The 468,571-nt window shown below is 39.0% G+C and overlaps 2 protein-coding genes, 1 long non-coding RNA gene and 1 pseudogene across 8 annotated transcripts; 3 read left to right on the top strand and 1 right to left on the bottom strand.

The window, feature by feature from the left end:
* The first annotated feature begins 28,746 nt into the window (after window positions 1–28,746).
* LOC118909940 (small ubiquitin-related modifier 2-like) lies at window positions 28,747–29,030 on the top strand (annotated as a pseudogene).
* Window positions 29,031–207,805: 178,775 nt separating this feature from the next.
* Window positions 207,806–219,492, bottom strand: LOC130684137 (uncharacterized). Of its 2 annotated transcripts, none has more exons than XR_008998302.1 (3): window positions 219,330–219,492; window positions 212,902–213,044; window positions 207,806–208,965 (listed from the first exon to the last, which is right to left on the bottom strand). It is a non-coding gene; the product is annotated as an uncharacterized LOC130684137 (long non-coding RNA). The 2 variants fall into 2 exon arrangements; XR_008998301.1 differs by having other exon boundaries at window positions 207,806–208,950; window positions 219,330–219,491.
* A 91-nt stretch (window positions 219,493–219,583) lies between these two features.
* Window positions 219,584–260,280, top strand: NDUFV2 (NADH:ubiquinone oxidoreductase core subunit V2). 2 transcript variants are annotated; one of them, XM_036880729.2, is made up of 9 exons: window positions 219,591–219,715; window positions 241,748–241,977; window positions 245,767–245,832; window positions 247,237–247,299; window positions 247,382–247,498; window positions 250,313–250,481; window positions 251,763–251,872; window positions 254,316–254,392; window positions 260,125–260,280. In XM_036880729.2, the coding sequence occupies exons 2-9, from the start codon at window positions 241,825–241,827 to the stop codon at window positions 260,216–260,218; spliced, it is 849 nt and encodes a 282-aa protein (XP_036736624.2). In that variant the 5' UTR covers window positions 219,591–219,715; window positions 241,748–241,824; the 3' UTR covers window positions 260,219–260,280. The 2 variants fall into 2 exon arrangements, with proteins under 2 accessions (XP_036736627.2, XP_036736624.2); XM_036880732.2 differs by lacking the exon at window positions 241,748–241,977 and having other exon boundaries at window positions 219,584–219,715.
* A 4,197-nt stretch (window positions 260,281–264,477) lies between these two features.
* On the top strand, window positions 264,478–446,972 carry ANKRD12 (ankyrin repeat domain 12). Of its 4 annotated transcripts, none has more exons than XM_036880673.2 (13): window positions 264,478–264,640; window positions 318,264–318,402; window positions 328,933–329,080; window positions 336,341–336,409; window positions 340,315–340,461; window positions 361,263–361,463; window positions 395,080–395,222; window positions 406,008–406,155; window positions 429,408–434,107; window positions 437,232–437,330; window positions 440,818–440,961; window positions 443,421–443,516; window positions 444,153–446,972. In XM_036880673.2, exons 2-13 carry the CDS (start codon window positions 318,316–318,318, stop codon window positions 444,336–444,338), a joined length of 6,168 nt encoding a protein of 2,055 aa, XP_036736568.2. In that variant the 5' UTR covers window positions 264,478–264,640; window positions 318,264–318,315; the 3' UTR covers window positions 444,339–446,972. The 4 variants fall into 4 exon arrangements, with proteins under 4 accessions (XP_036736568.2, XP_036736567.2, XP_057360024.1 ...); XM_036880672.2 differs by having other exon boundaries at window positions 264,622–264,772; XM_057504041.1 differs by lacking the exon at window positions 336,341–336,409 and having other exon boundaries at window positions 264,622–264,772.
* The last annotated feature ends 21,599 nt before the right edge of the window (window positions 446,973–468,571 follow it).

Raw genomic sequence — 468,571 nt, 5'->3', positions numbered from 1 at the left:
GGGGCAAGCGTGGAAGGCTTCCCAATAAAAGCCTCGTGTGTTGACCCAAAGAAGCCTTGCTGGTGGCTTGGATGTTGTCCTGATGCTGTTATTATTAGCGTCGCCACCCCCAGGCCTGCACATGCTGCTCATCAAGAACTGAGCTTTAAATCCTGCTGCTGAGGATTCCACAGGCTCCACTACCGAACTCTAGAATCTGCCCCAGTTGTTCAGATAAAAGCGGAATGAAGCCCTTATGCAGGCTTCTGCTGCCTGTCAGGCTGGCCAGCAGCCTTGTTAATGGCTGGGGGCCAACAAGACCCCAGCTCCCCTCTGAGCTCCCTTCCCCTTCAGGGCACAGAACCACACAGCAAGTTCTCATTCCTGTTTGGTTTGTTTTTAAGGTCCAACATTCTAGAGAGGGAAGGTGGCACTTCTAAGCTATTACCAGTCATTTGTAACAGTGAAGGTGGGCTGTCTACAGAGGGGGACAACCATCTGAGGCCGTGGGCCTGGGCCTGGGCATTTGGGGGCTGCAGGCCTCACCTAGAAGTACAGGAGAGGAACACAGAGTTCCGACTTTTTTTTGCCGAGGCCAAGTTCTGTCTGTTAGATTGGAAGAACTCACTCCATTTCAAAGGCAGAAGTGAGCCAATAAAGGTCAGCAGGGCTCCAGGACTCCAAACCTCACAATCCCCTTGGTAATCCTTGAACAAACATTATATATCAACTCCAGCCCATCCTGCTCCCCTGTAAGTGTAATTTTAAAGGATTACAATAAAAACGAAGCCCTAAAGATACTATGGTGAAATAAGTGCACCTAAAAATAGCTGGTGGAATTATAAATGCTACATTCCAAATTTCTGGAGAGTCATTAAGCAATAAGCAATTATCTGTAAAACAGTTTATACTTCAGTCATTTCACTTGGGGGAATTTACCACCAAATAACCTCAATGAAATCAATGTAATTTTGTAAAGTAGATTTCACAGCAGCACAAATTTTACAGTGAAATTTGGAAACAGGCTAATACTGCTTTCTAACCGAACACCCTCAGGAAAGTTACCTATGCCCTCTGAGCCTGTTTTCTCCCATGCAAAATAAAAAGAATAATAGTAACCACCTAATAGGTAAGAGGATTAAATGAGATAATACTTATAATAGTGCCTGGCACTAAGTTTTATGTTAAGTAAAATGATCACATTATAATACAATGTGGTAAGTGTTATATTGGTGCATGTAAGTGTAGAATGAGCACATGAAAGGGATTAAGCCTGTCTCAGGGGGTGGCCAAGGGAGCCAGCATGCTGACCCGCATGGTAAAAGTCTTGAAGGATATATAAGGTTTCTCCAGGTAGAAATGGTGAGGGAAGAGAGTGAGAAAGAGAACTTCAAGAAGTACTGCCCAGGTTATGCATGTAATACTCCTTTAGCACTTTCCCAAACAGATTTAAAATAATACCCAATGACTTTTGTATATTGAACTGGTATTTTTATCAATGTGACACTATGTTAAGCTTTATTGGAAAGAAAACCAAGGGGAGAAAAGTAGGTCCCCATCCTGACCCCTGGACCCTGCATCTGTCCCAACATAGAAATCCTATATTTAATAAGGGCTTCCCCAGCAGGAATGCCACTTACTCCTTCCTGGGCACAGCAACTCCTGTGACATATTGTAGGAAGAGTCACTTCACTTTTGATCTGTTGGAAGACTTCACTGCCAGGGTGTGCCTTGTGAAACCAGCAACCTCACCTACACTGCCTTGCTGTGGGTTCATGCCTGTTCACTTGTGAGTTACTCTGGGCAGGTGCCAGCAGGCTGAAGGGAGTGATAATAAAAATGAGATGGATATGAGTTTTGTTGTCACTAGAGCTGTTCATGAAAATTCGACCTACTCCTTCTGAGCACATAGTATAATCACACTTCCCCAGCCTCTTTGAAGTTTGGTGTGGCTTTTTCCCAATAAAACGTGATCAAAAGCCACATATGTAACTTCCTACTAGAAGTTTTAAGAGCCTCTATGCCACTTGCCATGTTTCTTTTTCTGTCCTGGTAATTGTGGAAGCACACATGCACCCAGCCGGGCCCCTGAGGGACTGTCATACACAGGCCCATTCTAAATATGTGGCATGAGGGATAAATAAGTCTTTATTGTGTTAATGCAGCAAAACTTAGCCTGTCCTCACTGGAGTAACTGTCCAAAAAAAAAAATTTGTGTATTGATGATGTGAAGAAATCAAAACAGAAGATCAAGTTTTCACAGCATATGAAAGTGCTACTTCATGTTAGCAAAGGTAAGAGAATACAGAGTTATGCAAACAATTATTTTCCTTATTGAATTATTTGACTTCACCAGAAAAGAAACTTCTAGTTCCTAAGCTAAGAGAGGAGGTGAAGATAGAACTGTGCTGCTTACCGAACTAGTTGACTATGTGAAGTGGAAGCAGATGGGCTAAGTATTCCAGCAGTGCTCCTCTCTGCTCCTTTCCTTCTTCCTAGCCAGGCTTCCTGCTGGAAAAGTCAGACTGCATCCCTCCCTTGAACCAGCAAACTGGGACAGAGAAGAATTGTGATTTTTAAAGGGAATTACAAGTGCAAGTCGGAAGAGATCTTAAAAGCCCCTTTATGAAGCCTTCACTTGATACATACTTAATGACACAACCATTTTCTGAGGGTTTGTTATCTTAGCACAGTAGTCTCTACCTGGCTGCATTTCAGAATCACCCAGAGTAACTTAAGGCCCTTCCCCAGACCAAATAAATAAGATTCCTTTGGGGATGGCTGTCAGTGTATTTTAAGATGTTTCCCTGATGATTCTACTAGGCACCAGGATGGAGAACTATCTATAGAACAGAACTTCTTAACCTAGCAGGGCCCAAATGTTATGCACGCCGGAATCAGGTGGGGGCTTTAAAAATAACTATGCCTGCTCCCAGCCCCAGACTTTTTGATGTACTTGCTCTGGGGCTGGGGCTGGGCATCTGAATTTTTTAAAGAATCAATCCCCATTGAAATTAATTCCGTTTTGCAGCAGCATTTAGGAGTCACTGTCTTAACCAGATTTAAGAGTTTGCGGTCTAGTCAGGCAGACATGGGCACAAATCCTGACTTTACTGCACTGTGTGGTCACAAGTCTGGTCCTTACCCTGCTAGAGTTTGCTTTTCTCATTGTGTAAAATGGGAATAACAGCAACTGTTTCACAAGGTGGCTGTGAGGACTGAATAAGATCATGAGTTAACATGGGGCCTGTCAGACAATAATTGCTCAAGAAATGCAAGGTAGTATGTTCTCACTTAATTCCCCCAATAATCTCATAAATCAAGGTTATTGTCCTAATCTGATCACTAAAGGAAACAAGGATCAGAAAGGTTGTTGTCTGCCTCAGGATTACAGGGTACAATTGGCAAAGTGGGACTCACCCCAAGGCTTTCCTGAGCAGAAGCTTGCCGCTGCCCTGCACCCACTTGGCTCACCACCCCTCCCTGGCTGAGCAAGTGGGACTAGGCCGTGTGGTTGAATTGGCACCACTATGGGACCTATTTAGGCTGTCAGGTGGACCCAGGCCCATCTCAGCTCATCTGCTTCTGTCCTGGAGCTTAATAGACTAAATCATGTGTTGAATTCCATTGACTTCATTTCCTTTCAAAGTTGTAAGTTAGCCTGCATTGACCTGTTTGACCAGAACCCTTTTCTTGATGTGTTCACAAAAAGAATGGTTACCTACAACTGTTTCTTTTATTAACATGTACCCTTTCTAAAGGGATCATGACCTGTTAAGTCCTCACACCACTCCTGACACAGAAGTCTGAACTCAGGCACTGGTGACACATAATTTATAGTTGCTGCAGGGATTATGGAGAAAACACAGAAGTTCCTAAGGAGCTTCTGCACCTTGGGATGTAATACTTTGATCCAACACATGAATCAAAGTATAGACTTCAGGACTAGATGGGGCAACCAGCACCCCTGGGTATGAACACAGGTTTACTTGGTTTAGGTAAAATGTGTGTCCATCAGTAAGGAGGCGTGGTCAGGGCACTGCCCTTCCCACCCCGACCCCTGCAGTGCGAGCAGGAGCCCAAACCTTGACTTTGGTTGGGGGCAGCCCCAGGTTGGCTGGGATGAGCCCAGGAGTGGGAGGCAGGGTCATTTAACTCACCCCCTCTCATCTCCATTATTCCTTCACCCCTTTCCACATGAACAACTGATTTTTCACTGCTATGAAAGGCGACATGAAAACACCCTTTCAAGAACTTTCCTAGTCCCTGTTCATCTACAGTGAAGCCCCTAAGCCTCTCCTGTATAAGAATCCTGGAGCAGCCACAACTTTGCTAAAGCAAAATTTACCCACCGCACACACACACCTCACTGGGGGGTAGGGGTTGCAGGTTGTAGGACCTCCTGTGCTGACAATTTGAGCACTGCAAGAAAGCAGAAGGGTTTCTCCGTGCAAAAAGTCACCGTTCCGGGCACAGAGGGCGTCTCTCCAGGCACCGCTTGCCGCCTAGGCCCTACCTTGGTCCTGCCGTCCCAGACTGTGCTGGTTAAAGCAAAGACCCAAAATAACAAGGCAGGAAGATCTTCCCCCAGAAAACACTGCGTCCTCAAAAGTCAAGTACAAATTGAGTTGAGTTCCCAGAGCCACTAAAGATCTTGTCTAAATTTACCCTGACGCACTTAGGGGAGGAGCGAGAACCCAGTGGACCTTTTAAAAATGAAATTTGGGACACTGTACTCAATGCACAGATGCCCCATAAAGCAGCCGGCGACCGGTTTGCAGGCTTGATGCAAATTCACTCGCCGCCCGGGAGCCCAGGTGGGCAGCAAACTGCCTCGCTGGCGGCGGGGCAAGCGCTGGGCGCGGCTCCGCGGGCACGGGCGGGAGGGGACGCGGCCCAGCCGCGCTGTTGCGCCGGGCGCCGCCTGGCTGCCTCGTGACCCCGCACAGACGTCACTCAGGAGCATGAGCGGCAGCGTCTGGTGGGCACATTACTCTGGCATTTCAACAACACGTAAAATAGGATTTAAGTCATTGCCCCAGGCGGGAGATAGAGCTTATGGGGCAGGTGCGCTGGAGGCCAAACCCCCACCTTTTCCTCTGCATTTGAAATGACCTGCTGTCCGTTGCCCTGGGCGGGCGTGTGGGACAGGCTGCTGTGAGCTCACCAAGGAAGGCTCGTGTGCCTTTCCAGCTTCCTGCAACTTTATTCTGCTCTGCCACCTGCACGGAGGGGAGAGCCAAAGGGATTTCTTCCTGGCTTCCTTGGAACCCTGAAGTACGGCAGTATGGCCTGTTGGGGACTGGGTTGAGACCCCCGTGCAGGCAGCCAGTCTCTTCCTTGTAACCTCACAGTGCCCTGCAGTATTAGTAGACCCTTAAGAAATGCTTTTTGGATTTAATGCTCTCATTTCCTTTCTTTTCTGGAGGAGTGCATGAAAATGGAAGGAATATAGGCTAACCCACCCGAGAGATCCCCTGCACCCCACTCCATAGTAAGCACCTTGTAATGCCAATATCTGAGTTACATTCGAATTCATGGTTTCACAGAGTGCCTTTACACACATCCTTTCTTTCATATATTTAAGATTTGGGGGCCTGAATAGAGTGCTCGTTCCCTTTAGTCATCATTTTTCAACCGTTTTACAACTGCCCCTGGCTCAGGTCTTCTGGCCACTTGTCTGCTCCCCAAGCCATTATTTGTTCTCCCCAGAACCTCTCAGAGGCCCCTGCCCAGCCTGCAGATCCTGAGCTTCCTCAGGACAGGAAGGAGGGGGTGACAGAGGTGTCGGAAATCCCACATCTCCCCTTTGCCTCCAGTAAACTGGCTAGTTTCTGTTTCTCCCCCCCTCCCCGGGCTCCCACAATTATTGTCTGGGACTAATATGTCCAAGCATCTTAATTAATAATGAACATGACAGCAGCCATTTATTGAGATATTATCTAGAGCCACTATGTGCCAGGCATTATCTCATTTATGTAAAAATCCTAGGCACCTTCTAGATGAGGAAACCCAGACTCAAAATGGTTAGGTCATTTACAGGCAATAAAAGTTCAGATCCTGGATCACCTGACCCAGAGCCAGCAGCCAGCAGCCAGAAGCTGCCAGCCAGCACATGCTTCCAACTCACCATTTATCCTCTGCCCTGGCTCAGTGCAGAAATCCCCCAGTAACATTTCTGAGTATCTCCAGAAATATGTCATTAGTAATCTGTTTCCTACCCATGCACCATTTGAGGACCATCTGTAAAATGCAGCAGTGAGATTTTGTGTCCATTTGTCCATTCACAATGCACACACATAGTGAGTACCCAGCCCTACTGGGTAGACTGTCTGCTAGACTATGGACAAGAGTGAAATAAAACCTGGTTCTACTTTCAAGAGGAGATGCATACACAAGCAAATACATTCTGAGTAGCAGGCTAGACAGGACAAGCACAGGGAAGGTGGCTACCTGACTGGTGGTTCTGCAAAGACATCATAGAGGAGTTGAGAACTCAGGCCTCTGTGGTCACCTTGAAATAAGACTGATAAAGCCCACAGGTGGTCTATAAGGGGCTCATACCCATATACCGTATAAACAAATACCCGCCGTAGTCCTGAAAAAACCAGTCTCATCCCAGTCTCTCCACAAAGGTCCGCTTTCATTCAGCTACTCTGCAAATGTTTGGTATCTACCATGTGCTTGGAGCTCTGCTGAGTTCTGGGCACATGGCAGGAGTCAGAACAGACCAGTTTCCTGCCCTCTGGGAGCTGACAGCTTTATCACTAGACCTGTCACATGGAAACACTGCCCAGCCAGGCATTTGTTACTATAACAACACATACTGAGATATATTGTAGTGCAATTTAAAAATGCTGGCACACACACGGTTGGGAACAAAGCTGGTTTAAGCCAGAGCCCCTGCAGGAGATGCCAACAGAGATTGAGGAGAGAGGCACACCAGTGTCTGTGGTGGCCTGGGGCCAAGAGTGTTAATGTGCTGACATTTGTCAAGTAGTGTTTTCCTGTAAGACTTTTTATCAAAAATAGGTAATCCATGTGAGTAAGCCCATTTCTCAAAATCTTCCAGGAAATATAATATACACGTATTTCCTTACTGCCTTGATCTAATGTTCATTCTTGTTTTAATTGTTTAGGGTAAGCCATCATGAAGAGTTTACCATTACTGGGTGACAAATGAGCAGGGCTTGGAATAGGGTGAGCTTCAAATCCCAACTGTGTTTTAACCTACTGCTTGATTTTGATAACTCTAGGTGCTTACCCAGCCAAGCCAGATGATAAAGAGATGTTTGACGTCTCTGCCTCAATTCCTGGTTTCACTCATTATTATTATTATTATTATTAATTTGTTGCTGTTTGTCCCATCATCTCTTTGCCCCTCCACCCATTCATGCATCTATCTGTCCATCTTCCCTTCATTTCATGCTTGTTCATGCTAGGACACTGGTCATTAAGAGGTCCCCAGTGCATCCTCGCAGCTCAGAATAAGAGATGGTTTTGCAGGAAAAGGAAGAAGATTGTAGTGGGGAAGCTGGGTTGGATAATAAAAGAACTTTGATGGGGCTCATGAGGAAATGTATTCTGGAAACCCCTGTCTGATAATATAGCTCATGGCTCCCACAAGGAAGAACCACTTGGTAAGCTCCACCTGGACGTGAGCAGTCATGCCCCATCCGAGATTCCGCCTAGGGACTGTGTCACCCCAAAGCCTCCTGAGTGGGCCAGCCCATCTCTCAGGAAGCATAGCTCTGAGCTAAGAGGCTTCCCTATGCTAAGCAGCTAGGGCAAACCTTTCTCCTCCCTTCACGGTGTCTCCTGGTCATGGGCTATGCACCAGGATTTCCTGAGGCCAGGAGCCATACTGCTTTGTACCACTCGCTCATCCTCATATGCATGAAGTACAAGAGAGAGTGGAGAATACAGCTCACGCAGGCCTCTAGCGCCATTCTATGAGTCATCACACAAAGTATATGTAATATATAATACACATAAAACCAGCAATATCCAACTTTTCTTCTAACTCCTGATTGCATGCTCTTACTAAATTACCCCAGGAATTGCATTATGCATTATGCATCTGGTGCCTGTGTGGAGTCTCCCTTTTCAATATATTCAATCACCTGGATTATTATTAGGTGGTTATGTTTTCAGTGTGAAGTCTAATCACATATCCATACTGTGGTCACGGTTCTTTCATTCAGTCAGTCAACTGTCAAGTATTTATAACCAGCTATTCCACCCCAGGCTTGGTTCCAGAGATTTGGAGCTGAGTAAGTAGAGACTCCATCTCAGGAACCCCTCAGAGTCCAGGGAAAGAGAAGGGCATGAATCCAGCTCTCTACGGCATCAGGTCCGACAGAACCATGGGGAGGGGCGGGCCTAATTCAACCTTAGGCGGAGCAAAGGCAAACAAAGGTGAACCCCACGAAGACATCATTGTCCCTGTTTAGTCCACCTTAGGGATGAGACTCGTGACTCAGAGTCCTTCTAATTTATTTTTTCTACATAGAAATACCTAGCTAGTTTCTTGAATCCAGAACTCATGATGATGGCAGAAGGCTTTACTGAGACTGACTGAACACATTGCTAAATTGAGAAGCATTAACAAAAAATTAATTAAAGATGTGTTACCACAGAGCACCCACATTAGCATCAGTGAGAGAATCATAAACACTGGCTGTGGTTCCTGGCCCCTTGTCATTAAGGAGGTGGTGGTGCCTCCTAACCAAGGTGGCTGGAGGGCAGATCTAGTCCCATGTCATTCTCTGCAAAGCCTCCCTGTCTATGCCAGCTCTCCTTGCCTCAGTCTTCTGCTGATGTGATGACTATGAGAACTGTCTTTCTCCACTGGTCTCCTCAGACAGGTGTGTGTCTCTTCAGTGGGCTCCACTGGACGCTGCCTGTAAAACTGCACATGCATCTCCAACCCAAGTGTTCTGCTTGGGTCACTGCTCCCTCTGCAGGGTCAGTGGTCTTGGTAGAATTTTATCCCTTTGGGCTATCTTTGCAGCTATGAGAAAAGCAGTATTTCTCTTTGGAATCTGATCTGCAAACAGATACTCCATTGCACAGACACAAGGACAGTGGAACAATTTCTGCATACCCCAAACTATTAACAGGTCACCATATAATTCTGAGTCACTTTATGATGTACATTGCATTGGCTATAGAAGCAGGAAAGAGAGAATGTGGACAGTGAAGGAGATAATACCAAGAGAGAATCTGGAAGAACCAGGACTGAAGTCTTAAGGAGGTTGAGATGCAAACATAATAGGGAAAAGAGAGCTATAAATATTAGGATTAAGATTGGCTGTGAGGGACAGAAAACACAAAACAACAGTGCCTTAAACAAGACTGAGGCTTATTTCTCTCCCGTGGAAACATAAGTAATGCTGGTACAGATCATCACAATTACAAGAAACTCAGATTGTTTCTGTACTGCAGCTCTGACACCCTTAACATAATAGCTTCTAACTCAGGGTCCAGAATGGCTGCGCAAGCCCCAGTCATCACATCCTTATTCCACCCAGGAAGAAGGAAGAAGGAAGAAGGAGTAAAGAATGGATTGCCTATTTCCTATGAGGACAGTTCTCAGAAGTTGCATATGTCACTTCTGTTTACATTCCACTGAACTAGCACGACTACTCCTAGATGGAAGGGAAACTAGAAAATACAGGCTTTATTCTGAACAGGCTGTGCGCATAAATGGCAACTGAAGGTTTTCAGTCAGTCTCTGCAAATATCCTGAGTAAAACAATGGAGGTTAAGATGTCAGATATGTAGCATTTCTGGGTGATAACCAAATGAAGACTATGACCCCAGGAGTAGGTGGTTGAAAGGCAGACAAAACAAAGGTCATTGACATACCAAAGTAAGGGAAGGTGAGGCTTAGGAATTGGATAGATCATAAACAGTGTAGAAGAGGAAGCCGCACAGGCTGCCTGAAGGAGTTAGGGTAGAGAGGAAGATTCTGCGTCCACTGGTGAAATCTTAGCTGCAAGGTAGAACTTTGAAGCCACATGGACCATCAGCTCAAGTTCATTCTATACTTATTTCATCTAATTGTCTCACTAGATGTATATATACCTTAAAGAATCAGGAACCTTATCTGTTATCTCCCTTTTGATTTCCTGCAGTACAGGAGACACTGAACACAATAAACAGAAGTTGAGTGAACAAATCCCAAACACTCGCTGGGTCCTAGAAGATAACCAAATATGTCCTCTTCCCACAAAGCCCTCACCAACTCAGCATTAGAAAAATGACAAACAGTCTTTCTATTTTGGTGCTTCATTTTGGTGAACTGCCCAGCTTAAGAGGCAACCCATTTGATTTTTGAAGACTGAAAACAGTCTAGGGAAAAATATATATATAAAACAAAGAAAATATGATGTTTTCTCTGTGTTGTGTTGCTGCTATAATAGACTGAGAATAGCAGCAGCATCTGTTGCCAAAATAGTCAAGTGGCAGGGGATTCACTTCCTTTATTCTTTACTGAATAAAAGAACTGTTGATTTGTAAAGAGAAGGATAGAGCAACTTCTTTCTCCTTCTTATGAAGATATAAAGCAAACCTACTGGCTTCCGTATAAACCACACACTTAGAAGACACCATCAAAGCAGCTGGAGGTGCAGAGGGACTGGGTTACAGGTCTGGTTGCCCCCCTGACTCCAAAGACTGCATCTTAGACAGTGCTCCCAGCAGGGACCTCATTCTGACTGATTCTCTCCTCCTCCAGCAGGAGCCGTGGCCTCTCACTCCGGGTGGGTTTACTGGCTGGCTGTTGGGGTTAGGAAGACAAACAGGTGAAATTCCGCCAGCTGAGATGGATCAGAGCCCTGAACAGCCTCATGCAAATCTAAACACGGATTCTAAAGCAAGTGAGGTCCAGGTCTACTTTGAGACTAACACAGAGATGGAGAATGACACTTCGAATGTTTGTGTGGTGCTAAGAGTGCCTCGGCGGTCTATATCATTGAAATCCTTGATTAGGAAGCCTCCTGCTTCCTCCCTTTTTTCAAATGTGAGAATTGCAAGTGCAAATATCAAATTAGTATCAGTACCAGGAAAGAAAACATTCTCAAATTATCCTGTGTTTACATTCCAAACTGTTCCTTTTCATTTTGAATGATACAATAAACATAATAAAGAATAAATATAATAAAGAAGAATAATACAAAAAATATATAATTTATTATAATTTTATTATAATAAATAAATAATAATATGTTACAGTTGATTTTCATTATTCATGGTACTTATGCTCTCCAAAGTTGCCATGGATCCTTAATTAGCCACTACTGAATCATTGCTCATAGGAGAAATAAGGTTAGATTCCTGGAAGCCTCTGGTATGTGTATCCATAAACAGTATGGTATAGTTTTGTAGGGTTTATACATTTTTTACATAAATGATATCATACTGTTTCAATGTTCTGCAACCCACTTAATGGTGTTTGTTTTCAGAATCTATTTATATGGAAACATATATTTCTAAATCATTCATTGAAACTTCAGTAGAGTAATTGCAGACTCAGTGATTAGATGTTATCAGTCATCAAGGATTTTAGGCACTTCCAGTGAAAAGCTGTTTTTCCTCCTATGGCAGAAGAGTTATCTTAAAAAACAAACCTGGTCATGGTATTCTTGTGTGTAAACCTCTCCTGAGCACATGATATATAGAATATACTGAAAACTCCTCCACATATCAAGGTTATCTTCAGTCTGACCCCAGCTCCATTTCTCTGACATCATCCCCATCCCTCAGCTCCACCTAACTAATGCTGTGGGTGATACACATCACTTTCACATCATTGGCTTCTGAAGATACTAATAACTTTGCCAGGCGGGTTATTTCCTTCTTTCTTTGTTGGGAATACTAGACAACCTTCAAAACCCAAACCAAATGTCATCTCCAGAGGCAGATTTACTATGAAGCTGAAGAAGTTTAAGCCTCATGTCTTGCATTGGTACAGGCCTCCAAGACCACAGGGGGAATTCTAGTGTTGTGTGCACATGGACCTTTGTTGTTTTTGTAAAATTACAAGATTAAGACATTTTTTGTTAAAGGGTATCCAAATTATATGCCCTTCAGAACTTTCCAAGCTTTAGACTCCTGCCCATCTGGCCCAGATCAGCACTCCTGTGGAGCTTTCCATGACCTCCTGAAAAAGAAGCCCTCTGGGTCCAGTAGCTCTGGATTCTTACCTCTACCTTCACGCACTGTACCATGGTTTATCATCTCACCTATGATTTGACAAGATGGGCTAGTTTTCTGTTTAGACCTCTGTCTCAATAGTAGATATTCAACAAGCATTTGCTAAATGTATATTAATGATGAAAATATAAACTGAGATTTGTGCAATTATTTGCTAATTGTTTCACCAATTTCATTTTCTTTCATTCCTGCCGCTCTCATCTTTAGAAGGAGACTTCCAACTGCTGGCTCGCTGCACACCAGCAGGCAGGCGTGGACAGAGGCAGCAATGTGACAGCAGGAGGGGAAAGAGGGTTTCAGAAGCATTGTAGGAAGATGTGAAGCTGAATCACAAAGGGAACGGGAGTCAAAGAGAAATGAGCTGGAGAGTTTAAATAGGGAAGGAGACAATAATATGAGCCTATAATAGGAAAGGGTTCACGTTGAAGGTGTGGGGGTGGTTTCATTTAAAAAGCAAGGGGAAAACATAGGGTACATAAAATGGGAGATATAAGAAAAAAGGTAGGCAGTTACAATTGGGTGGATTAAATTTGAGACAACAGTGAATCTAGTACCTGGCACAGACTGTTTTCTCTGGAAGACTGTCCCCAGCCAGCTCTCCCACATCTTTTTGAGAACTAGTTTCACCACAACTTCTCTGAAGCCACTGCTAAGTTCTCCCTTCCTACTGCCCCAGATTTTGTTTCTCCCTCAGCTCTGCAACCAGAACTATGAATACAAGTACGTGTGGTTTTACTTATTTTAAACATCTGAGTCATCACTGAACTATGCCTAACAGGAACTATTCTTTACCTTTCCATCTGATAGCCTTAACTTTTCCACCATTAACTACTAGCCAGAAAATTTTAGTATTATATATTTAAGTCATCCTTTTAGCCCATGTACCCAAGATTGAACTATGTTCTGGAAAATATGGCATTGTTCTGCCGGTAAGAGGCAATGAGGCAGGAGAAGGCAAAAGGCAGAAACAGAACACATTTGAAAGCATTTCTCATGGGAAAGAATGTCACATTTGAGAACAGATGCCTCTGTCGTTTCTTCTGTTTCAGTGTAAGTTACTTGCTCGGCAACATTACAGCTGAGGCCAGTGTTGCAGAGCATGTGATTCCTCCCCGCCCGTCACAGTTATCACGGTGCTGAGACTGGCTCGGATAGAATCTGAGGTCGTTCCAAATTTAAACAGCGAATGCGGCAATCAAAATGTCACTGTGTTAGAGGAATGAATGAATAATTTAGCCCAGTAAAAGTTAACATTTAGAAAAGACTTAATGAAAATTCCAGGAGGAAGGGACTGCCTGGAATAAGATGACCCCAGCTCTTCAATTAGAAGTAACTACATCAGCTGACTCCAGAATCTGTATGTGAACCTCCCAGACACTTTTTTGGCAGGAGTGCAATTCATACCTGAGAGCCAGAGAGTGAGTGGTCCAAACCCCCTGACGAGGCGTCCCAGGAGAGTATTTGATTTTAGTTCACCCAGCACTTTCTGAGCTCTTAGTAGTCAGGCACCGACTGGGTGCTGGGAATGCAGAAATGTGAGAACTGTCACTGCTCTTGAGGGGCTCACAGTTTGGTGAATGAGGAGAAAGACACAGGGATTGTGTAAGAGGATTGTGGCAGAGCTATGACAAGGACAGTGGGGCCCTGGGGAGACCCACTTGACTAGGTGTGTGGGGGTGTTGTCTAGTAGAAAACTGAGATAACTGGATGCTATCCAAAAAAGGCCTGGGCTCTGAGGCAATGACTGTTAGCAAGCTGCAGCAGCTGACAGCAAAATCGGGGATCAGGACCAGGACCCCACAAGGAAAGCCATGTGTTTCCATCCCACTGTGACTACAGGCATGGTACTTCTCTGTCCAGGATGTCCTCAACTCCTCTGTCCACCTGAAAATTGCTGCTCTTCTGTGTGATGGAGCCTTGGCAGAAGCTTAACTTCCCAGGCCTTCCCCATCAGGCCTGGTGCTGGCGCCTGTCCTGTGTGGTGACTGTCATGCATGTCAGCAATGAACGCATCTTGCTGTGGCTGCCGCTAGCCTGATGCTCTAGGTGCTGAGCCAGCGGACAGCGGAGACTTGAGTTATCTCCTCTGCACGTGCAAAGCCTGGCAAACAAGGCCTCAGCGATTCTGTTAATATGAAGGAGGCAGAGCTCCACCACACCGAGCAGGAGAACATGGCTTCCACCCTAACAAGAAAAGATAGGGTATGCAAAAAAAAAATCATTTTTCTTAATTCTATCAGAGAGGTGAGGCCAGAAAATGATGAAGTGAACATGATTCCAAAGGGTGACCAGCCTCTCCGAGGACAGACAGGATATAGCTGATTCACCTGTGGTAGAGATGGAGGAATACATGGCTGCCCTGGAAAACAGTAGGAAGAAAATAGTTAAAATGTTAACAAATTCTTAAGTATGCCCTAAGGACAACAATGCAGAGGAAGTAAAGGCCCAGACACAAGGGGTGGTAGTTTCCACGGGCAGGCAAGCTCTTTCCACAGCCTCTGTCAGGCAGCTCAAGGAGACCCTGCCTAACAGTGAGGAAGGACCAGAAGACCAAGAACCATCTCCCCTCACAAGCCTAACACAGAGCAAGGAGCCACGGTGGTGCCTGGAGGAGGCGAGCGTAGAGAAAGGCCTGCTGGGTGACAGCCAGGAGGCGCCCTGAGGAAGCCCACTGAGCCCGCAGCCCCAGACAAGCAGCGGCCCCACACCCACTGGCTGCCACCAGCGCATCAGCAAACCCCACCCTGGCCCCTGCTGACTGCCAGACTCGACCCCCTCCCTTAGGGCCTGGTCTCTGTGGGGCGCCTCCTCTCCCATCTGTGGCATTCAGCCTGAGAAATTCCTGGGCCTCAACCTGCCTGAGTCCTCTCTTCGGACTCCTCAGCTCAGAGAGACCGCAGACACTGTTCTGGCCTCCCTCTCTGCATTGAGCTTGGAGCCTCTCCAGGCAGTGAGCCGAAGCGGAGCAGGGTTCCCCTCTCTCAGGAGAGACTTCCCTTGGCTGCCTGTTGTCCAGCGTGAAAACCATGGTTCCACAGGTTTTGTCCAGGTGTCTAGTGTGTTGTTATAGCTCAGTGGTAAATCTGGTCTGTCACACCATTTTGGCCAGACACAAAAGTTCACTTGATTTTCAACAAAGGTGCCAAAGCAATACAGTAGGAAAGGAAAGTCTTGTTAGCAAATGGTATAGAAACAAGTGGATAATCACACAGAAAAAGTAAAACCTCAGTACCTGCCTCCTATCATACAGAAAATGTTACTTAAGATGTGGCATCAACCAAAACATACATGTTAATGTAAATGTAATGAAGCTTTTAAGGGAAAATGTACATTTTTATGATTTGGGAGCAGGGAAATATTTCTTAGACAGGAAACAGAAAATGGTGACCATAAAAGAAAAATAATGGGTAAATTAGACTTCATCAAGTGACTGTTAAGAAAACAAATAGGCAAACTATAGACTTAGATAAAATAGTCAAAAAACTAAGTACTAGTATCTAGGATAACAAGAAGAACTCAACAATACAAAGACAACCCAATTTAAAAATGGTCAAAGGATATGATCAGATGCTTTACAAAGAAGGTATGGAGAAATTTTTGTTCAGTGAGTCAGGCAAGATGCAGGTCTCAGGTGGGCCAGGGTGCTAAGGCGGAGACTGAAGCACAGTGATTACAGCACAGGGCCTGTTAGATAAGCACAGGGGGCTAATAGCACCAACAGCCAGCATTTATCAGATCCTCAGTGTGCTAGGCCCTGAAGGGAGCAGTTCTCAAAAGTCAGCCCTTATAAGCCTCCAAATAAATCCATTTTACAGCCAAGACACTCAAGCTTAGAGAATTTCTGTAACTCATCCAAAGTTCCACCCCACAGCTAGTAAGGAGCTAAGCAAACGTGGGAGCCCAGACCTGTCACATCCCCAGGGCTCGTGTACCACGCTTTCCCTCCTCTGCTGCCTCCAGGTGAGGGCAAGCGCCTGCTCACTCCAGCCAGCATTCCAGCTCAGAACAGGGCTGACCGCAGAGTGACTGGTGGGTCATCAAAGTAGTAGCATGCTTGAATGTCTTCTGATGGGGCAAAGGATGGACTGCAGAGTTCAGGAAGGGCTGGAAGGGCCTGAGGTCCTGCAGGGTAAGTTCTGTGAGGGCAGAGACCAGCCCTCTCTTTTGTTTCTGCTGTCACTCTACAGGCACAGTGCCTGGCAAACACAGGCACTCCGTAAATATTTACTGAATGGACTAAAATCCATACAGAAATAGGAATCCAGGCAGGACATTATAAATTCACAAGCAGTAATGTGACACACAAATGGGAAAAATCACCTTGCTCGGTCAATCTCATTCTTCTTTAAACTCTACCTGAGATTCTCCAAAAGAATGTAACTTCTTTTGAGTGCCCTTTTTTTGGAAAGTTTTTTTGTTTTGCTTTGATATTAGAGGTCTTTGGACCTTCTAATAAGAACCAGGAAATCAGTAAGAATTCTGCAACAGTCCTGAGTCTTGACTTTGGGAAGGTCTTTAGAAGTTGTTCAGGTCAGCAACTTCCCAACTGTAGGAAGTCAAAGAGTCTTTTGATCACTTTTCTCCCTCTTCCTTGGGAAAAAACAAAGGTTCTGACCTAACAGGGTAACAGGAATGAGCAGCACACAAGCCTCTACTTGCCCTGTTCACAACCCATGGGAACGGAGCTGCTGAGGGAGCCTTCTGAGAGGCTGGGTGGCTGGAGTCCAGGTTGTGGACATTCTAGTGAAGAGTGGCCTGCCTGAGTCAATGCTAGGTTTGATTTTTTTGGTGCTCTGAAGACAGTGTTGTTTTATGGACTGAATCATGGAAAAGGATACCTCCCCTAAAGAAACACTCAAAATAAGTCCATTTCCACTTTTCTCATTCAATGCTCCCAAACCACTCTTCAAATGAGATGGGAGCCTATTTGCTTCTTGATCCAGGAATGGGGCTTCTCATGGCATTTAATTGAGAGCCTTGTGGGTTACATAGATGCTCTTAGAGGGATGGAATTTGTTAGTGCATTCTGGGGTTAATGCTGTAAAACATTATCTCTGTAGTTCTCCCAAATCCCTGTGATGAGTGTTGTTTTATCCACATTGTGAAAAAGAGGAACTAAGACTCAAATCGATGAAATAATTCATCAAAGTCATCCAGCTGTAGGAGGAGGAACAAGATGTGGGGGCTGATCCCCACGATCAGGCAAGGAGTCTTGCCTGTCAGCATTTTCTTTTCACCATAGTACTCATACCTGGGTTCCTGTTTTACCAAATCCAGTCACTCAAGCACACCTCCATAATCAAAGAACAGCCTGGGGGTCTGTATTCAGCATTTTAGATTGTTGCTATTTAGATTCATGACTTATTTTGGATTGTTAGGTATTCCCCAAGACTGGATGTCAGTCTTCAGAAGAAAAAATAAACCTCAGGAATACATGGCTGCCCTGAAAAAAAGTAGGAAGAAAATAGTTAAAATGTTAACAAATTCTTAAGTATGGCCTAAGGACAACAATGCAGAGGAAGTAAAGGCACAGACAGAAGAGGTGATAGTTTCACTGGCAGGCAAGCTCTTTCCACGGCCAAGAACCATCTCCCCTCACAAGCCTAACCCAGAGTAAGGGGCCACAGCAGCTTTTGGGTAAGGAAACAGGACCTGTCTCCTGAATATGCCCTGTGAGTCTGGTTAGGATAGAAAATGTGGATCCTTATATCTTCTTTATGTGCTTAATGTATTTGGATCGGTCCACTCTTCCGTCTTCACTGTCATTTCTCCACCATTCCCTGGGCAGTAACGAGATGACCATTGGGGTGGACCTCTGAAGGAAGGAGAAGGGAGCTGTTCTCTGAGCGGGGCCAAGCTCTTCCTTGCCTCTTGCTTCATCATCACTAACAGGCCAAGGTTGTGGTGCTGGCCAAGGGGAGACCCAAAGCAGAATAATTCACGGAAGACAAAGTAGCTTTTTTTAAACTGTAATTATCTTGACAAAGTCTGGTGAAGCATATAGAGAGCTGGCTTAAAACACCAGCCACGATAGGAAGGAGCCATAACCTTTTAAAGAACTCAATAGTTGGCAGGTCTTCAATTTCTAATGTTGGGGGATGATAAATTATTCAAATGAAATAATCCTGTCTTCCACTCACGGTAGCACAAGAGTATCGATTCCACCATTACTAACCCACAGAGATCTTCATCTACAACGCCAATGTGAAATGGAAGCATGACAGCATTTCTGCTTGTGTTCTTTTTACCTCCTCCTTCCCCTGAGTTATTGTTTGCTCTTCTGCAGTCTCCAAAAATGAACTGTCTTCCAGTCACATCAAGCAGCTTTGTAACAATCCATTATCTACATATATTTCCCTGTGGTGCCCAGGATTTCTGGTAATGAGGGATTGATTCAGAACCTCCTGTCCCTGCACAAGACCTCTGTTCCATTATCTGACCTGTAGACCAAAGCTTTTGAACCTTGCTGTGCACAAGAATTACCTGGGGATCTTGCTGAAATGTAGGTTCTGATGCTCTAGGTCTGACTGATGGGACTATCTGCCTTCCTGACAAGCCCCAGGTGACGCCAGTGCTGCTAGTCATGCATTACTCTTTGGCAGCAAGACACCAGACAGCTGTGAAAATCAGCCCCCATACCCCAAATTCCCCTCCCCGTGTCTAACCTGTAGATTACACATGTATCACATCCCTGTGCAAAAACCCTCAGTTGCCTACTAGTAAAATCCAGACCCTTTTGTTTGACATTCAAGACCCTATACAAATTTATCCTACCTGCTTTCTAGCCTTTTCTCCCCTATTCCATCTCAACCAAACGGAACTATTAGACAACCTCTCACTGCCTTTGTTCTGCCATTTCTTCCGCTAGAATGTTCTTGCCCAATTCCCTCAATGTCCATATCTAGAGCTGCCTCTTCTGTGAAGCCCAGAGCAGTTCTTCCAGCTAGAAGTCATCCTCTTCCTCGGGTCTCTGATGTCACTTTGTACCTACCTCTCTTCCAGACATTATCACTAGCTATCTTGCACTATGACTTTCGGGGCCATATCTTTTATCATCTGTGCTTCTATCTGCTCTCGGCTTCCTTAGGGCCAGTTCTTTTTGATTTATGACTGGAGCTTATAGACCCCTAGCCCAGTGCTTTGTATACTTGGACATAATTGTGTGTATGTGTGTGTATGTGTGTGTGTGTGTGTGTGTATTAGTTAATTTTATTTGAGTATAATTTAAATCCATAAAATAAATAATTTTAAGTGTATTGTTGAGTTTTGTACCCAGTAACCACCACCCAGTCAAAATGGAGAGCATTCCTATCACTCTAGAATGTTCCCTAGTTCCCTTCCCAGCCAGTCCCAGACAGTCTGTCCCTAGCCAGAATATTACCTCTCACATTTCTAGCACCCTAGATTTGTTTGTCTCTTCTTGAACTTCATATAAATGGAATCATACTACATGGACTCTTTTGCCCAGATTCTTCCATCCAATAGAATGTTTTTGGGATTTGTCCATATTGCCCCATGTTGGAAATAGCTTCTTAAAGAATTCACTGGTGCTCTACTGCAATTACACCAGCCCGGGGACTTCCCTGAATCAACTGCATTTTGGACTTTCTCTTCTTGCCTCCTGCCAGCTGTTAGGTTTTTCACAAAATCACTGAACGTCCTCGAAGCCCTGTTGCTCTTTCTTACTGGCCCTTCTGCCTTTAGACCTTCCAGCTACCTTCAACAGGGAGATAGTCTCCTGCCATCTCCCCAGAACCCTGCTGTCCAGCCCCAAGATTCTGTGTTCCCAGGGAGGGCCCCATCTACTGGGAGAAGATGTCATCTCTGTTCTTTCTTTGCAAATTTGTTTTTGTTATTAGAGGATGGGGATAAGTTACACATTGAAGTTCAGCCAGTCACCTGCCCATGGCCTCTGGGCCCCATCCTGCTACAGCTCATGTCTATTCTTTGCCAGGGGGCAAGTGTGACTGGAGAGTAGAGGCCATGGGCTCTCTGCCCACTGCATCTGGGACTCACAGGTGACCTCACCTGACGATGATGGTGCGGCCCCCACCTGCCAGTCCAGGTAGGCTGGGATGGTAGTGATGGTGGCAGCCCTTTACAGCTGATGGATTCGCTCAGTCTGTGTGTTGGTGCATTTGGGTGGATGAGCCCAGGCACTGCTGCCCCATCACAGTGCCCAGAGGGCTTTTCCTCATGTCTTGCATCCAGTCTGCTGTGGTTATGTTAGAGCTGCCACTTCTGACCTCTGTATGATGGGGTGAGAACATGGTCCATACTGGACAAGTCCTACATCACTGCTCCAGAAAAGGAGACGCAGGCGTGAACCCCGACACTGTGACATCCAGCCAACATGTAAGGCAAGGAGCTAGCTGTCACCCCAGTGAATTATCTTAATCTGGGAAGAATAAGGAAAGGAAGGTAGAGAGACAGTGTCATGTCTCTTTGCACTTTTTAAAAATTGTGGTAAAATACACTGCCCTTGTCAGCTCAGGCTGCGGCAACATAGGCCACGCACTGGGTTGCTTAAACAGCAGACGTTTATTTCTCACACTTCTGTTGGCTGAAAGTCTAAGATCAACGTCTGGGAGACCCAGAGGATAGAGTGGCTTTCTCTCTGGTTTGCAGACGGCTGTCCTCTCACTGTGTCTGCCCATAGCGAAGAGCAGAGAGAGGGGGGCAAGGGCATTTCTTCTAAGGGCACTAGTCCCAACATGAGGCTCCAACCTCATGACCTAACCACCTCCCAAAGGCTCCACCTTCAAACACCAACACAATGGAGTTTAGGGTTCAATGTATGAATCTAGAAGGACCCCAAATATTCAGCCCACAGCATATACAGAACATAAAGTCTACCTCCTTGGCCACTTTCAAGTATACAGATCAGTGGTATTTTGCACTTTTTGTGAGGACATGGGTGGAGTGCTCTTCCAGGACGTCCATGACTAGTTGTGTGGAGCTCTCCCTTAGTCCTTGCAGCCCCTGTGAAGTATTATTTTCCCCATAATGGCTCATGAAACTAAGGCGCAAAGAGGACGATGGTTACATGAGGCATATGGCAGGTCCTGGATTTAAACCCCATCTGTCTGCCCCAGGTTGGTCCCCTCCTGCTCCATCCCCCTGCCTTTCTGCCTGGCTCCCTGAAGGTGATTTCAGTGTGGCTGATCTCACACATCCCATCAAAGTGCTTAGAGTGCTGACCACAAAGTCCTTCTGTCTCGTCGCAGCACTCACGGGAAGGGAGTCAGGAAGGATGCTGCCTTTCCTCCTCCCTGCCAGGGGGCCTGTCGGTGCTGAGGCTCCCGCCCATTCCACTGGCCTCTGTTGTGTGACTTGAGATTTGCAGGACATCAACAAAACCTATTGAAAAATATTTTCCACTCAAGGATTGTTACATAACTCAAATTCCTATCAACAGCCCTCTGAGCTAGAGTTTGTAAAAGTGCAAACCTTTTAATAAAAGGGAGGACCAATGGAGCCACTATCTCCTATTAATATTGCAGCCATTTTGCATTATAAAGTACCTGGCCCAGCACCAAGCCTGCTGGGAAGGCCCATGGCCAATTATTTCAGAATGAAGAGAAAAATTAGTGAATGAACTGTAGTTTAAAATTCCACCCAAAAGCCCAGGACTAAATGATGTACTGTAGTGAATTGTGGCTTCATGGATGAAGTGTAGGGGCAGGGAAAAAGCTGAAAGCAACAAAGATGAGGTTTAGCTACTTCAGAACATTGCCGGGCATTTGCATGGTGGAGTGTTAAGAATAAGAGCTTTGGAATTAGGCAGACAGGGTTTGCCAATCACCAGCTATGGGCCCCTGGGCCAGCTGCTTGAGCTATGTGGAGCTCTGTTTCCACTGACCACTAACTGGAGATTTTAATGCCTTACCTCCAGGTCCACTGTCTATGAAGTGAGCCATTGTCTGCCCATCTTATAGGTAAAGTATCTAGCAGGAGATGGCACACAGAGATGTTCAAGAAATGGCCCTTTGTGTGCTGCTCATAAACTCTATCAGGAAGTGTGTGGACCCTGCGGATGGGCAAGGATGACAGGCTCTGCTCAGGCCGCAGTGAGTGGGAACCTCTGACTCATTCAGCTTTCTTTTTGGCTTTCCCGCCCGTTCCAGAGGTGGACAGATGTGGGGTAGAAGGTCCAGCCACTTGGCATTGGGAGAAATAGTTAAGACCTCTGAGTGTGGGACACATTGTTAGGATTTGATTGTGCAGTTTGGTTTCCTACCATAAACAGTGGAGAGAGGACCACGGAAGATCTCTCCCTCAGAGTTGGCTGAAGAGGAGCCAGTCAACCCCACTGGCTCCAAGACAGTGGTCAGCACTGGGAAAAGCTAATCACCCGCTGAGTGCAAGACGGAAGGTTTCCCTGGAGAGCCAGCTGTGACCTTTAACTAAGGAACACATTGAGGTAGGAGCAACGGGCAGTTGGACTTGAGAAGACCTTTTGCAGAGACTCAGGATGATGGAGTGTCCAGAGAAGAGTGAAAGAAGTGGCTTTGGGGTCTGTGGCGACCACCTAGACCCCTGGTGATATTTCAGAAGTGATATGGAAAACTCCTTCCTTGCTCAGGAGCACCAGGATGTCCAGAGAAAGAGCAGGCCAGCCTCAGTCCCAAGAGTCTGAGCTGCAACCAGGGCCAATGTGGGAAACAGATTCCAGGAGACTGGAAGCCCTCCAGGGTCTGACCTAGCACTCCAGCGGAGGGGGTGGGGCTGGGTGGGAAATGCTGGGCAGTGGCCTAGCACCTTCAGGAGCAGGGGGAGGGCAGGCCCTTCAGTTGTGAACCTGAGCCCCACCCGCTCACAGGCCAGGCTGAGACGCTAATCTGAAAGCAAACTAAGCCTCAACAAACAACAAAGCAAGAACCAAAGAGTTCCAGCCATCCAGAAGGAAATCCCAGGGAGTGGTTAATCCAGGGGAGGAGCTGAGACCAAATCAACACTGAAGTGAGAAGGCAGGGTACTCCCAGCCCACAAGCCCCACGGGGAGCAGGACAAGGGCAAACCTGGAGCGATTCCGGGACCCACAAGCAAGCCAGCTGTCCAGCTGCCTATGGCTCAGCGAGCCATACTACATGCCTTTTAACTTACACAAGTTAACCGTTCTGTGACCTGCAGAGAGAAAAAATACAAGATACTAGTGCCAGCAGCATGTCTTCTCACTGGGGGGCATGAGCAGGGAGGGGAGTGAGGGTTCTACTCTTCCCGTGGACAATCTCTGCATCTAGGACAGCATACTCTGGGTGAGCATCTTGCCATCTTGGAAGTGATTTTGTTGGTATAAAGAATGGTCCCTACATGTAAGCCAACTACTGCATCTGACACTTGCCTCCCAACCCCACACCCACCAAAAAGCAGTCAGTTCCAACACAGGAGGGGAAACTAGCTGCGATTTCCTTTGAGTTATTTTTTATATATCGTATAAGGTAAGGATCCAAAGACCTAAGCATAAGAGCTAAATGAATTAAAGTTGCAGGAGAAAACATGGGAGAGTTTCCTTACATTGAATTTGTCAGTGATTTCTTGGAAATGACACCAAGAGGGCAAGTAACAGAAGAAATAATAGATCTATTAGACTTACTCAAAATGTAAAACTTTGTACATCAAAGAACACTATTAACAGAGTGAAAGGCAGCTCACAGAATGGGAGAAAATATTTGGGAATTATCTGTCTATTAAAGTAGTCATATCCAGAATATATAAAGATCTTCTACAACTGAAAGACAAAAACAAAAACAAAAAATTTTTAAATGGGCAAAGGACTTGAATAGACATTTCTCCAAAAAGTGACTAGTATTCATGTGAAAAGATGTTCAACAATGATGAATCATTATGGAGATGCAAATCAAAACTAAAATGGCTAGCTATCATAAGAAAACCCCCAAAGCCAAAACCAACCCAGAAAACAACAAGTGTTGGCAAGGATGTGGGAAAATTGGAACCCTGGTACATTGCTGATGGGAATATAAAATGCAGCCACTATGAAAAATAGTATAGTACGTCCTCAAAAAATTAAACATACACTATAAACATATAATTATAAACATATAATCCAGTAATTCCATTTCTGGGTATCTACATAGACCCAAAAAGATATTTGTCACTCATAGTGACATAGTAGCATTATTCACAAGAGCCAGAAGGTGGAAGCAACCTAAATGTCCATCGACAGATGAATAGATAAACAAAATAATCACATTGGAATATCACTCAGCCTTAAAAAGGAAGGAAATTCTGATCCCTGCTACATGTAACACAAGTGAACCTTGAGGACAGTCTGCTAAGTGAAATAAGACAAATACAGAAGGACAAAGACTGTATGATTCCATTTATATGAGGTCCCTAGAGTGGTCAGGTTCATAGAGACAGAAAATAGAATGGTGGGTGCCAGGGGCTGGGAGGAGGGGGTAATGGGACATTATTGTCTAAGGGATACAAATTTGCTCTTTGGGAAGATGAAAGAGTTGTGGAGATAGGGGTGATGATTGCAAAATTAAGTGAAAGTACTTAATACCATTGAATTGTACACTTAAAAGTGGTTTAAAAAGTTAATTTTATGTTACATATATTTTATACAATAACATAGAAAGAATGGGTACTATGTAACCAATAGGCCTTGCCTCACCCTTTGTCCCCAGGAATCTCTGATCTCTCGATCCCCTTGGGGTGGGGTGGGTGGGTGGGGTGGGGGGATGAGGCCCTGCCGTGCTCCCTGCGCAGGGAGGACTGAAGCAGAAACTCCTCAGGCCGACTGCAGGCATGGCAGGCAGACCCTTCTCCAGAAGACATGGGAAGGCAGAGGCCACAGAAAGAAAATAGACTGGTGGGTTCTTTCACCAGTGTTCCTGACCCTGACTTCCCAGGGATGAACTACTCAACCCAGAATTTGCTCTTCCAACAGTTCTCCTAAACCCCTCAGCTGCTTTTCCAAGTCTGCTGCCTCAGCCTGGCACTGATGCAGATTGTCAGCCTCAAATTCTGCCTGGGTTTTTTTCTTTTTCAACTTTTGAGGTCCCTGCCACTGATTAAAGGTTCATGTTGAAAGGATTACAGCACAGCCTGGACCACGTCTTGGGCAGGCAGTCATCAGCACCCAGATCGTAAATCACCCAGGAAGAGGCTGGGCCTGCATCCTGGCCAGCAATCGGTGGCACTAATGGCTTCTGGTCCATTAGGGGCAGAAAGGCTCCAGCCTGGGCAAGGCCACAGCAAATTGCTTATCAGCCCCACCAGGCAGAGATTCTGGGATACAATTCTTGGTAATTCCCTGAGCTCTCAGGAAAGGGTTCCATGGAAAGAAAAACCTCTCTGGGCCCTCTGGCCACCCTGACCTATGCTAGATTCCTCCTTCCTAGTCCTAAGGAAACAATTCCTTGCAGAGAGTCACCACGTGAAGCAGCTTTCTTGTTCCTTTAACCTAACTGCTTAGTCATCCTGCCGGGACTGCAGGCCACTCTTGTGAATTATCTCCACAGAGCCCTTTGAGTGGACCCCTCCGAGGACCAGGGTCAGGGACAGTGGACAGTGGGCCTCTGGTGGGCTGGTGTGGTCCAGGATGGTGGCTTTGGGAATCCCAGGAAGGGCGCCTCTTATTCTGGAAAACCAGCTCCATGGTTAGCAAAAATGACTGTGTTGTCCTTGTTAATGAGTACCGCAAGAAAATGACATACTCCTGGACTATGGGTCATTTTAGTCCTGATGCTCCAACACAGTTATTCAGTCTCACTCCACAGCACTGCCTATTATTCAGGATCAAGATCCTATTTACCATGCTGTATTCACTTAAGCTCATCTTTGAGCAACTGTGAGTTATACAAATCTTCATCTCTAGTGGTGGTATCCAAATCCAAGATCCCCAGAGTGAATGTGGGCCATGACTGGCATTACTCTATCCTCTGGGAAGCAAATTTTGGGAACAAGGACAGAATAAAATGGGAAAGTGGTTGGGTTCTATTTATATTTTAAAGCCACCAGCTGAATGAAGCCCTAACTTCCCATTTTGCTGTGCTACCAGGTTTGAATCTTGTTGGCACATGCTGCATCTGTCAGGTATAATAAGGGGTTTTGAATGGCTGACTGTAGTGCTAAGATTCAATCCCAGCGGAGTCACTTGGTGTTGTGCTAAGGCATGCCCACAGGAGAGACTGCTCTTCTCCAGGGAAGCCAAAGCATAGACAGAGCTCTCCCTGCTCATGCGGTCAGAGCTGTTGCTAAAAGGGAACCAAGCCTTTCTCCTGTTTGTTCTCTTAATAATCTCATCTCTAATATAAGTGACCATCTCACCTCCAGAAACCTAATATTAAAATGACATAATTAAAATTTGCCACAAACAATGTAAGTATTTCTTTGCCTGTGAGTAGGATAATGCCTCAATAACAACAACCTCTCCCAATACCAATGAAAAGTATTTTAAACAGCTTTCCCATTATTCCATCCCCAGGTCTCTCACACTTCCTGTTTGAAATGCAAAGCACCATTGTTAAGAATTTGAATTCTATGATTCAGATATACCTAGGTTCACATCCCAGCTCAGGAAATTACTAGGGACGTTGGCAGTTATAAAACATGTCATCACCATTTTAACACTCCGCACATCCAGAGTTGAGGTATATGTCCCCTACTCTTGAACCAAGACTCAGAGGCTGGTAGGCAACAAAAAGCAACAGAAGTAATGGTACCAGTTTCTAGACCCACCCTAGGAAACCAGCAGCTTCTTCCTTCTTCCTCTAAGGATGCTCCTTCTTCTTGGAACCCCATCATTCATGCTGTGAGGAAGCTGAAAAGCCCTGAAGAGAGGACCCCAGTTCTTAGGCCCACGGACCCAGCTGAGCTCTCAGCCAATAGCTAGCCCTGTGAGTGCACTGTCTTGGAAATGGTCATCCAGCCCCCAGGCTACTGTGAATAATGCTGCTGTGAGTGTTCATACACAGGTTTTTGTGTAGACATACATTTTCATTTCTCTTGGGTAGATACCTAGGTCATCTGATGACTCCAGGTTTGGCCATTTGAGAAACTGCCCACCTGTTTTCTACAGCAGTTGTATCATTTTACATTCCCACGAGCAATGTATGAGGGTTCCAGTTCTCCGCTTCTTTGCCAACACTTTTCATTATCTGTCTTTGTGATTATAGCTATCTTAGTGTGTATGTGGTATCTCCTTGTGGTTTTGACTTGGACTTTCCTGTCATGCTAATCATGTTGAGCATCTTTCATGTGCTTATTGGCCATTTGCACATCTTCTTTGGAGAAATGTCTACTCAGATCTTTCACCCATTTTCTTAATTGGATTATATGTCTTTTTATTGTTGAGTAGTAACAGTTCTTTGTATTCTAGATATCAACCCTTTATCAGATATATAAAGAAATATTTTTTCCCATTCTGTGGGTTGTCTTCTTTTACTTTCTTAATGGTCCTTTGAACCACAAAGGTTTTTATTTTGATAAAGTCAAATTTACTAATATTTTCCTTGGCTGCTTGTGCTTGAGCTGTCATATCTAAGAAACCATTGCCTAATCCAAATCACAAGGATTTATACCCACTTTTTTTCTAAGAATATTACAGCTTAGATTAGGTCTTTGATTTATTTGGGTTTGACTTTTGTATATGGTGTAAGGTAGGGCACCTAACTTCATTCTTTATATGTAGATATTCGGTTATCCAGGAACCATTTATTGAAAAGACTATTCTTTTCCCTAAATGAATGGTCTTGGCATCCACTGAAAATCAATTAACTGCAAATATAAAGGTTTATTTCTGGACTCTCAATTCTTTTCCATTGACCTATATGTCTGCCTTTATGCCAGTAACATGCTGCCTTGATTACTGTAGCTTCATAAATAACTTTTGATTTCAGGAAGCAAGCAGTCTCTAACTTTCTTCTTTTTCAAGATTGTTTTGGATGCTCTGAGTCCCTGGCATTTCCATATAAGTTTTGGGGCTATCTTGTGGGGCTATATCTGAAAAAAACTCAGCTAGTATTTGGATGGGGAGGCACTGAGGGACTCCGTGGGTCCAGTGGGGAGTGTTGCCACCTTGACAATATTCAGTCTTCTGATCCTTAAACTGGAGGTATCTTTCTACTTATTTAGGTCTTCCTTAATTTCTTTCAACAATGTTTTATAGTTTTCAGAGTGTAGGTTTTGTACTTCTTTTGTTACAATCATTCCCAAGTATTTTATTCTTTTTGATGCTATTGTAAATGAACAGTTATTGCTCATTTGGCTGTATTGAGAAGCCCTTTTTTGCTAAGAGTTTGATCTTACACAGGCCTTTCAGTTGCCTGGGAGTTTCAGACTTCTTTTCTTAAGTCCTGGCTGTTTCACAATCAACCAATTGGAAATAAGCCCCATAATAAAGATCTTCCCCTTTCCGGTCTAATAGGGTCTAACAAATTAAATTTACACTTTCAAATGACTTATTTTTTATTTTAGAAAATGCTTTTGGCTGCTACTCCTGGCACTACTGTGTGCTTAATTGGTGCCAGCCTGGCACCTCCTTTGTAAAGCAGCAGCTGAGGAAACTCCAGGGCTGCCATGGCCGATGAAAAGCCCAAGGAAGGAGTCAAGGCTGAGAACCGCAATCATGTGAATGGGAAGGTGGCGAGGCAGGATGGGTCTGTGGTGCAGTATAAGATTAAGAGGCGTAGACCACTTCTTAAACTAATGAAAGCCTACCGTGCAGGACAGGGCTTGTCCATGAGGCAGGTCGGATTCTGACTTGATGGGAACCAATCCATGAAACAGACCCACCAGCACAGTTGGAAATGGAGGAGGAAGATCCAGTGGATGTGTTCCAGCAGCTAGGGAGTAGCCAGTAAAAGAAGGAACCTGCTACTTTACTCCAAAACCCTGTCCCTCCAGACCAAGAAGACATTCTCAGTTAGAACACTGCAATTTGGTTCCACCACATCCTGAGTACTACAGGACAGTTTTCTCTTTTCTTTCATTTTCTCCTTCTCCACTCCTTTGTTGTACATAAAGTACTTGGTGTATGTGCGCAAGAACATTGATTTTTTTTTTTTTTTTACTAAATGGTATGTTTTGATCAGTATCCAATGGAGATGTAATGGGGAAAAACATTGCTTCTGTGAAAATACCCCCCTTTTCCATTAATGGCATGTTTATTCAGGTCTTATCTTTTTATTCCAGTCAATTTTTTTGCTTTCATTATTTAACAAAAAAAAGAATGACATAAAATTCTCACATACTTGTGTGATTAGAGAATTTCAATGTTTTTCACTTGTTGTAAAACCAGGGACACTTTATTACTCTTTTGTATGTAGCTGTTACATGTAGAGCCATCTATCTTTAAGTAGGAATAAATTACTCTAAAAGAAAAGAATTCTAGATAGTTCCCCTTCAAGTCAAACATCTTGTTGTTTAAATAAACTTCTTGTTAAAAAAAAAAGAAAGAAAATGCTTTTTTTTCTGTTCTCAGCTCAAGTGCAACTAAAGGAAAATGAAACGTGGCCCACAAGGCTTTTCTCAGACCTGTATCAAATAACCATATTTTGAAAGAAAAGTAAGGCAGAGATCCTCTCCTAGATGCTTTCCTTGGGAAGAATTTTACTCCTCGGGCTATTTTCACATGCTCTTTCAGCAACAAAATTTTCAGTGCAAATGTGGATTTCAAGTTTCTTCTCTGTTGGAAATAAATACAAAAAGCATGGAGCTCAGAAATAGAAAAGATAGTTGGTATAAAAGAGCAGTAGGAATTCTGCCAAGAAGCCTTGAGAGGAATGAAGGGAGTAAGGGAATGGCCCTTGTATGTTGAGCAGCTCCTGCTCAGTGGGAGGCGGTCCTCTGAGGACCTGGGTGCCCAGCAGGGCGTGGCCTGGCTGCAGCCTCAAACATCAGAACCAGAATGGAACCAAAGAGGGCCTCTTTTCTATTTAAAGGAAAATTTCAAATACACAAAATGAAAAAGAGTAAATATGTGTCATGATGAACAAATATAATGAATGTAATGAATCACCACCCATTACTCCAGATTCAACAATCATCGACTCATGGCCAAAATTGTGTCTTCCATAAGCCAACTAACCTCACACTCCCATCCCAGATTATCTGGAAGCAAATCCCTTATTATTTCACTTATAAACCTCTCGCTTTGTATATATATATATATACATATATATATGCATGTATATATATATATTCATTGTCATACCTTTGAAAATTAACAATAATTCCTTATCATTATAAAATATTCAACCGTGGTTCAAATTTCCCCATTATGTCACAACTTTTTTCTTTAAAGTTTGTTTGAATCAGGACTTATATTAGGTCCAAATATCACAATTGGTAAATGCTTCTTCCATGTTTCAGTGAAGATCTAGGCACAGGGGGAAAGGCTTCTTAGCATGTGAGTAGTCTAAAACAAAACAAGATAAATGTATCAGTGTCCTGTGGAAACTGTAGGGTAAGGAAATTCTTCAACACTCTCAACAACCAAATGAAAATCATAGTGAGCATAAATTTCACATGTCATAGACTCATAAATTTAAAAATGTAATTTCATTTTACTGATTTTTAATTTATTTTGTTAAATTAGACTTTAGTCCTTAGTGTGTCTCTTTTTGAAAACTCAATCTAGTCTCAGATAAATGAAATCCAATCCAGTGAGTTTTTAATTGTAGTCACATTCAGGACACTGCTCCGCCCATCTTTGCTCCAGGAGCTGATGCTGTCACATGGATCCACTTAAGCAGTTTTGTGTCAGTGGGGAGGAGCTTATCCTAAGACCCTCCATTCATTTTCCTCCTCTATCAGTTTTCTATTGTTGCATGCATAAAAAGCTGCCACAAATTTAGTGGCTTAAAGCAATGCTTGCTTATTAGCTCGCAGTTCTTTATATTACAAGTCCTGCACAGCAGCACTTAGACTTCCTCGGGGTAAGGCTGAAATCAAGGTATCAGCCAGGTGAAGTTCTTGTCTGGAGGCTCTGCAGGAAATTCGCTTCCAAGTTCATTCTTGCTGTTGGCAGAATTCAGTTCTTTTCGGTTGTGGGACGGAGGTCCCGGCTTCCTTGCTGACTGTTAGCTGGGAACTGTTCTCAGCATCCACACCCTTGCCACACATACCCCTCCATCTTCAGGCCGGCAAGGGTGCATCCAGTCCTTCACATGTTCCCTGTTTCTGACTTCCTCTTCTGTAATCACATGGAGAGAACTCTCTGCTTTTGAAATGCTCATGTAATTAGATACACCCCCCCCACCTACCCCCCAAGATAATCTCCCTATCTAACAACAGCTGATATGGAAACTTAGTTACATCTGCAAAAGCCAACACAGCAATTCCGAGATAGGAGTTTGAATAACTGGAAGAACAGGCATCTGCACCAAGGGCTGGGAGGTGGGGGGAGGCATCTTAGAACTCTGCCTACCACACCCTCCACAGTAGAAGTCCATGAGCCACAGCTGCGTCACAGCTGCCCACACCACCCATATCTTGAGCCCTGGGCAGGAGCTGGGGCTAGGCTCTTTCTCCCTCTCCCAGCTGATCTCCAGGAGTGAGCAAGACAGACTGGAAAGAGAAACTGACCCCCAGCACACTGGGAACTTCAGCTCCAGCCTGTGCTAAAGGGAGTGGGGATGGCCCTTCAGAGTCAGCCCAAACTGAGACCAGGAAGCTGGACTTGTGTATTTCTACATCATCTGGTCATTGGCCACAGCCACTTCCTGGGAGGGGGTGATGCATAATCTCAGGGGAGGCAGCTCCTAGGGCCAAGGGTAATTTGCAGTGAGGGACCCAGCTGGAGGCAGCCATGGTTCCCAGCTGCTGGGAGAGGTGTTCTGGGCCCAGAAGAGGACCCGGGACCCTACAACAATATCGACTCCACCCAACTTTCCTCCTTTCCACTTTTTCTACATTAAACCTGGACGTTTCCTTTTGAATTTATACACCAAGAACTTCGGCATGTTCATTCACTAACTTTGCTGTGCCTGAGCTACCAAAAAGGCTTCATATCTTATGAATCATTCTACAACAGCAAAAGGGACATAGGTGTCCTCTTTTTGAAAGTTCACATTACACCACTTTACTTTTACAAAAGACCTATAATGGTACCTGTTTTTGCTAACGAAAAGAAATCTGAAGAGGATTTTTGCTTTTACAAAGAAAGGCGGAAAGAGGAAATAGTAGTCAGTGTTTGTCAGGCAGTGAGCCCTTATAGAAGCAGTGCCCTGCAGAGCTCCCTGCCTGGGAACCACACTCGGCATCTCAGCACCAAGCTACCAGAGCTTTGAGCTGTTGTCTGTGAGTATCTGCTTCATCTCTATTTATTTTGTGCATCCATTAGCAAGATGTGTCCTAATGTATCAGAAAAGCCTAACAGAGGTTATTTTTGGGGTCTGGGAACACTCAAAATTTTATCTATATCAAATTAATGGTTGTTGCTTTTTTACACCATTTTTGCTCACGAACGTTTTCATAGGAATGTTCTGTGGATAGTGGGGGGAAAGCCAGTGTTCAAATGTACGATAGCCATTATTACTAATTTAATGTATAATAACAATTTATTGATTTTTATTTGTGAGTATACTACTTTACCAGATTTTATTTTTATGTCAACAAAACTTTTAAGCCACCTCAAATCTTTTCTGGACACAGGGAGAAATAGAACCATCAAATGTTTATGGGTTCCCATGGGTTCACTTTATAGCCTGAGTTCTGCCAACTCAGCTTTCTGTAGGAATTGATTTCTAAATGCCTGGTCCCTATGTGTCTGCCCACAGTAGTCACAGGCTTTTTGAAGCCCAGGGTTAACTGTTATCTTTTATTCTCTCTAAACCCAGCACTGGAGCTCAGCAGGGAGTGGATATGACCTGCACCTGATATAAACAAATAATATATTTACGTAAATAAGACTACCATAGTTTTCTATTGAAGAACACATTCCATGGCCTTTAAATCTTAGTGGATTTAAAAATTAATAATATGGGAAGATAGGATTAGGCAGGCATTTTGATGAACTCTTAAAGCTCCCCTGTTAGATGGTGCTGTGGAAGCAGGTTCTGAAATTCATGCACTATTCAGAGACAAGTTCACAAAGCTACACTTTACCTATGAGAGGCACTAATTTGGAGTCTGTTCCACAAATTTTCTTTGCCCAGTCTGAAAGAAAATTCCAGTATGAAGATGCAAATACCAGGGTTTATGAGCAAAGAACTAGATTCTGCCAACTCTGGACCCAGGTTGGGCTGACTGACTTAGACCTGTTTTGGTCAGGAGCAGCAGGAAGCCCATTGATTCTGCTGGACACAAGTAAGTGACTTAGCCCTGGGTCAAGATGCACAGGAGATGGAAAGCATTGGGGAAAGCATATGCCCAACTCACTCAACAACTGTCTGTTGAGAAAGTCAAGTACCTAGAATGTTCTGGATGCACTGGAGGAGAGCAGCAGTTGTGGTTGGCTGGGCTGTTTCCAGTGCAGTGAAAACTGTCTGTGTGATTCCGAATAACTTCTTGCAAAAGACAGATGTATGGAGCACAATTTTGTGAGTAACCTTCGATTCTGGTTTATAAAGTAAGCAAACTCATCAGAAGCAATTCCTACTGTAAGTTGCTAACCCACTCACAAGCTAAATCAATAGGATACTGACAACTCATCTGATTGCTATATTGGTATCTTACTTCTAATTAGTATTTGATTTTAAATCTAGTTCCAAGGGAATGTTTTGTAGAAGTGTAAGAAATTTACTATTAATATTAATTTGAAATAATGCATTATAAAACTATAATAATTAAAACTGTGTGGTATGAACACATGGAAAACAGATCAGTGGAACACACTAAGAAGTTTAGAAATAGATCTCTATACAAACAGGAATTCAGTATATAGTAAGATTGGCATTTTGATCAGTGGAGGAAAAATAATTTATTACTAATTTTTGTGGACAACTGTCTAGGAAAAAAATTGTTTTTCCTATATACTAGAGTATCCTATATACTCCGTGTACTAGAGTAAGTCTTAGATGGATCAAAAACATATTTGGCAGGAAAATAAAATCATTCAGATACTAGAGGAAATCCTGGGGCAATTGTTTTTGTAATACTCTTAGAAAATGGAAGAACTTTCTATGTATGGTATGGAATCCCAAATCTGTATTCTATTTAAAAAAGAATTCAGCTGGCTTTTGTCTCTGGTTCCTGGGAGGTAACCTCTAGGTCTGTGCATGATAAGAATACTCTATCATTCTGAGAGTTTATACCATGGGGATAGCTCACATGAAAGCTGGCCACGATAGGAAGAGCAGCCATGTGACTAGAGGGCTGAGGCTTTGAACCCCATGATATCAGCCAAAACTTCCAGGAGGGAGAGTTGAGATGGAGATTGAGTTCAATCAAGTGGACAGTGATTCAATTAATCACACCTACATGGTGATGCTCCAATTAAAAATGCTGGACATCAACATTCAGTTGAGCATTCCTACTTGGCCAGTGCTCTGCATGTTGTCTCACAAGGATGTGCCAGAGGGTGATGCGTCCTGACCCCACAGGGAGAGGACACCAAAAGCTTCGACCAGACCTCGCTCCAGGTGTCAATTCTTTAGGCTGGCTCTGACTGGTATCCTTTTCACTATAACAAAACTGAAATTATAAAACTGGATAACACTTTCCTGAGTTCACCGAGGTGTTCTGGTGAATTATTGAACCTTCAGGGGGTAGCCCTTACAACTTGTTGGTCAGAAGGGCAGGTGGTCCTTGGTGTTTGAAGCGAGGGTGGTCTTGAGAAGAATGGTGCCCTTACCTACGAAGTCTGGCCTAACTCTGTGTAGTTGGAGTCAGAACTATTGCATCACTTAAAAAGGAAATAGAAAAGCTAAATAACATTAAACTCAAATTTTTCTACATGGCCTCCTCAGAAGTGATATAAAAAGACCAATACAAACTGAAGAAATGTTTGCCATGCATATCATCAAAAATGACTAATTTTTCTAATTAGTAGAGAAAACTTAACCAAAAAATGAAATACAAATATTTTCTAAATTTATGAAAAGAAATTCATAATGAGAGAAATGCAAAATAATACTCCTTAGGACAGTTTTTTTGCCCACCAGATTGGTAAAGATCAAAAGGTTGGATTACAAACTATGTGTGTGGGAGGAAGGGAGGGGGCTAAGTACTCTCAGTCTTTCTGGTAGAAGTATAAGTCTGTAAAGCCTCCAAGAAGGGTGTTTTCAATAACTAGAAAAATTATACTACATGTGCCTTTAGGCCTTTTCTACTTCTAGAAATTGGTTATGGATAATACTTCTCCAATAATATGGAAATACTTGTCCCTGTGTAAAATTCTTCATGTTCAAGGTTATTTATTTATTACAGTATTGTCTTTAAGAGCAAAATATTGGAAATAATCCAAATGCTCATCAATAGAAGAGTGGTCAAATAAATTATGCTGACTCCATATAGCCATACAATGAAATGAAGTACAAAGCTGTTATGGAACTTCTTTACAGTAAGTGAAGAAGAAGGCACAGTAAAGTGGGTCTTGTTTGCTAGCAGTCTGTAAAGGAGGGGATGCACTGGTCGGCTAGGTCTGCCATAACAAATACGACCACAGGGGCTAAGATGTCAGGAACTTATTTCCTCATAGTTCTGGAGGCTAGAAGTCTGAGATTAAAGTGTTGGCAGGGTAAGTTTCTTCTGAACTTCTGCCCTTGGCTTGGAGATCTAGCTGTGTCTTCACATAATTTCTGTGTGTCTGTGTCTTAATCTCCTCTTTTTATAAGGACAACAGTCATTAGGATTGGGAGTCTTCTCATATGACCTTATTTTTCCTTAATCACCTCTTTAAAGGCCTTATCTCCAAATACAGTCTTGGGGTTAGGACTTCTACATTTAAATGGTGTGGGGGGGGGCATTTCAGCCCATAATAGGGGAAAAAGAAAGATAGCTATAGATATCAATATATGTCCATATATGCATAAAATATCTTTGGCATATACAAGGAGGGGACCTGAGTGCCTGGAGAAAAGGGGAGGAAGAGCAATGTTTCATTTCATGCCTTTGAGAGCCTTCTGAATTTTGTATCACTACTTATACTATGTATCAAAAGAATATACAAACTTTTAAAAATTCAAATCAGGAAGTTGAACTGGAGTCTAGCACTTCAGACCGTATCTGGTATCTAATGGGAAATCTGTTGATGAAGTAACTAATCCTTACATTCTTTAAGGACAATAATTCCCTGCCTGGCACTTAAGTAATGGAAACAAAACTACTGGAAACCAACGTTGTCACAAGATGAATGCTTCCTTTTTTAAAAATGAGCATCTGGACATTTATCAATTTTCAGAGACAACAGTATTTTCTCATCACTAATTTTAATATACAGGATAATGTGTTTGTAGTTGACAACTGTTTTACACATAGTAAAGTATCTAGCATAATGATGTATGTTCACTTAGGCTATGATGTTAATTGAACAACATTCTTGTAAGTTAGTAATAGCTGAAATAATATGTCCTGTACTGTCATCAAATGTGCCTTAATGTATCTAAGTGTTAAGAGTAAATTTGCCAGTATCTCTTGAAACGTTGAGAAGATGTAGAGTAGAGATAATTGGATTGGTAAAAATACATTGTGGGATGTTTTGAGGGGTAATAATCGTACCTAGTAAAGCAGTGCAATTGATCAGTGCTGTGCATTTGCCAAGTGCTGTCATATATAGCTCATCTTTACCTTGTAGCTGCTCTTTGAAGCATAAATTTTCACTCATATTTTAAAGATGAGAAATGTAAGGCAGTGCATCAGGAAAATGGCCAGCATCAATTCTGAAACTTCTTGCAATTCAAAGACTGTTGGTTTGGTATTTGTATCGAGAACTATTGCTAATTTACAGAAATTGGTCCAACTTCAAATTAGCCAATGGGTCTGCCCAAGAACCAAGAAAATGTGATACAAGAACCAAAACATGGAGTTAAAGAACACATAAGAGAAAACAAAATCTCCTACTAGTGTGTGGCCACTTATTTATTGAATGATTATTGGTGATATAGTATACAAAGTATTTTTACATAGTTCACCTCATTTTATCCTTACCATGAGAAATATGTAGAGCAATTCTTATCACAAACCCTCAAAGAAGCATTATATTAATAATAAAATGTATTCCACAAGATGAAGGCTGTTCTTACTTTCTGCCTGTAGTACTGAATGCTTCAATTCTGATGACTCCAAAACCCTCCAAAGCACAAAATCTATGTGATAGAACTCCAGTGACCGAGTAACTGAGCATGAAAATGGTCCTCTTTTCCCCAAGAATTAAACATACAGCCATCAACACTACAGTGTTGCAGGACATGTGCAGCATCTCTCCAAGGTCCTAAGGACATGACAGGTTCCCAGCCCATAGTCTCAGCCTGGCATAACAGGCTGACTTCCATCTGAGAATATTTACCTCTTAGCTTTGGTTAGCAGTTTAAAGACCTCATTGTAATTGTAAGCAGGAGTTCACTTGAGTTGCCTACAGACTAGCCAGAGATGAGGAGCCTATTCAGGAAATAGTTTAAACTAGCCAAAGCAACTACTGGCCTCAGCCTTCTAGACTTAGCCTTGACACAAACTATGAAATACTTCGTGGTTTGGATCTTTTGTTCTCTAAGAAATCCCGTGTAGCTTCCAAATTTCTGAGAGCCAGCAGAAGGGACCTTAGAGCACATCTATTTGGGTTCTCTTATTTTTCATACTAGAAAGTGATGATCAATACCCAGACATCATGTCACTTTTCTGAGTACCAAGAAAATAGAATTTGTGAAATATTGTGTGTGTGCATTCACTATGCCTCATTTTGCCTGGAAAAGACAAATACAGCATTATGGAAACTTATTTTGGAAGTATCATTGATGAGCTTACTTGTTGAAAAGAATCTGAACAATCTAGTAACATTTATTCATTCAAGTATTCTATTCAACAGTCTATGAGAATCACTGCATGGTACAGCAGGAAGATCACAGAGAAAGCTCTGTCTCCAGATTCAGACAGACTTATGTATGAATCCTGACATTACCACATGCTACCCGTGTGATCTTAAGCAAATAACATCACATCCCTGTGCCTCAGTTTCCTCATCAGTAAAATGGTGATGTAATGTCAACTACTCCAGTTGGGTTGTTGTAATACTCAATATGGCTATGCATATCAAACTTTAGCCAAATAGTCCACCCACTTTCCTTAAGTGAACGTGTGTGGGTGTGTGTATGTGTATGCACATGCTGCTTGCTATGGTCAACCTCAGAGTCGATGGAATGGACCAGGAATAAGAATATTTTGACACATTTGATACTTATTTTTTTTAATTCACTTAATTTCACTGGGCCTGAGTTTCTAGATCTGTGAAAGCTTTTCTGCCTTCCTAAAAAAGTTATTGTGAGTCCAAAAGGGATAATGCACATGAGAGATCGCTGTGAACTATAATGTGCTGAATAAATGTGGAGGACTCTTAGGGTAATATTCAGAAGAGATTCAGGACCTCTTACCTAATTTCTCTTCTAAGTGTGCAGTAGTCAGGAGGATTCCTATACTGAGGCCATTAGTGAAACATACTAAAGATGCAAAATGTCTCATCTTTCTCATCCTAATACCCATTGCACCCATCCATGTTACAAAATAAACCAACTGAAGCAACATGAATAATATGAATGTCCTTCTGAAAGAGAGGCATGTCTCCTTGCCTGTGGGCCCACTGCAGCAAAGATTATTTTCTACGTAAGAGAGAGAAAGAGAAAGAGAGAACACTAATTCCACTTTCAGGTGTCCACCCTAAAGAAACTTTTTCATGTGTACACAGGGACACATACAACAATGTTCATTACAGTTTTTTTGAGATAATGAAAAGATGAAAACCTAATCCTCCCTCAGTAGGTAAACAAATCAATAAACTGGTTTATTCACACAATCTATTCAACAGTTAATATGAATGAACTGGATCAGGCACCAGGCAAACTGGCTGTGAGCCAAATCTTGGATCCCAGTCTGTTTTGTAAATAAAGTTTTATTTGAACACAGCCATATCCAATTGTTTACATATTGTCTATGGCTGCTTTCTCACTAGTAAGAGCTGAGTAGTTGTAACACACTGTATGGACAGCAAAGCTGAAGGTTTTACCATATGATTCTTCACAAGAAAAAGTTTGCCAAATCCTGAACTAGATTAATATTTATGAATATGAATAAATCCCAAAAAAATGCTAAATTAAAAAAGGTATAAGGGTATATACAGCATAATTTCATTTATATAATGTGTCTAAACACACTAAACAGTAGTGTACATTGTTCAGTGAAGTACAAAAATACAGAAATAATCAAAAGCATAATATGCCACCATTTTCAGTTATTATTTCTCTGGAGAGGATGGTAAGATAAAAAATGTTTGGAAAGAGTTTTTATCTACACCTCTACTTTTAAATTTCTTAAAAAAGTGACAGCTGAAGCAAATTTAGCAAATTTTCAGTTTAACATTAGCAGCACCTATCTAAATGTATATTTTTTTCCTGTATCTTTATGTATTTGTGATAGTTTCAAATTTTTTTAAATAACAAATAAAAAGGGGAAGTAAAGAAAAATATATAACACACATAAGGGTTTGTCTTTGAGGATATTTATATTTATAAAGGAAAAGGAAATAAACTAAATATTCAGAAAAGGGGATTGGTTAAATTAGTTATAGATCATTTATATGAATGCAATAATTAAACTGCTTCTATCAATAAGTTAAAATCCATTAAAAGTAGAACAAATAATTAAATGGTGGTTTATTCATACAGTAGAATACCATATACAAATAAAGAAAATAAACTATGTTGCAAGTGACAATATTAGTCAATCTAACAGACTTTTGATGAGCAAAAGAAGCCAGACCGCAAAGCGTACATACTATATGATCCACTACATGAAGTTCAAAAACAGGCAAAACTAATTGATAGTGTTTGAAGTCAAGATAGTGCCTAGACCAGTGAGAAGGGGGATGATGTGGATTGGGAAGTGGCATAAGCCAGCCTCTGGGGTCCTGGTAATATTCTGTGACTTGACAAAGAGGTGTGTGAACACAGGTGGACATTTAAAAATGCACTGAGCTATACAATACATTTGCAAGTGCTTTTGTAGAAGAATATTGAATTACTTTGCAAAATGTTTGTTATACATTATTGAGTGAAAGAAAAATGGTTTCAAAGCAGGAGGCACAATATGATCCAAAAACGTTTTCATTTTATGTATAAAATGTGTTAACCCTGAATATAAAATATGGTTACAGCTCATTCCATGTTTTCTGTGCATCTCCACAGTAACTGACAGAAGAGCTAGTCTCCAAGGATGATACCCATTGAACCATGCTTCGCAGTATTGCTGCCTTGCAGAGTCCCCTCCCAGGAATCTGGGCTGGCCTGTCACATGCGTCAGCCAAGAGAATGTGGTAGAAATGATGTTGTGTCCATTTCAGCACCTGGTTTCTTTTCCTGGATCACATGCCCTTAGGAACCTTGAAGCCATGAGAAGTCTGGCTATCTTGTTGGAGAGACAAGAGTCAAGGAGAGACTATATGGAGACACCATGTGTAAAGCTCCAAGACCTATGGAGAGAAAGAGAGAAGGAAGGGACCTGGCTGCCCTGGTATCCCAGCTGAGCCCAGATTCCCAGTCATTTTTTCTGAGATTTCAGGGACATGAACATCTTGGACCTCTCCAGGCCAGGCAAGACCCTGAATGACTGCAACCCCAGCTAATATATCAAGGAGAAGAAGAACCTCCAGCCAAGACAGTCAGAATCCTAAGAGATAATACAATAGTTGTTGTTTTGAACTGCTAAGTTTGGGTTATTTTGTTACCCAGCAAGAGCTAACTGAAACACTGACCCAGACCAATCCTTTTAGAAATTCACACCTTCCAATTGTCCACTCACTTGGCAGATGCAGCTTGTCTACACAGAGACCCCCTTGCCCTCTGTCTTCTGTGCTCTTCATAGTGAACACTACACTGTCACACACAGGGTGCCCAGCAGCCCCTCAGAGTGGGAGGGGAAGCTCACTAGGTTTTAAGCCGTGATGCCAGCATCACTTTATCTGTTCCCAGCCCCGGCCTGGCAATGGCACCTGCTCAACACCCACTTATCGAATGAATAAGTGAATTCTCCAGCTCCACAAACCATGCTGTGTTCTAGCATTCTTCCTCCCAGGCCTCCTCTTTTACTCCCAACACTATCCCACTCATAATTGAGTCACTTAACTCTTTAAGACTAAGCTAGAAGTCACTCCTCCCATACCCACCACACAGCCTGGTGGTCAAGGCTCCTCGTCTATGTTCCTGTAACAGTCATGGGTGCAGATTAGTGCTATAGCACAATAAACCCAGCATGGAAAGACAGGGTGTAAGTCCTGCCTCGGCTGTGTGTTGGGGGTAGTTTCTGTGCCATGCCCCCTAATGTTATACTCCCTCATCACCATGCTTGTTCATTTCCCTGAAGCCTTTCCACTCTTGAAGCTCAGCCAGGAGGATTTTCACCTACCTAAGATAAAGGAGTAGGTGCTGCCTGGAACAAAGAAGTCCTTGATCTACTTAAAGGCTGACTTTCTAGAGTCTGTAGTGAGATAATAGTCAAACAATTTAGACTTATGGAGAGAGAAAGTGCTTTCTAAATTCCAGAAACTCTGCTTACAGATCAATGCTCAGGCTTGGCTGACTTGAACGAAAGAGTTGGGGTCCCAGACTATCCTAGGGGACTTCTCAGGGACCCTTGCAGGGAGCTTCAGGTTGAGAGCTATTGGCCTGCAGCACTTCTCCCAGGGGGGTGGGCTGACCAGGGAGCAGGTGAGCAGCATGGTCACCACACCCAAGGTCAGATCAGGTCAGGGCTGATAGGAAGAGCTGAGTAGGAGAAGGTTGGCGGCGAGGAAGGGTGAGTTATACAGACCCTAGACTCTGATTATGCTGAGAACAGACCTTGAATCAGATCAGATGCAGACACTTCAGCACCAGGGCCTGCACAGCTACCAAACAATCAGGAAAGCTCATATCTGAACAGAGACCCAGGCCATTACCTATACACCAAGGTCCCATCCTTCCTCAGCCAGCAGGAAACAGCATGCCAGGGGATCCATGTGCTCTTCCTCAAACACAGATGCATCTCAGGAAAGAGGAAAAGTTTGAAGAAAAGAGCCTCTGTAGGGAGTCAACTGCAAACCTCTGTTTCAAACTGAAAAGGGCTGGAAGAAGTGGAGGTACACGTCAGGAACACATTTCAGTGTGTGCTGCAATCAGTGGGTCTCAGCAGGTACTAGGTGGCAAAGGAGCATTACTTTGACACAACCAAGTACAGCATGTAAATTTCAGCCCCGACCACACACACACAGGCTGGGAGACCTTGGTCAGGCGGCTAACCTCTCCAGACCTTAGCTTCTCCATCCGGGAAATGAAGACAGTGCACCTCTGTCACAGCCATGTGGTGAGGACTCAATGTCGTAAGACCTTCTGGAACAGTACTGGTAAAGCCTCAGCCCGAAAATGCCACTGAATTTTCATGGCTCATTGTCTTTCCCATCTTGCTGTCTAGGCATCCAGCTCACTAGACCACGGGCAGCTGAAAGACAGGGACTCTCTTTTATTTGATTTTGTGTATTCAGCACTAAGCATAGTATTTGGGACGTTTGTTGACTGGATTTATCCTGAAAGATAGAGATAAGCAGGCTTAAGGCCGGGGGACTCCAGAGGACTGGCAGGCACTTTGGAGAACCAGGCTTGAGACTCATTGGTTTCCTGCCTCCCTCCCTGGGGAGTGAGGCTGGACCTGCCCCTATGGTGCCGGGAACTGCCAACAGACACCATGGGTCTGATGCTGCCGGTCATGCTAGTCAAGACAGACCTAAGCCACTTCTGTTCACACAGCCTGTCAGATGTTAATGGCATGAGGACGCTGGCCATCTGCCATGGGAGACTGAACAGCTGCATGGCAGGGAGAGGCATATGTCTATTTACTAAGAGCCTGAAGGGAAACCAATGTCTAAAAAATGAGTGAGTAAGGAGTCAGGCAGGAAGGAGCAATGGGGATTTGGTTCCCTCATGAGAATAACTGATGATGCTGTGCATTCAGTCTGTGCTGGGGAGTGAGCCCAGACTTTCTCTGTGTTGTCTCTTCGAATCTTCACAACCCTCCAGAGAAGGTATTCTTAATCTCCATTCACAACTGAGAAAACAAAAGCCACAGTAATTTTCCCAGGAACACACAGCTAGCAAAAGGCGGGTGAAGTATGGGGCCCAGGCAGCCAGAGCCCCCATAGCCTCTGTACCCGCACACCACGGGGGGCACCATGCCGTCTCACCCATGCTCCCACAGCCCTAGAGCATCCCGCTTGGGACATGACTCTGTGTCTCAACCTTCTGGCTAGGCCAGAAATTGTCACACCTTCTCCCTCTATACCCCTCCTCCAACCATGCTCATGCAAACATCTCTGATGAAATTAGACTGCAGAGGGATGGAGCTGCTCCCACACTCCAGCCCCAGCTCTGCCTCTCAGCAGCAGCTCTCTGATCTGAGTTTGCTTTTCTGCCAAATACAACTAGTTGGCCCCTAAGAGCTCCCAGCTCCAACAGCAAATTGCTGTTAGATTCTATGATTCAATGAATTGCTACCCCCTAATGACACCCTTCCACAGCACTGTACCCAGCCTATGTGGAGATTATCAATCCCACTATAGGTCCATTAAAAGCATCACACTAGCAATGTGTCCTTGGAAATAAGCATGGGTGATGAACGGCAGAGTCTGGCTCCCACATACATAAATTGTAAGATAAACATGCACACATCTAGTGCAATGACCTCAGAGTTGGCTATGAACATCACAGAAACTCAGCAAGGAGGATACCAGCCATCTAACGGGAAGACCCTGAGGCTGAGATCATAGACGGGGACAGGTGCAGCCTGAAAGCATATGCTGTCTCTCCCTCTTACGGCTCAGCCTCCACCCAGAAATCTCAGGAAATCTCTTAACTAAGCAGCCCAGATGAATGGTATCAACTTCATCCATTACACAAACTCTCCAGTTCTCAGGGCAATACAATATAGGAAGATTTACTATGGGAATACAACATGTAAAACCTAGAGCTCTTGTGCTACAGGCAAACCATGCCCTTTCCTGAGTACAGTACACATTTCTTCTAAGCACTTCTTTCCATGCACCATCACCGCAGTTCTGAGTGCCCTGATGCGGAAGCTATAGCCTAAGCTCCTCAGTTTGCAGCCTGTGGGGCCTCTGGAGAGATGATGCTGTGGACAGCAGTACTATATGCGTACTCAAATCAATGTCCTTAACACCCAGCTCCAAAACAAATGAGATCCTAAGGAAAAAAGGCAGCCCAATTTCTACTTTGCAATCTATTGTACAATATGGAGCAAACCAGATTTTCTGGTGAAATTCTCAGGATGTTAGCAGACCAACAAGAATTTCAGATATGTCACAACTTGTAAAGAACCCATGGAAATTCCTAACATCTAGAAATAAAGGGTTGCTGTGGAGGCCGTCTCGGTACATCAACGGTCTGGGCACCTCTTTTCTTCCTGGCAGGTTAGCAACCTGCCTGTCTAAGTCCAGCTCTAATTCATCACCACCCAGGTGCTGTCAGTGAGTTTTGGGCCCCTGGAAAGCACCTGTCTGGTGATCTGGGCTGATGTGCCAGCTGCTCTCCTGCCCCTCTCACTGAGCGAGAGAACAGCCCCCCCCCAGCTCCATTCCTTACAATCCACACCCTCCTCACCCCCAAACCCAATACACACACACACTCAGGGTGACAAATGAGCAGTTAAGTTAATTTCACTGCTCACAGGAGCACACACCAGATGGAAGGCCACAGAAAGTGCTGAGCGCCTTGTGGGGTGGGGAGACTGTTTGGGGCTGTCACCATAACAGCAAGAAAACGCTGCTGAAGAGTTTCTCTTCTGGTGCCGCCACTAAGTACTAGGAGTGTTTCGTCAGGCCCTGTGATCAGCCGTCCCCAGCCTGTTGTGGGCACGTGGTTGTTTACTTCTCTCTAGAAAGTTAGCCAAAGACCATGGTTCTGTTTGCTTGTTTTATTCTTTTTGAAAACACAGACAGGCTTAAAAATACTGTGTTTACACATTGTATTGTAAGAGCTCAAAAACTTCAAGATTCTCTCCAAACAACCACCACCCTGTGGAAATGTAAGGCAGGCCGAGTAGCACTAACTGATTTAGTGTTTAAGCATGTTCATGGTGGGGTGATGAGGCCACTTATATACCTACACAATCAGAAATACTTAACACGTCTCTACTGACCCACTGACAGGTAGAGCAATATGAGATTATTTGCAGAAATTACTCTTCTTCTATTTAAATAGAAGTTATTTACTAAGAAGTTTTACTAAGATATTCATCCCTAAAAGGCTCAGAGTTGACCTGGAGCCACCCTTCAAGCCAATGCAGGATTTGGTGGGGTTATTGTGGTTCTGGGGGGCGAAAGTAAGATCAAGTGTCATTGAGGAGGACAATTCAATCTACTGTAAAAAATCTATTCATATTAACTATGTTTCATAAAGGTTTGAGGCAGCTTACAAAAGAATATACATAATATTTAAAGAAATAAATATTTGAAGGAAGTGGTGTTAGAAAAACAATGGGTATGAAAATAATACAACTAGGATGAGAATAACAGAAAAAACACATGCCGTATTTCCCACACACTTGGTAGAGGGAAAAATGCAAGATATTTATTTCTTCCAGAAGCACAAACAAATCTGATATTCACAGAAAGCACAACTCTTCATGTGCTTGGACCTGAGGGAAGTGCCTCCTTCACCTTCGTATGAAGAGTTGCTGTTAAAGAAGAAATCATTCAAGACTCTTCATGACTCAGGGTGGGCAGGCAGACTTCATTCAGGGAGCTATGGTGATGGGGGGGCCACCACAGTGGGGTTCATAAGAGGGGGAGCCCCAACCCCAGATGGGGGAATTATAGCCACAGTGGATGGAAAATCACTAACAAAATGTAAGGGATAAGGGGGAATTCTGGCTAAACCAACCTAACAGGATTTCTGCTGAAGGCAGGCCTGGGTTTTCACACTGTATTGTCCTAAGAGCTCAAAAACTTCATTCCCTGGGGGACAGTGCAAGGGAGGAAGCCCATCAGGTTATCAAGGGCATTCAGGTGTCCAGGATGAGGGATTCTGGCTAAACAGACTCAGCAGGACTCATGCTAAAATTGGATAATACAAAGAGACATTCGGAAGCCGAAGGGTCTAGCTGAAAAAGAGCTCAGAGGGACCTGATTAGAGTTTGAGCTAGGAGAGAATCTGTCAGTGCTCAAGGCAGCCTTCCCATTGGAGTGGTCTCTGGGCAGCCTGCATCTTAGAAAGTACCTTGCAGCCAGCTCTTATCTGAGGAAGTCCTGTGATTCAAATGGACAGCCCTCAGATGGTCAAGTACCAGGAAGAACCCCTCCATCTCGTCCCTATTGTCCCCAGGTCAGTAATTCTAAATGAGGGAGGAACAGGGAATCACTGTATCACTGAATCAGAACCAAGGGGGTATCATTTTTCAAAGCATATTCATAATATCATATAATTTTCTTTTTAAAATCAGAAAAAGATATTTTCAAGTTAGGAATAAAAGAAAGAAGTCAACAACTTTCTAGGCTCTAGAAATGCACGAAACACAGTTGTTCTTAATCAGGGAGGTATAATATCATTTTCAGGGTATGTGACATTTCTGTCAAACAAAAGAATGCAGAATCAAAAGGTAGACTGTTGGTCAGATTTAGTAGAGAGAATTCAAAACATCAAAAAGAAGTTACACTTTTGGATACTAGAAAGTGCTCTAGGAATTGTGCCATTAAATCCAGTAATGACACTCATTCTAAAATTCATATGGAATCTTTAAGGACCTCAGATAGCCAAAACAATCTTGAAAAAGAACAAAATTAGAGGACTTACACTTTCTGCCTGATTTCAAACTTAAAACAAAGCTACAGGAATCAAAACAGTGTAGTACTGGCATCAAGATAGACACACAGACCAATGGAACACAACAGAGGCCAGAAACAAACCCTTACATATACAGTCAAATGACTTTTGATGAGGAAGCCATAATAACTAATCCCTACCTCCTAGAGTTATTGGGACCATTATGTAAAAGGATATCTACAATGAGCACATATCCTTCAATACATAGAAGCAGCTCTCAGGGCTGGGTGGCCACATCTCCTTCCTGCTTTTGGACTGACTCCTCCCAAGGGGGGCGGATTATATCTCAGCATCTCTGCCTCAGTCCCATTCACCCAAGACACACATGTTGGATGGTCAGTGAATGAGTGAATGAGCAAGTGAGTGAATGGATGAACGTTGAATCCACCTGCTGTCCGGTGAGAGCAGCTCAGGTAAATTACACAGGGCACCAGCCTCAGGTGCTCAGTTTCTTCATCCCCATGTAAGCCCAAAACAAACACCTTCTCTTGGCAGCCCATGACCCCTCCCCTTGCTCAGACCTCAGGGCACTGACACCTCCCTCCCAAGTCACCCTGAAACCAAAAGCCTTCTGCCAAAACAAAACAAAAAAAAACTGCTTGGCTTCTGTTTTGGTTTTCAGTGATGTTTGCTTTTCCCGAAGCTCTCATGACCTTTCATCTGAAACATGATATTCCCAGATTTGCTTAGCCCTCCTACTTTTAGGAAAATATCAAGAGAGTAATGCTTTTTCTACTCAAGCTGCACTTTCTGTCAATTTTTTAATAGTAAGAAGAGCATTCTCATTTATTAACTATACAACCCCCTGTTCACAGCTGGGGTTCTGTGATTTTTGCCCTCCAGGGGCCATTTTTTCATTGTCATGATGTCATGACTCAGGGGAAGGGGAAGGCTCTGAGCCTCTAGTGGGGCGGTCAGGGATCCTTCCAAACTTCCTACAATGGACAAGGCAGCCCCCCAGGGCAGAGAAGGATCCGGCTCAAAACGTCACCAGTGTGGACACTGAAAATCCCTACCATAAACTAAAACAGCAGAAGAAAGATTTCCAAGAAAAGATAAAATCACGATCTCATACAGACAAACAAATAAATAAATAAAGCCATGATAAAGATTTTATTTAACTCAAGTGGGAAGCTACTCTTACAGCCAGTTCAAAAGAGAATCTAAAGAACAGGTTTGTAGATTAACGTGCAAATTGGGTAAAACTGGTTCCACAATGGGGGAGGGAAGTAAACTGAACCTCTACCAGACAGGGCATAATTTGCATCTCCATCAGCTACTGACACAGGGCAGATTTATAAAATAGCTCCCTCACAGAACCTGGACCCCTGGGAAGAGTGCACTACAGGCAGTGTGAGGGCCCAACACTGATGCTTGTCAGAATTAAATGTTTGCTAGGTCAAGGTCGGTTTGGGAATTACAGACTAATTCAAAGAAATGAACATGAGAGCATTGAAGCCTGCACTTGTCCCATCCAACAAATCCGCAACCCTGAAGCTGAGTGTAGATTCAGAAGACTGAAGTCCACGCTTTTACTGGATTTTCACCTCCTGAGGGGCTGGTACAGTCCAGCCACGGGTGGAATGGGCAATTGCTTTCCAGGCTTCAGGCTTAGGAATTCTGTCTTCATCTCCTTCCTGCCTCACGTCTCTGCCCTTTCCCCAGGAACATGGCCTCATGTGGTTGTTGAGAGTGGAGCTTCCAGAACGTTAATGTGCATATAGATCACCTGGGATCTTGAGAAAATGCAAATTCTGCTTAGGTAGGTCTGTGGTGGAGTTTGACACAAGGCCTTTCTAAGGAGCTCATGGTTAGACAGGCCAACACTGCTTGTTTGAGGAGCAAGGGTTAGAGGCAAGAAATTTATTTATTACCAGGAGAGAAAACCAAAAACACAGACTTCCCGAATCAGTGTGGTTAGAGATCTCATCAGTCTCCTAAGCTGATAAATAAGTCTCTGACATTCTGCACACATCTGAAGCAGCAGAATTCACTACACGTGCCACGAATACAGGGTTCTGGGATGTCCTTGTGCTGTGGGAGACTAGCACCCTTGAGAAGAGGGCTGGAGGTGTGCTGATAGAGAAAAAGGATTGAAGGGAGAGGACTTCAGAAGGTCTGATGGGCAGAGGAAGAGTCAAGCCTGGGAAGACTGGCTCCCCTGCAGATTGCAGAAATGAAGAGTCATACCAGGAGCAGGGGGCCACCTGTCCGTGTGCAGCTTCGGGCCATTATCGGATCTCCCCAAGACACAAGTGCATGGACCTTCTCTGGAGAACAGCATACATTGAAGATGAGTAAGGCAATGTCCGGACCCAGTGGCGGGCATCTCCCTCTGAGTCATTTAGAAGTATCGTCTGGGGCTTATAGGGGTCCAAGAGGTTCTACTGTAAAGTACTCAGCTGAAGGAACAAGGACGATTCTGCATCAACCTTCTCCCTGCAACTGTCCTCCACCCACCAGTTGGGGAAGCAGCAAGGAGGCTGCCTCCAACCCTGACTGCAGCTGCGGCCTCTGCTGTAAGCCTAAGGCAGGCTGAGAGCTGAGGGTGGAGGGGGATTGTATTCTCTATCAGATACACCAGAAGTCAGATCCGAAGCTGGCCTCTGGACCCAGTCAATGTTAAATTAATTAAATAAGGAGCCATGAGACTGAGGTGGCTCTCATGCTATGGTGGCCTGAGTATGCAAACCAAAATCTGAACCTGTAAATATCTCAAGGTTACAAAATCTAATGATGCTAAGGACAACCAATCACGAACAGCCAACTGGGCCTTAAGTTATAGCCAATCAATCATTTCCTCCCTTTGCCTCCTCACTTTATAAAAATCTTTCCTCTGGCTCCTGTAGCGGGAGAGCTAACCACTTATGGTTTGGCACTGCCCAATTTGCATAGATTTTTACTCAAACTCTTAAAATGTTTAGGATGCCTCAGTTTATCTTTTAAGAACACAAATGGAACCCATGCTTCTTGTGGTGTATTTTATTTCAGAGGAGCAGCATCCGGTCTTTGTATTGTTTTTCTTTTTTCTTTTTTTTTAAGGAAATGCAGCTTTTTTCCAAGTACAAACACTAACATGGGCTTGGCTAACCAAATGTTGCATCATTGAGGAACCAGTTTTAATGTATAGAGAAAATGATTTATAATTAGCACAATCACTCATGGGCAAAGCAAGGCTTCCCTGATGCATGCAAATAGCTTATCTTACAGAGACATCTTGTTCCCACAATCACTCCATTACCTAAGTAATCCCTTCTTTCACAGAGAGTTCAAATATAAACTTTACCTCATTCCCCTTAGATCACAACAGACACCGAACCAAGAAATATCAATTGAGGATTTTTACCACGTTGCTAGACATGTTGGATTGGCAATAGAGACCAATCTTTTGCAAGCTGAGCATTTTCAGCAAAGGCACTAAATTAGTGAAATATGTCTCTTCACAATGTGACTATAAGGACACCGAAAAACTGAGCTTGTATCATTTCAATTACTAACTTGTTGGATTTAAATACATAAAGCCACATTTTTATTTGAATACATTCAAGAAAGGTGGAAGTACTGGATTCTTTAAGCTGCAGTAAGTAATTGGGTTTGCACTGGGCAGGATGTAATAGTAACTTTAAGTAATTGAACTGTTCTGGGAAAGACTGGAAATGTGCTGAATTGCAACAGGAAAACATCATTTTATACTGAGCCTGTTCACTCAGCCTGATTGGGCTGATGTAAATGATGCAAGATTATCCAGTAGTTCATTTGGGTTTTTATTCAGTTTCCTAGAGCAGACAGGGAAAACTCTGATCAGAAACATTGCCAGAAGAAGGCCGGTGGGCATGTCTATGTTACTTTCCACTGCAATTAGTTGTTAGCATTTTAACTCAGGAGGTTTCCCTAAATATCTGGATTTCTAGTTCTCTGGAAGACTAAGGAGACAGGGCAAGCACAGACGTGTGATGCTGATGGCCACGGCTACAGATGTGAACACTGCTGCCCTCTTCGATGCTCTCCCCTTATCACAGATGGTCCACCACCCAATGTCTCCCCACAGCAGGCAAAGGTCAGTTACAAACTATCTTATGGCTATTGTACTTTTTAATTATTTGTAGGGCTAGCAAGAAGATGAGATAATTCTTGTACTCTTATCTCTACCAAACCAAAAATAGACCAATGTAGGGGAGGAAAAACTGCTTCTCAATCTTGTTTAAGGTCCCTGGATGAGCCTGAAAATTAAACTGAAAAGGTCAGATTAACAGGAGAAAAGCATTCAGATTTATGGAATATAAATTTGACATGACACAGGACTCTTCATAAGGAAATGAAGACCTGAAGAAACAGTTAACCCTGTGTACTTTCTGCTGGCTGCCATGAAGAGTGGGCAGTTGTGCAGAAATATATGACAATAAAAAGTATGAGGTAAAAATACAACAAAAAAATCATCCATCATGATCAAGGATTTATTCCAGTGATGCAAGGATAGTAAAATATTAGAAAATCCATCAACATCATCCACCAAACACATCAACTAAAAGAAGGACAAAAACCATATGATCATCTCTATGGATGCCGAAAAAGCATCCGACAAAATTCAACATCCATTCATGATAAAAATTCTCAACAAAATGGCTATAAAGGGCAAGTACCTCAACATAATAAAGGCCATATATGATAAATCCACAGCGAACATCATACTTAACAGCAAGTAGCTGAAAGCCTTTCCTTTAAGATCAGGAACAAGACAAGGAAGCCCACTCTCTCCACTTTTATTCAACATAGTTCTGGAGGTCCTCACCACAGCAATCAGACAACACAAAGAAATAAAAGGCATCCAGATTGGTAAAGAAGAAGTTAAATTGTCACTGTTTGCAGATGACATGACGTTGTACATAAAAAAAACCCTAAAGACTCCACTCCAAAACTACTAGATCTAATATCAGAACTCAGCAAAGTTGCAGGATACAAAATTAATACACAGAAATCTGTTGCATTCTTATACACTAATGATTAACTAGCAGAAAGAGAAATCAGGATAACAATTCCATTCACAATCACATCAGAAAGAATAAAATATCTAGGAATAAACCTAACCAAGGAAGTGAAAAACCTATACCCTGAAAACTACAAGACACTCATGAGAGAAATTAAAGAAGACACAAATAAATGGGAACACATCCCATGCTCATAGATAGGAAGAAGTAATATTGTCAAAATGTCCACCCTGTCTAAAGCAATCTACACATTCAATGCCCCTATGAAAATACCAACAGCATTCTTCAATGAACTAGAAAAAATAGTTCTAAAATTCATATGGAATCACAAAAGATCCTGAATAGCCAAAGCAATCCTGAGAAGGAAGAATAAGGCTTGGGGGGATTATGCTCCCTAACTTGAAGCTCTACTACAAAGCCACAGTAATCAAGACAATTTGGTACTGGCACAAGAACAGAACCATAGACCAAAGGAAAAGAATAGAGAGCCTAGTTATAAACCCAAGCATATATGGTCAATTAATATATGATAAAGGAGCCATGGATATACAATGGGGAAATGACAGCCTCTTCAACAGCTGGTGTTGGTAAAACTGGACAGCAACATGCAAGAGAATGAAACTGGATTATTGTCTAACTACATACACAAAAGTAAATGCAAAATGGATCCAAGACCTGAATGTAAGTCATGAAACCATAAAAGACTTAGAAGACAGCATAGGCAATAATCTTCTGAATATAAACGTGAGCAACTTTTTCCTGAACACATCTCCTTGGGCAAGGGAAACAAAAGCAAGAATGAACACATGGGACTACATCAAGCTAAAAAGCTTCTGTACAGTAAATGACACCATAAGCAGAACAGAAAAGCTTCCTACAGTATGGGAGAATATATTTGCAAATGACATATATGAAAAAGGGTTAGCATCCAAAATACATAAAGAGCTCACATGCCTCAACAACCAAAAAGCAAATAACCCAATTAAAAAATGGGCAGAGGATATAAACAAACAATTCTCCAAAGAAGAAATTCAGATGGCCAACAGGCACATGAAAAGATGCTCCACATCACTAATTATGAGGGAAATACAAATTAAAACCACAATGAGATATCACCTCACACCAGTTAGGATGGCCAACATAGAAAAGACTAGGAACAACAAATGTTGGTGAGGATGTGGAGAAAGGGGAACCCTCCTACATTGCTAGTGGGAAGTAAGCTGGTTCAACCATTGTGGAAAGCAATATGGAAGTCCTCAGAAAACTAAAAATAGAAATATCATTTAACCCAGAAATTCCACTCCTAGGAATTTACCCAAAGAGTACAACTTCTCAGATTCAAAAAGACATATGCACCCCTATGTTTATTGCAGCACTATTTACAATAGCCAAGATATGGAAGCAACCTAAGTGTTCATCAGTAGATGAATGGATAAAGAAGATGTGGTACATATACATACTGGAATACTAGTCAGCCATAAGAAAGAGACAGATTCTACCATTTGCAACAACATGAATGAAGCTAGAGGATATTATGCTTAGTGATATAAGCCAGGCAGAGAAGGACAAATGCCAGATGATTTCCCTCATTTGTGGAGTATAAAATGAAGCAAAACTGAAGGAAAAAAACAGCATCAGACTCACAGACTCCAAGAAGGGACTAGCAGTTACCAAAAGGGAGGGTTGGGGGAGGGTTGGGGGAGGGTGGGTGGTGAGGGAGGGAAAAGGGAATTGAGGGATATTATGATTGGCACACTTGCTGTGGGGGGGATCATGGGGAAGACAGTATAGCACAGAGAAAGCAAATAGTGACTCTGTGGCATGTAACTACACTGATGGGCAGTGACTGCAATGGGGTATGGGGGGACTCAATAATATGGGTGAATGTAGTAACCACATTGTTTTTCATGTGAAACCTTCATAAGAGTGTATATCAATAATACCTTAATAAAACAAAAGAAAGAGTATGAGGCAAATGTAATAAACTGGTGAAAACTTAGCAAGGCCTGTTCATTAGGATTCTTCTGGAGTCCCCTTATCTTTGGAGGTAAGATGTTCCTTTCTTCTGGATGTAGGAAAGGCACGTGAGGGGAGAAGGGTGAGGGGGTCAGAGTGGCTGCTTCTGCTGTTTTCTCAGATTCTTTTAGCTTAAAATATTCAATACATATTTTGGGGTAGCATGTCCTGAACCTCATCCCCAGGGTAAGGAGGTGGAGTAAGGAGTTAATATTTCTTTGTATGTGAAGTGTATTCCTTAACATTTAATATGCAAAATGTATCTGTTATAAAAGAATATCTTTATTTTCTAAAAGTCATTTCACTCACTTACAGTTATCCACCGGACTCTTAAGTATCTGAGTTTCCATCCCTGGTGTCAACCAGCTATAAGAAAATGTTTTCCTTAATTCAAAAGCATTTACTGACACATCATCTAAATGCAATATGTGAATCTTGTTTGGTTCATTATTTAAACAAACCAAACCCTATAAAAAAGTTCTAAGACAACCTTAAGTTTAAACAGACCAAGATTTAGACGATAGTAAGGAATTACTGGGTTTCTTTAGTGTGATGATTTTTTAATGTTTTAAATAAATAGTTACAGAGGAAAAGACATGATTCCTGGAATTTGCTCTAGAATATTCTAGACGATGTGCTCTTCTGAAAATTTGTCATAATAAATGATTTAAGAAAACAGTATTTACTCCCACCTGTGATCCCATTATCATGCAAAGTAGCATTTGGAACTTTTTACTGTTTGTTCTTTTGTTACCACCCCAAACTGCCACAGATTAACCTTTCTGCAACATTATTAATTTCTTTTCTTAAGTAGCACAATTTGCTTAAATATATTAATTGATTATCTGATAAAATTTTTATTTAAAATATTTATTTTTGGGAGATCGCTCAAGATGGCGGCATGAGTAGGGTGGCAGAAATCTCCTCCCAAAACCATACATATTTTTGAAAATACAGTAAATACAACTATTCCTAAAAGAGAGACCAGAAGATACAGTACAACAGACAGGCTACATCTACATCTGTGAGAACTCAGCATCTCATGAAAAGGGTAAGATACAAAGCCATGACCCAGCGGAACCCAAGCCCTTCCCCCACCCCAGCTCACTGGCAGGAGGAAAAGAATCAGAGTGGGGAGGGAGTGGAAGCACAGGACTGCTAAATAATCAGCCCTAGTAATCTGCACTAGGAGCACAGACATACATTGCATGGTGCTCTGGATATTAGAGGAACAGAAAAGGAAAATCCAAGATGGAGACAGTGGGTGGGTCCCCACAGCTGGCTCACCTGGGACAAAAGAAAAATGGGTACTTTAAAAGTCTTAAAGGGACAAGTGTTTAACAGGTGGACAAAAAAATCAACCTGGCACACTTAGCCTAGCAGGCTGGGAATCTAAGGAACTTCAGTACCCTAACCCCCTGGGTGGCAACGCAGCTCAGAAGCCACTCATGGTGATAAGCAGCCCACCGTTCATTTCCCCCCCGCTGGCACTGCAAGCAAACTGGCTGACCCACCACAGCTGTGGAGCAGCCGGGGAGCAGCCCCACCCACAGCAACCACACAGAGTCTCCTCCCAGAGTGCAGCTAACTGGGCAGGACCCAGAGGCTACCTCTGCATGCTGTTGACTGGCACAGGCAGAGGAAGCCATGGCAAGGTACAGAAGGCATGAAGTGGTGCTGTTCTCTCAGGAGAATATACCTGGCACATCTGTGAACCCCCACGGTGCCCTAGGCTATCCCAAGGGCCGCTCCACCCATGGCAGTTCAGGGAATTAACCCAGAAGCTGCTCCCAGTGTGCAGGTAACCAGCACAGACAGCAGAGAAGGGCAAGGTGACCAGCAGGCAGGAAGGGACTTTGTTCTCACAGCTGACACATGTGCCACCTGCCAGTGATCACTTCTATCACCATGAAAAGGCAGAAGAACTTGGTCCAGTCAAGAATAACTCAAACAGCCCCAGAGAGAGGGCCTGGCAAGATGGATATAACCAATCTTCCTGAAAAAGATTGCAAAATAGAAGTCATAACCATGATAATGGACCTGCAGAGAAATATGCAAGAGCTAAGGGATGAAGTCTGGAGGGAAATAACAGAAATGAAACAATCTCTGGAAGGGCTTAAGAGCAGACTGGATAAAGTGCAAGACACTGTTAATGGAATAGAAATCAGAGAACAGGAATACAGAGAAGCTGAGGCAGAGAGAGATAAAAGGATCTCTAGGAATAAAAGAATATTAAGAGAACTGTGTGACCAATCCAAAGGAAACAATATAGGCAGTATAAGGATACCAGAAGAAGAGAGAGAGAAAAAGGGATGGAAAGGGTCTTTGAAGAAATAATTGCTGAAAACTTCCCCAGTCTTGGGAAAGAAACAGTCTCTCAGACCATGGACGACCACAGATGTCCCAACACAAGGGACCCAAGGAGGACAACACCAAGACATATAATAATTAAAATGGCAAAGATCAAAGATAAGGACAGGGCATTAAAGGCAGCCAGAGAGAGAAAAAAGATCATCTACCAAGGAAAACCTGTCAAGCTATCACCAGACTTCTCAACAGAAACCTTATAGACCAGAAGAGAATGACATGATATATTTAATGCAATGAAACAGAAGGGCCTTGAACCAAGAATACTATATCCAGCAAGATTATCACTTAAATTTGAAGGAGGCATTAAACAATTTAAAGATAAGCAAAAGCCGAGGGAATTTACCACCCACAAACTACCTCTACAGCATATTTTAAAGGGACTGCTCTAGATGGAAGCACTCCTAAGTCTAAATAGATGTCACTAGAGAAAATAAAATCACAGCAAAGAAAGCAGACCAACCAAACACTAACTAAAAGCAAAAAATAAAATCAACTATCCACAAAAGCAGTCAAGGGAAACACAAAAGAGAGCAGAATAAAACACCTAACCTATAACGAGTGGAGGAGGAAGAATAAGAAGTGAGAGAAATAAAGAATCATCAGACTGTATTTATAATAGCTTAATAAGAGAGTTAAGTTAGATGGTTAGATAGTAAAGAAGCTACCTTGAGTCTTTGGTAACCATGAACTGAAAGCCTGCAATGGCAATAAGTACATATCTATCAATAATCATCCTAAATGTAAATGGACTGAATGCACCAATCAAAAGACACAGAGTAATAGAATGGATAAAAAAGCAAGACCCATCTATATGCTGCTTACAAGAGACTCACCTCAAACCCAAAGATATATACAGACTAAAAGTGAAGGGATGGAAAAAGATATTTCATGAAAACAATAGGGAGAAAAAAGCAGGTTGCAGTACTAGTATCAGACAAAATAGACTTCAAAACAAAGAAAGTAACAGGAGATAAAGAAGGACATTACATAAGGATAAAGGGGTCAGCCCAACAAGAGGATATAATCATAAATATCTATGCACCCAACACAGGAGCACTGACATATGTGAAACAAATACTAACAGAATTAAAGGAGGAAATAGAATGCAATGCATTCATTTTAGGAAACCAACACACCACTCACTCCAAAGGACTGATCAACCAGACAGAAAATAAGTAAGGACACAGAGGCACTGAACAACACAATAGAACAAATGGAACTAACAGACATCTACAGAACTCTACACCCAAAAGCAACAGGATACACATTTTTCTCAAGTGTACATGGAACATTTTCCAGAATAGACCACATACTAGGCCACAAAAAGAGCCTCAGTAATTCAAAAAGATTGAAATTCTACCAACCAACTTCTCAAATCACAAAGGTATAAAACTAGAAATAAATTATACAAAGAAAACAAAAAGCCTCACAAACACATGGAGGCTTAACAACATGCTCCTAAATAATCAATGAATCAATGACCAAATTAAAACAGTGATCAAGCAATATATGGAGACAAATGACACTGAAAGCATAAAGTCCCAACTTCTGTGGGATGCAGTGAAGGCACTGTTAAGAGGAAAGTATATAGCAATCCAGGACTATTTAAAGAAGGAAGAACAATCCCAAATGAATAGTCTAAAGTCACAATTACTGAAACTGGAAAAAGAAGAACAAATGAGGCCCAAAGTCAGCAGAAGGGGGGACATAATAAAGATCAGAGAAGAAATAAATAAAATTGAGAAGAATACAGCAATAGAAAAAATCAATGAAATCAAGAGCTGGATTTTTGAGAAAATAAACAAAATAGATAAGACTCAATCCAGACTTATTAAGAGAAAAAGAGAAACTACACACATAAACAGAATCAGAAATGAGAAAGGAAAAAGCATGATGGATACCACAGAAATACAAAGAATTATTAAAGAATACTATGAAAATCTATATGCTAACAAGCTGGATAACCTAGAAGAAATGGACAACTTTCTAGAAAAATACAACCTTCCAAGACTGACCACGGAAAAACAGGAAATCTAAACAGACCAATTACCAGCAAAGAAATTGAATCGGTAATCAAAAGCCTACCCAAGAACAAAACCCCTGGACCAGATGGATTCACTGCTAAATTTTATCAGTCATGTAGAGACGACATAATACTCATTTTCCTTAAAGTTTTCCAAAAAATAGAAGAGGAGGGAATACTTCCAAACTCAATCTATGAAGCCAGCATCACTCTAATACCAAAACCAGGCAAAGACACCACACACACAAAAAAGAAAATTACAGACCAATATCTCTGATGAACATAGATGCAAAAATACTCAACAAAATATTAGCAAACTGAATTCAAAAATACATCATGAGGATCATACACCATGATCATGTGGGATTCATCTCAGGGAGGCAAGGATGGTACAACATTTGAAAATCCATCAACATCATCCACCACATCAACAAAAAGAAAGACAAAAACCACATGATCATCTTCATGGATGCTGAAAAAGCATTTGACAAAATTCAACATCCATGCATGATAAAAACTCTCAACAAAATGCATATAGAGGGCAATGGGTATATGACAAACCCACAACCAACATCATACTTAACAGCAAGAAGCTGAAAGTTTTTCACCTAAGGTTGGGAACAAGACAGGGATTCCCATTCTTCCCACTTTTATTCAACATAGTACTGTAGGTCCTAGCCATGGCAATCAGACAAAACAAAGAAATAGAAGGCATCCAGATTGGTAAGGAAGAAGTCAAACTGCCACTATTTGCAGATGACATGATACTGTACATAAAAAACCCTACCAAGACTCCACTCCAAAACTACTAGAACTAATATCTGAATTCAGCAAAGTTTCAGGATACAAAATTACTACACAGAAATCTGTTGCTTTCCTATACACTAATGATGGACTAGCAGAAAGAGAAATCAGGATAATAATTCCACTCACAATTGCATCAAAAAGAATGAAATACCTAGGAATAAACCTAACCAAGGAAGTGAAACACCTAAACCCTAAAAATTACAAGACACTCTTAAGAGAAATTAAAGAGGACACTAACAAATGGAAATTCATCCCATGCTCTTGGGTAGGAAGAATTAATATTGTCAAAATGGCCATCCTGCCTAAAGCAATCTACACATTCAATGCAATTTCTATCCAAATACCAAAAGCATTCTTCAATGAACTGGAACAAATAGTTCTAAAATTCATATGGAAACACCAAAGACCCTGAATAGCCAAAGCAATCCTGAGAAGGAAGCATCAAACATGGGGATCTCGCTTCCCAACTTAAGCTCTACTACAAAGCCACAGTAATCAAGGCAATTTGGTACTGGCACAAGGCCAAACCCACAGACCAGTGGAACACAATAGAGAGTCCAAATATTAACCCAAACATATATGGTCAACTAATATTCGATAAAGGAGCCATGGACATACAATGGGGAAATGACAGTCTTTTCAACAGATGGTGCTGGCAAAACTGGACAGCTACATGTAAGAGAATGAAACTGGATCATTGTCTAACCCCATATATGAAAGTAAACTTGAAACGGATCAAAGACCTGGATGTAAGTCATGAAACTATAAAACTCTTAGAAAAAAACATAGGCAAAAATCTCTTGGACATAAACATGAGAAACTTCTTCATGAACATATCTCCCCAGGCAAGGGAAACAAAAGCAAAAATGAAAACATGGGACTATATCAAGCTGAAAAGCTTCTGTACAGCAAAGGACACCATCAATAGAACAAAAAGGCATCCTACAGTATGGGAGAATTTATTCATAAATGACATATCCAATAAAGGATTGACATCCAAAATATTTAAAGAGCTCACACACCTCAACAAACAAAAAGCAAATAATCCAATTAAAAAATGGGCAGAGGATTTGTACAGACACTTCTCCAACAAAGAAATTCAGATGGCCAATAGGCACATGAAAAGATGCTCCACATCGCTAATCATCAGAGAAATGCAAATTAAAACCACAATGAGATATCACTTCACACCAGTTAGGATGGCCACCGTCCAAAAGACAAACAACAACAAATGTTAGCATGGATGTGGAGAAAGGGGAACCCTCCTACACTGCTTGTGGTAATGTGAATTAGTTCAACCATTATGGAAAGCAGTATGGAGGTTCCTCAAAAATCTAAAAATGGAAATACCATTTGACCCAGGAATTCTACTCCTAGGAATTTATCCTAAGAATGCAGCAGCCCAGTTTCAAAAAGACATATGCACCCCTATGTTTATCACAGCACTATTTACAATAGCCCACTAATGGAAGCAACCTAAGTGTCCATCAGTAGATGAATGGATAAAGAAGATGTGGTACATATACACAATGGACTACTATTCAACCATAAGAAAGAAGCAAATCCTACCATTTGCAACAACATGGATGGAGCTGGAGGATATTATGCTCAGTGAAATAAGCCAGGCAGAAAAAAACAAGTATCAAATGATTTCACTCATCTGTGGAGTATAAGAACAAAGAAAAATCTAAAGGAATGAAACAGCAGCAGAATCACAGAACCCAAGAATGTACTAACGGTTACCAAAGTGAAAGGGACTGTGGAGAATGGGTGGATAGGGAGGGATAAGGGGGAAAAAAGGGCATTACAATTAGCCCACATAATGTTGGGGGGGGCACGGGACTGGCTGTACAATACAGAGAAGACAAGTAATGGTTCTCTAGCATCTTACTTGCTAATAGACAGTGACTGTAATGGGGTATGTGGGGGGACTTGACATTGGGGGGAGTCTAGTAACCATAATGTTACTCATGTAATTGTAGATTAATGATGCCAAAATAAAAAGTAAAAAATATTCATTTTTATTGTAATTTTATATTTATATATCTGGATAAAATGGAAATTATAGCCAGGATCCTCCCCTGGATATCACCCATTGTAGTCCTGAAAGAGCCTGGGATGTTTACCAGGGATAGAGAAGCTCCTCAGCCAAGGGAGCATTGGCCCAGGGAGGGGTGGAGAGGGAACACCTCTTCTCTCCTCTCAGTTCCTGGTACTGAGGAGGATTATCAGGTGTCTGCCAGTCACCACAGAGAACTTCCCACAGAGTTTCTCCCAGTGCCAGGGACTGGGAAGTAGAGGTCTGGGATAGCAGGGAGAGAGTGGTGCAAGCATGGGAGCAGAGAACTTGGAGAGCAGAGAAAGGAACCTCGGGGTAAAGCCAAAAGAGAATGAAGGCTGGCAGAGGGAAGCTGCGAAGCCCCAGTGCTAGGAAAGGGTTAAACCCATGCTGGGGTGCAGGAGAGGGCAAGTGCCAGACCAAGCCACTTGTACACAACTGAGTCACCACAGTGAGAATAAACATGGTATGAACTTCTTTTAACCCCCAACTTGCCCTTGTCTTTATTTGGTCTCAGAATTCATAGGGAACTTGCCCAGGTGGGGAGCTCCCTCCCCACAGAGCAGCAATATATCATTTGTTTATTTATATTATATGTTTATATAGAATAAATTATAATTTAAAATTTTAAGCTATTTATTTGAAAATGAGAATATTTATAGTTTTGGGAGAGTTTTATCTCCATTAGACCTCAGTACAAACCAGATCAGGCTGAAGTCATCAGTGGCCTGAACTGTTCCAGACACCCTCTTGAAGAGAGAGTTCCATGGATCTTTGAGGGCCTCTTCCCACCACACCCTTACTGCCCCTCAGTGAGCTCAAAAACACAGACCACAGATGCATTCAGTATGTAGCTCAGGCAGAGGACATACTTGGGGGTACTGAGAAGTAGCCTATTCTGATGATAATCACAAAGACTGAGATTTTCAATGTACTCATCTATCTGTCAGCCTAATTACAGACAAGAGACTCCTTGAGAAATTCCCTGAAGCTGAAAATGAACTTTTTCTAGGTCTACAATTTATAGCTCTCTATTTCCATGTCTGACACAATTACCTTCCTAAGAGACATATATGTCCAGCAGTGCCCTTTGCAATAGCCAGCTCAAGTCTTAAATGCTTAAGGGAAATTCTGCACTGAACTGATCTGAATTGGTCTGTACCTTCCTACCTCACCTGGGAAAAATGGAAGCTTACCCATTGGTCAAGGGAAGATGTGGGGCTTTTCATAGCAGGAGGACTAAATGCCATATTATCACCCATAACTCAAAACTTATTTTATGGTCTCTCCTCAATTTCCTTAAGAATAGTATAAACCACCCTCAGCTATTGGCTCTTACTTTACAGGACAGAAATTTGCATTTTCATCACAGGCACAGACGTGAAGTGGGAAAGGGTGGTAGAGTAAAGTGTACATCATTAGTAGAGATCTTAACAAGCTGTGTGAACTTGGGCAAGCCTCCTAACACTCCTAGATCCCCTTACTTGTATATATATGAGTGAGAGACAGAATACAGACAATGGCCAAACCGTATATAAAAACAAAGCTCTGACCCATATCTGCAGCAATTGCAGAAACAACCCGTTATCTATCATATCCAGCCTAGAAAGCCGACATACTATCTGTGAGTCAGACTTACAGGAAGTCAGACCACTATCTCCAGAACACAGTTCAGGAAGCCAAACAATAACCTCTGTAATAAGTGACCCAGAAGGGCCAGGACTTGATGAATAACTGACAGCTTCCCTGCCTGCTCCCAACTTAGGACCAACCTGACAAAGCCAAAAAGGTACCACTAACCAATCACATAGAATGCCTCACTTTCGGTTAGCCCACCTTACCGCCTCCCCACACCCACAGTCTCCAGTCAAGGCATACTTTGAAACCATTCTTTTTGTCAACTGAAAAGCTTTGCCATTCCTCTACTTTGAGTCTCTGACAAAACATGAGGAATGGGGGTTGACTCCCTTGCAAGCTCTGACTAAACAGCCAGCCTTAGGTTGTTCTCATATTAGTGGTCTTCATTTATTTCCACATGAGATAAAGGTAGATGAGATGATCAATCTATAGCCCCAATGTTTTTGGATTCTACATGAAGTTATATTTAATCAGCAAGCTCGTACAGAGAAGCTAGTTCGTGCCAAGCACTGCGCTAGACACTACAGCTATTTGGTGAACTTCCAGCCTAGGAAGGGAGAATGTCACAAATGAAATAATTACACAAACAAATGCAATATTGCATCTGTGATAAGGAGCCATGCACCATACTATGAGAGCCTAAGATAGTTGGTCTAGTCAAGGAGAAAGGGGAGGATTTCTCTGAGAAAGTGGCACGTACACTGAGATTGGAAGATGAGAGCTTACCAGATAAAGGAGAGGAAAGGAAAGTGAAGTCCAGGCCAACGTCACAGGGTAGGAGGAAGCCCAGATAGTAGGAGGGACTAGAGCAAGGTGAGCCTGGATAGAGCTCAGGCGGACAGTGTCAGATGAAGTCTGAGAGAGAGCAAGGTCCAAACCATGCGCGTTCTCACAGGCATTGTTAAGGAATGTTGTCTCTATCTGAAACTAATAATAATAGCAATATAGTACCAAATGCTGAAAGTAACACATACTAACTATGTATCAGGCACAATCAGAAGGCTTTAGAGATATGTTACACTTACAGTAATATCTGTTATTTATTGAAAGTCAAAAAGCTAGTAAAAGATGGATAAGATTAGTGGAAGTGGTGAAAGTGAACAGATATATGTGAAATTTAGGAGATAAAAATTAGAGTACTCGGCAATGAACAGGGGGTATAAAGTCATAAAGGAGGACATTTCAAGGATGACTTTGAACTCTGGCTTTTGACATGGATGGATGATATCCTCACTAGCATAAGGAACACCAGAAGAGGACATAGAGTGGATGTGTTGCCTTGGAAGGGCTTGAGACACCTGAAAGGAGAGGTCAAGGAGTTGGCTGTGGTAGGCAGAATGGTCCCCCAAAACGTCCACACCCTGATCCCTGGATCCTGTGAATATATTACCTTCCATGGCAAAAGGGACTTTGCAGATGTGATTAAAGTTAGGACCCTTAAGGAATATTCCTGGATTATCTGTGTGAGCCTAATGCATGAGCCATTAAAAGCAAAGAGGTTTTCTTAAATATGACATCAAAAGCATAAGCAACCAAAGGAAAAAAATAGATTAAATGGATTGAATCAATGTTTAAAAACCTCTGTATATCATAAAACTCTATCAAGAAAGTGAAAAAAGTTGGAGAAAACATTTGAAAATCATATATCTGACAAGGGTCTAGCATCCTGAATATATAAAGAACTCTCACAGCTCAACAATAAAAAGACAGAAACCCAATTAAAAATGGGGCAAAGGACTTAAATAGACTTTCCTCCAAAGAAAATATACAAATAGTCATAAGCACATGAAAATATGCCTAACACTATTAGTCTTTAGGGAAAGGCAAATTAAACCCACAATGAGAAACCACTAGGGTGACCATAATATGAAAAAAAAAAAAGGAAAATAATGTGTTGACAAAGATGTGGAGAAACTGGAATCCTTCTACATTGCTGGTAGGAATGTAAAATGTTATAACTACTATGGAAAACATTTTGGCAGTTCCTCAGAAAGTTAAACATGGAGTTACCATATGACTCAGCAATTTCACTTCTAGGCATATACCCGAGAGAAATGAAAACATGTCCTTATACAAAAACTCGGACATGAATGTTCATAGGGGAACTATTCCAATAGCCAAGGGTGAAAGCAACTGAAATATCATCACCTGATGAATGGATAAACAAAAGATGACACATCCATGCAATAGAATATATTTGGCCAAAAAAAGGGGTAAAGCGTTGATGTGTGGTACAACATGGGTGAATCTTGCAAACATGCTGAATGAAAGAAGCCAGGCACAAAAGATCACACATTACATGATTCCATTTATATGAAATGTCCACAATAGGCAAATCCATAGAGACAGAAAATAGAGTAGCAGATGCCAGAAAAAGGGAGAGAGAAGGATGGGGAGTTCCAGGTACCTGGTTCCCTTTTGTGGTGATGGAAATGTTCTGCAGTTAGATGGTGAGGACAGTCACACAACATTGTGAATATACCAAAAACCACTGTATTATATATGCTAAAATGATGAATTTCATGTTGTCTGAATTTTATTTCAATAAAATTACCAAAAAAAGCAAAGAACTTTCTCTGACTACAAATCAGGAAGAAAAAAAAAAATGAAGCTGAAAGAGAAGCCAGAGAGATTCAAGGCCTGAGAAGGACTCAGCACACCATTGCTGCTTTGAAGAGGGATTGGGCTGTGTGACAAGGAAGGCAGATGGCCTGAGGGGACTGACAGAGCTCCCAGGGGGCAGTTAGTGAGGAAAGAGGCATCACAGCCCTGTGCTCACAAGGAACTGAATTCAACAAACGACCTGAATAAGACTGAAAGTGAGTTTCATCCCAAGAGCCTCCAAAGAGAATGCTACCCTGCTGACACCTTGATCTCAGCCCAGTGGAACTTTAAGCAGAAGATCCCTCTGAGCCATGCTGTCTGATTCTAATTCCCAGCACTTTCAACCTACAGAATGGTGAGGTAATACAGGGTATTGTATTAAGCCACTAGATTTATGGTAATTTGTTATGTTAGCAATAAAAAAAACTAACACATTGGTTATATACAGAAAAGGGGTTTGTCTGGACATGTCACCTGCACATCGTTTCATATAGGGGCTGATGGCAGCCAAGGGAAGGGCAGAACAGGAAGAAGAAAGAGCCCAAGAGCCCAGGGCTGAGCCCTGGAGAATACTTGTTGCCTGGCCTGATGGGGAGCCAGGAGGCAGAGCCACAAGGCTCCTGGAAGTCCTCCCTGGCAGTGAAAGCCTGACCATGGAGGTGCAGGGCAGCAGCACGGAGCCAGCCTGTCACAGGCTAGACCTTCTGTTCCTAACACATTTCTGGAAAGACCCTACTCGAGCTGGTGAAATAGTTGTTTTTAAAGTTGAAGGACGAGACATTCCAATAGTTCACAGAGTAATCAAAGTGCATGGAAAAGATAAAGGACGCAATGATGCAGTTAATGACGGAAGATTGTACAAAGAAGGACAGAATGGCTCAAAAAAGAAGGACATGGTGAGAAGGGCCAGAGGGGTTTTGCCATATGTGGTATGGTCGCCGTCATAATGGATGCCTATCCAAAAATTTCAGGTATGCTCTTGTGCCTGACATGGGTGCATACATTTTCCTAAAATGTGAATCCTAAAATGAGAAGCAGTTCCTGGGACCAGATTGAAATGAATTTTGTTGAAAAATATAAGAGAGCTAAACATATTAGAAATGTTCCATATTCTGTGTAAAGGAAACAATATGGACATGTTTTAGTTTTGTCTAAATAAAGGATTCATCGGTTTAAAAAAATGTCCCATTTTGGTCAATATCCTTAGTCTCAGACAATGGAATCCATACTAGCTAATTTAAATAAAAGAGATGTATAAAAGTCATGGGCAACTTACAGAATCATTAAGAAAAGGTAAGAAAACAGACTCTAGGCTGAACTTCCCAAACCACCCTGCAGATCATCCTCCAGAGGAGCTACTGCCCACGTCTTCAGGGAGCTGCTAATCTGGACACCCCCAGCTTCTGGCCACAGAGCCTTCCTGTGCACACTGTGACACACCTGCTCAAGGGACATCTCCAGCCCTGCCTCTACACTTGTCTCAGTTTCAAATGCAGTCCTCTGAGAGGACGCCTGATTGCTGAAACCCAAATCTCATCTTGAAATGGTGACAAAGGAATATGGAACATGTTGTTAGCTCTCTGCCCCCTGCCAAGAAGGTATGCCAAGGGGGGTGGGTGAATGTTGAAGAAGCCAACCACTGAATCTTCCACTGCAGTCAAGGAAGACAGTATTTCAAGGCCAGCATGTTCAGGTTAGCAGTATCAACTGATGCAGAGAGAACAAGTACATGAACACCAAAAAACACTTCTTCAATGTCATGACCAGTGGTTACATAAACAAGAGCTGAACTAACACATTCACAGGATTGGAGTACTTGAAGAGAGAATGCGAGGGAAATGCAGCCAGCAAGTATAATCACGAATTTTGAGAAATTTGACTGCAAAGAGGTGGAAAGATATGGGCCAGCAGCAGCTTCAGGGGTGGGGAGTAAGAAGGGGTGTATGTTCTTTTCTTCTGACTTGGATTGGTTTGGTTTGCAGATATCTAAAAACTGATGATAAAGAGCCCCTTGGAATGGAGGAGGGATAATGAAAAGCAAAAAACAGAGCGATTCAGGGTGTAAGGTTTCTGAGAAGGCAGGATGGGGGACAGGTGGCATTCAGAGGACAGATGGGGACTGTGCCCCTGATATGGAGGAAGACTGGGTTCTCTCTGAAGAGAGACTAGAATGATGAGGCTAAAGGAGGGTGTGCAGATGGACACACAAAGACAAGGGCACATCCATCTGGTGGCTTCTATTTTCTCCATGAAGTGGGACACTCAGTCCCCTGTTGAAAGGGATGAGGGGGTGTGGGCATCTGAAACTCAGGAGAGGTGATGTTTGACCCAACCGTCTGGAGAACGAGCAGCCAGGGAGCTTGAAGGTCCCAGTTTGTAGTGGTGTGTTATTCTTCTGGAGCAGAGACAAAGTATATATATACATAAGATAGTTTTTATCTCATCTATGATCAGGGTTCTGCCAGGCAAGCGCAACAAAAAGACAATAGACCTGGGGCATTTGTTCTGGGAAAGCCTAGCAGGTGGGAGGGGAAGTAAAGGAAGGTGAGCCAGTGAGTGGGAGAAGCAGAGAGGCAGTGGGGGGGAGGAAGTGGTGAGCTCAGGGAGCCCTCGAGGTGGGGTGGTGAGCAATCAAGCCCCCAAGAGGAGGGTATGTGCCCAGACAGTGGTCTGCTGACTTAGTGATGCGTGCCATTTTTGAATGACTACTATTTCCCAGGCTCTGTATCAGGCTAAAAAGTGACGTCTAATGATGGAGATGTGTCAACAGGGGGCATATCGCCCAAGAAGCCATGACACTTAAGCTTCAGGACCCTTCACCCACAGGGCTCCTTCTAAGGCTCTGTGAGGGGCCCTAGCACTTCGATGCTTGTTATTTTGCATTTATGTGTATTCTTCAGGGCCCACAAAGCTCTGACCCACAGGGCCCCCTCCCAAGGCCTTGGAAGAGGCCACGCAGATGAGGAGCCTTGAGGGTGAAGTCCTTTAGCACCCCAGGTCTCCATCGCTGTGTCATCTAACTACAACAGAATACATGAACAGGGTCAAGAATGTGGCTCTTAGGCTCACTTAAACAAGGTTAGAATTCTGGCAACAGCCTCTTGCTAGCTAGAATTTGACCTGATCTGCTGAGTTTGCATTTTACCTGTGTGTGCAGGTAGACTGTAAATTGATTGCCACGACCCCTGTAACTTGCTTCTCACCCACAGAGTATAACAAAGGGGATGGATTGTGACTTCCAGGATTGTGTCGTGTTACATAAGACTCCATCTCGTTAGAACATCTGCTCTTGAGGCTTGACACTACTGTGAGGTCTCTGACCACAAGGAAATACATCCTTCCAACCCCTGAGTGAGCTTGGAAACAGATCCTTCTCCATTCTACCTTCAGATGAGAATCCAGCCCTGGTCAAGACTATTATTGCAGTCTTGCTGAGGATCCAGCTCATCTGTGCCTGGACTCCTGACCCACAGAAACTGAGATGATAAATGCATGTTGTTTTAAGCCACTAAGTCTGTGATAACTTGTTATACAGCATACAAAGTGAATACAATGTGTAAACATAAGGGTGATAGCATTTGTTTTGCTGGGTTGATATGAGGACAGCACAAGTTATGTGAGAGTGGCCGACCCAATTCCAGGCAGGAATGGACATTTCCCCTTCTGTGTCTCCAGGGAATCCTACAGCCCTAGTAAGAAGTGACTCAGGCATCAGGAAAGCAGGAGAGTAGTATTCCATTTGGATTGTGATTAATTAGTGGGATGTTGCTTTGTGGAGAATGAAAAGAGAAGAAACTCTGAACAGATGAAAAAGCAAAGCAAAGGTGAAGAGTCATAAAAGTGAATGCCATGGGCAGGACCCCCAAGTCAGTCCATGGGGACTATGTGTGGGTTTCACTGAGAACGTCCCGACGAGGAGTTTGGAATCAGGTCACGGGGACTTTTGAAGATGAAGCTAAGGGAATTTTAATATTTTAAATTAATCACATGCACATTTGTTTTTATTTTCCTTTTCAAATTGAATTTGAAACTAGATTTAGTTAGATTTAAATTCTAATTTAGCAATTGTACATTACTGTGAAAACTGAAATCTTGTACTTTTACTCAGTTAAAATTGATATTTAAGGAACGGCAAGAAATCAGGATTGTGTGTGTGGGGGGGGGGTGGCAGCTGTGGGAAGCATCTCTCACAACTGCCTGAATTTGGCTGACTGGTCCACACAGATGCCCAGTTTTGAAATTCATCACTAAATTTGTGCCAAGGCCTTAGTTTTCGAGATCTGCTGCCTGCCCATGACCGAGTGCAGCAGGATGCTGATGCAGGCCCTTCCTGGGCTCTGATGGACCACCTTGGCTTGCCAAGCCTCCCTGAGAACTTCAATTCTGTCTGGAGGCTCCCTTCTAGGCTCCCCTCCTTCACTGTGGTCAGACTTGTGCTGCGTCGGATACTTTCCCTTTCTCCCCCAGCACCTCCCCATTATCTCTCAGGGGTCTTCCCCCTACTCAGTTTCTGGCCCAGTTAATCCTGTCACAGCATCTGCTTCCCAGAGGATCCGGACAACAGAGTGGAGGTAAGAATGGTCTGAGAAAACACACAGTTAGGTGGGGATGTGGGACTGGCCCAACCACCTCCCAGCCGAGGAGGAGCTCAGGTTCCGGTCAGAGGGCGGGGCACTGAGAGCCCCTGGCTAAGGTTAGGCTCAGTTACTCGAGATTTCAGCAGTGGTGACCAGGAAATGTTCTGAGAGAGGGGAATGCCACGGCAGGTGCCTGGATATAGGGACTATTAAAACACAGGTGGAAAAATGCCTACAAAACTGGCAGTGTGGGCTGGACGCTGCTGAGTTGTTTTGAAGCCCAGCAGCGAAGTGAGTGACTGAGGCCTGGTAACACAGGGTCTCTGTGAACACTTTTTTCTCCTGCAGAGGAATGACAGACCCAGCCGACAGACAAGCTGAGACCATTGTTTGAGGCCTGGAGCTCCAGAGAGATTTCAGTGCTCAGCCAAGGCAGGTCTGTTATGCAAAGGCCAGGACCCTGGTGAGGAAAACCTGGGATCTTGAAATGTGGGACAGAGAATCTAGCTGTGTGGCCCCATTTAGCTGTTGACTGCACAGGGCCTGGTACACCTTGGGGTGCAGGAGGTGGCCCACCCGGGTGAGCTCTAGTACTTTCATTGTGCTGGCAGGTGCTGCAGAAGCCCCACCCCTATCAGACAGCAGGTTCCCCGGAGGAGCTGCCCCCTCTTCTGGCTTCAGGGACGTGTATTAATGTGTGAAAAAGAAAACGGAGAAATGGAAAATGCCCTTGCCTTAAACAATACTGGGAGCAAGCAAAAATGTCTTTGTACTCACTCGATGAAATATTTGCTCCTGGAAGATAAAGCTGTGAACCAATTAAAGTAGCTTGCTTATCAGAACTAACAACTTACTCCTCAAGATTCACTTTAAGACCCTTGCATCCTATGCTCACCAGTTCAAAGGGATGGTGTCGTAAATTTCACCCAAGCTCGTCCCATTCCTTGCCTTGGAAGACACTCAATCCGGGCCATAACACCGCCCGTGTGTCCGGTCCCAATTTCTCCACCTGGGGACTCCACTGTAATCTGCTCTACAGACTAACGATGTGGTGTTCCCCATCCTGCTGCAGGGCTTAGCTTCCTGACCCACAGTGCTTCTGGCAGGCTCTCTGGGGAGACTGCCATCAGCACAAAACAGGCACAGGTAAGAGTGATAAAGAATACATTTCACACATCAGACATTGCTCACTATAGTTTTAGGTTTTTTACTTGATTATTTTAGTTTATTTATTTATTTGTTATTTATTTAGTTTTACTGACCTGTTTTTTTACTTTATTCACCTGTGATGTATGTGACCTAAGTCCGCTCACCCCTTTCCTCAACAGAGAAAATACAGGAAACATTTAAGAAGCACATCAGGAAATACATCAGTGAATGCACTTCCCATTTGAGGTTCAAGAAAACGGTTCTTGCCTCACCTGAGAGAAAAAATAATAACTCTTAAAGATGTTCTTGCTCTTGGAGAGTTCCTTGGTGATCCTACGGTCTTTATTTTACTTAGCATGCTGTGTACTTTGTCTGCCTTTATTCAGTTGAGTGAGATTTATCTTGGTCAGTTAATGGCTAACTTTTGGCAGGCCTTTCCAGGTTCTGAAATTGTAGCCAAAGCCATAATGAGGGTACTGGAGATATAAAGAACAATATCTAGCACACTTGGGCTACTGGATTCCTTAGAGGAATTCCTTAGATTTTGATAGAAATGTCCCTTTTAATGGATGCAGGCCTCGGCCCTGTCGACAAGAGTCTCTCTTGTCCTAGTTGGTCATTTGGGAATCATTGCGATTACTTCAGAAAATAAAGGAAGTAAACCTATCAGAAGATTTATGTATTTGTTGTTCTTCATGATCAGATTTCTCAAGGGTATTTTTCATGGGTTTAAAATTATATTCATAATAGAATGGCTGTTAAACTTTTCACACATACTGCTAATGTTTCAAATACAGATTCTGTGCAAATTCTGCTCCCTGCTCAACAGATTTTCCCTTACAGTTGAACACAGATCAAGGGTTCACAAATTCAGTTCTTTTTCCATTGGTTTCCGTTATAATTTCCGTCTCCTCATTGATTCTAATAGAAATATGTCCTGAGCAGTTTCCATGCACTATTTACTGCAGGTTCTGGTGAGTTTGTGATCTAGTTATCTGGTCATTGCTCTCAGGACACACAGACGGCAATTATAGTTGGAAAGGGGTGATCAGCGCCAAATGAGCAGTCGGTTGATAAGGAGCCTGGCAGTAGTTGCTGACCCCCTAGCTTTAAATATCTGCTTCACCCCAGCTGACCCAAGATTGTCTGCCAAGTAGTTATTCTGTAAATAAACTCCTAAGTATACTCAGGGTGTTCCTATTCTTACAGCACTGTTTTGATTGTATTACTCCCATGATCGAAATTTTCCACTGCCTACTGATAAAAGTCCAAACTCATTGGCTGCAATTTCAGGCTTTCTAAAATATCAGAACCCTTTTTATTCTTCTAGGTCTATCTTCCACTATTCTGTTCTACAGTCCAGTCTCCAACCAGAAGGAGCTAGTCAGTACTCTCTGCACATGCCCGGTGTTTTTCTGCCTGGGGCCTCCGCTTATCCCTTGTCATTTCACTGCTGTCCTCCCTGCTGCAAAGGGTCTGCCTGGCGTAATGTTAGGGAGGAGGCAGCCTGCGGCGAGGCGACCCAGGGAGTGGGCTGGGAAATTAACATAAAAACCCATCACCCTGAAGACCTCTTTGCCTACTTGTCTTATCCTCCTTCCCTTCTGCAATCCCAGCTCCTCCCCTGCCCCCCCCAGATTCCCATGGAATTTCTTTGTAACTGGTAATATGGTAAGGTACAGTCCTTCACATATATAAATACTCTGAAGGTATATGGGTCCCTCTCTCACTGTTCTTTGAGGGCTGGGGACTCTGCCTCATACTCATCCCTAGCAGAGGGCTTTGTCTATAGTACATCGCATTGAATCAATTGAAGAAAAGCAACAAAAGAGCAAAATACTTTTATAATCTGAAGAATACATTTGTAATGAGACTCATCATTTGTAATTATCTGTAGTATGTGTCAAACTCTGTAGAAACAGAGCGACATGTGTGAATCATCAACTTGCTTTCCTGTGTGTGCATACCTCTCTCCGTTTTCACCTAAGGTTGGGAGAAGGCAGCCACTTGGGCCCATCTCATCTAGGAAGTGGTAGAAGCCGTCTGCACTTCATGCAGGTCGTTTTGTCTGCAGGGTGCCAAATTATGGTTTGACCTGTTTTTTTTATTTACTGAGTTGACTTGAGCAAGCAATATAGTTTGGATATTTCAAAACAGCCTAAATTGATGAAAGAGAAAGAATCATAGAAAAACAAGGGAATTTCATGTAGCACATAAGGTTTTATCTTTGATTTAAAAAAAAAAAACCTGTCAGGAAAGTTTCCAAAGTTTCAAGGCAAAAGCACTGAAGTATAGGTATAGAAAGGTCAGCAGCAATAAGTCTTACTCTTATTTTAAAGAATTTTAAAGACCTTTATGAAAAGAGCCCTTTGTTGAGTCTCTTCTTGAACAGGTAGTTGCTAGCAGGTCACCTTCTTGTGACTCCTTTGCCCTCAAAAGAATACCTTAGTAGTCCACATAATGATGATCAAATCCTCCCAGAGAACAGGCCATGACAATATTAGATGGTTTATTTGCTTCCTGCACCTGTTTTTGTTACCTTCCAAGTCCCTGAAGAACCAAGGGCAGACTCTCTGCTGCTCTAAGAAATTATTCTGTCTAGAATATTTGATCACACACCAGAACAGGTGCCAAATGGAAAATAATATGCCAGATGTATACCCAGGCAGTAGGAAGCTGGCCAGAACACTGCATCTCCTAATTTAAAAGACCCAAACCTCACACTAACCCTGAATTGGTCTTCTCAGTGATCCCGCTGCTCACAGGCCCGAGGATCCCAGAGGGCTGAGCAAACTTAGAAATGTTGCAGTTCATTGCACCCATTCGCGTGAGCTCCTGAGGGGCTGTGTGGGACAGATTATTTCTCCACACTCACTGACCTGTGTTGGATATACACCATGGACAAGAAAGACACCTTGTTGAAGGATTTTTGTTCTGCAGCATAACACATCCTGTCCTGACTAATTCAGCTAATAGCCACTTAAAGGTGAAGGCAAAGAGGCTGCATATTTCATAAAATTCATCCATGTTCCTGAGGATATTTTCTTGTCCAAACTTCAGTTGTCGTGTGGTCTTACTCTTATTTGTCAGGCAGGATCTAAAGGTTAAAAGTCACGTGAGGAAAGCTACTCAATCGGCAGAGTCTCACTTGTGTGAGAGCTAAAGGCACGTCGCCCTCCCGTTACAGCGCGCCAGGGCCACCCCCACACGGCAGGCGGAAACAAGGCGACTCAGGGGAGCATGCAAGACACACCATGAAAACAGCTTCACAACATCATACTTATAGCCTTGCAATCAGTCTTGATTGATCTGTGCATAAATGTTTAAAATGCACTTTATTTCATTTCTAGGTTTTGAAATGAGGAGTTGACATTTGCAAAAATGAGCACCATATGTGCCATGTCGAGTCTGCATCATGCTCGGCAGGGTAAACCCAGCGCCAACCCATGGTGTCATCCATTTAGCAACCTCCTGGGATCCTTTGTTTTTCATCTATGGACAGCATTTGGTCAGAGACTACAGCGGGTAGGGGCAGGGACAGGAAGAACCACCCACTTTTTGGCAGTGTCTCCAAATGTACCTCACCAAAAATTCCAATTGTTTTCCATTCCTGTGTTGGCAATGAATTTCACTAGGATGGGTACCATATGGTCTAGTGATTCTGAAACCATCCCACTTTTAATATTTCACGTGTCTCTGTGATCCATCAGAATGCCCTAGAAATCCCAATGTTTTAGGATACAAACTATATCTAGCAGCTAACTTCTTACACTAAAAACAATACAAAAATATATTTTGAAAGCCTGTGACTCAGTTTTCGGTTGAAATAAATTCACTTCACTTTTCATATACCAGCAAACTATATAATGATGAGGTTTATTTCTGCCCTGGAAATTCCAGACAAAAGGGCATCATATTGAGTCACCTTAGTCTGAAGTGTCCACTTCAGAACGTGATCTCTCTGGGTCACTTAGTGGTCTCGATCTGCTCTGCTTACCATTACTTCCCAGCATATTAGCATTAGAAAAATGGCATTCATCTTAGCTAACTAGAAAATTAGCATATTCCAGGGATTTTGTGAGATGACCATTTCAAGAATGGAAATATCACTCTGCCTCTGAGCAGTTTGGTCAGAAATGTGTGCAGCCTCTCAGACCAACCGGTCATGTTCAGTTTTTCGGGCTGATTGTTCCCTGTACACCACACTATTTTCAGCCAGGGAAGAGTGGGCAGTGGGGCCCACATCAGGGTCTAAAGTACACAGTGAGGTCACTGCTCAATTGCTATCCTCCAGGGTTCTGCCCAAGTGTGTGAAGCACCATCATAAAGGATGTATCCTGAAATTGAAAGCTGGAACCAAATGCCCCAGGGAGCTCCACACGTTAAATTACAGACTACTAACCCCTTGGCATGTGTCAGGAGCTCCTTTTCAAATGGTATCTGCAGAGAGAGCAGCCTGGAAAGAACGGATCAAGGCCAAGGAAGATGGAGGTTCTAGAGAGAAGGGTCACAGAAGCCGGGCTTGTGTGGGGTGCCGAGGGAGGAGAAGGGCGTGACCATGAATGCATGGGTGGAGACCATTTGCCTTTGCTGAGCCTTTATTCTTTGTCAGACACTACACAAAAAAATGCTTTATGTGTGTGTGTGTGTGTGTGTGTGTGTGTGTGTGTGTGTGTGAATGTACATGTGTGTATTTTCACTTGTTTTAATTCCCTCAGTGATCCTGGGAAGTAAAGCATTATGCTCATTTTACAGGCAAGGCAGTTAATGATTTTTCCCAGGGTCATACAGCTGGGATATGACACCATGGTCTGAAGTCTCCTCCTAAAGCACTTACTGTCCCACTCTCTAAACTGGCCCAGGCCTGAAAGCCAATTGTTTTTTAACAATAGAACTAATTTCTGACAACTGTGGAGGCTGAGAAGTCCAACATTTCAGTGTGGCAGACTTGGTATCTGGTGAGAGCCCTCTTCTTGCTTTGCAGACAAATTCTAACAGTAAACCTAACAAGCCCTATGACCAAATCCTGCTGGTCCAGACTCTGAGATAGTAGACTTTAAAAACTTAAGAGCTAAGAAGACAGTTTGCAGTTTCTCAGAAACTTAAACATGATATTACCACACAACCCAGCAAGCCCACTTTTAGGTATAAACCTAAAACAATTGAAAGCAGGGACTCAAACAGTATTTGAGTATACCAATGTTCATAGTAGGATTATTCACAATAACCAAAGGATAGACACAACCCAAGTGCCCATTGAAGGATGAGTGAATAAATAAATGTGGTATATCCATGCAATGGAATATTATTTAGTCTTAAAAAGGAAGTAATCCTGACACAGGTAACACATGGATGAACCTCAAGGACATGATGCTAAGTGAAGTAAGCCAGACATAAAAGGACAAATGCTGTATGATTCCACTTATATGAGACAAATACTGTATGATTCCACTTATATGAGGTAACTAGAGTGGTCAGGTTCATAGAAAAGAAAGTAGAATGATTGCTGGGCTGGAGTAGAGGAGGGAATGGGATATTGTCATTTACTGGGGACAGAGTTTCAGTTTGGGAAGATGAAAGAATTCTGGAGGCAGATGGCGGTGATGATTGCACAACAGTGTGAATGTGCTTAGTGCTACTGAACTCTACACCTAAAATGGTTATAATAGTAAATTGTATTTTATATATATATATACCACAGTTTTAAAAAGAAAACATCACAAGGACAGGAATTTTAACTTTGACCTTAAATATCCTTTTAGTCATGAGCACAAAGCATTTTCCCCACACTATGCTATTCTTCTGCTACACGGTCCTGCAATGGGCAAAGTCAGCAGGTAGAAGTCAACCTGAAGAAATAAATGCAAACTTTCTGATGACAGAACAGGCAGCTTTAGCCATCTGAGAAATTGGCTGGTCCTACCACCTCATCCTGCAGGAGGGGAAACTGAGAGCCAAAATAACCTGACCGAGGCAGCACCACAAAGGAAGTCAAGCCTTGGCTGCCCAGCCTACTTATATCCCTTATAACACACTTAAGAAATGGAGATAATGAAGTGGATGGAACGGTGTGCACATGTGCACCCTTACTTGCCCAAAGGTAAGAGCAGGCGAAATGGAGTCTAATATAATTAGATTACTTAAACCAGTTTAGTTTGCCAGAAGACTCCAGAACCAAATGCTTACTCTTCCCACAAATACTGCACATGTTGGCCTTTTACACTCCTGTGTATGCACAAGAAATGAGCCTATTTCCTAGCTCTCAACTGTCAAAACAAATTCTTATTGAATGGGAGGAAAAGATTCAATTGAAATAGAACTCATTCAATTTTTCATGCATCAATATTTCTTGAGCACTTATTATATCCAGAGACTATGTTAGGCCAGGGAATATTGCTGAGAACAAGCCACACTTATTCTCTGCCCTCATGAAGTATGGCCCTTAGATAAGCACACGAGATGTTACACCATGGGAAGCCTGCGTAGCTAGGAGAACTCGTGGGGCATGATGGAAAGTTAACAGCCTGGAGTCATACCAGCTCTGCTGCATAGCTAAGAGGGTGGTGAGGATGGTGTATGAGGGCTCAGAGAAGCAGAACCACTGAGACAAATAGAAAGGTGGTGCTACAGACTGAATGTGTCCCCCAAAACTCGTAAGTCAAAGCCTAACCCCAAGGTGAGTGTATTAAGTTGTGGAGCCTTTGGGAAGTGGCGAGGTCATGAGATGGAGCCCTCGTGGGTGGGATCAGTGCCCTCATAAAAAGGACCCCAGAGAGCCCCTCTGCAGTGTGAGGACATAGGGAGAAGGCATCAGGAAGGAAGAGGGCCCACGAGACACTGTATCTGCCAGAGCTTTGATCTTGGACTTCCCAGCCTCCACAACTGTGAGAATAAGTTTCTGTAATTATAAGCTACAGAGTCTGTGGTACTGAACCAATAGGTGGATAACAGATAACTAAGATAGGTAGGTGTAGGTAAATAGATAGATGCATAGATACATATGCAATAGATGATAGGTAGGTAGATAGATAGATGATAGATAGATGACAGATATAGACAGATTATAGATAGATAATGATAGATAGCTATATATAGATGATAGATTAGATAGATAGATGATAGATAGATAGATAGATAGATGATAGGTAGATAGGTAGATGATATATAGATAGATGATAGGTAGATAGGTAGATAGATGATAGATAGATGACAGATATAGATAGATGATAGATAGATAATGATAGACAGCTATAGATAGATGATAGATTAGATAGATAGATAGATAGATAGATAGGTAGATAGATGATAGATTTGTCAGAGGGACTGGCCCCATGAGCTTGTGGAAGCCGATGAAGGCTATTTTTTCTTCCTGCCTGAGGCTGGAGTTGAAGTGCGCAGGGCAGGCAGCTGGGGAAGGAAGGACAGATGTAAAGTGGAGGAGACGAAGCCCTCTCATTGCCTCTGTCCTTGTCTGTCAGGCACAAGCCCAGCCCTTTATCATGGGCCCAAGCCCACACCTGGCCCGGGAGTAGGAGGAGCTGAAGGAAGATCCTGGAGGGGGCTTCACAGCCCCGGCCCCTGCCCCAGGCCTGCAAGGTGAGCCGTCAGGTGACAGAGAGGCTGCTGCTCATCTCCACCCTCCTCATCTCCTACAAGAGCCTTGTCTGTGGCTTGTCATGGCTGGAAACATTCAGGGAAGGCAGTTCTGGAAGGTGTGGCTCCCCTAGTCAAGGTGACAGATTTTAAAGCCACCACAGATGGTGACCTAACCTGGACCCAGGGTTTGGGGACATTCCAGGAGGGAGTGACCTCTAAGCTGAGGCCCAAAGGACAAGCAGACATAAGCAGGTGGAGTGAAGAGAAGGTCCTCCCGTGAATGTGCCAGAATCACAAGAAACAGATGCTGCCTGGACAAAAAAAAATGTGTATTTTTAAAAGGAAATGGGATCTAAAAAGGGAAAGATATGTTCCCAAAGAAATAACTTGTTCAAAGCCAAGAACATAACCCATTTATCCACCATCTACAACAGTGAATTGGAATCAATAAACTGATGTGAAGCCCACTCCCCCACCTCCAACCCATCTTTCTTACTTCCCCTCTAACTGCGTCCCTGGCCCCGACCTGCCACCAATCCCTATTCCCCTTGTCCTTATTGCCAAGGGAATTGCAGGATAGTATCCCAATCACATGGATATCTTAGCTTGTTTTAGGCCTTATTCAGGGGTGAAAACAGTCATGGGATTAAAAATCCCACAGCTTGGAACCTAGAATTATGTATATAAATGTTCTACCACTGTGTTGTACACTTGAAACTAATGTAATGTAATACTGTGCGTCAACTACCCTTCAATAAAAAATAATTATTAAAAAAAAAAATCCCACAGCTTGAGGTCACAGGTTACTTCTCCATCATCTTGGTATGAGTTGCCAAAATGCCAGTGTTGTAAGAGGCTCTGAGTGGCCTCTATGTCTATACAGTCAGAGCCAGGTGTCCAACCCCCAGGAATCAGACAGCATGCCTGAGACCCTGCATCGGGGTTTAACTCAACAATCAAACATTATATGTCCTCTGGATTCAATTTAGTCCACTTCCTGAAGGGAAACCAAATATGATAGGAGAAAAGCAGGCTTTCTGTCTTTCCAACCCAGCACAACACCTTTTGGAAAGGTGATTATTCTTAGGGCAGCCATCCTAAAAGTGCCCCATCTCAGACTCACTGCTTCTACCTGACACTGGGACAAAAGTGGTGGCCAGTGCATGGTGGGCAGGCAGAAGATGCTGATGCTGCAGGAGGTAGGTGGTTCCAAACAGAAAGGTAGTGCCTCCTTTCCCCCATCGTGAGGTAGTAGATCCTCAGTTTCCCACTGTGTCAGAGGTCCCCAAGACCACCCTCAGATTCAGTGATTTTCTAGAAGGTCTCACAGAAATCAAAAAAGCATTTGTACTCATGGTTATGGCTTATGATGGTGAGAGGATACAGATTAAAATCATCAAAGGGAAAAGGCCCAGAAGGCAGGGTGCAGAGGGGTTCCAGGAGTGAGCTTCCTGCTGCCTGCTCCCAGCGGAGTCCTACACACAGCCCTTCATCCTCCTGGGAACAAGGGGTGATAATATGTATGAAGTATCCCAATCAGGGATGCTCACATGAGCTTGGTGTCCAGGGATTTTATTGGGGTCAGTCATGTAAGCATGGGGTATTCTCACGATTGACCTTAGCTACTCAGATTCTAGCCTCTCTAAACCAGTACAGCATGGTGAGGGCCTCACTGTAAATCACACTGTAAGGGTGGACTACCTAGCATGGCCCAGTGCCCCCAGGTAAATAAAGACACTCTGATTAGTCAGGATATTCCACAGGCTTAGAGTTATTTCCCAGGAATCAGTCGAGGGCTAAACTTTTCTTTGCCATGTGCAGGGTTTGAGCACCCCATGCCTGCTGGGCCAACCCTGTACTGCTCATCCACACATTTTTGTTCTTTGGTTTTCTAGTTCACCCTGGTTTTCCAGTGTAGAGCCTGAGAGTGAAGTCCCATGGTCTAGGGTGGGCACCACTAGTCAAGGGGCTTTCGGTCACTGACAGAAACTTACACTTAATCTCAGATTAAGACCTATTAGGTCTCATTGCATTGTTCCCTCATCTGTGAGATGAGGTGGGTATGCCCTCTCTGAATTTCCTGAACAGTGCCATGAGAATAAGGACAGAGTGGATAACCACTAAGCATCAGGCGCCTGCTAACATCAGGGCCAACAAGCGGTGGGAGTCGAACAGCACTCTAGGGATTCCTGTCTATTTGACAGCCACTTCACTCTTCCCCTAACAATTATAAAATATCTACTATGTGCCAGACATTGTGTCAAGTGCTTATGTGGATTATCTTATTTACTCCTCAAGTAATTCTCTGAGGATAGTATTATTATTTTCCTTTTTTTAAAATTTTTTATTAAGGTATGATTGATACACACTCTTATGAAGGTTTCACATGGAAAAACAACGTGGTCACTACATTCACCCACATCACCAAGTCCCCACCTATACCCCAATGCAGTTACTGTCCATCAGTGCAGCAAGATGCCACAGATCCACTATGTGCCTTCTCTGTGCTATACTGTTCTCCCCGCGATCCCCCACACTATGTGTACTAAATCCCCCTCTCCCTCCACCCTCCCATCCTCCCACACCCCTCCCCTTTGGCAACCACCAGTGCATTCTTGGAGTCTCTGAGTCTGCTTCAGCATAGTATTATTACCTTCATTTGAGAGGACTGAGGTAATGCTATCTAGGTCACATCTGTCATTTAATAGAGGAGACAGCGTTTAAACTGTAGGAAGATACCAGCTAGAACAACAAACCTACACGGATTGCTCCCCAGACAAGGGAGCCCTGACTCACTCACCCGAGGGTGTATTCAGTGAGTCTCCCTAAGTTAACGAGAAAGGCTGGATAAGGAGAAGGCTTTGCTCCAATAAGGTGGGATCTGGAAGGGTGTCATTTGATAGTTTGAGGAAAGGATAGTGAAGTCTCTTTGTGGAACTGTTCATCACTCTGTTTTCTGCCACAAAAGTGCTGTTGACAAACATGCCCAAAAGGGTTGTGCAATTAAGACTAAGCAGGCTCAGGCCACAGCCCATAAGTGTGTGTGTACCTAAGGATTGGGGACATCCTTCTCTACAGAACTGAGGCATCAGAGCTGGAGACCGGACATCCCCATATTTGACCACCTTTGCTTGGTGTCAGCTGTCTTCCCACCAGCTCCCAGCTCCTCACAGCTCAGCCCTTCAGGGAACTCAGACTTCCTTTAGAACACACATTTTGTCAGTTTTTATCATTGTCTTTAAGGAAAACCTCATTTTTTATTTGAGAACTGCAGAAGTAAATACAACCATTTGGCTGTGATTTCTTCTCCTTCTACATAGGCTCTTCTTCTGTTCCTTGTCCTCCAAAATAAATCTAGAAAAGGAAACAACTGTTCAGTTGCTACATAGGCTCATCTACTGTTCCTTGTCCTCCAAAATAAATCTAGAAAAGGAAACAACTGTTCAGTTGCTACAAATCATAGGAACAGTCTGGTGCAAAAATCTCCATAAAAGACTTCAAAGAAGATCTATGACTTCAGGCGGATTTAGAGGGAAGGCAGAAGAATTGGCAGGAAGTAGCCAAAGGCTTTCACATGGAGGCAGAGCTGAACCTCTGTCAAAAGCAGGAGTGAGGACAAAGGATGGCCACCATGGGGAGAAAGGCAGGCTCCCAGGGGCGCCTAGCGCTGGTGCTGAGTCCTGTGGGCTGGAAGGGCGTGAGCAAGGCCTCTAAAAGGAGCCTTGGCCAGAAAATATGCACTGGGTGCCTTTGGAAGGTGTCCAGGAGGTGGAGACTGCCATCAGGAAAAGAATCTGCTTTGAGATGAGAGAGCTTAGAATATCCAGGGAAAAGGATTGTCCAAAATAGAGTCAGTTTTCAGTAAGCCACTCTGGGGATTTTTATTTTATTATCACAATTATTATTATTATTATTATTATTATTATCATCATCATCATCATCATCATCCCAGAAAGAATTGATGCATCCTTGGACTATGTAAACATGACTTACAAACAAAAATGCAGAATTAAATCAGGATGTGGCTCTCAGTCTACTGCTCCTCGTCCTTCTCTGCCCCACCCCTTCACTTGCCTTCATGGAAAGCCTGATGAAGAAGACCGAGGACTAGATGCTGTGGGATTTGAGTTTCTGACTGAACATGGCCTATTTTTCCTGCCCCCATGACCTAGAAACTGCCCTCTGGAGGGCTGTTTCTTTTTCTGTGACAGTTTAACTTCTGCCAGCAGGTGATGCCTCATCCAATGACAATAAGGCGACGCTGCCTTCAGTTCTGACACTGACTATGGGGCTCAGCGCAGACTCCACAGGGATCTGCAGACCCCACAGTCCCCATCAAGGCTGCCCGTGCTTCAGAGCCAGCTGCCAGTTTGTGGGTCCCTAGGCCACTCACTCGCACTTCTGGCCAACTGGCTACAAATTTGGGGGTATTATGACACCATCAGATTCCACAATTCACTAGAATCATTCATAGAACTCAGAAAGTGCTATACTTAATGATTAGTTTTATTATAAAAGATGCACATCAGGAATGGCCCCAGGGAGAGCCCTGTCAGTGGAGGTCTGGGAGCGTCCTGAATGAGGAGCTTCCATGCCCTCTCCCTGTGGCTCAAGACACATCACCCTGCTGGCCCATCACTGTGCTCACAAACCTCAGTATCCAGTGTTTTTACTGGGGTCTCATTATGTGGAATGATTGATTGAATCATTGGCCACATAATTTGATTGAACTCAAACTCCAGCCCCTCCTTCCCAGAGGTTCAGAAGTCAGGCTGATATTATGACAAGCCCCCACCCCAAGTCGCCTCATTGGCATAAAGTCAAGTGTGGTTGGGGCTGAGGAGGGCTGAGGAATAACAAAGACACTCTTATCATCCCGGAATTCCAAGGGTTTAGAAGTTCTGTTCCAGGAACCTGGGATAATGGCAGACAAATGCTCTCTTGCACAGCATGATGACAACTAACATTTAATGCGTGTTTTCTAGTGCTAGGCTCTGCGCTGAGTATTTCACATGTATCTCCTTTGATCCTTAAAACTCTTCTACATGATAGATACATTATTATCCCCACTTAACAGATGACAAAGCTGAGGCACAGAGAGGGAAAGTAACTTGCTTATATTCACACAGCTGGTAAGTGACAGAGCAGGGGTTTGAATTCGTGTTTGTCATGTATGCTACTACATCCCTCTAGAGCTTATTATAAAAAGGGAGAAACCAAGAGGGTGGCCGTTGTTACCATAGAACCACTTAGAGATAACTCAGGGACTCCAGCTTACTTAGCATTCTTGGGGGAAAATAATCTAGGTTTTGCCCTTGGAAGAACTTGGTCTTTAGAGTCAGAAGAGCTGCTTTAAATCCCAGCTCTTCCAGCCACTGGTTGGGTGTCTTGGAGGCATAAAAGCACTAAACTCTGCAATCTTCATCACAGTATCTTCATCAATTAAATGGAGATCCTAATAACACCTCCCTCCCAAGTGTGGTCTGAGGAATAAAGGAGATCATTTATTGGAAAGTGAAAACACCACACCACTCTAAGGCCTTTTATCTTTCTCTTCCTCTCAGCCTGTCCCTTGGTTTTCACCCACAGAATTTATCTTCTCACCACCTGCTATTTACTCCTCCAGGCTCACGTGATACCCTCAAGCCTTATGGATGGCCTTGAATTGTATTTTTGTTCTTTTAGCTCAATTATTTTTCACAGTCCACATGGATCATTACTTCAGTTGCAGAGAACAGCCGGCTTAAAAAGCACTTATTAAGCACCTAATCATACATGGTACAGCACTTGAAACCCAGTCGGCAGGAGCCTGGGCCAGTCCCCCTGCAGGAAAGGCCTCTGAAGACTTGGGTCTAGATCACATCTACTGCTTACAAGCTTGTTACCTTAGAAAAGACATTTCGCCTTTTTGAGCTTCAGACTACTCATTTGTAAAATATCCCCCATATTTAGGCCTGTCTTGCTAACCTCTCAGGCAGGAGAGAAGATTGTATGAGGGAATGTACATGGAGGCTTTTGACACCAACAACCTTTAAATGAAAAGAGGGAGTAATAATGTAAGACAGCACTGAACCAGCCATAGAATCCACATCTACAAAAATCCTAGAACAATCCCATATAAGGAGCATACAGAAGAATGGCAAATGGCACAAGACAGGCAAATAAACACATGTTCACATCAAGAGTCAGGCTCATTTTTGGAAGGCAGTTGGCAGGGAGGGCTGAGGAAGAGGTGAGGATCGTGTCAGTGTTTACAAATGTGACTGTCTGGGAACAGTAACACATATGAAGCAGGTGGCCCTATGGAAAAATCCAGTGACTATAAAGAGGAATGCATGTAAGTGTGTCTTGAAGGTTAACTGATGTGATTCCCTAGGTAGCACTAGTGTGTTCCACAGTGGTATTTGAGAAGCTCAGCTCTTGTAATGAATGTGGATTTCTGCAGCTACTGGACCCTGACCACATCTTCATGTCAGGTGGGTAGAAAGAAATCCAGAGCTGCCCAGGGAGCTGGTTCAGATGAAAGCCACATGGCTTGCTTCATCTGCATAAACTCCAAGCACTGTTCCTTCACAAGACACAAAACAGATGATTTGAGTGTCTTTATTAGAAAAAAAAAAAGGCAGCTTAGGGTGATAAATTGGTGCTAAAGTTGGAGTAAAGTATCTCATTTCTCCTAATCTTGCCTTGGCTACTTTTCTTCAGTTAACAAATATTGATTCAGCTACTTCTATGCAGCAGACACTTTTCTATGCTGCTGGGATACCCCAGTGAATGCCACCTTGTAGGACAGGTGGATTCTCATTAGGGAGGAGGAAGAGACAGGGAGATAGACTATATGCAATAAACCAATAAACAAGGAAGCTACAGAAGAAATGAGAAAGTGATTTATGCTGCAGAGAAAAGAAGGGACCAACTTAAAAGGGATTAGGCGTGCTGGGTGGGGCAGCTGCCATTTCCAATGCTGGGGCCATCCTGAGCATGTTACTGAACCTCACCAGGCCTCCCTTCCTTTTCCACAAAATGCAGTACCTGCCACAGAGGGTCACAGCCAGGAAGGAACAAAAGAGGTAGTGCCGCGAGTGTGCTCAGCACAGAATAAAACCCCCCGGCACTGCCCTGGACTGCCTGTACACATAGGAAGAGAAAGCTAGTAACCGGGTGATTCATGGGCTAATGTTCCCTCTTCCTCCAGGATCACAGAGCCTAGACCTACTTTAACTAGGAGCAAAGGGTATTTTGATCTACAAAACTAGAAAAGGTTCTGAAATCAAGTACCTTTGAGATAGAAAGAAAGAGATTGAACCTCAGTTTTTTTTAACTCCTTTTAGCACTGTTTTGGGAGGACAGTGAAGCCAGGGTGGAAGAGAGAGCACAGAAGCCCAAGGGCAAGGAAAGGAGGAAGACACCACAGAGAGGAGAGCAAGGGCCCAGACAGCTGGCTTCCTGACTTTACCTCCAATTGCCCAGACCTAGAGATGCCAGTAGCAGTTTGTTTAATGAAACGCCTCATACAGGCCAAGTCTACCCAGAAAACTTGGGAACCACAGTGAACATCCATGCCCTGCTCAGTCTCATGGATTGGACGGAGGACGGGAGAAACAGCTTGCATTAGAGACAGGAGCTGAGAGCAGGAATAATTAGGAATTAGCCTTAAGTTGTCAAAAACAGAAACAACTCCTCAGCGGCCCCATCTCTCTCCAGTCCAGGCAAGTTTGCGCCTTACAGCACCTCACCTGCTGCAGGCGGGCATTGGCTTTAGTCCCAATAGCTAGTTAGGTTCAATGCTGATGCGTTTGTTGTTTTCTTACTAGCTGTTTACCTCTCCAAGTATCATAGGGAACCAATCAGTCAAACATTAGCATAGAGGTATGTTTCCATTTATTTGTATAACAAACTTTATAATCCCATTTTGATTGTGTCTTTAAAAATTGTGCTTTTTATGGCTTATCTTGCTAACTTCTAGGCCTAGAACAGGAAGTCAAATGTATCAGACGTCATGTGAGGACCCATCCTATGCCTGTGCCAGTTGCTGAGGAGAACTATTAGATGTGGATGCAAATGCAAGGGGTGGCTTAGCTTGTCTCAGCCAATGGGTTACTGGGGGTGGTGGCTGCTCAAAAGGTGATCCCCTGGTCAGGAGAGCCTCCACAACTAGACCTATTAGGCAATGGCTCCCCACTTTCAAGGTATGAAATGCCATTACATCAAAACACTTCATAGGCCCCATTAATAGTGCTTGCATCATTGTTTTAGAAATACTTATGGACAAGAAACTACAATAAATTTGGTAACATTTTTAAGATGACTTCCATGTCACAGTTGCATCCTCTGACCACTCAGTCCACAGACGGTGCTTGGTGGACACATCACTGTGATGAGCCATATAGGTTCTTTGGCAGGCTTTGTGAAGAACAACCTGTCATAGGCTTACAATGGACTTGGGGTATAATTTTAGTGTGTTTCAAGGCTGCAGATGAGCAGGCTTGATTCCAAATGTAGCACAAGTAGGCCTCAAATAAGCATCAACTCAATGAATTAAGGCCAATGATAAATTCTTCGGGAGAAATAGCTGGAAATAAATGTTCATGGCTGATAAATGATATGCAAAGTGAGTGTTTCAAGGGAATGCCTATCCTTTATGAGTTGAGATGGCACTAACTCAAACAGAAAATTTCAGAAGAAAAATAAATATATGGTGAAAGGAAATAGCCTTGGCATCAGGATACCCGAATTCTATTCCTGATTCTGCTACTGATTTGCTTTGTGGCATTAAACAAGCCTACTTCAGATTCAGTGCTGTTGTTCTCATCTGTAAACTGAAGAAGTGGGACCAGATTATATCGAAGGTTCCTATCTATTCAATGTATAATTCAATAATGGTCACTGGTATTTCTATAAGAAATCTACTCATGAAATCAAGTCAAAAGTGGTTTTAAGGGGAAAAAAATGATCTGTGTCCTATTGAGAAATATGCCTAGTTTTCACCTGGATAAAAATCATAGTCACTGTGAGTCACTATTACTGTTGCCATGGCCATTGCGACGCCCTAGAGACCCTGTGCCTGGCTCTGCACTAGAGCACAGTACACATGTCACTTCACCAATCTTTTCAAACCAGTCTGAGCATTTCACAAGGTCCATTCAAAAAAGAGAGATTTATATTCCCTTAAAAAAAAGAACAGGATAATTGTAGCTTATATGACTGATAACTACCATTTATGAATAGTCTCCCACATGACAGGTGTTTTACATATCTTTTTTTAACTTTTCAATACAACCCAAAGTATGTAACACAAGTTCTGAGTTAGTTTTGTATTGCTGGGTAACAAATGACCATGAACTTGGAAGCTTAAATCAACACATTTTGGTGGGTCAGGAGTTCAGCACAGTTTCGATGGGTCCTCTGCCCAGGGCCTCACAGGGCTGCTGTCAGGATCTTCTTCCAAGCCCACTATCTGAGGCCCCCCAAGACAGCCTGGCTGTGACACAGCAGCTTCACTCCCCTGTGGCTGTCATATGAGGACCCCACCTTCTCACTGGCTGGCAGCCAGGCTGCTCCCTGGTGTACAGTCTTCTGCACAACTTCAAGAGGCAGTTTGCCTCTTTAAGGCCCTCAGGAGTATGTTCCTAACTTCTGTCTCTGACCTCTAGACCCTCTTTTCAAGAGCATCCCTGATTAGGTTAGGCCTCACCCTGGGTAATCTCCCTTGATTAACTCAAAATCGACTGATAGGGTACCTTGACTACTTTTTTTCTTACTTGAGCATGCATTAACTTTATTTGCTTTATAAAGCAAACACATTTATTAAAGTTAAATATGTATAAAGTTAAACAGCTTATGGCATGCTAGTGAATATGTAATAATCTTTTGGCAGAACTTTCATTTTTTAATTTTAATTTTTTTATTTTGCATTCTTTTAAATTGTTTCCTGTTGAGGCGTGTACAATAAAATGCACAAATCTTAGCATACAGCTTGATGAATTTTGGCACGTGTATACACTGATGTAACCATCACCCAGATCAAGATACCAAAGATTCTCGCTAATATTTCCCCCTTCACCTTTGTCACCATGGCTGCTTCTGCAAACCGCCTCACCTTAACATTCACCACAAGACAATCAGGGGCATAATACCCACCATGCTCACAGATCTGCCCACAATCTAGGGAGGGTTGCCCAGGGGGTACATAGCAGGGCATGAGAATTATGGGGGCCATCCTAGAATCTGCCACATGTCCTGTCTTAGAAGTCATAAGGGCTTGTCTACAGTCCCAAGTAATAAGGAGCAAAACTGGATTTGCAGTCCAGCAAGAGAATCCTGAGCCAAGCCCCTTCTTACACATCCTACCCTTGTTCTAGCAGCAAACTTCACTTTCCCCAAGTAAACCTTTTACTCAAGTCACCTGTGTTACCTGCACTTCATAGAATACTATGTGTAAAATTCACTGTGATGAAATCAAGTTCAAGATTCCCCTGGGAGCCCTTTGCAGCACATATGTCGGGCTGAACCATCAAACCCAATTGCCCAAGATCCAGCTGACATAAACTATTACTGACATCACAGGAAGCAAGGGAGCAGACTCCTCACTCAATCGCCTCTCTCCTCTTCCTCCCCTCACTGTCTGTGCCCAGGTGTCATGCCATCGCTCACAGAGCTTCCATACTTGACCGCTTTCCCGCTCCGGCTTGTCATTGTTCTCTCCCTGGCCCCGTGCCCCGTACAGACTGAGCACTCAAGAAAACTGTGGACTTGAACACTTCCCCTCACCTGGTAATAAGCTTATTTCAGACTTTCTCAATTTTCTCCTCTAATATTTCAAGTGTCAGGGAGCATTGAGGTGACGGGTGGTCCCCATGTGAGGAGCTGTGTGTGTCCATATGGGCAGCACCCACTGTGCATCGGCCATCTCCCCCGCCACGCCCGTGGAGGACATGGCTGCACAGCGGCCCAGACACTTTCTCCTTTCTCTACCCAGTAGCAAAATCCCATTTTTCCCTACAGGAGAGAGCAGGAGGTAAGGAACTAACATCGTTGGGCACCTGCCAAACGCCATATGCTGCATACATAGAATTATCTATCACCCTCTGCAGCTGCAGAGCCCAAGGCACAGCGAGATTAAATGACTTGTCTGAGGCCATGCAAGTGTCTGTGTGGCAGCTAGAAGTGCAGCCCAGAACGTAGATAGAAAAGCCATTCTCTTTCCATCCTTCACTGGTGCACCGTTTCCCCTGCTACACCTCCCAAATAGACTGTAGTCCCCAAAACTTTGAACAGTGTTTAGATAGGTAAGAATTTTAAGGGACCTTCAAGGATTCAAATGGAACTCGGTCTTAACAGATCTGCATTTCTCAAATGTGACACCCTGACAAGGTAACTCTTAGAAGTCTTGGTATTTGTATAGGTTTCCATACATTTCTGCTGCTTACTGCCAGGGCAGGCCTGAGACATACTAGTTCTTCAGGAAGTATTTGAAGAGAGGAAGACAGGAAGGAGTGAGAGGATGGCCCTTTGGGGTGTTGGTCGGATGGGGAGGCTTGTTTCCGGCAAACAGCCGGCGCCGCCGACCAGCTGCCCAGACCACGCAGGGCAGAACGTTCTCACTGTTTACGCGTGCTGCTAGCGCCACCTAGCCAACGTGAGAAGAAATGTCCCTCTCTAGGCAAATCTTATTTCCCCTGAATAAGGTCGTTTGCCCACCTACAGGTGACAATCTTCCCTATTAATACACACCTGGTGCTTTGTCTTTCATTAGCAGCTTACTTTAGTAGTTATTTGCAAAGGCCAGTTGCATTTTAAAAGAAATATAAAAAATTGGTATCACCGAGGACTGGCATCACTTAAGTCTTCTCAGCCCAAAAGAAGGGACCTGTCACTTCTTTAGCAGCTCTTTGCTAGTAAGAACTGTGACTTGTCCTCTGAGCCCCGACCCCACCGGGAACACTCTACACACCCATGTCCGTGCCCCACCTTGGCTGTCGGGTCGGGTCAGTGCTGTCTCCTCCATGACATTTGTGCAGTCCCAGCCTCTGCTAACTCCACATTAACCACATGCCAGAGCCTTGAGAGCATCATCTCATGTAATTCTCATTGACATTCTCATGAAGCCACTGTGACTACTTCCATTCCACAGTCCAGGGACTTGAGGCACAGTGAGTACATGTCAAGGCCTTGGCAAAGCTGGGGTTCAAACCCAGCTGCCTCCTCCCCAGGCCTGACCCTCACGTGTCCTGTGACTTCCCCTGCAGTGACATCTCCATCCTCTGCTAGCTTTACTTTCTCTCTCCTGCATGTCATTTTTTACTCCCCCTCCCTTTAGATTCTATTTCTTCTTTCTCTAAACCAGAAACCTGAACTCCATGAAGAACATGGTCTTCTGCTATGCCATCTTTGAATGTACAGACTCTCACAGAGTGGGCACTCAGGACAGGCCTGTGCCTTCATTCACTTAACTTGAGAAACTGCAACTGCTTCCATTACTGAAAAGCTGTTAGTTCTGAGCTGCAGGTTCCCAAGCAGAGACCCCAGGATACCTGCTGGCAGGAGAGCTGGGAGACCTTTAGTTAGTTATTTGTACACAGATGTGCTCTTGTCTCAGGGAGGGCAGTGCATGAGTGAGAGAGAAGAATAAAGGCAAAGTGGGATTTATAATTGAGGGGAAGCAGGCCTGTCCGGGAACAGTGAGTCTTGGTTTATATTTTTGGTGGTGGGGGGGGAACTGATTAGCAGGGGGGAGTAAGAGTTCATTCTGGGCATTCTACCCGGAGCAGGCTGAATAGTGGCATCCAAGAAAATAATTCTCAAAACTCCTGGGGGTCTGGCCATGGTGTAAGTCTGCAAGGTCCACACTCCCTGATCAGAAATTCCTCAGCGGGAAGGTGGGTACCATCTGACCACAGACTCCTGGGTCTGAGGCAGAGGCAGGGGGCTGATCAGTGTGGGGAAGAAAAGCAAGCCCAGGACTCTGAGAAAAAGCTGTCCTGGCCCACAGGGTGTATGAGGGAGTGTGGGATAAGGGGTGACCCAAAGCAGAATTTAGGGTAATGGGTCCTTAACTAAGGGTCAGTGAGGAAAGGGAAAAGAAAGAAATAAAGCATGTGGGAAGAGGTTAAACTCACCACATTGAACCACGCAGGGCAGACACAGGCCAGTCTGAGAGGCACTGCAGTCCTGAAACCCTGCCATGTCAGAGTGGCGCCTTCATCCCTTAGACTTTGGGGAGGTCCGGGAGGTCCTGGCAGTTGACTACACAGAGAAATGTAGTATTTTGTCAACCACTAGTCTCATCAGGTGATTGCTGATTGAATATCTTCACTGAGAATAGAAGAGAAACTTGACTATTTAGAATCATACAAGGATGAGGAAGCCAACGACAAGGGGAAATTGGCAGCAGCACTGAGGAGCTGCCCTGAAGGTCAGATGAGGCTCCTCACCTCCCTGTCATGGTGGGTCTGGCAATCCCAAGGTCCCAGCTGTTGACCCTCCCTACCCTGGCAGATGCACCTGTCCAGCTGACTGAGCAGCAGCCCAAACTTCCAAGGCAGGGAAACCAGCTGGTCACGTGGAGCAAAGCCCAGAGTGATGAGACCTGCAGCCCCACCTTGGCAGGCTCCTGGGCTCTGTACTCATGACAGAGTCAAAAACAAAATCCCTGCCAGTTGGGGAGAAGCAACCCAGCCATTTGCCTCTGAGCTTCACGAAATGGACATTTCTAATCATACTCCCCACCCTAGAATTTCTATTAAGAAATCCAGAATTTCTAATTTTCCATGAAGAAACATGGCACCTATGCCTTTGTGAAAAATAACAGCAATCAATGTTTTTAGAGTCAGTTCCTCAAAGTCTACAGGTTCTGAAAGTTGTAAAACCATGATAACCCACCCCACATGTCATTAATACCACATCCAGCAGTTGTTCCCGTAGCTCCTTGAGTACATTTTTGTGGCAGTTTCTAATTACTCCCTGCACTTGGGGAGTTAATTCGCATCACAGTTTTGCTTTGGGCCACTGAAAACTATTTCCATCTTCCCATATGTATTTGGCTATCACTAATCTTTTCTTTTTTTTTAAGGAATACCAAAGATTGTTTTTAAGTTCTACAAGCAACCTTTCATGTTCAGTGTAGAAGTCTGTAAAAGGGAACAAGAATCCAAAATCCTAGATTTTATCCTCTACTGTATATGCTGTAGTAAAAGAAAACCAAGGATGCTTTTCACCTTTCAGGATGCAAGTCAGTGTCATTTCCTCCAACAGTTCTTCTGCTATATCTTCCCCCATCCCACTCCTGCTTCAGGCAGACCCATGGTCCCTAGAATTCAACAGCTACACTAAAGTATACCTTGCTATGTTTTTTTATATTTCAGATACTACCTGTAACCCCAAAGAAGTCTACCAAATTTAAAGTATCCTTCAAAAAACTAAATATGAATAATTCAAGTTAGATTAAAAACTAGTTTTGCCTAATATACCAAAAGCAACTCAAATCTGTTTGTAATTTGATAAGCAGCTTTAGAATTATTTTCATACTTGAATTTAAAATAACAATCTCAGCATACAAATATTTGCCTATTGATGTCAAATTTAAGAAATAGTATTTTCTTATTATTTGGTTGAGTATTTTGTTTCTATCGTGTTCCAAAAATAATAAAAAAGCAGTTTTTGTACTGCATAGAAACATGAACCTTTTACTGATTTTGGTCAGGGTAGACCTGGTAGTGGTACTCAGAAACCAGCTACTGTTGAAGTAATTTAATTTCTTCAGTTATTCATTATTCAAAGACTCACAATTAGGACCTCTTTCAAACGTGTGAGCAAATATTTAAAAAATTAAAAGAATTAACCTACCACATACATATTAGAATGCAAAATCCAGAACACTGACAACACCAAATGCTGGTGTGAGGATGTGGAGTAACAAGAACTCTCATTCCGTGCTGGTAGGAATGCAGAAAGCTACAGCAATGAGAGAGATCAGGATTAAAGATGGCAGAATAGGAAGGCAGGAAGGAAACCTCCTCCCAAGAACACATGAAACAGGAAAATACAGCAAATGCAACTAGACCTGAAAATTACCTGAAGACTGCAGAACCTACCCCCTACACAAGGAAGAAGAGAGGGCCACACAGAAAAGAACAGAAAGCATAGCAGAAACATCTAAAACAAAGGAAGAAACACAGAGTCCCTGACAAAATGAGCAGGCAGAAGAATTTGATCCAAACAAAACTACAAGACAGAACCCCAGATAGAGGGCTAAATGAAACAGAGATCACCAATCTTCTTGAGAAATATTTCAAACTAAATGTCATGAACATGCTTATGGGTTTACAGAAAAGTATTCAAGTTCTCAGGGAGGACTTCAACAAAGAGATAGAAAACTGAAAAAGTGCCACTCAGAGCTGCAGAATACACCATCTGAAATGAAACATACAATGGAGGGATTTTAAAATAGATTAGATCATGTAGAGGAGACTGTATAAACAGAATAGAAATTAGAGAACAGGAAAACAGAGAAGCTGAAGAACAGAGAGAGAAAAGGATCTCAGGAATGAAAGAATAAGAGAGCTGTGTGACCAATCTAAATGAAACAATATTAGGATAACAGGGTTACCAGAAGGAGAAGAGAGAGGCAAAGGGATAGGAAGTCTCTCTGAAGAAATAATTGTTGAAAACTTCCCCAATCTGGGGAAGGAAATAGATACTTAGGTAATGGAATTACAGAGAGCCCCTAACACAAGGAACTCCAGGAAGACAACACCAAGACATATAACAATTAAAATGGCAAAAATCAAGGATAAGGAGAGAATGTTGAAAGAAGCCAGAGAGAGAAAAAAGACAACTTTCAAAGGAAATCCCATCAGGCTATCAGCAGACTTCTCAACAAACTCTACAGGCCAGAGGAAGTGGCATGATATATTTAATGTATGGAAACAGAAGAACCTCCAACCAAGAATCCTCTACATGTCAAGATGATCATTTAACTTTAAAGCAGGTATCAAACAATTTCCAGATAAACAAAAAATTAAAGGAATTTGCCACCACTGAGCCAGTCTTACATAATATGTTAAAGAGATTTCTGTAGATGGAAATGACCCTAGGGCTAAAAAGTTTTCACCAGTGAAAATAAACCCACAGTAAAGGTAGTAGACCAACTAATTACCAAGCAAGTATGAAATTAAAACAAAACAAAAAACAAAATCAACTATACACAAAATTAGTCAAGGAATACACAAAAAGTGCAGACTGTAACATCAAAAACGAAAAATGTGGAGGAGGAAGAAGGAAAAAAATACCTTTAGATTATGTTTGAAATATCATCAGCAATTTAATATAGACTATTGTACAGTAAAGAAGTTATCCTTGAACCTTTGGTAACCACAAAACTAAAGCCTACAATAAATACAAACACACACACAAATTTAACAATCAGAGAAATCTAAAAACAACACTAAAGAAAACCAACAACAACAAGAGAAGAGTATAAGAGAGGAAAAAAGGAACAGAGAGGAGCTATAAAACACAGCCAGAAAACAATTAATAAAATGGCAATAAGTACATATCTATCAATAATCACCTTAAATGTAAAGGGACCAAATGCACCTATCAAAAGACATACAGTGGCAGAATGGATAAGGAAACAAGACCCATCTATATGCTACCTATAAGAGACTCATTTTAAACCCCAAAACATACACAGACTAAAAGTAAAGGTATAGAAAAAGATATTAGATGCAAATAATGGGGAGAAAAAAGCAGGAGTAGCAATACTTAGACAAAACTGATTTCAAAACAAAGAAAGTAACAAGAGACAAAGAAGGACATTACATAAGGATAAAAGGCTCAGTCCAACAAGAGGATATAACCATTATAAATATCTATGTACCCAATATAGTAGCATCTGAATATGTGAAACAAATACTCACAGAATCAAAGGGGGAAATATACCACAACACATTCATTTTAAGGTACTTTAACACACCACTCACACCAATAGACAGGTCAACCAGACAAAAACTAAGTAAGGAGACAGAGGTACTGAACAATATATTAGATTAAATGGACTTCAAAGTATCTACAGAACACTCCATCCAAAAGCATTTTTCTCAAGTGCACATGGAACATTCTCCAGAATAGATAACATAGTAGGCCACAAGAAGAGCCTCAATAAATTCAAAAGGATTGAACTTACATCAAGCAGCTTCTCAGATCACAATGGTGTGAAACAAGAAATAAATTTACATAAAAAAAACAAAAAGACTTACAAACACGTGGATGCTAAACAGCATGCGTCTAAATTATCAGTGGACCAATGTACAAATTAAAACAGAAATCAAGCAATACAATGAAAACAAAACCACAACAGCCCAAAATCGGTGGAACACAGCAAAGGCAATTATAAGAGTAAAGTACAGAGCAATACACACTCACCTCAAGAAACAAGAACAATCCAAAATAAACAGTCTAAACTCACAATTAAAGAAACTAGACAAAGAACAAATGAAACCCAAAGTCAGTAGAAGGAGGGACATAATAAAGAAGAGCAGAAATAAATAAAACAGAGAAGAATAAAACAAGAGAAAAAAATCAATGAAAACAGGAACTGGTTCTTTGAAAAAATTAACAAAGTAGATAAACCCCTAACCAGACTTATCAAGAAAAAAAGAGAGGGTACACACATAAACAGAATAAAAAAACAAAGAAGGAATAATTAAAATGGATATCACAGAAATACAAAGATTAGAGAATTCTATGAAAAATTATAAGCCAATAACTTGGACAACTTAGAAGAAATGGGCAACTTCTGAGAAAAGCACACCCTTCCAAGACTGACCCAGGAAGAAACAGAAAATCTGAACAGACCAATTACCAGCAATGAAATAAAATTGGTAAACAAAAAACTCCCCAAGATTTTTCTCAAGATAGCGGCATGAGTAGGGTGGCAGAAGTCTTCTCCCAAAACCATATATACTTTGAAAACACAGCAAATACAACTATTCCTAAAGGAGAGACCAGAAGATACAGTACACTAGCCAGGCTACATCTACATTTGTGAGAACTCAGCATCTCATGAAAAGGGTAAGATACAAAGCCATGACCTGGCAGGACCTGAGCACTTCCCAAACCCTAGCTCACCAGTGAGAGGAAAAAAATCAGAGTGGGGAGGGAGTGGAAGCACAGGACTTCTAAATAACCAGCCCTAGTAATCTGCAGCGAGAGCACAGACACACATTGCATGGTGTACTGGATATTAGAGAAATGAAAAAGTAAAATCCAAGACTGAGACTGCGAACAGGTCCCGACAGCCAGCTACCCTGGGACAAAAGAAAAGTGGGCTCTTTAAAAGTCTTAAAGGGACAAGGGTTTAACAGGTGGACAGATTGTCCTGGCACACTCAGTCCAGCAGGCTGGGAATTTTAAGGAACTTCAGGTGCCCTAACCCCCGGGTGGCAACACAGCTCCAAACTACCTCACAGTGATAAGCAGCCTGCCGTTCATAACTCTGATCAGCACTGCAAGCAAATCGGGTGACCTGCCATTGCTGCAGACCACTGAGAAGCAGCCTTGCCCACAGCAACCACACAGAGTCTTCTCCCAGCATGCAGCTAACCAAGCCAGATCCAGAGGCTGCCCCCTGTGCACAGCTGCCTGGTACAGGCAGAGGAAGCCAGTGCAAAGTCCGGAAGGGATGAGGGGACGCCATTCTCACAGGAGAACACACGCTGCTCACCTGCAACCCCTGGGAGTGCCCTAGGCTACCCTGAGGGAAGCTCTGCCCACAGCAGATCAGGGGATTAACCCAGAGACTACTGCCTGTGTGCAGTTAACCGGCACAGGCAGCGGAGAAGTACAAGGCGACCAGCAAGCAGGAAGGGACTTTGTTTTCCCAGCTGACAAATGCGCCATTTGCCGGTGATCAATTCTATTGCCATAAAAAGGCAGAAGAACCTGGTCCAGTCCAAAATCACTCAAATGCCAGAGAGAGGGCCTGGGGAGATAGATATAACCAATCTTTCTGAAAAAGAATTCAAAATAAAAGTCATAACCATGCTGATGGAGCTGAAGAGAGATATGCAAGAGCTAAGGGATGAAGTCTGGAGGGAGATAAAAGAAATGAAACAAACAAGAGAAGACTTAAGAGTAGACTGGATGAGGTGCAAGAGACTGTTAATGGAATAGAAATCAGTGAACAGGAATAGAGAGAAGCTGAGGCAGACAGAGATAAAAAGATATCTAGGAATGAAAGAATATTAAGAGAATGGTGTGACCAATCCAAATGGAACAATATTGTCATTATAGGGGTACCACAAGAAGAAGAGAGAGAAAAAGGGATGGAAGTGTCTTTTTAAGAAATAATTGCTGAAAACTTCTCCAAGCTGGGGAAGGAAATAGTCTCTTAGACCATGGAAGCCCACAGATGTCCCAACACAAGGGACACAAGGAAGACAACATCAAGACATGCAATAATTAAAATGGCAAAGATCAAAGACAAGGACAGGGTATTAAAAGCAGCCAGAGAGAGAAAAAAGATCACCTACAAAGGAAAACCCATCAGGCTATCATCAACAGAAACCTTACAGGCCAGAAGCGAATGGCATGATATATTTAATGCAATGAAACAGAAGGGCCTTGAACCAAGAATACAGTATCCAGAAAGATTATCATGTAAATTTGAAGGAGGGATTAAACAATTCCCAGGTAAGCAAAAGTTGAGGGAATTTGCCTCCCAGAAACCACCTCTACAGGATATTTTAAAGGCTCTGCTCTAGATGGAAGCACTCCTAAGTCTAAATAGATGTCACTAGAGAAAATAAAATCACAGCAAAGAAAGCAGACCAAACAAACACTAACTAAAGGTAAAAAATAAAATCACCTATCCAGAATAGCAATCAAGGGAAACACAAAAGAGTACAGAATAAAACACCTAACATATAAAGAGTGGAGGAGGAAGAATAAGAAGGGAGAGACATAAAGAATCATTGGACTGTGTTTATAATAGTGTAATAAGTGAGTTAAAGTTAGAAGATACTAAAGAACTAACCTTGAACCTTTGGTAACCACAAATCCAAAGCCTGCAATGGCAATAAGTATGTATCTATTGGTAATCATCCTAAATGTAAATGGACTGAATGCACCAATCAAAAGACACAGAGTAAAAAATAGATAAAAAAGCAAGACCCATCCATATGCTGCTATCAAGAGACTCACCTCAAATGCAAAGACGTACACAGACTAAAATTGCAGGGATGGATAAAGATATATCATGCAAACAATATGGAGAAAAGAAGTTTCTTGTATCAGAAACTTGTTGCAGTACTTGTAACAGACAAAACAGACTTCAAAACAAAGAAAGTAACAAGAGATAAAGAAGGACATTACATAATGATACAGGGGGCAGCCCAACAAGAGGATATAGCTGTTATAAATATCTATGCACCCAACATGGGAGCACCGACATATGTGAAACAAATACTAACAGAATTAAAGGAGGAAATAGAATGCAATGCATTCATTTTAGGAGATTTCAACACACCACTCACTCCAAAGGACTGATTAACCAGACAGAAAACAAGTAAGGACACAGAGGCACTGAACAACACCCTAGAACAGATGGGCCTAATATACATCTACAGAACTCTACACCCAAAAGCAGCAGGATACACATTCTTCTCAAGTGCACATGGAACATTTTCCAGAATAGACCATATACTAGGCCACAAAAAGAGCCTCAGTCAATTCAAAAAGATTGAAATTCTACCAAAAATGTCTCAGATCACAAAGTATAAAATTACAAATTAATTGTACAAAGAAAACAAAAAGGCTCACAAACACATGGAGGCTTAACAACATGCTCCTAAATAATCAATGGATCAATGACCAAATTAAAACAGAGATTAAGCAATATATGGAGACAAATGAAAACAACAGCACAATGCCCCAAATTCTGTGGGACACAGCGAAGGCAGTTCTAAGAGGAAAGTATATAGCAATCCGGGACTATTTAAAGAAGGAAGAACAATCCCAAATGAATGGTCTAAAGTCACATTTACTGAAACTGGAAAAAGAAGAACAAATGAGGCCCAAAGTCAGCAGAAGGAGGGACATAATAAAGATCAGAGAAGAAATAAATAAAATTGAGAAGAATAAAACAATAGAAAAAATCAATGAAATCAAGAGCTGATTCTTTGAGAAAATTAACAAAATAGATAAACCCCCTAGCCAGACTTCTGAGTAGAAAAAGAGAATCTACACACATAAACAGAATCAGAAATGAGAAAGGAAAAATCACTACTGACCCCACAGAAATACAAAGAATTATTAAAGAATACTATGAAAATCTATATGCTAACAAGCTGGATAACCTAGAAGAAATGGACAACTTTTGAGAAAAATACAACCTTCCAAGACTGACCAAGGAAGAAACAGAAAATCTAAACAGACCAATTACCAGCAAAGAAATTGAATCGATAATCTAAAAACTACCCAAGAACAAAACACCCATCCCAATGGATTCACTGCTGAATTTTATCAGACATTTAGAGAAGACATAATACCCATTCTCCTTAAAGTTTTCCAAAAAATAGAAGAGGAGGGAATACTTCCAAACTCATTCTATGAAGCCAGCATCACTCTAATACCAAAACCAGGCAAAGACCTGACAAAAAAATAAAATTACAGACCAATACCCCTGATAAAATAGATGCAAAAATACTCAAAACAATATTAGCAAACCAAATTGAAAAATACATCAAGAAGATCATACACCACGATCAAGTGGGATTCATCTCAGGTACAACATTTGAAAATCCATCAACATCATCCACCACATCAACAGAAAAGACAAAACCCACACGATCATCTCCACAGATGCTGAAAAAGCATTCGAGAAAAGTGAACATCGATTCGTGATAAAACTCTGAACAAAATGGGTATAGAGGGCAAGTACCTCAACATAATAAAGGTCATATATGACAATCATACAGCCTACATCATACATAACAGTGAGAAGATGAAAGTTTTTCACGTAAAATCGGGAACAAGACACGGATATCCATTCTCCCCACTTTTATTCAACATAGTCCTAGCCATGGCAATCAGACAACACAAAGAAATAAAAGGCACCCAGACTGGAAAGGAAGAAGTTAAACTGTCACTATTTGCAGATGACATGATATTGTACATAACAAACACTAAAGAATCCACTCCAAAACTACTAGAACTAATATCTGAATTCAGCCAAGTTTCAGGATACAAAATTAATACACAGAAATCTGTTGCTTTCCTATACACTAACAATGAACTAGCAGAAAGAGAAATCAGGAAGACAATTCCATTCACAATTACATCAAAAAGAATACAATACCTAGGAATAAACCTAACCAAGGAAGTGAAAGATCTATACCCTGAAAACTACAAGACACTCTTAAGAGAAATTAAAGAGGACACTAAATGGAAATTCATCCCATGCTCTTGGGTAGGAAGATTTAATATTGTCAAAATGGCCATCCTGCCTAAAGCAATCTACACATTCAATGTAATCCCTATCAAAATACCAATAGCATTCTTCAACAAACTGGGAAAAATAGTTATAAAATTCATATGAAACTACAAAGGACCCCGAATAGCCAAAGCAATCCTGAGAAGGAAGACTAAAGCAGGCGGGGGGGCCTTACTTCCCAACTTCAAGCTCTACTGCAAAGCCACAGTAATCAAGACAAATTGGGACTGGCAAAAGAACAGACCCACAGACCAGTGGAACAGGATAGAGAGTCCAGATATTAACCCAAACATATATGGTCAATTAATATACGATAAAGGAGCCATGGACACACAATGGGGAAATGACAACCTCTTCAACAGCTGGTGGTGGCAAAACTGTACAGCTGCATGTAAGAGAATGAAACTGGAACATTGTCTAACCCCATACACAAAAGTAAATTCAAATTGGGTCAAAGACCTGAATGTAAGTCATGAAACCATAAAACTCTTAGAAAAAAACATAGGCAAAAATCTCTTGGACGTAAACATGAACAAATTCTTCATGAATGTATCTCCCCAGGCAAGGAAAACAAAAGCAAAAATGAACAAGTGGGACTATATCAAGCTGAAAACTTCTGTACAGCAAAGGACACCACCAATAGAACAAAAAGGCATCCTACAGTATGGGAGAATGTATTCATAAATGACAGATCCGATAAAGGGTTGACGTCCAAAATATATAAAGAGCTCCCACACTTCAACAAACATAAAGCAAATAATCCAATTAAAAAAATGATCAGAGGAGTTGAACAGTTCTCCAAAGAAGAAATTCATATGGCCAACAGGCACATGAAAAGATGCTCCACATTGCTAATTATCAGAGAAATGCAAATTAAAACCACAATGAGATATCACCTCACAACAGTAAGGATGGCCACCATCCAAAAGACAAACAACAACAAATATTGGCGAGGATGTGGAGAAAGGGGAACCCTCCTACACTGCTGGTGGGAATGTAAATTAGTTCAACCATTGTGGAAAGCAGTATAGAGGTTTCTCAAAAAACTCAAAATAGAAATACCATTTGACCCAGGAATCCCACTTCTAGGAATTTACCCTAAGAATGCAGCAGCCCAGTTTGAAAAAGACATACACACCCCATTGTTTTTTGCAGCACTATTTACAATAGCCAAGGAATGGAAGCAACCTAAGTGTCCATCAGTAGATGAATGGATAAAGAAGAGGTGGTACATATACACAATGGAATATTATTCAGCCATAAGAAGAAAACAAATCCTACCATTTCCAACAACATGGATGGAGCTAGAGGGTACTATGCTCAGTGAAATAAGCCAGGTGGAGAAAGACGGGTATCAAATGATTTCACTCATCTGTAGAGTATAAGAACAAAGAAAAAACTGAAGGGGCAAAACAGCAGCAGAATTACAGAACCCAAGAAAGGACTAACAGTTACCAAGGGGAAAGGGACTGGGGTGGACAGGTGGAGAGGAAGGGATAAAGGGGAAAAAGAGGCATTACAATTAGCACACATAATGTGTGTGGGGGCACAGTGAAGGAAGTGCAAGACAGAGCAGACAAGTAGTGTTTCTGTAGCATCTTACTACACTGATGGACAGTGATTGTTATGGGGTATGTGGTGGGGACTTGATAATGGGGGGAGCCTAGTAACCATAATATTGCTCATGTAATTGTACATTAATGATCAAAAAAAAAACTCCCCCCAAACAAAATCCATGTCCAGATATCTTCACAGCTGAATTCTACCAAACACTTAAAGAAGAGTTAATACCATCCTTCTTAAAGTATTCCAAAAAGTAGAAGAGGGAATACTTCCAAACTCATTCTATGAGGCCAGCATCACTCTAATTGCAAAACCAGACAAAGACACCACTAAAAAAAAAGAAAATTACAGACCAATCTCCCTGATGAACACAGATGCAAAAATCCTCAACAAAATATTAGCAAACTGAATCCAAAAATTCATCCAAAAGATCATCCAACATGACCAAGTAGGATTTATTTCAGGGATGCAAGGATGCTATGATATTTGTAAATCAATCAGGATCATACACCACATCAACAAAAAGAATAATAAAAACTGCATAATCATCTCAATAGATGTTAAAAGGCTTTTAACAAAATTCATGATACAAACTCTCAACTAAATGGGTATAGAAGTTAAGTGCCTTAACATAATAAAAGTTGTATATGACAAACCCACAGCCAATATCATACTTAATAGCAAAAAGCAGAAAGCTTTTCCTCTAAGATCAGGAACAAGACGAAGATGCCCATTCTCACCACTTTTATCAACATAGTACCAGAGGTCCTAGCTTAGCAACAGCAATCAGACAACACAAAGAGATAAACGCCATCCAGATTGGTAAGGAAGAAGTTAAACTCTCACTATTTGCAGATGACATGATATTACACACAGAAAACCCTAAAGAATCCACCCCAAAACCACCAGAACTAGTAACTGAATTCAGCAAAGTTGCAGGATACAAAATTAATACACAGATATCTGTCATATTCCTGTATACTAAAAACAAACTAGCAGAAAGAGAAATCAGGAAAACAACTCAATTTACAATTGCATAAAAAGAATAAAATATCTAGGAATAAACCTAACCAAGGAGGTGAAAGACCTATACTCTGAAACTACAACACACTCATGGGAGAAATTAAAGAAGTCACCAATAAATGGAAATCTATCCCATGCTCATGGATAGAAAGAATTAATACTATTAAAATGGCCAACCTGCCCAAAGAGATTTACAGATTCAATGCAATCCCTATCAAAACACCAACAGCATTCTTCAATAACTAGAACAAATAGTTTTAAAATTCATATGGAATCATAAAAGACTCCAAATAGCCAAAGCAATCATGAGAAGGAAGAATAAAGCTGGGGGGATTAAGCTCCCTGACTTTAAGCTCTACTACAAAGCCACAGTAATTAAGACAATTTGGTACTGGCACAAGAAGAGAGCCACAGACTTGTGGAACAGAATAGAGAGTCTAGATATAAACTGAATTGACCAAGCATGTATGGTCAATTAATATACGATAAAGGAGCCATGGATATACAATGGGAAAATGACAGCCTCTTCAACAGCTGGTGTTGGCAAAACTGGACAGCTACATGTAAGAGAATGAAACTGGATTATTGTCTAACTCCATACACAAAAATAAAGTCAAAATGGATCAAAGGCCTGAATGTACATCATGAAAGCATAAAACTCATAGAAGAAAACATAGGCAAAAATCTCTTGACTGTAAACATGAGCAACTTTTTCCTGAACACATCTCCTTGGGCAAGGGAAACAAATCAAAAGTGAACAAATGGGACTACATCAAACTAAAAAGATTCTGTACAGTAAAGGACACCAGCAGCAGAACAAAGGCATCGTACAGTATGGGAGAATATATTTCTCAGCGATTTATCTGACAAGGGGTTAACACCCAAAATATATAAAGAACTCACATGCCTCACCACCAAAAAAAAAAATAACCCAATTAAAAAATGAGTGGAGGACCTGAACAGACACTTCTCCAAAGAAGAAATACAGATGGCCAACAGGCACATGTAAAGATGCTCTATATCACTAATCTGATCAAGGAAATACAAATTAAAACCACAACGAGATTATCACCTCACACAAGTTTGAATGGCCACTGTTCAAAAGACAAGAAATAACAAATGCTGGTGAGGATGCAGAGAAACAGGAACCCTCCTACACTGTTGGTGGGACTGCAAATTGGTGCAACCACCATGGAAAGCAGTATGGAGCTTCCTCAAAAAAAAAAATAGAAATACCATTTGACCCAGTAATTAAGCTCCTATGAATTTACCCAGAGAAAATAATCTCCCTGATTCGAAAAGATGTCTTTATTGCCACACTGTTTACAATAGCCAAGACATGGAAGCAACCTAAGTGTCCATCAATAGATGAATGGATAAAGAAGATGTAGTACATATACACAATGGAATATTATTCAGCTATAAAAAGAAAACAAATCCTACCATTTGCAACAACATGGATGGAGCTCAAGGGTATTATGCTCAGTGAAATAAGCTAGGTGGAGAAAGACAAATACCACATGATTTCACCTATTTGTGGAATACAAAAAGAAAGCAAAACAGAAGGAACAAAACAGCATTAGACTCATAGACACTGAGAATTGATTAGTGGTTGCCAAGGGGGAGGGGAGTGCTTGAGGGCAGGGAGGAGGGGTAGTGTTGAACCACTGTGATGTACATTTGATATATAAAAAAAAGGTACAACCACTTTGGAAGACAGTTTGGAGGTTCCTTATAAAACTAAACAGACTCTTACCGTGTAATCCAGCAACTGTGCTCCCTGGTATTTACCCAAAGAGCTGAAAACTTATGTCCACAAAAACCTGTACGTGGATGTTTATATCAACTTCATTCGTAATTACCAAAAGTTGGAAGCAGCAAAGACATCCTTCAGTAGATGAATGCATAAACAAACTGTGGTTCATCCAGTTTATCATAACAATGGAATATTATTTAACACTTAAATGAACTATCAAGCTATAAAGAGCCATGGAATAAACTTAAACACATAGTACTAAGTGAAAGAAGCCAATCTGAGAAGGCTGCATACTGCAGCCCAGCTGACATCTTGACCACAACTTCACAAGACACTCTTAAAACCCAGCTAAGCTCCTTTGGTCCCTTCCTTCTCCCAGCCTCACCCCTGTGTTGTGGGCTGCAGGACTGCATAGCTTCAGGGGAGCTCACAAGGTTGTGTTCAAGGGATCACGAATGGTAGCAGATGGCTGAATGCCTTCATTTTACAGATGCCCCTGTATCTGTGCTGCTTAAAAGCATTTTAGCTCATATAAGGTGAGAGACATGTATTATCTCTGATCACAGCCCAAGTCTCTAGAATCCCAGATTAGTGCCCAGTCCACTAAACCTTATAGTTGTTAATCCTCTGTGATGGTTCTTATGTACCTGCTGATATTGGGTACTTTCAGACTTCAGTAAATTTCTGCTTCATTGTATCTAGTTTGGGGTTTTATTTTCCCTACCACAAGCTCTTTGACTAATGTGGTTGGCTCATGTTTTTTTGTTAGACTACTTAAAGACAAGTGAATAAACTTGGAGAGGGTAAGTGAAGTTGACACAGGAAAACTGAGAGAGCTAGGATTTTCGCCATGGATCTAGTCACCAAAAGCAGCCATTCACCTTATCACTGTTGTGACAAGATGGCAGAAATGCAAGGGGTGGTGTAGAGATTCAGTACAATGGGAACAGCCACTCTCCAAACCTTTGGTGGAAAGAGCCGACCTAAAAATATACCTGAAGTGCACAGCACCTCATAAAAGCGCAGTCCGTGTTCATACTTAAGTTCACCTACAGCATTTTTGTCACTTGTAGCCGCAGTCAGAAGCCTTCTCAAGCTGCAGTTGTCCAACAGCTTTCTATCTGAAAGGAATGGATGCTTGTTATTCTGCATATTTAGGCCCTAGATTCTTTCTGAGTTTCTAAATGAACCTTTTCCAGTTTATTTAATTTGCATAGGGTTGGGGACGCGGAGGAATGGCATCTTTTCCTTTTTTCTCTCAAAAGAAATTGACTTTTTCCCTTGGGACAAACTGATAGAATAAAGGAGACCCCAAGTGCTGAAATGTTGAAATCAGCAGACCTTTAAATTGCATATAGAATCAAATTCCTTAGAGCATAATTCTACCTGGGTGGCTGAAAATATAGCTGAGAAATCCATTAGCTCTTGGCTTCTTTTCCATCTTTCTAATTATGGTTATCTCTTTCTCTGTTGTGAAGTATCTATTAGGCAAATCCCCACGGGAGTGTCTTCTCCATCATGATCAGCTCATTGCTGCTGTCAGTAACAGAGCTCCCTGGAGGCCTCACTGAGAGTCTACCCAGAGAAGAAACGAAATGAGAGGTTGAGGAGTTTTGTTAACATGTGACTGTTGCAGTCTCATTGTAGCTATGCTTTGCCAAAACATTTTGAGATGCTTTTGACCAATGAAATCATCTCTGAGAAGATATCTAGGTTTTAGTGTTTTTCTTTCATCTTTTTTTACAGAAATATGACCGGCCACATTTTAATGGCCACAGAGGGAATGAAATCCTTCCCCCTAGGAGCAATTATTTTTGTTGGGTTTGTAATTTTAAAGTAACTAATGGGAAAAAAAACTCATTTCCCCAAGGAGATCAAGTGGTGGGAAGAATCTGATAGATATCAGAGAGGAGAATAAAATTCTATAAAATGTATTAGATAAATTATCTAACTTACATTAATAATAATTAATTAATTCACATTAGATAAATGTAAAGTTATAATCATGAAGAATGTGACTGTTCATCCATCAATAAGCTCTATTATGTAAGCTAAGATTTAATGATGTCTTTCATTTAGGAAACAGGAAATAGTGTGATGTACAATAGAGAACATGAGCTTTGAAACTAAATACTGTTAATGGCCACTAGCAGGGAACTAGTGAAGACCGATAGGCTTTCCAGAATTATGATTTGGTCAGTATAGTGGACCAAGGGGACAAGGAAGAGATTCACTGCCCTCCTACCACCACCATTTTTCTCTATACATATATAACCCCCTAAAAATATATTTAAATGCATAGCCCAGCTTACAAGATTTGGGATATTGACTCCAAATTAAAAGGAAACCAAAGCCAGAGTGGTAATTAAGAGCTGAAATAATGTAGCCCAAAGAGTATCATGCCTAAATAAAGGTCTTATCAGTGGGGAGCTGAGTTCTTAACACACTTGAGTTAGTGCCAGAGCCATGGGAAAAGGAGACTCTTGCATAATGTCAGGAATCTCAAAATTCCACTCCTTCCATGAACTTAAGAATAAAAAAACTCTTCCTATTTGCCTGGGAAATAAGCAAGATTGCTGTCTATGCTGGTCCTTGGATAAAAAGCCACCCACAATACATCAAAATGGAGGAGTAAGGTCTGAATTTATAATTCAGACATGGTCAGAAAACGCTCATACTAAAAAATTAAAATAAAAATGAAATGGATGAAACCATTGGAAACACAGCATAAGTCCATACAAATCTGTTGCAAAGACATTTCTTTGCCCCTTGTTCTGAACTGAATTATGTCCACCCACAATCCATATATTGAAGCTTTAGCCCCAAGTGTGATTGTATTTGGAGAGAGGGTGTTTAGGAAGAGGTTAAATGAGGTTGTAAGATTGGGGCCATGATCCAACATGACAGGTGTCATTATGAGAAGAGGAAGAGACACCAGGATGCTCTTGCACAGAGAAGACCCTGCGAGGACAGAGGGAGAAGACGGCCATCTGCAAGCCAAGGAGAGAGGCCCCGGGAGAAACCAAACCTGCCAACACCTTGATCCTGGACTTCCAGCCTCCAGAACAGTAAGAAATAATTTCTATTGTTTAAGTCCACCAGGCTGTGGTAGGTGGTCACAGCTGCCCGAGTCAACTAAGGCACTCCTGGGTACGAAGTCACAAGGAACAACAAACCGGAGAATTTGCACCCTCCCAAAAACTAAAGGTAATGGAATAAGCTGAAAGAGATTATAAAATACATTTGTTTAAAATATTTAGAGATTTTTTTAAAAGTATATTCCATCAATAGGTGAATGGATAAAGAAGGTGTGGTACATATGCACAATGGAATATTATTCAGCCATAAAAAGAAAAGAAATCCTACCATTTGCAACAACATTGAGGGATCTGGAGTGAATACACAGTGAAATAAGCCAGGCAGAGAAAGACATACCAAATGACTTAACTTATTTGTGGAGTATAACAACAAAACAAAACTGAAGGGACAAAACAGCAGCAAACTCACAGACATTGAGAAGAGACTCGTGGTCACCAAAGGGGAGGGGTTGGGAAGGGAGAAGGTGATTAAGCAGCACTATAATTCCCAATCACAATATAGGTAGGTCACAGGGAAGGCAGTACAACATGGAGAAGTGACTCTATAACATTTTACTACACTGATAGACAGTGACTGCAATAGAGGGGGTGAGGCTTTGATTATATGGGTGAATGTTGAAACCACTGTGCTGTTTATGTGAAACCATCATAAGATTGTATATCAATGATGCTTTAATTTTTAAAAAAGTATAGAAACCATGAATCAAGTACAGGGCAATATGGGAAAAGAACACATGTTTTTGAAAGGGAACCATATATAAATTATAGAAATAAGGTAATAATTATGGAAATTAAAAGCATAATACATGGGAAAATAGCAATTAGATCCAGAAAGTTAGTGAATTGAAATGTAAATCCAAAAAAAATCAGTAGCATAGGGAAGAAGATAGCAAAGAGCTGCTAAGATACATAAAGACTAGAACGAAAAATCCCAAAGTATGTCTAGCAAGAATTCCAAAGGAAAACAGAAAAAACAGAGTGCATGCATTGGGGGAGGGGAGATGGCAGTATTCAAAAATTGAAGCCTGAAAAATTCCTGACTTAAAGAAGGAATCTGTCTTGGGATTGAAAGAACATATCAGGACCCAAGGAGGACAAATTAAAAAAAAAAAAGCCCAACTAAACATGTTGATGAAATAGCAGATCATCAAAAACAAAGAAAAAGTCTTAAAAACTATACCAGATTATTAATCAAAGAATGGCAGTTATACTGGAGAAGACTTCTTAACAATAGAAGTCAAATGACAGTAGAGTGATATTTCAAAGTTCTGATGGAAAAAAATGTCTCCCTAGAATCCTATCTCAGTGACACTATCATTCAAGACTGAGAACAAAATAAAGATGTTTTCAAATAAGCAAGTTCACTATTTACAGATTTCCCGAAACAACTGCTTTAAAATGTAGTATAGGAAGAACTATGCAAAAAGCATATGGTAAATACACTGGTAAATCTAAATCACCATTTACTGTAAATAATAATGACAGTAATAACACTAATGAGGTGGAGGTCAGGGGTAAAAATGATGTAATTAAAGTACCATAAAATGATAACATGGAAGATAGAAGGTTGGTCTTGAAGAGTTCTAAGATCTTTGTATTGTTAAAGAAAATGACAGAAATATTGACTTACCATTAAGTAAATATTTGTGTTAAAAGTTGAGAATAACAAATAGGTAATTTATTAAATTAATAATGGTAGTGGGAGGGAGGCAAAGAAAAATAAAGAAAAACACAATCCACTCAATAGAAGCCAGGAAGAGGGTGAGGAGACATTGGTAAATAGAAAACATAGAATAAGGTGATAGAAAAAAACCAGTGTATTGGTACACAACATAAATGTAAATAGATTACATTTGTCTTTTGAAATACAGAGGCTCTCAGAGTCCATTTACAAAATCCAGCTAGATGTTTTACTCTTTGTGGCTTACATTTTTCCTGAGAAATTAGTCTGCTGTCACTCTTGTCTGTGTTACTCTATATGTAATGGGTCTTTTTCCTCTAGTTGCTTATAATATTTTTTTATAAATTATTGGTTTTAAGCAATTTGATTTTGAAATTACAGTGGTATTTGTCCCAAAATTGATCTATAGATTTAACAAAATCATAAAAAGCTTTTCTAGATGATATTTTTTTATAGATTGATAAGCTTATTGTAAAATTTATATGAATATGAGGAAGACCTAGAGTAACCAAAAAAAAATTTTTTTTTTTTTAATAATTATTTTTTATTGAAGGGTAGTTGACTCACAGTATTACATTACATTAGTTTCAAGTGTACAACACAGTGGTAAAACATTTATATACATAATTCTAGGTTCCAGCTATCACCCTACCAAGCTGTTACAATATCTTGACTATATTCCTTATGCTATACATTACATCCCGGTTACTTATTTATTTTACCATTGGAAGTCTGCCCTTTTTTTTTTTTTTTTTTTTTGTGAGGGCATCTCTCATATTTATTGATCAAATGGTTGTTAACGACAATAAAATTCTGTATAGGGGAGTCAATGCTCAATGCACAATCATTAATCCACCCCAAGCCTAATTTTCGTCAGTCTCCAATCTTCTGAGGCATAACAAACAAGTTCTTACATGTAGAACAAATTCTTACATAATGAATAAGTTACATAGTGAACAGTACAAGGGCAGTCATCACAGAAACTTTCGGTTTTGCTCATGCATTATGAACTATAAACAGATCAAATATGAATACTCATTTGGTTTTTATACTTGATTTATATGTGGATACCACATTTCTCTCTTTATTATTATTATTTTTAATAAAATGCTGAAGTGGTAGGTAGATACAAGATGAAGGTAGAAAACATAGTTTAGTGTTGTAAGAGAGCAAATGTAGATGATCAGGTGTGTGCCTGTAGACTATGTGTTAATCCAAGCTAGACCAGGGCAATAAAACATCCACGTATGCAGATTTCTCTCAGAACAGGGGGGTGAGGTTCTAAGCCTCACCTCTGTTGATCCCCAATTTCTCACCTGATGGCCCCCCTGTGACTGTGCCTGTCTTAGGTTGTTCCTCCCTTGAGGAATCTTACCCGTCTCTGGCTAACCAGTCATCTTCCGGGGCCATACAGGAAAATGTGAAGTTGGTAAGTGAGAGGGAAGCCTTATTGTTTGAAAAGGTTAGCTTTTTACTTCTTTGCATATTTATGCCCTGTGGCTTCTATGCTCAGCATTTCTCTTGAGGTATCTTTACCACTTGGAAGAATTATGATACTCGGTAAATTTGATATGAGGCACGAATTCTATTTAAGGGTTGTAATTAGGAAGGAAGAAGAAAAGCTATAGAAGTAGCAGGTGGAAGAAAACATGGGAGATTGGTTATTTCTTTGACATATCTTCTTGTAGAGTAACTTCAGCATATATAGGTTTTAAGCTACTACTTAAATTGCGCACACACATTAACATAATAGGAGTATAGTTACATAAACAAAGCATATCTGTAATTACCAGCCATCTCCAGTGAAACCAAGAAAACCAGTTAGGCACCTTAGGCATTTGTGAAAACTTATCTATGATATGGTGAATATTGTCCAACTGAACTTGAACAGTCTGAGAGAAATCAGACAAATTAAAACAACCCATTCCTGGGGACTGTTCACATGCCATATGTTCTTTTAACAATAAATAGTCTGTAGTTGTAAGACTTTGGAGTGCTACAATTTGCACTTCTCCAAATTCTTGGTTGAGTTCCAACAGTATAGATCCAGTCAAATTTGTTGTTTTACTGTATGCACAGGCCAGCTTAGATATCTCCTTCCTCATTCCCATGGCAAGTCCAGGAACTGGTGGGATGAGTGCATCTACAGCTGCAGCAGTGCGTGGATCTTTGTTGGGGTTTTTTGATGATCATCTTCTGGCATGAGTCTTCCAGAGAGTACAGATGTTGGAAGTTCTTTTTCATATCCTATCTTAGTTCATTTTTGGGGTAGCCCAATTAGGCTTTGATCCTCTGTATAAACACAAACAGACCCTTTGCCTACACTTTTATATGCCCTTTATACCCTTGTGTAGAACTCGTTGGAGGTTACCACACAGGAACTGCCCTTTTTTTTTTTTTTGCTTTGTTTTTGGTATCACTAATCTACACTTACATGACGAATATTATGTTTACTAGGCTCTCCACTATACCAGGTCTCCCCTATAAACCCCTTTACAGTCACTGTCCATCAGCATAGCAAAATGTTGTAGAATCACTACTTGCCTTCTCTGTGTTGTACAGCCCTCCCTTTTCTCCTACCCCCCCATGCATGTTAATCTTAATACCCCCCTACTTCTCCCCCACTTATCCCTCCCTACCCACCCATCCTCCCCAGTCCCTTTCCCTTTGGTAACTGTTAGTCCATTCTTGAGTTCTGTGATTCTGCTGCTGTTTTGTTCCTTCAGTTTTTCCTTTGTTCTTATATTCCACAGATAAGTGAAATCATTTGGTATTTCTCTTTCTCCGCTTGGCTTGTTTCACTGAGCATAATACCCTCCAGCTCCATCCATGTTGCTGCAAATGATTGGATTTGCCCTTTTCTTATGGCTGAGTAGTATTCCATTGTGTATATGTACCACATCTTCTTCATCCATTCATCTATTGATGGACATTTAGGTTGCTTCCAATTCTTGGATATTGTAAATAGTGCTGCAATAAACATAGGGGTGCATCTGTCTCTCTCAAACTTGTTTGCTGTACTCTTAGGGTAAATTCCTAGGAGTGGAATTCCTGGGTCAAATGGTAAGTATGTTTTGAGCATTTTGATGTACCTCCATACTGCTTTCCACAATGGTTGAACTAACTTACATTCCCACCAGCAGTGTAGGAGGGTTCCCCTTTCTCCACAGCCTCGCCAACATTTGTTGTTGTTTGTCTTTTGGATGGCAGCCATCCTTACTGGTGTGAGGTGATACCTCATTGTAGTTTTAATTTGCATTTCTCTGATAATTAGCGATGTGGAGCATCTTTTCATGTGTCTGTTGGCCATCTGTATTTCTTTTTTGGAGAACTGTCTGTTCAGTTCCTCTGCCCATTTTTTAATTGGGTTATTTGTTTTTTGTTTGTTGAGGCATGTGAGCTCTTTATATATTCTGGACGTCAAGCCTTTATCGGATGTGTCATTTTCAAATATATTCTCCCATAGTGTAGGGATCCTTCTTGTTCTATTGATGGTGTCTTTTGCTGTACAGAAGCTTTTCAGCTTAATATAGTCCCACTTACTCATTTTCGCTGTTGTTTTCCTTGCCAGGGGAGATATGTTCAAGAAGTGGTCACTCATGTTTATGTCTAAGAGGTTTTCGCCTATGTTTTCTTCCAAGAGTTTAACGGTTTCATGGCTTACATTCAGGTCTTTGATCCATTTTGAGTTTACTTTTGTATATGGGGTTAGACAATGGTCCAGTTTCATTCTCCTACATGTAGCTGTCCAGTTTTGCCAGCACCACCTGTTGAAGAGACTGTCATTTTGCCATTGTATGTCCATGGCTCCTTTATCAAATATTAATTGACCATATATGTCTGGGTTAATGTCTGGATTCTCTAGTCTGTTCCATTGGTCTGTGGCTCTGCTCTTGTGTCAGTACCAAATTGTCTTGATTACTATGGCTTTATAGTAGAGCTTGAAGTTGGGGAGTGAGATCCCCCCTACTTTATTCTTCTTTCTCAGGATTGCTTTGGCTATTCGGGGTCTTTGGTGTTTCCATATGAATTTTTGAATTATTTGTTCCAGTTCATTGAAGAATGTTGCTGGTAGTTTCATAGGGATTGCATCAAATCTGTATATTGCTTTGGGCAGGATGGCCATTTTAACGATATTAATTCTTCCTAGCCATGAGCATGGGATGAGTTTCCATCTGTTAGTGTCCCCTTTAATTTCTCTTAAGAGTGACTTGTAGTTTTCAGAGTATAAGTCTTTCACTTCTTTGGTTAGGTTTATTCCTAGGTATTTTATTTTTTTTGATGCAATTGTGAATGGAGTTGTTTTCCTGATTTCTCTTTCTGTTGGTTCATTGTTAGTATATAGGAAAGCCACAGATTTCTGTGTGTTGATTTTGTATCCTGCAACTTTGCTGTATTCCGATATCAGTTCTAGTAGTTTTGGGGTGGAGTCTTTAGGGTTTTTTATGTACAGTATCATGTCATCTGCAAATAGTGACAGTTTAACTTCTTCTTTACCAATCTGGATTCCTTGTATTTCTTTATTTTGTCTGATTGCCGTGGCTAGGACCTCCAGTACTATGTTAAATAACAGTGGGGAGAGTGGGCATCCCTGTCTAGTTCCCGATCTCAGAGGAAATGCTTTCAGCTTCTCGCTGTTCAATATAATGTTGGCTGTGGGTTTATCATAGATGGCCTTTATTATGTTGAGGTACTTGCCCTCTATTCCCATTTTGCTGAGAGTTTTTAACATGAATGGATGTTGAACTTTGTCAAATGCTTTTTCAGCATCTATGGAGATGATCATGTGGTTTTTGTCTTTCTTTTTGTTGATGTGGTGGATGATGTTGATGGACTTTCGAATGTTGTACCATCCTTGCATCCCTGGGATGAATCCCACTTGGTCATGGTGTATGATCCTTTTGATGTATTTTTGAATTCGGTTTGCTAATATTTTGTTGAGTATTTTTGCATCTACGTTCATCAGGGATATTGGTCTGTAGTTTTCTTTTTTGGTGGTGTCTTTGCCTGGTTTTGGTATTAGGGTGATGTTAGCTTCATAGAATGAGTTTGGGAGTATCCCCTCCTCCTGTATTTTTTGGAAAACTTTAAGGAGAATGGGTATTATGTCTTCCCTGTATGTCTGATAAAATTCCGAGGTAAATCCATCTGGCCCGGGGGTTTTGTTCTTTGGTAGTTTTTTGATTACCGCTTCAATTTCGTTGCTGGTAATTGGTCTGTTTAGATTTTCTGTTTCTTCCTGGGTCAATCTTGGAAGGTTAAATTTTTCTAGGAAGTTGTCCATTTCTCCTAGGTTTCCCAGCTTGTTAGCATATAGGTTTTCATAGTATTCTCCAATAATTCTTTGCATTTCCGTGGGGTCCGTCGTGATTTTTCCTTTCTCGTTTCTGACACTGTTGATTTGTGTTGACTCTCTTTTCTTCTTAATAAGTCTGGCTAGAGGCTTATCTATTTTGTTTATTTTCTCGAAGAACCAGCTCTTGGTTTCATTGATTTTTGCTATTGTTTTATTCTTCTCAATTTTATTTATTTCTTCTCTGATCTTTATTATGTCCCTCCTTCTGCTGACCTTAGGCCTCATCTGTACTTCTTTTTCCAATTTCGATAATTGTGACATTAGACCATTCATTTGGGATTGCTCTTCCTTTTTTAAATATGCTTGGATTGCTATATACTTTCCTCTTAAGACTGCTTTTGCTGTGTCCCACAGAAGTTGGGGCTTAGTGTTGTTGTTGTCATTTGTTTCCATATATTGCTGGATCTCCATTTTGATTTGGTCATTGATCCATTGATTATTTAGGAGCGTGTTGTTAAGCCTCCATGTGTTTGTGAGCCTCTTTGCTTTCTTTGTACAGTTTATTTCTAGTTTTATGCCTTTGTGGTCTGAAAAGTTGGTTGGTAGGATTTCAATCTTTTGGAATTTTCTGAGGCTCTTTTTGTGGCCTAGTATGTGGTCTATTCTGGAGAATGTTCCATGTGCACTTGAGAAGAATGTATATCCCGCTGCTTTTGGATGTAGAGTTCTAGAGATGTCTATTAGGTCCATCTGCTCTACTGTGTTGTTCAGTGCTTCCGTGTCCTTACTTATTTTCTGCCCAGTGGATCTATCCTTTGGGGTGAGTGGTGTGTTGAAGTCTCCTAGAATGAATGCATTGCAGTCTATATCCCCCTTTAGTTCTGTTAGTATTTGTTTCACATATGCTGGTGCTCCTGTGTTGGGTGCATATATATTTAGAATGGTTATATCCTCTTGTTTGACTGAGCCCTTTATCATTATGTAGTGTCCTTCTTTATCTCTTGTTACTTTCTTTGTTTTGAAGTCTATTTTGTCTGATATTAGTACTGCAACCCCTGCTTTCTTCTCACTGTTGTTTGCTTGAAATAGGTTTTTCCATCCCTTGACTTTTATTCTGTGCATGTCTTTGGGTTTGAGGTGAGTTTCTTGTAAGCAGCATATAGATGGGTCTTGCTTTTTTATCCATTCTGTTACTCTGTGTCTTTTGATTGGTGCATTCAACCCATTAACATTTAGGGTGACTATTGAAAGATATGTACTTATTGCCATTGCAGGCTTTAAATTCGTGGTTACCAAAGGTTCAAGGTTAGCCTCTTTAGTATCTTACTGCCTAACTTAGCTCACTTATTGAGCTGTTATATACACTGTCTGGAGATTCTTTTCTTCTCTCCCTTCTTGTTCCTCCTCCTCGATTCTTCATATGTTCGGTGTTTTGTGCTGTGCTCTTTCTAGGAGTGCTCCCATCTAGAGCAGTCCCTGTAAGATGTTCTGTAGAGGTGGTTTGTGGAAAGCAAATTCCCTCAGCTTTTGTTTGTCTGGGAATTGTTTAATCCCACCGTCATATTTGAATGATAGTCGTGCTGGATACAGTATCCTTGGTTCAAGGCCCTTCTGTTTCATTGTATTAAATATATCATGCCATTCTCTTCTGGCCTGTAGGGTTTCTGTTGAGAAATCTGACGTTAGCCTGATGGGTTTCCCTTTATAGGTGACCTTTTTCTCTCTAGCTGCCTTTAACACTCTTTCCTTGTCCTTGATCTTTGCCATTTTAATTATTATGTGTCTTGGTGTTGTCCTTCTTGGATCCTTTCTGTTGGGGGTTCTGTGTATTTCCGTGGTCTGTTCGATTACTTCCTCCCCCAGTGTGGGGAAGTTTTCAGCAATTATTTCTTCCAAGATACTTTCCATCTCTTTTCCTCTCTCTTCTTCTTCTGGGACCCCTATAATACGGATATTGTTCCTTTTGGATTGGTCACACAGTTCTCTTAATATTGTTTCATTCCTGGAGATCCTTTTGTCTCTCTCTCTGTCAGCTTCTATGCGTTCCTGTTCTCTGATTTCAATTCCATCAATGGCCTCTTGCATTCTATCCATTCTGCTTATAAACCCTTCCAGAGTTTGTTTCATTTCTGCGATCTCCTTTCTGGCATCTGTGATCTCCCTCCGGACCTCATCCCATTTCTCTTGCATATTTCTCTGCATCTCTGTCAGCATGTTTATGATTCTTATTATGAATTCTTTTTCAGGAAGACTGGTTAGGTCTGTCTCCTTCTCTGGTGTTGTGTCTGTGATCTTTGTCTGCCTGTAGCTTTGCCTTTTCATGGTGATAGGAATAGTTTGCAGAGCTGGGACGAGTGACGGCTGGAAGGACTTCCTTTCTTGTTGGTTTGTGGCCCTCCTCTCCTGGGAGAACAGCGACCTCTAGTGGCTTGTGCTGCGCAGCTGCGTGCAGACAGGGCTTCTGCTTCCTGCCCGGCTGCTATGGAGTTAATCTCCGCTGTTGCTGTGGGCGTGGCCTGGCTCGGGCAGCTACTCCAATATGGTGGAGTCGCGTTGGAGCAGGAGCTGCCGGGAGGCTATTTATCTCCGTAAGGGGCCTCCCTGCTCCCTGCAGCCCAGGGGTTAGGGTGTCCAGAGATCCCGGATTCCCTACCTCTGGATTAAGTGACCCGCCCTGCCCCTTTAAGACTTCCAAAAAGCACCCGCCAAAACAAAACAACGCCCACCAAAAAAAAAAGAAAAAAAAATTTTTTTAATTAAAAAAAAAAAAAAGTTTTTAATTTAAAAAAAAAAAAAAAGGTGGTCATTCGTTTTTCTTTATTCTCCGATGCCAGCCTCAGGCCTCTGCTCACCAGTCTTTCTGCCCTGTTTCCCTAGTATTGGGGTCCCTATCCCTTTAAGACTTCCAAAAAGCGCTCGCCAAAACAAAACAGCAAAAAAGCAAAAAAAAATGGTCGCGCGCTTTTCTTATGTCCTCTGTCGCCCAGCCTCCAGTGCCTGCTCACTGTTCTTGCTGCCCTGTTTTCCTAGTCTCCAGGGCCCTGCACTCTGGCCTGGGTGGCTGGGGCTGGGTGTTCGGCAGTCCTGGGCTCCGTCTCCCTCCCGCTCTGCCTGCTCTTCTCCCGCCGGGGGCTGGGGGGAGGGGTGCTCGGCTCCCGCGGGGCCGGGGCTTGTATCTTACCCCCTTTGCGAGGCGCTGGGTTCGCTCAGGTGCGGATGTGGTCTGGATATTGTCCTGTGTCCTCTGGTCTTTATTCTAGGAAGGGTTGTCTTTGTTATATTTTCATAGATATATGTTGTTTTGGGAGGAGATTTCCGCTGCTCTACTCACGCCGCCATCTTCCGCCCCTCAAAAAAAAAAATTTTTTTTAATAAAAAAGTTGGAAGACATATAGTACCTGATTTATACTACCTGATAAAAAATTTATTGTAAGTCAGTAATAATTGAGACAGTGTAATCAAGACAAATAGAGCAACAGAACAAAGTTCAGAAATAGATCTATACACATATAGTAGATTGATTTTTGACAAAAGTATAGAGGCCATACAGTGGAGAGTAGAGGAAAAAAATTGTCTTTTCAACAAATGGTGGTGAAACAATTGGATACCTATATGCAATAAAAAAAAATGAACTTCAATCTATACTATACACCACAGGTATAAATTAGATGGATCAGAGACCTAAATTTAGAAACAAAAACTATAAAACTTCTAGAAGAAAACATAGTAGAAAACATTAGTGGCCTTTGGTTTGGTGAAGATTTCTTAAATTAGACACAACTGCACAAACTATAAAAGCAATCCTTCTCGCCCTCCTCCACATTCCCCTACTTGTTTCAGACGGCCAGTGATCTGTTTTTTATCTCTATATAATAGTTTGGATTTTCTACAAATGTTGTATAAATGGAAACATACAATAGATAATTTTGTATGTCTGGCTTCATTTGCTTCACAGAATGTTTTTAAGATTCATTCTTGCTGCATGTATCCGTAGTTTTGTTTTATTTTAGTAGCTAAGTGATATTGCACTGTATGGATATATTCCACATTTTGTTTATCCATTTCCCCAGCTAATGGACTTCTGGTTTGTTTCCACTTGGGAACTATTATGCATAATGCTACTATGAATAGTTACAAGTGAACGAGTATGAGTCTTTGTGTGGACATGCTTTCATTTCTCTTGGAGTTTTCATTATCTAAGAGTGGAATTGCAAGGTTGTATGTGCATCTTTAACTGTTTAATCAACTTTTGAAATTATTTATACCAGAAATAGCACAGTGTTGCAGTTTCTCCATATCCTCATTAACACTTGTGAGATATAATGAGTTATAAGAAATGTGGGGAGCAGGCTATGCCCTTTCCCCCACTTGCTGATGTGGCAGGAATGGAGAACAAAGAACATCCTGTTTAAGCATTCCATGAGCAACTGAAGGAGCCCTGCTATGCCTACCTTTGTCCGGCTGCCGCTGACGTCGATACTGTGCTTGATTATCTATTGGATAATGCTATTTCCTGGGATAGTGTACTTCTTTGCTGTATAAATACTCTGGACTCTAATAAAGCCTTGCTGGCGACGCGCAGGAGTGTCAGCCCTCCCAGTTCTTTCTTTCTTTGTTTTCTTTGCCCCCCTTCCGCACTTCAGGACCTGCTCGACTCGGCGTGGCCGGACCGCTTCAAAGAAATACATATTTGGTCATTTAGATGAAATATATATTTCCCAGATATATGTGGTCTTCATCCCCAGGTTCTGAAAAAACTTCCAGTGCCCTAAAAGTGAAATGGGTGCCTTGTCATGTTAACTTTTGGACCCCACCCAAGGCAGGGGCTGGAGGTTGAATCAGCCAATGGCTAATGATTTAGTCAATCATGACTATGCAATGAAGCCCTCACCAAAAACCCTGAAAATAGCGTATCATTCTCTTGAATCCTGCTTCTCTGTTGGAGAGAGCCTCCGTGCTCCGGGAAGCAGAAAGCATCCACATTCCACTGAGCCAGGCCCCAAGCTCCACAAGGATAGAGCTCATTTATATGGGACCTTGCCCTATGTATCTCTTCATCTGGCTGTTAACTTGTATTCTTGAGTAAACTGGTAAACCTAAGTGTTTTCCTGAGTTTTGTGAGCCACTACAGTAAATTAATCAAACCTAAGCTGGAGGTTGTTGGAACCTGCAATCTCCAGCCTGTTGGTCAGAAGCACAGGTAACTAACTGCGTGAGGCTTGCAACAGGCATCTGAAGTGGTGGGTGGAGGGCAGTCCAGTAGGATGAAGCCCTTAACCTGGGGAATCTGGTGCCATCTTTGGGCAGATAGCATCAGAATTAAGTTGAGTTCTCAGACACCCTGCTGGTGTTCAAGAATTGCTTGGTGTTGTGTGTTTGGGAAGACCCCCTCACCCACCCTCTCACACATACACACACACACACACACACACACACACACACACACACGTTGGAATTGGGTCCAGGAACCCAAAAGGAGCTTTATTACACTGTATACTACTATTGTTGTGTAAAAAAAAACAACTTATTGTCTGTTTTATTGAGTAGAGACATTCTGGGTGAGTATACACTATCTTATCTTGATTTTAATTTCATTTCTCTAATGATGTTGACTATCTCTTCATGTACTTATTAATCATTCATACATCATTTTTGATGACTATGCAAGTATTTTGTCCATTTAAAAAATTGAGTTTCTAAAAATTAATTGGGTTTCTTACATTAGTATTAAATTATGTTAATATCAATTTATAAGAGTTCTTTATACATTCTAGATACAGCTCTTTTGTCAGATATCTACTTTGCAAAGATTAACTCCCAGTCTGTGTCTTGTTTTGTTCATTTTTTATGGTGTCTTTTGAAGAACAAAAGTTTTTTACTTGGATGAATTTTTGTGTACCAATTTTTTACTTTAGAGTATCATGCTTTTAATATCATATGTAATAAATCTTTGTTTAGTCTGACTGGATATGATTCCCCCTGTATATGTTTCCAGGAGTTTTATAGCTTTAGTTCTTGTATTTAGATCTGTGATACATATTTACTTATTTTTTGTGTATTGAGTTCATTTTTTTTCTTTGAACACATGGATAGTCAATTGTTACTGCACTTTGTCTTAAGCAACAAATACAAAGAAAAAGACCAAAAAGGCTACATTTCTGAAGTGTTTTACAACATGCCGCTGTGCGCACCTCCAGGATAAGCTGTTTGCCTGTAGGAGAAAGAATTAGGAGCAGAGGAAAGGCTTAATAAAAGTTCTTTAATTCTCAATACCCTTAAAAAGAGAAATACAGAGATGGAAAGAAATCTCTAAATTTACTTACTCCTTACTAATTCCTTAGAAGGCAGCACTTCTCTTTTTTGTTTAAAAAAAAAAAGCACGTGAGATTAGAACTAAGCACAGTTAATTTCACCAGATGGATGGAGAAAAGTTCTTGTTCTCTCCAGTAAAACCAAATGTGACTACATTCCCCTTTGTTCCACCCTGGATATTGGAGCAGCCAGGGGTTCTGACTCTGCTTTCCCAGCACCTCAGGCTGAACAGTGGGCCCTGTGAACCATCTACTCCAAGCTTAATCTTAAGCTGAAGGCAGAAGTATAAGGCCAAATAACTTGCCCCAAATCATTCAATCACTTATTTTGCAGATATTTGTTGAGTATCACTCTTCTGGGTTCTGCATCATATTCATACAAAGAAGCAAATTCCAGACTGGAATCTGTAACCTTAAGACCAAACTGGGCTTTTTTCTACTGCCCCACTTTGCCCTGGCAGTCCTGACTGTGGCTATTCGAGGCACGGGAGTATTTGATTCCAGAAGACCTGGGCTCCCAGAGCTACAGGGCACATTAAAAAGCAGTGAGTCTCAGTCCCAGATGAGGGAGAGGCCCTGACATGGCTTGGACAGTAAGAGAACAGAAGTGACCAGCGCTTAAAAGGTTCTCTAGTTTTGGAAGGCAGTGAAGAGTGAGCCAAAGAGTGGAGGGACCTACTGCACAGCAGGGCCCCAAGTGGGGTAGAACCTCAAAGTCAAGGTCTGCACGACACACCTAGGGAGGTTGTGCCCTGGGTCCTAGGGTCCCAGCCCCAGCAAGCCCGCCCTGGGCTAGCTTGGCATGGAATTCATGGCCTCACCCAATGTTTAAGGACCATAAGAGCTCAGACCCAAGAACAGAAGGCCCTCCCAAAAGTTGACCCTCAAGGGTCTCCATGAACCTACCAGGCCCCCAAGAGGGTCAGAGGAAAGAACCACATCATGACCAAGATAAAGTTTTTAACAAACTGTCTGGAGGTGGAGCTTTGGAGGTAATACACTTTGATCTTAAAAACAAAATAATCTGTTGTTTCTTGGTCTCAAGGTGGTTGTAAAAGTAAATCCATATGTATAACAATATTTCTGTAACAAGGTTATTTATATTAGTGTTTTTCAAGCTGTAGGTTGAAACTTTCTAGTAGGTCATGAAATCAATTTAATGAGTCTTGACCAGCCATTTTTCATTAAATGGAATAGAAAAGAAAAAAAATACCCAAGTGCTGTTTCAGGATTTTTTCAGATACAGACCAGAATGTTTATTCAGGGTAGCAGTGTAAGTGTATTTCATATTCTGTATTATGGTCAAAAAGTTTGAGAAGCACTGAATTGGACCACATCACTGTGAGTGAATAATTCTCTCTCCACCATCTAGTGGTACATTCCTTCTTCTATTTCTATAGGAGGAAATATTTTCAACCTTGGATCCTTAAAAGTAGTATCAGGAATATTACAAGATATTTTGGTAGTAATAACCACTACCACTTATCAAGCATACCTTGGACAAGGGAATATGGAGTACATCATCTCCAGTTTCTAGTTAAGGTCAGTCACACATACCTGTTAAGTTCAAGAGCTGGCACTTAAATCCAGGTTTTCTGACTCTAAAGCAGTGCCTTTTCCAATACCCCACCCTTCTACAATTCATAAAGCTTACTGAAAGTAATATAAGAGCTTAAAATAAGGCTGCCCTGCCAAAAAGAAAATAGGTTTGAGAGTATTTTTAATGTTGTCTAAATCACATGAAAAGTCAAGTGTACATGTGAATGGTCCATAAACCATACAGCAAATGAAAACATGAGGTGGAATTAAGGTCAGACAAGACTGTTTTAGTGTCTTTTGATCAGACTTTTCAGATACAATAAGTCATCCCACTATCACAGCAGGCCAATTAGGATTGACCTAATTGAGCCTGCTGGCAGCCTCCTTCTGAAAATTTCCATGGGCTTGGGAGCCCACGTTCTGGCATCTCCTCTTCTTCCTGTCCTGCTGCTGCTTTCTCCACTGGCCTTCCTCCTCTGCCCTATTTCCTTTTCACACAGTCACAGATTAGAGCTCCTTGTGTTTTCCCCAAGTACCAGTCCCTCTTACTGTGTACATGGTCTTGTCAATTTACCAAGAAGTTTCTCTCTTCTAGCAGAAAAAGAAAAGCTAAGAGTCCAATTTATGGCCCATCAGTGTGCACTTTTCTATTAACCTCAGGCTCCATTCCATATTCTTAGCCTTGTTTTTATTTTTATGTGTTCTTCCCTATTTCAATGTTATGTCTTCCTGTTATAGTCTCTGGATCTCAATATGCCATCTTAAATCCATTTTGGAACAAGATAGGGATAGAAATTTTTTAACTCATAAAATGGATGTAGTTCCATGTGCCAGGTTTTCTAAGTCAACGTTGTCTTTGCTCTTGTGTATAATATAGGCTCAGTGGAACAGGTTTCCAGCATGGAAAATTACTGAGTCACCTTGCTATTTATAATCATGAATCCATTAGGAGCCTGCTCTACTTTGACAACTTTGCATCTTTTTTACTCTGAACCCAGAAATGACAAAGCCCAAGAATTGTCCAAGAATTGAATAGATACTCCCAGTATGAGAGCTGTCACCTGATTGATTCCAAGCAACCTTGTTCTCAGGTTTTGTTTTGTTTTTTTCTTTTTTTAATAATGTACCTTCAAAAGTACATCAGTGAGATTTCTTCACTGTAGTACTTTTGTCTTCAGCCATGAGCCAGCGGATGTTTATTAAGGAAGAAGGAAATCTACAGTTCGTTTAAAAAGGAAGACTCCCCAGGAGCAAAGTTCCTCAGTCTGCTAATTGTAGACTCAGGGGCCTCAGTGGAAAAACTGGGCCGTCCTGCTCAGCCTCCTGTAGAAGTGGCTTCCCCACAAACTACCAGAAGCTGCCCCACTGCCTTGCTGTTTTGCTCATGCAGACCTGAGCCAATCTAGTAAGCAACCAATGTTTACTGAGTTCCTGCTATGTGCTAGAAAAATGGTGTATAAATTTTCATTTCCAAGCAGGGCAATCTTTTTTAAAAAATGAAACATAACACTGAATTTCAATGTATAAAGCGGAGCTGGTTGTAGTGAAGTGAGGGAGATGGAGGTGGGATAGACAGTGGGAAAGAGCAGCTCTGTGACTGCACTATTCCATTCATTCATTCATCCACTCAGCCACTCACTCACTCATTTAGCATTTATTCCTACTTATAGATCCTCCTTCCAGAGTCCTTCAGCAAACATGTTCAGTATCAATAAGTCAGTGTTCCCATATTATGTGAAAGGACTTTTGAAGGTCTTCCTGTGCTCTTGATCTGGGCCCATGAGGTCAGTTCAAGGTCTTGGGCAGTTACACATGTTGTATACTGCACAAGGACATTACACTTAATGGGGCATCTTTCATATGTATATTTATCATGACAGTTTTCTGGCAGATGGAAGATACTGTACTAACAAAATTCAACGTATTTTGACAATTTTCTCAACAAAAAGAAATTGAGAAAAATGTACTTTATTCCACTAGAATAAAGGCAGTGCACTATACCCAGTTGGTGTGCCTCCACAGATTTGCTTGTGCTGACCCCTGGGCCCCAGCTTCTTGCTCCAGGAAGAGCCACAGTTGCCATGACATGGCCCAACACTGCCACCTGTCTCAGCCTCCCCAGCAAAGGAAGGCCGGGCTTCAGCATGGCTGCCATAACATCCACTGTGGGTGAGGGCCGCAGCCCCAGTCCCCACCCGTGAGCCAGACTCCCAGAGGCTCTCACTGCCCAAAGGGTCTGGGTGACCCACACACAAATATGGGGAGTCAGGACCCCATGGAGGGTACTTTGACAGAGTCAGCAGACAGACAGAGCTGACTCATTTCCCACCCCCATGGCTATTCCAAGAGCAATGACTCCATTCAGCCTCTCCAGAATGTCCTGTGCACAGTGGCTCTCTTCATTGGGAGGCTGGGGCTGACTTTGAATTACACCACCTTTCACTTGTTTTCCTTCCTTCCCTGCCTCCTGGTCCTTTCCCTGGATTTGCCCACCTTCCACTTATAAGGCTTGGTGGCACTGTCTTCTGGGGAACTGGGGTTGGGGTTCATTCTGGCACTCCTGGCTAATAGCCTCCCTGGGCCAGTCTGCATTTAAAAATATATCCAATGCACTGAAAAGCAGCCTGGGCCTCCGCGGAAGTGTTTGTGAGGATGCATACAGAAGGGAATTTGTACCACATACCAAAAGGAAAACGTTCCTAAAATTCCCATCTTTCTCCCCAAAGTCCCAATTCCCCTTCAGCTGCTCAGATCTCTCTCCTGGACCTCCAGTCTCTCAAAACCCTGCCGCTTGTCATCCTCCCACAAAAGGAGAAATCTTCTCTTAACTTTCTTCTCCCTTCTCAAGCTATACGTTTTTTATACAAATTTCTCGTTTAAGTTACCCCCTTCCCTGCCCACCTCCAAAAAGGGCCTGGTGTACAACCAAACAGAGAGTCCCTTCACAGGAGGGGGACAGAGGGTTATGATTTAAAATAATTACAATCTAGGCGTAAATCACTGAACACTGTTACTACTTTTGTTATCCATCCACACTTCTGATCCCATTTGACCTTGAGACCAATGGCGTGTGTTGGGAAGGCCTGACAAGGTTAAGGGGTCAGTGTGTGGCAGGGAGACGGTGCCCACCCAGCTGGTGCCTACAAGGGCTGACCCGGCGGCAGGCGCGGGCTCGGGGAGCGCCCTGCGCAGTGGTGGCCCCCTCCCAGCTGCTGTCCCTCCCAGCCGGGTCTCATCACCTGCCCGCTGCGATGTCCCCCCGGGGTCACCTAAACCTCAGAGAGACAGGCCAAGACTGAAGCATCCGTCCGACGGAAGGCAATCTTCCCGCCCAGACGGCGACGCGGCCGGGAAGCAGCTGCCCGGTCCGCTGAGCTGGTGGTGACCCGGCCAGGGACAGCGGTGGCGGGAAAGCGGTGAGGCTGGTTTGTTACTCAGCGTAGGATGGGCCCTGAGGGTTTTCTGCAGCAAACAGGGCGGTCTCCTGGGAGACTACTCCTCTCACACAATGAGCAATCGTTTTCCCCCTCCAAGTGCACTTTCCCTGGGACACGACCCGAGAGAGAAACCACACCCGGGCCGACCGCGGGGAGGAGGCGGGGCCGCCCGGGAGCGGTGGGCGGCGGGGACCCACGCAGGACAGAGCGAACCTCGGGAGGAAACCGCGGCTCTGGGCGCCCCGCCCTGAAACCCGGTCCCGCACCGGGCCAGTCCTGGGCACGCCGCCTTGGCGATGGTCCTAGTGGAGGTTTCTCTGCGGAGAGTGGTAAGTCAGGGCTGGTGGCAGTCCAAACACCCAGCTGTAGCCCAGGACTCAGGCGCTTTCAGAGACACGAGGAGCCATGGCCTCCCCCCATCCGGGTGGGGCCCACGGTCGCTGAGACCTGGGCAGTGCAGTTCACTGCGTAGTGAGCCAGAAGGCTTCCCGTGCAAATTGTCTAGCAGAGGTAAGTGTGCAAACAGAGCCCAAGGGCTAACTGTGACTTGTCATAAAATCCGGAGACAAGAAACAACCAAGTCCACGTGGGAAGGGGCGGGGGCTGGCTCACACCGAGGGCCCAGGCTGGATCAGAACTACCCCTTTAGTCACCTTGCTGCCCACCATTTCCTCAGCAGGAATGAGCTGAAGACAGGTTTCAGAGTTTGCGGTATGTAGAATGCATAGTTTGTTGCATGTAAGTAAACTCATGCCAGTTCTGATTCCAAGGACTCTACTTAGCCATTTTAGAAAAATTATGCTGTTATCTCCTAAAGTCTGGAGTTTGCAAAACTCTAGGTATCCTTAGCTTGGGATATCTGAAACTCAGCAGGTCCTTCCTTTTAAATAGTTATTAGTTTTATTTCAAATAGATAACACATTCATGTATTCAGTTATCAAATCCACACAAAATTATGTACATGAAGAATCCACATTCCCCATTGCCCCATAGCTGCTTTTAGTACTTTTCTATGTATCCATACAGTGTTTCTTTATGCAAAAATAAACAAAAGTAAACATATTCATGTGGTGGGCAGAATAATGGGCATCCCACCAAAGGTGTCCACATCCTAATCCCCAGAACATGTGACTGTGCTACTTACATGGCAAAAGGCACTTTGCAGATATGATTCAGTGAAGGATCTTGAAATGGAGACATTATCCTGGGTTATGGAGGTGCAGGGGCACAAGGGGAGGGGAGGGAGCAGGCACTGCCATCACAAAGTCCTTACGGAAGGGAGGCAGGAGGGTCCAAGGAGAGGCCAAACAGACATTGAAGATGCTGTACTGCCGGCTTGGAAGGTGGATAATGTGACGATGAGCCACAGAATGCCGGTGCCTACAGAAGCTGGAAAAGGCGAGGAAATACATTCTCCTTTAAAGCATCCAGAAGGAACCTAAAAAATCCATTTTAGACTTTGGACCTCCAAAATTAGCAGAAAATAAATGTATATCATTGTTCACCACTAAATTTGTGGCAGTTTGTTAGAGAAACAACAGGGAACTCACATGATTTATTTTCACCCTTTTCCTAAACAAAAGTTAGCACACTTCAGAAATATAAATGCTACAAACTTACAAACAACATCTCTTGAAAGTTTTATTATTTGAATCTCCTTTACACTTATTTAGTTAGTGAATTTTAAATAATACATTTTATTTTCATTTTGTTTCAGTATCTTGGACTGAAGATAAACACTGACCAAAACAAAAGTATTATGGTTAAAACTGATTATTCCAAATTCACAAGACCAAGTAAGTGAATAAGAAATGTATACAATTATGCTTTTAAGTCATGTCTTTTAAGTTTGGAGCATTTATACTCCTGACATTATTAAGGTTTAAAAATGTACTAAGACTTTTGGAATGCAGGGTATGCTCTTCAGCACTTGGATTTCTGTGAGTCAGCAGTATGTCCTAGAGATCTTCCTGTGTCAAAACAAAAGAGCTTCCTAATTCCTCTCCCTGCTGAACAGTTTCCTGTCATGATGGCATGCCTGTCTCCTATTCATGGTTCTAAGCACAGAGAGTGCTGCTGTGAATAATCTTGTACGTACATCATTTTGTATGTGTGCAGGTAGGCGGGTAGGGCACAGTATCAGAAGTGGCGATGTGGCATCAAACCCCACTTTTTAGCAACAACAGTAGGGTGTGGCAGATTGTTGGCAAAGACAGTTACACTAATTGCTCCCATCTCTGTGTACACACCCTTTTGCAATCTAACTTTGCTGCTTCTGTCAAGAGGTAGCGTTCATTTCCCCACCCCTGGAACCTGGGCTGGCTTATGACTTGCTTTGGCTAAAAGAATGTGGAGAAAGTCATGTTGCAGGACTTTCAAGCCTAAGCCTTCAAAGGCCTACAGCAGGTTTTCTTTCTCTCCAGACCTCTATGTCCTCTCTGGGAAGAAGCCTGGGTTAACCTCCATGAGCAAGAGACAATAGAGATGGAGAAAAAAATGATAGTACATTCGAGGAAGGCCCAGGGAGCTGAGAGAGGACCCAGAAGGGATGCAGGAAGGCCACGTTCAGCCTACCCAATCACCAGCCCAAAGGTCTGCTATTGTGTAAAGCCACCCAATTTTTAGGTGGTTTATTATGCAATAGACCACTGATGCCTCAGGGAAGTAGTTTCTTTTAACAAGACTTATTTTGAAAGGATTGCAATATGTTAGACACAGCAAGCCAATAACCAACTTTTAGAGCAATCTGTGGACTCTCAGTTTTCTGGGCAAGTCCAGCTTGGCTAGTCTTGTGTTTAGCAGTAGGTGTTAAATTACTCACATACACCTCAACCCTGAGCATGCCAAAACACTGGCTGGCCCACCAAACTATCTCACTTTCAGAAAGAGACAATAGAAGGTTTAATTTGTGTCAGAGTGGTGGCTAGATTAGAGGATTCCTCTCTATAAAGCATCACATTTCACTGTTGGGTAATTTCCACTGTTAAAGGAAGAAACTCCACTCCTACAGAATCTCTTTTAGCACATTCTAAGCCTCTTCTCAGTTCAAGAAAGGAAAATGAAGAGACTGAGAGTGCCCTGGTTAGCTTATTCTGGCTCAAAGGAAAGAGTACATTTGATTTCAGTTTATGAAATAGCACACTAGTGTTTTTCAAGGTCAAGAAAACAGTTTAATGCACTGCAACTAGTATTTTCTTTAAAATGATATTTGTACACCCATTTTCATAGCAGCACTATTCACAATAACCACAGGTGGAAGCAACCCAACTGTCCACTGACAGATGAATGGGTAAACAAAATGTGGTTTATATATACAATGGAATACTATTCAGCTTTAAAGGAAGGAAATTCTGACATATGCTGCAACATGGATGAAGCTTGAGGACATTCTGTTAAGTAACATAAGCCAGACACAAAAAGACAAATACTGTATGATTCCACTTATATGATGTGCCTAGAGTAGTCAAATTCATAGATATAGAAAGTAAAGTAGTAGTTATCAGGGGCTGGAGGGAGACAGAGAATGAGGTATTATTGTTTCATGGGCACAGAGTTTCAGTATGGGATGATGACAAATGTTCTAGAAATGGATGGTAGTGATGGTTATATAATAATGTGAATGTACATAATGCCACAGAACTGTATGCTCATAAATGGTTAAAGTGGTAAATTTTATATTACATACATTTTACCGCAATAAAAAATTATAATAAAATGAAATAGAATAAAATATATGTTCCTTGGATATGTTTATTATATGAAAATTCATCAAACTATACACTTATAATCATGTACCTTTCAATGTATTTGCTATGCTTAAATAAAATAATTAATTATTAATAACTAGAATAGGATAGAAAATGTCAGAGTGCACTGCTCATAATAGGGCAAGGGTTGTTTTATGAAATTTTTATTATAGTTGGGGTTGTCTGTGTGTGTGTGTACTGAATCATGTTATAAAATGTATTTCTAATTGTGATTTTTTTAAAACTGAAAATACATTATACCAGGGGCTAGTCTCCATTTCCCATTGTTGTGGCTCCTTCCTTTTCGAATTTGATATTATTTTCCCAGTGAACATGATTTAATTTTGATGTTTATTTATTCAAGCAGAAAAATCCGTTTCCTGGGGTCTTCATCATAACCATTTTTCTCCATCTGACTGCTCATGGTAAGTAGATTTCATACACTAGATTAGCCAGTAAATTCACTTACAGACATTCTATCGTCTTGCTCCATGGACTGTTCAAGGAAGCATTAACATACATTGTAATGACAGATCACTACATGGGCCTTATGCTCCATTTAGAAAAACTAGAGTTCCCTTAAGTTAGACAGTGTTTAAAAAGTCCTTGGTGGTTATGGCTTCTAAACCTCTTCTGCTCCTGAGTGCCTTCTCTAAAACATCCAAAACAGTTGGCTATTCGTCTTGTGCCTGAAAGCTTCAGATGATGGTGAGGCACCCTGACTCATGGTTGAGTGGCTTCCATTATAGAAAATGTGTAAGAGCAGTTTCCTGCCAGAATTGGGTGGTGAATCACTCCAGAGCCTGTAGAGGCATCTTCAATCACCTAAAAGATTCTTGGACATATTCATTTCCTGTATTGTAAAGTCATCCTTCATGGGGAGTGTACTGGCTTATAAGAGTGCACTTTATTTTTCTGCAAGTGGCCGTCCAGTTTTCCCAGCACCACTGATTGAAGCGAATGTGCTTTCCCCATTGTATGTTCTTGACCCCTTTGTCATAAATTAATTGACTATATATATATATATATATGGGTTTATTTCTAGGCTCTCTATTCTGTTTCATTGATCTATGTGTCTGTTTTTATGCCAGGACGATACTGCTATGATTACTATAGATTTGTAATATAGTTTGAAATCAAGGAGCATGATGCTTCCAGCTTTGTTTTTCTTTATAAAGATTTCTTTGGCTATTTAAGGTCTTTTCTGTTCCATATAAGTTTTAGGATTGGTTGTTCTATTTCTGTGAAAAAATGCTATTGGCATTTTGACAGGAATTGCACTGAACCTGTAGATTGCTTTGGGTAGTGTATAGATATTAACAATATTAATTCTTCCAATCTAGTATCAGGGGATAGCTTTCCATTTATTTATGACTTTTTCAATTTCTTTCATCAATGTCTTACAATTTTCAGTGTACAAGTGCTTCCTTGGTTAAGTTTATCATAGGCATTTTATTCTTTTTGATACAATTGTAAATGGGGTTGTTTTCTTCCTCTGATAGTTTATTATTAGTGCATAGAAATGCAACAGATTTCTGTATATTGATTTTATATCCTGAAACATTACTGAATTCACTTAAAAGTTCAAACGGTTTTTGGTTGAGTCTTTAGAGTTTCATATCATTTGTGAACAGTAAGTTTTACTTCTTCCTATCCATTTTGGAAGACCGTTATTTCTTTTTCTTGCCTAAGTGCTCTGGCTAGAACTTCAAATACTATGTTGAATAAAAGTAGTGAGAGTGGGCATCCTTATCTTGTTTCTGATCTCAGAGGAAGAATTTTCAGCTTTTCACCATTGAATATGATGTTATCTGTGAGTTCATCATATATGGCCTTTATTATGGCTTTTTTATTTGTTAGAATATTTATTAATCAGAAAAAAAACTAAAAAAACAAAAAGTTCTCCAGTCATACACAGGATAGGTATTGGGAGGGAGAAGTGTCTGTCCCTAAAGCCCTGACCACAGCCCAAATGGTTTTGGCAACAATAAGGAGTGAGTAATGGCCACCTAAATAAAAATGGTGTGTGTGTGTGTGTGTGTGTGTGTGTGTACGGGAAGGATAGTGGTGCAAAAGCAGTGGGGAGTGGAAGGTAAAAGGTATAGACAAGTTCAGTACTGGGAATGCCACTGATAAGATGCCATTTCATAAAATTTCTTGTTGCTCATACCATCATGCACCTTTGCCCATCAGCAGGACCATTGTCTTATACCACAACCAAAAATTAACTCAAAATGGATTAAAGACTGGAGTGTAAGATGTGAAACCATAAAACTCCCAGAAGAAAACACAGGTGGTAAGCTCTTTGGCTTCAGTCTTGGCAATGATTTTTTTGGATTTGACATTAAAAGCAAAGGCATCAAAGGGAAAAATTAACAAGTGGGACTACATCAAAACAAAAAGCTTCTGCACAGCAAAGGAAATAATCAACAAATGAAAAGGCAACCTACTGTACTGGAGAAAATATTTGGGAATCATATATCTGATAAGGGGTTAACATCCAAAATATATAAAGACCTCATATAACTCAATTTCAAAACACCAAAAATCCTAAAAAATGGGCTGAGAATCTGCATAGACATTTCTCCAAGGAAGACATAAAAATGACCAAAAAGTACATGAAAAGATGCTCAATATCACTATTCATCAAGGAAATTCAAATCAAAACCACAATGAGATATCCTTTCATATCTGTTAGGAGGGCTATTATGAAAAAGACAGAAATAACAAGTGTTGACGAGGATGTAGAGAAAAGGAAACCCTTGTGTACTGCTGGGGGAGTTGTAAATTGTTGCAGCCACTGGAGAAAGTAGTATGGAAGTTCCTCAAAAATTTAAAAATAAAACTACCATATGATCCAGCAATACCATATGATCCAGTAAAGAAAATGAAAACATTAACTCAAAAAGATTTATGCACCTGCACATTTACTGCAGTATTATTCACAACAGCCAAGATACGGAAACATCCTAAATATCCATCAACAGATGAATGGATAAAGAAATTGTGGTATGTATATTCAATGGAATATTTTCCAGCCATAAAAAGAAACAGCAAATATTACCATTTGCAACAAAATACGTTGACCAAGGGCATTATGCCAAATGAAATGAGTCAGAGAAAGAAAGACAAATACTACATAATCTCACTTGTATGTAGAAGGAAGGAAGGAATCAAGGAAGGGAGGGAGGTAGGGAGAGAAGAAGGGATGGAGGGAGGAAGGAAGGAAGGAAGGAAGGAAACTAAGTTCATAGAACAGATTGATGGTTGCCAGAGGTGGGGTGGGGTGGGAAAAATGGGTGATGGGAATCAAAGGGTACAAATTTCTAGTTATAAAGTAAATAAGTAAGTCCTGGGGATATAATATACAGGTGATGATAGTTAAATAATACCATATTGCATATTTGAAAGTTGCTGAGAGAATAGATCTTAAAAGTTCTTATCAAGAAATTGGGGATCAACAGAGGTGAGGCTTAGAACCTCACCCCCCTGTTCTGAGAGAAATCTTCTGCATACGTGGATGTTTTATTGCCCTGGTCTAGCTTGGATTAACACATAGTCTACAGGCACACACCTGATCATCTACATTTGCTCTCTTACAACACTAAACTATGTTTTCTACCTTTATCTTGTATCTACCTACCACTTCAGCATTTTATTAAAAATAATAATAATAAAGAGAGAAATATGGTATCCACATATAAATCAAGTATAAAAACCAAATGAGTATTCATATTTGAACTGACTGTTTATAGTTCATAATGCATGAGCAAAACCGAAAGTTTCTGTGATGACTGCCCTTGTACTGTTCACTATGTAACTTATTCATTATGTAAGAATTTGTTCTACATGTAAGAACTTGCTTGTTATGCCTCAGAAGATTGGAGACTGACGAAAATTAGGCTTGGGGTGGATTAATGATTGTGCATTGAGCATTGACTCCCCTATACAGAATTTTATTGTCGTTAACAACCATTTGATCAATAAATATGAGAGATGCCCTCACAAAAAAAAAAAAAAAAAAAAAGGACAGACTTCCAATGGTAAAATAAATAAGTAACCGGGATGTAATGTATAGCATAAGGAATATAGTCAAGATATTGTAACAGCTTGGTAGGGTGATAGCTGGAACCTAGAATTATGTATATAAATGTTCTACCACTGTGTTGTACACTTGAAACTAATGTAATGTAATACTGTGCGTCAACTACCCTTCAATAAAAAATAATTATTTAAAAAAAAAAAAAGTTCTTATCAGAAGGAAACAAAAATCCTGTAACTGTGCATGGTGACAGATGTTAAATAGACTTATTGTGGTGATCATTTTGCAATTAAAAATAAATATTGAATCATAATGTTATATACCTGAAACTAATATTTTTTGTGTCAATTATACCTCAATTTAACAACAACAAAAGGTGCATTTTAATGTTCCATGTGTTTTAACAGAACTGAGCACTAAATATCAGGCACTTCTAAAATTGGAGAGGAACTATTTTTCTGGGAATGGCGAACAGTGAACAAAGGGACTTGTCATTCCATTCTACACTTGTGGTCCTGGGGGGAGAGACTCACAAGATCTGGGGGATTTTCCTCTTGGATGGGGCTCCGCTCACCATAACCTCCTGTTATAGGGACCCACCTCCAGTGGGGAGTCGAGAGGCCTATGTGCTCCAGCAACACTTATGGCTGGTGAGTGTGTCTACTTCTGGAGATTAGTATTTGGAAGTCCACTTTTCTGATTAAATAAGCCACATTCTCCAATATCAGTTTTATTTATAATGAAAGTGGTATTTGCCACTCCTTGGTCTTACCTTTTAGGATGTTATTTATTTGGGTCCCCTTAAATGGCAACAGCATTAGAACTTCTATACCAAAGAGCTGATAAAAGTTATACAACTATCCACAAAACTACAAGTTAGACTCAGACCCTCAATGGCTATTCCTTAGTACTTTTTTCTGGGTTAAAGGCTATAAAGAGAGAAATGATAACTGCAAAACCAGCACCAGATAGATACTTTTATGAAGTTAAACTTGGGGTATCTATGAAATTTTTATTATTTTTTTCTAATTTCCAGGAATCAAGGACTGCTCCTTGAATACCTAGAACTCTGCCAAAGGATAACTGTACTAGATCATGGCTATTTACCATTCTATAAAAATTAGTACTCTGTTTCTTGGTAACATTAATTTTCAATGAAGTGATTAAAAATCTTAATGAAATTACTCATGTGGGGCATATAGTGGTGACAGCTATATTGGACATGATTAAAAATTGATTTGTCTTTCATAAATGAAAATCCCTGTAATATCATGTTACAGTTACTAGATTTTAAAACACTTGTCTATTAGTTATTCATCTGTATGAGTCCCAAGTACTCTAAGTACACTGCAATACTTTGGAAAAGTGGAGGCTCTGGAGCAATGGATTTATTATCTTTATCCCCATCTTCAGGATAGCAAAAAAGAGTTGTCAGCCTGTGAAACAGGACACAAAGCAGAGTAGGTATGTACTTCCCAAGAGGAGTGGGTAAAGAAGTAATGAAACTTACCCATTGATATTTACAAGGAATCACAGAAAACTAGAACGTAAAGAGGCATATCAGGCCAGGAGCAGAGATAGGGAGTGATGGGGACCATGGCTATTTGGCAGTCGATTCTAATGCACAGGATGAGGCTGTACCTGAGAAGGGGGTGGAAATAGAAGAAGATAAAATATCATACTTTATTCCCCATGACAGCCCATCACCAAAAGAGTCTGGGCAGAGATCAGTTTGCTTGGTGTGAGTCCACTTAAGATAAAAACACTCAACAAAATGGGTATGAAAGGCAAGTACACAGAAATCTGTTGCATTCCTATATACTAACAATGAAGTAGCAGGAAGAGAAATCAGGAAAACAATCCCATTTACAGCTGCATCAGAAAAAATAAAATACCTGGGAATAAACCTAATCAAGGAGGGGAAAAGGAGAGACCTTTACTCTCAAAACTATAAGACATTCATGAGAAATGTTAAAGAAGACACAAATACATGGAACTCCATCCTGTACTCATGGATAGGAAGAATTAATATTGTCAAATGGCCATCTTGCCCAAAGCAATTTACAGATTCAATGCAATCCCTATCAAAATAACAACAGCATTATTCAATGAACCAGAACAAATAATCCTAAAATTCATATGGAACCACAAAAGACCCCAAATAGCCAAAGCAATCCTGAGAAAGAAGAAAAAAGCTGGGGGTATTATGCCTCTTGATTCAAGCTATACTACAAAGCTACAGTAATCAAAATAGTATGGTACCAGAACAATAACAGACCCAAGATTGATGGAACAGAACAGAGAGCCTATATATACTCATGTATATATGGTCAATTAATACATGATAAAGGAGCCATGAATATACAGTGGGGAAAGACAATCTCTTCAATAACTGGTGTTGGGAAAATTGGACAGCTACATGCAAGATAATGAAGCTGGATTACTGTCTAACTCCATGCACAAAAATAAACTCAAAATGGATTAAAAACCTAAATGTAAGGCATGAAACCATAAAACTCTTAGAAGAAACCATAGGCAAAAATCTCTTGAAAATATGTATGAGTAGTTTTTTCCTGCACACATATTCTTGGGCAAGGGAAACAAAAGCAAAAACAAATAAGTAGAACTACATCAAACTAAAAAGCTTCTGTACAGAGTGGACACCAACAACAGAACAAATAGGCAACCTACAATAAGGGAGAATATATTCATAAATGATTTATCCAATAAGGGGTGAAGATCCAAAACATATGAAGAACTTATATAAGTCAACACCAAAATAAATAAATAACCTGATTAAAAAATGGGCAGAGGCCCTGCACAGACATTTTCCCAAAAAAGAAATATAGATAGACAACAGGCACATGAAAACATAGTACACATTGCTAACCATTAGGAAAATGCAAATTAAAACCACAATAAGATATCATAAGATATCATATCACACCAGTCAGAATGGCCACTATACAAAAGACAAGAAACAAAAAATGCTGGCTAGGATGAGGAGAAATAGGAACCCTCCTACACTGTTGGTGGGAATGTCAATTTTTCCAGTCACTGTGGAAAGCAGTATGGAGGTTTCTCAAAAAATTAAAAATAAAAATACCATACAACCCAGTAACTCCACTTCTAGGAATTTACCCAAAGAAAATAAAATCCCTGAATCAAAAGATATATGCCCAGCTATGTTTATTGACATATTATTTACAATAGCCAAGATATGGAAGCAACCAAAGTGTCATCAGTAGGTGTATGGATAAAGAAGATGTGGTACATATTCACAATAGAATATTATTCAGCCATAAAAAGAAAGAAATCCTGCCATTTGCAATAACATGGATGAATCTACAGAGTACTTTGCTAATGAATTGAGCCTGGTGGAGAAAGACAAATACCATATGATTTCACTTATTTGTGGTATATAAAAACAAAATGAACAAAATATCAGTAGACTCATAGACACTGAGAAGTGACTTGTGGTTACCATGGGCGAGGGGTTAGGGATGGTGGGTGGGGAGGGGGAGGAGAATAAGGATACACAAAAATTCTCAGTCATAATATAAGTTGCTCATGAGGATGGTAGTACAGCATGGAGAATGTAGACAACAATTCTATATCTTTGTTGACAGTAACTGCATTACTAGGGGTGAGAATTTTATAATATAAGTAACTTTTGAACCACTGTGTTGTATACTCAAAACCAATATAAGATTATATATCAACTATTCTTTAATAAAATAAAGAAGTGATTGATTAGACTCCCTTGAAATTAAAATTTTCTGTTCTTCTTAAACACAGATAAGAAAATGCAAAGACAAGCCACAAACTGGGAGAAAATATTTACAGCATCTGACAAAGGATTCAAATTCAGAATATATAAAGAATTCTTACAACTCAGTAATAAGACAAATAATCTGAAATCAAATGGGTAAGAGAGTCAATGAACACCTCACCAAAGAGGATACACAGATGTTAAGTGAGCACAGGAGTTGGTGCTCAATGGCATTAGTCCTCCAGGAAATCACACTGAAACCACAGGACTTACCTATGCACACCTGCTGGAATGTCTTCATTAGAAGCTTGAAAATATCAAGTGCGGGGAGAGTATGAAGCAGCTGAAACTCTTACATTGTTGGTGAACACGTAAGATAGTATAACCACAGAAAACAGCTTGGCAATTTTATAAAAGTCAAACATTCCCTTACCTTATGACCCACCTATTCCATTATCAAGTATTTTATCCAAGAGAAATGAAAACCTATGTCCAAAGACCTGTACAGTAATATTCATAGCAGCGTTAGCAGTAATAGCCCCAAACAGAAAACAACTCAAATGTTCATCAACAGATGAATAGACACTCAAAGTGTGATATCCATACAATAGAATATAAGTCAGCAGTAAAGAGGACCAAATTATTGATTTATGGATGAATCTCAAAAAGATTATGTTGAGCAAAAGAAATCACAGAAGAGTACATTCTGTATGATTCTGTTAATATGGAAGCATAGGAAAGTAAACAATCTCCCATTACAGAAAGCAGAAGGAAACATTTTAGATTGAAGGAAATGTCCTGTATCTTCATCACAACATTGCCTACAATTGTCAAGATCCATCAAACAGAACACTTATTATGGATGCGTTTTAGTGCATGTAAAAGATACTTCAATAAAGTACTGATTTTTAGAAACTCTCTTCTCTATACTTCTCTCCAAATCACCTTACTTTAGCTTTCTTCCCAATTCCTCTCTTCCCTTAAGCCCTACCCCTTTTGAGGAATATTGTCTTTATTCTTTTCAAACATAAATTGATTTTCATAGCCCTCAAAAACATTCCATTCTAAACACTCCACACTTTTGCTGATCTGCACAATACAAACCCTACCAGTTATGGAGAATAAAGGACCTTTCTCTTTGGAAGGTGGGGATTGAAAAGTGTAAGCTGGTAGTTTTTTTCTGTCATATTCAAATAAATTGCCCAAAGGCAATGACAAAATCATAACCATTACCAAATTACCCAGTACAGTGTCTTTCCACTGCACATATAAACCACTTCAGTCAGGATAAATACCATGGCCTGACAGAGAAGGAATATTGTGGAACAGAGAAATTGTAAGGGTAAAATGTAGAGGCATTTTCTGATGGAATGAACATGTTTCTTTTGCCAGCTGCAGCTTAGCATACAAAATCTTCTGTCTTCTAGGTGAATGCACAACATTTAAATAAAGTCAGATAAATACCATATTTTCTCCAGGAGTAGAAGATGGAGAGGTTAGGGGGTGTTAATTTGCATTCATGTCAGATGTCATATCACCCAGGCACATTGCATTACAGAGAAACCTAGGTAATCACCTCAAGCAAAGGGCACACACAAATCAAAGGCCAACTGAGCTGATATAATTTGTTTTAGGAATTTGGTGAAGCTCTTTGTTGTCCTGATGCTTTTTTGATTGTTTTGTTTAAAAATAGCAACCAAATGCACAAATTTAAGATTTTTGAATCACAAGTTTTCTGAAGAGCAATTGTCTTTCTGGTATTGCAAGCCACATGCATTCCTCTCCTGTATTCTGTTCCCATGGCAACAGTACTCAGGTGCCTTTTGGTGGGTTTTACTAAGTAACTTTCAATACAATTTTTGCATTGTTGCTCTTGTTATTCATACAAAATTAGAAAAGTTAACAAACAAATAACACAAAAAGCAGGTTAGGATATACTTCAAAGTACTCAGGAGCAAAATTCACCTATGTCCAACTGTTCTTGGCTTCTTTTTCCAAATAACATGGGGGAAAATAATCTCAGAACTCAATTCTGAGTAGGCAAATACTCAGAATAAAACACGTATAATTAATTGTATTCAGGAGCTCAATGTAAGACAGCTACTATTGCTAGTAATAAATTGGATAGTGTATGGTCATAAATATTTTTCTAACAGATATTTTTTCCTCTTAATCACTGATGGAGTTCAGGACACACTACCCCAAAATATGGCCCTTTGGCATATTGAGTATCTCCAGCTGAAGGGATATGAGTAACAGCAGATGCAAGGACTTCCTGACCTTTCCCTGAAGCAGGTCATAGACCCTCATGTGAGAGGTGCCTGCCCTATTCCCAGAGGAAAAGAACATCTTACTTCCAAAGAAAGAGAGATGCGAAGAGGAATCTGAACAAAGGCCCTGCTAAGTTTCTCCCAGTGACTACACTTAGCTTATACCCTTTTGTCCTGTCACATTTTCCCATGACTTTCCTCTCTACAACAAATCTAGCATAAAAACACTCAAGTTTAGCCAATTCTTTGGGGTCTTCATTTCCTTTTGAAGGCTCCCAGGTCACAGCAAATTTCTATTAAGTAATGTATATGATTTTTCTCTTGTAAATCTTTCTTTTTACCAAGACCCATCTGAGAACCTCAGATAGAGAAAAGATATTTTTCTTTCTCCTCATCACCAACTAAGTTGGGTTTTTTGACTTTCAGAGGTTGAATATTTAATAACTTTTTCACTGTCTGGATGTTCAGTTTTCAGATATTCTGTTTAACTTAAGAATTTTTCTAAACATCAGGACTAATTAATAGATTCTTATATTCTCTCCCTAGCCCTTCTCCATTCTCCCAGGGACACGATTAAGGAAGAAAACAACTCAGAACTAATTGTCTCTGAAAATAGGATAAGTTTTTGTTTTTCTTTTTCATGAGGGACTATTAATCCACAAGAAAAGAAAGATTCAGTTATAAGCCATCTGGTTGGTTTTCTTTTTTTTTTTTAGTAATTTTATATTTAAGAGTAAGATATCTACTTCTCTGCTGTGTATATTAATAACAAAAAGCTTAAATAATTATATAAGTTAAAATACTTTTTACTTGTATAACAAGACCTGTTAGAACAGAGAAATACAGCATGGAAGAAAAGCAAGACAAGTGAAGAGAAAGGTAAGGATCATACATGCCTATCAAGGAAAGGGCAGGCACCACATAGAAAGGAAATGCGGCTGTTGAAACACTGTTGTGTATACTTGAAACCAATATAATATTGTGTATCAACTGTACTTCAATAAAACATTTTTTTTTAACTTCGACTTCACTAGCAAAAAGAACAAAAAGTAACACCAGTATTCTAAAAATATTTTATATGGAAGATTTCTTACTCATATAATCAAATGCAACAGACTTAATGTAAGATTTCGAAATATTTAATTCTGGGGGAAAAAAAGGAAATGTGACCCAGAAAACAAGGGAGTTTAAACCTCCATGGAGAAACAGTCCTTCTTCCCCCCCTCTGGGAATTTCCCTACAATATCTTTTAAATCCTTGTGTCTTGCCAGTGGGTTTCAGCCAGGGCAAGTTCACTCTTGACTTGGTGAAACCAAAAAATGACAGTGAAACATTCCTGGGGTGAGTTTATACCCAACTTTATTCCCGCAGTGACAGGTCAAGCACAGAACGCTGTCCACCTCAGAGCAAGTCTGCACACAGCAACCCGGTCTCTGCCTCTGGGCCTCTCTGCCCCCGCAGCTGTCTCAGTCTCTGTCCTCAGCACTGCCACCACCCCAGCCTTTGCTCTCCTATGCCATGCAGCCCAGAGCACTGGGTGGAGCTCTTTATATAGAGACAATAGTAACGTATTGCACACATGTGTGCAGTAGGCAAACAAACCAGGGCCAGGTGAGAATCCTGGAGATAGGACCTTTCATTTTCTCTACAACTTGGTTCGCTGGTACAGCTCTCAGCATAAATATCAATATCACCAGAATTCAAAAACACTCAAGTATGAATCTGAATCTTGTCTTGCTAATGGGTTTCAGCCCCAGGCAAGCTCACTAGGAATCCGAGACCAAGGAATGACAATGGAATGTCCTTGGGGTGAAAGGGTTTATTACCCAGCTTGTCCTCCAGGCTATAGGTTGAGCACTAGAATTATGTCTGCATCCAACAGTCTGCAGGGCTGTAATCCTCCTTCATCCCTGCGTCCACCCAGAACACTGGGCAGAGCTCTTTATACAGTGACTCAGTCAATAATAGCTAATTGCCTAGGGGTGTGGAAGCAGTAGCCCAGCACAGGCCAGTTACATCATCAAGTAGTTTAGGCTCAGGTGAGGATCCTGGCCATAGGAACCTTCACTTTATCCACACTCCACCCCTCCAGAATTCTTGCCTCACAATGTACATGCTCCCAATCTTCCGCAATCGTCCCTGTGTGAGAAACCTGGAGCACTGTAACCAGATTCCACAACAGCAACAGAGGATAACAATAACAGAGATAATAACAAAAATTAAGATACAACAAAATTTTGATATAGACCCCTTTGGGGGCAAGACTTATGGGCCTGTGGTCAGACTAAAACAGTTACAGCATATCATGTGACAGGTCATTTGCCACTGGCATCCCCAGGAAATAATGAAGCAGATACATTGGCCCAGGTGCCTTGGCTAGAAGGAAAGCCTGCCTCTGTAGCCCAGTGGTTACATCAGTGTTTGTTGTACACAGGGCAAAAGACAATGCGGGCTGTAGCCCATTGGTGGGGCTTGCCTTTGACCTTTGAAGAAGTCAGCAGAGCCCAGCAGGAGTGCATTGTATGCTCTAAAAGGGACTTACACTGAGTCCTGCAGCAACATGGGACAATAGCTAAGGGGCCAATACCTCTCTTTAGGTGGCAGATAGACTATATTGGGCCTCTGCCTATGTTGGAAGGGTACCAATATGCCATGACTTGTGTAGACACAGCTACTGGACTTTTGGTTGCTTTTCCTATATGTTAAGGCCTGGAGTGTCTCTTTGCTGCCTTTTTTACTGGACATGCACTGCAAGAATGGGTGCAACAGTTGGGAATCAAATGGAAGTTTCATGTGCCATATAATCCTACTGCAACAGGCATGACAGAGAGGTACAATGGTTTGTTAAAGTCTAGACTGTAGTCAGATATCAGTAGTCTGAGGGGATGATTAGTCTGCTTATGAACAGTGCTACAGTATTTGAATGAGAAACCCTGAAAGGGAGCTCTGAGCCCTGTAGACATGCTAGCACATATTGATGCATCCCCTATACAACTGCAGGTACAAACCAGGAAAGAATTGTTGAAGCCGAGTTCAGCCACCAGAATAATATCTTGCTGCCAGTACCAACTCCACTGAATCCTGGAGACTCCATTGAGTGGACGTAGCCTTGGACCTTTTGACACATGGACCAATGATGGCTGGAGCTCCTGGCACCTTGGGGACAAGGCCTGGAAGCTGGCTTCCTGTGTATTGCTGAAGTAACAGCAGAGTGGCCCCCAAAGATCACAGTAGTCTATCCTGAATGGCCAGAAGGTAGGAGCATCTTACCGGGGAGTTTTGTTTTATCACTATGGCCAGTGCATGTACCTCCAGTAGCACTACATATTGACCCCTCAGTAACTCCCATGGGAGGGAGTAAAGGTGTGGTATACTAGACCTAGACCTGGATGGTACCCCATTTCTGCTACAGTCCTATTATAGGACCACTCTCTTGCATGCATCCTACCTGATGGACAATATTTGCCTATATTGGTGTCATTAAAACATGTGTATTATTGCCCTTAAGGTCTTTGTGGATTGGGCACACAGCCTAGCAAAAAAAACTGTTATTCATTGGGGTGCATGGAGCTCCCTATCTCTCCCACTACTAAGTATGAGTCATGAACTCATCTGAGTAGAAATGGTTTTGAATATAGCTGGAATAACCTCCTCAGGCTTGAAGATTTTGGGGCCATTTGGCATGGTATCATGTTGGTAGCCACAGAGTCAAGTCCTGATAGACAACCCATCTGTCAGTGCACACAACTTTTGGGAGGGCTCCTGGCTGATCACAAGCCACACTGCCTGCAACTCTGCCCATTGACTGCTCTTCCCCTCACCATCTTCCATCCATATTGTCTCAGTCTTAGGATAGAAAGCTATGGCCCTCCATTTTGGGGGCTGCCAATGGCTGGAGCTGTCTGTATACCATGCATCTTTGGGTACAGGGACTCTTCCCTCCTGATAAGGACTCTCTGCTACTAATGGTTCTAAAGTAAATTCTTCCTGCTTTTCACTAGTATATGTCACTGGCCCCAATAAGTGTTGGAGTTCTTCACTTAAAGGGCTAATAGAGAGGGCACTATGCTATTGTAAGTAAGCACCCCACTAGGCCAGTGTAGGCATTTGTGCCACACCACTCCTTGGCTTTTGGGTCCAGTCTCCTACCCACCTCAAGATAGGATAGGTGATTAATGCTTTTATTGGAGCCATTTCAGTGATGTAGCCATCAAGGCCTGATACATGGCAGCCAATTGTTTTTCTATCAAAGTGTATCATATCTCTGCCCCTCTCCAGAATTGTAACTCGAATCCAATAGGTTGGCAAGTTCATTCAATCCCCTGCCAGAGACCCCAGCTATAACTGTCTTTAGTCACATGAACATCCAACTCACAGGGCCTTGATGGGTCTATCACACTCAAGGCCTGCACAGCCTTGACTACCCGTTTTGCTGTAGTAAAGGCAGATGCACATGTCTTATCCCAGTCCCACCTGACACCCTTTTGTACCAACTGGTATAAGGGCTTCAGAATTTGTGCCAAGTGTGGGATAAACACTCTCCAGTAGCCTAGAAGAACCAAAAATTCCTGTAGCAATGCTACAGTTGTAGGAGTAGGAAAGTCCTGGACTTTACCTATGACTGCTTCTGGTATAACTTCAGTCTTACCTGACCAGACGACCCCCAAGAATTTGACTGACAAACCAGGTCCCCGAACCTTGGTGCTGTTCACAGCCCATCCTTTCTCCTGTAGTTGTTGTAGCAGTCTAGGTGCTGCACCTTCTAGATCTGAAAGAGAATTGGATGTGAGCATGACATCATCAATATAATGGTACAGCCACACTGTTGGTGGTTTCTCCCATGTAGCCAAGTCCTGGGCTACAAGTCCATGACAGATGGTGGGGCTGTGGAGGTATCCCTGTGGAAGGACAGTGAAAGTCCATTGCCATCCTTCCCATGTGAAGGCAAACCATTCCTGACTTTCTTGCTCAATGTCAATTGAAAAGAAGGCATTAGCAAGATCTGCTACATAATGGTACATTCCTAGTTCATGGCTGAAGGTATCCATCAAGACTGCAATAGAGGGGACAGCAGCATGCATAGGGGGTGTTACTCTATTCAATTCTCTGTAATCCACAGTTATACATCAGGAGCCATCTGACTTTTTTACTGGCCACACTGGGGAACTGAAAGGACTATGGGTGGGCATTGTAATACCCACCTTTTCCAGTTACTGGAGGGTTTCTCCAATTTCTTTATGCCCTTCAGGAAGTTTGTATTGTTTGGTATCAGTCATCCTCAGAGGCACAGGCAAAGCTATGGGTGAGTGTCTAGCATATCCCCTCAGAACTGCCTTCAACACACGTATTCGCAGTCTGAACTCACCTGCAGTAGTCTGCAACCATAGACTCTGCAGGATATAAATCCCCAAAATATACTCAGGGATAGGAGATACATAGACTCCCTAATCCCAAAGGGATTTGGGCTTGTTTCACTCTGATAGCCTTACCTCCATATCTATCTATAATAGTGGGTGTCCTGGGAAACCTCTCAGGGTTACCATAAATCAATGAACATTAACCCCTGTGTCCACCAGAGGCAGGACACATTGTATGCTCACTGGGGGCCAATGAATAGCTATTTCAACATGTGACTTCTGTTTCCCCCCTGGTCCCTCAGGGTAGGTACCTTACCTCGACCTTCCCCTCAGTCAAACCATGTTCCCCAGTCATCTTCCTGTGTGGGTTCAAGTGAGGTTGGGTCACTCTCCAGCAGGAAGTCTTGCAAACACACAGGCTGAACTTATGGTTCTGTCTCTGGCCTCTGCCTCTTTTTTCTTAATGACTGGAACTGCTGCTCTGGTTTCATTTGTTGCCATAGCTCCAGTGAGATTCTACTTGACTCCCCATTTAATTTCCTTCTGTCTGCTCCTGCCCACATTAAATCATCCCACATCTGGGTCCTCGTAGCCTTCATGGGGCCCTTTAAATGCTTCTTGTGAGAAGCAAACCTTATCTCTTTCTGTGTTCTCATTGCTTCAGCCTCTTCTAAATCTGATATGGTATTGTGTAACCTTGCTTATGGGTTGCCCTAGGTGAGGGGTAAGGATGGCCACTAGAGACCCAAAGAGGGATGCAGGAGCCATTTGAAGCACACCATTTATAATCCCTGCAGCAAAAAGCTCCTCATCTGTGCCATAATTCTCTGGACTATAGATGCTATTTTTCATGCCTAGCTCCTATAACACCTGCTGGAGCTCAGCATATATCTGCGATCTTGGGGCGGGGGGTAAATCACCCTGATTAGGCCACACAGCATGAAGTGCAGCCATAGCCAATTGAGGAGAGAGTTATTTCCTGGGGTCTGATGTACATTTTGTAATCATTGCCTCAAGGCAGGCTGAAAAGTAAGGGAAGCCAGCTTTCCCATCTCTGATCCAGACAGAACAATTCCATCCACCCCTAAATTCCACAGATGCAGGAGACAAGCTGATATCGACTCCAAGGGCTTCTGCCAAAACCAAGAGTGCAAATCCACCAGCTCAGCCTGAGTATAGGGGCAGAGCATAGAGGGCTCCATGACCTGGTGAGGGGTCTGCACCACTACCGCAGGAACCCTCAGTTGCTGTGTCTATATTTTCTTTACAACCACTGGGTGTGCTTTCTGTAGAGGAGGGGTCAGTGCCCCCAGCACCACCCTTTCATCCTTCCCCAGCTCATCCATTTCTGGAGCTGATGGCACCTTTCTCTCCATTCCTCTGAGTGCCTTCTGTGCTACATCCTATACCTTGTCTACCATGCCTCACAGCAATGCTACCTCAGGCTTTAGCAGCTCTCTTACCTTTACCTCAATGCCTCACAGCTGGTATTCTCATGCTGCCTCTTCCTGTGCTTCCCTCAGGAGTACATCCTTTCTCTCTATGGCCTTTTCCTCCTTCAGAGCACGTGGCAGCACTGTTGTCTCATTCTGTAAGGAATCTTTTACCTCCTTCACTGGACCTCGCAGCTCACATTCTTGCACTGCCTCTTCTTGTGGATTTTGCAGGGGTCTGTCCTTTTCCTTCATGGCCTTTACCTCTTCCACAATACCTCGTAGTGGTGCCATTTCAGTCATCAACAAAATTTTTACCTCCTCAACAGCACCTCACAGCTGGCATCCTTGTGCTGCCTCCTCTCATATCAATGCCATTTCATTCTTCAATGAATTCACAGCAGTTTGCAGCTCATGTTCTCATGCTGCCATTCCTTGTGTCTCTTTCAGGAGCATGTTCTTCTCATCTGTAGACTTCTTAATACTGTGAGAAGCAGCCCTCCCACAGTCCCTGATGCCTCACAGGCACTCTGTTTCTCAAATGACCTACTTACTATAAAAAGGGCCACCCCTGCTGCCTCAGGAGTCACCTCCACCTGCTTCCAGTCCTGGGGTGGGGCCCAGTCCTCCAGGAGGCAAGCCATCTCAGACCACATACCCATTGGGGGACAATCCACTGCTTCGCCATTCATAGGGGCAGCTCACTGAAGCACGCCTCCCGTAAGGGAAGCCTGTCTTTCCTTGGTCAACAATGAATTCTGCCGATATTGCCAATTGTCTTGCCAATGGGTTTCATCCCTGGGAAAGTTCACTATGGATTCAGTGAGACCGAGGAATGACAATGGAATGTTCTTGGGGAGAAAGGGTTTATTACCCAGCTTGTTCTCCAGGTGATAGGTTGAGCACTAGAAATATGTCTGCATCCAACAGTCCACAGGTCTGTAATTCTTCTTCGTCTCTGCCTCCACCCAGAGCACTGGGCAGAGCTATTTATATAGTGACTCAGTCAATAATAGCTAATTGCCTATGGGTGTGGAAGCAGTAGCCTAGGAGCAGGCCAGTTATATCATCAAGTAGTTTAGGCTCAGGTGAGGATCCTGGCCATAGGAAACTTCACTTTATCCACAGCATTGAAGAGGCACTTGTTAGATATTAGCTATTTTTCTCACTAAGCCTGCCTTCCCTTTTGTGGCACTCAGTCTTGCCCCTGAAGTAGACCTGCTCCATGTTGTCTAGACAACAGAACCAAGATTATAGGGAGATACAGTTTCAGCCCCATAAAATTCCATGGCCTCTGAAGGGGACATATGTCTTGTGAGAAGTGTCACATGGAGAGACTCTAGATGAGAGGGTCCCTAAGGTTGGCTGTAATAAAATACTGGCAAGATTCTTTGAAATTTAGTCTCTTTAGTAAGAGATCTGGAGAAGTAGCCATTCTGCTCCCTCACATAATTCTACCTACCACCCCCATGAACTCTCTAGCTCCTTCCTTCCTTGTGTGGGGAAGTTGGGGTTCCTATGGCCAGGATCCTCACTGAATTTAAACCACCTGATGATGTAACTGGCCTGTTGCTAGGCTACCACTTCCGCACCTTTAGGCAATGAGCTATTATTGTGCTATATAGATAGCTTGGCCCAGTGCTCTGGGCAGAGGCAGAGACACTAGTGTTCGACCTACCACCAGGAGAACAAGCCGGGTAATAAACCCTTTCACCCCAAAGAACTTTTTACTGTCAATTTATTTGGTCACATTGAATCCATAGAGAACTTGCCTGGGGCTGAAACTCATTGACAAGACACTTGACACACAGCTAGGATCAAAGCAGATATTTAATAAATATCACTGTCTTTTTTATAAATCAAAGATGGATGAGATCCTATTGAGGTTTCTTTTTCTTGAAAGACACGAAAGAAAAGCATGGTTTCTGCTCTGAATGAAGAGCCTGGAAGTCACCACTCCATCCTAACAGCAAGTAAGAAGCTGAGCAGACTGAAAAATGAACAACTCTTCTTGGATCCCTGAGAGAGGGGAGACCACGGGGCAAACTGCCGTTGCCAAGACCGGAAAGGTGGACAAGCAAACAGAGAATCGCAACATATTGAAACAGATACTCATGAGCAGAAACCCCCTCAGGAACCAGCACCAGCGGGGGAAACCTGAACTCTAGTTGACAAATCGCTGGAAGCTCCAAGTGAACAACTCAGAGTTAAAAACTTCAGGAGATCCAGCCATCAGAGGCCCCACATTATTGTAAGATTGGCCTCCAGGAATTCAACCAGGTTCCCTGTGGATAAAATGAGTGTTCCTGTGGCCAGGATTCTCACCTGGCCCTGGTTGACTAGCTCACTGCACACCTGTGGGCAATACATGGCTGTTGACTCTATAAAAAGAGCTCCACCCAGTGCTCTGGACACAACATGGTCACAGGGCTGCAAGGCTGCAGGAGAGCAGAGCAGAGGCTGGAGTGGTGGCAGCGCCAAGGACAGAGGCCCAGAGGATAGCTGTGTGGGCAGAGAGGCCCAGAGGCAGAGACGGGCTTGCTGCCTGAAGACTCGCTCTGAGTGAACAGGATTTTAGTGACTGACCTGCCACCTGGAAATAAAGTTGGGTATAACCCTTTCACCCCAAAGAGCATTCTGCTGTCAATTTTCTTTTGTCACACTGAATCCATAGCAAACTTGCCCAGGGCTGAAACCCATTGGCAAGACATTCCCACAGTAAATATCAGAGAAAAAATCCCCTCAGGTTCCCAGCAGGGAGGGAGAAAAGAGCCATCTTGAAATAAGCCAGAATATCTGTACTTAAAAAGGCCTGCCCTCAGGAGAAACTAGTTAGGCAGTACCTACCCAGCAGCTATCATCTAAACCTAACTGACCTGGAGAAGGGAAATGCCCAACTCCAGCCAGTTCTACCCATCCTGTCCCACCTACAAGGAAGAAAAAAAACCTAAGAAACACTTGTGAAATTCCTGGTCCAGAGATACTGGCTCACTATAAGATGGAGACCAAATCACAGGACTACAGAACACATCCTCACAACATTAGTAAAGTCCTGTTTAGAGCAGCTCTTTTTATTTGGTACATCAAGTCTGAATAACAAAAAAAGATGACAAGATATACTAACAGGCTATCAGAACAGAAATTTAAAACAACTATGATTAATATGCTAAGAGCTCTAATGGATAAAGTAGGCAGCATGCAAGAACAGATAGGCAATGTAAGCAGAGACAGGAAAATCCTAAGAACCCAAAAGAAATGGTAGAGATCAAAAACACAGTAATGGAAAGGAAGGATGCCTTTCATAGACTTGTTAGCAAATTGGACATGGCTGAGGAAAGAGTCTCTGAACTAGAGGATATAACAATAGAAACTTGGAAAACCTGAAAAGAAAAGAGAACAAACACTGAAAAAAAGAGTAGAATATCCAAGGACTGTGAAACACTACAAAAGGAATAATATATGTATAACGAGAATATGAGGAGAAGAAAGAGGAACAGAAGAAATATTTGAAACAGTAACAACTGAGAATTTCCCCCAAATTAATACCAGATGCCAAACCAAAGATCCAGGAAGATCAAAGAACACCAAGCAGGATAAACGCAAAAACAAAAAAAAAAAAAGAAAACAAAAAACCACAAGGACATCTAGCATATCATTTTCTAACTACAGAAAACCAAATAAAAAGGTATCCTGAAAGAAGCCACAGGGAAAAACATCTTACCTATGGAGAAACAAAGATAAGAACTACACCTGACTTCTGCTCAGAAACCGTGCAAGCAAGAAGAAATGGGAGGAGGGGGCGGAAGATGGCGGCGTGAGTAGAGCAGTGGAAATCTCCTCCCAAAACAACATATATCTATGAAAATATAACAAAGACAACCCTTCCTAGAATAAAGACCAGAGGACACAGGACAATATCCAGACCACATCCGCACCTGAGAGAACCCAGCGCCTTGCGAAGGGGATAAGATACAAGCCCCGGCCCCGCCGGAGCCGAGCGCCCCTCCCCCCCAGCTCCCGGTGGGAGAAGAGCAGGCAAAGCGGGAGGGAGACGGAGCCCAGGACGGCCGAACACCCAGCCCCAGCCATCCGGGCCAGAGTGCAGGGCCCTCGATACTAGGAAAACAGGGCAGCAAGAACAGTGAGCAGGCACTGGAGGCTGGGCGACAGAGGACATAAGAAAAGCGCGCAACCATTTTTTTTTGCTTTTTTGCTGTTTTGTTTTGGCGAGCGCTTTTTGGAAGTCTTAAAGGGATAGGGACCCCAATACTAGGGAAACAGGGAAGAAAGACCGGTGAGCAGAGGCCTGAGGCTGGCACCGGAGAATAAAGAAAAACGAACGACCACCTTTTTTTTTTTATTTTTTAATTAAAAACTTTTTTTTTTTTTAATTAAAAAATTTTTTTTTTCTTTTTTTTTTTTGGAGGCGTTGTTTTGTTTTGGCGGGTGATTTTTGGAAGTCTTAAAGGGGCAGGGTGGGTCACTTAATCCAAAGGTAGGGAATCCGGGATCTCTGGGCACCCTAACCACAGGGCTGCAGGGAGCAGGGAGGCCCCATACGGAGATAAATAGCCTCCCAGCAGCTCCTGCTCCAACGCGACTCCACCATTTTGGAGTAGCTGCCCGAGCCAGGCCACGCCCACAGAAACAGCGGAGATTAACTCCATAGCAGCCGGGCAGGAAGCAGAAACCCTGTCTGCGTGCAGCAGCACAGCACAAGCCACTAGAGGTCGCTGTTCTCCCAGGAGAGGAGGGCCACAAACCAACAAGAAAGGAAGTCCTTCCAGCCGTCACTCGTCCCAGTTCTGCAGACTATTCCTATCACCATGAAAAGGCAAAGCTACAGGCAGACAAAGATCACAGAGACAACACCAGAGAAGGAGACAGACCTAACCAGTCTTCCTGACAAAGAATTCAAAATAAGAATCATAAACATGCTGACAGAGATGCAGAGAAATACGCAAGAGAAATGGGATGAAGTCCGGAAGGAGATCACAGATGCCAGAAAGGAGATGGCAGAAATGAAACAAACTCTGGAAGGGTTTATAAGCAGAATGGATAGGATGCAAGAGGCCATTGATGGAATTGAAATCAGAGAACAGGAACGCATAGAAGCTGACATAGAGAGAGACAAAAGGATCTCCAGGAATGAAACAATATTAAGAGAACTGTGTGACCAATCCAAAAGGAACAATATCCGTATTATAGGGGTCCCAGAAGAGGAAGAGAGAGGAAAAGAGATGGAAAGTATCTTAGAAGAAATAATTGCTGAAAACTTCCCCACACTGGGGGAGGAAGTAATCGAACAGACCACGGAAATACACAGAACCCCCAACAAAAGGATCCAAGAAGGGCAACACCAAGACACATAATAATTAAAATGGCAAAGATCAAGGACAAGGAAAGAGTGTTAAAGGCAGCTAGAGAGAAAAAGGTCACCTATAAAGGGAAACCCATCAGGCTAACGTCAGATTTCTCAACAGAAACCATACAGGCCAGAAGAGAATGGCATGATATATTTAATACAATGAAACAGAAGGGCGTTGAACCAAGGATACTGTATCCAGCACGACTATCATTCAAATATGATGGTGGGATTAAACAATTCCCAGACAAACAAAAGCTGAGGGAATTTGCTTTCCACAAACCACCTCTACAGAACATCTTACAGGGACTGCTTTAGATGGGAGCACTCCTAGAAAGAGCACAGCACAAAACACCGAACATATGAAGAATGGAGGAGGAGGAACAAGAAGGGAGAGAAGAAAAGAATCTCCAGATAGTGTATATAACAGCTCAATAAGCGAGCTAAGTTAGGCAGTCAGATACTAAAGAGGCTAACCTTGAACCTTTGGTAACCACGAATTTAAAGCCTGCAATGGCAATAAGTACATATCTTTCAACAGTCACCCTAAATGTTAATGGGTTGAATGCACCAATCAAAAGACACAGAGTAACAGAATGGATAAAAAAGCAAGACCCATCTATATGCTGCTTACAAGAAACTCACCTCAAACCCAAATACATGCACAGAATAAAAGTCAAGGGATGGAAAAACATATTTCAAGCAAACAACAGCGAGAAGAAAGCAGGGGTTGCAGTACTAATATCAGACAAAATAGACTTCAAAACAAAGAAAGTAACAAGAGATAAAGAAGGACACTACATAATGATAAAGGGCTCAGTCAAACAAGAGGATATAACCATTCTAAATATATATGCACCCAACACAGGAGCACCAGCATATGTGAAACAAATACTAACAGAACTAAAGGGGGATATAGACTGCAATGCATTCATTCTAGGAGACTTCAACACACCACTCACCCCAAAGGATAGATCCACTGGGCAGAAAATAAGTAAGGACACGGAAGCACTGAACAACACAGTAGAGCAGATGGACCTAATAGACATCTCTAGAACTCTACATCCAAAAGCAGCGGGATATACATTCTTCTCAAGTGCACATGGAACATTCTCCAGAATAGACCACATACTAGGCCACAAAAAGAGCCTCAGAAAATTCCAAAAGATTGAAATCCTACCAACCAACTTTTCAGACCACAAAGGCATAAAACTAGAAAGAAACTGTACAAAGAAAGCAAAGAGGCTCACAAACACATGGAGGCTTAACAACACGCTCCTAAATAATCAATGGATCAATGACCAAATCAAAATGGAGATCCAGCAATATATGGAAACAAATGACAACAACAACACTAAGCCCCAACTTCTGTGGGACACAGCAAAAGCAGACTTAAGAGGAAAGTATATAGCAATCCAAGCATATTTAAAAAAGGAAGAGCAATCCCAAATGAATGGTCTAATGTCACAATTATCGAAATTGGAAAAAGAAGAACAGATGAGGCCTAAGGTCAGCAGAAGGAGGAACATAATAAAGATCAGAGAAGAAATAAATAAAATTGAGAAGAATAAAACAATAGCAAAAATCAATGAAACCAAGAGCTGGTTCTTCGAGAAAATAAACAAAATAGATAAGCCTCTAGCCAGACTTATTAAGAAGAAAAGAGAGTCAACACAAATCAACAGTATCAGAAACGAGAAAGGAAAAATCACGACGGACCCCACGGAAATGCAAAGAATTATTGGAGAATACTATGAAAACCTATATGCTAACAAGCTGGGAAACCTAGGAGAAATGGACAACTTCCTAGAAAAATATAACCTTCCAAGATTGACCCAGGAAGAAACAGAAAATCTAAACAGACCAATTACCAGCAATGAAATTGAAGCGGTAATCAAAAAACTACCAAAGAACAAAACCCCCGGGCCAGATGGATTTACCTCGGAATTTTATCAGACATACAGGGAAGACATAATACCCATTCTCCTTAAAGTTTTCCAAAAAATACAGGAGGAGGGGATACTCCCAAACTCATTCTATGAAGCTAACATCACCCTAATACCAAAACCAGGCAAAGACACCACCAAAAAAGAAAACTACAGACCAATATCCCTGATGAACGTAGATGCAAAAATACTCAACAAAATATTAGCAAACCGAATTCAAAAATACATCAAAAGGATCATACACCATGACCAAGTGGGATTCATCCCAGGGATGCAAGGATGGTACAACATTCGAAAGTCCATCAACATCATCCACCACATCAACAAAAAGAAAGACAAAAACCACATGATCATCTCCATAGATGCTGAAAAAGCATTTGACAAAGTTCAACATCCATTCATGTTAAAAACTCTCAGCAAAATGGGAATAGAGGGCAAGTACCTCAACATAATAAAGGCCATCTATGATAAACCCACAGCCAACATTATATTGAACAGCGAGAAGCTGAAAGCATTTCCTCTGAGATCGGGATCTAGACAGGGATGCCCACTCTCCCCACTGTTATTTAACATAGTACTGGAGGTCCTAGCCACGGCAATCAGACAAAATAAAGAAATGCAAGGAATCCAGATTGGTAAAGAAGAAGTTAAACTGTCACTATTTGCAGATGACATGATACTGTACATAAAAAACCCTAAAGACTCCACCCCAAAACTACTAGAACTGATATCGGAATACAGCAAAGTTGCAGGATACAAAATCAACACACAGAAATCTGTGGCTTTCCTATATACTAACAATGAACCAACAGAAAGAGAAATCAGGAAAACAACTCCATTCACAATTGCATCAAAAAAAATAAAATACCTAGGAATAAACCTAACCAAAGAAGTGAAAGACTTATACTCTGAAAACTACAAGTCACTCTTAAGAGAAATTAAAGGGGACACTAACTGATGGAAACTCATCCCATGCTCGTGGCTAGGAAGAATTAATATCGTTAAAATGGCCATCCTGCCCAAAGCAATATACAGATTTGATGCAATCCCTATGAAACTACCAGCAACATTCTTCAATGAACTGGAACAAATAATTCAAAAATTCATATGGAAACACCAAAGACCCCGAATAGCCAAAGCAATCCTGAGAAAGAAGAATAAAGTAGGGGGGATCTCACTCCCCAACTTCAAGCTCTACTATAAAGCCATAGTAATCAAGACAATTTGGTACTGGCACAAGAGCAGAGCCACAGACCAATGGAACAGACTAGAGAATCCAGACATTAACCCAGACATATATGGTCAATTAATATTTGATAAAGGAGCCATGGACATACAATGGCGAAATGACAGTCTCTTCAACAGGTGGTGCTGGCAAAACTGGACAGCTACATGTAGGAGAATGAAACTGGACCATTGTCTAACCCCATATACAAATGTAAACTCAAAATGGATCAAAGACCTGAATGTAAGCCATGAAACCATTAAACTCTTGGAAGAAAACATAGGCGAAAACCTCTTAGACATAAACATGAGTGACCTCTTCTTGAACATATCTCCCCGGGCAAGGAAAACAACAGCAAAAATGAGTAAGTGGGACTATATTAAGCTGAAAAGCTTCTGTACAGCAAAAGACACCATCAATAGAACAAGAAGGATCCCTACAGTATGGGAGAGTATATTTGAAAATGACACATCCGATAAAGGCTTGACGTCCAGAATATATAAGCTCACACGCCTCAACAAGCAAAAAACAAATAACCCAATTAAAAAATGGGCAGAGGAACTGAACAGACAGTTCTCCAAAAAAGAAATACAGATGGCCAACAGACACATGAAAAGATGCTCCACATCGCTAATTATCAGAGAGATGCAAATTAAAACTACAATGAGGTATCACCTCACACCAGTAAGGATGGCTGCCATCCAAAAGACAAACAACAACAAATGTTGGCGAGGCTGTGGAGAAAGGCGAACCCTCCTACACTGCTGGTGGGAATGTAAGTTAGTTCAACCATTGTGGAAAGCAGTATGGAGGTATATCAAAATGCTCAAAACAGACTTACCATTTGACCCAGGAATTCCACTCCTAGGAATTTACCCTAAGAACACAGCAATCAAGTTTGAGAAAGACAGATGCACCCCTATGTTTATTGCCGCACTATTTACAATAGCCAAGAATTGGAAGCAACCTAAATGTCCATCAATAGATGAATGGATAAAGAAGATGTGGTACATATACACAATGGAATACTACTCAGCCATAAGAAAAGGGCAAATCCAATCATTTGCAGCAACATGGATGGAGCTGGAGGGTATTATGCTCAGTGAAACAAGCCAAGCGGAGAAGGAGAAATACCAAATGATTTCACTTATCTGTGGAATATAAGAACAAAGGAAAAACTGAAGGAACAAAACAGCAGCAGAATCACAGAACTCAAGAATGGACTAACAGGTACCAAAGGGAAAGGGACTGGGGAGGATGGGTGGGTAGGGAGGGATAAGGGGGGGAGAAGTAGGGGGGTATTAAGATTAACATGCATAGGGGGGTAGGAGAAAAGGGAGGACTGTACAACACAGAGAAGGCAAGTAGTGATTCTTCAACATTTTGCTATGCTGATGGACAGTGACTGTAAAGGGGTTTATAGGGGAGACCTTGTATAGGGGAGAGCCTAGTTAACATAATATTCGTCATGTAAGTGTAGATTAGTGATACCAAAAACAAAGCAAAAAAAAAAAAAAAGGGCAGTTCCTGTGTGGTAACCTCCAACGAGTTCTACACAAGGGTATAAAGGGCATATAAAAGTGTAGGCAAAGGGTCTGTTTGTGTTTATACAGAGGATCAAAGCCTAATTGGGCTACCCCGAAAATGAACTAAGATACGATATGAAAAAGAACTTCCAACATCTGCACTCTCTGGAAGACTCATGCCAGAAGATGATCATCAAAAAACCCCAACAAAGATCCACGCACTGCTACAGCTGTAGATGCACTCATCCCACCAGTTCCTGGACTTGCCATGGGAATGAGGAAGGAGATATCTAAGCTGGCCTGTGCATACAGTAAAACAACAAATTTGACTGGATCTATACTGTTGGAACTCAACCAAGAATTTGGAGAAGTGCAAATTGTAGCGCTCCAAAGTCTTACAACTACAGACTATTTGCTGTTAAAAGAACATATGGCATGTGAACAGTCCCCAGGAATGGGTTGTTTTAATTTGTCTGATTTCTCTCAGACTGTTCAAGTTCAGTTGGACAATATCCACCATATCATAGATAAGTTTTCACAATGCCTAAGGTGCCTTAATGGTTTTCTTGGTTTCACTGGAGATGGCTGGTAATTACAGGTATGCTTTGGTTAGGTAACTATACTCCTATTATGTTAATGTGTGTGCGCAATTTAAGTAGTAGCTTAAAACCTATATATGCTGAAGTTACTCTACGAGAAGATATGTCAAAGAAATAATCAATCTTCCCATGTTTTCTTCCGCCTGCTACTTCTATAGCTTTTCTTCTTCCTTCCTAATTACAACCCTTAAATAGAATTCGTGCCTCATATCAAATTTACCGAGTATCATAACTCCTCCAAGTGGTAAAGATACCTCAAGACAAATGCTGGGCATAGAAGCCACAGGGCATAAATATGCAAAGAAGTAAAAAGCTAACCTTTTCAAACAATAAGGCTTCCCTCTCACTTACCAACTTCACATTTCCCTGTATGGCCCCGGAAGATGACTGGTTAGCCAGAGACGGGTAAGATTCCTCAAGGGAGGAACAACCTAAGACAGGCACAGTCGCAGGGGGGCCATCAGGTGAGAAATTGGGGATCAACAGAGGTGAGGCTAAGAACCTCACCCCCCCGTTCTGAGAGAAATCTTCTGCATACGTGGATGTTTTATTGCCCTGGTCTAGCTTGGATTAACACATAGTCTACAGGCACACACCTGATCATCTACATGTGCTCTCTTACAACACTAAACTATGTTTTCTACCTTTATCTTGTATCTACCTACCACTTCAGCATTTTATTAAAAATAATAATAATAAAGAGAGAAATGTGGTATCCACATATAAATCAAGTATAAAAACCAAATGAGTATTCATATTTGAACTGACTGTTTATAGTTCATAATGCATGAGCAAAACCGAAAGTTTCTGTGATGACTGCCCTTGTACTGTTCACTATGTAACTTATTCATTATGTAAGAATTTGTTCTACATGTAAAAACTTGTTTGTTATGCCTCAGAAGATTGGAGACTGACAAAAATTAGGCTTGGGGTGGAATAATGATTGTGCATTGAGCATTGACTCCCCTATACAGAATTTTATTGTCGTTAACAACCATTTGATCAATAAATATGAGAGATGCCCTCACAAAAAAAAAAAAAAAAAAAAAAGGACAGACTTCCAATGGTAAAAGAAATTAGTAACCGGGATGTAAGGTATAGCATAAGGAATATAGTCAAGATATTGTAACAGCCTGGTAGGGTGATAGCTGGAACCTAGAATTATGTATATAAATGTTCTACCACTGTGTTGTACACTTGAAACTCATGTAATGTAATACTGTGTGTCAACTACCCTTCAATAAAAAATAATTATTAAAAAAAAAAAAAAAAAAAAAAAAGTGTAGGCAAAGGGTCTGTTTGTGTTTATACAAAGGATCAAAGCCTAATTGGGCTACCCCGAAAATGAACTAAGATATGATATGAAAAAGAACTTCCAACATCTGCACTCTCTGGAAGACTCATGCCAGAAGATGATCATCAAAAAACACCAACAAAGATCCACGCACTGCTACAGCTGTAGATGCACCCATCCCACCAGCTCCTGGACTTGCCATGGGAATGAGGAAGGAGATATCTAAGCTGGCCTGTGCATACAGTAAAACAACAAATTTGACTGGATCTATACTGTTGGAACTCAACCAAGAATTTGGAGAAGTGCAAATTGTAGCGCTCCAAAGTCTTACAACTACAGACTATTTACTGTTAAAAGAACATATGGCATGTGAACAGTCCCCAGGAATGGTTTGTTTTAATTTGTCTGATTTCTCTCAGACTGTTCAAGTTCAGTTGGACAATATCCACCATATCATAGATAAGTTTTCACAAATGCCTAAGGTGCCTTAATGGTTTTCTTGCTTTCACTGGAGATGGCTGGTAATTACAGATATGCTTTGGTTATGTAACTATACTCCTATTATGTTAATGTGTGTGCACAATTTAAGTAGTAGCTTAAAACCTATATATGCTGAAGTTACTCTACAAGAAGATATGTCAAAGAAATAATCAATCTTCCCATGTTTTCTTCCGCCTGCTACTTCTATAGCTTTTCTTCTTCCTTCCTAACTACAACCCTTAAATAGAATTCGTGCCTCATATCAAATTTACCGAGTATCATAACTCCTCCAAGTGGTAAAGATACCTTAAGACAAATGCTGGGCATAGAAGCCACAGGGCATAAATATGCAAAGAAGTAAAAAGCTAACCTTTTCAAACAATAAGGCTTCCCTCTCACTTACCAACTTCACATTTCCCTGTATGGCCCCGGAAGATGACTGGTTAGCCAGAGACGGGTAAGATTCCTCAAGGGAGGAACAACCTAAGACAGGCACAGTCGCAGGGGGGCCATTAGGTGAGAAATTGGGGATCAACAGAGGTGAGGCTTAGAACCTCACCCCCCCTGTTCTGAGAGAAATCTTCTGCATACGTGGATGTTTTATTGCCCTGGTCTAGCTTGGATTAACACATAGTCTACAGGCACACACCTGATCATCTACATTTGCTCTCTTACAACACTAAACTATGTTTTCTACCTTTATCTTGTATCTACCTACCACTTCAGCATTTTATTAAAAATAATAATAATAAAGAGAGAAATGTGGTATCCACATATAAATCAAGTATAAAAACCAAATGAGTATTTATATTTGAACTGACTGTTTAGAGTTCATAATGCATGAGCAAAACCGAAAGTTTCTGTGATGACTGCCCTTGTACTGTTCACTATGTAACTTATTCATTATGTAAGAATTTGTTCTACATGTAAGAACTTGTTTGTTATGCCTCAGAAAATTGGAGACTGATGAAAATTAGGCTTGGGGTGGATTAATGATTGTGCATTGAGCATTGACTCCCCTATACAGAATTTTATTGTCGTTAACAACCATTTGATCAATAAATATGAGAGATGCCCTCACAAAAAAAAAAAAAAAAAAAAAAAGGACAGACTTCCAATGGTAAAATAAATAAGTAACTGGGATATGATGTATAGCATAAGGAATATAGTCAAGATATTGTAACAGCTTGGTAGGGTGATAGCTGGAACCTAGAATTATGTATATAAATGTTTTATCACTGTGTTGTACACTTGAAACTAATGTAATGTAATACTGTGCGTCAACTACCCTTCAATAAAAAATAATCATTTATAAAAAAAAAAAAAAAAAAGAAGAAATGGAGTAAAATATTTAAAGTATTAAGAGAAAAATGCCAGCAACCTAGGATTCTATACGTTGTGAAATTTTCCTTCAAAAATGAAGGGGAAATACTTTTCCAGACAAACAAAACATTGAGGGAATTTTTTTGTCACTACACCTGCCTTGCAAGAAATTTTAAAAGAAGTTGTGTATAGAGAAGAAAACTGTTATAGGGTAGAAACCCTTCTCTACATAAAGAGAGGAAAAACACTGAAGAAGTAATAAGTGAACTTACAATAAAAATTTTATTTTTCTTATTCTTAATTGTTATTCTTATTTATTTTTCTTAATAGATAAGAGTTTGTTCAAAACAATAATAGTAAAACATAAAAAGAGTCAACTGATCCTTGACAAAGGAGCAAAGGCAGTGCAATGGAGCAAAGAGAGTCTTTTCAACAAATGGTGCTGGAACAACTGGATAGCCACGGGCAAAAAAATGAACTGACACACAGACCCTATACCTTGAACAAAATAAACATAAAATATATCACAGACCTAAATGTAGAATGCAAAACTATAAAACTCTTAGGTGGTAATAAGAGAAAACTTTCATGACCTTTGGTACGGCAAAGACTTTTTAGATTCAACACCAAAGCCATGATCCATGCAAGAAATCATTGATAAGGTGGACACTGTCAAGAGAATGAAAAGATAAGCCAGAGATTGGGAGAAAATATTTGTAAAAGACACATCTGATGAAGGACTGTTAAGCAAAAATATAGAAAACTCTTAAAATGCAGCAATAAGTAAACAAACAACCTACTTTAAAACTGGGCAAAGACCTTAGAAGACCCCTCACTAAAGATGATACACAGATGGCAAATCACATAAAAAGATGCTCTATATCACATGTCATCAGGAAAATAAATTAAAACAACAGTGAGATACCACTGCACATCTATTAGAAAGGTGAAGATCCAGACCAGTGACATCAAATGTTGACAAGGATGTGGTGTGACAGGAACTCAGGAACTCTTATTCATGATTGGTGGGAATGAAAAATAGTACAGCCATTTTGGAAAACAATTCGGTAGTTTCCTACAAAACTAAATAAACTCTTGCTGTGTGATTCAGCAGTTATGCTTCTTGCTATTTACCCAAATGAGTTAAAAACTTATGTCCACAAAACAAAACTGTACATGGATGTCTAGAAAAGCTTTATTCATAATTGCTAAAACTTAGAAGCAACCAAGATCTCAGTAGGTGAATGTATTAATGAACCATGGTATATCCAGACAAGGACAATTATTCAGACTCAATAAGAAATGAGCTTTCAAGCCACAAAGAGATGTGGAAGCTAAGTGAAAGAAGTCAGTTTGAAAAGGCCACATATTGTGTCAATCCAACTAAATGACATTTGGAAAAAGGAAAAACAGTAGACAGTAAAAAGATCAGTGGGTACTAAAAGGGCTGTGGTAACAGGGGAGGGGGAGATAAATAGAAGGGTTACAGAGAATTTTTAAGGCAGTGAAAATACCCTGTATGATACCATAATGATGACAGTATAATGATACTAGAATAATATTCTGTATGTTACTATAGTGATACTATAAATATATGTCATATATTTGTTTGAACCCATAGAATGTTGAACACCAAGAGTGAACCCTAATATAGATTATAGACATTGGATGATTATTATGTGTCCATATAGGTTCATCAGTTGTAACAAATGTACCACTCTGATAGGAGATGCTGATCATGGGAGAGGCATGAGTTGGAGGTAAGGAGTATATGGGAAATCTCTGTACCTTCCTCTTAATTTTTCTGTGAACCTAAAGCTGTTCTTTAAAAAAAAGATTTTAAAAAAATTAAAAGAAAAGCTGTGCTTGCTCTGGGATGGGAGGACTCACTATTGTATAGCAAGGTGCCCAGTAAAGCAGATCTTAAGAACTACGTTGGTTACATCTACTTTGGGAAGTTATATTAGACCACCAAAGCTGCCAAAACAGAATACCACAGACTGAGTGGCTTAAACATTGGAAATTTCTTTTCCCACAGTTTGGGGGCATAAAGTCCAACATCAAGCTGCTGTCAGCACTGGTTTCTGGTGAGGCTCTCTCCTTGGCCTTTAGAAGGCGCCTTCTCTCTTTGTCCTCCTGTGGCATTTTCTCTGCACAGGCACACAGAGAAAAGGAGAGCTCCAGTGGCTCCTCCTTTCTTTATAAGGACACCCATCCTATTGGATTAGGGCCATCCATATGACCTCACTTAACCTTAAATACTTCTTTAAAAGACCCTATCTCCAAATGCAGTCACAAAGGGCTTTTTTGTGCTTCAACATATGAATTTGGGGGAACAACTCAGTCAGTCTGTAGCAGAGGTAAAGACCATAAGTCACTCTGGAGAAAATGTTCGTTATTATAGGCAAAGTCACTTTGTTGGTTCTACTGTTTATCAAAAGCTGCTTCTTATGTTAGAAAACTTGGTAAACAAGTTGATCATTGGGGACATAGTGGGTAACTTTCTGTAGAACCTGTGGAGTCTCCAAAGAGGAAAGGCTCTCACACTTTCTCTTTTGAGGTTCAATGTTAGAAAATTTCTAACAAGTTAAAGGCACTCCAAATGATGAATGCTAGCAAGAATGGACACCAAGGACCCTAATGGGAATCTCAGTCTGAGAGACGGGGCGGTCTAGACAGGTGACCCAGGCTTAGGTGAGGAGGCTGGCTCTGTCATGGTATGGTAGCAGAAGTTGGAATGCCTTGCGGACCAGCCACCCTCAGATAGCATGCCTTAATTATTAAGTGACTAGCATGTGTGAATTAAAACAGTTGTAATCCTGGAACTCTGGCAAAGAGTTCTGTTGATCAAGCTGGACCAGTAGGAATGTCACTGTGGAGAATACAAATATACCAAACCCATTTGAAAATGTAGAGGACTCAGACTAGCCAAAACAATCTTGACAAAGAAGAACAACTTTGGAGGACTCACACTTCCTGATTTTAAAATTACTACAGAGCAATGGTAACCAAGAAAGTGTGGTACTGTTGTAAAGATAGACATATAGACCAATGGAATAGAATTGAAATTCTAGAAATAAACCTATACATTTATAGCCAATTGATTTATGACAAGGATTCCATTGTATTGTCGACAAGTGATCCTGGAACAACTGGGTGGCCACATACAAATGAATGAAGCTGGACTCTTTGTCTCACACTATATATAAAACTTAAGTCAAGGTGGATAAAAGACCTAAATGTAAGGGCTAAAACTATAAAATTCTTAGAAGAAAACACAGGGGAAAAGCTTCATGACCTGGGATTTGGCAGTGATTTGTTGGGATATGATACAAAAGCACAGACAACTAAAGAAAAATAGATACATTAGATTACATCAAAATTTAATACTTTCATGCATCAAGGAACACAATCAACAGAGTGAAAGGCAACCCCCAGAGAGACAGAAGATATTTGCAAATCATATATCTTATAAGAGATTAATATCCAGAATACATAGTGAACTCCTACAACTTAACAACAAAAAACAAAAGCAAACAATTCAGTTAAAAAATTGGCAAAGGAGTTGAAAAGACATTTCTCCAAAGATGTACAAATAGCCAACAAGCTTATGAAAAGATGTTCAACATCACTAGCCATCAGAGAAGCACAAAGTAAAACCACAGTGAGATTCTACTTCACACCCACTAGGATGGTTAGAATCAAAAAAGTGGAAAATAACAAATGTTGACAAGGATGCAGAGAAATAAGAGCCCTCATACATTGCTGATGAGAATGTAAAATGGTGCAACCACTGTGGGAAACAGGCAGATTTTATAGAGTTATTATATGGTCCAGCAATCCACTGCTAGTTAAATAGCCAAGAAAAATTAACATATATCTCTACACAAATACTTGTACATGAATGTTTTTAACAGCATTATTCATTATACCCAAAAGGTAGAAACAACCCAAATATCCAACCATGGAAATGAAGATAAACAAAATGTGGCATATGCCTACTATTTGACCATAAAAAGGAATGAAATAGTGATACGAGCTATATGGACAAACCTTGACAACATCAGGCTAAGTGAAGGAAGCTCTTCATGAAAGAGCCATAGGATATGATTCCATTTATATGAAATGTCCAGATCAGGCAAACCTATGGAGACACAAAGTAGGTTTATGACTTCTGGTGGGGGATTGATGGGTTGTTAGGAGAGAGAGCTGAAAGTTATGAAATTTCTTTTTGGGGTGAAGAAAATGTCCTAAAGTTGACTGTGGTGATGGTTGCACATATCTGTGAATACACTAAAAATCATGTGACTGCACTCTTTATCTGGAGGAAGTTTTTAGTATGGGAATTAAAGCTCAATACATCTATTTTTAAACAATACATAAGCAAACAGGCTTTTGAAGTCCCAGAACAAGACACTTAAAACACTTTCTCAAGATTTCATTTTATCATTAATGCCTGGAGCATTGTGGGTGCTGAGTAAATGTCTGCTGAATTGCATTAACTTCAAGTTCTATTTTCAAAGAAACAAGCATCTGGCATATCTATGTTTAAAGAAAAAAGCATAATCTGAATCCTAATTACATTCTCTCTCTTCAAAAATCTGTTTCATAAAAATTAAACCTCTGTAGGTTCCTTTCTCACCAAAGAGGCTGAACCCTAAGGTACAGTGCTGGCAGTAAATTAGGCAGGTAATGTGTTACATGAGCATTTTCACATCACCCTAGCAAAAATCCTACATCTGCCAAATTTGCATCTGCAAAATATGGACTTAACATCTACCTTGTAAAGTTAACTAGAAAATTAAATAAAATTATGTATGAAAGTGCTTAACAAAGTACCTGGAAGTACTTTGTTACTTCCTCCTTAACTGACAATTATCACTATTATTGTACCTAACAAGAAAACTCTTAAAAACAGCTTTACTTATGAATCTGCCTATCCAAACAAGAACAGATATCAAATTGTATCGATTTATAATCATTTCCATTTCTTCCACTTTCTGATTTGAAATAATTTATTTAAGCAAAATTGTTAACTAAAAATTACTTTCTTAAAATTTACTAATGATGGAGGAAGAAATAAGACATGTAACACCTTAATAAACAAGTTAATTATTTTTATCAAAGTGCAAAAAGAAATCCAATTCTGTAATTATCTAGACAGCTAAGGAGTTGTTCAATATTTATGACACAGTCATGTTCACCTAATTGTGTGTCAGCTACATAAAATCCTCTTTTTAAAATTCTATACGAATCACAAGTACTCAAATATTGGTTTTATATATGTAAAAAGGATGTAAGAGGGAAAGAGCTTTGCTTTAGTACATACCAAAGAAAGGCTACAAGCCCTGAATATTTTACTTCAAAATAATTTCTCAAAATATTGCAAAAAAAAAGGGCATGAAAGCCAGAGAAGCATTTATTTTATTTGGAGTGTTCAGTGGAGGACTACTGTTGCTGTCATAGCAACTGATCACTAGGTGGTTTTGCAAAGGCACCATTTCTCTAGACCTGCCCGCTAGTATGCAGGATGGCAACTACATTGTTACTCCCCTTCATTTGCATGTCTTCCACTAGAGATGCTTCCAGTATGTTTCTAGAACACTGACTTCAGTTCCATGAAACCTCCCTAAGGACCTCCTTTCTGCTCCTTTCTATCCCACAACCAACTCCCTTACTCAACAAAATTCAGAACTTAGCTCAGTTCTCCCCTCTCCTCTCTGCCCTTGTAGAAGATAAAAATTTATCATGTGACGAACCAAAGACTGCCAACAGACTCAGAGTCAGCCCTTTTGAATGAGCAGAGACCCATTGAAGTTTTTAGTTTTGAGGCACTGCTTGCAATTATTGAAACTAAGGCCAGTATTTGGAGAATGTAAGTAGTAAAGAATAGTGGTTAGGGGCTTAAACGCATCAGTTTTACACACCTGCCATGCATGATCAAGTTCCCCCTGCCCACCACCCCTCAACCCTCACCCTACTATAGGGAAAAACTCTGAGGCAGAGATTCTATGCAGGAGCTTATTGGGGAGCACCACCTGCAAGAGGAAGGTAGAAGCAGGATTGGCCAGAGGGAGAAGTTCGATTTTAATTGATTTGAGATAGAGGACTTGGCTGTTCCTCCAGGGAGCACGGGAGTTGTTATGGTTCCTCGGGGTGTCCCTCTCCCTTTGCCTCTCTTTGTCAGAAATTTGAATTGATAAAATCAATTCATTACAGAGATTTGCAGGGCCAGGAGGTCATCAGGATTGTAAGACCTCAGAGGTCCCATGGTCATAGCACCTGTAAAACGAACCTCTACCTGGTGGATGCAGACAGGACTGGCTCCAATGAGCGAGCTGTGACGCTGAAAACAATCCATTTCAGAGGCGCCCGGGGATGCAGTATCGTCAGTAAGGACACTGCCCTCCTTGCCAATAGCTCCAGAAATCATTCCAGATTTTTGTTCAGCACTTCAGAGTTTGATAGCAAAGTTGTACAAATTCTCAAAGGTGTTCTTTCAGAGACTAAACCCCCGAAGCCCTGGGATCTCCCCTTCACCTAATCATGATCGGGAATTCTGGTTAGTATTTTACAAAGATACGATTTTTGTGTGCCATCCATATTGGTCTTTTTAATATTGCTTTGAGTTTACTGTGCATTTGCACTGGGGTTTTAATTTTTGCAAAAATGAGTGAAATTTCTCCTAAAGGATGTGAAATTCCCCTACAGGCATGTGAAAACAAGGGAAGTTGCTTCCTTGCTGGCTCAAATTGTTTTATTTAAAAAACTGTTAAAAGATACAGCAGAGTTATCTAGTACCTTAGTTTAGTTTTTTTTAAGGCAAAGCCCTTTATAAAGACCATAGCAGTAAAACATGGTATATTTTTTATATCACTGTCTATAAAATGTTTGAGAAATTTCATTTCATTTCACATGTGCAGACACAAAGTTTGAGGGAGCAGAACAATCAAAATTAATTTTTGTAGATACCAATTATACTTCTTTATACTGTTTCAATGCCAGTGTGTATTCTAGAAGAGAACGTCATTTCATAAATAAATCGATTTAAAAGTAGGTGTTTTACAATTTTTATTTTAAAAATTAATTTTATATAATGAAATCTTAAAAAAATAAAGTTGCTGGACAGTTTCTAATGCAGCAAGTTGTTGTGGGCCTCACTTGAAGGATACTAACCTTCAGGTTAGTTTTTCCATTACTGTGGAAAAAATTACTGTGAACTTAGTGACATTAAACCATACCTGTTTATACACTCACTATTATATAAATCAGAAGGTTGGGTGAGCTTAACTAGGTCCTCTGTTTAGGGTCTCACATGGCTCACCCTCTTATCTGGGTTTGTTCAGTAGAACTGAGGTTCCCAATTTCCTTGCTGTCTGTTGGCTAGAGGGGGCACTCTCAGTCCTAGAAATCAGTCTCCAGTCCTTGTACATTCTTCTCCATCTTCAAGGCCAACCAATGGCATCAAATCCCTGTCCTGCTTCTACTTTTTCTGATGTTGTCTTCTGCTATGAACTGATGAAAACTCAATGCTTTAAAGGGCTTATGTTAGGTTAGGTCTACCTAAATAATCTCCCTGTGTTAAGTTCAATTGATTATTAACCTTAATTAAATTTGCAAAATGTCTTTTGCCATGAAACATCATAGGAGTAAACCAGGAGGAGAAGGTCATGGGGCCATGGTAGAACTCTGCCTACCACAGCCCATGTGAAAGAACAAGTAGAATACCAAACTGATATATACTGTCACCAACATACTGGCCTTTTTTTGGTTCCTGGGGACCAGACAGCAATTTTTCCTTGATCACTGGAGGAAATGATCATCATGAATCTACCCACTTAGTCCCAAGAAACGTTCTTGGTGAGCAGAGCCCTGAATTTTTTTGGGATTTATCATACACTCCTGCAGACACAGCTTCATTAAGACTGAGATTTTCAAGCTGCCAACATGACATCATCTAATTAGTGAACCCTTTGGATGTTAGAGGGTAGAGGCACTTGTACTAAATCCCGACTCATTCATTGGTGCCAAATGGCAGGGAAATTTGACTCACCTGCACTTCTTCCCAGTGGCTCATCCAGATCAGGATTCCCTATGGCACATATGGGATGTACAAGCACACAACACATCTCATTACCTCTATACATTCAAACATAGATGCAACAATACTCATTGACTTGGCCCAAAGGTCACACCTACAAGTTCCAGTTAGCTTCCTTTTCCCACTAAGAACCATGCCCAAACATTATCAGTTGAATTCTAGTGCCTTCTCCCTAAAAGACCAGATGTGATGATCACTTGGGTGCCTTTATTCAACAGAGCTATAAAAGTTGGAAGCCTTTCTTTCTGTGTCACCAGTGTCCCCAGCTTACTTAGATGGGTGTGCATGGCCTTCAGCTCTCCTTGGGGACAGGGAGACCTTGGCCCACCTCTAATCATTTGTTTCCTTAAAGCAGCTTAAGGCTAAGGAGATGGAGATGGGTACATCAGCGGACACAAAAGGAGGGAGCTGCTTGCTCTGTGCCAGTAAGCAAGGCACATTTATCTCCTTTTTGAGTGGCTGCCCCCTCAGGCTCAACCAAGTAACTTTTAATTTTGCCCCCCCACAAAACTCTATATGCTCACTGCTGACCATCTATTGTTGGGGACCCTTTGACTCAGCAGCCAAGCCACATTGCCTTTTGACTAGGATTGCAGAGCAAGATTACACCCCTTCCTCCTTCAGCCTGGAGAGAGTAAGTGATAACCAAAGCACCATTTGGAAGTCTTGTTTCCATCCTTGCCCCTCACCTCCCAACATTCCTTAAGAGTTAAGACAGAGAGAGAACCTTACCCCCCACCCACCACCATTTGGACAAGAGCATTCACTACCAAATCTCAGGAAGTCTTCTCATGTCATTTAGCCCAGCCAATAAGACCTTTTCCCTTCCTCTTCCAGAAAGCCATGACTCCATCAGAATCCTTTCTTCACCACCATAACTGTCAAGAACTGGAAATGGTCTGAATTTCCACCCTGATCATAAGCTAACAAGTAAGCTTGTTACTGTTTCATAGATGCTGGCAGAAGACACAGGACTCCTGAGTCAGAAACAAACAACTTTATTCCTCGTGGCACAGCAGGGAGCTAGAGCTTCAGGTCTGTGTCAGTTCCCCTTGCCACCAAGTCCCACAGGGGCAACATGGAGAGGCCCAAGTGGATGTTACATTCATAGTGGATTTGCTGAGGGACCCTGAGCTACCAAGCAGACCAACCTGACCTTGCCCCAGAGGGAGACATTATCTTTATTATCCCTCTCAGCAGATAAACTTGCCCTCTGCTCTGCCTTCCAAGATCCTTGAAAAGGTATTCCAGAACAAGGGCTGTCAGTGCTTATGCCCACAAGACATTTAGAAATGTGAGAGACTCATGGAGAATAGTCTCCCTGTAGGGACATAGACTCTACCTCTTGGTGGGGAAATAGCAAGTTTCTGAAAGAGCACGTGATATGGGAAATATCGTTGCAATCATTTCTGAAGAAATACTGTTTGCTACAGAGATCTTAGACAATTAATCTTTCAGTGCCTTTATTTCCCTATCCTTTAAAATAGATATTTAATAATATGTACCATTAAGGGTTGTTGGGAAGATTCTTCAATACATGTTAAGAATTCAAATAGAATATTCCACGTAGTAAGGGTCAAACAAATACTGCTGTTCTTATAATTAATTACATATAGCTAATATAGTCATTGTATTTCTAAAGGATTGGTTCTATGAGGTGAGATTGCTGAGTTTTTTAATTAGTTGTGAGTTTGTTGAATTGTTTTACTAGATATACTAAGTAGTCCTCCTAATGTTGTTGTAGTTTACATTCCCACCAACAGCATACAACAATGCAGATCTAGCCTTCTTTTTCTTAATTTTTAAAAATCTTGGATATTTACTGTGTTAATGTCTCAACAGTAAAGGTCACCCTGGCTCTTCCTAAACATATTCTTTAAAAACAACTCTTCTTTCTCTCTCAACCTAGAGGTTTCTATGCTTTCTTCTTTTTAAGCCCAAACCCACTCCCTCATATGATCAAAAAAAAAAAAAGGAAAAAGAAAGAAAAATGATCTTTAGCAAGGGTACCAAGAATATACAATAGAGAAAGGGTAGTCTTTTAACAAATGATATTAGAAAACTGGATATCCATATGCAAATGAATGATATTGGACACCTATTTTACACCATACACAAGAGTCAATCCAAAATGGATTAAAGATTGAATGTAAGATCTGAAACTATAAAACCCCTAGGAAAAAACATAGGAGAAAAGCTTCATGACATTGGTCTTGGCAGTGATTTCATGGATATGACACAGGCAACAAAAACAAAAGTAGACAATGGAACTACCATAAACTTAAAAAGTTTCAGTACAGTGATCAACAGAGTGGAAAAGCAACCTACAGAATGGAAGAAAATATTTGCACACCACATATCTGATAGGAGGTTAATTCTCAAAATATGGAAGATATTCATGAAACTCAATAGCAAAAAAATGAATGACCCAATTAAAACATAGTTTAATGTCTAGATAGATATTTTTCCAAAGAAGACATACAAATTGCCAACAGGCATATGAACTTTTATTTCATTTATTTATCCCAAAGAATTGAAATTAGGATTTCAAAGAGAAATCAGAACTCCCATGTTTATTATTCATAATAGTCAGGATGTGGAAACAACATAAATGCCACTAAAACAGTAGGAAGGTTTCTCAAAAAAAAAAAAGAAAGAAAGAAATGCCACCTAATCCAGCAATCATAGTTGTGGGTATTTATCCAAAAGAACTGAAATCAGGATTTCAAAGAGAAATCAGCATTCCCATGTTCATTATTCACAACAGTCAGGATGTGGAAGCAACATGAATATCACTTATCAGGGAAATGCAAATTGAAGCCACAATGAGATATCACCTCACATCTTTATCATAGCTATTAGCAAAAGAAAAAAAAGACAAGTTTTGGTGAGGATGTGAAAAAATTAAAACCTTTGTATGCTGTTGGTGGCAATGCAAGCCACACTTCCAATCTTTCCAGGAGTCCCAGGTCTCCCATATTATTAGCTGTGTGACCTTGGACAGCTTATTTTGCTCTGTGATTCCATTTCCCCAGCTGTAAATAGGGATGATAGTATCTTTTCAGAGGGGTGCTATGAGGATTATAGTCAATCCATGGATAGGCCCTGGCACTTAATAAATGTTAGTTACTAATAAAGGATTTGCTGAATGAATAGTTTAAACAATAATTCATATGGAATATGTAAACAAATTAAATATTTGTTCATAAAGGAACACAATACCTTGTACAAATATAGTTATTTATACTTCTACTGGACAAACAACTGTTCTGGTAGATATACATGTATGTTTTCTTAATAGGAAGGAAGAGGGCTTCGGTTCATTGCCTGCTGTTTGCTAGACACAGTGTACATAGTTTCACATACACTGATTGCTTCACATTATTTTCACAAGCCTACAAATTGAGTACTTTATCACCATTTTTCCTTAGGGTGAAACTTGTCCAAAATTGAGTAATTTGACCCAAATCACAGTGCCTAGCAAGGTCTAGACATAAATTCAGTACCATCTGACTACAACATGCAATGTTTCAGCACAGATGTTTGCTTTGTATGTAGCCACCTGATTTCATGAATGAAGTGGTTGAATTGAAACCATTTTTAAAGGCAAGCCAGTAAGTGTCAAATTATTTGTTGGCTCTGCCAGACAGTATAGTTTTCTATTAACATGGGGCATTTGTCTAGGAGTAATATTCTGTATGACTGCATTTTGCTTTGATCATTAAATGGCCTATCTTACAAGAAAGTAAAATTATAAAAGAAAAAATTTGCTGTGCTTTGAAGGATAAATTAATATACATGCTTAAGAAAAGATGGAATGGGCTGAATGGGGAAATAGTTTCTGAAAGTATAATTAAAAAGAAATGAACTATCACTATTACTGAGTTTTACCTTATTCAATACTCTCTTGGCACATATTCTATAGACATGAACTATACCATTCAATGAAACCTACTTATTCTCTGTCATTTGGGAAGTAGCATGGAGTCACTATTTATTTTATATTTTTTATTGAAGTATAGTTGATATACAATATTATATTGGTTTCCAGTATATAACACAGTGATTTAACAGTTACACACATAATTAAATCGTCACCCCAACTAGTGCAGTTACTATCTGCCAACATAGAAAGATGTTACAGAACCATTGACTATATCTTGCATGCTGAATGCCCATCTGCATCAACAATTATTATGACTGACATTTTGTGCCTCTTTATCCCCCTCATCCTCCCCACCCACCCACCTCAGCCCCTTCCCCATGGTAGAACTACCAGTCACTTCTCAGTGTCTATGAGTCTACTGCTACTTTGTTCATTTTATTTTGTTTTGTTTTTATATTTCACAAATATGGTATATGTCTTTCTCTGCTTGGCTTATTTCACTTAGCATAATACCCTCTAGGTCCATCCATGTTGTTGCAAATGGCAGGATTTTTTTCTTTCTGTGGCTGAATAATATTCCATTGTGTGTGTGTACCACATCATCTTTATCCATTCATCTACTGATGGACACTTAGGTTGCTTCCATATCTTGGCTATTGTAAATAATGTGACAAGAAACATAGGGGTGTGTGTATCCTTTCAAATCAGAGATTTTGCTTTCTTTGGGAAAATTGTTAGAAGTGGAATTACTGGGTCATATAGTATCTCTATTTGCAGTTTTTTGAAGTACCTCCATACTGCTTTCCATAGTGGCTGGACAAATTTACATTCCCACCAGTAGTGTAGGAGGGTTTCCTTTTCTCCACATCCTCACAACATTTGTTATTTCTTGACTTTTGGACAGTGGCTATTCTGACTGATATGAGGTGATATCTCGTTGTGGTTTTTATTTGTATTTTCCTGCTGATTATCGACGTGGAGCATGTTTTCATGTTGGCCATCTGTATTTCGTCTTTGAAAAAAGTCTACTTAGGTCCTCTGCACATTTTTTAATTGGGCTACTTGTTTTTTTTGTTGTTGTTAAGTCATATGAGCTCTTTATATATTCTTTATATATAGAAATATTCTTCCATACAGTAGGTTGCCTTTATGTTTTGTTGATGTTGTCCTTTTCTGTACAGAAGCTTTTTAGTTTGATGTAGTCCCACTTATTTATTTTTGCTTCTGTTTCCCTTGCCTGGGGAGACATGTCCAGGAAAAATTTGCTCATTTTTATATTCAAGAGATTTTTGCCTATGTTTTTGTCTAAGAGTTTTATGGTTTCATGCCTTATATTTAGGTCTTTAGCCCATTTTGAGTTTACTTTTGTGTATGTAGTTAGACAGTAATCCAGCTTCATTATATTGCATGTAGCTGTCCAGTTTTTTTCAACACCATTTATTGAAGAGACTGTCTTCCCCCATTATATATTCATGGATCCTTTATTATATATTAATTGGCCATATATGTGTGGGTTTATTTCTGGTATCTCTATTCTGTTCGACTGTTCTTGTGTCAGTACCATACTGTTTTGATTACTGTATCTTTGTAGTATAGCTTGAAGTCAGGGAGAATAATAACCCTAGCTTTGTTCTTCTTTCTTAAGATTCCTTTGGCTGTTTGGGTTTTTTGTGGTTCCATATGAATTTTAGGATTATTTGCTCTAGTACACTGAAAAATGGCTGTAGTTATTTTGATAAAGATTGGATTGAATCTGTAAATTGCTTTGGGCAAGATGGCCATTTGACAATATTAATTCTTCCTATCCATGAGCATGGGATAGATTTCATTTATTTGTGTCTTCTTTAATATTTCTCATGAGTGTCTTATAGTTTTCAGAGTAAAGGTCTTTCACCTCCTTGGGTAGGTTTATTCTGAGGTATTTTATTCTTTCTTGTAATTGTAGTTGTAAGATGGAGTTGTAAATGGAATTGCTTTCCTGATTTCTCTTTCTGCTACTTCATTGTTAGTATATAGGAATGCAACAGATTTCTGTATATTGATTGATTCCTGCAACTTTGCTGAATCCAGTTATTACTTCTAATAGTTTTTTGGTGGCATCTTCAGGGTTTTCTATATATAGTATCATGTCATCTCAAATAGTGACCGTTTTACTTCCTCCTTTCCAATTTGGATGCCTTTTATCTCCTTGTGTTGTCTGGTTGCTGTGGCTAAGACCTCCACTACTGTGTTGATAAAAGTGGTGAGACTGGGCATCCTTGTCTTGTTCCTGATCTCAATGGAAAAACTTTCAACTTTTTGCCACTGAGTATAATGTTAGCTGTGGGTTTATCATATATGGCCTTTATTATGTTGAGGTACATACCCTCTATACCCATTTTGTTATGAATTTTTATCATGAATGGATGCTGAATTTTGTCAAATACTTTTTTGACATCTATTGAGATGATCATATGATTTTTATCCTCCTTCTTGTTAATGTGGTATATCACACTGACTGACTTATGAATATTGTACCATCCTTGCATTCATGGAATAAATCCCACTTGGTTATGATGGATGATCCTTTTGATGTATTTTTTAATTCAGCTTGTAATATTTTGTTGAGTAGTTTTGTATCTATGTGCATCAGGGATATTGGTCAATAATTTTCTTTTTTTGTAGTGTCTTTGCCTGGTTTTGGTATTAGAGTAATGATGGTTCATAAAATGAGTTTGGAAGTATTCCCACCTCTTCTACTTTTTGGAACACTGTAAGGATGGGTATTAGCTTTTCTTTAAATGTTTGGTAGAATTCAGCTGTGAAGCCATCTGGTTTTGGACTTTTGTTTTCTGGGAGTTTTTTGATTATCAATTCAAATTTGTTGTTGGTAATTGGTCTGTTCAGATTTTCTGTTTCTTCATGGGTCAGTCTTGGAAGGTTGTACTTTCCCAGGAATTTGCCCATTACTTCTAGGTTGTCCCATTTATTGGCATATAATTTTTCATAAAAGTTTTTGTATTTTTGTAGTGTCAGTTGTAACTTCTCCTTTTTCATTTCTGATTTTGTTTGTGTCCTTTCTCTTTTTCTTTGATAAATCTGTCTAGAGATTTGTCTATTTTGTTTATCTTCTCAAAGAACTAGCTCTTGGTTTCATTGATTTTTGTATTGTTTTCTTATTCTCTATTTTATTTATTTCTGCTTGGATCTTTATTATGTCCCTCCTGCTAACCTTGGGTTTGATTTGTTCTTCTTCTTCTAGTTTCTTTAGTTGTGAGTTTAAACTGTTTATTTGGGATTGTTCTTGTTTCTTGAGGTAGGCCTGTATTGCTCTGTGCTTCCCTCTTAGAAATGCTTTTGTGGTGTCCCACATATTTTGAACTGTTGTACTTCTATTTATATTTATTTCCATGTATTGTTTGATTTCCTCTTTTATTTGTTCATTGATCCATTGATTATTTAGAAGCATGTTTTTTAGCTTCCATGTGTTTGTGGGGTTTTTTTGTGTAATTGATTTCTAGTTTCATTTCATTGTGATCTGAAAAGATGCTTGATGCAATGTCAATCTTTGTGAATTTATTAAGGCTCTTTTTGTGTACATAGATCCTCATATGTGATCTATTCTGAAGAGTGTTGCATGTGTACTTGAGGAAAATGTGTATCCTGCTGCTTTTGAGTGGAACATTCTGTAGATATGTCTTAAGTCCATCTGATTCAGTGTGTCATTTAGTGCCTCTATTTCCTTACTTATTTTCTGTCTGGATGATCTGTCTTTTGATATAAGTGGGGTGTTAAAAATACCCTAATATGATGATATTGCTGTTTATTTTCCCCTTTAGGCCTGTCACTATTCATTTCATATATTTAGGTGCTTCTATGTTGGGTGCATAGATATTTACAATTGTTACATCTTTGTGTTGGACTGATCCCTTTATCATTGTGTGATGTCCTTCTTTGTCTCTTGTTACTTTCTTTCTTTGGATATCTATTTTGTCTGATATAAGTACTGCTACTTCTGATTTTTTCTCCCTATTATTTGCATAAAGTATCTCTTTCCATCCCTTCACTTTCAGTCTACATATGTCTCTAGGTCTGAAATGAGTCTCTTCTAGGCAGCATATAGATAGGTCTTGTTTCTTTTTCTATTCTGCCACCCTATGTCTTTTGATTGGTGCATTTGGTCCACTTACACTTAAGGTAATTATTGATAGGTATGTACTTATTGTCATTTTATTGTTTTCTGATTGTTTGGTAGTTTTTCTCTGTTCTTTTGTTCCTCTTGTATACTCTTCTCTTGTTATTTGATGGTTTTCTTTCGAGTTACACTTGGATTTCTTTTTTTTAAATATTTTGTGTATGTGTAATAGGCTTTAGGTTTGTGGTTATAGTATATACACAATATGCATAGTTTCTTAAACATGTAACAGTCTATATTAAGTTGATGGCTGCTGTATTTCAAAAACAATCTAAACGTACTTTTTTATTCTTCCTCCTCCTCCACACCTTATGTATAAGATGTCATGAGCTACATCTTTTGTTTACCCCTTGACTGATTTTGTGTATAGTTGACTTTATTACTTTGGTTTTTATTTTAACTTCATACTTGCTTAGTAAGTAGTTGGTCTAGACTTTACTGTATGCTTATTTTCACTGATGAAAAATACTTATGCTTAAAAACATTTCCATCTACAGAATTCCCTTTAACATAGCCTGTAGGGTCAGTTTAGTGGGGTGAATTCTTTTCACTTAGGTTTATCTTGGAAACTTTTAATCTCTCCTTCAATTCTAAGTGATAACTTTGCTGGGCAGAGATTCTTGGTTGTAGTTTCTTTGGCTTCAATACATTAAACATTTAATGTTGCTCCTTTCTGGCTTGTAAAGTTTCTGCTGAGAAATCTGATGATAGCCTTATGGGATTTCCCTTATCGGTAACTGTCTGCCTCTCCCTTGATGCTTTTAAGATTCTCTCTTTATGGTTAATCTTTGCCATTTTAATTACTATATGTCTTGGTGTCATCTTCCTGGGTTCCTTTTGTTAGGGGCTCTCTGACTTCCAAGACATGGGTGTCTATTTCCTTCCCCTGATTGGGGAAGTTTTCAGCAATTATTTCTTCAAAGAGACTTTCTACCCCTTTGTCTTTCTTCTCCTTCTGGTATCCCTATTATGATAATCTTGTTTTTAGAGTTGTCATACAGCTCTCTTAGAGCATCCTCTAGTTTCTAGAGATTCTTTTACTCTCTCTTCCTCAGCTTCATTGGTTTCCTATTCTCTAATTTCCATCTCATTATTGTCTCCTCTACTTGAAGCAATCTATTATTCATTCCCTCCATTGTATTTTTCATTTCAGTTACTGTATTCTTCAGCTCTGATTGGCTCTTTCTCATATTTTCTATCTCTTTGTTGGAGTTCTTGCAGAGATCATCAATACTTCTCCCTAGTTCAATGAGCATCTTTATGACTGTTACTTTGAAAGCTTTATTAAAAAGATTGGTAATCTCCATTTCATTTAGCCCTTTACCTGGTGTCTTATCTTGTTCTTCTGTTTGGAACATATTCCTCTGCCTCCTCCTTTTGTCTGGGTTTCTGTGTTTCTTCCTTTGTATTAGGTCCTCTGCACATCCTGGTCTAGAGAGTAATACCTTTATGAAGAAGGAGTTCTGTGGTACCCAGAAGCTAAAAGCTCTTTGCTCACTTGTGCTTGGTCTCCTTTGTGGTGAAGCTGCAGTTGCTGTTGGTGGGCTGTGAGCAGGGCCACCTTTCTATTTGTCTACCACGAGTCGCTAATTATCAGCAGAGCCTGACAGCTCACCTCTGTGTGCCTTTTGTGTACTGGGAGGCACTTCTGGGATCATCGTGAGTGGGGCTGCCCTGTGCCTGCCAACCTGCAATGGTGTCCACCACTGAGCCAGGAAGGCAGGTGCACAAGGAAGTGCTTCTGAGAGCTGACAGAGAGAGAGAGATGGAGCATTTGGAGCTGGCTCCTGTGAGCGCCTGAGCAGTTAGGCTGAGGGAGAGCTAGGGAAGTGTCATCCACCTGCCCTTTCTCCTCCAGAGACAGCTCCTTCCAAACCCTGCCCCTCTGGCACACATCCCACTGCTGGTAAATCTTTCAAACTGCTGTCTCTTTTTTGGGTCTCAGTGGGACCAACAGAGCATGCCTGTCTTCCAGAAGGAACAGGAATCTCAGCTTCCCAGAGTGCTCCAAGTTTCCCTGGTGTCCAGCCCTGTTAATCACCGAAGCCCAATGCAATGCGGACTCGTGTTCACAGAGTAGATCTCTAGGGTCAGGTATACAGAATTTCTGAGTGCTTATCCCCTCCCTTCTCCATTCCCTCTCTCTCCTGCTTATGGGCTGGGATGGGGGAATGGCTTAGGTCCTGATCGATTGTGCTGCGCCACTTTGTCCTTCTCAGTGTGGTCTTCTCTTCATTACCTGGTGTATTTGGTCTGTTTTGCAGTCTTCGGGTCGTTTTTCAGGGTTAGTTGTGTTTGCTGAAGTTGCTTCATTTGTGTATGTGTGGAAGGAGGTTTCCACCTAGATGGGGGCACTATTTTAAATGTTCAAAAATAGAAAAAATCATCAGTGTTACAAAATCTATCAAATAAATAAAAGAAAATATTTTGTATCCTTTTTGCCATAGAATTGTCTGTATCAAATTACTAGTGTTGAACTAAAGAGGATCAACATATATTTTACGTATTTGTTATGTAACCTTATTATTTTCATTTTGTGATGAGTAAAAGAAAAATGGAATAAGAACAAGATCACCTTTCTATTTTGTCTTAAAACAGAAAACAGGAAGAGTTAATACTGCCATCTTTTGGTTACACAATACAATGTTTTCAAATTATTACACTTACCAGCCAGAAGAATGTTGTTAGTCATCACCAAATGAACAGAAACACTTACTCACCTGGCATGAGTCCATTCTTTAGACTATTTCCTGATAATATCCTCCTTCTGGAAAGTAATCAAAAATATTCTGAAATAGAAATTTTCTTTTAGTAGTAGACACAGAATGAAAAGTGCTGATGGGTTGTTTAGATTCTCTTAAAGACTGCTGACAGTTCTATTTATGTTTAATAATTCTTACGCATTCAAAGTAGACAAAGATAGAGAAGTGGAGAACTTTCTGGCTTAATAATTAAAGTCATTTTCTTAATTGCCCCAGGAACCAAGAACTTGATGGAAAGGCTGGACTTCCTTAGAAGACAGAGGCTGCCAGACACTTACAATAGGGTTTCATCTATACCAAGCAAAAGAAAAGATATAGGAAGTTTGGACAGGGAATAGGCACATTTCAGGAAGTTCTATTTTTTAAGGAAACATTGTTCTACTAAGGAAGGAAGCTCTAAGAAGTTTAGCAGAAGATAGAGTCTAGTGCTGACCTCTCAGTTAGCTGCATTAGCTGCAAAGAAGCCATAAGACAGTGTTGCTATACGACGCATGTTTTCTTAACAGTAGTTCTGAAGAAAATCCTTGGCGTAGGTAGAGGGCATATGTTTTAAAAGGAAACTTGTGGATTTGAAGAGGAGAGGAATCTAGAAAGGAAATAGAATCCTCTTGCATCACATGCTGATCCTGAAAAGAAGATATCAGAATACATTTTTAAGCAGTTCATTCAAATGACAGAAGACAGATTATAAAACCCAAATGAGGATTTTAGGAATATTTGAGATAAAAAGTGAAATATGGAAATGGCATTGCAGTTGAGTAAAAGGAAGTGAACTGAACTTGACATCTATTTTTGTATGCTCTAGTCTTTTGCTGTAAAGGCACATACCACTTTTCCATGTATACTGACATGTTTTTGGAGATAAAGTAATCGAATTTACATCTTCTTGCTATAAAAAAAATTTCTATAAGCTACCAGAGAGTAGACTGAGTCAGAGGGATGCGGTTTCTGGTTCGATGTCTCCACTAACAGCTGGGTGCCCTGAAGACATTTAGCCTCCCTGAGCCTTGGCTTCCTAATTTACAAAATAAGTTTGTTGGATTCTATCACTGTTTCTCAAGCTGGGATCTGCAAACCCCTGTGCATCTATGGATTATTTTCAAAGATCCCTAGGTTCTCTAGCATGAAAAATATCAGATTAGATCATTTTAATGGCCTTGCTAGCTCTAAAATTCTAAGAGAAAAGATTTTCTTTTTCCTTCACCAATTCCCTCAGGACCTAGAGTAGGAACAAAGGTCACACACTCATTTTATTTCTCTGTATTCCTTCTCCCTTTCTTACACATGGTCACTCTATTGTTCTGAATTTCTAGAGCAGTGTTTTCAATAAAAATGCATCTAATTTAAAATTTTCTAGTGGCCACATTGTTAAAAGTAAAAAAAAAATGGAAAAGGTGAAGTTGATCTTAATATTATTTTATTTAGCTCAGTATATCCAAAATATTATCGCTTTGACATGTCATCATTTTAAAAATTAATGAGATGGTTTTCATACTGTCTTCAGAATCTGCTGTGTATTTTACATGTACAATACATCTCAATTCAAACTAGCCACATAGCAGTGCTCCACAGTCACATGTGGCTGGTGCTGGAACATCCCAGTCTCATGAGTAGACAGTGCATGAAAAAAGCCCTATTGATGGAGGACAGATGTCTACCATCCAGATTCTCCAAAAAATAGCCCTGTTAGATTACATCACCTTAGAACCCAGAGAAGGTCTAGAGCCTAGAGAAAAGGCTCAAAACCTAAAAGATCATCTCTCTACTCAAAACTCCCCAGCACAAATGTTTCCCTCCATAAGCCATCATCAGTCCATCCCTTCCCAAAACATTTGAAAAGTGGTTCTTATTTTCCTTATCCTAATGCCGCTTCTCTGCAACAAAACTGAAAGTGTTTTTGTCAACAGATCATTCCCTGTGGAAGAAAGTAATTATCTCTCTATCTTTGGATTCAGGCCAATAGTGATTACCCACAAAACCTCTGCTGTAGAAATAATAAGCATTTGCATTAGTGTTCTTCATTTTTTAAATGATGTGGAAACTTCCATTAATTCACCAACTCTATTCCAGGACACCTTTTTCAGAGACTGTTTGCAATTAATGTATTTTTTTGTTGTGGTATGACCTGACAGGAAAATATGATGTAAATTATTCGACTCCAGTTTGGATGTCAAAGATCTAGATTTCAGTTTGAGACATTATGCTTGTCCTCTTAGATAGACACCTGGAACTGTGAGTAAATGGAGTAAGTCAGAAATTTGGCAAATTGAGATGAAGTAGACTATTTTGTATGGGAGAAGATAAAGGTTTTTTTTCCTCATTCAACTGACACATTATGTAAAAAACCAAAAGTGCTATATGTATATATGAAGTCAGAGTCTCCTATTTCTTACCAAAGTGGCTTCTGGCATCTCCAAATTTCATCTTTCTTTTTGCTCATCTATTTGGGATGACAGCATAGTTCAGATGGGTCAAGAGAAGCCATGGATTTCAGTATTTCCTTCTTCCTTAGGGAAAAAAAATGAGAGCACAGACTATGTAAATCAACATCAGCTTATTTATGTGTCATTTGTCACAGTGTGCCACAACAATCCTCCTCTTCAGCCTTCCGATGTAGCAGTTTGGGCCAGCTAGGAGACCTGGAGAAGCTGGGTGGGGCCATTGGATAAAAAAACCACTGAGGAAATCACTGGCAGAAAATGAAATTTCAGAGGAGGGGCGGAAGATGGCGGCATGAGTAGAGCAGTGGAAATCTCCTCCCAAAACAACATATATCTATGAAAATATAACAAAGACAACCCTTCCTAGAATAAAGACCAGAGGACACAGGACAATATCCAGACCACATCCGCACCTGAGAGAACCCAGCGCCTCGCGAAGGGGGTAAGATACACCCCCGGCCCCGCGGGAGCCGAGCGCCCCTCCCCCCAGCTCCCTGCGGGAGAAGAGCAGGCAGAGCGGGAGGGAGACGGAGCCCAGGACTGCCGAACACCCAGCCCCAGCCATCCGGGCCAGAGTGCAGGGCCTGGATACTAGGAAAACAGGGCAGTAAGAACAGTGAGCGGGCACTGGAGGCTGGGCGACAGAGGACATAAGAAAAGCGCGCGACCATTTTTTTTTTTTTTGCTTTTTTGCTGTTTTGTTTTGGCGAGCGCTTTCCGAAAGTCTTAAAGGGATAGGGACCCCAATACTAGGGAAACAGGGCAGCAAGACCGGTGGGCAGAGGCCTGAGGCTGGCACCGGAGAATAAAGAAAAACGAGCGACCACCTTTTTTTTTTAATTAAAAAAAATTTTTTTTCTTTTTTTTAATTAAAAAAATTTTTTTTTTTTTCTTTTTGGTGGTCATTGTTTTGTTTTGGCGGGTGCTTTTTGGAAGTCTTAAAGGGCAGGGCGGGTCACTTAATCCAGAGGTAGGGAATCTGGGGATCTCTGGGCACCCTAACCCCTGGGATGCAGGGAGCAGGGAGGCCCCTTACGGAGATAAATAGCCTCCCAGCCACTCCTGCTCCAACGCGACTCCACCATTTTGGAGTAGCTGCCCGAGCCAGGCCACGGCCACAGCAACAGCGGAGATTAACTCCACAGCAGCCGGGCAGGAAGCAGAAACCCTGTCTGCGTGCAGCTGCGCAGCACAGCCACTAGAGGTCGCTGTTCTCCCAGGAGAGGAGGGCCACAAACCAACAAGAAAGGAAGTCCTTCCAGCCATCACTCGTCCCAGCTCTGCAAACTATTCCTATCACCATGAAAAGGCAAAGCTACAGGCAGACAAAGATCACAGACACAACACCAGAGAAGGAGACAGACCTAACCAGTCTTCCTGAAAAAGAATTCAAAATAAGAATCATAAACATGCTGACAGAGATGCAGAGAAATACGCAAGAGAAATGGGATGAAGTCCGGAGGGAGATCACAGATGCCATAAAGGAGATCGCAGAAATCAAACAGACTCTTGAAGGGTTTATAAGCAGAATGGATAGAATGCAAGAGGCCATTGATGGAATTGAAATCAGAGAACAGGAACGCATAGAAGCTGACAGAGAGAGAGACAAAAGGATCTCCAGGAATGAAACAATATTAAGAGAACTGTGTGACCAATCCAAAAGGAACAATATCCATATTATAGGGGTCCCAGAAGAAGAAGAGAGAGGAAAAGAGATGGAAAGTATCTTAGAAGAAATAATTGCTGAAAACTTCCCCACACTGGGGGAGGAAGTAATCGAACAGACCACGGAAATACACAGAACCCCCAACAGAAAGGATCCAAGAAGGATAACACCAAGACACATAATAATTAAAATGGCAAAGATCAAGGACAAGGAAAGAGTGTTAAAGGCAGCTAGAGAGAAAAAGGTCACCTATAAAGGGAAACCCATCAGGCTAACGTCAGATTTCTCAACAGAAACCCTACAGACCAGAAGAGAATGGCATGATATATTTAATACAATGAAACAGAAGGGCGTTGAACCAAGGATACTGTATCCAGCACGACTATCATTCAAATATGACGGTGGGATTAAACAATTCCCAGACAAACAAAACCTGAGGGAATTTGCTTTCCACAAACCACCTCTACAGAACATCTTACAGGGACTGCTCTAGATGGGAGCACTCCTAGAAAGAGCACAGCACAAAACACCCAACATATGAAGAATCGAGGAGGAGGAACAAGAAGGGAGAGAAGAAAAGAATCTCCAGACAGTATATATAACAGCTCAATAAGCAAGCTAAGTTAGGCAGTAAGATACTAAAGAGGCTAACCTTGAACCTTTGGTAACCACGAATTTAAAGCCTGCAATGGCAATAAGTACATATCTTTCAATAGTCACCCTAAATGTTAATGGGTTGAATGCACCAATCAAAACACACAGAGTAACAGAATGGATAAAAAAGCAAGACCCATCTATATGCTGCTTACAAGAAACTCACCTCAAACCCAAAGACATGTACAGAATAAAAGTCAAGGGATGGAAAAACATATTTCAAGCAAACAACAGTGAGAAGAAAGCAGGGGTTGCAGTACTAATATCAGACAAAATAGACTTCAAAACAAAGAAAGTAACAAGAGATAAAGAAGGACACTACATAATGATAAAGGGCTCAGTCAAACAAGAGGATATAACCATTGTAAATATATATGCACCCAACACAGGAGCACCAGCATATGTGAAACAAATACTAACAGAACTAAAGGGGGATATAGACTGCAATGCATTCATTCTAGGAGTCTTCAACACACCACTCACCCCAAAGGATAGATCCACTGGGCAGAAAATAAGTAAGGACACGGAAGCACTGAACAACACAGTAGAGCAGATGGACCTAATAGACATCTCTAGAACTCTACATTCAAAAGCAGCAGGATATACATTCTTCTCAAGTGCACATGGAACATTCTCCAGAATAGACCACATACTAGGCCACAAAAAGAGCCTCAGAAAATTCCAAAAGATTGAAATCCTACCAACCAACTTTTCAGACCACAAAGGCATAAAACTGGAAATAAACTGTACAAAGAAAGTAAAGAGGCTCACAAACACATGGAGGCTTAACAACACGCTCCTAAATAATCAATGGATCAATGACCAAATCAAAATGGAGATCCAGCAATATATGGTAACAAATGACAACAACAACACTAAGCCCCAACTTCTGTGGGACACAGCAAAAGCAGTCTTAAGAGGAAAGTATATAGCAATCCATGCATATTTAAAAAAGGAAGAGCAATCCCAAATGAATGGTCTAATGTCACAATTATCGAAATTGGAAAAAGAAGAACAGATGAGGCCTAAGGTCAGCAGAAGGAGGAACATAATAAAGATCAGAGAAGAAATAAATAAAATTGAGAAGAATAAAACAATAGCAAAAATCAATGAAACCAAGAGCTGGTTCTTCGAGAAAATAAACAAAATAGATAAGCCTCTAGCCAGACTTATTAAGAAGAAAAGAGAGTCAAAACAAATCAACAGTATCAGAAACGAGAAAGGAAAAATCACAACAGACCCCACGGAAATGCAAAGAATTATTGGAGAATACTATGAAAACCTATATGCTAACAAGCTGGGAAACCTAGGAGAAATGGACAACTTCCTAGAAAAATACAACCTTCCAAGATTGACCCAGGAAGAAACAGAAAATCTAAACAGACCAATTACCAGCAATGAAATTGAAGCGGTAATCAAAAAACTACCAAAGAACAAAACCCCCGGGCCAGATGGATTTACCTTGGAATTTTATCAGACATACAGGGAAGACATAATACCCATTCTCCTTAAAGTTTTCCAAAAAATAGATGAGGAGGGGATACTCCCAAACTCATTCTATGAAGCTAACATCACCCTAATACCAAAACCAGGCAAAGACCCCACCAAAAGAGAAAACTACAGACCAATATCCCTGATGAACGGAGATGCAAAAATACTCAACAAAATATTAGCAAACCGAATTCAAAAATACATCAGAAGGATCATACACCATGACCAAGTGGGATTCATCCCAGGGATGCAAGGATGGTACAACATTCGAAAGTCCATCAACATCATACACCACATCAACAAAAAGAAAGACAAAAACCACATGATCATCTCCATAGATGCTGAAAAAGCATTTGACAAAGTTCAACATCCATTCATGATAAAAACTCTCAGCAAAATGGGAATAGAGGGCAAGTACCTCAACATAATAAAGGCCATCTATGATAAACCCACAGCCAACATTATATTGAACAGCGAGAAGCTGAAAGCATTTCCTCTGAGATCGGAAACTAGACAGGGATGTCCACTCTCTCCACTGTTATTTAACATAGTACTGGAGGTCCTAGCCATGGCAATCAGACAAAACAAAGAAATACAAGGAATCCAGATTGGTAAAGAAGAAGTTAAACTGTCACTATTTGCAGATGACATGATACTGTACATAAAAAACTCTAAAGACTCCACCCCAAAACTACTAGAACTGATATCGGAATACAGCAAAGTTGCAGGATACAAAATCAACACACAGAAATCTGTGGCTTTCCTATATACTAACAATGAACCAACAGAAAGAGAAATCAGGAAAACAACTCCATTCACAATTGCATCAAAAAAAATAAAATACCTAGGAATAAACCTAACCAAAGAAGTGAAAGACTTATACTCTGAAAACTACAAGTCACTCTTAAGAGAAATTAAAGGGGACACTAACAGATGGAAACTCATCCCATGCTCATGGCTAGGAAGAATTAATATCGTTAAAATGGCCATCCTGCCCAAAGCAATATACAGATTTGATGCAATCCCTATGAAACTACCAGCAACATTCTTCAATGAACTGGAACAAATAATTCAAAAATTCATATGGAAACACCAAAGACCCCGAATAGCCAAAGCAATCCTGAGAAGGAAGAATAAAGTAGGGGGGATCTCACTCCCCAACTTCAAGCTCTACTATAAAGCCATAGTAATCAAGACAATTTGGTACTGGCACAAGAGCAGAGCCACAGACCAATGGAACAGACTAGAGAATCCAGACATTAACCCAGACATATATGGTCAATTAATATTTGATAAAGGAGCCATGGACATACAATGGCGAAATGACAGTCTCTTCAACAGGTGGTGCTGGCAAAACTGGACAGCTACATGTAGGAGAATGAAACTGGACCATTGTCTAACCCCATATACAAAAGTAAACTCAAAATGGATCAAAGACCTGAATGTAAGCCATGAAACCATTAAACTCTTGGGAGAAAACATAGGCACAAACCTCTTAGACATAAACATGAGTGACCTCTTCTTGAACATATCTCTCCGGGCAAGGAACACAACAGCAAAAATGAATAAGTGGGACTATATTAAGCTGAAAAGCTTCTGTACAGCAAAAGACACCATCAATAGAACAAAAAGGATCCCTACAGTATGGGAGAATATACTTGAAAATGACACATCCGATAAAGGCTTGACGTCCAGAATATATAAAGAGCTCACATGCCTCAACAAACAAAAAACAAATAACCCAATTAAAAAATGGGCAGAGGAACTGAACAGACAGTTCTCCAAAAAAGAAATACAGATGGCCAACAGACACATGAAAAGATGCTCCACATCGCTAATTATCAGAGAAATGCAAATTAAAACTACAATGAGGTATCACCTCACACCAGTAAGGATGGCTGCCATCCAAAAGACAAACAACAACAAATGTTGGCGAGGCTGTGGAGAAAGGCGAACCCTCCTACACTGCTGGTGGGAATGTAAGTTAGTTCAACCATTGTGGAAAGCAGTATGGAGGTACATCAAAATGCTCAAAACAGATATACCATTTGACCCAGGAATTGCACTCCTAGGAATTTACCCTAAGAATGCAGCAATGAAGTATGAGAAAGATCATTGCACCCCTATGTTTATCGCAGCACTATTTACAATAGCCAAGAATTGGAAGCAACCTAAATGTCCATCGATAGATGAATGGATAAAGAAGATGTGGTACATATACACAATGGAATACTACTCAGCCATAAGAAAAGGGCAAATCCAACCATTTGCAGCAACATGGATGGAGCTGGAGGGTATTATGCTCAGTGAAAAAAGCCAAGCGGAGAAAGAGAAATACCAAATGATTTCACTTATCTGTGGAATATAAGAACAAAGGAAAAACTGAAGGAACAAAACAGCAGCAGAATCACAGAACTCAAGAATGGACTAACAGTTACCAAAGGGAAAGGGACTTTGGAGGATGGGTGGGTAGGGAGGGATAAGTGGGGGAGAAGTAGGGGGGTATTAAGATTAACATGCATGGGGGGGTAGGAGAAAAGGGAGGGCTGTACAACACAGAGAAGGCAAGTAGTGATTCTACAACATTTTGCTATGCTGATGGACAGTGACTGTTAAGGGGTTTATAGGGGAGACCTGGTATAGGGGAGAGCCTAGTAAACATAATATTCATCATGTAAGTGTAGATTAGTGATACCAAAAACAAAACAAAACAAAACAAAAAAAAGGGCACTTCCTATGTGGTAACCTCCAATGAGTTCTACACAAGGGTATAAAGGGCATATAAAAGTGTAGGCAAAGTGTCTCTTTGCATTTATACAGAAGACCAAAGCCTAATTGGGCTACCCTGAGAATGAACTAAGATACGATATGAAAGAGAACTTCCAACATCAGCTCTCTCTGGAAGACTCATGCCAGAAGATGATCATCAAAAAACCCCAACAAAGATCCACGCACTGCTACAGCTGTAGATGCACTCATCCCACCAGCTCCTGGACTTGCCATGGGAATGAAGAAGGAGATATCTAAGCTGGCCTGTGGATACAGTAAAAGAACAAATTTGACTGGATCTATACTGTTGGAACTCAACCAAGAATTAGGAGAAGTGCAAATTGTAGCGCTCCAAAATCTTACAACTACAGACTATTTACTCTTAAAAGAACATAAGGGATGTGAACATTCCCCAGGAATGGGTTGTTTTAATTTGTCTGATTTCTCTCAGACTGTTCAAGCTCAGTTGGACAATGTCCACCATATCATAGATAAGTTTTCACAAATGCCTAAGGTGCCTAACTGGTTTTCTTGGTTTCACTGGAGATGGCTGGTAATTACAGATATGCTTTGGTTATGTAACTATACTCCTATTATGTTAATGTGTGTGCGCAATTTAAGTAGTAGCTTAAAACCTAAACATGCTGAAGTTACTCTCCAAGAAGATATGTCAAAGGAATAATCAATCTTCCCATGTTTTCTTCCGCCTGCTACTTCTATAGCTTTTCTTCTTCCTTCCTAATTACAACCCTTAAATAGAATTCGTGCCTCATACCAAATTTACCGAGTATCATAATTCTTCCAAGTGGTAAAGATACCTCAAGACAAATGCTGGGCATAGAAGCTACAGGGCATAAATATGCAAAGAAATAAAAAGCTAACCATTTCAAACAATAAGGCTTCTCTCTCACTTACCAACTTTACATTTCCCTGTATGGCCCCGGAAGATGACTGGTTAGCCAGAGACGGGTAAGATTCCTCAAGGGAGGAACAACCTAAGACAGGCACAGTCGCAGGGGGGTCATCAGGTGAGAAATTGGGGATCAACAGAGGTGAGGCTTAGAACCTCACCCCCCCGTTCTGAGAGAAATCTTCTGCATCCGTGGATGTTTTATTGCCCTGGTCTAGCTTGGATTAACACATAGTCTACAGGCACACACCTGATCATCTACATTTGCTCTCTTACAACACTGAACTATGTTTTCTACCTTTATCTTGTATCTACCTACCACTTCAGCATTTTATTAAAAATAATAATAATAAAGAGAGAAATGTGGTATCCACATATAAATCAAGTATAAAAACCAAATGAGTATTCATATTTGATCTGACTGTTTATAGTTCATAATGCATGAGCAAAACCGAAAGTTTCTGTGATGACTGCCCTTGTACTGTTCACTATGTAACTTATTCATTATGTAAGAATTTGTTCTCCATGTAATAACTTGTTTGTTATGCCTCAGAAGATTGGAGACTGACGAAAATTAGGCTTGGGGTGGATTAATGATTGTGCATTGAGCATTGACTCCCCTATACAGAATTTTATTGTCGTTAACAACCATTTGATCAATAAATATGAGAGATGCCCTCACAAAAAAAAAAAAAATAAAATAAAATATAAATAAATAAATAAATAAATAATGATATTTCACTATACCTCACTCAAACCTATCGCTACAATATCAATTAATGTGTCTGCTCTTTGTATTGATGGTTTCAGATAAGCACCATCATGCTTTCCTTCCCTTTTCTCATCACTGATGTCTACTCAAAAAGATGAGCTCCAATAGAAGGTAGAGAGATTACACATAGTATAAAGATTAGATTGGCAATACTTCATGAATTCAGACCTCAGTAAATTAGTAGTTTTTGAAAGGTTGACCCTTACTGAAACGGTTCCCCCTTCTGGAGTTCCCTTAGACAGTCAGTGACTCTTCTCGGCCTTTGAACTCCCCCCAGCACTATGGCTGTCTGCTGGCCTGTCCCTCTCTCAGCATCGGTTCCCCAGAGGAGGGAGGTAGGCTCCAGAGTAACGAATGTGAACAGGAAAGGCTCAGCACTCCAGGGCCTAGGCAGTCTTAAATTTCTTAAAAATAAATGCAGACTGAGGCTCTATAAAAATAAAGGTCCTGCGTTTTTGTGGCCTCGCTACCTGTGCATTCCCTAAGCCAAAGCGGACTATCATTTCCCCTGTTTTCAGCAGTCATTATCTGCTGCCCTACCCTCATCTGTCCCCATTGCACTCAATCCTAAGGGACTAGAGGAAGGACTCTCATTTACCCCTGTATAAATAAAAGTGAGTAGAGGAGTATAAATAAATTGAAAAATAGCCTGATCCTTTCAGTTCCAAGTAGTCAATTTCCTCCATTTTTCCCCATGAAGTACTTGATTCAGAGGCCAAGTCCCAGCAGGAAATAGAGCACTTCTCCACTGGGTCGGGGGCATCTGCCCTGATTCCCTTTGTGTTTTACCCCAAATTAACTCTGCCTCCCAGAACGGGGCTTTAGACAACTCCTTTGAGAGAGATTAGGCCTGTCAAGAAGTGTGATGGGTCTGAATTCTACCCAGCTTACACTCTGTGGAGTTATCCCGTTACTGTTTTGGGGATCCTGGCAGAAGACACCAGACTCCCAGGTCAGAGACAAAAGCTTTATTACTCACAGCACAGCACACTACCTCAGCACATTTGCACTAGTTCCCCTCATCTCGTGTGGCATGGGATTATGCGATGGTCTCAGGTGACAACTGCACATGCACTGGAGTTGCCATACAGGAGAGGGACCCAGGGTCAAGGTCCTAGCACTTGAGCAGGCAGCAAACAAACTATTCCCCCTCCACTGTGCCCTGTTTAATCACTCATGTAACTAGAGAAACTGCTGCGTGTCCAGAAACAGATGAGCCTAACGGTCAGCTGAACTCAGCAAGAGCGTGTAGAGAAGTACTGAGCCAATAATGGATGCCTCTCCCAGAGGCCCTTTATAATTCCAAGCTTTCCCTACACATTTTATAATTCCAAGCTTTCTATCAGAATTACCTTAAGCCAAAAGCCTGCCACACTGAGCATTACTAGTCCTGGCTGGCCGGTGGAGACTGCACCTGAGAGAAGTTGCTGAAAAGGGTAGCATTGTAGGATATACAACTGTCTCCCTATGTTAAAACAAAAACACCCCAAACCCTCCCCCATCTTCCATGGTTTCAGTTCCTGCCAGACTATTACGTAAACTCTCAGTTCCTATCAGATTGTAATACTAAAAAGAAACAGGACCTACCCTCCACTTTGGATGGGGAATTCAAGATAAAAATGAAAGATGTGTCTTACAAGCCACTCAAACTGAGTATGTCCAAAACCAAACCCTGGTCTTCTCCACTACCACACCTGCTCGTCCTGTGCTCCCCTCCGCAGAAGGCAGCTCCATCTTCTAGGCTGCTCACCTGCAGCCACGCCTCTTCCTCTCTCTTCCCTACTTCACAGCCAGTTCAGTGGACCCAGACCCTGACCTATGCAGCCCCTTCATGGAGAGGCCACCCTGGCTTTCTGCCTGGATCATTACAATCACCTGCTATTTGCCTCCGCTTTCTCATGTCGATTCCCAAACCAGCAGTCCTGATCTTTCAGCATGAGAAGCCAGACCCGATCACTTGTCCGCTCAAAACCTTCCCCTGACTCCCAGCTCGTTCAGAATGAAGGGCCGGGTTGTCGGAGCGACCTTCCCGGCCTGTACCACCCATATCCACAGCTTCCTCTCCCATGTGATCTCTGGCTACTTCCCTCTAACTGCCTCACTCACTCAGTCCAGCCGCGCACCTGCTCCCAGCACACACGGAGCCCACCCATGCTGGCGACCCCCTCTTCCTGGAGCTCCTGCCCACCCCCAGCTCTCACCCCTCACTCACCCTTCCCTACCTCATCTGTAGCTATGGCACTCAGCAACAATTCCACACACTGCAATGTCCACTGCCTTGTTCCCATCCTTCTAGAATGGAAGTCCTGGGAAGGCAGGGCTCTTTTGGAGCATTATGCTCCTTGCTGTGCTCCCCCTGCCTGCCACACGTTAGGCATCCAATTGCAGTTGCTGAACTCACTAATTCAAGAAGTGTTTATCACCTACTTTTTCAGTTTGTTATCTAAACGGGAAGGAGACAAATCAACAATGTGATTGAGTGCCACACTGAGAGAAGTGTAGGATATTATAGGACCAGAAAGGAGAACTAGATTGGGAAGAAGAGCCAGGTGGGAATTCTTTTAAAAATAAAGACCCTCAGAGAAGTTCCTGTGACATCCTGCATGTCCCAGTTTGACATGCCAGCATCTCATCCCACCCAAGGAGATCTGGTGGAATTTTTTTTTAATTGTGATCATCAGTGTGCTGGTCATTGCCTTTATAAAAGGAAGCAACATCTAATCAAAAGTGATAGCCTGGGAATCAACTAAAACAATTTTAACTCAACTAAAATAATTTTAAAGTAATGTTTAAATTACTTTGCAGTGCTTTATATACTTTTTATATTGAATTTAAATATCTTTTAAAACTACTGAATAATTATGCCAAATTCTTTTCTAATTGCTATTAATGTGGATATATGTTTCTCAAAATTGTAGTTGTATGTACCTATACCTCCTTAAATATTGGTACCTTCTCATGGAGTGTCATTTCGTCTGTGAATCCCTCACTAGAGCACAGTCTGCATGGCTTTCTCACTCTCATTCATTCACCCTGTTTTTCTGCTTTTCCAGGGGTTCACCTTTGCTCAAACACCATTGGTTTAAATAAGCCACCAAAACGGCAGCTTTCCCTGCACGCCCAGGGTTATGAAATCAGTTTTTCTCATCATTTCCCCTCAGTATCTTCCTCCTTTTATCTTCCATTAGTAGAGGTGTGTGTGTGTTTGTTGTTTTTTGTTGGTGTTCTGTTTTGGGGTCTTTCTTTGATGGGGAATAGAGGTGACATAGGTAACTTACAATTTATTTTCCCAGAGACTGAGGAGCTTTACCTGTGCCCTTCTTTGCCTGTCCCTGTCCACTCTCTGGCCTTTTTCTCCTCCAGGGCCCATGGGAAGCAGGAATTTCAAAACAAAAAACTCCCTTCAGGTTTATAATACACAGTAGCTAACAGGTAACATGAATTCAGCCCTGACAGTGTGCTGAAATTCGACATTTACTCCATCGCTTGATCTTCCTAACACCATGCGACACAGGCACAAATGCATAGACCTCAGGCTCAGGCCTTGTCTGAGGTGTTGTGAGTATTGAGAGGTGGAATAATATTCTTTCCTTTCCAGGGCAAAAATTTTTTTTTTGAAGAACATCATACTGCACATTTTCAAAGAGAGCCATATCAGAAAGCAAAATGTGTCCTCCCCTCATCCTAGAAATGAGTGAGAAGAGTGTAAAATTTTTATCACAACACTCAGAAGTTTAACACCAGCATCCAAAAATGAACATAAAAGGTGGGGAAAGAATTTACTAAATATTTCACATTTCTTTGGTTGGGGTTACTGAGGCAGCTCCATCCACCGTGCAACCCCGGTCAGGGAAGCTGGTGAGGGGAGCAGAGCTGTGAGAAAACATTGCAGCTGTCACAAGAAATAATTGGGAATTGTTGACTCGTAGAGTATTATTCGGCCCTTGTCTTTGGGGAAAGGTAATAGGGTTGCTTTTTGAACATGTCCTTTCAGAGTTCTGGTTTTGCTCTGGAGTGAGCTCCAGCCAGTTTGGTTTGTGTAGAACGCTGATAAAGCTCCTCAATTTAGGTCCCAGAGTGATTCACATTGGCATCACTGATGAGCCCGCTAGTGAGATTCTCAGCGACTTGTAAGAACTGCCTCCTTCCCACCCCATCAGCCTTCTGACTCAGGGCCAAACTTTATTTTGTCTCAGCAGCCACTCGAGGACAACAGGTCCACCAGATTCTGCCCTGGCCTCTGCGACTTCTACCTAAGGAAGGCCGTTCTCTATTCAAAGGTCCCTTTCCTCAAATTCAAGTTAACTTTGGGCTGAAATGACTGGGATGTTTCCTCCTTCCCCTACACCAACCCCACCCCAGGAGCTTCTCTGGCTCCTAGAAAACCCAAAGCCTCTCTTGCCTTTTTCCTTCTGTCCTTTGCAGTTTGTCCAAAACATTCATCAGCAAGACATTCTGGTTGGTCTGCCCTGCACTGAGCCTTGGCTCCTCCTGACTACACTGTTCAGTTGACATGTGGGGGCCACATGGGCCTGGTGACCACAATGACAGGGGCAAATATTGGGAAGCCCATCTACCTCACATAGAATCTTCCAAAAGCAGCTGCTACTTTCTGTTTGAAAGCTCAAGCTCCAAGCAGACCCTCTACTAAGTCAGAGTTTCCAGATAAGGGACCTTTTTTGCTTCTCAGCTCACTTGCAAAACAGAGATGCCCCTGGGTGCCCATGCCCCCTCCCGCCCAGGTGACCAACTCTGCCAACCCCTCTGTCTTCCCTCGGCATCTCTGGGGATTCATCTGTGGGGGGAGGACTGTCCTCCAGTGTAGGCTACACCAGCACATTCTCACAGGCTTCAACAGCATTTTTCACATCTCAGTCTTTCATATACTCTAATCACAATTTCTGTCATGGCTGAGGACCACCTATACTGTTAATTGTTTTTCTTTGAATCAACTAAGATTTTCAACTTCAAATTTACTCCTGTGTTGTCCTAAGTAATATTAGCTGTTTGAGGTGCCACTTATATTTTTCCAAATACTCATTAACTAAATACATAATTATGAGAACTGAGTACATCTGGGTCAACATAATACAACTGTTTCCCCAGGAAATTCATGCCCAGGAAGATAGACTATACACCAATAAACACCTTTACTGTTTGCTTCAGGAAATTCCTTCAGATGACTGTATTCAGATAGTTTGCTAACCTGAGAAAACTGTTATTAGATAGCAGTTTGCTCCTCCAGACACTTACCTTGGTGTGCTCTGATCCTGACACATTATGTCATAAACTGTGCCCAACCCAGTCCATTCTTGCCCTGAAAGATCCACCTTCAACCGCCTGAGCCCAGACCACAAAACCCTATTAAATAATATTCTTCCTGGGACTTTCCTTCTGAGACACAACTAAAACTGTCAAAGTGGTGGTCTCCATTTTTGCAGTAAGTCTAACAAACAGCTCTGCATGCTCAAGGGGTTTTTCTCGTGGTCTTTTGGGAGCTGACAGTTAGCAACTATGAAGTTTAAAATGTTCAGCTGTGTACCACCTAAAATCATCTCGTACAACTATGAATGGTACACATAGTGCATGTTGTCAAACATTCCCTTTAAAAACAAACGATAAGAGGAAGGTGGTTCTCCCAGACTCCATTCTCCCCTTCTCCCACCTGTCATCCTCCCTTCCCTATGTCCTTCCCTCCACATACTCACACCCAATCCCTCCCTGCCTTCTTCAGCTCTGAAAGCAGCACACAAACTCAGGGGGAGAGGCCATTGCCCACATGTGAGCAGGTATAGTGAGAGTTATAAAGTAATAAACAGCCTCTGTGGTTTGAAAAGATTGTTAACTTAGAATACTGGACAACTGATGGAGTCAGTTACATGGTGGCCACTCTGCAGCCCAATTTCAAGTAAATGTGGCAATTCACTGCTCCAGGACAGAGCAGAATCATACCCAGGGAATTGCTTGCATGGTATGACTTGAGAGTAGTATCAGAAGACTCCTCTGCTCCAAATTCCTTGCTTTTCTCCCATTTTCTGCACAACTCACAGACATTATAGGGTATGAAATTTTAACTTTAACTTAATTTTTAACTTTAACCTAAGCATCACCTCTCTGGTCCTTTGAAGACATGAACTCTGGGATGGTGTGATGACAACCATTGGTATTTATTGAGCATTGTCTTAATCAGTTCCAGCTGCTATAACTGAAGTCCCACAGTTATATATAATATATATTATATATAATATATATAATATATATTATATATATATATATATATATAACAATGGTTAAATAACAAACATTCATTCTCAGGGTTCTGGAGGCTCGAAGTCCAAAATCAGATGCAGGTGGTCTGTGTCTGGCGAGGCCCCTCTTCCTGGTTTGCAGTCAGCCACCTTCCTGCTGTGCCCTCGCCAAGCAGAGAGAGCGAGTGAAATCTCATCTCTTTGTATAAGGGACTCATCCCAGTCATCAGGGCTCCATCGCATGACCTTCTCACCTGCCAAAGCCCCACCTTAGGGACCAGGCTTCAGTATATGAATTGGAAGAGACATAAACATTCAGTCCACAGCAATCATTTACTATAGCTAGGATCATTTCAAGGTGCCCACGTGTATTACATGTTTTGATTCTTAAGGAATGCTGTGAATGGGAGGTATTATTTTCCACAAATGACTGGTGAGGAAACAGGCTTCAGAAGGTTTGATAACTTGCCCAAGGTCACAGCTGCTAAGCAGCAGACCAGGCAGCCCCAGCAGCTTACTTCTTCCCCAGCATTACCTTGAGGGGATTCATAGTATGCAAACGTCTGACTTTGGTGCGACCCCTTGTTCCTACAGTTTGCACATTCATCTTCTTATTTCCTCATCAGGACACCCCCAGGAGGAGGCAAGCTGTGTGTCGTTTTTAGCAATTTGTCAGTTCCGTTTCTCCTGAGAGAAGGCTGCTGCAGGTTGGGGAAGGAAGGAGGGGGATGTAGAAATGGACTGAGAAGAAACTGAGCTGAAGGGAAGGTCACAAAACTGAGTGGACTCAGACTCAGAGAACAGACTCGATGTACCCAGAGGCAGGGATGGTGAAGGCAAAATGGGAAAGGGGATCAAAATGTACAAATTTCCAGTTGTAAAATAAGTAAGTCTTGGGAGGTAATATACAACATGACTGTAGATAATAATTCTCTATCATATATTTGACAGTTGCTAAGAGAGTAGGTCTTAAAACTTCTTATTGCAAGACAAAAAAATTGTCACTGTGTGGTGATGGATGTTAATTAGACTCACTGTGGTGACCATCTCACAATATATACCAATATCAAATCCATGTGTTGTACACCTGAAACTAATATAATGTTATAGGTCAATTATATCTTAATTTTTTTAAGTAGAAGTGGATCCTCACTCTTGTCCCACAACCGACTCTGCCCACATGAGGCGCTGGAGTTATGTTTGGATGGTGAGTTCCCCAGGACAGCATCCCACTTTGAGGGGGAAAAAAACACGAGTGGCCCATGTTCTCTGTAAAATTAAGAAGGTACTGCAGAAGCAAGGAAAATACGTCCACTGAGATTATAACAAATTAAGCATTGTGGGAAACAGAGTAAGAGGGTGCAGGCATAAGGGTCTCACTGGACGTCCCAGAATGAGAAGAAGAAAGTCCTTTCACAGTTCAGGCTCAATCATAGGTTTCAAATTGTTTTAAGCATATTTGCAATTCTAAGATATAAGTATCAAGGGCAGTAAAGGAAGACACAATTTAAGATGGCTTCTGTGAACTGGCAACTCTTACTATTCCTGAGACTACTTAGACTGCACACCCATCATCTGACAGGCACATTGTCTATAATCACATGTCTGTTTCTCACAATAGCTCCTTTGCAGTGAGAATTATCAGCTTCATTTTCAGATTTGGATGCTGAGACTCAGAAAGGCTAACATACAGCTATAAGTTTCTACATAAGAGCTCAAAACCAGGTTTGTCCTGTCCAAAGGCTGCGCCGGATCACAAGGAGGCTTCCAGGTCAGTCCTGCCTTATTATACATCAAAGAGAAAGAAGAGGCTGGGCTGGCCAGCCTAGAGTTCCCACTTATGTGCCTTTCATGCTGTCCCATTTACTCCCTCAGGACATCTTAAAATGCCTTTTGTAGAAATAGAGAAGGCTGTTTACATACAAACTTCATTTGAAGTACTACATAGATTTAACTTCAGTTTGAATTTTTGGAGAATAAAGCAGAAGTTTTGAACTTTTTTGAACTTGACCCACAGACTGGAAGCCCTTCCCATCATGCCCTACCTAGTAACACAAACACACACATGTAGCAGAAGCTTCACAGAGTGATATCCACTTTACCTGTGAAAAGCACTCTGACATTTTAGATCCTAGTCTAGTCTTTCTTGTCTTTCTTTCCTTTTTCTTTTGTTCATAGTCTTCCTTAATGATCTTTTTCTGTGTGGGTGGTAAGAACATGAGATCTACCCTCTAAACAAATTTTTAAGTACACAATACAGTGTTGTTAACTACAGACACAACGTTGTACAGCAGATCTCTCGAATTTATTCATCTTGTATAACTGCAACTTTGTACCCTTGACCATCTTCCCGTTTCTCCCTCGCCCCAGCACTTGGCAGCCACCATGCTTACCCCTGCTTCTGAGTTTGGCTGTCTTAGATACCTCATGCAAATGGAATCCTACGGAGGAAAACACTATACAGACTCTTCAAATAAATGAAAAATAGATCTTTTCGTTTTTTTAATGCTGGTCGCTACCTGGCATATTGATGTCAGGATCCACTAAGTGTGTCGCTACTGCAGTTCACTACACTTTGCAAGGGCACTTGGCTTGTTTTTTGCCTAAGTACACAGCATTATACTTAAAGGTGACATCGAAGATTCGTGAAGTAGATAGGAAGAGACAGGGAGAGGGACAAAGAGAGATTTTAAATTTTAATTATTGATGGCAACTCGGTGGAAATATTAACACCCTCGTGCATTTTTAATTCTTGAAAAGGGAAGCGATGCCGCTTGTCACTGCTGTTTATTTTTTCCTACTGGCTGATCAGAGGTGGTGAAATACCAGGTTTGCTTGACTACCCATCAGTTTAAAGTCCAAAGGGAACTAAAACTCAAAGGTTAGTTCACCTTCTGGGTCTCAAAGAATATTCCTCAGCTTGCTTGCTAACTAGGACTAGTCTCCCCAAAGCAAACGCACCGAAGAGCGCGGAAACCATTGGCCACTAGATGGCGATATAGAACAGGACTAGACCCTTCCTTACCGGTGTTACCTGACACGCAGGTTGATCTATGCTGTGGAATTTGGAAACCCAGCGTTACCCAATAATTCATGTGAATTTCGTCTTAAAGTTTACTCAATGTCTTTGGCATATTTCTGCCTTTTCTTGAACATCCCAAGATTTCAGCTTCATTCTTGCTAACAGGCTGGCATTTGAAATTAGTAATATTGTTGGCTATTTCCTTGTGGCAATGCAGACGAACAGCTGCTTAGTAAAGTCGAAGCTATCATAATGTCTGTATTTACTAGTAATCTGAAAAGTTAGCATATGCCATTAAGCTTTTCTTTCTTGCCTCTCTCCATGTCACATTTAAGAAATACCGCAGATCCTCATGTCATTGTCCTTGTTAACAATTTCAGTATTTCTTAGTTGTTCTATTTATTGTAAAGTCACTGGAAATATTTGATGGACATTTTAGTCTTATTGCTCAACCAAAGAGAATGGTCTTCGCAAATGCACTTTGGCAAACTGTTTACCCTGAAAAAACTAACAGGTAATACGTTGGAAATGGATCATAAACACAAGTGCATGCTTTTTTGCAATGTGGAAACAGTCTTTTGAAATAATACCATGTGTGAAAGATTTTTTTAAATTCTCAAGGGATGTCTGCTCATAAGACTTACTTATATTTACTTGGAAGTTTTATTTATTTTCACAGAATTTTTTGACTTAGATAAAGAGGATATTTATGAGTGATTTTTCTCTTGCTACTGTTGTATTTATGTATCATTTGATTTTTTACAAATACATATTATTTTTATAGTTTTGTTAAAAAATATTACATAACTGTGAGGAAAAACATGGATTTTAGTATGGCATAACCTAGAAAGTTATTACTTATAGGTCAGCTGAATGCTCACATAATTGAAGTGTTGTATGTTCATCTTGACTGTGAATTGCTGATTTTGGAATTAACGTTTCTGAATTTAGGTCATTTCTACCCTGTTCCTACCTATAATTAAGTATCCTTCTTTAAGTGGAAAGCATATCAACTTTTTATATTATTTATATTTTTATATTATATTATTTATATTTTTATATTATTTATATTTTATATGATAATAGCAATATTGTTCTGATTGTAAAACAACTGGTAAGACAACTGGTGATAGCACCTTTGGTTGCTAAAACCAGCAAAATCAGTATATCTAATATTTTACTCATCTCCAAGCTGCACAGTAAAGCACAGCCATGTGGTGGTCTACAGGTTTAGACCCTAAGAAGCCCTTTCACTAACATTAGCTCATTGTATACTGATAGCTGGGTGACATGGGTGTAAGGGCATATCAAGGTTCTGAGATATCAGATTCTCCACAAAAGGTCTCACCTCTAACGAGTTACAGAGCCAGTGAAGGACCAGCCATGTGACTCTGAGTTCAGGCTATTTGCCTTTCATTTTTGTGGGCTTGAAGACTGCTCACAAGTGTTCCATGTATGTACCTGAGGAAGAAGTCTTTTTAGCAAGCATTTAAAGTACTGCTGTTTTCTCTCTTTTTCTTCACCTGCATGTGGGAAGTGAGCCGGGGAAGGGACAGGAATGATTTAGAACAGGCTGCATGTGCCTGTCAGTCTCACACCCAGTCTTGAACAGGCTCTTCGTGACATCTGTGAGTAAGCCAAATAGGTCCTATTGATGGTGAATCCTGATGCCATATTGATTTGTGACATTGTCCATCACCTTTCCAACTGCAACTCCCTGAGGCTTGGCTTTGTGTTCATTCAACTGGTGAGTATGTACTAATTGCCTCCTGAGTGCCAGGGTCTTGTGATAGGTGCTGAGTACATGGAATGAGCACAGCAGACAGGTTCTTGGCCCATGAGGAGTTTGAAATCTAGCCTGGAGACAAACATTAACAAAATTAGCGCACAAGCAAACCCCTAATCACTAACTTCTCCCGTGAGACAAAAATAAAGGTTTTATGAGAGACAACAACAGAGTGAGGCACAATTTCCAAGGGATAGAGGGGTGTGTCAGGAAGTCTCTCTCAAGAACATTATTTAAGCTGAGACCTGAACAATGAATAGGGATTTACAGGAAACATTGTAGGAACCTCTCCAAGAAGAGGGACTGCCCTATACAAAGGCCCTGAGGTAGGAAAATGAGTTGCTTGTTGGAGGAGTTGAAGCTCATATGGCTCTGAAGACTGAGCCCTGTGGAGGTGGTGGGAGATGGGACAGAGAAGCAGGCAGGGGCCCCAGACTGTGACCTTCTTGACAAAATGGAGAATTGCCTATTTTATTCTGGCAATAGTGGCAACCCCTTGATGAGTTTTAAGTAGAGAAGAGATATAATTAGATTGATGTTTTTGGAAGATGACCTCGGCAGCTTCAATTAGATAGATTGGAGTGTGGGTCTCGGGGAGACCAGCTTGGAGGATCCTGGTCTGGGAACACTGCAGTGGAACAGTGGTGGAGAGGCGAAGGGAAAGAGCAACTCCTGGGCTGGGGCTTGAATAGTGTCTGGGAGGATTCAAGAGTCTGTTGTTGAAAAGAGGATTAGGCCAGAGCTATCACTGTGGGAAATGCCATCCTAAAGGTGGTACCAAAATCCACAAAAACCAGTGAGACCATCTCAGGAGAAAGAATGCAAAAGAAAAAAAGGCAGGCCCAGAACTGAGCTCCAGGACACTTCTACATTAAGAAGTAATAAAGGAGCTTGAGAAGGGGCCACCAGAGAATAGGAGAAACACCAGAAGTGCATGGTGTCCAACAAAGCAAAGAAGAGAATGCCTTTTACCCACATAGCTATAAAACTGGCCTGGCTGGAATCTTTTATTTGAGAGCACTTAGATTTCTGGGCTTTCCGTAGCAGCCAGATTGGTGCCAGATGTCAGTACCACTTTTTTTCCTAACATTTAATTATGAAATGTTCCAACCAAAAGTTGAAAGAATTATACAATGACCACTCATGTATCTGTCACCTAGATTCCACAAGTAACGTTTTGCTATATCTGCTTTATCACATATCTATCCTTCTGACCATTCCTCTATCCACCCACCCAGCCATCTGATTTTTCAGATGCAATTTCAAAGAAGTTTTAGACAGAAGACCATTTCACAACTAAACACTCTCACAGGCAGATCATTAACTAGACTTCAATATCTGTTTATGGTTCTATTTCTTTAGAGGTAAAATTTAAAAAGAATGAAATGCCCACATCTAAGTGTACCAATTGATGCCTTTTGATAAACACATACTCTTGGCACCCATCCCATTAAGTTATAAGACATTACATCACCACAGAAACTTTGTCACTGCCATGCTATCTTTCAGAAAGTACCGATGACATCGGTAAGGAGCCCCAGTGAAGGGCTCATGGTAAGGACACAGCAGGTGTCCCTGCCCCTCTCCCTCTGCCAGGGGACTCGGCCACCACTCACACGGATTCCCCCACATTTTCATCAAGATAGAAATAGACATTGAACTCTTCCTCAAAGTGCTTTTGTAAACATTTCACAATCAACCTTTTGTAGCGAAGGACAATGGTGTCCAGTGAGCCATGTCCAACCCAGGAAATCATAATTCCTCACTCAGAATCATGCTCTGCTAGTGCTGAGCAAGCTTGAGCTGTGGTCCTCTGGTGAAACGGGAACAGTGAGCATGTATACGTACAAGTAAACATCGCCTTGTAATTTTAATGTATTAACTAAGATAGGCTTATGAAAACCAGTAGAAAGGCTTCACTCCCAGGTTGTGAGCTTTTTGACTAGTCTGCCACATGCTCTGTCTGCCCCATTGGTGCCTGGTCCTGGCCTCTCTGCTGGAGGGCTGTGAGGTGCAGGCCTGCTTCAGGGCCATCCTGTGGGAAAGGTTGCTCCTGCTCAGATTTGGCACCAGAATGAGAACTGGAGTTGCTACTAGCTCTTACCCATTCAAATACCTATTGTTAGCAACCCTGAAAGAGACTGTGGGGTTAGTTTATTTGTTTATTTTCTTGCTTTTGTTTTGTTTTATAGCCCTGGGCTTTAGGAAGACCACACATGCCACTGAGGTGTTGGAATGAAGAGATGGTTTTTAATCACTTATCCTATGCTGGTGTCAAGGAACCCAGAGACATAAGTTGAGGTAACAGCACCCTTTAAATTTTACTTAAAATATGATTGAGCCTTCTTCCCAGCTCTGTAAGAAGTCTAGTGATTCCCCCAGATTTACTTTTTAATTCTTGAGATTTTACAGACGCGCCCTCACTTCTAGTTCCAAAACCCTGCTCTTGCTGAACTCACATCTCTCTTGGGGCTTTGTCCATGGTCGTCATCTGTTTTTCTGCTCCCGGCCAACCCAGACTTGGAATTCTGCCTCTTTTCTTTGATTTTTCCCAAGACAGCTTTCCCAAGCAAAGCCTTGTGGAATCTCATCTCTCTCTCTTTGCTCTTTCCCTTCTAGTCTCTCAGTGTTCAGATTCAGATTGGTTTAACTATGACTTGGCTTCCTTGTATTCTTTCATTCATGGCCCCAGGGCCTTACTTTCCACCCACAAGTGGATAATCAAGGTATTTTTCTAAACAAAGATGGTTTTCTAAGAGGAACTCTGATGCAAATTCTTTAAGACATACATATATATACACACAGGTATATACATGATACATATATGCATGTGCATGTCACACATATATACTATACAATACATAGAAACATATAAATAATTGCATGAATGTGTATATAATTAAATACATCATACAGTTACATATAATACAAACATACATACACCCTATGACATACATCTGTTTAGATCTAAACCAGCTTCATATGGAGATGATGAACTTGTTAGCTCCTGTCATTGTGTTGGCTTCTTTTCCTCATCTTTTCGTTTTTGCATTGACACAGATCCTCCTCTATGACTGAAATGCACCGTTTAGTTTAGAACATGGGAGACTGAAAATATCTGTCCAGTCTCTCATTTATTCAATCACACATTCACTCAACCTATCCTAATTGAGCACTGACCATAAAATACTACACTGGACCCTAGAGAAGAGATGGTAACGAAGCAAGGGCCCATATCGTTTGAAACTTAAAATCCAGCTTTATGGGCAACACTACAAAATGAAATGTCCTGGAATGCACCATTCTCATCAGAAGAACAGCAAATTAGAGCCAAACGCTAAAGCCTTGCAGAGTACACTAGTGCTGCTGCTTCAGCAGTATGAGCAGGAGGCAAAAAGCCACTGTGGTCAAAACAAACTGCTGGCTTATGGATTTTTTTTTAATGACAATTTGCATGCTCTTCTAACAGCGTTAGTTCTGCTTAGATGGCAGAGTAGCTTTCATGAAAGTATGAGCTAAGCCTTGTCTTATGCCTGCTTGAAAAAAAGAGGTCAAGTAAAACGACTGTAGTAACAGCACTAAGCTAGTTGAAAACCACAGTGTCTTTCAGATGAGACAAAAAAAGCCACACACTGGAAATTTTTTGCCCGCTGAAAACCCCATGAAGTTCTTTCAGAAACACACATACAGGCAATTCCCTCTTTTCTCCTGAAGAGTGTCTGCAAGCAAGACAGTAGAATAGTTTGGCAGCCTGAGTTCATTTTGAAGTAAGCAGCAAGAACTCCCTGAGCATTAAGTTAGCACACAGTCAGCAAGCACTTGAACCTTATCTATGTTGACTAAATTGCATGTGCCTTGAAAAGAAGACGTTCCAATTCACCCAGGCCTACACACACTCACAACTCATGAGCCCTAGGAACCCAGTCTGGTAACATGCTGGCTGTACTTGGGCTGGCTGTTTTCGTTTCTGCTGATTTGGTTTTAGACTGGCAAAACGGGAAGATGCTACACTGAGACAAGGCAAAATAACAGGAGATGTGTCTTATTTTTAACCTCTCACCTTGGCTATGTTTGGGATGAGGGATGTAATCCTTATGTAGCGCTTCAGAATCTCTTCATACAGTACTGCAATTTATAACTAAACTCACACTGAATATTCTACTCATTTAAGACATTTTAAACCTCTTTGGAACAATGAATGAGCAATGAATGAATACATTTTGCACAAATCCATGCCATGTACATTGTAGGATGTCTATATAAAAGCTGAGTAACTTCATCAGAGCTCATTTGATATCAAAGTGGACCCAGAGTCAGAAAACAGGAGTGTCAGCCTACATGCTAATAAACATGGTCTATGTATGGTCTTGATAACTTTTAAAAAACTCAAATGTCAAATGTATTTTTAACATGTCCATAGAAGAATTTACTTACAAATTTTATGAAGAATAACAAGTATTAAAATACTGAAGAGTGATATTCATGTATGCAGAAGAAAAATATGATTGCTTGTTTCCCAGTGGAGTCAAATATGATAAACGACTTCTGCAGAACCTCCAAAATAGAGGGATACAGGTGTTCACATTTACTGAAGTCAGCTAGACAATGCTTTCCTAGGAATTGGCTCTGTGTTCACATTAAATTAAAGGTAAATTTAAATTAAATTTAACAAAATTAGATGTAAATTATTTGTTAGAGGAAATACTAATGGTCTTAATTTGAAAACATTTAGCAAGATGAACTTCACATGCTGGGAGTAGTACTGATAGATCTTGTGCCTCGGGTTCATAAATTTGCAGTTCTTAATTCTCAGACTTCCCCAAACCGTAGAAGAACCAGCCATTCCTGGGAAACTCTGACTTCTCATAGGATGCTCCTTTCTATTCTTTTTACTTCAGTTACACTATTTAATGAGGTCAGGCAATCACAAGATGTACTCTAACCTGAAGATCCTTTAACAGGATACTTCAAATTCTATAAATTATATCCAGATTTAGTATGAATATTCTGTTTGCCTGAATGCTAGAAAAGTCCTCTCCTTGTATGACAGAGGCTGTAAACAAATGCAGAAAGGATGGACTATTGACAAATGATGTTGAAAATATCAGTGGTGACTATCTTAGGGCAGTGGGTGTTCAGGTGATGTTTAATGTATTTCTTCATATTTTAAATGTTTGAATTTTAACAATGATCAGGAATAAAATTACTCATGTAATTAGTAAGTTATTTACATTGTAAAAATTACAGTATTGGAAAAATAGCTTCCTATATGTTAATAAATAAAACTAAATCCTTACTGAGCACCCTATTCACAGAAAAGTTACAGAAAGAATGAAGAGCAAAATACATGAAGCGAAATTTTTATACTTTTAGAAGGAAATATGCAGATTATCTTCACAACCTTGAAGTAAGCAGAATTTCTTAAAGACAGAAAGAACATGAATCATAAAGGAAAAGATTTATAAATTTGCTTCTAATTTTTAAATGATGCCAAAATTAAAGCTTAACTTTAAAGTTTGGTTAAAAAACAAGCCAAGGACTAAGAGAAGATATTTGTAACATGTATTACAAAGTACCTAATATATACCAGGATTTAAAATTAATAAACAACAAAACAAAATCCCCAATTTTAAAAAATGGGCAAAAATTATGAACAAGACACAGAAAAGAAAAACAAAATCACCAAAATTCACAAAAATATGCTCTTCCTCCCTAAATTTAGAAAAATACAAATTAAATTAGATGTCACTTTATATCCCTTGATTGTCTACAAAACGTTTAACTTGACAATATGAGATGTTGGAAAGGAGGTAGAAAATAGGAACTTGCATATTCTACTAGAGGGAGTGAAAATAAATACAATTATTTTAATATCAAGTTACCTCCAGTAAAGCTAACAATTTCCTTGTAACCTAGTAAGTCTCCCTCTAGAGAAACCTGCAAATATGTGCACAGGAGACAGCTATAAAAAGTTGGGAACAATCTAAAATCCACCAGAAGTGTAATGAACAGTAAAGTTTATTTTCCCAAGAACATTAATAGCAGCTTAAAAAATGAACTAGATCTCTATGTGTTAAGAGTATTAACATAGATAACAAAATTTATACCATTGAGAGGAAAAAAGCAGACTGTGGGAATAACTCAAACAGTATGATACAACTTATTTTAAATTTAAAAAGCACTATATACATTGATGATAGGTAATATATAGATAATAAATAGAAATCACATACTTGAGGATACTACTGGGGTTGTCTCTGGGAAGGAAGTGGGGAAGGCAATCGAAGAGGGAAGTAAAATGGACCAGACTTTTATCTAAATATTTAATTTACTTTTATTAAAAATTTTACAAAGCATATTGCAAAACATAAAAGTAGTGAACTTAGACGCATGTTCCTGCTTGTCACAGACCCTGACCAGCTGACCAGAGTCATAGAGCACCCGGGTTGCCTGAAGAGAGCCTCCAGAGCCCTTGGGTGGGACCCCGTCAGCAGTCATGGGAATGCCCCCTTCAATTTCTGTTTACAGTCACGATGTGGGTGAAACACCACTGGATCTCCAGCACGAGAATCAGTGACATCACTTGAGGAGTGCCCACGGTGACAGGCCACCTCATTCACAGTCCCACAGTGTTCCTGGAGTTTCTGGAATAGACACCCGTAGTGTGGGAGGAAGGGGGTAACAGCTCTCGGCCTGAAAGAGATTATACTGAGACAGGAAATTGAAAGTATTTGAAGAAAAACTCTGATTGGTATGGGATTGGTCAAATTGGTCTGAAAATATCCCCCTCACCTCTCAAAGACTGACTTTAAACATCCAACTCTCACAGCCTCTGCAAGAGGGACCCATGTCTTATGAAAAAAGGGGCATTTTCTCAGCAAAATTTCTAACAGTTTGTCTTCCCTCCCTGCTGCTCTCTCCTGTCTGCTGGCCACAGGTTTGGGGATTCATGCTGGAAGGTGTCTGACAAGCTCTATCAGCACCTTTTGATGAAGACTCAGAATTTGACTTGGTTCACGTAGTGGAGGTTGTCTAGGAAAGACTGTTATCTTAGCCTTGCTACTTACTGTATGTTAAGCAGGAACTTGAAAAACAAGGGACAAATACAAATTCCACAGCATAGGTTTATACAATAAAATGTGTTTCCTTTTACAGTGTAACAACTTAAAACTTCCAACTGTTAAGTACCAGTTAAGTATCAGTTTTCTGGGAAACAACAGCTCAGTCTGTTTCAGACTCTCCATCCCTTGTGGGTTGCTGTATTTAATCTTATCCTTTTGCTGAACTTTTGGGGGCCCTTAGAGTCAGTGTTAGTTTAAGCGAATCTGTGTCTGCTTTAACAAACTGGAAATAGAAAAAAGTAAATCTTTGCCAAATCCTTCAGAGATTACTATATTTGCTTATGGTTTACAAACAAACTTTATAAAAGCTTTTTGATTAAACTAGAAAAAAGTAATTTATTTAAAAATAAACGTTTGTACTTCCCCAGTGTTACTGGGGACCTTTCTGGGCTTGGTTTGGGTGATTATAGCTGCAGCCGTTTGAAGCACTAGAAGTTACCCTATTTTGGGCTTTTGTCATTCAAGAGCTGTAAGGGGTAAGGAGGTCAAAAGGCCAAAGCAGGAGCATTATCACCCCTCTGGGACCTCACTGGACCTTGCTTGGGCAGAGATGGGGTTTGGTGGGGTGACTTAAATCTTCTCCCACCTCTCCTGAAAGAAACCAAGCTTTGTGTTGATTTCTAGCTGTTAACAACGGTTTCATTTGTCAATATTCTAAAAATTACTGGGAAGATGGCATCATTAAAAAAAAAGGTCTCTCAACCCAAAGATAAGGCAAGCAGTTTTCTCTTGAGAAAAGTACAACATGATATCCTTCTCCTTTAGATTTCTAGGTCAGTTTAAGGATATTTGATACAAGCATGATAAGTATTGTGATTAGTCACATTTCTCAGAAGACTCCTCTGCTCTTTGTAACCTCCCCTCTTTTCTAATAGGCCCAATACAAATTTATCTTGATAAGTGTGTCTCAGAAATAAAACACAAGTTTTATGCATTAATTACGACCTGGCACACCCATAGATATGTACTCTGGTGCTATCTGACAGATCCCTGGAGACCAGGGTGAAACTCAGCAGGCACTGAAATCCACCCAGCATGCTGGCCACTGTCTACCTTAATGGGTTAGTACTTGAGCCTTGCCGGGAGTTCAACACTGTACCCGTCACCCTGCCCCAGGTCATCATGGCCTCACATGCGGGGCTCTTTGCAGACCCTATCCCAGCCGGTCTCAGGCCAATCAGACCAGACCCTAGTCAGGAAGCATCTGAAGTCCCTACCCATCACCCTAGATTCACTGTGAAGTCTCCGGTAGGGAACGCACGAGTGGACACCCTGCACAGCACGAGTGGACACCCTGCACACATCTCCAGCCTTATTTCTCCCTGGCCTCCCTTCCTTCTGCTGACACCCGGCTCCACTACAGGCGCATGCGCACGCACGTTGTTGTTCTCAGGATGTGCCCTTCCTGCTCAACATCCCCAGGCATGACTTAGTCGCGCTGCTTCCTCTTTCCTCTGTCTGGAATGCATCATTTTCAGCAAAAGTGTTTGCCTGGTACAGAGAAGCACCATGACCAAGAAAGGCTATGATAGGGTTCCTTGATCGTTCATGTTTCTTGAACACCATGACCTTCTGTGTTCACAGTCAGTTCTGGTTGCAGCAGCACGTGTGGCCTCGGGTCGGCCCTGCTTCCTCAGCCACAAATGAAAATCCTTCCAAAACTTTGTGAAGGAGGAGGCATTATCTTCATTCTTCTGATGAGGAAACTGAGCTCAGAAAGGCTACACAACTTGCCCAAAAAGTCAGCCTCCCAGAAAACTGGTAGGCTAGGATGTAAACAAGGAGCCTCTGATTCCAAAGTCCATGCTCTTCACTATCTCCACAGCCCTCGTCTTAGACTCTTTTCTTTTTTGTTTCTGTTTCCTGAGTCCATGTGTTGTTTTGCATCCGTGCCAAAGTCTCTCTAGGACTGGGGCCCTGCTTTGTTCCCTGAGCCTCGGAGAGTGGAAGGCTCCTTCAGACCCTGACTGAATGCCTGAGTCCGGCTCCCTGCAGACAATGTCCCCTGGCTGTCTGGATATCCATGCATGACCCAAATTCACCATCACTGAGCCCTCCCATCTGATGGAGTACTGGACTCCTGCAGTCAGATCTCTGAAGCCAACTGCTAACAGAAACTATAACCTCTTGTTGCCACCCCTTTCAGCTACTGATTTTCTCGCAGCACCAGCACCTGGAACTTCGTCCCCAGTTTTCACCCCACTCTGGGGAGCAAGTCTGCAATCAAGTCCTGCCCCTCCAAACCTTCTCCACTGCACCCCACTCTACCAAGTTAGATCCTGAGGGACTTGAGAAAGACAGCCTCAGCGGGACCAATGCAACAAGACTCGGACGTAAACCCCTATCTTCGTTTATTCGTCCACTAGGGTCTTAAGTTGGGTTTCTCCAGAAGCTCACTTTGAGACAAATATTTGAGTCCAGGTAGTCTACTTTGGTGTGACCCAAGGAAGTGTTATTGAGTGGGTCACCCCTGTGACTAGTGGGGTAGTGCCATTGGGGAGCTTTGGAGGATAGCACAGAACACACCTCAGTGTCATCCCATGGAAAGAGGGCAAGGATGCATGGGGGGTCTTCCTCCCATTCACTTGGTCCTTGGCTGAGGGCTGTACCTGCACTGCTGGCTGAATCCCTCAAGGGGAGTTGTGGGTGCTTGCAGTATGTTGCTCTAGTATACACTGTGATGGTGGGTACCTCGGGATTACAGGAAGAACATAGGCACCATCTACTGTAGTTAGTAAATAATACTCAAAACTGTTGTATTAGTGATCCTGGAAAGCCTTCAGAGGAAGTACACAGAGTCACAATGACTATTACCTATTGATGTCTTCCAGTGTTTCTTATGTTTGGCTCATGAGTTTTCACCAGAGCCCCATGTTGCCATGTTGGGCTGATTTGGCAGCTCCCCACCTCACCCTGTCTCCAGTACATGCACCAGAATTCTCAGGTCTTTCAAGAAATTCGGAGGTCTTTTGTGTGTGTTTTGCTCTTGCTCTTTTACTAACTGTGAGAATGTAGTTGATCATTCATACTTAGTGAGCCCTCCCCTTCTATGAAAGGGCATGACTAAGTGCTATGAGAGAGCACTAAATACATAATACCCTTCCTGCCCTCAAGGAACTTGGCATCCAGTAGGGCAATTACAATATTTATCATAATTCTTCTTTTCAGTTGGAATATGGGTAAGAACTAAAGGGACAGAATTGCTCAAGAGCTTCCAGCTGAAAAATCTGTAAGGACAGAAATCAAGTTAGCTTGGGACTAGAATTAAAATGCCACAGTCACGGAATCGAGTCCCTAATTTAAACCTCTGCCAGCTCACTGAAGATGGCATTACTGGTGACACTGTGTTGTAGTTATTATTGTTCTAACTCCAGCTGTACTGTCAATTCCTTAAGAACAAGGATAACTTCCATATTAGTTATCTATTGTTGCATAACAAATCACCCCAAAACTTAACAACTTAAAATGAGATACATGTATGATTCTACAGTCTCTGTGAGTCAGGAATCTGGACACAGCTTACCTGGATCCACTTTCTCAGTCCTTCACGAGGCTGAAATCAAGATGTTGGCCAAGGCTCAGGGCTTGGGGAGGCTCAACTGGGAAAGGATCTGCTTCTAAGCTCAGTGATTGTGGCAGGAGTTAAGTTATACACAGACAGGTAAACTGGCTAAGGAATTTAAAATCTAGGTTATCTAGAGAGGTTGACCAGCAAGGATCTAGACACTGCCTGTACTCTGGGGAATAGCACCTCACAGAGATTTCAAGTTGGAGTTCAGCAGAAGAGTGGATCCATGTGAAAATTAGGTCAAAACTCCTTCTTTACACAAGATCAGCTATAAGTTTCTGTAAGCCCTTAAGTCTAGGATTGCAGTGGGTTTTAAGAATGTGTCATTCTTTACATCAGGTGAAATGCTGGTTAGAAAAGGAAGTCCTTTCACTCAGAAAGATTAATTCTTGGTCTCAGAACTGATGAACACTCTCTCGTTTTTCCCTCTCTCTCTCTCATTTCTTCTATTTCAAGGAAGAGTGATTTCCTGATTCTATACACATAAGATATTTGTGGAAAGTCACAAAAGTTACTGGCCAGTTCAGCCTTCTTATTTTGTTTGGTGATTTAAACCACGCATATTAATACTAGCATTCCTTAGATGTTGATGGATGAGTAAGAATCAGACTGTGTACTTTGAAAGAATGATGGGGGATCCCAAGAGCTACAAATTCTGCAAAACAAATCCCTTGAGTAAATAACGGAAAATGATAGTTTATTTTAAGTCCTTTGAAAAGTTGAAAAAATGATGTAGAAGGAAAGGGCTCATCTGTTCTATGTCAGCTTTGACCTTTGACTATATAAACACAAGAAATGCATGAGCTGGAGCTAGGAAATAGTATTACTTCTCTACTATCCAGATGAACAAAATGGTTCTTCCCATTAAGTTTTACAGGGATGTACTATAGCACCATTACACAGAATATTGTATTTATAATTGATTATTAAAGAAGAAGGCAGCTGTTAAGATCTTGGCAACATCAGGAACTTTTTTTAAATCTGAAAAGTGAGGAGATTGGGCCAGATCTTTTCTAATCTTTCCTGTTCTAGAATGCTGATAACAGGACTCATCAAATCAGGCTGTCTCAGAATCCATACAATTCCTGTCCTTCTACTACCCTGATGCACCAAACGCGTTTTATCTTATTCTTCACATGCCATCTTGACAGTCACACACAACAGCTAACACACATCAAGTGTGCCAGTCCCAACCAAAAGCATCTCACTTGTAAAGGAGGAGGAAGGTGCCAGCCCCAGCATCAAGGGCCTCTGTTTCTATGCTCTGAAATGACCTGGTAGGAAGTGGGTCCCAGAGGAAGCAGGGGAATGTCTCCTCTAACCTTTTATTAACAGGGTGAGTTCAGAAGTTTATCTTTTTGCCACTTTGACCTTTTCACTGCTTTCCAACAACACTTATCTTTCACTTCTTCCAAGTAAAAACTTATCTCCAAGAATCTCTATTTATGGCAAGTTCTTAAACAGCCTTCAAGTGTCAGCCCGACACTAACTCCCCCAGTGAGACTTGGCACTTCTTCCTCTAGCTCCTGTTTCATCTGGCACACACACTCTTGCTACAATCATTTCCCTGCAGGGTATAAGTTCAGAGCGTAAGTCCTCAAATGGAGCAATGGTCTTTTGCCTTTCTATTTCCAGAGCTCTAGTGTTTAGCCCCTAATAGGGGCTGAAAATATATTTGTACAGCGCAGGAATGAATGAAGGTCTTTCCTGACTTATTTCCCCCTGCTCTGATCACTCCTTCATCTTAGGCTATTTATACCACACCACACAAGTAGATGAACTACTGAGATGCAATGTAATTTTTCTTAGTCAAGGAATCTATTATATGAGCAAGGTGAATTGCCTATTTAAAGAAACCTCATATGAATCTTTTTGTAACTGGTCAAGGGAGACATGAATTCAGATATGCACAAGGATTTTAAAGAGCACCTTCATGGGAGGGAGCCCAGAGATGTTTCTGCTGCCTAGAATTAAAACTGTCCAAAGAGCCTCAGAACTGGCTCACTTCCCACTTCCCAGTCCACTCTCACTGATGCCCTAAATGAAAACCTGAATGAAGATTAACAGCAGGAAAAGGAAGTACACTCTAATAGGTTTTCATCCACTGCAAAGGACAGAAGAGAATTATTAATGTTTTCCTTTTTATTTTTCCTTTGTTAATCCATTTCTCAAAATGAACAAAGCTTTATTTTTCTTGTAATAAAAATAACACATGTTCATTGAAATAAATTCAGACAATACAAAGGTATAAATAAAAAGTTGAAAATAACTCCTAATTCCATCACCCAAAGAACTTTCACTCACATTTTGATGTGTACCTTTCCCTATTTTTTTCTATGCACATACAAAAAGTGTGGTCATGTTGTACATGTTTTGTACATTTTTTAAAGTTAAACTTAACATATCATGGGCATTTTCCTTTACAATAAGTAAGAATTTTCATTGCTATTTTTAAATCTGCAGAGCAACATCCCATTGTATGGCCTCACTGTAATTTGTTTCATCAGTTCTCAATAGATGACAATCATTTACATGCTTTCTGGATTTCAGTATTATGAACGACACTGTGATGAACGTATCCGTACATACAACTTTGTAGACTTTTCCAGTTATTTCCATAGGACAAAGTCACAGAAGTAAAATTGCTGGGGTTTGCATATAAAGAACTTGAGTACATATTGCTACATTACCCTCTGGAGAGACTGATCCTACTTATGTTACTACCATCACTGGCTGAGTGATTGTTGGTCACACATTTACCAACACCAGCAGTTAGCAGTCTTAAAAATACTGCCAATCTGTTAGGCAAAATTACATTCATTGTTGTTTAATTACTTTAATTACTTGATAGAGAAACATTGATAAAATTTTGAGAGAAAATTTCACTTGAGCCATGGAGCCAAAACAAGTGACCTGTATCTATCATGGCTTAAGTGACATTCTGCTTATTTTTTTTAAATAGTCTGTTCTCCAGGTCTATATAGTTACTGGCAATTTTTGTTTTTATACCCCCTTTTGGTCCCAATTATCCAAGATTAACTTGAGAAGAATTTGAAAGGATCATGAAGAAGTTATTCACTATCCTTCCCTGCCCCCACCTCAGTGTGAAAAAGCATGAAACAGGCCTGACACTTCAGTGTACCACTGTTGACCATATCATCTTCTTGGCATCCTCAAATGTCCTGCTTGAAGTATTTTCTTTTCTGCCTCTCTTTAAAGCTCTCTTACTCATCCAGCAATAACCTTATCCTTTTTTTTCTCCTTCCTTTGAGTTTTCACTTTATAACAACTGGCTCTTAGTTCCTCTTCTTCCCTCAAAGCAGGACTGGGCCTGCATTTCATGTTATTCATTATAAAACCAGGTGAGGCAGGGCAGTCAATATTGTTAGAGGGGCCATGTCTGAGGCAGAGTACTCCATGATTCCCCTGAGGCTGTTTTCATAAGCAGGATGTCAGCTAGGATATAATTATAATTTAGAACACCTGACTGAAATGTTCCGCAGATGGAGTGGACAACCTTGGTAGATATTGGAAAGAACTGTGTGCCAGGAGCCATGTTAATTATTTTCCATAGGATGAATGATTTAATGTTCTAATTATACTTTCAGAAATTGAGGACCAAGGCTTTACAGAATCTAATAAGTGATGAGGTTAGAATTCAAATCTAAGTCCCTCTGATTACAAAGCTCATGTTTTCATTTTACCACATCCTCAATAGTGTCTATTTGTGATGGCATAAAGGAAAAAGAAATCACCGGCACGGCAGAGCCAAAGTTCCCACAAATGGTCATTCCCCTCCTAGATTCTCTAGTCCCAGACCCCCACCCCTGTCCCCCAAACATAATCTTGCATTAAAAGATTGACCACTGTGGTTAGCACAGTTCTCTGGGCTTATTGGTAGTAGCATTAACTTTGAAGAGTGGAATATACCTACTAGCCATAATGTTCATTATGTGAATGTAATCAAGCCAATTTCAATCAAGCCTATAGGGTTAGGTCACTAATATTTGAAATTACTGACATCCATGTTGGCTTTAAGAGTGGGAGGAACAGGGATTTTCAAACAGTTCCCACAATTCTATCCCAAGAACGCTGAGCAGAACAGTTGATTGTGCATTAGGTTACTTTATACATGGGGTGGATCTAGAAATGAACTCACATTACTGAGTGTAAGAGAGGTTAATTCTAACATTTCCACTTGAGAATTATTTAGATCCAGAATAAGCCAAAATCATGCTGGTATTAGCAAATCTTTTGGACTAGTGAACAGAGTGGTGTCACACTTACTGGCAGTTGGATAGCTGTTGAACATAAAAGCATTTACTTTCTGTATCATCTTTGAGAAAGTAATGGGCTAGACATGCCCTTAGTTCTGATCGTTCATATTTTAAACATTACTGTTTGCACTGTTTGGTTCTGCTCCTAGGTAACAGTAGTTAGGGACACCTGCTAAGTCCTTGCTTACTGTTAGACACCAGTGAGATTCATATACCTTCTCCATGGACTGTGAACATCAAAAGATGCTACTCTACTATAGAAAATCACAAGCTAACATTCACTGAGCACTGTCTCTATGCTAGTACTTTAAAAAGAACTTTACAGGTGTAAACTCATTGCACTGCCATAACAGCTATGAAAAGGGCACTATTATGAAGCAGAAATTTGGAGACTACCTTGCCTGAAGTCACACAGCTAAAAAGCAGTAGAGATGGGGTCTGAGCCAGCAGACTGATGCTAGAGCCTCTTAACTAACATGGCGTATATACCAATGAGATAAAGAAGTTGGGTGCAGGAATATCTGGGACCGGTGGAAGGTAGGAGTTATTTTTCTTCTCTGGAATGTTGTAGTCTGCATATGCTACTTGGATCTGCTGCAGCCATCTTGTGACCAAAAGAGTCACAGTTGACTGACAGTAGAAATATGCGAGGCACTCAAGTTTCTGCAGACATCCTTGAGTAAGTGAATTATCTAGTCTTGGAACTGCTCTAAGTCAGGAATTCTTTTCATGTGAGATCATGAACCCAATACTGTTTAATCTACCTTAGTTATGTCTATTACTTGTATCAAAAACACTCTCACTTGATGACCTTTCAGAGGCCAAATATTTGCACCACGTGCAAGATTTTCATTCAGTTATCAAATACTGAATGCCTTCCACATACCAGGTACAGTACAAGTTGTTGAACCAAACAAGTTGGAAGGCAGCAGGTTTCTTCAGCAAGGAGGTTATAATCCAGTGGTGACTGTAGTAATGAAAGTGGAGACAGGCATTTTTAGGGAAGGTATCACGAGGACTAATCTAGACCAGGAGGTCAGGGAAGGTCCTAATAGAATCCAGGAAGGGCACGCATACCAGATTCAAAGAATCCACACCACATCAGTCAGTATCATCCATTTCTAAGTTTGTATCTACTTAATTTGTGATATATTTTGGTTTTAGTTGTGTAACAACTATAAGAATAGTGTTACGTAACCCCACAATGTTGGGTATATATAAATTTAGGTAATTTTATAGTAAAATGATTTAAATCAACATTGAGGCCCAGAATTAAAGGGAATACTGAAGTCAATTGAGAAGCAGGCTAAGATAAAAGATATAAGCAAAGGAATGAGAACCAAGGCATTTGGTGTCAATTTCTAGCTCACTGGCTAACAGCCCTCTGTGACTTGAATTCTATACTTTGTAAAATATGATTCATAAGGAGTTGCAATAGAATATTTTAGAGGTTTTTAATTAATGAGAGATAAAATTTGAAAATTCCTGTACTGCCAAGAAAGCTCCAGAAATCATTCACAAGTTTAGCAAAGAAAATGGGCAAAAGGGAAGGGTGGGTACAGGACATGACACACAAGAAAAAAAGGCAGTGACAGGAAAAATCAAGAGGCAGTAAGTGTCTGGTAAGCTTTCCATAACAGGAAACATAGCTGTGCACACTATGTTTGTCACTGAATAAACACTTGTTGGAATTTCCAAAGATGACCAAACAAACATCAAGGAGGAAGTGGCTTTTTTTTTTAAGTTTTATTATGGAAATTTTCTAACATGTACCAAAGTGCAGTCAACAGTCATAAGAACTACTACACAGCTCCAACAGTCATCACTTGTGGCCAATCTTGTTTCATTTGTATTTCCCACTCTCCATTATTCTGAAGCAAATTCCAGATATCATACTACTTCACCCAAAATACGTAGACACAAATCTCTAAAGCAAAAGAATGGGAATCAAGGCATTTGGTGGCTATGCCTAGCTCACTGGGTGGCAGCCCTCTGTACCCTCAATTCTATCATTTGTAAAATAATGATTTATAGGGTGTTGCAAAGGAATATTTTTAAAAAGGAGCCACAATAAAACAAGAGGTGCTCTCCAGGAGGGTAGCTCACTCATAAATCCAGGTCGGCGTGTCATTCCCCCGAAGTCCAAAGCATCGTCCGAGGACGCTTCCTTTCAAGGATGGGACGTCAGTCGCGGCCCAGCGGACCCAACCTTTTAAATTCCTGGGAGATCGAAACCTCGTTCCTCTGCCCGGTAAGTCTCCGCCCACCGGACCCAGCAACCCTCGCGCGCCCCGCGCGTCCCCGCCGCCACGGCGCAAGGAGCGGCGTACCGCCCTGGACGCCCTAAGCCTGGGCTCGGGAGCGCGCACGCCGAGCGTCCCGACTCGCTCGGGATTCTCGGCTACGGCCGCAGGGAAAAGCCAACGGTCTGGCGCGCCATGTTGCTCTCCGCGGCGCTCCTGGCCCGGGTGGCCGGCCTCACCGCCCAGTGGGTAAGGAGGTTCGGAATGAGCCCGGGCACTGCTGTTGCCCTTCTCCCTCTCTCCGTGCCTCCTTTTGTTGTGGGCACACGAGAGCCCTAGGCTCTGGACGGGCCTGCAGGCGGCAGCAAGGACACTGCGGCCTTCGCCCTCTCCCCAGGGAGGCCACTGCGGCGCCACCGCGAGCTGGGAGCTCCGAGGGAGGGTCGGCAAATGTAATTGCCGCGGATGCGTGGCCTCCCCCACAGGACTGAGAAGTTTACGCCTAATTCAGTCAAGGGGAGAATGAAGGAGGGGCCTCTCGGTGGTCTGTTCTGTGCTGTTTCTCTATAGCGTGGAACAGGCCTGCCCTGAGTGGGCTAGATCTGTTTCCGAGAGCCTAGTCCCCGGAGGAGTCCCCTTGCGTGTGAAACCTGGGAAACGTGTTGCCCTCAGGTTGCAGCGTACTGAAGAAAACTCTGAAATTGTAGGCTCTGGCTTGTTTGTGAAAGCTTAATAAGCGTTTCCTTAAGCCAAGAGAGGGGTGACCACTATTTCATTTACTGCATTTGTGCTTTGCATATCGGAAAAGTTCGGTAAATGATCGTATCAAACTTAACTCGTGAAAGAACACCATAAATACCGCACCCAGCAGGTTTTAGAGCTGGAACGAACTTTTGAGATTCAAGTACATCTCATAGTAAAAAAATACCGAATCTCGAGAGGTTGAAACATTCGTTCAAGTTAAGAATGCATTTTCCAGAAATGACGATTGCAACAGGGCATTTACTGGAAAGAAGCCTTTTTTCCCTAGTAGTAAAATAGAAAGGGTGAGTCAATTCTCAGCAGGAGGGAGTTGGTGCATATTAGTATAGAATGAGTTCGGGACTTTCACTGCCTTTTCTAAGCTTTGTGACTTTGGGTTGTTTTTCTGTTTCCTAAGTTGTAAAATAAGAGTATTCTAGTTTGCAGAGTTTAGTCTTTTAGTGAACATTGAAGTCTTGTGGGTCATGCGCTGCTGAGCTCCAGGTAGCAATATGGATAATAAGGATAGGTAACATTTGGTGACTGCTTTTCTGTGTTCAAAGCACCGTGTTAAATATTTACATTCTAAATCTCATTTACAAGGTTGGTACTATTATTTCTCCATATTACAGATAAGAAACAGATTTAGAGAATCTCTATTCTTGTGGAGTTAATAATCTTACATAAGAGGAACTTTAAATGTCATACTGTGAAAAAGCACAGTATTAGAATTATGAATAGGTCATCGAGTTTGGTTTAAAGGTGGTACAAGATTTTTTTCTGGAGGCTGTACTAACAGTTTGGGGTAGGATCAGATGGATTGGGGAAAGGATATTCTAGGTGGAAAGGATAAGATAAAAGACTCTTTGATAGTTGGTAAGAAAAAGCTTGGTGCCTATGAGGACCCTCAAGCAGTGTTGCTGGACTCTTGTTGGAGGTAAAGTGAGTTCCAACATGAAATAAGGTGGGCAAGGCCAGTATACCTTGCATGCCATGCTAAAGAATTTGACTTGATATTAGAGGTAGTGGGGAATCAGTGAAGGATTTTTGAGGAGTAGACAGACATGGTCAGTTTTCTGCGTGGGATGGATCACTGGATGGAACTGAGGGTGGAATAGGCTTGGAGCCAGAGGCATGGAGACCAAATAGATAAGAAGCTCTTGCAGAACCTCAGGTGAGAGTTGAGGATCAGATCTTGTCTGCTAGTAGAAAGGATAGAAATGAAAGTACAGATAGATTTTAGTTTCGTCTGTTCTTGAAGCAAAGGGATTAGAGGTATAAATTGAAAAAGCAGTTTTAACAGTGAAAAAGAACAGTAACTTTCAGGTAGTGGAAGAAAATTTTTATCAAGTTGTATGTTAGTTTCTTCAACCTTTTTTTTCTTATTGCAAGTGTTACCTGGTATGTAGTGTGTGCCCAATGAATATTTGTTGAGTTGATGAATAAGTTTAATTTTTTTGTTCATTCTTCTAAACATCTCTATGTAAGTTTTAAGGTGCACAGCATGATGGTTTGATTTACAAGATTAATTTTCTATTACACAATACAATGTAGGAAAAACATAATTTTAGGAACAGCAAATAAAACAGCTTATAAAATAAAAATCACCCATAGTCTCATTAACCTGGAAATTACCAAAATGTTAACATAACAGAATATTTTGTTTGTAAAAATTGGTTGCTTTTGTTAACAGATTTGTAGCCTGTTTTTTCCCCTGATACATTTTGATCATTTTTCCTTATCAGTAAACATTTTCACACTGTCATTTTTAATGCTGCATAGCATTCCATTTTGAGGATATTCTATAACCTACATAACCAGATCTTTCTAACTTTTTACAAATTGTGGATATCAGAATGACCTAGCAAAAATCAGTAAAAATTTTAAGCAAAGAGGTCCCACTGATAAAGTTCCTTCCCTAAAAAAGAAACATTTAAAGAAACAATATACATTTTTCAAAGAAACTTACTATTTCTGCCAGTTTTTTCCAGCTCATCATTGCTTTAAAAATATCCAGAACTTGGTACTACTGTGTCTTTAAGTGCCTGGAAGACACTAGTTGTGTGACCTTAAACCATATATCTTTATCTCATTTTCTCTGTAAAGTGCAGTAATGCCTTCTTGAGTGATTATCAAGAATTGCCTAAGAAATTATGAACTATGGAGCAAGACAAACTCAGAATAGGCCTGTTTGCTTCTTTCTTTCAGTAATTGCCCATGGCACCATTTTACAACTCATCACTGCCTCACTCCAAGGCCGCTGCCTACCCACTACCATTAGTAGGGGTAAGAGGGTTGTGGTAGCACTTTCAAGGACTCTGTTTTCAGTTTTAGAATTTTCATTTGGTATTTTTTAATAGTTTCTATTTGTGTTTTTTTTTTTTTCATTCATTGAAGAAATTTTTCCATTATGTTCTTAAGTCTGAATGTAGCAGCTCTGAAGATGTTTGGTAATCTCCATGGATTGTCAAATTGTCTGTTTTCTTGAAAATGGGTGTAGTTTCCTTTTTTGTTGCTGATATGTTGAGCAATTTTGCATTGTATCCTTGACATTGTGAACAATATGTCATACAGCCTCTAGATTTTAATTCCTGAAAAGAGTGTTTTTTGTTTTTGTTGTTGGAGCCAGTTAACGTAATTGAACTCAAACTGCAATGTAACTTCCTTGTAGGCAGCAGCTCAGATACTGGCTCAGTTCTTCTGGCAGAACTGCTTGGAGTTGGCCACATGTACATGCATGGTTTGGGGTCAGCCACACATTTGAGGACTTCTCTCTGGCTATTCCTTTTCTCTGATTTCCCACTTTCCCAGCCTGTGGTTGTCCCAGACTCTTCTGTGGGTCTTCAGGGCGTTAAGGCTGCAGGTTTTCTCTTGGACTTTAACTGCCCAGCACAGGATAGATTGAAAGAATTAAAGAGAAAAACAAAAAAACCCCACCTCTTGTTGGCTTCTCCTCAGTATGGGTTCCCCCCTGTGTTCCCCAAATGCCTTCGTTTGATTGTTCTGGAATACCTTCACAAAGTTTTTTGGTTTTTTTAAAAATTTTTTTTTTATTTTGGTGTCATTATTCTACAATTACATGAGGAACATTCTGTTTACTAGACTCCCTCCATCACCAGGTCCCCCTACAAGCCCCATTACAGTCACTGTCCATCAGCATAGTAAGATGCTGTAGAATCACTACTTGTCTTCTCTGTGTTGCACAGCCCTCCCTGTGCCCCACCCCATTATACATGTTAATCATAATGCCCCCTTTTCTTCTCCACACCGCCCCCTTATCCCTCCCTTCCCATCCATTCTCCCCAGTCCTTTTCCCATTGGTAACTGTTAGTCCATTCTAGGGTTATGTGATTCTGCTGCTGTTTTGTTCCTTCAGTTTTTTCTTTGTTCTTATACTCCACAGATGAGTGAAATCATTTGGGACTTGTCTTTCTCTGCCTGGCTTATATCACTGAGCATAATACCCTCTAGCTCCATCCATGTTGTTGGAAATGGTAGGATTTGTTTTCTTCTTATGGCTGAATAATATTCCATTGTGTATATGTACCACACCTTCTTTATCCATTCATCTACTGATAGACACTTAGGTTGCTTCCATTTCTTGGCTATTGTAAATAGTGCTGCGATAAACATAGGGGTGCATCTGTCTTTTTCAAACTGGGCTGCTGCATTCTTAGGGTAAATTCCTAGGAGTGGGATTCCTGGGTCAAATGGTATTTCTATTTTGAGCATTTTGAGGAATCTCCATACTGCTTTCCACAATGGTTGAACTAATTTACATTCCCACCAGCAGTGTAGGAGGGTTCCCCTTTCTCCGCAACCTCGCCAACATTTGTTGTTGTTTGTCTTTTGGATGGTGGCAATCCTTACTTGTGTGACGTGATATCTCATTGTGGTTTTAATTTGCATTTCTCTGATGACTAGTGATGTGGAGCATCTTTTCATGTGTCTATTGGCCATCTGAATTTCTTCTTTGGAGAACTGTCTGTTCAGCTCCTCTGCCCATTTTTTAATTGGATTATTTGCTTTTTGTTTGTTGAGGTGCATGAGCTCTTTATATATTTTGGATGTCTATCCTTTATCGGATCTCTCATTTATGAATATATTCTCCCATACTGTAGGATACCTTTTTGTTCTATTGATGGTGTCCTTTGCTGTACAGAAGCTTTTCAGCTTGATATAGTCCCACTTGTTCATTTCTGCTTTTGTTTCCCTTGCCTGGGGAGGTATGTTCATGAAGAAGTTGCTCATGTTTATGTCCAAGAGATTTTTGCCTATGTTTTTTTCTAAGAGTTTTATGGTTTCATGACTTACATTCAGGTCTCTGATCCATTTTGAAGTTACTTTTGTGTATGGGGTTAGACAATGATCCAGTTTCATTCTCTTACGTGTAGCTGTCCAGTTTTGCCAACACCAGCTGTTGAAGAGGCTGTCATTTCCCCATTGTATGTCCATGGCTCCTTTATCATATATTAATTGACAATATATGTTTGGGTTAATATCTGGACTCTCTATTCTGTTCCACTGGTCTGTGACTCTGTTCTTGTGCCAGTACCAAATTGTCTTGATTACTGTGGCTTTGTAGTAGAGCTTGAAATTGGGAAGCGAGATCCCCCCCCCCCCCCACTTTATATTTCCTTCTCAGGATTGCTTTGGCTATTCAGGGTTTTTGGTGGTTCCATATGAATTTTAGAACAATTTGTTCCAGTTCATTGAAGAATGCTATTGGTATTTTGATAGGGTTTGCATTGAATCTGTAGATTGCTTTAGGTAGGATGGCCATTTTGACAAATTAATTCTTGCTAGCCAAGAGCATGGGATGAGATTCCATTTGTTAGTGTCCTCTTTAATTTCTCTTAAGAGTGGCTTGTAGTTTTCAGGGTATAGGTCTTTTACTTCCTTGGTTAGGTTTATCCCTAGGTATTTTATTCTTTTTGATGTAATTGTGAATGGAATTGTGTTCCTGATTTCTCTTTCTGCTAGTTCATTGTTAGTGTATAGGAAAGCAACAGATTTCTGTGTATTTTGTATTCTGCAACTTTCCTGTTTCTGATATTAGTTCTAGTAGTTTTGGAGTGGTGTCTTTAGGGTTTTTTATGTACAATATCATATCATCTGCAAATAGTCACAGTTTGACATCTTCTTTACCAATCTGGATTCCTTGTATTTCTTTGTTTTGTCTGATTGCCATGGCTAGGACCTCCAGTACTATGTTGAGTAATAGTGGGGAGAGTGGGCATCCCTGTCTTGTTCCTGATATCAGAGAAAAAGCTTTCAGCTTCTCGCTGTTCAGTATGATGTTGGCTGTGGGTTTATCATATATGGCCTTTATTATGTTGAGGTACTTGCCCTCTATACCCATTTTGTTGAGAGTTTTTATCATGAATGGATGTTGAATTTTGTCAGATGCTTTTTCAGCATCTATGGAGATGATCATGTGGTTTTTGTCGTCCTTTTTGTTGATGTGGTGGATGATGTTGCTGGATTTTGAATGTTGTACCTCCCTGCATCCCTGAGATGAATCTCACTTGGTCAAGGTGTATGATCATCTTGATGTATTTTTGAATTCGGTTTGCTAATATTTCGTTGAGTATTTTTGCACCAATGTTCATCAGGGATATTGGTCTGTAATTTTCTTTTTTGGTGGGGTCTTTGCCTAGTTTTGGTATTAGAGTGATGCTGGCTTCATAGAATGTTTGGAGGTATTCCCTCCTCTTCTATTTTTTTGAAAACTTCAAGGAGAATGGGTATGATGTGTTCTCTGTCTGATAAAACTCCACGGTAAATCCATATGATCTGGGGTTTTGCTCTTGGGTAGTTTTTTGATTACTGATTCAATTTCGTTGCTGGTAATTGGTCTGTTTAGATTTTCTTTTTCTTGGTCAGTCTTGGAAGGTTGTATTTTTCTAAGAAGTTGTCCATTTCTTCTAGGTTTTCCAGCTTGTTAGCATATAGATTCTCATAGTATTCTCTAATAATTCTTTGTATTTCTGTGGGGTCTGTTGTGATTTTTCCTTTCTTGTTTCTGATTCTGTTGATGTGTATAGATTCTCTTTTTCTCTTAATAAGTCTAGCAAGGGGCTTATCTATTTTGTTTATTTTCTCTAATAACCAGCTCTTGGTTTCATTGATTTTTTTCTATTCTGTTCTTCTCAATTTTATTTATTTGTCTGATCTTTATTATGTCCCTCCTTTTGCTGACTTTAGGCCTCATTTGTTGTTCTTTTTCCAATTTCAATAATTGTGACTTTAGACTATTCATTTGGGATTGTTCTTCCTTCTTTAAGTAGGCCTGTATTGCTATATACTTTCCTCTTAGAAGTGCCTTCGCTGCGTCCCACAGAAGTTGGGTCTTTGTGCTGTTGTTGTCATTTGTTTCCATATATTGCTTGATCTCTTTTAATTTTATCATTGATCCATTGATTATTTAGGAGCATGTTGTTAAGCCTCCATGTGTTTGTGAGCCTTTTTTTTTTCTTTGTACAATTTTTTCTAGTTTTATACCTTTGTGGTCGGAGAAGTTGGTTGGTAGAATTTAGTCTTTTTTAATTGACTGAGGGTCTTTTTGTGGCCTAGTATATGGTCTATTCTGGAAAATGTTCCATGTGCACTTGAGAAGAATGTGTATCCTGCTGCTTTTGGATGTAAAGTTCTGTAGATAACTGTTAGGTCCATCTGTTCTAGTGTGTTGTTCAGTGCCTCTGTGTCCTTACTTATTTTCTGTCTGGTGGATCTGTCCTTTGGAGTGAGTGGTGTGTTGAAGTCTCCTGAAATGAATGCATTGCATTCTATTTCCTCCTTTAATTCTGTTAGTATTTGTTTCACATATGCTGGTGCTCCTGTGTTGGGTGCATATATATTTATAATGGTTATATCCTCTTGTTGGACTGAGCCCTTTATCATTATGTAATGTCCTTCTTTATCTCTTGTTACTTTCTTTCTTTTGAAGTCTGTTTTGTCTGATACTAGTACTATAACACCTGCTTTTTTCTCCCTATTGTTTGCATGAAATATCTTTTTCCATCCCTTGACTTTTAGTCTGTGCATGTCTTTGGGTTTGAGGTGAGTCTCTTGTAAGCAGCATATAGATGGGTCTTGCTTTTTTATCCATTCTATTACTCTGTGTCTTTTGATTGGTCCATTCAGGAAATTTACATTTAGGGTGGTTATTGAAAGATATGTACTCATTGACATCGCAGGTTTTAGATTCATGGTGACCAAAGGTTCAAAGGTAGCTTCTTTACTATCTGTCTAACTTAACTCGCTTATTGAGCTATTGTAAACACAGTCTGATGATTCTTTATTTCTCTCCCTTCTTATTCCTCCTCCTCCATTCTTTATATATTAGGTGTTTTATTCTGTACTCTTTTGTGTTTCCTTTGACTGCTTTTGTGATTAGTTGATTTTATTTTTTGCCTTTAGTCTGTATTTGTTTGGTCTGCTTTCTTTGACGTGATTTTATTTTCTCTGGTGACATCTATTTAGCATTAGGAGTGCTTTCATCTAGAGCAGTCCCTTTAAAATATCTTGTAGAGGTGGTTTGTGGGAGGCAAATTCCCTCAACTTTTGCTTGTCTGGGAATTGTTTAATCCCTCCTTCATATTTAAATGATAATCGTGCTGGACACAGTATCCTTGGTTTGAGGCCCTTCTGTTTCATTGCATTAAATATATCATGCCATTCTCTTCTGGCCTGTAAGGTTTCTGTTGAGAAGTCCGATGGTAGCCTGATGCGTTTTCCTTTGTAGGTGACCTTTTTTCTCACTCTGGCTGCCTTTAATACTCTGTCCTTGTCCTTGATCTTTGCTATTTTAATTATTATATGTCTTGATGCTGTCCTCCTTGGGTCCCTTCTGTTGGGAGTTCTGTAGGCGTTAGTGGTCTGAGAGCCTATTTCCTCACCCTGTTTGGGGAAGTTTTCAGCAATTATTTCTTCAAAGACACTTTATTTCCCTTTTGCTCTCTCTTCTTCTTCTGGTACCCCTATAATGTGAATATTGTTCCATTTGGATTGGTCACACAGTTCTCTTAATGTTCTTTCATTCCTGGAGATCCTTTTATCTCTCTCTGCCTCAGCTTCTCTGTGTTCCTGTTCTCTGATTTCTATTCCATTAACGGCCTCCTGCACCTCATCCAGTCTACTCTTAAGTCCTTCCAGAGATAATTTTATTTCTGTATTCTCCCTCCCAACCTGATCCTTTAGCTCTTACATATTTCTGTGCAGCTCCATCAGCATGGTTATGACCTTTATTTTGAATTCTTTTTCAGGAAGATTGGTTAAATGTATCTCCCCAGGCTCCCTCTCAGGGGTTGTCTGGGTAATTCTGGACTGGATCAAATTCCTCTGCCTTTTCATGGCAATAGAGGTAATCGTAGGCAGTTGGCACATGTTCAGTTGGGAGAACAACATCCCTGTACACGAGGTGCAGCTTCCCTTTTTTTTTTTTCTGAGCCGCCGCGGGTGGGGCAGCCATCAGGGCAGCCCAGAGCCCCGTGGGAAGAGGCAGGCGCGCCGGTTGTGTTCTCCTCCGAGAACGGCGACCTTTTGCGCCCTGTCTCAGCTTCCTCTGTCTGGGCTGGGCTGCCGCGTTCCAGCAGGGCCTCTGAGTCTGGCCTGGGTGGTTGTGGAGGAGGCTCTGGGCGGTTGCTGTGGGTGCAGCCGCTCCTGCAGCTGCTTCCCTGCTATGGCAGGGTCACGTTGGAGGGGGAATGGATGGGATGCTTTTATTGCCATGAGGGGCTTCTGAGCTGCGCTGTCACCCAGGGGGTTAGGGCACCTGGAGTTCCCCGGGATTCCCAGCTACTGGGCTAAGTGTGCTGGGATGCTGCCATCCTGTTGTGAGGCCCATGTCCCTTTAAGACTTTCAAAAAGCACTCGCTTTTCTTTTGTCCAGGGGCGCCGGCTGCATGACCCGCTCGCAGATTTTACTGCTCCATTTCCCTAATATCCAGCACACCACGCAATGTGTGTCTGAGCTCCCGGTGTGGATGACTGGGGCTGGGTATTTAGCAGTCCTGGGCTCCCTCTCCCTCCCCATTCCGACTCCTCTCCTCCCGCCTGGGAGCTGGGGTAGGGATGGCCCTCGGCTTGTATCTTACCCGCTTCATGAGGTGCTGGGTTCTTGCAGATGTAGATGTAGTCTGGCTGTTGTACTGTATCTTCTGGTCTCTCTTTTAGGATTAGTTGTATTTGTTGTATTTTCAAAAATATATATGGTTTTGGGAGTAGATTTCCACTGCCCTACTCATGCCGCCATCTTGGCCCCTCCCTCTGTTTTTATTTTTTCAGAAACATTTTGTATTTTTTAGAGTTTATAGTTGTTACCAGTGGTTTGGCTCAATAATACCTACTGAGCTATACTAGCAGTAGAACCTTCTGTGGGGGCATTTTCCTTTGTAAACTTAAGTTTTATAGAATGAAATGTTCTCCTTTCCCATGAGGAATTCTTAAACATGATTTTGCAATGTGCCAGGTGTCTTCATTTTGACTTAAGGTCTCTAATGGAGTTGTTAAAAATTAAAAAGTGAGGAGGGATTTTCTATTGTGGTAAAAAATTACCACTAACTTGGTGACATAAACACAAATTTAGAATCTTGCTATTCTTGAGGTTAAAAGTTTGACATTGGTCTCACTGGGCTAAAATCAAGGTGTTGGCAGAGCTGTGTTCCTTTCTGGAGACTTTGAGAGATGATTGATTTCCTTGGCCTTTCCAGCTTCTAGGAGTTGCCCTTAATTGTTGTCTAATGGCCCCTTTCTTCCACCTTAAAAGCCAGCAAGGGCAGGTCAAGCTTTCACATCACATCACTGACACTGCTTCAGTCATTTGTCACATTTCCTTCTCTAACTGCTCCCTCTTCCACATTTTAAGGACCCCTGTGATTACCTTAGGCCCACCCTGATAATCCAGAATAATCTTCCTATATTACGGTTAGCTGAATAGCAACCTCAATGCCATATACAACCGTAGTTCTCTTCTGCTGTGTATACTAACATATGCACAGCTTCCCAAGGTTTAGAATGTGGGTATCTTTGGGGCATATTATTTTGCCTGCCATAGCCATGAGCCATTTAGGGGAAGATAAAACACAATTTTAAAAGTTCATTCATTGAGGTTAAGGCAGCCATACTGCACACTAAAAATTCAAATCTTTATATTGGAGATGTGAACTCAGTCTCCATTTCAAAGACATAAATAGCTGAACTTCCTGTCTCTTTGGGCTCTTTAATACCAAGCCAGTATATTTTGGATAATCAGTTTTAAGTTAATTGTCCATATTGGTCTGGTTTTCTATTGAGAAATGTTGACTCACCACTTTAGGAGTCAGTTCAGGAAGCATGTTATAAATCAGTTGTAGGAAATTTCTTTTATTTAACAAATATTAAAAGATTTAACCGTGTTTAAACACCTCTTGTTTTGCCTTGTTTGGGGAGAGGAAAATAAGTTTATGTGTGAGATACTTTGCAGAATGTTACCTCATTTTGGAGGTGAGACATAAGAAGATTCCCAGACAAATATGCCAAAATTACACAGTAATTTTACACTGCATTTGTTTGCAAGGCCTGTTTCATTTTGTTTTTTAACCTGCCTTAAGTTACTTCTTTACTGATGAAAATTGGTATGTATGGTGACAAACTTAACAGGCTCTGTAATAATAGAAGGGTGTGCCAATGTGGGCAGAGGCTAGGGAAGTGATTTCACTGTGCTTAGGGAAAAGAGACAGTGGTTCAGGGGCTTTAGAAGGGTAAGAGGAGGAGGTTACCTTTGTCGTGCTTTATGAGTGGGAGGTATTGTGTGACAGGGTTGTGTAGCTACATGTACAAGGATAGTGTGGCAAGGTGGACAAGGAATAACCAGTTGTGGAAGATAAGGCAGGGTAAGATCACAAAGGCTTTGGTAAGTCACTCCAAAGACTTTAGATTTTATTCTTTAGGCAGTGATTGATCTTACATAGGTGAGTAGCATAATCATATTGATTCTATTTCCCACTCCCCTCCCTCCCGATTGTAATTTTAGGACAGAATCTCTGAAAACTTGGAGAAGGGTGAGATGGGAAGGCAGGAGACCAGTAGAAGGCTATTATGATAATCTAGGAAAGAAATGAGAAGAGTTTGAACTGGGATAGTTGCAGGAAACACAGAATTTAAAAGTTGTTTAGGTAGAATGGGTAGGATTTAATTGACTAAATTGAGAAAATAAGTGAGAGAGGAAAGAGGACTTGGGATGTTTTTCATGGCATGCCTTAGGCCACTGTCTCTAAGGACTAATGTTGAATTACCAGGGGATTGAAAAAAATTTTTTTGTTACATCCTTTTTTGAGCAAGGTGAAGAATAATTTTTTTAAAAAAGTAACAGCACATTGACTTAAAGAAACAAAAATGTAAACACAAAATGACATTTCTCTGCATAAAGAACTGTTAATAGGTTCTCTTGGGGATCAGAATAGTAGGCAAATTTATTTGATAATTTCAGAGGTAAAAGGGTTCAGAGCCTGCCTATTGGTATAAGTGTATGATAAATCTATGAATTCTTTCTGTGGAGAAGCAACTATTTGGGATTAAACTGCAGTATTACATAGATAAAATGGTTAGTGGAAATAGTTTAATTTTATCAGGGTAGTAAAAGTATGCATCTTGGGAAACTTGGTAATTTTCCTTATGAGTTAAGGGTCCAAGTCATGGTCTGCAACCCAGAAGAGTGATACTGTCATTGTTAACATCTGTTTAAGGTACTGTTGTGTAAAATAAGGACATTATAATATTCAGAAATAGCCAAAAAGTTATTAGAAATATCAGAACATAATATCCTTGTCTTACCCTATTTATAATGTACAGGAAATACTGCACACAATTTTTAGTCCTTTTCACCTCAAAAATAGTATAATGTAGAAAATGTCCAGAAAATGGTAACTAAAATCCAGTGAATGTTTGAGATACTATATGAGGTTAGGTTAGACACAAAAAAACTTAGGCTGCCTGAGAAGAGCAAGGTTCACAAAGGGGAAATAAAGAGTAAGTCACAAAGAGAAGAAAATGGGTAAAAAGGCTTGTTAACTCAATTAAAAATACGAGTAGTTGATGTTTAAAAGAAATACTCTTTAATTAAAGGAAGGCAGTTTTGTACTTAAGGTGGTATTTGGTAGTACCATGAAAAACAAATCGCATAGTTTGAAAAGTACAGATGTCATGTTTGGATGGCTGCATTTCTAGTGATGTGTAGTACATGTCCTTAATATCTTGAGGTATGGAGAAGGAAGCTCCTTATTATCACTGACTATTCCTTAATATCTCTCAGTGTTTCCAAAGATGATGGGTCAGAAAAGATCACCTAGCATTTGTTACTAATATTCATTAATATTTTGAAGATCAAAAAAATCTATGAACTGTGACCTAGGATATAAATACCATATACCCTAAAACAGTAATTCCCAAACTGGATCAAAATAATCACCTAGGATGCTTTAAAAGTACAGATACTTGGGCTCCTCCTGTACATAGGTTTATTAAATTTTAGACAAATAAATTTTTATCTGAGTATTAGTTCTAAGGACTAAGAAACAAAACACTTAAAATTTTTTTTTTTTTGTAGATAATTATTTTTTTTTGAAGGGTAGTTTACACACAGTATTACATTAGTTTCAGGTGTACAACACAGTGATTCAACATTTATATACATGATGATTCTAGTACCAGCTATCACCATACAAAGTTGTTACAGTATTTTGACTATATTCCTTATGCTATACATGACATCCCGGTTACTTATTTATTTTATAATTGGAATTGTGTACTTTTTTTTTGAGAGGGCATTTCTCATATTTATTGATCAAATGGTTGTTCACAACAATAAAATTCTGTATAGGGGAGTCAATGCTCAATGCACAATCACTAATCCACCCCAAGCCTAATTTTCATCAGTCTCCAATCTTCTGAAGCATAACGAACAAGTTCTTACATGGAGAACAAATTCTTACATAGTGAATAAGTTACATGGTGAACAGTACAAGGGCAGTCATCACAGAAACTTTCGGTTTTGCTCATGCATTATGAACTATAAACAATCAGTTCAAATATGAATATTTGTTTGATTTTTATACTTGATTTATAAGTGGATACCACATTCTCTCTTTATTATTATTATTTTTAATAAAACGCTGAAGTGGTAGGTAGATGCAAGATAAAGGTAGAAAACATACTTTAGTGTTGTAAGAGAGCAACTGTAGATGATCAGGTGTGTGCCTGTAGACTATGTGTTAATCCAAGCTAGACCAGGGCAATAAAACATCCACGTATGCAGAAGATTTCTCTCAGAACAGGGGGGGTGAGGTTCTAAGCGTCACCTCTGTTGATCCCCAATTTCTCACCTGATGGCCCCCCTGCGACTGTGTCTGTCTTAGGTTGTTCCTCCCTTGAGGAATCTTACCCGTCTCTGGCTAACCAGTCATCTTCCGGAGCCATACAGGGAAATGTTAAGTTGGTAAGTGAGAGAGAAGCAATATTGTTTGAAAAAGTTAGCTTTTCACTTCTTTGCATATTTATGCCCTGTGGCGTCTATGCCCAGCATTTGTCTTGAGGTATCTTTACCGCTTGGAAGAATTATGATACTCGGTAAATTCAATATGAGGCACGAATTCTATTTCAGGGTTGTAATTAGGAAGGAAGAAGAAAAGCTATAGAAGTAGCAGGTGGAAGAAAACATGGGAAGATTGATTATTTCTTTGACATATCTTCTTGTAGAGTAACTTCAGCATGTATAGGTTTTAAACTACTAATTAAATTGAGCACACACAATAACATAATAGGAGTACAGTTACATAACCAAAGCAGACCTATAATTACCAGCCATCTCCAGTGAAACCAAGAAAACTAGTTAGGCACCTTAGGCATTTGTGAAAACTTATCTATGGTATGGTGGATATTGTCCAACTGAACTTGAACAGTCTGAGAGAAATCAGACAAATTAAAACAACCCATTCCTGGGGACTGTTCACATCCCATATGTTCTTTTAACAGTAAATAGTCTGTAGTTGTAAGATTTTGGAGCGCTACAATTTGCACTTCTCCTAATTCTTGGTTGAGTTCCAACAGTATAGATCCAGTCAAATTTGCTGTTTTACTGTATGCACAGGCCAGCTTAGATATCTCCTTCTTCATTCCCATGGCAAGTCCAGGAACTGGTGGGATGAGTGCATCTACAGCTGTAGCAGCGCGTGGATCTTTGTTGGGGTTTTTTGATGATCATCTTCTGGCATGAGTCTTCCAGAGAATGCTGATGTTGGAAGTTCTTTTTCATATCGTATCTTAGTTCATTTTCAGGGTAGCCAAATTAGGCTTTGATCCTCTGTATAAACACAAACAGACCCTTTGCCCACACTTTGATATGCCCTTTATAACATTGTGTAGTACTCATTGGAGGTCACCACACAGGAACTGCTTTTTTTTTGTTTGTTTGTTATCATTAATCTATACTTACATGACGAATATTATGTTTACTAGACTCTCCCCTATACCAGGTCCCCCCTATAAACCCCTTTACAGTCACTGTCCATCAGCATAGCAAAATGTTGTAGAATCACTACTTGTCTTCTCTGTGTTGTACAGCCCTCCCCTTTCTCCCACCCCCCCATGCATGCTCATCTTAATAACCCCTTCTTCTCCCCCACCCTTATCCCTCCCTACCCACCCATCCTCCCCAGACCCTTTCCCTTTGGTACCTGTTAGTCCATTCTTGAGTTCTGAAAACACTTAAAATTTAAACAGCATTTGTTTGTATTTAATTTTTAAGGTAAACTAAAAAATTTGTGATTAAGTTTTACCAGTTAATTCTTTAGGCTAAAAGCTCTTAAAATCATCTCAACTTTTTTTTTTTAATTAATCAATTTATTTATTTTATTTTTTATTTATTTTATTTTGGTATCATTAGTCTACAATTACATGAGGAACATTATGTTTACTAGACTCCCCCCTTCACCAAGTCCCCCCCACATACCCCATTAGTCACTGTCCATCAGCATAGTGAGATGCTGTAAAATCACTACTTGTCTTCTCTGTGTTGCACAGCCCTCCCCATGCACCCCCCACACATTATACATGCTAATCGTAAGGCCCCCCTTTCTACTTCCCCCCCTTCTCCCTCCCTTCCCACCCATCCTCCCCAGTCCTTTTCCCTTTGGTAACTGTTAGTCCTTTCTTGGGTTCTGTGATTCTGCTGCTGTTTTGTTCCTTCAGTTTTTCCTTTGTTCTTATTCTCCACAGATGAGTGAAATCATTTAGTACTTGTCTTTTTCCGCCTGGCTTATTTCACTGAGCATAATACTCTCTAGCTCCATCCATGTTGTTGCAAATGGTAGGATTTGTTTTCTTCTTACAGCTGAATAATATTCCATTGTGTATATGTACCACATCTTCTTTATCCATTCATCTACCGATGGACACTTAGGTTGCATCTCAACTTTTGAAAATGTTTTTTTACAGTAAATTCTTAATTATTTAGGGTATCTTCTGTTTTTGAGATTCTTGACGCCCATTGGCCTTTTTATTTCCTGCAGTAGCATTTTAGGGGTGCAAGAAGAAAAGATACTAAGAGACCATAAAATATTAATGTTTAATTAAAGCTCATTAATAGTTATAGTGGCTAGCACATGAGTACATTTAGCCCTTGAACACAAACAGAGGTTTGAACTGCATGGCTCCAGTTATACTTGGATTTTTCTCAATAAATGTGTTTGAAAAATATTTGGAGATTTAAGACAATTCGAAAGAACATTTTCTTTTCTCTAGCTTATTTTATTCTAGGAATACAGTATATAATACATGTAATATACAAAATATGTGTTAATCGACTGTTAACAGAAAGGCATTCAGTCAACAGTAGGCTATTAGTAGTTAAATTTTGGGAGAGTCAAAAGTTGCATGTACATTTTTTTACTGTGTTAGGGGTAGGCTACCCTGTCAGCAACACCCCCACCCACCCCTGTGTGTGCGTTGTTCAAGAGTCAACTGTACTTGTAATGATATTTAACAGTTTAAGTACTGCTGTTATTTTATAGGTGAGCAAACATAGGTGCAGAGAGGCAGAACAACTTGCCCAACGCTACAGTAATTGGTGAAGATGAGGCTGAACCTAGATCCACTGCCCAAAGTGATTGTACATTTTACTTGTAAGAAGCATTCCTGTCCTTAGGACAGTTGAGTGTTGTTTGTATCCGTACTGGACTTTAGATATCTTAAGAATGCTTTGTTTAATTTATAGTCAAATGGCTGAAAGTAATCATTAATATTATTGCCATTAAATGGCTGTCTTAATCTGTAATGCTTTTATAATATCTGTTCATGTAGCTTTTTTGTAATGTAAAATATGACTAAAATTTCTCATAATACTAGTTAATTTCTCGTAATTACTTGTTAATATTCTCATACTAGAAAAATCAGTTATATCTCTTTAAGCCAAATTAACATTTTAGTTATTGATAGAACAATTGGGAGGACATTTGTAAAAACCCTCCCATGTGTATTTGGAACTATAACAAAACTTAATTTTAGCAGTTAAGCCATGTCTTCAAGTCAGGAAAATCTGTGTTTGGCTTTTCATTTATTATCTGTGTGATCTAGGGAAAGTTTTTACCCCCCTTCTTTGAGCCTTACTTTCCACATTTGTAAAATGAAGGATTATAATACGTATATGGTAGGGTTGCTGTGAGGAGTGAGTCCCAGTATTTGTAAAGTCTATAGCACAGTGTCTGAGACAGAGTGAAAATCTCCATTCATTATCATTATTCTTAAAATAGCTTTCACAGTTATTATTAAACTGTTGTCTACTTTATTAAACTAAAATGCATAAAAGTTTTATTTTTCAAGGATTTTTTTTTAATGTAAAAACACCTACTCTTAATGTGTCATGGACAAAGACTTTTGGGGAAGTTTTACTTTTTTCTTTGCATATCTTTGCTCTAGACAGCTGAAAGAAATGGCCTCTCCTTGAGCAGGCACAGGGGGAGGCTGTAGGTAACAGTGAGTAGGTACTGGTGAACAATGGAAGGAAAATAAGAGAGGGAGTGCATCTCTTTTCCCTTACCAGGAGATGTTTCACATGTGCACTGTGGCCCTGGTGCACGTGCACTCATATATTGTGGATTAATCTGTAAATGCTCAGGATAGTTTAAAAAGTATATTCCTTGCTTGACTTGGTTGCTAATAAAGGAAGACTGTTTTTTCAATTGCCTGACCTTAGTCTTATCTGACTAATCAAGTTATTGATTCTGTCAGTTTTGTTTCATAGTTTCCTTGTCCTTTATTAAATTCTGCTGGTTTGACATGGCCTTTTATAGTACAACTGTCTGATAGGACTGAAAGGTGAGCAGAGTTAGATACTGTTAAGGTTTGAACAACAGAAGAAACAAACAAACAAAAAAAGGGTTCAGCAAATAGTTCAAAAATTCATATGGAAACACCAAAGACCCCGAATAGCCAAAGCAGTCCTGAGAAGGAAGAATAAAGTGTGCGGGGGGGGGGGGGGAATTTCGCTCTCCCAACTTCAAGCTCTACTACAAAGCTACAGTAATCAAGACAATTTGGTACTGGCACAAGAACAGAGCCACAGACCAGTGGAACAGAATAGAGACTCTAGACATTAATCCAAACATATATGGTCAATTAATATACGATAAAGGAGCCATGGACATAAAATGGGGAAATGACAGCCTCTTCAACAGCTGGTGTTGGCAAAACTGGACAGCTACACGTAAGAGAATGAAACTGGATCATTGTCTAACCCCATACACAAAAGTAACTTCAGAATGGATCAGAGACCTGAATGTAAGTCATGAAACCATAAAACTCTTAGAAAAAAACATAGGCAAAAATCTCTTGGACATAAACATGAGCAACTTCTTCATGAACATACCTCCCCAGGCAAGGGAAACAAAAGCAGAAATGAACAAGTGGGACTATATCAAGCTGAAAAGCTTCTGTACAGCAAAGGACACCATCAATAGAACAAAAAGGTATCTTACAGTATGGGGGAATATATTCATAAATGAGAGATCCGATAAAAGATTGACATCCAAAATATATAAAGAGCTCACGCACCTCAACAAAAAGCAAATAATCCAATTAAAAAATGGGCAGAGGAGCTGAACAGACAGTTCTCCAAAGAAGAAACTCAGATGGCCAACAGACACATGAAAAGATGCTCCACATCACTAGTCATCAGAGAAATGCAAATTAAAACCACAATGAGATATCACGTCACACCAGTAAGGATTGCCACCATCCAAAAGACAAACAACAACAAATGTTGGCGAGGTTGCGGAGAAAGGGGAACCCTCCTACACTGCTGGTGGGAATGTAAATTAGTTCAACCATTGTGGAAAGCAGTATGGAGGTTCTTCAAAATGCTCAAATTAGAAATACCATTTGACCCAGGAATCCCACTCCTAGGAATTTACCCTAAGAATGCAGCAGCCCAGTTTGAAAAAGGCAGATGCACCCCTGTTTATCGCAGCACTATTTACAATAGCCAAGAAATGGAAGCAACCTAAGTGTCCATCAGTAGATGAATGGATAAAGAAGGTGTGGTATATATACACAATGGAATATTATTCAGCCATAAGAAGAAAACAAATCCTACCATTTCCAACAACATGGATGGAGCTAGAGGGTATTATGCTCAGTGAAATAAGACAGGCGGAGAAAGACAAATACCAAATGATTTCACTCATCTGTGGAGTATAAGAACAAAGAAAAAACTGAAGGAACAAAACAGCAGCAGAATCACAGAACCCAAGAATGAACTAACAGTTACCAAAGGCAAAGGGTCTGGGGAAGATGGGAGGGAAAGGAGGGATAAGGGTGGGGAAAAAGAAAGGGGTATTACGATTAGTATGTATAATCTGGGGGGTGCATGGGGAGGGCTGTGCAACGCAGAGAAGACAAGTAGAGATTCTACAACATCTTAATACGCTGATGGACTATGACTGTAATGAGGTTTGTGGGGGGGACTTGGTGAAGGGGGGACCCTAGTAAACATAATGTTCTTCATGTAATTGTAGATTAATGATAACAAAAAAAAATAAGGGTTCAGGAAGGATCCAGTTCTGGGGAGTGGATGGAAGAATATAAAATTTTAATTTTTGTCATTTTAAGATATTGGCATTCTTATTACAAATGATGATAAAAAGAGAAAGGCTTGTAGAAAGAGCAGAGGACTTGGATTCAAAAGGCCTGGACTCAGGATCCATCTTTGTCACTAATTGTGTGGTGGAGGGCATGTTGCTTTTTTTTGCACTGGAGTTTCTTTAAAAGTTAAATGGAAATAACTAACCATAAATTTTTGAGGTGTCAGTAGAAGTACTTAATGCAAAGCCACTTATGGTTACTTAAATTAAAACACTGCTATCTGCCTGCTGTAAATCTCCATTTCTTCTGAAATACTCTGAAAAAATAAACTAGAATTGAAACCCACTGTTAATCTGCACTATGCACCAGATTATGTTTTTGTTTATTTTAAAAAATTACTTGAACTTTCAGTTGGAGTTCACTGAATTCAATTGGCATTAATTGAAGTACAGACATTTAAGAGTCTACTCAGAAGCTAGACTCTTGTCTAGTGAAATGACTAGTCTAAGGAAGGGAAACTCAGCTTACTTTTCAAATAGTCCATCCTATCTCAGTTGTTTTTTCCAGTTATAAGACCAACTGGTCCTGGAATGCTTTATTCCAAAGTGAAACAATTCAAATGGTCTATTAAATAGTTTAAAAGGATTAATTCCAACTTTTAATATCATATGTTCCTTTGAAAGTATCTGATGTAGATACTGTAATGAATGTAAAGTAGGAATTCAAAGATACCAAAACAACAGGACAGCTTTGAAAATGGCCACGAGTTAACTTGCTATGAGTGAGTTAAGTTTATGCCAGTTGAAAAAAATGAGAGCTAATATTTATCAGTTTACTCTATTTTGCTGGCGTCTTTTGTAAACAAATTATCTGAGCCCTTTCCTATTTTTAAGAAACTGACTTTAGACATTGCAATTAAGTTGCTTAAATGCTATTCTAATATATATATATATTTAGTTTTCTGTAGGAACAGAGGAGAAGAGTGGCATTTACTGTTTTAAAAAATGTTTAAGAAAACATTAAATAGCTTGTTTTAAATAGAGTACATGCATGTACCCTTCTCTCAAATAGGAACATCATGAGCCAAGGGAGGCAGGCCTTTTCACTTCTAATCTCTCTCCGTATATGTGCATAGCTGGCTTTCTTCATTAAACTCCTTAGTTTCTTACAACTCTTCTTCTGGAATTATCGGATAGTTCCATTTAAGTGGTCAATTAATAGAGTCATGATCTTTGTAGTCATTAGCCGTAAGAGTTAATGTGAGTTCTGCCACTAATGAGTGATGTGACCTTGAGAAGTACTTTTAACTTGTTCAAATCCATTTCCTGGAAGTACCTACTTTGCATAAGACTTGTAAAAAATTAATAATGTGTAAAAGCTTAGACAGAGTCTGACACACAGTACTTCTCATAATAATAGTCAATGACAGTTAACATTAGTAGTACTTACTACATGCCAGGCTGTGTATTAGCACCTTATGTGGATTATCTTTCTTAATCCTCACAACAGCCCTGTGAAGTATGTACTGTCATAATTCCAATTTTGCAAAGTTGCAAAGAGGAAAGTGGCTCTGGAGCTGGTCTTTTAACCACTTTGTTGTATACAAAAGGTGTGAATGGGTTATTAGAGAGATACCAGTGATACATCCCTATTTCTGAGATTTTAATGTGAAGAATATGTTTCTTAGAACTGATGAAATTGACACTTTATGTTTAGTATTAGTCCTTTTTTACATCACACCACCATCTGATGGACAGTATTTTAAAAATTAGTTTGGTGGCACTGGAGAGGAAGATTTGAATTGAAAAAAGGTCAGTTAGAAAACTTCTAAAGCAATGCACAGACCTGAAATTTGTCTGAAGTAGAGTGGTGATAGAAAAAGGACTAAAGATTTTATTTTTAGAAATTAAAATCTAATACATGTACATGGCAAAAAATTCAGACTGTGCAAGGAGATAAATATATATTATAGAAAATAAATATTTTATTAAAGAATAAGGATACAAGGATATATCTATTACGATGCACATATGAGACATATTGCCTATATTATAGGAACGAGTAAATTTCCTTCCCACTCTAGATTGTTGGTTCCCCCCTCTAGAGATAGCCACTGTTTCTGGTTTCTCTTATAATATCTCTATATTCATCTAATTTATTCATTTATTCCTTGTATATTTTCTGTATGCTAGTATTTTCTGTATTTTGAAAAATCAGTTGGACATGTAGACTGCTGTTTATAGATTTTGGCCTTCTTGGAAGAACTGTGAATGCTCTGAGATTTTACCCTACTTGCAGGTTAACAAGTTTCATGGGTGCTGTCTGAGACTCCTGGGTCAGTGACAGAGGACTTTTGTTACTCAAGGTATAGCAGGCACCATGAGCTTCATGTTCACATTGGTTTCCCTTGACTTTCAAATCCCATAGGGGTGACATGGAGCAGCCCAAGTGAATGCTGTGCATCACAGCTGAGGAACCTAACTCCAGCTTGCCCAATCTTTGCCATGGGGGGAGACATTCTCTATAAAAATCCTTGGAAAGATAGTCTAGAACAAAAGCTGTTAGGGCCTGCTGTCTTCACTCACAAGATGTGCAGAATCTCGAGACCCATGGAAAATTGTCTACCAGCACTATTTTTTCCTCCTTCCCCACTTCAGGTAAAAAAGAAATTTATATGTTGATTTGAGTGGTGAGAAAGTAGATGGTATTTTTTAGCCGACTAAAATATACTTTCACCAGAAAAATTAGTCTTATGTGAATATAAATAATAAGTAAAAAATAATTATGTGCAAATTCAAGGAACTTAGTAATGTTCTTTTGTGAAAGTGGCAGTGACTCTTTTGTTAGTCAACAGCACAGTTTAAAAATGTTTCATTCTTAAAATGCAGTTGCTTAAATCTTCCATTTTTCAGTTGCTGTTTTATCCCTGTATCAGCTGAATAGATGTGGTAATGCTTTAACAGGTTTTTACTTTTAGAGAAACTTCATTATTTGAACCTGAAAATGCCCCAATGAGCAAATATCTCTGTTTTACAGGTACAAAAATTGAGGCTTAGAGAAATTGGCTTGTGCAAGGTCATACTTTGGTAGAGTGGCAGAGTAGTATCTAAAACCAAATCTTTTTTAAAAAATTGAAACTAACTTCTTTTCCTGTAATTTAGCTGCTGTCTGTTGCCTTTTCAATCAGTAGTCTGTCTTCAGTGGTTTGGACTTTAAAACACTTTGTTTTGGGTACAAGTGCGCACACACGTGTGTGCGTTTGTGTGTGTGTGTGTGTGTGTGTGTGTGTGTGTGTGTGTGTGTGTGTGTGTGTGTGTGTGTGTGTGTGTGTGTGTGTAAACTCATGTGCATGTTTAGAATTACAGGTCAGCCAGAGAGTGCTTTTAAAATAGATTTTCCAAAATGTAGTAACCAATTTTTAAGATTATCTCTATATTTTTTAAGTAACAGTATATGCAGAGCCTGGAATAATGAGGAAGGGATCAAATATTGACCTAAAACTGAAGTTGTTTTAATTTAGAGATTGTTGGTGGTTAATTAGAATATGCAGGGAAGTTGGAAGGAGAAATAAGATTAGCAGTAGAGATGATAAGTTTCATTTTGTACTTGATGTATGTTTTGTTTTAAATAAGATGTTTTTCAGCTGTTAACCCGTTATATAGAAAAAATAGAAAATAGAGAAATATAAGAAACAGAATATAAAATGAGTCCTTTATAATCTTATTAACAGAGATATGTACTTTTAGTTATGGCCTCCCAGTCTTTTCACTGGTGTCTGTTGAACATAATTTGGATGGTAGTAAATGCCTTTTTGTTAGTTTTTGTGTAACCATGATATTATCCAGTCATGACTGGCATAGATATTTCTTTCTATGTCATTATTTTTAGGAAATACAATTTTTGTTTGCTACATAATGATTTTTATTGGAATTGTTAATATTTAAAACCTCCGTTTGTTGGGCTTCCTGGTTTCTTGTGTTTTGCTGTTATAGAAAACATTTTTATATAAATCTCTATCCCCATTTTATACTATTCTTTATGATTAATTTCTAAAAGTAGATTTACTAGGTTAAAAAATGGAAACTTACTAAATTTAGCCTCTCCATACACTATGCCAACTTGCTTTCCTAAAAGGCTGTATCAGTTTTTTGTTCTTTGGTATCATTAATCTACAATTACATGAGGAACATTATGTTTACTAGACTCCCCCCTTCACCAAGTCCCCCCCCCACATACCCCATTAGTCACTGTCCATCAGCATAGTGAGATGCTGTAAAATCACTACTTGTCTTCTCTGTGTTGCACAGCCCCTCCTCGTGCCCCCCACCACATTATACATGCTAATTGTAAGGCCCCCTTTCTACTCCCCTCCCCCCTTCTCCCTCCCTTCCCACCCATCCTCCCCAGTCCCTTTCCCTTTGGTAACTGTTAGTCCTTTCTTGGGTTCTGTGATTCTGCTGCTGTTTTATTCCTTCAGTTTTTCCTTTGTTCTTATTCCACCGATGAGTGAAATGCTGTATCAGTTTTTACCTAATGTATAAGCATGCCTACCTCTCCATACCGTCAACAGAATTGGATATTATCTTTTAAGAAAAAAGATCTTTGCTAAGTTAATAGCTGGAAATGTTATCTCATTTAAAATTGCATGTTTTTAATTACTAGTAAATTTTTTAACTTGAATTTTGTGACATTTTTGTTCATATTTATTCATTTTTGTCCTTGAGATTTATATGCATTTATGATCTCTTCAGGCTGTTAGCTTTACATTTTCAGATGTTTTGTAAGAGCCAATCAACTGCATAGAGTTAAGAGATGAGAATTTATAAGCTCTCAGAGGCAAAAGCTTTATAGAGAAAAGAACGTAGGACATACTGAGCCCTGAGGACAACTCACCCTGAGGGAGTGGGTAAAAAGCCTATAAAGTAAAAAGAAAATATTACGGATCAAAATTTAAGAAAAGAGGCTGGGATGCTTTATCTACTGGTAAATTAATCATTCCCTTATTTTATTATGAAACCCTTTGTTTTCTCTTAGAATTTCAGTTAACTCAAAATTATAGTTGCTCAGAAAAAAAATTTTTTAATTAAAAAAAATCTCTGCTAAATTGATGGCAGGAACTATCTTCTAAATTTTTAGTTTGTTAATTTTTTAAAGCCTTATTCTGATATTGTTCTTATAGTATTATTTGGAAATTATGGCCTTAGTTTTCTGTTCACTTATCTCAGTCTAGATTATATACAGGCAAATCAGAGATATAGGCATAACCTTATATTTAATTTACAGATTGACCCTGAAACAATTTGGGAGAAATTGGAGGAGTATAAGAAAAAAAAATTTAAGAACATAAACTATCTCCTTGGCATGTGTAGTATTATTTTTTAAAAATTGTTTTTCAGACAAAAAGCAAGAAATAAAATAAGCACTGTGTGTACACTTGCTGCCTAAGAACAAAACTAACACAGTTGAAGCCCCCTTGTGTACCACGTAGCTGTTTGAATTCTCTCCCACCATTATCCTGAAATACATTTATCACTCCCCTATTTTATACCTTAATGTCTCACATTGTGTTACCTGTGTCTTTTCTTAATAAAGCAAGAGTTCCATGTAAATTTATTTCTTCAACTGAGGTATTATTTGGACCTAGGGAAAAGTTAAATAAATGATCACGTTATATCTCTGCTTTTACTTCCTTCTCTGTTTGCATTTGAATTGTCGAACTTTCTGCCAGTTCCATGGTTGGTTTAATCCAGTGTTCTACCATCTGTGGTTAGTAGAACTCAGAAATTGAAGGATTTCTGAACAAAAGTTGGATGACTCTGTGGGGGCCTGGGGTAGGGAGGAGCCACAGGGCAAAGAGAAATGAAATGTAGCAGAGAGAGCAATCAGATGGATTTCTTCCAAAACAATTGTGTATCGTCAATCTGCACAGCATCATAAGCAGCTTTCTGAAACTACTTTTATGGCTGGAGTTTCTGAACTAATTTAGTAAAGAACTGAAAAGAGGATACAGTTGACTCATTTGTACAGCATATATGACTCATTTGTACAGATGAAAACATGTTTATAAAGGTCCACATTAAATGAAAGCTGGCATCCAACATGATTCAGGCAAAAGTAAAAGGCAGTAAGTTAATGAAACATTAACTCTCCAAATGCATGCTGACAGTATACTAGAAAGAATACACAACTCAGGAGATCTGGGTTTTGGTGCTGACTATTCCATTTTTATGTTTGACCTTAGGCCAGTCAGTGACCTTATCTTTGGTTCTGTTTCCTTATACCTCTCCTGAAATAAAGATGGACAGGATGGTATAGGGTAGTGTAGGCCATATCTCTTAAGATCTTTTACTCCTAAGTTGATTCTGTTGTTCTTAATTATGGATTTTGAAGTATTATGAACAACTTTGTAAGGTTTATGATTTACTAAAACTCTCTTAAAATTTTAGGGAAGACATATAAGAAATTTGCATAAGTCAGTTGTGCAAAATGGAGCTGGAGGAGCCTTATTTGTGGTAAGTACTTAGATTTCTTTGGAATGAAAAGACTTAGAAATTTGGGTAAATGTGTTGTGATGTCCAAAATATCTTAGACATCAATGTCTTTAGTATATGCTGGCCATTGTGTGAATTTAAATTGAATTCACTACATTCAAATGATGTATGATTCCAGCTGAACTTCTCAAGTCTAAATTGTTTAAATTGCATAAGGCCAACTCTGAGAATAAGAATTTAGATTACTCTTTGGTGAGATTACTATGAGCCCTAACTTGATTTCTAGTTATATTTTGGCTTCCTAAAAATCAGTCATGTTAGCTCACTGAAAATTCTGAGGCTGTAATTTGGGGAATCCCAAAATGGCACTAGTTTGAAACTTGTGGATTTTAGTATAGTGAATACTTTGGCAATTAGCCTTTCAATTTTTTGTTTCCGGAGTTTAACTACAGGTAGAGGTCAGGGAACTCCTCAGCTTAGTTGTACAATCCAGGAAGGCTAAGATGATAGTTTTCAGGGATTAATCTAGTGTTGTTTATAGGCAATTTAGTGGACTTGTATGATGACATAGACTTAGTGGTACAGTTTTGTAAACTGAGCTATTCCCAGATTGAATCTTAATGAGTTAGCCATATTTATTGATGAATAGAGTCCTGCTTTATATTTTAAAGTGTTTTTTTTAAAAACATACCAAATTTGCCACATATTTGAGATCATTGTCCAGTTTGTTTTCTTTGTTCCTTTGTCATTGAAAAAGCAGAACTCAGAGTTAACATGTTAAGAGATTCAGTTCTGTGTTCATCATACATACAAAATATTAATTGATGTAAGTGTTCATGTCAGTGTGACTCATTTGATTTCCTGTTGACATGCCATTTCTTGTCAGTTTTTGAAGAGTACTTGATCTTGTATGGAGAAGAAATAAAACTTGTTGTTGGCTAGTTTCTGATTATGTAGGAAAGAGATGGTGTATTTGTACTTCCCCTACAGTAGTGGGTCCCTTTGAAAATCTGATACTCTCTTTTGGAAAAATGCAGTTATGTTCACACTCAGAATTTTGTAAGGCTTCCAATAATTAGTAGTGTTTTCTAGTTACATTAGACAATCCCATTCTCTAATCAACTTGGATAACAGTTTTTCTTGCATTTTGGTCCTAAAACTACTTATCTTAACCTCTAAAGGATGGTTAGTAAAACTTTTCTAAAATTTTTAATTTTGGTAATGTTACTTTGATAATCATACTCATCAAATGTGTACTTAATAATCAGCTATTCTTGTTGATGTAAGCATAAACTGATAATATAGCTTGTTGGAATTAAAGTGAGAGTTCAAATGATCAATAGTAGTGTAGTAACATACAAAGTTATTCACAGTTTTATGGGGATTTTGATAATTTTGGAAAACATTTTTTTCCCCTTTGTATAGCACAGAGATACTCCTGATAATAACCCAGATACTCCATTTGATTTCACACCAGAAAACTATAAGGTATGACTAAATTAACATAATTAATTTACACATATTTAGTGTCTTCCAGATGTATAAAAACAGGTGCTTTTTTTTGATACAGAGGATAGAGGCAATTGTAAAAAACTATCCAGAAGGGCACAAAACAGCAGCTGTGCTTCCAGTCCTGGATTTAGCCCAAAGACAGAATGGATGGCTGCCCATCTCAGCTATGAACAAGGTACTGAGTTTGTTTTTGCCTTAGCCTAAAACAAGATTGTGTATGTGGTAACTTCCATTTGTAGACATTCTTTTGACAGTCATTGATGTCAGAATCTAAGAGTTTGAGGCTCTTTAATCATGGTTTCCTCAAATTACATTTGTGTTTTTGTTGGGTCCCTTAATAAATACAGAAGACTGAAACCCCTTGCAGGAAATCATAGACATTATAATGAAAGAGGTTTTCTTTTCTTTTTCCCCCTTTTTGAGAGAAATGGCCATAATATAGATGATCCACGTGTATTATTTGCTGTCAAGGTACTCTGAAAATTAATGTACTATTTAAATATTAGACACAGAAAAGGATCTTCTCATAGCTAATGTTAATCTTTTTAATATTCTGCATCTTTGGCTACAGGCTTTAACAAAAATCTATGACACATGGCATTTACAATGCTTATTATGGCACCTTGGAATCAATAACCTACAGAAATGCTATGGGTGATGCATTTAAATGAAGTTAGTGTATTCATACGTTTTAAGATTCATTTTTTTCTAATAATGTTTTCACTTGTAATTCAGATGTCAAGTTTATTCATATCCTGTTAATATAACTATATATGTGTGGTATTATGTTATAGTGTATAGTTTACAGTGCCATACAAAACTGTATTGTTAAAATCACACAACTAAGCCAATGTGATATAATGGGTATTATATTTGACTTTGAGCTAAAAGACCTGATTTTTCTGGACTTACTTCCTTATCTGCTATAAAGATTCTGAACTAGGTAGATCTCTTCCAATTATTATGATTTTTAAGTGGTAGAGCTAGGACTGAACCATTTCAAACTCAATGCATTTTCTACTTGACAGAGTGTTGCAGATTCTGTTACACTTCATTCTTATTTTCACTTTCTAAATTTTACTTGATTTAACTTTAAGCTACACCATTATCTTTTTTTGAAGAATAGGAATATCCTCAGTTTAATTGAATCCCACATGGCAAATTTTAGATTTAGTTCATTGATCTCTTACTTGCTTTGTACAGTATCCTAACACTGGTGGACATCAGTGTTTTTTTTGACTGTGAAAAATTTTATAAAACAAATTTGGCTGGTATTATATTTAATAAATATAGCTAGGTGTGGTTTTTTTCCCAATAAACCATGTATTTATTTGGGGGTTTTCTAAATTACTCATTGTTTTTTATATTATAATAGTTTTCCAAATAATGATTTAGGTGTGTTTCTATCCATTGATACCTTTTTTTTGCAAAAATTTATGTTTTTAATAATGTTAAGCTTGTTCGAAATCTTGCTGAGTGGTAAGCTTAGTAAGCTTAGCAGAGCAAAATAAATGCAAAACTAATGTGAGAACAGTTCAAAAATATTTTTCTGTTTTATTTAAAGTTAGGTGTGTATGTATGAGTGGCAGGAAATAACATTAGAGAATAGAATCAAGATTCCACTTTACATTTGAGACTGTCAATGTTACTGTTTGCCTCCACCCACCAGCCCCCAGAGAAAAGCCCAACCTTTCAACAAAAACAAAATCCAGAAGCTCATGGATTATTTACCATCAAGGTGTAGTGAGGTGCTCAGCAGCATCCTGAATGGGGGAGGGTACTTTTTCAAATTAGACATCGGCCTTACTCCAAATTTATTTGCTTACTCCAGTGGTAGGGCTCCAGTGTGTGTATTTTCAGGCTTCAACATGTGTATCCTGAGAGAGCTCCAGATGAGACGTCCATGCCTGGTTGTGTATCACTGAATTAAATTTAGCACAGCTACTTTATCTTGCACAAGTGAGACATGGTTAGATGTCTTTTGAGAATACATTTCCTTTAGAATCCCTAATGTGCAAGTTCAACGTATTTGTCATCTGAAATGCCATTTAACAAGTTCTTTCATGTTAAGACATGGATATATGCATAATTTTTAAGAATGCCAGCTGTCACATCTTAAGGCTTGATAGAATAAGGATAGTGCATTACCTAGAAAGTTGTAGCCAGGATCATAGTCCTGATAAATTGACTGTATGTGGACCAGCCCTGGCAAACAACTAAAAATCCTTGTTTTCCTTAACACAGTTGCCCTGACCAAGAAAGCTGTACTCAGATAGTGATTCCCATGATCCTGAACCCCAGTATGTCAAAGCAGATATTTTTGGTAAATACCTTGATGTGAAGGGTTGGGAAGTACCAGTCTGTAAGATCCAGCTTTCATAAAGAGTGTTGTGATAGGAAATAGAAGTAGTGTTTTGGATTGTTCTGGAGAGCTGTGTATGTGTATGTAAGTATGTAGATATGTAAACCAATATAGGCTAATAGGTAAGTTTGATTCTCAATTTATTTTCTGTCTCATGCATTATACATCACCAGTAGTAACAGCTAGGCTTTTAAAAAAAATTGGTGATAGGGTGAAAAAGTACAATTGTTTTATTTACTGAGGTTAGCCACCAAATTTTTGCCATTTATAAATTTTATATTACTGAAGATGACTCACTGTGATCAAAGTAGAAATTCTTAATAGTGAAAGACTAAAAGATTTAGAGGAAAAGAAGATTCTTTTGCCAAGACAAGGAGTAAGGTAGGGGGAGAAGGAAGTGCTCTAACCATTAGCCTTTGGGCTCTATGTGGTTTAAGTGAAGGTGTCTGCAAAAATGGAAGAGCTTAAATACCTCACAAATCTCAAGTACAAGTTTACATTCTGCTTTTGAAGAATTCTTCTATTTTTACTAAATTAAAGCAATATTGAAATGATTGATTTTTACAACATAAAGTTCAGTTATTAAACACTGTAATTGCGTTATTTAAAAATTTCCCAATATTTTAGGTTGCAGAAGTTTTACAAGTACCTCCAATGAGAGTGTATGAAGTAGCAACTTTTTATACAATGTATAATCGAAAGCCAGTTGGAAAGTACCACATTCAAGTCTGCACTACTACACCTTGCATGCTCCGAAACTCTGACAGTATCCTGGAGGCCATTCAGAAAAAGCTTGGTATGGAACACCTTATATTTATAACCTTTATGAAAAATAGAATTGTTTTTCTAGAATTGTCCTATTTCTACCTAAATTTTTAAACTTTTGCTATCTTAATTGGAGTTGTACTTCAGTAAAGTTTTGTCTGTTTGCCCACCTTTATTTCTTACTATGTATTCTTAGTTCTCAGCCTCAAAGCTGAGTTTTCACCTTTTCTTTTCAATCATTAAGTGTATTTGAAAAGCTTCTAGGGGTTTTAAAGTTTTCATTATTTAGAAAGTTAGGTTTCTCTCACTGTGTAATAGCATGTGGTATATACAAAAATGACTATAGTGTCCTTTTATTCTTCAAATGAGCCTTGGAACAAACAAGATAAAAGAATAGTAAAGAATGCTTCAAGAAGGGGGATGCTTGAAATAGGATGTTGTTATACCAGTATTTACAAAATTAAAAGGGTTTTATCCATAAAACTCCCACTGCTACATTTATTACTATATATATCAAATGAAGCAAAAGGTAGTATCTTTTAATATTGTCATGAATATAAAGTACTCACATGTAAAAATAGTTGGACAGTATTGAAGTATATGAAACAGAAAGCTCAAGTCTGCTCAAAATCCCACCCTCTACCTCCAAAGTATAAATTCTGGTAATTGGTATATTAATTGTAGATTTTATATTTTCCTAGTTATTTTCATTATTAAATACATAAATGTAATGTTTCTGCTTTTTGCATTTTATTTTGGTTATAGCATAATATGTATGTCTGCCTCATTTTTATAAGTTAATTATTCAGCAATTTGTTTCATGTATACACATCTTTGCTTACTTGCCCTGTTATATACTGAGGTGGTTTTATACTTTATTTTATACTGAGAGGTAGAATGGCTGGATGAGGTTTTTACTGTATTTTGCCAGAATGCTTTCCCTAGGATATAAGAGGACCTATTTTCCTCATTTTTTTGATGTTCTCTGATATTTGCAGTTTTCTGAGTCCACCAATCTGATAGTATGATCGATTTTATTGGGTTAATTATCACAATCAAAATGAAAATAATAGAGTCTGATTCACCTCTATTTAACAACAAACACTGGAGGATGAGTCCCCTGACATTTGTTTTCAAAGGAACTCCACTTAAGAAATCCTTGAGTGTTCTAGTATAATTATTCAGAGTTGTTTGGTTTAAGAAATTGAATGCTCTTTAACATTTTTTGTTATATGCTGTTGATTTTTTTTCCTTAAAGTATATTGCTACTGAAGTACAACCTGGTCCTTACAGCGATCATTTATATTTTTAGGAATAAAGGTCGGGGAGACTACACCTGACAAACTTTTCACTCTTATAGAGGTGGAATGTTTAGGGGCCTGTGTAAATGCACCAATGGTTCAAATAAATGACAATTACTATGTGAGTATTTTCACTTAATATAAAGTCGTATGATATCATATTTAAAATACTTTATATATTTGGTTTCCTGTCCTATAGATGTTGGTTTCTGAATTAATTCATTTAGAAGAAACTATTGGCATAAATATCCAAAAGGCTTTTCTCATTCCCAAAGTTTATTAAAAAAAATCAAAGAATAAAAACCTAACATAAAAATGTCAGTTTTAGCTTCCCAGTTGTCCACCAGAAGGTTTTTAAAAAATTGTCTTTATACAGTTTTGCATTTAATTCCAGGAGATAATGACACATTTTTAAAACTTCTAAATTGTGAAAAATGTAATTACATTTATGGAAAATAACCACCAAAACTTAACAGGTAACATCTGCCACACCTGTTTCAGGTATTATTATTGTCATCATTATTATGTGTTGAAGTAAACTACACATGCAAGTAAACCACCCCCACCGAAAATCCTATTCTTTCATTCCCAAAAGATAACCCCTATCATAAATTGTGTACTCTTCCTGTACATTTTTAATCTTTTTAATACATATATTCAGCCATTCTAACGTAATACTATATTGCTTGTTTAAAAAATTTTAGAGATGTATCATACCTCTCTCCAAATACTGCTTCAGCCAAATCTCACAGGTTTGATAATACTTTTTTAACCAATAGTTCTAAATATTTTTAAATCTGCATTTTTTCTTAATGAAGATGAAATTTGATTTCTTTGGCTTTTTAGATTTCTAGGTTGTTCTTATTCCCTATATTGATTTTCTTCATTTAAATTATCAGTGATTCAAATTACTTCCCTTCTCTATCTTCCATACTTTAAAAAGAAGTCCTTTAAAAATATGGCAACAACTTTGCCTTTTCTCACACTTTTGCAATTTATGTATAATAGTAAGAATCTTGATTTACACAGGAATTAGAGCTTTGTATGATAGTCAAATATAGTATAGCCTATGGATTTATACAATAGATAAACAGTCATCCAGTTGGTAGTGGTATTGTCCTTGGCACAGGGTAGTTTTTAATGGATCTCAGTTGACCAGTAGATAAAATGAAAGTCACATAAACTGATTGGCTCCTACTTAGGAAAAGAACAGCTATCAAATATGTTTGGAAAATGTTGGGTAGATTTGAATATGGACTTGACATTTGATTTTAGTTGAGGAATTATTGTTAATTAGGTGTGGTGGTGCATTATTAATTAAGAACATATTTTAGGAGGTTCCTGCTGAAGTACTAGGGGTGAAATGTCATGATACCTGCAACTTTCTTTAAATGGTACAGCCAAAAAATAAATAAATTATATGTGTACCTAATACCAATATGGCAAATCAAAAATTGTTGAATCTAGGTAATATGAATATATGGGTATTTATTTATAACATTCAAATTTTTCATAGTAAGTGTTGATGGGGGTATAAAATCATTAGATGGGTTTAAAGATTCCTTCTAGGTATGAGGTTGAGTATCTGTTGAACCCTAAGCAGTTTGAAAGCAGCCTTTTCTTTTTATAAATGTTTAATCATTCAACAAGTATTACAGGCCTTCCATGTTGCCAGGCACTGGAGATAAGAGTATTGAATGATAATTTCTCTAGCATAGTAGTAACTGAGGTCCTACAAACTATTTTCTTCAGTACTAAACAGCTTTAGAGGGGGAGGGGGGGAAATACAGTTCAGGCATTTTTCTGTTCATCTTGCCCATTCTGTTTTGACTGTCTTTTGACTAAATCTAGGGTGCAGCTATGCTGAAGAACACATGTCTATTTTAATTGTATTTGTTATATTAAATAACAGAACCCATTCTTGAGATAAGAATTTTACACCGGTGCTGTTTGAAAATGGGGATTATTAAAATCAAATGTGCCAAAAAATAAGCTTTTTCCTTTCCCTCTGAAAATTAAGTCAGTTTTGAAACAGGATAAATTTCACCTGGGAAAGAAAGAAAATATCACTAGGGTATTAGAGTTTTAGGTTATAGGTAAATATTAGACATCTACTTTTAAGTTGTTATGACTACTGATGCTAATTGTCATTTGTACCTCATTATTTCTTCAGGGACATAGCATTTGTTGAGCAAGAGCCACAGCACTGTTCTGTTTTATATATTTACTCAGTCCTCAAAAAATGCTCTGATATAGGTTTACAAATGAAGAAACAAACTTAGGGAGGCTTGGTAATTTGCATAAACGTATTGGAGCCAGGACTTAAATGCAGAACTGTTTCACTTCAGAGCTGTACTCCATATTGCCTCTTTAGCTGCAGCTCTTACTGCATAGCACATAACACATAGTAATAGGAGTTACTCAGTTGCTGGTACCTTGGTTACTAACTTGTAAGTTGAGAGAACACACGAACAATAAACTAACTGATGTCAGAGATTTACCCACATTTCAATAGTAGGAAGTCATTTTTAATGTGACCATTTAAAATTTTTTTTTTCTCCTAGGAGGATCTGACACCTAAGGATATTGAAGAAATTATTGATGAGCTCAAGGCTGGCAAAAATCCAAAACCTGGGCCAAGGTATGCTTTTATTTCTATATAAAAAATTTCAATGGCTTAACCTAAATTAGTCTTTCACATAAGCTGGATTTTAAAAAATTTTATACCCTAAGTTCAATGGACTTGTCAGGAGCCTTAGATAGTATCTAAATGAACTTGTCATCTAAAATAAGAATATTGTTTTTCCAAAACTCTATCAAGTAATCATCTGATATCTACTTCAGTTTATATGGAGAAGGGAAATTTACTACAAATAGAGATCTGTTCTATTTTTTTTAAAGTTCATACTGCCAGAAGATTGACCTAAAGTCTATCTCCCTCTAATTTCCACCTAAAGGTCCAATTCTGCTGTTTGAACCAAAACAAAATAACTTTTACACCTCTTCTAAATGACACCTGTTCAGTTATTTGAAATAGGTATCTTTTTCTCAGATTTATAAAACCACACTTGTTTGTTTTCCCATGTTATAGTTTTGGGCTCCCTCCTCTGGAAGCTTTCTAGTTGGCTAATTACTTTAATGTGATATTTAAACTAATCACAGTATTTGAAACATGAACTGAGCAGTTAAGCATTGTGGGACTCTCTCCTTTGTTCCAGACACTATGATTCTTATAATGCAGCCTGATTACATCAACTCTCACTTCAGATACATTATACCATTAATGGCACAGTTAGAATGCCAAATCTTTTTTAACTTAAACACTTTATCCAGGTTGCTCCCATCCTGTGGTTGTCGTGAACTAATTACTTTTCTTTCAGTTATGAACCTCAACTTTTCCTGCTAAACAAACCCTATTCCATATGTAAGTGTTCACAAAGATCAAAATTTTCTTAATGCTGCAAATGTTGCATGGTTTTATAGTTGTAAATCACTGTATTTTTTCCTGCTGATATCATAAAATTTTCCTTCTCTCAATATATTTGTAGGTTTTAATGGCCATATAGTATTCTCTTGTATTAAAAGAATTATTGTGCGCTCTTCACTCCTGTTTTAAAATATGTTTTCCTACTTTTTGTTATAAATAACAATTCCCTGAAGTCAAATTACTAGGTCAGAGAGTATGAGTGGTTCTATAGGGTGCATTCTAGAAGTACTCATTCTGGCATACTAATAACCCTACCTAATAAGAAAAAGAGGACAGTTCAGGATAACTTAAGTTTTGTAAAGGCAAGCTGGCTCCCATTGACTATTCTTTTCTTTTCTAAGAAATATATACTTACTTCAGCACTTGGATTGAATCTGCTTAAAGAGATTTGGCATTCTCTTCCTTGTTCCTCTCTTTCTTGGGCTATCTTTAACATTTTTAAGGGTAAAACATTTCCATTGTGAAGAATCATTCTCCTTTTTGGAGGTTACTGAAGTGAAACCTTTTGTCATTTAACATTACAGTATCTTTCTTGGCCATTGGTCCTGTTCCTTACTTATCTTGCTTCAAATGTAGCCTCCCTCCCCCACAAAAAGAGTCTGTAACATTTTCTATGTCTTAGAGCTTGTGTTTAAGACCCGGTATCTTTAAATAAGTTTATGCTACTCTTGTATTTGTACTTAAACTCTTAACTTCTATCAACTTTTGGGTACATCTCAAGTGTAGATTTCCTCATGAAATCTACAGAAGGAGCACTCTCATGCTCTTCTGATCATATTAACCTCCTGCCATACACACAGAGTTGCTTTGTCTACTTCATTGCGTTCCCTTGCCATTCACCTCACAAAGATTTTTGGATGCATGCTGAGTGCTAGGCACTATTTCAGGTTGTACATATAATTAACGAACAAGGTAAAGTTGTCATGTTTTATAATCTCATGATGGATATTGACAGCTAGTGTAGTATCTGAGTAATAAATGCTGAAAAGAAAAATAAAGTAGGATTAGGGGATTGAGAATGGGGATAAATTTAGTCTGAGAGGCCTCTTTGAGGTGGTGAAATCTGAGCCATAACTTGAATGATAAGCTCAAAGGAACCGTGTAAGGAACTAGAGAACAATGTTCCAGGGAAGGGCAAGATGTATTAAGGTCCTGGAGGAAACATAAGATAACAGTATGGTTGCTGTGAGGTATCAAGGAGGAAAAGTGGTAGAAGGGGTCTGAGAGGTAGATATAGGGGCCCAGATAAGTAACTTGGGTTGAATTGTAAATACAATAAAAAGCTATTGTTGGAGTGTCTCCAGTAAGGGATAATGAGTGATCTTGTTATAATTATTGTCCTAGTTGGTAGGTGGAGAATAGTTTAAAATTTAGTGCATGTTGTGGCACAGAGGAATTACAAGTGATTTCTGGTTTTTTGGTGTGAGGGCCTCAGTAGTTGCTTTACCTAAAATGGAAAAGATTTGGGTTACAGCAAGTTTGGGGAAGGAAAAGTCATGTTGTTTTGGGCATGTTAAGTTTGAGATGCCTACTAGACATCCATTGTGGAATGCTGCAAGTTAGATATGAGTCTGGAATTTAGGGATTAGATTAGGGCTGGAAATAGGAATTGGGGATTCATCCGTTATTGTTAAATCTGGGTGAGATTACCAGGGGTGAAATTAAAGTTCATTGTTATTTTTAATATAGTAGGTAATATAATATCATTGTATTTTAACATTAATAAACAGAAACTAAGTACCAGTACCACAGTTCAGCATTTCACTATCTAATAATAATAGGGATGTTGTTCATCAGTGATGGTAAAATAGTTTTTCACTGGGATTTTTTTTTTCAGTGCTATAGATTTTGAGCCAAAAACTCTTAGAATTATTGGTTTCTGAACCTATTTTTATTTCCTATTTATCCCTTCTTATTTAACAAGCAGAGATAAACCTATTTATCTTTCAGTAATTCTATAGGGTCCACCAATGGTGTATGTAAAGACTGTATTTGGACATGTTAATGTCTAGAATATGTTCCCAGCATATGAAAACAGAACCTTCCCTCTTCCCCAAGTTGATTTCTTGGATATATAGGACAATGAAAGAGATTGCAATGATAGTAATGACCAAAGTGCAGTTAGTTATTTTTAAATTAATCAAAGCTGGCTAATTATTTTTTATTAGTATTTACATAAAGCTTTCTGCTCACTTATTTCGAAGAAGTGTTCATTGAGAATCTTTGAGTAATGAGAGAAATTAAACTGGATCAATAGTAACTGATTGTTAAGTACCTCTATCAGGTCTGCCCTGGCCAAAATTAGTAAAAGGTTGATGTCTTTATGTGGTTCAGAATTGCTTTTAAATTTTTTTGGTAAATGACGGCTAGAAAGACAAATACTAAAATAATACTTTTCTTTATTTTGACACTAATAAACAGGTAATTGTGTGCTGAGATTATTTTCCATTAATTTACTGAAAAAACTTCTAAAACTGCTTTCAAATTACTGATACAAGTTTTTAAATATGCATTAGCTAAAATGAATTTTAAGTCCAATATGAATTCTTCATATTTAGTTTCATAAAGATATCTTAAATTTTGCAAAATTCTGTGGGATTTGGATAATATCTGAGATGTAAAAAATATATAGGTAGGTTACAAAGTATACTTACAAAAAATATAGGTGGTTGCTGATGGGTAACTAAATAGTAAAGTCACTTTCATTTTTTTATACTGTAAGGGGCAGTGGTGAATGTATCTCAGCAATATTAGAAAAGCGCTAAACTTTCATTAAGTAGGTTTTCTTTAAAAAGTACTTTTAAGCCATAAAATTGTACAGAAAGGCCACATTTTCTAGAATGCAAATAAGTTGAAATGATGAATATACCAATAGTATTGGATTGGCATTTTGAGCATAACATATTGGGGAAATAATTTTTTGTCTTTTATTAAATGAAATCCCTAGTATAAATTGTGGCTGGCAGGTGAATGGATAGGGCTAAGATCACTGCCTTTATAGTGTTCTGAGGCATGCTTACAGATAGAATGAGGATACAAGTTGCATGATGAGTAGATAAAACAAAGTTTGCAGGCCTTACTGGTGGATTTTATAGCCTTTATATTTTAATGGGCATTTTGTGAATGGTAGGGGAAGGGAAAAGTTTGTAGGCAGACATAATAGACCAGTGAAACCCTTTTTCTCCCCTAAAGTATGTCATGGGGCTGTAATTTCATGGAACAAACTTTAGGAAACTAGACCAGATTACTCTTCAAAGTACTTCTATTATCCTGTGAAGGGTTCAGGCAGTATACATGATTAATTCTCCAATTTATTGTTCCAGAGACTTGACGTTTTATAATCTTCCTAAATTGGTCCTTGTGTTCGGTAGCTGAGCTTAAACCGCAAGAGGGAACCTAGTAAAAGGAGCAGAAGATCCTCCAAAGTAAATTTCATTTCATTAGCAAAGAGCAGCAGGTGTACCTGTGTTACTAGTTAACGTAAAAAGTATTATAAAATGAAGTGCCTTTTTATTAAAGTTAAATATCATTTTGCCACTCACCCTACAACATTAGTTTTAAGCTCTGACTGCTTTTTGATCTGGTTTTCACAGTGAACCTATAATCGAAACATAATTTCTGGCTTTGTAGGCATTTTTTCATTACAATACACTACTTAGTTATTTGCATTATGTAATGCAGTAGCTTGAAAGATCTTATAAAGATTAAGTGGTGTCATTTTCTTGTCCCTGCAACAAAAAATGATTTCCCAGGGCTCTAAAAAGACTTAGAAGACTGATGACAGAATATGAAGGGCAAAACTAGAGGGAGTAAAAATACACAAATTTGAACAAATTCTTTAGCTAAAATCTGTAGCAGAAGCGAGGTAAATTAACAAAGCCAGGGAATAGGTGTAGTAGTAGGTGCTGAGCTGGACTCTGGTAATAGAGGTCAGACTGGGCAGAGGTTGAGCGATTACCTGGGAAAGTATGTGTGTGGGTGAAAAAAAGACAGGTTCTTCTACCTCTCTGCTGCCTCTCCTCATAGATTACTACATAAGGACTTGTTTTTGTTTTGTTTTCTTTGTGCCTGTGGTAGCCACCCTAGCCTGGAACCTGTTTTTGAAAAATTACTGCTCCTAATAAACCCTTAAAAAAATAGAAATACAAAAAGATTTTGTCTTCACTGCTTCAAAGGACATCCTCTCAAATCTTCAAATTCCCTAAGGAACTCAGTTTCTGTTTCTTTCCAAATATGGTGTATAAGTGTATAGTTCCTTCTCTTCACTGTCACAGTGGATCTCAATCTAAATAAAAATTCAATCACTGTGTTGTACACCTGAAACTAATGTAATGTAATACTGTGTGTCAACTACCCTTCAATAAAAAATAATTATCTAAAAAAAAAAAAATAAATAAATAAATAAATAAATAAAAATTCAAGTGTAAACGTAGTGCTCTAGTTTAGTAAAAACATGATTTTTTTAAATGTCCTCTAGGTTGGGTTATTTTGCTACAGTTCTTAGCTCTGATCCATGGGCAGATGCTGAATCCCCCAAGTCTTGGTTTCTCTATCTGTAAAATAAGGCCAATATCACCTGTTTCATGGCATTTTTTGTAAAGATTAAATAAGCTAATAATATATGTGTACTGCTAAATAAATGGGAATTAGTATTAGTTATTTTTATATTTTTCATATTTATGGTGAGTTTTGATAAGCCAGTTTTTGTATTATCAGGAAGAAAAAATCTTGCAGCAATTGGAAATGTTTGGATTAAATAATCCATGCTAGTTGTTGGGGTGTTGGAAATAGTTACTTAACAGGACCGTGGTAAAGTAACAATTATATGGTTTTTTAAGTAAAGATTTATAAGTGATAATCATTAATAGTCAATTTAATGTTTTCAGGAGTGGACGCTTCTCTTGTGAGCCTGCTGGGGGTCTTACGTCTTTGACTGAACCACCCAAAGGACCTGGCTTTCGTGTGCAAGTGGGTCTTTAATTTATATTCAACTGTAAAATACGTCACTGAAGAAATAAAATATGAATCTTGTGTCTACATAAGTGTTTTATATTATTCATTTCACTCTGTGTATACCTTGGTATAACCTAGCAACTTGCTGCTCTAAGTATTGTGTGAAAACTTCAGAGCACCATTTTAAAATCTTCTGCTATCTACGTCTAATTAGGAAGACATTCCATAACCTAGTTAAGCTATTTCAGTATCATCCATTTTCAACTTCTATCAATAATACGAAGTTATTGTGAAGTAAAATTTGTCAATTTCAAGTTCCTTGTGCTTTCACATCTTTTGCCATAGCCACTGATTCTTCAGCATCATTTCTGTATAAACCTTATTTATTACTATTTCCTTTAAACATTTTTGTGATTTTTAAGCTGATACTGTAGTTCCAACTGGTGATACCTCAAGCAGACTGTAGGCCTAAGGAGGATAAGGTAGTTGTTTTTAGAAGTATTGTTTTGTTATTTTTAAAGAAGGAAGGTACAAAACACCTTGACATTATCCTTGGCTATTCTGAGACTGCAAGCATTACAAAAACTAATTGGGTGAAGAAATTGGAAGTACAGTTTGAGTTGGAAAGATCAGTGGATATGCAAAAATACTCTAGAGCATACTACAACTTAGAAAAAATAAAACTTTGTATACTGTGTCCAAGAAACTAGCTACAGTATATTAGTTATATATACAGTTATATATACAGTATATTAGCAAGGTGGAAAAAAAAAAAGCCAGCTTTAATGCAAGGATAAATCTAAACTAATCCAATTTAATTGTTCTAGGATTTCTCAATCATTGTTTTGGCCTTGCTCTTGTGATAGACTTTTCTCTGAGTTATGATGGTTAAAAACATTAAGAATGTCTTTAAAAATTATTTTTATCTTTCACTTGAGAAGGTAAACAACAGTCATTTTTTCAAGTGATGCAAAAAGTTAAAACAATAAAAATGCCTGCCTTCTAGCCTACAGCACTCTTGACCTTTTCTCCCATGACAACTACTATGAGTTGTTCTTACACCTTTAAAAGTCTGTACATAGTAACCATCTTCTTTCCGTTAACTTGTTTTATTTAAAATTATGACAAAAGTATTCCTTTAAATTAATTGTACTATTGAGTTTTGTAAGACTATCATACACTTTGAGATAAAAAAATTAGAAAAGTTTTAAGTGGGGAGGTTTCAGATAGTGGGCGAAAAAGACAGTCATGCACTAAGCATATGTACTGGCTATCACATAAAATTTTTAAAGTAGAAAATTCTTTTCATCATAGGCATACAGTTATACCATTATGTAACATGTTCTGTAGTTCTTAGACCATCATTTACTTTGTACTGCATTAGTATGTATTAGAATTTTAAGTTGTGCCTTGCTTAATTTTTTTGCCCATTTCTTAAAAAATCCTATCAGTGTTAAAACAAGAACAGTGGTTTTTAATGACAGTTTCCTGGTTAGGTTTAAAAACACCTGGAAGGTAAAATTTTGTTACACTAATCCAAGATGGTTCCAAAATGTGTATGAATATACTGATTAAAATTTCCTTGCCAATATTGAGAGATGACAGCTGTATCCCAGTCTATTTCTCAAACCAGTAGGGAGAGGAAGGCATTACTTGTTTACCTCCACTGACACCCTCATTTCGTCTTCTCACTTCCTCTGTTCTTAAAAAAGGAGGGTGGTATTTGGGGAAGAAATCTACTTATAACCAACAGTTCAACCTTTCACTCTCCCTATTAGCCAAAAATCTAATACCTGTTTTTTGTTTGTTTTTGGAGCAGCTACTGAGTTGCTAGGGAAAGCTGATGACTCAGAATTACTTGCTGTAACTGTATGGGGCCACTGCTCCAGTAAATCCTGCATAGTAAGAGTCTTAATAGTAACTGCAAAGGTGTTAGATCTGTATAGACTCATATAATAAGCTGTGATGTGAGACTGTACTTTTCATTTATTACATTCCCTTTCTAAAAACAGGATTTTTTGAATGCTCTAACGGCAGTATTAGTTGGTACTAAAAGTGTGCTTGTGTGAAGAACTAAGCTGGAAAGTAAATTTTGGAGAATGTCTTCTACTTCAGATATCAATAGGTATCTGCTAGTAATAACTCTAAATAAACGTGATAATATTTAACTTTCCTGAGGAGTGCTATTTAACACTTGAGGTCCTTGTCCACCTGGTACTATTAAGAAAACATTTTACCCACCTGCTGAAGATGGATAACAGGACTTGAGCTAAGGAGAGATGGGGCTATACAATTAAAAGACTTAGGTTACCAGTCACAAAGCTACTGGATATAAACTTCAGGGTTCTTTTAAGACCTCTATCATAAGAATTATTTTCTTAATACCTACATACTTCTCTTTGACACTGTGACAGGAAATTAGCCCCTCTTGTCTGCCTTAGGGTTATTTGGAACTTTCAAATAACAAATTGTGGCTTATAATTTGTCATGTAACTTAATACGAGTGTCATTAAAACTTTTTTGCAATTTCTACAATGAACTCTTAGTGTCCTATTGTCAGTAACACTGCCCTGAATCACAGTTGTCTTAGAAACCTTTCATGTATTCAGTGACTTTTTTTTACTTAAAATGGTTGTGCATACTGTTGCTGCCATAAACCTAGTTAATTTATTTCAGCAAATTCAAGATTAGCTGCCTTTGAATTATGAAATGAGGCATTCAACTTCTGTATAGCTATTGTCATCAATACTAACTGACCTACTTTCTATGATAGTGAAAGAACTGAACGACTTGATGTCAGAGTTGGTTAATTTTTAGTGGCTTTTTTCTATTTCATGCCATAAATACCCAAATTAAATGTATTCGATCTCTAGCCACAAGGTGCTCTCTCACTATTCGCATTGAACCTAATAGGTGGAAGAAATCAGGAAACAGGAAAGGAAAAATAGTTATCTTCAATGCAAATTTATATGTAGTAACTTGGGATTTTAGCTTTCTCCCAAGTCTGAAATGTCATCTGCTGCTGTAACTGACGTGTACACGTACTTATTAAATCAAAAATGGGTGCTGTAGTTTATAGAGGACAGTAGGAACGATGGAGATGGTTTCCCTCCAGTTATGTAACCTATTTATCATGGTTAAAGGCAGGCATGCACAAATTGCTATGGATTAACTTTGATGTAAAAATAAAAAGCGCCCAGAGGAAGTCAGAATAAAATGGTTTCCCTCCGATTATGTAACGCCCTTGGTAGTTTAATAAAGGCATGTAGAAACTGTCACAGATTAATCTCAAGGTAAATAAAAAGCGTCCAGTAGTAAGTCAGTACCTGCTGCTGGTGCGCCAAGAAGGTAGATTTTTCTCCTGCACTTTTTCTTCATTACCTGGTCAGTTCCCTCCGAAATACTCTCTCAGGTGTGGAAAAATGCATTTAAATTTCTCTAAAAAGGACATGCGAGGGTGTAAGTGGAAGAGTGTACTGTGGGGGGTCTGTGCTGTCCCCGCGGCAGGTAGGTGCACGCTAAAGGTGCTTTCAGGACCGGCACTGGGGGCCCCACCTGGCGCAGAGAGCGGGCGCCCAGTGGCCGCGCAGCGCCCCCAACACGCGTTCGGGTCCCGCGGGCCCCAGCGCCAGGTGCGGCCCCGCCAGCACGCAGGCGCAGTGCGGCGCGGACTTGGGCACTCGCCTCACCCTCTACACGCTGAACAGGCCGTCGGCAGCCGCGGGGTTAGGGACACCTCGCCTCTGCGGCAAGCCCGGTCAGCAGCGTTTACCCAGATCCGAGCTTACAAACTCGTCCGCCCGCCCCTGCAAAAATAATGTGAATACCCTAAGTGGAGCCTCTTCATCATCGCCGCCGCCATTTCCAGAAGTTTCCAGTGTTATCCACAGCCATGGTCGCCACATAAACTGACTGCAGAGCCCGATGGCTCGACGGTAACAGTAGCGCCTGCGCCGCTTCCTGCTTTCCCTTTGATTACCCTCCCTTCTCGGGCCGGTGACGGCGGAGGTGTGGGCGGTGCCACCGATGGGTGGGGCGAGGGAAGAGCACGTAGGGAGGAGTTCCGGCTTGCACCCCCGCCGCCTCCCTCTTGGTACGGTCCGGTGGCCTGGGCCCTGGGCTCGGGAAGCTTCTCTGTAAAGCTGAAAAAGCAAGCTGGGCAGCGAGGAGGGGCGGGCGGAAGGGGCGGGTGCGCGCCGGGGGCGGGGAGGTTACACCGCCCGTTCCGTGCCCGCGGTGTCACGTGCCCACGCTGCAGCGAATCGCCGGGCGGCGCTGTCCTTAGAGCTAGGAGGCTGTGGTGAGAGACGGACGGAGACCGGAGATGTTTTCAAGCCCGGCCTCGGCGGCGTTCGTGGCGGGTGCAGCTGCGACGAAGACAACGACAGCGACGGCAACGCCGAGGCACTCGTTCAGGGGGTAAACCCTCCTGTGCCGACCGTGCCTCAGGTCCGTGAGTGCGAGGGGGGCGTGGCGACAGGCGAGGAGGAAGGAGGGGCGCGGTTTCGAGCCCTGTCCCCGGCGCCTGGGAGGAGACCCCCTCAGTTCTGCTGTGCTCCCATGTCCCCGTCCCAGAGCAAGGTAGGGGACGTGCCCTGCCCACCCGGTCCGCCCGGCCAAGCCCGGCCCACGACGCCGCTGGCTGACAGTGACAGGCCGTTAGTGGTTGGCGCAGGGCCGCCCCGCCCGTCACCCCTTCATGAGTCGCGAGGAGCCGCGGCGCAGTTCGGAGCTGCCAGCGGGGCGGGGGCGGGGCGGCACACCGCGGGGCGCGGCTCTCCCGCCGCCGCCCCCGGGGCTGGGTGCCGCCGTCTCCCGGAATATGGCGGGGCCGGGGGCGAGCGTGTGCGTGCGAGTGTGTGCCGCCCGAGAGGCCGCCGCAGGACTGGCGGGGCGGGGCGCGCTGAGGCGAGGGTGGGGGCTTGCCCAGCGGCGGCGCGCGCCCGTTGAGAGTCTCGGTGCGGGCGCGGCCGCGGGACACCGCTGGTCCCCTGCGGGAGGAGGGAGCCTCGGAGGTTCGGGGTCTGTAGTGCGGTAGTTGAAAGGGATTGAAAGGGAGCGGGGAAATTGAGGCATAATATTCTTGGGTGCGGAGGGAGCGCGGCCACGCTGCAGTTTTGCCTTCAGTGCCAGTGTGATCTATTCTTGTCGCAATAGGCAGTCGGTTCTCTCCATCGTTCTGCAAGTGCTCATTCGAAAAACATTCCTAGACCCTTGAAGCACATCAGGTTCTCAGATCTCATTTTAAGGGGTAATACAGTGTGACGCATCTTCGAGGATCCCAAAGCGTTCTATAAACCGTTGTACAAAGAGGTTACTGAAGCCCAGCTGACAGCTGTTTTAATAATAACAGTAAGAAACAGTTTACGATGGGAAGTTAACTATTGCACCAGCGGAAACCGTAGGAAACATTTTAAGCAGTGTAGCTGTCGAGATTGTCATTTCCACTGGACACCCGCGGCTAAACTGCGAACGCGGGTGAAATGGATTGCAGATCCCGTGATCTGTAACGCTTTGAAATTATCTGTACCCCTTAAGTTGAAATGAAGCTATGTTCTCAGTCATGTATTCCTTTTTTCATGTTTAAACGGTTTCATAAATTATAAAGAAAGGCGAATAGTAGAGTCTCTTTTTAAAAAATTGACTTTATTAAAAACATATGCTCAAGTAGGCTGTTAAAAATCTTGGGCACTGATCTGTTTCAGTTTCTTCAATCATTATACACAGGCTTTCCTGGAGATTAGCTTAGAACTGGCAGAACATACGCTCTATTGGTGCCAAGTGGCTTAAAAGCAAAATGAGGTGGTGTCGACTGTGTAAGATTAGTCGTTATATTAAACTCATCTTGTTGGATAAAGTCTTTAATTTGGGCTAAACGCAGAAACATTTAAAGATTCGAAATGTTTTCCCCGGAGATTATAGGCAAGAAAAAGATTTTACTACTTAAAGATCTTTTATAGACGCAAGCACTGAATTTCTAAAGGTCTGCAGACGCCTTGGCTGAAGTCAAGCTTAGCTATTCAGAGTATGTGTTCTATTTTAGGGACAGGCAGAGTGTTAAAAAAGAAGTAAAATATAAGTGTTAAGTGGTTTTCATGGAAGTAACAGAGTAAGATGCCTTTCATGTTCTTAGTCTCTACAGTTTCCATGGTTTGTTGGAATGGTTTTACAAACTTGCAGACTAAGAAGTGGAAATCTGAGTGTGTATTCCATGAAAACTATTTGAGGAAGAGTAGAATAAAAATACTCAGATGAAGAAAGAAGGTGGTTAAAACATGTTGTGCAGTCTCTCGTTTCAGTTCTTTGCTATCACGAAGGGGGAAAAAAAGCTTAAGTTTAGGTTAGACACTTGTGCATAACTGGTGGAAGAATTTTAAAGGAAAGTTTTTATCAATACTTGTTTTTTTCTATCGAAGTTCAGAATGTGATTTTCTTCTGAGATACACTGGAGAAAAGTTAGAAATACATTCGGAAAACACTTTGTTGGAAAAGAGGTTTTTATTCTAAAGAATAAGAAAAATAGTAAACATTCAATTTCTTGGTATGTTGACTTGGTATTATTTAAATTTAAACCATTGTGAGGTTTTAAGAGCGTTATTTCAGTCTAAAAAGAGAATGCTTAGTGAGGTTAATTTCCATCGAAGTTCGTAAGAGGTTCCAACTGCTTTCTGTATATAAACTTGATGACGCTGAAGGAGCATCTATCAGATAGGCTAGAAGAATTTGTCCAGTAATTGCAATAGGTTGCTTAAGAGCTGTTGACACTACTCTCTGACTTGGAACTTGTTGCTAAAACTAACATCGTTGTGTATTTGTAAAATGCCTATAGTCTGTGAAAGGGTATAATAGTCTTGGGGATTTATTCTTAGAACTAAAAAGGACCTCAATTTTTCTAATCTGTTTCCCTCACTTTACCAATGAGAAAATAAAAGCCTGGTAAGATGAAATGACTTACCCAAATCAGCACAGCTAGGAAAAACAGTCGGTAGTTTGGCCCAGAAATATTTTTCTTTGAAGATGCTAATTTGCCTTTTGCTTTATGGAGTACTGGAAAGAACATTGAAATGTGAGACTGCCTCAGGTTTAAATTCTTGATATGTCACTTCCTAACTGTGGTTTTTGACAAATCACATTTACTTTCAGAACCCTGCCATCTTATTCTACAAAAAATAATTTTCCTTCATAAATTTACAGGGTTGTTGGATGGAACAAATGTGATTACATATGAAGAGCACATTGTATACCCTAAACTTTTATATATATAAAGAGTGATACTATTTTTAAAATAAACACAGTTCTTACTGTGTAACAAGGTGTCTAGGTCCCTAGGTTTTTGCTTAGCTTTAGCTTTAATATTCTCAGGCCCTGCTGTTTTATAGATTATAACTGCTTGTAGATACATTTTCTGATCCCTAGATCCCTACTTGGTTCTAATCTTAGTAAAGCCTCTTATGAACATTTAAAATATTGCCTTTGTTAGAGCCTCACTTCCTCTGGAGAATATGAAGTTTCTTCATATAGCATTTGAAAACATTTTCGTTTACACTCATGCATGCATAATCATCTGTGTTTCTTTAACAGTGGCTTTTAAAAAGTAATAGTGAAAGTATCTTAGTTGCAATGTTAATTATGTTGCTAGTTTCCAGATAAGACAATAACAGTAATATATTTCCTTTATAGAATCAGCTTTGAATAGTCATGTTAAGGTTATCTTGTAGATCTAAAATAAAATACATAAAATGTTAAGATAATGCTCTTATGTTTAAAGTGGTTTCAACTGATAATGCTGGAAACCAATATATCAATATTATATACTAATAGTAGTATTACATAGATTATTTATAACCTTGCAGCTAAGGGTTATGATAAACATTTGATAAGCACTTGCAATATGTGCATGTGTCTGTGTTCAAAGTTTATAGTGCAACATTTCAGATAATTCTCACAATAAACCTGTAATACAGATACTATCATTATTCTAATGTATGGCTGAGGAAAATGAGGCTTTGACCAGTTACATGATATGTAGATATTCACAGACCTTAAGAAGTGACAGACTCTGTTGTCCCCATTCTTAGCCATTTCTCTATGCTCTGCCTATGATTGGGAGTGTTCCTCTGATTTTTGAAAAGTTTTAATGCAGTGTTTCTTAAATTTTAGACTTTGTGAAAAAATATTCGGGGCCAGTTGTTCTACCTTGTACTGTGTTGGCCAAAAAAACCCAAAAAACAGAAAAAGTAAAAACTTTGGGAGAATTGTGGAAGATAGGCTGACAAAAAACTCATACTTTTGATGAGATACTGGTACAGTTGTTGGGTTTTTTATGTTGTAGGAAGCAAATTATTCTCACCAGCCACAAAAGGACTACAATTGCTAATATTACAAATGGATGTTCTAACAAACTTCACCTTGATATTGATGTCATTGTTCCAAAGAAAATAATTAGAGTGACTGAAGAAAAAAGATGACCAAGCTCATTTAGGGCTTTAATAAAGGAATAGATCTAACAATAGTAAATTTTTGAGTTGTCTAGGTTAAAAAAATGCCATCCAAGACTAGGATTTCTGATTTGTGACAACGTCAAAAATCCTAAAAAAATCAAATTCAAGCCTAAGTTTAAACAGAAATTCTTCCAAATTGAGATAAATGGAAAAGCTAAATTATGAAGCTGCAAGTCAAAGGGTGGAATTCATTTCTTTTTCATTGGCATTTAAAAACTTTTAGCTAATCCCTTAACATTTGTTTGTTGCACTAAAATTGTTCAAAATACCTACTAGTTTACTTCTCTGGTTATCGGTTTGTATTTGGGCCATAACTGGAGGAAATATAGCTCCTCAGATTCCAGATTGTTCTTCTTCCTAATAGGAGTTTTGTTGGCACTCTGATTTTTAATAGAAAACAAAACCATTTATGTGTGCCTCTCTTCCTAGAAAGAGCTGTATTGACTCAGGATAAAAGATTATATAGTACAGTAAAAGTTATGGTGCTTTGTAGTTCATGAAGTAGTTTTTATGTCAGATATCTCTTGAATTTCACAACTATTCTGTAAGATTGGCAAAATATCCAGGTAGTCTGATGATACCGAACTATGGATAGTACCTAGGTTAAAATTCTCTGGTTAATGCTAGACTCTTTTGAAATTCAGTCATGAAAGAAGCATTAGCAAAACTCATACTTTTATTCTCTTCCACCAAAGCCGCATTGTACACAGCTGTCTTTCTATTCTACTCTGTTGCTTCAGAAACTTAAGCAGGGTAGAAATAAACATAGTGGTGATGGTTAATGATGTTAAAGACAGATGAGAAAACTTCACAGAATGTTTCCCTACCATAATTTGCACAAAAATACTATAACTAGAAATAAAGCCTTGGCGTGTATTTGGTGTTCTATACAAAAGTCTTGCAACTGCTGAATTTAAAAAGTCCTTTTTTCAACTGCTGAATTTAAAACGTCCTTTTTTCAGAGTTGAATTTTGACTGCTTGGAAGTTACTTGGTGATCAAGGAAAAGAGTGTTACTGACTTTCTATACTGTAGGGTATAGTTAATGCTTTTGTATATGTTATTTTAATATGTAAGAGTAGATATCTTAAATCTCTGCTTTAAAAATACTTCAAAAGGTTGTCACTGGAATGTCTCCAACTCCAAATACTATTACTCAATAACTAATTTAGAAATTTTAAATGCTGTATAATATGTCTGTTACTCTGAGAGAAATTTTTTCTTAAGATCAGCCCAATTCATTCATACATTTATAGTTGAGGTGATTGTCCGATAGTGGTTATTCAACCTTCAGAAATTATCTCTGTCTTCTAGGATTCATAAAAACATCCCAAGAATGAAGGTGAATGTTCTTTCAAAGCTGCAGTTGAACAGGACAAAAAAAAACCTCTTTACCAAATTTCCATTTGTCCTCCTGTTATTGAAAGTAAACAGGAGTGTTAGACAGCAGATTGGCTTATTCATTCTTCCTTTTCTTTGTCCATTTTCCCACTTCATGGTTCCTCCTTCCCTTTCAGGCGCTAGTGCTCTCTTGCATTGCAAACACCCGATGAAAATCTGTACTTACCTGCTGTTGGTTGACAATTTAAATTTGTGTTATTAAATTTAAATCATATTTCATTTTATGTTTTACAGCTTTTATCTTCATGGTGTGTATGTATTTGATTTTAGCTATGAGAATTTGGATCATTAGCTAATACATGGGGAAATAATCAATTTGTGTATTTTCTGTGAACTTTTAATATCCTTTCTGTGCCATTTTTCTCTCTGTTCCTTCTTTCCCAAAACTTCTAGGAGTGGCAATCAAGAATTTAAACAAATTTTAAAGCATCTTTATTAGGGTTTTAAAATTACAAAATTAATATATGCTTGTGGTTAAAATAAAAACGGTATAGTTAAAAGGGTTACCAATTGTCCCACTTCCCCTTACGGATATTCTTTGTATATTAGGGATCATTAGTCTATATGTTACAAATATTTTGCCTTATTTATCATTTATCCTTTGAATCTAAACTTGTATTTACAAGAACACAGCCCTTTGGCAAAACACAGAAGAAACTGGCTCTCTCGAAACTACCAACTTACTGAGGTAATAACTCTTTAAGGCTCTTTTATTATGCCTTCACACACTTAGTCCAAGAATTTCTCCTGCTTATGTCTCTTGTAAACTCAGATTTTAGGGAAGAAGTAGCAGGAAAAAATGAGAATCCTCAGAGCATAGGGGAAAACTGAAGTGTCACGTTTGGGTCATATTCATGCTAGTTGACTGGCATTGGCATACTTTTAAGTGTTCTGTGATTGGTAATAGGCTCTCCACATAACTTTGCATTCACTCCTTAGAATGACTTTGTAAAGTTTATCTTACTCTTATTTTACAGATGAGATTCCATTTAAATCAGCAGCTCTACTGCTTACTTACAAAATATACCTTCAAAGAAGTTGATGGTACTAAGAGATAAAAGAAAAAAATGATAAATTTTGAGCTTTGGGGGCTAAAAGAATGTGATATAATGAGTTATAAGAAATACATATTTGGTCATTCATATGACCAAATATATATTTCCCGGGTATATTGGTCTTCTTCCACAGTTCCTGAAAACACTGCAGTCTTAAAGGTGGAACAGGTGTTTTGTCATATTAATGAGAGACTTTTGGCCTCCCACTCAAGTGTAGGGGCTGGAGGCTGAATCAGCTAATGGCCAATAATTTAGTCAATCATGACTATGCAGTGAAGCCCTCACAAAAACCCATGAAAATAGTTTTTTGCTCTCTTCATCTGTTCTTTGCTGCTCATTTGGATCCTGTTCTTAGTCAGAGAGCTAAGCTTGGGCAACCAGAACACATCCACGTGCCACTGAGCCAGGCCCCAAGCTCCATGAGGGTAGAAGTTCCTTTATTCAGGATCTTGCCCTATGTCTCTCTCCATCTTGCTGTTGACTGCCCTTTACAGTATCATTTATTAAACTGGTAAATGTAAGTGTTTTCCTGAGTTTTGTGAACCGCTCTAGCAAATCGAACCTCCCAGGGGAGGGCGTGGGAATCTCCAGTCTGTTGCCGGTAGGTCAGAAGCACAGGTAACTGCCTGGGTCTTGCAACCTGTATCTGGAGTAGCGGGTAAACGGTAGTCTTGTAGGACAGATCCCTTAACCTGGGAATCTGGTGCTGTCTCTGGGCAGATAACATCAGAATTGAGTTGAGTTCTCCAACACCCTGCTGGTGTTCGAGAATTGCTGGTGTAAGTATGTGTGGGAAGACCCCTCCCACGTGTTTACATACATTGGAATCGGGTCCCGGTACCCGAATGAAGTTATACTACTACTGCTGTGTATATTATATTGTTGTACACATATGTAGGGAACAAATAAATACACCACTGCATTTGGTGTCAGACGCGTGCAAATCACAAAGAATTGTTTTGTATTACGGATTTTTACAAGGAGTGAAAGGTCTTCAATGGTCTGATTTGATGATGTGATGAGTTATCTCAATATTGAATTTGAAAGTAACTGAAATCTGTATCTTTCTACTTCTAAGTTTTCAAGTTTTAACACAGTGAGCAAGTAGTATGGATTAGTAATAAAGGTTTTAAACCCTGCGTGGCTAAAAAATTTTTAATAAATGTTTCTGTGAACAACACCGCATTTAACATTAATTCACACAGGTGTTTGGGAAAACATAAGTGAAGACGATAATGTAGTCTGTCTTTTTAAGGGTTTACACTCAGTGAACAAAACATAGATGTGTGAAATAAGAAAAATTATTCTTTAATCATCCAGACTGCTTTCTAGTTGGTATAGAACAGAACATGGTAAGCCCTACGAGAGGGCATGGATGGTGTCTGTCTTGTTCACTGTTATACCCTCCAAATCCATCATACTGTAAATGGATAGCATATATTTACTGAATGACTGAGAATCATCTCAATGCCAGTAATAGGAGAATGTTCCAGTTGGCATAAGATGAACTGTAGGACTCAGGGAGAAAAGATGGGTACCTGATGAGAAAGGCCAGGATTATTAGGATAAGGGGCTTAATAAAAAAGAATTTCCAAGATGGGGAATGATATAATACAGATTTAATTAGAAAACGATTCCAGAAGTTGTATGGAATTCAAATAGGCAAAGAGAGCATTGAAATGGTTCTTAGGTTTTAAGGTTTTAGGTTCCGATGTTAAGCACATATCTTGAAAAAGACATTCTCTGCTTGTATGGAGCTTAAAATCTAGCAGGAAGAGATAATTACTTAAAACAAGGAGCCATACTAGGGAGAGGTTCTATAAACATTTTGGAGTTATACTGTATACTCTTTAATGAATATGCATTCAGAGGAGAGGACCTATGGTTTTCAGGCTCTGAAATAGGTCTGTGCAAAAAAGAGATCCCTGACTTAGAAATTTAAGTTCAGTTTTTGATGTACAACTACTACGTTCTTAAATAGTCCTAAACTTGTGTTTTAGGCATTATTTTTATGGTGTATTTCCTTTAATAGATAAAGCTGTTTAATATTGCTACTATCAGTGGGACTTACTTTTTTTTTCATTTCATAACAGTGTGATTATAGATCAGGAAATGTTTTATTTTAAAAATAACAAATACACATGTATTCTTTCCCATTGGGGTTGGAGTTCTCACTGTAGCACCCTTTTCTTGTTACCTTACAACTAGAAGAATACAGGGAATTTATCTGCTCTGGTCCCTCATTACCATCTTCTTTATGCTTCTCCTTCTTATACCTTGGAAAGGAAACAGTTTACATATCTGCATTGCTCTCGCCAACTATGACCCTAAACCAGTTTAGAATGTGTTTTCTTTTAAATGCCCTGAAATAATGCAGTTACCCTAAATTCTTGTGTGTAGCTTAGTAACTAGGTATGTTGGCAAGTGAGCAGGATATAGAAGCAGTGAGGTAGCAGTTTAGGACTAAATAAAGCAATTTAACCCTGGTGTGAAGTCATGGAGACTACAGTTTTGGCTATGATTGAAACAGTGTTAATAACCCAGGCTATTGTTGGGCCACAGTGTGGATGATATGGTATGTGGATTAGAAATAAATGCTTCCATTAGCATTGCTCTCCGGTAAGGCACTGATTTCAGCTTCCTATAACTGCATAAAGAGTTTGGGCGTAAAGATGATTTTCAGGATCATGGGCTTTTATATTGCAAAAGTAATGATTATCATAAACTTGTTTTTTTTTTTTGCCATGACCTTTATCCCAATCTCTTAAATTTTTATGTGCCATAAAAATTTAGTCTGTCTTTTTAAGGGTAGAAATGGACCTTAAAGTCTAGGCAAAGGAAAGTTAGACTTCAACACTGTACTATGTGCAGAACAGAAGTAGATAAGTAGATGTGAGAGAAACCCAAAGAACTGATCATTTTAGGATGATTAGTCTGGTAGCAGCAGTGTGGGGCAGTGGGTCTGACAGGAAGTTGTAAATTGCTAACTCATTTTTGACTGACTTTTTTCCTTCCTAATTACAACTCTGTTAGATTTTAGTTGGCCCCCAAACACTAACGTTTTGCAAGAAGAAAAAGAAACTGGTGGCAGAATGCTTGATATGGTGGGTATTACTAGTTTTCATGATTTGGGGGATTACTCCTGACCCCTTTTAGAATCTGTTGACTATGAATATGTAGTGGCTGTTAGGTTTCTACTTTTACTATTGGTAATTTTTTTAGTTCCCAGTGCCAGAAATGCAACTATCTGCTTAACTGTTTTCTCTGAGCTGTTGCAGCCCTCTACTGGTCTATGGAAGCTGTACAATCTAGAACTCTGGGGGCTAGAAGGCTACTCACATGCTAACCTTAGCAACTCATTTTTAGAATCTTAGAACCTTAGAAGTCATTTATACCAACTCTCAACTGCAAATGAGTATTTTATATATCCACCTGAACAATTCTGGAAATAAATGTGTATATAGATATGCTAGATACCCAAGGCAAAAAGATAATTGTAAACACAACTGCCTGTATGACTTTCTTTAAAGACTCTAAATGTATTGTTAGTTATGTGATCCTTTATGGTCCAGTATTTGACAATGTCAAAAAATCTTTCTACCACTAATCACTTTTGTAAATCTTATCTAATGGAGTAATGACTTCAATTTTTTTTTTTAATTAGAGGTATTGTTTAGTAATTACTTAGAAAATAAATTACTATTAGAAGGTAAATGCAAGAGATAAATGCTAGTTGCTTCTTTTAAATTACATATTTTCAAGGCATTTTTATTTCTTGTTGCTGGAGTCAGAACTTGGATATCGTTGTAGCCCGCTTGCTTATTTACTATTCCTCCCTACCTCACAATCAGGCCATTATACTTGACGTGGTCTCCTTGACTCTCATCTAATCCCTTTTTAGTTTATCTTCGGAAGTTTCATCAACAACAGTTTTCTCAACACACTACTTGAATTATGTCACAACGTTTTTAAAAGCCTTAAATTGCTTTTTGTCGTTACAAAGATCAAACAACACAATCACAAGGTGCATTATGATACAATCCTTTCCTACTTTCTTTAGCCTTATTTTCTATCCCACCATAATTGAGTTTTTCCTACAGTGTGGCCTGCTTTCTTGTGTGAACAAGTATGTGTCCATGCTTAACCTTCACCCTCTGCAGCCCCATCCATATCTACCTGCTTCATAGTCATCCTTAAGCCTTTATTTTAGTGTTACCCCTTCTTGAAATTCCCCACCCACACCCTATGTGCATGAACCTGTGTTAGGTGATTCCTTTGTGCTAGTACTGTCATATTTCTGTAGCATTAATTATTCCATATGGTAATCAGCTTGTCTTTTGCTCTTTAAAAACTATAAATTTCCTTTATGCTAGTATTATGCCTTGTTCATCTTTAGTTCCGTTGCTTGTCATATAGATGTTTAGTAAATGTTAAACGATTGAATAATTGTATGAGCAAACTGGGGTATGATATAACTAAAGGAAATATCCATAAATTATTTAACATCACATATTCAGTTCATTTTTTTGAAGTTTTGTGAGGAAAATGAGTTCTTCTAGACCAGTGCTTATTGGACATGCTTTTTTTCATGATCTATCTATATTGAGGAAAGGGGCAGATAAAGAATGATAAGAATTTTAGAGATTAGAATGGACCTCATTTTAAAATGAGGAAACTGAAGCCCAAAGGATTTACTAGAAAGGTACAAAAACTTAGATCTTCAAGTAATTTTTTTTACTTTACTAAATTCCTCCTATTATGTTTTGCCTCAGACTTGGCTAGGATTAGTAGATATTGGCTGGTTATATTTCGAACAGTCGGGGCCTCTAAATATTACTCTAATTTATACCATTGCTTTTTGTCATTTTAAAGATCAAAGAACACAATGGAATTCGAAGATAGTATACTCAATATACCTAGATCAAAATGACTGTTTAGAATGTATTTACTTTGTATAGTCTTCTGAATAATCTGTGTTAAGATTCCTGAAAGAGAGAATGTTTAGCAGCACCAACCCAAGTCCAGCCTATATTTACTAGATTAAGCTTCTGTCCTGAATCTTTTACTTCCTTTCCTATTCTGGTGGCTAGGTTAGAAAACATAACACATAAAAGTACCTTTTACTTCTTTCTGCCTCTATCTGAAGCTGTCTCTCACCTGCCATCTCATTCTTTCACCTTGGGTTCTACCCAGAACACTGTGGTTCTCCAGAGCAAACCAAGTGGAAATTGACCTATTTTATCATTTTTAAAATCTTACTTGCAAATTATACATGTTCCTTATAAAAGTTGGTATAGGACTATATAAAATAAACCGTAAGCATTCCTTAAGGACTTCTAAGAACATTGTTTCTAAGGATGTTTTTGAGGCCAGTTTAAGGGATGTGAATGTTTGTGTTCATCTTCTGCATGCAATTGGTTAAATTTGTGATTTTTATGATACTAATTTCTTGGTCTGAAATACAACCATTCATATTCTTGGGCAAAAATGTTTGGAATAGCTGCCAGAAAATAGCAATGGTGAAAATCAACCATTGCTTACTTTGGAAAGGTATGATAACGAAGACATCCCTTTTCATAGACTGAATTCTCACTTGAATGGTTTAAATAGTTAAGAGGGGGAAATGTCCAGTTAGTATCCCAGAAACATGGCCACTTATTTTGACACCTTTTGCATTTTTTTTTAAACCATTGTTAAAATGTGAGGGAATTAAGCTATTTGGCCTTTTGTTCACCCAGAATTTATGTGTCTGGCATATTTTTTGCATGAGGGGAAAAGCAGTAAGAACGTCATAATTGTTTAGTAATTTAAACTCTTAATTTTTGCGTTCATAGAAGAGTAGAGTTTGGAGTGAAATTGTTCTAAAACTTTTCTGAAATCAGAATTTTGGAAGGATAGGAGGTCTTCATTGTCATCTACCCTAACTTTACTTTCGAGAAGAAACAGAAATACTGAGATGTGATGGAGGTCAACCAAAAAGTTGTTGGTAGATCTCAGAAGAGTTTTGGACTCCAGGTTCTCAGATCAGATCACAGAGAAAGTAATGGTCATTTTCCTAACCGAGTGACTCTTAAGAATTGTTGAATTCTGTTGCTGTGATTTGGTCCTTCACACGGTGCCTTTTTTCTCAACAGTTTTGAAGGAAATATTTTTACCCCCAAAGCAGCTACAACTCAGTGAAAGCTAGAACAGGAAACAAAACAAAACAAACCCATTCCATACTCATGGTTCTACCTTTACTTTCTTTAGGTAGAATGCAAAAGTGGTTGTAAATTTAGAGGGCATTATTTAAATATTTTACATGCACCAAAGACTATGCTTAAGGTACCATTTTAATTACTTCTCATAGCTTTATTAGTTGAGCTTTATCATTTCATAATGTAGATGAAGAAATTAAGTAACTTGGACTTTGTTTTCAGTTGTATTTAAAGTGCATATTCTGGGAACTTTTGGATAAGATGGCAGACTAGGGAGGCTCTCTTCTTTTTCAAATAATATGGAAATGCTAGATAAAAATAAAATACTACACAGCTGAGCTTGAAATCAGGAAAGGAATTTAAAGGCACCTGAAATGGAAAGAAATTCAAGGTCATAATAGAAAACAGAAATCGAAGCCCTGTCCTGTAGAGAAAATAGATAACTCTGTAGTTTGTGTGTTTTAACATAGTGGTAGAATGCACAGGGACCCAACTGGAAAGGGTCTGAATTATTCATGAATGGGGGCCCAAAAACAAGTCCAACTACCAGCCTGGGTTTATATTGGTATGTTCCAATCCTTTTGTTGTCTTTCACAAAATGTATTGCTAAATCTTATTTTTATCCACCCTCAGTGACTCATATTTTGATTGAGTTGATATTTGGATGTATTGTAATAACACTTATATTGGTAATTTACATTCTGTTTACTAAACTATTCATTTTCCACAGTTTTTAAAACCTTAAACATATATATATATATATATATATATATATATATATATATATTCCCTCCAAACAAGACAAGTACTTTAATCACTTTCTCACTTTCCTCCAATCTCCACCACCTCACCTCCTATCTTCCAGTTTCCCAACAGCCATATCTCTGTTTTGTAGAATTTTAGTACTGGACTGTTCGGGGTATTCTTCAACCATCCACCAATTGTCTTTCTTTTTATATGAAATATACTTTATTAGGTTATTTACTCCCTTCTGAAACACCACAGTGTCCCCATAAGTTTATTTCAATTGTTATTTGAGTACCTACTTAAAAGCAGTTTTTCAAACAGTGTTTGTATGTGTTTCAAAGCCTTTTTATGTCTGAAAATTAACTTTTATTTAAATAATAGCTTAGTATGATTAAAGATTCTTGGTTTGAAGTTCTTTTCAGAAACATTTTGAAAGTACTACATTTTTTTCTTACCTCTCTGCTGTTGCTTTTCAGAAGTTCTGGTGTCAGTTTAATTTCTTTCCCTGTGCCTGTGACCTGCAGTTCTCTAGAATACTTTGAAATTTTCATCTGTCTTTTTCAGTTTATAATGTGTCCGAGTGTAGTTCCTTTTCTGTCTTGTTTGGCACTTGGATTCACATTTATTAACTTATTCGTTCAACAAATACTTATTTATTGGGAGTTTACTCTGTGCCGGAGTGTATTCCAAACACTTTAATCCAAGATAGTCCATTTTTCCTCAGTTCTGGAAAATTGTTTATTTTCAAGTATTTTGTTTTCTCCATTTTTTTTCTTGGAATTTTGTTACATGGATTCTGTCACTTCTAACTTCTCCATATCTCTTAACTTTAATATTTTTCATTAAAAAAAATCCCTTCCTGGTGCCTTGTGCAGCAGTCCTCTGATACTGTAACTGTTCTCTGCAACTACCTGATCTGTTAATTCACCAATTCATTTTTTGGTTTATCTTTTATTAATTTGTCTAATCTGTAGAGTTCTTTGTTGCAGCTATATTGTGTACCTCCATACATACTCTTAATTGTTTTTGGTTCTGTTTAGTCCTGCTGCATATTATCAGTCTTATCTCTTTGAGGATTTTAAATGCTTTAAGAAATTCTCTAAATGATTGTTCCATTAATCTTGCTTCATAAGTAAAGAGGGTTTAGCTTGAGTTGAGATTTTATTGTTAAAGTTCAGTGGGAAACCACTTTAAAAATTAAGCAGGGCAGTGGTATTTGATTTTTTAGTTTTAAAGAATCGTTCTGCTACCTGTAGAAGGTGTCTGTGTGTGTGTGTCTGTGTTTGTGTGTGTCTGTGTGTGTGTGTGTAAGAGAGAGAGGAGGAGGAGGAGGAAGAAGAAATTCTAAGTATTGAAGCAGAAAGATGAACTGTGGAATTTTTGCAGTATCCTATTCAAGTGATGATAGGGGCCTGGATTGGTAATCAATTTAGATGGAAAGACATGGATTTAATTTGGGATATGTTTTAGAGATGGAATCAACGTTTCTGAGTTTTTCTCTTGAAATGATAGGTGGATAGTGGTGCCATTTATTGAAATGGAGAAGCGTGATGGCTGGATATTGGAGAAGAAAGTTTGGTAAGGAAAATCAAGAATTCTTTGTAGTCTTCTTTTGGCTTGATTTGCCAGTTAGATATCCATGTGAAGATGTCAAATAAACAGGTGGATAAACAAATACGGAGTTTCAGATAAGGACTTTCGTACAAATTTGGAAGTCAGTGGCTCTTAAGTGGCATTTAAAGCTGTGGGACCAGATTAGGTCAATTAAGCAGTGTGTTAGAGAAAGGAATCCAGAATCAAGTGCTGCAGCACTCCCGACATTCAGAGGTTCTGCAGAAGAAGAGAGGTAAAGAAAAAAACTACTTCTTAAAGAGTTATTCTGCCATTTGCATTATTTATGGTATAAAATGTACTATGTTTAGTTATTTTTTTAAGTGGATGTTTAGATTTTTTCTCCAGCATTTTGGTGATGCAAATAATGTTGTAGTGCATGTCTTTCTGTATTATCTTTGCAGATTTGTATAGTACACCTGTGGGATAAATTACTAAAAGCCTGATTACTAGGACAAAGGTCAGTGTATTTGTATTTTAATGACTTTGCCAATTCCTCTTCAAAGAGTTTATCCCATCAGCAATGTATGAGCATTCTGGTATCCCTGAACTCTTGCCAATGCAGCCTTATTAATCTTTGTCAGCCTTCTAAAGTGAAAAGCCATCTCTTTGGTTTATATTTTTAAAATATGACTGAGTTTGAATACTTCTGTATGTTTACTCAACATTTGTATTTCTTTGAACTGCTCCTTCATGTCATCTGATTTTTTGTGGTAAGTTGTCTTTTATCTATCTGTTATAACTGATTATTTTCCATTTGTTTTGCAAATTTTTTCATTTGTGGTCTGCTTTCTATTTATATTATTTGCATTTCTAATTTAAAATTTTTATTTAGGACTTCTAAAAAAATGATGGTTAACTCTCATACCATGTTTTAGAAAGATTTTTTTCTCTATCCTTAAGAGTTTATTTCTGGTACTTCTGTGGTTTAATTTTTATGTTTATTTCTTTGACCCAGATGCCGAAATTTTTAATTTGTCAAAAGTACTCTAAACTTTGCTGAGAATGAGCAAGATAACTTTGAAAAATAAAAATTAGGTGCCAAAATTTATCATAAAAATATATTTGAACTATAAAAAATTGAAATAAAATATTCAAATGCAAAAGTAACTGCAGGACAAAACAGTTTAGTATTGGTACAAGAATGGGAAAATAGAGTAGTAAAATACCCCAGAAAGCTCAGAAATAGATTTGGGTATATAAAAGAAAAAGATTATAATTAAAAACTGGCATTACAGATAGATGGGAAGAGTTAAATGTCAAAAGAAGTTAGAGAAGATAAGAGTGAATACATTTTCTAATCTTGTAATAGAGATGGTTTAAGCCTAAAAGAAAAGGATTCATAAAGAAAAAACAGGCATAAAATGTATTTTTGGCTGTACACTGTGCAGTCCATTGCACACCCTTGTTCACAGAGTATTCACAGTCGTCAAAAGGTGAAAACAATCAAAATGTCCATCAATGGATAGATTGATAAAATGTTGTTTATACACCCACACTGGATGGAATATTATGCAGCCTTTAAAAGGGAAGAAATTCTGATACATGCTACACATTAGTGAACTTTAAAGACATACCAAGTGAAATAAGCCAGCCATAAAAGGATAATGTTATATAATTCCAATTCTGTGAGGTACCTAGGGTAGTCAAATTCAGAGACAGAAAGTAAAGTGGTGGTTATTGGGCTGGGAGGAGTGGGAATGGGGAGTTATTGTTTAATGGGTACAGAGTTTCAGTTGGGGTAGATGAAAAAGTTCTGAAGATGGATGGTGGTGATGGTAGCACAATAATGTGAATATACTTAATGCCACAGAATTGTACATTTACAAGAAATAAATGTTCATGATATAGGGGAAAGAGAACAATGTTTACTTTTGGTGGGAACGTAAATTGGTACAGTGGAGAACAGTATGGAGGTTCCTCAAAAAATTAGTAATAGAAGTACCATATCATCCAGCATTTACACTTTTGGGTATTTGAAGAAAATGAAAACACTAACTCAAAAAAGATACATGCAGGAGGAAAAAAGATGGCAGAGTAGGAAGGCAAGGCAGAAACCTACTCCACACACATACCAAGGAAGCAACTACAGCAAATACAACTACTGTGAAAAAGATGTGAAGACTGCAGAGCAGACCATCTATATATACTTGGTGAAGAAGAGAAGACCACACAGGGAAGAGTAAAGTGGCAGAGCCACGATGAGTCGGGACCACAGCCCACAAGAGGAAAGATGGAGGAACAGAGCAGAGGAGATAAGCACTCAAACTCTGCACACCTGGCCCTGGAGATCTGCTCTGGGAACACGAGTCCACATTACATTGGGTTCTGGTGATTAGTGGGGCTGGACACTAAAGATACTTGGAGCACTCTGGGAGGCTGAGACTCCTTCCACTTGTGGAATAAAAGCATGCTCCAGTGGTCCTGGCTGAGACCCAAAACAGGTGGCAGTTTGAAAGATTTACCAATAGTGGGAATGGTGCCCGAGGGGCAAGGGTTAGATGGTGCTCTGTCTTTAGGAGGAAGGGCAGGTGGATGGCACTTCCCCAGTCCGCCCTCTACCAAACAGGTCAGGCTATCACAGGAGCCCCAAAAGTTCCACTATGAGTGGTGACTTAGCCCTGAACACTTCCCTGTGTACCTGCATGCCAACCAGGCTGCTTGGTCCAACAATGTCACACTTTCCTGGCTGGCAGGCAGAGGAAGGCTTTCCCAGCTTTTTCAGTCTTGTATCAGCCCAACTAGGGAGGTGCCTGTAGGAGCCAGCTTCAGGTGCTTCTTCGTCCTCGAGGGTGGACCAGCCCAGTGCAGCTAACCCCCACCACCATGCCTCCCAACTACCTCGGCCCTGTTAGCCAAGCAGCACCACATTGCTGCAGGCAGAGGGCTGCCCCACCCACAGCAATCCCAGCAGAAATAGCCACAAAGTCTGGCTGAGGTGAATTGCCATCTGCATTGGACTGAGATAGACCACTGCTGACAGAGGAAAAGGCAGCCCCTCCCATAGCCCACCAAGAGCAACTGGGGCTCCACCACAAAGAAGAACCAGGCACTGGAGAGTAAAGAATCTTGAGTTTCTGGATGCCCCAGGACACCTTCCTCATAAAGTCATTACTTTCTAGACCAGGAAATAAAGTGGATCTACCTAATACAAAGGAAGAAACACAGAAACCCAGACAAAAGGAGACAGAGGAGTATGTTGAAAACAAAAGAACAGGATCAGACACCAGAAAAAGGGCTAAATGAAACAGTAACAATTGTCTTGATAAAGATTTCAAAGTAACAGTCATGCTCACTGAACTGCAGAAAAGAATTGATGCTCTCAGTGAGAATGTCAACAAAGAGAAGATTTTTAAAAGAGCCACTCAAGCTGAAGAATCCAGTAACTGGAGTGAAAAATACAATGGAGGGAATGAATAATAGATTGCTGCAAGTAGAGCAGACAATGGATGAGATAGAAATTAGAGAACAGGAAAACAAGGCTGAGGAACTGAGAGAAAAAAGAATCTCTAAAAGTGACAGGATGTTAAGAGCTGTGTGACAACTCCAAAGGAAACAACATTCACATAATGGGGGTACCAGGAGGAGAAGAGAGAAGACAAAGGGGGGTGAAAGTCTTCTTTGAAGAAGTAAGTACTGAAACTTCCCCAATCTAGGGAAGGAACTAGACACCCAAGTCCTGAAAGTGCAGGGAGCCCCAAACAAAAGGAATCCCAGGAAGACAATGCAAAGATACATATAATGACAAAGATTAAGAATAAAAGAGGGTATTGAAAGCAGCCAGAGAGAAAATAAGATTACCTATAAGGGAAATGACATCAAGCTATCAGATTTCCCAGCAGAAATTTTACAGGTCAGAAGGGACTGGCATGAAATATTTAATGTATTGAAAACAGAAGGATCTTCAACCAAGAATCCTCTATCCAACAGGATTATCATTCAGATTTGAAGGAGAGATTAAAAATGTACTAGATAAATGAAGGCTGAAGGAATTCACCACCACTAAACAGGCCTTACAGGATATGTTAAGGGGACATTTGTAGATGGAAATGTTCATAAGCCTAAATCATTTTCACCAGTGAAAATAAACCTACAGTAAAGGTAGTAGACCAATTACTTACCAAAACAAGTGTGAAATTAATAAAACAAATAGAGTAAAACTAACTATATACAAAGTCAGCCCAGGGATATGCCAAATTTGCAGATTATGACATCTAATATATAAAGTGTGAAAGAGGAAGAAGAATGAAAGAATTACTTTTAGATTGTGTTCAAAATAGAGCAATCATCAACTTAATATAGACTATTACATGGTTGGGAAACCATCTATGAACCTTATGGTAACCACAAGCCTAAATCCTGTAGTAGATACACAAAATTAAAAAAAAAAAGAAATGCAATCACAACACTAAAAAATAAAATAAAATAAGTATATACCTATCAATAACTACCTTAAAAATAAATGAACTGAGTACACCAATCAAAAGACATAGGGTGGCAGAATTGATAAACAAAACCCATCTATATGCTGCCTATAAGAGACTCATTTCGGACCTAAAGACATACACAGACTGAAAGTGAAGGGAGGGAAGATATTTCATGCAAATAATAGGGAGAAAACAGCAAGAGTAGCAGTACTTATATCAAACAAAATAGATATCAAAATATAGACAGTAGCATGAGACAAGAACATTACATAATGATGAAAAGATCTGTCCAACAAGAGGATATAACCATTATAAATATCTGTGTACTTAACACAGGAGCCCCTAAATATTAAAAAAATGCAGAATTAAAGAAATACACTACGATTCAATCATATTAGAGGACTTTAACACACCACTTACATCAATGAATGTAGATCAACCAGGCTGAAAATAAGGAAACAGAAGCACTGAACAACACATTAGATAGATAGACTTAACACATATCTCACAACATTCCATCCAAAAGCAGCAAGATACACATTTTTCTCAAGTGTACATGGAACATTCTCAATAGATCACATACTAGGCCACAAAGAGTCTTCAGATACATTAAAAAAGATTGAAATTATAGCAAGCAACCTCAGATCACAGAGGTATGAAACTAGAAATCAATTACACAAAACACAAAAGGCCACAAACACATGGAAGCTAAATAACATGCTTCTGTATAATCAAAGGGTCAATGAACAAAGAAGAAATCAAGCAATACATGGAGACAAATGAAAACAAAAATACAACAGTTCAAATATGTGGGACGCTACAAAAGTGGTTCTAAGAAGGAAGTACATAGCAATGCAGGCTTACCTCAGGAAACAAGAACAATCCCTAATAGTCTAAACTCACAAAGAAACTATAAAAAGAACAAATGAAACCCCAAGTTAGTAGAAGGAGGGACATAATAAAGATCAGGGCAAAAATAAATAGAGAAGAATAAAACAATGGAAAAACTCAATGAAACCAAGAGCTTGTTCTGCGAGAAGATAAAATAGACAAACCCCTAGCCAGACTTACCAAGAAAAAAAAGGGAACACAAAGAACAAAATCAGGAAATAAATATCAGTAGTCACAATGGATACCACAGAAATACAAAGAATTATTAAGAGAATACTATGAAAATCTACATGATAACAAGCTGGATAACCTAGAAGAAATGGACAACTTCCTAGAAAAATACAACCTTCCAAGACTGACCCATGAAGAAACAGAAAATCTGAACAGACCAATTACCAGTAATGAAATTGAATTGGTAATCAAAAAAACTCACAATAAACTAAAATCCAGGACCGATTGGCTTCACAGCTGAATTCTAACAAACATTTAAAGATTTAATACCCATCCTTCTTAAAGTATTCCAAAAAGTAGAAGAGGAGGGAATACTTCCTCATTCTATGAGGCCAGCATTACTCTAATACCAAAACCAGACAATGACACTACAAAAAAAGAAAATTATAGACCAATATCCCTGATGCACATAGATGCAAAAATCCTCAAAAAAATCAAATTTAAAAAACACATCAAAAGGATCATCCATAATAACTGGATTCAGTAGAGTTGCAGGATGTAAAATCAATATGCAGAAATCTGTTGCATTCCTATATACTAATGACAAACTAGCATAAAGAGAAATCAGGAAAATAATTCCATTTACAATTGCATCAAAAAGAATATAATACCTGGAAATAAATCTAACCAAAAAGGTGAAAGACCTGTACTCGGAAGACTATAAGACACTCATGAGAGAAGTAAAAGACACAAATACATGGAAATCTATCTCATGCTCATGGATAGGAAGAACTAATATTCTCAAAATGGCTATCTGCCAAAGCAATTTATAGAGTGAATGCAATCCCTATCAAAATACCAATGACATTTTTCAATGAAGTAGAGCAAATAATCTTAAAATTCATATGGAACCACAAAAGACCCTAAAAAGCCAAAACAATCCTTTGAAAGAAGAACAAAGCTGGGGGTGTTAATGCTCCCTAACTTCAAGCTATACTACAGAGCTACATCAATTAGTACAGTATAGTACTGGCACAAGAACAGACCTGTAGACCAGTGGAACAGAATAGAGCCCAAATATGAATCCACACATATATGGCCAATTAATACATGATAAAGGAGCCATGACTATACAATGGGGAATGGGGAAAAGATTGCCTCTTCAATAACTGGTGTTGGGAAAATGAGAGCTACATGTAAAAGAATGAAACTGCCTAACTCCATACACAAAGTAAATTTGAAATGGATCAAAGACCTGAAACCATAAAACTCTAAGAAGAAAAGACAAAAATCTCTTGAACTTAAATATGAGCAATTTTTTCCTGGACACATCTTGGGCAAGGAAAAACAAAATAAAAGGAAAAAATGGGACTGCAGCAAACAAAAAAGCTTCTCTACAGCAAAGGATACCATTAGAACAAAAAGGTAACTTACAGTATGAGGGAATATATTAGTAAATGATTTATCCAATAAGAGGTTAATGTCCAAAATATATAAAGAGCTCATATGTCTCAACACCAAAAAACAAATAACCTGATTAAAAGTTGGGCAGAGTACCTGTAAAGACATTTTTCTGAACAAGAAATACAGATGGCCAACAGGCACATGAAAAGATGCTCCACATCCCTGCTCATCAGGGAAATGCAAATCAAAACCACATGAGATAATCACCTTACACCAGATAGAATGGCCACCATCCAAAAGGCAAGAAATGACAAGTGTTGGTGAGGATGTGGAGAAAAGGGAACCCTATATACTGTTGGTGGGAATGTAAATTGGTCTAGCCACTGTGGAAAAGTAGTATGGAGGTTCCTCAAAAAACTAAAAATAGAAATACTGTATGACTCAGTAATTACACTTCTAGGAATTTACTTGAAGGAAACAAAATGCTTGATTTGAAAAGATATGTGCACCCCTATGTTTATTGCTGCATTATTTACAATAGCCCAAGTTACGGAAACAACCAAAATGTCCATCAGTAAGTGAATGGATAAAAAAGAAGTGGTACATATACATATACACAATGGAATATTATTCCGCCATAAAAAAGGAAGTCCTACCATTGACAACATAGATGGACCTTGAGGTCATTATGCTAAGTGAAATAAGCCAAGTAGAGAAAGACAAATACCATATGATTTTACTTAGTTGTTGAATATAAAACAAAGTCAACAAAACAGCAGTAGACTAATAGATCATAGACACTGAGAAGTGACTGGTGATCACCATAGGGAGGAGTTGGAGTGGTGGGTGGGGAGGGTGATGGGGCATAAAGGGGCACAAAAATTCTCAGTCATATAAATTGATTACAGGGATGGTAGTACAGCTTGGAGGATATAGCCATTGATTCTGTAATATTATCCTATGTTGAGAGATAGTAACTGCACTAGTGGGGATGAGGACTTAGTAATTTGAACCACTGTTTTGTGTACCTGAAACCAATGTACGATTGTATATCAAGGGACTTTGATAAAAAATTATAATCCTAGCAAATACTGAATAAAAAGATATTTGCACCCCCATAATCATTGCAACATTTTGATCATACATAGCCCAGGTATGGAAACCAACTAAGTATCTACACACACACACATGCACGCAGTGAAATACTATGTAGCCATAAGAAAGAATGAAATCTTGCCATTTGTGACAACATGGTGGGACCTTAAGGGCACTGTGCTAAGTGAAGTAAGTCAGATCAAAAGACAAATGCAATATGATCTCACTTACATGTGAAATTTAAAACAAAACACCAAACTCACAGGTACAGAGAACAGTGTTGGTTGCCTGAAGCAGGGGTTTGGGGGTGGTTGAGATGCATGAAGGGGGTTAAATATACAAACTTACATTTATAAAATAACTAAGCCAGCTTATAAACAGATAGAAGGCTTTACTGGTTAAGTCTGCCAAACACGCACAGAACATTAATACAAACCCTTCTCAAACTCTTCCAAAAAATAGGAGTGAAATTTTCCAAACTCATTTTATGAGGCCTTCATTAACTCTGATACTAAAAACAGACAAAGACAGTACAGAAAAATTTCAGGCCAATATCTCTGATGAATATAGATGCAAAAATTCTCAACAAAATATTAGTAAACCTGGTTTAAATAATAAAAGGATTGTGTACCATGACAAGTTGAATATATCACAGGGATGCAAGGATGTTTCAACAACTTCAAATCACTGTGAGGTACCTCATTAACAGAATGAAAGCTGAAAAGCATATAATCATTTCAATAGATGTAGAAAATATTTCTCAAAATTCAACATGCATTTGTGATAAAAATTCTCAACTTCCAGGTATAGAAGTAATGTACCTTACTTAACATAATAAAGGCCATATATGACAAAGCCATAGCTAACATGATACTCTACAGTGAAAAGTTGAAAGCGTTTCCTTTAAGATCAAGGTCAGGGATGTCCACACTCACCACTTTTATTCAGCATAACATAGGTAGTCCTAGTGAGAAGAATTAGGCAAGAAAAGAAAAGATATTTTAATTGGAAATAAGGTAATAAAACTGTCACTGTTTGCAGATGACATAGAGAAAAACTTAAGGATGCCACAAAACTGTTAGAACTAGTAAACAAATTCAGTAAAGATTCAGGATACAAAATCAGTAGACATCTCTTGTATTTGTATACACTTGCATTTATATACACATGCAATAACAAACTATCAGAAAGTTAAAATCAAGAAAATAATGTCATTTACAACTGCATCAAAAAGAATAAAATAAATTTAACCTAACAAGGTGAGGTACCTGTATACTGAAAACTATGACATATCATTGAAAGCAATTGAAGAAAACACAAATAGATGGGAAGATATTCCACACTCTTGGATTGGAATACTCAGTATTATTAGAATGTCTATACTACCCAAAGTAATCTAAAGATTTAATGCAATCCCTATCAAAATTCTACTTTTTAAAAAGTGGTATTTATCTGCCTTCCCAGATACTGTGATTCATTAGCTCAAGATGAAGTCAGGAAATCTGTCTTTAAACAGTGCTCTCCTTTGCTTTCTGGTAATCAGGCAATTACCTGAATTACCATGTGGCATGAACCTAAAAAGAATAGCATATTTTGAGTAAATTGAAATGTTCTAGAAACAGTAATGTGAGCCAGGGGCACCTCATCAAAGCTAAAAACAAAGCTAACACAGTTTAATTGTTTTTAATTTCAAAGCTTAGAAAGGATTGAAGTGATGGAAAGAAACCATTTTATAAACTGTCAGGTTGTGTCTGTGTTCAGATTTCAGTCAAGTTTTAATCTGTGTAGTCTGTATTCATCCATTAATAAATTTTGCTATCAGAACTTTTTTCTGCTTGTTTTGTCTTTGTCCCTGCTCTTCCCCCATCCCCCACCCCCATTTTTTTTTTTTTTTAACTTTTGCTTATCTTAGCCCAATCAGAGGAAAACTACTCCAGTTCCTGCTTCCAATCCCTTGGTAAAAATACACTTTTAAAGGACGAGAATTATTTGCCAGATAGCTATAGAGCTGCAGTAAAGCTAAGTAAATCTTATAACTTAGTTGGGAAAGATTTGCTGACTTTGTGTTTGATCCTTTGTTGTGTAGATGGAAGCTAAAGAAAAATCCTAATTTTTTTTGGTACCCCTGTGAAGAATTTTTAAGTCAAACTCATTTGGTAGAGTGACAGAGTAAACAGAATAAAATAGTATTTAAAGCACTGATTCGGAGGGCCCAGTGCTCACTAAATGCTGAAAGACTGACTACAAAGTGATCTCAAAATACAGATTTCTCTTTAGTTCTTAGAGGAACACTTCTGTAGATTTTCACTTCTGCATGTGTTGTCTCTATGTCTATAGCATTCAACTTCACAGATTCCATTTACTATTTCTGTTCTCCAAAGTTCTCCTCTATCCATACTACCATCTGTAGGTGTTTTTTTTTCTCTGATCCCTATCTTGCATGTAGTCTGCCAGAGTCTTCTCTCTCTCCTCTTGGATTTTTTTCCTTAACCCTCCTTCCTTTTGTCATATTGAGTGGTTTTTTTTTCCCCTCAGACACGGTCCTAAGGCTTATTTCCTTCTTCAGTAGCTTTTGAAAGCATCTTTCAACAAAGTTTGCGCTCTTCCTATGAGCAATTTTGTACTCTCTGTTAAGATAAAATTTTCTCCAAAGTGTTAGCCTTGGGATGAAGGGTTGTTAGGGTTCGGGACTCCGGGGCTTCTCCAGAGAACAAGCCACGCAGGCACGGAGATGTAAATCCAAGCAAAGTCTTTATTCAGCCAGCTGGCTGGGGCCGACAGCACCTCCCCTGACACGCAGGTCGAGTCCGAGCTGTCGACCCCCAAGCAACTTTAGGTATAGATTATATAGTATTTCCACAGCCATTACACCAACGCTGCTTTAACCAATAAAGTTGAAACGGGGACCTGCCGCTTGTCTGACCTTCGCACAAGCATCCCTTAACGTCTTGTCACGAGTTTTGTCCCCACGAGTTTCATCCCCCTTAGGGTATGGAAACTGGGTGGCTCTCGCTCTAGGGTGTTTCCTGCATTCCTTTACATCCCCCCCTTTTCTTGACTAAACTGAGGAATCTTCCACAGCGGCATCTAGAGCCTGATACCTTTGACGAAGGACAAGAAGTTGGACAGTGTCAATCCTTTCCCGTACAAACCTAACAAGCCTGTTAACTATGCATGGGCCAATCGTAAGCAGCAACAGCAGGATGACCAGTGGCCCTGCAATGGCCGAGAGGAGGGTAGCGAACCAAGGTTTGTATTTGAACCAAGACTCAAACCATCCTTTGCTACTTTCATGTTCTCTACGTCTCTTCTCTAGATCTTTCTTCAGTTTAGCCAGGGAGTCTCTTACTGCACCTGTTTTGTCTACATAGAAACAACATTCTTCCTTTAAGGCTGCACACAGCCCACCTTCTCTTAAGAACAGGAGGTCCAGGCCTCTTCGGTTCTGTAGAAACACCTCCAACAAGGAAGTGAGGGATTGCTTCAGGTCTGACATTGTCTGTCGGAGTTGTTCTAGGTCCCTATCAATTGCCAGCCTCAGGGCTGTAAGCCCCTGTTCCCGAGTTACAAGGGCTGCGACCCCAGCGCCTGCCCCTGCTATCCCTAGGGAGAAGAGGGCCCCAATTGTCAGGGCAGTAACAGGCTCCCTCTTTCTCCGGTGGGGGCTCGGCACTTCTTCCCAAAAAGAAAGGAGGGATTCATGAGAACGATATATTAGGCGAGGTAGAATGGCCACGAGCACACAAAACTCACTGCTAGCATTGAACACAAGGGTGGATAGGGCCGGGGTGAGGCCTGCCTTTGAACAGAGCCACCAACCCAAGGAGGGTATAACCCACTTTCCCGGCTCCCACGTGGTGTTATTATAGGAGGAGCATAACTGACTCTGGGCCGTAGGGACTGTGCCCACACATGTACCAGCGATTGAGACCTGAGCAATCGTAAGTCCCCTCGGTCCCCTGTCCCAAGGAGTGGGATAGGAGTCGTTGATGGTGTAGGAGCCATTTATCCCGACTGCCTCATAGAAGGGGGGTGAACCTGGGTAGCATAACCAACAGGGATCAGTGAAGGAGGGAGTGGGGTGGTTTAGAGTTTCTGCTACTGCCTGCACCATCTCCCACAAGGGGTTATCTAACCCGGACGGACCCAAACCCGGTCTTCCTGCGGGTTCTGGAATCAGCTTCACAGATGTGGTTCCCTCGAAAGTCCATATTAAGGTGCTTATCAGCAGGACCCCCTTCATCTTCGGCTTAGGTGTAGTTTTAGAGTATTCGCAGGATGCTGCTGCACCTTCCACTCCTCCTTGCGGGCTCCTGGATCCTTATGAGGCAGGACCTTCCGAACGTGGGTGTGATGCACCCAGGGAGCGATACCATCTACCTTGAGGGCAGTGGGGGTGGTAAACAATACAACGTAAGGTCCCTTCCACCTGGGCTCGAGTGTCCTCACTCGGTGTCTCTTGACCCACACCATGTCCCCTGGGACTATGCCATGTTCCGGGCTCGGAATCTTCCTGCCCTTATAATATGCTCTAATCGGGCCAGATTTCCTGTTGCATTTTAGCGAGAGCTTGCAACACATTCAGGTAGTCAGGGGCCGGGTCCCCTGCCCCGGAAAGCTGTACTCGCTGAGTTATGGGTGGAGGAGCCCCATACATTATCTCAAATGGAGTTAAACCATGTACATAGGGGGAGTTTCGAGCACGGAAGATGGCTAAGGGAAGGAGGGTCACCCAGTCCCCGCCAGTCTCTAATACTAATTTAGAAAGGGTCTCCTTCAAGGTCCGATTCATTCTCTCTACCTGCCCAGAGCTTTGCGGGTTATAAGCACAATGTAACTTCCAATCTACCCCCAAAGCCTGGGCCAGTCCCTGCAGGATCTTGCTAATGAAAGCCGGGCCATTATCTGAACCTATGGCTTCAGGGACCCCATATCGGGGGATAATTTCTTCAATTAATCTTTTTGCTACTACCTGGCTTGTCTCATGCTTGGTTGGAAAAGCCTCCACCCACCCTGAGAAGGTGTCTACCATAACTAGCAAATACTTGTACCCATACTTCCCTGGTTTTACTTCGGTGAAGTCTATTTCTCAGCTCCTCCTGGGAGTCCTCCCCCTTTCCCGAGTACCTGTCGGGTGGGGCCCTCTTGGGGCTGGTTTCAGCATTGCACAGCTGCTGCATTCTCTCGTGATCTGATGAGCTGCCTCATTCTGGTGGGGAAACACCAACTGCGCAGAGTGGAAAAGGCTGAGCAGTTTTTTCCAGCCTAGATGGGTGGACTTATGCAGATTAGCAAGCATGTACTGTCCTAATGCTTCTGGCAGGATCAATCTACCTTCTTGGTCCCTACTCCAATTTCTCTCCTCCAACACTTTACCCGAGACTTGTTTCCTAATCCACTCAAGATCCTGAGGGGAATACTCAGGTTTGGGTGGCAAGGCGGGCAGTTCAGGTATGGGTACCTCGAGGGCTGCAAGTACAAGGGAGTCCGAGAGGGCCACCCTCCTAGCTTCCGCATCAGCATGTTTGTTGCCGATGGCCTCAGGCGTCTTCTTTGATTGGTGGCCCGGTACATGTATAACTGCTACTGCCTTCGGTTTTTCGATAGCAGCCAGTAATCTTTGGACTTCTTGTAGATTCCTCAGCTCCTTTCCTTCTGCGGAGCGGAACCCTCTTTCCCGGTAAATGGCACCGTGGACATGGACAGTGCCAAAGGCATATCTGCTATCTGTGTAGATGTTGGCCCGCTTGCCTTCTGCTCTCTCCAGGGCCTCAGCAAGAGCAATAAGTTCCGCCTTCTGTGCTGAGGTGCCAGGGGGCAGGGCTGCGCTCCAGACTACCTCTCCCTCGTGGGTCACCACCGCTGCCCCTGCTCTCCTGACTCCCTCCTGCACAAAGATGCTCCCATCTGTGTACCAATTTAGCTCACAGTTTGGTAATGGTGTGTCCTTCAAGTCTGCTCGCATCTGGATAATTCCGGAGAGGATGTCTCTACAGTCATGGATGGGGGTTGACAGGTCTGGGTCCGGCAGAAGGGTGGCAGGATTTAAGGTCACAGGGTCAGAGAAGGCGATTCGTGGAGAATCTAGTAGGAGCCCTTGGTAGTGGGTGAGTCTTGTATTCGTCATCCATTTTCCTGGAGGATGCCTGAGGATCCCCTCCACAGTATGTGGGGCTGTTAATCCCAAGTTCTGGCCAAAAGTGAGCTTGTCTGCCTCTTTTACCAGTAGAGCAATGGCTGCTAGGATACACAGACAAGGTGGCCATCCGGAGGCCACGGGGTCTAGTTGCTTGGACAAATAGGCCACAGGTCTTTTCCATGGGCCTAGCTGCTGAGCCAAGACTCCTTTAGCCACTCCTTTCTTTTCATCTACAAACAGGATGAAGGGTTTTTCGGGGTCTGGCAAAGAAAAGGCGGGGGCCTGGAGGAGAGCTTCTTTTAGTCTGTCAAAAGCCTCTTGTTCTTGAGTCCATCGCCAGCCCAGCCCTTCTTTGGTCGCCTCATATAGCGGTCGGGCTATTTCTGCGTACCCTGGAATCCAGAGCCTGCAGAACCCGACGGAGCTAAGAAATTCCCTCACTCCCCGGGGTGAGAAAGGGACGGGGATAGTCAGAATAGTTCATTTCATGGCCGGCGTTAGCTACCTGGCTCCGTTAGATATTTTGTACCCCAGGTAGATCACTGACCTTTGACAGATGTGGGCTTTCTTGGCACTGGCTCGATATCCCAGTTGGCCTAGTTCAGCCAACAAGTTCCCTGTGGCTTCTTCGCACTCCTCACGGGTTTCTGTGGCCAGCAACAAGTCATCCACATACTGCAGCAATGTCACGCGGGGGTGGCTCCTGCGAAAGGGCTCCAGGTCCTGGCTTAGGGCTTCATTGAATAAAGTGGGAGAGTTTTTTTATTTATTTATTTATTTATTTTTTTTTTTTTTAATTTTTTTATTCAGGTATGATTGATATACACTCTCATGAAGGTTTCACATGAAAAAACAATGTGGTTAATACATTTACCCATATTATTAAGTCTCCACCCATACCCCAAAGCAGTCACTGTCCACCAGTGCAGCAAGATGCCAGAGATCCACTATGTGCTTTTCTGTGATACACTCTTCTCCCCGTGATCCCCCACACCGTGTGTACTAAACATAATACTCCTCAGTCCCCTTCTCCCTCTCTCCCCACCCGGCCTCCCACACCCCTGCTCTTTGGTAACCACTAGTTCATTCTCGGAGTCTCTGAGTCTGCTGCCATTTTGTTCCTTCAGTTTTGCTTCATTGTAATACTCCACAAATGAGGGAAATCATTTGGCATTTGTCTTTCTCTGCCTGGCTTATTTCACTGAGTCAACTCCAGTCCTCCAACTCCATCCTTGTCGTTGCAAATGGTAGGATTTGTTTCTTTCTTAAGGCTGAATAGTATTCCACTGTATATATGTACCACGTCTTCTTTATCCATTCATCTACTGATGGACACTTAGGTTGCTTCCATATCTTGGCGATTGTGAAAAGTGCTGCGATAAACATAGGGGTGCATATGTCTTTTTGAGTCTGAGAAGTTGTATTCTTTGGGTAAATTCCAAGGAGTGGGATTCCAGGGTCAAATGGTATTTCTATTTTTAGTTTTTTTTTTTTTTTTTTAAATAATTATTTTTTATTGAAGGGTAGTTGACACACAGTATTACATTACATGAGTTTCAAGTGTACAACACAGTGGTAGAACATTTATATACATAATTCTAGGTTCCAGCTATCACCCTACCAGGCTGTTACAATATCTTGACTATATTCCTTATGCTATACATTACATCCTGGTTACTAATTTATTTCACCATTGGAAGTCTGTCCTTCTTTTTCTTTCTTTTTTTTTCTTTTTGTGAGGGCATCTCTCATATTTATTGATCAAATGGTTGTTAACGACAATAAAATTCTGTATAGGGGAGTCAATGCTCAATGCACAATCATTATTCCACCCCAAGCCTAATTTTTGTCAGTCTCCAATCTTCTGAGGCATAACAAACAAGTTTTTACATGTAGAACAAATTCTTACATAATGAATAAGTTACATAGTGAACAGTACAAGGGCAGTCATCACAGAAACTTTCGGTTTTGCTCATGCATTGTGAACTATAAACAGTCAGTTCAAATATGAATACTCATTTGGTTTTTATACTTGATTTATATGTGGATACCACATTTCTCTCTTTATTATTATTATTTTTAATAAAATGCTGAAGTGGTAGGTAGATACAAGATAAAGGTAGAAAACATAGTTTAGTGTTGTAAGAGAGCACATGTAGATGATCAGGTGTGTGCCTGTAGACTATGTGTTAATCCAAGCTAGACCAGGGCAATAAAACATCCACGTATGCAGAAGATTTCTCTCAGAACGGGGGGGTGAAGTTCTAAGCCTCACCTCTGTTGATCCCCAATTTCTCACCTGATGGCCCCCCTGCGACTGTGCCTGTCTTAGGTTGTTCCTCCCTTGAGGAATCTTACCCGTCTCTGGCTAACCAGTCATCTTCCGGGGCCATACAGGGAAATGTGAAGTTGGTAAGTGAGAGAGAAGCCTTATTGTTTGAAAAAGTTAGCTTTTTACTTCTTTGCATATTTATGCCCTGTGGCTTCTATGCCCAGCATTTGTCTTGAGGTATCTTTACCACTTGGAAGAATTATGATACTCGGTAAATTTGATATGAGGCACGAATTCTATTTAAGGGTTGTAATTAGGAAGGAAGAAGAAAAGCTATAGAAGTAGCAGGCGGAAGAAAACATGGGAAGATTGATTATTTCTTTGATATATCTTCTTGTAGAGTAACTTCAGCATGTATAGGTTTTAAGCTACTACTTAAATTGCGCACACACATTAACATAATAGGAGTATAGTTACATAACCAAAGCATATCTGTAATTACCAGCCATCTGCAGTGAAACCAAGAAAACCAGTTAGGCACCTTAGGCATTTGTGAAAACTTATCTATGATATGGTGGATATTGTCCAACTGAACTTGAACAGTCTGAGAGAAATCAGACAAATTAAAACAACCCATTCCTGGGGACTGTTCACATCCCATATGTTCTTTTAACAGTAAATAGTTTGTAGTTGTAAGACTTTGGAGCGCTACAATTTGCACTTCTCCAAATTCTTGGTTGAGTTCCAACAGTATACATCCAGTCCAATTTTGTTGTTTTACTGTATGCACAGGCCAGCTTAGATATCTCCTTCCTCATTCCCATGGTAAGTCCAGGAACTGGTGGGATGAGTGCATCTACAGCTGTAGCAGTGCGTGGATCTTTGTTGGGGTTTTTTGATGATCATCTTCTGGCATGAGTCTTCCAGAGAGTGCAGATGTTGGAAGTTCTTTTTCATATCGTATCTTAGTTCATTTTCGGGGTAGCCCAATTAGGCTTTGATCCTCTGTATAAACACAAACAGACCCTTTGCCTACACTTTTATATGCCCTTTAAACCCTTGTGTAGAACTCGTTGGAGGTTACCACACAGGAACTGCCCTTTTTTTTTTTTTTTTTTTTGCTATCACTAATCTACACTTACATGATGAATATTATGTTTACTAGGCTCTCCCCTATACCAGGTCTCCCCTATAAACCCCTTTACAGTCACTGTCCATCAGCATAGCAAAATGTTGTAGAATCACTACATGCCTTCTCTGTGTTGTACAGCCCTCCCTTTTCTCCTACCCCCCCATGCATGTTAATCTTAATACCCCCCTACTTCTCCCCCCCTTATCCCTCCCTACCCACCCATCCTCCCCAGTCCCTTTCCCTTTGGTACCTGTTAGTCCATTCTTGAGTTCTGTGATTCTGCTGCTGTTTTGTTCCTTCAGTTTTTCCTTTGTTCTTATATTCCACAGATAAGTGAAATCATTTGGTATTTCTCTTTCTCCGCTTGGCTTGTTTCACTGAGCATAATACCCTCCAGCTCCATCCATGTTGCTGCAAATGATTGGATTTGCCCTTTTCTTATGGCTGAGTAGTATTCCATTGTGTATATGTACCACATCTTCTTTATCCATTCATCTATTGATGGACATTTAGGTTGCTTCCAATTCTTGGCTATTGTAAATAGTGCTGCAATAAACATAGGGGTGCATCTGTCTTTCTCAAACTTGATTGCTGCGTTCTTAGGGTAAATTCCTAGGAGTGCAATTCCTGGGTCAAATGGTAAGTCTGTTTTGAGCATTTTGATGTACCTCCATACTGCTTTCCACAATGGTTGAACTAACTTACATTCCCACCAGCAGTGTAGGAAGGTTCCCCTTTCTCCACAGCCTCGCCAACATTTGTTGTTGTTTGTCTTTTGGATGACAGCCATCCTTACTGGTGTGAGGTGATACCTCATTGTAGTTTTAATTTGCATTTCTCTGATAATTAGCGATGTGGAGCATCTTTTCATGTGTCTGTTGGCCATCTGTATTTCTTTTTTGGAGAACTGTCTGTTCAGTTCCTCTGCCCATTTTTTAATTGGGTTATTTGTTTTTTGTTTGTTGAGGCGTGAGAGCTCCTTATATATTCTGGACGTCAAGCCTTTATCGGATGTGTCATTTTCAAATATATTCTCCCATACTGTAGGGATCCTTCTTGTTCTATTGATGGTGTCTTTTGCTGTACAGAAGCTTTTCAGCTTAATATAGTCCCACTTACTCATTTTTGCTGTTGTTTTCCTTGCCCGGGGAGATATGTTCAAGAAGAGGTCACTCATGTTTATGTCTAAGAGGTTTTTGCCTATGTTTTCTTCCAAGAGTTTAATGGTTTCATGGCTTACATTCAGGTCTTTGATCCATTTTGAGTTTACTTTTGTATATGGGGTTAGACAATGGTCCAGTTTCATTCTCCTACATGTAGCTGTCCAGTTTTGCCAGCACCACCTGTTGAAGAGACTGTCATTTCGCCATTGTATGTCCATGGCTCCTTTATCAAATATTAATTGACCATATATGTCTGGGTTAATGTCTGGATTCTCTAGTCTGTTCCATTGGTCTGTGGCTCTGCTCTTGTGCCAGTACCAAATTGTCTTGATTACTATGGCTTTATAGTAGAGCTTGAAGTTGGGGAGTGAGATCCCCCCTACTTTATTCTTCTTTCTCAGGATTGCTTTGGCTATTCGGGGTCTTTGGTGTTTCCATATGAATTTTTGAATTATTTGTTCCAGTTCATTGAAGAATGTTGCTGGTAGTTTCATAGGGATTGCATCAAATCTGTATATTGCTTTGGGCAGGATGGCCATTTTGACGATATTAATTCTTCCTAGCCACGAGCATGGGATGAGTTTCCATCTGTTAGTGTCCCCTTTAATTTCTCTTAAGAGTGACTTGTAGTTTTCAGAGTATAAGTCTTTCACTTCTTTGGTTAGGTTTATTCCTAGGTATTTTATTTTTTTTGATGCAATTGTGAATGGAGTTGTTTTCCTGATTTCTCTTTCTGTTGGTTCATTGTTAGTATATAGGAAAGCCACAGATTTCTGTGTGTTGATTTTGTATCCTGCAACTTTGCTGTATTCCGATATCAGTTCTAGTAGTTTTGGGGTGGAGTCTTTAGGGTTTTTTATGTACAGTATCATGTCATCTGCAAATAGTGACAGTTTAACTTCTTCTTTACCAATCTGGATTCCTTGTATTTCTTTATTTTGTCTGATTGCCGTGGCTAGGACCTCCAGTACTATGTTAAATAACAGTGGAGAGAGTGGGCATCCCTGTCTAGTTCCCGATCTCAGAGGAAATGCTTTCAGCTTCTCGCTGTTCAATATAATGTTGGCTGTGGGTTTATCATAGATGGCCTTTATTATGTTGAGGTACTTGCCCTCTATTCCCATTTTGCTGAGAGTTTTAAACATGAATGGATGTTGAACTTTGTCAAATGCTTTTTCAGCATCTATGGAGATGATCATGTGGTTTTTGTCTTTCTTTTTGTTGATGTGGTGGATAATGTTGATGGACTTTCGAATGTTGTACCATTCTTGCATCCCTGGGATGAATCCCACTTGGTCATGGTGTATGATCCTTTTGATGTATTTTTGAATTCGGTTTGCTAATATTTTGTTGAGTATTTTTGCATCTACGTTCATCAGGGATATTGGTCTGTAGTTTTCTTTTTTGGTGGGGTCTTTGCCTGGTTTTGGTATTAGGGTGATGTTAGCTTCATAGAATGAGTTTGGGAGTATCCCCTCCTCCTCTATTTTTTGGAAAACTTTAAAGAGAATGGGTATTATGTCTTCCCTGTATGTCTGATAAAATTCCGAGGTAAATCCATCTGGCCCGGGGGTTTTGTTCTTTGGTAGGTTTTTGATTACCTCTTCAATTTCGTTGCTGGTAATTGGTCTGTTTAGATTTTCTGTTTCTTCCTGGGTCAATCTTGGAAGGTTATATTTTTCTAGGAAGTTGTCCATTTCTCCTAGGTTTCCCAGCTTGTTAGCCTATAGGTTTTCATAGTATTCTCCAATAATTCTTTGCATTTCCGTAGGGTCCGTCGTGATTTTTCCTTTCTCGTTTCTGATACTGTTGATTTGTGTTGACTCTCTTTTCTTCTTAATAAGTCTGGCTAGAGGCTTATCTATTTTGTTTATTTTCTCGAAGAATCAGCTCTTGGTTTTATTGATTTTTGCTATTGTTTTATTCTTCTCAATTTTATTTATTTCTTCTCTGATCTTTATTATGTCCCTCCTTCTGCTGACCTTAGGCCTCATCTGTTCTTCTTTTTCCAATTTCGATAATTGTGACATTAGACCATTCATTTGGGATTGCTCTTCCTTTTTTAAATATGCTTGGATTGCTATATACTTTCCTCTTAAGACTGCTTTTGCTGTGTCCCACAGAAGTTGGGGCTTAGTGTTGTTGTTGTCATTTGTTTCCATATATTGCTGGATCTCCATTTTGATTTGGTCATTGATCCATTGATTATTTAGGAGCGTGTTGTTAAGCCTCCATGTGTTTGTGAGCCTCTTTGCTTTCTTTGTACAGTTTATTTCTAGTTTTATGCCTTTGTGGTCTGAAAAGTTGGTTGGTAGGATTTCAATCTTTTGGAATTTTCTGAGGCTCTTTTTGTGGCCTAGTATGTGGTCTATTCTGGAGAATGTTCCATGTGCACTTGAGAAGAATGTATATCCCGCTGCTTTTGGATGTAGAGTTCTATAGATGTCTATTAGGTCCATCTGCTCTACTGTGTTGTTCAGTGCTTCCGTGTCCTTACTTATTTTCTGCCCAGTGGATCTATCCTTTGGGGTAAGTGGTGTGTTGAAGTCTCCTAGAATGAATGCATTGCAGTCTATATCCCCCTTTAGTTCTGTTAGTATTTGTTTCACATATGCTAGTCCTCCTGTGTTGGGTGCATATATATTTAGAATGGTTATATCCTCTTGTTTGACTGAGCCCTTTATCATTATGTAGTGTCCTTCTTTATCTCTTGTTACTTTCTTTGTTTTGAAGTCTATTTTGTCTGATATTAGTACTGCAACCCCTGCTTTCTTCTCACTGTTGTTTGCTTGAAATATGTTTTTCCATCCCTTGACTTTTAGTCTGTACATGTCTTTGGGTTTGAGGTGAGTTTCTTGTAAGCAGCATATAGATGGGTCTTGCTTTTTTATCCATTCTGTTACTCTGTGTCTTTTGATTGGTGCATTCAACCCATTAACATTTAGGGTGACTATTGAAAGATATGTACTTATTGCCATTGCAGGCTTTAAATTCGTGGTTACCAAAGGTTCAAGGTTAGCCTCTTTAGTATCTTACTGCCTAACTTAGCTCGCTTATTGAGCTGTTATATACACTGTCTGGAGATTCTTTTCTTCTCTCCCTTCTTGTTCCTCCTCCTCGATTCTTCATATGTTGGGTGTTTTGTGCTGTGCTCCTTCTAGGAGTGCTCCCATCTAGAGCAGTCCCTGTAAGATGTTCTGTAGAGGTGGTTTGTGGAAAGCAAATTCCCTCAGCTTTTGTTTGTCTGGGAATTGTTTAATCCCACCGTCATATTTGAATGATAGTCGTGCTGGATACAGTATACTTGGTTCAAGGCCCTTCTGTTTCATTGTATTAAATATATCATGCCATTCTCTTCTGGCCTGTAGGGTTTCTGTTGAGAAATCTGACGTTAGCCTGATGGGTTTCCCTTTATAGGTGACCTTTTTCTCTCTAGCTGCCTTTAACACTCTTTCCTTGTCCTTGATCTTTGCCATTTTAATTATTATGTGTCTTGGTGTTGCCCTTCTTGGATCCTTTCTGTTGGGGGTTCTGTGTATTTCCGTGGTCTGTTTGATTACTTCCTCCCCCAGTGTGGGGAAGTTTTCAGCAATTATTTCTTCTAAGATACTTTCCATCTCTTTTCCTCTCTCTTCTTCTTCTGGGACCCCTATAATACGGATATTGTTCCTTTTGGATTGGTCACACAGTTCTCTTAATATTGTTTCATTCCTGGAGATCCTTTTGTCTCTCTCTATGTCAGCTTCTATGCGTTCCTGTTCTCTGATTTCAATTCCATCAATGGCCTCTTGCATTCTATCCATTCTGCTTATAAACCCTTCCAGAGTTTGTTTCATTTCTGCGATCTCCTTTCTGGCATCTGTGATCTCTTTCCGGACTTCATCCCATTTTTCTTGCGTATTTCTCTGCATCTCTGTCAGCATGTTTATGATTCTTATTTTGAATTCTTTGTCAGGAAGACTGGTTAGGTCTGTCTCCTTCTCTGGTGTTGTCTCTGTGATCTTTGTCTGCCTGTAGCTTTGCCTTTTCATGGTGATAGGAATAGTCTGCAGAACTGGGACGAGTGACGGCTGGAAGGACTTCCTTTCTTGTTGGTTTGTGGCCCTCCTCTCCTGGGAGAACAGCGGCCTCTAGTGGCTTGTGCTGCGCAGCTGCGCGCAGACAGGGTTTCTGCTTCCTGCCCGGCTGCTATGGAGTTAATCTCCGCTGTTGCTGTGGGCGTGGCCTGGCTCGGGCAGCTACTCCAAAATGGTGGAGTCGCGTTGGAGCAGGAGCTGCTGGGAGGCTATTTATCTCCGTAAGGGGCCTCCCTGCTCCCTGCAGCCCAGGGGTTAGGGTGCCCAGAGATCCCGGATTCCCTACCTCTGGATTAAGTGACCCACCCTGCCCCTTTAAGACTTCCAAAAAGCACCCGCCAAAACAAAACAACGACCACAAAAAAAAACAAGAAAAAAAATTTTTTTAATTAAAAAAAAAAATTTTTAATTAAAAAAAAAAGGTGGTCGTTCGTTTTTCTTTATTCTCCGGTACCAGCCTCAGGCCTCTGCTCACCGGTCTTTCTGCCCTTTTTCCCTAGTATTGGGGTCCCTGTCCCTTTAAGACTTCCAAAAAGCGCTCGCCAAAACAAAGCAGCAAAAAAGCAAAAAAAAAAAAATGGTCGCGCGCTTTTCTTATGTCCTCTGTCGCCCAGCCTCCAGTGCCTGCTCACTGTTCTTGCTGCCCTGTTTTCCCAGTATCGAGGGCCCTGCACTCTGGCCCGGATGGCTGGGGCTGGGTGTTCGGCAGCCCTGGGCTCCGTCTCCCTCCCGCTCTGCCCGCTCTTCTCCCGCCGGGAGCTGGGGGGAGGGGCGCTCGTCTCCCGCGGGGCCGGGGCTTGTATCTTACCCCCTTCGCGAGGCGCTGGGTTCTCTCAGGTGCGGATGTGGTCTGGATATTGTCCTGTGTCCTCTGGTCTTTATTCTAGGAAGGGTTGTCTTTGTTATATTTTCATAGATATATGTTGTTTTGGGAGGAGATTTCCGCTGCTCTACTCACGCCGCCATCTTCCGCCCCTATTTTCCGGAGAGTTTTTGAAACCCTGTGGCAGTCTAGTCCAGGTAAGCTGCCCGTTTTCTTCCTCCCCCTGGTTCCTGCCACTCAAAGGCAAACAAAGGCTGACTAACTTCAGAAAGGGGAATACTGAAGAAGGCATCTTTCAGGTCCAGAGTAGTATACCACACATGTGAGGGTGGCAGGTGGCTGAGCAAGGTGTAAGGGTTGGGCACTGTGGGGTGGATGTCCTCGATCCTTTCATTAACCTTTCGCAAGTCTTGCACCAGTAGGTATTCTCTGCCACCAGGCTTCCTTACTGGAAGCAGGGGCGTATTCCATGCAGATTGGCAAGATTTAAGGACTCCAGCCTCTAACAGTCTGTGAATATGGGGTGCTATCCCTCTCCTAGCCTCTTCCGGTATTGGATACTGCCGGACTCGGATGGGCAGGGCCGCAGCTTTGAGCTGAACAACAACTGGAGGCAGATGTTTGACAAGACCAATTCCTCCGGTTTCGGCCCATGCAGAAGGGAACTTCTGCAACCAAGAGTCTATTTCTCCCTGGCCCCCCTTTTCTTGATCTGCCTGAAACAGGCGATGCTCGTCGGCTGGGGATAGGGTTAGCACATGCACCGGTTGTAGGGACTGCCCTTCTCTGTCCATGATCTTTATCCCTTTGGGTTCAAAATGAACGCGCGTCCCAACCTTGGTCAATAAGTCTCTGCCCAGTAACGGTGCGGGGCTTTCGGGTACAACCAGGAATGAGTGAGAGACCTGATATCTTCCTAGGTCCACTTTTCTATTAGTAGTCCAGGCACATTTCTTGGACCCTGTTACTCCCTGAAATACACTTGTGCGTCTTGGGTTTAGGGGACCATGGGCTTGGTTGAGAACTGAATACTGTGCCCCCGTATCTACTATGAACCCAATAGGAGTCCCCTCCACACACACGGTTACCCAGGACTCGGGGAGGGGTGCCAAGTCCCGTCCCCGTCAATTCTCCTCTCCTAGGTGCAGGGTCTTAACGAGGTTCTCTCCTCCTTGTTCCTTCCTTTTGGGGCACTCTCTTTTCCAGTGCCCATGTCCCTTACACAGGGCACACTGATCTCGTCCTAGCCGGGATGGGCGGGGTCCCTTCGAGGAGATCTAGGGCTCCCCTCTACTCCAGCTAAGAATATTTTAGCCATCTCCTCTCTCTGCTTCTTGTTCTCCCTCTTCTGAAATTCTCTGTCTTCCTTCCTATTTCTCTCCTGCACTTCCCATTTCTCTTTCTTCAGCCTTTCTTCCCTATCTTCCGGAGTCTCTCTAGCATTGAAGACTTTCTCCGCTTGCTGCAGCATCTCTCTAATAGAGATCTCTCCTAAGTCATCCCGCTTGTGGAGTTTCCTCCGGATATCGGGGGCTGCCTGGTTGATGAATGAGAGGACTACAGCTGATCTGTGTTCCTCTGCCTCTGGGTTTATGGGGGTATATTGCCTGTAAGCATCAAACAGCCTCTCCAGATACGCGGCCGGGCTTTCTTTTTCTCCCTGAACAATAGTTTTTACCTTAGCTAGGTTAGTGGGCCGTCTGGCGGCCGCCTGGAGACCAATCATCAGAGTCTGGCGGTAGACCCGGAGACGCTCCCTACCTTCTGCAGTCCCGAAGTCCCAGTTTGGGCGTGTAAGTGGAAACGCCTCGTCAATGATGGGCTGGAGGGTAGTAGGTCTTCCATTTTCTCCGAGGACATTTTTCCTGGCTTCATTGAGGATGCGCTCTCGCTCTTCCGTTGTGAAGAGGGTGCAGAGCAACTGCTGGCAGTCGTCCCATGTGGGACAATGGGTGAACATAATGGACTCTACCAGACCTATAAGACACTTGGGGTCTTCCGAGAAGGGAGGGTTCTGAGTCCTCCAATTATAAAGGTCACTAGATGAAAAGGGCCAATACTGACATTGCTGAGCTCTGCCCGGACCGCCTGCACCGATGGCACGCACGGGCAGAACCGGCACTGCTTCTGAGGTGGAGGAGGGGGCCTCCCCTTCTTGCTCCCTCGCCCGTCGAGACCTCAACTGCATTCCTCCCACTCTACCTGGTGCCCAGCGTGGAGCCAGGGCGGGAGAGCGTGAGGAAGCTCTTTCCGGCCTCCTGCCTTCTCCCGCTGAAGAGTCTGGGGAAGCTGTGGCCGCCAGATCCCTGCTGAGCTCCCCAACCTCGTTCTCTACCCCTCCGGCAGCTTCACCCCCTTCTCCTGCGTACGGGGGTGGCCGCTCAATCGGCAGAGGGGGGTAGAGGGGGGAACTGTCAGGGAGAACAGGCGGCGTACTCGGGCGCACAGGGTTTCTGGCCCTATAATCAGGGGGTTTTAGATCTTCCTCTATGACAGGGGCAACTAGGACGGAGGTTTTTAGTGGGTTAGTGTGAAATTTCCCCACCAAAAAAGGCCTCAGCCAGGAAGGGGGATTCTTGGCCAAATTTTCCCAGACAAGAATATAGGGAAGCTGGTCAGGGTGGCCCTCAGGGTCTGGCCGGGAGATGACGGCTTTGACCTTGCCAATAAGGTCCAGGGAAAGAGACCCCTGGGTCGGCCAGCCTACTCCAAAGGAGGGCCACTCGGCTGAACAAAGGGTCTCAAGCTTACTTTTCTTGATACTAAGACTCATGTTTAGGGCCTGTTCCTTGACCTTCGGAAAGTGGGAAAGGATCAGACCTTTAGGAGTAGCCTGAGTCTGGCCCATGGTGAATAATGCAAGGAAGACAAAAGGCAAAAAGTAGAAGTGCCACTTTAAACAAGATGATGACTGGTGTATGTGCTTGTGGACGGGTGCCTGTCGTTGCACAGATTTTCCTTCTGCGGGGGATGCGAATTTATCTGGGATTCGCGGCTGTGACCCCCTTATCCTGTCACGGGAGTCTTCCAGCGGCGGGCGCCCTAATGGCTCTTAATTGCCTGACCCGTGCCCGCAGGGGAATGATTTAGTGGCAGAAAGGAGGAACGGAGAGAACATGAATAGGAGAGCCTCAGAGTAAGAGAAACTTAAAGGGAAAAGCGCAAAAGGAAATATAAACCAATACACAATAAAACAATCAACAATAACACCAAACACACACACCACATTTGATCACACTCATTTGGACCGGTCCTTCTCTCACTCTGGTGCGCACCACACTCACCACTTTCAGGATCCTCAAAAACTCTTGTGATTCTCCTGAAAGGCGTCCACTCGAACTGCCGCAGGGTGACGAGCTCGATCCTTTCCTCCTCGGGCGCCAGGTTCCTGCCGATCGGACTTCCCTTCCTAAGGCCGAATCACTTGGACCTTAGGGCCAGGATTGGTTACCTGGGCTTCACCCAGGGTCACTAACCTGGGGGCCGGGACTACCAACCCGGACTTCCTTACTCGGGATCACTAACCTGAGACCAGACACGGGATGGCGACTCCCGCTTTATACTGGATTTATGCAGACACGAGGGGGCGAACCTCGAATTACACTGCCCCGTCCGGACAATCAAACCTTGCCTCCAGCCGTCCCTTGTTCTCCGGCAAGTCGCTCGGATCCCGGACGAGCCCCCAAAATGTTAGGGTTCAGGACTCCGGGGCTTCTCCAGAGAACAAGCCACGCAGGCACGGAGATGTAAATCCAAGCAAAGTCTTTATTCAGCCAGCTAGCTGGGGCTGACAGCACCTCCCCTGACACGCAGGTCGAGTCCGAGCTGTCGACCCCCAAGCAACTTTAGGTATAGATTATATAGGATTTCCACAGCCATTACACCAACGCCCATACATTACCACAACCAATGAAGTTAAGACACACCCCCTGCTTTAACCAATAAAGTTGAAACGGGGACCTGCCGCTTGTCTGACCTTCGCACAAGCATTCCTTAACGTCTTGTCACGAGTTTTGTCCCCACGAGTTTCATCCCCCTTAGGGTATGGAAACTGGGTGGCTCTCGCTCTAGGGTGTTTCCTGCATTCCTTTACAGGGTAACTTATGAACAAAAAAGAACAATTTTTTTTCATGTTTACTGAAGAATAAGTTTGTTATAGTAATAACTGTGCCAATCAATACTTTGCATCATTGTAGTTGCATCATTGTAGTTTCCTTACCTTTCAAGAAGGATGCTTATCTGTGTATCACCAGTCCTGTATTGAGTTAGTTGTGTTCTTTGGTTCTGCTGTTATTATTATTATAACTTACCATTACTTCAGTGACATTTGTTAATGCTTGGTTGAACTTTACTTTGTGGGCAGTGATGTGCATTTTTAGCAACTATAGTTTTTGGCAGGTTTTGACAATGACTTTTTAGGCATGTGTGCATTGAGTCACTGTAGTTTTTGGCAGGTTTTGACAACGACTTTTTAGGCATGTGTGCATTGAGTCACCAAAAGTGAATTGTGTATTGTGTCACCAAAATGAGTTGGTCAGACTCCTTTTGCTAAAGCAAATACATATAGAATCCAAGAAATTTTTCTTGAATTATTTTTTTTCTACTGGAAACAGGTTTTTTTTTTTATTGGGTAAAGTGGATGGTGGGATCTTTTTCACCATCTTACATAGAGATGATTTGAGATACAGTAGTTTTATAAGATGAGATACATCTTACAAAGAGGTTTGAGGTACAGTAGTTTTCTTCCAGTTGTGTGATCCTTCTCTACCCCCAGCATCAGAAGCAGTTTCTAGAGATCCCAATGAAGGAAGCGTTGAAAAAAAATAGTTTGGAAAATACTGTTTAAAGTTCTATTTAAATGTAAAGAATTGTGTAAAACTTAAATCATTTTCCACCTATAATCTCCTCCAAAAAGAAATAGAAACTATGGTCTGCAAGCTTCTGTTGAAACTGTTTTAAAATTTAAAATCTACATTGGGCATTAACTTCCAGAGAAGCCAAACTTAGAAGTTATAACTAAGAGGCAGTGATAAGAAACTAATAGTTTATTCCATATACTTCACAGAAAAAATAGAAACATCAATTGAGGAGAAGAAAGCTGTGGAGCGTTTATCTCAGAGGAATAAACTATGATGTCAGTGTTCAAATGCACTTTAGGATCAAACTTCTTGTAAGTTCAAATGCTCTCTCAGAGATACTGCCCTGTTATAAAAGAAATTAAGGTGATATACCCCACACACCCACATGCGTGCAATGTGTATATGTATATATATGTGGCTTAATATTGTAGGGAAATACCTATTTTAATTAGCCTATGTGAATCCTTTTCTAATGAGATCTTTTATAATATTAAAAATACACCCTAATTTGATTTTTAAACTTACCCAATAATTACTGGAATACATATTAGAAGAACAAATTCTTGGGTCCTTTTCAGACCTAAATCTGCATTTAACAAGCACTCAAGGAAATTTTTATCACTGAGGACTTCTGGAAGTGCTCTCATTTATTTCCTTGGTAAATTTAAGTTGTTATGAATTAAATTTTCTTAACTAATAGCAAATAATGTGAATTAACTGGCATTAACTGGCATTAAGGACAGATTCTGTGACCATTCAAGAGCTGTGAAAATTCTAGTGCGTTCTTGACAGTAGTATGTATGTAGGAAGGAGGAGCAGTAGGAAATGAGACTGAATATATTGACTGGTTCAAGATAATGATGATAGCCAACCAGAACTATTCACCCATATTTCTCCCATAGTGTTTCTCCCCACTATCAAAAACATTTTTAAGTGTTTGGTGTCATTTTAATTAAGAAACACCTTTGTTCTTAACAGAGCTTATAATAAAGAAATAAATGGCATATATACCACTTATTCACCCAAACAATGTTTAGCTTACTCTAGAGTTTTTGATGTATCTGTATATGCTAACTTGGTACTTCTGAACAGCAACTAGAATGTTTTACCTTCATTATAAACAAAACTATGAAGACCTAGAAATAATATTTTATAATATAAAAATATTTGTATATTTATATACATATAAGTATTGATCACAAATAGTAATACCATTAAAAAACCCAAGAGACTACTTGGTTATTTTGTTTTAAAAGATCTATTTTACTGCTATAACTAAATAGAGTAGGAAACCTCTGGAATATAATAGCATGTGTTTATAGACTGTTAGCCCTGGGAGTTGCTATTCGATGAATACATTGGTGTACAAGGACAAGAATGTATTTATTGCAAAGGAAGAAACATCTTTGAAAAGGCAAAATCAAGGCTTTAAACCACATCTTTTAGCTGTTGGACAGCAAAGTCTATCATAGAGTTGCATATGGTTGGCCCTTAACAAGTATTGATGCTTCTCTGCAGCTTTAGGGCAAAGAGGTTGAAGAGCAAGTGGTGTGTTCACCACCAAGACTGTCATACAAAGGATGGAAGAAAAGAATAATTCCTCTTAGCCACATGAAGATACCAACTATTTTCATTTATAAAGTAGCTGAACTCCTAACCCCTGCCAACATATGAGACTTCAGTTTCTCTACATCTTCATCAGTAGTTAGTATTCCTTACTTTTAAAATTTTAGCCATTCTCATGGGTGGATAGTGGTATCATTATTAATTCCCTGATAACTAATGAGGTTGAGCATCTTTATTCTGTGTTTATTTGATATTAATTATATATTCTTCAGTGAACTGTCATAGAGCTGCAGGTTTAAAATTTTTTGTTCCTTTTAAAATTAGATGGTTTTCGTACTGATTTGTAAAAGTTATCTATATATAATGGATATAAGTCCTTTACAAAAATAGGATTTGAAGTCTTTTCTCTCAGTATGGCTTGCTTTTCATTTTATTGACAATATCATTCAAAGAGCAAGATTTTGTTTTGTGAAGTCTAACATGCATATTTTTTCTTTCACATAAAGTTTCTTTTCATAGCTTATTTAAGAAATCTTTGTCTAATCCAAGGTCACTGAAATACTGTTTTCTGCTAGAAACGTGTAACTTCAGCGTGTACATTTAAGTATATGATGTATTTTGAGATAATATTTCTTTATGGAGTGAGGTAAGATAAGAGCTTTTTGCTTTAACATATGAAAATATAATTGTTTCAACATCATTTGTTAAAAGAAATACATCCTTTCTCCAGTATTGCATTGGCAACTTTTTTTTGCAAATTAGTTGGACATATATGTAGAGGTTTATCACTGGACTTTGTATTGTTTCATTAATCTGTAAGTCAGTCTTTATGCCAGTAAACAATGTCTTGGCTACTCTGTATCTTTATAGTAAATAGTCAATCAGGTAATGTGTGTGTGTCCATGAATTTGGGCTTTTCTGGGTCCTTAGCATGTTCATTATAGATTCTAGAAACAGTTTGTCAGTTTCTATAAAAAAGCAACCTGGGATTTTGACTGGGATTGCATTGAGCTTATAGATGAATTCAGGGGAAATTGACATCATATCATTACTTAGTCTTTTAATCCATAAACATAGTATATTTCCATTTATTTAGGTCTTCATTAATTTCTTTCAGCAGTGTTTTGTATTTGTCATTACATGGTCTTACACATATTTTGTTATACCTAAGAATTTAGTATTTTTAATGCTCTTATAAGTTATATTTTAACTTCAATTTCTAATTCTTTATTGCTAGTATATATAAATAAAATTAATTTTCATATATTGACTGTGTGCCCTATTCCCATTCTGTGCTTAGAAGTTCTAGTTGCTTCTTTAGAGATACCTAACAACCATCTAGAAATAAGACCTGTTTTACTTCTTTCCTTCTTTACTTCTTTCCTTCCAAGCTGTATATCTTTTTATTTTTCCTTCCTTATTGAACAAATTAGGACCACCAGTACATACAATTTTGAATAGAGTGAGATCATCTCAGTAAATGCAGAAAAAGCATTGGACAAAATTCAACATCTTTTCATGATAAAAACTAGGCACATAAGGTATAGGAGTAAATGTGCTTTATATAATAAAGGCCTTATATAACAAGCCCATAGCTAACATCATACTCAGTGGTGAAATACTTTACCTTTTTCCTCTTAAGATCAGAAACAAGACAGAGGACATACCCATTCTTACCATTTCTGTTCAACATAGAACTGGAAGTCCTAGCTAGAGCAATTAGGCAAGAAAAAAGAAATAACACACCCAAATAAACAAAAAAGTTTTGTTGCTAGATGACATCATACATATATATATATATATATATATATCATTCAAAGAGCAAACTTCTGTTTTGTAAAGTCTAACATGCATATTTTTTCTTTTACATAAAGTTTCTGCTTTTCATAGCTTATTTAAGAAATTTTTATATATGTATTTGTGTATATATATATATATACATGTGCATGTGTATATATGTATGTATGTATGTATACCTAAAGATGCCACCAAAAAAAAAACCTGTTAAAAGTAATAAATGCACTCAGTAAAATTGCCAGATACAAAATCAACATACAAAAGCAGTTGCATTTATATACACTAACAATGAACTATCTGAAAAAGTAAGAAAAAACCCACTTACAATAGCATCAGAAAGAATAAAATACTTAGGAATGAATTTAACCAAGGAGGTAAAAGATCTATACACTGAAAATATAAGACATTGATGAAATAAGTTGAAGACAAATAAATGAAAGATAACCCTGTTTGTGGATAGGGAAGAATTAATATTAAAATGTCTACGTTACCCAAAGCAATCTACAGATTCAGTGCAATCTGTCAAAGTTCCAGTCACATTTTTCACAGAAGTGGAAAAGAACAATCCTAAAATTCATATGGAACCCCAAGAGTCCCCAGATAGCTAAAGCAATCCTGAGAGAGGATAAAGCTGGAGGCATCACACTTTGTAATTTGAAACTGTATTACAAAGCCATAGTAATCAAAACAGTTTGGTACTGGCATAAAAATAGACACATAGACCAATGAAACAACATAGAAAGCCTAGGAATAAAACCATGCATATATATATATAAATATATATATATATAGTCAACTAATCTTTGATGAGGATGCCAGGAATGGTGAAAGGATAGTCTCTTCAATAAACAGTGTTGGAAAAACTGGATATCCATGTGCAAAATAATGAAATTGGACCCTTGCACCATATACACAAAAATTAACTAGAAGTGGATTGAAGACATCAAAGTAAGATCTGAAACTGTAAAACTCCCACAAGAAGACATCAGGGAAGAGCCCCTTGACATTGGTCTTGACAGTGGTGTCATGGGTGTGACATCAAAAGCATAGGAAACAAAAGCAAAATTAAGTGGTACTACATCAAATTAAAAATCTTCTTTATAGCAAAAGAAGCAAGAATGAAAGAAAATAATTGTAATCCATATATCTGATAAGGGGTTAATATCCAGATTGTATAAGGAACTCATACAGCTCAATAGCAAAAGTACATAACCTGGTTAAAAAAAAACAAGCAAAGGACCTGAACATTTTTCCAAACAAGACATGCAAATGGTCAAGTATGAAAAGGTGCTCCACATCACTGATAATGAGGGAAAGGCAAGCCAAAACCACAATGACATATCGCCTCACAACTGTTAGGATGGCTCTTACCAAAAAAGACAAGTGATAGCAAGTGTTGGTGAGGGTGTGGTGAAAAAAATCCCTTGTACACTGTTGGTAGGAATATAAATTGGTGTGGCCACTATGGAAAACAGTATGGAGGTTTCTCAAAAAATTAAAAATAGTACTGCCATCTAATATAGCAATCCCACTTATAGAGATATATTCAGAGGAAATGAAATTAATATTTTGGAGAAATATCTGTACTCACATGTTTGTTGCAACGTTATTCCTAATAGCCAAGGTACAGACTCAACCTAAGTGTCTGTGATGGATGAATGGATAAAGAAAATATGGTATATATATATTTATGATGGAATATTATTCAATAAGAAAGAGCAAATCCTGCCATTTGCTACAACATGAATGAACTTGGAGATCATTGTGCTGAGTGAAATAAGAAAGACACAAATACTGTATAATTTCACTTATATGTGAAATATAAAAAGCATTGAACTCAAAGAAGCAGAGAATAGAACTTTCAGTTTTAAGATAAACAAGTTGGGGGATCTAATGTACAGCATAGTGACTATAGTTAATGTGATATTATATACTTGAAATTTGTTAAGAGGGTAGATCTTAAGTATTCTCACCACAGACACAGAAAATGCTAACTATGTGAAGTGATAGATGTGTTAATTAACTTGATTGTGGTAATCAAGTCACCCCATTGTATACCTTAAATATATACAATATTTGCCAATTGTACCTCAGTAAAGCTGGGCGTGGAGAAGTGATGAGAGCTGACATCTTACCTCATTGTTCATCTTAGGAGAGAAAGACAGCATTCATGTTCTCAATAGTTTGCTGAGCGTTGCCGTTAATCGATATTGAAGTTTGTCAAATGATTTTTTGGTGTCTGTTGGGATGCTCATTTTTTGCTCTTAGTCTGTTAATACAATGAACTGCATAGATTGATTTTCAGACATTAAGCTGACCTTGAATTCCTGGTATAAATCCTACTTGGTTGTGATGTATTATCCTTTTCATATATAATTGGATTTAATTTGCTAATATTCATTCTACTGAGGGGTTTTTTTAATGTGATCATGATTTATATTGAACTACAGTTTTCTTGTAAAAGGCTTATTCTGATTTGATATCAGAGTATTGATGGCCTACCTCATAAAATATGTTCCTCCCTCTTACCTTTTTCAGGAGAGTTTGTATAAAATTGTCAATATTTTTTTCTTCCATGTTTTGCAGAATTCACTGTTGAAGCCATCTGGCCCTGGAGAGTTTTTTTTTTTTGCTTCTGAATATGACATCAATATCTTTAATTATCAAGTTATTAAGATTATGTTTTCTTTAGTGAGCTTTGGTAGTGTGTGTCTTTAAAAGAATTTGTCTATTTCACTTAATTTGTAGAATTTATTTGTATAAAGTTGATAATACTCCCTTATTAACCTTTATGTGTTTATAGGATCTGTAGTGATACTCCCTCTTTCACTGTGGATTTTGGTTATGTAGGTCGTCTCTTATTTCTAATAGGTCTGGCTAAAGATTTATAAATTTTACTGATCTTTTTAAAAACCCATTTTCAGTTTCATTTCTATTTTTAAATTTGGGTATATTACCTTTCTATAAATGATTCTGGTTTAAATTATAAGAGCAAACTTTTATGATTTTAATTATTTAAAATTCATTAACATTTGTTTATGACCCATGATGTGGCCTATCTTGGTGAATATTCTGTTTGCACTTTGAAAAGAATAATTATTCAATTTTAGGGCAGATTCCTTATAAATGTCGGTTAGATCCAACAGATTCAAATAGATGACATTTTCCAGTTCTTTTATATCCTCCTTGTTTTTCTCTATTAGTGAAGAGAGAAATTGGAGCTTCCTACTGAATTATGAATTTGTCTATTTCTCCTGTCAGTTTTGTTAGTTTTTTTGTTCCTGTATTTGGAAGTTCTTTTGTGAGTTTAAATGCGCATTTAGTGAACTGACCCTTTTATCAGTATGTAATATATGTAATAATGTCCTTCTTTGCTCTGAGGACAAAATTCATCTGATAGTAATATAGTTATTCCAGCTTTCCTTTGACTAATGCTTGCATGGCATATCTTTTTCAATTCTTTTACTTTTACTCTACCTGTATCATTATCCTTGAAGTGTTTTTCTTGTTAATAGCAAAAAATTTGGTAATTTTCCCCCCTTTCTGACAATCTCTTTTAAATTGATATGTTGAAACCATTTGCATTTCACGTGAATTATTGGTGTGTTTAGATTAAGTCTGTCATTTTGCTATTGTTTTGTTTGTTCTGTTATTCCTCAGTTTTTCTTTTCCTGCTTTCTGTTGTGTTACTTGAACATTTTTAAATATTCCGCTTAGTTTACCTAATGTGATTTTGATTATCTCTTTGTATACTTTTTATAGTGGTTGCTTTAGTGATTATAATATATATCATGGATTCAGAACCTGATTATATATTAAATGCTTAGTATTTGTTGATTGAAGTGATATGTTTGGAATCTAATTGTGATTTTTATTGTAAGTCCTGAAATTGTCTAAAGTTCTGAAAAATAATAGAAGCTTTTTCTAACATGCACTCTATTAATACAGTATTTTCCATGTATAATTTTCTCAAAAAGTAATCACGACACTCCTTTGTTTACCAGTAACTTGTTTTGCTTGATTTACAAAGGAGATACTGTTTTATCTTCATAATCTCGCTTAGGCTAATGCCTACTGTATTATGCAGCTCAATTTTGCTTTTGAGGCAGAAATTTTCTGTTTATATATATGACTTGTAACTCTTTAACTCTGCAAGCTTTACACAAGGCTAGCTTTGAGGATGGTTCTATATTTCAGTGATTCTCTTTACATCATAATAGTCAAAATAGTTGAATGACAAGGTAAACTCTGCCTCTTGTGTAGGATCAAAATTTCCTTTATTTCTTTGTTTCCTCCTCTATAAAATAAAATATTTGAACTGTTTGAACTCTGGCAGTTTTTTGTGTTGGAATATACTCCAATTTGTCTATATTCAGATTAATGTACTCTACTTTTGATAATTTACAAATTAATTCAGTTCATTTAGGGATTTTTGGTTTTGTTCCTATTAAGCCAAATTCTACAGCACCTATAGAGCAAATTCAGGAACATAAATTTTACTAATTCTTTACAAGTTGTCTGAGTTTCAATAATTCACATAGGTACTAGAATGTAGCTTTCTTAGGCCTCTGATACCCATTTGTAAGAAATTTATAGCATGGAATAATTAAAATTGTCTTGTCAGTCATTCTGCTTATTGTTGTGACCCAGGTCATCTTCACATTGTTCATCAGCCTCAGTCTAGCTCAGTGCTGTGCAGTAGAGTTTTCTGTGATGTTAGAAATGTGTGTGTCTGTACTATATAATATGATAGCTATTACACTTTGAATTTAACTTTTCAGCAATCACATGTGGCCAATAGGTCATTACAGAGCAACACAGATTTAATGACTTATGGTTTCCCCTTATATTAAATTTATATTGAACTCCCCATGGAATTTTTTCTGAATCTCTCAAGCATAATCTTGTACATAAGCATAAACTTCTAAGAGGGTCCTCGACCTATTAAAGTCAGTTTTCAGAGCAGGAGACAGAAGGCTGAACAAACTGGAAAGGAAACAGTACGTGAAATGATCATTAAGTATGGTAGTGTTGCCAGACAGCCCCATCTGGGGAGGTCTCCCTGCACACTATGCAAAACCTCCACTAGGACAGGGGAGGGGAGGCTCTTGACCCTGATAGCGAAAGAATTCTCAAACAGGTCAAACAAATAGTGCAGGTAAGAAAGGGATTCACTGAAGTTTGAAGAGTAGCAAGGGTCCCCAAAAAGTGACCCTTTTAGTTGTGTAGCCATGTAAGTGGCAGAAAGCAAGGAAGCACAGAAGGAGAAAAGGCAAGTTCATTGAACTGATCAGCATAGGGCAAATCCCTTGCCAACTCTTAAAGCCAGGGTCACCCTGGCATCCAGTGTCCACTTGATCTGCATGGCATGAAAATTATATCCCTACACCCCAGAATTTGTGGGAGCCATGGTGCACTGGATAGAGTGAATTTCAACTGTTTGGAGTACTTCCCAAAACAAGGAAAGGAAACTTGGGGCAGACGGCTAAGGAACAAAATTGTACAGCCACAGTTTCACTCTGGCTGCCCTGGTGATGAGAACATGCAAGGCCCTCCCTACTCAGTGGTTCCTGCACCCACTTCCCTACTTGACTGAAATGAAATAGGGAGAGAGAAAAGGATTGTGTTTAAGACTAGAAAGCTGAATACAGTAGCAAAATGACAGAGACACAGCTGGTGGTGAATACGGGTTGACTGTTGTTTTGTCCTAAGAAAGAATTCAGAGACAAAACACAGTAGGGGTAAGCAGCAAAACGTTCATTTGAAGAAACATATACACTCAGGAGCGGGAGCATGGGCAACCTCAGGAGGTACACTTAAAAGTTTGGGGTGTTGTTAATAGGGCCTTTTGGGTTAGGTTTTATATAAGGCATGATATATACGGGTGATAATTCTTTTGAAGTTTTGTTTTAAGAATAGGATTGTGTAAGGTGACTGTTGATCAGTATTTTGATATTCTTTACTCACTGTAGCTTTATTTGTACTCTGGAGGTCTGTCTCATCCTGGTTACAATGTTACTTAATTGATTAATGGTCTGGAAGAAGAAGAAGAACATATAAATATAGATAAGTTAAAGAATAAGCTGGGCCTTTTTCACAGGCTAAGTAGATTTTAAAAATGGTATGACCCATGTACCATTTCCCTGCTCTATCTCAGTATGACAAGAATTAAATCAGTGAGTAGGTTGATGAAGTGACTAAATGCCTGGGGATGTTTGGGAGTTCAGTATAGGAAAATAAACCACTCCAGGAACTTGAAGCAGGAAGAATCTAATTAATTTAAAATGGAATTAGATGTTGTGAAATTATTGATCAAACCAATCAGATTCTTGGTTGGGTCTTTAGGAGTAACTTCCAGACTGATGCAGAACTATCAGAGAATCTATTTGAGCTCTCACTTCCTGAGCCATGCTGAAATGACAAACCTTTTGACACTGCTTCCAATCTACTGCTTCTTGTTACCCAGAAAACTGGATATTCGATACAAGTCTAGAGAAGGTGGGAAGAAATACAAAAGTAGTTTTCTTTGTTTTTCGGTGGCAAGCTGAATGGACTTGAACAAGAGAACTTTAATTAGAAGCTCAAATTATTAAATAAAAACTTCCTTTAGGCTAAGACAGCCTCTCTGAGAAAATAAACTATAGAGACTTAGTGAAAAACAAATTGCACTACTTGTGGTGCACACACTTTAAGTAGGTTTCATTGCTTACATTTGCAAATAACTCTTATATATCCATTCTTTGCAGGCTCCAGGATGAGAAGACTGATAAAAGAAGAAGCCAGCTGAACAGCTATAAGATGCCCAAATCTGGGTTCACAAAACCAGTTCAGAGTGAAAATTCTGACAGTGACAGCAATATGGTAGAAAAACCATATGGAAGAAAGGTATATGATTATCCTAAAGATTTGTTGACTCTTTTGGAACTAGGAAAAGACTCCCAATTTAGTATTTTTGGTAATTACTCATAAAATAACAATCAGTATGGATGGCAGATAAATCCAAACCATTTATCTAAACTTTTTAGAAATAAATTGGATTCCTGTGGGGTAAGATTGTTTTTCATTCCCTAAGATGACACAGTTACTAAGATCCCAGGATTACTTAAGAAATAATCATTCAGAGGCAGGAAGAAGTCCAGGACCTCACAATCATTTGAAACTTCTGCCTCCACCACTTGACCCCTCATAGCAAAGCACATATACTACAGTAGCTGTTCCATTTTCCATGTCTGTAACCTTGGATACATTTATATAACTTTTCTAAACCTCACTGTCTCTCTGTAATAAAGGACAGTAGTGATTTATAAAATTGCGGTGACAGTGAAATGGGATAAGTATTGTGCTTATTAATATAATGCTTAGTACATCGTAAGTGCTCAATAAATGTTTGTTTTTATTAGTCATTGCCAGTGACCTGTAATACTGTCTTTTTATATTTGTCCTTTTCCTTTCTGTTTAATTTAGGTCCTCAAAACCTTCATTTAGACTTAGCACTTGTCTTCTAACTGGTCTCACTATCCCTAGTCTCTCCTCTGTCTAGTTATTTTGACATACTATCTTTGAATTTTCTTTCTGTTTTCTTTTTCCTTTTAAATCAACCCCCGCCCCCAAGCCATTTTCTTGTTGAAAGACATCTGAAACATTTCCAGTTTTTGGCTAATGTGAATAAAGCTGCTATGAACATTTGTGTAGAAATCTTTTTTAGCTGCATAATGAGGTAAGATTTATATAACATAAAATTCACCCATTTAGTGGTATATTTCAGCTCTTTTTTGATAAATTTAGAGTTTTGCAACCATCATCACAATCCATTTAGACCATTTCCATTGCTAGACCTTTATGCCCAATTGCAGTCAGTCCCTGTTCCTACCCTAACCCCCAGAAAACCCCAAATCTGCTTTCAAAATCATGATGTGTAAGTTTTTAAACCTTGTCTTTTTTAAAATTGTTTTTGGCTAGTCAGGGTCCTTTGCATTTCCTTATAAATTTTAGGATTAGCTTGTCAGTTTTTGCAAAAGAAAAGCCTGCTGGGGCATTAATTGGGATTTTATTGATTCTTTATGTTGACTGTGTATCACTTTGATCATTTTGAATATTATTGCTGTCTTAACAATATCTTCCAATCCATCACCACAGAATCTGCCTCCTTTTATTTAGATTTTCAATTTCCTTTAACTACAGATTTCCTTTATAGTTTTCAGAGTACAGACCTTGCACATCTATATTATTAAATTATTTGTAGTTTATTCTTTTGGATGCTATTGTAGGTGACTTCATTTTGGGTGTTTCGTTGCTTGTATATAGAAATACAATTTATTTTTATACAATGATCTTGTATCTTATGACCTTATTTTACTCATCTGTTGGCTTTAAAAGTTTGTGGAGTCCTTAGGATTTTCTATGTAGGGATGTCATCTACATATAGAGATCATTTTATTTCTTTTACAGTACTACTATATGGATACTTTTTTTTTTCTTGCCTGATTCCACTGGCAATTTCTGCCTTTGTTTGCAGTGTTTAATCCACTTACAATTAATGTAGTCATTGATAAGTGTGTATTTATATCTGCCATTTTGCTCTTTGTTCTTACATGTTTGATGTCTGTTTCCCATCTATGCTGCCTTTTTTCTTTTAAATATTTTACAGTGTTCTACTTACATTTCTGATTTTTTATACTATGTTTCTGTGTTAAAACAAAGTTAAAACTTTAAACTGTATTGAATTGTAATCTTAAAATATTGGTCTAAGGACTATGATGTGCATCCTAATTACTACAGGTTAATGCTAACTTCAGTCCAGTAAGATACAGCAAATTTGCTCCAGTGTAGCTCTACTTCTGCCGCTTCGTTATCTATCTAATACAGATTATATCTACATTGTTACTAATCTGACAAAAGAATGTTATAATTATTCCTTTATTCAGTCTTACCTTCTAAAGAAATAAGAAGAAATATATATTCATATAGTTCTTCGTTTTTACCTACAAATTTACCAGTTTTGGCATTCTTAATTTCCTGTGGATTCAAGTTACTGTCTGGTGTCATTTCCTTAGAGTCTGTAAGAATTTTCCTTAGTATTTTCTGTAAGACACATTTTTAGTTACGATTTCCATCAGTCTTCATTGATCTAGGAATATCCTGATTTTGCCATTTTTTAAAAGCAGCTTTGGGACATAATTCACATGCCACACAATTTATTTATTTATTAAAGTGTCCAATTCAGTAATTTTTGGTATTTTTGTAGAGTTGTGTAATCATTTTACACTATTAATTTTACATTTTTACCTGAAAAAGTAACCCTATGTACTCATTATCAGTCACTCACCATTCTGTCCCCAGCCTCCACAGTCCAAGACACCCATTAATCTACTTTCTATCTGTAGATTTGTCTATATTCTGGATATAACATATAAATGGGGATTTACAGTATATGGACTTACTGTGACTGCCTATATTTTCAAAGGATAGATTTGTTGGATATAGATTTTTAGTTGATTTTTTCGTTTGGAAGATTGAATATGTCATCCAACTTCTTTCATGCTTTTACTGTTTATGATGAGAAGTCAGCTGTTAATTGTGCCCTTGTGTGAATTTTTTTTTTATTGCTGCTCTTACATCTTTAAACAATTTGACTGTAACATGTTTAGGTTCCCTTTATGTTTATCCTCTTTGGAGTTTGTTGAGCTTCATGCATCTATAGATTAATGGCATTCATGAAATTTAATATTTTAATTTACTGATTTTTCTTGTTTTACCATCCCATCATATCTGTTATTGAACATACTTAATATACTTTCAGTTACTCTACCTTTGAAATCCAGTATTCCTATTTGGCTCTTTTTGTAATTTTTCTTGATTGATGTTCTCTATTTTGATAAGCTTTATACTTTAATTCTTTAAACAGTTTCTCCTCTTTTTTCAATACCTGCTTTATAGTCTTTGTCAAATCTAGTATCTTGGACCACTTGGAGAAGTTTCATTGAATTCTTTTCTCCTTGCTTTCATATATGTCTTAATTTTTATTGAAACTGGACAATTTTGATCATGTATTATAGTGGCTATACAATTTTAGATTCTTGTTATCTCCTATCTGAAAGTTGTAATTGTTGATGGGTTTTGTTTTACTTTGAGTAAAATGTCAGGAGTTTTTCTGTGGTATTATCATAACCACTGGTGTCCATTTTTTTTCTTTTTCATTTTTAGTGTTGCTACCTAGGGGTTTGCCCCTGTATCTGCATAGATTATTCAGCAGTCATTAATTGGTCAGAGATATGTTCAAACACCATGAGCCAGTAAGACTCCCACCTACTGCTGACAGACTTGTGTGTGTGTTGGGGAGTCCGTTCAGTGTTTAGACATTTTTCAAATCTTCCCTGGCATTTACTTTCCCCTGGGCTCACCCAGGTCTTCCCTTTGCTTGTGTATAGTCAACTAAGGATGTGTGGAGACCTTGGATCCTCTCAGATCTCTACTGTATGTGCACACAATCTCCCAGTCAGTAAGAGATATATGGAGAGCTTAGCCCTTCTCAGGTCTTCCCCATACATTTACATAGCTTTCCCTGTCAACCAGGGATATGTGCAGTCTTATCTAATGCCTCCGATGTCTCTCTGATTTCTTCTCTAAATTTCTGGCTCCTCCACCAGCAGCTGCTCCCTCACAGTGGGACCACAATCTTAGGTTAATAGAACTATGTTCACCCCCTACCCCATTTGTTTCCTGCCCTGTTTGCTATTTTTATCAACAATGTGGCTGGGTGTGGGATTTTGGCCCTCTACACTAAATTAAGTCAGTGCTCTCAGGCAGCAAAGATGCTTGTTTTCATTGCCAGCCCCACCCTGGTAGCTCTTACCACAAACTAAGCATTGTCAAGGGAATAAGAGCAAACCCCAGGCAAGAATGCCAGAGACACTTACTGTTCTTATCTGTAATGCAGCAGTTTTTCTTGAGAAAAATGCTTCTCAATTTGTTGTTTGCCTTTTTTCAGTTTTTAGAGACTTGAAATGGTTGTTTTTGACAATTTTGTTCAGATTTATGGTTGTTCTTGGAAGGATACTTTAAATATCTTTACTCCACCACAGATTAAGTTTCCCAAATGTGTTTTAATGTGTTTTAAGAACATGATTTCATTAATTTGTTTATTTTATCCAACAAACCTTACATGGGATTCCTATTGTGTTATGTGTTAGGAGAATTATGACCTTTGGAATAAAACAATGAGTGGTTAAGGCATGGTCTGAATTTTTATGAAGGCTCTTAGTTACTTTACCTGTGTATCTGAAGTGTTTTGTTCTCAGAGTCCCTTGATGCCCTTCAACATAATTGAGGATCCCAAAGAGCTTTTTTATATGTGGGTATATCTGTCGATCATTTACAATACCAGGAATTAAAACTGAGACAAAATTTAAATGTTTATTAATGGATTTAAAAAAATAGTAAAAGTATTACATGTTAACTCACATATTTTTATAAAAAACAACTGTATATTTCCAGACAAAAATCATTAGTCTGACAAGTGTCATTGGTTTTACAAATATCTTTAATGTCTGGTTTAAACAAAACAGCCAAATTCTCATCAGTTTCTGCATTCAGTATATTTTTATATCCCTTACCATGTAGTCTTTAGAAAACTCTAGTAATCTACATTCTTGAGAGAATGAGAGAAATATACTATAACATCTTGGAAATATACATAATATTTGTTGTGACCATACTTCTGACCTTGCAGATCCTCTGAAATGGTCTCAGAGACCATATTTTGAAATTTTCTATACTGTTGTAAGAATCACACCGATGAAAATATTGAGTGTACAATGATGGGATAAAAAAGGATAGAAGCATCATTTCTAGGGGCTTCAGGAATGGTCTCAGTAGAATAGAAACAATTCTCAAGGATAATGAAGTATGTGACCAGCAAGCAGAAGCTATATAAAACATATGAATCTGTTGCAGTAGTGCATATGAAGTTAGAATGTAGCCTGTGAAGGATGGAGGATAGGAAATGAGCATTAGACAGAAGTCAGCCCATTATAGCTTATGTGTCTTGCTAGGATCTCATACTTTAACTTGTAGTCAGTGAGCCAAAAGGGAAGATCCATGATAAAGACCAGTTAGAGTGGTATTTTAAAATTCCAAGCAAAAGGCAGTATGGACAGTGGCTATGGGGATAGAGAGAAGTTCACATATCTAGAAGACATTGAATTAAACTTAACTATGTATGTACAAAAAGTAGTCTGGGTCTACTTTGAGGTTGATTGGGCTATTCCATGGAAGGGAATTCAGTAAAAGGAACAGGTTGATTTGAGAAGAATATTTGACTTGTACTTGATGAATTGAGTTGGACATTGAAACATCCAAGTTGAAGTATTAGGTAGGTAGATGTGAGTCTAGAGTTCAAAATAGGTAGATTGAAAATAAATATATGAGGATTTGTGGAAAAGTAGTCTACAGGTATGGCAATGCCAGAAAGAGTGTGGGACAAAAATGGAGGAGTTCAAACATTTTAGGAGAAGGTGAGAGTGAATAAGGAGAACAGAGAGAAGCAGGATACACCACAAAGGAGAGTTGTGGGGGCAGAATACAGTATTAAAGGGAGGAAAGATGAGAACTTTTATTTCTAAATGTTTAAATAGAGTGAAGGCTGCATTTGTGAAATTACATCTCGGCTTCTTGATGTCACTTTTTGGGTTTGAATTGATATAAGGCTGTATTTGAAGCATTTGTTCTTCCTATTTACTTTGTGTCTTGAAAGCTGCCACTAAATACACAGTAGTGCTTGAGTATTGCCTTCATAAAAGTGTGATTTCTTAAAAAGTGTAGAGACAAGCCAAAAAGCAAGTACTTTTCAATAACATAATTCTGTTAAAAATGTTGATTAGGTAAGTTAAGAATACTTTTTAATCATTATATTTATAAATAAATAGGAAGAATAAATACAAATTAGTAGATAACTGATTTATTAACTTTTGACTTACCTGACAGGATATATTCTCAGTTTCTGTTTAATCATTCAGTATTTTTTCAAGATCACATTTGTTTGGGTAAGGGTCAGAAGCTCTTCTGAGGCAATATGCATGGTACTTCGTGTTTTTGGGTTTCTGAGCAGCTTTACATCAAAAGCTTTGTTAGAAGTAATTTTCTTCAGTTTTAAATAGATTATTTGACTGCTGCTTTGCACCTTAAGAGAGGAAGGGCCAATTTCCATTCCAGATTTCCTGCTTGTAGATCACACTATTGCTGCTGCTTAGGACAAAATGAAGCTAGAAGAAAGGATAGGAGAGAAAAGGATACTGCATGTTATATTCATCTATATATTTGTAATTATCTTTTCCTAGTGAGTGATTGGCCTTGAAGCTATCCTCTAGCTTTTGTTGAGTTTTTTTCTTCCATGAAATTTTTAGAAATGAGTATCTAGTTGTTCTGTTATGTAAATAAAGACCCTTTTTACAGTTTTAATATGATAGTCTATTTTTTTATAAGATCCTAAATTAAGAAAGTAACCTGAACTAAAATTTAATTTCTTAAATGCATTTAAACAGAGCATAATTTTAAACAATCACATTCTACAGAAATATACTTTTTATAAAAAGTGCTTTCATTACCTTATTAAATATCACAATAATCAGGGGTTCATCAACATTTCTACTTACAAGTCTTCAAATATTTTATCCTTTTATTACTAGTCTATGGGATTTTTTTCCACTGGTTTTAGTTTAGAAATTTTTCCACTGCAGTTTTTAGCTATAAATAACTATTTATAATTTGCAAAACAAAACCTTTCTTAAAACCTCCTATGATAATCTAAAACCTGGGTTAAATTTGTAAAGTATAAGTGAGTGGATATTAATCACTTAGTCTTCTAAATAGCTCTGTCCTATCCTTTTCATCAGTATAGTTCAGACCTTCATTATCTTCTATCCAGGTGATAATCAAGAAATTATTTATTTTATTCAAGTAATATAATGCCTGTTTATTGTAGGAAGATTTGGAAAATACATGTAAGGATAATGAAAATAGAAATTGCCTTGTCAAAAATCATGAAGTATCTGAGATTTTACCGTACCCTACTTGCAAACTAATCAGTTTCAAGGATGCTGGCAGAACACATGAGACTTCTAGGTTAGATATAAAGGAAAGTTGATTTCTCATAGCAATAGCAGTAGCCATATGTTGGCATTTTGCCTGTTCCAAGAGCCCTATTTTACATAAGGGGACATGAAAGAGGGCCATGTAATGACCACATGTACAGGGAGTTGCATTACAGGATAGGAACCCGAAATCTTTCATAATAGGTGGTAAGTCTACCTGACCTTTGCCCTTTCTCCTAAAGGGAGAAATTATTTATTACACTGAACTGTAAAACAGATCTGCCCTTTTTTCCAGAGAGAGACACTGCACTATCTTCCAAGGCTTTTCTATATACAAATATCCTTGAAAAAACAGTCCAGAACCAAGGAAGTTAGCGCCTCTCCTTGTAAGATGTGTGGATATGCAAGAGATCCATGGAGAATTGTCTGCTAGCACAACTGTAATGCCATTACCCACAGATAGTCATTAACATTTTAATTTGTATCCTTTAGGAGTTTTCTATTAACATTTTTTTTTCTAGGTAAATTTAAAATTTTTACCTCTTCATTTTTCTGTCTTACTGAGTTGGTAAAGACTGCCAGTTCATTGTCTAATAGCAACAGTGATAGAAGGTCATTCTTGTCTTGCCACTGATGTTTTCATGAAAGAATAAAAAATAATTGAAATGAAAAAGACTTGAGATATTTTGAAGTAATAAGCCTAACAGAGTCATGTACTTTTTGTGTCGTGGATATGGAAGAAGAATGTGCCAATGATTAGCTCCTGAATTGACAGAGTTTACCATTCTGTATTACAGAAATTTCAAACAATCAGAAGTAACTGTTTCTTTTGGAAATTACTTAACCCAAATCTGAAAATAATTTTCCAAGTATTAAGATTCTCACAAAAACCCTTTGCTCAAATAACATTTCCAAGGACAGTTTTATTTTACAGGAAACAGAACAGGTTGGTAGCAGTTACAAATATTCACACTAATCATGATATTACATAGGAGAACATGATCAATATATTCTTGTGAACATTTTCCATTTAACATGCTATCAAATTGGTTTCTTTTACCTTGTTTTGTGGCACAAAACAGTATCTTTACTTATGCAGGTTCAAGGAAGAAGGCACATCAATTTTTTCCTTATATTTTATTAATAACAAAGATTGGTATTTCTAAGGCAAGTCTCTAGAATGTTGTTGGTTAACCTTTCTATCTAATCTTGTCTTTTTATTTCTGATGCTTTGATATCTGGGGACTTGCCAACCCTTGGGAGACTGCCACTCCTCCCACTGCTACCCAATTCCTAGAGATCATAAACAACTCATTTGTGACCCTCTCATATGCAAACCAACCAATCCAGAATTCATCCCCAGTTACTAACTATCCAGTTCTCTGTGGGCCACTATCCTGCTGCCCTAATAATCACACCAGATCCAGGTACCAGACTATAGAGAAACAGCAACTAGACCCTAGAAACTGCTGAAATTACTCAAACTATCCAGTTCTGAGTCTCTTTGCCCTGTCTTGCCTTTTCTTTCCTGTGGAACTGCAATAAAATCTTTTGCCCACATAACCTTCCTCTTTCTCTGCCTCCTGACCCAGGCTGGTGCTTCCCTGTGTTGCCCTGAGTGGTATGGCATGCCTCCTTTTCTTGGGATCTGGGAGTGACAAACCGTCTTTTCAGTGGCAATGGTCTCCTGATATGTTGGCCTCATCATACCTGAATAATAATCAAACCAACGTTTTAAAGCAAAATGCATGCCTGTGAAGCTTCATTTCATTGGCTGACATGAAAGTGAAAAATCAGCTCAAGAGGATTTTTTACATGATAACTGGGAAATGTGAGGCTTTTATTCTTCAGTAGTCATTACCAGTCAGATATAAGGAAGTCACATTCTCTTCCTAATTTGCTAATATATTTTCCAAAAATGATTGTAGAGTCTATTCATATATTATTCTTGTCACGCTTTAAGATCATCATGGGTTTTTTAAGAATCTATTTTGATACAGTGAACTGTTTTAAAATATTTTCTAAAAATGAACTGTTCTTGTATTCTTTTTATGAATGCTGCTTGATTGTTATTTATCTTTCTAAGACAGTAAGTTTATTGAGGAGAGTTTATTTTTGCATGTATCTCAAGCCCTTTAGTGCATAATTTCTATCTCATACTCTTTTGGTATCCATTTTGGTTTAGACTTAAAAAATGAACTGGGGAGTTTCTAATCTTATTTTTATGCTATAGTATTATTTATATGAAATGGGAAGTATCTTATTCCTTGGATTTTTTATTAAAAATCTCTTGTAAAATATTCTGGGCTAGATACCTCTTTTAAACATAAAATCTTTGGCTATAGATTTATTGTTTTCTATGATCATTGATCTATTCAGATTTTCTTTTTCTTTCATGAGTCAGTTTTTAGTAATACATTTTTTCCAGGCCTTAAATTTTTAGTGGTATAAAAATGAATGCAGTATTCTTGTATAGCTTTTTAATACCCCTTCTGGATTTGTATTTAGGTCACAATCCCAATCTTTGTTCTTTTTCTCTTCTTTAATCATTTCTATGGCTAGACTTGTAAAGTTTTATTCTCTTGCTATTTTAGAATCACGTTTGGTTTTATTGATAAATTCTACATTTAAAAAAAGTTCAGTATTTATTTTTTATGCCCCTTCTTCCTCTTTTTTCCTTTATTTTCATCTTGGGTTGAAAGCTAGTGTCTTCTGCAATCTTGAGCCATCTTCTAGTTTACTTCTGAGAATCTTTGTAGGTATGATATCTGTCATCTATTGTCACAGTTTAAGAACCATTATTTTAAGCTCTCCTGCTAAGGTGATATAGCTTAGCTTAGTATCTAGCATGTTTTTCACATGTTTTTCATGTAACCCAGTTTAGATGTGCTAATACCAATTCAGATGTTGGTTTATAAGTGTGAACTTGATAATAGCTATAGACATGAGGGTAGGTACTTCACCTAAATGAGGGGCACATGATATTAATAAAACATAATCTGTTTAATTCAATCCATAATTGCTTTTCAAATTTATTTATTTGCTTTATTGATGATATCTATATTAACTTGTTCTGTTATACTTAAGACATTTTGTTTTATATTTATTTTAAAATTCTGTTACTACATAAAATAGAGCAATATGAAATAAGTTAGGAAAAATGGTAAAATTGTTGAAACTGGGTCTTTTGAGTACTTGAAGATGAAGGTTTGTAATACCCTCCTTACTTCTGTGTGTGTTTGAAAATTTCCTTCATCAAGTGTCTTTTAATAACTGTATTACCTAACTAATGTTGCTATAACTTTATTCATATTTGATTTTTTAATAGAGTAAAGACAAGATTGCTTCCTATAGTAAAACTCCAAAAATTGATCGAAGTGATGTGGGCAAGGAGATGAAAGAGAAATCGTCCATGAAACGTAAACTTCCTTTTACCATTAGCCCATCAAGAAATGAAGAGCGAGATTCAGATACAGGTAGAATAATTTGTAGTTTTCTGGTAAAATCTTTATCACTCGTTTTTCTGTGATTTTCCTCGTATCTTTCCTCTTGCACCCTATTATAAAGAAATAATTGTATTTTAGTATTTCAGATTTATCCATTTTGGTGCAGAAATTCATGTATTTCTCATCCAGACATGATTTCTAATCAGAGATTAAAAACAATTTTACTTTTTTCCATATTCTTAATATTTATTACAAATCTCTTACCACTTTCAGAATTTAATTTCTTGGGAGCATTCCAGTGATGAAAATTAATTCAGTGACAGAAACATAGGATATATACGGTAGATTTAAGAAACAGTTGTTGAGTTTTCATGAACACATTATTGAGCCCACCAAAGAAAAAGTTTAGAAATTTTAGATACAGAAGTGAGTCAGAAATAAGTGTCACCCCAAAACAGAAAACAAAATGTTGAGGCTGACTGCCTAAGCCAATTTATAGTACTTTTTTCTCAATTCTTGTATGTCAGAAATGATACTTGACATTAGTCAATCCCAGTTATTCATAATAGATTAGAACCTTATTACCACTGTCTAATAAATTACTAGATTGTGCTTCAGCCCTGAATTAATAATTTCTTGAAACTGATATGAAGTTTGAATGTTTAAGTAACTATCACAATTATTTTTTCCCTTGCATTAAATGCTAGTAATGAACTTAAGAATGTTTCAGCTTCACTCATAGAAAATTAGAGTTCCATTATGAGTTTATGTACACATTTTTTCCCACTTACATCTTTCTAGCCATCTTAATCATCAGTATGGAAATGATCTTAACTGTGAAATCTGGGAAGATACCATAAAGACTTTTGAAACACGTGGTGTTAACAACATAGCTTTTAGAAAATACTTAATTTTCATATGCACTTTTAGTAGGTAGGGCTCCTTTTATGTATGTTGCTGTCTCTCTTGGCTTTAACCAGAAATTATTCTTAAACACTCAGGACATTTTTTGAACTTTGAAAATTGCTCTTTTTTTGCAGTGATTAAGAAATTAGGCGTTTTGTCCATTTTAAGTTACAATGGCTTCTTCTAGAGACTTAGCCTTTTTTTATCCTGAAGCATGACTCTACTTATCATTAAGTAGTATTCTAAAGCTATTACTAAGTCTCTTAGAGGAAAGTGATTATGCACGTTTAGATATGTGATTTAACTTTTGTCGTATTTTCTTATTTTGCTAGTCATTTTTAGAGTACTTACATTAACCAGGTTTTGTTTTCCAATATCAGTGATAGTTCTGCTAGTAATTCAAAGAAACAATTCTGAAAATTCAAAGGAAGCTAACATATTTTAGAAATAAAGAAGACTTCAAAATAGTAAATTTCCCAAGAGAACCTGTGTTATTAGACCAAGTGGATTATTTGTCTTTTACTTAGAGTAGAATAAAGAAGAAAATGTTACTTAGGAAGATGTGAACTTTAGGCACTGAGTAAACATAATATAATTCATATTTTAATAATTGGATTATATATATTTCCCCTGCTTTTAATTTTTCCACTATTTGAATTTAGTGGGATGTTGCACCTTTCTGTCTTTAAGACTGTTTTGTAACAAACTTATTTTTCTTTTGGAAAGATTACATGCTAACACTAAACAAGAGTTTGATGTATTTAAAGCATATTTTGTTCAGCTGAATTTAAAAATTTTAGTAAATAGTAGATGAAGGCTTTAGTTTTGCACATACACCCCTGCAAAGCATTAAGAATTTCCCCAAGCCGAAAGCAAAATGTCTTATTTACAATCCAGAGGTCTTATTTTCATCATCCAAAAAATTTAGATTCCAGAGTACCATTAAGTGATATTTTCCATATAAAGGGTGATTATAGCATCAAACTTTATATTTGACATTTATCACTTTTTGGCATGTACTATCTTTAAAATTACTAGCTGAAATTATATATATATATACACACACACACACACACATATATATATATATATTATAAAAATATATAGAAGGGATAAATATTGACAACACATAATAGTCCTTACTATATATAGAATTTGTATATACATAGAATGATATTTTATGTATATGTATATACATGTGAAGAAAAAACACAAAAATGGAAAAATGGACAAAAGATAAAAGCAAATAGTTCAGAACAACAAAATTACAGTTTGGAAAGGAATATATGAAAAAACAATAGTAATTAAAGAAATACAGTTTGTAACAACTGACAAAATTATTGGCCTACAACATACCAAGTCACTGGTTAGAAATAGGAACTTACTTTAGTTGGTCTAAATTAAAGAGAGGCTTTGTTGGAGGTAAATATGACAGTGTATGTCAAAAACTTACAGTTTATTAGCACTTGACTTATTCTTTCTTTGGGTATTTATTCTATGTAAATAACTACTGATGACAAAAATTTTCTTCACATGTATTTATCTCAGCTTTATTTATAACACACAAGAAAAGAAACCAGAAAATAGTGTCATGTAATAAAGGATTTGTTAAATTATGGTAAATCCAATGAAGAAATAGGATTTTTACTCTTAAAATAACATTGTAGAAGAATATGCATGATGGAAAGGTGTTCATATTATACAAAGAAAAAATAGGTTATGAAATAAGATGTATTATTTGCATTAAAGTAATCTCTATATTTCTATTTGTATCTATGTGCACATAGGGCATACATTAACACATATCGAAAAATAAGACTGTTTAAAAGTTGAAAGACTTATCATTGTAGAACTAAGCCTAAACCTAGTGGGTGTCTTATGGGTCCAGAACAAAAATGTAAACATTTTAAACCTTGACTTAGTGAAAGTTAAAGAACAGAGGATGGGGAATAAGGGGAAGACATGAATAGTTCTACTCAGCTCATCATCTCTCATAGCAGGAGATTAAATGATACTATCTAAAACTGAAATAAATTGTTTTTAAAAATAATTGCTTTATTTTTAATCTTCCCTTATTAAAATTATTTTATGTATATGTATATACATGTGTTTATATTTCAGCATATGATATCTCTTATAGAGAAGCAATTCCTTTGGTTACTTTTCTATGGTTAGATTAAAATAAAACTAATCTTACAGCTTTTTACTTGGAAAATATCACATATATGTACTATTTTTTATTCTTACATAAATATATTTCTCTCTCTACTAGTTCTTTTGCCATTATATATATTTAGAGGAATGCTTGGAATGATGCTCAACATTTTATTTCCAGGATTTGAAGTGATGTGTTACTTTATTCTTTGTTCTCTTTTATATGGCTTGAATTTTTTAAAAATAATGAATGTGTATTATTTTTATTAAACACAGCCATTACTTTTTAAAAGGTACTTATATTGTCCAAGGAAAGCTCAATGGTCCCCAAAATCAGAAATAATGCCGTCAACTGGATGAGTCATTCTTAGTCTTCATTTTGAGATACCCCAGTGTACCTTAACATTTTATTTCTCAATTATTTAATATCAACTTTTAAAAAGATAACATTTTCTAGAAAAAGAATTGCTTGACTAGATGGATAAGATTTGGGGGGAAATTATAGCATAATTTGAAGTCATGCCAGTGAGTCCTTAGGGCTATATCAAAATACTGCTCATTTCGGCAAATTGCAAATATATCTGCTCATATCATTAAGTATCTATTTCCACATATTTATCCTATCAGAGAATCCCCATACATTTTTATCCCATGAAATGTTAAGATACTAATATATACAATGACTTATTGAACCTATGGAAGCAACTACTCTTACCTAGAAGACAAATTATTTCTTAAACCTACATCAGCTTGCTTTATCACTTATTTTTAGCTTTTACTTTCAATTTCTCCTAGTCTAGAATCCTGACAGGATAAATAATTGTAGTTACGCAGAAGTAAATCACAGCATAGTCAGAGGCTTTGGATTCTGACAGACCAGTGTTGAGTCCCTGCTCGGCTCCCTACCAGCCCTTGCCAAGTAATTTAAGATCTTTATAAGCCCCAGTTTTCTCATTTGTAAAAGTGCATATAACAATACTAACTTCAGAGAATTATGACCTTTAAGTGACATAATGTGTTAGAAGTAGTTCAATAATGCCATCAAAGATGGGGCTCTTTTCATCTTGCTCCTCTGCCACCCTTAGCTTATATGTGGCTTTTATCCTTAAACATTTTATATTAATAGTTGCAAGATAACTTCTTCCTGGGCACAAAGCAGGAGAGGAAAAACCAAGGACAGAAGTATCTTTTCCCAGTGAGACTTTGCCTTTTTAATGATGAAAATACCTCCCTAGAACTTCTACCTGCATCTCATTGGTGAGGCTACCCTAGTTGCAGGGGAATCTGAAAAGTCAAATACTTTTTGTGGGGCATATAGTCATTCTAATCAAAATTTGGAGTATTCCTGGTTAAGAAGGGGAGAGTGAATATTGGGTACTCACCTTATAATACTGCCACTTTATATAAAATTTTTAGCAAAATAATTACTAACTGGTAACTGCTGTTATCGTTAATAGTTGTTAATGTTACTACCATAGTGAACTTTACTCTTGCACTATCAGTCATGAAATCATACTTACTTTTCTTAGTCTAATTACATCCAAGGGAAAGCTGCTTCCTTCACATGAAAATACTGAACAGCTGGCCTTTGAGTCTCTTCTTGGCTTTCAAACTAAATTTGCAGTTATTTTGTTATGACTAATGCCATCAAAAGCATCTTTGCAGATTATATTTTTATTATACCCTGAATTATTTCTTCCTTCTTCATTCCCAGGAGTAGGGTTAGGGGGCTAAAAAAGTTAAACATTTCTATGTTGTTTCTCCAAAATAATTTTACTTAGTTACAAAGCCTCCAGCAGTATACTAATGTTCTTTAACCTCAAATTGTACTGGGGCACTTCTTTTTTTTAAAGGTTCAACAGATCTAACGTTCCATAAAGGGAAACCAGTAGTACTTCATCATTTTAGTTTATATGTTTAAATAAATAGAAAGATGCAACACTTTTCACTTTGTAAAAGTTTACAGTTGCACAGTGCAGGGGTTAGGTGCACTGATCCCCAACACAGTCGAATTTAAAGGTAAAATTTTTTATTTCCCCAAACTTAACTACTAGTCGGAAAAAAAGGTAAAATTTTTGATTTCCCCAAAACTTAACTACTAATAGACTACTCTTGACTAGAAGCCTTACTGATAACATAAACAGTTACACATAACATTAACACATTTTTTTCTGTGTTATATGTATTATATACTATAAAGGAGAAGATGTTTTTTCAGACTGTCACAAATCAAAAAATTTCCAGTGTTTATTGAGCAAAATTCACATATAAGTGGATCTGCACAGTTCAAACTTGTATTGCTCAAGGGTCAACTGTATTTCCTCTTAACAAGCATTATTTATTTGCCTACTTATTTTTTCTTTTGTCCTATGTAGATAATGTGGTATGAAAAACTCCAGCAAGGCACGATATTACCTGTTCCCAAAGTCCATGGTGGCAGTTGTGGAGCCTGTTCAAAGGTTTTAAACTAAGTTTTCTCTGCCAGCCAGCCTTAGTTCTCTCTTACTGAGGCTTTCAGTGCCATTAGACTTCCTATATCTAATAGGACTCAAGGAAATTTGGATAGAGAAACTTGGAATATATATATATATATATATATATATATATATATATATATAATTTTGCTGGTATCTATGTTAAAATAACAGTTAAAGTCGGTGCTTTATAAAGGATATAAATCACCTTTTGGTGATTCTCATTGTCTTTTCTTGCTGCAAAGAATGTATCAGGGAGAGATAATTGACCAGTTTAATACTCAGTGTTACACAAAACCTTCATAGGTAGCAACAGTTTCATTATAGTTTAGTCTCAGTGTAGCACAGAAGGAAGAAGTTGTTGGGAGAAGGGATATGTTATGGAAACTTTAAATTTTCCAGCTCCTGAAATATATCTTTATAGAATACACATTCATATGCCCCAAATATACACAGACTTATTTGAGAGAAAACCAAAAGGTGTGGTAGAGTCAGGGTGGGTTACTTACTTCCAGAGGAAGATTTGAATAAACTTTTACTCTACTTACTTATATTAATGAATATAATTGAAAGTTCAGTTTATCCACGGTGCCTCATCTGTAACAATAATAGGGTTTGCTTTCAACAATCCACTTAATTAATTTTTTCGCACAACTTAATTGGTTGCCACTTTTTCTTTGAAATCTGTGGAAGCCATTTTTTAATTTTTGCTTCTCTTTAAATAAAATGTCAATTATTCTTAGAATTTTTCTAGTTGCTAACTTTAAGTTTTAAACTGTAAGTGCTCATTGAAAGTACTATATTAAAATGTAAGTGCTATTCAATCCATTTACCTACTTGCCTTAGAATTTTGTCAGTATTATTAATGATTCCCCTTTCAATTGAGTGAGGCTTATCACTAAACTTTAAGGCTCATCTTTAAAAATTTCAAATACTATGTTTAGGGGTTACTTGTTCTATAAATTGTTCTTTATCCCCCAACACTTTTGTTTCCTTATACTTTATTCGTGAATAATGTCTATAATAATGATCCTGGAAAGAAAAGTGGGATGTCAATAAATTGAGACTATGAAGATAAGCATAATATTATAATAGCATATTGTTAATTAGTAAAAATATCTGCTCTGGTCATATTACCAAAAGTCAGTTTCTCATATTCTTATTTGTCTGTCGTAAGTTGTTAGGCAGAATTCATATTCTTACCTTCGCTGATAACTTTGTTTTGATTTAGGCTTTCTTTCTAAGGGGTCTTTAGTACTAGTCAATGTAGTAATTCATATCATTTGAAATGTGTATAATTTATAGAAAGGTCTGTGGTCTAGATATTGCAGTCCAAAGTATTATATTGTCTTCTGAATAATTTTGGCACTTGAAGAACAAAAGGATGATTCCAGTCCATTATTTATATTTTCTTAAGACAAATTCTAAGCAGGTAACAGTGACAGGGTGCTTCCTCTTTTTATCATTATTGAGATATTGAAGAAATGTGTAGCCTCAGAGGGGATACATTTTTAATAAACAGCATCAGTAATATTAATTACTGCAAACTGTGTGATTGACTTTCTGAACTTTAATATTTAATATTCCAGTTGAAGAAACTGAAATATTAGGTATTGGCCAAACCTGTCTCTTAAGTATACTTTTGGCTTTACCTTAAAAATAAATCTTTTGGGTCTTTTGAAAAATGTTGGTTTGTTGAATTCTGCATTTCCTTTGTGTGCTTTTTTCTTTTCTCCTGTCTCTTCTCATTCTGTAGATTCAGATCCAGGACATACAAGTGAAAATTGGGGGGAGAGACTTATATCTTCTTACAGGACATACTCAGGTAATTAGATTATCAGGGGCTCCTGTTCAGCCATTGGTTTCTGTCACATTTACAATTAGTTACTGTACTATAAATAACTTCTTTTCAAACCAGTATATAAATGTATTTGGTTGAATATGTAAATTACATGTGTGACACCAAGTTTTCCCATTTTTGTACAATCCAGTGCATCATATCTAATGCATGCTATGTATGAACATAATAAGTGGGACCACTATATACCGCCACTCAGGTGTTGCACAACACAACATGGTGGCACCGTTCACATAGAAAACAATGTGAAAGTCAATCCCTTGTAGTAGTGCAGTGCAATGACCCCTATGGGAAGATACTAAGGGCCTTAAGTCTCTTGCTCTACACCCTTCACAAAGTGTACCAAATGCATTGATTTTGGCAATGTCATCTTACTCTACAGTTATGCAGTGTTTTCTTAAAAACATTTTCAGTTGAACTATCTTTACCCTTTTGACTTGGCTGCCCATGTTGAATTTAAAAATGGATTAAAACACCCTCTTTATAAGGCTGTGGCACCAGGTATAATTCATATAATTGCTCCAGATAAAAGAATACAAGGGAATATACAAATATTACAATTTTAAAATACAAAGTAAATGTGTTCTCTAGTACGCAAAAACTAATTAGTCAAGTATTTTTCATTGTCCTGTTTTAGGTAGGCTTACGTTCTTATTTCTCACCTTTTTTTAATGTGAAATATTGTTTAGTTTCAGGGTATCTAAGTGTCCAGTTTTCAGCATGTAACATTTAGCTATAAAAAATTGAAATAAACCTTCTGTTTCTGAAATATTTGCATTTATTTTATAAATTTGTGGTGTTGGGTGGGGGTGGTGTAGAACCAAATAATTACTCTTTAAATTAGCCTGCAAGCTGTTAATTGAGCTTGTTAGGTCAATAATAGTACTTGGTTATCAAAATTTGGGGTGTGGTGGCCATGTTGACAATCAGCATTTAATTTAAAAGACCACTTATTGTGAAAGGTGTACTTTTCTAAAATGAGATTGCTAAGTGTTTAGTGCACTTGAATGAGACAAAACCACCCATAATCTGAGTGTCATTTCTAGAAATCAAAGGTACAAGCACTCAGCTCTTAGAGATTTGTGTAGACATTTTAGAACCAGAGAGTGGTACAACATTTTTTTCTTAAAATCGAAGTATACACATTCCAAACATGACTGATTTAATTATGTTCATGGGTATTTGAGTTGTAGGCCCATTGTTTCATTCCTTAAACAGTGACTGCCTTGTGGGAAAATCTCGTATTTAATTTTTGAGATACACTGATAGGTTTATGAGCCAGTTCCCCAAGAAAAACAATTTTCTCTCTTCATGTACATTTACTTGGAATGTGACAATATTAAGCTTTCTGTTTATTCTAACAAGTCATGAAAAGAAAGCATGAATTTTTGAGAAAAGACTGAAACACTGTATTTCTAAAGATCCTCTAAATCTTGAAATAAAGAATATTGGATTGTTGAGAAGTCAATTACTCAGTTTTTCTTCTAGTGTTAAGTGAATAACTTGGGTTTTCCTTTAAAAACCTCTGCAGTGGTTGAGTGGAGTTTTAAAAATATAGTAGACTGTGCTTAAGGAGCACATGTGTCAGTATTGCTGTGTTTAAAGTTTAAAATTCTGATCCATTATTCAGGCAAGTAAATATTTCAGTTATTGAAACTTGAGAAGTACATGATCATTTATTACTTAATGCAGGTCAGAGGAAACAGGTTCTTCACAGGATAGCTCCCTTATAGTCAATTTTGTTGAATGCTTTAAGCTCAAAAAAGCACTCTTTGGGACATGTTAATTAAGAATTTTGAAGAATGGTATATAATTATCTTTAACCTAGCTATCTTACACCAGCTGCTGTTCACTTACCTTCTTTTTCTATCTCATATAAAGCATGAAACGCAGACAAATGACTAAGGTAACTCAAAAAATAGAGTTCAGTTTGGATGCTAATATATGATTTGAATTTTTATTTGAATATTTGCAGTACATCCAATTTGTTTATGCTTTTCCAAAATGTAATAATGATATATTTGTTTGGCAGCATGAAATTCTAATAATGAATTTATAAGTATCTAACTTTTTTCTGTAAACTGAATATTACTTTAGAACATTTGTTTTTTAAGACATTGCATTAAAAAGCAATTAAAAAGAGAAAAAATCAATTGTTTTGCATATGAGAAAATAAAAAATTTTCCCCAAAATGTAAGAAAATATTTTAAGGATAGATAGAATGTATTTTTTCTTTGTTTTGTTTTCTCAAGTTACTGCATACTAATTTTTCTTAAAACTTCTATTTTCTATAAAATTTTCACACTGTTTAATATTTTAACTTTAGGTAAGAAGTACATTATGTTTAAAGATTTGGTAATTCAGATGAAAATTGTGGCTCCTCATTAAATACAAGAACCAAAGCATATACATTTCTCTAACATAAGTTTCTCTATTTCAGGTTTCTCTAAAAGACATGTTGAGGGCTTTGTAGTAAATTTAGTAAGTTAGGTGAAACACTTAGCTGAAACTGAATTTATATTAAATTGGATCATTCATTATAATGCAGTAAATACAAAAATAATTATTAGTACTATTAATAAAGACTGACTTGAATAAATCTTGGTTTTTAAATTTTGTGTAAAATTCAGGTATCAATAAAACACAATTTAGGAGCTATTGAATTTTGAGTGATTTGTGGGCAGCAGAGTTTAGGACTTCTTAATTTTTCTAAGCCATAAAGATGCTAGCTTATCCTAATTATGCTAAGTGGTATACTGAAAGAATTATAACTTTAAGTTTGTACGCCTTCAGTAGTAATATTTAAATAATATAAAACTTTTATTTCTTAAGTTTGTTAGATTACTAAATGCTTTTCTCCTAGAGTAGTCTAGCTGCTGGCCACATCTGCCTGAAAATAAAATAATAGCTTTTTCACTAATTTTTGCTATGTTTCACATTTATTTTTAATTTATTTATATTTTAGCCCCTCTTTGCAGGGACCCTCAAACCTGGATCAGTAAATCCCAGATATCTGTATAGGTTTCTAAGAAATAGATGCCAAGACAGTTGATAGGCGGGCAGTCTGCATTAGCTTTCACAGGGCCACCTGAATTAACTCTAGAGCAATCCTAAAGAAAGAACAGACATCTGAATCTCTTTGATCTATAGAATCCATTTCCGTCTGAATTTCCTGGCACTTAATGGAAAATGCTAGCTGCATTGTCAAAAGATTCCCCAAGTAGCTAAATCTGAGAGCTGACTTTATGATGGATCAAATCTCTTTGAAAAATCCTTGGACATTTTTGGATTTGTAGGATATCTGTTAACCCCCACCTCCTTGCTATCCCCAACACACACACACACACACTTTATTTTACTCACTTTTTTGCTTTGATTAATATTCCATGTTCAACTATCCTGTGACTGAAATAAAGTGATCTGGTGCTTTTTTTCAGTAATTACTTTGTGTGATAAAACTTGTCGTAAATACTTACCTCCTTAGAAGATTATACAGATCATTAGTGGAATTAGGGAATAATTTGAAGGAACATGGCTATATAGGCTTAGCAGTAATTACAAAGAATAGAATTATAATAAATGCAAGAGAAATTTCAAAGATGCAATACTAAGGAATGTTTGGAAACAAACTTTACTAGGATTAAACTTCCAAATGTTATTTTCTGAAAATAGAATAAAGATTTATTTTTTGAAAGCATTCAGGAAGAAAGTTTTATAATATAATAAAAAACTAGTGCTTTTTTATCAGCCTATTTCTAGCTCATACACACATTTCTTATACAAATATATAGCGTCTATTTTTAAAACTCTTATGTCTTGCTATAATTACTTACATCTGTTTTATATTCTTACATATTTATTAATAATTCCAGAGAAAGAAGGTCCAGAAAAGAAAAAAACAAAAAAGGAAACTGGAAACAAGAAGTCCACACCAGTTAGCATTCTTTTTGGTTATCCACTCTCAGAGCGAAAGCAGATGGCACTTCTTATGCAGATGACAGCAAGAGACAACAGTCCAGGTGACACCATCATTGAGTTCATGTTTATTCTTAGTTTTCCTGTTTCTAGTATTGTATTAACAATTATTTTTAACTACTTAAAATTTTCATCCTTACTTGGATTTAATCAGAATTTCTTGTAACATAAATTGTAACTTTACATTTATTTGTATGACAATTGTTTATTGTCTGTATACTCCAGTAGATGAGAAGCTATAGAAGAACAGAGGTCTTTGTAGATAGTAGACTTTCAGAATATTTGCCACCTAAAATGAATAATTTAGAAATGGGTTAGTCATCTTGAGAAATCTATTGCAGAACTTTGTGCTTTGACCTTACTGAAGAATTATTTTACCCCAGTTTCTGTAAAGCAGCTTGTAGGTTTATAGTTCACCTTGTAGTTCACTAGCACCCTGCTGATGAACTGGTAATCTTATCACGTTATTACTCTTAGAAGCAAGAATGTAGTCTATGTTTTATTATTTAAGTTTTATTTAAAAGGAAAAATATATGCTGTGTACTATGTAAGTTTATTCATAATTCATTTCACACTTCCAGTTAAGGTATTATATGCTATGTCTTTTTGTGGGTTTATTCATGTACTGTGCCCTCCAGAAATAACTGAAGATGGCTTACTGGCAGGACCAAAACAAAGAGGGAACAAACAAACCAACCTGCTAATTTATTAAAATGAGCTAAGAAGGTAGATAAATTCCAGACAGCTGGGCTGAGATAGTTATCATTATTGAGCATTGAATTTAACTGTGTATTCTGGCGGCTAAAAATGCAAATGAAAAATTTTAAGTTGCATAGTGCTCACTGACTGATACAAGAAAGTAAATCACTTTTGTCAGAGGAAAAAAAACCTCACTGGATCTTATACAAGACTTAAGATGACATCACTTACCCTGTTGAAGTGCATTGACAAGGACATGGTTTTTGTAGTGAGCTTTTCTTTTATTGGCTCTTTTTTTTGTTCTTAATTGGGACACCATGGTTAAATTCTTAGTCTCTGTGTATTACAGTTTCCATCAAAGCATGAATGTATCTAATGTCTTTCACAAATAAAAACATGTTACGGCAGGGAAGGTGCTCAAGATGGCAGTGTGAGTAGGGCGGCAGAAATCTCTTCCCAAAACCATATATATTTTTGAAAAGACAACAAATACAACTACTCCTAAAAGAGAGACCAGAAGATAAAGTACAACAGCCAGGCTACATCTACATCTCCAAGAACTCAGCATCTCACGAAAAGCGTAAGATACAAAGCCATGACTCGGCAGGACCTGAGCACTCCCCCCACCCCAGCTTACCAGCAGAAGGAAAAGAATCAGAAAGGGGAGGGAGTAGAAGTACAGGACTACTAAATAACCAGCCCTAGTAATCTGTACTGGGAGCACAGACACACATTGCATGGTGTACTGGATATTAGAGAAAAGGAAAAGTAAAATCTGAGATGGAGACTGTGAGTGGGTCCCCACAGCCAGCTCCCCTGGGACAAAAGAAAATTGGGTGCTTTTTAAAAGTCTTAAAGGGACAAGGGCTTACTAGCTGGACAAAATCGTCCTGGCACACTCAGCCCAGCACGCTAGGAATCCTAAGGAACTTCAGGAGCCCCAACCCCCTAGAGGGTAACTCAGACCCGAAGCCCCTCATGGCAATAAGCAGCCTGCCATTCATTCCCACTGGCCGGTGCTACAAGCAAACCAGCTGATCCGCCACAGCTGCAGAGCAGCCAGAGAACAGACCTGCCTGCAGCAACCACCCAGAGTGTCCTCCGAGAGCACTGCTAACCGGCCTAGACCCATAGGCTGCTGCCAGCACGTAGCTGCCCAGCACAGACAGAGGTCCGGAAGGCACAAAGGGGCGCCGTTCTCACAGGAGAACACACACTATGCGTCTGCCACCCCCCGCAGGGCTCTAGGCTAGCCCGAGAGGCGCCCTGCCCACAGCAGCTCAGGAGATTATCCCAGAGACTGCTCCCTGTGTGCAGGTAACTGGCACAGGCAGTGGAAGCCGGAGAAAGGTCCAGAAGGCACAAAGGGGTGCCATTCTTGCAGGAAAACACCCTACACATCTGCCACCCCCCGCAGGGCTCTAGGCTACCCAAGGGCCACCCTGCCCATGGCAGCTCAGGAGATTATCCCAGAGACTGCTCCCGCTATGTGGGTAACCGAAACAGGCAGCAGAAGCCAGAGCAAGATCCAGAAGGCACGAAGGGGTGCCATTCTCGCAAGAGAACACACCCAACATGCCGGCGACCCTGCACAGTGCCCTAGGCTAGGCTGAAGGTGGCTCCACCCATGGCAGCTCAGGGGATTATCCCAGAGACTTCTCCCAGTATGCAGGTAACTGACACAGGCAGCAGAGAAGGGCAAGGCTACCAGCAAGCAGAAGGGGCTTTGTTCTCCCAGCTGACACACACGTCACCTGCCTGCAACCACTTCTGTCGCCATGAAAAGGCAGAAGAACCTGCTGCAGTTAAAAATCACTCAGACAACCCCAGAGAGAGGGCCTGGTGAGATAGATATAACCAATCTTCCTGAAAAAGTATTCAAAATAAAAGTCATAACCATGTTGATGGACTTGCAGAGAAATATGCAAGAGCTAAGGGATGAAGTCAGGAGGGAGATAACAGAAATGAAACAATCAATAGAAGGACTTAAGAGCAGAATGGATGAGGTGTAAGAGACAGTTAATGGAATAGAAATCAGAGAACAGGAATACAGAGAAGCTGAGTCAGAGAGAGATAAAAGGATCTCCAGGAATGAAAGAATATTAAGACAACTGTGAACAATCCAAATGGGACAATATTCGCATTATAGGAATACCAGAAGAAGAAGAGAGAGAAAAAGGGATAGAAAGTGTCTTTGAAGAAATAATTGCTGGAAACTTCCCCAAGCTGGGAAAGGAAATAAGTCTCTCAGACCATGGAAGCCCACAGATCTTCCAACACAAGGGAACCAAAGAGGACAACACCAAGACATATAATAATTAAAACAGCAAAGATCAAGGACAAGGACAGAGTATTACAAGCAGCCAGAGAGAGAGAAAAAAAATCACATACAAAGGAAAACCCATCAGACTTATCAGCAGAAACCTTACAGGCCAGAAGAAAGTGGTATGATATATTTAATGTAATAAAACAGAAGGGCCACAAACCAAGAATACTCCATCCAGTAAGATTATCACTTAAATTTGAAGCAGGGACTAAACAATTTCCATTTAAGCAGAAGTTGAGGGAATTTACCTCCAATAAACTATCTCTATCTTGTATTTTGGAGGGACTGCTATAGATAGAAGTGTTCCTAAAGGTAAATAGCCATGACCAGAGAAAATAAACCACAGTAAAGGAAGTAGACCAATTAATTACTAAGCAAATGCAAAATAAAATCAGCTACGCGCAAAGTGAGTCAAGGGATACACAAACGGTACAGAATATGACACCTAATATATAAAGAGAGAAGAAGGGAGGAAACATAAAGAACCTTTAGATTGTGTTTGAAATAGTGTACAGAGTGAGTAAGTTAGACTGTTAGATAGTAAAGAAGCTACCCTTGAACCTTTGGTAACCACAAATCTAAAAGCCTGCAATGGCAATAATTATCTGGAATTGAATGAAAACAAAAATGCAACATATCAAATTTAAGGAAAACACCAAAATCTGTGCTCAGAGGGAAACCAATGGCAAATGTTTACATTAAAGGGAAGACAATAATCTAAGCATCCACCTGAAGAAGATAGCAAAAGAGTAAATCAAACCTAAATTAAGAATTAAGGAGATAATGAAGATCAACATAGAAATCAATGGATTAAAAACAGAAGAAAACAGAGAAAAGTACCCAAAATCTTGTTCTTTGAAAAGGCCAAACTGATAAACCTTGAGCTATGCTAAGAAAAAGAAGATACCAATTACCAAAATGAAAAACAAAAGAGAGATAGCACTATAGCCCTTATGTAATTAAAGGATCATAAAGGAATATTATGGACATAATTCCAATAATTTTTTAGGAAGATTAAAATAGAAGCTTTCCTTGACAGAACAAACTACCAAAATTAACTCAAAAGAAACAGAAAATCTGAATAGATATAGGCCAGGGTAAAAACTTGAATCAGTAAATACAAATCTTCCCACAAAGAGAAGGCCAGGTCCAAATGTCTTCACCAGTGAATTCTATAAAATATTTAAGGAAGATGGCTCAAGATGGTGGTGTGGGTAGAGCGGCGGAAATCTCCCAAAACCGTACATATTTTTGAAAATACAACAAATACAACTATTCCTAAAAGAGAGACCAGAGGATACAGTTCAATAGCCAGGCTACATCTACATCTGTGAGAACTCAACATCTCATGAAATGGGTAAGATACAAAGCCGTGACCTGGCAGGATCTGAGCACTCCCCCAACCCCATCTCACCAGCAGGAGGAAAAGAATCAGATTGGCAAGAGAGTGGAAGCATAGGACTACTAAATAACCAGCCCAGTAATCTGCACCAGGAGCACAGGAACACACTGCATGGTGTACTGAATATTAGAGAAATGGAAGAGTAAAATCTGAGATGGAGACTGCAAGCAGGTCCCCACAGGCGGCTCCCCTGGGACAAAAGAAAAGCAGGAGCAGGGAGGAGCCAAGATGGCGGCGTGAGTAGGGCAGCAGAAATCTCCTCCCAAAACCATATATATTTTTGAAAATACAACAAATACAACTATTCCTAAAAGAGAGACCAGAAGATACAGTACAGCAGCCAGGCTACATCTACATATGCGAGAACTCAGCACCTCATGAGGGGGTAAGATACAAGCCCCAGCCCAGCGGGACCCGAGCGACCCTCACCCCAGCTCCCTGGCCGGAGGAAAGGAGTTGGAGCAGGGAGGGAGTGGGAGCCCAGGACTGCTAAATACCCAGCCCTAGTCATCTGCACCAGGAGCACAGACACACAGTGCATGGTGTGCTGGATATTAGGGAAACGGAACAGTAAAACCTGCAAGAGGGTCCACGCAGCCGGTGCCCAGGGACAAAAGAAAAGCGAGTGCTTTTTGAAAGTCTTATAGGGACAGGGGACTCACAGACGGAAGCGTCCCAGCACACTCAGCTCAACAGCTGGGAATTCCAGGGAACTCTGGGCGCCCTAACCCTCTGGGAGCAGGCCCCTCATGGCGATAAACAGCCTCCCTTCCATTCCCCCTCTGGTGCGGCCCCACCATAGCAGGAGAGCAGCCTGAGAGCAGCTGCACCCACAGCAACCACCCGGAGTCTCCTCCGCAGCCGCCCAGGTCAGACGCAGACGCCCCGCCGGTGCACAGCTGCCCAGCACAAGCTGCTAGTGGTCGCCATTCTCACAGGAGAGGAAGGTGGTCACCAAGCAAGAAGGGACTTTGTTCTCCCAGCTGACACATGCATCAACTGCCCATGACTACGTCTGTCGCCATGAAAAGGCAGAAGAATTTCATGCAGACCAGAATCACACAGACAACCCCCGAGAAGGAGCCTGGGGAGATAAATTTAACCAATCTTCCTGAAAAATAACTCAAAATAAAGGTCATAACCCTGCTGATGGAGCTGCAGAGAAATATGCAAGAGCTAACAGATAAAGTGGGGAGGGAGAATACAGAAATAAAACAATCTCTGGAAGGATTTAAGAGCAGACTGGATAAGGTGCAAGATGCCGTTAATGGAATAGAAATCAGAGAACAGGAACACAGAGAAGCTGAGGCAAAGAGAAAAGGATCTCCAGGAATGAAAGAATATTAAGACAACTATGTGGCCAATCGAAACAGAACAATATCCGCATTATAGGGGTACGAAAAGAAGAAAAGAGAGAAAAAGGGATAGAAAGTGTATTTGAAGAAATAATTGCTGAAAACTTCCCCAAACTGGGAGAGGAAATAGTCTCTCAGACCACGGAAGCCCACAGAACTCCCAACAGAAGGGACCCAAGGAAGACAACACCAAGACACATAATAATTAAAATGGCAAAGATCAAGGACAAGGACAGAGTATTAAAGGCAGCCAGAGAGAGAGAAAAAGGTCACCTACAAAGGAAAACCCATCCGGCTATCATCAGACTTCTCAACAGAAACCTTACAGGCCAGAAAAGAATGGCATGATATATTTAATGCAATGAAACAGAAGGGCCTCGAACCAAGGATACTGTGTCCAGCACGATTATCATTTAAATATGAAGGAGAGATTAAACAGTTCCCAGACAAGCAAAAGTTAAGGGAATTTGCCTCCCACAAACCACCTCTACAGGGCATTTCAGACGGACTGCTCTAGATGGAAACACTCCTAAGGCTAAATAGATGTCACCAGAGAAAATAAAACCACAATAAAGAAAGTAAACCAATCAAATACTAACTAAAGGCAAAAAATAAAATCAACTAATCACAAAAGCAGTCAAAGGAAACACAAAAGAGCACAGAATAAAACACCTAACATATAAACAATGGAGGAGGAATAAGAAGTGAGGGAAACAGAAAATCATCAGACTGTGTTTATAATAGCTCAATAAGCAAGTTAAGTTAGACAGTTAGATAGTAAAGAAGCTACCCTTGAACCTTTGGTAACCACAAATCTAAAGCCTGCAATGGCAATAAGTACATATCTTTCAATAATCACCCTAAATATAAATGGACTGAATGCACCAATCAAAAGACACAGAGTAATAGAATGGATGAAAAAGCAAGACCCATCTATATGTTGCTTACAAGAGACTCACCTCAAACCCAAAGACATGCACAGACTAAAAGTCAAGGGATGGAAAAAGATATTTCATGCAAACAACAGGGAGAAAAAAGCAGGTGTTGCAGTACTAGTATCAGACAAAATAGACTTCAAAACAAAGAAAATAACGAGATAAAGAAGGACACTACATAATAATAAAGGGGTCGTTCCAACAAGAGGATATAACCATTATAAATATATATGCAACGAATACAGGAGCACCAACATATGTGAAACAGATACTAACAGAATTAAAGGAGGAAATAGAACGCAATGCATTCATTTTAGGAGACTTCAACACACCACTCACTCCAAAAGGCAGATCAACCAGACAGAAAATAAGTGAGGACACAGAGGCACTGAACAACACACTAGAACAGATGGACCTAATAGACATCTACAGAACTTTACACCGAAAAGCAGCCGGATACACATTCTTCTCAAGTGCACATGGAACATTTTCCAGAATAGACCACATACTGGGCCACAAAAAGAGCCTCAGTAAATTCAAAAAGATTAAAATTCTATCAACCAACTTCTTGGACCACAAAGGTATAAAAGCAGAAATAAATTGTTCAAAGAAAGCAAAAAGGCTCACAAACACATGGAGGCTTAACAACATGCTCCTATCAGTGGAACAATGAACAAATTAAAATAGAGATCAAGTAATATATGGAAACAAATGACAACAGCAGCACCAAGCCCCAACCTCTATGGGATGCAACAAAAGCAGTTCTAAGAGGAAAGTATATAGCAATCCAGGCCTATTTAAAGAAGGAAGAACAATCCCAAATGAATAGTCTAAAATCACAATTATTGAAATTGGAAAAACAACAACAAATGAGGCCTAAAGTCAGCAGAAGGAGGGACATAATAAAGATCAGAGAATAAATAAATAAAATTGAGAAGAATAAAACACTAGAAAAAAATCAATGAAACCAAGAGCTGGTTCTTTGAGAAAATAAACAAAATAGATAAGCCCCTTGCTAGACTTACTAAGAGAAAAAGAGAATCTACACACATCAAAAGAATCACAAATGAGGAAGGAAAAATCACAATGGATCCCACAGAAATACAAAGAATTACTAGAGAATACTATGAAAACCTATATGCTAACAAGTTGGAAAACCTAGAAGAAATGGACAACTTCCTAGAAAAATACAACCTTCCAAGACTGACCAAGGAAGAAACAGAAAATCTGAACAGACCAATTACCAGCAATGAAATTGAAGCGGTAATCAAAAAACTACCCAGGAGCAAAACCTCCGGGCCAGATGGATTTACCGCAGAATTTTGTCAGTCATACAGAGAAGACATAATACCCGTTCTCCTTATAGTTTTCAAAAAAACAGAACAGGAGGGAATGCTTCCAAACTGATGCTATGAAACCAGCATCACTCTAGTACCAAAACCAGGCCCACCAAAAAAGAAAATTACAGACCAATATCCGTGATGACCATAGAAGCAAAAATACTCAACAAACTGTTAGTAAAATGAATTAAAAAATACATCAGGAGGATCATACAACATGATGAAGTGGGATTCATCCCAGGGATGCAAAGATGGTACAATATTAGAAAATCCATCAATATCACCACATCAACAAAAAGAAGGATAAATCCACATGATCATCTCCATAGATGCTGGAAAAGCATTCAACAAAATTCAACATGCTTTCATGATAAAAACTCAACAAAATGGGTATAGAGAGTAAGTACCTCAACATATGTTTTTATGTTGATAATAATAAAGGCCATATACGACAAACCCACAGCCAACATCATACTTAACAGTGAGAAGCTGAAAGCTTTTCACCAAAGATTGGGAACAAGACAGGGATGCCCACTGTCTCCACTGTTATTCAACATAGTACTGGAGGTCCTAGCAACGGCAATCAGACCAAACAAAAAAATACAAGGCATTCAGACTATTCAGACTGGTAAGGAGGAAGTTAAACTGTCCCTGCTTGCAGATGACATGATATTGTACATAAAAAACCCTAAAGACTCCACTCCAAAACTACTAGAACTAGTATTGGAATTCAGCAAAGTTGCCAGATACAAAATAAACACACAGAAATCTGTGGTTTTCCTATACACTAACAATGAGCTAGCAGAAAGAGAAATCAGGAAAACAATTCCATTCACAATTGCATCAAAAAGAGTAAAATACCTAGGAATAAACCTAACCAGGGAAGTGAAAGACCTATACCATGAAAACTACAAGACGCTCTTAAGAGAAATTAAAGAGTACACTAACAAATGGAAACTCATCCCATGCTCTTGGCTAAGAAGAATTAATATTCTCAAAATGGCCATCCTGGCTAAAGCAATCTACAGATTCAATGCAATCTCTATCAAAATACCAACAGCATTCTTCAACGAACTGGAACAAATAGTTCTAAAATTCATATGGAATGACAAAAGACCCTAAATAGCCAAAGCAATCCTGAGAAGGAAGAATAAAGCAAGGTGAATCTCACTTCCCAACTTCAAGCTCTACTACAAAGCCTCAGTAATCAAGACAATTCAGTACTGGCACAAGAACGGACCCACAGACCAGTGGAACAGAATAAAGAGTCGAGATATTAATCCAAACATATGGTCAATTAGTATATGATAATGGAACCATGGATATACAATGGGGGAAATGACAGCCTCTTCAACAGCTGGTGTTGGCAAAACTGGACAACTACATGTAAAAGAATGAAACTGGATCATTGTCTAACCCCATACACAAAAGTAAATTTGAAATGGATCAAAGACCTGAATGTAAGTCATGAAACCATAAACCTCTTAGAAAAAAACATATGCCAAAATCTCTTCGACATAAACATGAGCAACTTCTTCATGAACATATCTCCTCGGGCAAGGGAAACAAAAGAAAAAATGAACAAAGTGGGACTATATCAAGCTGAAACCTTCTGTACAGCAAAGGACACCATGAAGAGAATAAAAAGGCATCCTACAGTTTGGGAGAATATATTCATAAATGACATATCCAATAAAGGGTTGACATCCAAAATGTATGAAGAGCTCACACGCCTCAACGATCAAAAAGCAAATAATCCAATTAAAAAATGGGCAGTGTCTCTGAACAGACACTTCTACAAAGAAGGAATTCAGATAGCCAACAAGCACATGAAAAGATGTTCTATATCACTAATCATCAGGTAAATACGAATTAACACCACAATGAGATATCACCTCTCACCAGTAAGGCTCGCCACCATCAACAACAAATGCTGGTGAGGATGTGGAGAAAGCGGAACCCTCCTGCGCTGCTGGTGGGAATGTAAATTAGTTCATCCATGTGGACAGCAGTATGGAGGTTCCTCAGAAAACTAAAAATAGAAATACCATTTGGCCCAGGAACTCCACTCCTAGGAATTTACCCTAAGAATGCAGCAGTCCTGTTTTGAAAAAGACATATGCACCCCTATGTTTATCGCAGCACCATTTACAATAGCCAAGAAATGGAAGCAACCTAAGCGTCCATCAGTAGATGAATGGATAAAGAATGCATGGTACATATACACAATGGAATATTATTCAGCCATAAGAAGAAAACGGATCCTCCCATTTGTAACAACATGGATGGAGCTAGAGGGTATTATGGTTAGTGAAATAAGCCATGGTGGAAAAAGACAACTATTAAATGATTTCACTCCTCTGTGGAGTATAAGAACAAAGAAAAAAACTGAAGGAACAAAATAGCAGCAGACTCACAGAACCCAAGAATGGACTAACAGTTACCAAAGGGAAAGGGACTGGGGAGAATGGGTATGAAGGGAGATATAAGGGGGAAAAAAGGGGAATTATTACGATTAGCAGACATAATGTAGAGTAAAACTCAAAAGATGGGAATCAAAGCACATTCTCTCCTCTTTTATTGTACCACATTTTAAAGGCGTTGTACAGTGCTGTACAACACAGAGAAGACAAGTATTGATTCTATAGCATCTTACTATGCTGATGGACAGTGACTGTAATGGGGTATGTGGGGGAGACTTGATGAAGGGGGATGTCTAGTAAACATAATGTTACTCATGTAATTGTAGATTAATAATACCAAAAAAAAATGTGTTAGGGCAGCCTGCTTTTTTATGTAGAGCATATTGTTTTGGTTATTCCCCAACCTTTCCACCCCCAGCTTGGAAAGACTGTGGCTTATTTGGAGATACTTTACAGGGTTAAAATTTTAAATGTTTCTGTAAAATTTTGACATTGAGTCAGACTTTAAGAGCTACGAAAACTTAGATTTCAGAACTGATTGGTTTTACACCATGAAGCTTAGAATAACAGAGTAAATACAGTAAGGCAGAAGTCCTCCCCCATCTACAGCATCCTCCCATTTGAGAGGAAACCAGTAGTAATAGTTTCTTATATCCTAGAAATTTTCTAGGTATAAACATTCAAATACATGTCTTTTATTGTAGTTTGTTTTTAAGTTAAATAAGATTATACTATAATATTGTTCTGCAGTTGGGTGTTTTCATTTAAGGGTACTTAGTCAACTTTATTAGTATATGTAAAACTAGAATTGAAAGATTTTTAAATGTCAAGCTGTTTGCCAGCATATGTGTGTGTGTGTGTGTGTGTGTGTGTGTGTATATATATGGAGTAACAGTATATATATACACACACACACACACACACTTGGAATTTAGGATTCATTGTTTTGTCCATTACATAATTAATTTTCCATGTGTTATGTTTAACCTTGATTGATATTATGGAAAGTATTATTTTTAGTGTGTGTATGTGAATATTATTTCAGTATGATGACTAACAAAATGTTGCATGAATTAATTCCTTGCAAGTTGTATGAATTAAAAGAAAAGGTCCTTTTGTTTTTAAGAAATTCTACAGCTGATTTTCTTAGTAAATAATTTGACTGTAAAGATTATAATAAAAATTCATTTATTCTACAAGTGACTTCATGATTCCCATTAGGTTCCAAAAAGTCTTCTAAGCTGTCAAGATAGAGTGATGAAAAGATAGACAAAGGTCCTTGCTCTTGTGGTGTGTACATTACAGAAATATATAGATAGGAAACTGTTACTGACAAAGTGTACTTTAAAATCCAAAAGTAAACTTTAAACTTTATTCTTATTTGAGGAAGAGATACTGCCTTAGCACTCTCATCATGTCAATTTGTAAGAAAATTTTTATGATGCCAGGTCATTTTCCATAGACTTTATTTTTTTTTAGATAATAATTTTTTATTGAAGGGTAGTTGACGCACAGTATTACATTACATTAGTTTCAAGTGTACAACACACTGATAAAACATTTATATACATAATCCTAGGTTCCAGCTATCACCCTACCAAGCTGTTACAATATCTTGACTATATTCCTTATACTATACATTACATCCCAGTTACTTATTTATTTTACCATTGGAAGTCTGTCCTTTTTTTTTTTTTTTTTTTTTTGGGCATCTCTCATATTTATTGATCAAATGGTTGTTAACGACAATAAAATTCTGTATAGGGGAGTCAATGCTCAATGCACAATCATTAATCCACCCCAAGCCTAATTTTCGTCAGTCTCCAATCTTCTGAGGCATAACAAACAAGTTCTTACATGGAGAACAAATTCTTACATAATGAATAAGTTACATAGTGAACAGTACAAGGGCAGTCATCACAGAAACTTTCGGTTTTGCTCATGCATTACGAACTATAAACAGATCAAATATGAATACTCATTTGGTTTTTATACTTGATTTATATGTGGATACCACATTTCTCTCTTTATTATTATTATTTTTAATAAAATGCTGAAGTGGTAGGTAGATACAAGATAAAGGTAGAAAACATAGTTCAGTGTTGTAAGAGAGCAAATGTAGATGATCAGGTGTGTGCCTGTAGACTATGTGTTAATCCAAGCTAGACCAGGGCAATAAAACATCCACGGATGCAGAAGATTTCTCTCAGAACGGGGGGGTGAGGTTCTAAGCCTCACCTCTGTTGATCCCCAATTTCTCACCTGATGGTCCCCCTGCGACTGTGCCTGTCTTAGGTTGTTCCTCCCTTGAGGAATCTTACCCGTCTCTGGCTAACCAGTCATCTTCCGGGGCCATACAGGGAAATGTAAAGTTGGTAAGTGACAGAGAAGCCTTATTGTTTGAAATGGTAAGCTTTTTATTTCTTTGCATATTTATGCCCTGTAGCTTCTATGCCCAGCATTTGTCTTGAGGTATCTTTACCACTTGGAAGAATTATGATACTCGGTAAATTTGATATGAGGCACGAATTCTATTTAAGGGTTGTAATTAGGAAGGAAGAAGAAAAGCTATAGAAGTAGCAGGCGGAAGAAAACATGGGAAGATTGATTATTCCTTTGACATATCTTCTTGTAGAGTAACTTCAGCATGTTTAGGTTTTAAGCTACTACTTAAATTGCGCACACACATTAACATAATAGGAGTATAGTTACATAACCAAAGCATATCTGTAATTACCAGCCATCTCCAGTGAAACCAAGAAAACCAGTTAGGCACCTTAGGCATTTGTGAAAACTTATCTATGATATGGTGGACATTGTCCAACTGAGCTTGAAAAGTCTGAGAGAAATCAGACAAATTAAAACAACCCATTCCTGGGGAATGTTCACATCCCTTATGTTCTTTTAAGAGTAAATAGTCTGTAGTTGTAAGATTTTGGAGCGCTAAAATTTGCACTTCTCCTAATTCTTGGTTGAGTTCCAACAGTATAGATCCAGTCAAATTTGTTGTTTTACTGTATGCACAGGCCAGCTTAGATATCTCCTTCATTCCCATGGCAAGTCCAGGAGCTGGTGGGATGAGTGCATCTACAGCTGTAGCAGTGCGTGGATCTTTGTTGGGGTTTTTTGATGATCATCTTCTGGCATGAGTCTTTCAGAGAGAGCTGATGTTGGAAGTTCTCTTTCATATCATATCTTAGTTCATTCTCGGGGTAGCCCAATTAGGCTTTGGTCTTCTGTATAAATGCAAACAGACCCTTTGCCTACACTTTTATATGCCCTCTATACCCTTGTGTAGAACTCATTGGAGGTTACCACATAGAAAGTGCCCTTTTTTTTGTTTTGTTTTGTTTTGTTTTGTTTTTGGTATCACTAATCTACACTTACATGACGAATATTATGTTTACTAGGCTCTCCCCTATACCAGGTCTCCCCTATAAACCCCTTTACAGTCACTGTCCATCAGCATAGCAAAATGTTGTAGAATCACTACTTGCCTTCTCTGTGTTGTACAGCCCTCCCTTTTATCCTACCCCCCCATGCATGCTAATCTTAATACCCCTCTACTTCTCCCCCCTTATCCCTCCCTAGCCACCCGTCCTCCCCAGTCCCTTTCCCTTTGGTACCTGTTAGTCCATTCTTGAGTTCTGTGATTCTGCTGCTGTTTTGTTCCTTCAGTTTTTCCTTTGTTCTTATACTCCACAGATGAGTGAAATCATTTGGTATTTCTCTTTCTCTGCTTGGCTTGTTTCACTGAGAATAATACCCTCCAGCTCCATCCATGTTGCTGCAAATGGTAGGATTTGCCCTTTTCTTATGGCTGAGTAGTATTCCATTGTGTATATGTACCACATCTTCTTTATCCATTCATCTATCGATGGACATTTAGGTGGCTTCCAATTCTTGGCTATTGTAAATAGTGCTGCGATAAACATAGGGGTGCACTGATCTTTCTCATACTTGATTGCTGCATTCTTAGGGTAAATTCCTAGGAGTGCAATTCCTGGGTCAAATGCTAAGTCTGTTTTGAGCATTTTGATGTACCTCCATACTGCTTTCCACAATGGTTGAACTAACTTACATTCCCACCAGCAGTGTAGGAGGGTTCCCCTTTCTCCACAGCCTCGCCAACATTTGTTGTTGTTTGTCTTTTGGATGGCAGCCATCCTTACTGGTGTGAGGTGATACCTCATTGTAGTTTTAATTTGCATTTCTCTGATAATTAGCGATGTGGAGCATCTTTTCATGTGTCTGTTGGCCATCTGTATTTCTTTTTTGGAGAACTGTCTGTTCAGTTCCTCTGCCCATTTTTTAATTGGGTTTTTTGTTTTTTGTTTGTTGAGGCGTGTGAGCTCTTTATATATTCTGGACGTCAAGCCTTTATCGGATGTGTCATTTTCAAATATATTCTCCCATACTGTAGGGATCCTTTTTGTTCTATTGATGGTGTCTTTTGCTGTACAGAAGCTTTTCAGCTTAATATAGTCCCACTTACTCATTTTTGCTGTTGTTTTCCTTGCCCGGGGAGATATGTTCAAGAAGAGGTCACTCATGTTTATGTCTAAGAGGTGTTCGCCTATGTTTTCTTCCAAGAGTTTAATGGTTTCATGGCTTACATTCAGGTCTTTGATCCATTTTGAGTTTACTTTTGTATATGGGGTTAGACAATGGTCCAGTTTCATTCTCCTACATGTAGCTGTCCAGTTTTGCAAGCACCACCTGTTGAAGATACTGTCATTTCGCCATTGTATGTCCATGGCTCCTTTATCAAATATTAATTGACCATATATGTCTGGGTTAATGTCTGGATTCTCTAGTCTGTTCCATTGGTCTGTGGCTCTGCTCTTGGTGCCAGTACCAAATTGCCTTGATTACTATGGCTTTATAGTAGAGCTTGAAGTTGGGGAGTGAGATCCCCCCTACTTTATTCTTCCTTCTCAGGATTGCTTTGGCTATTCAGGGTCTTTGGTGTTTCCATATGAATTTTTGAATTATTTGTTCCAGTTCATTGAAGAATGTTGCTGGTAGTTTCATAGGGATTGCATCAAATCTGTATATTGCTTTGGGCAGGATGGCCATTTTGACGATATTAATTCTTCCTAGCCACGAGCATGGGATGAGTTTCCATCTGTTAGTGTCCCCTTTAATTTCTCTTAAGAGTGACTTGTAGTTTTCAGAGTATAAGTCTTTCACTTCTTTGGTTAGGTTTATTCCTAGGTATTTTATTTTTTTTGATGCAATTGTGAATGGAGTTGTTTTCCTTATTTCTCTTTCTGTTGGTTCATTGTTAGTATATAGGAAAGCCACAGATTTCTGTGTGTTGATTTTGTATCCTGCAACTTTGCTGTATTCCGATATCAGTTCTAGTAGTTTTGGGGTGGAGTCTTTAGGGTTTTTTATGTACAGTATCATGTCATCTGCAAATAGTGACAGTTTAACTTCTTCTTTACCAGTCTGGATTCCTTGTATTTCTTTATTTTGTCTGATTGCCATGGCTAGGACCTCCAGTACTATGTTAAATAACAGTGGAGAGAGTGGACATCCCTGTCTAGTTCCCGATCTCAGAGGAAATGCTTTCAGCTTCTCGCTATTCAATATAATGTTGGCTGTGGGTTTATCATAGATGGCCTTTATTATGTTGAGGTACTTGCCCTCTATTCCCATTTTGCTGAGAGTTTTTAACATGAATGGATGTTGAACTTTGTCAAATGCTTTTTCATCATCTATGGAGATGATCATGTGGTTTTTGTCTTTCTTTTTGTTGATGTGCTGGATAATGTTGATGGACTTTCGAATGTTGTACCATCCTTGCATCCCTGGGATGAATCCCACTTGGTCATGGTGTATGATCCTTTTGATGTATTTTTGAATTCGGTTTGCTAATATTTTGTTGAGTATTTTTGCATCTATGTTCATCAGGGATATTGGTCTGTAGTTTTCTTTTTGGTGGGGTCTTTGCCTGGTTTTGGTATTAGGGTGATGTTAGCTTCATAGAATGAGTTTGGGAGTATCTCCTCCTCCTCTATTTTTTGGAAAACTTTAAGGAGAATGGGTGTTATGTCTTCCCTGTATGTCTGATAAAATTCCGAGGTAAATTCATCTGGCCCAGGGGTTTTGTTCTTTGGTAGTTTTTTCATTACCGCTTCAATTTCGTTGCTGGTAATTGGTCTGTTTAGATTTTCTGTTTCTTCCTGGGTCAATCTTGGAAGATTATGTTTTTCTAGGAAGTTGTCCATTTCTCCTGTGTTTCCCAGCTTGTTAGCACATAGGTTTTCATAGTATTCTCTAATAATTCTTTGTATTTCTGTGGGGTCCGTCGTGATTTTTCCTTTCTCGTTTCTGATACTGTTGATTTGTGTTGACTCTCTTTTCTTCTTAATAAGTCTGTCTAGAGGCTTATCTATTTTGCTTAGTTTCTCGAAGAACCAGCTCTTGGTTTCATTGATTTTTGCTATTGTTTTATTCTTCTCAATTTTATTTTATTTCTTCTCTGATCTTTATTATGTCCATTCTTCTGCTGACCTTAGGCCTCATCTGTTCTTCTTTTCCCAATTTCGATAATTGTGACATTAGACCATTCATTTGGGATTGCTCTTCCTTTTTTAAATATGCTTGGATTGCTATATACTTTCCTCTTAAGACTGCTTTTGCTGTGTCCTACAGAAGTTGGGGCTTAGTGTTGTTGTCATTTGTTTCCATATATTGCTGGATCTCCATTTTGATTTGGTCATTGATCCATTGATTATTTAGGAGCGTGTTGTTAAGCCTCCATGTGTTTGTGAGCCTCTTTGCTTTCTTTGTACAGTTTATTTCTAGTTTTATGCCTTTGTGGTCTGAAAAGTTGGTTGGTAGGATTTCAATCTTTTGGAATTTTCTGAGGCTCTTTTTGTGGCCTAGTATGTGGTCTATTCTGGAGAATGTTCCATGTGCACTTGAGAAGAATGTATATCCCGCTGCTTTTGGATGTAGAGTTCTATAGATGTCTATTAGGTCCATCTGCTCTACTGTGTTGTTCAGTGCTTCCGTGTCCTTACTTATTTTCTGCCCAGTGGATCTATCCTTTGGGGTGAGTGGTGTGTTGAAGTCTCCTAGAATGAATGCATTGCAGTCTATATCCCCCTTTAGTTCTGTTAGTATTTGTTTCACATATGCTGGTGCTCCTGTGTTGGGTGCATATATATTTAGAATGGTTATATCCTCTTGTTGGACTGAGCCCTTTATCATTATGTAGTGTCCTTCTTTATCTCTTGTTACTTTCTTTGTTTTGAAGTCTATTTTGTCTGATATTAGTACTGCAACTCCTGCTTTCTTCTCACTGTTGTTTGCTTGAAATATGTTTTCCCATCCCTTGACTTTTAGTCTGTACATGTCTTTGGGTTTGAGGTGAGTTTCTTGTAAGCAGCATATAGATGGGTCTTGCTTTTTTATCCATTCTGTTACTCTGTGTCTTTTGATTGGTGCATTCAACCCATTAACATTTAGGGTGACTATTGAAAGATATGTACTTATTGCCATTGCAGGCTTTAAATTCGTGGTTACTAAAGGTTCAAGGTTAGCCTCTTTAGTATCTTACTGCCTAACTTAGCTCGCTTATTGAGCTGTTATATACACTGTCTGGAGATTCTTTTCTTCTCTCCCTTCTTGTTCCTCCTCCTCGATTCTTCATATGTTGGGTGTTTTGTGCTGTGCTCTTTCTAGGAGTGCTCCCATCTAGAGCAGTCCCTGTAAGATGTTCTGTAGAGGTGGTTTGTGGAAAGCAAATTCCCTCAGCTTTTGTTCGTCTGGGAATTGTTTAATCCCACCTTCATATTTGAATGATAGTCGTGCTGGATACAGTATCCTTGGTTCAAGGCTCTTCTGTTTCATTGTATTAAATATATCATGCCATTCTCTTCTGGCCTGTAGGGTGTCTGTTGAGAAATCTGATGTTAGCCTGATGGGTTTCCCTTTATAGGTGACCTTTTTCTCTCTAGCTGCCTTTAACACTCTTTCCTTGTCCTTGATCTTTGCCATTTTAATTATTATGTGTCTTGGTGTTGTCCTTCTTGGATCCTTTCTGTTGGGGGTTCTGTGTATTTCCGTGGTCTGTTCGATTATTTCCTCCCCCAGTTTGGGGAAGTTTTCAGCAATTATTTCTTCTAAGATACTTTCCATCTCTTTTCCTCTCTCTTCTTCTGGGACCCCTATAATACGGATATTGTTCCTTTTGGATTGGTCACACAGTTCTCTTAATATTGTTTCATTCCTGGAGATCCTTTTGTCTCTCTCTATGTCAGCTTCTATGCGTTCCTGTTCTCTGATTTCTATTCCATCAATGGCCTCTTGCATTCTATCCATTCTGCTTATAAACACTTCTAGAGTTTGTTTCATTTCTGCGATCTCCTTTCTGACATCTGTGATCTCCCTCCGGATTTCATCCCCTTTCTCTTGTGTATTTCTCTGCATCTCTGTCAGCATGTTTATGATTCTTATTTTGAATTCTTTTTCAGGAAGACTGGTTAGATCTGTCTCCTTCTCTGGTGTTGTCTCTGTGATCTTTGTCTGCCTGTAGCTTTGCCTTTTCATGGTGATAGGAATAGTTTGCAGAGCTGGAACGAGTGATGGCTGGAAGGACTTCCTTTCTTGTTGGTTTGTGGCCCTCCTCTCCTGGGAGAACAGCGACCTCTAGTGGCTTGTGCTGTGCATCTGTGCGCAGACAGGGTTTCTGCTTCCTGCCAGGCTGCTGTGGAGTTAATCTCGGCTGTTACGGTGGGCGTGGCCTGGCTCGGGCAGCTACTCCAAAGTGGTGGAGTGGCGTTGGAGCAGGAGCTGCTGGGAGGCTATTTATCTCCGTAAGGGGCCTCCCTGCTCCCTGCAGCCCAGGGGTTAGAGTGCCCAGAGATCCCCATATTCCCTACCTCTGGATTAAGTGACCCGCCGTGTCCATTTAAGACTTCCAAAAAGCACCCGCCAAACAAAACGACCACCAAAAAAAAAGAAAAGAAAAAAATTTTTTTTAATTAAAAAGGTGGTCGCTCGTTTTCCTTTATTCTCCGGTGCCAGCCTCGGGCCTCTCCTCACCAGTCTTGCTGCCCTGTTTCCCTATTATTGGGGTCCCTATCCCTTTAAGACTTCCAAAAAGCGCTCGCCAAAACAAAACAGCAAAAAAGCCAAAAAAAAAAAAAAAGAAAGAAAATGGTCGCGTGCTTTTCTTATGTCCTCCGACACCGGCCTCCAGTGCCCGCTCACTGTTCTTGCTGCCCTGTTTTCCTAGTATCGAGGATCCTGCACTCTGGCCCGGATGGCTGGGGCTGGGTGTTCAGTAGTCCTGTGCTCCGTCTCCCTCCCGCTCTGCCTGCTCTTCTCCCGCCGGGAGCTGGGGGGAGGGGCGCTCGGCTCCCGCGGGGCCGGGGCTTGTATCTTACCCCCTTCGCGAGGCGCTGGGTTCTCTCAGGTGCGGATGTGGTCTGGATATTGTCCTGTGTCCTCTGGTGTTTATTCTAGGAAGGGTTGTCTTTGTTATATTTTCATAGATATATGTTGTTTTGGGAGGAGATTTCCGCTGCTCTACTCACGCTGCCATCTTCCGCCCCTCCTAGACTTTTTTTCTTACAGCAGTTATTTCTTTTAAATGGTTGTAAATTTTCAGAATTAATCACTAACATTGTACATATATCATGAATCCTTAAATGATTTAGGGAACCAGTTTGGTTTGGTTTCGTTTTTCCCAATAGTTCTGGATGGAGTGGAAAGAACTTGGGCAGGAACTAGTTTAACTAAACTGAGTAAAACTCAAAAGATGGGAATCAGAGCACATTCTTTCCTCTTTTGTCATCTCACTTTTTAAAGGCCTTTTTCCAGACTGTCTTTATTTCTTGTTGTTCTCAAGCTGCATTTTCATACTGAAATCATCCATGAGCTTAATATGTACTTAAAATTAGAATGGAGTTCCAGAACTTGAGTCAAAAGTGTGAACTCTAGCCTTCAATGTTATCTCACATTGGCTTAGAATAACAGAATTACATGCCATGAAAAATACATTTTTTTGCAGTTAATCAAATTATTCTTTGAGCAAACACTTAAGGGTATATACATATTTGATAGATTATCATTTTAAGCCAATTTTATGAATTGACAGAATAAAAGTTTTTCTAAATTAACTCATGCAATAAGGAAGGTAGGAAGGAATTAACTCATGCAAAAAGGAAGATCTACTTCATATATTTGTGTTGAATTATTTATGTATCATCCAAGTCAAGGTTTGGGTTGTTAGGGTGAAAAGATATTCTCCCTGTTCAGGAAATTAGCAGTTACCTGTAGAAGCCTTTCATTGAATATACAAAATACATAGCACCAAATTTTTGTTAACTTTATTGTTTCTTTCAGATTCCACACCAAATCATCCATCACAAACAACACCGGCACAAAAGAAAAATCCCAGTTCCTCATCTCGACAAAAAGATAAAGTTAATAAAAGAAATGAACGTGGTGAAACTCCTTTACACATGGCAGCTATTCGAGGAGATGTGAAACAAGTCAAGGAATTAATCAGCTTAGGTGCAAATGTGAATGTGAAAGATTTTGCAGGTAAGATTGGTAACTAAAGATAAGTACCCAGGAACTAAAATTTATCATCTAAACAGATTCTGGATATAATTTCATCTATATTCTTCATTCCTCGTTCTGAAACAAAAGCGTTTTAAAAGTGTACTTTATTATAAAACTGTTTGGAGGGTGTTCATAAAATCCTGATCTCTGCTGCAATTCCATGTCAAAATTACTCATTTTTAAATATTAAACTTACATTTTAATGGACGTATTACTGTATAATTGTTTATCCAATCTAGCTTCTATTCTACATGAATTAGAGTTACATAATGTACTCAGAGTAGTTAGTTCATTCATAAATCTTTGAAGAACGTTTATTAACTTGAGCCTGAGTACTAGAATAGAGTGCCAGTGGTATTTCATTTTAATTATTCAAATACTGTATCAATACATTCTTACCATAAAGAATTTAAACAGTAGAACCAGACAGGGAATAATACATAAATTCCCTTTAGTTTCACATACTGCAGTACCCACCTGCACCCCACCCTGCCCCAGTTTTTTTTTTATCACTAAAGTATAGTTATACAATATTATATTGGTTTCAAGTATACAAAGCAGTGGTTCAGCAGTTACACACATTATTAAATCATCACCCCAACTAGTGAAGTTAATACATGTCAACATAGAAAGATATTACAGAACCACTGACTATATTCTCTATGCCAAGCTTTAATCCCTGTAAATAACTTATATTGTGATTGAATTTTTGTGCCCCTTTATCCCCCTCACCCTCCTCACCCACCTGCCCCACCCCTCCCTGATGACAATCACCAGTCACTTCTCAGTGACTGTTGCTCTTTGTTCATTTTCTTTTGTTTTGTTTTTATATTCCACAAGTAAGTGAAATCATATGGTATTTGTCCTTCTCCACCTGGCATATTTCACTTAGCATAATACCTCTAGGTTCATCCATGTTGTTGGAAATGTCAGGGTTTCCTTCCTTTTTATGACTGAATAATATGCTATTGTGTATATGTAGCACATCTTCTTTATGCATTCATCTGTTCATGAACATTTTGGTTGTTTTTGTGACTGTTGAAAATAAAGCAGCAGTAAACATGGGGGTACATGTATCTTTTCAAATTAGGGGTTTTTTTTTTCAACTAAATTCCTAGAAGTGGAGTTACTGGGTCATGGTATTTCTACTTGTAGTTAATTGAGGAAACTCCATAATGCTTTCCAAATTACATTCAGTGGCTGTACCAATTTACATTCCCCCTAACAGTGTAGGAGGGTTCCCTTTTCTTCATACCCTCACCAACACTGTTCCTTCTTACCTTTTGGACAGGGTCATTCTAACTGGTATGAGGTGATATCTCATTGTGGTTTTGATTTGCATTTCCCTGACTATTAGTAATGTGGACCATCTTTTCATGTGCCTGTTGGCCATCTCTATGTCTTCTTTGGAAAGATCTCCGTTTTTTTCATCGGGTTATGTTTTGGGGGGTAAAATATATGAGTTCTTTATATATTTTGGATGTTAACATGTTATTAGATAAATCGTTTATAAATATACCCTCCCATACTGTAAGTTGCTATTTTGTTCTGATGATGGTGTCCTTTGCTGTACAGAAGCATTTTTGTTTGATGTAGTCCCACTTGTTCATTTTTTATTTTGCTTTCATTGTCTGAGATGTGTCCAGGAAAAAATAGCTTATGCTTATGTTTAGGGGATTTTTGCCTAAGTTTTTTTCTCAGAGTTTTATGGTTTTATGTCTTACAGTTAGGTCTTTAAGCCATTTTGAGTTACTTTTATGTATGGAGTTAGACAGTAATCTAGTTTCATTCTCTTGATGTATCTGTCCAGTTTTGCCACCACCAGTTATCAAAGAGGCTGTCTTTTCTCAATTGTATAATCAAAGCTCCTTTATTATATATTAAATGACTATATCTGCATGGATTTATATATGGGCTCTCTATTCTGTTCCATTAATCTACAGGTCTGTTCCTCTGCCAGTACCATACTGTTTTGATTACTATAGCTCTGTAGTGTAACTTGAAGTCAGGGAGCATAATACTCCCAGCATTGTTGCTCTTCTATGAAATTGCTTTGGCTATTCAGGGTCTTTGATGGTTCCATATGAATTTTAAGATTATTTCCTCTGGTTCATTGAAAAAGGCCATTGGTATTTTGATAGGGATTGCATTGAATCTGTTAATTACTTTGACAGGATGGCCGTTTTGACAATTTTAATTCTTCCTATCCATGAGCATGGGATAAATTTCCATGTATTTGTGTCTTCTTTAATTTCTCTCATGAGTTGTCTTAATAGTTTTCAGTGTACAGGTCTTTCACCTTCTTGGTTGGGTCTGTTCCCAGGTATTATATTCTTTTTGATGCATTTGTAAATAGAATTATTTTCCTGATTTCTCTTTTTGCCACTTTGTTGTTAGTATATAGGAAAAGAACAGATTTCAGTGTATTGATTTTACATTCTGCAATTTTGCTGAATGCAGTTATTCTCATAGTTTTTTGGTGGTGTCTTTAGGATTGTGTGTGTGCATGCGTGTGTGTGTGTGTGTGTGTGTGTGTGTGTGTGTATAAATCATATCTGTGAATAGTGACAGTTTCACTTCTTCCTTACCAATGTAGATGCCTTGTATCTCTTTACCTTGCCTGGCTGCCATGGCTAGAACCTCTAGTACACATTGAATAAAAGTGGTGAGAGTGGATATCCTTGTCTTATTCCTGATCTTACAGGAAAAGCTTTCAGCTTTACTTCATGGAGTATGATGCTAGCTCTGGGTTTGTCATATGTGGCCTTATGTTGAGGTATGTACCCTCTGTACCCAGTTTGTTGAGTGTTTTATCCATGAATGGATGTTGAATTTTGTCAAATGCTTTTTCAGCACCTGTTGAGATGATCATATGGTTTTTATTCTCCTTCTTGTTAATGTGGTGTATCACTTTGATTGATTTGCAAATATTATATCATCCTTGCATTCCTGGAATAAATCCCACTTGGTCATGATGATCCTTTTGATGTTTTTTTAACTTGATTTGCTAGTATTTTGTTGAGGATTTTTGCATCTATGTGCATCAGGGATATTGATCTGTAATTTTCATTTTTTGTAGTGTCATTGTCTGGTTTTGGTATTAGACTAATGCTGGCCTCATTAAATGAGTTTGGAAGTATTCCCTCCTCTTCTACTTTTTAGGATATTTTAGGAAGGATGGGTATTAGCTCTTCTTTAAATGTTTGGTAGAATATAGCTGTGAAGCCATTGGTTCTGGACTTTCGTTTGTTGGGAGTTTTTTGAATACCAGCTCAATTTCTTTGCTGGCAATTGTACTGTTCAGATTTTCTGTTTCTTCCTGGGTCAGTCTTGGAAGGTTGAATTTTTCTAGGAATTTGTCCCTTCTACTTTGTCCTACTTATTGGCACACAATTTTTCATAGAATTCTCTGATAATTATTTGTATTTCTGTGGTGTCAGTTGTAACTGTCTCTTTTTCATTTCTGATTTTCTGTCTGCTTTCTATTTTTCATGATAAAACTGGCTAGGGGTGTGTCTGTTTTGTTTATCATATCAAAGACCCAGCTCTTGGTTTCCTTTTTTTTTTTTTTCTGGTTTATTCTCTATTTTATTTATTTCTGCTCTTAATTTTTTTCTGAAAATAAGTAAAATGCCACGGATGGCATCTTCTCTTAGTACTATAAACTACTATATATTTTTAAACTTTATTTGAAAAAAACTTCAGCCTTAGATAAAAGCTGTGTGGTTAGAGGAAAATGGTTCCCACAAATATCCATGCCATAATGTCAGAAGCCTCCAGCTGTTCTTTCAGTGCCTTCCAATCGAATTCCTACTTCCCTTCTACCTCCCTCCATTTTTTAAATGATTGTATTAAGTTCTACTTCCCTTCTACCTCCCTCCATTTTTTTAATGATTGTAATTTCTTTTGTGTAAATGTTTTATAGAGGTACATACCATAAAATGCACAAATCTGAGTGTATACAACTCAACAAATTGACATGTATATACAGTCATGTAAGCATTCAGATCAAGATATCAAGCATTCTGAATAGACTCAGACACTGAGAAGTGACTAATGGTCACCATGTAGAAGGGGTTGGGGGACAAAGGAGCACAAAAACTCTCAAATCGCAGTATAAGTTGGTCACAGGGATAGCAGCACAGCATAGAGAATATAGCCAATGACTAAAACATCCTCCCACGCCAACAGACAACATCTGCTCTTGTGAGGATGAGGATTCAACAACATAGGCAGTTGTTGAACCACTGTGCCACAGATCTGAAAACAACGGAAGACTGCACATCAGCAACACTCCAAAAAATATAAAAGATATCAAGCATTCTGTCCACTCTCACTTCACCTGTTTCACCCATCCCCCTACCTCTTCCACTCTTGTCTGCCTTTTGGTTCTTTCAGGGACTTAGATGTACAGTATCTGTGCCCTGTTTTCTAATCTTAACCCAAATGTATAGTGCCCTTCCAGTAGGACAATATTGCAAAACACTAGGATGCCAAATATTCACAACGAAGAATGTGATAAGAATTATTCATTAAATACATAGCTATCAAAATATAAAGAATAAAAAATTTTAAAAGATACTCCAATTTTAATAAGATCCTGTGTACACACATGTATTTACTACTTAAAGCAGCACTTCAAAAAATTACTATAATTCAAATTTTGAAAACCAGAAAATCTAGTTATCTTCCTGCCCTAACCATGCTCTAGCCAAACCATCCGATGTTTTCTTTATATTTCTTCTGCACAAGTTACTTTTGCTTCGAATTCTTGATGTTGGATTTCATCCTACTGGCTTCAGGCATCTCTGTTCTTTCTTAATATATTATGTCCCTCCTTTTCCTAACTTTGGGTTTCATTTGTTCTTCTTTTTCTAGTTCTTTAGTTGTGAGTTTAGACTGTTTGCAGTTGTTCTCATTTCTTGAGATAGGCCTGAATTGCTATGTACTTCCCTCTTTGAACAGCTTTTGCAACATCCCACAACTGTTGTATTTGTTTTAATTTGTCTCTATGTATTGCTTGACTTCTGTTTTGATTTCTTCATTGATCCATTGATTACTTAGAAGCATGTGGTTTAGCCTCCATGTGTTTGTGGGGTTTTTTTTGTTTTCTTTATGTAATTTATTTCTAGTTTCATAACATTGTAATCTGAAAAGATGCTTGATACAATTACAGTCTTTTTGAATTTATTGAGGCTCTTTTTGTGGGCTAGCATATGATGTTGTCTAGAGAACATTCAGTGTACACTTGAGAAAAATGTGGATGGTTCTGTAGATATCTGTTAAGTCTATGTATCTAATGTATTGTTCAGTGCCTGTTTTCTTTATTCTGTCTGGTTGATGTGTCCATTGATATAAGTGGTATATTAAAGTTGCCTAATGTGATTTGAATTGTAGTGTATTTCTCCCTTTAGTTCTGTTAGTATTTGTTTTTCATATTTGGGTGCTCCTATGTTAGGAACATAGATAATTATAATGTTATATCCTCTTGTTGGATTGACCCCTTTATCATTATGTAATGTCTTTCTTTGTCTCTTGTTACTATCTTTGTTTTTAAGTCATTTTATCTGATGTGAGTACTGGACTCTTGCTTTTTTCTCCCTATTATTTGCATTAAATATTTTTTTCCATACCTTCACTTTCAGTCTGTGTATATCTTTAGGTCTAAAATTAGTCTCTGGAAGACAGCACATACATCTTGTTTCTTTTTTTTGCCTTTGGACAAAGAAGGTTTAATTTCACATAGGTAATAGGTCAAAATGGACCAACAAGTGATACAGTGCCACACAAATACAATATTTTTAAGTCTTGGAGCTTCATTACTTTCAATCTACGTAAGGAGTGGTCTCATGATTTACTAATCTGTCCACATGTATTTGTTTTTGTTTTTGTTTTTTAATTAAGGCATTATTGATATACACTCTTATGAAGGTTTCACATGAAAAAACAATGTGGTTACTACATTTACCCATTTTATCAAGTCCCCACCCATACTCCAATGCAGTCACTGTCCATCAGTGTAGTAAGATGCCACAGATTCACACTTTGCCTTCTCTGTGCTACACTGTCTTCCCGTGACCCCCACACCATGTGTACTAAACATAATACCTGTCAATCCCCTTTTCCCTCCCTCCCAACACACCCTCCCACATGCCTCCCCTTTGGTAACCACTGGTCCCTTCTTGGAGTCTGTGAGTCTGCTGCTATTTTGTTCCTTCAGTTTTGCTTCATTGTTATACTCCACAAATGAGGGAAATCATTTTGCACTTGTCTTTCTTAGCATGGCTTATTTCACTACTCAACATAATATCCTCCAGCTCCATCCATGTTGTTGCAAATGGTAGGATTTGTTTCTTTCTTATGGTTGAATAGTATTCTATTCTGTATATGTACCACATCTTCTTTTTTTTTTTTTTTTTAAATAATTATTTTTTATTGAAGGGTAGTTGACGCACAGTATTACATTAGTTTGAAGTGTACAACACAGTGGTAGAACATTTATATACATAATTCTAGGTTCCAGCTATCACCCTACCAAGCTGTTACAATATCTTGACTATATTCCTTATGCTATACATTACATCCCGGTTACTTATTTATTTTACCATTGGAAGTCTGTCCTTTTTTTTTTTTTTTTTTTTTTTGTGAGGGCATCTCTCATATTTATTGATCAAATGGTTGTTAACGACAATAAAATTCTGTATAGGGGAGTCAATGCTCAATGCACAATCATTAATCCACCCCAAGCCTAATTTTCGTCAGTCTCCAATCTTCTGAGGCATAACAAACAAGTTCTTACATGTAGAACAAATTCTTACATAATGAATAAGTTACATAGTGAACAGTACAAGGGGAGTCATCACAGAAACTTTCGGTTTTGCTCATGCATTATGAACTCTAAACAGTCAGTTCAAATATGAATACTCATTTGGTTTTTATACTTGATTTATATGTGGATACCACATTTCTCTCTTTATTATTAATATTTTTAATGAAATGCTGAAGTGGTAGGTAGCTACAAGATAAAGGTAGAAATCATAGTTTAGTGTTGTAAGAGAGCACATGTAGATGATCAGGTGTGTGCCTGTAGACTATGTGTTAATCCAAGCTAGACCAGGGCAATAAAACATCCACGTATGCAGAAGATTTCTCTCAGAACAGGGGGGGTGAGGTTCTAAGCCTCACCTCTGTTGATCCCCAATTTCTCACCTGATGGCCCCCCCGCGACTGTGCCTGTCTTAGGTTGTTCCTCCCTTGAGGAATCTTACCCGTCTCTGGCTAACCAGTCATCTTCCGGGGCCATACAGGGAAATGTGAAGTTGGTAAGTGAGAGGGAAGCCTTATTGTTTGAAAAGGTTAGCTTTTTACTTCTTTGCATATTTATGCCCTGTGGCTTCTATGCCCAGCATTTGTCTTGAGGTATCTTTACCACTTGGAGGAGTTATGATACTCGGTAAATTTGATATGAGGCACGAATTCTATTTAAGGGTTGTAATTAGGAAGGAAGAAGAAAAGCTATAGAAGTAGCAGGCGGAAGAAAACATGGGAAGATTGATTATTTCTTTGACATATCTTCTCGTAGAGTAACTTCAGCATATATAGGTTTTAAGCTACTACTTAAATTGCGCACACACATTAACATAATAGGAGTATAGTTACCTAACCAAAGCATACCTGTAATTACCAGCCATCTCCAGTGAAACCAAGAAAACCATTAAGGCACCTTAGGCATTGTGAAAACTTATCTATGATATGGTGGATATTGTCCAACTGAACTTGAACAGTCTGAGAGAAATCAGACAAATTAAAACAGCCCATTCCTGGGGACTGTTCACATGCCATATGTTCTTTTAACAGCAAATAGTCTGTAGTTGTAAGACTTTGGAGCGCTACAATTTGCACTTCTCCAAATTCTTGGTTGAGTTCCAACAGTATAGATCCAGTCAAATTTGTTGTTTTACTGTATGCACAGGCCAGCTTAGATATCTCCTTCCTCATTCCCATGGCAAGTCCAGGAACTGGTGGGATGAGTGCATCTACAGCTGTAGCAGTGCGTGGATCTTTGTTGGGGTTTTTTGATGATCATCTTCTGGCATGAGTCTTCCAGAGAGTGCAGATGTTGGAAGTTCTTTTTCATATCGTATCTTAGTTCATTTTCGGGGTAGCCCAATTAGGCTTTGATCCTCTGTATAAACACAAACAGACCCTTTGCCTACACTTTTATATGCCCTTTATACCCTTGTGTAGAACTCGTTGGAGGTTACCACACAGGAACTGCCCTTTTTTTTTTTTTTTTTTTTGCTTTGTTTTTGGTATCACTAATCTACACTTACATGATGAATATTATGTTTACTAGGCTCTCCCCTATACCAGGTCTCCCCTATAAACCCCTTTACAGTCACCGTCCATCAGCATAGCAAAATGTTGTAGAATCACTACTTGCCTTCTCTGTGTTGTACAGCCCTCCCTTTTCTCCTACCCCCCCATGTATGTTAATCTTAATACCCCCTTACTTCTCCCCCCCTTATCCCTCCCTACCCACCCATCCTCCCCAGTCCCTTTCCCTTTGGTAACTGTTAGTCAATTCTTGAGTTCTGTGATTCTGCTGCTGTTTTGTTCCTTCAGTTTTTCCTTTGTTCTTATATTCCACAGATAAGTGAAATCATTTGGTATTTCTCTTTCTCCGCTTGGCTTGTTTCACTGAGCATAATACCCTCCAGCTCCATCCATTTGCTGCAAATGATTGGATTTGCCCTTTTCTTATGGCTGAGTAGTATTCCATTGTGTATATGTACCACATCTTCTTTATCCATTCATCTATCGATGGACATTTAGGTGGCTTCCAATTCTTGGCTATTGTAAATAGTGCTGCAATAAACATAGGGGTGCACTGATCTTTCTCATACTTGATTGCTGCATTCTTAGGGTAAATTCCTAGGAGTGCAATTCCTGGGTCAAATGGTAAGTCTGTTTTGAGCATTTTGATATACCTCCATACTGCTTTCCACAATGGTTGAACTAGTTTACATTCCCACCAGCAGTGTAGGAGGGTTCCCCTTTCTCCACAGCCTCGCCAACATTTGTTGTTGTTTGTCTTTTGGATGGCAGCCATCCTTACTGGTGTGAGGTGATACCTCATTGTAGTTTTAATTTGCATTTCTCTGATAATTAGCGATGTGGAGCATCTTTTCATGTGTCTGTTGGCCATCTGTATTTCTTTTTTGGAGAACTGTCTGTTCAGTTCCTCTGCCCATTTTTTAATTGGGTTATTTGTTTTCTCTTTGTTGAGGCGTGTGAGCTCCTTATATATTCTGGACGTCAAGCCTTTATCGGATGTGTCATTTTCAAATACATTCTCCCATACTGTAGGGATCCTTCTTGTTCTATTGATGGTGTCTTTTGCTGTACAGAAGCTTTTCAGCTTAACATAGTCCCACTTACTCATTTTTGCTGTTGTTTTCCTTGCCCGGGGAGATATGTTCAAGAAGAGGTCACTCATGTTTATGTCTAAGAGGTTTTCGCCTATGTTTTCTTCCAAGAGTTTAATGGTTTCATGGCTTACATTTAGGTCTTTGATCCATTTTGAGTTTACTTTTGTATATGGGGTTAGACAATGGTCCAGTTTCATTCTCCTACATGTAGCTGTCCAGTTTTGCCAGCACCACCTGTTGAAGAGACTGTCATTTCGCCATTGTATGTCCATGGCTCCTTTATCAAATATTAATTGACCATATATGTCTGGGTTAATGTCTGGATTCTCTAGTCTGTTCCATTGGTCTGTGGCTCTGCTCTTGGTGCCAGTACCAAATTGCCTTGATTACTATGGCTTTATAGTAGAGCTTGAAGTTGGGGAGTGAGATCCCCCCTACTTTATTCTTCTTTCTCAGGATTGCTTTGACTATTCGGGGTCTTTGGTGTTTCCATATGAATTTTTGAATTATTTGTTCCAGTTCATTGAAGAATGTTGCTGGTAGTTTCATAGGGATTGCATCAAATCTGTATATTGCTTTGGGCAGGATGGCCATTTTGACGATATTAATTCTTCCTAGCCACGAGCATGGGATGAGTTTCCATCTGTTAGTGTCCCCTTTAATTTCTCTTAAGAGTGACTTGTAGTTTTCAGAGTATAAGTCTTTCACTTCTTTGGTTAGGTTTATTCCTAGGTATTTTATATTTTTTGATGCAGTTGTGAAAGGAGTTGTTTTCCTGATTTCTCTTTCTGTTGGTTCATTGTTAGTATATAGGAAAGCCACAGATTTCTGTGTGTTGATTTTGTATCCTGCAACTTTGCTGTATTCCGATATCAGTTCTAGTAGTTTTGGGGTGGAGTCTTTAGGGTTTTTTATGTACAGTATCATGTCATCTGCAAATAGTGACAGTTTAACTTCTTCTTTACCAATCTGGATTCCTTGTATTTCTTTATTTTGTCTGATTGCCGTGGCTAGGACCTCCAGTACTATGTTAAATAACAGTGGAGAGAGTGGGCATCCCTGTCTAGTTCCCGATCTCAGAGGAAATGCTTTCAGCTTCTCGCTGTTCAATATAATGTTGGCTGTGGGTTTATCATAGATGGCCTTTATTATGTTGAGGTACTTGCCCTCTATTCCCATTTTGCTGAGAGTTTTTAACATGAATGGATGTTGAACTTTGTCAAATGCTTTTTCAGCATCTATGGAGATGATCATGTGGTTTTTGTCTTTCTTTTTGTTGATGTGGTGGATGATGTTGATGGACTTTCAAATGTTGTACCATCCTTGCATCCCTGGGATGAATCCCACTTGGTCATGGTGTATGATCCTTTTGATGTATTTTTGAATTTGGTTTGCTAATATTTTGTTGAGTATTTTTGCATCTACGTTCATCAGGGATATTGGTCTGTAGTTTTCTTTTTTGGTGGGGTCTTTGCCTGGTTTTGGTATTAGGGTGATGTTAGCTTCATAGAATGAGTTTGGGAGTATCCCCTCCTCCTCTATTTTTTGGAAAACTTTAAGGAGAATGGGTATTATGTCTTCCCTGTATGTCTGATAAAATTCCGAGGTAAATCCATCTGGCCCGGGGGTTTTGTTCTTTGGTAGTTTTTTGATTACCGCTTCAATTTCGTTGCTGGTAATTGGTCTGTTTAGATTTTCTGTTTCTTCCTGGGTCAATCTTGGAAGGTTATATTTTTCTAGGAAGTTGTCCATTTCTCCTAGGTTTCCCAGCTTGTTAGCATATAGGTTTTCATAGTATTCTCTAATAATTCTTTGCATTTCCGTGGGGTCCATCGTGATTTTTCCTTTCTCGTTTCTGATACTGTTGATTTGTGTTGACTCTCTTTTCTTCTTAATAAGTCTGGCTAGAGGCTTATCTATTTTGTTTATTTTCTCGAAGAACCAGCTCTTGGTTTCATTGATTTTTGCTATTGTTTTATTCTTCTCAATTTTATTTATTTATTCTCTGATCTTTATTATGTCCCTCCTTCTGGTGACCTTAGGCCTCATCTGTTCTTCTTTTTCCAATTTCGATAATTGTGACATTAGACCATTCATTTGGGATTGCTCTTCCTTTTTTAAATATGCTTGGATTGCTATATACTTTCCTCTTAAGACTGCTTTTGCTGTGTCCCACAGAAGTTGGGGCTTAGTGTTGTTGTTGTCATTTGTTTCCATATATTGCTGGATCTCCATTTTGATTTGGTCATTGATCCATTGATTATTTAGGAGCGTGTTGTTAAGCCTCCATGTGTTTGTGAGCCTCTTTGCTTTCTTTGTACAGTTTATTTCTAGTTTTATGCCTTTGTGGTCTGAAAAGTTGGTTGGTAGGATTTCAATCTTTTGGAATTTTCTGAGGCTCTTTTTGTGGGCTAGTATGTGGTCTATTCTGGTGAATGTTCCATGTGCACTTGAGAAGAATGTATATCCCGCTGCTTTTGGATGTAGGGTTCTATAGATGTCTATTAGGTCCATCTGCTCTACTGTGTTGTTCAGTGCTTCCGTGTCCTTACTTATTTTCTGCCCGGTGGATCTATCCTTTGGGGTGAGTGGTGTGTTGAAGTCTCCTAGAATGAATGCATTGCAGTCTATTTCCCCCTTTAGTTCTGTTAGTATTTGTTTCACATATGCTGGTGCTCCTGTGTTGGGTGCATATATATTTAGAATGGTTATATCCTCTTGTTTGACTGAGCCCTTTATCATTATGTAGTGTCCTTCTTTATCTCTTGTTACTTTCTTTGTTTTGAAGTCTATTTTGTCTGATATTAGTACTGCAACCCCTGCTTTCCTCTCACTGTTGTTTGCTTGAAATATGTTTTTCCATCCCTTGACTTTTAGTCTGTACATGTCTTTGGGTTTGAGGTGAGTTTCTTGTAAGCAGCATATAGATGGGTCTTGCTTTTTTATCCATTCTGTTACTCTGTGTCTTTTGATTGGTGCATTCAACCCATTAACATTTAGGGTGACTATTGAAAGGTATGTACTTATTGCCATTGCAGGCTTTAAATTCGTGGTTACCAAAGGTTCAAGGTTAGCCTCTTTAGTATCTTACTGCCTAACTTAGCTCGCTTATTGAGCTGTTATATACACTATCTGGAGATTCTTTTCTTCTCTCCCTTCTTGTTCCTCCTCCTCGATTCTTCATATGTTGGGTGTTTTGTGCTGTGCTCTTTCTAGGAGTGCTCCCATCTAGAGCAGTCCCTGTAAGATGTTCTATAGAGGTGGTTTGTGGAAAGCAAATTCCCTCAGCTTTTGTTTGTCTGGGAATTGTTTAATCCCACCGTCATATTTGAATGATAGTCGTGCTGGATACAGTATCCTTGGTTCAAGGCCCTTCTGTTTCATTGTATTAAATATATCATGCCATTCTCTTCTGGCCTGTAGGGTTTCTGTTGAGAAATCTGATGTTAGCCTGATCGGTTTCCCTTTATAGGTGACCTTTTTCTCTCTAGCTGCCTTTAACACTCTTTCCTTGTCCTTGATCTTTGCCATTTTAATTATTATGTGTCTTGGTGTTGCCCTTCTTGGATCCTTTCTGTTGGGGGTTCTGTGTATTTCCGTGGTCTGTTCGATTACTTCCTCCCCCAGTGTGGGGAAGTTTTCAGCAATTATTTCTTCTAAGATACTTTCCATCTCTTTTCCTCTCTCTTCTTCTTCTGGGACCCCTATAATACGGATATTGTTCCTTTTGGATTGGTCACACAGTTCTCTTAATGTTGTTTCATTCCTGGAGATCCTTTTGTCTCTCTCTATGTCAGCTTCTATGCGTTCCTGTTCTCTGATTTCAATTCCATCAATGGCCTCTTGCATTCTGTCCATTCTGCTTATAAACCCTTCCAGAGTTTGTTTCATTTCTGCGATCTCCTTTCTGGCATCTGTGATCTCCTTCCGGACTTCATCCCATTTCTCTTGCGTATTTCTCTGCATCTCTGTCAGCATGTTTATGATTCTTATTTTGAATTCTTTTTCAGGGAGACTGGTTAGGTCTGTCTCCTTCTCTGGTGTTGTCTCTGTGATCTTTGTCTGCCTGTAGCTTTGCCTTTTCATGGTGATAGGAATAGTCTGCAGAACTGGGACGAGTGACGGCTGGAAGGACTTACTTTCTTGTTGGTTTGTGGCCCTCCTCTCCTGGGAGAACAGCGGCCTCTAGTGGCTTGTGCTGCGCAGCTGCGCGCAGACAGGGTTTCTGCTTCCTGCCCGGCTGCTATGGAGTTAATCTCCGCTGTTGCTGTGGGCGTGGCCTGGCTCGGGCAGCTACTCCAAAATGGTGGAGTCGCGTTGGAGCAGGAGCTGCTGGGAGGCTATTTATCTCCGTAAGGGGCCTCCCTGCTCCCTGCAGCCCAGGGGTTAGGGTGCCCAGAGATCCTGGATTCCCTACCTCTGGATTAAGTGACCCGCCCTGCCCCTTTAAGACTTCCAAAAAGCACCCGCCAAAACAAAACAATGCCCACCAAAAAAAAAAGAAAAAAAATTTTTTTTAATTAAAAAAAAAAAAAAAGGTGGTCGTTCGTTTTTCTTTATTCTGCGGTGCCAGCCTCAGGCTTCTGCTCACAGGTCTTTCTGCCCTGTTTCCCTAGTATTGGGGTCCCTATCCCTTTAAGACTTCCAAAAAGCGCTCGCCAAAACAAAACAGCAAAAAAGCAAAAAAAAATGGTCGCGCGCTTTTCTTATGCCCTGTGTCGCCCAGCCTCCAGTGCCTGCTCACTGTTCTTGCTGCCCTGTTTTCCTAGTATCGAGCGCCCTGCACTCTGGCCCGGATGGCGGGGGCTGGGTGTTCGGCAGTCCTGGGCTCCTTCTCCCTCCCGCTCTGCCTATTCTTCTCCCGCCGGGAGCTGGGGGGAGGGGCGCTCGGCTCCCGCGGGGCCGGGGCTTGTATCTTACCCCCTTCGCGAGGCGCTGGGTTCTCTCAGGTGCGGATGTGGTCTGGATATTGTCCTGTGTCCTCTGGTCTTTATTCTAGGAAGGGTTGTCTTTGTTATATTTTCATAGATATATGTTGTTTTGGGAGGAGATTTCTGCTGCTCTACTCACGCCGCCATCTTCTGCCCCTCCCCCACATCTTCTTAATCCATTCATCTACTGATGGACACTTAGGTTACTTCCATTTCTTGGCTATTGTAAATAGTGCTGCAATTAACATAGGGGTGCATATGTCTTCTTGAATCTGCGAAGTTGTATTCTTTGGGTAAATTCCAAGAAGTGGGATTCCTGGGTCAAATGGTACTCTATTCTTAGTTTTTTGAGGAACCTCCATATTGCTTGCCACAATGGTTGAACAGGCTTAAATTCCCACCAGCAGTGTAGGAGGGTTCCCCTTTCTCCACATTCTCACCAGCATTTGTTGTTCTTAAGTCTTTTTTATGCTAGCCATCCTAGAGGGTGTGAGGTGATAACTCATTGTGGTTTTAATTTGCATTTCCCTGATGATTAGAGATGTGGAGCATCTTTTCATGTACCTGTTGGCCATCTGAATTTCTTCTTGGGACAATTGTCTCTTCATATCCTCTGCTCATTTTTTAATCGGGTTATTTGCTTTTTGTATGTTGAGGCATGTGTGTTCTTCATATATTTTGAATGTTAACCCCTTATCAGATATGTGGTTTACAAATATATTCTCCCATACTGTAGAATGCCTTTTGTTCTCTTTATGGTGTCCTTTGCCTTACAGAGAAGCCTTTTAGTTTCATGGAGACCCATGTGTTCATTTTTGCCTTTGTTTCCCTTTCTCAAGGAGATGCGTTCAGGGAGAAGTTGCACGTTTACATTCAGGAGATTTTTGCCTATATTGTTTCTAAAAGTTTTATGGTTTCATGACTTACATTCAGGTCTTTTGTCCATTTTGAGTTTACTTTGTGTATGGGTTAAACAATAATCCAGTTTCATTCTCTTGCATGTAACTGTCCTGTTTTGCCAACACCAGTTGAAGATGCTGTCATTTCCCCACTGTATGTCCATGACTCCTTTATGGTATATTAATTGACCATATATGCTTGAGTTTATATCTGGACTTTCTAGTCTATTCCATTTGTCTATTGTTCTGTTCTTGTGCCAGTACCAAATTATCTTGATTACTGTGGCTTTGTAGTAAAGCTTCAAGTAGGGAGCATAATCCCCCCAACTTTATTCTTCCTTCTCAGGATTGCTTTGGCTATTCAGGGTATTCTGTGTTTCCATATGAATTTTACAACCATACGCTCTAGTTCATTGAAGAATGCTATTGATATTTTCATAGGAATTGCATTGAATCTGTAGATTGCTTTAGGCAGGATGGCATTTTAACAATATTAGTTCTTCCTATCCATGAGCACGGGATGTGTTTCCATTTATTGGTATCTTCTTTAATTTCTCTCATGAGTGTCTTGTAGTTCTCAGGGCATAGGTGTTTCACTCCCTTGGTTAGGTTTATTCTTAGCTATTTTATTCTTTTGGATGCCGTTGTGAATGGAATTGTTTTTCTGATTTTTCTTTCTGCTAGTTCATCATTAGTGTACAGGAATGCAAGAGATTGCTCTGTATTAATTTTGTATCCTGCAACTTTGATGAATTCAGATATAGTTCTAGTAGATTTGGAGTGAATTCTTCAGGGTTTTTTATGTACAATATCATATCATCTAAAAACAGTGATAGTTTACCTTCTTCCTTATCAATCTGGATGACCTTTATTTCTTGTGTTGTCTAATTGGTGTGGCGAGGACCTCCGGAACTATGTTGAATAAAAGTGGAGGGAGTGGACATCCTTGCCTGGTTCCCAATCTTAAAGGAAAGGCTTTCAGCTTCCCACTGTTAAATATGTTGTTGGCTGTGGGTTTGTCATATATGGCCTTTATTATGTTGAGGTACTTGCCCTCTATACCAGTTTTGTTGAGTTTTATCATGAATGGATGTTGAAGTTTGTCAAATGCTTTTCTGGCATCTATGGGTTTTTGTCCTTTCTGTAGATGTGGGGGATGATGTTGATGGCTTTTCTAATATTGTAGCACCCTTGCATCCCTGGAATAAATCCTGCTTGGTCATGGTATATGATCTTTTTTATCTATTTTTGAATTTGGATTGCTAATATTTTGTTGAGTATTTCTGCATGTATGTTCATCAGGTATATTGGTCTGTAATTTTCTTTTTTGTGGTATCTTTGCCTGGTTTTGGTATTAGAGTGGTGCTGGCCTCATAGAATGAGTTTGGAAGTATTTGATCTTGTAATTTTAGGAAAACTTTAAGGAGGATGGGTTTTAGGTCTTCAGTAAATTTTTGATAAAATTCAGTGGTGAAGCAATCTTTTTCAGGAGTTTTGTTCTTAGGTAGTTTTTTTATTACCAATTCAGTTTTGTTCCTGGTAATTGGTCTGTTCAGATTTTCAGTTTCTTTCTGGGTCAGTCTTGTAAGGTTGTATTTTTCTACAAAATTGTTCATTTTTCTAGGTTATCCAGTTTGCTAGCATATAATTTTTCATAGTATTCTCTAATAATGCTTTGTATTTCTGTGGTTTCCATAGTGATTTTTCCTATCTCATTTCTGATTCTGATTATGTGTGTAGACACTCTTTTTTCCTTGATAAGTCTGCCTACAGGTTTGTCTATTTTGTTTATTGTCTTGAAGAACCAGTTCTTGCTTTCATTGATTCTATTTTTTTATTATTCTTGATTTTATTTATTTCTGCTCTAATTGTTATTATGTCCCTCCTGCTGACATTGGGCCTCATTTGTTCTTTTTCTAGTTTTGTTATTTGTGAGTTTAGACTGTTCATATGGGATTGTTCTTTCCTGAGGTAGGCCTGTATTGCAATATACTTCTCTCTTAGCACCGCCTTCACTGCATCCCACAGATTTTTGTGGTGTTGAATTATTGTTGTCATTTGTTTCCATATATTGCTTGATCTTTGTTTTAATTGGTAATTGATCCATTGATTATTTAAGAGCATGTTGTGAAACATTCATGTGTTTTTGGTATTTTTTGTTTTCTTTGTGTAATTTATTTCTACTTTCATACCTTTCTGATCTGAGAAGCTGGTTGGTACAATTTCAGTCTTTCAAATTACTGAGGCTCTTTTTGTGGCCTAGTGTATTATCTATTCTTGAAAATGTTCCATGTGCACTTGAGAAGAATGTGTATCCTGCTGCTTTTGGGTATAGAGTTTTGTATATGTCTGTTAGGTCCATCTGTTCTAATATGTTGTTCAGTGCCACTGTGTCCTTACTTATTTTCTGTCTGGCTGATCTGTCCTTTGGAGTGAGTGGAGTGTAGAAGTCTCCTAGAATGAATGCATTGCATTCTATTTGCCACTTTAATTCTGTTAGTATTTGTTTCACATATGTAGGTGCTCATGTGTTGGGGGCATAGATATTTATAATGGTTACATCCTCTTGTTGGACTGACCCCTTTATCATTATGTAATATCCTTCTTGGTCTCTTGTTATTTATTTGTTTTGAAGTCTATTTTGTCTGATCCAAGTACTGCAACTCCTGCTTTTTTCTTCCTGTTAGTTGCATGAGATATCTTTTTCCATCCCTTCACTTTTAGTCTGTATATGTCTTTGGGTTTAAAGTGGGTGTCTTATAGGCAGCATATAGATGTGTCTTGTTTTTTTATCCATTCAGTGACTCTATGTCTTTTGCTTGGTGCATTCAGACGATTTACATTTAGGATGATTATTGATAGGTGTATACTTATTGCCATTGCAGACTTTACATTCGTGGTTACCAAAGCTCAAGGTTAACTTCCTTACTGTCTAAGAGTATAACTTAACTCCCTTAGTATGCTACTACAAACACAATCAATGGGTTCTTTTTTTCTCCTCCTTTTTCATCCTGCTCCATTCCCCACACAATAGGTATCATATTCTTCACTCTCTCTCCATCCCTCAACTGACCCTGGGGGCAGTTGAACAAATTTTGCATTTTCTTAGCAATTAACCATTCTACTTTATTCACTGTGGTTTTATTAACTCTGGTGGCAGCTATTAAACCTTAGAAACACTTCCATTTGTAATAGTCCCATCAAAATACACTGTACCAATGGTTTATGGTAAATTCTCTTAGCTTTTGCTTATCTAGAAATTGTTTATTCCCTCCTTCAAATTTAAATGATAATCTTGCCAGATAAAGTATTCTTGGTTCAAGGCCCTTCTGCTTCATTGCATTAAATACATCATGCCACTCCCTTCTGGCCTGTAAGGTTTCTGCTGAGAAGTCTGACGTTAGCCTGATGGGCTTTCCTTTGTATGTGGTCTCATTTCTCTCTATGGCTGCTTGTAATATTCTGTTCTTATCCTTGATCTTTGCCATTTTAAATATGATATGTCTTGGTGTTGTCTTCTTTGGGTACCTTGTGCTGGGAGTTCTGTGTACCTCCCCTGAGAGACTACCTACTTCCCCAGACTGGGGGACTTTTCAGTAATTGCCTACTCAAATACACTTTCTATCCATTTTTCTCTGTCTTCCTCTTCTGGTACCCCTATAATATGAATGTTGTTCTGCTTCGTTTGGTCACACAGTTCTCTCAATATTCTTTCATTCTTAGAGATTGTTTTCTCTCTGTGCTTCAGCTTTTTTGTATTCCTCTTCTCTAATTTCTATTTCATTTATTGTCTCCTCCACTGTATCTAGCCTACTTTGAAAACCTTCACTGGGGCTTTTTTTTCAATATGGTGGCATGAGTAGGTTGGTGAAAATCTCATCCCAAAACCATATATATTTTGAAAATGCAGCATATACAACTATTCCTAAAAGAGTGACCAGAAGATACAGTACATAAATCAGCTACGTTTGCGAGAGCCCAACATCTCTCACAGAAAAGGGTAGGATATAAAGCCGTAACCTGGCAGGACCCGAGCACTCTACCCACCCCAGCTCACCAGTGGGAGGAGGGGGATCAGAGAGGGTAGGGAGTGGAAGCACAGGGCTGCTAAATAACCCTGGGAGCATAAACACACATTGCATGGTGCACTGGATATTGGACAAGCGTAAAAGCAAGGTCCGAGATTAAACTGCAAAGAAATTCACACAGCCGGCTGCCCTGGGAAAAAAGAAAATTAGGTGCTTTAGAAGTCTGAAAGGGACAAAGATTTAACAGGTGGACAAAACCATCCTAGCCCACTCAGCCCAGCAGGCTGGAAACTTAAAGGAACTCCAGGTGCCCTAAGCCCCTGGGTGACAACACAACTACAAGGCCCCTTGTGGCAATAAGCAGCCTGCCATTCCTTCCACCACCCCCCCCCCACTGGCACTGCTAAGCAAACTGGCTGACTCGCCATTGCTGCAGAACACCTGGGGATCAGCCCCACCTACAGCAACCACACAGCTTAGCACAAGAGGCTTCTACCTGTGTGCAGCTGACCGGCCCAGAGGCTGCTTACTGAGCGCCGTTGACCAGCACATTTAGCGGATACTGGCACAGAATCCAGGACACACAGAGGGGATTTGTTCTCACAGTAGAACATGCTCCATTCACCTGCAATTCCACCAGTGCCCTAGGCCATTCCGAGGGCCACCCCATTCACGGGAGCTTAGGGGAATAACCCAGAGGCTGTTCTCTAAGCGCAGTTGACTGGCACAGACAGCAGCGACAGGCAAGGTGACCGCCAACCAGAAAGGGACTTTGTTCTCCCAGCTGACATAGGCACCACTTGCCAGTGATCATTCCCATCACCATGAAAAGGCAGAAGAACCTTGTTCAGTCCAAAATCCCTCAAGCACCAGAGAAAGGGCTTGGTGAGACTGAAATCACCAATCTTCGTAGAAAATAATTCAAATTAAAGTCATGACCATGCTGTTGGAGCTACACAGAAATATCCAAGAATTAAGGGATGAATTCAGATGGGAGATAACAGAAATGAAACAAACAATGGAAAGATTTAAGAGTAGACTGGATGAGGTGGAAGAGACCATTAATGGAATAGAAACCAGAGAACAAGAATACAGAGAAGCTGAGGCAGAGAGATAAAAGGATCTCTAGGAATGAAAGAATATTAAGAGAACCGTGTGACCAATCCAAACAGAAAAATATTCGCATTATAGGGGTACCAGAAGAAGAAGAGAGAAAAAGGGATAGAAAGTGTCTTTGAAGAAATAATTGCTGAGAACTTCCCAAACTGGGGGAGGAAATAGCCTCTCAGACCATGGAAGCCCACAGAACTCCTAACACAAGGGACCCAAGGAGGACAACACCAAGACACATAATAATTAAAATGGTAAAGATCAAGCACAAGGACAGAGTATTAAAGGCAGCCAGAGAGAGAAAAAAGGTCATCTACAATGGAAAACCCCTCAGGCTATTATCAGACTTCTCACCAGAAACCTTCCAGGCCAGAAGAGAATGGTATGATGTATTCAATGCAATGAAACAGAAGGAAGGACCTCAAACCAAGAATACTGTATCCAGCAAGGTTAACATTTAAATTTGAAGGAGGGATTAAACGATTTCCAGATTAGCAAAAGTTGAGGGAATTTACCTCCCACAAACAATCTCTGCAATATATTTTAAAGGGACTGCTCCAGACAGGAGTATGCCTAAGGCTAAATAGCTATCAAAAGAGAAAATAAAAACACAGCAAAGAAAGTAGACCAACCAAATACTAACTAAAGGCAAAATAAAATCAACTGTCCACAAAATCACTCATGGGAAACAAGGAGTACAGAATAAAACACCTAGTATTACAAAGAGTGGAGGAGGAGGAATAAGGGAGAGAAATAGATAATTATCAGGCTGTGTTTATAACAGCATAATAAGTGAGTTAAGTTAGATGGTTAGATAGTAAAGAAGCTACCCTTGAACCTATGGTAACGAGGAATCCAAAGCCTGTAATGGCAAGAAGTAAATATCTACCAATAATCACCCTAATGTAAATGGACTGAATTAACCAATCAAAAGACAAAGAGTAATAGAATGGATAAAAAAGCAAGACCTATCTGTATGCTGGTGACAAGAGACTCACTTCAAACCCAAAGACATACACAGACTAAAAGTGAAGAGATGCAAAAAATATTTCATGCAAACAACAAGGAGAAAAAAGCAGGTGTTGTAGTACTTCTATCAGACAAAATAGACTTGAAAACCAAGAAAGTAACAAGAGACAAAGAAGGACATAACATAATAATAAAGGGGCCAATCCAACAAGTTGATATAACCATAATAAATATCTATGCACCCAACACAGGGGCACCTATATATGTGAAATAAATACTAACAGAATTAAAGCGGGAAATAAAATGCAATGCATTCATTTTAGGAGACTTCAACCACCACCCACTCCAAAGGACAGATCAACTAGACTTAAAATAAGTAAGGACACAGAGGCTCTGAACAACACCCTAGAAGAGATGGAACTAACAAACATCCACAGAATTCTACACCAATAAGCAGCAGGATATATATTCTTAAGAGCACATGGTACATTTTCCAGAACAGACCACATACTGGGCCACAAAAGAGCCTCAGAAAATTAAAAAGTGAAATTCTACCAACCAGCTTCTCAGAACACAAAGGTATAAAACTAGAAATAAATTGTACAAAGTAAACAAAAAGGCTCACGAACACATGGAGGCATAACAACATGCTCCTAAATAATCAGTGGATTAATGATCAAATTAAAACAGAGATCAAGGAATATATGCAGACAAATGAAAACAACAGCACAATGCCCAGCTTCTGTGGTACACAGCGAAGGCAGTTCTAGGAGGCAAGTATATTGCTACCCAGGCCTATTTAAAGAAGGAAGAACAACCCCAAATGAGTAGTCAAAATCACAATTATTGAAACTGGAAAAAGAAGAGCAAATGAGACCCAATGTCAGCAGAAGGGGGGACATACCAAAGATCAGAGAAGAAATAAATAATATTGAGAAGAATAAAAGAATAGAAAAAATTAAAGAAACCTAGAGCTGGTTTTTTGAGAAAATAAGCAAAATAGATAAACCCCAAGGCAGACTTATTAATAAAAAAAGAGAATCTACACACATAAACAGAATCAGAAATAAGAAAGGAAAAAATCACAATGGACACCACAGAAATACAAAGAAATATTACAGAATACTGTGAAAGTCTATGTGCTAACAAAATGGATAAACTAGAAGGAATGGACAACTTTGTTGAAAAATACAATCTTCCAAGACTGACCCAGAAAGAAACAGAAAATCTGAACAGACCAATTACCATCAGTGAAATTGAATTGGAACTCAAAAAACTACCCAAGAACAAAGCTCCCAGACCAGATGGATTCACCACTAAATTTTGTCAAACATTTAGAGAAGACATAATAACCATTCTCCTTAAAGTTTTCCAAAAAATAAAAGAGGAGGGAATACTTCCAAACTCATTGTATGAAGCCAGCATCATCCTAATACCAAAACCAGGCAAAAACACCACAAAAACAGAAAACTACAGACCAATATCCCTGATGAACATAGATGCAGAAATACTCAACAAACTATTAGCAAACCGAATTCAAAAATACAACAAGAGGATCATACACCATGATGAAGTAGGATTCATCCCAGGGATGCAAGGATGATACAACATAGAAAATCCATCAACATCATCCATCACATCAACAAAAAAGGACAAATACCACATATCATTTCCATAGATGCTCAGAAAGCATTCAACAAAATTTAACATCCATTCATGATAAAAAACTCTGAACAAAATGGGTACAGAAAGCAAGTACCTCAGCATAATAAAGTCCACATATGAGAAACTCACAGCCAATATCATACTTAACAGCAAGAAGTTTAAAGCTTTTCCTCTAAGATTGGGAACAAGACAAGGATGCCTACTTTCCCTCCTTTTATTCAGTGTAGTACTGGAGGTCCTAGCCTTGGCAATCAGACAACACAAAGGAATAAAGGGCATCCAAATTGGTAAGGAAGAAGTCAGTCTTTCACTGTTTGCAGATGAGATGATATTGTACATAAAAAAAACCTAAAGACTGCACTCCAAAACTACTAGAACTAATACCTGAATTGAGCAAAGTTGCAGGATACAAAATTAATACACAGAAATCTGTGGCATTCCTATACACTAACAATGAACTAGCAGAATGAGAAATCAGGAAAACCAGTTCTATTCATAACTGCATCAAAAAGAATAAACTACCTAGGAATAAACCTAACCAAGGAAGTGAAAAATCTATACCCTGAAAAGTACAAGACACTCTTAGGAGAAATTAAAGAGGACACTAACAAATGGAAATTCATCCCATGCTTTTGGTTAGGATGAATTAATAGTGTCAAAATGGCCATCCTGCTAAAAGTAATCCACAGATTCAGTGCAATCCCTATCAAAATACCAACAGCATTCTTCAACAAACTGGCACAAATAGTTCTAAAATTCATATGGAACCACAAAAGACCCCGAATAGCCAAAGCAGTCCTGAGAGGTAAGAAGAAAGCAGGAGGGATCTCTCTTCCCAACTTCAAGCTCTAAAACAAGACCAGAGAATCAAGACAATTTGTTAGTGGCAAAAAAACAGACCCATAGACCAGTGGAACAGAAAAGAGTCCAGATATTAACCCAAACATATATGGCTAATTAACATACAATAAAGGAGTCATGGATATACAATGGGGAAATTACAGCCTCCTGAATAACTGCTGTTGGCAAAATTGGACAGCTACATGTAAGAGAATGAAACTGGATTACTCTCTAACCCCATACACAAAAGTAAACTCGAAATGAATCAAAGACCTGAATGTAAGTCATGAAAGTATAAAACTCTTTAGAGGAAAACATAGGAAAAATCTCTTGAATATAAAGATGAACAACTTATTCATGAACATATCTCCCTGGGCAAGGTAAACAAAAGTAAAAATGAACAAGTGGGACTATATCAAGCCAAAAACTTCTGTACAGCAGAGGAGACCGTAAGTAGAACAAAAAGGTATCCTACCGAATGGGAGAATATATTCATAAATGACATACCTGATGAGGGATTGACATCCAAAATATATAAAGAGCTCACACACCTGAACAAAGAAAAAGCAAATAATCCAATTAAAAAATGGTCAGAGGATCTGAACAGACACTTCTCCAAAGAAGAAATTCACATGGCCAACAGTCACATGAATCGATGCTCTGCATTGCTAATCATCAGAGAACTGCAAATTAAAACCACAATGACATACCACCTCACACCAGTTAGGATGGCCACTATCCAAAAGACAAACAACAACAAATGGTGACAAGGATATAGAGAAAGCGGAACCATCCTAATCTGATGGTGGGAATGTAAATTAATTCAACTATTGTGGAAAGCAGTATGGAGGTTTCTCAAAAATCTCAAAGTAGAAATACCATTTGACTCAGGAATTCCACTCCTAGGAATTTACCCTAAGAATGCAGCAGGCCAGTTTAGAAAAGACAGATGCACCCCTATGTTTATGGCAGTGCTATTTACAATAGCCAAGAAATGGAAGCAACCTAAATGTCCATCAGTAGAGAATGGAGAAAGAATGTGTGGTACATATACACAATGGAATATTATTTAGTCATAAGAAAACAGGTCCTACCATTTGCAATAACATGGATCGAGCTAGAGGGTATTTTGCTCTGTGAAGTAAGCTAGGCAGAGAGAGACATGTATCAAATGATTTCACTCATCTGTAGTGTTTAAGAACAGTAACAAAAAAAACTGAAGGAACAAAAACATCGGCAGATCACAGAACCCAACAATGGACTAACAGTTACCAAAAGGAAAGGAACTGGGGAGGATGTGTGGGAAGGGAGGGATAATGGGAAAAGGGGGCATTATGATTAACACACATAGTATAGTGGGGGGGCACAGGGAAGACAGTATAGCACAGAGAAGACAGGTAGTGATTTTATAGCATCTCACTTCACTGATGGACAGTGACTGTAATGCAGCATATGTTGAGGACTTGATAATGGGGGGAATCTAGTAACCACAGTGTTGCTCATGTAATTGTATATTAATGGTGCCCAAATAAAAAATAAATAAATAAAGGTTAATAGAATAAAAACAAAAAATAAAATAAAAAAACCTTCCATTGTATGTTTCATATCTGATACTGTGTTCCATAATGATTGGATCTCCAACCAGAATTCATTCCTGAGTTGAATATTTTTCTATACCTCTATGAGCATGTTTATGATTTTTATTTTGAAATCTCTTTCAGGAAAATTTATGAAATCGGTTTCATTTGTATCTTTTTTTGGTGTATGTAGAATTTTGCTTTGAACCAGGTACCTTTGACGATTCGTATCTGTATGTGGAGCCCTCTAGTGCCCAGAAGCTCTACTCTCTGGAGCTGCTCAGCCCCTGGAGCAGTGCCAGGGGTGGCAGGGGAGTGGTGTTGGTGCCTAGGGCTTAGAAAGAACTGTTTCTTGGTTCCTGGCTGCTATGTCTGTCTTCACTTCCAAAACCAGTCAGCTGAGAACACAGGTATATAAGCCTCTATGCTTTGCATTTGTTGCTGCTGTATGCGAGGCTTCCCTCTGGCTTGCCTTCCGCCAGGGCAGGGTTTTCTGGTTTGGAAGCCAGGTGCAGGCTGGCCACGAGGAAGGCACAGCAGGTTGCGTATCACAGAAGGGGCCCTGGAACTGGTACCCAGCCAGGGGGCTGGAGCACCTGAAGATCGCAAAAGTTACCAACCTGCTGGGCAGAGTGCACCCAGACAATTTTGTCTACCTGTTCTTTCTCCTGAGCAGTAAGCTTTGTGCATTCCTTACCCCTTTAGCAGCCCTCTCACTGTTAGGAAGTCTCTCAGACTGCCTGCCTTTCTTTTGTCCCAGAGCAGCCAGATATAGATCCCTGTTTTCCACAAGCAGCTGCAATCTCAGTCTCTCCAGGTATTCTGCCTATCTTAGCTTTCCATTCCCCCTAATCACCAGCGCACCATGTAATGTAGGTTTGTTCTCCCAGAGCAGATCTTCAGAGCTAGGTGTTCAGAAGTCCCAGGATTCCACCCCCTCCCCACTCTGTTTCTCTTCCTCTACCAGTGAGCTGAGGTCGGGGAAGGGCTTGGGTCCCGCTGAGTCTTGGCTTTGATATGTTATCCTGTTCCATGAGCTCTGTTCTTCTCTCCAGGTGTATGCAGTCTGGCGCAGCCACCTTTCCTGTTGCTCTTTCAGGATTAGTTATATTAATTATATTTTCGTATTACATGCGGTTTTAGGGGGAAGCCTCTATCTTACCTCTCACACCGCCGTCTTTAATCCTAGATCTTGTTTCTTTATCCATTCTGCCGCCCTGTATCTTTTTTCTTTTTTTTGGTATCATTAATCTACAATTACGTGAGGAACATTGTTTACTAGACTCCCTCCATCACCAAGTCTCCCCCACATACCCCATTACAGTAACTGTCCATCAGCGTAGTAAGATGTTGTAAAATCACTGCTTGTCTTCTCTGTGTTGTACAGCCCTTCCTGTGGGCCCCTGCCGCATTATACATGCCAATCATAATGAACCCTTTCTTCCCCTTCCCCCCCATATCCCTCCCTTCCAACCCATCCTCCCCAGTCCCTTTCCCTTTGGTAACTGTTAGTCCATTCTTGGGTTCTGTGAGTCTGCTGCTGTGTTTTTCCTTCAGTTTTTTTCTTTGTTCTTATACTTCACGTATGAGTGAAATAATCTGGTATTTGTCTTTCTCCGCCTGGCTTATTTCACTGAGCATAATACTCTAGTTCCATCCATGTTGTTGCAAATGGTAGGATTTGTTTTCTTCTTATGGCTGAATGATATTCCATTTGTGTATATGTACCACATCTTCTTTATCCATTCATCTACTGATGGACACGTAGGTTGCTTCCATTTCTTGGCTATTATAAATAGTGCTGCGATAAACAAGGGTGCCTATGTCTTTTTCTGGGCTGCTGCATTCTTAGGGTAAATTCCTAGGAGTGGGATTCCTGGGTCAAATGGTATTTCTATTTTGAGTTTTTTGAGGAACTTCCATACTGCTTGCCATAATGGTTGAACTAATTTACATTCCCACCAGCAGTGTAGGAGGGTTCCACTTTCTCCACAACCTCACCAACATTTGTTGTTGTTTGTCTTTTGGATGGTGGCGATCCTTACTGGTGTGAGGTGATATCTCATTGTGGTTTTAATTTGCATTTCTCTGATGATTAGCGATGTGGAGCATCTTTTCATGTGTCTGTTGATCATCTGAATTTCTTCTTTGGAAAACTGTGTGTTCAGCTCCTCTGACCATTTTTTGATTGGATTATTTGCTTTCTGTTTGTTGAGGTGGATATATTTTGGATGTCAACTGTTTATCGGTTCTGTCATTTATGAATATATTCTCCCATACTGTAGGATGCCTTTTTGTTCTATTGGTGGTGTCCTTTGCTGTACAGAAGCTTTTCAGCTTGATATAGTCCCACTTGTTCATTTTTGCTTTTGTTTCCTTTGCCGGGGAGATATGTTCTTGATGAAGTCACTCACGTTTATGTCCAAGAGATTTTTGCCTATGTTTTTTTCTAGGAGTTTTATGGTTTCATGACTTACATTCAGGTCTTTGATCCATTTTGAATTTACTTTTGTGTATGGGGTTAGACAGTGATCCAGTTTCATTCTCTTACATGTAGCTGTCCAGTTTTGCCAACATCAGCTGTTGAAGAGACTGTCATTTCCCCATTGCATGTCCATGGCTCCTTTATCGTATATTAATAGACCAAGTATGTTTGGATTAAATCTGGACTCTCTGTTCTGTTCCACTGGTCTGTGGGTCTATTCTTGTGCCAGTACCAAATTTTCTTAATTACTGTGGCTTTGTAGTAGAACTTGATGTTGGGGAGCAAGATTCCCCCTGCTTTGTTCTTCCTTCTCAGGATTGCTTTGGCTATTTGGAGTATTTTGTGGTTCCATATGAATTTTAAAACTGTTTGTTCCAGTTCATTGAAGAATGCTTTTGGTATTTTGATAGGGATTGCATTGAATCTGTAGATTGCTTTAGGCAGGATGACCATTTTGACAATATTAATTTTTCCTAGCCAAGAGCATGGGATGAGTTTCCATTTGTTAGTGTCCTCTTTAATTTCTCTTAAGAGTATCATGTAGTTTTCAGGTTGCAGGTCTTTCACTTCCTTGGTTAGGTTTATTCCTAGGTATTTTATTCTTTTTGATGCAATTGTGAATGGAATTGTTTTCCTGATTTCTCTTTCTGCTAGTTCATTGTTAGTGTATAGGAAAGCAACAAATTTCTGTGTATTAATTTTGTATCCTGCAACTTTGCTGAATTCAGATATTTTTTCTAGTAGTTTTGGCATGGAGTCTTTAGGGATTTTTATGAACAATATTATGTCATCTGCAAATAGTGACAGCCCCCTATATCTTTTGATTGGTCCATTCAGTCCATTTACATTTAAGGTAGTTATTGATAAGTATGTACTTGCTGTAATTTTATTAATTGTTTTATGTTTCCTTTTATAGTTCTCTGTGTTCCTTTCTTCCTCATGCTCTTCTCATGTTACTTGATGGTTTTCCTTAATGATGTGATTATATTTCTTTTCTTAAATGTTTTGTGTATCTATTACAGTGTTTATGTTTGTGTTTACCTCAAAGTTTATAGTTTTCTAACTATGTAAGAGTCTAAAGTTGATGGTTGCTCTGTTTTGAACACAATGTAAAAGTAATTCGTTTGCATTCTTCTCCATCCTCTACACTTATTTTATTAGATGTCATAATCTGCATTTTTGTGTACTCCTTCACTGATTTTTGTGTATAGTTTATTTTATTACCTTTCGTTTTTCACTTCATACTGCTCAGTAAACAGTTGATCTCCTACCTATCCTGTGGGCTTTCTTTTTTTTTTTTAATTAAGTTATCATTGATACCCCCTCTTATGAAGGTTTCACATGATAAATATTGTGGTTACTGCATTCACCCATATTATCACATCCCCCGCATACCCCATTGAAGTCACTGTCCATCAGTATAGTAAGATGCCACAGAGTCACTGCTTGTCTTCTCTGTGCTACACTGTCTTCCCCATGACCCTCCACATACCATGTGTATTAATCATAATGCCCCTCAATCCCCTTCTCCCTCCCTCTCCTCCCACCCTCCCTGTGCTCTGCCCTTTGGTAACCACTAGTCCCTTCTTGGAGTCTGTGAGTCTGCTGCTGTTTTGTTCCTTCAGTTTTGCTTCCTTGTTACACTCAACAAATGAGCAAAATTATTTGGTAGTTGTCTTTCTCTGCCTATTTCAATCAGCATAATACCCTCTAGCTCCATCCATGTTGTTGCAAATAGTAGTATTTGTTTTCTTCTTATGGCTATATAGTATTCCATTGTGTATATGTTCCACATCTTCTTTATCTGTTCATTTACTGATTGACACTTAGGTTGCTTCCATATCTTTGCTATTGTAAATAGTGCTGCAGTAAACTTCTTGTGGGTTTATTTTCACTAATGAAAAATATTTAGGCCTGTGAAGATTTCTGTCTACAGAAGTCCCTTTGACATACCCCATAAGGCCAGTTTAGTGGTGGTGAATTCTTTTAACTTATCGGGGAAACTTTTAATCCCTCTTTCAATACTCAATGATAACCTTGCTCAGTAGAAGACTCTTGGTTGTAGGTTCTTTTTCAGTACATTAAATATTTCATGCCATTCCATTCCAACCTGTAAAGTTTTTGCTGAGAAATCTGCTGATAGCCTTATGGGATTTCCCTTATAGGTAGCTGTCAGCTCTCTCTTGCTGCTTTTAATACTCTTTCTTTATCTTTAATCTTTGCTATTTAAATTACTATATGTCTTGGTGTCATCTTCTTGGGATTTCTTTTGTTAGGGGCTCTCTTTGTTTCCAGTACCTGGGTATCTGTTTCTTTACCTAGATTGGGAAAGTTTTTAGCAATTATTTCTTCAAAAAGATTTTCTACCCCTTGTCTCTTTGTTCTTCTGGTACCCGTATTATTCAAATATTTTTTCTTTGGAGTTGTCAGATCCTCTCATGTTTACAGATTGTTTTTTGCACTGTTCCTCAGCTTCATTGTGTTCCTGTTCTCTAATTTCCATCTCATTGACTGTCTCCTTTACTTGCAGCAATCTATTATTCATTCCTTCCATTGTATTTTTCATTTCAGTTATTGTGTTCTTCAGCTATGAGTGGCTCTTTTTCGCACTTTCTTTTTGTTGAAGTTCTCTCTGAGATCATCAATATTTTTTCCCTGTTCAGTGAACATCTTTGTGACTCTTACTTTTAAATCTTTATCAAGAAGATTGGTAATCTCCATTTCATTTAGCCCTTTTTCTTGTGTCTTATCCTTTTCTTCTGTTTGGAACTTATTTCTCTGCCTTCTCCTTCTGTCTGGGTTTCTGTGTCTCTCTTCCTTTGTATTAGAGCCACTATGCCTCCTGGTCTAGAGAGTAATAGCTATATGAAGAAGGAGTCCTGAGGTACCCAAAAACTCAAGACTCTTTGCTCACTGGTGCCTGATTATCTTCTGTAGTAGAGCCTCAGTTGCTGTTGCTGAGCTATGGGCTGGGCCACCTTTTTGCCTGTCTGTAGGCAGTCGCTGATCTCTGTCAGCAGTGAATGTCAGCTCACCTCAGTGGGCTCTTTGTGAGCCTAGCAACTGCACTTCTGCTGGGATCCTTCTGGGAGGGTTGGGTGTGGAGGCTGCACAGGTGAGAGCACTGCAAGGTGAGCTGCCAGCAAGGGGAATGTTTGGGGCTGGCTCCCACTAGCACCAGTTGGCCTGAGGGAGGGCTGGGGAAGCAACTTCTACCTGTACTTTCTTCTCCAGAGAGACCTCCCTCCATCCCCGACCCTTGTGGCAAATCTTCCTGCTGCTAGTAAATCTTTAAAACTTTTGCCTTTGTCTTGGGTCTCAGTGGGACTGGCAGGGCATGCCTGTCCTCCACAAGTAAGAGGGGTCTCAGCCTCTCAGCTCCAACTCTTCCTGGTTTCTAGCCCCATTTATCACGAAAGCCCAATGCAATGTGGACTCATGGTCCCAGAGCAGATCTCCAGAGCCAAGTGTGCAGGATTCCTGGGTGCATCTCCTCCCTGCTCCTTTCCTTTTCCTCCCACTTGTGGGCTAGGATGAGGGAAGAGCTTGCACCCTGATCAGTTGTGGCTCTGCCACTTAACCCTTATCTGTGTGGCCTTTCCTTCATCATCAGTGTATATGATATGGTCTGTTCTGCAGTCTTCAAGTCATTTTCAGGGTTAGTTGTATTTGCTATAGTTGCTTCCTTGATGTGTATGTGGAAGGAAGTTTCCACCTTGCTTTCCTATTCCACTGTCTTTTTCCCAATCCCATTCCGGTTTCTTTCTTTTCCACAGAATTATTGTTAACAAGTTTGAGGTTATCCTTTCCATGCATTTTTATTACCATACATACACAATGAACATTTACTTATATATTAGCCTTTTTTTAAAAAAAATCAAATCATTCCATCTTTATCTATAGTTCTGCAACCTACCATTTTTTTAATGTCTTACAAACATTTCTATCAGTATATATATATATATATATATATATATATATATATACACTTTATTCATTTTTATAACTGCGTAATATTGTATAGATTCATGGGTAATACTTTAGTGAACACTTTTGTAGAAATATTTTTGTGTATAATTACAGAAGGATTTCAGTAGACTAGAAACTGTTAAATCAAAGGGGATGACTATTTAAAAATTTTTAATACAGGTAAATGGCCATCCAAAAAATATTTTTAATCAGTTCACACTACCATCAAGAGTGTATGATGGAGCCCTTTTCTTCACATGTTTACTAAAAGGATATTATCGGTTTGATTAATAACATTCTAACAAATGAGAGAAAGATCTGATTGTAGTTTGGATATTCTTATTCAGCATTGACAGTGAATATTTCTTCTTGTGAATGTTATAAACTTACATGTTTCTGTGAATTGCCAGATCTAGTACTTTACCTATTTTTCTTATAATTTGACAGTATAATTAATACATAAGAGCCTTTCATTTGGTGTAGATTTTAATTTTCTATGAAATACGTACAGGTTTTTACTCAGTGGCTGTATTTGAATTTTCATAAGTGTTGTTTATTGTACTGAGGTTTAAATTTTTTATTCAATCATATCAGTTTATATTTTCATTTATGGGTTCTTTGATATTTTATTTAAGAAGGTTTTCTCTCCCCCTATCATAAAACTATACCTTTCTATATTTTGCATTTTCCAAATTTTGATTTCGTTTTGCTTTTAGATGTAGCCTAGTTAGAGTACACCTGGAATTTGTTTCTCTATTTGGTTGAGTAGCAAAAAGGGTTATACACAGGATTTGCTTTAAAGAATGAGACTTAAAATGTACAGCATCCTTTCTAGATAGTATCTGATAGATACTATAAGAAATCAAAACAATGTATTTTATGTAGTAATTCTACCTCAGGAATTTTAGAAGTTATCTTAAACATTTAGTTATAGTGCATTAAGACTTAGTTTTAAGAAAATGTATTGCAACACTATTTCTCATACTTAAAAATTACAAATAATCTAAATTCCCCATTTTAGGAGCTTGTTTAAATAAATTATGGTTAATTCAGTGTAATACTATGCTGTAGAAAATATAATGTCATGGGGAATTATTTTCACTGTAGAAGAAGCAGGTTAAATAACTCCTCAGTTTTTTCTTAATTATAAATATGAGAGGGAGGGAAGTCAGTAGGATTTATGCAAGATTTTCTAAATTATTATACCTGGGTGGTAGAATTTTTCTCTCTTGAACATGTAACTTTTATTGCACAAGTGACTAAAATGATAAATTAATTTCAGTTAAAGTAAATATTAAGTCTGTAAAAGATTATATCGCCAGATGAAAGCCCTTAAAACATAGGGGTTTTGCTTACTGTAAGACCCTAATGAGCTTATTAGTATTTTCCCTTCTTTTTCCGTAATCAAATGATTATTATAAATTATAGCAAGTTTATATTTATTGGATAAGCTTAAATTGTTAGTAGTTCAGTCAAGTAATTTAGCTCCAATGGAAATAATCCTACCATGAATGAAACTTCAGTAAAATCGATGGTGTTTTTAGATACATACTTCCAGCAGCTTGTTTGTCACTCCTTTTTCCTTCTGTGCTATGTATATGTGTAATCAATATGTCACAGATAGCTGTGCATATAAAAAAACATATATTCTATTAATACAAGTTAATTATATGTTAATATTCCAACTTTAGGTTGGACACCACTGCATGAAGCTTGCAATGTTGGATATTATGATGTTGCTAAGATACTTATAGCAGCTGGAGCAGATGTTAACACACAAGGATTAGATGATGACACTCCACTCCATGATTCTGCTAGTAGTGGGCACAGAGATGTAAGTATGATAAAAAATCAATAATATACATTTTCAAAATAAACTCAACCCATTTCACTTTTTAGTCATACCATCTTATGTCGTATTTCATTCGTAGCCTGATCAGCTCATTAATATTTTATTTTCCCTTTTTTTTAACTTACTGCTAATTCCTATTATAGTCAGATTTAGCATTATCTTTACAAAAAATCTGTTTTATTTGGTAATTAAACAGGTTGGCAAACATTTAAAGGCCATTCTGTTGTCAGATAACTGGGTGTAGTGTAGAATAAAAATTTTACAGTGTCATGCTGTCTTTTTTTGTTTGACTTGTTAATATTTAATGATCATTCTATATATAACGTCTATTCCTGCATTTTAGCTGACGTTATTTAACATATTTATAATTGATTTATATATTGAATATATTTTTAATAGTATACTTAATATGTTCAGATGGCATAAGTGTATAATAATTAATAAAAATATAATCAAACATGATTATGTTTGCTTACAAATTAATGGCATCTTCATGTTTAATTTGTTTTGATGTAATACTACAAACCATGCTAGGTTTTAAATGCTATTTGCATTTTCAATGTCTGGCATTTGATATCAAAGGTAAATCAGTCTTTGTTATAATGAAGCTCATGTTCAAGTATGTTTAATGCTTAATTCCACTGTAACCTATTCACAAGCAAAAGCATATTCACAAGCAAAAGCATATCAGCACTATTAGTAGTAGTTCTGAAGTGGGATTTTGTTTTTCAAAAAAAAATTTTTTTTTTACTTATCATTTTTATCAAGGAATACTTGCACAAGGTTTAGAAAGTTGAAAAGTACTGTTCAGGTTATAAAGATAACTGCAGATTCCCTCACATCTCTGCTCACTTCCCAGTACCTTTAGCCAAAATCAACTGTTGTAGGTATTTATTCTAGTACTTACCTCTGTAACAAGATGAAAACTGTTTGTTTTGCTTTTTAATTTTTAGTCATTATTTATTGACCTCCTGCAAAGAATTTTTTTAAATGATTGCTGCTCAGAAACTCACAACATTTTGTAATTGTATTTTGGACTTTTTAAATTTTTGTTTATTACCTGGATTAATAGATTGCCTTGTTCTTTGTTATTTAGTTTTCCATACATCTGTTCTTATTCTTCCCTACTATCTCTGATATAACTCTAAAAATGCCTCTAATTAAGGCCAAACACGTTGGTCAGTTTACTATTTTTGAGAACCCCTCTGGGATTTTGCATATCCTTATATACAAGATACCTTACATCCTTCTCTAACCAGGACTCTTTAAATCTGTAGCATAGATGCTATCATGGCCTATCCCTACCATTAATTCCATGTGGAATTCTCACAGTCTTTCCATGAGATTTCCTGTTTCTGGGTGCCCATTTTAACTCTCTGAGGATATTAATTAAATGATTTGTTCTGCTTCCTGCATGGTCATAGATTTCCCCAAGATCCTTCATGTTATTGCTCTATTGGATTTATTTTTCAAGTTAGAGATCTTCTTCATATTTAAATGAAGATCTAAAAAGCCTGCTTGATAAGATGTGTGATGTATAGAGCTTGCTGACTGGTAGGCGTCTCTGGACAGTGTCTAGAGGACAAGAATGCTGTTTTGTTTGAAGTCTCCTAAATGTTAATATTTGTAGGTTCTTCCCTTGGAACAGGTAGTCTCTCCAGAAATACCCTACTGTCCTGTCTGGATGGCATAAGATTGTTTTCCAGCCTTCTAGAAGCCAAGCAGGGGAAGAGTTTTTATATGACAGTGGTGAGGGGAAACTATGAACTCATTCTGTCTGAGAAAACTTTTATTTAATCCTCCTGATTTAAGTACTTTAAAACTGTTCTCCACTGTGCTGATATGTAAACCCAGAAAGTTATTCTTATTTTGAGAATAAACTCTTTTCTCCAAAGATGGAGAAGGTGTATTCAACTGGCTGTGAGGGTTGGAGAAAGGAATTATAGTCATTTTAATTATTACTTCTCTGGTACCTCTCAAAGGCCTGCAAAGTTTGATCAGTTACATGACCACCATATGCCAGGGCAGTTAGTACTCCATCTCATGGTCAGCCAGCATGTAATACAGCCGCAAAATCCTGTTTTAGAGTTTTTAGAGTTTGCTTCTAGGACCACTCTCAATAGCATCTGCTGTAGTTGGGTACCTTAGGATTCTGAGACAGAAATTTGCAGGTGATTGCAGAGGCAAGAGGAGGAGCAACATGTTTTAGGAACAATACCTGTAATGATGTGACAGCAGCAGGATAAGACAAAGTGAGAAGCTGAACTGTGGAGCAGCTGCAACAAAGGCCTTCAGCCAAGCTCAAAGGGAGTTCTTGATACTAGGATGCCCTTCCAAGGTGTTCTAAATTGAGGTAAGAGGGCTAGGGTTTTGTGCCCCCACATGGGGCACAGTTATTAGACGCAAGCTGCTGACAGCAAGGAGGCATAACCCTTAAGTGAAGCTACTACCTTTGGCCATGGCAGGGCCTGGTGAGGAGCTCAGCTGTAAATTGTAAGCAAGCAATACTCAGAAATTGGGGAAGTGTGTATCTTGGTCCAGAAGAGGGGATCTGAGCAATGCACTACATCCACTATACACTTAAAGCTTCTGCATTATACTCTTACCTGTTCCTGTTGATCAGTTTGCAGATGCCTCTCAGCTCCAATCCACAGTGTAGGTTGGTGCATAGAAACACACAACATTTCCCTGCTTCTAGTAAACATGCAGATCTTTTTCCATGACCACTCTCCCTCCTTGCTTTGATACCAGCAGGAAATCCAATCAACCTTTCACACAAGTTTCTCCAGGAACAGTCAAACCCTGGTCTGTGTGAACCCCAAACTCTAGACACTTAGGTACAGGTTTATTTTCATGGTGACCTCAAGCTCAAGTACCCCTCTGTTGATGTAAGGTTAGGAAATTTCCTTAAAAAAATTACCTCATACGTTGTTTTTCTGTTGAATAGACTAGTGATAGTGGTAGAAGTAAAGGATCTACAAAATATTTGAATATCCTTTATCAAGTCTGGCAACATATGCAGCATTTCTCTTTAAATTGGATGAACACTCTGTCTTGACTGCCATCACATTTAATATCTTTCTATATTCTGCATTCCATGAAGCCTGTAATTTCTCTGTTTGAAGCTCTCTGCCATAAATAACATTTTCTTTGAAGAATATTTCAATAATATGCATGGAAGTGTACACAGTTCTTTTATGCCTTTATTGTAAATGAAGATAAAATTGCCCATTAATCTAAACATGTGGAATTACTGAAATTTTTCATACTTAGATTTAGTGATGTAATGTCACATAAATTATTTTTTTATCTGAGGTTCTTGTACCTTTTCATTTTCAGGTGCTTGCATTTGTCTATCTTTTTTGAGTCAATAGACTCCAGTGAATTTTTCCCAAAGTCAAATAACTTAATGTGAAGAATCAGGTGACAATAATGGATTTTAGATTCTGCAGTAAAAAATGTACTGAGCATTCCCATGACAGTATAGTGACGGGTGTGAAGCTAAATATTATGAATAACTTGTCCTTCATGATCATTTATTTTGTGTTATTTTGTGGACTACATTGTATTACCTTCTCATGGCAATATTTGTGTGTTTTCGCTATGAAATAAGATGTGTTCTAAATACTTTGTATGAATTTATTCTTTTACTCATCACAATAAGAGAAGAACCTTCCAGTGTTTCTTGTTAATGCTCTATGACCTATTACATTCTAACACCCTCAGTCTCTCCCAGAGTATGGAGAAGCAATGACACAAGAGGTCCCGCTCTTCCAAGATACTGCTGGCATATACTCTAAATTAGTATGAGTCCAAATTAAGGAGCTAACAGGGATAAAAAATGTCAGTGTCTTTATAAAATAAAAATGAGATAATTTTTCATTAATCTGAAAGAGTTGTTAATCAATACACCGTCTCTGCTCTCTAGTGAATAAGATAGAGCATGCTTTGTAATATGCTAGATTGTGCTAGATTGGATTTGATATCATCTCATACCTTTCTGCTGGAAAATCCTTTTTTTCTTTCTCTTTAACAGCAAACATTCTCTGCCCTCATTTCTTTTTGACACACAACAAAAATTTTAATGTCAAGTTGCCTGTCTTTTAAAAGACATTTTACTTTAGTTGAGGAAAAAATGGAATTTGGAGCAGAAGATATGAATTCAGTTTTGGTTACCAACTTTGTCATTGTGAACAAGTTATTTCTTTCCTTTGAACCTCCATTTCCTCATCTTTAAGTTATGTACCTTTCTAAAGTGGACATTGTGAAGAAAAAAAGAGACACTGTGCATGTAAATGCATCTTGACATCTATAATGTTATAGAAATGTTAGTTGTAAAAGATTAAAGGGCTACCTTTATAATGCTGTATTTTAAACATGCTCAAGTATTTTAGAAACCAAAAATGCTATTTTGCGTAGTTACATTTTTCTGTAAGGTATTCTTTTTGAAGAAAATTTTAGCCTATAAATGTTATTTTTCCTAACTGGTCCTTACTTACCACCAGACAAGATTGCATATACCTATACGATAGCACTTGGTACATTATTTTTTACTGACATACGTGTCTTGTCTCCTGCAGTGTACTGTGAGTACCGTATATACAGACTTTTTGTATTATTTTGTGCTAGTGACATATATTGCGCATGGATGCATGTGGAGGTACATGGATGGATGAGTGAATAAGACTGAGTATAGGCAGAATGCTAAAGACTTAATCCAGAAGGCATGAAAATATATAGGGTTCATTTCCCTTTCCACTGAATTTATCAGAAACTGATTTATTTTCTGGTGTTATATTTTAAATACTGTACTTCTTGCCCCCCCCCCTTTAAAACACTATTGACAGTTTATCAAAGGTGAATACTTTTCTTTCAAATATGATATAAAAAGATTTCCTGGTTTCTAAATGTAATATTAAAGAATTGTGCCTTGTAAGATGTGTTTCTGTGAATACAAGTCTCTAAATATGCACATAGCTGCAGAATATTTCCAGAAGCTGACCTTTGAGCTCATATACTTACAGGGACTTAAACAGTATTTCCAGTCTCTTTCCAGAGGGAGCCTGGCATGCAGTTTGCAAGAGACCTTTTCTTTTCCTCCTACCAACGTGCCTAGGATAGTAGGAGTCACAATTCAGAGCTATTGAGAGCTATTTTCTCCTTGTTCTTTTACTTGTGCCTAAGGAGGAGGAGGGAAATGAGTAACACCAAAAACTCATTTGTATATATCTGTACCTTCTATTATGAGTCTCTACCAAAGAATTGCCTTTCTTCCACTAATTTATGCTCATGAAACTTCAGCCATCCGTAAAACATTTCTAAGGTGGGAGAAGCAGAAGAATAGCTATTCCATAGCCTGTTCTAAATGATTTAGAGTAAGACAGAATTAACATATTTAACATAGTTCTTAGTAAGCTATGAACCTGATCTTTGGTCTGCCTTTTGCAAGTGTATGTGTACTTAATGGTATACATATTTTTCTTCTTCTTTTCTTTTTTAATTGATACACAGCAGTATATTAGTTTCAGTTTTACAACATAGTGGTTCAACCGTTGTCCATATTATTAAATCCTCACCCCCACTAGTACAGCTAGTATTTGTCAACACAGGAGGATGTTATAGAATCATTGGCTATATTCTCCATGCTGTACTACTATCCCCATGACCATCTTACTTTATGATTGAGAATTTCCATGCCCCTTTATCCCCGTTACCCTCCTGACCCACCCACTGCAACCTCTCCCCCATGGTGACCAGCAGTCCCTTCTTAGTGTCTGTGAGTTCATTGCTGTTTTGTTCACTCTGTTTTGCTTTGTATTTATTCCACAAATAAGTGAAATCATACTTGTCTTTCTCTGCCTGACTTATTTCACTGAGTATAATACCCTCTCAATCCATCTATGATATTGCAAATGGCAGGAATTCTTTTCTTTTTAGGGCTGAATAATATTCCATTATGTATATGTATCTGATAAACAGTTTTTATAATAGTACTACTCCTAATTCTATTTTAGATACCGATCTTTATTTTCTTGTCTCACCATTTTTACCTACTTCTGACTTCTTGCCTGATATGTTTTAAACAACTTTAAGTTACTTTAAATCATTTTTAGAATTACTTATATATGACGATGATCTATAAAGTAATTGATTATTTAGGTTAGGCTTTTCATAACATGTTTGATGTAATCAAGATCTCAGCCTCCTTTCAGCAGCCAGCCAGAATGCTGAAAGTAAGGTGTATAGTTGTCAGCATGAATTGAAAGATTTCTCCACAGGAAATTGAACTAGCCAAGAAGGGAGATCCAGTGAAATGACCCAGTCATATCACACTAGCATGCAAGTCCTATCCATACCTACAAAACCTTCAGTATTTTAGTGCCTTACTCTTAAATGTGGATAGTGATTACCTGTCATTTGAGAAAAATCTGTTTTATAGAAGGCAAAGACCAAAACAAGCTAATGGAAAAGTAGGAAGTTGGAGGTCACAATGAGTGATGCCAGATGGAACTTCCAAAAAAAACCCATTAATTTCCCCAAGGAGATAAGGTGGTAGCCATGAAAAAAGATCTGACTAAACAAGGAGTAGCCAATGGATTTTTTTTTTTAATTCTTGGAAATTAGAAGTGAGTACTGAGGGTTAAAGATAAAGTGGAAGAAATTTACCAGAAACTAGGAAACAAAGATGGAAGAAGCAAAATGAGGGGGGGGAAATGATTAATTCAGAGATCCATTATCTTAACAAGAGTTCTTAGAAGACAGAACACTGAAAACATAGAAAGGACATTATCAAAAAAGTAAAACCAGAAATTTTCCCAGAACTGAAGGAACATGGGTCTTCATATTGAAAGGGCAGTTGAATGCTCAGCACCATGGATATAAAAAGACCAAGACCAAGATACAGTATCCTGGCATTTAAGAACAGTGGATGCAAAGAATGTCCTCAAGCTTACAGAGAGAAAAAGCAAGTCATATATAAAGGTAAAAAAATCAGAATGCCATCAGACTTTTCAGTAACAACTCTAGAAGCTAGATGATAGTGGAGTAGTACCTTCAAAATTGGAATGAAAATTATTCTTTGTCAAGACTAAATATTAAATGAGGATAGGATAAAGGTATTTTCTGATGTAAAAAAATCTCAAAATGCTGAAAAGCTTCTGTACAGCAAAGGACACCATCAATAGAACAAAAAGGTATCCTACAGTATGAATATATTCATAAATGACAGAACCAATAAAGGGCTGACATCCAAAATATTTAAAGAGCTCACACACCTCAACAAACAAAAAGCAAATAATCCAATTAAAAAATGGGTAGAGGAGCTGAATAGACAGTTCTCTAAAGAAGAAATTCAGATGGCCAACAGACACATGAAAAGATGCTCCACATCGCTAATCATCAGATAAATGCAAATTAAAACCACAATGAGATATCACCTCACACCAGTAAGGATCGCCACCATCCAAAAGACAACAACAAATGTTGGCAAGATTGCGGAGAAAGGGGAACCCTCCTACACTGCTGGTGGGAATGTAAATTAGTTCAACCATTGTGGAAAGCAGTGTGGAGATTCCTCAAAATGCTCAAAATAAAAATACCATTTGACCCAGGAATTCCACTTCTAGGAATTTACCCTAAGAATGCAGCAGTCCAGTTTGAAAAAGACAGATGCATCCCTATGTTTATCACAGCACTATTTACAATAGCTAAGAAATGGAACCAACCTAAGTGTCCATCAGTAGATGAATGGATAAAGAAGATGTGGTACATATACACAATGGAATATTATTCAGCCATAAGAGGAAGACAAATCCTACCGTTTGCAACAACATTTATGGAGCTAGAGGGTATTTTGCTTAGTGAAATAAGCCAGGTGGAGAGAAACAAGTACCAAATGATTTCACTCATATGTGGAGTATAAGAACAAAGAAAAACTGAAGGAACAAAACAGCAGCACAATCACAGAACCCAAGAATGGACCAACAGTTACCAAAGGGAAACAGACTGAGGAGGATGGGTGGGAAGGGAGGGTTGGTGTGGGGGGAAGACAGGAGGCATTACAATTAGCATGTTTGGGGGGGTGCACAGGGAGGGCTGTACAACACAGAAGACGAGTAGGGATTCTGCAGCATCTTACTACGCTGATGGACAGTGACTGTAATGGGGTTTGTGGGGGGGACGTGGTGAAGGGGGGAGCCTAGTAAACATAGTGTTCTTCATGTAATTGTAGATTAATGATACCAAAAAAAAAAATCTCAAAATGCTCTTTCTCAGGAATTTCCTGGAGTTGGTGATTCAACAAAATAGGGAGTAAACCAAGAAAGAAGATAAGAGTCTAAAGAATCTAACAGAATTGAAGGAAGAGTATTTCTGGGATGATAGGATAAAGGGACATGCCAAGATGACAACTGAGAAGCAAATCTAGAGAACAGGCAGTCCATTTTAGAACAAGTTAGAAGGGCTAGAGAAAGGCATCTCTAACAAAAAAATGGTAGAGTATTGAAGATATCTTTTCTTGTAGCAGAATAGGGGATGAATTAAAGATGAGTATGTAGAAAATTGAGTAAGTTAATAATCAAGATAATTAACTCCATGGGGGGAAATGAAGTTGTTTAAGAATGGAAATTTAGTCATACTGTACATTTTGGCTCAATATTTATATTAGTCATAATGCACAAAAAAAACCCACCCACATATATATAACAATATTGGAAAGTCAGGAGGATGGGAAGTGTGTGTGTATGCGAGGAGAGGAGATGGGAGTTGGTGAAAGAGCTGTTCACATCTTCCATTGTGAAACAATAAACAAGGTCCAAAGTTGAAAAATACAGAAGCAGCAAGCTATTATGATACTTAGTATATGGAAAAAAGCATCAGGGACATTTGTTCTTCACCAACAGCCTTAAAAAGCTATTTGATCTTTAAAATTGTAAGGATGTATAATTTGATAAAAATAGTAAACAAAAGGGAATAAAAAATATTAGCAGTTGGGATCATGAATAATTTGTTTTCATTATACATTCTTACATTTCATATTCAACATTAATAGTTTATTCTTTAATAGTCTAAAAGAAATTTTCCATTATTTTATTCAGTGTGAATCTTTATTATTCTTAGGTACTTTTCATTTGTTAGAAATTCCTAATTTTAGCACCTTAACATTGTTTTTTTAAAAAGACATGATATATTTTCTAAGTACTAGAAAACACCATAATTATGTGTTGGGAATACCAAGACTTGATCCCATATGAAGTTTATGGTCCTAGAATAAGGGGAGAAATGTGCGAATAAATCATAGTATAAATTTACATATGTTAGAACACTCTGATGTCACTGGAAGTAAAGCTCGGGAACAACGTGAGATGGTAAGGAAGCAAAATTAACACTTAGCCACCTATTTGATGTAGTATATGGGTGTGAAACACCCGAGTGACTCCGAGTTTTCTGGCTTGAGTGATTGGGTATATTGTGGTATTAGTCACTGAGAATGGAAATAGATAAAAGATAAGGATGCAAGTATAATGAACTGAGTTCCTTATGATTTCAGCTATTATATTGAAATACAAATATATTCAGTTGAATATAGCCAGTATAAACATCTGGATATTTGGGTTTGGAGCTTAAGAAAGAGCTGAGAGAAAGAGAACAAGCAAGGAAATAAAAAGGAATGAATAGATTGCATGATTGTCATTATATTCTAATAGAGTGGGTGAGATCTCCAAAGAGATAATGTAGACTAGAGCATGAGACAGATAAGAACAGAGCTCTCGAGGTAGAATATTTGGCTTAGATCTTTGCAGGTCTTAGAAAACCCATTTCATAGGACTGATGGTAGCATAATTTTGGGTAGAAAGGTGAAGGGCCAAAAAAAAAATCAAAACTACAAGACTAAATATTTTCTGGAGCTTGACTATAAAGTAAAGAGGAGATTTGGCTAGTGGAGAGGAATATTGGTTTGAACAGCTTCTTGTTTTGTTTGTTTCCTTTCTTTATGGGATCTTTTTAAGGTGAAAGAGACATGAACTGGAAAGATTGGGTTCTAGAAAGGAGCCCATCAAAGAGAGTTCAAAACTATGGAAAGGAAGAGGATAAGAAACAAACTAAACGATGGCTAACCAGGCAGACCCTGGTTTTGTAGAATTGAAAGCTTATATAATTTGGTGGGGAAGAAAATGGTTTCTTTAAGAAAAATTTCAAAGTAATTAATACAAAATTAGATACAGTGCTATATATAAGGGGACCGTGAAAGTAAGGGGCCTTGAAGTTGAGGCTTCATTAGTTCAAAGTAAATCCATCAGTTGATGATGGCTTAAATTCCTGGGATGTGGGGAAAAGAAAAAGATTAAGAGCACTGGTAGTAATATTAGCCTTCAACAGAAAGGAAGCACTTCTTTTGAGTCTCTCTAGAATGTACATTCCAAGAGGTCAGGGAGCTTGTTATTCTTGTTCAATGATTTATCTGCAGAACTTGGAGCAGTGCTCAGTAAATATTTGAATATTTGATGAAACAAGAAAAATGATGAGATTTGGTGCCAAAATAGCCCTTCTTAAATTTAAGGAGAAAATTTCTTTGTATTTGATAAGGTCATCAGATGGAGAGGGGATGATAATGAAAATGAAATTCGAAGAGAGTAATCATAATTTGGAATAGACAATGAGGAATGGAGGCAGAATAGGTGAGGCAAAAGGGTATTGTGGATCTTACCAAGGTAATGGTTGAAATGATCCAACTATGAAGGGACTAAATCTTCCTCTTTAATGTTGCAGATAGTGAAACTGTTACTTCGTCATGGTGGAAATCCATTTCAAGCTAATAAACACGGAGAGCGTCCGGTGGATGTAGCAGAAACAGAGGAGTTGGAATTGCTGCTAAAAAGAGAGGTGCCTTTATCTGATGATGATGAAAGTTACACAGGTTTGTTTCAGAGAATCTGAGTTCAACAGTATGCTTGACATGATATTTAGTAGAACCACCTCCTCCTTTTCAATCCAGAAAATGTTTGAGTACCTTAGAATCATGCTAGCTAGCTAGCTAGCTATTAAGAATGGTGAATTTAGTAATCTAGGTATTTGCTACTCATCCTCTATATAAGTGGAGTCATAATGCCATTGCCCTATTTCCATGATTTTCCCCCCAAATTGCCAACATTACATTCATGCCTACTGAAGAGCCTCTCCACATTAATAGCCACCACCACTGCTACTCTGACTTTACATTCTTTTATAAATTAGAGAACTAGTAACCAAATCTTCCCTGTCTTCCTAACATTAATGAATCATCTGTGCATTTTTACTTATGTGATTTAGGTGGTTGAACTCTGGTCATTGTTGCAAGGTACATTCACAGTTTTGCAAACACCGTTTTGAAAAAGAAAGATCCAAAAGAATATTTCAGAAAACTTGGGACATACTCAGAATTTAAAAATAAACAATTAAAAATACAACAGAAAAAAACTTTCCTGTATAGAAGAAAGTCTTTTGTGTAACAGATTGGAAGAGTTCACCATGTTCCAGGCAAAAATCAGTGAAAAAAAACGTTTTCAGTCTCATAACTGGCCATATCCTCACAAAATCTTTAAAAATTCCTACAAGCAATTAGATAATGCCATGTATTTTTACATGGAATAAAAAATCAAACTATACTCATTTAATGTTAGCCATTGCCTGAAGGCAGTAAAATAACTAGTTTTGAGGCACAAAGGTCTACCCTTTACTTTTTTTTTTTTTTTGAAGTACAATTAACATATATAACATATCAGTTTCAGGTATACAGTATAAGGATTTGATGTTTGTATACATTGCAAAATGATCACATTTAGTTAGTTAACATCTTGTGATGAGGCCTTCTAAAAGAGGCAAATATCAAATAAACAATATGACATTATTAACTATAGTCACCATGCTATACATTACATTCCCAGGACTTATTTATCATAAAACTGGAAATCAGTACCTTTTGACAGCCTTTACCCATTTTGCCCACCTACACCCCCTCCTCAGGCAACCAATAATCTGTTCTCTGTTACATGAATTTGTGGTTTTATTTTTAGATTGTGCATGTAAGGGAGGTCATGCAGTATTTGTCTTTTTCTGTCTTCATTTAGCATAATGCCCTCAGGGTGCATCCATGTTGTCCCAAATGGCCAGATTTCATTCTTTATTGCTGAGTAGTAGTCCACTGTGTTTATATATTCCACATCTTCTTTATCCATTCATCTATCAATAAGACATAGATTGTTTCAGTGTGTTACTGTAAATAATGCTGCATTGAACATGGGATACATACATCTTTTCAAATTATTGTTTTCATTTTCTTAAATACTTGAAGTGGAATTGTTGGGTCATATGGTAATTCTATTTTTAATTTTTTTAACAAAAAGTGGTATATTTTCATGGCTTTTTCACATTACAAGAGAGAAGGAAAAGTAACCAGTGATTACATAGGAGAGAAATCCAGCAGCTCCTTAACTGTGTGATCAAAGTTAACATCAAAGGAGGGACAACAGATGGACAGATATAGATCTGGGAGACCTAACAAAATATGAGTAATAGTTATTTATGGGAACAGAAAGAAACAGGTAGAGAGAGGATAGTCTGTAATTATACCAATAGAAGAAAATTTTCCTGAGCTGAAGAAAGCCTGAGTCCTGAGTCTATCAGTTAGCAAGTTCAGTGAGTTCCAGATGGATTGATGAAAACACACCCAACAGCACCCCCAAGCCCCAGCATACATTTGTCAGATTCCTTGGTTCTGAGTGTAATTAATTAAGCTGCAAGTCGCATTGGCATTAGACTTCTAACCTCCAACAGTTAAAGATAGACTACTGAGAGGAAAGAACTACTGCCCAAGGTATTACGCACCTGTCAGGGCAAAAGAAAGATAATTCCAGACACTTAAGGATTTAAAAGGACCAATATGTATATTTTCTTATTTAGTTTAAAAGAAAGAATGGAAGAATAAACCAACAACTTATAAAAGTGGTTACCTAATAGGAGGAGGGATAAAAAGGGAGGTATGTGAATTATTAGTCTTTTTGAAAAAGTCTGCCAACAGCTAACAAAATCCAAGAGCTTTTATCTTTTAGAGGTACATACTAAGTATTTCTAGATAAAATGATGTGGTGAATGGGATGTACTTCAAAATGATGCAGAGATAGGATAAGTAAAGGTATAGACTGACCAGAGATTGATGGCTATTGGAACTAAATGATGGGTATACGGGGGTTCAGTATAACCTTATGTCAACTTTTGTGTAGGTTCAAAATTTACCATTCTAAAAACATTGTAAAAAATACTTAATGCTCCTTGATCTGGCAGTCACACTTCTGGGAATATCCCATGTTTATTACAGCACTGTTTTTAGTGTTAAAAGAAAAAATACATAGTCATATGGGAAATTGTTTGCAAAAATCAAGGCATATAGGCACACCATGGACTGTTGGACAACCGTGGAAAAGTATGCCTTGATGTTGTTGTACTGGTTACTTGGAGAGATCTTCATAAGATACTGAGATAGGAAAATCAAGATGAATAATCATAGCATCTCATTTTTGTAAAATGAATGTTTTAAAACCCTATATGTATGTTTGTATACATACATACATTTGTGTAAAATTTTATAAGCATGGAACAGGGTCTTAAAGAATGTATATCAGGCTGCTGATGAAACCTATGTTGGGAAGCTAGTGGCAGAAGGGGATGATTCAGGTAGAGGGGGAAGGAAGCTACCTCTGGACACAATCATATGAAAAATTTTTATACACATAAATATATATAAGACAACAAAATTTTCTCTTGCCCTGTACCCCTGATTATTTGATTCCCTATTCCCTTCCCTTCACAACTAAGCTTCTTAAATTGCATTGTAATACACTTAAAGTGCACTCCATCAAATCTGTTTATTAACATCACACATGATCTCCTAACTGCCAGATCCCTTATCAGTCACTTCCGTCTCTGTAGAATTTGACAGTGTTGTTCACGTTCTTCCTAAAATTCTCCTGCCTTAGTTTCTGGAACATATTCTTTCTTGACTTTCATCCAGCTTCCCAGACTGTTCCTTCTACGTTTCCTTCTAGAATCTCATCTTTATTTCCTCCCCATTCCCTTCCCATGATTTTTCTGAAGATTTTGCCTTCTGGACCCTATTCTCATGCCATGTATTCTCCCAGATAAACTTACACCTACAGTTTTGACTACCATCTGTATATGGTGATGCCTTCCAAATATTTCTCTATCCCATGCCTATTTTTTAAGCTTCAAACCTATATATTTAGCTGCTCTCTGGATGTCACAGTTACAATTTCCACAGAAACAGTGCAGTTGAACAGGTCTTCTTTTTTTCCCATTTACCACTTCTCTTCCTGTTTTTCCTATCTCAATTAATGTTAATGTCATCCAGCTATACATATGTCCTATATTTGGTAGTCATCCTGAACTCCTCTTCCTCATCCTTCAGCTGAACTATTCAACTATTTCTGAGCACCTATTATGTGTTAGGCATTGCATAAACACTGGGGATACAGCTGATTATGAAAATGAAAATACTAACAATCATTCACTAACCCCTGTCGGTTTCTCTCAAAATATTTATAAATCCATTTTACCAGTTAAAAGCTGAAAGTCATTTGAACATATTTGTACTGTGTGAAATCAGGATTATAATAGCTGAAATTACATTTGCTTCCATAAGAAAGAAAATACTTGAAAAATAGAAAATTCCTATGTGGTGTGTTAATTCTCTCATTTATTATGGCTGTGAACTCCTTAACTGTATTATCTTCAGAAAGCAATAACTGTGAAAAGCAGCTTTTGTTATAAAACTTTCCGTAAGAAAGAAATGCTGCAACAGATTTTTCCCATGGAAGAAGAAAGTTATCTTACTTGATTCTTAATAGCTTTTCTTGATTTTTCACTGATTTTTATTGTTTCATGTGTTCATCAGCTATGTATTGGTTTTTCAGAATATTTGTTTCCACATGGTGAATGTGCCTGAATTATTGCTTGATCAAGAAATGATGCAAAAATCATCAGTAAGTATCGTACAAAGATTTTGGAGTTGCTAAAAAAGACTGATAAAAATACCCAAATTTATTGCTTAATTTACATGAGGTCCTTGTTAGACTTAACTTTATCAAAAAACTTCATCCTATCTATACTCAGAATGTATTAATATTTAATTAATTTAACTGCCCATAGATATTTATATGTGTAAAGTCTGATGACAGATGACATTGTTACCCACCTTGGTATATCATGTCATCCATGTGACAGATACACTTAAAGTGTTGCAGAATTAAAGAATATAACCAGACTGAATTTCAGAACTTAGTAAGTTTGGAGTAAATACAGGATGTTATATATGTAACATTTTAAATAAGGTTTATTCCATTAGTCATTGTGCTTAATGACATAGATATGCAGAGTAGCTGTTCCACAAATTGTTACTGGTTCTCAAGATAAGGAACTTGTGCTAGATTGTAAATCAGTGCACTGCTTCCTTCAACAGAAAGGAGAAAATGCTATGCAAAGAATGTCAACTGAACCAAACAGTGCTGGTGACATAATTGATTTCCGTTTTTGTCACGGGCTCCTTATTTTATCACAGATTAGTAATAAATAATATGCAGACTGGCCTCAGTTCATAGTCCACACTGACTGAGTAGCAGTTTTATGTCCCTGATACCAGATATTTATGATATTGTTGTACTAAATAACCATGTCCTAGTTAGTACAGCTTATGTGTATACAAATATATAGCACTTTGATATTTGCATTATTCTTTAGTCTTTTTTTCCCTCTAACTTCTGCCCTTTTTCCATGGTCCTTTTCTGCATTACCTTCCTGTACAGAAATTCTATCTAATAATAATATTTGCTACAAATTATTGCTTCTTGCTATCTTGCTGAGAACTCAGAAATATTCAGAGCCAGATCATGCTCGTAAAACCTAATCATAGTAATGGAGATGTAGGTAACTCTGTCACATAATGCCCTCTTCATCCATACGTTCTGATACTCATTAATTGTCAGAGTAGAGACTCTATTACAAGTTTGCAGATACAGATTTTATTGAACAGAATGCCCAGTGGACAAAGTTGAAAATGCCAGTCATTGTCTAAAGAATTATTTACCTTTTCTTATTACTTTGACTGCCAATATATTGGTCTTACTAATTAAGCAGCTGCTATAAACTTTCCTCACTTGTATTCTTCAACTCAAGCAAGGAAATGCTCCATCATAATGAAAAGATGAACTACTTTTTAGAATCTACTGTAAAGCAGATTGGGAAACTTTAAAGAAGACAGTGATACAGTGTTACCTACCCACTGGTGTTTCCTGAGTACATTTTTGTGTCATAAAATACACAAAATGATCTGTATTTTGAAGCCTTATTAGATTTAAAGTAGCAAATTGTAACTATTCTAAACATATTGTCATAATTTGTGAAACTAATTTCCTCAGTTTTGTATTTTAGGAGCTATGAAAATTTAACTTAATACATACATATATACAATTATAAAAGTTAATAAAGCAAAAGATCTAGAAACAATTACTTAAATCAAAATATGCCAGAACTTTGTATTAAATGGATTATGTGATGTTAAACAGTTTAACCATACATAGGGAAAGCATCACTGTAGGAAATTTTAAGGTAAACCTTGTAACCTTAGACGTATAAAGACTACAGGAGTAAGTTACATAAGGAGTTTTCAGAGTGTCAAAATAAATATCAACATATTTGATCACTAGGAATTTAGACTTGAAAGAGCATTTTATAGGGTAAAGGTGTTGGCATGTTAGTATACCTAAAAGTAAAGATTCCTCCATTTAACATGTAAGGAATATTTTATCTTCTTGAGTTTCAAATGGCATTTTTAAATCACTTCCAGTATATGCATTAGGTGATGGTTTAGGACTCACATGAAACACTGTAATCCATTTATATAACCCAAGAATCTTATTTTATTTAACCAGTAGTTAGCAACCTCTTTGATTAAATCTGTTTCTAAAGTTGAATAGCAAGCTCCATGTTTGGTGTTCAGCATCCTTTATTTTTCACATATCTCTGTGGTATCAGTGCTCAGAAGAAATGAAAAGGCACTTAGGTGTCCATTAATGTGCAGAGGGCTGAGCATACAGCATGATAGGCAATGAGATAGGCTTTTATTTAATGACCAATTAAAAGAAATTCTGTCACAGCCTTTGGCAAATTGTGCTTTTTCTCCTCTGCTTTGTAACATAATAATGACACTTTACACACAGTTCTGAATTTTATTTTTCAAACTTCTTTCTAAACATCACCAGCTACTTCTACCTGAACCTTAAACAAAGCCTCTGCAGTTCTCTTATTTGAAGATCAATACTTCCAAATCAATACAGGTTTTATTATGTGTTTAATATGCATTAATTACATCAACCTACTTCAAAGCTTAAGAATTTTTAACTTGAGGTAGAATGTTTTTTTAAGAAAAAATAATGTCAAGTTTTGTTGAGTGGAAAAAAAGAAATTACTACTATATATTGTTAAGTAAAATACATTACCGTATATCGTAAATATTCTCTGTTTAGCAGTGTCTATAAAAATTACATAGCTCTATATTTTGACTTGCTCATATATCAGAAAAAGGAGATTTTGGTTGCAGCTGAGATGTTCTTTGGATGTCTGAAAATGAATATAAGTCTTTAAATCTTAGGTTACACATAAAATAATAGTCTGCTAAATGTCTCTCTTTGAAGGTGATGTAAAAATAGTAGTCAAGAAATAGCAAGTTTTTTTTACTAAAATATGTAAAATTGTTTATTGCAAATATCAAAACTAATAGTTCTTTGTTAAGAATATGTTGCCTTGATAGTTTTCCTTAAAAACTGAATTTCTGCCAGTGCCTAGCAACTTCAAGTGAGTCTGTCACATAATTATAGTAGTAGAGAAATTGCTGAATATTTAAAAGTAAAACTCTGTAAGGGTACATTTGGGCAGAACCCTTAAAAAAGACTTTTGACTTAAAATTAATTATGTATAAATATATTTAAATAAGTTCAGCCATAGCTATATCATCCTGTCTGCAGAAAAATAGTATGGTTAAAAGGACCTCCATGTAACACACATTCATAGTGTAATAGCTGAGACTGGGTACTTCTGTCAGTTTCCTTTAGTGACACTAAAATTTTTGTAGGGATACTAGGCATATTTTCAGAGGGGAAAAAATCTTGATTAATTTATACTCTTATAGAATCAGTTTCTGTGTTACTGGTATTTTAGAAGAAAGGCAATTGAGGGAGTATATGGAGTGCTTTATTGCTTGATTTGACTTACTAGATTTTGTTTTTAGATTTAGTGTTTTCAACTATTGATTATATTCTCTTTCTTCTCTGGCTTACCCCTAAACTCTTAAATGTAATTCTCTTACTTTATATGTATTACTGTAGAAATTCAGTGAAAATATGTTCTCCTTTGGCATACTTATTTCCAAATAGTTGTATGACTTCTTTTCTCCTATAAAGCAGTAATTTAAAAAACCTGATCTTCACTTAGGAAAATTGAGGTCTATAAATGGAGATTTAGAAGAGACTGTTATAAAATTACCTAATACTTTATTTCCCTGTCTCTAAGCTACATTTCTCAATCAATTTATTGGTATGAAAGATGTAAAGATTTGTTTCCTAAAATGCAGGTATATTTTTCAAATGTTATTTCTTTGGCTAGGTAACTTTAAATAAGTTATATTTATAGAATTAATGCTTAAACATAATAGTTGTGGTTAGTGAGCTGTTGCAGAGCAAAGGAACAACCTAAAGTAGACATAGAGTCCTTAAGAAATTGTGAAATATTCCTGCCATTCAAACCCCAAAGACTCTGAAACTCAAGGGTCAGCTCTTCAGGGAACATTCTCAGCAGAACACTGAGATTAGTGAGAACCACAGATCACTACAAGCAGGTCTCTTACTTGGGAGAGTCTCCACAAAACTGCTGAAGGAACAAGTTTTTCCCTTTATTTAATATGAAAAGAAATTCAGAGACTTGGGGAAAATCAACTGGAAGAATGACAAAAGGGGCCAAGATGAACAAACAGAAAAATTGATCCTGGAGAATGCAAATAATATAGGATTATGGAAGGGTAAGTTTGTCTCAGTATTCTTGGAGAGCAATTAATTGATCCACTTACCATAACAATAAAAGGCTACTGTGAAAAAGTACACCAAGAATGTCGTTGGAGTTCAAAATGTTTATCATTACTGAACTAAAGAATAGACTGGACACTGCTGAAGGTCTAATTTGAGAAGTAAGAGACATGTAGCATATAAAACATTTTTTTTGAAAGGACATTGGAAATATTATTTAAAAAAGGTAAAAATGAAAAACAACCATACCCAGGATATGCAGTATTTGTCTTACAAAAAAGAGCAAATTCTGGGAAGAAAAATTTTTTAATTGAAGAAAGCATCCGTTATCTGAAGAAAGACTTGTGTTTGTAGATCAAAGAGGAAAGTTTTAAGAAAAAACAAACAAACAAACATATAGATACATCACAACTTCAAGGATTTTAAAGATTTTTTTTTTTAATCCTGTAAGCTCCCAGAATCAGAGGGAAACATGTTATCTACAAAAGAAATCTGGCATCAGATTTCTCATTCTTAAGTATGCTGCTAGAAGACAGAGCTGTAGTTATAACAAGTCTATGAAAAAATTATTTTGAACCTATAACAAGTCTATGAAAAAATTATTTTGAACCTAAATTATTCCCAGCTGTAACTCAAGAGTAAGGGATAAAGAAAATCCATGGACATACTTTCTATTCTCTTTCTAAAAAATATTATTCAGATATATTACTTCTCAGTGAGACAAAATTCAGGTCTAAAAGATATGAGAACTAACTCAGGATTGTGATAAAAAATTACAGAGTGACAGCAACAAGCAATTGGCATATTTTACAACAAAATATTAGACAACTGTGAAGAATGTTAAAAGGAAAATAGTAGATAATGATACATATATTATGTGAATTAGGTTCTGAGAATTCACTATGTGATGGTATTGATGATACAAAGGCACACTATATCTATTCTGATGAGCAAGAAAAAAGGCAAAAACTCCAGGGAAAATAAACTATATGAACAAGTCATTGGCTAAATATAAAGCATGCTAAAATGTGACATGATTTTGGGCTGCTCATGAAATATAAGCATGCTTTCTGAAATGACAGTTGTAGTCTCCCATACTTAGGTGATTTAGAAGAGCCGAAAGAACAGGCTTGAGGTTCAGAAATCCTGTTTTCTGTATCATTTCTAAGTTAGTTTAGATTTGAATAAAATCAAATGATACTCTGAGTTATGAAGAATGATTCTCTTAGGTGGTAGAGAATTTTATGAGTAGCTTTTTTACTTTACTCATTTCTGTATTTTTCTGATTTTCTAATATGAACCATTTTAACTTTTATAATAAAAGTATGATGAATGCTATTTGAAAATAAATGAAAGACAGTCTTAATAAAGATCACCAAGAAAGAGTATAGCGTAGGACTGTTTTATGCATTAGTCATCTCTGAATAAAAATGACATTTAAACAAACACCATTCCAAATGTAAAGATTTTTTTTTAAATAGTACCCTTAGTGTTGAAAGAATACTTAATTCTTTGAGTTGAGTACATTATGTGTGAGAAAAAAAGGTTTTCACCACTGTAGAGTTTTGGCAGTGGAAATCACAAACCATCAATTTTTTTTCTACTCTTGGAATGGCTGTGTTAATCATAAGAGCTCAGGTTTTAGTACTCCTGTATTCTCTAGATTTGATCCCAGGATCTCTAATCATAGGCAAGTTAGTAAAATAGGGATCAGTAGTACCTTGTTGGAGATACAATAAGTAAAGGCTGAGTAACTTAACATGTGATTGCACATAGATTATCAACTGACACAGGGTAATCACTTGGTAAACACTGGCTTAAAAAGTAGGAAAAAGCTCATAATTAAAAACTTTTGACAAAATGGGTATAGAGGGTATGTACCTCAACACAGTAAAGGCCATATATGGCACACCTACAGCTAACATCATACTCAATAGCAAAAAGCTGAAAATTTTCCTCTAAGATCAGGAACAAGTCAAGGATGTACATTCTAGCCATATTCAACATAGCACTGGAGGTCCTAGCCATGACAACCAGGCAAGATAAAGAGATAAAAGGCATCCAGATTGGTAAGGAAGAAGTTGAACTGCCACTGTTTGCAGATGACATGATACTATATATAGAAAACCCTAAAGACTCCACCAAAAAACTATTGGAACTAATAATGGATTCAGCAGAATTGCAGGTTACAAAATTAATACATAGAAATCTGTTGTGTTCCTATATGCTAACAACGAACTAGGAGAAAGAAATCAGGAAAAAATTCTCTTTAAAATCACATCAAAAAGAATAAAATACCTAGGAATATACCTAACCAAGGAGATAAAAAACCTGTACTGTGAAAAGAGTCATGTGAGAAATTTAAAAAGACACAAACACATGGAAATCTATACCATGCTCATGGATAGGAAGAATTAATGTCAAAAATGGCCTTCCTACTTGAAGCAATTTACAGATTCAATGCAATCCCTTTCAAAATACCAATGGCATTTTTCAAAAAAACTAGGTTCATTTTTCAGTGAGTCCTAAGATGCAGCTGGAACCACAGAACACTCCAAATAGCCAAAGCAATCCTGAGAAAAGAAGACAAAGCTGGGGAGACTGTACTCCCTTACTTCAAGCTATACTGCAAAACTACAGTAATCAAAACAGTATATACAGGCACAAGACAGACCCATAGATCAGTGCAACAAAATAGTCCAAGTATAAATGTATGCATGTATCGTTGGTTAATATGAGATAAGGGAGCCATGAATATACTGTGGGGAAAAGACAGCCTGTTCAATAACTGGTGTTGGGAAAACTGGGCAGCTACATTGAAGAGAATGAAACTGGATTACTGTCTAACTCCATACACAAAAGTAAAAATATAGATCAAAGACATGAATGTAAGACATGAAACTCTTAGAAGAAAACATAGGCAAAAATGTCTTGAACATAGGCATGAACAATTTTTTCCTGGATACATCTCCTCAGGCAAAGGAAACAATAAAAAAGGAACAAGTTGGGACTACGTCAAAATGAAAAGCTTCTGTACAACAAAGGACACCATCAGCAAAACAAAAAGGCAACCTACAGTATGGGAGAATGTATTCATAAACAATTTATCTGATAAAGGGTTATATCCAAAATATATAAAGAACTCTTAGGCCTCAACAACAAAAAAGCAACCTGATTAAATAGGTAGAGAATCTGAACAGACATTTTTCCAAAGAAGAAATACAGATGGCCAATAGGCACATGAAAAGATGCTCCACACCACTAATCAGCAGAGAAATGTAAATCAAAACTACAAAGATATATCACCTCATACCAGTTAGAATGGCCACTATCCAAAAGACAAGAAATATCAAGTGTTGGCAAGGATGTGAAGAAAAGGTAACCCTTCTGCATTATTGGTGAGAATGTAAATTGGTGCACCCACTGTGAAAATCGGTATGGAGGTTCCTTAAAAAAATAAAAATGGAGATACCATATGATCCAGTAATTCCGCTTCTAGGAATTTACCCAAAGAAAACAAAATTCCTAATTTGAAAAAATACATTCATCCCTATGTTTATCGCTGCATTATTTACAATAGCCAAGTTATGGAAGGAAACAAAGTGTCCATATATAGATGAATGGATAAAGAAGATATGGTACCTAAACACAATAAAATATTACTCAGCCATAAAAAAATCCTGCCACTTGGAACAGCATAAGTGAACATAGAGGGTATTATGCTAAGTGAAATTGGCGAGGCGAAGAAAGACAAATACTATATGATTTCACTTGTGGAATATAAAACAAAAAATGAACAAAGTAGCAGTAAACTCATAGACACTGACAAGTGACTGGTGGTTAACTTGGGGGAGGGGTTAGGGTGGGTGGGTAGGGAGGGGATAAAAGGGCACAGAAATTCTCAGTTGTATTATAAGTTGGTTACAGGGATGGTATTACCTTATGGAGAGTATAGTCAATGATTCTGTAACATTTTTCTATGTTGACAAATAGTAACCGCACCAGTTGGGGTGAGGATTTAATAATATGGGTAACAGTTGAACCACTGTTTTGTATACTCGAAGCCAATAAAAGACTGTATATCCAAAAATGGTTAAAGAAATTAGGGAAGATCTGAAATAAGGTTGTCATGTTAGGGATGTCCAATTATTTTATGTACTCAAAACCATACTTTATATATTACAGCCTTATATAATCTTTAAATTAAAAATGTCATTTGTATTTGCCATTGTAAAGATGAAAAATTAATCCAAGTTCACCAGTTTGTAGTCATTTAAAGTAGTCAAGGCATCGGGTTTTTTTCCCTTTTTCCCCCTAACTGACATATATATATATATATATATAAAACATTGTGTAATTTTACACTGTACTGTGTAACACCTTGTATATGTATATGTTGGGAAAAGATTGCCACAGTAAGGTTAGTTGACACATCCATCATCTCACATAGTTAAAATTTTTTGTGTTGTGAGAACTTTTAAAATCTACTCTTAACAACTTTCAAATATACAATATAGTACTGGTAGCTATAGTCACCATGCTGTATATATTACATCTCCAGATTTACTCATCTTGTAATTGAAAAATTCATATTCTTTGACCACCTCCACCCATTTTTCCCTATCCCCTGACTTTTTTATAAATTGTATTAGTCTTGAATGAGGTGTTCCTAATCTGTCTTATTTCATGCACTCACGGAATATATAAATCAAGATACTGTACATCTAAGATGTTGTGTCTCAAAATCAAGCCAAGAATAGACAAATAGCAAACTCATATTTGGAATGCAATTTTAACCCCAGGTGGGTATGTTTAACAGCATTATGTCATTGTTTATTTTTTTTCATTCAAAGCATTTTACCTGTAATTAACAGTAAACCTCATGTAATACTTTATTTTAGAGCCTAGATTTTTGTGGTACAGTTGTTCTCTCAATACACTCAATCATGAAATAAATAACACAAGTAGAAGGTACTCATTTGAATGCTTATGGAAAAATTACAGATTATGGCATCATTTTACTAGGTGTTTTTATATGGTTCATCTTGACTATATTCAGTGCCTTTCATGCACTCATAAGTAGCATAGCATGATGGTTCTGAGTACCAATTTTAGAGCGACAGAAACTTGGGTTTGAAAACCTAGCTTTGTCACTTCTTAACTGTATGGTCATGGACAAATTTATTAACATTACATAGTTGTAATCTAAGCATATAAAGTGGATATGAAGATGAATGAGACAATTTAGATTTTATTGATGATACTCATTTTAAGCTTTCACTAAGGATCATTTTCAACAAAAACTTCCTTCCGCTTGTTAAGTTGTAGAAACACTTTTTAAAAATCTTTACATAAAGTATGGCATTAAGTTGCAGTTAGCAATTGAAACAAAATTTATCATTGTGTCCCTCTTCTGCATCCTCTGCTTCTCAATCCCTACTCCCACTTTTCCTCTTCCTTTGAGGAATACTAAAACAAAAATTATATATAAGTGGTTGTCAATTATGACTAGTGCTTTTATGTATAAAAACATATTCCACCAGACACTATATTAATGTAATAAAATTGTTTCTTAGTTGGCTCTTTTCTCCCCTCACTGCCTTTTCCCTCCCACCCAGGAAAAGTCTTGTTTTTGCATCTGTCCCTTGTTTACTCGAAAGACTAGTATTTCCACTGCACTCATTCTAAAGGACCACATACCTACATTGTTGTAAGCCTGTAATAAGTGAAAAGAGTGTCTGGAGTCAGCTATCTTTTTGTCTTCACTCTCCTGATACAAAGTTCAGCAAATATGAAGAGCTATAGAATATAACTTTGGCTTTTTAAAATTAACGTGTGCATTATTCAACTTAGCAGTATTTGATATTAAATATACATTTTTTAATGCTTTTAACAATACATTTTTTCTCATTTTTTTCTAGGCAGTGAGTTAATATTTATCACATGCATGGTATGTGCTAGGATATGCTTAGGCACGTTACATAAATTAGTTCATTTAATTCTCACAACAGCCCTGTGAGTTAATCTCTAAAAATAGAACAATGACCTTTTAAGTGGCAAAGCAGAGATTTCAACAGAGGACTGATGGCAAAACCTGTGTACTTTTCATTATACCATGCTGATTGTTACTGAGTATGAGAAGTTCAAGTCAGATCCACCCTTATGTCAGCATAGAACCACAATATGAATTTACTGTGTGTTTATTTGACTTAATGATAGCTGTTAACAAGTGTGACTAAATGCTTCATTGTATTTGAGGATAGCACCTTCTGTTGGGCCAAAAATGTTCTGAAAATGAAATAAAAGTAAGTGGTGCTTTTTGTTCTTTGCCAGAGAGGCTACCATTAACTGAAGTCTTTAATAAATGAATACATTTTCATATATGATGTATTGCTGAAAATATGCTTATATGTTGCCTGATTTTGTACTCAGGAAGTTATTTTTTAAAACTCCCTTAGTATATATGTCTAGAGTTTTGGGGTTTTTTTGTCTATTGCATAATGTATTCATTTTTTAACATTTTAAAGATAAATGTGAATTGTAAGCAAATTGTTCTTACTTTTTATTACCGAAAATTTCAAATATATGCAGAGGTAAAAAGAGTAGTATTATGAACCCATATGTATTTATTACCCAATTTTAATAATTACTACCTTATGGTCAATCTTGTTTTGCCTTTCTCCATTTTTCCCTACTCCATCATTTTGAAATCATTTTATTAGAAAATGTTTCAGTAGGTATCTCTAAAAAGATAGGAATATATTTTTTACTTAAACATAATCATAATACCATTATCATACCTAAGCTAAATTTTATTACTATTAAATATCCAGTTATTATTCCAAGTTCTGATTGCCTCCTCTAATGGTTTTTTTTAATTTTTCAAAATCTAAATAAAGTCCATACATATGTCTGAATATCTTTTGAGCTATAGGTTCCCCCTTTCTATTCCATGTTCTTGCAAATTTTTTGTTAAAATAGCCTGATCACTTGCCTGGTAAATTTTCCCAAAATCTAGATTTCGCTCATTACATCTCCATGATTTCATTTAAGGAAAATTATTTTCCAAGAATTTTCTTATCTTAATTTCAAATTTTTATAGTTTACTTCAAATGAATTAATGGTAAACTGGCTTATGTTAGAAAGAAAAAGTTGCTTGTGGTTATTACAAGGGGATTTTGCTGGAGTTTAAGCAGATTATTTTATGGTTCTGATCAATTTTCTTCATTTTTGTCAAGACTGAGGTAAACTTTGAAGGTGAAGAAGGTGAGGCACTTTTGAAACTAATTTCTAGCACTTAGAATTGGCATACACTCTCTGAGTAAATTACTAAAATATTTTACATGCCAACATTGCCCATAATTGTAAACCTTATTTTTCATTGCTCTTTTTCAGTTTGTTGACTCTATATATATCTAGTATTTACATGAGTTCTCTAATTTTCCTTTTCTTCACAACTGAACAGTCTTCATTTTAGTGGACTTCTGATGAAGGCTAAAGATTTGCTACTTTTATTACATCTAGCAGTTTCCATCTTGTAATCCTAATTGTATTATATCTAATGTCACAAATTTTTCCATTTCATAAGATACAAAGTATATGCATATTGAGATAATTGTACAAACACCACTACATAAAGGTGGTGCCATTCTTAAAAATAAATACCTCGCTAAAAAGGTTCAACGGCTGATGTATGAAAGCATGATTTGAGTATAGGCATATAGGTATCAGTGTATAATATGTGAAAGTGCAGGCTATATGAAAGCTAAGGGTGGCTTAAAGCAAATGAAATAGCAAACTTTGCTTTACATAGCAGGTGATATGAGAACTTATGGCATGTAGATGAAATACTTGCCACCTCTTCAAATTTGTAAGTTTAAAGGAGACATCAGCACTGAATTAACCAGATAGTAAGTAGTTCATGGCAACACCATTTGCCACCTGCATACTACACAGAATTATAAAGTGGATAAATTTGTATTTTATGTTCATGTCCCTTTCTGCGACCCTCCTGCCCCACCATAATCACCACCACTTGATTTTTTAAATGTCTTAATGTGGTTCTAAATCTCCCTATTTGTATATTCTGCATTTTCTAAACAGAATTACTATATGCTAGGTATTATGAAAGTCTTCAGTTTAAGTCACAAACTTATATTTGAAGTATCTGTTGAATAATGTGGAAAACAGAAGCAGTAAGTTACCACTACCTCACTGGAGGTTACCTTCCCAAAAGACTCCCAAGTTCCATAAATATGCTTTGCCCCCTCAGTAAGCACACTATCACCCGTACCATTCTCCATCCCACAGATATACAAGTTAATCATTCTCTGGGTGCTTTACATTTAGGCAAGTGCTATAATACAGTGTATATTTTCATAAGTTTGCAGGGAGCTGGACCATATGTGTGTCTGTGTATGTATTTTAAGCACTTACTCACTTACTCTTATAGAAAAGGTGGAATGCATTGGGGATATTGTGGAGCAAATAGCCTTCCCTTTGCCCCTTGCCTTTTTTTTTTTTTTTTTTTTTTTTTTGGTATCATTACTATACAATCACATGAGCAACATTGTGGTTAGTAGATTCCCCCCATTATCAAGTCCCCAGCACATACTCCATTACAGTCACTGTCCATCAGCATAGTAAGATGCTGCAGAGTCACTACGTGTCTTCTCTGTGTTATACTGCCTTCCCCGTGCAACCCCCCTACATTGTGTGTGCTAATCGTAATTCTCCCTCCCTCCTCACCCATCCACCCTCCACCCAGTCCCTTTCCCTTTGGCAACTATTAGTCCATTCTTGAGTTCTGTGAGTCTGCTGTTTCGTTCCTTCAGTTTTTGCTTTGTTCTTATGTTTGACAGATGAGTGAAATTATTTGGTACTTGTCTCTCTCCGCCTGGCTTATTTCACTGAGCATAATACCCTCTAGCTCCATCCGTGTTGTTGCAAATGGTAGGATTTGTTTTCTTCTTATGGCTGAATAATAGTCCATTGTGTATATATCCATTCATCTACTGATGGGCACTTAGGTTGCTCCTATTTCTTAGCTATGCATATGTCTTTTTGAATCTGGGATGCTGTATTCTTAGGGTAAATTCCTAGGAGTGGAATTCCCGGGTCAAATGGTATTTCTATTTTTAGGTTTTTGAGGAACCTCCATACTGCTTTCCACAGTGGTTGAACTAGTTTACATTCCCACCAGCAGTGTAGGAGGGTTCCCCTTTCTCTGCATCCTCACCAGCATTTGTTGATCCTAGTCTTTTCTATGTTGGTCATTCTAACTGGTGTGAGGTGATACCTCATTGTGGTTTTAATTTGCATTTCCCGATAATTAGTGATGTGGAGCATCTTTTCATGTATCTGTTGGCCATCTGAATTTCTTCTTTGGAGAAGTGTCCATTCATATCCTCCGCTCATTTTTTAATAGGGTTATTTGCTTTTTGGGTGTTGAGGCATGTGAGTTCTTTATATATTTTGGGTGTTAACCTCTTGTCGGATATGTCATTTGCAAATATATTCTCCCATACTGTAGGATGCCTTTTTGTTTGGTGACAGTGTCCTTTGCTGTACAGAAGCTTTTTAGCATGATGTAGTTCCGTTTGTTCATTTTTTATTTTGTTTCCCTTGCCTGAGGGGAGGTGTTGAGGAAAAAGTTGTTCACCTTTATATTCAAGAGATTTTTGCCTATGTTTTCTTCTAAGAGTTTTATGGTTTCATGACTTACATTCAGGTCTTTGATCCATTTTAAGTTTACTTTTGTGTATGGGGTTAGACAATAATCCAGTTTCATTCTCTTACATGTAGCTTTCCTGTTTTGCCAACACCAACTGTTGAAGAGGCTGTCATTTCCCCATTATGTATCCATGGCTCCTTTATCATATATAATTGACCATATATGCTTGGGTTTCTATCTGGGCTCTCTAGTCTGTTCTATTGGCCTGTGGCTCTGTTCTTGTGCCAGTACCAAATTGTCTTGATCACTGTGGCTTTGTAGTAAAGCTTGAAGTCTGGGAGCATAATTCCCCCCAGCTTTATTCTTCCTTCTCAGGATTGTTTTGGCTATTCAGGGTCTTCTGTGGTTCATTACGAATTTTAGGACTATTTGCTCTAGTTGCCCCTTGCCTTTTCTAGGCAACAAAAGTCCTACATCCCAGTGATCAGAATAACAGGAATACAAAATTCACACCTTATGGAATAGTTTCAAACCATTAATGTTCCCAAGGGGTAAATGAGAAGTTAACTCTACCTCTTTCCAACCACTCCAAGTAAATATGTAACCTAAGGAAATGCCACTGCAAACATAGCCTCAAGATAAGTCCTCTGCCCAATACTCTTCCCATAACCAAATACTACCCCAACCCCTTTATAAATATAATTGCTTGAACTGCTCCTCTCCCTAACCACTAATTTAAAATACCTCCTAATTAATTAAAATGGAAATTAATGAAGAGCAACTGATCAGAATTCACATAAATATACATGAAAGTTTGGGGAAGAGAAAGTAGTATAATGGTATAGCTAATGTGGATAGCAAAAAGGAATGAATGAAAGGCAATACAGAGCACACTATGAAGTCAAACAAAAATATCCTGGGCTACATTCCCTAATGGTGAGATGTCCCTGGACAAGCTACTAATTTACTGAGTCTGTTTACATGACTATCAAACAGGGAAAATTGTTGTTTTGAATATCAGGTATTTGCATAACAAAAGGAACCAATAAGTAGTAGTAATATTGCTTCAGATTTTGAAAAGTCTTACACCATCACCTTTGGAGTTTTTATGTTATCGGAGAGTGGGGAGCCCACAGGTGAGGAGATACTTAGTATCTGTAATGCTGGCCACATTGTGGTTTAATGTGTTAACTGATCTAGGCAAGAATGTTGAGAACCTGAGCTAGGACAATAGTAGTGGGAATAAAAATAAAATACATGTAAGAGATAGTCCAGAGATCAAAACTTTGAACTGTTGAATTTGGAAGATGGAGAGTTGAAAATGGTTCTGAAGTTTTGAGTAAGTAGATTGGTTGTTAAGCCACAGAGTGAGAAATAGTGGCTTTAAGCAGTAAGAAGAAGTAGTTGTGGAAGACAAAGTAATGAATCAAGTGTTTTTAATCCTGAGTTAGAATGGTTGAAAGGAGTCCAAGAAGTTACAGGTTAGGCTGTTGAATCTCAGAGGAAAAGTAGAGATTTGGAATTGACTATGAGTTCTTTTAAGTTTAGGGTCATGGTATATTTAGTTTTGTATCATCATCACCAACTCCCAAAATAAATGTGACATAAGTAAAATAGTTCTGATTCCTAAAAGTGTATAACCATTAATATAATTGAAATTTTTTAAAGCCGAGCATCTGTTGACTTTCTTATTAGTCATGCATGTGAAATGTAATTGCTTTGTCAATGCACGCTGGCTGTTTTGGAGAGATTTTGAAGGAGGGATTTACTTTATATACTGTCATCTCTTTACATTGGTCACAGCTGCTCTTTTTGGTTGCCATACTAGAAAAGGTGGAAGTTCACAGTAGTCTCAGAAGAGAAGTGAAGCCTAAAGATGATAGTGATGTCAAACAACATTTAGCCATTCTTTAAATGTCACACTAGAGTTAGCTCTAAATATCTGAAAGTGCCTTGAGGTGAACAAGAGCAACTTTCAAATGTATTTGTGTTTCTAATCAAGCTCTATTTTATCATTTAACATTTTTTCATGGAAAAGAAAAATACTTCAATGAAAAATTCAATGCTTTAATGATTGTTTAACCTTTCTATTTCTCATCGTCCTTCCTAGTTTTCCAAATAAAGTTGTTGAGATGATAAACATTTTTTAAAAGAGCTTCTTTTTTATAAACTTTTAAAAAATAAAATTTCAAATTTACTGACTTAAGTAGATATTAAAGACTAAAATATTGGAACAAAGTGGAAAATAACTTAGTATAATGATAACCATGGCCATTCCGATTACAAGAATTTGAGGATATGGAGATCCTAGGTAAGCAGTCATCTCCTAAGAAAGGCAGAACAAAACTTGTTTTTAAAAGTTACTCCAAATTAGAATTCTGAGACTAGCTTGACCTAAGTGCCTAGTAAATTGTATATATTTACTAGATAGCCCAAGTAAATCAAAAGGCTCAGGGCTGTTCAGGGAAGAAGAGAAATTTCAGCCTGGTCTGCAAATGAGATGGCATCATGGAGGTTATCTTTGCTGATATCACACACTAGCCAGCTCCTGATGCACTGCTCAGCAACCAGAGCCAGGTTAGGGTCCTTCTAGGCATTAATTAGTGTAAGACTGACTTACTCGCTGTAGAGTTTACATTCTTTTCCCTTTTAAAGTAGGAATCTTTTAAAAAGAAACAGAAAAAAAGGCGTATCTGCATTGTGGAGCATTGCACAGTTATTTTCAGTTGATAAATCAGGAACACAAACGACAAACCTTGCATCTCTTAGGGTGCCCAAATATGTGTAACTTCCTTACAGAATATGCATTTAACTTCTAATGTGTATATTCAAAACAGTAATCACTATGATACAAGTGAAACATACATAACATTATGTGTGTAGTATAATTCAAGCAATGTATTGATAAGCATAGGCAAAAAGAAGAACAGAGGAAAGTAGGCTGAAGACATTACACAGGAGGAAGTAAATACATGAAAAAATGAGCCATACCATTAATCAAAAAACCAAGTAGTGATACACTATTTAATACTTATTAGTGAGCTTTTAAAAAATACCTTTTCTGGTGATAAAAGTAATCTGTTATGCTAGGAATTTGGAAAACAGAAAAGCTTGAAGAAAAAAAAAATCACCCGTAACTCCTCCAGCCAGGGTTTACTACAGATACTATTTTGATGTAGTTCTCATTTCTTTCTCACACACACCCATTGATATGCTACTATTTCCAATAACAATATATACAATTTTTTTCATTATTAGATGTCTATAATTTGAAAGAACCTGAATGTATCCTCAATGGAAGAATCAGTTTAAATGATTGCATATTAATTCAATGTGATATGCAGCCCTTAAAATAATAATGAAGAAAATGTAACTAAAAAAAAAATGTCTACAGTCTGTTAAATCAAAAAAAGCCATATATGAAATGGTACACAGTCTGTGATTTTAGCTGTTTGTTTATATATTTTCATGCCCTTAAATTTTACTTGAAATTCCTGTTTGTCCTTCATGCCTTTAGTTTTAGTGCTACTTCTTTGAGACTCCTGCTTTCCTTCTCCAGTTCTCCCAAGGAGACTGTTTCTCAGTGCACCCATTGGGCCTAGTATCTGGTGCCATTTTAGCAGTTAACCATATTGTATAGCTACAAGGAGGCAGGACTGTGTTCTTGTCACCCTTAGCTCCCAGAATTGTGTGTCTGATGAAGCATAACATTTATTGAAGACAGATTCAAAGTATAGAACTGAGGTTTTATGGGACAAAAAAGGGAAAAGTTATTCCTGCTTTCTAGTAAAACTATAATCATCTAATGAAAAACAATGTAAATAGAAGAGCGATGTGTATGTATATACCCTAAAGAAGTAAATCCTTAAAAACTGCAAGTGGGGAAAAGTCCTCAAGAACAAATTATAAATAAGGTGTTAACAAGAGAAAATAACACCTGATTCCTGTATTCATGAAATCAAGGACCAAAATAAATACTTCCCAAATAGGCATGTTCCCTTTTATGCAGCATTAAGATCTATAGTTTGATATTATGTTGCAGTATTGATAACTGGGAGTGGAGAGCATTTTCAGCATATGTACAAGCAGTTACAAATCCAAAAATCTTCTTATACCATGTGGCATTTATTAATAATACTGTCTTGGAATATTACCACCTCTCCAAAAACAAGATGTGATCTTTCCAGAGCTCTCCTGTACAGGTCCCAGTACCTCACAGACACTCCAGAATGCTTCAGTAATTTGAATTTTCGTATGAAGAGGATATTTTGGAGCTAGATCTCTTTAGAGGAAGCTTAATGTATTAAAATGTACAATTTTAACATCAGATACTTAGTCTGAAGTGCTTAATTATCATTTTTGTAGTAAGTTTGGATTTTTCCCTGTTGGTCAGAGGCCCCAGCTTTCTTCTCCTTTAGTTAGAGCCCTGGATTTTCTTTTCAGTTAGAGGCCCCATGTATAAAACATAACATTTCAGGAAGAAAAGATGCCCATCAAGGGTGGAAATGATATAATGAAATAGAATCTAGCAGCACTTCGGCTATATTCATACAACAGCTGGGACACAGATTTTCATGTACTTAAATTTTAATGTACTTAAAACATACGGAAATTGAGCCTGTTATTTTCTCCATTGTACTAAAGTACATATTAGTATCAAATGTAAATTATAGATATGAAACTAGAGAATAGAGTAGCTTCTTTCAATCGTAATATCCAGCTTGACCTGTTACAATCTCGATTATGTAATTGGGGGATATATTTCTTCTGATTTTTTTTTTTTCAACCTGGTAGTCATGTTTTTTGTACAGTCAAACCACTCACCCTTAAGTTACTGACTTTATGAGAGTGAGTTGATCTCTTATGATTTTCCTAATAAAAGCTCTTGAGACATACAGAACAATCTGATTTTAATTAATTAAACCCTTTAAGTTAGTTCTGCTTAATCTTTTTTTTTAATCAGAGAATCCTAGCTAGGTTCAATATTCCCTCTCCAGGAAAAAAATACATATATATGTAAAATTTTATAAAACATTAGTAGCCAGTGTTTCCCCTGAATCTAATTTCCTGTATTATGAACCTCTGCTTTATATTATACACTTTTATTATATATTTTTGATACATTCATTGTAAACTCAGTATACTGTATGCTTTTAGAAATGTCAAGGAATCTCAACCTAAAGCAGATTCTCCATAAAGCTTTTCCACAACACTAGTAGAGTTCTTGTATATTTCTAATACATTATTCACATATAAACCTGAACTTTTCTGAACTGTTTGAAATATTTACTACATATGCTCTATTTTTCTGTCAGTCTTACTTTTCCGACAGTTGTCTTTCAACCAACAACAGATTTTTTTTCTTACTCTTAGATTCTGAAGAGGCTCGATCCACAAACCCTTCCAGTGTTGAAGAAAATATTGACTCTGAGACAGAGAAAGTCTCTCTCATCTGTGAAAGTAAACAGATAATTCCCAGTAAAGCACCTCTTCCATCTGCCCTTGATGAGTATGAGTTCAAAGATGATGACGATGAAGAAATAAATAAAATGATTGATGACAGACATATTCTTAGGAAAGAGCTACGAAAAGAGAATGAATCTGAAGTAGAAAAGAACAGTTTATTTGCAAAACAGGAAAAAGCTTTCTATCCTAAGTCATTTAAAAGTAAAAAACAAAAGCCATCTAGGGTTTTGTATTCAAGTTCTGAAAGTTCAGATGAAGAAATTCTTCAGAACAAAAAGGTTTCTGTCCCATGTTCTGTCCCTGAAACATCAAATTCGGATACACAAACAAAAAAGGAATATGGAGTTTCAAATGAACACAAACAGAAAGGCAAAGTTAAAAGAAAATTAAAGAACCAGAACAAAAATAAAGAGAACCAAGAGCTGAAGCAAGAAAAAGAAGGGAAAGAAAACACCAGAGTAACAAACTTGACAGCTAGCACTACACTGGATTGCTCAGAAAAGACCAGAGAGGAGGGAAATTTTAGGAAATCATTTAGCCCCAAAGATGATACTTCATTACATTTATTTCATATTTCCACTGGTAAATCTCCCAAACATTCTTGTGGACTTAGTGAAAAGCAGTCAACACCGTTAAAACAAGAACATACTAAAACATGTTTATCACCAGGAAGTTCTGAAATGTCATTACAGCCTGATCTTGTCCGGTATGATAATACAGAATCAGAATTCTTGCCAGAAAGCTCAACTGTAAAATCTTGTAAGCATAAGGAAAAAAACAAACATCAGAAAGATTTCCAGTTAGAATTTGGTGAAAAGTCAAATGCCAAAATAAAAGATGAAGATCATAGTCCAACATATGAGAATTCAGACAGCACACTGAAAAAAATTGATAAAGAGGGCAAAACATTAAAAAAGCATAAATTAAAACATAAAGAGAAGGAAAAAGAAAAGCATAAAAAAGAAATTGAAGGTGAAAAGGAAAAATACAAGAATAGAGATGGTGCTAAAGAACTACAGCGGAGTGTGGAATTTGATAGAGAATTTTGGAAAGAGAATTTTTTTAAAAGTGATGAAACTGAAGATCTGTTTTTAAATGTGGAACATGAAGCCCTAACAGAAAAAAAATCCAAGTTGGATAAAAATGTAAAAGATGATAAGTCAACCAAGGAAAAGCATGTCTCAAAAGAGAAAAACTATAAAGAAGAAAGAGAAAAGATGAAGAAGGAAAGTGAGAAATCTTGTAGGGAGGAGAAAATAAAAGATTTAAAAGAAGAAAGGGAGAATGTACCCATAGATAAAGAAACAGAATTCATTTCTTCAGGTGTAAGTGCCAGTGAGGAATCTATAGGGTTACATTCAGTGGAAAAGGAAATAGACATTGAAAAACAAGAAAAGCATATAAAAGAAAGCAAGGAAAAGTCTGACAGACGATTTCAAACCAAGGAAAAGGACATTGAGAAGATAGACAGAAAAAATCCTGAAAAAGAGAAAAAGATAAAACATGAGCATAAGTCAGAGAAAGACAAATTAGATCTTAGTGAATGTGTCGACAAAATAAAAGAAAAAGACAAGCTGTATTCACATCACACAGAGAAATGTCATAAAGAAAGTGACAAGATAAAAACTGTTAAAAAGACTGATGACAGAGAGAAGAATAGAGAAAAGATAGATAGAAAACATGACAAAGACAAATCTGAAAAAGAGAGGCAACCAGCAGAAAGCAAAGAAAAGCACTTAATGGAAAAAAAAAACAAGCAGTCAGATAATAGTGACTATACTAAATCAGAAAAAAGCAAAAATAAAGAAAAAGACAGGGAGGTAGATAAAAAAGAAAAACCTAAAGACAAAGAAAGTGTAAGTTTAACTAATTCCAGACACTTTCAGGAAGAGAAGAGGTCAAGTATAGCAGACAGCAGTAAAGCACAACTTGAAAAAACTTTGCCCCTTAGAGAAAAAACAAAAGATGAACCTTTGAAAACTCCTGATGGAAAAGAAAAAGATAAAAAAGATAAAGATATAGACAGATATAAAGAACGAGACAAACATAAAGATAAAATTCAACTAAGTAGTTTACTCAAAGTAAAATCTGAAGTGGATAAACCTAAACCTAAGTCATCACCAGCATCAAAAGATAACCGACCTAAAGAAAAGAGGTTAGTGAATGATGATTTAATGCAGACGAGTTTTGAAAGAATGCTAAGCCTTAAAGACCTAGAAATAGAGCAGTGGCACAAAAAACATAAGGAAAAAATTAAGCAAAAAGAAAAGGAGCGATTGAGAAATCGTAATTTTTTAGAACTTAAAGTAAAAGATAAAGAAAAAACAAAGCATGCACTAGCTGAGTCCAAAAATAAAGAACTTACTAGGTCAAAGAGTTCAGAGTTGACTGATGCTTATACCAAGGAAAAACAATCTAAAGATGCTGTAAGCAACAGATCACAATCTGTCGACACCAAAAACATAATGAATTCAGGGAAGTCATCCTTTCTTTCAGATAATAGCTTAAACAGATCTCCAAGATCAGAAAGTGAAAAGCCAGGCCTCAGCTCCAGATCTGTATCCATGATTTCCATTGCTAGCTCAGAAGATTCTTGCCATACGACAGTGACCACCCCAAGGCCTCCAGTTGAGTATGACTCTGATTTTATGTTAGAGGGCTCAGATTCCCAAATGTCCTTTTCTCAGTCACCGTTTTTGCCTGTTGCCAAATCTCCTGCCCTTCATGAAAGGGAGTTGGATAGCTTAGCTGAACTGCCAGAGCGGATTAAACCACCATATACAAGCAGACTTCCAACACCCCATGTCCGATCATCATCTGTAGAAGATGTTAAACTAGCTGTGAATGAGGGGAGACCAACTGTAGAAGTTCGAAGATGTAGCATGCCATCTGTCATTTGTGAACATACAAAACAATTCCAAACAAAATTAGAAGAAAGCAATCAAGGTGGTTTAACTGTGCCAAGAGATGGTTGCCCTTCTCCCAAACCTGAGGTATCGTCAAATATGCCTGAAAGAGAACTTTCAAATGTGTCTAATATGCATTCCAGTTTTGCAGCCTCTCCTACTAGGTCTGTAAACAGCAAATATATTTCAGCTGATATAAATGTTATCAAGAGTACTGCTCCAGTGAGCACTTTAATGGATAGTCCTGTGCATTTAGAACCATCGAATCAGGTTGGTGTGATCCAGAATAAATCATGGGAGATACCTATTGATAGACTGGAGTCATTAAGCACCAGTGACTTTATTTGCCCAAATTCTAGTACACCTGATCAAGAGTCTTCTGTTCAGGGTTTTTGTAACTCTGAAAACAAAACATTGAAAGAAGAGAATACTGATTTTTTATCCCTGCATCAGACTGAACTGCCAGGAAACTCTTGTGCTCAGGGTCCAGCATCCTTTCTGCCTTTACAGCAACCTTGCTCTTTCCACAGCCAATCGCTTTCAAATGCTGAATCTTTTTCTAAACACATGTCTTTGTCATATGTTGCCAGTCAAGAGCCAGGTATTTTACAACAGAAAAATGCAGCTCAAATTATCAGTTCTGTTTCAGATACTGATAATGAATCTACGAAAGATATGGAGAATGCATTTGTCCTAACAGATGTTCAAAAGACAGGTGCCTTTGTCTCAATGTACTCTGAAAGCACTGTTCAAGAAGCATCACCAAATTCTGAGAAGACTAATGTACCATCAGAAAAGGACTTTAATGCAGGTGATGCCTCTTCCCAGCTAAGTACAAATTATACATTTAGCAAACTAATGTATAAGTCTTCCAAGGGCCATGAAGTTGAAAACAGCACTTCTGGTATTCAGGTTATTTCACATGAAAAAGAGAACAAACTGGAGAGTTTGGTTGTAACTCATTTGAATGATAAGTGTGATCCTGATTTATGTGAGATGAATGCAGGGATGTCAAAAGGAAACCTAAATGAACAAGATAATCCAAAACATTGTCCTGAAAGTGAGAAGTGTTTGCTTTCCATCGAAGATGAAGAATCACAACAAAGCACTTTATCAAGTCTTGAAAACCATTCACAACAATCAGCTCAACCAGAAGTGCATAAATATGGTCAGTTAGTTAAAGTAGAACTAGAAGAAAATGCTGAAGATGATAAAACTGACAACCAAATCCCTCAAAGGATAACTAGAAACAAAACAAATACAGTGGCAAATCAAAGCAAACAGATTCTTGCTAGCTGTACGCTGTTAGCAGAAAAAGACAGTGAATCTTCATCTCCTAGAGGAAGAATAAGATTAACTGAAGAAGATGATCCTCAAATTCACCACCCACGGAAAAGGAAAGTCTCACGTGTACCTCAGCCTGTACAAGTGAGCCCCTCTTTACTACAGGCAAAAGAGAAAACTCAGCAGTCTCTTGCAGCCATTGTAGATGCTCTGAAACTAGATGAGATTCAGCCATACAGCTCAGAGAGGGCAAACCCATATTTTGAATACTTGCACATTAGGAAAAAAATTGAAGAAAAGCGCAAATTGTTGTGTAGTGTTATTCCTCAAGCACCTCAGTATTATGATGAATATGTGACATTTAATGGATCGTATCTCCTGGATGGAAACCCCTTAAGCAAGATTTGCATTCCCACAGTAAGTAACATCACTTGATGTATACATCTACAGTCCTGTCCAATAGAACTATAATGTAAGTTGCATGTGTAGTAACTTTTCCTCTCCATTGGCCTTTATCTACCCAGTCTGTTCTAAGGTCAACTGTACATTATTTTTCTTACTTTCAAATATGATTTTATGCATTTACTCCCACTCAGCTAGTTGTCATTTTAGCAAAGTAATGTCTTCATGTGTATGGGACCTAGTTATAGAACCCATTAGAAATGTGGTGAAAACATCTCCAAAGTCAGTAACGTTAAGTGTTTATTCTTCAGTTAAATATTTTTCTTATAATTTAATCAGAATGCTGCCATTTTTCCAGAGGAGATCAAGGGAAGAAAAATATGACTGCAGGTCGAATTCCCAAAAATCAAGTGAACAGGGAGAGGGGGAAAAAAAGAAAAAGACTTGTCACAACCTGATATCTACTGTGGTTGTTGGTACCAGCACACAGAAACACTACAACAGGATTCCAGGAGTGGTTGCGAACAAGAAAGCTGCCAGATTTTATAGTCTAGAGACTCTTGGGACTCACAGATAACCAAAAGACAAAATCTCCAAGCATGATTACAGTACAGCAGGGATGAAATAGCCAGTGTTTCTGTAATACCTTCCTATGTTGATAGATAATAACTGCATTTGTGGGGTGAGGGTGAGGATTTAATAATACAGGTAACTGTTGAACCACTGTGTTGTGTATTTGAACCCAATATAAGATTGTGTATCAACTATACCTCAATTTCAAAAAAAACCTCCAAGCATGATTTACTTAAAGGTAAATGAGGAAAATAGCAAAGGAAGAGTTTTCCTCAGAAAGTATCCATATATTATTTTGGTGGTTTTACTACTCTGTACATTGATATATGTTGAGAATTCCCAGATTTATATATCCCCAAACATCTCTTCTTAGCTTCTTTTTGCTAACTTGATAGCTCCACTTGGATGTCCATGAGCCCCATGCACTCAGCACGTCAGCACTGAATTTAAAAGGCCTGCTTCTCTTTCTCTTCTCATGGTCCCTCCAGTGGTCTGTGTGACTAAGCCATGTCCTCATACTAACAGACCTGCAGGGCTTCCTTGGCTACTCTTTCTTTTTTGTCCTTATTCAGTCAATCAGTCATTTTTTAGACCCCCATCCCTTTCACTCTCTCCTGCATCTCACACCAGTGCAACAGTGCTCCCTTACTTCCTTGCTTAGAATCTTGTCCCCTGATGTGTATTCTCCAGACACAACAGTGAGCTTTAAGACTTTTCAGTGATTCTCCATCACATACAAAGTTTACCCTAATGTGTTATGCATAATGTCTGTTTCACAGCACATTAATTAAATACCTACCAGGGGAAGGGGGACTTTCATTGTCAAATAAGTTTCAGAAACACCATTAATCTAAAAAGAAATAGGTTTCCTCACTGCAGGACTTCTCAGAACCATTAAAGTTTATTTTAATTGTAAAACACCTGAATAAGCACATATATACACATATATACAGTGCTTCCCAAACTTTGGGAACTATTTCCTTTAAGTCATCTTTATAGACCTAATGTTCTGTGGAAGATACTTCTAAAAAAGCTGGTTGACAGAATAGACTACATCCATTATTACTTTGGCCCTGCTGATCTCTCCATCCTGTACCCCACCATTCCTTCCCTCTGATTTGATGTTCCTGGAACTCAAGACTACTTGTAGTTGCCTCTAGCCACCATACTGTTTGTTTCATGCATTTGAGCAAACCCTCCTCTTCTGGGAATTGTCTCCTTCCCTTCTTTCCCTTTCTTTTTTACCCTGCAGCTCATTTTTCTTATCTCTTAACTCTGGCTTTTTCTTAAAGATTTAGCTCAGGCATTACCACCTCAAAGAATCTTTCTCTGACAACCCATCCTCAAAGGAGTAAATAGTCTTCTTCTGTGCTACTTGAAAGGGAGGCCCTTATGACTTTGAAAAACTAAAACAATAGCACCAAACTCCACTGTTACTCTTGTTAAATGTAGAGATGTTTAAAGGACACAGAAATCAAACACATTGTTGTAGTTTGAGACCTGAAAAATTATCAGCCCCAGTTATTTATGTAGAATTTTCTGCATTGATTCAACTGAATCCTTGTGATGTTATTTAGCATGTTTTCTCTGCAATTCCTGTAAACTGTTTACGGAGTATAGAGTCTTGATAAGATGGAGGATGATTCTTTGGCAAGAACTTTTCATGTGTGCTGTTGTGTAATTTCTAGAGCACCATATCAGGAAGCACATAATAGCTGCTAGTCCCACCTTCAGAAGAGTCAGCTAAGTTGTTATACTGTGTCAGAACATACTGAGGTATCTTGCTTTGCCCTCATATGCTGACAAGTGTAAGCGAGGATGATACTCTAAAAGGCAGAAGGAAAATACTCAGGGAACACAGGCAGTTATTGCCATGCTTGGATGTCTGCATTACCAATGAAGTGCATGCATAGATTCTAGAGTCCACTTCCTTAACCTCCATCATCTACTAGAAAGCACGGTCCCCTATAATAATCAAATTAGAGGTGAACCAACTCCAGCATTTTTGGAGTATGGATAGACAAAGTGAGTTATCACACATAATAAAGCTTGAAAACCTCAAATATATTAGAATACAGTTTCATCTACTTTTATAAAAGACTTAATTCACTAAATGTAAAACTCAGCACTTCAGTTTGATTTTTATCATGTCTGCAGAGACTTCATTTACTATACTGATACACTCAAACTGCTGTAATCTTTAGGACTGTTTGCTCAGTGCTTTTCTGCTCTTGTGACTCCTCCCTCTGTGAGCTGCCACTTACTGATGCTCTGAAATGTGTCTCTGTAGTAAATAACTTTCTTAGTTCTTCTCATTTGCTCTTTGAAATTTGCTCTGACCTCAATTAAAACATCTAAATTTTCTGGAATGCTCTGCTCTGTTAGAAACAGTTGGAATTTACTGAGAAATAACAACCAGTTGAATAATTATTACTGTGTTACTTAATTCTGAGAACATCAGGATTGTTTTCATTAGGTTATACACTAAGCCTTTAAATTTATAAGAATAGCCCCACTACTACAAATAAAACCTAATATTTTTAATTGTATATTTTTTAAAAATTAGATTACACCACCACCTTCACTGTCAGATCCACTTAAAGAGCTTTTTCGGCAACAGGAAGTTGTAAGGATGAAACTACGTTTGCAGCACAGCATTGAAAGGGTAAGAAGTATTTAAATCTACATTTATGCCTTATTACACATTATTTTGTAACAGTTTTTTAACAGTAGATTATAATGGCAGCTTTTTATTAGTGGATTTTTCTTAGAACCATTTTGGGAAATGGTATGATCTTACCTATACAATTAGATGGAGAATTTTTAAGCCTGTTTTAGGATAGCTGCTCTTTTGTTACAATTCATGTCAAGTATGTTTTTGATGTATAAAAATCTCTAGTAATTTCTTGTTGTCATTTGTTGAATTTGTAGAACTATAGCAGGAGATTTCTAGTTGGACATTGGATTTCCAACTTTTGCAAAATACTTACAGAGACTGCTTATTGGTCCATCTAGTTTACCTTAGTCTTCCAGTTCCTTGGCATGAAGTGACAGGAAAAACCTATCTATTTATAGAAATCATAAAGGTATTTCACTCGGGTTGACAAAAATTTAACAGCTTCTTAATCTTTTGGGAGGGTCAGGGACTTCTGAAACTGTGTATATGAAACTGATCCTTCACAGAGGTATACACATACTAATATATAAAGAAAACCATGTGTGCAATGTCTTTGATCCATACATGATTAATTCCCTAAGGCAAAGGTTCTTAACCTTTTTTGTGCCATGAACCCCTGTAACAGTCTGGTAAATATAAAGCCTTTTCTCAGAATAATGTTTTTAAATGAATAAAATAAATGTATAGCATTACAAAGAAAACAATAAATAGAAGAAAGAAGCACTGATAACTTATGATACTGTGCATGACCTGTGTCAATGAGCAATTTGTTAACAATGAAAAGTTATGTCATATAACACAAGTCACTAGCTATTTCAACCATTAGACATGTTTCAAGCCACCTAATAAATACTCATCTATGCATCTGCCCCTGTTGTAAAAGTCATGCTACCTTATGGACAGTTAAGAAATCTCATTTGAACTGTGTAATTTGCAGAACTTTAACAAATAGCAAAAATGACTCTCATCCTTCCACATACTGACCAACCAAAAAGGTAGAATTACAGAATACAGGAAAGCAACTTAAAAATCTGACTAGTGTGAGCGCAGTTTATTTTGGTGGCAAGATAAACTTCTGGCTACAGCAGTGCTTGGTAGTTGACCGGCTATTTTGTGCAAGTGTCTCTACACAGGAAAACTGCAATCATGTGTCACATAGCAGCAGCTCTAATAACTACTAGGATTTCAAAGAAAAGATTAGTGTAAAACTTCGGGGCAATATCTGCAACAATTATAATATGAGTTGAAAATATTTGTGATTTTGATGGATAGCTAAGTTGCAGATCCTTCTGAAATTACTGTGGTTTGTGGCCCACATTCACAATTGAAAGAAATGTCAAATTGGAGATCAATAAAATAAAGATGATTTTTTCCCATCCCCAAGTGCACAGATGATCCTTCCCCTGTTCTACCGATAGGCTTGGGAATGAGAGGACCCTAGATTAAGAACTTCTGTTCTAAGGTCATTTTTCCCATAGAAACTGGTAACATTTGAATGCTGTGCTACATGAACACTACTGGCAGCCAGACCTCTGGCTCATTACCTCAGAATTACCCCATGTGCCACTCTGCCTCCACAAGCACTGAGAAGGAGCAACACTCTGAAATGTGCTAACCCATTCGGAGAAGACAGTCTTTGAGAGGCTCTGCTTTAGAGTTCAAAGACACAGCATTCAGAATGATGATCTAAAGTGGAATATTTGAGCTATCATTTAAGCAATATATTTCTGTTAATTATTTTAGGGGTAGGAGTTCTGACTTAAAAATATATTTCTTTCTCATATTAAGGGGTTTTTTATTATTAATCTTAATCTCCACAGGACTGCAACCAACTTTTTAGGAAGGTTTTTCTTCTAATAATGTTTTCTCAGTATCTGATCGAGTTTTTGGATATTTAGCACTTAAAGTTCCACCTTAAACTTGTACTTATCAATAAATCATAAGTGTTTGATTTATCTCTTCTGAGGAACAATTTGTTACATAAGAATTTAAGAGAGATTTGTTAGAACTGTGTTTCTTTGTCTTTTCACTAAATATAAATGCAGTAAAACTACAATAATGCGTACTTAAATATAATGTGGCCTGCATTCTCCAATGGGGGAAGGATAAAGTTATATCAGTTGAGGGAAGAATAGGGAACATGGTAAGGAGAAGACCAGTCACATCCTTACTGTTCTTCCAGACCAGCCTTCCAGACCAGGCCAACAAAATGAGGAATGTCATGTACCTGAGGGAATAACTGGAGTCACTACCTCTGTACTTGAAGTTCTAACCAGCTACAGGTCCCAGGGTTGTCTCCACTGATGGTTAAGCCAAAGAAGACAGTCACCACCAGATGGCACAATCTGTAAGCAGGTTCAGGATGGATCAGGATCTGCAGCGGGACATAGGAAATTCCCTGTCTGCTAAATGCAGAAGATTGCCTAGATCATTTCATTAACCTTATGATAGGGTGACTTCACATGTATACATAACTGGAACTTTTGAACTCCACTTAACACATTACAGCTGGATTGTACTGTGATTGTCAGAAGTTGTACAAGTAGTTAGCATCAGAGTACAGTGTTTTTGTTTTTATGAAAATACTCACTGTGAAAGAGAAGCTGCTATCTCCATTGCATACTACTTCACACCTGTTAGGAAATAGCTATAATAAAAAAGACAGACAATAACAAGTGTAGACAAGGCTATGAAAAAATTGGAACCCACAGACATTGCCAGGGGAAATATAAAATGATTTAACTGCTGTTGGAAACAGTTTGGCCAGTTTCTCTACAAGTTCAACAAAGAACTACCATATGAGCTAGCATTTCCACTCCTAGTTATTTACCCAACAGAAATAAAAATACACATTTACACAAAAACTTGAGCATGAATGTTCATAGAAGCATTAATTACAATAACCCAAAGGTGGAAACAACCCCAAAGACCATCAGCTGGCAAATGTATAAATCAGATTTGGTATATTTATACAATGGAATATTATGAAATATTGATACATGCTGTAATACAGATGACCTTGAAAATGTGACGTGAAAATTCAGTCACAAGAGAGCACATATTACATGATTCCATTTAAATGGAATGTTCAAAATAGCTAAATCCATAGACAAAAAGTAGACTAATGGCTTCCAGAGCAAGAGGGGAAATGGGGAGTTGACCACTGATGGGCATGGGGTTTCTTTTTGGAGTAAGGAAAATGTTCTGGAATTAGTGGTAAGGGTTGAGCACCTTGCTGAATATACACTAAAAGCCACCGTTGTACACTTTAAAAAGAGACTGCCAATTTTGGAAATAGAAAATATACTTAAAATTTTAGAACACTAAGTTCTCAAATTTTCTCAGGCTTACTGCTAAGAAAAAAATTATTCTGAGATTCAGCTTTGTTGGCACATTTTAAGTGACTTTATTTTATTGGAAAAAAGACAAGTGGTTGAAGAACTGATTTTTTTTTCTTAATTTTTTATTCAACTAGGAAAAACTCATTGTGTCCAATGAACAGGAAGTTCTACGAGTTCATTATAGAGCTGCAAGAACATTGGCAAATCAAACACTGCCATTTAGCGCATGCACTGTTTTATTGGATGCAGAAGTGTACAGTGTGCCACTGGATGCTCAGGTAAAACGTTCACTCATGCAGTCAGATGCCGTTATGCACAACTTAGGTGTTGTAATCGATTTCCATAGAAGAAACTTGGCTTCAACAATCAATAAAGCTCAAAGGAGAAAAACAGCTCTTACAGACTAAAGTACTTTCATATCAGCTGATCATTTTCTGAAGTCCTCTAAGCTTGGGCTTATCTTATAAAGCAGATAATTACAAAATACATGTTTGAGATAGTGCCCTTATAAATAACTTGTTTCTAAAGTGGATGTTTATACATTTAGTTCTGACCTTCAAGAAATAAAAAGCAAGCTAAAACAATACAGGCCAATTGGACATCTAAGTTTGTGACAGTGTTAAAACAGGGTCAGGCTTTTGTTTTGATCTTGGATGTTATTAGAATAAATTAATATAATTAATTTTGAAAAACTGTAGCTGTATCTTGAATAAAGTACTGTTGCATATGAATTACATGAATTCAGAACCAGACATATAAGTTACCTGAACTTTTTTGTGCTTCATAAACCAGAATGAAATTCACTGGCCATAAGAAAGTAAAATAAAGAGTACAAACATAGAAAGGATTGTCCCAATAAAAAGACTGGGAATTGCTGTTTTAAATCAGACGAACTTGAAACTTGAAACAGAGTATATAGAGTATATTACAGAGAAAGTTAACTTAGTTTTCTCTGGGCTTTTTCTCGTGAAAAAAGGAAATTAAACTAGATCAGTAGATTTCAAACTTTCTTAAGCTACCAACTCTTTTATTCAAATGAAACTATTCAGAGATACCCAAAAAGGCTCTTAAAATGAATAATTGAATCTTGAGAAAGAACTATTTGACTCTAAGGAATTAGACAGTGGAAAGGCTACTGAAGGACTTCTCATAATTCCCAACTTTAAAGATTTTAAAGGGAAGAATGAATCGCTTTTAATAACTGAAATGAGTAGTTTAACCATGTTGTTAAAGGCTGGACTAGACCATGTGATATCTTGAGGTCTTTTATCATTTTTTGCAATTACGGAGTAATGAAATCAATTTTAGAACAATACAATATAAATCAAGCTACAAGGAAAGTCTCTTGAAGATTTCTAGTTCAGAAAAGTTTATGAAACATACCTGTTTATTTTTTCTTCCAGAACTCATTGAAATGATGAAAGATGTATAAAATAAAAACAAATTATAGCAGAGCTGGAAATTGAGATGGAAAGCCATAGTCTAGAACATTAAGACATTTCTGACACAAGACAGATGAGAATCTATTGATAGTGAAATAAGCAGAGTTGGGAAATTTATAGCCCCAAGTGGGTTGTAAAGAGAATTCAAAAATAAGTGAATTTTCCCAGTAAACCCTCAGAAGACTCCAGAATCAAACTAAAGAGGATCAGGCCACACTGGCCTAATAACTAAAGGGCAAAATAACTTGGTTATACTCTTGAGGAAAACTATGGAACTGTTATCCATCCTTTTACAGCTGGCTTTAGAGCAGGTGGTCTCTCAACTGAGTAGCAGTCTATTTCATATGAGAATAGCCTCTGAAGAACTAAAGGAAAAGAAAGTAAATCTAACTTGGCTGGCTAGGGTCTTTGATCACTCATTAGTCTACTCTCATATCAAACTTGTAATGTTAAAAAGGATTCAACAATAAAATTTTATATAGTCAAAACATCTTACTTGAGGACCAAGGAGGAAGTGATAACAGCTAAAAATGTGAGTTGTGTGATTATGGGGCTGCCTGATGGCCTGGATGTCACTCTGATAGCCCTGGCATAACAGCAGTAAGTAGTAATGATCATAGCCAGTGTTCCTGGGATTGAGTGCATCCTGTATGCCAAAGCATTATGGTGGCAGCTTTACTGTCAAGTCTCAAAATAAGAATAAAAAAGGTACTCTTACTCATTTTGCAGAATAGAGAATTGAGAGAGTACATAATTAGTTCAAGATTATGTAGTAGGATACAAAGTTGCCATTTGAATATAGCCTATCTTAATTCCAAAACTGGTATTCTTAAAAGTTGATTAGAATTTCTTTATATGCACTCCAAAATATTGGTCCTGGAAAAAGTGTCAGATTCAAAGACCTATCTCCCACCTTAACACTTTTCCTACCTACATATGTAAATTTTAACATTAAAATTAAATATAAAATCAACTATACTTTAATAGGAATGTCACGGGCAAACTATTTCATGTAACATGCCTTTTTGAGAAACATCTTTGACTCACAGAACAGTAGGATTCTATTTAATAATTGAACCCAGCATCCTAAGAACTCTAATAACTAGAATTCAATATGAAATAAATCTGTTTATTCAATATGGAAGTAAACTCTTTATCAAATTTTTTAAATATTCAAGTAATATTTTATCCTTTTCTAAAATATCCATCATTCCTTTGAAATAGAATATACCATAAAAAGATATAATGGCATACATACAGATTTTACAGTGAGTTACTTTCTTGTTCTCTTTCAGTCTGATGACAGTAAAACTTCTGTAAGGGATCGCTTTAATGCAAGACAGTTCATGTCTTGGTTACAAGATGTGGATGATAAATTTGACAAATTAAAGGTATGTATGTTTAGAAGTTCAGTTTAAATGGATGCTACCCTCAAACAGAAATTGCAGCTATGTTAGAGATGAATGATTAGGAAAGGAAATACTGGTTAGTCATGAGTCCCCCACTCCAGGACACAGTGGGAAGATAAAGACCACAAGTCCATTTTTCAGGACCAGTGTAGTATAAAAGATGAAGCTACCACAGAAAAAGCAGTTTCTAATGGGCATCTTGATGCTTATTATCAATATACAAGTCTGGTTATAATTTTAACATGGAAGAATGGGAAAACAACAGGAGAGGAAATATATTTTGCAAATAACTTGTTTTAAAAGTTTTTGAATGATAAAGCTTTTGAGATGTTGGGTCATTTCAAAAATCACTTCTCCCTAGATTTTCATGATTCTTTTGATAATGTGAAATCTCATTTTTTGAAAAAACAATTTCAGAGTCTGGAAGATGAGAGTAAAGTCACAGACCCAGAAATAGTTGGCATATGGGAATACAGATAGGGTAAAACAGAAATGGCCGTGTGACTCAAAAACTTTACCCCTGAAAGGTATATCCATCTTAATCCCTAAAGAAACTGTAGATGAAATTAACTTTTAAACAAAGCAAATTTAAATTAACTCTTCTCTTCTTTTAAATAGACTTGTCTTTTAATGAGGCAACAACATGAAGCTGCAGCTTTAAATGCCGTCCAGAGATTGGAATGGCAGCTCAAACTCCAGGAGCTCGACCCTGCCACCTATAAATCTATCAGCATTTATGAAATCCAGGAGTTCTATGTTCCCCTTGTTGATGTTAACGATGATTTTGAATTGACCCCTATATAGCAGCCATTACTTCCTGGTGGTGTCATCTTAAACTGATGAGGTTCAAGAGTGTTATACTATGGAATACTGCCTTTTGACAAAAATACTGATCATATGCCTTTATAATTGTTAGCTAAAGTTTGACTAAAGTCGGTTATGTAGTAAACACTGTCATTTTATAAAAAGTGAAAAGAGTTGTTTTGGGTCTTAGATCCATACAGTTTCTAACTGAAAACTTATTTATATTGGTGAGAGGTAACTATTGCGTAATACGCGTTAGCAGACTGGTAGATACTTAAAAGTTGAGAATCTGCTAACAGCGCTGGAAGTTGTTAGCACTCTTAAGTAACAAGATAACCACTAGAATTCAAATCTCTCTCAAGTTTTATTAAAATGTATCAGTAAACTGAAAGGTTTGATTCCTACCAGACAGTTTCTAATGTGGAAGAAAAACGTGGCACAAAATTTCTTCAGTTTATTATATGTAAAGTAATTGTACAGTTTTCTTTTCAAAAGTTTTAATATTCTCTTCCTTTTTAATAACTTATTTTATACATATTGTGAAGATGTAAATCTTGTAATTAATGGTCAAAATGTATACAAAGGGATTGGTAGTCAAAACATGTACAAAGAAATAATTGTGAACTGTTTGTCTAATGTTTTCTTGGACCAAAGTTGTAGTTTATACGGAGTGTAGTAGTAGTGTGTTCAGGTAGCAAAACTTTTAAATAAGGCATGCATGTGTTTGAGTTAGCTTGTTCTCATCATCATTACTGTAAAGATTGTGACTTAGTTGTATTGCATGCTTTCTATAATTTAACTCTCTCCATTAAGTGATGCCCAAAGTAGTACAAGGTGTTTCATACTAGTCTCCTGGGACAGTACCTATGACTTACTACATTGGACATATTAGTTAGAATTAGTCATACAAAGAAACAGCTCTTTTTTCATCTCACAGTAGAGCCCATCCATGCCCCATCCCCAAAATGCCTTTGAATGAAAGTTCTGAAATTATAAATGTCTATTTTAATATTCAAATATGAAAGAATCTGTGAATATATGTAAATATGTTTAATAAATTTTATTGGTCATGTTAAATCATTGTAAAACTTTTTTACATTGCTTAAATATAATGTTTAAAGCTTAATAACCTTTGCACTTTTAAAATAAATCTGAGTACTCAAAAAGATATTTGGTAGTCAAAATAAGTAAAACAGGTATATTCTGATCAATCTCTGCAATGTTTATGAAAAACTGATTAGTATGTTGTATTTTTTTCCTTGTATCAAGATGCAAAACACAATTTTTAGAATTTTATAATTAAAGTAAGATTTCGTATGCTGTTTTTAATAAAATAATTAGCAATATACTTAGAAAAAGTCCAGTTTCTCCTATAACATTATGTAGATTGAATATTCAGGAATATTTCAGATCTGAAACCTGCTGCTAAACTTATTAAACATTTTTAAAGGAAAATTAGGTTATATGTAAAATTGATCTTAAGTATATGAGATAAAATTTACAGAACTGTCCAAAATACTTTCTTGAATTACAAAATAATGCTGGATGTTTTTTATTCTGATACAGAAAAATAAATAGGATATATGAGAAATAAAGTGATTTTAAATTCAGCTTGTAAATTGGAAACCCCAGCCAATGGGAAAGAATGTAAAAATTGAAGTTTTTTAGTGCAAAGGTATATTAAGCTTAGGGATTTTTTAATTTTTATGTCAATTTATATTTAATTCATACTGTACTTGGCATGCGCAATAAAGCAGCACGTGTAAAATACACAGTGCAAGGACTTTATTATAAAGGTTGAATATAGTATTCTTTAGCAATTTAGAGAGAGACTTTGGCCTTTTTTATTGGATAAATGGGGCCCAGAAAGGCAGAGTAGATTTTGAAGCACTGGTTTTGTTGAAGTTAAGTTTATTAAGGCTGGGAACATTAAAAACTAATTTATAAAAGCAATACTTTTTAATATGAAAAACTTAATGCAAATTTTGTTTACTTTTGCCTAAAAACAAGAAACCGGATTATTGATCATTGAAGTCATAGAAAGGGTGAAAAGGGTGAAATTTATACAGCATTTTGTTCTTACGGTTCAGCCAGAGAAGGGAGAAATATCACTGTTTGGCCAAACAGAACAAGCTGCAGAAGAGCAAAAGCAAGCAAGCAGGACTCCGGTGTGTGTGAGTCAGCGCTTTAGTACCAGCCACAGCTCCCGCACTCTTCATGACACCGCACGCTGCTTGGCTGCGTGGTCCCGCTGCTGCAGATTTCCTCTGGGAGGTGACTCAAGAGCTCACCGCAACAGCTAAAAGAAAAGTGAATACCTTCTCAGGGGGAATTATACTTAAGGAGACAGTTAAGGGCTTTTGATACTAAAGATATTCTGAAGGTCTGAAATGCTAGAAAAAAAAAACTTGGAATGGGTTATATGCCTAAACAGATTTAGAACTCTGAAAGAAATGATGGTTAATCAGTGATTTTTTTTAAACTATACAAATATCATGAACAAGATACTAAATTGTACTTAGGGATTTATATTTCTTTAAATCTTGTTCTAAATCATACCTTGTTTAATAAATGACTAGTTGATATTTGTGCATGTTATTTAATAAAGAGTTATATTTTTATAGAAAAAAATAAGTGAAATGTGTGCTAAATGTTTTTTTTTATTTTCCACTCCCGTGTGACTCTAAGACAAACACCAAGGTTGACTTGGGCATCTAGCAAAATTGCAGAAATACTCATTTGGGAAGAAAGCCTGTGAAGAATTAGCCTTCCTTGCAAGTTCAATTCTGTTCAGTTAATGAGGTCTCAATAGTGAGTTCTAAATATTAGACATGCTACAAACTACATTAACTGCAAAAATCTCCAAAACTCCTTTTAGAGCTCATTTTAATGAACTTAAGAATTATACAATTATTCTAGACATTGGGTTCAGTGCAAAATGTATTTTTCTTGGTCATCCAAAAAGTTAACAGTATGTTTTATTCTATCTGACATCCTGACACATAAAAACCCAAAATTTTACATAGAAATTGACTATTTAAAAACTCATTCACTCGTCTTGTTTTTTAAAGAATGCATTTTTATGATTTTTAGAAAATCGTTTTCAAACATTTAAGGCAAAAAGTAATCTTTGAAAAAGTTTGTGTAAAGTTTAATTGGTTAAAATATCTTATAATTCATTTTCTTAGTGTCTTCTTGAGACTAGTGTCCTCTGAACATAAAATGGAGGTACAAATCCTCCACAGAAGTAGTTACCCAAACCCAAAACTTTCCCAATCAGTAAAACCAGGATTCATGGAAGAAACTGAGACAAATAAAGGTTAAATAACTTCATCAATCAAAATAGCTTTAAAAAGTCTAGAATTATAAATATAAAAAGTGAAAAGTATAACTAGAAAGATTTTTCCAGTAATAATGTGAAGTGCTATACATATCTGCAAGTAATGCTTTTATACATGTGCAGTATCTCCATAAGAGTACAACATATAAAACTACATAAAGGTAAACACAGTCTTTGCATGGACTTTATTGGATTAGTTACACAAATTCTGTATGAAATACATTCTATTGAGTTTCTGAATTCATTTTCTAAAAAGGCTGTCAAAAAAATTTTTAATGAAAAGACTGTCATATCTAAATAGCTGAGTACCAGATAAAAAGCTTGCCGATAGCCATCTTTTTTCCCCACTCTTTAGAACTATTTTGCTGTCAATATGCAGAATGAGACCTAGATAGCATATGTTTACAGGCTAAAATGTGCCACCTGTGTGACCATCATCAGTGTAAGAACATTATCAGCACCTTTGTCCTCAGTTCTTTTTAACCCAGATATTAAATAGGCAGTGTCATAAGTCCTGACAAATGTAGAAATTTGTGTTACCAATTCCCAGACCAAGAGATTCTAAAACATTCCCATCACCCCAGAAAGTTCTTTATACCCCTTCCCAAGTAGTACCTCCTACCCCAGAGCATCCACGGTGCTGATTCCCATCACCTGTTACTACTTATACATGGTATGAACTTTATGTAGAGTAATCAAAGCAGGATCGACATATTTATGTCTACTTTCTTTCAACACAAGGTTTTGGAATTCATCCATGTTAACATTTATCACTAATCTCTTTTTACTAATAAGTAGTACATTGTACAAACCTGTTTATCCATTCTCTTGTTGGTAGACATGCATTGTTTCCATTTGGGACCTCTTGTGAATAAAACTGAATATGCACGTCATTTTTGTGAGCATGCACTTTTGTTTTCTCTTGGATACATAGCTTGCAAAACAATTACTAGGTCATAGAATATAGGTACGTGTTTAACTATACTAGAAACTGGTATCGGTTGTTCCTAAACACTCCAAAAGTGCTTCTACCATTTTCTACCCCTACCAGCAACTTACGAGAAGCCCATTGCTCTGATCTTCATCATTTGGTATTGTCAGTCTTCAATTTGGTCTGTTTTGATAGATGTATATAGTGGTAACTTGTGCTTTTTAATTTGCATTTCTCTGATGACATTAAGGTTGAACCTACCATTTCATATGCTCTTGACCATTTGTACTTCATATTTTGTAAAATGCTCGTGTTTCACTCATTTTTTATAGGGTTGTCTTTTTATTACTGATTTGTAGGAATTCTTACAGTATTTTATATGTGAATCCTTTGTCAGGTACTTTTTTTTTTTTTTTTTTTTGCATTTTTTTTTTTTTAATCATTAATCTACACTTACATGACGAATACTTTGTTTACTAGGCTCTCCCCTATACCAGGTCCCCCCTATATACTCCTTTACAGTCACTGTCCATCAGCGTAGTAACCTGTTGTAGAATCACTACTTGTCTTCTCTGTGTTGTACAGCCCTCCCCTTTCTCCCACCCCGCTATGGATGCTAATCTTAATACCCCCCTACTTCTCCCCCCCTTATCCCTCCCTACCCACCCATCCTCCCCAGTCCCTTTCCCTTTGGTACCTGTTAGTCCATTCTTGAGTTCTGTGATTCTGCTGCTGTTTTGTTCCTTCAGTTTTTCCTTTGTTCTTATATTCCACAGATGAGTGAAATCATTTGGTATTTCTCTTTCTCTGCTTGGCTTGTTTCACTGAGCAAAATACCCTCCAGCTCCATCCATGTTGCTGCAAATGGTTGGATTTGCCCTTTTCTTATGGCTGAGTAGTATTCCATTGTGTATATGTACCACATCTTCTTTATCCATTCATCTATCGATGGACATTTAGGTTGCTTCCAATTCTTGGCTATTGTAAATAGTGCTGCGATAAACATAGGGGTGCACTGATCTTTCTCATACTTCATTGCTGCATTCTTAGGGTAAATTCCTAGGAGTGCAATTCCTGGGTCAAATGGTAAGTCTGTTTTGAGCATTTTGATGTACCTCCATACTGCTTTCCACAATGGTTGAACAAGTTTACATTCCCACCAGCAGTGTAGGAGGGTTCCGCTTTCTCCACAGCCTCGCCAACATTTGTTGTTGTTTGTCTTTTGGATGGCAGCCATCCTTACTGGTGTGAGGTGATACCTCATTGTAGTTTTAATTTGCATTTCTCTGATAATTAGCGATGTGGAGCATCTTTTCATGTGTCTGTTGGCCATCTGTATTTCATTTTTGGAGAACTGTCTGTTCAGTTCCTTTGCCCATTTTTTAATTGGGTTATTTGTTTTTTGTTTGTTGAGGCGTGTGAGCTCTTTATATATTCTGGACGTCAAGCCTTTATCGGATGTGTCATTTTCAAAGATATTCTCCCATACTGTAGGGTTCCTTTTTGTTCTATTGATGGTGTCTTTTGCTGTACAGAAGCTTTTCAGCTTAATATAGTCCCACTTGTTCATTTTTGCTGTTGTTTTCCTTTCCCGGGAAGATATGTTCAAGAAGAGGTCACTCATGTTTATGTCTAAGAGGTTTGTGCCTATGTTTTCTTCCAAGAGTTTAATGGTTTCATGACTTACATTCAGGTCTTTGATCCATTTTGAGTTTACTTTTGTATATGGGGTTAGACGATGGTCCAGTTTCATTCTCCTACACGTAGCTGTCCAGTTTTGCCAGCACCATCTGTTGAAGAGACTGTCATTTCACCATTGTATGTCCATGGCTCCTTTATCAAATATTAATTGACCATATATGTCTGAGTTAATGTCTGGATTCTCTAGTCTGTTCCATTGGTCTGTGGCTCTGTTCTTGTGCCAGTACCAAATTGTCTTGATTACTATGGCTTTATAATAGAGCTTGAAGTTGGGGAGTGAGATCCCCCCTACTTTATTCTTCTTTATCAGGATTGCTTTGGCTATTCGGGGTCTTTGGTGGTTCCATATGAATTTTTGAATTATTTGTTCCAGTTCATTGAAGAATGTTGCTGGTAGTTTCATAGGGATTACATCAAATCTGTATATTGCTTTGGGCAGGATGGCCATTTTGACGATATTAATTCTTCCTAGCCATGAGCATGGGATGCGTTTCCATCTGTTAGTGTCCCCTTTAATTTCTTTTAAGAGTGACTTGTAGTTTTCAGAATATAAGTCTTTCACTTCTTTGGTTAGGTTTATTCCTAGGTATTTTATTTTTTTTGATGCAATTGTGAATGGGGTTGTTTTCCTGATTTCTCTTTCTGTTGGTTCATTGTTGGTATATAGGAAAGCCACAGATTTCTGTGTGTTGATTTTGTATCCTGCAACTTTGCTGTATTCCGATATCAGTTCTAGTAGTTTTGGGGTGGAGTCTTTAGGGTTTTTTATGTACAGTATCATGTCATCTGCAAATAGTGACAGTTTGACTTCTTCTTTGCCAATCTGGATTCCTTGTATTTTTTTGTTTTGTCTGATTGCCGTGGCTAGGACCTCTAGTACAATGTTAAATAACAGTGGGGAGAGTGGGCATCCCTGTTTAGTTCCCGATCTCAGCGGAAATGCTTTCAGCTTCTCGCTATTCAATATAATGTTGGCTGTGGGTTTTTCATAGATGGCCTTTATTATGTTGAGGTACTTGCCCTCTATTCCCATTTTGCTGAGAGTTTTTATCATGAATGGATGTTGAACTTTGTCAAATGCTTTTTCAGCATCTATGGAGATGATCATGTGGTTTTTGTCTTTCTTTTTGTTGATGTGGTGGATGATATTGATGGACTTTCGAATGTTGTGCCATCCTTGCATCCCTGGGATGAATCCCACTTGGTCATGGTGTACGATGGTTTTGATGTATTTTTGAATTCGGTTTGCTAAAATTTTGTTGAGTATTTTTGCATCTACGTTCATCAGGGATATTGGTCTGTAGTTTTCTTTTTTGGTGGTGTCTTTGCCTGGTTTTGGTATTAGGGTGATGTTAGCTTCATAGAATGAGTTTGGGAGTATCCCCTCCTCTTCTATTTCTTGGAAAACTTTAAGGAGAATGGGTATTATGTCTTCCCTGTATGTCTGATAAAATTCCGAGGTAAATCCATCTGGCCCGGGGGTTTTGTTCTTTGGTAGTTTTTTGATTACCGCTTCAATTTCGTTGCTGGTAATTGGTCTGTTTAGATTTTCTGTTTCTTTTTGTGTCAGTCTTGGAAGGTTGTATTTTTCTAGGAAGTTGTCCATTTCTCCTAGGTTTCCCAGCTTGTTAGCATATAGGTTTTCATAGTAGTCTCTAATAATTCTTTGTATTTCTGCGGGATCTGTTGTGATTTTTCCTTTCTCATTTCTGATACTGTTGATTTGTGTTGACTCTCTTTTCCTCTTAATAAGTCTGGCTAGAGGCTTATCTATTTTGTTTATTTTCTCGAAGAACCAGCTCTTGGTTTCATTGATTTTTGCTATTGTTTTATTCTTCTCAATTTTATTTATTTCTTCTCTGATCTTTATTATGTCCCTCTTTCTGCTGACCTTAGGCCTCATCTGTTCTTCTTTTTCCAATTTTGATAGTTGTGACATTAGACCGTTCATTTGGGATTGCTCTTCCTTTTTTAAATGTGCTTGGAGTGCTATATACTTTCCTCTTAAGACTGCTTTTGCTGCGTCCCACAGAAGTTGGGGCTTAGTGTTGTTGTTGTCATTTGTTTCCATATATTGCTGGATCTCCATTTTGATTTGGTCATTGATCCATTGATTATTTAGGAGCGTGTTGTTTAGCCTCCATGTGTTTGTGAGCCTTTTTGCTTTCTTTGAACAGTTTATTTCTAGTTTAATGCCTTTGTGGTCTGAAAAGTTGGTTGGTAGGATTTCAATCTTTTGGAATTTACTGAGGCTCTTTTTGTGTCCTAGTATGTGGTCTATTCTGGAGAATGTTCCATGTGCACTTGAGAAGAACGTGTATCCTGTTGCTTTTGGATGTAGAGTTCTGTAGATGTCTATTAGGTCCATCAGTTCTAGTGTGTTGTTCAGTGCCTCTGTGTCCTTACTTATTTTCTGTCTGGTGGATCTGTCCTTTGGAGTGAGTGGTGTGTTGAAGTCTCCTAGAATGAATGCATTGCATTCTATTTCCTCCTTTAGTTCTGTTAATATTTGTTTCAGGTATGTTGGTGCTCCTGTATTGGGTGCATATATATTTATAATGGTTATATCCTCTTGATGGACTGAGCCCTTTATCATTATGTAATGTCCTTCTTTGTCTTTTGTTACTTTCTTTATTTTGAAGTCTGTTTTGTCTGATACCAGAATTGCAACACCTGCTTTCTTCTCTCTGTTGTTTGCTTGAAATATCTTTTTCCATCCCTTGACTTTAAGTCTGTGCGTGTCTTTGGGTTTGAGGTGAGTCTCTTGTAAGCAGCATATGGATGGATCTTGCTTTTTTATCCATTCTATTACTCTGTGTCTTTTGATTGGTGCATTCAGTCCATTTACATTTAGGGTGATTATTGAAAGGTATGAATTTATTGCCATTGCAGGCTTTAAGTTTGTGGTTACCAAAGGTTTAGGGTTAGCTTCTTTACTGTCTTACTGTCTAACTTAACTCGCTTGTTGAGCTATTATAAACACAATCTGATGATTCTTTATTTCTCTCCCTTCTTATTCCTCCTCCTCCCTTCTTCATATGTTGGGTGTTTTGTTGTGTGCTCTTTTTAGGAGTGCTCCCATCTAGAGCAGTCCCTGTAGGATGCCCTGTAGAGGTGGTTTGTGGGAGGCAAATTCCCTCAACTTTTGCTTGTCTGGGAATTGTTTAATCCCTCCTTCATATTTAAATGATATTCGTGCTGGATACAGTAGTCTTGGTTCGAGGCCCTTCTGTTTCATTGCATTAAGTATATCATGCCATTCTCTTCTGGCCTGTAGGGTTTCTGTTGAGAAGTCTGATGATAGCCTGATGGGTTTTCCTTTGTAGGTAACCTTTTTTTTCTCTCTGGCTGCTTGTAATACTTTGTCCTTGTCTTTGATCTTTGCCATTTTAATTATTATGTGTCTTGGTGTTGCCCTCCTTGGATCCCTTGTCATGGGAGTTCTGTGTACCTCTGTGGTCTGAGAGGCCATTTCTTCCCCTAGTTTGGGGAAATTTTCAGCAATTATTTCTTCAAAGACATTTTCTATCCCCTTTTCTCTCTCTACTTCTTCTGGAATGCCTATGATTCTTATATTATTCCTTTTAGATTGATCACTCAGCTCTCTTAAAATTCTTTCATTCCTGGAGATCCTTTTATCTCTCTCTGCATCAGCTTCTCTACGTTCCTGTTCTCTGTTTTCTAGTCCATTAATGGTCTCTTGCATCTCGTCCATTCTGTTTTGAAGTCCTTCCAGAGCTTGTTTTATTTCTGAATTCTCCTTCCTTAGTTCTTGCATATTTCTCTGCAAGTCCATCAGCATGCTTATGACTTTTGTTTTGAATTCTTTTTCAGGAAGACTGGCTAAATCTATCTCCCCAGATTCCTTCTCAGGGGAAGATGTAGCAGATGCTGAAGCTGTCTGGGTTAGTCTTGTCTGGATCATATTTTTTTGCCTTTTCATGTTGACAGGTGCTATTGACTGTCAGCTGGGAGGGCCAAAATTTTCACTTACTACTGGCCTTTCTTTACTGGGGCAACTGCGACCCCTAGTGGCTTGTGTTGGGTAATTGCGTGTAGAGTGGGTCTTTGTGTCTTGCCTGGCCGGGAGGGAGAAATTTCCCTTTCTGTGGGCGGAATTTGTCTCAGGCTGCTTCTCTGCTTTCGCAGCTCCCGGTGGGGTGATGGATAGGGGGGCTGCTTGACTGTTTGCCTCCGTGAGGGGTCTCAGAGCTGTTGCCCAGGGGGTTAGTGCACCCGGTTTTCCCTGTAATTTCCAGCTGCTGTACTGTGACCTGGGTTGTTTCCGTCAAGCTGTTAAGTCCCTGTCCCTTTAAGACTTTCAAAAAGCCCCCGCTTTTCTTTGTCACAGGGGCATCAGCTTCAGCACCCACTCTGAGGTCTTACCCCCTGTTCTCCCAGTATCCAGGGCCCCCTGGGCATATACTGTGTCTGCGCTCTGGCCCGGATGGCTGGGGCTGGGTGTTCGGCAGTCCTGGGCTCCGTCTCCCTCCCGCTCTGCCTATTGTTCTCCCGCCGGGAGCTGGGGGGAGGGGCGCTCGGGTCCCGGGTCCCGCCGGGCCGGGGCTTGTATCTTACCCCTTTCACCAGTCGCTGGGTTCTCGCTGGTGTAGCTGCAGTCTGGCCACTGTCCTGCGTCTTCTGGTCTCTCTTTTAGGGCTAGTTGTGTTTGTTGTATTTTCAAAAGTATATATGTTTTTGGGAGGAGATTCCCACTGTCCTACTCACGCCGCCATGTTGGCTCCGCCCCTGTCAGGTACATTTGTCATGAATGTTTTTACTTCACAGGTAGACTGTGACCTACCTTTCCATTTTTCTTAACTAGTTTCCTCAATTCTTAAGAATACTTTTACACTATCATGGCTTTTTCAGAGTATTTAGTCGTCATCATAACACCTCCTTACTGCAAAATGTCCCTTTTAATTACTAGCAATATTGAGGCCATTTGGGTATACACCCATAGCTTTCTTAGAAAATCACCTCTTAATTTTAAAGCCATTAATATTTTACGTAAGTTTTTAAATCCCTTTACTGAATTAGCCTATTATTTCTTGACATCCTTTCTATTGTCTAGGTTGTGGAACTACTCTTTATGCAGTTCCTAATACTGTATTCCTGTTTGCTTGTTTGTTTCTTAAGCAACGTGTGAATGATCTTGAAAGAGCCCAGTATCACAGGTGGGCTTTTAAGAAGCAGGTAAGTAGCCTGAAGTAGGTCTTGTAGGCATATTTCTTGCTCCTGTGCTGGCCCCCGACTTACCTGTCCATGGACTCAGCCACCACACACTGAGCACATGTGCTGTGCCACGCACTGTGTCCCCAGAGGATTTGCACAGCATTTACCTAGGTCGTGAGTTCTCAAACTTTTTGGTCACAGAACCTCTCTGGACTCCTAAAAGTACTTTGAGAGCATTTGTTTATATGAGATATCAGTTGGATAGTTACCACAGTAGAAATTAAAACAATTATTTAAGAATTTATTAACCTATTTTGTATTTATTTTTATAAAAAAATATTTCAAAAATAAAAATCAGTGTGAAAAGTGCATTACTTAAAATTCTAAGTCCCTTAATATCTGGCCAAATAGAATAAAGCTAGAATTTCATATCTGATTCTGCACTCAATGTGTTGTGTCTGTTGTTTTGGTTTTGGTTTTTGGTTTTTGTAAAACCTGGCCTCACAAATAGTAGTGGGAAAAGGGAGGAATGCTTTTTTAATAGATTTTCAGATAACTGTAAGCATTATTTGAACATCAAAACACAGCAAATGGTAGTTTCTAAAATGTTATTAGTTATCGTGTGGAATCTGAAACTGTGTCTGAGAACTTTTCCTAACTCTGTTACATTAAAATCCATGGATCTGTCTTGCTCTTTGAGTCTTTTTAGCAATGCATGATTTTGTAACATGAATTAATCGTTTAAGAAATTGGTTCACTGAGTTATGTGTGTCTTCCAAATGTTGACACATCACATTTTACAATACCAGAAATTCACAACATTACCTGTGACTTCATCAGAAATGTCTTTTAAGTATTGGGAAGCTGTGAAGCTTTAGGTGACAGTTTTCCAAAATCCAGATTTTCACTTGAATGCTGAAACATCATTGGCAATAAAAAGTTCCTTTCCTTAAAGTGACAGGCCCACTCCATGTACAGTTGAGATTGTAAATGCCGAAGAGCCAACCAAGTCTTAGTAACTGTAGTTTTTCAGTCATTTTTTCAAGTAAAAATGGTGTCCCATGGAAATAAGCAGTTAGTTTGGCTCACAAGTCAAGTGCTTTTCCTCTATTTTCCTTTGGTATGCAACAAAAGGATACTACACATTCTCTCATTTTGTTACAGAGAACATTAGAAAGATACGTACTCAAGAGTTGAGATTTAATAAGATGGTGACCTTTATTGCTTTATCAATGAGATACTAAGTGAGATTAGCTTTTTATTGATTGGCTCTCTATTAATTGTGAGTGAGTGGTACAGTTGGGTACTGCTGCCTCAGTTTGTGCTGAGGAATCGGCAGTTTCACAACTATTGGCTTTAGTATGTGGCAACCGAGTTATAAAGGCAAATGATATCTTAGTATCGTTATGAAAGTGGTTTTGAACCTCACAGTTCCTCTAGGGATCCCAACAGGTGTGTGGACCACGTTTTGAGAATGATTGACCTACATTGACACTTGGAAATGATTTACTGCATGTATACAAAGAAGGGAAAGCAACTAAATAATGTGGTTTGTTGGTCTTCGCTAATGGCAATAGAAACCTAAAATCCCATATTGATTCCTTGATGGCTATGGGTGCTTATATAAGAATCAAATCCCCACTATGGCTTCCTGAGCTGGAGATCTGACAGTCTTTGCTTTAATACTCTAAACTGTGGCACACTTAGAATTCTAAGTTATTTATTCCTGGACAGCTTTGACTATTAGAAAAATTCTTCTAAAAAGAACCTAATGCCCCTATTCTTGATACTACCACCCTCTGAAGCAACATTTCTAGTAATAGAAATGCTCTGTAGACTCACATAAACATAATATAAATAATCCATGGTTTAAATACAGATTCTCCAATGGAATGAACTTAATTTTACGTTATTAGTGCAGAATAGATTAAATAAGGAACCCTGAAATAGACCCATACATAAAGAACTTGAGTACCATCATAGAGGCAGTAAGTTAAGACTGGTAATAGAAAGTTATGGTATTGGATCAGTTGGAAGACATAAAAAGGTAGATCACTACTTCATGACAAATTCAAATAAAATTCCATCTGAATTAAAGACAGGCTGTTCACTATTCATTCAGTGTATATATGTTTGCTACGACACTATCCCAAGCACTTTATCCTCACAACATACCTATGAGATAGGAGTATTATTAGACCCCCACATTACAGTTGAGGAACCTGAGGCACTGGGGAACTAAATAGCTTGGTGGTTCTCAGAGCTTTCCACAGCTAGTGAGTGGCAGAACTGGATTCATCTAGCTCCAGAGTGTGTGATCATAATCACTATGGTCTGTTGCCTTCAGCAAAAGTTCAGATTTCTGAGAGAAATGGTTTTTGTATTTCCTACTGCTGCTACACTGGTATCAAATTACTACATATAAAGTTACTACAAATTCTATAAATGTAGGAGCTTAAAACATCCAATTCTGTAGGTCAAGTCCAGCACACCATGGCTAGGTTCCCTGCTCAGAGTATCACAAGGCTGAAATCCCAGTATCAGCCAGAGTTCTCATCTGGATTCTCAGGAAAACTTCTCTTCCAAGCTCACTCTTCTCGTTGGAACAATTCAATCCCTTGCTTGTAGGACAGAGGTCACTGTTGCCTGGTTACCAATCAGCCAGGGACCACTCTCAGCTCCTAAGTGTCACCTGCATCTCACCATGTGGCTCCTCCATCTTCAGTCCAGCAAAGGTGGATCAATCCCTTCTCATGCTTTGAATCTCTGACTTCTTCCATGTCTCACCCATGGACCCAGATTTAAAAGACCTCCTGTGATCAGGCCAGGCCCACCGAGATAACTTCACTTTCTAAGGTCAGATGATTTGGGACTGATTATATCTGCAAGCCTCTTCTGCCATAAATCCAGGAGTGGTACCCCATCATATTCACAGGGCTGCCCACACTCAAGAGGATAGGGTAGCGCAAAGGCAAGAGTCACTAGGGTCATCTTAGATTTCTGTTTACTACATTTTTAAACTAAAATTCTATTCTCATCTAAATTAACATATTCCCCTTTTCTTTGTAACATGTACATTCAGGTACCTTCCTGGGAAAAAAAGTTAAAAATGTACTCCAAAGCTTGAAGGAAAAAAGATGGCAGTGTGAGAAGTGAGGTGGAAATCTCCCAAAACCACATGTACTTTGAAAATACAGCAAATACAACTATTCCTAAAAGAGTGACCAGAAGTAAGAGTGCACCATCCAGTCTACATCTGAGAGAACATCTCATGGAAAAGGGTAAAGTAAAAAAGACAGGACCCGAGCACTCCCCCCAACCCCAGCTCCCTGGCAGGAGGAAGAGAATTAGACTGGGGAGGGAGTAGAAGCACAGGACTGCTAAATACCCAGCCCTAGAAATGCACTCTTGGAGCAAAGACCCACATTGCATGGTGCTCTGGAGATTAAAGGGGCTGAAAACCAAAGTCAGAGACTAAGACTGTGAACAGGTTCCCACAACTGGCTGCCCTGGGACAAAAGAAATGCAGGCACTTTGAAAGACTTCTCAAACATGAGAAGGCTGCTAAAGGGGCAAGGGTTTAGGAGAAGGAATAGGTGGACAAAATCATCCCAGTACACTCAACTGAGGAGGTTGAGAACTTTCAGGAGCTTCAGAAGCTCCATCCCCCTGACTAGCAACACAGCCCCAAGGTCCCTCACTGCAATAAGCAGCCTGCCACTTCCTCCCCACTGGGACCTGCACACAAACCCGCTGCCCCCGCCATTCATGCAGATCAGCTGAAGGGCATGCCACCTACAGCAACTACACAGCTTAACGTAGAGGCTTCTCTATGCACATGGTTAACCAGCCCTGACAGCAGACACAGGCACAATGACCAGGAAGCAAAAAAGAGCTTTGTCCTCAGAAGACACTAGCGCCACTCACCTGTGATCCACACAATCACCCTAGACCATCCTGAGGGCCACCCCACCCACTGCAGTTTAAGGGATTAACCTAGAGGCCTCTCCCTGTGTGTAGCTAACCATCCCAGACAGCAGAGACAGACACCATGACTGGGAAACAGGAAAGGACTTTGTCCTCCCAACAGATATGTGTGCCAATTGCCTGTGACCACTCCCATTGCTCCAGGACTATGAAAAGGCAGAAGAAACTTGTTCAATCTAAAATCCCTAAAACACAAGAAAGAGGGCTCAGTGAGACCTGAATCACCAATCTTACTGAAAAAGAATTCAAAATAAAAGTCATAAGCATGCTAATTGAACTAAAGAAAAATATTCAAGAGCTAAGGGACAAATTCAGGAGGGAGATAGACACCTTAAAAATACAGTAACTGAAATGAAACAAACAATGGAGAGATTTAAAAGCAGATTAGATGAGGTAGAGGAGACAGTAAATGGAATAGAAGTTAGAGAACAGGAATACAAAGAAGCTGAGGCAGAGAGAGAAAAAAGGATCTCTAGGAATGAAGAGTATAAAAATAACTGTGTGACCAATCCAAATGGAACAATATTCACATCATACTGGGTACCAGAAGAAGAAAGAGAAAAATTGATAGAAAGCATCCTTGAGGAGGTAATTGCTGAAAACTTTCCCAATCTGTGGAAGGAAATAGTCTCTCAGGCCATGGAGGTGTACAGATCTCCCAACACAAGGGATTCAAGGAACACAACACCAAGACATATAATAATTAAAATGGCAAAGATCAAGGATAAGGACAGACTTTTAAAGGCAACCAGAGAGAGAGAAAAGATCATCTACAAAGGAAAACCCATCAGGATATCATCAGACTTCTCACAGAAACCGTACAGGCCAGAAGGGAGTGGCATGATATATTTATTGCAATGAAGCAGAAGAGCCTCAAACCAAGAACACTCTACCCAGGAAATTATCAATTAAATTTGAAGGAGGGATTAAACAATTTACAGATGAGCAAAAGCTGACAGAATTTACCTCCAACAAACAATTGCTACAGTGTATTTTGGAGGGACTGCTATAGATGGAAGTGTTCCTAAGCCTAAATAGCTGTCACCAGAGGGAATAAAACCACAGTAAAGAAAGTAGACCAATTAAACACTAGCCCAAGGCAAAACTCAGTCAGATACCCACAAATGCAGTCAAGGGATACACAAAGAGTACAGTATATGACACCTAACATATAAAGAGAGGAGGAGGAAGAAAAAGAGAGGGGGAGGGGAGAGAATCTTCAGATAGTGTTATAATAGTGTAATATGAGTTAAGTTAGATGGTTAGATAGTAAAGAGGCTGTACTTGAACATTTGGTAAACATGAACCCAAAGCCTGAAATGGCAATAAGTACATATTTATCAATAATCACCCTAAATGTAAATGAATTGAAAGCACCAATCAAAAGACAGAGTTACAGAATGGATGAAAAAAGCAAGACCCATCAACATACTGCCTAAAGGAGACTCACTTCAAACCCAAAGGCATACACAGACTAAAAGTAAAGAGATGGAAAAAGATATTTCATGCAAACAATAGGAAGAAAAAGCAGGAGTTGCAATACTTGTATCAGATAAAATAAACTTCAAAGAAAGTAACAAGAGACAGAGAAGAACATTACATAATGATAAAGGGGTCAGTTCAACAAGAAGATATGACCATTATAAATATCTATGCACCCAATATAGGAGCACCTACATATATGAAACAAATACTAACATAATTAAAGGGGAAAATAGAATGCAATGCATTCATTTTAGGAGACTTCAACACACCACTCACTCCAAAGGACAGATCAGCCAGAAGAAAATGAGTAAGGAGACAGAGGCACTGAACAAACATTAGAACAGATGGGCCTAACATACATCTACGGAACACTCCAACCAAAAGCAACAGAACACACATTCTTCGTAAGTGCACATGGAACATTTTCCAGAATAGATCACATACTAGGCCACAAAAAGAGCCTCAGTAATATCAAAAAGATTAAAATTGTACTAACCAACTTCTCAGATCACAAACGTATGAAACTAGAAATAAATTGTACAAAGAAAACAAAAAGGCTCACAAACACATGAAGGCTTAACAACATGCTCATAAATACTCAATGGATCAATGTCCAAATTAAAACAGACATCAAGCAATATATGGAGACAAATGAAAACAACAGCTCGATGCCCCAAATTCTGTGGGACACAGCAAAAGCAGTTCTAAAAGTAAAGTATATGGCAATTCAGGCCTATTTAAAGAAGGAAGAACAATCCCAAAAGAACACTCTAAATTCACAATTATTGAAACTGGAAAAAAAAAGAACAAATAAGGCCCAAAGTCAGCAGAAGGAGGGACATAATAAATTCAGAGAAGAAATAAATAAAATTGAGAAGAATAAAATAGAAAGAATTAATGAAACCAAGAGCTGGTTCTTTGAGAAAATAAACAAAATAGATAAACCCTTAGCCATACTTCTCAAGAAAGAAAGGAGAATCTACACACATAAACAGAATCAGAAAGGAGAAAGGAAAAATCACTATGGACACCACAGAAATACTAAGAATTATTAAAGAATACTATGAAAAATTATATGCTAACAAATTGGATAAAATAGAAGAAATGGACAACTTTCTAGAAAAATACAACCTTCCAAGACTGACCAAGGAAGAAACAGAAAATATGAGCATACCAATTACCAGCAATGAAATTGAATTAGTAAACAAAAAACTACTTAAGAACAAAAACTCCTGGACCAGATGGCTTCACTGCTGAATTTTAACAGATATTTAGAGAAGACCTAATACCCACCCTCCTTAAACTCTTCCAAAAATTAGAAGAGGAGGGAATACTTCCAAACTCATTCTATGAGGCGAGCATCACTCTAATACCAAAAGACACCACCAAAAAAGAAAACTACAGACCAATATCCCAAATGAACACAGATGCAAAAATACTCAACAAAATATTAGCAAACCGAATTGAAAAATACATCGAGAGGATGATCCATCATGATCAAGTGGGATTCATCCCAGGGATGCAAGGATGGTACAACATTCGAAAATCCATTAACATCACCCACTACATCAATAAAGAGAAGAACAGAAATCACATGATCATCTCTGTAGATGCTGAAAAAGCATTTGACAAAATTCACATCCATTCATGACAAAAACTATCAACAAAATGGGTATAGAGGGCAAGTACCTCAACATAATAAAGTCTATATATGACAAACCCACAGCAAACATCATACTTAACAGTGAAAAGCTGAAAGATTTTCCTCTAAGACCAGGAACAAGGCAAGGATGCCCACTCTCTCCACTTTTATTCAACATAGTTCTGGAGGTCCTTGCCAAGGCAATCAGACAACACGAAGAAATTAAAGGCTTCCAAATTGGTAAGGAAGAAGTTAAACTGTCACTGTTTGCAGGTGACATGATATTGTACATAAAAAACCCTAAAGAGTCCACTCCAAAAATTTTAGAACTAATGTCTGAATTCAGCAAACTTTCTGGATACAAAATTAATACACAGAAATCTGTTGCATTCCTATACACTAACAATGTACTAGCAGGAAGAGAAATCAGAAAAACAGTTCCATCCACAATTGCATCCAAAGGAATAAAATACCTAGGAATAAACCTAACCAAGGAAGGTGAAAGACCTTATACCCAAAAAACTATAAGACACTCATGAGAGAAATTAAAGAAGATATGAATAAATAGAAATACATCCCCTACTCATGGATAGGAAGAATTAATATTGTCAAAATGGCCATCCTGCCTAAAGAAATATACAGATTCACTGCAATCCCTATCAAAATACCAAAAGCATTCTTCAACATGGAACTGGAACAAATGTTCTAAAATTCATATGGAACCACAAAAGACCCCGAATAGCCAAAGCAATCTTGACATGCAATGGGGAAATGACAGCCTCTTCAACAGCTGATGTTGGCAAAACTGGACAGATACATGCAAGAGAAAGAAACTGGATTGTGGTCTTACTCCATACACAGAAGTAAACTCAAAATGGATCAAAGACCTGAATGATGTAAGTCATGAAACCATAGAAGTCTTAGAAGAAAGCATAGGTAAAACTCTCTTGAATATAAACATGAGCAACTTCTTCATGAACATATCTCCTCAGTCAAGGGAAACAAAAGCAAAAATGAACAAGTGGGATGATATCAAACTATAAAGCTTCTGTACAGCAAAGGAGGCCATCAGTAGATTAAAAAGGCATCTTACAGTATGGGAGAATATATTCATAAATCTCATATCCAATAAGGGGTTGACATTCAAAATATACAAATAGCTCACACACCTCAACAGCCAAAAAGCAAATAACCCAATTAAAAAATAGGCAGAGTTGCTGAACAGACATTTCTCCAAAGAAGAAATTCAGATGGCCGACAAACACATGAAAAGATGCTCCACATCGCTAGTCATCAGAGAAATGCAAATTAAAACCACAATGAGAGAGAGTGACTGGAAGATGGCGGCGTGAGTAGAACAGCGGAAATCTCCTCCCAAAACAACATATATCTATGAAAATATAACAAAGACAACCCTTCCTAGAATAAAGACCAGAGGACACAGGACAATATCCAGACCACATCCGCACCTGAGAGAACCCAGCGCCTCGCGAAGGGGGTAAGATACAAGCCCCGGCCCCGCGGGAGCCGAGCGCCCCTCCCCCCAGCTACCGGCGGGAGAAGAGCAGGCAGAGCGGGAGGGAGACGGAGCCCAGGACTGCCGAACACCCAGCCCCAGCCATCCGGGCCAGAGAGCAGGGCCCTCGATACTAGGAAAACAGGGCAGCAAGAACAGTGAGCAGGCACTGGAGGCTGGGCGCCAGAGGACATAAGAAAAGCACGCGACCATTTTTATTTATTTATTTATTTATTTATTGCTTTTTTGCTGTTTTGTTTTGGCGAGCGCTTTTTGGAAGTCTTAAAGGGATAGGGACCCCAATACTAGGGAAACAGGGTAGCAAGTCTGGTGAGCAGAGGCCTGAGGCTGGCACCGGAGAATAAAGAAAAACGAACGTCCACCTTTTTTTTTTTTAATTAAAAACTTTATTTTTTAATTAAAAAAAATTTTTTTTTTTTTTTTTTTTTTGGTGGTCATTGTTTTGGTTTGGCGGGTGCTTTTTGGAAGTCTTAAAGGGGCAGGGTGGGTCACTTAATCCAGAGGTAGGGAATCCTGGATCTCTGGGCCCCCTAACCCCTGGGCTGCAGGGAGCAGGGAGGCCCCTTACGGAGATAAATAGCCTCCCGGCAGCTCCTGCTCCAACGCGATTCCACCATTTTGGAGTAGCTGCCCGAGCCAGGCCACGCCCACAGCAACAGCGGAGATTAACTCCATAGCAGCCGGGCAGGAAGCAGAAACCCTGTCTGCGTGCAGCTGCGCAGCACAAGCCACTAGAGGTCGCTGTTCTCCCAGGAGAGGAGGGCCACAAACTAACAAGAAGGGAAGTTCTTCCAGCCGTCACTCGTCCCAGCTCTGCAAACCATTCCTATCACCATGAAAAGGCAAAGCTACAGGCAGACAAAGATCACAGAGACAACACCAGAGAAGGAGACAGACCTAACCAGTCTTCCTGACAAAGAATTCAAAATAAGAATCATAAACATGCTGACAGAGATGCAGAGAAATACGCAAGAGAAATGGGATGAAGTCCGGAAGGAGATCACAGATGCCAGAAAGGAGATCGCAGAAATGAAACAAACTCTGGAAGGGTTTATAAGCAGAATGGATAGAATGCAAGAGGCCATTGATGGAATTGAAATCAGAGAACAGGAACGCATAGAAGCTGACATAGAGAGAGACAAAAGGATCTCCAGGAATGAAACAATATTAAGAGAACTGTGTGACCAATCCAAAAGGAACAATATCCATATTATAGGGGTCCCAGAAGAAGAAGAGAGAGGAAAAGAGATGGAAAGTATCTTAGAAGAAATAATTGCTGAAAACTTCCCCACACTGGGGGAGGAAGTAATCGAACAGACCACGGAAATACACAGAACCCCCAACAGAAAGGATCCAAGAAGTACAACACCAAGACACATAATAATTAAAATGGCAAAGATCAAGGACAAGGAAAGAGTGTTAAAGGCAGCTAGAGAGAAAAAGGTCACCTATAAAGGGAAACCCATCAGGCTAACGTCAGATTTCTCAACAGTAACCCTACAGGCCAGAAGAGAATGGCATGATATATTTAATACAATGAAACAGAAGGGCCTTGAACCAAGGATACTGCATCCAGCACGACTATCATTCAAATATGATGGTGGGATTAAACAATTCCCAGACAAACAAAAGCTGAGGGAATTTGCTTTCCACAAACCACCTCTACAGAACATCTTACAGGGACTGCTCTAGATGGGAGCACTCCTAGAAAGAGCACAGCACAAAACACCCAACATATGAAGAATCGAGGAGGAGGAACAAGAAGGGAGAGAAGAAAAGAATCTCCAGACAGTGTATATAACAGCTCAATAAGCGAGCTAAGTTAGGCAGTAAGATACTAAAGAGGCTAACCTTGAACCTTTGGTAACCACGAATTTAAAGCCTGCAATGGCAATAAGTACATACCTTTCAATAGTCACCCTAAATGTTAATGGGTTGAATGCACCAATCAAAAGACACAGAGTAACAGAATGGATAAAAAAGCAAGACCCATCTATATGCTGCTTACAAGAAACTCACCTCAAACCCAAAGACATGTACAGACTAAAAGTCAAGGGATGGAAAAACATATTTCAAGCAAACAACAGTGAGAAGAAAGCAGGGGTTGCAGTACTAATATCAGACAAAATAGACTTCAAAACAAAGTAAGTAACAAGAGATAGAGAAGGACACTACATAATGATAAAGGGCTCAGTCAAACAAGAGGATATAACCATTCTAAATATATATGCACCCAATACAGGAGCACCAGCATATGTGAAACAAATACTAATAGAACTAAAGGGGGATATAGACTGCAATGAATTCATTCTAGGAGACTTCAACACACCACTCACTCCAAAGGATAGATCCACTGGGCAGAAAATAAGTAAGGACACGGAAGCACTGAACAACACAGTAGAGCAGATGGACCTAATAGACATCTATAGAACTCTACATCCAAAAGCAGCGGGATATACATTCTTCTCAAGTGCACATGGAACATTCTCCAGAATAGACCACATACTAGGCCACAAAAAGAGCCTCAGAAAATTCCAAAAGATTGAAATCCTACCAACCAACTTTTCAGACCACAAAGGCATAAAACTAGAAATAAACTGTACAAAGAAAGCAAAGAGGCTCACAAACACATGGAGGCTTAACAACACGCTCTTAAATAATCAATGGATCAATGACCAAATCAAAATGGAGATCCAGCAGTATATGGAAACAAATGACAACAACAACACTAAGCCCCAACTTCTGTGGGACACAGCAAAAGCAGTCTTAAGAGGAAAGTATATAGCAATCCAAGCATATTTATAAAAGGAAGAGCAATCCCAAATGAATGGTCTAATGTCACAATTATTGAAATTGGAAAAAGAAGAACAGATGAGGCCTAAGGTCACCAGAAGGAGGGACATAATAAAGATCAGAGAAGAAATAAATAAAATTGAGAAGAATTAAACAATAGCAAAAATCAATGAAACCAAGAGCTGGTTCTTCGAGAAAATAAACAAAATAGATAAGCCTCTAGCCAGACTTATTAAGAAGAAAAGAGAGTCAACACAAATCAACAGTGTCAGAAACGAGAAAGGAAAAATCACGACGGATCCCACGGAAATGCAAATAATTATTGGAGAATACTATGAAAACCTATATGCTAACAAGCTGGGAAACCTAGGAGAAATGGACAACTTCCTAGAAAAATACAACCTTCCAAGATTGACCCAGAAAGAAACAGAAAATCTAAACAGACCAATTACCAGCAACGAAATTGAAGCGGTAATCAAAAAACTACCAAATAACAAAACCCCCGGGCCAGATGGATTTACCTCGGAATTTTATCAGACATACAGGGAAGACATAATAACCATTCTCCTTAAAGTTTTCCAAAAAATAGAGGAGGAGTGGATACTCCCAAACTCATTCTATGAAGCTAACATCACCCTAATACCAAAACCAGGCAAAGACCCCACCAAAAAAGAAAACTACAGACCAATATCCCTGATGAACGTAGATGCAAAAATACTCAACAAAATATTAGCAAACCGAATTCAAAAATACATCAAAAGGATCATACACCATGACCAAGTGGGATTCATTCCAGGGATGCAAGGATGGTACAACATTCGAAAGTCCATCAACATTATCCACCACATCAACAAAAAGAAAGACAAAAACCACATGATCATCTCCATAGATGCTGAAAAAGCATTTGACAAAGTTCAACATCCATTCATGTTAAAAACTCTCAGCAAAATGGGAATAGAGGGCAAGTACCTCAACATAATAAAGGCCATCTATGATAAACCCACAGCCAACATTATATTGAACAGCGAGAAGCTGAAAGCATTTCCTCTGAGATCGGGAACTAGTCAGGGATGTCCACTCTCTCCACTGTTATTTAACATAGTACTGGAGGTCCTAGCCATGGCAATCAGACAAAATAAAGAAATACAAGGAATCCAGATTGGTAAAGAAGAAGTTAAACTGTCACTATTTGCAGATGACATGATACTGTACATAAAAAACCCTAAAGACTCCACCCCAAAACTACTAGAACTGATATCGGAATACAGCAAAGTTGCAGGATACAAAATCAACACACAGAAATCTGTGGCTTTCCTATATACTAACAATGAACCAACAGAAAGAGAAATCAGGAAAACAACTCCATTCACAATTGCATCAAAAAAAATAAAATACCTAGGAATAAACCTAACCAAAGAAGTGAAAGACTTATACTCTGAAAACTACAAGTCACTCTTAAGAGAAATTAAAGGGGACACTAACAGATGGAAACTCATCCCATGCTCATGGCTAGGAAGAATTAATATGGCCATCCTGCCCAAAGCAATATACAGATTTGATGCAATCCCTATGAAACTACCAGCAACATTCTTCAATGAACTGGAACAAATAATTCAAAAATTCATATGGAAACACCAAAGAC

The sequence above is a fragment of the Manis pentadactyla genome, chromosome 6 (assembly GCF_030020395.1).
Source record: "Manis pentadactyla isolate mManPen7 chromosome 6, mManPen7.hap1, whole genome shotgun sequence".
NCBI classification, from domain to species: domain Eukaryota; kingdom Metazoa; phylum Chordata; class Mammalia; order Pholidota; family Manidae; genus Manis; species Manis pentadactyla.
The sequence above is the reverse complement of the archived record's forward strand: the minus strand, read 5'-3'. Positions and strand labels throughout refer to the sequence as shown.

Excerpts from the sequence above, each read along its gene's own strand:
- NDUFV2 (XM_036880729.2), top strand. The coding sequence starts at position 241,825 with ATGGGGGGAGACATTCTCTATAAAAATCCTTGGAAAGATAGTCTAGAA. Across the intron at positions 245,833-247,236 it reads CTGGAGGAGCCTTATTTGTG|CACAGAGATACTCCTGATAA; the intron begins GTAAGTACTTAG and ends CCCTTTGTATAG. Across the intron at positions 247,499-250,312 it reads CCATCTCAGCTATGAACAAG|GTTGCAGAAGTTTTACAAGT; the intron begins GTACTGAGTTTG and ends CCAATATTTTAG.
- ANKRD12 (XM_036880673.2), top strand. The coding sequence starts at position 318,316 with ATGCCCAAATCTGGGTTCACAAAACCAGTTCAGAGTGAAAATTCTGAC. Across the intron at positions 318,403-328,932 it reads AAAAACCATATGGAAGAAAG|AGTAAAGACAAGATTGCTTC; the intron begins GTATATGATTAT and ends ATTTTTTAATAG. Across the intron at positions 434,108-437,231 it reads GCAAGATTTGCATTCCCACA|ATTACACCACCACCTTCACT; the intron begins GTAAGTAACATC and ends TTTAAAAATTAG.